Here is a 576,716-nt window from a genome sequence, read left to right on the forward strand (position 1 = left end):
ACAGCCCTTTTACATTAAACATAATTCACCAGGGATTGAGAAAATTTGACCTGCAGGCGCATAACAAAGCAAACTCGGAAAAAAGGTAGTGTAATCGTTTAAAAATACTGTTAGAAAATATGTAATATACAACAATGCATAACCTTAAACCATAATCTTGACATAGATATGTGACTTGAATATTTACTGCTATGAAAAAATGTAGCATTTTTAGCTCGACTTTTCGAAGTTTTTGATAAACTCAAATATCTCTGTTACTATTAAAGCTTTTGACTTGAAAATTAAAATAGTTATTTACTAACAAAGTCTACACCAGGAGAAACAATCACATAACTCTGATTGAATTTTGACAGAGTTATGCCCCTTTTTAACTGAGAATATTTTTGTTTAAGTTTTATATAACGTCGAATAGCTCTGTTACTTTCAAAGCTATTGACTATTATGCCCCTTTTACTAGCAAAGCTCTAATTCAGAGTCAAGCACTTAGAAAAGCCAAGCGTGCTGTCTTACGGACAACTCTTGTTCTAACTTTAAACTTTCTTTAACGAATTTAATTTGTTTAAACAAAGTCTAAATTAATGTAAATTTCTTACCCCACCCACTTTCGTATACAAATGCTGATCATTTGGACAGGAAAAACAGAAAACAGAAAAGTGACGTGCATCAGTACGTATTTACCCTAACCAAAATAATGTAGCTTGATATTATCAAATAAATTAGTATATTTTTTTCATCCAATTTTCAATGAAATAAATCCGATTTTGTAGCCACTCAATTTGGTAAACATTTGAAGAAAATGGCGTATAACTGCATAAGGGGAAATAACTGAAATGCAACTAAATATAAGTATCATGATATAGTATAGACGTTGTGTGTAGTAGTATGTATTTATTGTGATTAAAGTCCATTTTAGCACAATCTGGGACTGGAATTATAAGCATTTGTACACTGTTACGTCCACAAAAAGTAGCGCACCAAAATTTTTTTAGCTAGATTTTTTTCAATGGGTCGAGCGCAAGCCAAAGACAAAAACATATTTTTTGTGTGTTTCTGAAAATATACGAGCGGCAAAGCCGATGAACAACTTTTTAATTTGGTGAGGCCTTAGATGACAGTACTACGTGAAACTATTTTTTGTTTACCGAAATATCAATCCCTGTTTTATTCCTTATGACACTGCTGAAAGTAAACACGGGCTTATTATATTTATCATTTTTGCAAAGTGAATGAACAGATATATTGTTATTATGTTTTCTTAAATGATGCATGTTTTTTTTTCTTGCGGTGATGAGTATTACTTTGATATAATTTGTAAAAAAGATCAGTCCCAGCGGACTGTTTGGACAGTTATATCATATCTCGTAAACAGATTTTATGAGAGTATATTATTAGTTCAAGGGCGTTTTATGAACAGCAATATTGCAAGAATACATGTAAGTAAGTAAATTACATATAATAAAACTTCATTGACAGTAATGAATATTTCATTTTTATTACGCATACATCAACCACTATTAGAGTTTGAACACCCCTCTTCCCCGCCCCTCACCAAAGTAATGTGATCAGCCAAATGGGTATCGCAGAGGAAATTGTGTCGCCAATTACTATGCTTATGTTGTATCCAATTCCATTAGTGTGTAAAGCGACAATGCTGATTAACAAAAACATTTTAAACAACTTGAGCAAAAATGAAGGAACACGTATTTTCAGGATATCGAGTACATACACTACATTTTCAAGCACTGGACACTAATTTGCCAGAAACCAGTGCCTCCCTTGTACTATATTTCCTTATTTTGCTAATCCATTTCTTTTTAGAAAGGAATTTCTATATATATTTAATTATCTAAAGTAGTATAAAAGCATTAACTTCTATAGTTCTGAAGAAATAGAGCGTATGTGTTACAATACATAAACTTTTGAGTGTTTTTTTAATCCTTGATAAAGCAAACGTTTTACTACGTTTTTATCAAAATGTGAAAAAATGTTGATATCACTGTAAGAGTTAAGCCTCCACAGAAACATAATTTACATGGTTTCTCAAGCGACGCTATGTTGCTACAACAGAAACATAATTTACATGGTATCTAAAGCGACGCTATGTTGCTACCACAGAAACATAATTTACATGGTATCTCAAGTGACGCTATGTTGCTACCACAGAAACATAATTTTCATGGTTTCTCAAGCGACGCTATGTTGCCTCCGCAGAAACATAATTTTCATGGTTTCTCAAGCGACGCTATGTTGCTACCACAGAAACATAATTTACATGGTATCTCAAGCGACGCTATGTTGCTACCACAGAAACATAATTTACATAGTATCTCAAGCGACGCTATGTTGCCTCTGCAGAAACATAATTTACATGGTTTCCCAAGCTCCACAGATACATAATTTACATGGTATCTCAAGCGACGCTATGTTGCTACCACGGATACATAATTTACATGGTATGTTGCTACCACAGAAACATAATTTACATGGTATCTGAAGCGACGCTATGTTGCTACCACAGAAACATAATTTACCTTGTATCTTAAGCGACGCTATGTTGCCTCCGCAGAAACATAATTTACATGGTTTTTCAAGCGACGCTATGTTGCTACCACAGAAACATAATTTACATGGTATCTCAAGCGACGCTATGTTGCTACCACAGAAACATAATTTACCTTGTATCTCAAGCGACGCTATGTTGCCTCCACAAACATAATTTACATGATTTCTCAAGCTCTACAGATACATAATTTACATGGTATCTCAAGCGACGCTATTTTGCTACCACGGATACATAATTTACATGGTATGTCAAGCGACGCTATGTTGCTACCACAGGTACATAATTTACATGGTATCTCAAGCGACGCTATGTTGCTACCACAGATACATAATTCACCTGGTTTCTCATAGTGTGTATTTAGACCCAATGTTTTTTCGAAGGGGATAACTCATGAAGCTATTAAAACTAAGTTCTGCATGGCCTTCCTCTCATAATATACTAAACGAACATTATCTAGTTAGTACCCAGACCAGGTATGGCGTGCTTTTAAAAAAATGGCGATAACATTGAGGTAAAAAGATCAAAACAGTACAATGAGAGTTTGATATCAAAGTCCCGGTGTAGGAAGATATGCTAAAATTCCTTAATTGTTCTAGTTTTATAGATCCAGCGTTGTTGTGCATTTAGTTTGTTAATGATACAAGTGAAAATGCTAATGAACCGTCGACATTTCACATTTCTAATTAAGAAATATTTGAGAATCTGTGGAATGCTGGTACTATAGTTAGAATCCATTGGCACTGGTCTGCGACGCTTGCAGAAACACTCGCAGACTTTCAGGAGGTGTTGTCAAACAAGTTCTTCCTCCTGTTAACATCCCCAGCAGGCTCCAGCTTATTTGCACTGGTCTGTGATACATAAAGGAACACTGATCGCAGACCTTCAGGAGGTGGTGCAATTTTCATCTGCACTGGTCTACAACATTTTTAGTAACTAGGAGTCACTGCCAAACGAGTTCATCCTCTCATAGACATCTCTTACAGGTTCACTTTCATTTGCAGTTGTCTGCAACATTTTAGGAACACTCGCAGACTTTCAGGAGGCGGTGCCAAACGAGTTCTCCCTATTGTATTTATCACCAATAGGTTCTAATCCTATTGCACTGGACTGAGACATTTGCAGAAACTTTTGAAGACTTTCATTCCGGTCAGGTAAATACGGACTAGACACCGGTCGACGCGCGACAATTTGAAATGATATTATTAAAATGTCGCTTCGCATTGTCGAGCGTCGCTTCGCGTTGTCACGTGTCGGGTTGTCGTGTGTCATTTCGCATTGTCATGTGTCGCGATTCCGGCACAGTCACGACGCAGGACATTTCAAGACGACAATGCGAAATATCGCTTCGCATTGTCGAGTGTTGCGTTGTGTTGTTGCGCGTAGCGAGCATCAAAAAAAGGCAGGCCGTGACAGATGACAATGCGACACGACGTTGCAACAATGCGACACGACAATGCGACACGACATGATGACAGGACATCGCGATAATGCGACACGGCACACGACAAGACATTGCGACAATGGGACATGCCACTACGATATTATTGTCGTGTCCCATTGTCCCGATGTTGTGTCGCATTGTCGTGCGTCGACCACAAAGCGAGATGGACGGCATATGACATGGTCCTAACAGGATTCCGTACAATGGTCATATGACGTGCTATTTAAGTTACCTATATCCTTTCCGCACCTGTAACGTAATAAAACGTATTAGCGTCTGATTGCCCTTTCATGCTTCCGTAGAATGAGCATTTATTACAGGAAATTCATTTTGAAAATATATCTGAAATATCTAGGTTTGCAGCTCTCACATAAGGAAATATCTTACATTTGAGGCATAAACTGATACTTTCAGACAACATAAAAAAGTCCACGCGCATACATTTAGACGGGGTGAACCTTGACTATCGACCAATACAAATGAGACTTTGTTTTCAAGTTTAGCCAGTCTACTTTCATTTTCTTTACTTCCGGAAATAGCTGAAGGTCGAGTGACGTCATTTTCTGTGTTGTCAAAAACATACCTATGCCTGGCGAGATTGCACGAAGATGTGCCCGGTGTCCTAAGGATATACATAAGGAATAATGATTATCTTAATGATATGATCTGCTACTATGTTGCTTAGTTGCGTTCTTTGCTACCAAAGGATCGTTTCACAGATTCTATTAACTATCACAACAGTTGCCTTTTAGTGCTGTGTGGCGACCCGTATCTAATCTCGGTGTTGTAATATTTTTTTATCTTTAGGGATCATGGAGAACATCAATTTTACTGTAATGGAATTCGGCTTAACCCGGTGCTTGGCGACGTGAGAGGTGTTGCACATTCAATTGGATATTTTAAATAACTTTGTATAAATATTAAAGAATGTTGGTATATTTATTTCAGAATTACTTCCCTTTAATATGCTAAAGTATTTCATTTCACATTATTCTTTTGTTTTCCCACTAATTTAAAAAACGAAATTTTATTAAAAATACTTTTTCTGTAGGGGCCGTAATACGTTTACGCTTTGCCACGGAACGCGCATATATAACAAGGTGTTATAACAGCACGTGAGCGCGAGAATCTCTCTGTTAACACACGTTTTCTCTCCTGTTAAAACACCTCCGAAAAGTGACAATAACAGCAGTTTTGTGCTAGAGATTGTATATTTGTAAATGTTATAAGCAATCAACAACTGCAGATTTTTATAATATGCAAATATTAATCCAAACATTGTATGTTATAACGTATTTTATTCTATACCTATTTTATCTATCCAATCGCGAACGTTCATTTGCAACACGTGACCGTACAATATATTACGGTATTTGGATGCACGTGCGTGCAAAAATCCTGTATTTTCTGTATTTGGACGCACGCGCGTACAAAAAATCTTGTATTTTCTGTATTTGGACGGTTCAACAGTCCCATGTTAAACATACGATAAAGCCCGAAACGCGTGAAAATGTTCCGAATGTAAATCGGATGAAGTAGGCGCTCTATGTACAGGGTTTGATTTTCGTCTTGAAATCTGGATTTAATTTGAGTTTTTTTTGTTTACAACACACAAAAACGATTCAAGGGATAACAATGCTATCTGATTTAGATATTAAAACGTTTGTTAATAATCAAACACTTAAAAATACAGTAAAAAGGATCATCAGATGTTGGAATATTTGAAAAGACGCTTAAAGAAGCCGTTCCGGACGAAACCTAGAAACTGGTATCAGCCCTGACTGCTTGAATAGCTACCTCAGCAGTTTTTATTTAACGGTTAAGAAACAAAATAGAGAATATTATGAATGGCAACGGACGGGCGGTCAGCATCCAAAACATGTCTGCTCTATAATTCAGTTTTGGTCGGATCTTCACCAAACTTGCTGACAATGTTTGTGGGCATTACATCTCGGCCAATTTCGATAACCAGCCAAATTGTACCAGGCACTCTTTGATTATAGTCCTTGAATTACCTTGAAAAACGGGGAATTTAGCCTTGTCCGCTCTTTTAAGCCGAACAGTTTTCATCCGATCTTCACCAAACTTGCTGACATTGTTTGTTGGCATATAATATCTCAGCCAAGTATTATTACCACCCAAATCGCCAAATGGCTGTTGTAGGGAGGTTGCACCATAAACGTTTTTTAATGATGATACGCAGAAAAAAAAACATTCAATGAATTACGTATATTACGTATGAAGTGAAATAAATATAGAATAAAAAGATTATTTAAGGTCTAACATTGTTCTGTATAATATATATTTGCACTCATACCAAGCTGGGAAAAACTAGAAAAGGCAGGAATACAATATTCAGTGAAACATTTTTAATTTAAACTATTATTATAATAAGATAAAATAGATATAGAATAAAAAGGTTATTTAACATTGTACTGTACAATACGGAGATATATTTGGACGGGTACCCAGCTGAGAAAACCATATTGGACGAGCCGCTAATGATCTAATATATCAATGGTGTATATACAGTGTATGTATATATAGTACAATACTGTATTATACATCATTGATATATTAGATCATTAGGTTATACCGCAGTTCAGATAATTTTAGTCAACTTCGTGTAGGGGACTTTGTATTGCATAGCAATACTTCATTCACTGGTTTCAAAGTGCTCATTATTTCATAAGTCGAAACAAAACAATTTCTATAACATATGACTTTTATTATTATTTCGTCAATGAATGAAACACAATCTGGAGTGCGTATACAATACACAATAGTAATCAGAGCCTCATTTATATAGTAAATGGTTGGAAGGTTATTGGCCGCTCAAGTAAGGGGGAAACAGACGTGAACGTATTATTTATTTAATTAAAATTTTTAATGCGGACCGATGATTCATTAAGTGCAATATACCACAGACAAATCACCGCAATGGCAGCTGAATCGAAGATTTTATTCCTCGCCGAGTCGTCCTGCGTAAGAATAAAACCCCGATCCATGCCAAGTACGATGAGGCCATATACTGCAACCGTACGGGATTGCCATCCTTAGGGCAAAACCCGAATGCATTCCTCCATTCCAAACTATTTGGGTTGCCATTCCTTATGACAAGCCCGAACCATTCAATCCATTCCAACATACGGTCCATTTCCTATAGATTCCAATCAAGAACGCCAAAAGTAATGATTTCCTGAAATATGGCCTGCCTTCCCAGACGAGTGCTCCGTCTCGAGAATTGAGCCTTAAACAGGGTAAATTAACTAAGCACGTCTGTTCCCCCCTAAGAATTTAAGAATTTTGGCCAGTAGAGCGACAAATTATTAAAATTTATACTTGCAACAATTAATACATATACAAAGTATTTTATAGTTATATATAGTTTAAATATGACTGATGAATCTTACTTAGACCAATCCTTAGAAAATAAGTAACTTATAGTGTTGTTAGCTACAAACACATATACTGATAAGCTAGAGTTCACGTGGATCATAATAGCCATCGCTGGTATTGAAAGTTATAGCACATCCATATAAAGAATAATACACTTATATAGTAGTATCATTTCCTATAAAAAGTACCAGTCCTTCACGAGCGTACCAAACACATCACATGATAATAATACAGTTGTACGACATGTAACGCAATAGCACTGAACTGTCCTCACATATAACATCCGAGTAAAGAATGGTTTCTGTCCGTATATCTACTGGCTCGTGAGTTTTGATGGCCATCAATGTGCTCCACGTATCATTCTGACAGCTTGCAATTATTTGTATATAGATTACACTTCTGGAAATAAAGAAGTAAAGCAGAGTGTTGTCAAATCAACATCGACATAAACATTCATTGCACATAAGGTTTCATATTTTATATCACTGTTTAGAGAGAAATTGTTTTCTTCCGCCTCACAAAATGGCTTAAAATTAAAAGTAGAAAAACAAAGGGTGCGGTGGGTGGGTTGCTAAATTTGACGCAGCTATTTGTTGACAGTGTAATCAAGGAAGATATCACGGTAATTTCGTGCTTTTATGCTGTCTTTAGAAGATAAATTGTTCATGGTAACAATGATTGGATTATTTATACCAAAACGTCTTTTCATTGGATGTATTTAGTTGTTTTTGAAATTGCTTAGCTACAACTGTATACCGACGTGTAATGGGGAACCAGTAATATTCTATAATTTTTATAAAACGACAAACACCGAGTAATCCCTGTTGCTAAGCAACCGCACCGACTTGGTACCGTATTTCTCCCAAAATAAATAAAATTATTTTAATTCTAAAATAATTTCTAATATTTGAAGGTAACATAATGTTCGTTGTAGTTGTCTTGTCATTAATTACTCTAACTCATTAGTTGTCATTTCCGTACAAGGGTCAAACTGCAGTTTATGATGTAATTACTCGCATCTTGGTTAACGTTGAAAGTAGCCACTAGCCATCGGAAACACCTTTGTTTAAGAATATTGAATATAAACTGGAAATGTGTTGATAGGAATCAGGTGACCCCCCACCCCCACCCAACCCCACCACCACCACCACACACACACACACACACACACTCTTGTCACTTTACATGGTTTAATGACTCTAGGTGAAATATCTTTAAGATGTTAGCAACACAAACATTTTAAGAATTTTATGTGAATTTTTCATTCAGTGAAGGACCATAACTCTGGCCTAGCTGAGTGAAATCCCAAAGAGAACAGCAGGTGCACATTTCACATGCTTTAAAACAATCCTCTAATGTTTTATGACTCTAGATCAAGTACATTTTGAAATACATGGGGCACAAAGTTTTATTTTTTTAACTAAGTCAATGGCCATAACTCTGGTCCTGCAAAGTGAAATAAAAAAAAAAAAAAAAAAAAAAAAAACTCAGGTGCACAAATTCACATTCTGGATGATATTCCTACATGGTTTCATGACCAGGTGTACTATTTTTAAAATATATGCAACACAAACTTTTAAGCACTTTATGTGCATTTTTCACTAAGTCAAGGGCAATAACTCTAGTCTGGTTCAGCGAAACCCAAAACAGAACACCAGGTGCATAACTTCACATGTTATATAACAAAACCCTAATGTTTTATGACTATAAGTCAAATATTTTTTGAGATACATACGACACAAACTTGTATCCCATTTATGCATATTTTTTCACAATCAAGGGTCACACTGACAGAAATCCGGAACAAATTCCCAGGTGCACAACTGCACATGCTGAAATTCGAATTATGATTCATGACCCTAGGTCACATACGTTTTGAGATATATGCGACACAACGTTTATGCTTTTTATGCATATTGTTGACTAAGTCAAGTGTTATCTTTAACAAAACCCTAAGTGCAAAACATCATATGCTGAATAATATTCCTTTAATGTTTCATAATACTTTAACAAAATACTTTCTGAGACACATGCGACACAAACTTAGGCTCTTTTATGCATATTTTTGACTAAGTCAAGGGCCATAACTCTGGTTTGGCTGTGTTAGATCCAAATAAAAAATCCTGATGCACAACTTCCCGTGCTAAATAACAATAAAAACTCTACGTTAAATACTTTATGAGATCGACACAAATTCGGACGGACAAGGGCAATTCTAGGCGCCCCCACACAAAAAAGGAGAGAAAAGAAAACAAAATAACAACAACAAAAATTGGTTGGGGGCACAATTATGAAATAACAAATTGAGCCTTAAATGTGACATATGCATAGTAATTAACTGTGATTAAGTGTTTTTAGATTCCAATTACGTATTTCTGAATAGTAAATTTCTAATTTCGATAGAGCACACAGGACAATTTTAAGGAATCGGATACTCAAACTCGTGACCGTGTTTATTTAATTCATAATCTCGTTATACTCGAGTATATATTGTGTATGTAGACACTGTCACTTTTCTATACTCGAGTATATATTGTGTATGTAGACACTGTCACTTTTCTATACTCGAGTATACATTGTGTATGTAGACACTGTCACTTTTCTATCATACACACAGTTTTAATTGAAGTGCTTAAGAAACTGTAAGTTTTAAAACTATCCTGTTCAAAAAGTAGTGACAGACAACCCAATTCGGTCATTTTAATTATTAAAAAAATAAAGAAATTAGTCATTCATGATTGTTGAATCTACTAAATTTACAAATTCTGACCTTAATAGATTTATTCAGATAAAATGCAAACTATTATAAATAGAAGTAAATTTACGCCCAAATTGTCGCCAAAGTTTTGCCCAAACAAAAAAAATCAAGTAACAAATGGTATCAAAATCGTGAATAAATGGTGAACAAATCGGGATTTGCCGATTTATTAACACCATTTGTTTACGATTCATTTAATGAATCGGAAGCCAATCGGGTTTTGCAGAGAAAGTCCCTCCCCAATTCATTGCAAATAACTGATTTGTTTACCATTCATTAGAAATAGATATTTTGTGCAGTACCATTTATTACCGATTCATTAAAATGATAAATTGTGACTTTTTGGGCGGGAAACATGAGTATATTGTCAGCCATCTTTAATGCATTTTGGCGGGATAACTGAAATACACAGAGACACCACATGCATCCTCTAAAATACTGGAATTTTAACTGTTATGGAGTAAGTGCAAATGTTTGATTGTCTAATATAGTTGTAAAAGGACATGTTTAAGTGCATACATGAACGTTTTACACTATATTTGAAGCTGTTAAGTTTTTAGGAAATAATTACAAGATTGTCATATGTTTTCATGACAACTTGAAAGAAATTTTATAAATTAGATCTGATGCATATGTTCTAATATGTAACATATTTTTGAATTTTGCAATTGCTATACTGTAAATAGAATCTATATATTTCATGTTGTTCTTTCCTTACTAGACATTTAATTTGCCATTTTTATAGTTAATGCTACCCTTTCTAGAGAATTACAATTCGTCCTCAAACTTTTTGTACCCATGCTTTCGTCCCTTAAAAATAATGCTGAGTTATTAGTACGATTCATTACCGATTCATTAGCACGATTTATTACCGATTTATTAGTGCCACTGATTTCCAAATTCCTTTCATTTCAACTTCAGCATACCCGATTTGTTACTGATTCATTATTTAGCAAAACAATTTAAAGTCCTGATTTGTTACCGATTTATTAAACGATTTGTTTACGATTTATTACCGACTCATTAGCTCATTTGCATACCATTTGAATCGTGATCAAATCGTGAACAAATCACCTGATTTGTTTACCATTTATTACACCGATTCATTCCAATCTTTTTTTTTGTTTGGGTGATTTTGCAGAATCATGTAACATAAGATTCTTTCACTATGGAATATAACTGTTTAGGCAGTAACAAGGCTCTGCCAGCGATAGAATGCAGTATTCAACAATTGGTAGTAGATATGAAATATAACGAAATGCTTTCTTTTAAGCACTATTTTACAATAGTCTTTACTTTACGGAAATTGTGCATGCAGTTCCTGAGTAGGGAATCGGGAACAAAGTATATAAAGGGGCATACGTATCAGCCAAATATCTTATCAGCTAGGTTTTACAAGAAACATTCTGTTAGCTCAAGTTTTGCTGACAAACGTTTCCTGAATTATTCATGCCATCCTCTGTGTATTACCAGTATTCCTGGACAGAGAACATAAACATGTTCCTATTTGAAAGTTTAATGCACAAACGTTTGACGATGTTTGACAATAAGTCAATAATAGTTGTAAATATCCGTTTTCTCATAGAACTTTTTAGTGTTTTTTATTTTTTTTTTTTTTTTTTTTGGACTTGCCATTTTATTGTTTTTGTATTCTTAGCCTGACCTGCAGTTCTTGAATTTATGTTGAAATGAGTTAAGAATGATGGACTTCAGCGCGTGATATGAAATTCATGAACAGGTCGATTTTGCTTGAAGTTTTGCCGTCCGTCTTTTTGCAGCTGCTTTTTCAGATATGTGATAATTAGTTTCATATGTATAATGTTATTGCAACGGCAGCAACGCAGCTGTGTATTCAGAGGGATAATGAAAGCAGAAAAGGATTGACTAAAGACAAACAAAGACAAAATTCCACTTTTGCCTTAGTACCTTTATAGTCATATTCATGAAAGTTTTAATAAAATAATGAAAAAGTCTAAAAATATCATTTCGCTAGTTCTTTCAGGAGTTATTGATTGGCACGATCTTTTGTCCGATATATTAAGAATTAAAGAAGAAAACAGTTTTAAAAATAAGTTATTAATAACCCGACTACAGTTAAGGCAATCACCTTTATTAACTTTCCAAATACGATACTTAATATGAGCAGATTGCTTAATGGGGTATAATAATACTAGTAACCAGTTCTAATGTGCGCGTGAGTGACTAGGTAAATAAAACTATCGCCTGTTTTAAATATAGATTTTTCGATATGTTTTACATTAAATTGTTCTAAAACGGCTTTTAATTTTTTTGCATTTACTATTAAACTGGTCTATACATGTCAAACGTTGCTAAATAATAAAAATTTATTTTATTATTATTGTATGTCTGTTTTTGTTATTCAATGTCGTGTCATTCATATTCTAAATTTTGCTGTTGTTAATGTATGTGTCGTTATTCTTATTGAATAACAATAATGACCTTTACCATGAGCACACAATAAGAATAACGACATATAGAATAACAATGGTAAGACTTAGAATATGAATGACACGGCATTGAATAACAAAATCAAAGATACAATAACAATAACGAAATATAGAATAACAATTGTGACTTTTACCGTAAGAATATCGAACATACAATAAGAATAACGACATATACAACAACAATAGCAAATTTTAGAATATGAATGATACAGGTCCTGGAATTTAATTGAGTGTTAACCCTTACCCTGCTAAATTTCTATGATAAACTTGTCCATCTTTCAATTTGGACAGTACAATTAACTGTTAAAAGGGGTGCTTACCAAAAGAAACTGACTGAATGGCGAACAGTGCAGATCATGATCAGACTGCAAAGGCAGAATCAGTCGTGTTTAGGATGATAAGGGTTAAATCGGTCCTGCTCAGTACAATTTCATTGAGACATCTTCCATCTGAGGTAGAAAACTTCTGAAACGGAGCCGTTAACAAAAATAGTGATGACGAACGAGAAAATCGCAAATTTGCAAACACCAATCATTTCCTGCGAGTTCATTATTAATCCAGTGATGAAAATCGTGATGATTTTATGTACAATTTAGATTGAACATAAATGTCCAACTTGTCAAATTTTTAAAATACTCTAATTTTCTTTCCAGTTTATATTTCTATAACGTGTCCGTGTCTGAAAAAAAAAGATCAAAAGATTAGCTTACAGTTACGACATATTTTAGAGATAGCAATGTTTTAAGTAGCGGAAACAGCCGGGATATTTAACAACTCCTAAATAAATGTCCATGATTTTGCAGAATATCATTAATTCATAACAAATTAAGGATTACATGTTTTTATGCTTTTAGACATTATTGTATTGATTGCATTGTACAAAGTTTTGCCAGTTTGTGTTGCTGGGTATTAATATATCTAGGGTCGATGATCACATTGTGTCAATCTCAATAGCTGTCAAAATGTGCGAAAAGGTATTTTGTGTTTTTCAACTATTTCGTATTATATTTAGACATATTTTATCAACCATGTTCCAGCCAACAACTTTCCGGTTCCAACTATGTATAATTCTGCAATGTGGCTGTTGCCATTATTCCATTTATCATACAGAGGTTTTCAAAGAGGTGATTTTTGTCGTGAAGAAATGTGGTCGCATCGAGTTCAAAATTCAAAATAAGACATTTAATGTATTTGAACAGGTCTGTTGTTGGTAGAAATAGATAGATAAAAAGCACTGCATTCATGTATTGTGCTTCAAACGCAACTTGTACATGTTTTCGGCTAAATTCCAGGAATACTTGTCTGAATGGTAACATTATGCCATGTCACATTTTGTCTGTTATGTGAGAGATACATGGTTTGAGAGCAGTGTATGAATCTCTTATTATCAGTTATTACGCATGTTAGTCGCAGTTTCTCATTTTGAGCACGGCAGTTTTAGCATTGCATATGGTTATATTATCAGCACGGAGCTAAATGAATTGCAGTACTACAACACCTGAATATACCTACTTGCGTATAATTAATTGACATTTCTTGCTATAATCAAGATTTACTATTTAGGATACAATGCGAAAATCGTTAAACACAGTGCATGTTTAGTGACTGACCTCTCTACAATTAGTCCCTATGCTTTCCTATTTGATGGTAATTAGATTGATCCTATGTATATGTTTTTGCTATAAGCATATAATTGTATGTTTAATGCATAAACTATTTGAGTTGAGTTGAGTTTTACTTTATATGATCTAGTACTTTGTCACTAATGTTACAGCCTTTCTCAGCGGGGAGTTATTTAATTTAATGATCGTCTAACTTGTTGAAAGTAGGGTAAGTGCGAGGTTGGCATGCTCAAACGCGTTTAAACCCCCAGTTTCATTGATATAGGTTACTGACCATTCCGTTTTTGTCTGTCTCGTATTTTATGTTGCGTATGTTGTCTTGTTTGTTGTTTGTGTTTTTTCCTCTCTCTACCCCAAACCCCAACCCCCATCGTTCATGAGGCGGAGGAGTAGGGGGGATCAGGAGGTGGAGGAGGAGGGAGGAGAAGAAGGTGGAGACGGAGGAAGAGGACGTGGAGGAGCAGGAGAAGGTAGGAGAATGAAACAGAAGGAGGAGGTGGAGGAGCAGGAGAAGGTAGGAGAATGAAACAGAAGGAGGTTGTGGAGAAGGTGGAGGAGGAGGAGATGGCTTTTTATTATACTTAATCCTGGAAATTCATTCACTGCCATTTTGGATCTCAAAGTGTCAGAATCTAGTAAATTTACTTTGACTTATTTTACGCATGAGTGACCACAACCTTTTGTAAACAAGTCAATAGTACTCGTCAAAACCTTTCATTTGATACCAAACACGACTATGGTCATTCCAAGAATAAGGGAGGGTATTTTACGCATGAGTAATTTTGCTTCCGGTTTTACAACATGCGCTGATAGACGGAAGGATACCAAACAAGGGTAAATTCAGTTAAGCCATAAAGAAGAAATCACCATATCACGCATGAGTGATTTTAAGTTAAATGAGCATTTTTCGGAAACGAATGTTTTCGGCTTTACGCAAAAAGCAAATAATTTTTGAGTCTACTCCTAATGAGCTTTCTTTTGTTGTGTTGATCAAAGGGTTTGCAGCTTTTAAAAAGCGAAGAGTGGCATAACTTGATAACGCTTTTTATGAGTTCTATCAAATGATATTAAAGAGATTAACACAAGTATCATAAACAAACTTGCTTTTACTCCGATCAGGTTAATGTAAGAAAACCAGGAAAACAGCAGTACAAAGAAACCCGTTTTTCGCTTTGTTAAGATTCTAGTAAAGTGTTTAGAGACCCCTGCTTCGCCCCCCCCCCCCACCCCCGCACACACACACTCAACCCACTCTCGGGTGATGCACAGGTCTTTGTTTTTCATAGAAGAGGTATGCCAAACTGTTCAGAACAAGTAGAATAGACTTTCTAGACTGGTAGTTTCGACTGCAAAAGTTCTATTTTGTAGGAAATATCAAACTTGTTTCACAAAAATATTTTTACATAATGTCTATAGTTATTGTGTGTCTAACATATTTCTCAAGGTAATCCGTTGAAAATGACAGAACACTGCTATGTTTAAAGACATATGAAATAATCATTTTTCATTACTGGGAGTACCTACATAAACATTTTACAAAGATAAGAAAGTAAGTAAAAGAAAAAAATCTTTTGAAATGTTCTACGAAATAGAACGTTCACAGACGAAGTACATGTGATATAAGACGAAATATATATTTCCAAACAAGCTTAGCTTAGCTTTGTATAAAGTATTTTCTACTCAGAATAAATACTAAAAATAGTAATGGTCTATGTGGCCTAAATTTTTAAAAATTATAATTGATCTTATGGATGGTCTCCAAACATTTTCGATGAACCTTAAAACTCTGAACTCCCGGAATAACCTCACTTTGATTGTTGATTCTTTGTGAACAAAGTTATCAAGAAAAACTTAATTGCCGGTAAACATATTTACAGGTGCATAGCAAGTTGGGCTTTTTTTATATTGCACCCGACATATTTTAGCACACGTGGTGTTGCTGTTTTTATTTATTTGTTTTTAATTATACATACAAACAAAAACTTATTTCGCCTGGATTATTGAAACATGTAGGTTAGCCAGTTACCATTGCATTGTGTTTCTACACCTTGGAGGAGATTTCGAAACTTCTCTCACTACGCTTTCTCTGTCACAGGTCTATAAACAGAATACACATAATTCCTCGAAAATCATTATTACGTAAAATCAACACGTTGATATAACTTGTTTACGAACACTTCTTTAAGTGAACAAATAGCCTACGTTCTAATTCCGGTCAAATTGGACCCAGATCAGCATAGCGTGATGGTCAAAACTTATCATAGTTTTCAATATAAATGACAGCTTTAGGCTAATAGCGAAATGGCGTTTTGACCATATAACAAAACACAATATTATTTTATGTATTTTTATGACGCTGTATTTTACAGATCACATAGAATTGGCATAAATGTAATGAATAATATTTTTTCACACGCGAGTAGAAGTAATGGTTTCCGATTCTGCTGGCCTGGGACGTCAGTTCGATAATTGCTGATTTAAAAGCGTTTAGTCGGTGGAATGATTAGGACATGGAGGATATTTGTTCTTTTACTCGTACTAAATACGAGGACTGTTCATCAATAATGTAGACCTTTGTTATCAAACTCGTACTAATTACCGAGGACTGTTCAACAATAATGTAGACCTTTGTTATCATACGTTGCTTGTTGTGTTTATTGCAATGTGAAATATTGTAATTTTCAGTTTTTCGTGTAATAAGGTCAGATATTGTTCATTAAACTGACGGTCTCATTTTTAAATGGAAGTATTTTACTAGTAAAAGTAAATATCAGCATAATGTAAGTTTAGACACTTTTTTTGAAATATTTTTCACAACTTTGAAATGACATAATTAAGGCCAATAATGAAAAAGCAGAATGTTTTTCAACAGATTTTAATGATTTTTAAGTAGGTCTGACAAGTTTTTAGATAGATCTATTACTGTAAATGAAATATTGGATTCTGTTAAGACATTAAAGATGGGTAAATCCCCTTGTATTGATTTGTTATAAAACGAATACGTTTTAGAATCTATTGATATTTTGTCGTCACATTTATGTGATATATTCAATTATATTCTAGATAGCAGACATTTTCCTGAAATGTGGACAGAAGGCGTAATTGTACCTTTACATAAAAGGGCAATAAAAGCGATGTCAATAATTATAGAGGAATTACATTCGTTAGTTACTTATCGAAATTATTTAGAGAACAATTTTAAATAAAAGGGTAATGACATACTGTGTAAAAATTTATATCTGTTTAGAAAAGGTAAATCGACAGTTGATGCATTGTTCATTTTGTTAACTTTAGTTCAGAAGTATGTAAATGAAAATAAACGCCTTTATTGCGTCTTCATGATTTTAAAAAGTGCTTTGACAGTTTATATAGAAATGATCTCTGATTAAAGCTGTATAACAGTAGAATTAGAGGTAAAATGCTCCGCATTGAAAACAGATGTATGAAGAGGTCAAGTCTTGTTGTCAGATTGTGTAGTACCTACTCAGATTTCTTCGAATATGCAGTTGGCTTGAGACAAGGGGAAGTAGTTTCACCCATATTACTTTCCATCATTGTAGAAGACCTTGAATTATTTCTTCAACAAAATATAAGTTCTTGTCTCAATATAGATGATGTTGTACTTATTTCACTTCTGTTTGCAGATGATATGCTTATTTTAGGTAATTTTACTGAAGAAGTGAATCAAACTTTAGATTTGTTAGACAATTATTGTAAAAAATGGAGTTTGAAAGTAAATACCGATAAAACAAATGTTATGATATTTAGAAAACGTGGTGGTTTATTGCCGAAAGAGGAATTTTATTACAACGGAAGTAAACTTAAAATTTTGAATAATTTGTATTTAACCAAGAGCATATTGTTGGAAAAGCATAAAAAGCCATAAAGAATTGGAACCACTGCCTTACCCTTGCATGATCGTAAGAGGCGGCTAATAGGGTCTTAACACTTGGTTTTGCTGTAACTCTGTGATTCCAGCAGGTATGCAAATTTTGATTCCATACCTCATGTTTTTATTTCGATGTAAATGAGATGTGGAACCAAAATTTGTAGTCCTGTTTGGCGCCATATAACCTATACTTTGTTGGTGCGCCGTAAAACCCAAACAAATAAATAAATAAATAAATAAATAAATAAATAAAAAGCCATAAATTTATTACTTGTTAATTGTAATGAATACTAGTTAAAGCCTATATTTTGTGTCAGTTATTTGATTCATGCGGTGGATCTATTTTAAGTTACGCATCAGAAATATAGGGTTTTAGCAAATCAAATGCATTTAAAATTTTGTAAGATATTAAAGGTTAAGACAAGTAGATGTACAAATGCTGTATATGGGGAACTTGCACGATATCCCTTGATGTTATGAGATTATTAAAGATTATTAAATATTGGTTTAAATTAGTAAAAAATTGATAACATAATATTGCAGCATGCGTATAGAATTGCATGTGATGACTGTCTAGTTGGTAAAATTGACTGGTTGTCAAAGGTTAAATCAAAGCACTGAAAGCACTGAAGGACGGTTGTCATGAAAAGTGTCAAACCAAACAGAGCAAAAATGAACATTGGCGTTAAACAAGTAGATGCTTCCTTTGGGAAGCGAGAGCACTTACCAGTCACACTAGGGTTCAATTTAACAATTAGATAAAATACAGTAGGCCTTCATTTGCATTGTTTCTGGTGGTGCACAAGTGGCAGATAAAGGTTAATTTCAACCCTGTTTCCATTTTCTGAAGTACAAGTGTCATGTTCTTGCTTTTATCATGTGGTGTCGTCTCAGAAATGCTGCACCGCTGATTTTTTTTTTGCTTCATCACTAGGCACCCTAGACACAAAGAAGGTTAAGGGAAAGACAGTTGTATTCTGGAATAAAGATTTCACTAGGAGGCTTGTATATTCTTTATATAGGTTGAATTAACCACTTCTGTAACAAACCCATTTCAAACATGGCTATAAGAGAAAAGAAAGAACATTATATATTCTATAAACTTTAATGTAGTAATAAAACAATGTTAGACTAGGTTAAAGTGTTCTAAAAAACAAACAAAAATAGGATTTTCAACATGCAGGCATTTACAAAAATAGTTTATCTTATTTCCTTTTTTCTTTTTGAATCATTTTATTCAACTCGTTTAATAAATTCCATATAAAAAGACACTGCTGTAATATCCTCTATGTAAAATACAGATATGCAAGACTCATCTGCTGACAAATTGTAAAAGAAAAAAAAAACGGTTGCGAATCGTTTTCAATATCAAGGCAACCGTGTGACTTTGAAATTCGAACTAACTTTAATGGCCTATATGAAAATCACAGTGATTCAATAATCATATATCAAGTTTCAACGGGTTCGTCGGTTAACTATCAAGAAAATGTGGTCTATGGATCAATGGGCATATGCTTCTTTGTAGGGCAATATGAAACAAGCTTTGATCGGAAATTTAGCCAATATGACCACGCCCATTCAGTGCAAGTACAAAACAAAAATATCAACAATATACCGGTTATATAACAGCAAACTAACACAAAAATACTGTGATTAATCACAAGACGTCGTCTTGAATATTGCGCACAAGATATGAGACTATGTTTTTGGTCCGAGTAACAGCTGCATTTTAAATGTATTAAACTTAACAAGGCATAAAATACTATTACATATGGAATTTTCACGAGTTTACACGAGATCGATAAGAGGCATATCATGTTCACCAGATTAATCAACGATAGCCTGCAACAAATTTTCTAGTTTTATATGTTCTTTTTGGTTTACTTTTAGATTTCAACAATATTTCAGCTATTTTCACAGACAGACAGTTTACCGAAACATCATTCCTGAGAAAGACCAGTGCTAGGCTCCCATCATCCGTCTATCAGAGATGTTATTGTATAGTTAAATTAGTGACCTTAAAAATGCAGAATGAAGGTTTTCTCGTGGCGCGGCTCATTTTGGAAATTTTATAGAAAAATATCTGTTAGTCTTTAGACATTCAGTGCGAGTACAATACAAAAAATAAGCTATATACAGGTTATATAACAGCAAACTAACACAAAAAATACTGTTACTAATTTTAGACATTCAGTGCAAGTACAATACAATTTCAGCTTCAGAGATGCTTATGTACGGTTAAGGATCTCTCTAAAGTAAACTGATGGGACCATCAGAAAATAGAAATAACGCCTGACCAACTTTGCTAAATAAATAAAATTCGGTGCTACTTAAAAGGCATAGTTCCTTGAAAAATCACCGGTACCCCTTAGAATTTAAAGAAGTGGTGTTATTGCAATTAGGATTAAATTGTATTAGGAAGTTTATGTTCTGTGATTACAATTACGATATTTGTATCAGTGATTATCCATAATTTCTAAATGCAAATTACGTTGAATGGGACCAAATTTCGGTCACGAAACACTGCTATGCTAGACCTCTGGTATGGGAGAATGACAAACAACCATTTACATGAACATTTTTGTTTTAAATTAAAAAAAAAAGTTTTTAAAAAGTAATTGATCAGAGTTTTACGCAGAGAAAAACACTGAACACAGAAATTCTCGAAAACCCATGTTTAATTTACCAAACCGCTGACAGTCTAGTGCTTTTTAAAGGTTTATATTTTTCATCTTTATAGAGTAGGGGTGGTAGTAGGAACCTTTTGAATGTTAATTCTCATTTGTATAGCCAACAATTTTATCCCACGTGTAAAACACTGGTCAATGATTTCTAAGATTTATAGATGTAATATATGTGAAAGGAAAGAGGAGCAATATGTGTTTTTCAAAAGTTCCACGCCTGTTAATTTGGACCCCCATTTTTTATAGTTTGATGTACAGGAAGTATATTGGAATCTGACATCAAAACAAAACCTTTTTAAGTTTTCGCACAAATAATTTTTGTGATAATATTTGCAAAATTCATGTTAAATTCATAAAAAATAATAAAACTGGTGAAATCAAAAAAAGTAAAATATTCCGGTAGGGCTCGAACTCCCGATCTCTTGAATGTGTAGCGAAAGCACTTACCATTAGGCTACAGCGGAACAATGACGTCATAACTTGTATAAACATGTATATATAACAAATTTCAGTTCCGGCGGCGTACATTGAAATTTATGTAATACTTTTTTTCTACATAGAAAATATATCGGGCACTATCTTTTTACTATCGAACACTCATTGTTATTCACAGTTAAAAGAATAAGCGAGTCGCTTTAATCATCCGTAAACTGCAAGCGTCTACTGAATCCTATTAAAACTTTCAGTTTGATACTGTTAAAGTATGGAACTATTTTATTCCAACGGAGTTTCGAAATCACAGGAGTGATCAAAAAATCGAATAAGGATTTTTTTTCGTACATATATTTATTGGAAGGGGGATGGGGGTGGGGGGTGTTTGCACTGGTCGGTGTGTCTTCGATAACCGTCCAAAAACTATTATCGGATTATGGTTTTACGTATGGGAATCACCCGATACTGTATATGTCAAGAAATTTGTTTTATATCTTAAACAACGTGTGATTGTTTGCATTGTCCCCGGCTGGTATGTTGGCAAGCAAAATAGCTGTTTTGGATTTATACGATAATGTTAAATGTGGGGTTTTTTTGAGTACGAAAAATACTTGAACATCTTGCCTAGAAAAGTAAAAAGTTATTTAACCAAAATAAGACTGTCCTCTCACTTCCTGAGAATTCAAACAGGCCGGTATGGTACAATGAGAAGCGAGAGAAATCAGCGTTATTGCATATATTGTGATAAGCATGACATTGAAGACGATTATCATTATTTTATTTTGATTTGCCCATGTTACTCTGATTTAAGAAAATTGTATATTAAGAAGTATTATTATATTAGACCAAACATGTTTAAATTTATTGAATTATTAAGAAAACTGACAAGAAAGCAATTTTATCAAAATTAGCAAAGTATGTTGAAAACGCTCTGTCTTTGAGAACATCTGTTACACATACATAACACCCCATCCTCTCAGAAGTTTGGAGTGATATTATTATATTATGATTTACATTTGTTGAAATGTGACTTTATTATACAGGGTGATCCATAATATATGATAACATAAATAACTTTAATAGCGTTGTCTGTTTTTACAATAATCTATATTGTAATATATATTACATTATGGCCTAACTAAACTAAAGGAACCAGCGTGGGAGCCATCTGGTCTAGTCGCGTAATGGCTGCCAGGTATTTGAACACTAATTTTTCACTTGGCATGGCGACAGAGGTCTAAATTGAGGCTAGTTTTTGTTTAAATTTCATTGTAGATGTATTGTTGACATTTTGGTAGGAAAAATGGGAGAGCAGGTTGTATTTGGTGAAGTCAAGCTCAATTTTAGTATGAGTAGTACTTCCAGGTCACAGCAGTGTGATTTTGATGTCAGTTTACAGGTAAGTAAATGTGACCAGAGAAATCTCTCTTAGAAGATACATGACCCCTACTTTTCTCTTCATTTTATATCAGTTTTATCATAACTCTTTAAAATGAGGTAAGGATTTGTTCTCTGAAATGGGTCTAGCTATGTTTGGTAGCTCTTTGAAAAAGGTCAGTTTTATATAGAATATATAGGGAAAACTATTTAGGCTATTGTGACCTATAAGAAAATGTGGGCAAAAATTGAGATTTGTCCAGATATTGATATAAATGAACTAGTTTGGTCAGATTTTGGTAAAAAATGAGCATTTCATTGAAATTTTGCTGCAAAAATTGATAAAAACCCAAAAAATCACATTTTCACTGTTTTGGGGGTATTTTTTTTAAAAAATGCAAATTTGCACTTTAAATTATGCCCATCTATACCTTTCAGAGGGGACATTTGATATATTTCAAAGTGTTAATGTGTAATTTGCTTGCAAATTATGGTGAAAATTTATGAAATAGGGCAAAAACCAGCTCTGGCTAGAAGAACTGGTTAAAAATTATGTCGCGACACCAGTTTTGAAGGAAAATTGTCGCATGGACCCGCGTTACTGAAAATGCCATAAAACCTGGAAAACTGATTTAATCAAGCTGAAACTTGGTATTTTACATGCAGATGTGTTACTGGTGGGTCTAGCTATGTTTGGTAGCTCTTTGAAAAAGGTCAGTTTTATATAGAATATATAGGGAAAACTATTTAGGCTATTGTGACCTTATCTATCTATCTCTAGATACTGCCAACCCCTCTCGCGAGTGTTATAGGCAGGGAGGCATACACATGTAAGTTATTTTACACATAAACATCATTTTCATATGTCACTTTTTTCAATTACAATAGATGTTCAAAATGCACCCGCCCCCCCCCCCCCCCCCCCCCCACAACGATTTTGCAAAACGAGCTGTAAACGACGTTCCTGGTGGTGTCTTCGCAAATTTCACAACTGATATTGCGCATTTCACGGCGAATAGAATCCTTCAAATCCAGTAATGTGTCTGGCTTAGGAGAATAGACTCTTTCTTTTAGACATCCCCATAAAAAGAAATCTAATGGATTTAAGTCTGGTGAGTGAGGGGGCCATTAGTTAGTCTCCAAGGAAATAATCAGACCTCCAAATTTCTGTTTCAACTTTTCAGAAACACTGAAAACATATGACGTCATTGACGTAAAGATGACGTCGCATGCAATCATTCTACCTATCTTATAAAACATTGGGCCAGTTAGCTTTCTAACAAATGCTGAATCATTTCTCTATCGCAAAAACTGACAAAGTTATTTAAGTTATTTATGTTATCATATATTATATATGTATTGTATTTGTAAATATGTTTTATGATGATGTGTGAATAAAATATCTGTTATGTTCTGTTCTCATTGACAGGACAGGTACACCATGTAATGGTACCTGAAATGACATGTGCGGTGCTTGCGGCTTAAAAAGTTGTGGTTTTTTTTTTTTTTTTTTTTGCTTTCTAAAATTAAAAATACGCAATTTCAAGTTCTCCATAGCTTTACCAAATACCGAGTTGTTCACGAGTTTATCAAAGTCTTTTTTCAAAAGAATTCCTTGGTTGAGATCTTTTTAGTTTTAAAATCAATATTTTATGAAGCCATCAATGCTGAACTAGATTAAAGGTAAGGGTAGATTTCCCGGATGCACAGAGCACCCCAAACTTAGTCATAGAGCCATGCATCGCAAAGTACGCCCGCAACAAAAAGAAACTGCAACGGAAAAAATATAGCAGACGGGTTGTTTGATGAATGAATATTCAAGCGTGGCATACAAAACCGGGGTCTCTCTACACTGCAAGCCACAGCAGCGCGTTTAGGGCATGCTTACCTCGCACTTGCCCTATTTTTAACAAGTAAGACAAGACAGTGTAAATGAAATAACTCCCCGCTAGTGACAAAATAACAGATTATATAAAGTGAAACATATAAAAAAGTATGAATATTGAAGGATGAATATCAAAGCGTGGCATACAAAACCGCGATCTCCCTACATTGCAAACCACAGCAGCGGGTGGGTGGTGGTGTTTGTTGGGGGTTGGGTAGGGGGGTGGGGAGGAAAGAAACACCAACAACAAACAAGACAATATCCGTAACATAAATACGAAACAGACGAAAAAAGTTGAAAATAGAGGCACCGCCTTGGAAAGGTCAGTAACCTAAATAAAGGAAACTGGAGGTTTAAACGCGTTTAGGGCATGCTTACCTCGCACTTGCCCTATTTTTAACAAGTAAGACAAGACAGTGTAAATAAAATAACTCCCCGCTAGTGACAAAATACCAGATTATATCAAGTGAAACATATAAAAAGGTATAATTACACCATTGTACTCAACATTTTGTCTGAAGTCAGAGCACCAAGAACCTAATTTTAAAAGGCAGTAATAAAAATAAGCTATTATTTTCTATTTCATTTCTTTTTAAAAATCCACTTTCAGTGTTATCTTTTAAATGAAACATTATAATTCATGAATAGACCTTCAATAAATCATAATTTTAAATGTGAGTTTATAGCGGGGCTTACAGCTGCTGTCTCGGAGATTAATGTATCTACAAAATATGCTTAAATCGATTGTATTATTGTTTAAGATAAGCAAAATAATTTAAGAGAAAGGATAAAAGGTAAATATACGAGGAATCTTTCAAAATATCTGCCACACTTAATTTATCTTGACATACGTTGTTATTACATCAGTACCCATCGCATATATTTAACATAATGGAAATTACTATCTCGATGACCAGGATTTGGGGCGCACGTGCAAAATTACATAATTGGCACGTGCATAATAATTAATTTGTTTTTTAAGGATTACTTCTTTAAAATTAGATTTATAGCGTTAATCTATGTTATAGCTAATTTTTTATGCTAAAATCTCTATCAAAACTGACAGAAAAGAATATCATATTAAAATTGTTTCCCAGCCGATTTGTCTTCTCTTTCACATTTGATCACAGCGCACTTTAAAAATATTAACCGGCCACTTTAAAATCGAAAATATTTATTTCAGAGGATACACACGTGTCATTTGTATAGATCAATTGTATTTTTTCTTGTATTTTGATGGATGCTGCAAAATGATCACTTACAGGCTAAGATCATTTAACTTGTAACAGTGTTATCGCTTATTGTATTGAAACAGTAAAATAGAACGTAAATCGCATGCCTATTATATCAAAGTACAGTTTCCACAAAATCGAACTGATGATTAGCTACGTATTTTGAAAAGCATAGCCATTATATTAAAACATTTCTGAAAGACAAAACATGCTGACATTGTAATGAGTTTTGAAATGTAAAAAATTCAAATTACCTCACTTTTGTATAAAACAAGAAAATAATAATGACTATCCAACAGGTACAGACAAAAATGCATGTACATGTAATAAGTTTGAAATTACAGTTCTTGTACAGCGAGAAGGGCTTGTAAAAATAAATAATTTAAATCTTTGCTGAAAGCACCTTTTCAAATAATTATCTGATTTGATTAAATTGGTATAACTTTTGAAAAAGTCAATGCATTTGCACATTGAAAACTACTGAAAAAGTGCCCAAGTGTTTGAACGTGTAATTCGAATCAGTTTGGTTGGGAAATGTCTACTTTAATTCAGTTTGGTACATATGTACACATGCACATGCTGCAAACGATTGCCAAGAATGATCGATCAAATGTGCTAAATAATATTAATGCTTTGCGTAATTTCTTTATTTGGGGTGGGTCACTTATAGTTACTCTGTTGATATCTCGTATGCAATCAGCTTTCAGGAGATATCATCACCATTGGTATGTTACCAAGAACACTTCATATTTTGTAATATAGCCCGGATGAAAAAATCGAAGGAACATATGACGTTCTTTTCTGATATTTCTTTCATGTAGTAGTAGCAGTATACATCCTCTGCTTGCGGTAACGAAGAAAAAACTATATGTTAAAATGTCAGTTTGCAAAAAAAAATGGTCAGCAAATGTTATCTTTATACGCTTTCATTCCGGCTCTGTTATTTCAATAATTTTTAGTTATTTTATATACAAAAACACTTTATATTGACAAATGAAAACAGAGAATGAAATCCAAATGGTTTTTTACATTGATGACTTACATTCTAAACCTTGAAAAACACACATATATCATAATTTCGTTTTGAGAAGAAAACAGAAAGTTAGTTTAGGACTACGTGTAAAGACGAATTCCGAATGTGAATGAATAACTCCGGGTGGCCCAATCCCGGAACCCTACCCCCACCCCCCACCTCACACACACACACACACACACTACTCCTTACTCAATTTGAGCGACTTGAATAAATCCTAGACGTCTCAGTGCTAGAATTAATTCTTTATTGCAACTTAGCTCCGGCACTAATCAATATGCACACTTTAGAATCAATTTGCTTCGAGTGAAAATACATTACACCGATTCAGTTCTTCCTTTGTTTCATATTAACAATCAAATCTTGAGACCTCATTTTCAGTGCTTTACAGCATTTCAGTGTTATAAAAACATATATAGCCATTAAGTGTAACATGGCTTCTTACCAAAAATGAAAAAAAAATATCGAGATGTTATGTTACATATAAGACAAGCAGCTAACGCCTAATGGCGTTTTGGCCAGGTTTTCCGAATTAGGTGATAATGAGTTCAAGTTCTAACAAAGGCATACAATAAATACCCCCCCCCCCCCCCCCCCCCCCACAATTATTAAGCACAACTGAAGGAAAAAGAGAAAAAAGAAATGGACAGGCAGAAAATGAAATTAAAGAAATAAATTGGTGTAAAAAACCAAAGTAAGAAAAACACCATTTTCAATGTTTATATCCCTGTGACCTTGACCTTTGACTCCGAAATCAATAGGGGCCATGTACACATCAAGACCAACATACTTATGAAGTTTCAAGGTCCTACGTGAAATACTTGTCCAGATATTGAGCGGAAAATAGTTTCAATGTTTAGATCCCTGTGACCTTGATCTTTGACCCAGTGACCCCGAAATCTATAGGGGTCATGTTCACATCAAGACCAACATACTATGAAGTTTAAAGGTCCTAGGTGAAATACCTTCCAGATATTGAGCGGAAACCATTTTCAATGTTCAGGTCCCTGTGACCTTGACCTAAATTTAACCCAGTGACCCCGACATCAACAGGGCACAATTATGTACACACCAAGACCAACATACCTATGAAGTTTCAAGGACCTAGGTGAAATACTTGTCTAGATATTGAGCGGAAACCATTTTCAATGTTCAGGTCCCTGCTGTGACCTTGACCTATGACCCAGTGACCCCATTCTCACTTTGGACCAACTAGGGTAATAGGGAATCATTCTGACCAAGTTTCTTGAAGTTTGGAAAAGTAGTTGTTGAGAAAAATGAATGAACAAAAAGGTTAACATGAGACTTATTATTCCATCCATCCGCCCGTCCTCCCGCCCGGACAGACCTAATCTACAAGCTGGATTATTCTCCGAAAACCCGGCCAAAAATGATCTGTTCTGAAAAACATCACCCTCTGAAAATACTCCCATGAAATTTGTCGTTTAGCGATTACGCGTATGTAAACATGAAAATTCACAATGAAAGTGGTCTAGATCTTTTCTCAATACAATAAGCAATACAATTAAGCCAAAACTACAACTGTCACATCCTTATCTGGCTCATATACCAGATCTCATCAACAACTTGGAACCGCATTTTGGACTACTTCACATGTATCACTGAGTAGTCACTTCCTATCTGATGTAAGCAGTCCTAGAAGATACGGACTACGAGAAGTTTAGTAGACCCTTAGCTTCCTTCGCTCTGTGACTACGTCTGATGATTGAATTGCGAAAACAGATGGCGGCCAAAATATTTAGATCATCTAACATCATCTAAAATGCTTGACGAACTTCTATTTTCATAACACGGGGTTCATTGTCCCTGCGCAGTTAATGGAAGACAAATGCGCTATTCTAACTACTAAATAAGAAATAGTTAAATGCTAGATACCAACAGCTAAATGTTAAATGTCATTTTTTATGCTTAATGATATATACAAAATACTATATGCTATATACTAAATGGTAAATTCTAAATGCTAAATGTCATAAAAAATAAATTCTGATTGCCAAATGATAAATGGTAATTCTCAAATTATCAAACTTTATGATCTTTATTATGGAAGGTATTATCCGCCACAATACAATCTGCTACATTACATATTCCAAATTAGTAAATACAAATTCCATGCACCTAGATGACACCTTCTAACTTCCTGTGAATGTAAATTGCTTTTTAGTATTATCCGCCACAATACAAACTGCTACATTACATATTTCAAATTAGTAAATGCAAATTCCATGCACCTAGATGACAACTTCTAACTCCCTGTGAATGTAAATTCTAGCATAAAACTTCTGTTCTTGTCACTTTTCGGGGGTGTTTTAACAAGAGAGAAAACGTGTGTTAACAGAGAGATTCTCGCGCTCACGTGCTGTTATAACACCTTTTTATATATGCGCGTGCCGTGGCAAAGCGTAAACGCATTACGGCCCCAAAACGGATAATTAAAACGAAATGACGTCAACGTGAAAAAAAAAACACGCAGACGTTCCCGCGCGTTTCATAGAATAATGACGCTGAGGGAGAATGTATTCATTTATTAGTGTTTTCTTCCGCTTTTTATGCTAGAATAGCGTTAGCGCATGTTCATTTCGTGTTATAATATCTTCAGAATCCCTTGGGATACGTTGGTACCCTCGCCCTATGGGCTCGGGTACCAACCAGTCCCTCGGGATTCTGCAGACGTTATAACACGAAAAAACATGCGTTATCCCTACATTGCTTTTTGGTATTATCCGCCACAATTAATACAAACAGCTATATTGCATATTTTAAATTTGTAAAAACAAATTCCATGCACCTAGATGACATCCTGCGAGTGTAAATTGCTTTTTTTTCACCTTTCAAATTGATAATTACAAATTACATGCACCAAGATGACAAATTTTTACTTCCTTGTGCGTAGACTAAATGTTGCAAATGAGAAATGTGAGTTTACACTTCTGCAATTCCCAAATTCTTATTCCCATGTATGTACATTTAATGTTGCAACTTGGTAATTACCAAATTGTATTTCATTCAAGTGCGAATTTTTTTCTGCCACAAGACAACTGTTAATTTGTATGTTTGAAACTTCTGGATAAAATTTTGTATTGTGGCGGATAATACCCTCCATACTTTATCTCTTTAACTAATGAATGTAACTTTTACTCATTTGCGAAACAAAATAAAATGTTCTGCCAGTTTAATTTGAAGCAATATCGTTGCACTGTTACGGGGACATGGAACCTAAACATTTTGCCGTAAAATGTTTAGACTAAAATATCTAACAGAGACAAAGTTATCTAACGAAGACCAATGATTATATAATGGATGCATTCATCCACTGATATGGAAGGGCATTTAAGTAAAAATCCATTCATGTAAATGACTTATTCTTGCATGTAAATTACAGTGATACAGTGGTAAATTAATATTCTAATGTAGGGATAACGCATGTTTTTTCATGTTATAACATCTGCAGAATCCCAACGTATCCTGAGGGATTCTGCATATGTTATAACACGAAATGAACATGCGCTAACGCTATTCTAGCACGAAACGCGTAAAAACTGATAAATGAATACAATGTCACTCGACGTCATTAAATTTCCACGAAATGCGCGGGAATGTCTGCGTTGTATTTATACGTTGACGTCATTTCGTTTTGAATTATCCGTTATGGGGCCGAATGACGTTTACGCTTTGCCACGGAACGCGTATATATAAAAAGGTGTTATAACAGCACGCGAGCGCGAGAATCTCCCTGTTAACACACATTTTCTCTCCTGTTAAAACACCCCCGAAAAGTGACAAGAACAGCAGTTTTATGCTAGAATATTCTTTGTCCCAATTTCTAATTTCTATGTCCCATATTTTCTAATTTGTTTCTATGGAAAATCACACTTATGTGAATTATACTGTGAATGTCCGTCATTAATTATTCTATGTCCCAATTTCTTAACTTTATGTTCCCGTTTGTAAATTGTTAATAAAATTCACTCTTGTTGTGTAAATTATAACAATTGGACACTAAAATTCTAAATGTGATTGTTTTAACTTCCAATATTCAGTGTACAAATTTCTTATTCATTTATATGGAAAACGTAGGATTTTGTAATATAAGTTAATTAAGAAAAAATGCCTTCCATAGGTTGTCCAGGTGGGTCTTTTGAGACGGCTTGTCCAGGAAAATAAGCTTCCATAGGTTGTCCAGGGGGAGTCTTTTCCAGAAAAAATGCCTTCCATAGGTTGTCCAGGGGGTGTCTGTTTAGTGGGGTGGGGGTCTTTTGAGACAGCTTTTCCAGGTTTGTTTTTTTTTTTGAGAAAAAATGCCTTCCATAGGTTGCCCAGGGGTGAGGGTGGGAGGTCTTTCCGGGGGGGGGGAGGTCTCAGGAGAAAGCTTGTACAGGGGGTGTCTGTCCAAGGGGTCTTTTGAGACGGATTGTCCAGGGGGGTGTTTTTCAGAAAAAAATGCCTTTCATAGGTTAATTGTCCAGGGGGTGCTCGTCCAGTGTGGGGGGGGGGGGGGGGTATTTTTTGGAAAAATGCTTTCCATAGGTTGTTCAGGGGTACACTGTCAAATTACTTTGTCCAAGGGGGTGTTTCCCCTACTTACCAGTATGCTTTTCCAAGGGGGGTGTTTTAGGGGGGTGTCCAAGGGGGTTTTCGGGGGCTGAAATGCCTTCCATAGGGGGTCATGCAGATATTTTCTGGAATAGCCCATTGAAGCGCCCTCTGTCTTAAAAGGGAACCGGTATTTCTGGTTCCTTCTTTGTTATAGTTTCTATGTAGCTGGATACCAATATCACTGGTACACTTCTAAATTCTCTTCTTCAGATTGTAACTTTTAAATGCATACGGGACAAGTTTCCTATTATAACTTCTAAATGATGTTATAAATGTTTGAAAGTACGAAAAATACTTTCTGAATGAAAAAATGCGAATAATGAGACTTGATGAAACACTTGTAAAGTGTATTATGAAATTTACAATTAGTGATTTAGCAAATTAGGACATAGAGAAAGAAATACGGCATAGAAAAATTAGAACTTCAGCATTAACAATTTAAACATAACAAAATATGTAAAATCCATTTTGCATGCAGGAATATTTGTGACAAAATGTTATGTTTTACACTATTAATTATCTTTCTCATACAAACAAATTAGAAAATGGGACATAGAAATTAGAAATTGGGACAAAGAATATTAAAATATTAATTTACCATTGTATCAATGAAATGTACATGCAAGAGTAAGTCATTTACATGAATGGATTTTTTACTTATATGCCCTTCCATAATATGATATATTCAGTTCTTTATTTCAATGAAAACTTAGCAATGATCATTTTAGCATTATTGTTTTAACAATTAGCTTTTATCATTGACATGTACCGTTTGAAAGTCAATATTTGACATTAAGCAGTTCGTAAATAGCATTTTTCATTAACAATATTACAGTAAGCATGGCGCGTTGGCCTTCCATATCCGTATATAGCATTTGGTATGTTGCATTTTATATAAAATATTTGTCATTTTGCATTAAGTAATTGACATTTAGCATTAAGTATTTGGCGTTTAGCATTTAGTAATTGGCATTTAGCATCAAATATTTGTCATTTTGCATCTGGCAATAAGCATGGCGCACCGGACATGCCATATCCTATATGCTAAAGGCCAAATGCTAAATGTCAAATGGCCTATGTTTATTGCCAAATGATAAATGCTAATCGTCAAATGCTTTAATTTTATGAGTTAATGATCTGTATCCCTTAATTAAACTAATGACTGCCACTTTTAATCACGTGAAACATAAAAAAGTTCTATCCAATAACATGTTCTAAAGGTTATGAGATTATGTGATCGATGCAAATCAACATATATGAGTATAGCTAACGGCTTATTAGGCTCGGATTATGATTGCGGGTTATATACTTATTATAGTCGTCAATCAAATAGTACAATCGATTATCTTTTGCTGAAAGAAACTGATTTTAAAGTAGTGAGCTCTTTCAAAATTGGCCAATTTAGTATGTTTAGTGACCATGCTCCGTTACTGTTCACAATAAATGCGTGTAATCCAGTTTGTCAAAGGGCTATATTCATAGACAAAACTCCAACACCACTCATTGAGTACACTCAAATAAATTGCCTAACGGTCACGTCTTCACTCAGGAAAGATTCCATTTGTATTCATAAAGGTGAGTGACAGTCGAGTCAACTCCCAAGAGTGAGTGAATGTTAAGGGAGGTCCTGGGGACCCTTGAGTGTTTCTCAAGGTCTCATAATGTAAGTTTAGATGATAAATTTACAATATTTAATTAATTTGAAGGTAAGATAACAGTGTCATTTAAAAGCGAAAGTTCATATTTGTGCAAGGTATTTTGAAAAAAATATATTTAGTTCTTATTTTAAATACATGTTGCTGAGGACGACGAAAACGTAAAAATACCCCAAAAATTAAAAGAATGTTGAATTAATAAAAACGGTTAAAGATAGATACAGGAAATCAAATATACATCTACTAAACCTAATCTGACGGGGCTTATCAGTCACTCTCAGAAACACACGTCTTAGTAACTAATATTTACATTTCACAACCCTAGATATCGGTTATTTTTTCTTCTTCAATAATTCATACTGAAAAAAAATATAACAATTAAATGTCATGAAGAACCAATCATTACGGAAACATTTATTTTATAAAAGATGTGAGCCGCGCCATGAGAAAACCAGCATAGTACGTTTGCTGTCTGGTCAGGATCTATGCTGAGAATGGAGAAACTATTAGCGAACCGTATGGATCATGACCTGACTGCACCGATGCGCAGGCTGGCCGGGATCCATGCTGGTGGCAAATTCATCAGTCAATCCCAAAAACACACGTCCTAGTAACAAATATTTACAAGCCTAGATATCTGAAAATCCATACTGAAAAATATAAATATTTCCCTCCGACTTAATGTGTCATTAAAAAAACAATATTCACCAAATCTCATTCGAAAACATTTATTTCACAAATGATATATATGTAATGATTGGAATTTACGTGGCCTGGCTTTCGGAAACACCAACAGTTTAAGGCACGAGTATTATTCAGTTGTAATAAAATCTCAATACAGCGGAAAAAAAACTCATGTATTTTTAAGTATAAATTTTATTTTACTAACATGACTAATAATACTAATATTAATACGTTATATAAAACAAATAGACGGACGGACAAACATTCAGACAGGCAATAAAACGACAACTTCCGACTTGGCAAATTGATCTGCAAAAATAACGATTAACACTTTTGCATACCTTTGATGTTATTGTCATATATACCGTTATAATCCTATAAATATATTGTGTACAATGAAACCAATACTTGAGTAACCCTTCCGAAAGTTAAGATTGAGTGGGATTTATGAATATGACATTCGACTTCCACTCACACTCCCGCAAGGTCTACTCGAGGCCTACTTGAGTGATACTTACCCAAGTTTGAGTCAAGTGTGAGTTTGAGTGGCGACTATGAATATGGCCCAAAGTCCTTACGGTGATGAAAGTTCACATACATATTACAGATGGAAGCCAGAGCATACTGATTTATTCAAAAGGGGCATTATTGGGAGATTATCATATTTTAATACCGTTATCAGCGAATCAGTTTCGTTGGACCCTGATTGTATTGATAATATGGTATTGAATTCAGATATCATTTGTGATGTGGCCGATCCGTTGTTCAAGCATACTTATAGCAATAAACGCAAGTTAAATACAGATAATAAGTGGTTCAATGCTCCGTGTATAAATGCGAAAAATGCGTATAAACAAGCATTACATAGTTTTAATTGTGATAAATCATATGAAAATAGAATTATTTTATGTGACCTTAAAAATGTGTATAAAAATAGTGTGCGCTAAACAAAGCGTTCTTAAGTATGGAAACAGTCCCATGAGCTGATAAATCTACGTAAATCAAAAGCTAGGGATTACTGGAAACATTTCAAAAAGAACAGGTCAGCAACTGGGGGTGATATTCCATTGGATGATTCAAAAAGTACTTCTCAGATATGTTTAATGACATACGAACCACTGTTATTGATGATGTAGAATCTTTTAATGAAGAGAGTAATTTAAATATTGATAACCCAACATTTGAAGAATTAACTGTACCAATAACACCAATAGAAGTTAGGAAAGCAATTAAAGTTTAAATAGAAACAAAGCTTCGTGTCCTGGTGATAACCTATTAAATGAATATTTTATTGAATCTTTGGATATCCTTGTTGGTCATATTACCGATATGTTTAATAAAGTATTTGATGCTGGTTATTTTCCCGACATATGGTCTCAAGGTTTTATAGTGCCTTTACATAAGAAAGGGGACCGTAACGATCCAAATAATTATAGGGGAATAACTTTACAGAGCAATTTAGGTAAAATTTATACAAGCATTTTGACAGCTAGAGTAGGTAAATGGATAGAAGAAAACAATTTTTTATCAGACGTACAGTTTGGTTTTCGTAAAGGCTGTAGTACGATAGATGCCATTTTCGTCTTACATAGTCTAGTTAATGATATATTGTCTAGAAACTTAAGATTATTAAGATTTGCTGATGACATGGTCATAGTTGGTAAAACTTAACAAGACTTACAAAACAGTCTAAATACTTTACATGAATATTGCTGTTACTGGGGACTTGAAGTAAATACTTCTAAAACAAAAGTTTTAAACAAAAGAGGGGACCCATTATATGAGCAGTGGTATTATGATAATGAACCATTAAAAGTTGCAAATTATTTTAATTATTTAGGGTTTGTTTAACTATACTGGTTCATTTGTTCTTAATAATCAGTGTATCGTTGGCAAATCTTTAAAGGTCATGAATGTTTTAATGAATGATATTAACAAATATAATATAACTCCATTTATATCGCTTCAACTGTTTGACTCGTTTGTAGGTTCTATTTTAAATTATGCATGTCCGGTATGGGGTTTCTCAGTCTTAAGATCTAAAGAGTCCATCTTAAATTTTGTAAAACCATACTTGGCGTGAAACAGAGTGCATTTAACGCCTGCAACCTATGGTGAACTTGAGCGTCATCCCTTGTATGTAAATAGATATGTCCATATCATTAAGTATTCGTTTAAATCATTAAATACAGATAATGTTATTTTAAAAGGTATTTACCAAAATGCTTTAGAACAGTGTAATCATAATGGTGTAATGTGAAATGCCTTCTTAACGAGCATGTTTTTTCTGATGTTTGGAATTTACCAGGTCAATTTGAAGCCAAAACATTTGTACCCAATTATAAAGAAAGAATTATAGATTGTTTTAAGCAAAAATGTTTTAAACACTTTATATTCACATGTTAAAACAAATTCTGGTATTGAAAATTACTTAATATATTATTATGTAAAACATCGCGAAGTTGTTTAACGAAACTCCATATATCTGCACATCATTGAAGTTACGTATAGAGTGTGCCAGGTACGGCAGAGACAGGTTAGAACGACACGAACGAATTTATCAGTTATGTGATCTTAATGGGATTGAAGATGAATTTCATTTTGTTCTTAAATGTAGTTTATAAAGAATTACGTACAAAGTTCATTAAACGTTATTTTTATACTCATACAAGTATGTATAAATTCTTAGAATTGCTACAATCAGGTAATAAATCTATTCTAGTTAATCTGTGTAAATATATAACATTAGCTAATAACAAGAGAAATTAATTATTGCAAGGAATTTAAACTCCAGTGTGTACATACCACGTGATTTGTGACGTCATTTTCGGGTATTACGGCAAGAAAATTAATAAACAAATCCGTCGATTCAGAACTTGAAAACACTGTAAGTATTTCATTTTTTCGCCGATTTGAATAATTCTTTTACGAGGCTCAAGCAAAAATAGTGGGCTTTAAACGTAAGGCAATGATTTTCTGAAATTCTGAGCAGTTTTTGCAAAGGTCCGTTCCAACCCTGAAATACTGAAAATTCTTGGAGGGTATTACGGCAAGAAAATCCTGTGTTTTACAAAATAATGCAGGATTGCTTTCTTTTACATTGTTGTGCCTTTCACCGCTGGTTATTTCGGTTCCAAGAAGACTCGCGAACCACTTTTCTTAAAATGAAATGGTAGGTATCCGTGAAAAAAATGTGTCATCGGAAAATGCTAATACGGCAAGAATGATATGACGGCAAGCAGATTCATGAATACACTTATTGTTCCTTTACGAACAGTCTAGCAGATTATTGTGTTTGAAATTCATTTCCTCTTGAAAAATACCTGTTAACAGATTTCTTTAGCTTTTAAGATTTATTTCGGTATGATGTGATATGAAAGAACGGGTTTTTCAATGCTTCTTAAAGATCGTTTAGTAGATCTATTTTTTCTGTGTCATTACTTGTTATCTAATAATTTCGGGCTTTCAGAAGTATCCAAATTTTACTTTAATTATAATCTCAAGAGGTATCTAAAAGATGAGTCCCTTTGTACCTATACTGTTGCATCCACGAATGCTAACAACTAAATTGCCAAAAAGTGAACAAAAAATATTAATAATTGAAAAATATATTCTAAATGTTCACATTATATCTTTCCTTATCAAGCATTAGTGAGAGTTGGGCCTCTGATCAATACCTGATAATGCATCGAAACTTCATATAGGATAAGTCTTTGAGATTTCGAGATTACAGTGATAGATCTACAAACATATTGATACGAAAAACCTGATGTTGAAGACGAATACTCGGACGACGTATTTTAACTTTTTAAGAGTAATGACGCGAACAAAGACTAACCTTAAACTTGGGAAACGATCTAAGACGTCAGAGTTCAGACACAGAAACCAACAAGCGAGTTCAAATGTAAAGTTTGTTACCTCATTGATACATACAGAAGTTATCAATAAGGTTTTTACTATAAAAATAACACATTAAATTATGTTGTATAAGCAGATAATTAAACACTTTTAAAAATTGGTTAAAGATTTTGAAATGTAAAACATAACAGTAATATTTAATTAAGAAATGAAATGATTTTTTCGGTGTTCATGCGAAATGAACGACAGAATAGAATCGGCAATTTAATAGGATCGGCAATAGGAATGGATCGGCAAGTTTAATAGGATCGGCAAGTTAAATTTCTTATAATTACATTATATTTTCTTTCCATTTGTAAACTATATAATATTATGAATTGCATATGATTTGTAGTACTGAGCATTAAAATCAACTTCCCGGCGATTCTGTTCACCAGACGGAACAATTGCGATGTCGTCTAAGGAACGTTCTTCCTGACTATACGCGGACGTCGTAAAAACACCGATAGGTTATCACTAAGCAGCGAATGTAACTTTCGCGCCTTTCCTTTTGCTGTTCATACGAAATGAACGTCAAATGTAAAAATGTAAAATTGGAAATATTCATTTTATCAGACCCAACAAAGCAATGGCAATACAATAAATGCAAAACCAACAAAAGGCCACCAAGCCAGGTTTGTAGTTTCCATATACGCAACGATATATCACGCACATTGAAACTCATAAATGAAGACTGTGCAGCATCCTTTTGTGATAAATTTGTATTTCAAAATTATCTTTTATGTAAACAAAAAGTTTTACTGACGATGGGAAAACTATGATGAACGTATATGATATATTATTGTAAGAGTAAAGCTTTTCCATTTCGACTTTGCATCTGCCGTATCGTCCATTAATCGCAGTTTAAACAATGTAAACTATATAATTGTAAATAACAGAACTATGCATATGTATGCAGTATTTCCTGTATGTCATACTAGAGTGTAAAATGCAGATGCACCTTTAAAAATAAAAACAATATCAAAAACGTATATTACAGTAATGTGTTAGGATATTTTCTAAAATTGGACACTTCCATAGCGTAAAACAACGACTAGAAGAATGTGATAAATTCGATTTTGAGTAAAACAAGTTTGTATCTCATAAAAACCACACTGAACGTGAGACAAAGAACTATTGCTTTGAATAAAGCGTTAATGATAAGACAAAGAGCATATTTAAGTATGATATTGATCTGCTCCTGTTGGTTAATAAAACATAGTTGACACAGACGGAATCAAGGGTCGGTGTAATATCTTCCAAATACAGGTCATGTAATGAAACTGTTGTTTACCAAGTTACGATCCAAGTTATGGTAAGGATCGCAGAATCATTACTGAAGATAACTTCGACTTATCATGAAACTTAATTAAGAATCATGTATCCAGTCACATAAAGATGAAACCATAAAGTGGTAATACTTTATGCCCTAAAAAGGGAGCATATAAGTAAACGTATAAAAAGAAAAGGTTTATCCTGCTTGATAAACGTAACATTGTAAATGTGAATGTTCTTAAGATTTTGCATAAATTGTACAGTAATACATGCATTCTTCAGACCCCTATAAGTATGTTGTCGTAGTATAAAATTATTTTTTTTACAAACAATAAGTATCTTTTATGAACAATATTACAATCGTTCAAAATATCGTTTCAGAATCCTGTTCGTGGTCGTAAATTGGAACGTAAGACTATGCCTATACAATCACTTAACTTGCCAACACTATAAGTAAAAAGTATTTTCAAGTTGTGTTAAACAGACTTTAAAAAGTAATCCCGAGACGACTATGAAAGTCCTATGTCGCTGACATACAACATGTACAACTGTTTGTACAGCAAAGCCCCCATACTTCATGGACGGAAAGTACATGAAAAAGGTAACAATAACTTTGAAAACAGACCCCTGAATTATTCTTTCTAATAAAGAAAATGTTTTGTCAACACTTCAAAAATGAAACAGGGCTTTACTCTTTATAAACGGTTCAAATTAGTTTAGCATACCATGCACTAAGTAGGTTGGCCCTATTTACTTACCTGCTGACGGAAGTAAGTAGTTTTAGAGAACCAAATCTCAACTGCTGTTAGGGACAATAGGTGTATAAATGAATCTGCTAGCCGTCATATCATTCTTGCCGTATTAGCATTTTCCCAAGACATATGTTTTCAATGAGAAACCTATCATTTCATTTCCAGTAAAGTCGTTCGCTGGTCTTTTTGGGACCAAAATAAATAGCGGTGAAAGGCACAACAATGTAAAGGAAATCAATCCTGCAATTTTTTGTAAAACGCAAGGTTTTCTTGCCGTATTACCCTCCAAGAATTTGCAGCATTTCATGGTTGGAACGGACCTTTGCAAAAACTGCTTAGAATGTCAGAAAATCATTGCCTTACGTTCATAGCCCACTATTTTTGCTTGAGCCTCGTAAAAGAATTATTCAAATCGGTGAGAAAATGAAGTACTTACAGTGTTTTTAAGTTCTGAATCGACCGATTTGTTTATTAATTTTCTTGCCGTAATACCCGAAAATGACGTCACAAACCACGTGGTATGTACACACTGAACTCGTGTCTTGGAAATGCTTGTGCGTTTGTTTGTGTTAACATTAATTATATAACATATACTGCCATTCAGTTGATCACCCTATCCTTCTTGAATTCGTAAATGCAGATTATTTGTGATTCATTAATTTCTGTATACTAGTATAACAAGTATCGTTTCTATGTGATATCGTTGTAATATTGTTAACATCTCAATGGTTAAAATCAGATCTGTTCATTCTCTGCAGATACTTAAACGTCATTTTGCCTATCACGTGCATTGTATTGTATTATATGTATAATCTCATGTTGTATTAACAAGATACATGTATGGATACGTTAATAAAATATCTGTTCTGTTCTGTTCTGCGATCGAAAGTTTTCACTCTAAAGTGTTAAGAAATTATTTTTAATGGAGACAAAGTTATGTAAGAGAAGGCCAATGACAATTTAAAGGATGTATTCATACACTTATAATTATTATATTCAGCTCTTTATCTGAATAAGTATTTAGCAATAAGCATTTGGCATTTATTGTTTCGTATTTCGCAATAAACAATTATCATTTATCGTTTGACAATAACCATTTAACAGACAAGATTTGACATTAAGCATATAGCAATAAGCATTTTGCAATAACTTTTTGTCTTTTAGCATTTGGCAATTAGCATAGCGCACCGGCCTTCCATAGCCTTCCATATTAATATATGTCATTTCGTTTTCAAAACATTTTGCATAAGGTGTTTGGCACTTAGCACTAATATCTGATATTTAGCAACTGGAAATTAACATGGCGCACCGAGTTTCCATAGAAACATGTACATGAACATTAGCATCACTTTGGTAGAATCGCTCTACATACATAGTTGTAATTAACTCTGAAAAATATTTTCTGATTAAAAAAGGCACGATTTTGGTTCACAATTAAATGCACGTGCTAATTACTAAAAATGCACGAGCTGACGACAATTATGAAATTTAAAATTGTATTTAGAATATAATCACTACAAACAATAGATATTCATAACTTAATGAAAATTTGAAAAAATCAAGTTTCTAATACTACTACCTTTTGAAATATGACAAAGGAAAGTTTCTGTGTTTCTGCGATTACCACTAAATTTCTACGACCTCATTTAAAACTTCAATCTGTTGCTGTACTGTATTTCTAAATAGGTGAAAAAGTTTTGTATGTTTGGTAAATTGAAATCCTTAAGGAGGAACCTTACATACGAAAGCTTCTTCAGTAAAAATGGTTTAGGGTCAAGGCGAAGAGTTCAAGTTATTACGTCTATAGCGCTATACTATAGCAATTGTAATTGTTAATTTCCAGTTGCTACTTTACTTCTTACAGAATATGACCCCTTTTAAACAGAACATGATGATGTGGTGCAAATTTTGAAAACCTAGTTTTCGTGGAATTTCCACGTTTCTTGTCTGATTTGTTTAAATAAACCAAAACTTAAGCTACTATCTCCTCGAGGATTTGATAAGAGACACTGACGTTGGAAGTATTTGTAGTGTTACAAGAACACTGCGCGCCGTTATATAACTGAAAAACTGTTGAAAAACGGCATTAAACCCAAAAGAAACAATAAAGGTATTCCTAACCTATAAAACAGATATGTTACTTGGTAGTTTGGTGTCAGAAATAATCAATTGATACAAATGTTTAGATATCAAAAAAAAAAAAACTTTCGTGCTGCGTTAAGAATTGGAGTCAGAAAGCTTAACACAATATTAAGAGGTTCATTATTCCGCTTGCCTGTCTGAACTCCATATCACAGAATAAAAATATAGAATGTGGCCTTTCTCATTCTGTGTATTACAATGTCATAAATTTGATAATGAAATATATAGAATGTATAGATACTGTCTTCTTAATTATATTAATAATCTTTGTGTCATGTCTTAATTAAGCCTACAGATTCTCTTCAGTTAAATGCCTTTGTGCGTTACAACTGGAAAGGTCAACAGGGCTTTTTTCCTGTCCGGTCCATAAATCTCCCATCCATGAAAGGATTTTAATATTATAATGTTATTAATCAAGCAATTTCATATTGGCCTTGTTATTTGTCCAAGGGTTGTCGTATTGGCCCGAAGCCGTAGGACAAATAACTAGGCCAATATGAAATCGCTTGATTAATGATAATATTATTATTCAACTTTGGACTGTTGACGGTAACACTGTAAGAACTCTGTGAGTTACCTTATGACAGCTATGCATGTGAAAAATCTTGACAAGTTGTTTAGACGTATTTTAGAAATCATGATCATTTTCGCAAGTAAAACAAAATGAGTTGTATGTAGGTACTTGAGAATAATTTTGAGAGATATTTTAATGCGACAAAATCAACAGTAACTAGAACTTACCTTATTTGTTTGGAATTCCTATTTATTTTCTTTAGCGAGTATCTTATCATTTGAACTGTAATAAAAACTGCTTTAAAAGTCATTTCCTTTTAGGCTGCAAGCAACGAGACACAAAATTATACACATATGTGTTGATCCAGATAATACAACCAACCAAGCACATATTATATAGTCCCATGCCTCGTTTAATACTTATCTGAAATTCCGAAGGTTTCGGAACATTTCCGGGCGATTCCGATCTGTCTTTTCCGTGAGAATTCCGTTTCTATTTTTAGCTATGGTATATTGCTTTAAGAAGTTATCGTTCTTTATCAAACACCCGCATATTTCGGGTGTAATATAGGTGGCGCTGCGGTCGGAAAACATGTTTCCCCAGGCTGTCAATTTGCAGGTATTATAAAAGTTAGAAATTGTTAGACTGGATTCCCAGGCTACAAATAGTCCACACTATCAAAATGTCTGTAAAGATAAGTCTCATCCTTTTAATTAATCTGAATTTCCATATTTTCTTATTATTTTCCTTGACAACTGCCAGATTTTCTGACAGGAAACACCTGCAGTTTACACAATACCGAATAAGCAAGAGTATCGTTGTTATCTCTGAAGACGTACATCCCGCTCAGTCATACTTAGTTATTAAATGAACATGTTGGATGACTTTTTGTCAAAATGTGAAAAAAATGTAATCTATAACTCTGATGTAAAACAAAATGGCGTCATTTAGAAATCTAACGGAAGTGGCTTCTCCGTATTGGCCCACTCTTTTGAACCAATCAAAATGCTTGAATTCCGTATTGGCCCTGTTTTTCTCGTATTGGCCCTGTTTTTCTTATATTGGCTCAGTTATTTTTTGTATTAGCTCTGTCTGTTTCTTGTGATGTTTGCAATTGATCTAATACAGTGTGTAATATTGTAAAGTCGAATAATAATACTTGGTACAAATTTACCTCATAGTAAGACGATGTGTCATGTACAACTTTCAGACCCCTAGTTTAAAGGTCAAGGTCACACTTAGCAGTCAAATGTTAACATGACATGATCAGGATCTGCACAAATGTTCCCCATGATGAGACAACGCGTCATGCACAACACCCAGAACCCTAGCTTAAAGGTCAAAGTTACACTTGGAGATCAAAGGTCAATAGGATTTTTTCCTGTCCGGACTATAACTTTGTCATGCAAACAGGATTTAAGTACCAGTTGGCACAAATATTTCCCTGGATGAGACAACGTGTCATGCGCAAAACCAGGGCCCTTAGCTAAAAGGTCAAGGTCACATTTGGAAGTCAAAAGCCGAAAGGGCTTTTTTCCTGTCCAGTCTGTAACTCAACAATCCTTAAATGGATTTTAATATTACCTGGCACAAATGTTCACCATCATGAGAAAGAGTGTCAAGCGCAAGAACCAGGTCCCTATGTTTAAGGTCAAGGTCACACTTAGAGGCTAAAGGTCAGATACAAGAATGACTTTGTCTGGAGCATTCCTTCTTTATGCATAGAGGGATTTTGATGTAACTTGGCACAAATGTTCACCACCATGAGACGGGTTGTCATGCGCAAGAACCAGGTCCCTTAGTTCTAAGGTCAAGGTCACACTTAGAGGCCAAAGGTCAAATTCAAGACTGACTTTGTCCGGAGCATTTCTTCTTCATGCATGGAAGGATTTTGATGTAACTTTGCACAAATGTTCACCACCATGAGACACCCTTGTTTTTAGAATTATTTCTCTTTGTTATTACTATAAATAACTTATTTTGTAACTTTTTTATTACTGGCCGTAGGGAAAAATCAAGACCACTTTTCTGTGGTACCACAATTGACATGCATGTTACATCCAATTATTAGGTGTATTTTGACCTATCTCTACCTTGTAAAGAGTTTTGTTCGGACTTATATTATATAGATTTGTTTGAAGGATTAACTTCCCTGTGTCCCTTTGTTGTTACTATTAATAACTTATATTATAACCTTTTTACAATTGGCCAAAAAATTCCATATGAAAATGCAGGTGCTAGTGTAAAGAAATTTGCTATGACGGGCATATATTGTGACATTCTGGCACTCTTGTTTATATTTATAGATGCTATGAAATAATCAACAACTGTAGCTTTTGTATATGCAAATATTAATCCTGGTGTTTTATTATAACATATTGCATATATAGTGCAGTATTGTTTTTACATCATTGACAGATATCTGTTCATTATGTTATACTGCAGTTGAGAAAATTAGATGCCTTCCAGTAGGGGACTTTGTATTGCATGGCAATACTTCATTCACTTGTTTTATTCATATCACCTAATTAATTATGTCAGTGTAATACAGATAAACTTGATACATACTTGTGAGATATGTCTTTGCCCTAGATCTATACGATAACCATGTTTCAAAATTTCTAACCGGCCACCTCACGATTAGTATTTTTTTTTCAAACAATTTTCAAAATGCAAAAGAAACTTTTTGAACTTTGTAACATACCAATGACAATAACATCTCCTGAGGCATATTACGTGATATCAAGAGAGTTATAGTCTTTAGAAATAGCCCACCCCAAAACATAAAATATCACAAAATAATATGATAAAAATTAATGAAGCTAACTTGATTATATATTTCCGGCATTTATTTGCAACGTGTATACACCAGAAATATTGATCAAATTTCATAACTTTTTTTCCAGCTTTATTTTCAAGAAAGTTGTAATACCAAACATATGACCGCGTTTCACAGTGAAAATTCCAAGATTTTACAGAAATATAGACATCTAATTAAAGCCATCCCCTACCTTTTTACTGGGCTAAATTTAGGCCTTATGGTTGTTCTATTGTAATTTTTGGTAAAGGTTCCAACTGTTTGCATTATTTTTAATTCGGATTCTGAAATATGTTTCATTCCGTCATGAGTAAGGCCCAGATGGATGCATTTTTTTTTTTACATTTTTGACATTCTAGAGATAAAAATTGGCCCTTTTATCCCAGAAATCGCGGCAGAAATATCCTTGGAGTATAAATATAAAAACTGTCTCATTTCATGCAGAATGTATTCAAGCAGAGAAAATGTGTGAATAAACACTCGGTTCTACAGAATTTACGCAAAACAAAATTGGAAAAATTAGGACCTACTTACTTTGGACTTCTTTCGAATACAGAACGGAAGCATATTTTCGGCCGAATAACTGACTTTATTCCTATCAGCAAAGTGTATGAAAGATAACGCTATACAATCAAAATGATTCAAATTAAGCGTTCAAAATTCTCTGTTTAGTGCCGAAAGTGCAGTTACTTCAAGAGACTTTTCAGTATTTCCTGACTTTAATTCGCTAAAAATAACTATATCTGTTATAGTTATTTGAAATAAAACTGAAATAATTATGTAATAACTAGCTATTAAAGGTAAATGCCACAGTTGCCTATATGTATATAGGACAAAAATTTTCTTTCCTACGGGCAGCATTTCTTTAAACGTTGTGAACTGACTAAGAATCAAGTTTAAAACGGAAATATGTATAAAAAAACCATAGGTACCCAGGCTTGATCTTGAATTATCTGCCCTTGAGAGAAGATTTGTTCAGTATTTTCCGACTTTCAAGGGCAGATAATTCATGGCCAAGGCTGGGTTCCTATGGTTTGTTTTATTTCATATTTCTGTTTTTGATTTGATTCTCTATCAATAAAAAAAAGTTTAAAGCAGAAATTCTTTCTGTAAGAAATTTTTTCCCAATGTAAATATAGAGACTGTTGCAAATAACCTTAACTACGAACATGACAAAATGATACTGCAAAGTCCTGGTCTTTCCCATGGACTGAATTTCTTTAAACTTTGTATACTGACTGCAAATGAAGTCTGAAACAGAAATAAGAATTAAAATCCACAGTTCTCTTGTCTTCATCTTGAATTATCTGCCCTTGAAAATTGGATTTTTTAGTATTTTCTGATTTTCAAGGGCAGATAATTCAAGATCAAGCCTGGGTACCTATGATTTTTAATACGTATTTCCGTTTTAAACTTGATTCTCAGTCAGTAAACAAAGTATTAAGAAATTCTGTCCGAAGGAAAAATTTTCACAATATACATAATTTTTTTTTATAAGCAAGTGTGGCATTTACCTTTAAAGTACTTTTCAGTCCGTATTTAGTGTTGATAGTTGATAGAAAAATATTTAATATTACAGGCAGTTTTTGATTATAGCAAGTGAAATGTCAAACTTATTTTATATAAAAGGGAGGTCATTTGAAAATTTACATTTCGAAATGTCCCAGTTAATGTATCAGTCATGTTGTAATAAAATGATATGCTGTTTTCCCTAAAGTAAATAAATGAAAAAAAAAGAAAAACGATTTTCTATTTATTTCAACGGAAACTGTTATCTTACACAGGAGGCCTAAGTTTGTGAGCGACCCATAACTCTTACAAGTAAAATGATCAGCTATCGGCCATTTTGAAGAAATGAAGCATGCATACCTTGATACAAATATTTTCAGTTTATACATTTTATCAATCTCTGCGGAAGCGGTTGCATTCCCTCTCCATTTTGAGTCGCATTTGGTCCCAACGAGCGTTCTGGTTCTAAAAATAATCATATATTAAGAACAAGGTTTGAGATATACGGATGGTATCATAAAAATTGCCGTGTAAATGAACTGATAACTTCCACTAAAGGTCTGATAATATAAAAGGAACCAGCACGGGAGCATATATGGTCTATTCGCGTAAAGATGAACAGGTTGTAACACTATTTTTTCCACTTTGTGTGGCCACGGAAGTGTAAATTAAAGCTGGTTTTTGTTTAAATTTCATTGTGGATACATTTTTGACATTTTGGGAGAAGATTGTATTTGGTGGTCTTAAATTCAGTTTTAGTATGAGTAGTACTAACAGATCACAGCAGTGCGATTTTGATGTGATTGTTCTCCTAGAAGGGGTCAATTTTATATAGAATATATAGGGAATACATGAGATTTGTCCGTATAGGTATATAAATGAGCTTTCTGGTCAGATTATGGTAGAAAAGGAACATTTCATTGCAATTTTTCCACAAAATCTTTAAAAACCAAAAAAATCACACTTTTTGATGTATTTAAAAAAATGTATATATAGTACACACTAAATTTTGCCCGTTTATAGCCGCGGAAATAAAAGATTTGGTATAGGTTGAAGAGTTAGTATATATTTAAAAGTGTTAGCGTGTAATTTGCAAGTTACAGTAAAAAAATAAAATAGGCTGTTGCTGTTACACCTCAAAATGGTAGCAACGCATTTTGGTAGTCACTACTAAAGTTCGGCCGAGTTTTGGTAGCGAAAAAATGCGTTGCAAAGGTACATATGATGTGTTAAGGATCATGGAATGGGGCGTATTTTGGTAGTTTTTTCTACATCAGGGGCTGTGCTCATTTTTACATTACGCACAAAAGAGAGAGATAAATGGAGGGAATGTCTCCTATAGAAATGGCGGGGGAGGGGGTTCGGAGTTCCTCTCCCGAGATATAGATTTCGTCTAAAAACAACCAAAATGTAGATTCCTGACCGTGTGAATGGGGCCTCAAACGACGTTTCCTATGCAATAACATTGTATTGTTTTGTTGTTTTAATGTGCTAGTGTTGTCGGAGGGATAGTCCACCGAGATTCTTTAAAGCACGAAAATATTGAGTTCTGTTAAACGAAGTATAAATGTGAGGATGGCACGTGGGTCCTCCGCCTAGATATTTTTAAAACATCCCGCATAAACATAAATGATGAAATCTCATGTTGGAGACTTGTGTCGGGTTTGAAAGCATTTGGTCCAGTAGTTTCTGATAAAGCTCTTTACATGTAAATCTATAAGCGGACGCCAACTTGGACGATGGCACCGACGCCACCGAATTCGAAAGGGTGACAACAGCTCTTCTCTTTGGAAAAAAATGAAATATTTGGGCTAAAAACTCTTTGGGGGTCCTAATGTGATATATGGTTCTTGTTCCAGGTCGCATAAAGTATTTATCCGGAATATTCAGTTACAATAATAAGACTCATGTTTCCAAGGTACCAACATTTAGTCGAGTAATGGACAGACTCTTAACAAAATATGCCACTGAATCAACTTTAAAACAGATGTAACAATTTCGGAGCGTACATTTGTGCATTCCCAACGGCAATCCTACACCCCGGGGTGTAAGAAATGTTTTTCCAGCACCTGGTGAAAATACGAGAAAGTTATGTGCGGTATACAAAAATACGAGTGCCTGATATTTATTCGACCAACCTCGGTAACTCTCGGTGAATAAATCAATCGACCTAGGAATAACTTGACCTCTGAGTTCCTAGTCTTCTTGGCCCTTTTATTCTATTAAATGTAAAGAAAGCCGAACTGTCTTATTGAAGAATAACAATCAGCTCGCGCCGAATTGTCATCTTTCACATAATGATATTGAGTTTTCTTACAAAACACGGTCTACGAAAATTACTACGGTGGACTATTATGTATTCAATGAACACTAATATCTAAAGATTTTTGGTGGATAAATGTTGCATGTCTACCTTGCATATTATACAACCCGTCTTATGTGACCTTTTCTCGTGAATCTCCTGAATTTTAATCTCAAACAGTATATACTTACTTATGGGCGTTTGTGAAACCTGTCCAGGGTCATGCGAAAGACGCATCAAACAATTGTGGTGAACAGTTGTGCCAAGTTCCATCAATATCTCTCGATGTATGTCAAAGTTAGGGTTGCATTGACCTCTCTCACGTGTGTTCCAATGGTCCTGCTTGACTGAGTCTAGGGCCGTTATATTTTCAGGGTCAAAAGGTCAAGGTCGGATGAACGACTACGTTCCATCCTGACTCTCTATGAAATAATATTGTCCATTTGTCACAAAATATTCTTTTTGTAAATCATGAGATTATTATTAATACCGTTTTGCGTTGTATGTGTACATATCCAACGCATTTTGGTACTACATTTTTGTATAGACGTTTTTACACAAGCCCTTGGTTGCTATGCCTTATCACGGATGTTTTGGTTTTAACGCGCATGCACTCTTTACGTGTGGCAAAAGAACGCTCAACGATAAGAAAACCTACATAAAATTATCATTATATTATGAATTGTTTTGCAACTATAAAGATGATTTCAGTCAAGTAATTTATTATACAGTATGCTTTGGTTAAAGACATGTATGTTATTAATTATATCTTACCTGAATAGCCAGCTTTACCCTTACCAAAATATCAGGCTTCCGGCGAACGTTGCGGCAAATTTACCGCAAACGTTTTGGTGAATTTGCTGCAAACTTTCTTTTGGTAAACTTTTACTATGCAAATTAGTTTGCGGTAAATTTGCGGCAAACAATTTATGCAAATGAAGTTTGCAGCAAATATGCGGCAAACCTTATTTGCATGGTAAAAGTTTGCGGCAAATTCGCCAAAACCTTTCTGGCGAACTTCTGGCAATGTTCTGGCGAGCTTTTGGCAAACTATTTATGCAAATTAGTTTGCGGCGACTTTGCTGCAAACAATTATGCAAATTTGTTTGCCGCAAATTTGCTACAAACTTTTGGCGCTTAAGTAGCAGGCACTTTGAATTGAAGATTAAGGGGAGGGTATGTAATAATGTTGAGAGAACTTGTTACCCAACCCTTTTGCATATAATATTGTTAAGTTGTTTTTTTTGAGATGTAGATATTATGTTCATTGATATGCAATTAAACATTGATATGCAATAAAACACTGATATGCAATAAAATATGTTTAAACCAATTGAAGAACAAAGGAATCTGGGTTCAGCAATATATTTTCAAGAAAAGTAAGGCAAATTTGTCTCTTGAATTAGCAAAAAATATCATCTGCTGATAAGGATTTATCTTTTCTAAATAATAATACAGAAAGAAATACAAATGTATAAGGTCGGTATGATAAAGTATGTCTTTAGTAAATATGTTTTATGCTTACATGGGTTTGAAACTCTTTAATTATTTTGAAGGTTGTGAGAGCTGATAACTGATTTGCAAAAATTTCCTCAGTGTGCAAATGTCTTAATTAATTTGCAGATTCACTAAATTATTTGTTGCAATTTATTGTATCTAGTGGTCTTCAGGTAGCAAAAATATAAAATAAACAAAAGCTAACCGTTAAAAATCATTTAGCTTTTTGCATGCATATAATAATGTGAAAAGTAACCTTACATTGCGACATTTATCCATGGAATTAAACACAGTATATTTCCGTGATTTTTCCATCTTTTTGTAAAGTGTTATTACATCAATGTTGAACTACTGTTTGGCAGTTTGAAAATGGAGCCAAACTCTACGCAGCCAATAAAGACAAAGAAGAAGTCATGTGATACGATACTGTTCTGGCAATCCTCCGGCGAACTTTCACATCTGGTCAGGTAATTAAAAGATTATGGCGAATGTTTTGAAGACCAAAATATAGATAAAAGATTCTTGTGACGTTTTGGTGAACAAAATCATGATTTTTTTTTATTGTGATAAAGTTTCTGGCCATGTTATGGCAAACTCTTCATTCAGTAAAGTCTGTGGTGACTGCAAAGTCACCGAAACGTTTGCCGAAAGATCGCCGCTACCGGCAAACTCCTGCAAACATTTATTACACTGATTTACCGCAACACAGCGGCAAATTTGCCGCAAACTTTTCATTTTGGTAAGGGTATTCTTATTTTGTCAGAACAGAACAAACATTTCCAGTCTATTTTCACACATCATAAAAATATAAAACTTGTTCCTTACATTTAAAAATGTCATATTGCCTTTAATTTTATCTATTTTTCCACAACTTCAAATAGTTGTTGTATACTTTTCTCCGACTTGAATGACATCATATACATACTTACATGTAGGGGTCGTGGCTCCATGTCACTGAAGTTGCTGTTTTAAGTTATATACCGGAAATTATTACGTAACTATTATGCAAATGACATGATAAAACATAGGTCACCTAGGTAATCAAGACCCTAACTTTATTTCGAGGGCGTCTCCTAATTAGAGCGGATCATAAAAGTTACTGAAGCATATAAGATGGCTTTGATGTGATATACTTTAATGCCTTCGGTCATCAATGCCATAATAAGAACGCACTCGGATTAATATATTACGTGTCGGAGCTGTTTTTTGAATCAAAAATAAACGTTTCACGTGATATCTAGAATTTTAAAATCTATAATAATTTACTCTGGAACTTTAATGGACATTTCTTTTTGAAACGATGAAAGTATAGTTATAAAAAAATCTAAAATTGTAAGATATGAATTAAATCAAGGACTATAACTACATACTGAAGGAAAATACCTAATATAAATTTCTATTTTTTTTTTTATCTCTATGTTAACATGTTGGATCATTTTCATATCGAAAATGTATCGTGCGCAGAAGTCATTACCCGTAAATTAATAGAAAATTATGATAAACTTGAATTCCGCAAAGAACAGGAACATCGTTTAACAACAGATAAAAAATAAAAATAATTAATAAATAATTTTTTTTATCTATATTTTGATCTCCCCGCTACCCGCCCCCTCTCTATTAAATCTGACCGCCGCATTCACCATCCGAACCGCTTTGATATTGCCAAAATAAAAACTTCCAAATTCAAAGAATCGATAGAAATAAAAAAAATAACAATTCTAAGATGATTATTATTTTTTGAATACGGAATGAATTGATCCATGTTTGGGTATAATTTGATACAAAATCAAATGCTGAACTTTGTTAATTGAACATTTTATTTTAAACATCGACTTTTAATTATATTACAAGTATCATGTAAGCTAATTGCGACAGGTGGTAAGTTCTTTGAGATCATGTTAAGAAATAAAACAAAAACTTTATTGTTACTTTATTCTATTTTTCTTAACCTAAATTTGTCGAGATCAAAATTGCTGAAAAATAGTCCATCAATGATAATGCGCATTAGTTAAAGTATAACAGCTTTGGGTTTGCAAAGATCTGTAGACATATATTTTTTCCTTTGTCTTGCGGTGGGTATTTACAATAAAACAAACTAGATTGAAATGCAATATAACTCTAACGTAATTTATATTGTGCGGCCATGTCTTTTTGCCCTACGTAGAGTGCGCATGCGCGAAAATTGTCTCCCGTTTCTAAGGAAATAACTCTCTGTAGAAAGGTCTATACTACCAAACTGCGTTAAGTGTAAAGCATTTCGGTAGTGACTACCAAAACTCGGCCGAATTTTGGTAGTGACTATCAAAATGCGTTGCTACCATTTTGAGGTGCAACAGCCGGAAAATATGCTCCAGCTATGTGAAGTGGTTAAAATTTATGGCGCGACGTCTATTTTAGAGGAAAATTGACACAGAGACACGCTTTACTGAAAATGCCATGCAACCTTGAAGACTGGTCTTATCAAGCTGAAACTTGGTATCTTTTCATGCAGATAAGTTACTGGTACTATATAAAAGAAATTGAGACTTTTATAGAAAATCTGTTTTTCTTATAAGCCTGACTATACTTAAGTAACCAGTTCGGGAGACATTTGGTCTAGTCGGGTATTGGTGGACAGGCTATTGAATACTAATATTCCACCTGGGATGGTCACAGATGTCTAAATTTAAGCAGTTTTTGTTTAAATTTCATTGTGTTTGTATTTTTGATATTTTATAGCAAATCAGATCCATTCATTCTTTAAGAAAACTAACATCATTCACAAAACTCAATCAGGATTTAGACAGTATCATTCGTGTCATACAGCACTAACTAGTAGGGGTGACTATTGAGGCCAATTTTGACTATTGCAATACTATTGATATTGCTTAAAAACTATTGCGATACTATTCTATTGCAGGTTACTATTGCGATACTATTGCAATAGTTATCGGCCATCCTATTTTATACAGTAAAGCTACCAACTGGCATTGTTACACAGTGTAAGAGACGGCACTGTTTATAATTGCTGTTAACACACATTGAGATGTTTGTATAAATAAAATGGACAGAAATAATTCTAACATTAAATATTTCTTGACTTCCTTAGCTTTGGAACAATAAGTAAAACAATAAACCTATGCAAGGTATACTCAAACGAATCGGCCATTTTGTTGCGAGTGTCAACATGTTTAATAACCCAAAGCATCGAAAAAGACGAAAATTAACGGATCGGTTTAAGGTGTACCAGCACTAAATGAAGGGCCCTACTGAACAGTTTGCTGTATAATACAAGTATCCTTCTTTCTCCATGTTCATAGTACATTTTCTCATCTAAGATTAACAGGTTTTTTTAAATATATTTAATCAAAGTTTCTAAAAAACTAAATTTATTAATTATCTCCAGACTTCTCAGTCCTTTATGGTAGTTAAATTCCGTGAGGGTAATTATGGAGACGTAAACATTTTCCGAGGCGCAAATGAAAGCTGGCTCTTGGTTTATAAATTATAAATTATTTCTGTATTTACTAAAATTTCAAAACTATCGAAACTATCGATTGTTGAAGGAACTATCGGCGATTGTTATTGGATCGTGACTTTTCTATCGATGCATGTTATCGGGACACTTAGTATCGCAATGCATCGATAGTTCGATGTATCGTTACACCCCTACTAACTAGACTAATAGAAGCATGGCTTTCAGATATAGATTCTGGTAAATATGTCGGAACTGTATTTTTAGATCTACGAAAAGATTTTGATCTTGTTGATCATAACATTTTATTGCATAAATTGAAACTTTATCATTTTTCAGATAAAAGTGTTTTTCAAATCATATCTATCAAACAGAGCCCAAATGACATGATAAAAGTGGGAAACACCAAATCTAAAAGTATACTTGTAACCTCTGGAGTTCCTCTAGGTTCTTTTCTTGGCCCTCTTTTATTCTTATTATATGTAAAAGAGAAAAGCCGAAAACTGTCCATTATGTGAAAGAATAGACACATCGAGGCGTCCGCGCCGAGATTGTCCATTCTTTCACATAATGGATAGTTTGAGACTTTTCTCTGACTTAAAACACGGTCCTCACGAAAAATTCAAGATTGTCGGGATATTATATAATGTCTCTAATATTAACCTCTTTTAGGCAAAGACAATTAATTGATTTGTTTCTCTGTGCTTAATAAAAATACCAAGTCAAATGGAGTTTAAATTAGATTGCATGTAAATATTTACTGCAATAAAAGTTTTTTTTAAACATTAATGATATTCAGTGCTGATTTTTAAGAAAGTTTCGAACATATCTCGTTTTGTAATATTTATGATTTTGAAGTACCTTTACAAAAAGTAAAATCATTGACTTGGCAGTATGATGTATGTATCAATAATTGTCCATGCTTTCTTCGTGCTGAGTTTGCAGTTTTATATAAATCAAGTAATTGAATAAATGATGGGTCCGTGTGAAGACATTCCAAAATACATGTATGTATTTTATATCGTTATCACAAAACAATCGTTCTTATCTCGTAATTACGAAATATTTTATCAATTTTATTTGAAGAATATTACCCGTATCACATGAGATCTTTACTCGTTATGACTCATATCTCGTTTTTTACGAGAAAACATTTCGTTATTACAATAAATAATATCGTTATTGCAAGAAAATTGTATTGTTAAATTAAAAATCATTACGGCCAAATTTCTGGTAATACCGAAACGTATAGTAAAACTTTAGGGAACTTGGCGTTGTTTTTTTGTCTTTGTAGTAGAAAGGTAAAATTGCACATTTCTGGGTAGGACTGCAACAAATGTTAGTTATGCAAGAATTTTACCAATTTTACACGGACACTGCATGAGAAAGATAGGTCTGCAGCATTTGAAAAAGAAATAAAAATAATGTTTTTGTAGCTTCAAAGAATAGGTGGAGCTATTGGACTTCAGTTTGTTTTATTATGCCCATTGTTTTCTCGTTTTGGGCACAGTCATTATTTTTTCTGGGAAACATACGCCGCTTTTCGTGGAACTGCACTCTGTGCATCATTAAAGGTTCCATGTGCACCGCCGTATGATAACATCTGTGGATGTCTCTAAATTACATTCTGGTACTTATAACATATGTAAATGTTGAGTTATGATTAAGGTTTTATATGTAAGCTGGTATTTCAGTACCTACTAATGGAAATGGATTGAAATGTCACACACTTTTTCACTGTGATGATTTGACATGCAGTGTTCAGGTTCCATAACTCTGCTTTGCATTTTTACAAAATTATGCCATTTTTCCGACTAAGCAGCTGTTGTTAAAATTTTGTATGTAAGCTGGTATCTCAGTACCCACTAATGGGAATGGATTGAAACTTACACAATTGTCCATTGTCATGAGCTGATATGCATTGTACAGGTTCCATAACCCATTTTGCAATTTTACAAAATGATGCCCCTTTTTCGACTTTAATATTCATTCAGTTGACAAGGCTGTTGAATAGTAGACCGTTGCTGTCCTCCAGCAGCTCTTGTTTTTGCATTATGTTGCCTATTTTCATCTATATCCGACTGAAAATGCCATACCAGGTGTATATCTGCGATACTTTTCTATTGCGATTTAGGAATATACAAAGAGGACTTTATTACTTTTCTAAAGGTTGAAGATTTAAACTAACATTCTGTAATTACTTTTGGCACGTTGTTTTATTTTCATTTGACTGATAATTGTGGGGCGATTTGGGTTAAAGTCATACGTTCCCCTTCAGGATTTTTTTATTGCAGCTACAAGTTCTGTAAAACGTTACAGTTTATATTTCGAAACTTTCGAATTTCATAGATTGATGTACTCACATCTCTCAACATACAAGGTTGTTACTATACCTGTCCATTATTAACCTTTACCTGTTCATTCTTAAAGTATCCATTATTTTAAGAATGGACAGTTACAGGTTAATAATGGACAGGAATAGTAAAACAATCGTGTGTATAGAACGGTATCGGTACAATAACCTATATAATGGACAAAACTAATAAAGGATTACATCACAACCGTGTTTTAAATCAATGATATTGCTTTAGCTTCAAAGAGTGGCAATATAGACCTATGTGCTGACGACTCTACTATGTATGATTTAGATAAAGTGCAAACTAAACTTCAGCAGAATTTAGATGTTGTGCAACAATGGTACAATTTAAACAATATGTCACTTAATCCAAACAAAACAAAATGCATGGTTTTGTGTACTAAACAAAAAAGTAACAGTTGTAAAGAACTATTTTTAAGTATTGCCAAGCAAGTAATAGAAAATGTCATGTTTAAAAAATTATTAGGTATTTATAAAGACAATACATTGTCGTGGAATGTTCAAATTGAAACAGTTTGCACTAAACTTAACTCAAAAATAGCATTGTTGAGACGTATATCGTACTATTTGACAGATGAAATGAAAAAATTATTCTATTATGCATATATAATGTCAATATTTGATTATTGTTTTACTGTATGGTGTCAAGGAAATAAGAGTTCTTTAAAGAAAATAATGAAAACTCAAGGTAGAGCTGCAAGAATAATTTTGAATAAAACGTTCCAAACAAGAACAAATGATATGTTAAAAGAACTTGGGTGGATGTCATTTAATGAAAGATGTAACTTCCACACGGTCTGCCTTATTTACAAAGCTTGCAACAATTTAGCACCTTCATATATCTCTGAAATTTTAACCTTTTCCAGCAATGAAACATACAATCTAAGATCTGCTGCTCATAATGACATAGTTATACCTAAATATCGCACAAATTATGGTAAAAAAAAGACACATTTTGTTACAATGGTGCAAATGTTTGGAATTCAATACCAAATGAAATTCGCTCCACATGTTCTCTAACATCTTTTAAAACGAAATATAAAAAGTATAGCTTGCAGTTGACTGCCTAAAGAATCACTTTGTTTATATCAGCTGAATTATAACTATGCCATTATAATATAATTTATTATTATAACTAATTGATTGCCCAAATGAAAATTGTATAAATGGATACTTAAAGGCAATATCTATTTTTAGGGGTATTTGTCTAAGAATGAATGTGATATTAATAAGGATGAATGTGATATTAATTAGGTTATGTGATAGTGTAAATTGTATTTGGGTGTTGTTTTTCAGAAGTTAAGATGTATCAATTGTACTTTGTATATACAAAACGCGATAACTGTGGCCTTTATTTACTAATAACGGATCAACCCATAACAATGAAATAGGGAATCAGGTGGACACATTACATGACAAATATCTAATATTGCAAACCCGATGTAAGTAACGGCGTGGTCTAGTGGTTAAGGGCTGAACACCACTAAATCCAGCTGTTCTTTATTTCATATAAAATCCACTCACTTCCTAACGGTGTTTCGACATTTTCTAGCATATCAGATTTTCAGAGACTTATATTTCCATAAAGAGCTAGATCGCTACTTAAGAAAAACAAAAAGAAAAGGGGGTGTTAACTTTTATATAAGAAAACTACAGTTCGTTAAATACAACCCGCTGAATTTACAACTTTTCGCTTCTTTCAATTTCTCTTTTCGTGACATTAAATTCTTACGCCGCCATTTTTATTTAGCATGCGATAGGAACATGCCGATTTCATTACAATGCAAAGTGATACATACTGAAACGCGGTAGGGTAAAAGTAAGCACGTTGCTGCCGAGAAAATGCACTAGGAAAGGAAAAAAGATTAGTACTACTTATATTTGGACTACTTGTGACTAGACCTGCGGAGACTTACATTCTATTTGGTAGTGATCAGCCTATAAGAGAATTTTTGTCTGATTTTCCCATGAATTTGCATTCATTCTCAAGGTACACCTATTTCACAATGATTCTGCTTTGTTTTGGTGCAAAATATTGAGAAAATGTAGAGAAATGACCATTCATTACAGGTCACCCCCATCCCCAAAAATATGCAAAATTTAGCCCTGTGCAAGCAATATTTCAATTAATTTTACCTTATTCGTGGAATTTACATTTACCATCCATTTAATCGTTACGATGTTTGTCATTTTCATTCAGAAACATGCTAATTTCAATATTATTTAGACAAATGAAGTGCTAAAATGCGAGAAAAGACATTTACTAGGTCCTAAAACGAACCAAAATAGTGCCACCTGGTCGAAAGTTCTATCTAAATTCCAAAAACACAAGAAATATAAGCGTTTTCAGCCATTTGTTACCGTTTTACATCATAAAGAATAGATTAATGGCATTTCCATTCATTTTCGAGGGCTTTCAGAAAATAACATGTATTGCCCCCTTATAAGAGAAAATTTTTGTCTGATTTTCCCATGAATTTGCATTCATTCTCAAGGTACACCTATTTCACAATGATTCTGCTTTGTTTTGGTGCAAAATATTGAGAAAATGTAGAGAAATGACCATTCATTACAGGTCACCCCCATCCCCAAAAATATGCAAAATTTAGCCCTGTGCAAGCAATATTTCAATTAATTTTACCTTATTCGTGGAATTTACATTTACCATCCATTTAATCGTTACGATGTTTGTCATTTTCATTCAGAAACATGCTAATTTCAATATTATTTAGACAAATGAAGTGCTAAAATGCGAGAAAAGACATTTACTAGGTCCTAAAACGAACCAAAATAGTGCCACCTGGTCGAAAATTCGATCTAAATTCCAAAAACACAAGAAATTTAAGCGTTTTCAGCCATTTGTTACCGTTTTACATCATAAAGAATAGATTAATGGCATTTCCATTCATTTTCGAGGGCTTTCAGAAAATAACATGTATTGCCCCCTTATAGGCTGAACACCACTAAATCCAGCTGTTCTTTATTTCATATAAAATCCACTCACTTCATAACGGTGTTTCGACATTTTCTAGCATATCAGATTTTCAGAGACTTATATTCCCATAAAGAGCTAGATCGCTACTTTAGAAAAACAAAAAAGAAAAGGGGATGTTAACTTTTATATAAGAAAACTACAGTTCGTTAAATACAACCCGCTGAATTTACAACTTTTCGCTTCTTTCAATTTCTCTTTTCGTGACATTAAATTCTTACGCCGCCATTTTTTATCTAGCATGCGATAGGAACATGCCGATTTCATTACAATGCAAAGTGATACATACTGAAACGCGGTAGGGTAAAAGTAAGCACGTTGCTGCCGAGAAAATGCACTAGGAAAGGAAAAAAAGATTAGTACTACTTATATTTGGACTACTTGTGACTAGACCTGCGGAGGCTTACATTCTATTTGGTAGTGATCAGCCTACACGTGTGATTTTTAAGCTTACGGTGCTGGTTCGAATACAGGACGAGCTACTTTTTTTAAATCTTCTAAAATGTTTTACCTGGAGAAGAATACAAGTAAAACTATTTGTATTATGATTTTCTCGTGCACTTATTTTACGAATACTTATTGATTTTTCAGAGGATCTCATATTAGAATAGTCATTAAATCTATTAACATGAATAAAGAAAACTTTTGCAAGAATGAAAGAAAAACTAAATACGAAAGACAGTATAAAAAAGACCTACAAAAATAGAATTTCAAGTAAAATCATTTGAAACAAGAAAGGCACAAACCTACACCATACAAACATAAAAATAATAGAGGTCCAACACACTATCCACTTGACTACAAATCTGTTTAGCGCATTGTATTTAGAGTTAAGAATACTATAATCACAGAAGTATAAAATACACAGAATGGCAACTGGCTGCAATCTCGCGTGAGCTCGTGTCAGAGCGTGATTCGGCGTTATCTTACTAAAAACAAACATCGGCGAGCATGGAGTTACAATTTGTAACTTTAAAACTACATTTAAAATACATGTTAGCTTCTAAAACAAAATTATTAATGTGAAATTGTCTTAAGACACGAAGTACACGTTTCTTTTAGCCATCGAAAGAAGCGTGGTCATACGGTGATAATTATTTTACCGATGAATAATTGCTTTCGCATACAAAATGGCGCGTGGAGAAAGCGCCACTTCCGGTAAACGAGATCTCGTTTTTTTTTTGTCACGGGAGGTTGGCGAGATTTGTTCTATATGCCTTTCAAGTTGCCAATCTATTTATTTTTATAGCTCTTTGCTATAATATACAAATGAACACCATTTATCTGATAATACACTTGCTCTACCTGTTTTTGGATTTTACTTAGTACCGTTAAAATGAAATTATCGCGATCCATTAATACTGATCTATCTTCTATAAATAAAGATGTTATTATTATTATTATTATTACTAGCACCTTTGTACACGGATCTGTACAATATAATAAAATTGAATTGAATGGAATGCCAGAAAATAACAACATTGAGCCCAATACAACCTGCCACAGACTTCAAATTAATTTTATGCCCTTATATGAGTTACCCTACCCCTCCTCCATTTAATCTTACAAAAAGGCCATATTTTTTATCAGTGACATGGTTCCACCAAGCAGGGATAATGTATTAAACTTTTTGGTACAAGCTGTAAGACTTGTTAAAATTTATGATGAGTAAAATATTTTATTGCTTTTAATAACCTATACATTTGAGTAGTTTTAAGCTCTATTTAAGAATCTTTCCAAAATTGTGCATTTACCTTCTAAATATAATATAAAAGATACGAAAAAAGAAAAACATCGTAAAACGTTATAAGTTACCTTATGGCACACAAAGTCCTAAGAAACTGTATACTATAACAGAATACTTGCTACTTGAGTATTGCACATGCTTGAGTGTCAAGTTTAAATATATTTTACACAATGAAACAGTTATTACTTAGTAAACGTTATTTTATCAATTATGAAACTTCTGCGATGAATCTCAGAGAAAGCTGATATTCATAGTACTTAATAAAGCATTGTCGCATGAGCAGCGAAACGATGCACATGCAATTTCAGTTTTTAGAGGCAGCTTCATGCCTAACAAAGGCCTTCTTCCTTGTACTGAGACTACAATCAGTTAACTTTATTAAAGCAACACATAATTAATGCCAACATCTATAGGACGCGGAAAATACATTTGTAATTGAGTTATGTCAACATCCTTTCCCGAGTTCATTTGTCAAATTTATGGCGGTGCTTGTTTCAGACTTGTTAAATGTTGGCTAGTCAAGACAATTACATAACATTACGACATGTTGGTTGGTAATTCCTGTAATGAAAGCAGAAACGCATTCAACAGCGGAAGAGTGTGTTTTGATGCTGGTAGGAGTTATATAATTTGTAACAATACGTCCTCCGCAATATACATTCTTAATAATGATACATATGGAATGAGTGTGCTTTACATCTTATCCAATTACGCCATAAAAATGTTTGCTTCTCCATTTATTTCATGTAATTTAAAAGTGAATTTCTTTTCTTCGCAAAAATAGTACTGTCATGAGTCGTACACATAGCAAATACATTCATTATATACAAAACACGTACCCTTTGTCTATACATGCATATAAAATGGTAAGTACGTAAAAAGGTATTAGTCAATTCATTGATTGCAGTTTTATCTGTTAACGTCTCAACCATACTATCACAATCTTCTATCATTTTTGCAACAAGCGTAAATTCAGAGCTGTTTTTCGTTGTTTGTTTTTTTTTTGTCAATTATTTAGTGTTCGTTCGAGCAGAGTACACGCACAGCTGTATGATATATCCCCTCTTGATTATTGTACAATCTTTAATTTCCTTAGTGATGGTAATTGTTGGTTTCGTTTATAGTATTTCAGAGATGTTCGACACATGAATTATTTGTGAGCTGTTATCTCTATGAATCAATAGCAAGTATCATTCTTGTCAATGAAGTAGCTCACTTTCCTCCACTGAAATTACTTTAACTCTTGTCAAGTTTTCAATTAAGCCTTAACAGAAGATCTATTGCAGACATATTAAAAGCCAAAGAGTAAGTGCTTATATTGACCGTTATTCGAGTTCAGGATTTCAATTTAGAATATTATTTAGAATTTGGTGTCCAACGGAAGCAAGTGTCTTTATTATACCTCACTTCTGCCGACAATGATAAAATGCCATTACCCGAGAAAGAGATATTTTGACTATCAAAAACATTTTCCAGCGTTTTGACACGTGACCAAGCGAAAGTGACTGTCAGGTCATGTGACCGCGCTGATATTTTGAATGTCATATAAGGGCAATTAACTGCTTCAATTTTTTAGCCAAATGATTGCCTCCCTTGTACACATATAGTAGTGACGTCACTATTCAATATGTACACAGGCGCATATCGAACTTTCTGTACTATACGCGACTTCTGATAAGCCTTATTTGAAAAATCGATAATCTTGTAGCTTTGATCGTTATCTTCCGTAAATTTACGTCCATTTCCGAAATTTAGCGGGGGGCTATAAACCATGTTTTCAATAAAATCGATATTTAAATTGCCTTAAAGTGGAATTATGGGCATTTTTCAAGTAAAAATCCAGCTGAAATAGATGTGTGTGTAAAAAAAGGTGGAGGAAATTATAGCTTTTAACCCAATATACCAAACCCTTCCTGTTACCAGTACGAAAAAATAACTTTCCAAATATGACTTTTCTTATTTTGACTGGGGCAGTCTTTTTGAGAAAAGTCAAACTGCACGCAGGAGTTGCTTCCCTTCAACTCCAGAAATCTCTACTTGTAGGTAAGGGAGATCACTGCGTAGAAGATTGAAGAAAAGAGTCCAATTTCTTTATTTATAAAGCACCAACTTCAAATGCTTATGCGGCATCATCTTTAATTTAACACATTTAAATGCACAGCAGCCGAAAATTGCTTTTATAGAACATTCACCAAAAACACACGGTGTGCAGTAAGATGCGCATAATGCCATTTTAAGCTATATCTAATTAATGGCTCAAAGGATAATCTTGTTTTTACTATCATACTATGAATGCTTATGGTGGTAGGAAAACGTCAGTGAATATCTAGGCAAAAGGATTTATAATTATTTAACATTTGTTCAGAGTATCTAGATATTTAAGAAATAATTTATAGCAAAAGAGTGTTTTAACACTGTTTATGCACAATGGGCGGTTAAACGTCGGTCGTAATAATTTCACGAGGGCGCAGCCCGAGTGAAATTATTTGTACAACGTATTACCGCCCGCCCGAGTGTATAAATAGTGTTAAAAAGCGGCTTTGCTATAAATTATTTCGGTTCTAATATGCCCTTAATCTAAAACAGTAGATAAAATATAGGAGCGCTCTTTCTTGGTCGCAACAAAAACATTGACGTCACCGCACGTTAACGTGACGTCATTCTAGCGCAAGCGTGGTTTAACAGAGACAAACATATAAGAATAACATTTCGTCTTCATAATGCTTGTTTAAAACGCGTTATCTACCTTCCTCTTTTTTCTTATTTTTAAAAAACGCATTCTCTTCTATCAAATCTTACGTTGAATAATTCTTCTTTTTCTGTTTTTGATTGATAAAAAAGCACATAAACTGTCAGCGTGAAAAAAATGAAGATTTATCACGTTCTAGTTTTTGCATACAATAAAATAAGTTTCATCATTTATTGGTAATACTGTTGGTTTAAAACACGCTTTCTTTTTCCTGTTTTATTATAGTGTCGTACAATATTTATATGCCAATAGATTTATTCTTTCCTTTCGCCTTTATTTCTATAACATAATAAGCAATGGTATAATTATGAGATAATTAAAATAGGACTGACATCCAGATAGTACGACAACAAAAAGAGAAACTTTTTAGATATCAGAAAATTAATATTTTTTCTTTTACTTAGTGAATGATTATAAGTTATGGAAACACATAAGAAAAGGGATGTTGTTTTTACTATTCTTTTCCATTCAAAATTGAAAAGCGTTTGTTACGGGATACCGGAGGTAAACTGCCTTAATTATAATTTATAAAGCTTTATATTTAACGATTTTTAGATACGTATTGGTCAAGACCGCAAGATAATGTTTATTGCCGCGGCGACCCGGGTTCGATTCCCAACTTTTTTTATTTGGCATTTTTAAGATAGTCAAGTAACAAAAACTCATGTTCAATATATTCAATTTTAAAGAAAGATCATTTTTAGTCAGTGCCTTAAGATTTGACATGATTATGCCATTTATTCCTTTGCAGTAGGATTACGTTATTTCGAATGATATAATTAAACATGAGCAACTAAAATATTTAAGAAACTTAGCATACTTTGTTTAATTAAAGAATAAAACATTATTATTACTATTGTACAGATTTTTAGCTCACCTGTCACGTAGTGACAAGGTGAGCTTTTGTGATCGACCTTCGTCCGTCCGTCCGTTCGTCCGTCCACAACTTCCTTGTCAACACGATAGAGACAACATTTTGTATTTGATTTTAATCAAACTTGCACTCAACTTGTATGGGCATAATATCTCGGTTCTTTTCGAAAACTGGCCAGATCCCATCATGGGTTCCAGAGTTATGGCCCCTTAAATGACCATAATTTGCTATTTTTGGCTTGTGAACACGATAGAAACAACATTTTGCAGTCAACTTTAATCAAACTTGCACACAACTTGAAATGGCCTAATATCTCGGTTCCTTTCGAAAACTGGCCAAATCCCATCATGGGTTCCAGAGTTATGGACCTTTAAAAAGGGCCAAAATTTGCCATTTTTGGATTGTGAACATGATAGAGACCACATTTTTCAATCAACTTTAATAAAACTTGCACACAACTTGTATTAGCATAATATCTTGGTTCGTTTCGAAAACTGGCTAGATCCCATCAAGGGTTCAAGAGTTATGGCCCCTAAAAGGACCAAAATTTGCTATTTTTGGCTTGTGAACACGATAGAGACAACATTTTGCAATCAACTTTAATCAAACTTGCACACAACTTGTATTGGCGTAATATCTCGGTTCCTTTCGAAAACTGGCCAGATCCCATCATGGGTTCCAGAGTTATGGCCCCTTAAAGATCCAAAATTTGCTTTTTTGGCTTTTTCAGCCATATAGAGACTTCATTTATGGTTTGATTTGATACAAACTTGCAAAATATCTTCAACAACAATAAATCTAGGATTCTATGATGAATCTGTCAGAACCAACAAAGGTTCCGGAGTTTTTTTTATATCTGATTACCTCCCCTGATTTTAATCAGAATGGATTTATATCAGTAAGTTCTTATAGGACTCATTTGAAATTTCATTATTGTCATTAGTTGGACTGAGACAATCAGGGTAGATAACTATGGACTGATTTTGTGTCAAATTACCTCCCTTTGTTTCAAATTAAAATGGGTGTATCTCAGTAACCAATGAAGATACTGATTTGAAATGTCATTTATGCCATCAGATGGACTCGGACAATCAGGGTAGATAACTTTTGACTGAATTTATGACAAATTACCTCTCTTTATTTTATGTAAATGAATATACCTCAGCAGCATCTAATGAGATTGATTTTAAATGTTATTTAAGTCTTCCAGGGTAAGGAATAGTCATGCTAGTACAAAAATGCAGCATTTGATTCTAGGACCCTCAAACTTGGTATGGAGATTGGCCCTGACTAGTACGTGACCCAAAGGTAAAAAGGGACTGTTACAAGAAAATGTTTATCCTGATAATATTTAATGTGTATGCCTATGTGATCTTTGTCAGAACTTGATCTTATCATTAAGAGCAATGGTACTCAGGTGAGCGACGGCCCTCTTGTTATTTTATTGCTGCAATTAAATGTCTCTTTTCTTTCAACGAAACAGTGTCATATAAGTGCAAAATACCCGCTATCAGCCCAAATTATTACAATTTATTACCCACTAGTATGGTTTCTAGATTATTTGTCATAAAAGGTAATACAATTAACAAGCAAGGGATAACTAATTAAGTAACAGAGCGTACGCAAAAAAAATGTCTTTGATTTATTGTACCTGTTTGAAATATCTAAATATTTAAAGAATTTTAACAAAATTATAAATCTAAAATGAAAAACTTTTAATTTGTCAATTTCCAAAAATAATCTTTGCTTACACATTCAGACATTTACTCTTTTCTGAAATAAACATGCTGACAGATCGTTGTTTGAAAGGTGGATAATTTACACACTATCTTATAATTCATCAGATTCATATACGCCCGATTCGGAAAGCAAGAATAGTTTATCTAAATTAAATGATTTAAATAAATGCCTACTACACACATTTGGATTTTTTGATCTCTGGTTGTGGTGATTCTAATGTACATTTGAACATCTGAAAGAGACGCTTCAGATATAATTATATATCCATGGGTCTAAAGAAAAGAATTCGACAAATTATCAAGGTGACACTTTCTCATAGAACACACAAATTCATCTTTGTGCGTGTCATTTTTTTTTTCAATAAAAAATCCTCTACGTTAACCACTCGTTCCTTCTTTCACCGTGCATTTGCAGTGTCGAAATATGTGATGACAAGACGTTTTCAACAAGTTTAAATCAATTTAGGGAAAGAAAAAAGAGCTTAAAATACTGATAAATAATGATGATCTAAAACATAAATTAACTTGGGCATAAACATTTATCTTTAGATCACAAAGTCGCTGTAAACGTCTAAAGTAATCGAGTCGTCTGCTTAGATATTAGGCCTAACTAAACTAAAGGAACCAGCGTGGGAGCCATCTGGTCTAGTCGCGTAATGGCTGCCAGGTATTTGAACACTAATTTTTCACTTGGCATGGCAACAGAGATCTAAATTGAGGCTAGTTTTTGTTTAAATTTCATTGTGGATGTATTGTTGACATTTTGGTAGGAAAAATGGGAGAGCAGGTTGTATTTGGTGAAGTCAAGCTCAATTTTAGTATGAGTAGTACTTCCAGGTCACAGCAGTGTGATTTTGATGTCAGTTTACAGTAAGTAAATGTGGCCAGAGAAATCTTTCTTAGAAGATACATGACCCCTACTTTTCTCTTCATTTTATATCAGTTTTATCATAACTCTTTAAAATGAGGTAAGGATTTGTTCTCTGAAATGGGTCTAGCTATGTTTGGTAGCTCTTTGAAAAAGGTCAGTTTTATATAGAATATATAGGGGAAACTATTTAGGCTATTGTGACCTATAAGAAAATGTGGGCAAAAAATGAGATTTGTCCAGATATTGATATAAATGAACTAGTTTGGTCAGATTTTGGTATAAAATGAGCATTTCATTGAAATTTTCCTGCAAAAATTGGTAAAAACCCAAAAAATCACATTTTCACTGTCTTGGGGGTATTTTTTTAAAAAAATGCAAATTTGCTCTCTAAATTATGCCCATCTATACCTTTCAGAGGGGACATTTGGTATATTTCAAAGTGTTAATGAAATTTGCTTGCAAATTATGGTGAAAATTTATGAAATAGGGCAAAAACCAGCTCTGGCTACAAGAACTGGTTAAAAATTATGTCGCGACATCAGTTTTAAAGGAAAATTGGCGCAGGGACCCGCGTTACTGAAAATGCCATAAAACCTGGAAAACTGATTTAATCAAGCTGAAACTTGGTATTTTTCATGCAGATGTGTTACTGGTACTATACAAATGAAATTGAGACTATTACAAAAAAACAGTTTTTCTTATAGGCCTAACTAAACTAAAGGAACCAGCGTGGGAGCCATCTGGTCTAGTCGCGTAATGGCTGCCAGGTATTTGAACACTAATTTTTCACTTGGCATGGCAACAGAGATCTAAATTGAGGCTAGTTTTTGTTTAAATTTCATTGTGGATGTATTGTTGACATTTTGGTAGGAAAAATGGGAGAGCAGGTTGTATTTGATGAAGTCAAGCTCAATTTTAGTATGAGTAGTACTTCCAGGTCACAGCAGTGTGATTTTGATGTCAGCTTACAGTAAGTAAATGTGACCAGAGAAATCTTTCTTAGAAGATATATGACCCCTACTTTTCTCTTCATTTTATATCAGTTTTATCATAACTCTTTAAAATGAGGTAAGGATTTGTTCTCTGAAATGGGTCTAGCTATGTTTGGTAGCTCTTTGAAAAAAGTCAGTTTTATATAGAATATATAGGGGAAACTATTTAGGCTATTGTGACCTATTACCCCTCGCATTCGGGAAACTTCGGAAATTTTCGAGCCGGTCCGAGTCTCAACTTTAAAAGTAATAGTGATTGTATAAAGGCACAAAAGGTAAGCGAAATAATAAAAATATTTATTTTTACACAGTTGAGTCGAGCAATAATTTTACTTTGAAACATCGCCGAAGCAAAACCGATTATTTTTCCGTTTTCCGTATTTTGCGCATTATATCAACGAAAATGACCCTAAATTTTGTCCAATATTGGACTTATACTATTGACTTCAATGGAAAATAAGGGTGGTAATATAAACGGTTCAAAAGGTAAGTGAAATAATAAACTTATAATTTTTAAAATTATATCATCATTTAGAGAAAAGATTAAATCAACGATTGCCGCCGAAGCAAATTCGTTATCTTAAAACAATTTAAAAATATAACAAATAAATCGAATTTATCCTTCTTTATTTAATATGTCAAAAAACCGATAATACCCATTATTGGAAAAACTGAAAGTTCAATATGATTACCGCGCAAGATGAAACTGTGGAATTAAATGCTTTCGCCTCGGGTGACATTCTGCCCTCGGGTTGACAATATAAATGTCTCACACGCTGCCATATGATATTTATATGATGCCATTATCGTAATGGTATTAGACGTTTTCAAACATTTGCTCACAACTCCAGTTTTACTTAGATCTCTACAATTTTTGTCACGCACTGATATAGTCCGGGAGTATGGAAGCGTCCTGGTGCCAGTAGAGAGATTTAAATTTGTCTTACGTACGACTTACTATCTCCTACATAGGGTAGGAGATATTAAGTCCTACGAAGGACATAGTATCTCCTACGTAGGAGTTAGTATCTCCTACGTAGGACTTAGTATCTCCTACGTAGGACTTAGCATCTCCTACGTAGGACATAGTATCTCCTACGTAGGACTTAGCATCTCCTACGTAGGAGTTAGTATCTCCTACGTAGGACATACTATCTCCTACGTACGTAGGACTTAGTTTCTCCTACGTAGGAGTTAGTATCTCCTACGTAGGACATAGTATCTCATACATAGGAGTTAGTATCTCCTACGTAGGAGTTAGTATCTCCTACGTAGGACTTATTCCCATGGCTTGAGTAATATATTTGACTAATTTGAACAGTTTTTTGAGAGTTTTTTGTGAGGTTCTAGAGAATATCCCGCGAAAGTGATGAAAGTTTGAGAGAATGCTGTATTCTTAAAAAGCTGTCTCTTGTCTGTGACTAAAAGCTCTTCTTCAAGAGAGATATCTTCCTTTGAAATATCTGTTAAGATAAGAAGATTAATTATACAGATAGCTCTTTAATTAAGGTGGAATGCAACGGAACCCAACAACTTCAAATTAGGCGCATTTCACCTTAAGATACCATTATCAACAAAAGTAGACTCTCTCTCTCTCTCTCTCTAAGAGATATCTATTAAAATTTAGCTCTCTCTCTCTCTCTCTCCCTCCCTCCCTCTCTCTCTCTCTCTCCCCCCCCCCCCCCCCCCCCCCCCCTCTCTCTCTCTCTCTCTCTCTCTCTCTCTCTCTCTCTCTCTATCTGAGTCTTAATTACTACATATTTTCCCTTAATTACAGTACTATATTTAGCTCATTTTTATATATTTTTTCCTACTGAATTTTGTGATCTATTCCCGAGAATACACTCAATAATAGTGTTCCGAAAAACTAATGTCAAATCAACTTGTGGTCCGACGGTTTTGCTTTCTTTAACATGGTGTGTGTATCTTCTATAGATTGTATATGTTGTAAAAAAGAGGAAGAATAGAATAGTATTTAAGAGAAGAAATTAAGGACGAGTAACTTGGTAAACATGATTTATTCCCCTTTATCGCTCTTCATTGTAGAGGCTATTATTTCTTTTAATATAAGAGCTAATTGCACGCGAAATAACCTTTACAATTTTGTTTGATCAGAGTGACTAGATAAAAGAATAATTGACTAGTTGAAACTTATTAAATCTTATAACATTGATGGTTTAAGTTATTTGAAATAGGTGTGAGTACTAAAATGGTAAAAATGCTACAATCTATCTATGAACATGTATCTGCTTGTATGAAGGTTTTCTCTGATATTTCGGACTTTTTCGAAGTTTCACTCGGCTTAAAACAAGGGGAACCACTCCCTCCGATACTCTTTATTCTATTCGTTAATGATGTGTCTGGAAACCTTGATTTTAACCCGCTTACCGAAAATGACCTTAATCATCTTTCGATGTACATGTTATTATTTGCAGATGATATGGTGTTATTTACCACTGATCAAAATAGTCTGCAGGCCCAATTAGACAATCTGTATGTTTATTCCATAAAGTGGGGACTTAAAATAAATATTAATAAAACAAAGATATGTATTTTTAGAAAAAGAAGATTAATTATCAATGGGATATAAATGATACACCTTTAGAAATAGTAGACTCATTCTGTTATCTTGGAGTGAAATTTTCTTCGAATGGTTCTTTAACTGACGCTGTTAAAGCACTGTCTGAGCAAGCACTTAAAGCTGTAAATGGTTTATACTCACTCTTTACTAGATCAAAATTTGATGTGAAAACAAAATTGTTACTGTTCGACCGCATGGTTGAACCAATACTTCTATACTGCGCTGAAGTGTGGGGAATATATAACACAAGCTTTGTTGATCGAATACATATGAAATTTTGCAAAAAGCTGCTATAGGAGTTAAACAACAAACGCCAAATATGGCAGTTCTTGGAGAGTTAGGAAGATACCCTATTTCAATTTTATTTAAGGAGAGAGTCCTTAAGTATTGGTTAAAACTTATAAATAATCCGGGTTCAATTATGGCAGATATTTTTAACACTCAATGTAACAATATATACTCTCCAAGGTGTAAATTTTGGGCTACACATGTTAAAATCCTGTTAGACCAGTTAGGATATGGATATTTGTGGGACAATACTGAATTAAATGTTAATTATTTATCTATGTTAAAAACTCGACTACGAGACCAATTTCTACAAGAATGGCATAACAATGTAAATAGTTTAAAACCTCGTTTAGTTTTGAGTCATATTTGAATAATATTGATAACGATTACCTGAGAAAGTTGTTTACTTGCTTTAGAATGTCTTCACATTGCTTAGCTATAGAGACTGGTAGATATAATGGTATAGTTAGAAATCAAGGATTATGTACATATCGTCACTTAAATGCAGTGGAATCAGAATACCATGTACTTATGACTTGTCCAAGATATACGAATATCATGGCCAACTCTGAGAAAATTTGACAATTTGATGTCCTCTGCAGAAAGAGAACCCAGAATGATATTTGTAAAATTCTGAAGGAAGTATATTTGTTGAGACAGTAATTCGTTTATGTTAACGCATGTTTAGTGTACAAACCATATCTATCATATTTTTTACTGTTCTTTAGCCGAAGACATGTAATTGTCGATATTGCTAATAAAAGTTGTTGTTGTTGTTGTTGATAATCGTGTCATGTAATCAGGTCTATATAAATTCATTATTTGTTATTGGTTAGAAACATATGGTTATGAGATAATTTCACTGAATTCAATGAAAAGTTATTTGTTTAAGTCCCTTCTCGAGACAACACATACAATACAAAAATATAAAAAATTAAATACTGCAATAAATGCTTTTTATCAGGACGCAATTAAAAAGTCAACCAGCAATGTTCAGTTAACACATGTACCGGAAACGCAAGTTGGACCACAGAACGCTGCAGCGCCGCAAAATAGGAACCCTTACGTATGAGTAACTATGTCCTACGTAGGAGATACTATGTCCTACGTAGGAGATACTAACTCCTACGTAAGAGATACTAAGTCCTACGTAGGAGATACTAACTCCTACGTAGTACTTAATATCTCCTACGTAGGAGATAATATGTCCTACGTAGGAGATACTAAGTACTACGTAGGAGATACTATGTCCTACGTAGGAAATACTATGTCCTACGTAGGAGATACAAAGTCCTACGTAGGAGATACTATGTCCTACGTAGAAGATATTAAGAACTACGTAGGAGATACTAAGTCCTACGTAGGAGATACTATGTCCTACGTAGGAGATATTTAGTACTACGTAGGAGATACTATGTCCTACGTAGGAGATATTAAGTACTACGTAGGAGATACTATGTCCTACGTAGGAGATACTAACTCCTACGTAGGAGATAGTAAGCCGTACGTAAGACAAACTTAAATCTCTCTGCTGGCACCAGGGCGCTTCCATACGGGAGCCCTTTTATAAAGATAAGTATTGGGAATAGAGAACATTATATAAATATCATATGACAGCGTGTGTGACATTGATATTGGCAACCCGAGGGCAGAATGTCACCCGAGGCGAAAGCTGAATGGTGACATTCTGTTTCAAGGGTTGACAATATCAATGTCACACACGCTGCCATATAATATTTATTTTATTATACAGAACAAAATTTAGTACATAAAAATGTTTAAAAATGTTTTTAATAAATTTAATTTAACAGTTTCATCCTTAGTGCGGTAATCGCCTGTGTACACATTGAATAGTGACGTCACTACTATATGTGTACAAGGGAGGCAATCATTTGGCTAAAAAATGCAGTTAATTGCCCTCATATGACATTCAAAATATCAGCGCGGTCACAAGACCTGACAGTCACTTTCGCTTGGTCACGTGTCAAAAAGGTTGAAAATGTTTTTATAGTTAAAATATCTCTTTCTCGGGTAATGGGATTTTATCATTGTAGACAAAAGAGAGGTAAAATAATACAATCTACAAGCCAAGATACCAGCTACTGAAACTCCTTCGTTTCTTGTGCCCAAACTACATCAAATATCAATTGCTAATAAAATTAAAAACTTTAGATAAAAATAGCGTCCGTATAAATTCTCTAAGCGTGTGTAAAAAATCAATATTTACCTTTAGGGAACAGTACATTCCGCAGTGAAAATAAAACGGTTGATTCTACACCTTTACTCAGTTACAGAATGCTTAAATAGACCATTTTCTTTTTTAACCGAAAACACTAATAAATAAGAAATGAGAGTTATATATAGTATTAAGCCATCGATTATAAAAAAAAGAAATTGTTTATACCTGGCCAAACACCGGCCTAATGTTAACGATTAGTTTAAACTGTATTTATTTCCACAAATTGTATATACAAACATGAGTACTATATTTAAATTAACAAAGTTTGATAAAAAGATTATATTATTTTTTCACACTTTAGTGTATTTTTATGTCTTTTTAATAATGCAAAAATCTCCAGTCCTTTAAAAACCTAATTCTTACAGGAGCAACTGGTCAGAAATTCAGATCTTGGTTTTCTCTTTCCCTCAGCTATTTTTCAAAGTCACAAGACAGTTCTTTGACTGAAATTTTGAATAAATTTTAGATTTTTTACTCTCCTGTAGGCTATACACCTTGTATCATTTGAAAACATTAAATTAATTGAATTGAATATGGTTTTGCTGCTCTTTGGCAAATCTTGTTGTAAATAAAGAAGGTCATGTTTCTGATAGGTTTTCACTGAAAGTACCACAGTTAGAGCTGTTAGAAAGGGTTATATATTTTTGTGTCCTCACTGTTTTGATAATGAATGAATGCTATTAACAATATGTAAAGTGAATAAAAAAGATCACATTTTACAAAGAAATAGTAAAAAAGTCACTTAAAAAGATTAATATTAATTTGTTTATTGTCCTTTTAAGTTTAGGTCTTGACTGCATTCACATAGAATTATACCAGCCAAATATGATTTTGGCCATATAGGCTCCAGAAAAGTGAAGTTTTGGTTAAGAGAGACAGCCAATCAAAAGGCGTAATTTCTCATGAGCCTTAAAAATATGGATGCCTCGATGGTCAGTCAGCAATAATACAAATATTGACACCTTTTTGCCCACAAAATTCACAAAACAGGAATAAAATAAAGAGAGACATGCCATAGTTTATAACAACACTAGACTATTTATTTGTTTAATTTATCTATATTACTAATGAAATACATGTTAGACTGCTTAAGGGCGTCAAAACTAATGACTCTAGGATATAATCATCACTGATACTTTTAATTTTCAATTTACACTGTCATTGAGCAATGTATCTTAAGTACATCAGAAGTTTAATGACACATTACAAATATTAGATATTTATGGAATTGCTTTTAGATATTTTTGAGATGAATATAAATCAGAAAAATCACAAATTCTAGTTCTTCTAGAGAACTAATATATATTTTATAAATATACATTTTTTTTGTATCAGATGTAGGCTAAAATGTCTGTTAAATTGACATTTAAAGCAATTCTTGTATTTTGTTGCTATGGAAACAAAAATAGCATATTTATAGCAAGAAGGCATTATCAACTGTGCTAATCGTGTTAAATACTTTAAAATATGAAATTAAAATATATGATAAAAGTACATGATTTTAGTATTTGTCATTATTATTAAACAAAAAGTGCAAGTTTGCGATGGGGAGTTATTGTACAAAAAATGCTGTAATTTTGTTATTTTAAAACATGCAGGTCTAAAATTTTGAATTTATGTTAAGGACACGTTTACAGTTCAGAATATGTGAAAACTCAGTTTCCATAAAAATGTCATTTGGGACCATTTTGTCATGGCTTGTCACATATATGTGAGGACCATTTTAGATCCGAGGAAAAGGTGAGACCGAGATGTTTGTGTTCAGTCACTTCAGTGATTGGTATATTGTTCATATATAAAAGGTAAAGGTAAAGGTCTTGTTTATTATAGTGTCACCCCTTTTGAAAGGGCCAGCCAATTTGGCTTATGAGACACCTTTATTGTGCGTACCAATTACCTCCCAACTCCTACCGCTATACCAGGCGCCAGGTGGATAGAAGTCGGTAACCATTCATTTAACTAGCTCGCGGCTCACGAACCGGCCTTTTCGGAACGAGTCCCATGACAAACATTCCCCGGACGAACGCTCCCCATGGGGCTCGAACCTTCGACCTGCCGATCCCGAGGCGGACGCCTTAACCACTGGGCCACGGTGACCGGTTATATAATTGAGGATGATTGGGTTTGTAGAGTTTTCTTGAAAAGATCATGGATTCTGTTTTTGATGGGTTGAATGTCACAAGCCATGCTTTGGACCAAGAGTGTATAGTTTCAAGATCAGTGTTCAGAGTGGTACTGGCTAAAGCTGGATCATCTACGATGATATAAAGACTAGTATCATCTGCAAAAAGACGAGTTTTAGAACCGATGTTTGAAACAATGTCGTTAATGTATGTAAGGAATAACAAAGGTCCTAGAATAGATCCTTGCGGGACACCAGCGTTGATTGTCGACCAAGAGGAAAATGCATTTGCGTACACAACTCGCTGCTTACGCGTGGAAAGGTATGAGGTTATACAGTCCAGAAGTAAGCCCTTAATACCTAGAGAGGATAGCTTATGAAGAAGTCTGCGATGTCACACCCTGTCGAAGGCATTTGAAACGTCACAGAACACGGCTCGAACTTCTTTGCCGTTATCGAGAGCATTGCAGATGTCGTTATGAAGATATACCAGTTGGTTCACTGTAGAGTCACCTTTGATAAAGCCTGATTGAAGAGAAGTAAGAAGATTGTTTTGAGTGAGATAGTTGTAGAGATATTTGTGAATACACCGTTCCATAAGTTTGCCTATGCAGCTTAGAAGGGAGATTGGTCGATAGTTCGAAGGTTTTGAGGGATCTGATTTTTTAAAAACTGGAGTAACGTTTGCTAGTTTCCAGGACGAGGGGAAGAAGGCATGCGACAATAACTTATTGAAAAACTTGGAAAGAGGTTCAGAAAGTTCTGCCTTACCTTCTCGAAGAAGTTTAGGGCTGATGAGATCAGGACCACATGCTTTAGATGGATCAATGAGGGATATAGCATCACAGACGTCTGTTGGTGTAATAAGAATATTCGTAAGGGTAGCTGTAGTAGAGGATGGGCATGGTGGCAAAATTTCATTAGTGTCATCTATGGTGGATTGTGAGCAAAAGAAATGGTTAAGGAGTTCTGTCTTTTCTTGGTCTGTAGATGCTTGTGTATTTTGGTCTTGTAGCGTTGGAATTGTCTGAGCTGTTGTTTTATTTGTTAGTTTTTTAGCAGTTTTGAACCAGAGTTTCGCTGTTATTGTGTTTGAATTTACTTGTTCAATGAGTTTATTTTGGTAGTTTTGTTTTGATATTCGTATTAGTTTTGTAACCTCGTTACGTATTGTTTTAAACATTGTCCAAGCTTGTTCAGTGTTAAGTCGTTTTGCTGCTTTGTGTAACTTCTTGCGCTTTCTAATAGCCTTTTTTATCGTGTTATTTAGCCAAGGAATGTCGTTAACGATTGATCTGTACTGTCTATACATTTATTTTGTAGATACACAGGCATAAAGAATACGACAAACACCATTAAATTTTGTATTAATGTTCATAACAATATATCAGATATTATCAAACCGTTTGCAAAAATTTATTCTTCGCAAATGTAAATAAAGTAATTGACTCTTATATGTCGCATTTCTCAGCGGGTCTTATATGTCGCATTTCTCAGCGGGTCTTATAAATTATGTCGCATTTCTCAGCGGGTCTTATATGTCGCATTTCTCAGCGGGTCTTATAAATTATGTCGCATTTCTCAGCGGGTCTTATATGTCGCATTTCTCAGCGGGTCTTATAAATTATGTCGCATTTCTCAGCGGGTCTTATATGTGAACAACCAAAGTAGCTCCGTCAGCTTCATGACTGTATGGAATGATATTTAGGTAGATATTACACAATGCTTGCTGACTGTTACAATTTACTCACTGACACTCCCATTGTGCTTACTGGTATAGTAATCATGCATGCTGGCACCTTTAACACGCTTGTTGACAATGATACCATGCTTGCTGACAATGATACCATGGATGCTGGAAGTTACAACTTCTTTGCTGCTTAGACCCTGATTTCTATATCATAATTTCATTTGGCAAAATGCCAGTGCCGTGTACCGTATTGGAATATTTCAACATGCTATGGTTATACTGGTTAATCTGTAATGTATCCTAGAACAAAATTCACGAAGTGAGCAACCAGTAAGGAAAATGTAATCAGGCACTAGGCAAAATAGGAGTAAGCATAATGTCATTTCAAAAGTATATGTCACATTTTGATAACAGAGGGCGCCATGATCAAGTGGCCGTGTTTTTCCGTACTTCGAATAATTATTTGCGGAAAGATTATCGAGGATATCCGAATATGTATAGAGATCTAACAATAGTTACTTCCCCTTTTTGCAAATCGCCATTTGTCTTAATTTTATTTATTTTTAATGTTGCGTTTATTTACAAGTGACGTGTTATATAAATGGAAGACTTACACTTAAAATTCCTGAGATTTCACAAATTAAACTGGCTGTTAAGGACAGAATTTTGCAGATTGCTATTAATTAATAACTGATAACAAATGGTTTAGCCAAGAGCTAATTAAAATCCGTTATAGGCCGGATATTCCCGTTACCTTTCGTGAAAACTACGAACTTGCGCCCCATGGTATCAAAATGTGACGTGCAATGTTGCACTTTGCATTATGCTTACTTTCAACTTGCTTAGTGGCTGATTGCATCTTTCATATTGTGTGGTCACATCGAGTATTTTCTTCTGTGAGCATTGTAACTGTGCAATGTTCTTTATATACAGTCCCGGCATGTTGAAATATTCCAATATGGTACACGGCACTGTCATTTTGCCAAATTAAATTATGATATAGAAATCAGGGTCTAAGCAGCAAAGACGTGACTTCCAGCATCCATGGTATCATTGTCAGCAAGCATGTATCGTTGTCAACAAGCGTGGTATCATTGTCAACAAGCATGTTAAAGGTGCCAGCATGCATGATTACTATACCAGTAAGCACAATGGGAGTGTCAGTGAGTAAACTGTAACAGTCAGCAAGGATTGTGTAATATTTACCTAAATATCATTCCATATGACTGGAATAATAATTATGGCAAAATCCTGCTGTGCATGAGAAACGTCTCAGCTCTTCTTACAATAAATAAATTACGTGTATATGATTACAAAACTGATTTATGAGAAAAAATACATGAATCAAAATATATATTTAACACTTTATTTTAACTGTGAGTTTGTCAATAGTTTAATATATCTGAGGTCTATGGAACAGAATTAGGGCAAAAACTACATTGTGCTTTCGTACATCCAATCTTGCGATTTACGTGTATGCATTCGTGATTCTCGTGTTCACATTCTTCCTTCTGACATCCCATTTTGCATTATTACATGACCATTTGTGCATCTTCTGTTTACATGTTTCTTTCTGACATTCATACATGCTTAATTGTTTCATATTAATAAAATGGTCACTTCTTCATTAGTCTATTAGTCGGTCATGCTGCATTGTGACATGCATCACCCGGTGTATTAGCTTGTGGTTAACCTGTCTATGTGCTGATGATATGGACAGAAGTGGATCCTGGACGGGTTGAATGTGCTTACACGTACGCATGAACAGCTAACAAAGTTTGAGACATGCGAGCACATACAATCTCCCTTGTCACCGTGCAGAATGCAGGATAGCACTAAGCATAATGGTAACCCCATAATTACATCTCTCATTATGATACCTGAGGGCGCTTTTATCTTCGTGCTCGGAAGCTTCCGCTAAACCACGGAAAAAAGTACGACACTGCGCATTTTGGCTATGTGTCCGGTGACCGGACCTAACCTGTTTGATTTCTCTAGGCGTCCGGTAAGACCTGTGTATCATCAAACATGTACAAATGTTATTTATTGCATTAAGCCAAATGAGATATACCATTCGTTTGTAAAGCTATAACATTCATCGACTTTATGACAGGCAGCTACGTTTACTATATCCTTATAATTGTTTATAATGTTATAAAAGAATATTGAACTTAAAAAGTTTCGGTGCTGCGGATGATACAGCGTTGGCCGAGTAAGGGGTTTAGATCACATTATACTGAGTTATATATACGTAAACATTGTAAACATATTGTATATTGCCTCGATTTGCTGATTTTCGAAACTGATGTATCTTGATGATTAATGGCTATATATGGAATTTAGCGGACTGAAAATTACTCATTTCTCTCTATACATGTTGTTTTTAGTACTTTAGATATTGCCATTGATTGGTCTACACCTTAAAGCGACTAACCCACACATCGAGGTGTGAGATCTTAAAATATCCAACTTTTCCTATATTTACCTTTATACCTTTGTTGTAATAACAATTCATCGTATTCTGTTGAAAATCGCTGTTTTTCTAATAAATCTAAAATAAAAGCATTCGTCTACGATTTCTGATAAGGGTTTCCCAGTTTATAAAATCAAAGCACTGAGAGTACTGATGGGGCGGTGCATTTCAGCTGTTTTTGTAACATTCTTAGATGAAAGTCAAATATTGAGATAGGAACCTGTGGTTTGCGCAAGAGACTTCGTCTGACTGACGATGACACTCATGCCAAATATAAGATAGATTGCATGATAAAATGTGAAACACCACATTTTATCAATTATGTTCAAAGAGTTTAATAAATTCAACGTGGATAGTCACAAATGAAAGATGAATTCTTTTTATCACATGTTAGCCTTTCTTGTCGAAACACCAAATATCCGACTTTCTTCTGCTATATTAACAAGTCAATTTGACCGACGTCGCCTATACTATAAATGACGTCAATGTCAAAGCTTTATTACAATAGTGTAGTATCGTTTATATTTAATGGCTGTATTACACTCCTGCGACGTCAAATATGTAATAAATAGAGAATATTAGGTTACTGTCATATAAATTTAAATTTATTAAGCGAGTCAGAGAAAATATAAACAAGAGGGCCATGAAGGCCCTGTATCGCTCACCTGAGCTATTGACCTAAAGATTATCAAAATTAACATTCTGACCAAGTTTCATTAAGATATGGTCATAAATGTGGTCTCTAAAGTGTAAATTAGCTTTTCCTTTGATTTGACCCGGTGACCCAATTTCTGACCCGACATGACCCAAGTTCGAGCTTGACCTAAAAATCACCAAGATTAACATTCCGACCAAGTTTCATGAAGATACAGTCCTAAATGTGGCCTCAACAAGCTTTTCCTTTGAGTTGACCTAGTGACCGAGTTTTTACCCCATCTGACCCAAATTTGCACTTAAGATTAAGGTCATCATAATTAATATTCTGACCAAGTTTCATTAAGATATCTTCATAAATGTGGCCTCTTTAGTGTAAATTAGCTTTTCCGTTGATTTGACCTGGTGATCTAGTTTTTTATTCTAGATGACCTAGATACAAATTGGACCTTACGATCTTTAAGATCAACATTCTGACCAAGTTTCATGAAGATATAGTCGTAGATGTGGCCTGTACAGTGTTAACAAGCTTTTCCTTTATTAATTTGAACTGGTGACCTAGTTTTGACCCAAGATAACCTGATATCAAACTCGTCAAAGACTTTATTGAGGGTCACATACTGGTCAAGTTTCATTAAGATTGGGCCCAAATTGTGACCTCTGGAGTGTAAACAAGCTTTTCCTTTAATTTGAACTGGTGACCTAGATTTTGACCCCAGATGACCCAATGTCAAACTCTTCCAAGATTTTATTGAGGGTTTCATTCTGACCAAGTTTCATTAAGGTTGGGTCAAACATTTGACCTCTAGAGTGTTTACAAGCTTTCCGTTTGATTTGACCTGGTGACCTAGTTTTAGAGCTAAGATGACCCGATCAAGAACTCATCAAAAGTTTTATTAAGGGTAACATTCTGACTAAGTTTCATTGAGACTTGCTCAAAAGTGTGAAAATTTCTGCGTGATAACTGTTCAGATTGGGAAAAAATGCCATTTATGAAAAGATGTTGTTAGTGTAAAATAACTAATGGTGTTTTTCTAAAAGTTGACGGCATCTACGGCGCTATTTAAATCATATGACATTTAAAACGGTTATTCATTTTCAAAAGATATTTGAATAACGAAACATGAATATCGTTAGCATTCCGAAACTTTTTTGATTTTTTAATATATAAAAATGAACGAAATTATTAAGAATTAAAAATTCTAATCCCATACAAAAAAAAATGTAAAATTATTTTTTTGCCCACCACCGGATAAACAGGTGTTGATGCGTGACGTCAGGGTGATCTATCCTATTTGATAAGGAAAAACTGTGGCTACAAACAACAGTTGATTTCTTTCTTAATTAAGATTTAATTCGACATGGAAAAGGTTGTGAAACCAAAAATCGGTCATGTGGTTTACGGAATACTTAAGTTATCATAGGCGTAGGAGCAGGGGGGGGGGGGGGGGGGCGCGGGGGCCAGGCCCCCCAAAGCTAGGAGAGGGGGGGCCCAACTATAGTTTGGCCCCCCCAATATTTTGGAAAAGAGATATAACTTGCAGTCTAATATAACATTTACTTACTTAATTAGCATCACATAATTCTTTTCTACCTGATTTCTGATTTGCATTTGGCCTTCCCTTGTATTCTGACTTGTCTCTTTCCGTAGTGTGAGTACTGAAATCTGTATATGCGCCATGCCAAGGATTGTTTGATTACATTTTATAAAATATATCATTCAGCGCAATCACTACAGTTCCGGTTTGAGCATCTGCAAAATCTATGTAACTATTAAGCCTGTTTACGCATGTAAACGTTATGTATTTTTTTGTTTTTCATTTTCCATTCTACGGAAATGATATTTCCACAACTTTATATCACAATTAGACAAATGCAGCGCTAATTGATTGTATGTCCAGGGCTTCAACAGAAGAATGTAAAAAATAGCACACTTAATTAGAACAATACATTTAATATGACTTTAATATGACTGATTAAGACAGTTCAGTGCCTAGTCGTATGTGTATCATCAGAATAACTCAATGATTGCTAAAACATAGAGGCTTGAGGGGGCCGGGGATACCTCGCCGCACCCCCCCCCCCCCCCCCCACGCCTCGCTGCTGGTCGAAAAGGTTTGGCCCCACAAAGTTAAACTCGCTCCTACGCCCATGGTTATTATCGATTCCGAAAATGGCAAATCGACAGGATACAGTTAATTGGAGTGGTATTTGTTGCACAAACAATTTGTTTTTCAGTGTACACTAATAGAATGAGGTCCAATTGATTGGATACCAATTTGTAAAAATGTGCGTTTTGTAATATTATTAAACCGAATGTGACTGGAGACGTACACCTGTTGACTTTCAAAGAACAATTACCTTTGACGATGTAATTTAATGCTCGTTCATGATCATCATCAAATACATTCTACTACCCAGGGGTGGCAAATTCAATTGTCCATATTGCCCAGGTTGTCCCAAAGCTTGTACGGACGAGTCTAATTTGACTAGAATTTACTATATAACTACTATACGGACAAGTACAAAATAGCAACCGACAAAAAGGACAAACAAGTCAAAATCAGATTTTGCCACCCCTGCTACCTTGCACAGAAATATAAAGATTAATACATCAAACCGTTACAGTGTACGAAATTCAGATATGAATCCACTAGCCCGTACGGGCTACCAGATGGGAAATTTTCCAAGCCCGACACCAATTTCACTAGCCCGAACTTTAAGACCTTAAAATACATAATTTTTGCACCATATAAAAAATTTTGTTTTACAGACATCTCTATGCATGTTTGAGGTAATAAAAAAGACATACAGTACATGTTTGCCATGTTTTTGAAAAATGTTTACTCTAAATACTCCAGTCCAGATCAGCATCGTCAGAGTCCAAAAGCATTGGACATGACACTCCTTGCCAAAATAAAACTGTTACGCCCCGATTTTTTAGGATCCGCACTCGCCAATAACTGCAACTCGGACTGTTGACAATTTGCAAGATGTAATAACGAGTGCTGAATACACATTTACACACACGCTGATAGCATTATTTAAGCTCCGCCTACTGCAGGTACTTGTGAGATTTTCGCGAGAAGTATGAAAGCTAATCAAATTATCCATTACGCTAGAGGTGATTGTATTCAGCCAATTAGCGCTGCGGTTACGTCTTTGACACTGTGTTTGATTGTCAGCACGTGAGACTGCAAAACCAACAATAATTCCATAAGCGTTTCTCAGTCTGGATGAAGTACTCGTTTAATTAGCATGATTTTTTAAACAAATTAGGAAAATTCGGTAGCCTGGTTGGGCTTGTACCTGCGGAAAATCGGTAGCCCGAGCTGAAATTTGGTAGCCACGGGCTGTCAGACTACCGCGAATTTCGAACACTGCCGTTATCTATCTATTTATACTGCATTACCCCTCTTTACGAGTGTTATGTGCAGCTGCGCGCCTGTACAAGAAATTTAAAAGTAGAATTGACAGTAGAATACTAGAATACACAAACAGCTAAATTATTGAATAGAGCCTTTGAAATAAATCAAAAATATTATAAAATAAGAGTAGTCCAAAATATTAGATGTGTACATGCTCATTTTACCTTCAACATTCATTATTTTATATTTCATTTTTAATCTGCATTTTAACGTCTAAAAGGGCCCTAATATGAAGAATATAGCATTTTCTCAAACGTAAAATATACGATGTACACAGATTTAAACAGTTTAGCCTACCATTATATATATATATCATATTCTAGTAATATATCGTTTAAATTTACCTTTAAAAATCCTTATGTCCAATATATGCCAATTGTGTACAGTTTTCAATACACATTCCGCCATTTTTCAAGCATATGCAGCAGGTTATATTATATTTAGATGCGACTTAGACGAAAAACAACGTGAACTATTTGCCAAGTGATTAAGAGCGAAAATATTTCGTCTAAAATTGATTCTCAAAATAAATTGTATTTACACAACATTCGGAATAGACCGGCAATGTTGCACACCATAACACAGATACACAGCGATACATATAGTGGAAAGAAACAACTTGATATTTATACATGAAAAGTAACTTTTATTTTGTAATTATTCACATATGCAGTTGAAAAAAGGATTATTTTCGGTGTATAGTGGTGTCCGGTAATATCGCGGGTTCTCTCGTATCGCGGTTACCTGCCTTTGGCGGAAATTCTTTGCCGAGCAGCACCGCAGTGACTTACATTTGTAAACCGGAACCATGAGATTTTGTTTACAAACATTTCTTGCAAAATTCCATCGTAAATGGTAAGTATTACTTAGTTTTATTGCAACCATTCAATATCTCAAAATTATGCATCTGCTCATCACCCCTTCCCACCAAAAATCGCTTTTATTTAAATTAAATTAAATCCACAACCTGGACAGCTTCAGAAAGTTTGCCTGATGCATTGTTTTTATGAATGAAATTATTGCGGTCACATGATGACGCAAGTAGGCATGTCCCGCAGCTGCCAAAATCAAATACCGCGATATTTGAGAACTATGGGATTGTTAAAGTAGGTCAAGTATGGCTGACAGTTCATTGCGTTTTTTACACATTATCCGCTAGCTGAGAAAGATAGATGATCTGCAAGTTATAACAGACAGTTGGTTTAAAGTTTTAATGTAGAAAACAAACTAAAGATCAGACTTTATTGATATGTTATTTATGTTCTGGCCGTTAGTACCGCGATACAAGGGAACTCCATCCTAAGTAGTGTTCTTTCACGTCGGATTGGGTTATGTTGTTCGAAATTTGAAGAATAAAGGCGACATGATGTGATATCAGGTCTTATTGATAGGACTAAAAATATGAGCTGATAAACAAACGCTAACCTTGTTTAGCTTTTTGCCCGACCTCTCTGTTCTGCTTAACATTCTTGAATAATTTTGATTTGCTGCCATGCAAAATTTTGTCCGAAGTTCAGTTGTTTACCGAATTACCCATCTTCACCAAGCAAACAAATGACGTGACTTTTACACACGCCATTACGCCGCTTGACAGAACAAATAGGCAACCCGTATCCTCGATGATTTTATTCAATAACACTCCATTCCAGATGCAATATCTTCCTAGATTGAATTGCAGAAAGCTAAAATCCTGAATAAATGCTAACATGAGTCACTTTCCGTTTCCTCAAGCGTTTCCGTTATAAAAACTTTTATGTAGTAATTGCAAATACGGTATGCATACACTATACATTTATACCATGATCTCACGAACCTATTAAAAGTCCAGTTTATAATAATAATCGCGTAGATATGCTTTTTTGCAGTTATTCGAAAGAACAAGATGGCGTCGTTTTAAGAAAAAAATTAAAAAAGTAGTCTGCCAGGCTACAAGTCACTGACTTGTATATATTTTTAGACAATTCAGATTAAAACCGAGTGGGTTTTCCCTCATGACGTCAGAGTGTAAAAATAGTCTGGTTTACCTGCCCCTCCTTCACTGTCGTACTAAAATACATAGTACGACGGGAACCAGACAAGTCTAAAATAGCCGCAATATAGGTCATATTCATCCGCTTTGTTTTAGGTGCTCTTCTTTATGAGAGAATGTAGAAAGTGGATGCCCTTTGCCGTTTTGCACTAAGAAGTGACGGGTTTTCATTTTCCCGTCTTAATTCCATTGGAGGCGGAGCTTACGCACCGCCCCAAAAACGGGATTTCGTTGAAGCGAGTATCTGCAAACATTACGTGTCAGTGAGAAAAATACAGTTATGTTGAGTAATGTAGCAAAATGAGCTAAGTACGGCGTAATGATGCCCTGTACAACTATCTAAGCGTAATGCCGATAAGTAAGGCAAGTAGAGAGGTAATGTATGTATCAAATTTATACCAGAGCTAAAGTACTAGCAGAGTGACATGGTGTATTGTATAAAAAACATTTTCTCTCATAAATTGATGAGAAATATTATTTTCATCTATGGTAAACCGCATTATATTATAGATAGCACTCATAGCGAAGTCCGGCGTATTCATGATGAAAGACTAGTATATTCACGCGTAATATTGATTGTAAATATAGACTTAGTTAAGATTCAAACATTTTATTGGAAATGAAATAATGAGTAACGATTTCATGGAATACGAAATAATTAATTACCTCATTTATTCCTTGGGTTGGCAGAGTTAATGTTTGATTCAGTCCTTTCTGTATCAAGGTGTGTTGGGTATTGTTCGCAAGATTCACACAAGCTTTTCATAATCATAAACATCTCCAGGGATGGTTTTATGAAATCTTTTCATTTTAAGATATCTTAAATAATGCAGTGTTTTCTCTCGTTTAAAATCCCACGCAATTTTTCAAATAGAATCTAAAAATGTGCGAAACGTTTCACAGTAATCAAGATATCTTGAAAATAGATGCGTAATGATGCAAAATGAGAAGAATCTTCGAGGGATTTCATCATGTGTTTTCTTATGGAAGATTCAACAGTTATCTGATTTAATTCTCAATAAATCTTATGATTCTACCAAATATATTGTTACAATTTACTGCAAGAGTTTTATTAAAGATTAGGTATTTAGCAGACTACAAAATTTGTTATAAAAATATTTTTACGCAATGCGAGTCAGAAATCGAAGTGTTTTCATGTATTTTCATGATTCCATGTATATATCGTTTTGTTTGTTTGGGAAAGTCACCAAGTGTATATTATCTACATGAAGTGATAATTGAATTGAAACTTATTTTGTAAGTTGTGTAAGGATCCAAAAATTTAATACTTTTAAACATTGATTAGCTCACACGCTAGACATTCGGCGTGGCATTCTTTTTCTGCACGATCCACATGGAAATTTCACTTGTTTTTCCTCGACCCATAATCACAGATCACAATATTCTATATTGTTCAAATATAAATAGTTTATATATTCCAATAAAACAAGTAATCACAATGCACGATTTTTAGCAAATACAAAGCTATGAATATATAACTAAATAAATCGTAAAAAAGGCATTTATATTGATAATATTAACTCACAAGGAACCAATTAAACAATCTTTAAAATCTGAGTATTTTCTTTGGTCAGAGAAAATATCCACAAAGCTCAGGAGAAGTACAAATGGCAATATGATAAATCTTGAAGAATGCCGCAATACCAAGTACTGGATAACGTATGGTTATAAGGAGCCTTGCGATTCTAACTGAAATTGAAATTGGTCCTTTAATAATTTCAGGGTGTTTTAAGCAGACGCAAATTTTACGATTAAAGACGACACATATGACATTAAATGGTAGATTACTAAAGAAGACACGTGTGATATACACGGTAGTAGCATGTTACTGTCCCCTATCTTGATTATCAAACAATCATGGATTGCGATATAACTTTGATTTGATCAAATGTAATAACGATTTTGTTAATAAAAGTTGGAACCGCGGTAGCATTTGAAAATATAAAGTTAGTAAATGGCATTTGACTAAATACTTACACTAAAATTGATATTGATTTTTAATTGATCTCGAATGTCTTGTATTCTTTCATAATATAATTATTACTGGAAAATAAAGGGGAATAATTCATATAGATATAAGAAAAACACATGTATAAATATAAGAAAAACATTGACGTTCCTTTTATCGAATTGATGCAAAATAATTGATGCATGGAAGAAAGAAATTGACCTAAAAAGGGTAATAACGGGCCTAATATATAACGAAGGCAGTCAGAAATAGTTTTGAATATATCTATGTCTGATTTTTAGGCTATAAATGTACATTATGCCCAATTCCCCCATTATGCCTCATTACGCCACATTTTGCCATGCGCAGTTTTGGTTCGCTGCCCAAGTGATGATCGTGTCTTAAAATACTGTCGCTTCTCGTTCTCTTTCTCTATATATCTATATCAATGTTTACATTTATAAAGCGATGTAACGGTTTATAAAATTTCATGAGAAAAACTTCGAATTCCCGTAAATCTGGAAACAAGAAACTTATCAGCCATCAAGTTCCATGTAAATATAATAAACCGTGGCGGCATTTTGCCTTTCGGTGGCATTTATTTATAAAAAAAGTACAAATCAAAATGTGTGGGTTAGTCGCTTTAACAATGTAATTTTTCAGCCCTTGGTCATGTTTTAAAAAAGACTCAAATCATATACATTCTTGAGGAACTACCTTTAAGGGCCATTTCACATATACTCCGAACCAGAACCGGAAACTAGAATGCATTATTATCAATGGGCCATTTCACATATACGTCGAAACGGATACGAATGGTAACCCGAAACTGAACCGAAAACATGCACGAATTTAAATTCTATTACCAAAGTCAGGCCGATAATGTAAACAAGTCATGTGTTTTCACAAGTTAGTTTCTTATGCTTCCCGAATGGGAAAGCATATAGCCACCACTTCGTCTGTCCAGCAGTTCTTGTTTGGGACATATCTCAGCAACAACTGGCAGGAATTCAGTGAATCTTCATAGGATGCTTCTAAGGATCACTTCTAAGAGGAAATGCGCACCTTTTCTTCATGTTTTGGTCCGATGATTTTTTCACTGAGTTATTGCCCTTTGATTATTCAACATTAGTATGCTATATAGTACCATTTCTTATCTGAAGTATTCGTCAGCAAACACTGGCTGGAATTCAATAATATTTCATTGGAAGCTACACTTTAAAGTGGAAATATGCGTATTGTCTTCATGTACCGGTCGGATGATTTGACACAGAGTTATTGCCCTTTGATTATTCAACATAAGTAAACTATAGCGCCATCCTTGTCCAGATATTTCCTCACCAACCTCACGCTGATATTAAGCGAAACTTAATGGGAAGTTTCACTCAACAAATGCTTACTGGAATTCCAAGAAATTTATTTGGAAGCTTCACTACTAAAACGAGGTATGTACTTAGTCGGTGGATTCCTCTTTTGTACTTTTAATATGCAATAATCATACTATGGGGAACATCCATCGGTTATACCGTTATTATCATGTTTTTCCTCTGCTAATGCAAAACAACGCTAAATCTTCCAGGATCATCGCGCAATTCCTAAACGAGATCGCGGTGTTCTCCCTTTGTGGATCACAATACCAATTTCATTCTCCGCCGTCTACTTCGGCGTCCTTGTATGAATAATATTCAAGAAGTGAAAACTCTAGCCAGTTCTGAAACGGAAAAAAACCGGTTCGGTGTATGTGTGAAATGATCTTCAATAATGGTTGCATCAATCAACGAAATTTAATCTTAACTAGCAAGTTTTAATTCTTTTATCTTGGCAGTTGGAAATCTACTACTAGTATTTCATTTCCCAACAAAATAGTCGTTTTGAGCAAAACCCTGATTGTTACGCACGAAATTAAAAGATTTCACAATAATTGAATTTAAATAATTTACCAAAATATGTCATGGGGCCGTATTCATATAAGTATAAGAAATTGATTTTTTACTTAAGTATTACTTAGGTAAGAAATTTATTTTACTTAAGTATAATTGTTATTCATAAAACAACTTAATAAGTAATTCTTGGCTTTTATTGTGGACGAAAACATTAAAAAAAAAACACACTTATTTCAGACAGATACAACATGCACAGTTATGTTTAAAGTACTTTTATCTGAAAAACAACACTTTAATCGTACTCACGACGCCATTTTGTTTTCTGACTTAAGTCATTTCTTACGTATCTTAAGTTTAAGCTGTTTTATGAATAGGACTTAAGTTTTTTTACTTAGACTTAAGCTGAAATCACCACAAACTTAAGTAAAATCTTCAACTTAAGTCAAAACTTATACTTAAGATGCTTTATGAATACGGTCCCAGGTCATTATATTTCACCGAAATTTAGATAAATGAGCTAGTGGTTAATTCTCATTCTGTGTGTGGTAACCAAGGGCGGTTCCTAGACTTTTGCTTTTAAGCTTAAAAGACTTCAACAATTATAAATACTATTGATATAGAAGGATATATATATTTTAGTCTTTTTAACTGATCTCGAGGATACATTATATATATAGAGATAGTTTGCATTAAGGGAATTGTCCCTTAATGCAAACTTTCTCTATATATTCAATGTATCCTCGAGATCCAGTTAACTTTCAGAGAGACAAAATATAGCTTCTCTGGTACCAATCAGTTAAAAAGACTAAAATGTCACTACTGGTTTGTGAGACATGAAAACAGAGATTTGAGTATATATATGCAAATATTGAACCAGTATGAATGTGTAGTACAATTCGGGCTCATATATAAAGCAGCACCGAAACTAATCTTACTGGGTTAGTGGACTTGCTGTGGCATGTGCGAGTTCGTTTGTACTGCTAGGCGCTTTGCCGTAATTGGTTTGGTATATTGTGGTGGTGATTTAGTTTGTATAAATTCTCTCCACTATATATATATATATATATATATATATATGGTGGTGATTTAGTTTGTATAAATTCTCTCCACTATATATATATATATATATATATATACTTTGCAGGGTGCGTATGTGGGGAGACTGTTAATTGAGTTCATGTTGATATAATTTTGTTGTGTAGGCTATTATAAGCGTGTGTGGCACCGTTAAATGTCGCAAACACCGTTAAATGTCACAAGGTTGACGTTAAATGTCGCAACCACCGCTAAATGTCGCAAAATCATCTGTCGCTAAAATTTGCCCACTGTAATATGTCGCAACACCAACGCTAGACCTAGATCGCTCACCTGAGTTCCACACCTTGCTTGAACAATCACGCAAGAAAAATATCTATAAAATTATTTTCTGATGTTTTAGAACAGAAGTATTTTGAAGTTTCTACTTACTAAATACGAATTGATAATGGCGTTGTGTGTTTATCGGGGTTGGGTATGGATTGGGAACGGGTAGAATGATGACACAGAAATCTAAGACACAAATACCAAGACAATTAATAGAAAATATATTTACATTTTTTAAAGAGGGAGAGGGAGGCGGTTTATGTGTGGGTGAGGGGGGGGGGGGGGGGAGAGAGAGAGAGAGAGAGAGAGAGAGAGAGAAAGGAGGATAATGTGGGCAGGGAGAATGAGACTAAACCAAACAATTTTAAGTTACTAAAAGTAAAAAAAAAGTATCAGAATGCCCGCTCGTACCTGAAATAATGTACAGAGAAACACATAGGATCTTCCTCCGCCATTGAAGCTGGATAGTCGTCTTATGCCTTTAAATGTAAACCTCCAACAAAGATAGAACCCATGACTGATTACTAGAAAATCTTCGTTTTCTACAGCTACACTGGTACAAAACACCGTAACCTTGTTTAGGTTAACTGGCTGCGGGTATATAATAAGTGACACGGACAGGTTTAAATCTCTCCTGTGCACCCCTTTATATGGATCGTGCAGTTCACATGACTCGCATGTGCATCAAATTGCGATTGAATGTCTTTCAACCTATCGGGGTTCGATCCTTTGGTGGCAAGGCATTTTTAATGTCGCATATAGCTTACATTTTCCCATTACAAAAATATATTTTGTAGCAGCATTTAATGAAATGAAACAGAATGGGCTGGGCTGGGCTAGTTTAGCCTATATATTTGATAGAAGCCACTCGCTTTTTATACGCTCGAAGGGACGTATTATGTTATGACTCCGGTGTCCGTCCGTGCGTCCGATCGTCCGTAAGCAATTTCGTCTCCGCTCTGTAACTCTTGAACCCCTTGAAGGATATCGAACACAAATGTTCACCATACCGAGACTACGTCCAAAGCGTATATTTTGGATGGCTTGCTTCAAGGTCAAGATCATACTTAGGGGTCAAAAGTCATATGACTTTGTTTCGTGTCCACTCTGTAACACTGCTTGACGGATTTTAAAGAAACTTGCACAAATGTTCACCACATTGAGACGACGTGCAGAACGCATGTTAATTATCGTGTTTTCGCTCGGCGGCGTAGCGGGGCTGATAAACCATTCAATCGCGTAAATATTAGAACAGAAATAAATGGCTAATCAATTATTCTATTCTCTTTTCAGAAGGGTAATTTAATATATTATTCCATTCTATGACTAAAAATCATCGTGTATCCGAAATAAGGCTTTAACACAAATAAAGGCATATTCTTTAGAAAGAGTCAGGATATAGGCTCGTTTAGTTATGTATTAAAGCTATGCAAACTTGAATACCAGTACCACGCAGAATAGAAACGGTTTCAATGTACAATTTGTTGTCTAATCGTCTATTGTATTTAACGGAAGATATTGCTTTAAAGTGGCACGTACCAAAACGTTCATTATCAACAACAGTTTTGTTGGCCTAAAATAACAAAAATGGTATAAACTGGTATAGACAGTCGAAAGAGTTATGCTTCATGCACATTGTATCTGCTCTCAATGTTCTCTATCATTATATGAAATCAAATGTCAACTTGATACCTTGAATAGTTTTTCACTTATGTTATATAATATGATAAAAGAATATGGTTTGTCAGTGTACAATTCCTTAAATTGACCTCTTAAGAACGAATCCCTTAAACCATTTCTTGAAAAAATCTTTTAAAATGTATTAAAACGACAAGGTGACTGGGGATAATTTAAAAGAAACAAACAGTAGACTTACAGAGTTATGTTTTCTTCTCCAGTAAATGTATCTGTCCCTGTATGCAGTTTATACAAACTTCCTTCCCCTTTTGTATTGTTCAGGACAAATAAATTTGATAAAGGGAGATAATTTAAAAAGTAAACATGGTGGCAACACTTCCTCTCAGCGTACCTTGTCATAATGTGTGAAAGTTCGATGGTTTTAGAGTTATTCTAACACAAAATATTAAATAAAGGAAGGTTTTTAAGAAGTTATGGTTCTTGTACACAAGCACTTCTCTTAATGACCTCTAATTTAATTCCATTCAACACTCAGGACAACTCAATTAGGTAAAAGGAGATAAGTAGAAAAGTGAGGAAGGTAGTGTTATGGTTCTTGTACACATCAATTTCCCTTTTACACCGAGTGCCAATAAGGAAGATCAAAGTAGATGATTGGTAAAAATTAAACAATAAATTGTTACCAACGTCCTCCATCTAGGGACATTTTTCACAAACCACATGCCAATACAACATTTTCTTTCCAAAATTTGAAATCTATAATTGTTGATTGCTTTCAAATGTTAATATCTGCATTTTAAAGAATGAATGTGATTTTATTTTTAAACTGGTAGGAAATAAAAATGTAATGAAATATTTTTATAATAATATCATATTAAAGGGAAGTTATTAATAAATAAATGAAATACAAGACATTTTATGGTACTGATGAAACTTTTTAAATAGAACACCAGTGAAACATATAACCATTGTTGGTCAATGCAGATCTGCACTGCATATAAACGTATTGTATTGCAATCATAATATTGCTGTATTACCTATATATGCAATATGCAATAAAGTTGTGACATGTGTCTGTGTTCAAATTCTAGAAATCTATAATTGTTAATAGCATATTTTATATCTATCAATACCAATCGTAATTTCATTTTTGAATTAGATGAAAAACAAATTTATTGTACTGTTTGATATAAAAGGGAAGTAATTTCATGTACAAACAAAATTAATTTGGACGCATGTGACCTTGACCTTTGCACATGTCACATTGTTTGTAATGGTGAATATTTATACAAAGTATAATTTTACATTCATGCATTAAAAGTTACAGACCAGAAAAAAATACCAAAATGTTTTATATCCAGGTGTGACCTTGACCTTGAGCTAGAGGTTTGGTCTTATATGGGACAATTCAATTTGATATGGAGACTGTGCCAAGTTATTTGAATATCTATTCATGCAAAGTAAACTTAATGACCTGAACAAAAAAGTGTGACGGACGGAAGGACGGACGGATGAACGCAGCCCATTTCTATACCCCCTTTTTCTTCTGGCAAAAACTTTTAAGACATATTGATTTGTATTGTTTCAGAACAGTTTAAACAGTTTATTAATTATGTGAAAAGTCGCCAAAGAAATTTTATCAACCCTTGATTTGTTGAAGAAAGTAATGCTATTTTTTAAGTGAGGCACTTTTAAAGAAAACAAATACTAAAAAAAATATATATATTAGACTTCACTGACTACTTGACTTAATCAAATTGATAATTATATCTACCAGTTTTCTCTAAGTCTGTTGCATTAAAGGAACATCATCAGACGCAATTAGCATGGTATGTATTTTCTTCTAAATTGAATGGCTTTTTGCTACAAATAGTTTTTTGTCTGTACCTTTTATACCAAGAAAGTCAAAAAGCATGTCTAGAGAAACAAGTAACTCCTTGCTGCTATCAAATGTTTATCATACAATAAAACCGTATTTGAAATGTGTGTTTTCGCAGTAACGACCAGCTAACATAAACAATAAATCAAAGACAAAACAAGTAATCTTGGTGCAGTATTTGAAAACAATATGGATATGGAACAACATGTCAACTCTGTGTGCCGGGTTGGATATGCACAACAGCTACGCAGAATAGGTCACATCAGATGGTATCTTACCAGTGGTGCCACAAAGACCCTTGTCAACAGCCTGGTTACTTCACGGTTAGACTACTGCAATGCCTTATTAAGTGGTATTCCAAACAGCACATTTAACAAGTTGCAACATGTCCAGAACACGGCAGCTCGCGTGGTCACTAAGACGCCCCGTCGCAATTATATAACACCGGTTCTGAAGGAGCTCCATTGGTTACCAGTGAAATACAGGGTGCAGTACAAGGTTCTGACCCACACCTTTAAGGCTTTACACAATCAGTCCCCTGCCTATATAATGGATATGATAGAAGTGTATAAACCGGTCAGAAACCTAAGATCACAAGACACGCTGTCAAAAACTAAAACCATGATGTACATGTGTATGGCAATCGCAGCTTTTCGTTCACTGCTCCAAAGCTTTGGAACTCCCTTCCCGTCAAGATCAGGGAAGCTCACACGCTAGCTGCTTTCAAAAGTCTGCTAAAACTCCACTTCTTTGTACAACATTTCGTTAACTGACAGATACATTTTTTCGGCTGTGACTAAATACAGAGTTGGTGCGCCTGTGATATATTACAGACTCCGGTATATACCGGATTAACTAAATTTGAACAAAAATATCTTAAATGTATATTTTTTGTAACCATGGTGATTCTAACCGTAACCTTTAGTCAGTATATTATGCATATTATACACTAAATGCGCGCGGACATGCAAAAAAATGAGTATTTTTGCCGTGCGTTCCATTTGATAATAATTCCGCGCTTGCGCAGAACGGCTGCACCAACTCTGCAATGAGAAACATTCACATTTTTCTGTTCTTAAAACAGCGTAAAACAGTTTTTTTTATTCTAAGGTCACTTAAATATTTTTGATTCTAATATGCCTGCCTCTGTTAAAACACTCTTACGCTAGAATTACGTCACGTAAACGTGCGGTGACGTCAAAGTTTTTGTTGCGACAAAGAAAGAGCGCTTCTATCTACTGTTTTAGATTAAGGAGGTAGGTTACCTTGTTATAAGGGTAAATTCAAATTAGTTGAACCGCAGCAACGTTTTGTATTTCGTGTAATATGAAGTTTTAACTGATAAAATCTCAGTTTCGTTTGTCTCTGTCCCTTCAAGTTCAATTTTTATCCAGGTTTGAAGAACATGACCCTCCAAAGGTATTTCATATTGAAAGAAGAAGGAAAATACGGATATTTAACACTTTTCAGTGTATTTTAGTTTCATTGATATCCGTAGAAGTCAGCATAATATATAATTTAACTAGTATGCACATTAGCTTTCTAATATAAGCTTAAAATGTATATGTCGCGGGCCTCATGTTTCCATGGTAACGCATTTTCTCTCATTTTTAAACAACTATGTATAAAAATAGGGGTTTTCGACGGCTTCAGTGCCATTTTGTTAATGACTAACATGGAATATTTGGGTAATATTATTAGCAAAATACCAAGCACTATACATGGTACCCTGTTTTCCTTAAAGTTTAAAGTAACCATGGCAACAGAGATGTTTAAAATGGCTTATATCTTGCTTTTTGTTGTAATTTCTTATAAAATGATATTGAATAAGATTATCTTTCTAGTTGATGTAGCTTTAAAACATGTTATTTCTAACGTAAGTTATATTTTCGTGTTATCTGCATTTATTCAAACAAATTTCTAAGCTTAGAATACTTACAGCAGTACCCCTCGTCTGGCATTTTTCATGGAAAACTCGTTCAGCATGCTACTATTATTCTCATGGATATTGTTGAAATGACAATAAAAAGCCGAAGCTGTGTTTCTTAAATAGACTAGTGTCAACGCTTTTGAAATTTACATTTAGATACATAGGTCACGGGCTTCGTTTCCATGGTAACATAAATTCAGTTCAAGAAACCACAATTTTCTACTGAAATTTGAACAATTTTAGATCTTAGTTTTAGTATATAAGTAACAAATTATCAACGGAACCTGAAAAATAGGTATTACAAATCAAACTGCTAGATTTTTTATTTGAAAATGACCGTAACAAGTAACCTCTCACCCAACTATATTCCAAATAACATTGGTTACCATCATCCATTTTCTTACATTCCGCATAACATTTCAATATAACTACATAAAAGAAGCAAAATATTGATTATTATTCAGAGCAAAAGACGCATAAAAAAATATCTCAGCAAATAATGGTTATTTGAAAATAGTTTGAATAAAGAAAATGCACAGAATTACGTACTTTCAAGATAAAAGCTATTAATTTTGCGCGGTAACTGACACGTAACGTCATGACGTCAATGACGTCATTTTAAGGCAACATTGTTTTGAAGCGTTTCTGCGGCAATTTATTCATTATTTCTGCATTTTTAAACCATAGAGCGTCAGATCGAAGACAGGTCTATGATTTGTTTTCAGAAGAATGAATATACAAACACATTTAGTTTGTCGTAAACGTCGTCGTAAATCGTCAAGTTAGCTTCCGGTTGGACATGCGCACATACAAATATAAAGGTAACCTACCTCCTTAAGGTGAAGAAGGTGTAATTCAGCGACGTCTGGCGGAACGCCAAACGTTACGCTTCGCAACGTCGGATCATTACGTTCTATTAAGAAACAAAATGGCGCCGAGCGATGCGGGAGGGCGATACACCGGACGTTTTTTTTTTTTTTTTTTTTTTTTGTTTCATTTTCGGCTGGATAATCTTGGTGTTTATAGGTGCCAAATAAAGACGAATAAAAAAGAATAAATCTTTAAAAACAAGAGCACCGCCTTGCGGGTGCTGACGCTCATCTGATTTTTTTTGTGTAATAGAAATATTGTCCTACCCATGATTTTCTAAGTCTAAAAAGGGCCATCATTCTTGCAAAAAGCAGGATAGAGTTATGTTTCTTGATGTACAGTGTCCACTTATGATGGTGAAAAACTGTTGCAAGTTTTAAAGCAATAGCTTTGATAGTTTACGAGAAAAGTTGACTTAAACATAATACTCAAGAAAATGATTTTCTAAGTCCAAAAGGGGCAATAAGTATTGCAAAAAGCAGGATGGAGTTATGTTGCTTGCTGTACAGGGTCAGCTTATGATGGTGAACAAGTGTTGCAAGTTTCAAAGCAATAGCTTTGATAGTTTAAGAGAAAAAGTTGACCTAAACATAAAACTTAACCAAGAAATCTGATATTTTCTAAGTCCAAAAGGGGCCATAAATCTTGCAAAAAGCAGGACGGAGTTATGTTTCTTGCTATACAGGGTCAACTTATGATGGTGAACAAGTGTTGCAAGTTTAAAGCAATAGCTTTGATAGTTTAGGATAAAAGCTGACCTAAACATAAAACTTAACCAAGAAAACTGATTTTCTAAGTCCAAAAGGGGCAATAAATCTTGCAAAAAGCAAGATGGAGTTATGTTTCTTGATGTACAGGGTCTGCTTATGATGGTGAACAAGTATTCCAAGTTTCAAAGCAATAGCTTTGATAGTTTAGGAGAAAAGTTGACCTAAACAAAAAACTTAACCAAGAAATCTGATATTTTCTAAGTACAAAAGGGGCCATAAATCTTGCAAAAAGCAAGATGGAGTTATGTTTCTTGCTATACAGGGTCAGCTTATGATGGTGAACAAGTATTCCAAGTTTCAAAGCAATAGCTTTGATAGTTTAGGAGAAAAGCTGACCTAAACATAAAACTTAACCAGGCAACGCCGACGCCGACGCCGACGCCGACAACCGCTCAAGTGATGACAATAACTCATCATTTTTTTTTCAAAAAATCAGATGAGCTAAAAAGACTACACTACTAAACATTACAATAGCCGTGCAAAATTCGTTTGAAGTCAAAAAATGTGCAGAAAAACGAAAGATATTTTTTTTTTTTGTATTTTCTTTGGCTGACATTGGTGGTTATTTTGTCCTACTTACGTGTTTATCGCTTTTCCGTAATCGGGGATCACGTGATTTTAAAATTTTGAAAACACATTTATTTCGGAAGGGCATAATTTGTTCTCCCGAAAACTTGAAGTATAGCTGTTTATTACCTGTATTATAAGAATGGTTTTCATGAAGTTTTTGTGAGTTACAAAAAATGCTGAATTCCCTATGTTTGTATACATTATCGTTGGTGTTTGCATCTATTCATAAATTATAGCCTCGTTTCGGAGCATTCTTCCGGAAAAGAAAACCCGAAGATGCGCGACGGGTTCGCTAGCAGTCGAAAACATTATATAAATATTGCATTCCTGAGAGGGTGATATGAAAAATGTTCACCGCGAGATATATGAATACTGACCGAGGCGTCAGCCGAGGTCTATATTCATATTTCGAGGGGTGAACATTTTTCATATCACCCTCTCAGGAATGTAATATTTATTTTATTATACCTAAAGATTATAAGGATAAAAGCATTTACTGGAAAATAAACATAATAATTTATTTAACATTAAAAAGAAATTACTAACCAAATAATGAAGACATAATTAAAGAGTCTTTACTTGTTAGCACTTATAAATTGTGGCGACTTTGCCGTGTAATAAGACTTTTTTGATAGATTATATCGAGACGTTTACATATAGCTGGCCCCTATATTTATTCTAATATTTCAACATTGCGTCAGTCAGTTGCATTTGGAAAACGGCGATAAACTTTCTTTTTTCTAAACGAAACATTTAAGTGTGAGCACTCATTTTCTTAGTTAGACCATTTCCAAATTTATTGTGGTAGTTTCGATTCAATATTTGATGAAAAATTGTTTTCGAAATATTTTGCACGAAGCATAAAAAAGAAAATTCGGCCGTGTTTGCACATGCAAAAGCAGCAGAAAAGGGTAATTTAATCCTGAAGTGTAATTATATAAGCGCCTCGTCTGAAAATTTATCGACTCACTCTTTTAATCAATGCGAAAGTATCAATCTCTCAACGGGTGATATGAAATGATAATATCACATGCGCAGAAAAACAAAATAACGCTGTTGCGCATGTGATATGAAATTATGGATCATATCACCTGCGCAGAAATTGAAAATAACTATTTTGCGCATGTGATATAAAATCACTTGGGAATATGACATATTATTCGAGTTAAACTAATGGGAAATTTGCATTGGCCATTTATGCGAGGTATAATAATATATATTATACCAGATTTATATAGTATGATAAGCATATTGTCATAATAAAACTGAAAAATTATGAAAAACTTTTGGGGTTTGTGTTTTGTTTTGTATTGTAGGTAGTAATGATTTACTGACAATTTAACTGTTATTGTTTCCGAACTCCTTAACGGTATCAACTTGCTCAACATTTATTACTGACAACATCTCTGTAGCAGATTTATTTAGATGCAGTAGTTCCAAAAGATAAATTATAGCAAAAGCAAGTATTTGGCGGTCGCTCAGTCCCGAATATGTTACAACTTTACATGCTGCATATTATTCCTACATGGTTTCATATAGAAGAAATGTAACAAAAATCTTGTAGCACTTAATGAGGTACATGCGAAACAATTTTACGTATATTTTCGAATACGTCAAGGGCCATAACACCGGTGTGACTGTGTGAGATCAAATTAAAACATTATATACTTAAATGGAAATACTGATAACAATCCTGTGAGGTTTGATTACTCTGGGTCAATACTTTCTTAGATATGTCCGACACTATTTCGGACTGACGGACGAACGGGCGAGGGGAACACTAATTGCCCCGACCAAACTTAACTTGGATAGGTCACATAAAAAGATATATTTCATATTGTTACATTCTCTATGCAAAGAAATCATTTACCACCAGTTGCACGGTATATTATACTTGAAAACACATCTTGAAATATTTCATGCGAAAAAAAGTGTACGGCTATATTTTCACCGCGGGATACAATGAAAATTCAGATTATTTCCGACCGAATATGTGTATATGTACATGTATATGCACTTGCTTAATTGTGTTTTGTCTCGCAGTTGTACAATCTAAGTTGGTTACTTGAAAGTTACCACATATATTCACGTGATAAAGACAACTATGAAATATAATGATTTGGAAATACAAGAATGAAAGTATGATTTAGAAAGTATTAGACTTTTTAAAACGGAATGGCTAAATATCAATTTGCAAACCGCATACACAGTTTAAGTAATAAGACGTTTGCGTAACGTCAGAAAAAAGCGGGAAAATGCGCAACGTCAAACGCCGCCCATAGCGCCATTTGAGACTTTATCATTTTTTGCGACTTCGTAGCTCGAAAACGAAGTCGGTAGTCAAGGACTTTTTTTTTTCGTTATTTTGCTGAGAAATGCCTTTAAAATAATTGTGTAAATTTTTTAAAAATTCTATGGAGCAGTAAATGCATGCTCCAAATTTATACAAGAAACGTCATTTCCGTAGAGGTCAGATTTTGGAACAATACATGCTAAGATTTATGGCTACAACTTAATTAATCGGAAAGAGTCAGCCTCAAACTTATCACTTAACAAACTCGCGTGCAGTCAGTGTCGCTGTGGGCTAACATTTATCTGATGCAAGTGTATTTCATTGAGTTATCAAATGATTTTCTTATGATTTTTTATGTTTGAAAAATGCACGAGAAAATGGGGGTAGGGTAAAATTTATGACAATACTGGGAAAACGAAGTCGGTTACCCCTGATTTTTATTTGCTCATTTTACAGTTAAATACATTTATAAGATAATATTAGTTTTTTAAAAAATTCTATGGACCAGTTTTCGTTCATTACTTAGTCATTCCGCACGATAACAATAATTTCATAGAAAGATTTTGGCATGATTCTTGCATAAAAAAGCATTCCTTCAGCGAATAGCTGGAGTATGTATTTGAAAATTACATCACCGTGTAGGTTTCGACTGGCATATTATATAAAATGGAAAAAACAAACTTTTTAAATAAAATGAATGCCCCGAAACTAAATTAATCGCCATGAAAACGGCAACGTTACAACTATTTCCGACTAGGCTTAAAGGTGAAATTTCAACGTCATTTGCGTAAAAAGTGTGCATTTGACCTTTTCAATAATTGTACATCGGATAAAGATCAACTTTTGCTGTTATTTACGTATGTTATCAAGGGTGCAACTTGTTTTTGAAAATCCCGCTCATTACACCTTCTTCACCTTAAGGGCATTTTAGAATCGAAATAATTTATAGCAAACCCGTGTTTTAACACTCGGGCGGTAATACGTCGTACAAATAATTTCACTCGGGCTGCGCCCTCGTGATATTATTACGCCCGACGTATAACCGCCCATCGTGCATAAATAGTGATAAAACACTCTTTTGCTATAAATTATTTCTTAAATATGTATGTATGTTTGTCTTGTTTTATCTATATGTTTTGCAGTCATGATTTTTGTTAATGTGGAATGCATTTTTTGTTTGTGTTGAATGTGTATTTGTTTGTATTGTTTGCAATTTATTCTGTAAAGAACTTTTGAACGTGTACATGTGCATGAAAAGAGTGCTATATAAATGTGGTATAGGCTAATAACAACAACAACAACAACAACAACAACAATAATAATAATAATAATAAAGATACATTTGTATGGTAACGTATGTTTTAAATAGCTTCGGGGAATATACCAACAAAAAATGCAAGCCAATACATGTATTATGTAAGATTTTTATGAGAAATGATGACGGCTGTATGTGGGAGTTGCTAAAACATGTACATGTACTAGTTAACTCATGATTACAGAACAATATTCAGTATTGTCAAATAATTCACATAAACTTTCGGAAGTATTTAGCTGCGTTCCTATATGAAAACTCATTTAGGCTATATGACACAACATTTATTTGTTTTGACATAATCTAATTAAGTAACGTATGTACCAATAAGCTGCATCTGGCAAAAGGATATACTTTATCCTTTACCCTGCTTAATTTCTAAAATGGACTGGTCCATCATTCAATTTAAGCAGTACCATTTACTATTCGAAGGGGTGTCCACTGATGAAAATTTACTGACTGAAGAGCGAACAGTGCAGACCATTATCAGCCTGCACGGATGTGCAAGCAGATCTTGGTCTGCACTGGTCGCAAAGGCAGAATCACTTGCCGCCAGCAGGCAGATCTTGGTCTGCACTGGTCGCAAAGGCAGAATCACTTGCCGCCCTCAGACTGATCTTGGTCTGCACTGGTCGCAAAGGCAGAATCACTTGCCGCCAGCAGGCAGATCTTGGTCTGCACTGGTCGCAAAGGCAGAATCACTTGCCGCCAGCAGGCTGATCTTGGTCTGCCCTGGTCGCAAAGGCAGAATCACTTGCCGCCAGCAGGCAGATCTTGGTCTGCACTGGTCGCAAAGGCAGAATCACTTGCGCGCCGCCCTCAGGCTGATCTTGGTCTGCACTGGACGCAAAGGCAGAATCACTTGCCGCCAGCAGGCTGATCTTGGTCTGCACTGGTCGCAAAGGCAGAATCACTTGCCGCCCTCAGGCTGATCATGGTCTGCACTGGTCGCAAAGGCAGAATCACTTGCCGCCAGCAGGCTGATCTTGGTCTGCACTGGTCGCAAAGGCAGAATCACTTGCCGCCAGCAGGCTGATCTTGGTCTGCACTGGTCGCAAAGGCAGAATCACTTGCCGCCCTCAGGCTAAAGGTTAAAACATTTTCCATAAAGAATTATTCAAAAGTCATTAACTTTAGAAATGTTTGTTAACAAAACACTGAAACTTAAGCACGCTTTATCAACTGATGCAAGTAACGTAAGTACTATTTAGAGGACTGAATAGAAAGTAATAATAGTATCAAGATAAAATGTTTTTGGTAGTATATCAGTTGCCGGTATAGTCTCTCTCTCTACTCTTATTTAAATGAAATGGATATTTTGCTGATATTAAAAATGGGTAAACAATTTAACTACAGATTGTGCATAATTAGTGTCATTTAGTTTTTAACGATATGGTTCAGACAACTGAATTCTATAAAGGGAGATAATTTAGAAAGTGAGCGAGATAGACTCATGATTTTTGAACAATTCAGTTTCTTTAAATAGCCTTTATCATTGTGTGAAATTTCAACAAAAAAGATTGGATAATTCTGGAGTTATTCTTTGGAAAAGAAATGTTATATGTAAGTAAAATAAAGGGAGATAACTCAAAAAGCATGCTAGATAAATTTATTGTACTTGTACAAAGCACTTTTCCCGTATGTCCTTAATCGTTGTATGAAGTTTGAATACATTCCATTCATCACTTTTGGATTACGTATTAATAGTATCTATAGACTGACATTGTCTCACCGTGAATAGATAAAGTGCATGACCTTTGACCCTAATTTCAGACATTGTTTCTATTTGTCATGTTCTGTTTTTGCTTTGCATAAGTTCTAATTGGAGCGGTGGTCTAGTGGTTAAGTTGTCGGCCGCTCAATCCAGGGGTCGTGGGTTCGAGCCCCAATGGGGTAACGACCATCACTTCTCATATGATACCAGTACTTGTTTTTCAAGGAAGCGGTCTCGAGAGTGGTTCCAATAAGCTTGAAGCTTTCACCACAATCGAGCAATAAACTAACTAAACTAATGCCGGCCCTCAGGGCACTTTTGTCACTAAAACCACCTGACTATTACTGTTGTGTACGAGTCCAATTGAATTCAGTATTGTACTAAACACTATTAAATTACCTCTTTATTTCACACCACAAAAAGATAGACTTAAAAACAAAAACTCACACATTTTAACTGACAAACAGCAACACGCATTAACACGTTCCTCTCTGATAATACGTATGTTAAATTTCCATCAATTACTCCGAGTGCTAAAATAATCGAAAATAACTTTTCATGAAATGTTGAACCGAAACCATAATCATCAGATAGGAAATGTTCTAACTAAGAAATTGAGTGCTTACCTTTACATGTTTCGTTCAAAATTAAAAAAGTTAAAAAAGCAATTTTATTTTTTTACTGCTGCCGCTATATACAAGGGGAGTAATTCCAAAAGACTATTTATAAAGAATCGGAAGTGTTGTACCGTCCAATATGAAAACAAGAGCACCGAAATGCGGAGCAATATACGCCCGAAGGTATGACCTTTGACCCCTAAGTGTGACCTTGACCTTGAAGCGAGCCATCCGAAACATGCGCTCTGCACGTCGTCTCGATGTGATGAACATTTGTGCCAAGTTTCTTTAAAATCCTTCAAGCAGTTCAAGAATTACAGAGCGGACACGAAACAAAGTCATTTGACCTTTGACCCCTAAATGTGACCTTGACCCCAAAGCGAGCCATCCGAACATGCGATTTGCACGTCGTCTCAATGTGGTGAATATTTGTGCCAAGTTTCTTTAAAATCCTTCAAGCAGTTCAATAGTAACAGAGCGGACACGAAACAAAGTCATAGGACCTTTGACCCCTAAGTGTGACAACTTGAAGCGAGCCATCCAAAACATGCGCTCTGCACGTCGTCTCGATGTAATGAACATTTGTGTCAAGTTTATTCGGACACGAAATTGCTAACGGACGGACGGACTGACAGACACCGGCGTCATAACATAATACGTACCTTCGAGCGTATAAAAATATGGATTTTTATGCTGCCCGAAGGGCGAGCATATAGTTGCCGCTTTGTCCGTCCTTCCGTCCGTCCATCCGTCACACTTTTGTCCGGAGTATAACTTGAAAAGTAATGAAGACATTTGATTGAAACTTCACATTATGATAGAGGCCATTGAGACAAAGTGCACCATCAAATAATCATAACTCTATCTTACCTAGTTTTTGAATTATCTCCCTTTATTATACAAAATAAGGCTTGTCCGGAGCATTACTTGAAAAGTATTAATGGCATTTCATTTAAACTTCACAAAATGATAGAGGTCATTGATGAAAAGTGCAGTGTCAAGAACCATAACTCTACCTTACCTAGTTTTTGAATTATCTCCCTTTATTATACAAAATAAGGCTTGTCCGGAGTATAACTTGAAAAGTATTGATGGCATTTGATTGAAATTTCAAATAATCATAGAGGCCATTGAGACAAAAAGCAGTGTCAAAGAATCATAACTCTACCTTACCTAGTTTTCGAATTATCTCCCTTTATTATACAAAATAATGCTTGTCCGGAGCATTACTTGAAAAGTATTACAGACATTTGATTGAAACTTTACATAATTATAGAGACCATTGAGACGAAGTGCAATGTTAAAGAATCATAACTCTATCTAACCTAGTTTTTGAATTATCTCCATTTATTTTACAAAATAAGGCTTGTCCGGAGCATTACTTGAATGATATTAATGGCATTTCATTGAAACTTCACAAAATGATAGAGGCTATTGACGGAAAGTGCAGTGTCAAAGAACCATAAGTCTACCTTACCTATTTTTTGAATTATCTCCCTTTATTATACAAAATAAGGCTTGTCCGGAGTATAACTTGAAAGGTATTGATGGCATTTGATTGAAACTTCACATAATCATAGAGGCCATTAAGACAAAAAGCAGTATCAAAGAACCATAACTCTACCTTATCTAGTTTTGAATGATCTCCCTTTATTATACAGAATAAGGCTTGTCCGGAGCATTACTTGAAAAGTATTAATGGCATTTCATTGAAACTTCACAAAATGATAGAGGCCATTGACAGAAAGTGCAGTGTCGAACAAAGAACCATAACTCTACCTTACCTAGTTTTTTAATTATCTCCCTTTATTCAATTTTCTTCTTTTTATTATCACTATTTTTTGGTTTCTAATATGTTATTCCCCATATTGGGACAAGCACATGCATCGGGGAGCATCATTCGGTTTTACCGATTCCTTGTTTGGACTTGAGTCCAATTTGAAAAAAATATGGAGTTTGTGGACTGTAGATTTCGGATGTTGCTAAAGCTTCCAATTGGTTGAAAATTACAGGTATGAAATAAATAGAGGATATTACATGAGTGCCTTTTCATATTGACTTTATTAGACGAGTTGAATAAAATAATAAAATGCGAGGCTCTGTCGAGCATTTTATCAATTTTATTCAACGAGTTTAATAAATTCAATGTAGAAAGGCACACATGTAATATTCTTTTTATCACATGTAAGATTTTCCTACCGAAATATTAAAATTTCTTCTTTCTTTACCTTCACTCCAACAATGTCAAACATGTGATAAGAAAGCATATTATGTTTGATTCTACTTAAAAAGAATAATGGTGGAATTAGTTTGTAAGTTCATAAATTTCGTTCAAAATGTCTCAGATAACTTAAGTCCGACATTTTCATTACTAATTTATCTGTATTTTGTTGTTTGAGACAAACATATTTTTTCTGTAACTGATAGGTTTTGTATTTTATGGCGCGTAAAAGAAGGGTTGTGGCGGACAAATGCATCTTCGAGATCAGTTGAAATCTATGTTATTTCAGTACCAAGACATTCCTCTCATTGTTATGTTTTACCAACTGACAAAGAAAAAAGAAGCAAGAAGTTTATTGTTAAGTTTTGATTCATTCCTCGATAACAAAAATAAAGCAAAATCAGTATAACCTGTATGTTGTAATTTTGTGCGTGTATATATTCTCTAGTTTCTGACAAATTTACTATTGTAAGACCTGGTTTAAATCAATACAGCTCAGATTTTAAGATAAACAAATTTTGAAAGATAAAAAGCAACATTTTACCATGGTGCATGCAACCGAGTGAAAAAAAAATCTACACAGGAAACGGTATTTTTCATGTACATATTACTGACGATAAAATTTCCTTTCCAGTCACACTCGTATTTTGCGGTTCAATTATCTCCTTAACTAAGCGACTTTTTTTATTTCATCTGACGTGCATGTGCATTACCCATACGTATATGTTCGACACAGTCACAGAAATATTTTAATGTTTTTAAAAAGTACAAAGTGCATGTACAGAATATTCTTACATCCGAAAATTGTATATTATTCTTTTCTGTACCATGCCATTTTAAAAATGACAAGGTTAGCTTTTTGTAAAATATAGCCAGTGACCTGTTTATGATGATAATGTTTCAACTGAGACTGAAAGATCTGATATGAAATTAGACGGGAAAACCTAGTCATGTGCGGTTATGTTAATTCTATTTGCATAAATTGTTCTTTCTGATATTTTTTAGTAAGCCTGGCGGTTTTGCTCTTGTTATGAAAATTAGGAAAAAGCAATCTTTTTAAATGTCTATTTGAATGAACGTGATCATTTCTTCTAATGTGTCCAGACCAGACTAACGAGGGAAAATCATGTTCACGAGTTAAAGATATTAATGATACTTGGGTGCTCAGAATCTAGTCCCAAAAATTCACCAGAGGCCAGCATTTACATACTTAAATTTAAAACTGTCCAGGTTACCTCTTCAATACATACTCAATAGTACACTCGGAGCTACGCGCCTTGATGTTCATGCCTTTGCCGTCAATTTGTTTCTCTAAAATTTTGAATCCGCGAATACAACATTTCTTTTCATTTCACGTCTTATCAATGTTTTTTTTGAAACAACAATTAATTTACACATTAAGCCCGCGGCGTAACGTCACGCTCAACCTCATGACATCGGCGCATTTTGATGCCGTCAGTGCAACATCAAGACGTGGCATTATTCATGCATTGTCGCACCTCAAAATGGTAGCAACGCATTTTGGTAGTCAGTACCAAAATTCGGCCGACTTTTGGTAGTCAGTACCAAAATGCGTTACACTCAACGCACTTTGGTAGTTTACAAAAATGTAGTACCAAAATACGTTGGATATGTACACATCCAACGCAAAACGGTTAAATTTTAATCTCATGATTTACAAAAAGAATATTTTGTGACGAATGGACAATATTATTTCAGAGAGAGTCATGATGGAACTTAGTCGCTCATCCGACCTTGGCCTTTTGACCTTGAAAATATAACGGCCCTAGATTCAGTCAAGCAGGACCATTGGAACACACAATGCAGCTCTAACTTTGACATACATCGAGAGATATTGAAGGAACTTGGCACAACTGTTCACCACAATTTACTTAGTGAAACAGGCTTGTCAGTTTTCACAGAATCAAACAAGAGTACGAAACTGTCACAAAATACGCCCGTAATGCAGGAAGAATCACAAATATACATTAAAACTATCCAAAAGCTAGTGAAGTAATATTTGCTGCTGGTCATCAAACTTGCGTGAGATATTATGCCCATAAATAGTTTTACCAAGTTTGGTGAACATTGAACAACAAAACTGCTCAAGTAAGAGAGCGGAAACTGTCAACATTCGCAATTTTTAGTTATTCGAGGGGCATAACTCAAGAGCTACTGAGATGATCTGATTGGTTATCGATCTTGGCCGAGATATAATGCAAATCAGCATACTGACCAAGTTTGGTGAATACTGGATAAGAACTGCTGAAGTTAAAGAGCGGACGCTGTCAATACTTGCAATTTTGAGCAATTAAAGGGGTGTAACTCCAGAACTACTGGGACAATCCGGCTGATTATTGAACTTGCCCGAGATGTTAACATCCTGACCAAGTTTGGTGAACATTGGATAAAACTGCTCAAGTTAGATAACGAACAACTTTTGGAGCCGCCCGCCCGCCGCCCGCCCGCCCGCGCCCGTCCCCCGCAGGTGTTCTTATAATACGTCGTATACAATTGAAGAAAAAACCAAAATCCACGATAAATATTTAGAGAAAATCATCCGCTTTTATATATGTAGATAAATAATAAGATACATGACATTGTATACCTTATTGCGGAGGAAGCTTCATTTCTGAGAAAATGATATATTTCTAACTCATCTAAACTAACAGAACCCACCGTTTCCATGCGTTGTCGGGGGAGGACCCCAGAACACCACTGGTTCTGTATACACCAAAATAAAAATCTAAATCTAACGACGGAGAATTTAGTTTTTGGAAAATTATTCGAGTAAGCCCACGACCACAATTTACAATTCTTTTACGTAGTGTTTCAAAGATATTTGTGGTGGACTCTCGAAACCCATCACATTTAAAGAGAAAAAATTTTTTTTTTGCCGGAAATATTTATCTAAGACCCCTAAAACACGCACAGAATTCACCATTTATGTCTATGTGGGATGTTTTAAAAAATATCTAGGTGGAGGACCCACGTGTCATCCTCACAGTCATACTTCGTTTTACAGAATTCAACTTTTTCGTGCTTTGAAAAATCTCGGTGGATTATCCCTCCGACAACAATAGCACATTAAAACAACAAAACAATACAATGTTACTGCATAGGAAGCGTCGTTTGAGGCCTTTTGCAAACGCTCAGGAATCTACAGTTTGGTTGTTTTTATACGAAAACTATATCTCGGGAGGGAAACTCCAAACCCCCTTCCCCACCATTTTTATAGAAGACATTCCCTTTTATCTCTCTCTCTTTTGTGCGTAATGTAAAAATGATCACAGCCCCTGATGTAGAAAAAACTACCAAAAAACGTTCCATTCCGTGATCCTTAACACATCATATGTACCCTTGCAACGCATTTTGTCGCTACCGAAACTCGGCCGAATTTGGTAGTGACTACCAAAATGCGTTGCTACCATTTTGAGGTGTAACAATGCATAACAGCAAGTTTGGAATTTTTTTTTGAAACTTATCTTTTCAAAGAGAATATGAACATCACAATTAATAGGAAATACCCCATAAAAATTAAAGAAGTGGTGTTACCGCAATGGCAATATCTGGTATTACGGGTTCCTTTTATGAAATTTAATGTTCTGTTAAGTTATTAACACAGTTATTTGCATTAATGATAATCCATAACCCCCGAATGCAATATCAGTCTGCCAAGTTATCTAAGACTGCATTAAAATTAAAACCCGACATGCTAAATCTGGCAAATATTTTAAAGAAAAAGAAGTACTGTCTCACTGTCTACTACAGCACAAAGATAAGGAGAATTATAACTGAAACATTTCTGTTTATTATATTAATTTAAAAACGTAATTGTTCGAAACATACCGAATAAGTTATTATTATAGAAACACTGGCACTAGAACCGCAAATTTAGCTTGCTTTGAGTGGCCTATTTTCATAAATATGTGCATTAGTTTTCAATTGATAAAGAAATATAAAAGAAATGGTGCCTTCTTATATATTACGTCCCATCCTCTGTTCTTATATTAAAACATGGTAATGAACGGAATCCGACATCGCTCCGTTTCGCCGGTCATAACTTTCCATAGAAATAGGCTATCGCTGATACTCATGTACTGATCGGAAGATCTTACATTTATTTAACAATGACAACAAGAAATCCCCACGAAAGAACGGTATTTTTGAAGAAATCAAGCGAATCTTATCGCTTTCGGAATTATTTACATCTCGATCACCCATCACCTTCCGCTTTTACCAAGTGCGAGCGATCTCATTGGACGGAACAAAAAGAGTCAAATGGCGCGATATTTGAATGTAAAAATCCAAACAAACCAAACAGTATATTTTTCTGTATAACTTCTTCTGGAAAAAGTCATGAATGAGAAAATATCTAGAACGATTTGTCCAACAGAAATAGTATAGTGGTATCCTGCTTTTATAAATAAAATAATTTTTCAGTTTGATTTGCCATGGTACTAAGATGTAACTGATTGGGCAAATCAAATTGAAAAATTATCTTATTTTATTCATAAAAGCAGGATACCACTATACTATTTCTGTTGGACAAATCGTTCTAGATAGTTTCTCATTCATGACTTTTTCCAGAAGAAGTTATACAGAAAAATATACTGTTCTGGTTTGTTTGGATTTTTACATTCAAATATCGCGCCATTTGACTCTTTTTGTTCCGTCCAATGAGATCGCTCGCACTTGGTAAAAGCGGAAGTTGATGGGTGATCGAGATGTAAATAATTCCGAAAGCGATAAAATTCGCTTGATTTCTTCAAAAATACCGTTCTTTGGTGGGGATTTCTTGTTGTCATTGTTAAATAAATGTAAGACCTTCCGATCAGTACATGAGTATCAGCGATAGCCTATTTCTATGGAAAGTTATGACCGGCGAAACGGAGCGATGTCGGATTCCGTTCATTACCATGTTTTAATATAAGAACAGAGGATGGGGCGTAATATATAAGAAGGCACCATTTCTTTTATATTTCTTTATAAATTGAAATATAATGCACATATTTATGAAAATAGGCCACTCAAAGCTAAATTTGCGGTTCTAGTGCCAGTGTATAGAAACCAGTTAATTAGAACTTTTGTAATCCAAGTGAAAATTCCAATGTATATAGATGCCAGAACTTACATTATCCTATTATCCTAAATACTGACTATTGCATTATTGTCGTCAAATGACGCTCTTTCAGGAAGGAAGAATAGGGCCAAATTTTGGCCCAAAAATATTTTGTATGGGAGAATGACAAATGTGTAAAAAATTTATTTCAAATTTTCATTCTAGAAAGTTAATGACCAGAATTTTATCCAGAGACGAACACTGTTGTCTGAAATTCTCGAAACCACTTAGCTCCTAACAGTGTAGGGCTTTTTTGAAATGAATATGGTTAATTTCTTAGCTCTATAGGGATCGTATTTGGAACCGAACCTTTTGAATTTAATTCTCAAGTTTATAGCCAACATTTTTTTCCAAGTGTAAAGTTCTGGTAAATGATATTTTTGAAAAAGTAGCTGCAATGTATGTGAAAGACTGTTGAAGGGAGGGGAGATAAGTGACATATGTTTTTTCCACGCTTTTCAATTTGAACTCAAAACTTTTGTTCAAAAGTTACAGACAGAACACAACAAAGGATTTCTGTTTCAATATTTGCAAAATTCATGATAAGTAATATTCAAAAATATATACATTGTAACTGGTGAGAGAGAAAAAAAAAGAAAGAAAAAAGATAGCATCTGGTTGGGATCGAACTCTGGACCCCTTGCATGTGAGACATGTGCACTAACCTTTGGGCACAAAGGAACTGTGACGTCATGAAGACAAAAACATGCAAACATATAAATAAATTAAGTTACGGTAGCGTGACGAGATTCATTTCACAATGAAATTTATGTAATTAGCCTACCGGTTTTTCTACACAAGAAATATATGTGGCGCTAATTTTTTAATTCAAACATTGATGTACATTGTTATTCAATATTCAAAATAATAAGCGGGACACTTGAATCGTCCGTAAACACGTAAAGTACTAGGAAGAAACCCGAATAAAACCGATTCCATCAAATAGGCTACCGCGAACATTCAACTCGTTAGATTACGATAGAATAAGAATAATTTATTTTCTTTTCATGTCTAACGGTATTGTGGCGCCGGTTGCTCTGCTATGATTGTAACAGAAGGTTATGCAGTTTATTTTTATCGAATGTCGTCCTGAAAATTATTTACTGCGAACAGTGCGAAAAGGCAGCAGTTATTATTATTATTATTATTATTATTATTATACCCGATTTATATAGCGCCCTTTTCATGATAAACACGTTCAAAGGCGCTTTACATATAGCAAACGCAGCCACACAGGGCGTGAAATTCATCCTCTACCAGTACAGACACAATACGATCTGAACAGTAGGACAGTGAGATAAAGCCTCCAGAACAGATAGAGAGAAATCATTTTAGATACAGGCCTGTCCGGCTAACTTAGCCCAGCTCTTTGCGAATAGACAGTATGGTTCTTTAACGTGCCCGGTACGATACCCGCGAAGCTGTCTTTCCTGGGAAGAACCAGTACAGGCCTCTTGGGAATCATGGGTAGAAAACAACAACAAAACGGTGATTGTGTAGAAATATTTCCAAGTCGAACGGTATATAGGCCTAGGTTACAACTATGAAGGTTGTTCTCTTGTTTTGGATCGTACATCTAAGATGATTATTTTCCATTACTCAGAACAATAATATTTTTTTACTTTGTATATTTCGGCCGTATCGCACAGCCTTCATCAGCAAAGTGCCTGGTCAGTGTTGCATAGCGTCACGTGACAGTTGGTGATCACGTGACACTAGGAGAACGAAAAGGAATGGTTCTAACTCGACGGGAAGTGGCGGTAAACCAACGATTGATACCTCCAAATGGGTGGTCAACCTGTCGGACCGAAAGTTGGACGACGACGAACACTCCGTGCTTAAAAAGGGTATGAATTTTTGTATTACCCCTCCCACTATTCCAACTGAAGATATAATAGCATCCACCGAGTTTTGTTGTGCTCAAATGTCTGACAAATCAGAGGCTGACAGCCTTAGAGCTGAAGTAGTGAGAATTTTAAAAACTAGCAAACCCCCAAAAAGTAATGTTACCCCCAAAGAACGAGCTGCAATAACCAACCTAAGTAAGGAAGTCTATAGTCATATTACCAGCTGACAAAGGGCGTACGACCGTGGTAATGAATCGATCAGAATATGAACAGAAAATGAAAAAACTTGTGTCAGATAAAGCAACATATGAAGTAATTAAAAGTGACCCCACGAAGACCATCAAGAATAAACTCATCTCTAAACTCAAAGACATTAAAAAATCAGAAAACATTTCAAAAAATTTGTATAAACGATTATACCCCACGTCAGAGACAGTCCCCAAGCTAACGGCCTCCCCAAGATCCATAAGAAGGACGCCCCATTACGCCCCATAGTTTCCAGTATAGGAAGCGTTATGTACCCGATTGCAAGGTAACTGGCCAGCGTCACTGGTCCTCTTGCCGGGAAGACTGAGCACCACATCGTCAACAGTGTGGATTTCGTTCAGAAAATCAAAGGGCTGGAAAAACCACCTGGGACAAAACTGGTTTCTTTTGTCTCTGCGTTATTCACGAGCATTCCTTTGAAAGAACCGAGCTGACAGTGAACACCATTTGTGAATAGCTAGAGATTTGCCTTAACAGTACTTACTTTGTATACAATGGTCACTTTTACCAGCAGAAACAAGGAGCGGCCATGGGATCGCCAGTTTCCCCTATTGTTGCCAACCTTTATATGAAACATTTCGAGAGGGAGGCCCTCGACACTGCCAAAATCCGCCATCACTCTGGTTCAGGTACGTGGACGACACGATGACCAAGCTCCATGAATACAACATAGATGAATTCTCTGAGCACCTGAGCAGCATAGATGAACATATTAAATTCACATCTGAGAGTGAGGAAGACGGTCGAATTTCATTTTTGGACACCTGCGTTCACGCCAACGACGACGGTTCTACCAAGGTCACAGTCTACAGAAAACCAACTCATACGGACCAGTATCTGAACTTCAGCTCAAAACACCACTCAGACCACAAGATCAGTGGTAAGGACACTATTCCATCGTGCCGAAAAACTTGTGACTGATGAAAATGACAGAAAGAAAGAAATTGAACATGTGAAAACAGCATTGAGCACTAACGGATACCCGGAATGGATGTTTAACATACCTAAGAAGAAGGATAAGACCAAGGATAAATCGACACAAAACAGTGGCAAGAAGGTAAATGTTGGAATCCCGTACATACGTGGAACATCAGAAACCTTGCACAGAGTGTTTAGAAAACATGGGATAAATATGTATCACAAGCCCTACAATTCTATAAGACAACAACTTACCCATGTTAAAGACAAAACAAACAAACTGAAAAAATGTGGTGTGGTTTACTACATAAAATGCGAACAATGTGAGCATGACTATGTGGGCGAAATAGGAAGATCTTTGGACATCAGATTGAAAGAACATGTGGCCAGATCCAACTCTGCCATTCATGAACATTGTAACCACACAGGACAACACATAGACCCTGCTAACACCAAATTCTAACATCACAGGACATCAAGAGGAGGGTCAAGGAAGCCATCGAGATAAAGAAAAGGCGGCCGTCACTTAACCGGGACGAGGGGCTGGAGTTACCTTCAGTTTACAACACTCTCCTAGTGTCACGTGATCACCAATTGTCACGTGACGCTATGCACTTTGCTGATGAAGGCTGTGCGATACAGCCGAAATATACAAGGTAAAAAAATATTATTGTTCTGAGTATTGGAAAATAATCACCCTAGAGGTATATAGGTTAAATTTCACATATACACGTATAATAGACGGAAAAACCTTCGGTTTCCGGTATGAAATACATATTAACTGTACCGGCATTCCATCAACCAGTCGCACAAAAAGGAAACAGCTTTCATTTAGAAAGAGTCTTTTATTTAACATTTATTGCAATAGCTGGTTCTCAGCTTGCCAGTGAATACAGAAAGCAGGGTAGCTTCCGTCTGTTTTTTGGATTTTTTTAATTCTATAGTAATATCGACCCGTCGAGAAAGGCCGGAAAAATATCGAATCGATGCTAAAAATATTGTCCGACATGAGCTGTACCTATAATGCAGACCACTACCAAATCAAATGTGGGCCGCCGCAGGACCACTCTTTCTCCCTTTCCTCGTGCCCTTTCTCAATAGCATCGTGTTTTTTTTTACTCTACCACGTTTCAGTATGCATCACTTAGCATTCTATCGAAATCTTCAATGTTGGAGGTAAAATAAAGATCTATCTACATGTATCACATGCTAGATAAAAATGGCGACGTAAGCATGAATGTAATGTCTCGAAAAGAGAAACTGAAAGAAGCGAAAAGAAGTAAATTCAGCGGGTTGTATTTAACGAAATTGTAGTTTTCTTATATAAAAGCTAACACCCCCTTTTCTTTTTGTTTTTCTAAAGTAGCGATATAGTTCTTTATGGGAATGTAAGTCTCTGAAAATGTGATATACAAGAAAATTTCAAAAACCGTTATATAGTAAGTGGATTTTATATGAAATAAAGAACAGCCGGATTTATTGGTGTTCAGCCTATAATAATCACGTGGAATAGCTACACCTTAAACTGCCGCAATATCTTTGATTACTGCAACGACGGCAATTACTTGTTCGGTTAATAGTTCAAAGATGTTCGACATATGAATAATTTGTGAGGTCCTATCTCTTAAAGTCAATGGAAAGGATCATTTTTGTCAATGAAGCAGTTCACTTTATCAATAGAAATCACTTCAAGTTTTGTCAAGTTTTCAATTAAGAAATAACAGAAGATCAATAGCAGACAAGTTAAGATACCGAGGGGTAATTGGCAATATTGTAAATACATACAAGTTCAGGATTAGGGGTTTGCAATATTAATGACCATATTGAGATTTTATATCATTTAAAGATAGGCCACCAGGCTGGGGTAGTAGGCCACCAGGCTGGGGTAGTAGGCCACCAGGGGTAGTAGGCCACCAGGCTGGAATAGTAGGCCACCAGGCTCAGGTAGTAGGCCACCAGGCTGGGGTAGTAGGCCACCAGGTTGGGGTAGTAGGCCACCAGGCTGGGATAGTAGGCCACCAGGCTCAGGTAGTAGGACACCAGGCTGGGGTAGTAGGCCACCAGGTTGGGGTAGTAGGCCACCAGGCTGGTGTAGGAAAACTGTGGCTTTACTACAGCTTTTGGTGAAAACTGACAAAGAACTTCTAAGTCTGTTTATTGCAAACTTTTTAAAAATCGAATGAGCTTCTAACAATTCACCAAGTTATCTAAAAGCCTTCGCTTTCATATCTTGATCAGTATTGTAATACAAAATGATACTTGATGTATTTTATGAGTTTTGGTTAAAGTAAAACTATTAAAACTTACGAGAAAATTGATGTTTGAGATAAAAATACTAGCTGTTTTATATATGTAGAACAAGTGCACGAACTTTGTCTCTAATTACAGTATGCATAATATTTTTCTATACTTTCTAGTATCTAATTGCTACAAATTGCTACAAATTTTGTCAAGTAGATTATAGAGATACTGTCAGCCCTTTATTTCCACTTTTAGAAGTAACATGAACATTCCCGAGGAATGTGAGTAGGTAACAAGAAAACTCTATTCATGAATGCTTTGTCAACGTTTTCCGTATAAGACAAATTAATGCTGTGTTTCTAGAATATGATCTTTTCGCATATATCTAAATACAAAATGTGTATGTGCTTGTTTCAGTGTAAGATTGAAATGTTTCTCCCGAGAATGTCATATTTTCACGACAGGCAAAGCAACGAATGAAACCATGTGTGCTAATGAGTGAAATATGTCAAAAAATATTCATTTTAAGTAATGTTTTAATGGTTTTAACCAGCTTAACAACCTACTCTCGCAATCTCACACGCAACGCGCTTTGTCAAGCACAATGTCATGACTTCACAGTTGATGTTATAAAAACTTCAATCTTTCTATGAGATTAATACTTGTTCTTGACGGCAAAAACGTACATGTATATATCTTAAATGTGAAGTATATTTTTGATACGAATGTCTGATTATTTATAACTGCTATTCTTCCGCGTTCATGTTTTAGCCGTCGATTGTTTGAAGCAGTAAAATTATTTTATAATCACTCGTAATAAGTTTTATCCCATCATATTTTACTAAAATAGAGAACTGCATGAGCAAAACAAATATATATGACAAATAAAGTCTCTTAAAATATGCTTTTTTAAATATATGTGATGAATATACATCATAAGGATCATTTTCATAAACCGCTCGCCAAACTGAATTAGTTGCTTTTCTTTTCAGTAGCAACAACAGAATGCCTTTTTCCTGAATATATCCAAAGTCCCCTGGATGAGTCAGGTTTTCCTATGCCTTGGCATACCAGAGTATGGCTGCTTAATCTCAGAAATGAACCAAAGGTACGAGAAATGCAAGACGTTTATGTTCAGCGATCACACATAATGAGTCAACGTACAAAGAATCGATGGCCATGTGATCGGAAGTCAAGACGCGTAAAAAATAGAGCAACTTCCGGAATACCCGGAAGTTGTTCCGAGAAGAAACTCCTATACAACAGAACATGCTTGACAGAGGAGAAGTTCAACCATTTCAAAGTCATTGAATATGGATCAGAAGGGTATGTAAAATAATACTCATGGTTGTTTTAAAAAATAGAACATGATCACGAGATCACACGTGTGACTGTATTTTTCTCCTACATACATTAAACAGCGGTCTATGATAATCCCTCGAAAATCTAATTCATAAGATTCCAAGGAATTGCAGATTTATACCAGCCCAAATACACTGTTATCATGCATGTTGACGAATCCCTAACGTATTATAATATTTACTTCAAATCCTGATTAATTTATTAGTTTACTGTACATTCGCTTCTTAAATAATCCATACATCCAAACTCCAGGATTTTTAAAGCATATCAGTAGCTAGAATGGCTCCAGAATCATGCCCATAGTAGCATACAGACTATTATTATCGTTATTGAACCTTACATTATTCACGTGTTAATGATATATCAAACTTGCTATCGCAGTATCGCAACAGTAATAATCTAGGGAGGATACGTGAAAAACGGTTGTCACGAAAGACGGATTCTCGTAACAATACCAGAGTGTGATTATTACGCGACTCCGGCACGAAATGGAAAGCAGTCACACACAATGTCTGGACAACGTGTGTTTTAATATTTTATTGCTCCACATAATTCTAGAGTTGTGTTAACAGTCGTTTCCCAAATGCATCATCAAACGGGAATCTAAAGCAATAAGAATTTTCTTATGTAATATTATGACATTTAATTTTTACGTCAATAGAAAATCTAAATACATGTAATATAGACTCCTGGCTTTAAACAATTTCATAATCAACATGTACCAGTATGTAGTCATTGAATAAGAAACAAATATCTTTAGAATATTATAGCCAACAATTTACTGCTACGTTTAAAATGTTTTTATACAGTCATATGCAAACTTTGCGAAAGTTTCTGCCAGTATGTAGATGATGGCTTACCTAAACCTTCAGTCCGAATAAAAAATATATGACTTCAAAAGAAATAAGGTCCCCCTCATACAGTGGTATGTCGGTTGTACCTTGGTATGCTGTTTTCAGTCTCAAGGCCATTGTATCATTTACTTTGGACATAGAACAAAATGTAGCTGGCAAGAGTCATGTAAAGACACCTATAATATTCTAGTTGGACCACAATTAGAGTATGCCTCTACGGTATGGTCACAATACACGCAGAGACACATACACAAGATAGAAATGGTACAAAGAAGAACAGCCAGGTGGATAAAGGGTCAATATTCAAACCATGTTAGTGTAACAAACATGTTAAATGATCTTAGTTGGCAGACACTCGTGGACAGACGGACAATTGCTAGACTTTTCGTGTTCTACAAAATCGTTCATGGTTATGTAGCTATTTCAATCCCTCCGTATCTAGTACAGCCATTGGGACGAACTCGTCATATGCACGACCATTCCCTCAGACAGGTCCATACAAACATTAATGCTTGTTCTCCTTCTTTCCATACACCGTTACCATATGGAACCAACTGCCACCCCTGATCGTTAAACAGCCTGATTCTGAACATTTCAGACAGGCTGTTAACGCATCGCACTACTACTAAATTACCACACCCTGTTTTTATCCTGGTTTTATTCTTGTTAATACAGTTTTATCTTGCACTATCTTCTTTTGACGTCTTACTGTCATTCTTTTAACTTTTATTCTGGCACAGACGCGCACCTGCTAGTTATACCCGAAAGAGGCGTCAAGCAGTATAGGTACATACATACATACTGGCCGTAAGCAGTCGTACTTTTGGGTCCAATAGTTCTCTAGTTATCATCGCAAGCAATCGTACTTTTGGGTCCAATGGTTCTCTAGTTATCACCGCAAGCAATCCTACTTTTGGGTCCAATAGTTCTCTAGTTATCACCGCAAGCAATCGTACTTTTGGGTCGAATAGTTCTCTAGTTATCACCGCAAGCAACCGTATTTTTGGGTCGAATAGTTCTCTAGGTATCATCGCAATCAATCGTACTTTTGGGTCCAATGGTTCTCTAGTTATCACCGCAAGCAATCGTACTTTTGGGTCCAATAGTTCTCTAGTTATCACCGCAAGCAATCGTACTTTTGGATCCAATAGTTCTGTAGTTATCACCGCAAGCAATCGTACTTTTGGATCCAATAGTTCTCTAGTTATCACCGCAAGCAATCGTAATTTTGGATCCAATAGTTCTCTAGTTATCAATCGGAAACCATTTTAGGTCTCAGTGTCACTGTGTACTTTTGGAGTAGTTTCCTCTGAATGCAAAGGGAATCATTTTACTTACCTCAGGAATTCTTATAAAGTCCGTGGCTACAGACCCAGTCGTTCTCTCTTTATTGGTCGGAAACCAGTTTAGTGTTAAGATTACGTAGTTACCTGAAATGATAAAAAGGTAAATGTAAGCGTTGTTTGACACCGCATATAACAACACAAAATATGAGCTAGATCTTGTGTGAACAACGAGGTTTCTAGTAACAATTACTTAATTTTGCTTATTTTACCTCCTGGTAACCCTTTACATACTGAAGGTTGAACATTAGAGCTACTAGTATCGTTTTTCTCACACACCTTTGAAATGACTCAGCCAGGGGTCGAATCTCAGTATTAATAATCATTGCATTTAGGACTTTACATACTGAAGGTTGAACATTAGAGCTACTAGTATCGTTTTTCTCACATCTTTGAGATGACTCAGCCAGGGGTCGAACCTCCATATTAATAATCATTGCATTTAGGACTTTTAGTATTATGATGTATGATCAAGCCTGTATTTCTCGAATTAAAGTTGTGTTGTGATTTCACTTTCTCATAAATGACTCAATTATTCGGATGTAAATAAAGGATTTTCAAGGAATAGCATCAAAACAATTCGAACTATTTGACTTTGGACGCGTAAGTTTTTGATTAAACCTTTAGGCTGAGTATTTGTTAGAATAAAAAAAACAACTCATTAACAAATAAATGTGTGACGGAAATGCAGCATTTAAATTTTTTCGAGAAGCCAGCATGCATATTTACAGCAATGATACGAATTCCAAACAATCTTCCAAAAATGTCCGCATCATAAGAGGTTGGTGAAGGCTCTATGTCGCTCACTGTTGTAAGAGGTTGGTGAAGGCCCTATATCGCTCACTGTTGTAAGAGGTTGGTGAAGGCCCTATATCGCTCACTGTTGTAAGAGGTTGGTGAAGGCCCCATATCGCTCACTGTTGTAAGAGGTTGGTGAAGGCCCCATATCGCTCACTGTGGTAAGAGGTTGGTGAAGGCCCCATATCGCTCACTGTTGTAAGAGGTTGGTGAAGGCCCCATATCGCTCACTGTTGTAAGAGGTTGGTGAAGGCCCCATATCGCTCACTGTTGTAAGAGGTTGGCGAAGGCCCCATATCGCTCACTGTTGTAAGAGGTTGGCGAAGGCCCCATATCGCTCACTGTTGTAAGAAATTGGTGAAGGCCCCATATCGCTCACTGTTGTAAGAGGTTGGGGAAGGCCCCATATCGCTCACTGTTGTAAGAAATTGGTGAAGGCCCCATATCGCTCACTGTTGTAAGAGGTTGGTGAAGGCCCCATATCGCTCACTGTTGTAAGAGGTTGGTGAAGGCCCCATATCGCTCACTGTTGTAAGAGGTTGGTGAAGGCCCCATATCGCTCACTGTTGTAAGAGGTTGGTGAAGGCCCCATATCGCTCACTGTTGTAAGAAGTTGGTGAAGGCCCCATATCGCTCACTGTTGTAAGAGGTTGGTGAAGGCACATCTTTGCACATAAACACCACACTTTAACAATTCAAATGGTTCTTTTTTAATTTTTCACAAAGGTTTCATAGATATACAATTTTGTTTCATTTATTCTAAGACGAATAATTACAGCCGCTTCTCTACCTAGAAGACTTTAATCGATCGGTATCAAAGTCAAGCCTACACACATGAAAATATTTTTCAAATATACCCGGTATACCAGTTCTACGCTAATTCTATAACAATAAAATACTAATCAGTATAGAATTATAGTGCTCAATTGGTGCAGCATTTAATGCTGTTGTCAATAAGATAACACTTACGAACACTTGAGCTGTTAGCAAGTATCAAACTATTGCTGCATTGAAAATAGTTTTATAGTGGCAATTCATTACAACATCCACAATTGTGGCATCGTTAAATGTCGCAACACCGATAAATATCGTAACCACCGTTAGATGTCGCGAGGTTGACGTTAAATATCGCAACCACAGTTAAATTTCGCAAAATCAACTGCCGCTGTATGTCGCACCTATAACGCTAAATGTCGCAAGAATTTGTCCACCGTTAAATGTCGCAACACCAACGCTAAATGTCACACAATAAAAGAAGAAAATAACAACTTGGGTATTACTTTCAATAATTTTGAACCCAACATAAGATTTTGTGAGTGCGTGTGTGAGTATGCATTGCGGATTATGGGAAGGGCTTGGAAATGACATACTGTTTTGAACAGCATTATTTTCTTTTAAATGGTGCCGCGCCATACATGCGTTATTGATTTGATATTTAATCGTTTAAGCAAATTATTTCAAGCCTAAACTATGGAATCCTATGGAGTCCTGTTTAGCTCATGTGACATTAATGTTGTGTGTCGTGTCACCCATTGTTTCGTTTGTCAAGCGTCTTGTCGCGCGTCGTTTCGTATTGTCATGTGTTGTGTCGCATGTTGTGTGTCGGCCTAGAAGAGTAGACATTGTGACACGATTCTCAACATACAATGCGACGTGTGACAATACGACACGACAACGCGACATTAATGTCGCTGTCGTGCATCGTGTCGTATTGTCGTGTCGCATTGTAAACTCTTTTAGGTCGACGCACGACATGCGATACGCCAGACGACAATATGATGTGACACACGACATGACAATGCGGCACGATGTATGACATTTATTGTCGTATTGTCGCACGTTGTATCGTGTGTCGGGGATCGTGTCGCATTGGCGTGCGTCTTCAATGGCGTGCGTCATAACGCATGTCGTGCGTCGACCTAGGAGAGTAGACAGTTGGCACACCGCAGGAAAATGCAACACGACGCTCGATACACGATATAACGGGAGATAATACGACACATTAATGTCGCACGTCGTGTGGTATTGTCGTGTCGCATGTCGTGTCGTATTGTCATGCGTCGTGTCGTGTGTTTTGTCAAGCGTCGTACATCGACCTAAAGCATGACAGACGACACACAAAATGTGCTAAACAGGATTCCGTACTAAACACTTTCTCACATGGTTTGATGTTAGTTTAAACATATTTTTGTCGACGAAATAAATTAATCTTATTTAAAACAAACTATGTCAGGAGGGAGAGATATAACAGGAATCCCTCCTCTTTTAAGTACAGTTATATATTTTACAGGGCCTTACTATTTACATTGATTGGCAAATCTTCAAAAATATATGTCGGCTGTAATTTCCGGGTACCTCGGTTATCGTATTTATATCGTCCCCCATCTTATCTGGAGAGCATGGCATCTTATCTCGTGAGCACTACATCTTATCTCGTGCATTGGACATCTTATCTAGAGCGCACGACTCTTATTTCGATCGCTAGACATCTTATTCCGATCGCTCCAGATAAGTCAGTTAAAAATAACATAAGTTTGTGCTAAACATACCCCCATACTATGTTGTTGTAATAAAACTAAATTTCAGTAGTTGCCGACAACTTCCCCAAACGATACCAAATATAAACAAGAGGGTCCTGAAGGCCCTGTATCGCTCACCTGACCTAATTCTAAGATCATCAGGATAAACATTCCGACCAAGTTTCATGAAGATAGGATCATACATGTGGCCTCTAGACTGTTAACAAGCTTTTACAGTGATTTCAGCATATGGCCTAGTTTCTGACCCCACATAACCCAAATTCGAAGTTACCCTAAAGATCATCAAGACAAACATTCTGACTAAATTTCATGAAGATAGGATTATAAATGTGGACTCTAGAGGGTTAACAAGCTTTTCCTTTGATTTGACCTGGAGACATAGTTTTTGACCCCACATGACCCAGATTCAAACTTGACCTAAATTAAATCAAGAATAACATTCTGAAAAAGTTCCGTGAAGATATGGTCATAAATGTGGCCTCTAGGGTGTTAACAAGTTTTTCATTTGATTTGAACTGGTGACCTAGTTTTTGACCCCACATGACCCAGATTCGATTCTGACCTAGAGGTCATCAAGACAAACATTCTGATCAATTCTCATGAGTTTTAAACTTAAAATCAGATATATAGAGTGTTAACGAGCTTTACCGTTGATTTGACCAGGTGACCTAATTTTTGACCTAACCTGACCCATATTGAAACTTGACCTAAAGATCTTCAGGATTAATATTCTGACTAAGTTTCATCAAGATATGTTAACTAGCTTTTCCTTTGATTTGACCTGGTGACCTAGTTGTTGACCCTACATGATTCAGATTAAAACTTTTCCTAAAAATCATCAAGAATAACATTCTGACCAAGTTTCATGAAGACAAATTCATAAATGTGGCCTCTAGAGTGTTAACAAACTTTTCCTTTGATTTTTTGACCTGGTGACCTAGTTTTTGACCCACTTAACCCAGATTTAAACTTGACCTAAAAATCAAGATTAACATTCTGACTAAGTTTCATAGAGATATTTTCATAAATGTGACCTCTAGAGTGTTAACAAGCTTTTCCTTTGTTTGACCTGGTGACCTAGTTTTTGACCCTACCTGACCAAGATTTGTACTTAACCTAAAGATCATCAAGACTAACATTTTGATTATCTTTTATTACGATATGGTCATAAATTTGGCCCTAGCGTAGTAACTAGCTTTTCCTTTGATTTGATCTGGTGACCTAGTTTTTGACCCCTCCTGATCCAGATTCAAACTTGACCTAAAGATTATCAAGATTAACATTCTGACCGAGTTTCATTTAGAAACAATCATAAATGTGACATCTAGAGTGTCAACAAGCTTTCCCTTTGATTTTTTGACCTGGTGACCTAGTTTTTGACCCCACATGACCCAGATTTAAACTTGACCTTAAGATCATCAGGATTAACATTCTTACCAAGTTTCATAGAAATATTATCATAAATGTGGCCTCTAGAGTGTTAACAAGTTTTTTATTTGACCTGGTGACCTAGTTTTTGACCCCAGATGACCCAATATCGAACTCATCCAAGATTTTATTGAGGGTAACATTTTAACCAAGTTTCATTAAGATTAGGCCAAAATTGTGACCTCTACAGTGTTAACAGTCAAATTGTTGACGACGGACGACGACGGACGGCGGACACAGGGCGATCACAAAAGACTTCGTGCTCAGGTGAGCTAAAAAGTCATCACTTCTATCAAAGTTCTAGGCTAAACTAGCCCAGTTCAGACCAGACCAGCCCAGTCCAACACAGCCTAGCCCAGTCTGACGCATTTCAGCAAAAGCTGTTTCAAGATACATTTTTTGTAACAGAAAAATGCATGATATATTTGACATAAAAAGGCCTTTGCACCGAATGTTGAAAAATTGATGCACATGCGAGTAATGCGAACTGCACCGGTCTTGATAACGCCTCTTCATTTTAAGGGGTGCACACGAGGGACATACACCTGTTCGTTTCACTTATAATTTACCTGTAGGCGGTTCACCTTATAAGAATATTTCACTGGTTGAAGGTGCAGATGGGAATATCTGGATCGAAGGTAACTGTTTAGGCGGTAACGAGGCTCTGCAGAGTTACCGCGAAACAGTTACCCGACAGTCAGATGTTCCATCCGCACCTTCAGCTATTGATAGATTCCTTTTCTTGCATACCGTATACAATTAATAGAAGAAATAAAATAAAACAATGCTTTTCTTTTAAGCACAATTTTAATTCAGTATCGTATGAATTTACGCATTCATTTATAAATTTCAGCATGTGAGTCGTTTACCACCTCCAGGTGTAAGACGAGTTTTTCCAGCACCGGCAAAAAACACAGGAAAGTCCTGTCTGGCATGCAAGAAAAACAGTGTTCTTGTGTTTTGTATCAGTGCAGCTGTAGAAAACGAATGATTTCCTATTCTAATTATCAGTCATGTGTTCTATTTTTTTCTTACAGTTAAGGTCATAGTGCAACTATCCAACTGGCGGAGGAAGAACCTATGTGCCCCTCCGTGCATTATTTCGGACACGAGCGGCCACAATGATAGTTTGCTTTTACTTTTAGTTTCTTGAATTTTTTTCTTAGCATCACATTATGATCCTCAATGCCCACATTATCCCCTCACTCCTCCATCCCCATCTCCATATATTAACCCCCTCATCCGCCCCTTCCCCCAAAAATATTTATTTACTATTTGTTGTCTTTTATTATATTCTGTGTCATCATCCACCTCCTTCTCCATCCCTACTCTGCCCCCACAAACACACAGTGTCAAGCTGAGAAACTAAGGTTAGCGATCTAGGGCTATCATGGCCCATCTTGTTCCTATATATACCAGCAATTAGTATAAAGATAATTATATTATGTGTATAACATTAACGTGTTAAGTCTGCTGTCCTCGAAAAAGTATGCAAGACTGTATGACTATGACTTACGTCGGGCTTAAAGCTAACACCATATCATTTTACTATTGAAAATTCATATTTATTACATAAATAAAAACTAAAAACAAAACAAAATGGATGGCTAATGTATGTCTTAGTGCGACATTTAGCGTTGCTGTTGCGACATATAACGGTGGACAATATCTTGTGACATCTAGTGTTAAGGCATACAGACACTAAATAGGAAAATGGCGCGAAAAAATGATAGCATAATGGCAGATACAAATAGTCCTCAGTTTTTTTGCTCTTTGCATTTTTTTGCTAAAATCACATGACAGATCTATGCTATTTTTCTTGCATCAAACATGATCCCCACTTTTCTTTTGATTTTTATTCAGCACTGACAATATTCTTCAAGAAAACATAAGTTACAGACATTTAAAATGGGTCCTGGTGTGTGCTGTGGCCATTGGAAATATGTCAATTTTATATAAAATAAAGAAGAACAGCTATTTAGTGTATTGTAACCTTAAAGGTGCGACATATAGCGGCATATGATTTTGCGACATTTAGCGGGGTTGCGACATTTAACGTTAACCTTGCGACATTATTATTTCTGGTTGTTTCTTCTTTGTTTATAGCAGACATATATTATTTGCGGTCTTCTGTAGCTCAGGAATTGCTATGTTTTCGTGAATCAGGACATGTAAAGTTTGAGTCACTCTCTCGCTTGATTATTCTAAATTGTTCAAGGATTATGGTGTTGTAGATGAAAATGTGAATACAATTTTACCACTGATGAGTTTTAAGGGAACAGCAATTTATCTTAGGAAGGTACATTTGATTTTTGAATGTTTTCATTAAAACAGATATTTTGAATTTGGCGGTTTAGTACACTGACTTATTTTTATGTGGTCACAGCTAGGTCTTTTCATAATCTGTAAACAACAACAAAAACAACAATGCTATTTTTTATACTTCTTATACTTTTTCTATATTTCTTTTGTAAGTTTGCATTTGTTTAGAATGCGTTTGAAATGATTAAAAGGTTAATAGTCCGAAACAAAAATTGATGGTATCTGCGTGTTTTGAATTTATTTTTCCAAGGCTGCCCAATACCAACATATAAAATTCTGGATTTTCTCACAACATAACAACATATTGTGGCAACCGTGTACTTTTGGAGTAGTGGTGATTTCACAAATATTTTTATCGTTGCTGTTGAAATGCATGAATAAATGTTTTCATACAAAAAGTGACATACTTAGTACAAGGTTTTCATGAGTTATTTGAGTCATTTTTACAAACATTTGTCTTTTCACTAAATAAAGTTGTTGAGTCACTCCTACAAAGACTTGTCTTTTTACTATTTTCAGACTAGAGTTAAAACAAATACTATATAGCTGAAGTAACATTTTACCATGCAATTAGGGCCTTCTGTAAAAAGTGTAGCGTTAGTGTTTCATATGTTTTGATACGTTATTAGTATTTTATTGAAAAACATAGAATTAGTATTCTATTCATCAGTATACATTTAGACCCCTTTCATATGCAAATGACGTAGAGAATTGATGTTTTGATGTAGTATTTCTTTAATGTTTTATTAGAATTGCATTAGCTCATTTGCATTCGGATGAAACTACAGCATTTCTAAGAAACACTATCAAAACACATTGAAATATGAGACTTCAAACATGTAAGTGGATTTTATAGTTATACAACGTATAAAACATACACTTTCTATATTGGGGTTTTTATTGTAGAAAATAAACTTTATTACAGTTTAGTATGCATCGTACAGGACTCGTTGAAATGACGTATCAAGATAACATGAAACAAGTAACGTAACACTCTCGCAACACTGGATACAGAATTTGGACAAAGATCCCGCATACTGATGATGATACATTTTAACATTTTCAGTATGTTCCGTGAGATCATCAAATATAACAACAATGAATTCTCGAATAAATGAATGATATTTAAGGACACTACACGAGCAATTAATCTTGTTGATACCAAAAATACATAGTGATGTTAAGTGTTTAGCTGTAAAAGTGATGTAAAGATAGAAATTTAGGTACATGTATAACGCACTTACTTCTTTTTTTATTTCATTTTTTATTTCAGTGGTCCTCATTTCCTTTGTATCAAGTTTATCAAACGAAGTGAAAATGTGGTGCAAATTATGGAGGGTAATTATTTTATATAAACTTCAGTTCTCTCTATGTTGTGTTCCACTGTTACTTTATACTAAAAGTATAGAAATACTGATAATCATAATGAGTGTATTTATCAAATTTGAAAGGAGCTATCTTAAAAAAATTTTTCAGGCGAGTCTGTAGTTAGCTATTTGTAACAGCTAAGTGGTAGCCCGTTAAGAATGCAATTGTACCGGTTACGCAAAAAAGGAAACAATTTTTATTAAGAGAGACTCTTGCAATTGCTGGTTCTCATCTTGCCAATGCACATAAGCGGAGTAAAAGAAGCCTCCACGGGATTCGAAATCTCCGGTCCTTTTCTTTGTTACAAAAATCCTATCGTTATACCAACTCATCGAGACGGGCCGGAATAAATAAAATGTCATCAAAATTCTCTGTAATGTTTCATTCATTTCAAAAACATATCAAAAGAAAAATCATAAATTATTCATTCCAGTATAATCCTGATTAAACTAACATGAATGAACTAGAAAATCTGATAATAACGTCACAAATTCTTTTTCTTCATGAATCAGGAAAGGTTGATAATTATTATCATTTCAAAAAGGCAGAGTATTTATCTATTTGAAACTCCAATGTGTTCGGGTTTAGAGTTGCGGTTTATCTAAATTCCCATTGTTGTAATAGCAAAATGTTTTTTTTAAAAGTCGGTATGCAAAAAAAAAAGTTTTGCCGCCACTACATTACCATTTATGTAACATCGTTTGATAGTGATGTCTGTTAGTATGGTACTGTATATGTTATGTTTTTTTATTATTATTATTATCATTATTATTATTATTATTATTGCATCAAATATATTTTGTACTAATAAACTTTGATAATGTGGCAGTCGAGTCCAGTAAGCCCGGGGATGTTCAAAGATAATCCGTCATTAAACTATCTTGGGGCTATATTGCAAAATGATTATTAGTTACCTGTATTTGAAAATAAACAGTGTGATTGTATTGAGGTCAGCTGCCACATTATCAAAGTTTATTAATAAGGTTGTTTTTCTCTGGTTTCTCATTTATAATTTTGTATTTATTTTCATAAAAAATCCGGCAGTTTCTTAAAAATAAGCAATACTGAAATGTATGATTGGGCAACGATATTTAAAATGAAGTATAGGATCGCCATAAAGTTTATAAATCCAACCCTTTGTGCTTTAAAATATCTTAGGAGAAACTTCAAGGAACATCCAATAACAAATCATATGAAGGCAAAGTGTATATATATAGATAAACACGTTCGTTAATGACATATTTTACTTTGTGAAAACATTGGAACTAAATTCACTAACACGAGTTGTCTTCGTAGCAGTTGAAAAATCAGAAATTAAATACAAGAGCTGTCCGTAAGACAGCACGCTCGACTTTCTCAGTGCTCGACTCTGAATTAGAGCTTTGCCAGTAAAAGGGGCTTAACACAATCAGATATATATCAGAAATATGGGGTTTGTTTCTTCTGGTGTAGACTTTGATAGTAAATAACTAGTTTAAGTTTCAAGTCAATAGCTTTGACAGTGACAGAGATATTGGACATTATATAAAACTTTAACTTAAATATTCTAAGTTAAAAAGGGGCATAACTCTGTCAAAATTAAAATCAGAGTTATGGGGGTTGTTGTTTTCTAGTGTAGCCTTTGATAGTAAATAACTATTTTAAGTTTCAAGTCAAAAGCTTTGAAAGTAACAAAGATATTGGACGTTATATAAAACTTTAACCAAAAAATTCAAAGTTAAAAAGGGGCTTAACTCTGTCAAAATTCAATCAGAGTTATGGGGATTGTTTCTTCTGGTGTAGAATTTGATAGTAAATACCTAATTTAAGTTATTTTAAGTTTCAAGTCAATAGCTTTGATAGTAACAGAGATATTGGACTTTATCAAAAACTTTAACTTCGAAAAGTCGAGCTTCAAATTTACCAAGTTTCAAGTTTATTCGATATCAAGGCTTATTACAAGGATGTGATAGGAATATGGTATTCTAGCATAAAACTGTTGTTCTTGTCACTTTTTGGGGATGTTTTAACAGGAGAGAAAACGTGTGTAAAGGTAGTTCTGCACGTTTGATAAACCGGAAGTGATGGCGTAACGTCATTTATCCGGAAAACGTAGAATAAAGCCTGAATTCGGCGTACGGAAATTAAAATCATTTTATGATTTAATCAAAATCGTGAGCAAATTTATTACAATGGCATTGTTGTTATATTTCTCAAGTAAAAATATATGATATTAAAACATATGACACATTAAAAAAATCAAAATAATGTCTTAAAATTAGCGTGAAATGTCCGCTTCACTTTAATCACGGTCAAATATCTCAAAAATAAGCACACGGACTTATACATTTTATTTTATCAAATTACAGGCCATGTGTTTATTTACAACTGTGAAAAGTTTCATCAAAATCTACATTGTAGAAAAATTTCTATTCGCGAAAATGAAAGTTATGATTTTCCCATAGACTCCCATTATGAAATATTGCGTGAGGTCCATATTTTTTCAAATCAGTCAAGAAAAACAATTCAAGCACACGACCCTACCTTTTTTATTTGCTGAATTTTCTAAGTATATTCTGAAGTTTTGAAAAATCAGAGTTTAATCAAATTCTACATTGTAGAAACAATTTCGATCCAAACGTGCAGAATTACCTTAACAGAGAGATTATCGCGCTCACGTGCTGTTAAAACACCTTTTTATATATGCGCGTTCCGTGGAGAAGCGTAAACGCATTACGGCCCCAAAACGGATAATTAAAAAAGAATGAAGTCAACGTGAAAAAAACAACGCAGACATTCCCGGGCGTTTCATGGAAATTTAATGATGTTGATAGATAATTTATTCGTTTGTTTTTGTTTTTTTTTTCACGCGGTTTATGCTAGAATGTAGGGATAACGCATGTTCTTTTCGTGTTGTAACATCTTCAGAATCCCTCGGGGAAACGTTGGTACCCTCGTCCTAACGGGCACGGACACCAACCAATCCCTCGGGATTTTGCAGATGTTATAACACGTAAGAACATGCGTTATCCCTACATTCTAGCATAAAACTGCTGTTATTGTCACTTTTCGGGTGTGTTTTAACAGGAGAGAAAACGTGTGTTAACAGAGAGATTCTCGCGCTCACGTGCTGTTAAAACACCTTATTATATATGCGCGTTCCGTGGCAAAAGTAAACGTAATACGGCCCCAAAGCGGATAATTCAAAAGTAAATGACGTAAACGTGAAAAAACAACGTAGACTTTACCGCGCATTTCATGGATATTCAACGACGTTGAGGGGCAATATATTCATTTACTTGGTTTTTATGTGTTTTATGCTAGAATAGCGTTAGCGCATGTTCACACTAGGTATATGTAGGTAACCGGATATGTTCGCCGCAGGATGCTATGTTCGGCACATGATCGATACATTGATTTGAAAACTTTAGAGGGGTTAGTATTCTCCTCATTTCGGTCTATAAAAACAAATAACCAGTAAAATCATCTCACTAGCCTTATCACGTAATAAATGAAGTTTCCAAAGGTAATTTAAAATCTTGAAAAGATGCCATTTTAAGAGAAAACAGCGAAGTTAAATGTTAACCTTTACTCCAATTTCGACAGTTTTAAAGTTTATAACCACATTTCTTTGAAAATATTGCAAAACAAAGCCAATATCTTCATGGACTATATTTATCAATCTTTTCCCTGTCATCCTTCCAAATCATAATGTCTAAATCAGTGTTTTAGTGGAGATTTTAAAGTTTGAAATACACCATATACATGAGAAAGGGCGATGTTTGGCGCAGGATGAAAATTTTTGGGCGATGTTCGGGAGCAGGTTGTTGTAAACGTTATCACAGATAGCGCAATGACCGTTTTTTTTGACGCTGACAAGCAAATTGTTTATAACGATAATACTCAGCAGGAGTAGGGCGTGTATATCTAAGAATATTCAGCCAGTCTTTCTGAATACATGTATTGTCGCGTTTAGTTTCTGTTATCAATAAGGAAATTGAGATTCTGATATCCCTCGGATAGGGAAAAGCCTGTCTTACAGTCAGCCAGGCATGCAAGATCCTTTTATTCTTGCAAAGCCAACATATACCAGGTTAATCTATATTCATTGAAATTATTGTTGTTATTTTTAAAATATATTTTCAATGCTTAAACATGGATGCCGACCTATTCACAGCAGATTTATCACAAATAAAAGAGTTCAATTTGCACCCTACTTTCCAGAATTTTAATGTTATATCCTGCATGTATCTCATTTGAGACGAAGTTGTGTACGAAAACTAATGGACAACATCTAAAAAGAGTAGAAAGCATATATTTTCCATCGATTTGTTTGCTGCTAATTTTCTTGCACAAGTTAAGCTGTCCATGTTTTCTAAGTGTGTAAAGGACACCAGGAATTGTTTTATATTGTGTCAAAATCACTACTGTCATTGATATTTCTCCTTCGCAGTTGATTTGCGGTTAATCAATCTCTATCGCATCACCTTTACTTATACAGATTTCTTTTGGACTGTGTTCAAAATCTGGATTTTTTTGTAGGCAATAAATCTTTGTTGTATTGGGCATTTTCTTGTGATATTACAACAATTTTATCCCTTCTTTTTAATTTATTGACATGTATTTTGCCGTTCTCAGAAACCTGTATGTCATGTGACACTGCTTTTAACATTATCGAAAAGCCTTTTGTCCGATACCCCAGTTGTCCAGTACAGTAATCTAGTTTCATTTCATTATATTATAGACAGTCACTTTGTGACTCTCGCCATAAATGATATATACCATGCTGAACATTTTCCTCACCTGCATCTGCGTATATCTTTTAAAACTGTAACATATCTTTTAAAAAATAAAAATTCATCTGGATATTACTTTACATGCCTCGGAAGTCTGAAAACGATCAGGGCCGAGAACTTAATTTTGTATAACAATCAGTGGTCTTACAAATTGGCTGACACAACTCTTCTTGTATTGAATTATGGACAAAGACATATGCATGAAAAAATAATATAGTATCCTAAAGAAATCGGATGAAAACAATAGACACAATTGCTTGACAGTGTCCAAATTGGGCACTGCACTTAAAGAGCTATTTACTTCTTTGCTGCACTCTATCTGCTAATTATGTAAAACGGAACACTCAGTACATCGTGTACTAGACCGTTAAGGTATAAGACCCCTAATAGTAATGTTTAAACAAGAGCTGTCAGTGGACAGCGCGCTCGACTATTCTCAGTGCTTGATAGTATAATATAAGCTATGAGTAAAACTAAAACATTACAATAAGCATATTCTATGTCGAAAAGAGGCCATAATTCAGTCAAAATGCTTGATAGAGTTGCCTCCTCCTTTTTACAGACTTGGGTCATGATGATAAACAAGTATGCAAAATATCAAAGCAATATCTCAAAGGACTTTGAAAATATTTGGGGTGGTACGCAAACTTTAACATTTATTCTAAGTCGAAAAGGGGCCATAATTCAGTCAAAATGCTTGATAGAGTTGCCTCCTCCTTTTTACAGACTTGGGTCATGATGGTAAACAAGTATGCAAAATATCAAAGCAATATCTCAATGGACTTCGAAAATATTTGGGGTGGTACGCAAACTTTAACATTTATTCTAAGTCGAAAAGGGGCCATAATTAAGTCAAAATGCTTGATAGAGTTGCCTCCTCCTTTTTACAGACTGGGGTCGTGATGGTAAACAAGTATGCAAAATATCAAAGCAATATCTCAATGGACTTTGAAAATATTTCTAGTGGTACACAAACTTTAACATTTATTCTAAGTCGAAAAGGGGCGATAATTCAGTCAAAATGCTTGGTAGAGTTGCCTCCTCCTTTTTACAGACTGGGGTCATGATGGTAAACAAGTATGCAAAATATCAAAGCAATATCTCAATGGACTTTGAAAATATTTGGGGTGGTACGCAAACTTTAACATTTGTGTGACGCTCACGCTAACGCCGACGCCGGGGCGAGTAGGATAGCTCCCCTATTCTTCGAACAGTCGAGCTAAAAATGGTATTTGCTTGGTATATTCTTAAAGCTGATTGTGTTTCGCACTGTGTTGCAATTTTTTAACAACTTTTACCGTGCCGTTTTTTGTAAATTTTGTGTAATTTATGGTATTTCCTCAAGCTCAAGTAGAGACAAATTTCAAATGATGGCCACTGTCCAAAATGTTTGCAGAGAATTCATTATACCATTATTTTTTATAAAAGAAACATCAAACTAATATGAAATAAGGCAAAGCCTCAAAGCGAGCTCAAAGAAATCGGATTAAGCTAAAAAATATATGCATCATTGTCACAAAGAAACTATTCACTACTCACAAGAATTCAGGAGAACCTATTAACTTGAAAAAGACTACATTTAGTGTCACCATACCTATAAAAGTGAATGTCATACGTTGCAAAACTAATGGGAAGCCGGTGTCACGGAGACGTCATTATCGCGTTGGCTGTGACTAAATACAGAGTTGGTGCGCCCGTGATATATTACAGACTCCGGTATATACCGGATTAACTAAATTTGAACAAAAATACCTTAAATGTATATATTTTGTAACCATGGTGATTCTAACCCTAACCTTTAGTCAATATATTATGCACATTATACACTAAATGCATGCGGACATGCAAAAAAATGAGTATTTTTGCCGTGCGTTCCATTTGATAATAATTCCGCGCATGCGCCGAACGGCTGCACCAACTCTGCAATGAGAAACATTCTATCGCGTTTCCTTTTCTTTCAACTTATTAATGACATTTTTTTTTCCATTTTCTGGCCGATGCTTGATCTTTTAAATTAAAATGATATTTTTTTTTTCAAACAATAATTGAAATCATTCTTTCATTATTGTTGAGTGATGAATAAATTTTGCAATTGAATGAAGTTCTGTATTCACTCCGGAAAGAAGTACTTCCTGTGAGCACCTATCCGCTAGGGTGCGCTTTTTAAAAACTTCCGACGAAACTTTTCAAATCCATCACCAAGTGTGCAAGTATACTTGCGTTACCGTAAAGCTCGATTCTCGGGCTCGCTATTAGTAAATAATTATAAATTTAATTATAACTTAGAATATAACTGTCAATATAATTTTTTCTAAGGTGCCTCAAGTAAACGGCGGATTTAATGAGACAGAATTCTAACTCCAATATTGAAAAATTAAGGTCAAATCCTGCGGGGCTGTTCTGAATTTTAGCCTACTCACTTCATTCAAAAATAACATTGGGGCAGAAGTAAAACCTACCTACATTTCTTCCACAATATGTAATCTAAAGAATGAAGGCAAAATAGAGAACTTTTACCGCATGTATAGAGGATATTTGTTTGTTTTGAGTGAATATGGAATAGAATCTATATCTCACTGAAAAGTGAGAAAATTTCAAATATTTTCACGAGCGCGTAGCGCGAGTGAAAATGTGAACATTTTCTCACTTCGAGGTGAGATATATTCAGTATTCACTCAAAACAAACAAATTTTCTTTTTATTTTATGCTCAATTACGTTGAGATGTGCATTTTCCAGCAATTTTTATCTGAGCGCGGGAAAAAGACGCGCGTAAACAGACATGACGTCAGACGCTATAAAGAACAAAGTTCGACTGCAAATTTCATCCTGTTTTAAGCAAATAATTTAAAATTCACACACAATGTATGAGGGGGCGGAGCTATATCTCTCATAGTGTGAAAATATAGATTTCATATTTTCTCAGTGTGAGTGATGAGATATAAAAATATTTATCTGATAGAATACAGTATTTCATTAGTTAGCATAAAATAAAACTCAGTATTTTTAAAGATGTCTAAGTCTACCCCTTCTGTTTCAGAGGTAAATTCGCTTTGAACAGCAAAAAATCACTTATCAAATGATTTTTTTTTCCATTTTTGTACAATTCGGACAGCTTAAGAATTAATATCAGCCTTGACGACCTATCGCGATTCCCATCATTTATCGATAGGTACGAAATGCAATTAATATTCAGCCAAAAAGTAAAAGTAAAGGTTTGCGCATTTTTAACTTAAATATGCAACATATTCTTAATAAGCGCGATGAATTAAAATTTCATTTAATGCAGTCTTTACATATTGATATTAGGCTATTGGATAATGCGAAACGTTTTTAACACAAGATGTACACGATAATGAATTAGTAATCCCAGGCTACAATTTTGAAAGAAAAGATGGTGTTTGTAAACAAAGTGGCGGTTTAATTGTATATATATCAAATAAAATATCATATATAAGGCGCTATGATTTAGAATTAGATGCGTTAGAATCAGTTTGGATTCAAATCAGTTTAACCAGAAATAAACCTTTCCTTGTTAACTTTGTATATAGACCCCCTGATTCTAAGCAGTCATGGATAGATTTATATGACAGTCAGTTTAGTAAATTAGAGTATCAACATTACGAAATACATGTTCTGAGTGATTTCAATATAAATTATTTCCCAACTGCAAAAAATGATAAATTCAAAAACAAACAATGGGAGATATTCCTTGCAAAATATGGTCTTTCACAATTAATTGAAACACCTACAAGAATACATAAAACGGGTACTTCTATTATAGATCACATTTATAGCACAAGAAGCGATCTCATATCTGATATCGCTGTATATGACTACGCTGTAAGCGATCATTTACCTGTCTCTATTACAAGATCTACAAAAAAGATAATGAAAAACAATACAAATAGTCATGAAACAATAGTTAACAAGTGTTTCAAAAACTTTAATGTTGACCTTTTTAGAACTGACATAGCAAATTCACATCTAAATGGTATCGAAACTGTACCTAATCCAAATCTGGTGCTAGATATGTTTTATGATATCATCAACAGTGTTCTAGTTAAACAGAAAATAATTCAACAGTGTTCTAGTTAAACAGAAAAGAATTAAACAGGTTTGTCAACCATCTTGGTTTACAGAAGATATTCGACAAGCAATTTATCTCCGAGACTACTGTTATAAGCATAAAGACTTTGAAAATTTCAAGAAAACTAGAAATAAGTTATCGTCTATGATACGCAAAAGTAAGAAATCTTTTTATAACAACGCTGTAAAAGATAATAAATCCCCTAAATATCTGTGGAAAAATCTAAAGAATTTTACCAACAATGACAAAGAAAACCAACAACTTAATATTCCCAATAAACTCATGATTGACGATAATGTCGTAACTAATGAGTTGGAAATATTAAATGCCCTTAGCTACCATTTTGTAAATGTATCCCATATAATTAAAAAAATACCTTTAGTTGATACAAATTTCACAAAACTTCAAAAATACTTAGATGCGAAATTGCGCCATGTACAGTTTAATATTAATACAATTTAATAATAACTCCATTAGATGTAAAAAATATCATTGACAAAACTTAACTTATCAAAATCTACTGGTCTTGACGGTATCGGACCAAGATTGTTGAGGTATTGTGGAAATCGTATTACTTCTGCAATTGCATCTATCATAAATATCATGAAATACTGATTTATAAACTGAAACTTGACCATTTACAGATAGAACATTGGATATATTTAAATCTTATTTAGCTAATCGAACACAGACTCTAGAAGCGAAGAAGCTGCATTCCAAAAGAATAATAGTAAAATCCGGTGTCCCGCAAGGATCCATACTAGGACCCCATCTTTTTCTGATATATATCAATGGCATGGCGTTAATTTCAAATACTACCAACATTGATCTATATGCCGATCACTCCACCTTACATAAATCCGCCAACAGTATTACAAAAATTCAGTCTGAACTTCAGTATAACCTAAATAGTGTCCATAATTGGTGTAAAATAAATAACATTTCACTCATCCTTCAAAAACAAAATGTATAGTATTGAGCACTAAAGTCAAAATTAAACATACTAAAAAACCTTAGTTAATTTTAGACGGTTCAGTCATTGAAAACGTGAAGTGTCAGAAAGTTCTAGGTGTATATATCGATGAAACTCTGTCTTGGCAATCCCACGTTAGTACCGTGGCCAATAAACTAAACTAAAAAATGGCTCTACTTAGAAGAATTGCATTTTTCTTAACAGATGAGACGAAACTATTGTATTACAATGCATATATTATGTCAACCATGGAATATTGTTGCAATGTCTGGGGACTTTGTCACAAATCGGACACTGATAAAATTACATCTTTGCAGAGACGCGCTATAAAAATAATTACAAAATCAAAGTGTAGCAACTTTGATGAAGTATTAAGAAATTCAAAACTTCTATCTTTTGAGAACAAGTGCAAATACCACATTTCATTATTAGTGTACAAAAGTGAAACAGGAGATTGTCCTATATGCATTTCAGATTTACTACATTTTGTTCATAATGATCATTACAGTCTGCGCTCAACCGTACATTGATCTTTCTATTGTTTAACCTAAAACAAACTACCTGAAACACGCATTTAGCTACAAAGCTGCACACATATGGAATTCACTTCCTTCTTACATTAAACTTCATAATAATAATATAACTGCTTTCAAGCATGATTTAAAGAATTTTCTCTTGTTACAATAGTTTTTAGCAATTAATTACTTGTAATTACAAGAATTTTGTTGAATTGATATTACTGTATTCGTTTCCAATAATAATAATATTCATATTATCTTATTATTCAAATCTGGAACTATTTATTATTTCATGGGACAGACTTTCTTTTTTGTACATCTTAATTGTCATGTATAATCTTTGTGACGCATGGTAATTCTTTTAAAACATAATTATTTTATATTACGTTTATCTAAGACTTCTTTAATTTGAGACATGTTTGTCGAGAAAATTTAAGTAATTCTGATCTGTGTATTTTTGTATAAATATTTAATTATAAACTGACTGTATGATTGTGTGTATGTGTGAATGTATATCAGTTGAAGGCCATACTGGAAATAAGTTGTATAATATCTGTATTTGTACACTTAGTATGTAACCTTCAGAAAATAAAGTTATTATTATTATATTATTATAAAGAAGTAACAAGAGCTGTCCGTAAGACAGCCAATGCTCGACTATTCGAATTATTGTCCCAGAAGCAGGAAAATGTTACCCTAAATGTTAAAATATCTAGTTTCAATCCAGTATCTGCATTTGTTTTGGAGATAGTAACTTGCATGCAAAACTTTAACCTGAAGTTTTATGTTCAAAAGGGGACATAATTTGACCAAAATGCATGTCAGAGTTATGGGACTTGATGCAATCAACTAGTTTTATAACCCCGAAGGCACATGTGAAGTTTCAATTTAATATCTGCATTTGTTCTGCAGACAGTAACTTGCACGCAAAACTTTAACCAGAATTTTCTAAGTCTAAAAGGGGGCATAATTTGCCCAAAATACATGCCAGAGTTATGGGACTTGACCCAATGAGGTTGGTAATTGATCTAGAAAAATAAAAAAACAAGTTTCAAATATATATGCCTTTAAGTAATAGCTGTATGTACTTGCACGCAAAACGTTAACCAGGATTTTCTTAATCCAAAAGGGGGCGTAATTTGGCCAAAATGCAGGTCAGAGTTACGGGACTTGATGCTATCAACTAGTTTTATAACCCCGAAGACACATGTGAAGTTTCAATTCAATATCTGCATTAGTTTTGGAGATAGTAACTTGCATGTAAAACTTTAACCATGAGTTACTAAGTCCAAAAGGGGGCATAATTTGCCCAAAATACATTTCAGAGTTATGGAACTTGACCCAGTGAGGTTGGTAATTGATCTAGAAAAAGAAAAAACAAGTTTCAAATCTATATGCCTTTTAGTAATAGCTGTATGTACTTGCACGCAAAACTTTAACCAGGATTTTCTAAGTTGTTTGTTTGTTTTGGGTTTAACGCCGTTTTTCAACAGTATTTCAGTCATGTAACGGCGGGCAGTTAACCTAACCAGTGTTCCTGGATTCTATACCAGTACAAACCTGTTCTCCGCAAGTAACTGCCAACTTTCTAAGTCCAAAAGGGGACATTTTTTGGCCAAAATGCAGGTCAGGGTTATGGGACTTGATGCTATCAACTAGTTTTATAACCCCGAAGACACATGTGAAGTTTCAATTCAATATCTGCATTAGTTTTGGAGATAGTAACTTGCATGTAAAACTTTAACCAGGATTTTCTAAGTCCAAAAGGGGGCATAATTTGCTCAAAATACATGTCAGTATCATTGACCTTGTAAAAGAAAAAATAAGTTTCAAAGCTATATGCCTTTAAATGATAGCTGTATGTACTTGCATGCAAAACTTTAACCAAGGTGTAACGCCGATGTCGACGCCAGGGTGAGTAGAATAGCTAGACTATTCTTCGAATAGTCGAGCTAAAAATGTACTAGAAAAAAGGAAAATAAGGGGGGGGGGGGAATTGGTCCCAGTGGGGCTTGAACGTACGCCTAACAAACATAAAGATGTAAGTTTCATTGCTGAAAATAGAAAAATAAACAAATGAGAGAAAATAAACCGATTTTTTATCACTTTTTAACGTGGCGCCAAAACAGACGTGCATTGTAATGTTTGCGATGTCATAGCCAAAAAGTTTCACTGGTTACCAAGAAAACAGTTACACATTCATGCCGGGGATAACTTCTACTTTAATATGATATCAAAATCATATGCGGGTTGTAAAAAAATTACAAAGTGCTATTCCACCTTAAATACATACAGCAAAATCTATTAGACATCAAAAACATGCTTAGCACCATTGTGTTATTTGTGATGAAGTTTACAATAACCTGCTCGCGAACATTGCCGCAAAATTTTTATCCTGTGCCAGACATCGCCTATTTTTCGTGTATATGGTGTATTTCAAACTTTAACACTGATTTAGAGATTGATAAATATAGTCCATTGTTTTGCAATATTTTCAAAGAAATATGGTTAAAAACTTTATAATTGCCGAAATTGGCGTAAAGTTTAACGTTTAACTTCGCCGTTTTTCCTTAAAATGGCATCTTTTCAGGATTTTAAATCGGCTTTGGAAACTTCAGATATTACGTGATAACACAAGTGAGGTGATTTTACTGGTTATTTGTTTTTATAGACCGAAATGAGGAGAATACTAACCCTTCTAATGTTTTCGATCCTGCGTTGAACATATCCAGTTACCTAGTGTAATGTTCTTTTCGCGTTATAGCATCTTCAGAATCCCTCGGGAATCGTTGGTACCCTCGCCTTCGGGTACCAACCAATCCCTAGGGATTCTGCAGATGTTATAACATCTGTACAAGACTAAATACGGAATGAATAAACGTACAAAATGCCATAAAAATGAAACAAGATGGGCCTTGGAATCAAACTCGCCATGAAAAAGTTCTTCAAGTCCAAAATGGAGTACGTCACCGCTCGGCAATTTTTGTCGGAAAATTTGTGAATGGATTTAATCTTATGTAAATCTTTGGTTTGTTTTACACTTCGGAAAGCCTTAATACTATTAGGTTATTTAACATTGTTCTGTACAATACAATAGGGTTATTACAACAGTAGCTCGATCTGGGATGCTGCATTCGGCTCTCGTGGATTTTGCAAGATCGGATCTCACGAGGCGAATACAAAATCCCACATCTAGCAACTGTTCTAATAACCCTTTTATCATATACCTCCACTTTTTATACCTCCACTTTTTTGTTTGTTTATTAGTCCCCTACTGGTTGAAAACCAGTTTCGGGGACTATAGGAATGCGTTTTTCCGTCATTCCGTCTTTCCGTCATTCCGTCCGTCCGCAATTTCGTATCCGGTCCATAACTCTTTTATCCATGAAGGGATTTTATTATTACTTGGCACAAATGTTCCCCATGATGAGACGACGTGTCATGTGCAAAACCCGGAACCCTAGCTTAAAGGTCAAGGTCACAATTGGCGGTCAAAGGTCAACAGGGTTTTTTTCCTGTCCGGTCCATAACTCTCCCATCCATGAAGAGATTTTAAATTGTACCTCATAATAAGACGATGTGTTATGCACAACTTTCAGACCCCTAGCTCAAAGGTCAAGGTCACACTTAGTAGTCAAATGTTAACATGGCATGAACAGGGTCTGTTTCGTGTCCGGTCCATAACTCATCCATGAAGGGATTTTAATATTACTTAACACAAATGTTCCCCATGATGTGGTGACGTGTCATGTGCAAAACCCGCACCCCTAACTCAAAGGTCAAGGTCACAATTGGAGGTCAAAGGTCAACAGGGCTTTTTTCCTGTCCGGTCCATAACTCTCTCATCCATGAAGGGATTTTAATATCAATTGGCAAAATTGTACGTCATAATAAACGATGTGTCAGGCACAACTTTCAGTCCCCTAGCTCAAAGGTCAAGGTCACACTTAGTAGTCAAATGTTAACATGGCATGAACAGGGTCTGTTTCGTGTCCGGTCCATAACTCATCCATGAAGGGATTTTAATATTACTTAACACAAATGTTCCCCATGATGTGGTGACGTGTCATGTGCAAAACCCGCACCCCTAACTCAAAGGTCAAGGTCACAATTGGGGGTCAAAGGTCATAAGGGTTTTTTTCCTGTCCGGTCCATAACTCTGCCATCTATGAAGGGATTTTGATATTACTTGGCACAAATGTTCCCAATGATGAGACAATATGTCATGCGCTAAACCCGGACCCCTAGCTCAAAGGTCAAGGTCACAATTGGAGGCCAAGGTCAATAAGGTTTATTTCCTGTCTGGTCCAGAACTCATCCATCAAGGGATAACAATATTACTTATCATAAATTTCCCCCATGATGAGACGGCCTGTCATGCTCAACACCCAGAACCTTAGCTTAAAGGTCAAGGTCACAATTTGAGACCAAAGGTCAATAGGATTTTTTTCCTGTCCGGTATTTAACTTTGTGATGCAGAACAGGATTTAAATATCAGTTGGCACAAACATTCCCCTGGTAGAGACAACATGTTGTGTGCAAAGCCCGGGCCCTAGGTCTAAGGTCAAGTCATACTTAGAGGTCAATGGTCTAATTCAAGAATGACTCTGTCTGGAGCATTTCTTCTTTATGCATGGAGGGATTCTAATGTAACTTGGCACAAATGTTCATCACCATGAGACAAATTGTCTTGCGCCAGAACCAGGTCGCTAGGACTAAGGGCAAGGTCATATTTAGAGGTCAAAGGTCAAATTCAAGAATGCCTTTGTCCTGTTAGCTATTTCTTCTTTTTGTGCACAGAAACTCAGAAGGTAAAAAACTAACTGAATGAAGAGTATGGTGAGTGGAAAAGGAAAATCAACTGAAGAAAAAGCTAACCAGGGAAGGTAGAGAAAAATCAACCAGTTGGTTTTCCCCACGGGAAAAACACACTGGATAACCGGCTATCCTGACGCACGCTGGACAAAAAAAAACCGCTGGAAATGTAACCCAGCTGTAAATCGGTAGGTAAAGTTATTCATTTATTTTTATTGAAACGAAGTCAATTCTTGCAAATCAACTTGACAGTTTTGTCAAGGAATGAACATGGCTTACATTTACAATTTCTGGGCCAAAAACGATCGTTATGTTTTTAGATATTCGCTAACATTTCTTCAGTTTGAAAAATCGAGCAAAAATCCAAAGTTTTGCGCAAATTGTTTGTTTTGTTTATGAACATCATGTGAAAACTTTTATCACCTGGTTTGTCGGATGTGTCCTTTCGGAACACCTGTGTTAAGTTTCCAGGTTCTACGTTATTCCTGAAAAAATATATTAGCTGTTAAATAGACATAGTCGAGAGAAAAAAGACTGTAGGAAACGGCCGCTGTATTTGCAATAGGCAGTCGTTGAAGTCAGCTGTCGGCTATCGAGAATACAGCTGTATAAAAGTAAAAAAAAAAACTGTCTTGTAGACATGTTATATGCTCTGTAGTGTCTCTTCTTCATGTATATTTTGTATCTGTTTAATCTATCTGTGTTTTTGCGATTTCTTTCGTCTTTCATTTGTGTAAAATGTGTATACTTGCAGTCAGTAAACAGTTTATATATTATACTTATGTATGGTCCTTATTGCCATGTCGAGTAATTCTGGTTGATTTCATTATCATTGTCCTTTTGGTTTAGGGTCTAAATGTTGCATAGTTCCTTTCGTCCATCCGCCCGCCCGCAGTGTCTTGTCTGGGCTGTGATTCTACATGCATGGACTGATTTTTAACTTTGATGATTGGCATTGATTTTTAAACTTCAAACATGTGTTACCAATGATACAAGTATATGTGAGGCCAAATCACGAATGACCACCTCCAATGTCAGTATCACAAAAAACTTTAACACAGAGCTATATATTTAAGTATTTTGCGTCGGACTGGCAAGTTCTACATGCATAGACCATTTCAAATATATTCATGCTTTTTCCATAGGTTTATAAAGCAACATTTCTTGTCCGGCGTATGACTTTATTATTTCTCGAGATATTTTGAAATATGTTACACAAATGTTTACTACAACCAAATGATCTTAGACATGCAAGAGTCATTACCCTTGCTTGAACATTAAGGTCGCACTTTCGGGTCCGGTCTCTAAAGCATTTATATTTTAGACAAAAAGACATTATGAATGTGAAACAATGCACAATACCTAGCATTGTACAAAATAACAGTGTAAGATCTTGTTGACAGAAAGAGCAAATGCGTAAACTGCACAAAAGGGGGGTAACTCTTGTGACATAAATTCTGGGTTCCGGGATCGTAAACAAGCAAAGAAGTGTTCCGATCTACCTTGTTATATGTTGATTAAAGCTACATGTGGCTGGCATGTTATGAAATAATTGATTTGATAAATGAACACTATTCTTTAAAACAGTCATGTGAGATTTTACAAAGTTCTGCTTATTTAGATTTGAAACAATCGTTTACAACCGTTTGCCTGTATACATCAACAACTTGCAGTTTTAGACCATGAATAAACTGGTATTTGGTGAAAAGGTATATATGTATAAAACAAAATAGCAGATTAACATAATAAACAATTAAATAATTATGTATGAGCAAATAAGATTATACACGTATCTAGCACTGCACTAAGAACACTTTTCAAAATAAGAACGGGCATTTGAGATTCATTAAAGATACTGAATTCTTCAAACGAAATTCAAAGGACTGACGACCAGAAGCAATCATTTGCACTTGCAGAACCCGAGGTGAAATTACTTTCTGTAGTAGCCCGGAGGCACCTGTATTGGTTTTCCTCCACCATCAAAAGCTGGCAAAGTTGCAATATGTACTGTATTGTTCCGGTGTAACTGCAAAAAACTATATGGTTGGCTTTCGCATGGCTGAAAAATGGCAAGAACGCGTGTACTAGGTTAAAATTCAGCCCGGGCGTGAAGGAATATAGTCATAAAGCCTCTTGAAATGAAAGTGCCGTTTTATAAAATAGTTACGTTTCCGTCAAATCACTGCCAGTAATACTTTTTACTTACAAAAATATTAAAAATCATCGGAGTTAATGGATAGTCTATAAATGTTAACATCCGAGTTCAGCGATAGCACTACCGGCCGTTTTCGACAGTCCTTTTTTTTTTCGGCCATGCCTGTTTAACGGCTAGTATATTTTTCCAGGAATAACGTAGAACCCGGAAACTTCACACAGGTGTTCCTAAAGGACACACCCGTTAAACCGGATGATAAAAGTTTTCACAGGTTGTTCATAAACAAAACAATTTGCGCAAAACTTCGGATTTTTGCTCGATTTTTCAAACTGAAGAAATTGTTAGCGAATATCTAAAAACGTAACAATTGTTTTTGGCCCAGAAATTGTAAATGTAAGCCATGATCATTCCTTGACAAAACTGTCAAGTTTATTTGCAAGAACTGACTTCGTTTGAATAAAAAATAAATGAAAAACGATTTACAGCTGGGTTACATTTCCAGCGGGTTTTTTTTGTCCAGCGGGCGTCAGGACAGCCGGTTATCCAGTGTGAAAAATGACTTGGAAAGAAGTGACTGTTACACCAGTACTATTGTAATATGACACGCAGGAATATTATATTTCATAAAACATATATGCCAGCTTTAATTGTTTTGCAGGTCCAAAGAATAAATTCAACGACAAAAATCTTTGCGACGAGAGAAAACTAGTATTAGATGAATGGCCGTGGATTGGTAAATTGCTGAAAGTTATGAATCTTACAAATTACAAAACACGTTTCATGACTGTTGGAAAGAATTTCAAATTTCGCCTAAGCGCATTGTTGCAATATAACAACGTTTTCAGAATAGATATAAAACAAATTAACATCCATTTTAAAATGTGAAAATATACAGTAACTCGAACAACATAGCTTTTCTATAATATGGTCAGCTGATGTTTCTTTAACTTATATAACTGTGCAATGATGCGTTGTCCGAACATTAGATAATTATGTTGTTTTTTATTTTCAAAGCACCCTGGAGGCGACAAGTGATCACATGTCCTATCAGTGGAGGATTCAGTTTTCGTACACTGAACAAGCTTACAAACGAGGTAATAGTAGTTATTTCTTACATGATACAAAGTGTATTACTACCCGTTAAGAAGATCTTTCCCGTTTGACGATTTACACGCGTTTCACATTGAACAACTTCAAACAAAAAAACGATAGTTTGATATTGCCGCAATATATGCTTTACAGTCACCAACTGTCGTTCTTCTTACAATGACAAGCGTATAGGCCAATCAAAAATTAGATGTGTGTTTTAATCCACGTGTTGGTTTCTATAACTGTTCAACATTTCTATTTACACGAATCTATAACGTCAATATAAAACATTATGTATGAACACTTAACAAAATTCCTAATCGGTCAGTTTATATTGTATTACTATTTTGTTAATAATGCATGTATTCACACGAAATTTCAAATATCGACATTTGAATAGGTACTGCAGGTAATTATTGATTTATTTTGGCATCTTAACTTTAAAAAAATGTATGTTATGACTGATGATTCCTCGAACATTAGTCCCGATTTCGTTCTTGAAGTTCAAGAAATTCAATAACACTAAGGATAAGGATATTGTGTGATGCATGTCTTGGCAAAACATGTTTTAAAACATCTTTATTAAATGGGTATGGCGCGAAAATTACCACTTTGTGATATATTTTCGATACACGATTTCTAATATTGACGATTTTTATGAACAATAAGAATAAGACAAAAACTGTTCGTAAAAGTATGTGAAATATTCCACAAGTCTGAAAATAGTCATACTTTGGTTTTGATTAAATTATAAATCGAATTTTTGACAATAGTCAGTTTTCTTTGCGCTGATCATGTCACAAATATTTCGAATGTGGGAAAAAACGGATATGACAATATTTATCTCTGCAATAATTTACCCAGCATAAGCGTTTAATAAAAATATTCTTAATAACATGTTAAGCAAATTAAAAAGCAGTTCGAGATGCAAACTGGCTTTGGCGGCGGGACGATTAGACTGTAAAATAGGTACAATTCCAGTGTACAACCGTTTTAATGTACATCAAATTTGTGCGTAACGTCTTTTTAAAGAAAACATGTGACGCCAGTGTAAAAATTGCAGACAGTAAATCACATATATTGTAACGATCTTTTCCGAACGGATTATTCTATGAACTTCACAACAAGAACTACTGTACAATAATACGATAAATTTTTCTTATTCAATCAGAAATTAACGACACAAAAATGTCTGTACTTTATATTTTTCTGCCTTAGGCTTTTAAGACAAGCTTTGCTTCCCTGGGCACCGAAGTACCCAGAAGAATTAAAGCTGTCTATCAACCAAAACACACTTAGTACTATCTAAACCCTTATGTATATAGGTCTCCGGACAACAAGGCATCCGCGAGAAACCCTTTCAGACACTTATAAAATCCTATACCAAGTAGATGAACCTTTGCCTACAGCAACGACACAGGCTGCTGGCTAATATTACCTACTTCCTTTTCCGGACACCGAAGCACTCGCAAGAAATATGGTTTCAGTAATATTATAGTCCTTAAGTCCTAGCAATAATAAAATTCGCTATCTCTCGAAGTGAACACTTTGGAAGCAAAGACTCATCTGGCACTCGTACATGATGACATTAATTTTGATTGGTCAAAACAATCACATGACAAAATATACCTGTATGAATAGCCGACAATAAAGATTGTCCGGTCTCACTATATTGGGTCATACCATTATACTATTAAAACGTACTTGTAGGGGTGGCAGGTTAAAGTATGTAAATTGAATAAGAAACACTTTTTAAATATAAAACCTTATCAAAATAAATGCTAAGAATAATCCAAACATAATTTCTTGTTTAAGTATGATTGAAATAAGCTGCAGAGAAGTCTTCATCAATCAAACTGGATACGTACCAATATTATGATCACAGGCACTTGGTTGCACTGATGGTATGTTGAAAATTCGCTTTTTAAAGAATCTTAAAAATTTGGTCTCAGGATAGATATAAAGATAAGGTATTGCACTCCGCCATTATCGGCCATTATCGGCAACGGAACTACGGTCGACTGGTTTTGCAAACGGTAGTAAGCCACTAATTTATCGTGGCGTGGTAACTAGAACTACCTAACTTATTTCATGCGTTAATATTACATATTAACTCTGTATTACTAAAACAGATCAATGGAAAAGACTGTAAAACGAACTGGAGTACATGTCGATTTTTGCCTACAGAGCCAGAACCATAACACAGACACGTCGACAAAGATTGTACAAGAATTATCATTACAATTTTTCACAGAATTCATGATGGACCTCCAGAAATTATAATTTTAACATGACATCACCGTACGTTAGGGATTCTAACTGACCAATCAGAGAGCTGCATTTTCGAGTACATGCCAGTTTCTACTTGGGTATAACGAAGTATATTTACAATGAAAATAAAGTGACTAGAAATAAATATCACACTATTTTAGATATCAAATTAAGATTTTTCAATGCACATGCTTCAGACGATGCTACAAACAACAAAACTTTGAAATTTTGTTCAAATATTATATGGATTTAATACCTTTATTTTAGTTTAAAGTTTGAGATTTTACAAAGGGGTCTACGATAAAGTCCGAGTGAAATGTAATAATCACCAAAGTGGAAATAATTATCATTGCGCAATGTTTTGGACATGATAAAATTATGAATGGTAATAACTGATTTGGTCTATTGCTGTACAGTTATTTTTCCTGCCTCTTGACATGGTATTTTTCAAACATCTGATGTTGTTGGAGGAATACATAAGGTGTGCCTGCAGGTATAACTTCATTAGACACCTGGGTAGAACCACCAACCTTCCATGTACCAGGATAAATTTTTCAAGCGAAAATTTCTACACCAAAGCAGGACTTATAATCCACACTGGTGAAGAGCATGTAAATGTAACTCCTCAGTTATGATGATAGTCTGTGTAAATATTTACTTACCAGCAATATGTAGGGTTATGGAATAACCTTTTTGACATTTCACTGGTTTAAGACCACAAACACTATAATAATCTATTTCATTTTCAAATTTAAAATTATAAATCCGTATTTAAACAAATCAGCACTTTATCTTAGACAAAACTGACTTCAAAAACTTAAATTCTATAGCCTTCTGAACATTGCCTCCATAATATCTGAAATTTCCATCGATAAAATGGATATTCTCAAATTGCTAGCTAACCTAAAACCAGACAAAGCTGCAAGACCAGACCATTTTTGTCCAGTTGCCTCCAGGAACTTAATGATGAAATTGTTGATGTTCTACTGGTAATCTTCCACATTTTTTCTTCTCAGGCACTGTTCCCACAAAATAGAGATAAGATTTTGTTTGTCCTCTATTCAAGAAGGGGGACCCACATGACTTGGCAAATTATCTGTTATATCATTCACTGTGTAAAACACTAGAACACATCTATGCATCCGATGTCTCTGTCCATCTTTCTAAACGTAACATTCTTTATGACCTCCAACATGGCGTTTCTGAAGGAGATATTGTAAAACTCAACCAACTGAGTTAATAGGTGAGCTGATTAACAGCACTTCCAGTCGTAAACAAACTGACTTAATTGTACTCGACTTCAGTAAGACTTTTGTTAAGATCATGGTGTCTGTCCACAAGTCATCAAGCGGTATTATGCATTTCTACTTGATAGAAAGTCAATTTGTAGTTTTTGAGGGCGAAATTCCAAAGAAGTACCAATGGCATCTGGGTTTCCACAAGGTTCCATCCTTACACCTCAGTATTTTCTATTTTATATTAGCGATCTCCCATTTTCAATCAAGTCTCAAATCCGACATTTTGCCGACGATAATGTAGTATACATATACCTTATTATGATATCAATTCTGTGGATGGAAACAAAATCCTCCAGGAAAATCTTAACAAGCTAGAACAATGGGAAAATAAGTGGGACATGGAGTTTAATCCTTCTAAATTAGGCACTACATGTCACAAAAATCAAAGCTGTCATCAAAACCAAATATTTACTCCATGGCTATATTTTATAGTTAATTGTCAGTGCAAAATAGTGTGACAGATGTAAAATATCACTTAAATATCTTTAAATGCTAATAAACGCTTAATTTCATAATCATCGCAACAACAAACGAAAACGTCAAAACATAAGCATACAAATACTTGTCCGTCCACAGCTAGAATATGCATATACCATCTTGTCCCTAAGTAATACTATGGAATAACCTTGACCTTGTAGAATAACCTGACCACAAAGTTTCAGATGTACTGTGGAATAATCTTGACCACCCTGACCTTGCAGCTTTCAAAGTGGTTGTAGCAACCATAAAGTATATGTACTTGACCAGAGTGCTATGGGTTTTTTTTATCTTTTAATGCTTATTCTTTTTTAATCACACTTACCATGCTAACATTCCTTTAGCCTTTTCATTTTAGCTGATGTCGGACCCAACAGTCTTTTAGAACTCTTTTTCAACATAACTAGCAAGTCGACGTGTATCCCATGTCTCTATCAGTCGAGAGATGACTTGACATTATGAGAGAGAGAGAGAGAGAGAGAGAGAGGGGAGGGGAGGGGGAGAGAGAGAGAGAGATTTTTAATACCTGCCTGCAGCCACTTATGAAGTATATACCTACCTTTCATACAGAAATACATTTTCAATTTTTATAAATTAAATATCTGACATGTGCATTGTGAATAAGTTCTTTTTCTATAATTTAATGTTGTGAGCTTGTTTTTGACCCAATCTGACTAAAGTACTTGATCTTCTAAACGAAGATCTGAGAACGACCCATTCACATTCGTCTTCTGTATATTTTGGATTTCCAGTATTGCTATTTTTATTTTATCCAATCAGACGACTTGTTCGAATGTCAAAGAGTAAGAAAAATATGCAGACATTCTAGGGCTCGAACCCGGGACCCCTCGCTTACAAAGCAAGTGGCCTACTGACTGAGCTAGCCGGCTATCTGATACATTACGACATAAGAATTGTAAATATCAAAAGTCAAGACTACAGGTAGATTTGCAAAATGTTGTAAATTAGGCTTTGATTGGCTAGCGAAAGGGTCGTCAGAACGAGGCTATGAATAGGTCGTTCTCAGATCCTATGCGTAGCGTATTAGGAGATGTACTTCAGTCAGATTGTTTTTGACCTTGTGTAACATTTTTATTACATAGTTTAAAAAAAAAGACAACAGTCTTGATCAACTCTCAAAAGCCGGAAATAATTTAGTGGTTCAAAACCTTTTCATTACCCGTCATACACCGGTCATACACTTCCGTTGCCTCGTCAGATATATACCTTATATGTAATAATATACTAAAACCTAAAATTTTAACTTTTTTAATAAAAGGGATTCACTTACAGTAAATAATGTTTTTGAATACAGGGAGCACTGGTGCACGTATTAAAACCAACAAACAGTAGGTACAGGCCAATATAAGAAAAATACTATCAGTGCAACCAAGTGCCTGTGATTATGATGTTTGTTTTTGGTAATACAAATGGCGGACGTGAATTAAAGGGAAGTGACTCTAGGTAATGAAAGAAAACAATAAGGTAATATAGTAGTAAATGTTACATTACCCACGTCACCGGGTAAATGCGTCCGCATGGATAATAATAACCAAAGAATATTCCATCTAGTGCATAAACTTTTACTTACATAGATAAACATAAAAGTATGAAACGTTCAAAAGATTAGCTATCTTTTCAGTAAAACTGAAGCATGTATGTTAATACAGTCTGGCCACATAGTTCGTCGTTTATACTCTTATATAGGTCTATTCCTTCTTGGAATGGTTTCTCACTAGATGCGTGAGGAAGCCATACTTCTCTTTGCAGGTCTGTGTGCAAAAATTACACAGAAAGGGGTTTTCTCGGGAGTGCAATCCTGAATGGATAATGAACATCATTTCGTCCCCGAAACGAATATCTCAATCTACACATAACAAATCTTCATCTAGTTTCTCACTTCTTGTCTTATATGGTGGAATTTCCTCTTCGGGCTCAGTCTGTACACTTTTATCGATGCCTCTTATGGTCTGTGGGCCAGTTTCTGTAAGTCCTCTAGTTTTTCGATTTCGTAACCCAGAAATTAGGCAAAGGTTCATCCACTGCAGCCATTAATACATTCATTCCGGGATTGTTTAAGACCGGATGCCGCTTTCTACCGTATGTCAAACAAAGATTTTATTCATTTGAGTAAACCTTGTGTATGAAAAATGCGGAATTCACTCTCTTTGAAAGTATTATTGGCTACACACAAATTTGTAGTAGATTGTTTCAATGCCGACTTTCAGATATCAGAAAATTGGTTATGTAACTGTTCTAAATCAATTAAAGGCTCACTGTAACAATCTAGTCCAAATTTTGACGATTTCTACCAAAATTTAGGGGTTAAAATACCCCACCCGCCGGAGCTACATTTTCGCCATTTTTAATAACTCATAATATTATCAAAATTACTATATTTTTTAATAGGACATCATCAAATAATTGTGTTAAGATTCACAGTTTTATATATTTTTATGAGAAAATATAATACTTTGCAATCAGTTTAGGTTATAGACAACGTGCATACAAATGTAATACATATAAGTCATATGCTGTTTCTCAATAAATCGAGCCTATTTTTGTTTCATTCAGAAAGGTTTGGGATACCACTAGTTTTCTTCTATTTTAGATGTCAAAGTAAGCTTATATGTATAATTTTGACTTTTAGTTGATAAATATACTTTAAAATGTAACATACGTAAAAGTGGCCACTCAAATTTTCCACCTTGAAGAATTAGTAACATTAAAAACACACCAATAATATTGCATTTGTATGCTTTTAATTTGAATAAAACATGTAAAACTATTACTGAACATGCACACAAGACCTTCATAATTAACCCTGTTACTATTCTCAGTTATAGGATGTCGACAAACTACAATAAAACAAATTGAATGATGCCTCTTTCAGCTTCAAATATAGATAGCATATTGATAATTAACAGTAGACTTGGTTACAGTATGTGCGCAGTCTGAATATTTTTGACTTTCTTTCAAAATAAATACAAAACATGCGGGTATCTAAGAATCAAATATACGTTACCTAGGTTATAAAGGTATCAATTCAATTTAATAATTCGTATATTATTATTCCAGGCTAATGCATAAACCAGGCTTATTGGCATTGCAAAGCACCTACTCAGTCATTTTTACAGCATTCAAAAGATGAAATGAAACATACATTATGAAACATACGTTACCAAGATTACACAGAACATTTAGTAACATTAAAGCTAGGATAGTTTTTGGGTTTCGATGGACTGCGGTGGTTTCAAGACAGAGGCTTTTATATTTTCAATGCGTTGCTTTGATATTTATGAAAGGTAAAATTGTATTCACTACTGAAATTGTCGCTATATATGCATTATGTGTTCAAAGATGCTGATGTAGTTCCTGATGTAAATAAACACGGCACATTTTGAACTTGTAGCACATCAAACATATACAGTACAACATGGGTAGTGAAACAAATGTCACTTTTGGTAAAACAAGTTTCTTCAGATAGATCTGTTTCTTTGACCATAGAGATTTTCAAATATCACTTACACTGTGGGACGGAATTACTGAGCTACGGAATCATATTACATTTCCTTAACGAAAACATAGATGTGAATCCTTGTTCATATTGTTGTTGTGGTATCATTGTTGTCAAATCTGAGTTCTTACTAAAATTCAATATTCTACTTTTAAAATTATAAACAAATACAAACTAGTTCATTCAAAAGATGATGTATTTCAACTGTTACATATAGATTACCTTGGTATGGAACTGTGTTTAAAACATTCAGGCAAGCAACTACCTTTATCTAAATTTGGTAACGTATGTTTCAGAACTACACAAGAGGACACATTATGACATCAATGTACAAAATGTGACAGAAATATACTCTAAAATTTGATGCGATAGGTTGTGAGAAGTCACTTTTTAGTATCCGTATCAGAATAAGTTCATCATACATGCATAGATGCATATGTACATACTTACAGAGTCTACACCCGTCAGTGGTGCATTGATGTCTTTATGACATAATTGTAAAATCTCTTTTTGGTTAATGCTTTATTCCGTAGTGATTTCATTATGCTACATCCTAAAATGGATTGAAACATACGCTACTTTAAATATTAATTGCAACAATACCAATTAGTATTACTCATACGACCAAACACCAAACATATACGATAAGACTTCGTGATTCCAGGATTTGGTCAATTTATAACTGTGAAGCTCTGTACTACCTGTTCATAATGTCAAGCAAATGCATGGCTATAGATGTATTCATAATAGTTTGGCACTTTTTCAGAGGCATACGCATTGAAAGGTTTTGTTTGAAGGATATTGAAGGGATTTGGCATTGTGATATATCTGAAAATTTCTATTTCAAACAAAACAGATTAAACGTTCAAGCACCACCAAAAGGTACATCGCTATATATGTATCATAAATTGCTTGATAGGTTTAGAATTGTATATGCTCATTTCCGTTTGTGTAATCAGATACTAGTAGGGATTTGTCCTTTAAAAGGAGGTCGTAAATACTTAGCTGAACTGTGACAGAAAAAAATGCAATTTGCATTTAAACATAAACTTTATAAATCCTTTCAAATGTTTAGAAAAAACATATCTGTTTGTGCACAATGATCTTCTTCACTTGACTTTTTAAAGAAAGCGATAATTTTATTATATGTTCAATTCTCCGTTTCTCGTTATTTTACTAGGATACACTATACGTTACATCTATCAGGCAGCCGATGCAAATTAATATTACATTGTAGCTACGTTCAAAATCCTTTGAATGAAAGTTGAGAGTTACATGTTTAGTTTTAAAAGAAATAAAAGCAGCATTTAAATTATATTATTGTAACGTCTTTTACAGTATGCATTTTGAAAATGGCGCAATCGTGATTAAAACAAGAGAGGTAGCTCATATTTGTAACGAAGTTTTCAATTGAAATTATTTTAACAAAATCAGATGACTTCTATTACGGCAATGATTACTTAGATCTTATCCATATATATGTTTGCAAAGTTACAGTATCTTTTTTCGATTTATCTGAATATTAACCAAACTTCAATCCCTTGAAGACTTATTTGATTTGTTTTATAATACTGAATATTTAAACAGTAGTAGCTTATCAATATTTGTTCGTGTAACCGGGTGGTCATATTGTGAGCGGTAAAATCCTCTGTAGCATGTTTAAATCAATGTCAGGTGATTTCTGTTATAGCTTTGACTTTTGAAGAGTTATACCTCTTTCATATGTACATGTTTGATCAAATTTAAGGCAGTTATTTGGAAATTTGGAAAATGGTGGCCAGTTTAATTTGAATAGTCTGTGTAACTAAATAATCTATTTTGTTGGTAGTTTAACAAACTTAAATTTGGGGCGATTTAATAACTACGTACATAATGACTACTAAAAAGACCTAAGCTAGCATAGAAGAGAATAAAAGTAATCAAAATAGAAAACTTTAGGGGCTTTAACTCATATGTATGATAATTTCGGATTAATTTGAAATAGCTGTCATCTTAAATAAAGACTTATATTGCTGGATCTGCTTCCCTTTTGATGTTCCCAATTGGGAACTTCCTTGAAAACTTTGCGGTCGTTTCAGCTTTTGCAATACTTTGATCATTTCTATTCCACTAGCAAAGAATAGGTTTGTCAGTATGCAAATCGCCCAGAAATGAAACACGGACCATAGGTTTGGCCAATTAACATTAAGGTGCAAATGTATCTGATTTTTCGGCGTGCCGTATTAAGCACGATTTTATGACCTGATTTTGTAAGAGTGGCGCTGATTGGAGGAAAGGCTGAAAATGCTTCACTCTGAGTCATGTGTGACACTAAGTGAAATGACAACGCGTTCGTCATCTATAACCTCTATAGGTACAGCACCATCGGGTTGTATGCTTACCACTTGAACAGGTGTGCGTAACCAAATATTCATGATCTGCTCATCCGGACATATTTCTGTTTTGTTAAGTTTTCTTGTTAACTTATTTCTGTTTTGTTAAGTTTCCTTTCCTTAAGTTTTGTTTTTACCAAAAAAGGTTATTAGTTTTATACAGTCATTAACTCTTACCCTGCATTACAGCAACAAATTCTAACCAGTGCAAATCATTACTAACCTGCAACAACATGTCCGATACTGTTAAATTTTAGACTCCAAATTTTAAATTAATCTTTCCGGTGAAAACAGTACTGTACATATTCTGAATGATAGACAAATTTGATAATAAGCAGAAGTAAGGTAAGGGTTCATGTTGCTTCCAACAATTCCAGAAATAAAGTATAGAACGTATTTCAATATTGTTTGCTTACTGTTACCATCATTTAAGCACCAAAGGCTCAAAGTGAGCTTTTGTGATTGTTTGGTGTCCGTCGGGTGTCCCTCCACAATTTCTAAACACAGTCTTCTTCAGAACTACTGTCCTTATTTATACAAAACTTCACAGAGGCCCCTTTCAACATTGCCAAAAGATTTAAAATACAGGTTTCTGCCCAGATATAACTTAACTTGTGCTTCAGTTACATCACGCCGACCATCTTTTTTAAAGATATTTCTTGTTTAGTTAATTATTCATTCATTGTTTTCCTTATTGTAAACATGACGGTAAAGTTTCTTTATAAAGGATTAGAAACACTTAAGAATATGTACTAATGTGGTGGGTGGGGAACACCGACCCCTACTTTTTTACATTTTATTCGTATATACATGTAATACATATCGTAGCATTATTTGCCAACCAAAGTAAAGTATTGATTATTTCAGGCATCAAAAGATTAGATCTATTATAAGAAATGTCACATACATTTCTTTTTCACCATCCAAATTAGCGTTATCCTTATGGAATGCTAAACTGTATTCATTAGACACCAACGTTTTTAAAATCGTCATTAGATTTTACTGACATGTTGCTCAGACCGATATCCACCCTTAAAAGTTTCCTGAATGATACTACAACATCATGGTATAGCTCAACCTTTGCCTAATTTCTGGGTTACGACTTACAATTGTTTTGGCCTTGGCCCATGGACCATTACCTTGGTTGTATTTGGTCTCTCTAACTTACTAAATTCAAGCTCTAATTTCTTAAATTCTGGTTTTGGTATTCTCATAATAAGGTTTCGCTGTCTCATTAATGATTTTAATTTGTTGGTCAACGGGTTGGACTAAATCAATGATGTTTTAGGTTTCTTTGCAGTTTCACTGTTTCCTTCCGTGTTTGATTTTCTCTTTTTAGGTGTCATCCCTGGCCCAGGTAATGTTCCCTTTCTTATCATTCTACCGATAAGGATTTTTTGTGCTGGTTTCTTATGTAAGTCTTGTCTCTTGGGGTTTTCGTTCGTCCCTGTGCTCTCACTTTTAGATTCTTCTACTTCTTCCTTTTCAGACACATTGTCTTTGGTTTTGTCACTATGTTCTTTGTCTATAACTATTTCACCTTTCTGTGCATCTTCTTCTTTATATTGATTTACTTTATACGCTTCATCATCTTCACAGTTTAAATCTATCTCTTAATTGGGCTCAATATCCTAGTCATCATCATCATTTGGATTGGTATCTTCTTCCTTGTATTCGATTTTTTTCTCTTCTTCTTTGGCGTCATGATAAAAAAAACAAAGACAAATATCAAACAGGGAATGCCATGTACCAAAAACGCAGCCTCCCCAAAACGATCCCCACAGCACGCAGACGTGCACACCACAAACAGACACAGACACACAGACACACACACACACATACACACAAACTCGCACACAGGACAAAACGAACAAACAAATGAACACAGAGGGGCACCGCCTTGGAACGGTCAGTGGCAAAAACACCACTGGTGTTAAACCGGTTTATGGTGCGCACCCAACCTCACTCTTACCCCCATCATGTTCCAAAGATACGGGACTATGTAAATAAAAGTAATCCCTTCCATGTGTATCTCTAACACACGTAATTGAAACAAAAAGGCATGGCATGTAAAACACAAAAATGCTCGTGTATAAATATATAAAAAGCAAACCTTAAGAACCAAAAACGTATGTACTCAATGCCTTTTCAGAAGACAGATCAACAAGAGAAACACCCTTAAGGGCCCCATGAAACAGGCCAGAAGACAGATATCAAAACAGTTCAGTCCTGGTAGGATTTAAAAACTGCTTATCATAGAGTCCTCCCCCGTCAGACACAATCAAAGAGGGAAGCGTAGTGTCCAACTGTAAACGGGTTGAACACTAAACATGCGGTATTTCTCAAAACAGTTGGGTCGTAACCTCTTTTTATAAAGTTCCATGTGTTTCTTCAGGTATTTAGCCTCCTTGCGACTAGGACCATAAATATCACATTCGTAACGCTTGCTTCTACAATCTGGTAAGTGAGCTTCTAAATCTTCTACTGATGCTTCCTCTCTTTACAACAGGGACATTGAGGTGTGCTTTTGCGTTCCGTGTTTTCGTTTTAGTTATGCTTGAACTGAAAAAAGAAAAAGTATAGTCTTTATGCCAGAGGCCTTAGTCTCAAACTTTTTTTATTTTGGTTGGGTTTTAACGTCGCACCGACACAATTTTAGGTCATATGGCGGCTTTCCAGCTTTGATTGTGGAGGAAGACCCCAGGTGCCCCTCCGTGCATTATTTCATCACGAGCGGGCACCTGGGTAGAACCACCGACCTTCCGTAAGTCAGCTGGATGGCTTCCTCACATGAAGAATTCAACACCCCGCGTGAGGCTCGAACCCATATCGATGAGGGGCAAGTGATTTGAAGTCAGCGACCTTAACCACTCAGCTACGGAAGCCCCTTCGTCTCAAACGTTTACCCAGATCTATTTTACGTGTATCTGCGATTATCTTCTTCGAAGTTTTCCTCTATACTTAACTGGCTATTTTGGTCTAGGTCTCCGGTGTAAAAGTCATCAGTATTTTGACTATTTTCTAGAGTTCTGTTCTCACCTTTGAAGTTTTCCTCTATACTTGACTAGTAATTTTCGTTTAGTGCTTTGGTGTCAATGCCATCAGTAGCTTGACTATTTTCTAGGGTTCTGTTCTCACCTTGAAATATCTGCTCTTTGGCTTTTTTCATTCTGTCGCAATGAATGACCTGAGTAGTACCTGATCTACCATAGTTGACCCTATATAATACTTCGGAAACTTTATCACTTACCTTATATGGCCCTTTCCAAAATGAAGTAAATTTTGCTGAACAGTCTACCTTCTTTACCGGAAAATAAACATAAACGAGATCTCCTGGATTAAAGGACTCAAACGATACTTTGGTGTCTTTATTTGATTTCTGCCTATACATTGATCTACCAGTTATTTCCCTAACTATGCTATGACTGTTTTCTAATTTTTCTTTCAGTTCCCAAACCCATTGGTTTACTGGAATTGATTTAATTGCAGGGGGCATTTCATACTGGATGTCAGGAGGTGTTGAAGTTTCTCGACCTAACATCAACATATTTGGTGTTTAATTTGTAGCTTCGTGGACAGATTATCTATAGGCCATTATTACAAACGGTACAAGCGCTTAGCATAGATGCTAGCGTTTTGTTAAATCTCTCTACCATCCCGTAAGACTGAGGATGATATGCCGTTGTCCGAGTTTTCTGTATCTGCCAGATTTTGCACATTTCTTGGAATAGGCTACTTTCAAATTGCCTTCCTTGATCCGAATGAATTTTACCGGGTACACCGAATCTTGAACTGACTTCTCCTACCAGAATTTTGGCGATTGTTTGTGCTTCCATGTTAGACATGGCAAAACTTTCCATCCACTTGGTGAAATAGTCCGCAATTACAAGTATGTATTTATTCCCTCGATCTGTTATTGGTAGTGCACCAAGAATGTCGACTACAATCCGTTCCATCGGGTAACCACTGCGGACTATTTGCATAGGTGCTGATTTTGTTTTCAATAGCCCTTTCCTTTTCTGACATTGATCACAACCGACAACATATGCTTTAATGTCTTTCCTCATTCCCGGCTAATAATGTATAATCGTATTCGATCAAGAGTTTTTCTGACACCTGAAGTATTCAGATCATGTGAATATCTTAATATTGTTCTTCGGTGTTCAAGAGGTACCACAACTTGTTTTTGTATTCAATTGGAATCAGTGTCTTCCCACTGGCGAATAAGTAAATTGTTTTCAACACAAAGAAATGGCCACTGGTTATAAAGTGCTTTCAAAAAATAACTTTCAGTCTGTCTCTTTATCATTCGGTTTCTGACATTTTTCAATATAGCTTTTTAGGGCGCTTGTGTCCTTATTTTGGTCCTGTGCCTCAACAATGGATTCGTTTGTCTTTGGAGCCGAAACTTTGGTTGTTCTGACATGTTCAGCCAATGAATCCTTTAGTCCACACTTTGAACAAGGCTTCCTACTAAGACCGTCGGCATTCCCGTGTAAACGTCCTGGATGATGTTGTATGTTCATTTCATAAAGAGAAAGAATTTTCAACCACCTGGCATTCTGGCCTTCAGGAATTTTGAAATTCATAAGCCATTTTAAAGAACCATGGTCTGTTCTGACTAAGAATTTTCGGCCATATACATAGTGACGAAAATATTTTACGAAGTGTACTAGAGCTAAAAGCTCTTTTCTAGTAACACAGTATCTACGTTCCTGTTCGGTAAGAGTTCTGCTTGCATAAGCAACAACTCTTTCTACACCATCAATCTTTTGGGATAAAACTCCGGCAATTGCCCAATTGCATGCATCCGTGTCTAAAATAAATGTTTTGAAAAATCTGGGTGTCTGAGAATAGGAGCTTCTAACAATTTCTGTTTCAAAGTCTTGAAAGATTTTTCACATTCTTTTGACCATGTAAATTTCTGGCCTTTCTCTGAAAGTCTGTGTAAGGGTTTTGCTAATCCTGAACAGTGTTTAATAAAAACGACGGTGGTATGAACAGAAACCTAGGAGATTTGATATCTTTGATCGTAGATGGCTGAGGCCAGTTCTTTACGACTGCTATCTTTTTCGGATCTGTTTTGATATCTTCTTGCAAAATAATGTAACCCAAATATTCCACTTGTTTTGCAAAGAGTTGACACTTTCTGGGTTTTAATTTTAGTCCTGCCTCTCCTAGTCTAGACGAAACAGTATCTAAATTACTGATCATGTTCGAAAAAGTTTTTCCAGTTACGATTATATCGGCCAAGTAAATCAGACAGATTTTCCAATTCAGACCTGCGAGTACCTTCTCCATCAGGCGTTCAAAGGTAGCAGGTGCGTTACACAGACCAAAAGGTAATACTTTGAACTCAAACAAGCCTTGTCGTAACACAAAGGCAGTCTTTTCACGATCACTAGGCTCCATTTCTACCTACCAATAACCACTGTTTAAATATAAGCAGGAAAACCACTTTGCTCCGTAGAATTGACGTGGAAGCGGCTATGCATCTTTAACCGTTACGTTATTAACCTTCCGATAGTCGATACAAAATCTTTTGCTTCCATCTTTTTTCTCTACCATAACTATCCCACTAGCCAAGAGGCTTGATGATGGTTGAATGATGTCATGCTGTAGCATAGTCTCTATCTGCTTATCTACTTCCTTCACATGCTCTATTATAGACTTCTTGAAGATGTTCAGGAACTTCATGACATACGGGCATTTTCTTATCTGAAATAAGACTTAAATCAGCTATATGGGTCCCAGGGTAGAAACTTCCTGTAACATGGCTTAAATTAATTAATCTAACTGGCACTGTCATATCTGCATGTACTAGAGCTTTTGCAACTAAACGTACTGTACATTTACTAGTATCTTGTATGGGTTCGATTATACCCAAATCACTTTTTCTACCTGGCGGGAGAGATATATTTCCTTTTATAATCAACACTGAATTCCCCGGTAAGAGGGACATTTCCGCTACCGAGATTCTGTAGCAACCCATATGACTGGCAAGAGTCATTTTACAAGATTCACCCTTTATTGTGATAGTATTTTTCAGCTTGTCTAATTGACATTCATTTTCCTTTATAAAATCTAAACCTATAATGGCATCAACGTCTATCTCAGCTACCAAAACCTCTGTAATGCATTGGATACTATTTATATTAATAGTAACCTTTGTTCTCCCATTTATTTTTATAGGGTCTCCAGATGCTGTAAATATATTTACAGTACATTTCTCTAGCTTAGACGTACTTTTTTCTTGAATCATAGACCATGCTTTAAAAGAAATTATGAAGAGTGTGGCTCCAGTATCTACCAAACATTCGAGGAATGCATTGTCAACATAACAAGGAAGATAAAGGCCTGACCCGCTACTTCCCCACATTCTTTACATTTCCTTCTAATTTAGAAGATACTACGGTTCTTCATCTTATGTTTTGCGGGCATTTATTTGCTAAATGATCTTTGAATCCACAGATATAACATGCTTTTCTTGGTTTATATGTACCTGATTTGATCTGTTTTTCATTGAAAGGAGGTTTAGTGATTCCTTGTTTCAATTCGCTAAAGCCCGCCCGCTTAGCTCAGTAGGTAAGAGCGTTGGTCTACGGATCGCGGGGTCGTGAGTTCGATCTTCGGGCGGGGCGTATGTTCTCCGTGACTATTTGATAAACGACATTGTGTCTGAAATCATTAGTCCTCCACCTCTGGTTCATGTGGGGAAGTTGGTAGTTACTTGCGGAGAACAGGTTTGTACTGGTACAGAATCCAGGAACACTGGTTAGGTTAACTGCCCGCCGTTACATGACTGAAATACTGTTGAAAAACGGCGTTAAACCCAAAACAAACAAATCAATTTGCTAAAAGCTTTACTAAGGTCTTCTACCGTCTTTTGCAGTTTTTCTCTGTCATAATTTTTGTGGTTAAACTCAGTTCTTGAACTGCGTTGAAACTGTTCAGTCCTAGACCAGTTAGATATATTCCTCATGTAGCCCTGATTTTCTATTTGTTTCCGTTCTGCACTGTTGAATGCATCCATGTTTACTGCATGTCGCACAGCGTCATTTAGATCCACGGGTCTTGCTTGTTTGATACGTAGCCGCATGTCAGAAGACACTAAGGCATCAATAAATTGTTCTTTCGCGAGTGTTTCTCTGACGTCCGCGGGCGCTGTTGAGTAGGCCAGATTGGTTAATCTTCGAATATCTTGTCAAAGAGTTGCTAAGGTCTCAGATGTTCTTTGTCGACGTTCTCCTAACTGGATTCTGTAGAGTTCTGTTTGATTTGGTGGTGCAAAACGTTCTTCTAAAGCCTTTACTAACAGCGTATAGTCATTAGATTTCTCTAAGTTCCCGAAAACGCCCTGTGCTTGTACCCTAAGAGACACTGCCAGGTACGTTCCCTTTTCTTGTTCTGTCCATTTGTTTAGTTTTGCGCATATTTCAAAGTGTGCTTTATAATCTAACCAGCTACTGGTACCATCATATGTGGCAGGTTTCACTTTGGCTCCTTGCTGTCTATACGATTTTTCCAAGTGGTCTCTAATAGCTGTTACTGGGTTCTCTTCTATTTCTTTCGGTGTTATTTCTGGTGCTGTTGATTTATTTTTCTCATCAGTAAGTAAAACTTGGTAGTGAAATTGTGTCCGTTTAGGAACAAAATTATCCAAAGCATGGCCTTTTTCATTAGATTTTGGTACATACCTTGGTGCCCCACAGGGTTCGGTATTACCACCCATAGGTTTAAGACCCAACAGTTTGGGTCCACTGACTAACTGATTGTTGAGATTTGGTTTTCGGTATGCTAGATATGCCTTCTGTAATATATTTTGTGTCTGGTGTCAAAGTCCAGTCATGAATATTATGAGCATCTTTTGGTGTGCTGTGTCGGCGCCCAGATGGTGCAGCTTCATCTAGTTGTTTGAAAAATTCACTCGAATTTATTGGGGTTAAGGAGGGATTTACATCTTCCAGATGTTTGTTTAGAGCTTTTATTTCAAGCTGAATCCTCAGGCTTTCATTCCCCATCACCAAAACTTTAATCTTCTCATAAGAGCTTTAGAATCCCCAGAGTACCAGGGATTCGTCATTTTGAACATATTCTATTTTAACACACTGAATATTTTTTTTTTTGTTTGCTTTGGGTTTAACGCCGTTTTTTCAACAGTATTTCAGTTATGTAACGGCGGGGAGTTAACCTAACAGGTGTTCCTGGATTCTGTACCAACACAAACCAGTACAAACCTGTTCTCCGCAAGTAACTGTCAACTTCCCCACATAATTCAGAGGTGGAGGACGAGTGATTTCAAACACAATGTCTTTTATCAAATCGTCACGGAGAACATATGCCCAGCCCGGGGATCGAACTCACGACCCCGAGATCCGTGCACCGTCCGGGGAGCGAACTCACGACCCCGAGATCCGTAGATCTGCGTTCTCTCTATTGAGGTAAGCGGGCGGGCTTCTGACTTTTGTATCTACAGGTTCTGTTTTCTAAAAGCGGGTACGTGATAGCTGTCTGCTATCGGTGTGCGTATCCCACCGCTGCCACCAATTTGTAACGATCTTTTCCGAGCGGATAATTCTATGAACTACACAACAGGAACTTCTGTATAATAATACGATAAATTTGCTACCTGCCTAGTTTTTAGATACCCATGATTTCAGAAATGATTATAATGCTTTAAGGATCAATTATTTAATCAGAAATTAAACAACACAAAAATGTCTGTACTTTATACTTTTCTGCCTTAGGCTTTAGAGATAAGCTTTGCTTCCCTGGGCGCCGAAGTACCCTGTCTATCTACCAAAATCTACCAAAACACACGTAGTACTATCTTAACCCTTATGTAAGTATATAGGTCTCCGGACACCAAGGCATCCGCGAGAAACCCTTTCAGACACTTATAAAATCCTATACCAAGTCTATACTACAGCTACGACCCAGGCTACTGGCTACTATTATCTGCTTCCATTTACGGACACTGAAGCACCCGCAAGAAATATAGTTTCAGAAATATTATGGTCCTAAAGTCCTAGCAATAATTAATTCGCTATGTCTCGAAGTGAATACTTTGGAAGCAAAGACTCACTCGTACATGATGACATAAATTTTGATTGGTCAAAATAATCGCATGCCAAAATATACCTGTATGATTAGCCGGCAATAAAGATGGTCCGGTCTCACTATATTGAGTCATACCATTATACTATTAAAACGTACCTGTAGGGGTGGCAGATTATGTAAATTGAATAAGAACCACGTTTTAAATATAAAAATGCTAAGAATAGTCCAAACATAATTTCTTGTTTAAATATGATTGAAATAAGCTGCAGAGAAGTCTTTATCAATCAAACTGGATACGTACCAATATTATGATATTTGTTTTTGGTAATACAAATGGCGGACGTGAATTAAAGGGAAGTGACTCTATGTTAAGAAAGAAAACAATAAGGTAATATAGTAGTAAATGTTACATATATTTTTGAGCCAACACAGTCCTCATAAAACATGTTTCGCTACGTATATGACACTTGCAAGAATAAGACACTGATACATTAATGAATGACATATTACCAATAAGAAATATATGTTTAAAAAAATGTGCCACACCACATTTTTCAACGGACTATTATAAAATTTTCACAGTTATACAATTTGCGATATTTCCAACAGTGTGTTATTTTTTTCTTAATTTCGCTGCTGTATATCTTCAGGAATAATGTATCTATTTATGTCTGATATCTTCAAACATGACAAATAACGTCGTCTTTTCAAGACAGCGCAAAGTGACATACCTGATTTAAATTAATTCAAATTTAGTTTTTTTGTTTCTATTGCTGGATATAAGGAAATGTTAAAAGGAATTGTTATTTCATAGCATTCTTTCAATAGACAAATGTTTTCAATTAAATGCTCTCCTACATGATATACGCAAGATTATAGTATGCGAGTGCGCATGTCCAGCTCCAATACATGGGGCCTCAGTGGCCGAGTGGTTAAGGTCACTGACTTCGAATCACTTGCACCTCACCGATGTAGGTTCGAGCCTCACTCAGAGCGATGAATTCTTCGTGTTAGGAAGCCACCCAGCTGGCTTATGGAAAGTCGGTGGTTCTACCCAGGTGCCCGCCCGTAATGACATAGTGCACGTCAAAGCTGGAATCAACAAGCTCAATTACACGGACTGAGTCGACTACTACATTAGTGCATGACACGGTAAAATAACCCGATGACACGATTCTGTTACATCTTTTATTTCAGAAACTGTACTGAGAAAACAGAAGCTATGTAAAACTTTTGCCGATTGAGGGCACTCTTTATGAATTTTAAAGCAATAGCAAGACTACAAATTCGATAGAATGATACGAGACAAAAATATTTTAATGAACAGAAATAAAAACAAATATAGCGGCAGACAAACAAATTTTTGGTTTAGGCCTAACTGAGTGTTTGCAACATGCTTATCGATAAACTTTTCCCATAGTGAAACGTAAACGCACAATTCCCAATGACATGCGGGCAAACTTCAAAAACATGTACCGAGGTCACGGAGGGCAAGGTGTTTAAAGTGATTTATAAGTAAATAGAGAGTTTGAGATTTCAACCTTCGCCTTCCCATTCAACGTCTCTCATATATATTTGGGGTAAAACGTCACCAATATGCGTGTATTTTATTTATATCAGACGTTGCTACTAAAGTTTTCCATATAATTTCAAGTAAGCCCAAGACTTCGTTTTATTACTATGTGAAATAAAAAGCTTAGTTTCAGGATTTCCGCTTATTAAGTTATTCGATTATCCATATGTATAACTGGACTAAATTTGATGCGAAACACTATCAATAAGATAAGAATATTGAAGTTTTGTTTGGCTAATGATTTTAACTAAATACATTGAATTGAACCTGGAAGTATGAAGTTATCAACTGATTTTGAGAAACTTTGAGATTTTGTTCAAACTTTAACTTCTACGGGATATTTGTGTCCTCAGGCGGTATTGATTATAGAAGATGGGCCTTTTTGTCGTAAGAAGTGAAGTTTTGAACGTCCGAAGATGTGATATCACGAAAGTCCAAACTTCAGTCTTTGTACATCTTCTCTTTCCACATACACGGCATCAAGACTGAAATCTGGATGGAGACACATGGCATGACAGTCATTTTACTTGAAAAATGAATGATAACGCGCGATTATCATTTGATGGAACATTTTATTTTAACTTCCAAATAGAATCAATCAGTTTCTGCCGGACACTTAATAAGACAATTGCGTTTTGATTATAAACATAAAATGATACTAGTAAGACGGAATTTTTTTTTTTTTGAAGTATCAGACAATTTTAGATCTATGATATCATGATGCGAGAGGTTTTGTGTTAGCCCTATGGGATAGCTCCATTCTTTACATGCACGGACCCAGAGAACATGGCAGAGGGGCATTTGGGTCAATCCCCCTTTGATTCTTACATTTTACAAAGAAAATCGGTCTTGAAACTCGGTGTGACTACCCCCCCCCCCCCCCCCTGAATGGGTGACCCCCCTCTTAAAGTTGGTGTCCCTCTAACCAAAATTCCTTGATCTGCACATGCTTTACTTATGAAATAGTATATTCAAACAAATATGTATATGCCCACATGTTATTTTCGTCTCCACCTAACAGTTCTTGACTGTTTCGCTATTTAACTTCAAAGTATATCGAGAAAAGCATTTGTTGTAGTTTAAGTCTCATGTTTTTGTTTAAAAAATATTAACTGTAATATCTTTCAAGAACACAACCATCAACAATAGAATACGTTGATATGATTATCATTTTTATTTTTATTTCCTCTCATGTATGATTTATGGGGTTTTTTTTTTTTTTGTAATCGCACTAATATACATGCGTTGATTATGTTAATTGAAATGTTGTTATTTAATTTTCATTTCTAAAACCTCTTGTAAAAATCCTGCACTTTCGGACAATTGATATCAAAATGCACGAGAAAAACGATCATAATTACAAATAAATTGAATGGGCGGATTAAAAGAAGTAAGGTTCATTCTAAAGTTTGAAATCTCAAGGAATTTTAATCGAACTTCAACTTCATACGTTAACTTCGCAAGAGACGTTTAAGCGGAAGGCGAAGGTTGAAATCTCAAACTCTCTAATGACTGCAAACTGGCAAATGGGAAACGTCTTCTTAATGGGTAGTACTAGTATGTAAAATGCCGTCATTATTTGGCTATATTAATTCAATAATCTTCCCATTAGGTATTTGTCGTGTTTTCGTGTTGGCAGGGCGAAGTCACGACAACACCACAGCACGACAAATAAAGGGCGCCAACATGAAATATTTATACGGGAAACGTCTTCTTAATGGATAGTATGTAAAATGCCGTCATTATTTGGCTATATTAATTCCATATTCTTCCCATAAGGTATTTGTCGTGTTTTCGTTTTGGCAGGGCGAAGTCACGACAACACTACAGCACGACAAATAAAGGGCGCCAACATGAAATATTTATACCCGCCAAGACGAAAACCTGACAGATAAATCTGTCGTGGTGGCGCCCTTTAAACGTCGAGTTTTCTTGTAGAATGGTGTTACGGCGTTTTCGCCCGTCTGTCGAGTTTTCGCCTCGCCAACACGACATGGCAGAAATCAGACATTCTTAGCTTCCACTGTACAATCGAATACACTGCGAATGTCAAATATAGGTTTCTTTCATTTACAAGATATAAATATGTGACCTCTGTCAAAACTGTCCAAGCAAGCTGTGAAACTCGGTGAGCGATCTAGGGCATTTCTATATACACCAGCAAATAGTATCACAGTGCGGATAATCCCGTGACATGGAGAGTTCCTCCAACGAACACATTTCTACCCGGTTCAACCTAAAAACTGGTAAGTTCTTCCTTATTCATTTATGTATCGAAAACAATAGTATGCCCACGGAATGTGTGGTTCCTTGTGCTTCCAGAATATACCTTTCTTTTTGTCTTTAATCCATCTCTATTTTTCCTGAAAGTCGAAAAAGTGTTCTGTCTGTGGTAAACCAGGAAGATTCTTTGAACGAACTCGCTGTAAGCTTTAGCTGTTTTGAAGATATACGATGTAACTGACGTAGGAAATGTATAAAAATACTTTCCTCTGCTGAGTCAAAACACATCTGCATGCTAGGGTTGGGCGAAAAATATCTGTATAAAAAAGAACTGCTGTAGAAACTTTTCGGATGCATACAACGAACGTTTTCTTCAGAGTTCTTTGAACGAACATTTATATCATGTCTTTCAAGAGCTGCAAGCTTTCGCCATAATGTTACAAAATATCCACATTAGATTGACGTTAACGTTTCTACAAGCAATCAGTAATGTTTATTAGTCCCTACTGGTTGAAAACCAGTTTCGGGGACTATAGGAATGCGCTTTTCCGTCCGTCATTCTGTCATTCCGTCCGTCCGCAATTTCGTGTCCGGTCCATAACTCTGTCATCCATGAAGGGATTTTAATATTACTTGACCAAATGTTCCCCATGATGAAACGACGTGCCATGCGCAAAACCCGGACCCCTAGCTTAAAGGTCAAGGTCACAATTGGAGGTCAAAAGTCAACATGGCTTTCTGCCTGTCCGGTCCATAACTCTGCCATCCATGAAGGGATTTTACTATTACTTGGAACAAATGTACCTCATAATAAGACAATGTGTCATGCATAATTTTCAGACCACTAGCTCAAAGGTCAAGGTCACACTTGGCAGTCAAGTGTTAACATGGCATGAACAGGGTCTGTTTCGTGTCCGGTCCATAACTTTGTCATTCATTAGAGGATTTTAATATCACTCGGCACAAATGTTCCCCATGATGAGACGACGTGTCATGTGGAAATCCCGGACCCCTGGCTCAAAGGTCAAGGTCACAATTGGAGGTCAAATGTCAACAGGACTTTTTTCCTGTCCGGTCCATAACTCTGTCATCCATGAAGGTATTCTAATATAACTTGGCATAAATGTTCCCCATGATGAGACGACTTGTCTTGCGCAAAAACCCGGACCCCTAGGTCAAAGGTCAAGGTCACAATTGGAGGTCAAAGGTCAAAATGTTTTTTTTTTCCTGTCCGGTCCACAACTCTGTCATCCATCAAGGGATTTTAATATTACTTGGCATAAATGTTCCCCATGATGAGACAACGTGTCATGCGCAACACCCAGAACCCTAGCTTAAAGGTCAAGGTCACACTTGGAGATCAAAGGTAAGTAGGACATTTTTCCTGTCCGGTGCATAACTTTGTCATGCAAAACAGGATTTGAATATTACTTGGCACAAATGTTCATCACTATGAGACGGAGTTTCGTGCGCAAGAACCTGGTCCCTATGTCGAAGGTCAAGGTCACACATAGAAGCTAAACGTCAGATACAAGAATGACTTTGTCTGGAATATTTCTTCTTCATGCATGGAGGGATTTTGATGTAACTTTACATAAATGTTCACTACCATGAGACAGATTGTTGTGCGCAAGAACCAGGTTCCTAGGTCTAAGATCAAGGTCACACTTAGAGGTCAACTGCCAAATTCAAGAATGACTTTTTCCGGAGCATTTCTTCTTCATGAATGGAGGGATTTTGATGTAACTTGGCACAAATGTTCACCACCATGAGGCACCCTTGTTTTTAGAATTGCTTCCCTTTGTTATTACTATAAATAGCTTATATTGTAACATATTTATTACAGGCCGTAGGGAAAAATCGAGCCCAGTTTTCTGTGGTACAACATGCATGTTGCATCCAATGTTTAGGTGTATTTTGACCTATCTCTACCTGGTAAAGAGTTTTATATGGACTTATATAGAATGTTTTTTTACTATAAATAATTTGGCCTTTTTGATAATTGGCCAAAAACAACTATAGGTTTTTATATATACAAATTTTAATCCAAGTGTTTTGTTAAAACATATTGTAAAGTACAATATTGTTTATACATTATTGACAGATATCAGTTCGTTATGTTATACTGCAGTAGAGAAAATTAGGTACCTTCCAGTAGGGGACTTTGTATTGCATGGCAATACTTTATTCACTTGTTTGGTCATTTTCAGAGCCTTTGGATATTGCAGTGTATTACACTGGTAGAAATCTGCTGCATGCTATTTAGTGTTACACAGACATTCTGGTAATTAGATTATTTTCGAATATTTCGTTTATTTTAGAAATATTTTTACAAATATTAAAAACTTTTGTATGGATAAAATCTTGTTTAGATTCGTAACGAAACGCAACCATGAAGATTGTAATCCACACACCTGCAAAATGTCATTTTCTCACTTAAACGTCATCCGCCACAAGCTGACAATAACGAACGCTTGATATCTTTTACATGCGTGTAATGTTAAATGATCGTAATGGTATATTTTTCACTGATGTGTCCAGTCTACGTAAGAACGAAGACATGTGGGCAGGTGTACAGATTCCTGTTGAGTGATGAGGTAACGGTTATAATATATGAAATAACGTACTTACAGTGTATGTACATTATCATCATATGTAATAAAACAGAGTTGTACTATTTAGAAATATTTGTAGCTGTTTTATTTATAACTTAGCGTTATCAATATTGAAAAAGTCGGGAGGTTAACATTACAATTCAATGACTTTACCACATTGTTTATGTTTTTATAAGACTATGCTAAATTTTCTTTTTTAGGGCTGTCTTGCATTCAGAAACAAAATTTAAACCTTTGAATTATTTTATTGTGGAAATTCGTGGGCTTCGCGGAAAGAGTTGACCCCATACATGAAATTGCACAAGTACCCAACCTGGGAGTACAATTAGTGTCAGACCTTTGTCATCATCTTGACTCACACAGAGGGACAAAAAGACACCTGTTTCCGGAGAAGTATACCTTTATCATAAAAGTTTAACAAAGCACATAGCTAAGTGTTTAGTGGCAAAGAAACTGTCGTAAAGCTGAATGGTATTCTATGACTGTAACATGTCGGAAAGGTAAAGCTATATTTTTTTCGGATGTAACATGTTGACCAGGATATTCCTTTCAACACAAATGCCAATACGTTAACAGATGTATACATGAATATATCTGCAAATCTGGATATAATCATTATTTCCTTAAATTATTTTTAAATTCACCAGGGATCTTTATGCATCTAAACATTATAGGTTAAGTAAGGGTTGGTCAGTCAATAAAACGTCTAGAATGTGAATCAAAATTGTATTCATTCATGTTTCATCAAAACTGTCTCTGAAATGTAGCTGCTAAGTACATGGGTATATAAAATAACTTTGTGACTACGAACAACCAACAATGCTCGTGCTTAGATAATGTAAAATCACAGAAAATTACAAGGCAACTTCTTAGAACATTAATTAGATCAAATCATAGCATATACTATCAAAAAATTTTTTTTGTAAACTCCTTACAAATACTGCTGTCAGTATCACAGAATAACATACAAAATGCTCTTATTTCTACATACAAAATCACAGAACACATTGTCGGTGGACGTACACAGCATCACCAATAATAATAAAAAAATAAATCATAGTGTGACATGAGTAGTGTGAACATTTGTTAACAAGTGTAAACCGACGTTCTACGGCCCAATTGATTTCAATCGAGCTTTATAAAATACAATGCTAGAACAATGTTCTAGGAAACATGTCTGATTTTTCATCCTCTTAATACAGTCAAATTGCTGGTTACATTTAGGTTGTGTATATGAAAACTTAAATGTTTCAAGTTTCAATTGCCTAACTGTATACATATGTATGCGGAAAACTTAAATTCAGACATCCTGATTTGCAGACATATTCATATAACATTTAACGTGGAATTTGTATTGAAAGCAACATCTAACTCAACATAACTCACGTCTGAAAAAAAAACATAGCTTTACCATTACGACATGTTACAGTCATAGAATACCATACAGCTTTACGATTGTTTTTTTTTCTTGCCACAGAAAACAAACACACAGGTGTCTTTTTGTCCTTGTGTTTGGGTCAAGACGATCACGAAGGTCCGACCAATTAGTAACGTTCCTATACCCAAGTTGGTTCCTTGTATACTTACATGTGTGAGGACAACACTCTCTGCGAAGCCCACGACTTTCCACGATCATGGCATTCAAAGGGTTTTGTCCCTGAATGCGGAAAAGCCCTGGAAATATAGCATAGTCTTAAAAACATTTAACAATGTGGTAAGTTCATTAAATAGTAATGTTAACCTTCCAACTTTTTCAAAATTAATAATGCTAAGTTATAAATCTACCAGCTATAAATATTTCCAAGAACACTATCTAGTATACCTTCGATTTATAACATATGACGATGTGAACGTACACTGTAAGTACGTTATTTCATATATTATAGTAACATGTGTTCATTCAGAGATGTTTAGTAAAAAAACATCTTCCAGTAACAGGAATCTCACTCCTGTCTACATGTCTTCCTTCGTGCTCATATAGATACGAGTTTTTCTTTAAACTCTTTTCACAATATTTGCAGACAGAAGGCGTACCTGCAGTGAAAAAGTATCATTACAACCATTTAACATAATACGCATATGAAAGAAATCAAGCGTTCGTTACTGTCAACTTGTGGCGAATGACGTTTAAGTGAGGAGATGACATTTTCAGGTGTGTGGACATTGAATCACATCGGAGTAAAACCTTTTTTCTTTTAATATTTTTAAAGTTATTTCAAAAACAGACCAGGATGTCTCACTAAAGAGCACGCAGTGCCAACAGTGTAAAACACTGCAACCTCCAAAGGCTCTGAAAATGACCAAATAAACATTACTGATTGCTTGTAGAAACATTAACGTCAATCTAATATGGATATTTTGTAGCATCTGGTGAAAGCTTGCAGCTGGTGAAAGACATGATAAAAATGTTCGTTCAAAGAACTCCGAGGAAAACGTTGTTATATGCATCCGAAAAGTTTCTACAGCTGTTCTTTTTTATACAGGTATTTTTCGCCCAACCCTAGCATGCAGATGTGTTTTGACTCAACAGAGGAAAGTATTTTTATACATTTCATATGTCAATTACATCGTTTTCCTTCAAAACAGCTAAAACTTACAGCGAGTTCATTCAAAGAATCTTCCTGGTTTACCACAGACAGAACACTTTTTCGACTTTCAGGAAAGATAGAGAGGGATTCAAGACAAAAAGAAAGGTATATTCTGGAAGCACAAGGAACCACACATTCAATGGGCATACTATTGTTTTCGATACATAAATGAATAAGGAAGAACTTACCAGCTTTTAGGTTGAACCGGGGAGAAATGTGTTCGTTGGAGGAACTCTCCATGTCACGTGATTATCCGCTCTGTTGCATATACTTTTAAAGGTTTTCTCGTGAATCTCCTGAATTTTAATCTTAAACAGTCTATACGTCCCAGGGTCATGCAATCTGACTATTACGCTACGCTTATGATCTGAGAACGAGCTATATTGATAGCCTCGTTCTGACGACCCAATCGCTAGCCAATCAGAGCTTAACTTACAACATTTTGCAAATCTGTATTTAGCCTTGGTTTTTAATATTAACAATTCTTATGTCGTAATGTGTCAGATAGCCGGTTTGCTCAGTCGGTAGGCCACTTGCTCTCCAAGCGAGGGGTCCCGGGTTCTAGTCCTGGAATGACAGCACATTTTTCTTACTCTTTGACATTCGAACAAGTCGTCTGATTGGTTCAAATAAAAATAAATTTGCGAAAATAAAAATAGCAATATTGGAAATCCAAAATATACAGAAGACGATTGTGAATGGGTCATTCTCAGATCTTCGTTTAGAAGATCAAGTACTTTAATCAGATTGAGGGTCATGCGAACCACGCATAAAATAATTGTGGTGAACAGTTGTGCCAAGTTCCTTCAATATCTCTCGATGTATGTCAAAGTTAGAGTTGTACTGACCTCTCTCACGTGTGTTTCAATGGTCCTGCTTGACTGAAACTAGGGCCTTTATATTTTCAAGGTCAAAAGGTCAAGGTCAGATGAGCGACTACGTTCCATCATGACTCTCTTTGAAATAATATTGTCAATTCGTCACAAAATATTCATTTTGTAAATCATGAGATTATTATTAATACCATTTTGCGTTGGGTTTTGCGTTGGGTATGTACATATCAAACGCATTTTGGTATTACATTTTTGTAAACTACCAAATTGCGTTAAGTGTAACGCATTTTGGTAGTGACTACCAAAACTACGCTGAATTTTGGTAGTGGCTACTAAAATGCGTTGCTACCATTTTGAGTTGCAACAGAGCGCATATAAGTAGGTCCTTAGTAAGCAGGCTATATCTAGGTAAAAACTTCTTAAATACACTCACTGTGTTCTATAATCAGTATATAGAAAATATTTCTTCCCAATCCTGTCAATGAAATGGAAAAGTAATCTATCGATGCTACCTGCTATTATACAGGATAACAGTTATGCGCCCAACAGTTCTGAAATTATTTTCTTTGAATTTCTCATATTTCTAGGTATTTTTCCCAACTTTGACGCATATATACGGGCATTGGGATCCGTCACGTGCTATGATAGAGGGGAATTTTTTTTTATGATGGAGGGGAATGTTTTTGTTTTAAATGATTTTTTAGATGAAATTCAATAACTTATACGTGATTTTTTTTACATACTAGTATAAGTTCTTGAATTTCATCTAAAAAAACATTTAAAACAAAAAAATCTCATCTATCATAAATCCCCCCATCATAGCACGTGACGGATCCCTATGTATACGGGTAGCCGAGATTGTTCTTTTTCTAGCATTAGATTTGTCAACAGTTTTTACCCTGTGAAATTCTTTGGGTTAAAACTTATAAATAAATTGTCTGTTTGTTGACATAAATGTCACATAGATTAAGATAAGATAATATTTTATTGTAGTGACATGTGTATGGCAAAAGATGTAAAAGTGCATGGTTTGCAGTAGATATACATAGTTTTTACATAGTCACCTACAGCCTACAATTAAGTTTTAGCAGAGTTGTATCAAATTTTCCAAATATTTTACCAAGGATCTTTCTTTAGCTCAAATTACTCTTTTTAAAAATGATACTTTCATTATTTTTCAGACTGAGCACTCTCCTGCAGTTAACTATACACATATATCGAAAATAGTTAGTGACTACTTGAAGTTTGTATTTTTAGTTCTACATTACTATAGATATAGATATAATAATAATATATATTATATATCCACTAGGATTTTTGTGAGGAGGAATGGAGAAAATCTCGTCTGGAGATCGACTGTGCTAAAGGAGATGGACTAAATTTCATAGCTCCAAAGGGTAGTCGTTGTAACCCATTTTCCTCTAAATCGGAAGGTAATATAGATTATTACACGTCTCTTTATATAAATCGCCGGTTCATAGTGTGCACTACTGACTGGTCTGTAGTTCAAATAGGTTGCTGAGTTAAGAAAAAAAAAAGACCTTGAAATTCATTTCTGATGTCTTGTTATGAAACACTTACTGAACGGCTTTGACTTATTTAAAAAGTGTATACTCTTCTAAGCTGAATATTATACAACTATTGACTCTTGAGTCATTGGATAAAATTTTACATTGAACAGAACAGAACAGTAATTTATTGATATAACTTGAACATGTACAGTTCATCGTTATAAGAACAAAATATACTAAACATGCATAGCAATGCGAGAGTGAACAAAACAAAAGAACACTCAGTTAAAATTCATTCAATATTATTTGCAGTGTGACCTGCCGTGAGAACCAAAGACATATATGTAATATTTTCTAGATAGTATTCCCTCAGGGATAATCTTTCTTCAGCGATTGTACAATATGAGATAATATACGAAGGATACAATGTACATATTCACTGAATGTAAAAAGCGCGCGAGACAATACTGTCTGTCACTTCGTGCCGCTGTACGTCTAGTATAATTATAAAGTAAAAGTATGCAAAACTTTGGTAAACCTTACCTAATGCAAGGATTACTTTAGACGCGCAATACTGGTTGACACGAACAATCTTAAATCACTATAAACCTTGCCGAAAAGAAACACAAGGTTCATCATAAGACTTGAACATGCCGAAAAGCATTCACTAAAAATAGAGCATTTATGTACATTTTGCAATTGTATTAAGAATATTCAAAAGCATACAGTAACTAACACAACGTTTCTTTTAAAGAGGTAAAATATATATAATTATTATGCGCAAATCCTCACGGCTGGTCACACATTAATTAGCAATAACATAAAGTATGCATCAGAGTATTTCCATTACAACATTGACAAGTAGAATGTAACCATTAATCTCAGCGATAATAAACAATTGTATAGTATATAGCAGTAATATCTTCAGATCATGAAGGAAGACCAAAGATTTTCTTTCATTTTTAGACCTTATACCACAGGGGAAATCAAAAACAGGTTGAATATGGCATTTATTCAGCGTTTAATTAATCCCCAATTATGTTTAGACCTTACATACCAGTCACAAAATCAGCATAAAAAGTTGAAACAGTTATGACCAATGGAAAGTGTTTTTAAGATCATATAATAAAAACATACACAACGTATATACATGTATGCAAGTTTTGAAATAATTAAGGAGGTAGGTTACCTTAATATTTGAATGTGCGCATGTCCAACCGGAAGCAAACATGACGATTTACGACGACGTTTACGACAAACTAAATGTGTTTGTATATCCATTCTTCTGAAAAAAAATCATGAACCTGCCTCCAATCTGATGCTTAATGGTTTAATAATGCAGAAATAATGAATATATTGCCGCAGAAACGCTTCAAAACATTGTTGCCTTAAAATGACATCACTGACGTCATGACATTACGTGTCAGTTACCGCGCAAAATTAATAGCTTTTATTTTAAAAGTACGTAATTCTGTGCATTTTCTTTACTTGAACTATTTTTAAACAGCCATTATTTGCTGAAATATTTGATGAGTCTTTCGCTCTGAATAACGATCAATATTTTGCTTCTTTTATGTAGTTATATTGAAAAGTTTTGCGGAATGTAAGAAAGTGGATGATGGTAAATGATGTTATTGGGAATATAGTTGGGTGAAAGGTTATTTATTACCACCATTTTCAAATAAAAATTGGGCAGTTTGATTTGTATAACACAGTTACCGCGCAAAATTAATAGCTACGTAATTCTGTGCATTTTCTTTACTTGAACTATTTTCAAACAGCCATTATTTGCTGAAATATTTTTTATGAGTCTTTCGCTCTGAATAATGATCAATATTTTGCTTCTCTTATGTAGTTATATTGAAAAGTTTTGCGGAATGTAAGAAAATGGATGATGGTAACTGATGTTATTGAGAATATAGTTGGGTGAAACGTTATTTATTAAGGCCATTTTCAAATAAAAATTGGGCAGTTTGATTTGTAAAAGACACAAGTTTCTATCTTTGGATGAATTGGAAATAATATTTTTATCTTCTTACTATTTAAGTTTTATGGGAGGAACGCAGTTTGGAGAATTTTGAAGAACCCATAGACCCTCTTTCAAGGAATATGACAACACTTCCAATACATCACCTTGAAAAGATTTATAAACAGATTTGTACCTTAAATAAATACCTATTTTCCAGTTTCCGTTCATAATTTGTTACTTATGTACTAAAACTAAGCTCTAAATTGTTCAAATTTCAGTAGAAAATTGTGGTTTCTTGAATTAAATTGATGTTACCATGGAAACGAATTTAAGCCCGTGACCTCTATATCTAAATGTAAAATTCAAAAGCGTTGACACTGGTCTATTAAAGGAACACAGCTTCGGTTTTTTATTTGCATCTCAACAATATTTATGAGAATAATATAGCAGCATGCAGAACGATTTTTCCATAAAAATGTCAGACGGTGGGTACTGCTGAGAAATTTTAAGCTGTGAAATTTGTTTAAATAAATGCAAATAACACGAAAATATTACTTACGTTAGAAATAATTTAAGATGCTTTAAAGCTGCATTTACATGAAAGATAATTTTATTTAATATTTTTGTGCCCCCCCCCCCCCCCCCCATGACTGGTAGCTCGAACAGTATTTGATATAAATTGATGAAACCTTGCGTGAGTCTTTATCATGATATGAACTCGCGCACCTCCTATTTTTCGTCTGGCTTCGCCCCCTATTTTCAGAGTTATGGCCCCTGAAATAGTCAAAAATGCGCATTTTTAACTTGTGACACGACTAGCTCAAAAAGTATTTGATATAGATTCATGAAACCTTGCATGAGTCTTAATCATGATATGAACTTGCGCACCTCCTATTTTTCATTTGGATCCGTCCCCTATTTTCAGAGTTATGGCCCCTGAAATAGTCAAAAATGCGCATTTTCACCTTGTGACATGCCTAGCGCGAAAAGTATTTGATATAGATTCATGAAACCTTGCATGAGTCTTAATCATGATATGAACTTGCGCACCTCCTTTTTTTCATCTGTCTCCGCCCCCTATTTTCAGAGTTATGGCCCCTGAAATAGTCAAAAATGCACATTTTCTCTTTGTGATGCGCCTAGCTCAAAAAGTATTTGATTAAGATTCATGAAACCTTGCATGAGTTTTAATCATGATATGAACTTGCGCACCTTCTATTTTTCATTTGGGTCCGCCCCCTATTTTCAGAGTTATGGACCCTGAAATAGTCAAAAATGCTCACTTTCACATTGTGACACGCCTAGCTCAAAAAGTATTTGATATAGATTCATGAAACCTTGCATGAGTCTTAATCATGATATGAACTTGCGCACCTTCTATTTTTCATTTGGGTCCGCCCCCTATTTTTAGAGTAATGGCCCCTGAAATAGTCAAAAATGTACATTTTCACCTTGTGACTCACTTAGCTCAAAAAGGTTTTTATATAAATGGTTGAAAACTTGCATAAGTCTTAATCATGATATAAACTTGCACACCTCTAATATTTTGGCTGGCTCCACCCCCTATTTTTAAAGTTATGGCCCCTGAAATAGTAAAATAAATGCACTTTTTCACCTAATTATGTGCCTAGCTCAAAAAGTATTATATGTAAATTCAGGAAACATTGCTGGAGTTTTTATCGTGATGTGACCTTGCACACTTGGCATTCTTATTGAGAATCTTAGCTCTTATTACAGAGTTATGGCCCTTGAAATAGCCAAAATAGTGGATTTTTTGTTTGTGATGCTCATAGCTCAAAAAGTATAGGGCCTAGAATAATGAATCCTTTTCATAAAATGTTTGTTTAGGCTATACCCCATTAAGACTGCAAACATTTGAATTATTGCCCCTTATTTGTGACAAATGTACCAGTGAGGGGCACACCTTGTGTCCTACAGACACATTCTAGTTTACAAGAAATTACGATAATAGCAAGATATAAAGCTATTTTAAACATCTCTGTTGCCATGGTTACTTTAAACTTTAAGAAAAATAGGGTACCTTGTAAAGTGCTTAATATTTTGCTAATTATATTACCCAAATATTCCATGTTAGTCATTAACAGAATGGAACAGAAGCCGTGGAAGAAAAACGTTTTCATACATAGTTCTTTAAAAATGAGAGAAAATGCGTTATCATTGAAACACGAGCCCCGCGACATATACATTTGAAGCTTATATTAGAAAGCTAACGCGCATACTAGTAAAATTATCAATTATGCAGACTGCTACGGATAACAATGAAACCAAAATGCACCGAAAAGTGTTAAATATCCGTATTTTCCTTCTTTCAATACAAAATACCATTGGAGGGTCATGTACTTCAGACCTGGATAAAAATTGTACTTGAAGGGACAGAAATAAACGGAATTGAGATTGTAGCAGTTAAAACATTAAATTACACGAGATACAAAACATACAAAAAAGAAGGTGGGTTACCTTGTTACAAGCGTAAATTCAAATTAGTTGAACCGCAGCATTTTTTTTTTGTATTTCGTGTAATATGATGTTTTAACTGCTACAATCTCAATTCCGTTTATCTTATTCCCTTCAAGTTCAATTTTATCCAGGTTTGAAGAACATGACCCATCAAAGGTATATTATATTGAAAGAAGAAGGAAAATACGGAGATTTAACACTTTTCATTGCATTTTGGTTTCATTGTTATCCGTAGAAGTCTGCATAATTGATAATTTTACTAGTATGCGCGGTAGCTTTCTAATAAACGCTTAAAATGTATATGTCGCGGGGTTCGTGTTTCCACGGTAACATATTTTCTCTCATTTTTAAACAACTATGTATACAAACGGGATTTTTCTACGGCTTCAGTACCATTCTGTTAATGACCAGCATGGAATATTTGGGTAATATTATTAGCAATATACCAAGCACTTTACATGGTACCCTGTTATTCTTAAAGTTTAAAGTAACCATGGCAACAGAGATGTTTAAAAAAAGCTTATATCTTGCTTTTTCTCGTAATTTCTTATAAAAAATATTGAATGAAATTATCTTTCTTGTTAATGTAGCTTTAAAACATATTATTTCTAACATAAGTTATATTTTCGTGTTATTTGCATCATTCAAACACATGTCACAGCTTAAAATAGTTACAGCAGTACCCTTCGTCTGGCATTTTTCATGAAAAAATTGTTCAGCATGCTGCTATTATTCTCATGGATATTGTTGAAATGAAAATAAAAAGCCGAAGCTGTGTTCCTTAAATAGACCAGTGTCAACGCTTTTGAATTTTACATTTACGTTTATAGGTCATGGGATTTGTTTCCATGGTAACATCAATTCAATTCAAGAAACCACAATTTTCTACTGAAATTTGAACAATTTTAGATCTTAGTTTTAGTATATAAGTAACAAATTAGCAACTGAAACTGAAAAATAGGTATTACAAATCAAACTGCTACTTTTTTTATTTGAAAATGGCCGTAGCAAGTAACCTTTCACTCAAGTATATTCCAAATAACATTGGTTACAATCATCCATTTTCTTACATTCCGCATAAGATTTCAATATAACTACATAAAAGAAGCAAAATATTGAATATTATTCAGAACAAAAGTCTCATAAAAATATTTCAGCAAATAATGGTTATTTGATAATAGTTCAAATAAAGAAAATGCACAGAATTTTGCGCGGTAACTGACACGTAACGTCATGACGTCAATGACGTCAATGACGTCATTTTATTAAGGCAACATTGTTTTGAAGCGTTTCTGCGGCAATTTATTCATTATACCTGCATTATTAAACCATATAGCATCAGATCAAAGACAGGTTCATGATTTGTTTTCAGAAGAATGGATATACAAACACATTTAGTTTGTCGTAAACGTCGTCGTAAATTCGTCACGTTACCTTCCGGTTGGACATGCGCATACAAATATTAGCCTAAGGTAACCTACCTCCTTAAGAAAAACCAAGCAAATATAGTTTTTTTCCAGTTTTAGAACAAAAATGTGTAAAGTGATGAGTTAAGAAAAATGTGATGTAATAAAATCATTTACGTGATTATGACAAAGCATAATAAATAATTTTCAAGAGAGTGACACTACCAAAGCTGCTGGTTAAAGTAACTGGACATGTATGCTATACTATATATACAGGCATTTCCGGAGTTAAAACATTGATTCCGAGAATCTAATTATATCATTTCGCCCTGAAGAAACAAACTCAAAGCAATTTGTATTAAGCAAATTAACTTGTGAAGAGTGTTTCTGTGTTGTATTGACATAGCGGGTGTTTTTGTGAAGAACGGTGATTAATGATGCGGGCACCGGAGTTGATAAGGAAGATAGCGTTTCACACTAATTATGTTATTGCAATCACTGATTTAAACTACTGTTTCAAACTGAATACCAATTTTCAATGCCACATGTACATCTGCTCGAATTTAAAGCATAGTAAAAGGCGGGTTAGGCTGATCAAATTCTTTATCTCAGTCACCCTTTCAAGTACTTTCCAGCATCAAGGTACATTTCAGGTATTATTCTTGAACGACAGTCACCTGGTTAGAGCATAAAATTGAATTAAAACCCCTTTCTGTTAAAACAGTTTTGACAACTGATAAATCATCAATTGTGAGTCATGATGTTGAACATGACGTTTGCAGAACTACATTTGTGAGAAAATTAGTCCCGTACGGATTACACCAAATCGGAAGTGACATACTCAGTGACATGTGAAGTAGTCCAAAATGTAGTTCCATGCTTTTGATGAAATCTGGTATAATGAGTGACATGAGGAGGTGATAGTAAAATATTTGGCTTATTTTTATTGCTTATTGTATTGAGAAAAGATCTAGACCATTTTCATTGTGAATTTCCTGGAATAAGTTTTATTCTTTGTGAAAAATGTCTACCTACGCGTAATTGCTAAACGGCTGTTTTCATGTGGGCATTTTTAGAGGGTGTTATTTCTCAGAACAGATTATTTTTATATACAACATAAAATGTCAATATTTTTCTTTTTCTGATAAGAAGACATGTCATACTAAATGACCATATATGGTTTTCATATCATTGAAATGCTTTAAAGTGCTGAAAATGAGGTCTGAATATGAAATAAATAAGGAACTGAATTGGTAGAGTGTAACTTATAAGCTGGAACAACTGATACCTATTAGACCTTCCTGATATAAGGAATGAAAGTATGTGTATTAAACATATGCTGCAAATGTTTCAACCCCAAAATTTTAAAATCTTATGCTCTCTTTTAGGTTTCACCACTATTGTTTTGTTGAAATAAAATAGCCTGCAGAAATGTTTGATGTAGATTAAAATTGCATGTCTGTATGACATAAACCTCGGAATTAGACGTAAATATTGATCTGCTAATATTTGGCGATATACAGTTTTGTTCACATTGTCCATCTGTGAAAAACAGAAGAAAAACACAAGTTAAGTCTTCAGGATATACCAGACAAATATTGCCCTTGGGGCATCTTCAACTGTTGTCCTATATATTTGTTACAAAAACAGACATACTGGCTTTGAATTAGCCTGTATTATTTTATTATTTTATGCGCTCATGAAATAGGCTTGTGGGATGAGTTTGCGTCCGAAATTCCTTGAAGTACAAGTCATCAAAAAAAAAAACAACAGAAATGTGGACAATTTTTCAGAAAATCTGTTGATGTTTTTTTTTTTTTTTCTGCTTAAATCAGTTATTTTTGCATTTAATTTCGTCAGATTAATCCTTGTTGCTACCCATTTCAACATTAAAACAAGAGCGCCGCCAAGCGGGGCAATATACACCCGAAGGGTTACATCAGAGGATGGGAGCAAAATTTAAAGAACTTGACTGTTGAAGCCCAAAGGACAGGAACAAGAAGGGAAGAAATTCCAAAAATAAATTCTACGTCCACAAAAAAAATCCTTACCAGGTACAGGTTTGTCAAAATACACCTAAAAAAGTAATTCAAAAATTCTTTATTGTAAGTGAACAAAAAAGGCATCTGCCAAATAAAAACAAGAGCACTGCATTTGCAGAGCAATATACATAAAGCAAAGTCATACGAGCTTTGACCCCTTAGTGTGACCTTGACCTTGAAGCGAGTCATCCGAAACATGCGCTCTGCACGTCATCTCGGTGTGGTGAACATTTGTGCCAAGTTTCTTTGAAATCCTTCAAGCAGTTCAAGAGTTATAGAGCGGACACGAAACAAACAGATATGACATTTGACTCCTAAGTGTGACCTTGACCTTGAAGCGAGACATCCAAAACATGCGATCTGCACGTCGTCTCGGTGTGGTGAACATTTGTGTCAAGTTTCTTTGAAATCCTTCCAGAGGTTCAAGAGTTATAGAGCGGACACGAAATTGCTAACAGACCGACACCGGGGGTGTATCATAATACGTCCCTTCGGGCATATAAAAAAATTGCAAATACTGGTAAAATATTTTTATTGAAACGACATTATACATACCAATTTCGTTATGTGAACTATGTTATATTATTAGAATAACACTAAATATATGATTCTTTTTTCTAACATTTTACTGAAATATTAAAAAAACTGTTTTACCAATAATAAATTCATTGGACACATATTTTTTCCAGATTTTTGCATTTTAAAATGTGTCTGTTTAAAAAAATCTGTTTTACACCATTTTCTAAATAATATCTTATTTTGAAGTTTGACTGTGGACGGCAAAATAATGTTCAATACAGAACAATAAATTTAATTACAGGTGTTATGACTTCACTTTATAAATAATCCAAGATTGGAATTTAAAAGAAGCAAATCTGCAATACACGTTGGGACAAAAACAAATGTTGTTAGGTAATTTAACTTAAGTTCACCATTCTATAGTTTGCAAACAATAAATGTGTGACTTCTATTGTGTTTCGTTGCCGTTAATTTATATTAACCAAATCCAAATACTTTCTTGAAATTTGATATTGCAATACAGTAATTTTATACATCTTATATTTTCACAAAATTCCTATTTTTACAGTATTTTAAGAAAAGTGGATTATGAAAACTATGAATTCACTTAATTGGACTAGCTGTGATGTAAAGAATCTTACTATATTTATTCAAAAAAGACGTAATAGTCATCACAGTTAACGAATATGGACTAGGGATCTCAATGAAAACAACAGGAATGTTAGGGGGAATAGCTAATGCTGACTAGTAATTAATCATTAAATAACTAGTAAAAAATGTAACCAACATTTATGTATAAGGATTTCAGTTGAGAGTGTTTTGATCAACTATATGCTAAGTGTTACTTTACCCTTAATATTACAAATAAAAGTAGTCACAGTTAACATAAAGAAATGTGATTAGATGTAACTCAATTAAAAGAACAAGGAACAAAAAGGGCATATAACTAATGCTGACTAGAACATGTATTTGGTAACATAATTCACAAAATGCTTATTTGTAAGAACCGTTATATATCCTTATGATAGAAATACAAGTTAAACATGTGACATAATATATAAGTCTATGAAGCAACAATGCAACGCCATTTTCTGAAATGATAAAAATAATTGTTACCATTTTGTGAACTACGTTACCATCTCCAGCATGCTCTCCATGTATTATACCTATGTTTGAATATCATGTAGCAGTATCACACCACAAAGTCATCATGTTACCACAAGAAAATGTAGAAAATTTATATATATCAGTTGGTTAACTTACTTGATCTGTTACTAAATGTTGACTGGTTAAAATCTGTTACTTTTATTTGATAGTGTATCTAGACTTAACATTTAATAGATTCTTATGTATACTAATTAAACCAATATATTCAAGCTAAATTTGAACACCAATTAAATCTTTACACTGGTAATACATGATATCCAGTTTATAAAAATAAATAGCCTGTGAGTCATTATTGTTTATGATAATTTAAAAAAAAAACATACTTCAAATGTTTAACAAATATAATATAAGAACAAGAGCTGTCCATAAGACAGCGCGCTCCACTATTCGGGGATTTGACAGAAAAATGAATATATGTCTGAATAAGAGACCTTTACTATAAAAGGAAGATACACCAAGGGTCATAATTCCATCAAATACACAAGTAAGAGTTATCAGGATATGATGATGGTAAAGATATATTTTTTGTTTCAAGTCATTATCTTATATAGTACCAAAGTTATGTCCAGAAAACGAAGTTTGTTAAAAAATCAGAGTTATGGGGATTGTTACCATGCATGCAGATGATGGTGATAAAGATACATTTTAAGTTTCAAGTATTCATCTTATATTGCATTAAAGTGATATCCAGAAAGCGAAGATTGCAAAAAAAGTTCAAGTACAAAAGGGGCATAATTCTTTCAAAAATAAAATTAGAGTTATAGGGTATGTAACCACACATGCAGATGATGATTATAAACAAATATTTTTAATTTCAAGTCATTATCTTTTAAAGTACCAAAGATATGTCTATTAATAAAGCTTTCGAAAAAATTTAACATAAAAATAATTCCAAGTATAACTCCTTGGTGACCTTGACCTTGGGTATAATGGGCCCAGCCCCTGCATATACTATGTTTGTGTGCTGGACAATGTTTATGAGAACTTACAGTAAGATATAAGCAAAAGTAACAAAGTTACGACAGAAAAACAAAGGTTGCCAAAAAACTTTAACCTTAAAAATAACCTAAGTATAAGACCTTGGTGACCTTGAGCTTGGATAAAATGGGCCCAGTCCCTGTACATACTTTGTTTGCATACTGGACAATGTTTATGTAAAGTTACAGTAAGATATAGGCAATAGTAACAAAGATATGACAGAAAAACAAAGGTTGCCGAAAAACTTTAACCTTAAAAATAACCCAAGTATAACAGCTTGGTGACCTTGTCCTTGAGTATAATGGGCTCAGCCCCTACACATACTTTGTTTACATACTGGACAATGTTTATGTGAAGTTACAGTAAGATATAAGCAATAGTTACAAAGATATGACAGAAAAACAAAGGTTGCGGAAAAACTTTAACCTTAAAAATAACCCAAGTATAACAGCTTGGTGACCTTGACCTTGGGTATAATGTTCTCAGCCCCTACACATACTTGGTTTACATACTGGACAATGTTTATGTGAAGTTACAGTAAGATATAAACAATATTAACAAAGATATGACAGAAAAACAAAGGTTGCCAAAAAACTTTAACCTTAAAAATAACCTAAGTATAACAGCTTGGTGACCTTGACCTTGGGCATAATGGGCTCAGCCCCTATACATACTTTGTTTGTATACTGGACAATGTTTATGTGAAGTTATAGTAAGACATAAGCAATAGTAACAAAGATATGACAGAAAAACAAAGGTTGCCGAAAAACTTTAACCTTAAAAATAACCTAAGTATAACAGCTTGGTGACCTTGACCTTGGGTATAATGGGCTCAACCCCTACACATACTTTATTTGTATACTGAACAATGTTTATGTGAAGTTACAGTAAGATATAAGCAATAGTAACAAAGATATGACAGAAAAACAAAGGTTGCCAAAAAACTTTAACCTTAAAAATAACCTAAGTATAACAGCTTGGTGACCTTGACCTTGGGCATAATGGGCTCAGCCCCTACACATACTTTGTTTGTATACTGGACAATGTTTATGTGAAGTTACAGTAAGACATAAGCAATAGTAACAAAGATATGACAGAAAAACAAAGGTTGCCGAAAAACTTTAACCTTAAAAATAACCTAAGTATAACAGCTTGGTGACCTTGACCTTGGGTATAATGGGCTCAACCCCTACACATACTTTATTTGTATACTGGACAATGTTTATGTGAAGTTACAGTAAGATATAAGCAATAGTAACAAAGATATGACAGAAAAACAAAGGTTGCCGAAAAACGTTAACCTTAAAAATAACCCAAGTATAACAGCTTGGTGACCTTGACCTTTGGTATAATGTTCTCAGCCCCAACACATACTTTGTTTACATACTGGACAATGTTTATGTGAAGTTACAGTAAGTTATAAACAATATTAACAAAGATATGACAGAAAAACAAAGGTTGCCGAAAAACTTTAACCTTAAAAATAACCTAAGTATAACAGCTTGGTGACCTTGACCTTGGGTATAATGGGCTCAACCCCTACACATACTTTATTTGTATACTGGACAATGTTTATGTGAAGTTACAGTAAGATATAAGCAATAGTAACAAAGATATGACAGAAAAACAAAGGTTGCCGAAAAACGTTAACCTTAAAAATAACCCAAGTATAACAGCTTGGTGACCTTGACCTTTGGTATAATGTTCTCAGCCCCAACACATACTTTGTTTACATACTGGACAATGTTTATGTGAAGTTACAGTAAGTTATAAACAATATTAACAAAGATATGACAGAAAAACAAAGGTTGCCGAAAAACTTTAACCTTAAAAATAACCTAAGTATAACAGCTTGGTGACCTTGACCTTGGGCATAATGGGCTCAGCCCCTACACATACTTTATTTGTATACTGGACAATGTTTATGTGAAGTTACAGTAAGATATATGCAATAGTAACAAAGATATGACAGAAAAACAAAGGTTGCCGAAAAACTTTAACCTTAAAAATAACCTAAGTATAACAGCTTGGTGACCTTGACCTTGGGTATAATGGGCTCAGCCCCTACACATACTTTGTTTGTATACTGGACAATGTTTATGTGAAGTTACAGTAAGATATAAGCAATAGTAACAAAGATATGACAGAAAAACAAAGGTTGCCGAAAAACTTTAACCTTAAAAATAACCTAAGTATAACAGCTTGGTGACCTTGACCTTAGGTATAATGGGCTCAGCCCCTACACATACTTTGTTTGTATACTGGACAATGTTTATGTGAAGTTACAGTAAGATATAAGCAATAGTAACAAAGATATGACAGAAAAACAAAGGTTGCCAAAAAACTTTAACCTTAAAAATAACCTAAGTATAACAGCTTGGTGACCTTGACCTTGGGCATAATGGGCTCAGCCCCTACACATACTTTGTTTGTATACTGGACAATGTTTATGTGAAGTTACAGTAAGACATAAGCAATAGTAACAAAGATATGACAGAAAAACAAAGGTTGCCGAAAAACTTTAACCTTAAAAATAACCTAAGTATAACAGCTTGGTGACCTTGACCTTGGGTATAATGGGCTCAACTCCTACACATACTTTATTTGTATACTGGACAATGTTTATGTGAAGTTACAGTAAGATATAGGCAATAGTAACAAAGATATGACAGAAAAACAAAGGTTGCCGAAAAACTTTAACCAAAAAGGGTCACGCCGACGCCGGGGCGAGTAGTATAGCCCCCCTATTCTCCGAATAGTGGAGCTAAAAATGTGCATTTCATACCATGTATATCATTTTTCTTAAACGTGATCATATATCGGCAAAAGGTGTCAATTAACCCCTTTATCTAAAAACAACATTGAATTTATCTCGTCACTGCGAAGGGTAAAACACATAGCCGGTCTAATACATGTACAATGTAACAGTGCACTAACAAACTTGCAAAATATTATGATATTACTGCTGAATTAATCTATCAACCACGTATTCGGCTAAAAGGACAATTTTACGCCTGCATGTAGCTTACATGTTTTGAAAAGAGTACCTGCCACATAAAGAAACTTCAGATTTTCTTGTGTACATTCGTGCAATTTTTAATTCGTTTTCTTATAATTTTGTTTATTATTTCAACAAGTACGTCTTTATACAAAAACAAAGAGTTTATGCGCCAAATTTAAGGGTTACCGTCTTAATTTTTATTTTATTGCAATAACAAGAAAAGAAAAAATGTTAGGCATTTTTGTATTTTACATCCCTTTATTTCAAAACTTTCTTTATCTTTTAAACTTTTAAAGATTATTTCATCTCATAATATTTATGTACTACCTTAAAATTTAGTTAATAATAATTTTTAATTGTGAATATAAATTTTGTAATAATTTTGGTTTGCTTTTGCCCAATTATTGTAAATTTCATTATTGTATTTATACATGTATCTAGCGGAATGTCACATTACATTCACCGGTTTAATTTTAAAAGTGTGTAGACTTTTCTTATTGCAGTTTAAAGCAACTGCATACATATCATTAATCTAAGAGAGGTTCTTTGATATATAAGCAATTTATCTTCCCTATTCATTCATATTTACTATCATCAGTTTTGACATTTCTTGTACAGGTGAAACTCAATAGTCTGATTTTATCCTGTTGTGTTATATTTCAATAGCTATGCATGATTGTACATTTATGAAAAAAAACATTTAACCATTCTTTTGTAAGTTTTTTATATAAATGAAAAAATCAATTACACTGATATGACATTTTTTCATTATTGTATTATTATGATACTGAAAAAGAAATTAAGTTTTCACTATATTCAGATATTTACTTTTTATATAATACGGCCACATTGAAAAACAAACTTAACATATTATAAATGGTAAGACAAAGATTATTTTATGCATCATTTTATATAAAGATAGTTGTTATCAAATCTTGTCAGTAGATAAATTTTGTATTATGAAAATACGTATAACTGAAATAATCTATGCAAAATATGTTTGAAATTATTATTATTAAAGATGATGAAAAGCCATTTACTTTTCATTTTTCCTCTAAATAATTAATGTTAAAATTCCTGTCAGTTTATATGCATTCTACACTCTATATAGCATTTATATCGTCATTCTCTTACCTGTAAATCACGGCGATCCACCGCAATTCACCGCAAACCACCGGCACTTCACCGCGATGCGCTGCGATATGTCTTCGCAATACACCGCAATTGATTTACTGCTTTTGGTCGCGGTGGATGCTGAAAAATATATTACAGTAATGCATGAAAAAAAACGCGCATCCCTGCGGCTCATAAAAGTGTCTGCGATAGGGTCCAATCGCGGGGAAGCGCGGACCTTGAAAAATCCGCGAGCCAGGGACTGTAGTTCAAAGTAACGAAGTTCACAAAAAATAGGTCAAGTCTGTCTGACTTAATTTATAAACATGACGCACAGTAAAACTTTTTTGCTTTAATATAATACTTTTCACTAATATGTATGTAGTGAGAAATAGGCATACCTTTGTTTTGTAAAAATAATGGGGTATCGATTTTAAGGGGATTTTTAAAAAATTTATCAACGACATATGAACGAAATAATTTCATACTGCAACTTTTATGTTTTCACTGTCTTAGAGACTGATCATAGTACATTTTATTAAGGTATTGGACCCCTAATAGTAATGTCTAAGAAATGGCATTTGCTTGGTATATTCTTAAAGTCGACCATGTTTCGCACTGTGTTGCAAATTTTAAACAACTTTTACCGTGGCGTTTTTTGTAAATTTTGTATAACTTATGGTATTTCCTCAAGCTCAAGTAGAGACAAATTTCAATGTGATGGCAACTATCTAATACGTTTGCAGAGAATTCATTACAGCATTAATTTTGATAAAAGAAACATCAAACTATTGTTAAACAATTATAAAACACAAAATAAAACTGTATATAGTATCATTTTTTTTCTAGGGTGCCTCAAGTAAACAGATTTAATGAGACAGAATTCTTACTCCAACATTGAAAAATTAAGGTCGAATCCTGTGGGTCTGTTTTGAATTTTGCTCACTTCATTCAAAAATAACCTTGGGGCAGAAGTAAAACCTATTTGCATTTCTTCCACAATATGTAATCTAAAGAATGAAGGCAAAATAGAGACCTTTTACCGCAGGTAACTCAGCATTTTTAAAGATGTCTAACTCTAACCCTCCTGATTAAGAGGTTAATTCACAGCAAGAAATTGCTTATAAAAAGACAATTTTCCACATTTGTACAATACATCCATAATAAGTCTTGAAAGAAGTAAAAACTTACTAGAAAAAAAGAAAAATATGGAGAAAAAAATTTTGGTCCCAGTGGGGCTTGAACCTACGCCCCCCTGAAAATTGCAGTCAAAGAAGGTTTATGGTAAGAATTGAATACTCTTCAAAAAGGAGGTACTCTATTATGGGTCCAATACCTTAAGTATTAATTTTTAAATGTTCAGCTCAAAATGGTAACGTAGTTCACAGGGATTTCTGTGACAAGACAATATCGCTAAGAATTTTTATTTTTTTAAACTGCTCAAATATTTTTGCTAAGTTGTCTTTGTACATGTCACCTATACAATGACATGCAAAAACTGCATACAGAAAACACCTTTCTGGCAGAGTTTGTAGATCAAAGTAAGCTACCCAGAGTTGTGACAGGGTACTAAGTAATTGTGCCAATTTCGGACCCTGATACGTACCATAATATTATAAAAGTATCATAATGTCTGTGGCCAAACATTTTTTAAAAGTAGATAATGACCCTAGCCTTAAATCAAAGCAAAGGTATTATACCAGGTTCTACTCTTAAATATGGAAGAATATGCTTTAAACGGCAGTTTTATGTAATTGTCCACTTTTCTGGTTTTTTAATGAAATATATGCTGGAGCTGTTGGAGAATGCATATTTTAAAGATATCATTTGTTTACTAGTTTAACAAAATGCAGGTGCTAACTTAAAACATACATTGAAAAATAAAATATATTGTGATTAAAGAAAGCGGATAAAAACTTAAGTGAGAAGTTTAATTAAATAATTTCTGTCTGCATGAAAAACATTCTTTCTTATTTTCAATAAACTAATTTTTAAAACAGATAATTCTTTCTAAATGATTATTTCTATTTTTACTTATGTAAACCAGGCGATTACAAGTTAAACAAGAGTGCCAGAATGTCACAATATATGCCCGTCATGTAAATATTACAGTAAAACATATTCTGTATTGTAAGCCCAGACAAGAGCACCGCAGTGCAGAGCAATATATGCCCGAAGGTACCTTTGACCACAAAGTGTGACCTTGACCTAGAAGCGAGCCATCCAAAACATGCGCTGAGACTGCACGTCGTCTCAAATTGGTGAACATTTGAGTCAAGTTTCTTTGAAATCCTTCAAGGGGTTCAATGACCTTTGACTACTAAATGTGACCTTGACCTTGAAGTGAACTATGTCGTCTCGATGTGGTAAATGTTTATGTCAAGTTTCTTCGAGAAACTTCAAGGGGTTCAAAAGTTACAGAGCGGATATGAATTTGCTTTGACCCATTAGTGTGACCTTGACCTTGAAGTGAGCCATCTGCACGTCATCTCGATGTGGTGAACATTTGTGCAAAGTTTCTTTAAAATCCTTCAAGTGGTTCAAGAGTTACAGAGTGGACACGAAACAAAGTCATATGACCGTTGACCCTGAAGTATGACCTTTACCTTGAAGTGAGCCATCCAAAACATGCACTCTGTACGTCTTCTCGATGTATTGAACATTTGTGTCAAGTTTCTTTGAAATCCTTCAAGGGGTTCAAGAGTTACAGGAAATTGCTTTGACCTCTAAGTGTGACCTTGACCTTGAAGTGAGCCATCCGAAACATGCGTCCGCACGTCGTCTTGATGTGGTGAACATTTGTGCCAAGTTTCTTTAAAACCCTTAAAGCGGTTCAAGAGTTACAGAGCGGACACGTAACAAAGTCATGACCTTTGACCCTTAAGTGTGACCTTGACTTTGAAGCAAGCCATCCAAAACATGCACTCTGCATGTCGTTTCGATGTAGTGAACATTTGTATCAAGTTTCTTCGAAATCCTTCAAGAGGTTCAAGAGTTACAGAGCGGACACGAAATTGCTAATGGACAGACAGATGGATGGACACCAGGGTCATAACATAATATGTCCCTTTGGGTGTTTAACCATGACATATCCAATTCTATCCAGGTTAAGAAGTTTCAAGAATAAGCTACTTATAGTAGCAGCAAAGGGAAGTAAGTCCACAAGAAATCTATATTTTGTTTTTCTAAGTCCGCAAAAAACTCCTTACCAGGTAGAGATACCTTAAAATACACCTAAAATCTATGTTATACCACAGAAAAGTGGTCTTGGTTTTTCCCTACAGTCAGTTATAAAAAAGTTACAATATAAGTTATTTATAGTAACAACAAAGGGAAGTTAATCTTAAAAAAAAGAAAAAAATCTTAGTCCACACAAAAATCCTTACCAGGTAATAATAATGTCAAAGTACACCTAAAAATTTAACATGCATGTTGTACCACAGAAAAGTGGTCCCAATTTTTTCATACGGCCAGTAATAAAAAAGTTACAATATAAGCTATTTATAGTAACAACAAAGGGAAGTAATTCTAAAACTAAGAACATGGTTCTTGTGCATGACACTCCGTCTCATGGTGGTGAACATTTGTGGCAAATAACATCAAAATCCCTCCATACATGAAGAAGAAATGCTTAGGACAAAGTATCGACCTTTGACCTCTAAGAGTGACCTTGACCTTAGACCTAGGGACCCGGTTCTTGTGCATGACACTCTGTCTCATGATGGTGAACAATTGTGCCAAGTTAACTCAAAATCCCTCCTTGCATGAAGAAGAAATGCTCTAGAAGTCATTCTTGAATTTGACCTTTAACCTCTAAATGTGACCTTGACCTTAGACTTAAGTTCCTGGTTCTTGCGCATGACACTCCGTCTCATTAAGGTGTACAACTGTGCAAGTTAAATCAAAATCCCCCTTGCATGAAGAAGAAATGCTCTGGACAAAGTCATTCTTGAATTTGACCTTTGACCTCTAAGTGTGACCTTGACCTTAGACCTAGGGACCTGGTTCTTGCACTTGACACTCCGTCTCATGATGGTGAACGTTTCTGCCAAGTTACATCAAAATCCCTCCATGCATGAAGAAGATATGCTCCGGAAAAAGTATGTGGATGCCGCACAGTCGCCCACCCGCTGGACGTTCCCATATTACGTCCCGTCTTTCAGACAGGCGTATAAAAAGTGTTAAGTTGTATATAAATGGAACGCGTTTATGACAATTTTTGTTCAACGAAGAACCAAAACTCTTGATCTGTACAATCTATACAACTGCTTCCATTAGATTGATCTGATGATAGAGGCTAGGGAGTAAACAAACCAATTATGGAGGACAGACCGACATCTAACGATCTTAAAATCTCACCATGAAAACTTTGTGCACGGATGAGCTAAAAACTAGAGCTGTCACAGGAGTGACGAATTATACCCCCACAATATGGCTGGCTTGTCACAGAAGTAAGCCAATGTCAAAGGCGAACCTCAAAATCAATAGGGGTCATCTGCTGGTCATGATCAACCTCCCTATTAAGTTTCGTGATCCTAGGCCCAGGTGTTCTCAAGTTATTGCTCACTATACATGTACTGCAAAAAAATGTCTGTGGAATAACTCTGGAAAATTGTTCACGGACGTCCGTGGAATCACTCCGGAAATCCCTGGACAGTTTTCCGCAGTATTCCATATCCAGCTCCAGAAAGTTTGTCCAAATACTCCAGAGTCCAGAGTTCCATGGAAATTCACAGACATTCCATGGAAACCTCTGGAATTTTCTCAGCTGGGCAACCAGTCAGTTTCTTCCCCCTTAACCGCGTATTACTCACACATGTAGACACATACATACTTGGGGGGGGGGGGGGGGGAAAGAATAAACCAGTCAGATTTTCCCCCCTTCACCGCCTATTATTCACACATGTAGACAGATACATTCTAAGGGGGAAAGAACCAACCAGTCAGTTTCTTCCCCCTTCATCATCTATTATTCACACATACAGACACATACATACTAGGGGGAAAGAACCAACCAGTCAGTTTCCGCCCACTTTACTGTACATTATTCACACATGTAGACACATACATACTTGAGGGAAAGAATAAACCAGTCAGTTTCTTCCCCCTTCACCACCTGTTATTCACACATGTAGACACATACATTCTAGGGGGAAAAAAACAACCAGACAGTTTCTTCCCCCTTCACCGCCTATTATTCACACATGTGGACACATACATACTAGGGGGGGGGGGGGGGGGGGGGAGAATAAACCAGTCAGTTTTTTCCCCCTTCTCCGCCTATTATTCACACATGTAGACACATACATTCTACGGAGGAAAGAACCAACCAGTCATTTTCTTCCCCTTTCACCATCTATTATTCATACATACAGACACATACATACTAGGGGGGGAAGAACTAACCAGTCAGTTTCCTCCTCCTTTACTGTACATTATTCACACATATAGACACATACATACTTGGGGGAAAAAAATAAACCAGTCATTTTCTTCCCCCTTCACCGCCTATTATTCACACATGTAGACACATACATTCTAGGGGGGAAAAAGCAACCAGTCAGTTTCTTCCCCCTTCATCATCTTATTCACACATACAGACACATGCATACTAGTGGGGAAAGAACCATGCAGTTAACCGCCTATTATTCACACATGTAGACACATACATACTTGGAGGGGGAAAGAATAAACCAGTCAGTTTCTTCCCCTTTCACCGCCTATTATGCACACATACAAACACTTACCTACTAGGGTGGAAAGAACCAACCAGTCAGTTTCTTCCCCCTTCATTGCCTATTATTCACACATGTGGACACATACATTCTAGGGGAGAAAGAACCAACCATTCAGTTTCTTTCCCCTTCATCATCTTATTCACACATACAGACACATACATACTAGGGGGAAAGAACCAACCAGTCAGTTTCTTCCCCCTTCACCGCCTATTATTCACACATACAGACACATACATACTGGGGGGAAAGAACAAACCAGTCAGTTTCTTCCCCCTTCACCACCTATTATTCACACATGTAGATACATACATACTAAGGGGTGGGTAAGCACCAACCAGTCAGATTCTTGGGTGGGGGGAGGGAGGGAAAGAACCAGCCAGTCCCTTTCACTGTGTACTACTCAGACAGGCAGATATACACATACCAGGGGGGAAACAACCAGCTAGTCAGTTTCTTCCATCTGCACTGTGTATTATTCAGACATGCAGATACATGCACACTATGGGGGGGAAGAACCAACTAGTCAGTTTCTTCCTCCTTCACCATGTTTTATTCAGACATAGAGATACATGCACACTAAGGGAAAAAGAACCAACTGGTCAGTTTCTTTCCCCTTCAGCATGTATTATTTTTCTGGTATGTAGATGTATGCATACTAGGGGGAAAGGACCAACTAGTCAGTCTGTCCTTTTTTTTCCTTTTTTTCCCCACCTGGTTTTTTTTCCCACTAGTTTTTGTGCATAAACAAGGGAGAAAACACCAACTGGTTGATTTTTTTCTCCCTCTCCACAAATTTCCATGACCCAATTGAAAAATTAAAGTTTAGGGAGTATATATCATCAAAACACAGAAATATTTGATAAACGAACAACATCTTTACCAATGTATTACCTGACCATTACTGTCCAGTACGACGGATACTTAAAATATTCTGAAAAAGTTGTCTCCCTTTGAAAATGAATGCCATTTGTAAAGAAATAAAAATAAACAATTGCTGAAAACTGTGTTCCACCTAGTTGTGTGAAATTTCAACACTCGTACGCTATTGCAAATGCATCAAAACGAACATATGTAACAGTTCTTTGAAAATGGGTGAGTTTTAAAGGCGTTTTAGCCCGGAAGTGGGACCGCTTCAGGCAGCCCTTTTCCGGAATTCAATGTTTATCAGGCTGGTAACATTGCCCGATCGGGCTTTCGACATATAAAGTGATATTTCTTGAAAAATAAAGAAGATACTTCTTTCAGACTTGGTCCATTTAATATGAAAGTAGGTGCTACCTAAAAGGCAGAGCTCCCATGAAAAATCACCAGTGCCCGTTAAAAATTAAAGAAGTGGTGCTGGAATTATCTGGAATTATGGATTCGTTTAGGAAGTTTAGGAAGTTTATGTTCTTTAGATCTATTAAAATTATTAATGATAATTCATGATTTCTGAATGAATGTTTTAGACTGCATCAAGATTAATTCTCGACATGTGAAATCTCTACAAATAGTCTGTATATAATCAAAAGAAAGGTTGGTATAGATTAACATCTGCACCAAGATAAAGAAAAAAAAATGTATTTGAATAATTTCTGTTATTCTTATTAAAACGCACTGCATCAACAATTTTACATAACTTATTATCATACTGGAAACCAGTCACAAAATGATAACTGCTTCAAATTGAAAAGCTTGAACTTTGAAAATTTCAAACATAACGGAATCTCATTAGGCCAATAGCCAAAGGAATTCTGTGTCTTTGCGTGTTAATGTTGGGCAATGAGGACTTAATGTAAAAAGTTAATGTTCCAATTCCAAATTTAATTACAATAGACTTTAGTTATACAATATTTTCAAAACTCATAATAATACAAAAAAAATGAAAAAAAAAATAAAAAATTTAAAAAAAAATCTGGTCCAGGTGAGGTTCGAACTCATGACCTCTGGATTACAACGCGAACTCGCTAACCACTACACCATTGTGGAGTTATGACGTCATGAGACAAACATAAATATATATAATAAAGTTCAGTAATGGCAGCGTGACAAAAGTCGTTTCAAACTGAAAATATTGTGTTTTATTTCTTTTTTTCTTCGTAGAAAATGTATTTAGCATTAATTTCTTATTATCAAAGACTCATTTGCATTTTTATTCAATATTCAAAGCAGTAAGCGAGACGCTTTTGTCAACCGTAAACAGTAAGCGTCTACTGACGTCTTTACTGATTAATTACTATGTGCATAGTGTACTTGAAAAAATCCGAACAACACCGATTCCAAAAAGTACCACGAATTTTCAACTCGATAGTATACACAGTTAGATCTCTCTATTCATTTTATTTTTCATACGTTTAACTGTAATGCGACGCTGTCGGCGCCGCTTTGCGGCGCCAGTAGCTCTGCTATTAAGCATTACATATGATACAAATTAAAATAAAAATAACTTGGTTGCCTTCAGTTTTGTTAGAATTATTTCCCCTTTTCAGATTTTTACGGCGCATAATTTTTGAAGTCCAAAAAAAATATGTTCTAATGTTAAGTTTAAAACAAAAAAGGGTTCAATGGCTTTCTATGTTCTAAATTATTGCACTTGTACATGCATGTATACATTTTACTTTCCTTTGACTTACAACATTATAGAAAAATGTTAGTTGTAAAAAAATTGTTCAAACATCTGCACTATAAACAAAGTATTAACCCTAAATATATAGAATAAAGGTATTGGCGCACATAAAAACTGATATTTCTTGAAAAATAATGAAGATATTTCTTTCAAACTTGGTCCATTTATTAAGCATAACATATGATGCATATTAAGATAGAAATCACTTTGTTGCCTTCAGTTTTGTTAAAATTACTTCCCTATTTCAGATTTTTATGATGCATAATTTTTGAAGTCCAAAAAAGTTATGTTTCAATGCAATGTTCAAAACAGAAAAGGGTTCAGTTTTCATGTGAAACAACTCTTTCTTTCTATGATTTGGTGTTGTTTGATTTTTTTCTTCTCAAAACGTAAGGCTAAGTGTTAACGTATCAAAAAATTGAAAAAAAGCAACCCACCAATGGTGTCCGCATGAACGTATCCTTATTAACTGCTCTTGCCTCGACATTTCAAAAGTCCTGAAAATTCAATATATTAAATTTTGTTCATGAGTTATTTGTTCTTTCTATTATAGTGTCAAAATTCTACTGCTGGGCTGGTTGGCAGGAACTATTCTATACATTTCTGGTAGTTGGAGACGCAAACGGCGAACCGCAGTTTTGTCTGGTAAATACGAACACCTAGCATAGTTTTGTTTTTTTCGCCCAGCTTTTGTTGGTGGAGGAAGACCCCATGTACCCTTCCATGCATTATTTCACCTGGGTAGAACCACCCATCTTCAGTAACCCATTTGGATGGCTTTTCTCACATAAAGAATTCAATACCTTGGGATCGCTCAAACTTGCATCAATGAGGGGTAAGTGATTCAAAGTTTAACCATATAACCACTTGAGCATGGAGGCCCCTCGAAATTAGCATAGTTGAATTAATTATGTAATAGATCTCTTATTTTCACGTAAAACAATGTTTAATTTAGTTGTTATGCCAAAGGTTTTAGTGAATTGCATGCTCAAGCACCATAAAATATGTCATTTTACATTGCTTACACACTCTGAAACTCAACGCACTAATATTTGAAATGTTTATTTATACATAATGTGTAAATATTGTTTTCAGCGATTCCCAAGGGACATTACTCAAAATTTTCACGTGATGGTGTACTTTAGCGTTCTCTGTCCTTTGCAAGAAGACGGTATGCCTCCCACGGGTATAGAATATCATGAGCTAAAAATGAACACGATAGGTTTGTTTGATATCACTTTGATGTTCTATCAAAAATCAAGCATCATGCAATTTATTATACAGGTTGATTTTATATTTTTTTAGTACTTTACAACAACAGGAGGTTATTTTAATTGTTTCAAAAGATCATTTTGTTTTTGAAGAAGAGATAAAGTAATTTATGTCTACACTGTAGGGAACCCACGTGACCAGAAGGTAATTCAAAGTACGGGGCCTGATTTGTAAACAAAACTGCTCGCTTCAGGTTAAAGATTTTTGGTAGTTACTTCGTTAATTCTCGATGGAATTTCATGAAATAAAGATGAACGCCTCCCTCTTTAAAAGACAAATATTCTATGCTGGTAAGAAACTGGAGTGTAAAATTTTTTTCACACCACTTGCCCCGCTGAATTAAGGTCATTATTATAAAAGTTTCAAGTTGCTTGATGGTGTTAAGTGTTTAGAGAAATGTTTAGACTGTTTAGAGGTCAAAGACATGCATTTAAATTTTGAAAGTACAAAATTCACATTCCCAATTCCGTCCGCCATCTTTGCATTAGCCAGACCAGGGAAGAGAAACAAATTCGCTAAACCAGCTAGACCACAGGTGATATCTTCGGTCCCGACCCTATTACGGCCGCAACTGAAAGTCCTGTGTTGGATGACATACAGGAGAAATTCATTTTATAAAGGCGTCAGTAGATTATTCTGCCGTCTCAATTCTAGATATGGAATTAAACATGAAGATCAACCAGCACTGAACATGATTACTAAATGTGGACAGTAACCGGCTGTAGTATGTCCATGGATTCCATGGATTTCAGCATGGTCTGTTGTCCATGGAGTATTGGAACACATATCCATGGACAAAAACTGTGTATCCCTGGATAAAAATCTGTGCCTGTCCAGGGACAGTGGCCATGGACAATGTCCATGGCATCCATGGCCAGTGTCCAGGGCATATCCATGGACAGTGGCCATGCCATCCATGGACATTGTCCAGTGTCTAAGCCATCCATGGATGGTGTCCATGCCATCCGTGGACTGGGTCCATGCCATCCAAGGACCTGTCATCATGCAGCACTTCTTAGCCTAGCCTGGCAATTGTGGCTTGAACTTCCTACCGTAACAGGGCATTTGTTCAAATCTACATATCAGACAAGTGGATGTCTGGTTAAGAATGATAAATATTCACTTAGCTTTAACTAAAAAATTAAACTACAAGATATATTAAATATAAAAATTATTTAATAGAAAGTTATGAATACAACAAAATTATTTTTGGAGTTATGTTGGCTCAATATAGGTGGCACCAGAATGTCTCTTAATTAGCTTTGCTAAAACCATCACCAGGGCCAGGAACCTCATTCCAGCCATTTCTGAAATTGATATAACACATTTTATATTAATAATTGCAATTAAAATGTTTAGACAATACAATATTACCTATGTGAAATGAAAACTCTAAATCCAGAATTAATTTGCAGTTGCCATTTAAATGTTGTATCAAAACCAATTACTTTATAATTGGACACTGAAATGAAAATAAGAGCACAATCTGTGGGTACTATCCCTCATCTCAGTAAATGCTTATTAATAATGATGACAGACAAGCTTAAAAAGAAATTTTAGAATTTCGTACTGACAAAAAATTAATGTCATAAAATGTTGACGGAATTTTCAGCCTGTCAGTGAAACCTTATCCCCAACAAGATAAATTAATACATCATCAACCTTTTATAGAAATAAATATACTAGTATAAGTGTTTGCAAATATTTACTTACAGTTTAGTGTTTGATGGGGTCTCTGTCTGTGATCTCATTTCATCCTGTAGCATGCTGCATAGTCACTAAAGCCATCAAATATCTGATTACATCATTTCATTCATACATGTTGAAGACAATGCTTCTAATAACTAAATATGTACACTCTTGTATCTGCAAAGTAAAATTATAACATTAATGTTTAGACTTCGTTGTAAGCCAAAGTGATTGTAGGATTAATTACAAGAAATGAATAATAGAAAACTGCAAGAACTATATGCATTAAATAAACTGTTGCTACAGAAGCATAATTATGTATCATTCACATATACCTTAAAAAATACCTGTAACCAGGTGAAAGTTTAAGCCACTGAGATGAATAAAGTTCCTGCTTCAGTCTATTTATTTTAGTTCTATGATATATAGATTTAAATTATATTATAGTTTAGAAAGTTTAATGTTCTTACCTGATATCTCTCAAAAAGCATTTTTGAATTTCAAGGTACAAAATTATTTAGCTCCATTCCATTTTGCCTCCAACATCTAGAACAAAGCACTTCCTGTTTACATTCAAATTTTTGTATTCATGAGCAATATTCCTTGGCACAGTATAGTTACTGAAGGGAATATCTGGAATGTTCTTAAAATATATATATACAGTTCGTGAGAATTTTTCCATTTAATTGCTCACAGAATTTGCAAAGATCATAGAAAAAAAATAAAAAAAAGTATTGGGATTATTTCTTGGGGCTACATGTGTAAAACGGCTTCAGAAGCCTGCATTTCCATTGGTCTTTATCTTGGTCAGAATCTCCAGATGTTATTAGCTATCTCTGTGTGTTCATTTATACAACAGTACACATTGAACAGCAGTGTATTAACTGGCTGTAAAAAGCTAGATAATTAATCACTGCCTGGATTATCAAAGGCATATAGACTAATTCAGTTTATAATATGATGAGTTTACATATATGAGCATAATTTCATAACAATTTCTTTGACTATATGACATTTAATCCTTATGAACTACTGTATTTTTTTCGGTGCCATTGTTTGAGATGTTCAATAACAAACTGAAAGAAATAAATAGCTTATATAGTGGGATATATTTTCAATGATGTATGATATCTCGTTACATCAACTGTCGAGATGAATTAATAAAATGATGTAATTCTAATTTACATTTTTTTTAATATGCAAAATGAAAACATTTTATTTAGTTACATTCCCTGTTTCATTTCAATTAATTTGAATACCTATATGACCATAAAACTAAGGACAGTAATGAATTAATAATTTAAAAAAAAAAATCCCATTTTTTCGACTTAGAACTTTTTCTGTCTTATTCATCAGAGAATTTCTAAGTGTGAGCAGAAAAGCTGACCATGGACCATGTCCATGCTGCTATTCACTTTCCATGGACGTTGTCCATGATATCCCTGCCTTCATCCCTGGACAACTGTCCATGGATTAAACTTTTCCATGGAAAAACTCCTAATTCACCTGGATATCCATGCTCTGGCCATGGATATCCATGTTTTAACCATGGATAAAAATATCTGGCCATGGACATTCTACAGCCGGGTATGTAGAAACGGTTATAAAGTTATTAAGTAAATCCAAGGATAATGAAACTTACTGCAACAATTTTAACAGCAAACATAAGATATTTGCAAGAAGGCACGGAGCATTTTATTTAAAAAAAGTCTAAATGATTTGCAAATCATCTTCAGGCTACAATTCATTTAAGTTTCTAAATAGCCCTTAAGATATTAAACTGACAAGAGAAGTTTTTCAGGATATTATCGGTGCTTCTTGCAAGGACTTCCTGAAAACAAAAGCACCGCCAGTATGGTCCTGAGCACTTCATTTGTCTGGGACAGACCAATGTTTCAACACCACCTTTTTAGCTCACCTGAGCAATGCTCAGGTGAGTTTTTCTGATCGCTCGATGTCAGGCGTCCGTCGTCTATCTGTCTGTCAACATTTAGCTTGAGTATGCGATAGAGGCTGTATTTTTCAACTGATCTTCTTGAAATTTGGTCAGAATGATTACCTTGATGAAATCTGGGCTGAGTTTGAAAACTGTCATCTGGGGTCAAAAACTAGGTCACTAGGTCAAATCAAAGAAAAACCTTGTGTATGCGATAGAGACTGTATTTTTGAATAAGTCTTCATGAATTTAGGTCAGAATGATTATCTTGATGAAATCTAGGCCAGGTTCGAAAATGGGTCATCTGGGGTCAAAAACTAGGTCACTAGGTCAAATCAAAGAAAAACCTTGCATATGCGATAGAGGCTGTATTTTTTAATTAATCTTCATGAATTTTGGTCAGAATGATTGCCTAGATAAAATCTAGGTCAAGTTCGAATATGGGTCATCTGGAATCAAAAATCAGGTCACTAGATCAAATCAAAGAAAAACCTTGTGTATGCGATAGAGGCTGTATTTTTCAATTGATCTTCATGAAATTAAGCCAGAATGGTTGCCTTGATGAAATCTAGGTCAAGTTTGAATATGGGTCATCTGGGATCAAAAAGTAGGTCATTAGGTCAAATCAAAGAAAAACTTTGTGTATGCGATTGAGGGTATATTTTTCAGTTGATCTTCATGAAATTAAGTCCGAATGATTGCCTTGATGAAATCTAGATCCGGTTTGAATATGGGTCATCTTGGATCAAAAAGTAGGTCACTAGGTCAAATCAAAGAAAAACCTTGTGTATGTGATAGAGGCTGTATTTTTTAGCTCACCTGTCACAAAGTGACAAGGTGAGCTTTTGTGATTGCGTGGCGTCCGTCGTGCGTGCGTGCGTGCGTAAACTTTTGCTTGTGACCACTCTAGGTCACGTGGGGTCAAAAACTAGGTCATTAGGTCTAAAAATAGAAAAACCTTGTGACCTCTCTAGAGGCCATATTTCTCAATGGATCTTCATGAAAATTGGTCAGAATGTTCATCTTGATGATATCTAGGTCAAGTTCGAAACTGGGTCACGTGGGATCAAAAACTAGGTCAGTAGATCTAAAAATAGGAAAACCTTGTGACCTCTCTAGAGGCCATATTTTTCATGAGATCTTCATGAAAATTGGTCAGTCTCAATGTTCACCTTGATGATATCTAGGTCGAGTTTGAAACTGGGTCACGTGGGGTCAAAAACTAGGTCAGTAATAAAAATAATAATAATAATAATAACGACTTTATTTATAGTGGATAACATATTTGGCTAAGCCAATTTACAATAAGGTCCACATATACATGGCTATATACAAACATGGATAAAAATATGACAAAATAAAACACACAAAGTTAATGTTATCAGAAAAATAATATGAGAATGAAAGATTATATACAATACAGGACACTAATTTAACAACTGAAGTAACTATTTACAATGAAAATGGAGAGAGATGGTAGAGACAGTATTTCCTGACATTTAATTGCAATTATGACTTATTGTACTGTCAGAGTATTGCCACTGAAGGTACGATCTTTTAAATTTCTCCAGGGTGTCTGAAGTACGTATCGTGGGCTGAGCGCGAAACTATTGTAACTGTATATAAATAAAGAACAAGATACAATAGTTTCGCGCTCAGCCCTCGGTATATATTTAGGTATGTTATTTCAGATAACTGTTCCAGAATAGTGCAAAGATTTGCAAAAAAATTCCTTTTTTGGCATAGGTACTACTAGTTCATCATTTTCTCTAGATCTAAGTTCACGATCAGATGTTTGCTTTTGAGTAAATTTTGAAGTAAGATAATTAGGACATTGGTCATGAATCGATTTATATACTAGGATTGCTTTTTTGTATTTAATTCGGTCAGAAAAAGTCATCCATTTCAATTTTGTAAATAATTCAGCAGATGGGGCATCAAATTTTTTGTCAAGAATAATTCTTGCAGCACGTTTTTGGAATTTCAAAACAGTTTCTAGAAGCTCGTCACTGCAGTTTCCCCATATAGTGCAGCAATAGTCAAGATGTGGCAAAATATAGGCATTGAAAAATAGCTTTCGGGAGTGTAAGTTTAGGAAAGATTTTATTCGTAACAGAAGATATAAATATGTATTGCATTTTTTCATGGTTTGTTCAACCTGATACTTCCAGTTTAGATGTTTATCAACATGCACTCCTAAGAGTTTCTCAGTGGATGAGTATGAAAGTGCTTGACCCTGCATTTGAATAGTATTACAGGTTGTGTGATTTGTTATTTTATTGTTGTTATATGAGGCAGTGATGTACATAGCTTTTGTTTTAGATGTATTAGGAAGCATTGAGTTATCAGTGCACCAATTTTCAATAGTGTTTATGTCAGCCTGTAGTGTTTTGTATACTTCCGTTATTGATTTACCCATGGCAGATATTGTTGTATCATCTGCAAACATGTCAATTGATGATTTACCTGTATGTAGTGGAAGGTCATTGATATACAGTATGAACAATACTGGCCCCAGAACAGAACCCTGGGGTACACCAGCAGAAATATCTTGGGCAGAAGATAGCTGACCAGCTACACAAACTTTTTGGGAACGGTTCTCTAAATATGATGATAACCATGCTATAGAAGATTCACTGAAGTTGTACAGTTTTAATTTGTCTATTAACAGAGAGTGATTTACTAGATCAAAGGCTTTGGTCAGGTCTAAGAAAATAGTTCCAACATAAGAGTTATTATTTATAGCAGTAATCCATTCATCAATTATGTAGGTCTAAAAATAGAAAAACCTTGTGACCTCTCTAGAGGCCATATTTCTCAATGGATCTTCATGAAAATTGGTCAGAATGTTCACCTTGATGATATCTAGGTCAGTTTTGAAACTGGGTCACATGGGGTCAAAAACTAGGTCAGTAGATCTAAAAATAGAAAAACCTTGTGACCTCTCTAGAGGCCATATTTTTCATGAGATCTTCATGAAAATTGGTCAGAATGTTCACCTTGATGATATCTAGGTCAAGTTTGAAACTGGGTCACGCGGGGTTTAAAAACTAGGTCAGTAGATCCAAAAATAGAAAAACCTTGTGACCTCTCTAGAGGCCATATTTTTCAATGGATCTTCATGAAAATTGGTCAGAATGTTCACCTTGATGATATCTGGTTCAGATTTGAAACTGGGTCACGTGCAGTCAAAAACTAGGTCAGTAGGTCTGAAAATAGAAAAACTTTGTGACCTCTCTAGAGGCCATATTTTTCATGGGATCTTTATGAAAATTGGTCAGAATGTTCACCTAGATGATATCTAGGTCAGGTTCGAAACTTGGTCACATGCGGTCAATAACTAGGTCAGTAGATCTAAAAATAGAAAAACCTTGTGACCTCTCTAGAGGCCATATTTTTCAAGAGATCTTCATGAAAATTAATCAGAATGTTCATCTTGATGATATCTAGGTCAATTTCGAAACTGGGTCACGTGCGGTCAAAAACTAGGTCAGTAGGTCTAAAAATAGAAAAACCTTGTGATGTCTCTAGAGGCCATATTTCTCAATGGATCTTCATGAAAATTGTTGAGAATGTTCAGCTTGATGATAGCTAGGTCAAGTTCGTAACTGGGTCATGTGCAGTCAAAAACTAGGTCAGTAGGTTGAAAAATAGAAAAACCTTGTGACCTCTCTAGAGGCCATATTTTTCATGAGATCTTCATGAAAATTGGTGAGAATGTTCACCTTGATGATATCTAGGTCACGTTTAAAAGTGGGTTACATGCCTTCAAAAACTAGGTCATTAGGTCATATTTTTCAGTGGATCTTCATGAAAATTGGTCAGAATTTTTTATCTTGATGATATCTAGGTCACATATGCTCAAAAACTAGGTCGCTTTGTCAAACAATAGAAATAACGATGTCATACTCAGTTCAACACTGGGTCATGTGGGGATAGGTGAGCGATTCAAGACCATCATGGTCCTCTTGTTTTCAATTGATCTTCATGAAGTTTGGTCAGAATGATTGCCTTATTAAAGTCTAGGTTGTGTTTGATTATGGGTCACCTGGGATCAGAAAGTAGGTCACTAGGTCAAATCAAGGCAAAACCTTGTGCATGCAATAGGGGCTGCATTTTATACTGGATTTTCATAAAATTTGGTCAGAATGATTGCCTTGATGAAAACCTTGTGTATGCAATAGAGGCTGTATTTTTCAATTGATCTTCATGGAATTTGGTCAGAATGATAGCCTTGATGAAATCTAGGTCAAGTTCGAATATTGGTCATCTGGGATCAAAAACTAGGTCACTAGGTCAAATCAAAGTAAATACTTGTTAATACTCAAGATTTTTGCTCCAATTTTAATGATAATTTGTCAGAATATTTTTTTCCATGAAATCACTAGGTCAAACATGTTTACACTGTTATGGTGTGTTTCTCAGGTGAGTGACCTAGGGCCATCTTGGCCCTCTTGTTTGCAGAAATGGTGAATACATTTGAGATAGGTCACACACGCCTAAATAGTATTCCCTATATATTCTATATAAAACTGACCTGTTTTAGCTACCAAACATAGCTAGACCCATTTCAGAGAACAAGTCCTTACCAGGGACGCAGAGTGATTTGAATAGCCCACCATCATGATAAGACGCAGAGTGATTTGAATAGCCCACCATCATCATGATGATGGGCTATTCAAATCACTCTGCGTCCCTGGTCCGTCCGTCCGTCCATCCGTTAACAATTTCTCGTTATCGCATCTCCTCAGAAACTACTGGGGGGATTTTGACCAAACTTTGTCAGAATGATGTATTGGTACCCTAGTTGTGTCCCCCTGAAAATCAGACTGGTTCAACAATTGTTTAGTGAGTTATGGCCCTTTGTTTATTTCTATAATTTACATAGATTTATATAGGGAAAAACTTTGAAAATCTTCTTGTCCAAAACTACAGGGCCTAGGGCTTTGATATTTGGTATGAAGCATCATCTAGTGGTCCTCTACCAAGATGATTCAAATTCTTTCCCTGGGGTCTAATATGGCCCCGCCCCGGGGGTCACATGGTTTATATAGACTTATATAGGGAAAAACTTTGAAAAACCTCTTATTCAAAACCACAGGGCCTAAGGCTTTGATATTTTGTATGTGACATCATCTAGTGGTCTTCTACTAAGATTGTTCAAATTATCCCCCTAGGGTCAAATATGGCCCCGCCCCAGGGGTCACATGGTTTACATAGACTTATATAGGGAAAAACTTTTAAAATCTTCTTGTCCAAACCACAAAGCCTAGGGCTTTGGCATTTGTAATGCAGCATCATCTAGTGGTTCTCTACCAAGTTTGTTCAAATTATCCCCCAAGAGTCAAATATGGCCCCGCCCTGGGGGTCACATGGTTCATATAGACTTATATAGGGAAAAGCTTTTAAAATCTTCTTGTCAATAACCTATAACATTCAAATTTGGACCACATGTATAGTTTTGAGTGACAAGATGAACCTTGACATGAGTTGACCTTGATTTTGACCTAGTGACCTACTTTCACATTTCTGTAGCTACAGCCTTCAAATTTGGACCACATTCATAGTTTTGTGCACTGAAAAAAACTTTGACCTTGACATTGACCTAGTGACCTACTTTCACATTTTTGAAGGTACAGGCTTCAAATTTGGACCACATGCATAGTTTCGTGTTCCGAAATGAAATTTGACCTTGATTTTGACCTAGTGAACTACTTTCACATTTCTCAAGCTACAGCCTTCAAATTTGGACCACATGCATAGTTTTGTGTACTGAAACAAACTTTGACCTTTACATTGACCTAGTGACCTACTTTCATATTTTTGAAGGTACAAGCTTCAAATTTGGACCACATGCATAGTTCTGTGTTCCGAAATAAAATTTGACCTTGATTTTGACCTAGTGACCTACTTCCACATTTGTCGAGCTACAGCCTTCAAATTTGGACCACTTGCATAGTTTTGTGTACTGAAATGAACTTTGACCTTAAGATTGACGTAGTGACCTACTTTCACATTTCTTTAGCTACAGGCTTCAAATTTAGACCACATGCATAGGATTGTGTACCGAAACAAACTTTGACCTTGATTTTGACCTAGTGACCTACTTTCACATTTTTGAAGGTACAGGCTTTAAATTTGGACCACATGCATAGATTTGTGTTCTGAAGTGTAATTAACATTTTATTTTGACCTAGTGACCTACTTTCACATTTCTAAAGCTACAGCCTTCAAATTTGTACTACTTGCATAGTTTTGTGTACCGAAATAAACTTTGACCTTAAGATTGACCTAGTGACCTACTTTCAAATTTCTCAAACTACGGCCTTCAAACTTGATGCACATGCATTGTTTTGTGTACAAAGAACTTTGTCCTTGAAATTTAGCTAGTGACCTACTTTCACATTTCTCAAGCTACAGCTTTCGAATTTGGACCACATGCACAGTGTTGTGTACGGAAATGAAATTTGACCTTGAGCTAGTCAGTAAGTCTTGAAATTTGGAACACACAAAAATGGCACATTGGTGGGCGCCAGGATCACTCTGTGATCTCTTGTAAAGACTTATGATAAAACTGACATAAAATTAAAAGAAAAGTAGGGGTCATACCCGTGCGATAAAGGAACAGGAAATCCTGGGATTATCCCAGGAAGTCCCAGGACTATCCTGGGATAATGTCCTGAAAATATCTCAGGAATCCCTGGGATAGTCCTGGGACTTTTCACACCGTTAAATGGGAATGGGACAATCCCAGGATTTTCCTGTGAACAGGAAAAAAAACAGGACACCAGAACACCAAGAAATCTATGCTGTCCTGCTATCCTGAAAATCCCAGGAATGTCCTGGGATTTCCTGATGTCAGGAAATAAAAGTATATATTGTCCTGTTCTCAGGAAATCCCAGGAATGTCTTGAGAATTCTTGATGTCAGGATATCCCAGGACAATTGTCCTGTCCCTAGGAAATCCCAGGAATTCCTGATGTCAGGAAATTTCAGGAGAATTGTCCTGTCTTCAGGAAATCCCAGGAACTCCTGTTGTCAGGAAATCTCAGGACAATTGTCCTGTCTTCAGGAAATCCCAGGAATTCCTAATGTCAGGAAATTTCAGAATTGTCCTGTCTTCAGGAAATCCCAGGAATTCCTGTTGTCAGGAAATCTCAGGACAATTGTCCTGTCTTCAGGAAAGTTTCCAGAACATGTAATTGAATACCTTGTAAACATGATTTGAAATTCTCTTTGGCGGGAAGTACAGTTAACAAATTGAATGAATGTTAAATTTCAATTGTATTTACAGCAAGAATAATAATTAAGGATTATCATTTCCAAATATTAAAAATATTTTCTAGTTAAAAAGTATACATCATGTACATTGAAACATACAACCTGTCATAGCAGAAATATCAATTTATCAGTCCAAATAAAATTATGTGCATACATGACAAAAACACTAGGTGTAATATTTAGTCTAAAAACATCAAATTATGAGCTTCATATTGAGCAAAAAGCTCTTTATCATTCTATGGTCTGTTTACTTTTAAGAGTGAAACTTCCTTTGATCAAACATGTACAGGTAATCTAAACAGTACTAACATATTTCACTCTTACCACTCTTTAACGCTCTGATTGATTTTAAAGAAAAATACTTTTCTAAATAACTTACTGGTATTGTTTTGTAAAATCATTAAATGAAGGTATATATTTAGTATTATTTCTAAAAGTTTAAAACAGAAATAATTTGCTAACATACCACAAATATAGAATATATTCCTGTTACTCCTACAACACCACAGCACAAGTGCTTAATGATGCAGTTTCTCCCAAAACATGGGTCTTCAACACCAGGATGTAATTAACTTACTAGACCGTTACAAGATCATGTTTCAAATTAATTACCATCTTTCAATCTGTATCTTTTAGAAAAAGTCCTGTCTTTTTCCTGTGAACAGGACAATTTCCATCAAAAGTCCTGTCTTTTTCCTGTGAACAGGACAGTTTTTATCAAAAGTCCTGTCTTTTTCCTGAGAACAGGACAATTTCTATCAAAAGTCCTGTCTTTCAGTGTTAAAGTCCTGTCTTCAAGACTTTTATGCAGCCTTGCTAAAAGAATCTCAGGATATCCCAGGATAATCCTGGGATTTCCTGAGAACAGGAAAATATTTCTGCACGGGTATATCCATACCTGTCAAGACACATGCATTTCAGCCCTAGATCAAGCTCACACTCCTACAATTCCAAGTCACATGCTGAACGAGTTTGATATTGGGTCGTCTGGGGTCAAAATCTAGGACACCAGGTCGAATCAAAGGAAAAGCTTGTTTACACTGTGGAGGACACATTTATGACTATATCTTCATGAAACTTGGTCAGAATGTTAATCTTGATGATCTTTAGGTCAAGTTCAAATCTGGGACAGGTGGGATCAAAAACTAGGTCACTAAGTCAAATCAAAGGAAAACCTTGTTAACACTCTTGACTCCTGGCCACATTTATGACTGTATCTTTATGAAACTTAGTCAGAATGTTAATCCTGGTGATTTTTAGGTCAAGTTCAAATCTGGGTCATGTGGGGTCAAAAACTAGGTCACTGAGTCAAATCAAAGGAAAAGCTAGTTAACACTTTAGAGGCCACATTTATGACCATATCTTAATAAAACTTGGTCAGTATGTTAATCTTGATGATCTTTAGGTCAATAGGTCAGGTGAGCGATACAGGGCCTTCATGGCCCTCTTGTTTTAAACAAGTGTCCGAAAATACCCCTTGACGGGCCTCCATGGAGAGCAAAGCGTTTCTGTCATACAGAGTACATTTGTACTATGCCCCAACGATAACTTGATATTTACAAACATGACTATAAATAGATTAAAATGGAACATAGGGAATTCAACATTTTTCAAACATGTTACAATCTAAATATTTCTAGATTTAGCACCAATTACAAATTAGCTCAGTGGTAAAGCATACTGTCCATGTTCGGCAGATCTTTTGCCGTGTGGGTTCGAAACTCAGCATGGACATTTCATTTTTATTTCACTCTTGCATAGCAATTAATATTCCTTCTTGAGCTCTGTGACAACATGACCGAAAGGTATCTAAAGGTGATATGGCGGATCAGAATAGTTTATTAAATATCTAAGATTACCGGTATATTGATTAAATGAATGCACTTAAGCCATGCAAATAATGAACATACTATTGTGTTACATAAAGACATATATACAAATACAAACCATCAAAGAAAGAAACAAAAATACGGAAGCAAAAATGTAAATGAATAGGAAAAACAAAAAAAAATCTGAAAAAAAAAATCCTCCTGAGGATTTGAACCCACAAAACGATTTCCTCATATCAAATTGGTGTCTGCATTTTACCCAACTGAGCTATACTGCCATATAGTTAGTAGATATTCAGAATGAAAGAAATACTAATATTTGCTTGTCAAGTAATGTGCAAGCATTATGAATTGTTATTTCATCAGTTATCATGAATTAGACTCGTCCTCGCGTTTCGGCGGGAATCAAGTTATCATTGGGGATTAGTACCTTGCATTGTTTGTTTATCAAACCAACTGTATACACTGGTGCCAATCACCACTTGAGCACATCATTGTACGTGTTTTCAAAGAAATATTCCAACAAATGTTATATCGGAATGTTATTGTAACAGGAAGTGGATTTATTCCGCATAGGTGAATATTTTTGTTTGCATTTTTGTTACCCTTTCTCGATGTTGCTTCTGTATTAGTTTGAAATCAGGCAGCGTAAAAACTTTTAAAAACAGGTGACCGATGCAATAATGCATTTTTATGATTATATCTTTTAAAATAACCGATGTTCATTGGCTTGTCCGATAATACCCCCATGTCCGATAATAACCCGATCGACGTTATTGTTGTTGAAAATTGAATAAAAGAAGAAGCAGAATCTGGAGTTTGCTAATTCCCTCAAATAAGTAGACTTGAGCCAAATAAATACTCGAAAAACTGAATTTGAGCAAAATTTCCCCACAGAAACTTTACGCAAGACACACAGTGTTATACTTGTAACGCTTTTAGTCATCATTTACTTGACTTATGTAAATCAACAGGTATGCGCTTAGTTAATGGGCGCTTAAGTCATGATTGTAACGGTACATACACTTATATCTGTAGACAAGGTGCGTCTGTTATTGATTACATATTGACAAAAGATAGTAATTTTCCTAAAATACGTAATTTCAGGGTGAACGATTTTAACGAATGGAGTGATCACTGTCCTATTTCACTAAGCTTATACAATTATTGAATAATGAAGCGAATGTACATGTGCACAGAGGAAGTTTTATTAGACATAAGTGGTATAATGATTATAAAAATGAATTTAGGTCAAGACTTCTGACAAAATTACCACTGTTAAATATGTTAACTGAAAGTACAGATATTGGTAGCAGATTATCTATCGATAATCTTATATCAGGTTTTACTGATATTGTACAGGAGGTTGCAAAACCACTATTTTGTAGAACATCTATGATATTAACAGAGGAAGTTCATTTACTGAGTTATTAATGGATCGCGATAATTTTATTTTAACGGTACTTGGTAAAATTCAAAAACAGGTAAAGCAGGTGTATTATCCGATAAGTGGTGTTAATTTGTATATTGTAGTACATGTATTCTTAACTTTAAATACTATGCATTTTTCTATAACAGATTTGTACCCTAGTGGATTGTGTGTCGGACCTCTATTCTTTTTATGTTTGTACGGTGTAGGTTCAAGCCGTTCTATTTTTAAAATATTTTGTACTTATTCTATTTTCGCATGTCTTTTTATATCGTCTTTTGTATTCATTTTCCGTACAAGAGTTTTCTTTATTTATTTTGCAATGTTAATAGATTCAATGTCTGTTCTTATATGAGATCCTCTGAAAAATGTCAATAAGTACTCCCTATAAGTGCACGAGAAAATTCATGATACAAATAGTTATGTCTCCCCCAGGAGACATATTGTTTTTGCCCTGTCCGTCCGTCCGTCCGTCCGTACGTCACACTTCATTTCCGAGCAATAACTGGAGAACCATTTGACCTAGAACCTTCAAACTTCATAGGGTTGTAGGGCTGCTGGAGTAGACGACCCCTATTGTTTTTGGGGTCACTCCGTCAAAGGTCAAGGTCACAGGGGCCTGAACATTGAAAACCATTTCCGATCAATAACTAGAGAACCACTTGACCCAGAATGTTTAAACTTCATAGGATGATTGGTCATGAAGAGTAAATGACCCCTATTGATTTTGGGGTCACTCCGTCAAAGGTCAAGGTCACAGGGGCCTGAACATTGAAAACCATTTCCGATCAATAACTAGAGAACCACTTGACCCAGAATGTTGAAACTTCAAAGGATGATTGGTCATGAAGAGTAGATGACCCATATTGATTTTGGGGTCACTCCGTCAAAGGTCAAGGTCACAGGGGCCTGAACATTGAAAACCATTTCCGATCAATAACTAGAGAACCACTTGACCCAGAATGTTGAAACTTCATAGGATGATTGATCATGAAGGGTAGATGACCCCTATTGATTTTGGGGTCACTCCGTCAAAGGTCAAGGTCACAGGGGCCAGAACATTGAAAACCATTTCCGATCAATAACTAGAGAACCACTTGACCCAGAATGTTGAAACTTCATAGGATGATTGGTCATGAAGAGTAGATGACCCCTATTGATTTTGGGGTCACTCCGTCAAAGGTCAAGGTCACAGGGGCCTGAACATTGAAAACCATTTCCGATCAATAACTAGAGAACCACCTGACCCAGAATGTTGAAACTTCATAGGATGATTGTACATGCAAAGTAGATGACCCCTATCGATTTTGGGGTCACTCCATTAAAGGTCAAGGTCACAGGGACCTGAACATTGAAAACCATTTCCGGTTAGTAACTTGAGAACCACTTGACCAAGAATGTTGAAACTTAATAGGATGATTGATCATAAAGAGTAGATGACCCCTAACGATTTTGGGGTCACTCTGTGAAAGGTCAAGGTCACAGGGGCCCGAAGCTTTGAAAACCATTTCCGGTCAGTAACTTGAGAACCACTTGACCCAGAATGATGAAACTTAATAGGATGATTGATCATAAAGAGTAGATGTACCCTAACGATTTTAGGGTCACTCTGTGAAAGGTCAAGGCCACAGTGGCCCGAACATTGAAAACCATTTCCGGTCAGTAACTTGAGAACCACTTGACCCAGAATGATGAAACTTCGTAGGATGATTGGTCATGCGGAGTAGATGTACCCTAACGATTTTAGGGTCACTCTGTTAAAGGTCAAGGCCACAGGGGCCTGAACATGGAAAACCATTTCCAATCAATAACTTGAGAACCTCTCGACCCAGAATGTTGAAACTTCATAGGATGATTGTTCATGCAGAGTAAATGACCCTTATTGTTTTTGGGGTCACTCCGTTAAAGGTCAAGGTCTCAGGGGCCTGAACATTGATAACCAGTTCCGATCAATAACTTGAGAAGCACTTGACCCAGAATGTTGAAACTTCATAGGATGATTGAACATGCATAGTAGATGACCCCTATTGATTTTGGGGTCAGTCTATTAAAGGTCAAGGTCACAGTGGCCTGTTCATGTAAAATCATTTTTTGGAAATAACTTGAGAACCACTTGACCTACAATGTTGAAACTTAATAGGATGATTGGACATGCAGAGTAGATGACCCCTATTTTTTTGAGGTCACTTGATCAAAGGTCAAGGTCACAGGAGCCTGAACAGTGACTTGAGAACCACTAGGCCACGTGTGTTGAAATTTAGCGGGATGACTGGACATGCCAAGTAGATGATCCCTATTGCAGCCAACCATCAGTGTCTCTTTGACTTTCGCTCCTGACCCCTATTGACTTCTTGCCTATAGGACTTTGCATTGGGGGAGACATGCGCTTTTTTACAAAAGCATTTTCTAGTTTTACCTGTATTCCTTCATGTAAAAACATGCTGGAAAAATAAAAAAGTACCTTGTCCTGTATTCGAACCAGCACCATAAGCTTACAAATCATATGTGCTAACCACTAGACCACGCCTCTACTTACATGTGTTTTGCGATATAAGATATTTATCATATAATGTGTCTCCCTGATTCCCTATTTCATTGTTATGGATTGATTCGGTATTAGTAAATAAAGGCCACAGTTATCGCGTTTTGTTAATACCTAAGGAAAATTGTTGTTGTTGGTTTTCCTTTATGTCAATTTTCAGCTGACAGTAGTCTCTGGGTATATATTCTTCTCTTTGTGGAATTAATTCTCTAAGTAAACTTAACATTTGATAGTCACTTTGTGAAGTTGGTCGCTTTAAGTTTACTTAAATCTTCTAGTGTCTTTAATAAATTGTTGAAACAGCTTCTGAATTGCTGCCCCAAACTCCCTCCTCCCCTGTACATTGCCTTACAGAAGCCTCTTCAACCTCTCTTTCTAGTTTATTTCTTTGTGTTGCAAACGCTGGACATTCAGAAATGAAGAGTCTGGTCATTTCTACTTTGTCACAATTTGGACATATCTCCTGGACATCCTGTAATATTTTTGACATGTGACTGTTCAGATGGGGAGTGTCCTGTTATAAGCTGATTTATAGTACATTCTAGTCTTCTTTCTGATTTATAAGGTTTTCTGGGCTGTACTGTCGGAAAAATCTACATAAATCGTTCATTTCCTTCAGTGTTTTCATATCTTCTCTGCCATTTTTGCTTCGCATTTAACCTTAATTCTAATATGCTTTTCTCTGTTAAAACACTCTTACACTAGAATGACGTCACGTTAATGTGCGGTGACGTCCATGTTTTTGTTGCGACCAAGAAAGAGCGCTACTATATTTTATCTACTGTATTAGATTAAGGGCATATTAGAATCGAAATAATTTATACCAATACTGTATTTTAACACTATTTATACACTCGGGCGGTAATACGTCATACAAATAATTTCACTCGGCTGCTCCCTCGTGAAATTATTACGCCCGACGTATAACCGCCCATTGTGCATAAATAAGTGTTAAAACACTCTTTTGCTATAAATTATTTCTTAAATCTTTTGCTAATTCTTTCTTATCCTACTTTCCTAGTGTTTTCATTCACTTGCTTTCCTATCCATATCATTAAAAATCACTTGCTGCCTCCTTTGCTAGCTTGTCTGCTATTTCATTTCCCTCTATATTTTTATGTCCTGGCATCCAGTGTATTTGAATCTTGTTATTCTTGTTCTCTAGGTTTGTAATATTTGTCTTGTTTCTATTGTTGATGCTATGTTGGACTCTGGTATTGTGTTTGAAAAAATGGTTTTAATTGCTGGCTGACAGTCTACAAACAAGTGAATGCTTTTTTGTTGGATGTTTTTTTCCTCTAAAAAGGATAAAGCCAGATGAATTTAAATCAACTCTCCTACATAGTTGTTGCTGTTTGGACTTACTAGGCGTTTTAATTGGACTGGATCCGAGTTTGTACCTTTAAAGTAGATACATGCTAAAAGAAAACAAAAAGACTAGTTTGATAATGAATGTGAACAAGCAAGAAATATTTATTTAAATGTTTAGAGTTATGGGGATTGTAACAGCACATGCAGATGATGATTATAAAGAAATACTTTAAATTTCAAGTCATTATCTTTCCAAAGACATGTCTATAAACGAAGCTTTCGAAAAAATTTAACATGAAAATAATTCCAAGTATAACAACTTGGTGACCTTGACCTTGGGTATAATGGGCCCAGCCCCTGTACATATTTTGTTTGTATGCTGGACAATGTTTATGTGAAGTTACAGTAAGATATAAGCAACAGTAACAAAGAGATGACAGAAAAACCAAGGTTGCCGAAAAACTTTAACCAAGAAAGGACACGCCGACACTGTTGCTGGGGCGAGTAGAATAGCACCTCTATTCTCCGAATAGTGGAGCTAAAAAGGGGAAAATCTCCTGGGAATGACTTTTTAATTAATGAATATTTCATTGAATCTATTGATATTTTATCTTCACACATTTGTGATGTATTTAATTGTATTTTAGATAGTGGTTATTTTTAGCTCGACTATTCGAAGAATAGGGGAGCTATCCTACTCACCCCAGTGTGTCGGCTTGATTGTTAGCGCGAGCGTCACACAAATGTTAAAGTTTGCGTACCACCCCAAATATTTTCGAAGTCCATTGAGATATTGCTTTCATATTTTGCATACTTGTTTACCATCATGACCCCAGTCTGTAAAAAGGAGGAGGCAACTCTATCAAGCATTTTGACTGAATTATGGCCCCTTTTCGACTTAGAATAAATGTTTAAGTTTGCGAACCACCCCAAATATTTTCAAAGTCCATTGAGATATTGCTTTCATATTTTGCATACTTGTTTACCATCATGACCCCAGTCTGTAAAAAGGAGGAGGCAACTCTATCAAGCATTTTGACTGAATTATGGCCCCTTTTCGACTTAGAATAAATGTTTAAGTTTGCATACCACCCCAAATATTTTCAAAGTCCATTGAGATATTGCTTTCATATTTTGCATACTTGTTTACCATCATGACCCCAGTCTGTAAAAACGAGGAGGCAACTCTATCAAGCATTTTGACTGAATTATGGCCCCTTTTCGACTTAGAATATGCTTATTGTAATGTTAAAGTTTTACTCATTGCTTATATTATACAATCAAGCGCGCTGTCTGCACTGACAGCTCTTGTTCCTGACTCTTGGACTGAAGGTATAATTATACCACTTCATAAGAAAGGTGATGTTAACAATGTAAATTTTTCTTGCCCTAGGCCTAAAACTAATAAAAAGGCAAAACGCTCTAGTGGTGGCATTATTATCCATTACAAAGACAAACATTTAGAAAAATTGAACTTGTAAGTCTTAATACGAAAGGTATTGTGTGGTTTAAATTAAAGAAAGAAAATTTCGGTACTGAAAACAACATGCTATATTCTGCCAGAGGAGTCTAGGGTAAATAAAAACATGTCTTCCGAGCTTCATGATTATGACTTTTTTGAACAATTAAATACTGATGTCATAAAATATAGATATATGGGTGACATATATTTGACAGGTGGCCTGAATTCTAAGACAGGTCAAAGATCAGACAACATTGAGAACATGAACCATTATGTTGATTTGCCTATTGATGAGTTGTATGCATAAGCGATACCAGCACATAGTTCTTATGATACAACTGAGAATGCTTTTTGGAATAAAATGTTATCTTTTTGCAAAGAAAACAACATTTTAATCATAAACAGTCGCCTTGAGCGTGGAGACTTTACGTGCTATAATACTATCCGAAACAGGAGAGCAGCTAGTGTAGTTGACTATTTATTAACTACTTATAGAAATTTCTCAAGTATATCAAATATGAAGGTTTTAGAAATGACAGAATTTTCTGATCACCGCCCACTTGTATTTTCATTAGAATGTGAGCATATGATATTTTATCATACTGATATATTACTGGTAACATATGATAAAAATTCTGGAAAATTGATACTGATCCTGATATACTTCAGGCATTGTTGAATGATAATAGGATGTTATTTGATGAACTGTCTAATAAATCAATATTTGATGAAATTGATATTGCTTTTCTGATATTGTATATAATATTTCTTTTAAAATGCGTGGCAGAACTTGTTCCACGAAGAATACAAAACAAATTATAAAAAGAGCGCCATGGTTTGATGATAACTGCAAACAGGCGAAAGCATTATTTTTAACAAATAAACGAATTTTTTATTGTAATCTTCTGAAGAGAATAGAACCAACTTTTTGGACAGCAGAAGTAACTTTTGCTCAATAAAAAGGAGAGCAAAGCGTAGTTTTAATTACAGTGAATAGGTTAAACTTTCTGCTATGAGCAAAAACAATCCAATTTTGGAAATACATTAATAAATTTAGGAATAATGGTATGGGAAATATATCTGATGTCAATATGGCTGATTTTGTAGATCATTTTAAAAATATTTTGAATAGCCGGCAGAGTAATTATTTTGAGGAAATAGAACCTAATATACAATCTGAACATTTGATTGAGACATTAGACTGCACTTTTACAGCTGAAGAAATTTCTAAAACTATATGGTCAATGCAGAGACATAAAAGTGCTGATTATAGTAGAAACGTTGCAGATTTGTTCATTGATTCGAATGCATTTATTTCACCATATCTTGTAACACTTTTTAACAAAATTTTTGATTCTGGAATCTACCCACAGGCTTGGTGCAAAGATATTATTTTATCGATACATAAAAAGGGTGATACTGCATGCATGCAGCCAATTATTGGGGAATCTGTCATAGAGGGCCCTTATATCGTTCAACTTAGGTGCTGAGGTCATGATTAGGGGCTCACAGGTGGTACCAGTCTCTGGGAAATTAGCCAGGATTGAGCTCCTGTGGGATTCTACCGAGTGTTATAAAAGGAACCTCATTTTTAGCTCATCTGATTTTTTGAAAAAAAATGATGAGTTATTGTCATCACTTGAGCGGTTGTCGGCGTCGGCGTCGGCGTCGGCGTTGCCTGGTTAAGTTTTATGTTTAGGTCAGCTTTTCTCCTAAACTATCAAAGCTATTGCTTTGAAACTTGGAATACTTGTTCACCATCATAAGCTGACCCTGTATAGCAAGAAACATAACTCCATCTTGCTTTTTGCAAGATTTATGGCCCCTTTTGTACTTAGAAAATATTAGATTTCTTGGTTAAGTTTTATGTTTAGGTCAACTTTTCTCCTAAACTATCAAAGCTATTGCTTTGAAACTTGGAATACTTGTTCACCATCATAAGCAGACCCTGTACATCAAGAAACATAACTCCATCTTGCTTTTTGCAAGATTTATTGCCCCTTTTGGACTTAGAAAATCAGTTTTCTTGGTTAAGTTTTATGTTTAGGTCAGCTTTTATCCTAAGCTATCAAAGCTATTGCTTTAAAACTTGCAACACTTGTTCACCATCATAAGTTGACCCTGTATAGCAAGAAACATAACTCCGTCCTGCTTTTTGCAAGATTTATGGCCCCTTTTGGACTTAGAAAATATCAGATTTCTTGGTTAAGTTTTATGTTTAGGTCAACTTTTCTCTTAAACTATCAAAGCTATTGCTTTGAAACTTGCAACACTTGTTCACCATCATAAGCTGACCCTGTACAGCAAGCAACATAACTCCATCCTGCTTTTTGCAATAATTATTGCCCCTTTTGGACTTAGAAAATCATTTTCTTGGTTGAGTATTATATTTAAGTCAACTTTTCTCATAAACTATCAAAGCTATTGCTTTAAAACTTGCAACAGTTTTTCACCATCATAAGTGGACACTGTACATCAAGAAACATAACTCTATCCTGCTTTTTGCAAGAATGATGGCCCTTTTTAGACTTAGAAAATCATGGGTAGGACAATATTTCTATTACACAAAAAAAATCAGATGAGCGTCAGCACCCGCAAGGCGGTGCTCTTGTTAGACATACTTTTAAGCCTTTGGTTTTAGGCTTGACCTTTAAATAATTGTCCACACTGCAGATAAAACACAGTGTAACTGTTTTTGGTGCTTTAATTTAAGTTTTCCATTCAGATAATAACAATCAACAAGTTTTTAACACAGTTCCAGTGAATAATAAATCTCCAATGTTAAAGTTCCAACAATTCGCAAAATCCTGTATTTAAATAACAAAGTAAAGCTAAAGTGTACGTTCTTTCAAAGTTAAATAGGCTGACTCATTTAAATCCAGGATATGCCTCTATTTCTGGCAAGAGATGCCAGGAACTTTTAGAACATCTTTACACCTTTGTGTCTAAAACTTAACTCCTTGAATCACCGCAAATTCTGCCTGATCAAGATATTCAGTACAAGAAATTAACCAATGAAAAGATATTCTATTTACAAAAAAAAGCAAATCAAATTTAACCTTGAAAGGGCCTGGCTGACCCTCTCAATCTCTAAAGCCATAAACTAATACCATTATTTAATATTCAAATTATATCTACATGACAACAAGCTTATCAAAGATACCTGGTGATAGCAGACAAACCAATTGATGATAATTGCAATCAGCAGTTCTGGGAAGGTAATGCCAGATGTCACATATCTGTACATAAAAGTGCCAATATCTTATCAATTGACCATACGTAGGCTCCACCTACAGGTCACGTGGTACCACAAAATACGAAACCTCAACCTCCGACATTTAGATTGATAATGGCTGCTGCTGCTACTTTACGCGATATTTCTGAAGAGATTGGTGAGAAATTTCTGTCTTATCATGTGTCTTTAAAACATTTAGATGAATTTCGAGAAAGTACTGTTAGGAATCTTACATAGATAGTTTTAGGATTTTCCGACATTCGGGGACGGAATTAGTTGAGAAAGCATGTATATTCAGAAGACAAAAGAAGACGGAAGAAGGCTACACGACAACAACTACTGATGATATTTATTGTTGAAAATTTTGTGTTGCTTCTTTAATAAATCACTGACAAGTTTATGCCTGTTTTTATTAGCTCACCTGAGCAATGCTCAGGTGATTTTCTGATCGCTCAATGTCCATCGTCCGTCGTCTGTCTGTTGTCTGTCAACATTTAGCTTGGGTATGCGATAGAGGCTGTATTTTTCAACTGATCTTCATGAAATTTGGTCAGAATGATTACCTTGATGAAATCTAGGCCAAGTTCGGAAATGGGTCATCTGGGGTCAAAAACTAGGTCACTAGGTCAAATCAGGGAAAAACCTTGTGTATGCGATAGAGGCTGTATTTTTCAATTGATCTTCATGAATTTTGGTCAGAAAGATTACCTTGATGAAATCTAGACCGAGTTCGAAAATGGGTCATCTGGGGTCAAAAACTAGGTCACTCAAGGAAAAACCTTGTGTATGGGATAGAGGCTGTATTTTTCAACTGATCTTCATTAAATTTGGTCAGAATAATAACCTTGATGAAATCTAGGCCGAGTTTGAAAATGGGTCATCTGAGGTCAAAAACTAGGTCAAATCAAAGAAAAACCTTGTGTATGGAATAGAGGCTGTATTTTTCAACTGATCTTCATGAAATTTGGTCAGAATGATAACCTTGATAAAATCTAGGCAAAGTTTGAAAATGGGTCATCTGGGGTCAAAAACTAGGTCACTAGGTCAAATTAAAGAAAAACCTTGTGTATGCGACAGAGGCTGTATTTTTCAATTGATCTTCATGAATTTTGGTCAGAATGATAACCTTGATGAAATCTAGGCTGAGTTCAAAAATGGGTCATCTGGGAGAAACTAGGTCACTAGGTCAAATCAAAGAAAAACCTTGTTATGCGACAGAGGCTGTATTTTTCGATTGATCTTCATGAATTTTGGTCAGAATGATTGCCTTGATAAAATCTAGGGCAGATTGTAATATTGGTCATCTTGGGTCAAAAACTAGGTCATTAGGTCAAATCAAAGAAAAACCTTGTGTATTTGATAGAGGCTGTATTTTTCAATTTATCTTCATGAAATTTGGTCAGAATAATTGCATTGATGAAATCTAGGTTAAATAAGATGATGGTTCATCTGGGGTCAAAAACTAGGTCACTAGGTCAAATCAAAGAAAAACCTTGTGTATGTGATAGAGGCTGTATTTTTCAATTGATCTTCATGAAATTTGGTCAGTGTAATTGCCTTGATGAAATCTAGGTCAAGTTTGAATATGGGTCATCTTTGGTCAGAAAATAGGTCACTAGGTCAACTCAAAGAAAAAACCTTGTGTATGCGATAAAAGCTATATTTTTCAATTGATCTTCATAAAATTTGGTCAGAATGATTGCCTTGATGAAATCTAAGATAAATTTGAATATGGGTCATCTGGCATCAAAAACTAGGTCAATATGTCAAATAAAATAAAATACTTGTTTAAACTCAGGAGACCACATTTTTGGCCCAATTATAATGAAAATTGGCCAGAATATTTGTTTCCATTAAATCACTAGGTCAAACATGTTTACACTGTTATGGTGTGTTACTCAGGTGAGCGACCAAGGGCCACCTTGGCCCACTTGTTATTATAAAAATATTTGTTTATCATTCAGTTTGATATTTTCTTAGTATTTTCTCGACTTGTACTCTATCAGTACTTATGCCGGTATGCAAGACTGGAAAAAGTGCATTGAAGGATAATGATACATTTACATTTTAGGTATAAATAGCCCTTCTCCCTCAACCTTAAAAGAATTCACATCACCGATGCCTTTCCACGTACATGTTGATCGAGGCAACTGAAAAGTTTGGGCACGAATAATGTAGCATTTCTAGTTCATATTTTTGCTACTTGAACATTTTGGCATTTTCTCTTCACAGTTTTTCGTTATGTAAATGCCCAATAAGAAGTTTTATGGCTGAGAAATAAACCAACAATGCCTAGTTTATCTTGGCCTACGATGTGTCTGTGGAACCCGAAGACTGCCCGTATCCTCCTTTCTATGTGACCTCCATGCGGAGGCAGTGGCGGGGCGACGGAGGGAAGGGGGTGCGGGAGTATGGATGTGCGATTTTCGTACGGGCTCCGCAGCCTCTACGACTTTGTTTAGCGGAAAGTTATACATATTTGAATTAATTGAAAGCCAGTAGCCCGTAGACCATAGACATGTTGTAGGTGGCATTGCACAATCTCCGCACGGGAATTGTTAGGAGGCCATGCCCTGATCGTGCAGCCAATGCACGATATTCCACGGCCAAAGTGCCTAAAAGAAATCGTACGGAGGTTTTAGACACCCGAGACCTTCGCACGGCACTCGCAGAGCTGCCACTAGGTTCCTGCTTGCTACAGTACCAGATGAAATCGCATGGATATTGAGCAATAATCGCGCGGCAACCCTACAGCGACCACATCATTTCCGTACGGCGGCCTTTATATGGCATAACATTTTTCAGATGGTTATATATATTGGTCATCTCCAGCACATAAGATTTCCGTTGGAAGCTTGCGGTGACTGCAAGGCAACTGCACTGAATCTACGATTTCCGTATAATCTCTGCGCAGCATCTGTAAGAATTTCCCCCGGCATGTACAAAAAAAAAATATGGCACAATGCCCGTATTTAATGGGAACACATGCACTGTAGCCACCTACGATGCCAAATTTAGGCATTAGATTACTATCGCACAGCGCCCGGGTCACATTTGAATTAAGTGAAAGCTAATATATTAATATCATTGTATATACAAATAGTTTCCGTTGATTTTATCCACTTTCAAATGTCTGTGAGGACGTCCACAAGTCTAAATCCAGCGAAGACCCTTCTCAAAACTTTACTTAGGTTTTGAAAAAGGAATAATCTAGGCGTTCTGGGAAGCGACTATCGGACTTGCAAACTCCCCACTGACACCTATTTACCATTTCTAATAAATTTTACTTGTATATATAATCATTTTCAAAAGGAATTTATCAGTTATTTTTAACGGTGTCGAGATCGCAATGTCTGAGGGTAATATTAACATTAACACCATCTAGAGGTGTGCGTCGAATCAAGCGCATTGATTGGTTTATCGCCTGTCGATTTATTGGTTTAATTTACAGCCGGCGTTCGGTCAATTATGGCTTGGCTTCACAATTGTTTGCACATTATCTGCATAATAAATCTATAGAAAATGTTCTTAATTTAATAAATAAATAATCTTTAAAAAAATACCTTTATAAAACAATTTTTTGAATCTTAATATCTTGAACATTTCAATATAAAAATCTGGCCTAAATTTTACTGGTATTACAGATCACCCTTGTCAGCATACTTGCTAAATATTTTCACTAGCTCTTAGAAATAGATTAAATAGATGGTGGGAAGAACAGAATATTTTAAACGAATCACAATTTGGGTGTATTTTTACTCCACTCAATTAATTCAAAATGTTATTAATTTATACATACATAATTTATTTTAGGTCGATTGTAAAGGAAGTTCTACAGCTTATATTAATCACTGATGATTGTAAATCTAAATTATACTGTGCCTTTATTGATTATGAAAAAGCTTTTGATACTATTGTTAGGGATGCACTGCGGTTAAAGCTTTCGAAATCAGGCATCAGCTCTAAGATGATAATTGTGTTGAAATTGATATATGCTTCTGTTACCTCTTGTGTGAAACTTTCTTCATCAATGCCTTTATCTGATATTTTTGATGTAACCCTCAGCTTAAAACAAGGGGAACCACTCTCCCCTATTTTATCTATACTTTTCGTTAATGATATATGTGATACCATCGACTTCAATGCTTTAACAGAGTATGATCTCAACCAGTTATCTAAGTATATGTTACTTTTTGCAGATGATATAGCGTTATTCACAACTGATCCACCTTTACAAACCCAGCTAGATTCAGTGTATAGTTATTCTTTAAAGTGGGGATTGAACATTAATGTTAATAAAACAATAATATGTATATTTGAAAAACGTAAACAAAGGCACGACCTACAATGGTTTGTAAACGGCGATTCAGTTGAAGTAGTGGATCACTTTTGTTATCTAGGTGTAAATTTTACTTATACTGGAAGTATGAAAAATGCTGTTAAGGCATTGTCCGATCAAGCCTTGAAAGCATATAATTGTTTGCAAGGATTATTTGATAGTGTAAATTTTGATATAAGAACTAAATTATCACTTTTTGACTCTATGGTGTTAGCAATTTTGTTGTACAATGCGTACGGGTTATAAAAAAATTGACAAAATCCATGTAAAGTTTGTAAAAATATTCTTAGCATACGCCAACAAACACACAATGTAGCTGTTTTTGGATAGTTAGGAAGATTTCCCCTTTCTGTGATTTGTAAAGAAAGGGTTCTGAAATACTGGTTGAAAGTAATGAAAAATCAGGATACACTCATGTATAAAATGTTTGTAGATCTATGCAGTAGTGATATTGATGTTAATTGGGCAAAAATATAGAACGTTTACTAGTCTAGGTTTTAGTGATGTGTGGTTAAACTTATAGGAATGTTAACTATTTGCCTTTGTTTAAGCAGCGTCTACGAGATCAGTATATTCAAAACTGGAATACCTGTGTTCAAAATGTTTGTTTGTTTATTTTGTTTGTTTTGGGTTTAACACTGTTTTTCAACAGTATTTCAGTCATGTAACGGCGGGCAGTTAACCTAACCAGTCTTCCTGGATTCTGTACCAGTACAAACCTGTTCTCCGCAAGTAACTGCCAACTTCCCCACATGAATTATCAAAGGTGGAGGACGAATGATTTCAGATATAATGTCTTTTATCAAATCGTCACGGAGAACATATGCCCCGCCCGGGGATCGAACTCGCGACCCCGCGATCCGTAGACCATCGCTCTCCCTACTGAGCTAAGCGGGCGGGCTTGTATTCAAAATATGCCCAAGCTTTGATTATTTCAGAAAATTCAAAACACAATTATGATATGAAAAATATTTGAATTAGATGTTGTATCCAATAGCTCTTTGAGGAAAGAACTCATATGTTTAAGACTAGGTTCTCATAACTTAGAAATAGAATCTGGCAGATACTTAAATATTGAACGAAATGATCACAAATGCAAATTATGTACATGTAACACTGTTGAATCAGAATACTATTTTCTTCTCTGTTGTCCAAAATATGTAGATATAAGAAATAAATATTTAGGATATAACCGATGGCCCGCTTTGCAAAAGTTTGCAAATGTATTGTCTACAAATAGCAAAAAACTTATGCTTACGTGTGCTCACTATGTTAAGGAGGCATTTAGAACAAGGTGACATTCTCTTGACCATGTAACTGCTTCTTGATTTGATTATTCTTGTATTATTTGTGATATTATCCTTAAGAATTGAATTTTGTATGTGTTAAAACTTATGTAATATTCATGTTCATGTTGATTGTCTTGGCCATATTTGTCAAATAATTTTGTAAATGGCTACAGGTAATGTACTTTACCAATTTGCCAATAAAAATGAATGAATGAATGTTAATAATTACAGAGGAATTACACTAGTCAGCTGTTTGTCTAAACTCTACTTCCATTATTAACAAAAGTAATGAGTTATTGTGAACAAAATGATATATTGTTGTGATGCACAGTTTGGGTTTAGAAAAGGAAAGGGAAAGTCTACTGTAGATGCATTGTTAGCTCGACTTTTCGAAGAAAAAGTGGAGCTATTGCACTCACCCCGGCGTCGGCGTCGCTGTTGGTTAAAGTTTTTGATAAAGTCAAATATCTCTGTTACTATCGAAGGTATTGACTTGAAACTTAAAATAGTTATTCACTATCAAAGTCTACACCAAGAGAAATAATTTGAATTTTGACAGAGTTATGCCCCTTTTTAACTTAGAATTTTTGGTTTAAGTTTTTGATTATGCCAATGTCTCTGTTACTATCAAACCTATTGACTTGAAACTTGAAACAGGTATTTACTATCAAAGTCTACACCAGAAGAAACAATCCCCATAACTCTGATTTGAATTTTGACAGAGTTATGCCCCGTTTAACTTAGAATTTTCAGTTAAAGTTTTTGATAAAGTCAAATATCTGTTACTATCAAAGCTATTGACTTGAAACTTAAAATAGTTACCTACTATTAAAGTCTACACCAGGAGAAACAATCCCCGTAACTCTGTTTGAATTTTGATGAAGTTATGCCCCTTTTTAACTTAGAATTTTCGGTTAAAGTTTTTGATAAAGTCAAATATCTCTGTTACTATCAAAGGTATTGACTTAAAACTTAAAAAAGTTATCTACTATCAAAGTCTACACCAAGAGAAACAATCCCCATAACTGTCGTTTGAATTTTGATGGAGTTATGCCCCTTTTTGCCTTGGATTTTTTTTTTGTTAAAGCTTCTGATAAAGTCAATATCTCTGTTACTATCAAAGCTATTGACTTGAAACTTAAAATAGTTATTAACTATCAAAGTGTATACTTGGAGAAACAGTCCCCATAACTTTGTTTGAATGTTGTCAGAGTTATGCCCCTTTTTAACTTAGAATGTTTGTTTAAAGTTTTATAAAGTTTTTACTGTAAAAGCTCTAATTTTGAGTCAAACACAGAGAAAAGTCGAGCGCGCTGTCTTACGGACAGCTCTTGTTTATTTTATTGTCAGTAGTTCAGAAATATTTAAATGATAACAAATGTTTATATTGTGTTTTTGTGGATTTTAAAAAAGCGTTTGACTGTATGTATAGGAATGCTTTGTGGCTAAAATTACATAAAGTAGGTATTAGAAATAAAGTGCTCCGTATTGTCAGAGATATGTATAATAAAGTTAAATCTTGTATAAAACATTGTAATAATTACTACGATTTTTAGCTCACCTGAGCAGTGGTCAGGTGTTTTTCTGATCACTCGATGTCCAGCGTCCGTCGTCTGTCTTCTGTCTGTCTGTCTGTCTGTCTGTCAATGTTTAGCTTGTGTATGCGATAGAGGCTGTATTTTTCAACTGATCTTCATGAAATTTAGTCAGAATGATTACCTTGATGATATTTAGGCCGAGTTCGAAAATGGGTCATCTGGGGTCAAAAACTAGGTCTCTAGGTCAAATAAAAGAAAAACCTTGTGTATGCGATAGAGGCTGTATTTTTCAATTAATCTTAATGAATTTTAGTCAGAATGATTACCTTAATAAAATCTAGGCCGAGTTCGAAAAGGGGTCATCTGGGGTCAAAAACTAGCTCACTAGGACAGATCAAAGAAAAAACCTTTTGTATGCGATTGAGGCTGTTTTTTTTTTCAATTAATCTTCATGGAATTTTGGTCAGAACGATTGCCTTGATGAAATCTAGGTCAAGTTCGAATATGGGTCATCTGGGGTCAAAAAGTAGGTCACTAGGTCAAATCAAAGGAAAAGCTTGTATATGCGATAGAGGCTGTATTTTTCAATTGATCTTCCTGAAATTAAGTCAAAATGATAACCTTAATAAAATCAAGGCTGAAATTGAAAATGGGTCATCTGGGGTCAAAAACTAGGTCACTAGATAAAATCAAAGAAAAACCTTATGTATGGGATAGAGGCTGTATTTTTCAATTGATCTTCATGAATTTTGGTCAGAATGATTGCATTGATAAAATCTAGGTCAAGTTTGAATATGGGTCATCTGGGGTCAAAAATTAGGTCACTAGGTCAAATCAGAGAAAAACTTTGTGTATTCGATAGAGGCTATATTTTTCAATTGATCTTCCTGAAATTAAGTCAGAATGATTGCCTTGATGAAATCTAGGTCAAGTTCAAATATGGGTCATCTTGGGTCAAAAGTAGGTCACTAGGTCAAATCAAAGAAAAACCTTGTGTATGCGATAGAGGCTGTATTTTTCTATTGATCTTCATGAAATTTGGTTAGAATGATTGCCTTGATTAAATCTACATTGAGTTTGATTATGGTTCATCTGGGGTCAAAAAGTAGGTCACTAGGTCAAATCAAAGAAAACCCTTCTGTATGCTATAGTGGCTGTATTTTTCAATTAATCTTCATGAAATTTGGTCAGAGTGATTGCCTTAATGAAATCTAGGTCAAGTTCGAATATGGGTGATCTGGGTCAAAAAGTAGGTCACTAGGTCAAATCAAGGAAAAACCTTGTGTGTGCAATTGGGGCTGCATTTACACTTAATTTTCATAAAAATTGGTCAGAATGGTTGCCTTGATGAAATCTAGATCAAGTTCGAATATGGGTAGTCTTGGGTCAAAAACGAGGTTACTAGGTCAAATCAAAGAAAAACCTTGTGTATGCGATAGAGGCTGTATTTTTCCATTGGTCTTCATGAAATTTGGTCAGAATAATATAGCCTTGATGAAATCTATGTCAAGTTCGAATATGGGTCATCTGCGGTCAAAAACTAAGTCACTAGGTCAAATCAAAGAAAATACTTTTTTTGCTCTAATTTTAATGATAATTGGTCAGAATATTTTTCTGCCCCCGAAGGGAGGCATATAGTTTTTGAACCGTCTGTCGGTCTGTCCGCAATTTTCGTGTCTGGTCCATATCTTTGTCATCCATGGATGGATTTTCAAATAACTTGGCATGAATATGTACCACAGTAAGACGACGTGTCGCACGCAAGACCCAGGTCCGTAGCTCAAAGGTCAAGGTCACAGACGTAAAAGGTCATATTTCATGATAGTGCATTCGTGTCCGGTCCATATCTTTGTCATCCATGGATGGATTTTCAAATAACTTGGCATGAATGTGTACCACAGTAAGACGACGTGTCGCACGCAAGACCCAGGTCCGTAGCTCAAAGGTCAAGGTCACAGACGTTAAAGGTCATTTTTCATGATAGTGCATTCGTGTCCGGTCCATATCTTTGTCATCCATGGATGGATTTTCAAATAACTTGGCATGAATGTGTACCACAGTAAGACGACGTGTCGCGCGCAAGACCCAGGTCTGTAGGTCAAAGGTCCTTAACTCTAACATCGGCCATAACTATTCATTCAAAGTGCCATCGGGGGCATGTGTCATCCTATGGAGACAGCTCTTGTTTTCCATGAAATCACTAGGTCAAACATGTTTACACTGTTATGGTGTGTTATAGTGTGTTTCTCAGGTAAGCGACCTAGGGCCATCTTGGCCCTCCTGTTTCAAATATGCAGTCAGATTATGTCAAGGGGAGGTAATTTCGCTGATTTTATTCTCTCTGTTTATTGATGATGTAGAGTTTACTGCCACATGAAGAGTTTTTCTTTAATGGTCAAAAACTGGACGTGGTGAATGATTTTAATTATCTGGGTGTTGTTTTCAATTATACGGGCAATTTTGCTTTAAATCAAGACAGCTGGTTGGTAAAGCTGTAAAGGCCTTAAATGTATTGATATTTAACTGTAAGAAATATAAGTTAAAACCTAAAGTATTGTGTCAACTATTTGATTCTTTTATTGGCTCTATATTGAGTTATGTGTCTGAAATTAGGGGCAGCAGTAAATCAAAAGAAATAGAAAGAGTTCAACTAAAATTTTGTAAAAAGATATTAAAATTTATATGTTTAACTTAGTACCTGTAACGCAGCTGTTTATAGGGAGCTTGCTCGTTATCCCTTGTTTATAACAAGGTATGTAAGAACAACAAAATATTGGTTCAAATTATTACAAAGCGATAGTATTATTCTAAGAGAAGTTAACATGGAATAAATTGTTGCAGTCCATGTGAATTCCATGTCCAAACCTAACTGATACTGTTACATGGAATTCTATATTTAGTAACATTTGACATTGAAAAGCAACAAAATATGTAAATAAGTCCATGTCACATGACATGGAATCTTAAAAATCTTGGACTGATATTCCATGCATACCTTCTTTTTAGCTCACATGTCACTTTGTGACAAGGTGAGCTTTTGTGATCGCGCAGCATCCGCCCTCTGTCGTCCGTTCGTCCATCCGTGCGTCCGTACTTAAACTTTTGCTTGTGACCACTCTAGAGGTCACATTTTACATGGGATCTTTATGAAAGTTGGTCAGAATGTTCATCTTGATGATATCTAGGTCAAGTTCGAAACTGGGTCACGTGAGATCCAAAACTAGGTCAGTAGGTCTAAAAATAGAAAAAACTTGTGACCTCACTAGAGGCCATACTTTTCAATGGATCTTCATGAAAGTTAGTCAGAATGTTCAACTTGATGATAAAGTGCATATTTTCTGACCTGACGAAGATATTTGTAGTACAGACTTTACCATTAAAAACAATAGGTAACTTGTGCATATAGGATTTATTCGTACGGAATGAAACCAAATCTAACAATGTAGCCGGTTACCCTAATCTAAATGATAGAATGGCCCATTTATGACCTTTCTATAAATATCTCCGCCAGGTCAGAAAATATGCACTATATCCAAGTCAAGTTTGAAACTGGGTCACTTGCCTTCAAAAACTAGGTCAGTAGGTCAAATAATAAAAAATCCTTGTGACCTCTCTAGAGGCCACATTTTTCATGGGATCTGTATGAAAGGTGGTCTGAATGTTCATCTTGATGATATCTAGGCCAAGTTCAAAACTGGGTCACATGCGGTCCAAAACTAGGTCAGTAGGTCTGAAAATAGAAAAACCTTGTGACCTCTCTAGAGGCCAAACTTTTCAATGGATCTTCATGAAAGTTAGTCATAATGTTCACCTTGATGATATCTAGGTCAAGTTCGAAACTGGGTCACGTGCCTTAAAAAACTAGGTCAGTAGATCAAATAATAAAAGAACCTAGTGACCTCTCTAGAGGCCATATTTTTCATGGGATCTGTATGAAAGTTGGTCTGAATGTCCAGCTTGATGATATCTAGGTAAAATTTGAAACTGGGCCAACTGTGGTCAAAAACTAGGTCAGTAGGTCTAAAAATAGAAAAACCTTGTGACCTCTCTAGAGGCGATACTTTTGAATGGATTTTCATGAAAATTGGTCAGAATGTTCAACTTGATGATATGGAGGTCAAATTTGAAACTAGGTCACGTGCCTTCAAAAACTAGGTCAGTAGGTTAAATAATAAAAAAACCTTGTGACCTCTCTAGAGACCATATTTTTCATGGGATCTGTATGAAAGTTGGTCTGAATGTTCATCTTGATGATATCTAGGTTAAGTTTAAAAGTGGGTCAACTGCGGTCAAAAACTAGGTCAGTAGACCTAAAAATAGATAAAGGTTTTGACCTCTCTAGAGGCCATATATTTTTCAATGGATCTTCATGAAAATTGGTCAGAATTTTTATCTTGATGATATTTAGGTCAAGTTCAAAACTGGGTCACATGAGCTCAAAAACTAGGTCACTATGTCAAATAATAGAAAAAACGATGTCATACTCAGTAAGAAATTTGCCTCGAAGAATGTGATCAGAATAGCTCACCTAAATGAAGCAGTTGACCAATTTTTAGCTCACATGTCACAAAGTGACAAGATGAGCTTTTGTGATCGCGCAGCGTCCTTCTTCCGTCTGTGTGTGTGTGCGTCCATCCGTCCGTAAACTTTTGCTTGTGACCACTTTAGAGGTCACATTTTTCATGGGATCTTTATGAAAGTTAGTCAGAATGTTCATCTTGATGATATCTAGGTCAAGTTCAAAACTGGGTCACGTGCAGTCCAAAACTAGGTCAGTAGGTCTAAAAATAGAAAAACCTTGTGACCTCTCTAGAGGCCATACTTTTCAACGGATCTTCATGAAAGTTAGTCACCTTGATTATATCTAGGTCAAGTTTGAAACTGGGTCACATGCCATCAAAAACTAGGTCAGTAGGTCAAGTAATAAAAAAACCTTGTGACCTCTCTAGAGGCCATATTTTTCATGGGATCTTTATGAAAGTTGGTCAGAATGTTCATCTTGATGATATCTAGGTCAGGTTTGAAACTGGGTCAACTGCGGTCAAAAACTAGGTCAGTAGGTTTAAAAATAGAAAAACCTTGTGACCTCTCTAGAGGCCATACTTTTAAATGGATCTTCATTAAAATTGGTCAGAATGTTCACCTTGATTATATCTAGGTCAAGTTCGAAACTGGGTCATGTGCCTTCAATAACTAGGTCAGTAGGTCAAATAATAAAAAAACTTTTGACCACTCTAGAGGGCACATTTGATTTTGGGGTCACTCCGTCAAAGGTCAAGGTCACAGGGGCCTGAACATTGAAAACCATTTTTGATCAATAACTAGAGAACAACCTGACCCAGAATGTTGAAACTTGATAGGATGATTGGTCATAAAGAGTAGATGACCCTTATTGATTATGGGATCACTCCATCAAAGGTCAAGGTCACAGGGGCCTGACCATTGAAAACCATTTCTGATCAATAACTAGAGAACCACTTGACCCAGAATGTTGAAACTTCATAGGATGATTGTACATGCAAAGTAGATGACCCCTATTGATTTTGGGGTCACTCCATTAAAGGTCAAGGTCACAGGGGCCTGAACATTGAAAACCATTTCCGGTCAGTAACCTGAGAACCACTTGACCCAAAATGTTGAAACTTAATAGGATGATTGGTCATAAAGAGTAGATGACCCCTTACGATTTTGGGGTCACTCTGTGAAAGGTCAAGGTCACAGGGGCCCGAACATTGAAAACCATTTCCGGTCAGTAACTTGAGAACCACTTGACCCAGAATGATGAAACTTCGTAGGATGATTGGTCATGCAGAGTAGATGAACCCTAACGATTTTAGGGTCACTCTGTTAAAGGTCAAGGCCACAGGGGCCTGAACATGGAAAACCATTTCCAATCAATAACTTGAGAACCTCTCTACCCAGAATGTTGAAACTTCATTGGATGATTGAACATGTAGAGTAGATGACCCCTATTGATTTTGGGGTCAGTCTATTAAAGGTCAAGGTCACAGTGGCCAGTTCATGTAAAATCATTTTTTGGAAATAACTTGAGAACCACTTGACCTACAATCTTGAAACTTAATAGGATGATTGGACATGCAGAGTAGATGACCCCTATTTATTTTGAGGTCACTTGATCAAAGGTCAAGGTCACAGGAGCCTGAACAGTGATTTGAGAACCACTAGGCCACGAGTGTTGAAATTTAGCGGGATGACTGGACATGCCAAGTAGATGATCCCTATTGCAGGCAACCATCAGTGTCTCTTTGACTTTTGCTCCTGACCCTTTTGACTTCTTGCCTATAGGACTTTGCATTGGGGGAGACATGCGCTTTTTTACAAAAGCATTTTCTAGGTTTTTCTTCTTTCGCAGGCTTTTGTATAATTGTGTTGTACATATTTTCATTATTTTCATTATGAAAAGCATATTTGACCATACCGATGAGATCACTGTCTGGTAGAATCGGGAGCTTCATTTTTATAAACATTGTTCCTCATACAATGGTAATATATTTCATTACATTTCTTGTCTGGTAGAGCTAGCAAGTTGATGGATGTTGGATTGCATGATTTAGCTTTATTCTTTCACACATGATACATTCATTTTTTCGCAGTGAAATAGTTAAGGATTATCATAATGATTATAATATCTGCTATATCAGATATTTTAAGGGTTTGACATTTATGTTGGCATTATCTTATTGTACATATCAATATTATGAAAATGCTGAGCTTAAGTTTCGGTCTGGTAGAGCCAGCTGGAACTCATGATATACGTCGTGCTTTTTCAACCAAGTTTACTGTGTTATAGTTAGTGTTCCACCTCTTGTCTGGTCGAGCCAGCAAGTGGTAGGGTTTTATTAAGCATGACTTTGAATATGTATATACTTTACTCAATATAGTTATGTGTTCTAGTACAGCTAGTCAGATGTTAAGACACATTGGTTTTGTTTGGTTGTCATGTATATGAAAAATACCAAATTATATATCTATCCGAGCCAGCAAGAGATTTTGGTATAGTCTTTTTTATGGGTATTAATACACATTCAACTTTATGGTGCTGTCGGCATCTTGAATGCTTTTTGATAATGGTTACCTTTTATAGATTTCCCAGTACGGCTAGCTTGTGTATCATCCAGGGCGCTGTGTGGCGGTTTCTTATTGCCTGGATATAGATAACTCATATTTTTTCGTACACTTTAATGTAATTTTGTTTTCCGGTATTTTGTAAATATATACCCTATATTCAATTGATACAGTAGTTGAGTTTTCTATACGAAGTGATACACAAGCTTTCTTTTGGGGAAACAATGAGACATAAATAAATTTTGTATAAACTTATATAAAAGGACTTATGTATTTGTTTACCATTTGTATTTTCTATTAAAGTTCTATGTTTTATGATTCAATTAAGTTTATGACGCATGCAATAGAAGGTAGCATCGTGGATAAGATAATTAAGTAGAGCCAATGAGAAGCGAGATCCCTAGTCACGTTATGCGATTAAACCAATTGCCGTCTTGTAAATCATTCTTGTTTTGGATGCGGAAAGGATTAGTTAATATATATTTGCTCGTAACAACCTCCACCTTCCCCTACCTCCTCCATTTTTTTGGTCTGTAGACGTTCAATTTTATTGTCGGTTTTTCTTTGGCTCTAGTTTCTTGTCGCTTGTATTATACAAACATGTCTGTGTATATGTATTTTTAGCGTTAGTTAGCTTCTAATTGTTTTGTTGGCAGTTTCTTATCGCCTGGATATAGATAACTCATATTTTTTCGTACACTTTAATGTAATTTTGTTTTCCGGTATTTTGTAAATAAATACCCTATATTCAATTCATACAGTAGTTGAGTTTTCTATACGAAGTGATACACAAGCTTTCCTTTGGGGAAACAATGAGACATAAATTGTTTACAGATATTCACTGTCAGCTAAGGTGTGCAATAAAGGGCCATCATTTGGCTGAATTTGTCAGTGACAAGTTAATACTTCTTTAAAATGTGGTTTGATCGAAATGTCAAAAGCCATGGGACCATGACTTATCAAAGCATCAGTGACTTTCATTTATATTTTCATTAATTTTACATGACTAGTCAGTTGCTCTGGTTGTATTATATCTTGTTACTTGTTTCTTTTTTCCTTTTCTTTTACTTTTATTGATAGATTGTTTTTGTATCTGTCCATAATCCTGTCTAACTTAAAAAAGATTTTCATTAAAACATTTTCTACACTTTGGCAGTGGGTTATTATGCTTACTAAATTTCTTGTAATATTAGATTTGAATCAAGTTTACCATTGGTCCAAAAAAATGAATTCTATGATATTCCAAAAGTATATAAGAAAGATTCATGACATTTGCTTTGTGAATAGGGGCAATATAGAGTTATATCATTCTTTTCTTGGACAAAATGTTTGGTTGTTTTGGCAACGGAAACTGTATAATCTGCATTCTGAAATCTATAATGTAGGTGACTAAGGACCATGAAACTTCATCAGTGAATAGAAAATACTCATTACATTATACGATAATAAAAATAATGGTTTCTGTAAACCACAACTTTGAAATAATTATCTGTCAACATTTCCTCATTTCCCAACAAACTGCATTTCTGTGAAACTTCATACACATACTCCTGTATATAAGAACTTTTCACAGGTGCTAACCTTAGTTGGTGAAATAATTACTTTAATTTTGTATGTAAAGGGACCACCTACTCGCAATGTCAATGTCATTGCAGGTAGAGGATTTGTTTTGCATGGTAATACTTTTCTATCATGCTTATTTTTCATGTTTTTAACATATATTGTATTATGTGCTAATGTTGATAATTTGTAACCAGTTAGACTAACCAAACTAATAATTAGGTGATTTCTCATATTGCAAAAAGATGTACTTCAGACACAACACTTGACGGTGTCTTTGATGCTTGCATCAATGAATTTCCTTGTCTCCTGTTGTGAGACAAGCAATATACATACACTACAGTAGATTAATAGACCCAAATAATTTATCACTTGGCCAGGTAACTGAAAAGAACTATAATATTATCTAATGCAGTTACTGTTACTGCTGTTGTTTTTGGTGTGATATTCTAGGAGAAAAAAAATCATGATATTTCAATAAATTTTATTATTGGTTTTTACTGCAAGGTGAATTAATATGACCAGTTGCATTACAATAAATGTTTTAATTTTTTGTTACCTATCTAATTCAATTAATGGTAGTTATTGGTCATAAAACATACTTATCAAGTAAGAAATACAGTTGAACCTTCCTGAGAAGTCACCTCTATTAAGCAGCCACTTGCCTTAAGCAGCCAATCAGCTAACTTCCAAAATTGACTATGCTCTAATTTCAACCTCTCTTAGGCAGCCATCTGCCTTTATCAGCCAGATTATGCTGGTCCCTTGGCTGGCTGTTTAACACAGGTTTGACTGTATTATATGTTCACAAGTAACATACCTCCCAAAAACTGACATGGAACTCCATAGAATTCCATGGCAGAAGCCTTATTACCATGGCAAATCTAGAGATTGGAAATCCAGCCTCCACCAGTGACCATGTTTATACATTCTGCTGAGAAAAATGACAAAATACACAAATGTACTAAATAGTTCCCAAGACTGAACTTCAAAATAATCTAAAGTATAAGATTTCTATGTTAGAGTAGGATGCCAGGCCTAAATAGAACAAAGTACCAGAATTCCATGTATGCCCTGTAATAAAGTACCAAAAGTCCATGTGTGCCCACAAGTTAAGTTTAAAAAGTCCGCATTGTGTCTAAAAATTCCATTTCACATGGGAAAAAATCTATTCTGAAAAAAATAAGTCCGTATGGAACAAATACTATTCCATGTTGGAAATGTGTTATTCCATATTATGTAATATTTCTTGGTCAACATGGAATTTTGAAACAAATTCCATGTCCATGTAATTTAGGCATGGAAAACAGTCATTCATCTCAGTTCCATACAGAATCTATATGGATTCCATAAGGATTCCATGTGAATTTTTCATACAGGATAATATAATATTACATATGGTGACTGTTGTCATGGAAAGAAAAACTGGTTATCGATTGTTAGCTTGACTATTCGAAGAATAGAGGAGCTATCCTACTCGCCCCGGCGTTGGCGTGAGCGTGAGCATCACACAAATGTTAAAGTTTGCATACCACCCCAAATATTTTCAAAGTCCATAGAGATACTGCTTTCATATTTTGCATACTTGTTTACCATCATGACCCCAGTCTGTAAAAACGAGGAGGCAACTCTATCAAGCATTTTGACTGAATTATGGCCCCTTTTCGACTTAGAATAATTATGCTTATTGTAATGTTAAAGTTTTACTCATTGCTTATATTATACTATCAAGCACTGAGAATAGTCGAGCGTGCTGTCCACTGACAGCTCTTGTTAAAAATCTATTGTCTACGTATGGTTTTAATCCAGATTGTTTTTGTAGTAAAAAAACAACAACAACAAAAACAAGGATGAATATCCAACAGGGAAAGACACGTTCTAAAAACCATGTTCTTAAGCCTTTTATCTCAGAATTTAAACAAAGAGTAGCTGACTGTTTTGTACAAAGTTGGTACGCAAATAAGGCCTAAAAAAAAATTCTTTGTTTCCGGTAACATGCTCAAAAAAATTAGGGTAGGTAGGTCGGAAATTTTTTTTTTTGGAAATTTTTTTTATTAAGGGAGACTTTTCGGAAATTATTTTTTTGTCAAAAAATGATTACAGGTAAGGGGGTTATGCCTTTAGAGCATCAGTAAATTGATTTCTAACATCACTGGCCATGTTTAAAGCATAAAAAGTGCAGTTTTGCATCTTTTGTTAAAAAGTTGAAAAAAATGTTCTCCAAGGCCATAAAAACATTTAGGGTCGGGCCAAAAATTTAGGGTAGGTCGGGATACCGGAAACAAACAATTTTTTTTTTTACGCCTAAACAAACTAGTTCTGTTTTAAATTTGTATAACAATATAAAGAATACTTTTGTATAATTATGAAACTTATCCAGATCTGATACCTGGTAATCTTAGAACATATATTAGCAGAATAAGGATATCCTCACATTCATTATTGGTACAGACTGGACGCTATGCTGTAAATAGAATTGTTTGAAATGAAAGATATTGTGAGTTGAATGATATTGAGGGTGAATACCACTTTGTTTTGATATGTCCACTCTACAATGATATATGTAAAAAATATATTAAAAAATACTACTAGGTAAGGCCAAGTATGTTAAACTTTATTGAACTGTTCACATGTGATAATAAGAAGCTCTTACTGAATCTAGCTTATTATATTAAAGCAGCAGTGTCTCATAGAACAAATATGACTCATCGTTAATTTTGGTTAATCCTCTATGTATATGTAATACTGTATAATCTTAATATTAATATTTAATCTGTATACCATGCTTTATAGAGTTTCTTATGAAAGTAAAGTTTCTTGTTTAACGTGGGTAGTCGACTAAAGTCCCCACCTGGAATGGATGGAACAACTTATTTCCAGCCGAGCCCACGGCAGGTGTCATATTAACCTTATGCTCATACAGTGTATATATTTCACGTGAGTACATATATGTTTAAAGATAATGTACAATGTACAAGTCTGTAATAAAATTTCTGTTCTGTTTCTGTTCTGTAAGAAATTCATGATAACTCAATCTGAGTCATTTTCCTTTATGTGTGGGATTTTTTTTTTTTGTAATATATTATAAATACTGTCGACCATTTCAGTTTATAGCCAATATCAAGAGATATACAGAAGTCACAGTTCAAGATATCATTAAAGCTGTTGTTTTTCTTCTCCGAAGAAACACTGAACAGAATGTCTCTTCTGTTTCGAGAGGATTTATCAGTTGAACATGATAAATATTTGTTTGAGGAAAGGAATAGACTAGAATGTGACATATTTTTTCTTTGAGCTAGGTTCATGTTGTGTCCAACTTACAAGATTTGTGCATCCTTTTTGTTGGTTTTCGATAGAAAAAATAGCACTTTGTAATGAAATTGGTCGTAAATCTGAAGAAAATGTTTAAGTGTGATTCTTAAACTTTAAACTTTCTGTTACAGGCGGTATATATTCAAAAGGTCTTAAAATTACATCGTGTATATAATTTGCAACAGGTTTGTTTTATTAAGTTTTGAGTCATCTGTTGCCTGTGTCACAGGAATTGGTATTTTGACTACCTTCAGCTCCACATTGTAAAATAAACCTGAAGATAAAAACAACAGGTAGAGCGTTGTCGGGTATTCTCGAACCGTCGGCAGTTTTGGTCCGCATCTCGTATTTTTGGTTAGGAACATTGTTCCTTGAACGTTACTAGTCAGAATTTATAATCAAGTCGTCCTTTTTTTGCGAGCGTCTACACGTCGTCTGCACATTAAAGTAAGTGCCGTTTTTTCTACTTGCAGTGAAATTCGAAGCGCGAATTCTTTTAGTTACGTATACCCATAAGAAAGGGACAAAGACACCTAATAATAAATTATAATAACATATAAAAGAAGCGCTGATTAACAGTTTGATAATATTTTATAGAGTAAAAAACATTTCCTTTTCAAAAACAAAGCGTCTGTTTGTTGATAGCGCTGCTTGATGATGCGTTGTAGATGGTTCCAAAATACCTGACAACAATTTTTCGCTGTCGGGTATATTGGAACCAAATGTCATAAGTATGATTTAATTGAATTTTCATCTTCCTAAGAGTTTGTGTTTGTTTTTATTTTAGAATGAGTCGTCAGATCCAGTGCAAGCAGTATCGTAAATACACAAATGAAACTTTAAGTCATGCTGTGACTATGATAAGAAGTAAAAGCATTTCACTTCGCCAAGCAGCTAAAACATTTGGTATACCAAAAACAACCCTGTCAAATAATGTCAACAATAAGTCTGAAATTGGTGCTCGCAGTGGTCCTGGAACTGTATTATCGAAGGCAGAGGAGGACATGATTGCAGATTGGGCAATCACCATGGCGAAGATGGGATTTGGTAGAACAAGGGCAGAGATCTTAGACACTGTTCAAAGTATTATCAAACAAGATGGTAGGGATTCTCCTTTTGTAGATTGTCGACCAGGTAAAGACTGGTATTACGCTTTTCTAAAGAGACATCCAGAATTAGCTTCTAGAGCACCTCAACAGTTAGCTAAAGAGCGTGCTGTTATTACACCAAAACGGGTTGAGCTGTGGTTTTCAGATTTTTTAGAGTTCATGTCAGATGAGGTGAAAGATTCTCTGATATGGAAAGATCCGAGTAGATGGTTCAACGCAGATGAATCTGGTTTTCCCCTATGCCCTAAAAGTGGAAAAGTCCTTGCTCCAAGGGGTGTTCCCAACATATACAACTTTACGTCATCTGATAAAACTCAGATCACTGTTCTAGCATGTATGAATGCTGCTGGTTTATACCTTAGGCCTCTTATAGTGTTTGCTGGACAGCGGTTCACGTATAACCCTTTGGAAGATTTCCCAGAGGCCATCTTTGGGCGTACAAATACAGGATGGATGGACTCGGATCTGTTTGCAACCTGGCTCAAAGATGTCTTCTCACCTGCTCTAGACGAGAACTGTATTAAACGGCCTGTCGTGTTGTTTGTCGATGGTCATTCAACTCATTGTACATTAACAGCGTCAAAATTTTGCAGAGAAAACGGCATTGTACTGTATTGTCTACTCGAACATGGCAGCCATTTGATGCAACCATGTGATGTGGCTTTATTTAGTGCCTTAAAGGGGTCCTGGAAGCAAGCTGTAAGAGACTTTCAGATCAGTAATGTTGGCGAATTTGTCACCAGGGGTAAATTTGCACAGGTTTTCAAATCTGCCTGGGAATCCGCTTGTACTGTGGATATTTCCGTGAAAGGGTTTCGTGACAGTGGACTTTTCCCACTTAATCCATCTAAAGTCCTTGGCACACTCAAGATGGAACCAAGCAAAGTATTCTGCAATCCAGCAGCGGTAATCTCCAGTAGCAGTTGTACAAACACTGTTAGTATCATTCCATCATCGTCCTCTCTGTCCACAGTTGCAGAGCCTGAATCAGCCTTTGCTCCAATTTCCTCAGGTGTCGATGCACTAGCAGCAAACAGACAGGATGTATCCACCGCAAGCTTGAATGAAACAACAAAATCTGGTTTTACCTGCACAAGCCCTGTTAGTGATATTGCTGCTACTAGAAGTCCAACGTCTCCTGTGCTAGATACATGTATTTTAGATAGTTCGGCAACAAGCATTTCCTTAACCAGTACTGTACCAGAAACTTCAGTTGCGTCTCTTCCAGTTGTCCTCACCGGATCTTCACCAGTCACTCAGACAAAAACACTAGAGTCTTTAAACCTTAGATCTGAAGCCACTGTGTCACCAGTCGTACATGACATACTTAAACTGCCGGTTGCCAAATCATCGTCTAGAAGGCCAAACAAGAAAAGGTTGGTCTTGCCAAAGGCGATATCGTGTAAAACATTTCATGATTTATTAGAAAAGAGACAAAAGGAGAAGGAAGAAGAAACTGAAAGAAAGGAAATGAGAAAAAGAGAAAGAGAAGAAAATAGAAAACAAAGGGAAGAAGAAAAACAAAAGAAGGCAAAAGAAAAAGAAGAGAAAAAGCTACTTAGGGAACAAAAGTTAAAAGAAAAGGAAGAGAAAAAACGGATTAAGAAAATTGAGAGAATGGAAAAACTGAAACGTAGAAGGGAATCTGATTCGTCTGAGTCTGATATATCTGTGGAATTTGATGACGATGATATGGCGGATATCGACACCAGCATTAAACAGGTATGCTATGCCTGTGAAACTCAATATGATAACAAAACCGAGGATTGGATTACATGTCACTCTTGTGGTCGATGGCTTCACCGCACATGTGTAAAAACAATTGACTTGTTGTCCATGAGCGAGGAGGAGATAGCTGATCTTGAATTCGAGTGTGATTACTGTTAAAATGTCCAGCTGAATTCAGTGTCAGGAGTTTCCGTAAATCACGCTGATTTACTGACTTATATAAATCATGTCAAAGTTTATTAGGTCTGTTCCGGTTTGATTCAGATTGAAATTGTGTACTTTATAAATAAACTAAACAATTTCCATAAATCACGTTGATTAATGGATGTAGATCTATACAAACTAAGATAATGTTTATTTATACACACGTTTGTTCTATTATAGTTTGATTTAGTTTGAAATTGTGCATATAGGTCTACACTAGATCTATTATAGACATTTAATGCCGAATTAATAAACAGATTTCAATTTATCTTATTCATGTAATAAGGAATAGTTCAATTTGTGTTCAATTAAAGTTTGAATTTAAGCTTTTTTAAAAATCCTGAAAGTGTCTCAAAATACCCGACATGTCCCAAAACTGCCTCCGACGGTTGTTATTTTCATACATGTAAATCGCACTTAATGTGCATATGCCTATACCAGGGCAAAATATTATTTGACCAAAAATGATGGGCTATTCAGAATTTTTATGCCTCGGACTGAAACAAGCATATGTAAATTCAAGGTTAAAACGGCAACGCTCTATAATACTTCTTATATTTCGTAAAGTCGCATGACTTTGAAAACCAATAATGACATGTAGCAGGTAAAAATGAGAAAGATCTTCAAAGAAGGTGAAGTGTTGAAAAATTGCTCTTGCCAGAGCATCTTCAAGAAGTGCTCCAGACCATAGCTCTTTTGTTTTCAGCAAGTCATAGGAATAACATTTGTTCACCAATCTAAAATTGGGAGGGACTACTTAGAAAGTAGTGAACTGTAGCCTAAAGATAATTTGCAAATCATTTAGACCATTATTAAGGGAAATGCTCCATGCCTTAGCACAACATTTTGTGACTAATGAAATACGCCGTTGCATGTTTTGCAAAAAGTACCAAATTAATCTGGCTAAATCTTACCAGCATCGAGTATTTGTCTTTTGAAGCATTCTTCTATATTTCATGAAATTCTACTGAGTATATGTAAGTAAGGACCAAAAATCTTACCTGAAGCGAGCAGTTTTGTTTACAAATTGGGCTCTGTAACTTACCTTCTGTCATGTGGGTTCCCCACAGTGGTCTGGTTAAAGTAAATCTCTAGAGAGGGATGATGTACGGGTAGGTGTAGGATTTCCTTCTTTCATTCTCTGGTGTCAAATTAAAAAATAATCCTAAACAGTTAGAACATAATTATACACCTTCAAAATGTACTTGTAAAACTTAAAAGGAAGCAAGCAACTCTATTTAATTTTTAGCAGTCACCTATTACAACGTTTTCACCATTTTTATACGTACACATACACATTTTAAAAATCTCAGAATTTTTATTGTTGTTCATATAAGATGCATATAATTATGGTTTCAACCAATGATATTTCAGCCCCAGATAAATGTATTGATGACGACACTGAAAAATGTCACTCAGTAGAAAAAAGGGGGCAGTGTAAGAAGGAAGAAAAGTTTGCGATACATTGTCAACGCTCGTGCAACAAGTGCAGTAAGTATGGTAACCATTTGGACGACTGACACACGGGAGGGGATCCAACATATGTATTCCCAAATGGGCACCACTTAAAATCATATGTTGTGCTTCCGGTAGTACATATGTGGTAAACATTTCGCAGAAAAATACGTGAGATTTTTATTTGTGATTGAATATTGCGGAAATGACATTGTTTTGCAAAAAAATCGCGATGCAGTGCAACCGAGTATACATTACCTAGCATGTAAGTGCATTTACCTTACCTGTATTTGTAGAAATGACAGAGAAAAATAATCCTCCGTGAAGCGGTATAACTGAAAAATAGCATCATTTTTATCAACAGGTGGAAATATGTTGTTTAGATGCCCTGTGCCTGCTTAATTTTGCCCTCGCAACCTTCCGTATGCTAAACCCCATCCAGAAGAAAAAATATTTGGCTATCACTTTGCTAGAAAAATATTTTTGGGCGAAAAACCGAATGGGATACATATGTGATGCATTAGATTTTCTAGAACTCCACAGATCTTGAGCTTAAATGGTACCAGGATAAAGAAACGAACAGGAAATACGTGCCAAGTATATGTCACATCAGTCCAAAAATTATATACATTTGTATGAAAGGGATAACTTATAAACGAGCACAGCTTTAAGCTTATATTAGATATTGTAGAACATTTCCACTTAGGAATCAACGCATCTCTCTGAAATACGAAGGCGTTAATGTGTTGCTTATGTGTGTTGACCTGTGACTGTCGGAAATAAGCATGTATAGTTTTGTGTGTAGTATATTAGTTGCCGTTACGGTCTGCGTAATTATATGTTCTTGAACCAGTGTTCTTTTCATGTTTGCTTTACCTGTCCATGTGCGCCTCTATAGATATCTTCGGCGGTATTTTGCATCGTTAACTGTGGAAATTGTCTGTCCGTGAACTGAGTTATAGAGCAAAATATCTGTCTTGGGCAACGGACTCAAAAATAAAATGTAATAAATACTTTACCATCAGGGTGTTTCAGGAGGTATTTTGGTTTGCTCTATACAGAACTACTGGCCCAGCCAGTGATTTGTGGATCTGGCACTTACTAGTGTAAAACTACGTTGTTACATGTATACCGCAACTCCACATTCTAGGCCTATCATAGTTTGTGGCAATATAGGAGGGAGGATATACTGCAAGGTACTCGGTCATATAATCAGAACATAGCTGCATGCGTCTGGTAGGTAACTTAATGGCCCAGGACATATTTCATAATTTAATGACTATGCTCAGTTATAATCAAATTTTTGACTGAGTGCCTTGCATTATATCCTCCCTCCTATATTGCCACAAACTATATAGGTCTAGCTTGCGAAGTTACTGCGTAGTTCAACACAAGTAAGTGCCAGGTCCACAATATCTTATATACTGGAGCAACCAGGCCAATAGTTCTGTATCGGGCAAACCAAAATTACCTCCTGAATTGAAATCCCAGACCCAAAAGTATTTATTACATTTTATTTTTGAGTCCGTTGCCCGAATCACAGATATTTGGCTCTATAACTGAGTTCACGTACATGATTCAAAGACAGACAATTTCCACAGTTAACGATGCAAAATACCGCCGAAGATATATATAGAGGCGCTCACGAACGAGTAAAACAAACACGAAAAGATCACTAGGTTCAATAACATATTATTACGAAGACCATATCGGCAGCTAATATGCTATACACCAAACTATACATGCATATTTCCGACATTCACAGGTCAACACACATAAGCAACACATAAACCCCTTTGGATTTAGGAGATGTGTTGACTCCTTAGTGGAAATGTTCTACAACATCATATGTAAGCTTAAAGCTGTGCTCGTTTCTAATATGTTATCCCTTTAATATACATGTATATAATTTTTGGATAATGTGACATATACTTGGCACATATTTCCAGTTCATTTCTTTATCCAGGTACCATTTAAGTCTAATGCACCACATATGTAGCCCATGCACAACATATGTATCCCATTCGGTTTTCCGCCCAAAAGCATTTTTCTAGCAAAGTGATCACCATAATTTTCTTTTTCTGGGTGGGGTTTTGCATATGGAAGGTTTCGAGGGCAAAATTTAAGCAAGCGCAGGGCAATTACAACTTATCTCCATCTGGTGATAAAAATGTTGCAAATTTTCAGTCATACGGCTTCACGGAGGATAAGTTTTTCTCTGTCGTTTCTACAAATACAGGTAAGGTAAATGCACTTACGTGCTGGTTAATGTATATTCGGTTGCACTGCATCGCGATTATTTGCAAAACAATGTCATTTCCGCAAAATTCAATCACAAATAAAAATCTCACCTGTTTTTCTGCAAAATTTTTACCACATATGTACTATCGGAAGCACAACATATGAATTTAAGGGGTGCCCATTTGGAAATACATATGTTGGATCCCCTCCCGTGTGACAGATCGTCTACTTGTAAAAAGTAAATTGTCATAATTTATTTAAGAATGTACAAGCAATTTTATCAGGATATTCGCCATTTTGAAAAAATCAGTTTCTTTGAATTTAAGCCGAAAATAAATGCTAAATCATCTCAATATAGCTATTAATGTACCATTTAACCAAACACATTCTGCTTGTAGTGAAAAATAAATTCACCCTTATTTTTGGCCTCTGATGTAAGATGCACATTGGGGGTAAGGGTCGGTAATTTCAAATGCCTATTTATGTAGATCAGGTTTGGTTCTGATATTTTTCAAACTGATATAACTATAATGATATCAGCTACAATTGAAATAAAAAGGTTGAATACAAGACTTTGTATGATCTAGGAAGAACAAATTAAAAAGTCTATGAACTAAAAATATCAAAATCCACCAGTGTTTAAAGGATTTTTTTTCTAATATCTCTTAGATGTACGGTGACCCCAACTTTTTTCTTCCCATTTAGAAGCATTCTTGTGTATTAAAACATCAAAATATTTTCAAAATCTTATTAACAGATTTTTTTCTGTAAATTTAAATGTTTCTCCCATTGAAAAATTGGGTGGGGTAATTATGCCAACGTGTAAAAATGAAAGAGATTTTTTTTAGCTCACCTGTCACAAAGTGACAAGGTGAGCTTTTGTGATCGTGCGGTGTCCGTCGTCCGTTGTCCGTCCGTTCGTCAGTGCGTCCGTCCGTCCGTAAACTTTTGCTTATGATCACTCTAGAGGTCACATTTTTTGTGGGATCTTTATGAAAGTTGGTCAGAATGTTCATCTTGATGATATCTAGGTCAAGTTCGAAAGTGGGTCACGTGCCTTCAAAAACTAGGTCAGTAGGTCTAAAAATAGAAAAACCTTGTGACCTCTCTAGAGGCGATATATTTCACAAGATCATCATGAAAATTGGTCAGAATGTTCAACTTGATGATATCTAGGTCAAGTTCAAAACTCGGTCACGTGCGGTCAAAAACTAGGTCAGTAGGTTTAAAAATAGAAAAACCTTGTGACCTCTCTAGAGGCCATATATTTCATGAGATCTTCATGAAAGTTGGTCAAAATGTTCATCTTGATGATATCTAGGTCAAGTTCGAAAGTGGGTCACATGCGGTCAAAAACTAGGTCAGTAGGTCTAAAAATAGAAAAACCTTGTGACCTCTCTAGAGGCCATATTTTTCATGGGATCTGTATGAAAGTTGGTCTGAATGTTCATCTTGATGATATCTAGATCAAGTTTGAAAGTGGGTCACATGCCATCAAAAACTAGGTCAGTAGGTCAAATAATAGAAAAACCTTATGACCTTTCTAGAGGCCATATTTTTCATGGGATCTGTATGAAAGTTGGTCTGAATGTTCATCTTGATGATATCTAGATCAAGTTCGAAAGTGGGCCACGTGCCTTCAAAAACTAGGTCGTGACCTCTCTAAAGGTCATATTTTTCATGGGATCTGTATGAAAAATGGTCTGAATGTTCATCTTGATGATATCTAGGTCAAGTTTGAAACAGGGTCATGTGCGGTCAAAAACTAGGTCAGTAGGTCTAAAAATAGAAAAACCTTGTGACCTCTCTAGAGGCCATACTTGTGAATGGATCTCCATAAAAGTTGGTCAGAATGTTCATCTTGATGATATCTAGGTCAAGTTCGAAAGTGGGTCACATGCCATCAAAAAGTAGGTCAGTAGGTCAAATAATGAAAAAACGTTGTGACCTCTCTAGATATTTTTCATGGGATCTGTATGAAAGTTGGTCTGAATGTTTATCTTGATGATATCTAGGTCAAGTTTGAAACTGGGTCAACTGTGATCAAAAACTAGGTCAGTAGGTCTTGAAATAGAAAAACCTTGTGACCTCTCTAGAGGCCATACCCTTGAATGGATCTTCATGAAAATTGGTCAGAATGTTCACCTTGATGATATCTAGGTCAAATTTGAAACTGGGTCACATGCGGTCAAAAACTAGGTCAGTAGGTCTAAAAATAGAAAAACCTTGTGACCTCTCTAGAGGCCATATATTTCATGAGATCTTCATGAAAGTTGGTCAGAATGTTCATCTTGATGATATCTAGGTCAAGTTTGAAACTGGGTCAACTTCTGTCAAAAACTAGGTCAGTAGGTCTAAATTAGAAAAAACTTTTTACCTCTCTAGAGGCCATATTTTTCAATGGATCTTCATGAAAATTGATCTGAATGTTCATCTTGATGATATCTAGGTCAATTTCGAAACTGGGTCACGCGCGGTCAAAAACTAGGCCAGTAGGTATAAAAATAGAAAAACCTTGTGACCTCTCTAGAGGCCATATTTTTCATGAGATCTTCATGAAAATTAGTGAGAATGTTCACCTTGATGATATCTAGATAAAGTTCAAAACAGGGTCACGTACCTTCGAAAACTAGGTCAGTACGTCAAATAACAGAAAAACCTTGTGACCTGTCTAGAGACCATATTTTTCAATGGATCTTCATGAAAAATGGTCAGAATTTTTATATTGATAATATCTAGGTCAAGTTCAAAACTGGGTCACATGAGCTTAAAAACTAGGTCACTATGTCAAATAATAGAAAAAACAACGTCATACTCAAACTGGGTCATGTGGGAAGAGGTGAGCGATTCAGGACCATCATGGTCCTCTTGTTTATATATTGGGGCAGTATGGAGAGGATCAGGCATCTGCTAGTTATAGATATTATCATGATGTATATTTAAAATGTGTTTTTTTTATCTCCATTATTATATAAGAAATTAAATGCTTCATGACAGAACATGTAACATTTGTTTCAATGAATACTGGGGTTTAAGGGAAAAGCAGAAATTGGAAACCTAAAAGGGAAAAAATATTAAGCTCTTTATCTCCTAAACCCCTGGACAGATTTTCATGAAACTTTGGTCAAATGATCACTTCATCAAGACAATGTGTAGAACTCATGAGTCAGACATGTTGGCTCAAGGTCAAGGTCACAACTCAAGGTCAAAGGTTTGAGCCTCCCATTTTGTGTCTGCTCTGTATCTCCTAAACCCCTTGAAGTATTTTCAGATTCATTGATTTTCTCATACATGGACAATAAAATACACTTAACAAAGTCAATGCTTCCACCCAATACTATCAATCTTTTCACTGTCCATAACAGTGGCAGGGGATATAGCTGTCTTTCAGACTGCCTTGTGTATATACTGTCTACAAGACATACACTTTACTGATAAAGAAGTTAATTATATTCGTTTGTTTTGTTGGGTTTAACGTCGCACCGACATATTTATAGGTCATATGGCGACTTCCAGGTTTGATGGTGGAGAAGACCCCAGGTGCCCCTCTGTGCATTATTTCATCACCTGGGTAGAACCACCGACCTTCCGTAAGCCAGCTGGATGGCTTCCTCACATGAAGAATTCAACGCCCCGAGTGAGGCTCGAACCCACATCGATGAGGGGCAAGTGATTTGAAGTTGGCAACGTTAACCACTCGGCCACGGAGGCCCCTTAATAATTATATTCGTACACAGTGGGGATATGATTGTTATTTCAGTAACTATAATAATAATAGTCAGTCATGAGGGATGGAAATATGTATAAACAATAATTTTGAATTCAAACAGTTGTGAAACAGATCAAAATGGTAATTTACTTATTCTACATGCAAGCATTAAAATATTGATATTACAATAATTTATTACATGGCCCAAATAGAGATGAACCAAATTTTTTCACAAAAATAAAAGATAAGATTTTACAGCATGAAAACTCATGCATTGTGGTAGGTGACTATAATAGTTTTAGACCCAATATTGATTAGTTTAATTACATAAATATAAACAAGCAAATTTGATGAATTGGTATGCCCCCCCCCCACCTCCGAGCCAAATGGGTTTGTGGTGAGGAATGGCAAAGAAATATATTGGGCAAAAAGTTAAGGATGTTACTAAGGAGCAAATAATTTCATTACCTTTTAACTTAAAAGAACAGATGTCCCTAATTTTGAGAGCACAATCAAGTAAGAAATCTGGAACGTGGGTGGTGCAGGGGGTAGGGGTACAACTTATGATATTCATGGAATTTTTGAAAAAATAGAAAGATTTTTTTTTTGGAGGGGGGAGGGAAGAGTGACATGGAAAGTTTAAGTTAAGAAAAAAGAAGAAAAAATGAGGAATGGCAAAGAAATATATCAGGCAAAAAGTTAAGAATGTTACTAAGAAGCAAATAATTTCATTACATTTGAATGGGTTTGTGGTGAGGAATGGCAAAGAAATATATTGGGTAAAAAGTTCAGGCTGTTACTAAGAAGCAAATAATTTCATTACATTTGAACTAGAAAAGAAGAGAAATCCTTATTAAGAGAGTACAATCGAGTAAGAAATCTGGAATGTGGGTGGTGCAGGAGGGGTTACAACTTCACATGTTGATAAATATTCATGGAAGGTTTGAAAAATTAAAAAATTAAAAAAATAAAACATGAAAAAGAATGTGGGGAAGGGGAGGGGGTGACCAGGGCGGTTGGGGTGACTGGGTGTAGGTACACAACTTTACAGCTTGGTAATTATAAATGTTCATGGAAAAAAAATGAAAGAAGTTTAGTGTAATTATACCAATTGGTTAGTTTGTTATGTATAAATATGTGGATTTTTAAACAATTAACGGGCAATAACACTGAAGTTACTAAAGAGATTCTGACGAAATTGTGTGTGCACTACCACATTATGGTGATCTAAATTCAGATTAAGTTTATAGTTCTAGGTCTGATATGTCACAAGTTATAAAGCAGAAAATTCCATATTTATAGGGAATCGATCCCCCTACGGTAACATGCGATATACACGGAATGAGATATACTATCGAATTAAAAAATGTGGTCTTCCAACACGTGCACAGAGCGTCTGACTTCGGATTTTTTGGAAGAACACGCTTTTTCCTTGTGCGTAATAAGCGTCCACATAACTTATCCGAACCACAACATCTTGCACATCAGTACAAAATTAATATGGGCAGTATTGTTATTTATTCCAAAATATACCTTCAGATGGATACAAATGCATATTTCTGGTCAAGCTGATGGACAGTAACGATTCCCGATTGAGGCTTTGCCTTATTTCATATTAGTACCCTATCTAGTTAACACTAGAAACTAATAAGGGCCATAACTGTGGTGTTTCTTGGGCAGTCTTGACAAGCTGCATTGTCCTAGAGTGATGAACAGATGTGTGAAGTTTTATTTAAATATTCTAAACCACTTTCTAGATATGGCACCGGACAGACGGATGGATGACGCCAAAACTATACTCCTCCACCTTCGGCGGGGGATAATAATTCTAAAGCAAGAGAAGTTGTCCTTGGAATGATCCTCCAATGTAACTTTATTGACTGCTGGAGGGAGATTTAAATTTGAAAAAGTAATTCTTACTGGAAGTTTTAACGATTCACTGTTAACAGACGTTCAATATGTTGAGCAATTCAAAAAGCTTATTAACCAAATTAAAATACGATATGCTTCAGATGAGCAAGGTACAGATTATTCTTGCACACTGGACTGGCGTTTCCAGTGATTTTACCCATGCCAGAAAAACCCATCAGGCACCCCCATGCCAGATGACTAGTGCTGTTAATGACAACTAGCGATTCGTGCATTTATTATATATCGTTTATGTAAAATTTGAAAAAATCAGTTACCTTGATAGTTTCTCTCCATTTCTTATAGTATATTTCTGGATTCAAAATACATTATTTTAAGATAAGAACATACTGTTACGTTAAAAACAATAAAACTAGAGTGAAACTTTGTTATTGTGCTTCACTGAAACGTCATGATGTCTCTGCTATTTCTCGAGCTTGGTGTACATACTCTAGGCCTACTATAAAAAAAACTGCTACAAAGAAGGTGTTTCTGTTTGCTTTCTTTATTCTGTTATTTGTAAAATAATGCAATGAAAAATAATCTTTCAGAATAAAAAGCTTAGTATATGTATACGATGTGCAAGAAAAATATCAATCATGTGTTTACAAATCAGATAGAAATATCCGTCCCTCGGCCACCTGTGCATGGGCGGTAACTCGGCAAGCCTTGTTACCGCCCAATGTGCAGGTGCCGTCAGGATGGATATTTCTATCTGATTCGTAAACACATGCCAGATATTATTAATATTTCTAGATTCAAAATATGACCTCACTTCTGCTTACGGACGTTAATTTCCCGCGCTTTGTGTACATACTTTACTATAAGAAAGAGTGCCATGCCAGTCATGACTCTCATGCTATTATATAATGACAGCTAGCGATTCATGCATTGATTATATATTGACTATGTAAAATACGAAAAACTTGGGTACCTTGATAATTTTTCTGCGCGTTCCTAATAGTATTATATATTTCTCGATTCAAAATACGTTATTTTACGGTAATGGTATTCATCTTATAAAAAGAACAAGAAGAAGACAAAAGGCAAGACAAACTATTGATAGAAACTAAAGCTCTAGAAAAACAAAATGATATTGACTATCCTCTTTCAGAAGCAAAAAAGGAAGGGCTGTCTGAATTTAGAAGTAAGAAGATGCAAGGGGTTTTTACTACTGTTTGCAGATCAAATTGCCCTTTAGCTATTTTTTAAATCCATAGACTTTTACCTTTACATCACAAAAGCACAATGCTGAAGCTATTTTTGGATCTCTTCTATACAGGTAACTCCGCCCTTTAAGTAATTTTTTTTCCGATACGAGTAAAATACACTGAATGAACTTGTTTACATTGGCCGCATGACTGAGAATTTTACAAGATAAAAGGTTGATTTAAATACTGTTGAAATGGCTGTTTTACCCGAAAGTAAAAGATATTCTAATCGTCATTTAAATTTTAAATGAATCTTGCCACAGTGCACACAACATTTAGGTCGCGTGGATGTGGAAAAAACGACACCCTCTTATACATTACAGGCATTTTCCTGCCTAAATTTCAGTACCTTTTGCTGCACTTTTCAATTATAAAACGTGATTGACTGGTGGTCGAGTTGTTGGAGTCGCTCATTTTAAATCACTGTAACTTATCATTGATTGAAGGGCATAAGTTCGATTCCTGGAACCGATCATGCCTCTTTAGTTGAAAAAGTCGGTAATTTTTTATGGAAGATGTGAACCTAGAACTGGTTCTTCCCAGGAACAAAGACAAGGCTTATCAACTGCCTGTCTGTAATTATTTGAAATAGTGTTTTTAAAAACGACGGACATTAAACAGGGTTTTTTCTTTCTGTTTTGGGAAATATTTAGTCCCATAGGATATAGTAAGGATGTGTTTAAGCACTTTCTCATACACTTGTTTCACATGGTACAACCTCTTTAACATACCGCCATTACAAAATTGTCCATAATTTGGTCAATACTTGTGCAATTTTGATGAAATTTTTTCAGAATGTAGATTGGGAATTTTTGCACTCATTTTGGGAAAAATACTTACTTTTCGGCATTGGGAATATAGCCAAATAAAAACGGCCGAGAAAAAACTGTTAAACCACATTCAAATAAATAGTAGATAAATTCACATATAATGGATCAGACTGAAGAACAAGAAAAAAACAATAGTCTAGGCTATAATAATAGTCTAGGCTATAATGGAGGAGTTAGATTTGGGATAGTTAAATTACGGAAGATTTTATGATGCATTCTGCAGAAGTTTGAATAACAAATTAATCAGATTTTTATGGATATGACATTTACAAGAAGGTTCAAAGATACCTTTTGATAAAACCTTATATACGTTGCCCGGTCAGAAATTACTACGCTTTGCAATTGAGTTTGCCCTTTCCGAGTAAATCAAATCGATAATAATGGGGGTGTATCTACAACTTGTCAGGTATATGTTGACAAAAATAGCCGAGTGCCATCTTCCACAATGAATTTGATTGGTCCATTGAACGATCATGTTAATCTTGGCTCCGCCCTTTAGTTGATGGCAGTTTTTCTTCAATACTCGTTTAACCGTTTAACTTTCATTGTTTGGAGGCCATGGAAGGTCAAAGTGATATCATAGATATTAAAATCATGGGTCGCAAAGATGTAGCTTAATTGATTGCGCATATTCCAAATTGTATGAAATAATTTTTTTGTGATTTTCTGGACTATCTGCACGAAGAAGTTCGCAACTGAATAAGTTAGATTCCGTGAAACGTTACACGTTTCTAGACGATGAGAACACTTATGTTGACATCACGCCGAGGAATTTCCATCGTTTTCTAAGAATAGGAATACAGGAACCGGTTCGGTAGGTTAAAGGTATAGTTTATGAAGTCAGGTCAAAGGTAAAATAATACATATTGTCGTGACAAAACCGTTCTAATGTTGCAATCACTTAATATACACACGTCGTTTATTTATGTTTGGCGCTAGTCAAAATAATTCGACGTTCAGATTGTTTTATATTTGTGACGGGCAATCTATAAAACTTTGAAGGACCAAAATAATGGAAGATAAATCACAGTACACAGTCATGTAAAGTTATTGGTTTTATCGCTTGCGCATATTGGCAAGTACACACAGTAAAATTTAATCGTGTACAGTACATACTTAGTCAAAATAATTCGACGTTCAGATTGTTTTATATTTGTGACTGGCAATCTAATTTGATAATTTTTACATGAATCAATGAGGAATTGAATCCCCTTTTGATACATATAAGTTTTATTTGAATTTATGGTCAATTCGTGAAATAATCGGCATTTATACCTATAGCATGTAAAGCGTCGGCAGCGATGAATATTTCATTGGAAATTGCTTCAACTTTGGTCATTCCAGTGTTTGACGCGAGCGGGGATATTACTAATATGAAAAGATTATCTCAATCTTTCCTACGATCGCGTCAAATTAGTTAGACTAAAACGTATCCATACTCATTTCACTTTGTTTCTGTGAATTCCAAGACTACGACTTACATTCGCTAATGCCGTGCGAGGAAGTGTGCTGTTAATTTCACTTCCACCAAGTTCTTTAATCTTATTCACAATTATTTGATTAACGTCACTGCTGTACTTTTTACCTCACGGCATTATTACATAAGATAGCTCTATAACGTATTCACTAGGCTGTTTAACTGAAGGGCGGAGTCAGAATTTCGATAGATAAATATAAATGTGACAGGCGAGCACAGTAACTGAATATTGGCTTTTCGATGAGACATTATATCTGTAAAGGGCAAACTCAATTGCAAAGCATAGTACTATAGATGAAGACACAAATGACTGCATCTTTATGCCCCCCTTCGAAGAAGGATGGGTATATTGTTTTGCAGATGTTGGTCGGTCGGTCTGTAGGTCAGTCTGTCGGTCAGTATGTAGACCAATCCGTTTCCAGATGATAACTCAAGAATGCTTGAGCCTAGGATCATGAAAGTTGATAGGGAGGTTGATCATGACCAGCAGATGACCCATATTGATTTTGAAATCAGTATGTCAAAGGTCAAGGTCACAGTGAGCCTGAACAGTTGAACAGTTTCCGGATGATAACTCAAGAACGCTTGAGTGTAGGATCATGAAAGTTGATAGGGAGGTTGATCATGACCAGCAGATGAACGCTAATAATTTTAAGGTCATTAGGTCAAAGTTAAAGGTCACATTGATCAGGAACAGTTAAACGGTTTCCGGACGATAACTCAAGAATGCTTGGTCCAAGGATCATGAAAGATAATAGAGAGGTTAATCATGACCAGCAGATGACCCTTTTTGATTTTCAGGTCAGTAGGTCAAAGGTCAAGGTTACAGTGACTCAGAACAGATAAACCGTTTCCAGAGAATAACTTGTAAGCGCTTGGGCCTAGGATCACAAAACTTAATAAGGAGATTGGTCATGACCAGAAGATGACCCCTATAGATTTTGAGATCAGTAGGCCAAAGGTCAAGGTAACATTGACCCGGAACAGTTAAACTTTTCCAGACAATACCTACAGAACGATTGGGCCTAGGATCACAAAACTTAATAGGGAGGTTGATCATGACCAACAGATCGACCTCTGTTGATTTTAAGGTAAATAGGCCAAAGTTCAAGGTCACATTTAACCAGAACAGTAGAACTTTTATTTACAGTGAGCAAAAAATTTATGTTCCTTGTGCAATGACTGAATGCATCAAGGGGGGCATTTCGTGTTATACGAGCTCTTATTTCATTTTTCCGGCGTCGATAATAATTGTCAAAACAAACAAAAAATGCTGTTCCCATTTGGAGGTAGTTGAAATACTTTACTTTTTAAACTAAGTATCCTTAATATTCACCTTATTTCATGACTTTACGTATACAAGGATGGTGATACTGGGCCTATTTTTGGAAATGATCACTATGGGCCCTTGCTAGAGTCAGAGCATGCACTCTGTGTGTCACAGTCGTAGTGTTGGGTGGATGAATCAGTTTTTTACGTGAGGTGAAAAGGGCGCAGTGACAAGGTGAATTCATAACTTATTCAGAAAAAAGCTAACGGATGGGGCAGTGTTAACTGTCAGGATTACTCCAAAAGTAGCTTCAGCTTCACCACTTTCACAACGTATAACTCTATCGATTTCAAAAAAGGTACAACGGCAATTTGATATGCAAACAGTAGTATTAGATCTAGGGCAAATTGGATTTCTGAGTGAGAAAAACCTTCAACATATTTTTTGTAAACAGAAACTATGTATCTAAACTTACAAACTGATGAACTCTTCATCTGGATCGTAATTAAAATTTTTAATCAAAGCGCTGAGAGCACTGAAGGACGGTTGTCCTGGAAAGTGGCAAACCGAACCGAGCAAAAATGAACATTTGCGTTATACAAGTAAATGCTCAAAAGTCACACTAGAGCTCACTTTAACAATTAGATAGATAACAGTAGGAGGCCTAGGTTTGTATTGTTCCTGGTGGGGAAAAAGTGACAGATACAGGCTTCATCACTAGACACCATTGCCACAAAGAAGGTTAAGTGAAAGACTGTACAGTTGTACTCTGTAATAAAGGTTTCACTAGGAGGCTTGTATATATATTCTTTATATAGGCTAAATTAACCACTTCTACAGCAAACTTGTTTCAAACGTGGTTAAAGAGAAAAGAAAGGACATTGTACAACAATGTTAGACTAGTTTAAAGTGTTCTAAAATAAAATAGGATTTTCAGTATGAAATCATTTACAAAAAATAGTTATATGCACTACACTTCTGGGCTTAGATTCTTAAAGCATCTTTGTTTTTTAATCATTTGTTTTCCTAACTTTGTTTCCTTTCAATTGAGAGAGACTTTAATCACCTGACACATGTTTACATGTTTTACATGCTGTTCAATTTTCATGTGAAACAACTCTTTCTCTCTATGAATTGGTATTGTTTGATTTTTTTTAGCTCACCTGAGCACAAAGTGCTCAAGGTGAGCTTTTGTGATCGCCCTGTGTCCTTCGTCTGTTGTCGTCCGTCCGTCAGTTGGCAACAATTTGACTGTTAACACTCTAGAGGTCACAATTTTTACCTAATCTTAATGAAACTTGGTCAGAATGTTACCCTCAATAAAATCCTGGACAATTTCGATATTGGGTCATCTGGAGTCAAAAACTAGGTCACCAGGTCAAATCAAAGGAAAAGCTTGTTAACACTCTAGAGGTCACAATTTTAGCCCAATCTTAATGAAACTTGGTCAGAGTGTTACCCTCGATAAAATCTTGGACAAATTCTATATTGGGTCGTCTGGGGTCAAAAACTAGGTCACCAGGTAAAATCAAAGGAAAAGCTTGTTAACACTAGAGGTCACAATTTTGGCCCAGAGCTCCAGATAAGCTTTTGGTGCAAATGGGTATTTACCCATCACTTTTTGTCTGAATTGGGTATTGGAAATTTGAATTGGGTAAAAATAATATCATTACCCAGTCTTTTCAGAAGTACCGGTAATTGGGTATTTGCTAAAACCAATCGGGTATTTTACCAATCTCGCACTAACAATTGAGTATTTTTAGCTCACCTGAGCAATGCTCAGGTGAGTTTTTCTGATCGCTCAATGTCGGGCGTCCGTCGTCTGTCGTCCGTCTGTCAACATTTAGCTTGTGTATGCGATAGAGGCTGTATTTTTCAATTAATTTTCATGAATATTGGTCAGAATGATAACCTTGATGAAATCTAGGCCGAGTTCGAAAATGGGTCATCTCGGGTCAAAAACTAGGTCACTAGGTCAAATCAAAGAAAAACCTTGTGTATGCGATAGAGGCTGTATTTTTCAACTAATCTTCATGAATGTAGGTCAGAATTTTAACCTTGATAAAATCTAAGCCGAGTTCGAAAATGGGTCATCTCGGGTCAAAAACTAGGTCACTAGGTCAAATCAAAGAAAAACCTTGTGCATGCAATAGAGGCTGTATTTTTCAATTGATCTTCATGAATATTGGTCAGAATGATTGCCTTGATAAAATCTAGGTCGAGTTCGAAAATGGGTCATCTCGGGTCAAAAACTAGGTCACTAGGTCAAATCAAAGAAAAACCTTGTGTATGCGATAGAGGCGGTATTTTTCAATTGATCTTCATGAATTTTGGTCAGAATGATTACCTTGATGAAATCTTAGCCGAGTTCGAAAATGGGTCATCTGGGGTTAAAAACTAGGTCATTAGGTCAAATCAAGGAAAAACCTTGTGTATGCGATAGAGGCTGTATTTTTCAACTGATATTCATGAAATTTAGCCAGAATGATTACCTTGATAAAATCTAGGCCGAGTTCGAAAATGGGTCATCTGGGGTCAAAAACTAGGTCACTAGGTCAAATCGAAGAAAAACATTGTGTATGCAATAGAGGATGTAGTTTTCAATTGATCTTCATGAAATTTGGTCAGAGTGATTGCCTTGATGAAATCTAGGTCGAGTTTGAATATGGGTTATCTGAGGTCAAAAACTAGGTCACTAGGTCAAATTAATGCGATAGAGACTGTTTTTTTCAATTGATTTTTATGAAATTTGGTCAGGATGATTGCCTTAATGAAATCTAGGTAGAATTTGAATATGGGTCATCTGAGGTCAAAAACTAGGTCGCTTGGTCAAATCAAAGAAAAAACTTGTATATGTGATAGAGGCTGTATTTTTCAATTGATCTTCATGAATTTTGGTCAGAATGATTGCCTTGATAAAATCTAGGTCGAGTTTGAACATGGGTCATCTAGGGTCAAAAACTAGGTCATATTATAATCTAAGAAAATGCTTGTTTTATCACAAGAGACCAATTTTTTGGTCCAATCTTAATGAAAATTGGTCAGAATATTTGTTTCCATGAAATCACTAGGTCAAACATGTTTTACACTGTTATGGTGTGTTTCTTAGGTGAGCGACCTAGGGCCATCTTGGCCCTCTTGTTTGCTTACAGTATACATGGTATATATTATTGAACAGGATTGACTAAGTAGCTAAGTACTTTAATGGCACCTTTCAATGTTTAATACAAAAATATATTTAAAATTGTAATGAATGTTCCATACTGTTGTTTTCTTTTTCACTTTTAATGAAGTCGGAGATCAGTTCATCCACAATATCCCGAACGATGTGGTCACCACAATATGCATTCTCCCAAAAGATATCATCCAGTATTGGTGACACTACATCATCACAAACAGATAACTGTCATTGTTGAACAGCAAAATATCCCACTAATTAGTTTGTGCTGAAACAATGTTTATTCTTCAACTCTTTTACATTTTATTGGCGTAAAATTGTTTACAAAGTATCCAAATAACACCGATCAGCCAACTAAATGGTCCTGTCCGATAAATTGCAACCTGTTCTGCGGTAACGTATAACCAGTCAGTCAAATCTAGCGTTAAAGTCTCATACCCGTTCTAGTAATAAGGAAAATGTGATACGCAAGCGATATTTTATTAATTGGGTATTAGGAATTTTACTTGCGTTTCATTACGCACACTGTATGAATTCAGTTGGGTTTTCTGCAATTTTATTTGCGTAAATACGCAAGTACGCAGCTTATCTGGAGCTCTGTTGGCCCAATCTTAATGAAACTTGTTCAGAATGTTACCCTCAATAAAATATTGGACAAGTTCGATAATGGGTCATCTGGGGTCAGAAACTAGGTCACCAGGTCAGATCAAAGGAAAAGCTTGTTAATAGAAGTCACAATCTTAATGAAACTTTGTCAGAGTGTTACCTCAATAAAATCTTGGTAGAGTTTGATATTGGGTCATCTGGGGTCAAAAACTAGGTCACCAGGTCAAATCAGGGGAAAAGCTTGTTAACACTGTAAAGGTCACATTTATGACTATATCTTAATGAAAATTGGTCAGAATGTTAATCTTGATGATTTCAAGGTCCAGTTTGAATCTGGGTCATGTAGGGTCAAAATTAGGTCACTAGGTCAAATCAAAGGAAAAGCTAGTTAACACTCTAGAGGCCACATTTATGACCATATCTTAATGAACCTTGGTCAGAATGTTAATCTTGAGGTTCCATAGGTGAGATTCAAATCTGGGTCAGGTGAGGTCAAAAACAAGGTCACCAGGTCAAATTAAAAAAAAGCTTGTTAACACTCTAGAGGTCACAGTTTTGGCCCAATCTTAATGAAACTTGGTCAGAATGTTACCTTCAATAAAATCTTGGACGAGTTCGATATTAGGTCATCTGGGGTCAAAAACTAAGTCACCAGGTCAAATCAAAGGAAAAGCTTATTAACACTCTAGATGTCACAATTTTGGCCCAACCTTAATGAAACTTGGTCAGAATGTTAATCTTGATGATCTATAGGTCAAGTTTGAATCTGGATCATGTAGGGTCAAAAACTAGGTCACTAGGTCAAATCATAGGAAAAGCTAGTTAACACTCTAGAGGCCACATTTATGACCATATCTAAATGAAACTTGGTCAGAATGTTAGTCTTGATGATCCATAGGTCAAGTTCAAATCTGGGTCAGGTGGAATCAAAAACTAGGTCACCAGGTTAAATCAAAGGAAAAGCTTGTTAACACTCAGTGGTCACAATTTTGGCCCAATCTTAATGAAACTTGGTAAGAATGTTACCCTCAATAAAATCTTGGACGAGTTTGATATTGGGTCATCTGAGGTCAAAACTAGGTCACCAGGTCAAATTGAAGGAAAAGCTAGTTTACACCGTGGTGGCCACATTTATGACCATATCTTAATGAAACTTGGTCAGAATGTTAATCTTGATGATCTATAGGTACTTATATATCCTTAGGACATGGAGCACATTTTTTTGCCTCCACTTTTGGGGGAGTGGGGGGGGGGGGGTATAGATTTGCCTTTGTCTGCTGAGAATGTTGTGTCGCGCCTAGCTCCAAAAGTATTTGGCGTAGAGTCACAAAACTTTACAGGAATGTTGGTCAGCATGTGTAGTTGTGCACCTGGGGTTTCGCGTCCGGATTCATTCAGTCATGTAGGAGTTATGGCCCCTGACTTTGTAAAAATTGGTCATTTTAGTGTTGTGTCGCACCTAGCTCCAAAAGTATTTGACGTAGAGTCACAACACTTTACAGGAATGTTGGTCAGCATGTGTTATTGTGCACCTGGGGTTTCGCATCAGGATTCATTCAGTCGTGAAGGAGTTATGGCCCCTGACTTAGTAAAAATTGGTCATTTTAATGTTGTGTCGCATGTAGCTCCAAAAGTATTTGACCTAGAGTCACCAAAGTTTACAGGAATGTTGGTCATCATGTGCAGTTGTGCACCTGGGGTTTTGCGTCCAGATTCATTCAGTCTTATAGGAGTTATGGCACCTGACTTAGTTGAAAATTGGTTTTAATGTTGTGTCGCTCGTAGCTCCAAAAGTATTTGACCTATAGTCACCAAAGTTTACAGGAATGTTGGTCAGCATGTGCAGTTGTGTACCTGGGGTTTCGCGTCCTGATTCATTCAGTTGTGTAGGAGTTATGGCCCTGACTTAGTTAAAAATTGGTCATTTTAATGTTGTGTCGCGCATAGCTCCAAAAGTATTTGACCTATAGTCACCAAAGTTTACAGGAATGTTGGTCAGCATGTGCAGTTGTGCACCTGGGGTTTTGCGTCCAGATTCATTCAGTATTGTAGGAGTTATGGCCCCTGACCTAGGAAAAGATTGTCATTTTAATGTTTTGTCGCGCATAGCTCTGAAAATATTTTACCTACAGTCATTACGAAGAGAAATGAGTTAGTTGATCAGTGTCCTTTGTCATGTAGTGGGGGCATCTGTGTCCCATGGACACATTTCTAGTTATGCAATTCTCGCGAGGCATACATATATGGCATGCCAATTGTCCAATAATAACGTGAACCAGGTTCACTGTCGAAAAACTAGGATTAACAATCGCTAAACTAAGTTTTTCAAACATAAGTATTTTTCGAAATACTTACCTATATTTCCGAACAAAAACATAAGATAAAGGGCATAAACTGTAGTTTATGCTCGTGAACCCAGGTTTACGTTCAATAAACTAGGTTTTTCGATTGAGGTATGAATTTCGGTCGTTATTCTAAGTTCACTAGCATGAACCTATGTTTACGGGCGTAAACCAGGGTTCACAAGTGTAAACCATAGTTTACAAACGTGAACATAAGAACGAACTTGAACTTAGGTTTTTGACCGTGAACATGGGTTAATGACCGTTCACGCTCGTGAACATAGGATAACAACCGAAATTCATAGTTTTGTTTGAGAAACCAAATTTATTGAACGTAAACCTAGGTACACGTTCATAAATTATGGTTCACGCTTGTAAAGCCAAGTTAACGGTGGTAAACATAGGTTTACATACGTAAACAATGGTTCTCAGCAATCCAATTATCCGATAATTACGTTCTTGGTTAAAAAATTAGGATTATCGAATACTAACATATATTTTCAAGCGAAAACATAGGATAACAGGCGTAAACCATAGTTTACACACTTGAACCCATGTTTACCTTCGATAAACTAGGTTTCTCGATTGAACTTTAACTTGGGTGTACGAATGTGAACATACGTTTACGAGCAGGAACTATGGTTTACAACGTTATCCTATGTCTTTGCTCGAAAGAATAGATTAACATGCTTTTATGTTTGAAAAACCTAGTTTATCCATCACTAATTCTAGTTTTTCGACGGTGAACTCGGGTTCATGTAATTATTGGACAATTTACATACATGTTACATCCGTAAACTATGGTTCGCGATCACAAACCTAGACTCATGGTCGTCGACAGGGGTTCACTTCCATAACGTAGGTTCATGCTCGTAAATATAGGTTCACGGCTGTAAACCCATGTTCACGCCCGAAATTCATAGCTGATTTTTATGCCTCCAGCATCTACTGATGCGGGAGGCATATAGTGATTGTCCTGTCCATTCGTCCGTCCATACGAGGTTAACCAAATGGGACCATTTCGTCTAGCATCAATACCCCTTACTAGAATGACTTCATACTAATGCAGATGTAACCTGTGACCATTCCTCATCTTCAGGCACCACCTGACCTCAGTTTGACCTTGACCTCATTTTGGACTTAGGTTGCTTGTTAACCATAGTTTACGAACGTGACCTATGTTTACGACCGTGACCTATGTTTACGACCGTGAACTTGGGTTTACAAGCCAGGCTTGGAGCGTTATTCTATGTTTTCGCTCAAAAATATAAATCAGTATTCGAAAAACCAGGTTTTACATTCGAAAAACCTGGTTTACCAATTGTTAATCCTAGCTTTTTGACCGTGAACCTGGGTTCATGTAATTATTCGACAATTGGCATGCCATATACTTATGTTTTTTACAACAAAGAAAATGAAGTCACTCGACCTTCAGCTATTTTCGGAAGTAAAGCAAATGAAGGTAGACATGCAAAACTTGAGAATGAAAGTCGCCTTTAGATTGGTCGATAGTCAGGGGTCACGCTAAGGGGTCACCCCATCAAGATGTATGCGCCTGGATTTTTTTTTTTTTTTTTTTTTGTGCTAATGGAGTGTCAATTTTCAGCATTTTCTAACGATTTGAAAATACCTGAGTTTTAGCTCAGCATGTCAGCTTTCCATCTACGAAAAGATATTTAACTCGGAATAAACACAAATCCCACAGGGGTCCATAACAGAGCAAGGGTACATAGAGATTTTTGGAACTTCATAAAATCGCTCAAAAGGTCCTGTTTGATGTCGTCTGAAAGTGTCAGAATAAGCCTCGGGTGTAAAGTATTTCCGTATTTGAGAGCTGCAGACCTAGACATTTCAGAAATATTTTCAAGATGGATTTCGTGTAATAAATGTTGATTCTACGGAAGCGTTAATTAAGTGGCCATCAGACGCTAATACGTTTTATCACGGATAGCACAGATCTAGGGAGTGTTCGATCCTGGGGCGGGACGTATGTTCTCAGTGATGATTTGATGAAAGACATTGCATCTGAAATCATTCATCCTCCTCCTCTTATTCATGTGAGGAAGTTGACAGTTACTTTCAGAGAACAAGTTGTACTGGTACAGAATCCATGAACTGTCCGCCGATACATAACTGAAATACAGTTGGAAAACGGCGTTAAACCCAAAACAAGCAAACACTTTTTAGACATTCAGTGCAAGAACAATACAATTTCAGCTTTAGAGAGTTTATGTATGGTTACGGATCTCGCTAAAGTTATTAGATGCGACCATCAAAGAATAGAAATAACGCCTGACCAACTTTGCTAACTAGAGCTAGATACTCCTGTGAAGAAAATCAAAATTCTGTCTGAAAAGAAATTCAAAGCAAGAACTTTTTAAAAAGTTATTAATCAGAGATTTACACAGAGAAAAACACTGAACATAGAAGTTCTCGAAACCCTATATTTAATTATCAGACTGCTAACTGTCTAGATCTAGGGCTTTTTAAAGGTTTAAACTTATCATCTCTATAGAGTAAGGGTGGAATGTAAGTTCTCGTTTGTATAGCAACAATTTTTTTCCTAAATGTAAATCACTGGTCAGTGATTTCTAATAATTTGTGGATGCAATATGTGAATGGACAGCGTAGCAACAAGTGCTTTTCAAACATTTCACACCTGATGATTTGGAACCCCTCTTTTTATAGTTTGATGAGGATTCTATTCAGACTACTGTATGAAGGAAGTAGATCCACATTGAAATCTGACACCAAAACAAAATCGTTTTCGAAACAAAATTATTGTGACAATATTTGCAAAATTCATGTTAAATTCATTAAAAAAAAATAAAACTGGTGAAATTAAAAAAAAAAAAAAGAACTCAGTGCGGTTCGAACTTCAAACTTCTGTCATGTGAAGCGAGCACGCTACCACCAAGCTACAGCCCTGCAAGAATATTATTGTGAATAAATATGTATATATCTATATATAACTAATTTCAGTTCCGGCAGCATACGTCGAAAATTAGGACAAATCAAAGAAATATAAAATAAATTTATTTTATAGCTCTTTGTGTAAATATATCGGGCACTGTTCCTTTAATTATCAAACACTCATTTACATTGATATTCACAGTTCAAAAGAATAAGCAGGTCGCTATAATCATTTGTAAACTGCAAGCGTCTATTGACTCCGATTCAAACAAACATAATACTGTTAAAGTATAGAACTAGTTTATTTATAGAACTAGTTTATTTCAACGGGTTTTCAATATCACAGGAGTAGTTATAGAAAAATCGAAAGATTTAAAAAATTTCCCCGTATGTATATTTATTGGAGGGGGAGGAAGCGTTTGTACAGGCTGGTATGTCTTCGACAGCGTCGTCCTCGGCAATGAAGCGAAAAAGGGGGTCATGTGACCCATCATGTGGTCAGTTTTGGCGCGATCTTTTGCATTAGAGCAATACTGGACTATTGGCTTTTGGAAATTTATACAGATACATCACTTCGATATCTAACGTTTTCTCAGAGAATACGGAAATTAATGCCCTATGTTTTACGATCAGACAATGCATATTTCTACGGCCATTTTTTCAAGGCGACTCATGAAGGGAACTATTTTTTTTTCAATGGAGTTTTACTAGATCTTGAAGTGATTATAAAATCGAATAAGAGCTGAAAAATCGTATATATATATTTTGTGCAGGGTTGGAGAAGTCGTGGGGGGGGGGGTGAAGAAGTGTGGTTGCACTGGCCGGTTTGTCTTTGACAACTGTCCAAAAAAGAGGTTGCTATTCTTTTAGAGAGACTGAAAATATGGAGCTTAGTAATCAATTAGAGAATTAGAGATAGTACCTAAGTTTTTCAAATCATAGGTACCGGGTATGGAGTTAAAAAGCTTTGAAATGAGGACAAATGTCCATGTCCTCATATTTCTCAAAAATAGATATATTGACAATATTTTTACTAGAAGCTTAGAGTTATGAGCATTTAATATTTTCATGTAAAACAAACTTTTGTGATCAAGGAAATGTAACTCTTCTTGAACCTGGAAAGCAAAAACATCAAAGGGACATAATATAGCGAATATTTTCTAATTGGGTGCATTTGATTTAACATTCAACTGTGATCTGGATTTCTAAATAATGATCCATGGTACTATGTGCTAAAGATATGGAACAATCCTTTAACAGCAAAAAGATGCTGTAGCAGAATGCAAATTGTTAAGCTCTGTCCAGGACTCGAACCCAGGACCTCTCACACCTAAGACAGACACTCTACCACTTCCCTGTATGAGCAGTAGCTATAACTTGGCAGTTTAAGTGCACCGATTACATTACGTGAACTGGAACAATTTTTAACAATAACATCATAATCGGCCTACTCCGGATTATCGGCGTATTTGTTTTGTTACCTAACGGCAATTTTCGTGTAAAGAAAAACTATTATCAAATGCTGCAAACGTTTTAATCGGTCAAAAGTGCCCAAATTTCCCTGATGTGTTTTCTAGAGTATGAACTTACTAACAGGTACTACCAGTGAAATATAACTTACACTGAATCTTATATATTTGCCATTTTAGCAGCTGGCGAATGATAAAGACAGTAGGCCTTGTCCAAATATAAGCAAGTACACCACCAGTTTTGAGAGGATATCAATTGATAGGAAATTACAGTTACAAACTTATTACCTTTCTGCAACACATGGAGTCATTAGCATTCACTGTCAATCAGTATTATGACTGAGATCCACGATCATTCATTCATTAAAATAATTTATAGACAGAGTCCGTTGTTTACATTTTTAATCGTAATCGGTGCACTTGTAAAAATCACTTTTTTTTTAAAAATCGAAGAATGCAAAGAGCTATGGTACAGTCTCTAAATCAATCAGCTTCATAATGCAGACATACCCAAACTGACCTACTCTTCTCCAGATAGTGCTGGTTTTACAGCTGCATTCTTTAAAATATTTTGGAGTGATATTGGTCATTTTCTGGTCAGGTCAATTAACCATGCTTTTTAAATGGAAGAATTGGGGGTCATACCTGCACTCTAAAAGGAGATAAAAACATACAAAAATTGGTGGCCTATTTATTTGTTAAATGTTACTTACAAAATTGCGTCTGCTAGTATTGCTCAGTGCCTTAAAACAGTTCTACATAAGCTTATAAGTGAAGACCAAACGGGCTCTTTATCTGGAAGATACATAGGCCATAACATAAGATTAATTTATGATATTATGTAGACTGGCATCAGTCATTAGAGTCCTTACCCTGCTAAATTTCCATAATGAACTGGTCCATCTTTCAATTTGGACAGTACCATTAACTGTTAAAAGGGGTGCTTACCAAAAAGATAGTGACTGAATGACAAACAGTGCAGATCTTTAGCATACACATTTTATTTCCTTTCTTGCTTCGTCGTATTGAAGCCAGTGAATTGTTTTAAACAACCCTCTAAAAATCCACGATCAGGTTTTTCTTGGTCATACCTCCTCTGTCTGAAGTCTTTCTTCAAATGTTTTATTAGCTCACCAGAGCCAAAGGCTCAGGGTGAGCTATTCTGATCACTCACCGTCCGGCGTCTGATGTCCGTCATCCGTTGTCCGTAAACTTTTACTTTAAACGACATCTCCTCATAAACCGCTAGGCCAATTTCATCCAAACTTCACAGGAATGTTCCTTGGGTGAAGCTCTACAAAACTTTTTCAAAGAATTGAATTCCATGCAGAACTACGGTTGCTATGGCAACCGAAAGGAAAAACTTAAAAAATCTTCTTCTCAAAAACCAGAAGCCTAGAGCTTAGATATTTGGTGTGAAGCATTGCCTAGTGGACCTCTACCAATTTTGTTCAAATCATGACCCCAGGGTCAAAATTGACCCCGCCCCAGGCATCACTTGATTTTAAATAGGAAAATCATAAAAAATCTTCTCAAAAACCAGAAGCCCTAGAGCTTAGATATTTGACATGTAGCATTGCATAGTGGACCTCTACTAAAGTTGTTCAAATCATGACCCTGGGGTCAAAATTGACCCCGCCTCAGGGGTCACTTGATTTTACATAGATTTCTATAGGAAAATCTTCAAAATTTTATTAAAAAATAAACCAGAAGGCCTAGAGCTTAGATATTTGACATGTAGCATTGCCTAGTGGACCTCTACAAAATTTGTTCAAATCATGACCCCCGGGGTCAAAATTGACTCTGCCCCAGGGGTCACTTGATTTTACATAGGAAAATCTTCAAAAATTTTCTAAAAATAAACCAGAAGGCCTAGATCTCAGATATTTGACATGTAGCATTGCCTAGTAGACTTCTACAAACCTTATTCAAATCATGACCCCCGGGGTCAAATTGACCCGGCCAATGGGGTTACTTAATTGTACATAGAAAAATCTTCAAAATTTTCTAAAAATAAACCAGAAGGCCTAGAACTTAGATATTTGACATGTAGCATGGCCTAGTGGACCTCTACAAAATTTATTCAAACATGACCCTCGGGGTCAAAATTGACCCTGCCCAGGGGTCACTTGATTTTACATAGGAAAATCTTCAAAAATTTTCTGAAAATAAACCAGAAGGCCTAGAGCTTAGATATTTCACATGTGGCATTGCCTAATGGACCTCTACAAAATTTGTTCAAATTATGACCCCCGTGGTCAAATTGACCCCGCCCCATGGGTTACTTGATTGTACATAGAAAAATCTTTAAAATTTTCTAAAAATAAACCAGAAGGCCTAGAGCTTAGATATTTGACATGTAGCATTGCCTAGTGGACCTCTACAAAATTTGTTCAAATCATGACCCCCGGGGTCAAAATTGACCCTGCCCCAGGGGTCACTTGATTTTACTTAGGAAAATCTTCAAAAATTTCTAAAAATAAACCAGAAGGCCTAGAGCTTAGATATTTCACTTGTAGCACTGCATAATGGACCTACAAAATTTATTCAAGTCATGACCCACAGGGTCAAAAATTGACTCTGCCCCAGGGGTCACTTGATTTTACATAGGAAAATCTTCAAAAATTTTCTTAAAATAAACCAGAAGGCCTAGATCTTAGATATTTGACAAGTGGCATTGCCTAGTAGACTTCTACAAAAAATTTTCAAATCATTACCCCCGGGGTCAAATTGACCCCGCCCATGGGGTAACTTAATTGTACATCGGAAAATCTTCCAAAAAATTTCTAAAAATCATCAGTTTGACAGTTAGATATTTGACTTGTAGCATTGACTAGTGGTCCTCTACAAAATATGTTCAAATCTTGACCCCCTCAGGTCAAATTGACCCAGCCCCAGAGGTTACTTGATTGTACATAGGGAAATCTTCATAAATTTGCTAAAAATAATCTTAGATATTTGATATGTAACATTGCCTAGTAGACTTCTACAAACTTTGTTCAAATCACAGGGTTTTTTTTTATTCTATAGCAGAGGCCGAATATTGGCCTCGTCCCCCAGCCGAGGATTTCCCCCACAGCCAAGGATTTCCCCTACTGCAGTCGAAATTCCCCTACGTCCGAAATTCCCCCCTCCAAAATCGTAAACAAAGCAATGGAGATTACTCCCAGCGATTTTCCCGACCGAATATCGGACCCGTTCACAATTGCAGACGGTCTTTCACAATTTTCAATGGGTGTGAAAACCTTTAGAAATAGTAGAAAAATGTTAGAAGAGCGTTCAGTGGACCCGAGGTTCCGGTTTTGACCAGCGAAAATCGATAAAAACTCGTATCTGACCCGCACATAATATGCCGTGGGCGTCTGCTTGTCTCGCGGTAATACTCTTTGATGCGTAACGAGTTCAAAAGCTCTGCCCCTTGTCAATCAAAATCACAGTGAACTTCGTATTGTTTGTCGACACCAGCGTAAGTCTGACAGTAGGCGGAGCGTCGTATGTTAATTAGCTACTGACAGATGTCAATCACGCCACGCGCCGACTGACACGTGGTTATCATCAGTATGTAATATAGATGATTGATTAACAATGCAGAGTCAGATTATCGTGTTTGTACCTCTTGTTAATTAGCGGTAACAGCTTATGCTGTTTTGTGTCATATGTGTTGTTAATTTAAAGTAATTATTTTATGTGCTTGATTCGATTAAATAAGCCGGTCGGCCGTTACGCAAATTTATTATCTTTGCCGAGGTATTTTGCTAGAGCAAAATAAAATATAAATGTTTTAAGTAATCAGATATTATAAGTATGGAATAGTTCTGGTGAAAAGATGAAATTTAAAACGAGTATTTTATCAAGAATTTTTAATGTTTGCTTTCATTTTTTCATATTTGTCACACGTTTTCGCGATCGTGATTTTCGGACTTTTTTATCCTTTCTTACAAGATTTTCTAGTACAATTATTGAAAAAAAAGCCAACAAAAGTATGCATTTAATAATAATATGATGACTCTTGCAAAAGCAACTCTTATTTTAAAGCATTTTTTGTGAATAAAAGCATGTGACCTTTAAATATTCAATGATTTGAGCATTTCAACTCTCCCCACCCACCTTGTTACAATGATAAGTGAACATTAGTGCAAGTCCATCTATTGCTAAGTGACAGTGTGTATAGTTGCTAAAAGTTGCAAGAATATGTAATAAAAACATAGTTTAAAGTGTTTATTACGCATAATTGTAAATTCCCCCCTAAGTAAAAAAAATCCCCAAAAACTGCTCGTCGCGCGCTATTTTCTTCCCCCCAATGACAGGCTTGGGCCTCTTCCCCCAGTCGTAAAAAAAACCCCTGAATCATGACCCCCGGGGTAAAATTGGCCCCACCCCAGGGGTTACTTGATTGTACATCGGAAAATCTTCCAAAAAATTTCTAAAAATCATCAGTTTGACATTTGAAACATGTAGCTCATATTACTCAGGTGAGCGATCCAGGGTCATCATGACCCTCTTGTTTTTTTTTTACTGGGGAAGGTGAGGCGCCACTCACATACCGTCACATAGCTGCAACATGTTTAGTTTCAATGTCAAAACAGATCGAGAATGTCTAAGACAAGTTCATTAGGTGCTTTCATTAGCTCGACTATTCGAAGAATAGTCTAGCTATTCTACTCACCCTGGCATCGGCGTCGGCGTCACACCTTGGTTAAGTTTTTGCATGCAAGTACATACAGCCATCAATTAAAGGCATATAGCTTTGAAACTTATTTTTTCTTTTTCTAGGTCAATTACCAACCTCTCTGGGTCAAGTCCCATAACTCTGACATGTATTTTGAGCAAATTATGCCCCTTTTGGACTTAGAAAATTTTGGTTAAAGTTTTACATGCAAGTTACTATCTCCAAAACTAATGCAGATATTGATTTTGAAACTTCACATGTGTCTTCGGGGTTATAAAACTAGTTGATAGCAGCAAGTCCCATAACTCTTGACTTTCATTTTGGCCAAATTATGCCCCCTTTTGAACTTAGAAAATTCTGGTTAAAGTTTTGCGTGCAAGTACATACAGCTATTTCTAAAAGGCATATAGATTTGAAACTTATTTTTTCTTTTTCTAGATGAATTACCAACCTCACTGGGTCAAGACCCATAACTCTGACATGTACTTAGAAAATTTTGGTTAAAGTTTTACATGCAAGTTATTATCTCCAAAACTAATGCAGATATTGATTTGAAACTTCACATGTGCCTTAGGGGTTATAAAACTAGTTGATAGCAGCAAGTCCCATAACTGATATGCATTTTGGTCAAATTATTCCCCCTTTTGAACTTAAAACACTTTTGATATATTTAACCTTTTTAGGTAATATTTTCCTGCCTCTGGGACAATATTTCGAATAGTCGAGCTTGGCTGTCTTACGGACAGCTCTTGTTTATAATTTCAACTGTTTATTAGCAAAATAATTTACGCTATTTTTTATCTTTATTTTATTTATTTTATTTGGCCTAGATAAATAGGTATCCAGGTGGAAATCCTGGCTTTTAAAAGTGGGTGTTCCTCCTCAAAATTTGGGATCCTTGGGCCCCTGCGAGACACTGTTAATGTCAGACCCTGACTATTTTAAGTTTGAATCATATCCGTTTGGTAATAACATATATAGAGTGAAAGTGCATCAAAACTTTAACCTAAAATGTTATGTAAAAAAAGGGGCTTAATTCATGGAACATTGGTTGCAGAGTTATGTCCCTTGTGTCATATGATGTGTGTGATGATGTTTAACAATTTTTAGCTCACCTGAGCACGAAGTGCTCAAAGGTGAGCTTTTGTGATCACCCTGTGTCCGTAATGAAACTTGGTCAGAATGTTACACTCAATAAAATCTTGGACGAGTTTGATATTGGGTCATCCGGGGTCAAAAACTAGGTCACCAGGTCAAATCAAAGGAAAAGCTTGTTAACACTGTAGAGGCCACATTTATGACTGTATCTTCATGAAACTTAGTCAGAATGTTAATCTTGATGATCTTTAGGTCAGTTTTGAATCTGGGTCATGTGGGGTCAAAAACTAGGTCACTGGGTCAAATCAAAGGAAAAGCTTGCTAACACTCTAGAGGTCACAATTTGGGCTAAATCTTAATGAAACTTGGTCAGAATGTTACCCTCAATAAAGTCTTGGACGAATTTGATATTTGGTCATCCGGGGTCAAAAACTAGGTCACCAGGTCAAATCAAAGGAAAAGCTTGTTAACACTCTAGAGGCCACATTTATGACTGTATCTTCATGAAACTTAGTCAGAATGTTAATCTTGATGATCTTTAGGTCAAATTTGAATCTGGGTCATGTGGGGTCAAAAACTAGGTCACTGGGTCAAATCAAAGGAAAAGCTAGTTTACACTGTAGAGGCCACATTTATGACCATTAGTCAGAATGTTAATCTTGATGATCTTTAGGTCAAGTTCGAATCTGGGTCATGTGGGGTCAAAAACTAGGTCACTGGGTCAGATCAAAGGAAAAGCTATTTAACACTTTAGAGGCCACATTTATGACCGTATCTTAATGAAACTTGGTCAGAATGTTAATCTTGATGATCTTTAGGTCAGTAGGTCAGGTGAGCGATACAGAGCCTTAATGGCCCTCTTGTTTAAAGTTTGAATCATATCCCTTCTGTAATAAGAAAGATATTATAGTGAAAATGCACCAAAATTAACCTAAAATTCTAAGTAAAAAGGGGGCATAATTCATGATAAACTGGCACCAGAGTTATGAAACTTGTGTCATATAATGTGGAAGATAATGTGGAGCAACTAATTTAAGTTTGAATCAAATCCATTTCATAACAACTGAGATAAGAGTGAAAGCTAGTGCACCAAAACTTTAATCTGAAATTCTAAGTAAAAAGAGGGAAAATTCATAAAATATTGGCATGAGAGTTATGGCCATTGTGCCAAGTGATGTGGGTGATGATAAGGAATAACTTTTTTAAGTTTGAAGCAAATCAATCAAGTACTTAAAGAGAAAAAAAGAGAAAGTGCATCAAAACTTTAACCAGTGTGCAGACATGGAAGGATGCCGACGCTGGGCTGAGTAGGATAGCTCTGCATATGCTTTGTAAAGTTGAGCTAAAAATCAATTTTGGAATATTTCTTACTTAATTCACAAAATTTGAAACTAAAATAATAGAATTTTAGCGAAAGACTTTGGCTAATATTATAGCCTGGTTACAGATTAATAACAAATAATATTAAATACTTTAATTTTTTAAAGATTTTCCCTTTTCTTTTAAATTTTAGTTTGATGACTACTTGAAATTTAAAACCCAAACAGTTAAATACAGTTTTGGAAAGATGTTTTTCAAGGACTAATACTTCTGCGGTGAATAAGAAGCGAACACTGGAGTCTGCGGTGAATAGAATGATAAAAAAGAAGTTTGATCGCCAATCATTAACTGGATGCGGTGAATGAACAGCGAACTGCTGCTGTGGAATGTGTCACTTAATGTACCAGACACTTTATGTACCAGCACTTTATATACCACTTTGGACACCATATGTACCACATATATGATATATATTGGATGATAATTTTTGTTTTGATTTGATGAAAATGTTATATTTTATGTTACTTTAAATGTTTTTTTACTAAATTTAAATGTTATTTGTCATAATTAATAAGGTAAATTATATGCACATAGAAATGTTAACAACATTCTATGGACTTAAGCTGATTAAATCAAAGTTGTTTTCACAGGTAATTATCACATATTGACAGTGCTACACAATGAGGTACAATTACTATATAATATATAGGTGGTACACTAAGTGTCAAAGTGGTACATAAAGTGTCTGGTACATAAAGTGACTGGTACATAAGGTGTCGCACCCGTGTTGATCAATTGCAAATTGGAACTTTATAGAAAAACTTATATCACGTGATAGTAATTTTGGATGTACGAAGTGTTCACCAATTGTAAGCCAGTCATTTTGTGTGTAATAAGTGCTTGTTCAATTTTTTGCTTATCCTTGAAAACGTAATAAAAGTCCTTGAAAACTCCTTGAAAACCCCTTGAATTTTTTGTCAGTCTGGTTGTATGAACCCTGATTCAGTTAAACATTTGAGTTATACATATCTACTATTCAGATCTTCGATATATAACAAAAAGAGATAAATTTTTAAACAAAAATATTTTAGCTTTCTTTGTCCCCGTCCCAATCTTTTAAGGTGTGGTGGGGTTGAGGGCACTTAGAGTTGCCCTTGTCCGTCCATCTGTTTGAATTTAAGTTATGCATACTAGTATCTAAAAAGTATTTGACACCGAGTCATCAAATCCTACAGGTTATCATTCAGCATGTGAAGTTGTGCACCTGATATTTTAATTGGGATTTCGCACTACCACACACTTCTCACACACTACCCCAACACTACCACACAGTTCAGACTGTGATTCTTTCTGATACTGCAGCCCCTCTGACATTTTCTGATACTAGTTGTATAGTTATAATGTTAATTATCTCAAAGAATTTTACCTTAAGAAAACTTAATTTCATTATTATCCCCCGCCGATGAAATTGGGAGTGGGGTATTGAAATGGCGTTGTCCGTCCGTCCATGTGTCCGTCCGCAGCCATTTGGATCGGTCAATTTCCCTTAGAGTTATTGCCCTTGATTTAATGAAAAATGCCCAAAAATACACTTCTGCAGCCATTTCTCAGTAACAAGCTGGTAGAATTTCATGAAACTTTAAATAAATATGAACCAACATACTTCGATGATGTCTGTCATTTTTTTTTTCAGTTGGTCAATTGTCCTTAGAGTTATTGCCCTTTAGTTGTTTGAAAGTCTACAGATTTGTACATAACAAACCAACCAATTGGTAGAATTTCATAGAACTTCTTTCATTCTTTTCCATGAACATTTATTATAAACATGATTGTAAAGTTGTGTACCCTCACCTGGTCACCACCTTGCCTTTGTCACACCCCCCCCCCCCCCAAACCCGCCCCCCCCCCCCCCCAAAAAAAAAAAAAGAAATAAATAAAAATCTTTCCTTTTTATTATTATTTTTTTCAAACCTTCCATGAATATTTATCAACATGCAAAGTTGCACTGTTCCCCCACCTCACTCTTCCACCAAGTCATCACCAAGTCATGCCCATCATCTCGATATGCATCACCCCTCATCCCCCCCCCCCCACAACCCACAATTTTTTTTTTTTTTTTCATTTTTAATTTTCCATCAATATTTCAATATTTATAATCAACATCAATGATTATTTGCTTCTTAGTAACATCCTTAACTTTTTGCTACATATATTTGTTTGCCATTCCTGACCACAAACCCTATCGGTGGGCCCCGGATACCAATTCATCGAATTTGCTTGTTTTTTCTCAAATTTAACAGGTGAGTTCATAAAAATGTAAAAATATGGGGTATATTGTATAGAAAATTACAGTGAAAGGTGTTCTTCAATGCTCCCAAAATACCCCAGAATGCAGGAAATGAAGTGTTGATTCAAAATTTTCCGGGGGAGCATGCCCCCCAACCCCCTAGCTGGTTGGCAGCTTTTCAAGTTTAGCCTGTTCAACACAAAGTTATTGACAACGCTGACCAGAAACAATGCAATCAAAGTCTTACTGTACTTTATCTATTTGTTAAATTCAGCCCTAGTGTGACTTTTGGTAAGCATTTACTTGTTTAATGCCAATGTTCATTTTTGCTCTGTTTGGTTTGACACTTTTCAGGACAACTGTCCTTCAGTGCTTTCAGCGCTTTGATTTCATGTAGGGGGTGGGGGACTGGGTGCAAATTTTGTCATTGTAAGAAGGATAACCAGAATTGAAAAGAAATAAGAATAACGAAGAGTTTTCTCCCTTTAATGACAACTATATACCTTATCATCTTTGTCTTGCATTTTGAATTAAGTAGTTTTGCCTTTCTAGTTTAACAAAAAAATATCCTAAAATTAATACACTGACACTAATACTGGCTTTGAAAAATAGCTACAACAAGTTTATGGTAGTATTATATGCAAACTGCGTTATTTCCCATCTATTAATTGTGGATAACAGATAAATAGATGTGCTACTGTTGATGTGTTATTCTGCATAGATTATATAATGCAATATATGATAACTAAATTTGACGTCATTAGTATGTATATATATATATATATATTTCTGAAAATGAACGGGTTAACTCTTTCGGGACCTGAAAAAGAATGAAAGAGATTTGTTAGTTACATTTATGCTTATATCCTTTCCACACGTCGTGTAACGTGATAAAACGTATTAGCATCTGATGGCCCTTTCACGCTTTCGTAGAATCAACATTTATTACACGAAATTCATTTTGAAAATATTTCTGAAATGTCTAGGTCTGCATCTCTCAAATACGGAAATATCTTACACCCGAGGCTTATACTGACACTTTCAGACAACATCAAAAAGGACCTTTTGAGCGATTTGACGAAGTTCCAGAAATCTCTATGTACTCTTGCTCCGTTATGGACCCCTGTGGGATTTGTGTTTATTTCCTTACTTTCTTTTTCAAGTTTTGCATGTCTACTTTCATTTTCTTTACTTCCGGAAATAGCTGAAGGTCGAGTGACGTCATTTTCTGTGTTGTCAAAAACATACACATGCCTGGCGAGATGGCATAAAAATATGCCCGGTGTCCTAAGGATATAATTGTCATTACACACCAGTAATAGCCCCTGTGATGCTAATCTGTTGGTTTGCCACCTTATGAGTCCAGTGCAGATAAATACAATTCAGTGTTTCTCTGGTTTATTATGTCTCCCACCACACCATGGTGTGGGAGACGCATTGATTTACTCCTGTCTCTCACAGATCTTGTCAGTACTCTAAGTCGAACATTTCTCATCCGATCTTCACCAAACTTTTAACAAAATGAGTTTGCCAATAAGTCCTAGACCAAGTTAGATAGCTAGCCAAATCGTCCCAGGCACTTTAGAATTATGGCCCTTGAATTACTGATCGGAACCACTCACCCAAACCACTTTGAATCACTATAGGAACCACTCACCCAAACCACTTTGAATCACTATAGGAACCACTCACCCAAACCACTTTGAATCACTAAATGATTAGGCAGTTTTGGGAGACATGCGCTTTTCTCAAAAGCAGCTCTAGTTTAATTTATAACAGTTCTCAGCTTATAATCTTATAAATCCAACTGTGTCTATTGTAAAACTTATTTCAATAAACAGTAACCTCACAATTGTTTTCCGTATAACATTAAGAATAAGCTTCTCTGAACAGTTCTTGTTTGTGGCTGACTAAGTTAAAGTTGTTAATTATGCCAATGTGGCTAAGATATGCCACTAGGACATTTAGGCTCTGTTGCTAAAAACCAAGTCTCTTAACTTACCGGTAAGAGATATTTCATATTCTGAACATGAAGAGAATTAAATTGTCAGATCAGAAAGGTGGGGGCTGTCCCCTTTTAATTTAAATTAACCAATGAAATTATTAACTTCAAGGCCTAGATCCACTACTATATAAGTGCCCCCCCCCCCACCCCCCACAATCCAATAAACAATTCCAGTCTTATCTGCTGCTCATCACCAACTATGTAACAGTAGCTAATTGCAGGGCAGTTAGCACAACAAGGGTCCCCACTAAACCATGAAGAGGTGTGCAGTGGAGTTGAAAGAAATTTGTTTTCTATAGATGAATGTATAATAATAGTAATTATTATTATTATTACTATTATCATTATTAATGATAGTAATAAAAAATAATAGTAATAGTAATGAAAATGATAATAAAACACAGGTATACTGAAAACTCAATAATTTCTTTGTATTTAATAACAAACAAAATATTTCAAATTCATCTTTACAGGGTTTTTTTTCAGTGTGAAATGATAGGCAAGTGCACCAATTTACTAAATATATTTATGTTTTTGCTTCTGTCCATGTAATTTTTTTTTTTAAAAATGACCTTCTAAAAATTATAACATGAAGCAAAATGGAAACTTGTCTTGACAGTTTTTCATTGATTTTGGGATTTACTAGTATAGTCGTATCAAAAGTCTCCACAGCTAAATAAATTCAATTTATTTCCTAATTCGCTACATTCAAACATAAATATTAATTCATTTAATCCCAAAATCAAAGTAAATCAAGGGAAGAAAGGAGAACAAATACAAAAATTCACATTTAGGATTTGTTATTGGCATTGTCATTTATCAACATTGTTAACACATTTTCTAGCTTTAACACCAACACCTCATGCATGTACTTTAATACTATTTTTTAAACTAAACGAAAACTGCACATATTTGAGCCGTGCCATGGGAAAACCAACATAGTGGGTGTGCGACCAGCATGGATCCAGACCAGCCTGCGCATCCACGCAGTCTGGTCAGGATCCATGCTGTTCGCTAACAGTTTCTCCAATTCCAATAGGCTTTAAAAGCAAACAGCATGGAGCCTGACCAGACTGCGTGGATGCGCAGGCTGGTCTGGATCCATGCTGGTCGCACACCCACTATGTTGGTTTTCCCATGGCACGGCTCATTTATACTTTAAAGCAAAAAACTGCATAAACCTTCTTTATAATTATATCCTGTTCAACTGAACTTCAGTCATTTAAAATATCAAATTTCTTTAATTCCTAAATGGAAAACATACATATATGAATATACTTTCCCACTCATTGTGCTGCAAGGCGGCTACTCAACCCTACTCCATCATGGTAGGGGGAAGTAGAAAGATACCAAGTCTCAAGACCAGCTACTATCTTCTGGTGGCCTGACAACCCCTTCCTACACTTTATTGCCGAAAAATATTATCCTCTTAGTTTACTTTGGCCTGGATGACTTTCTCACCTCTAAAGCCATAAACTGATACCATATTTATACCCCCACAAAACAAAGTTTGAGGGTGTATATAGGAGTGAGCTTGGCGGTCGGTCCGTCCGTTGGTTTTCATGGTTTCTGGATAACTCTTGAAAGGCTTGACCAATTTAAATAATTTTTGGTACACAGGTGCAACGTCAGAATATACAGGTCAAGTTCGAATTTGGGATCAGTAGGTCAAAGGTCAAGGTCTCAGTGACCCTGAACAGTAAAACGGTTTCCGGATGATAACTCATGAAAGGCTTGACCGATTAGAATACTTTTTGGTACACAGGTGTAACATCATAAAATACAGGTCAAGTTCGACTTTGAGGTCTGTAGGTCAAAGGTCAAGGTCACAGTGACTCGGAACAGTTAAATGGTTCCCAGATGGTAACTTAAGAACGCTTTGGCCTAGGATCATAAATTTTAGTACACAGGTGTAACATTATGAAATACAGGTCAAGTTCTACTTTGAGGTCAGTAGGTCAAAGGTCAAGGTCACAGTGACTTGGAACAGTTAAACGGTTTCCAGATGATAACTTTGGAACATAAATTTTTGTACACAGGTGTAACATGATGATTGAATACAGGTCACATTCGACTTTGAGGCTAGTAGGTCAAAGGTCAAGGTCACAATAATACGAAACAGTTAAACAGTTTCTGGAAGATAACTTGAGAATGCTTGGGCCTAGGATCATGAAAGTTGAAAGTATTGATTTTGAGGTCAGTAGGTCAAAGGTCAAGGTCACAACGACTCGGAAGATTTAAACCGTTTCCGGACAATAACTTCAGAACGCTTGCCACTAGGATCACGAAACTTAATAGGGAGGTTGGTCATGACCAACAGATGACCTTTAATGATTTTGAGTTCCTAAGGTCAAAGGTCAGAGTGACCTGGAACATATAAACCTTTTTCGGACAATAACTTGAGAACGCTTGGGCCAAGGATCTTGAAACTTCATAGGGAGGTTGATCATAGGGAGGTTGATCATGACCAGCAGATGACCTCTGTTGATTTTGAGGTCAGTAGGTCAAAGGTCAAGTAAGTTCAGCTTTGACATTTGCTTAGTTCTGTGACAAGGCCATATTGTGGGGGTATAATTCGTCACTCCTGTGACAACTCTAGTTGATGTATGCGAATTATATCTACATGACAACAAGCCTAATAAAGATACCTGGTGATAGCAGACCATCCAATTTATTGATAATTGCCATCAGATGTTCTGGACAGGTAATGTCAGATGTCACATACCTGTACATATAAGTGCCAATATCTATCATATAGCTTGGCTTCAAATTTGTTTACATATTATCTAAATTTCTGAATCTTAATTTTTGAGTCGGCTAAAGGCTGAAAGCCTTTTGACGAGTCCTTGCTGTTCAGCGATTCTCTAAATGGACCGAATAACACGTGAAGAGATGTAGTTCCATTAGATTTCTCAAACTTCAAACAGTTCACTGCATGAATGAAGTTAAGTTGTGTCAATTCCCTTTGCTATGACCAATATACGATGTAATCTGTCATATTTATGACTTGTAATTGTGCAATACTCGAATGTAACTCATTAAGCATAAATGTGCATTTTAAGAATTGCACAGGCTTACAAAGCTTGGGTAACATCCAGCGAAAGACAAAAAATAGTTCCACAGGGCTCCAGATAAGATGCGTATTAGCGTAAATTACGTATAGAAATAATGCAAATACGCATGTCTAATAATTTCTAAGCGTATAAAAACGTATGTAAAATTACAGAAACGCACACAATGCTTTTTTAAAAACAAAATCTGAATCGTCTGGATGCGTTAGGTAACATAGCCGATCAGCCTTAATTCTCCCACATTGAACGTAAACACGCATCATATGATTTCTATAAACTTTGCGTGGGTTGAATTTTGCAGTCAGTAAATGGATAAATTATAGGAAGAAGAAGCTCTTACTGGTTTGTTTAGTTACTGCTGATATTAAAAATGATTTTAATTCTTATTTTTCGAGAAATAAACAAATCGGCGAAACATTAAATTGTATTTTCTTGTAGTTTTTGAAATCGAAAGTAGATCGTCTATGTTTGGCTGCTTTCACGAAACAAAACAACTTTTTTATGAAAAGATTTAAATAAGAGGTAATTTAGCCGTAAACTTCAATGTCAGATACTGCCAATTGCTGCTAAATGTCTTTGTATAATCACAATTTGTAAAATATATTGTTGAAAATGGAGAAAAGTGTAATCGTATCCGGATATAATATTTTGGGTAAATATCGAGCTGTGTTATGAAATTTTAAGAAAAAAACTAAAAACAAACTGAAACTGGTAGACTATACTGTCAGTACATCAATCATTAGCCGGCTCGGGCCCTTCAGGCCTTTGATTTCAATATTTCATTGTAAAGAATATGGCCTGAATTTCACTGCATTCACACATAACCTTGTGTACTTTCGGCTACAATGGTTCGCAGAATAGTCATCAGACGCGAAACACACAAAAACTTGATAGCTTAAGACGTAACAAACATATATCATAAGCACGTTTCAAACATTACAGGTAAATAACTGGTCACATTTTGTTAGCACATTTTTCAATCTACCATACTTTGTGATCATGAGCGAAATTCCTGTTCCACATTACACAGTTGACGATCACAGATCTCTGTAAACTGTTACACAAAAACAACCGAATATGTCTCTCTGGAATTTTGTTATGTCAACGAAAAAGCATGAAAATAGAAGTACTGCAACTGATTGAGGATATATTACCGTCCACAAGTGACTTTGAATACACGGCTTAAATCTAAGCGCTTCAGGTGCAAGAATTCAATATATAATGGAGAGAAATTCCTTGGAACCAACTTATCTGATAAAGCTATAACCATGCAGTATTTTGAAATAACTGTACATCTTATAACATTTTGTACTAAATTGTTGGTATAAGGAAATTTATGCATTTTATCCAAACAGATAGAACAAAATTTTGCTATGTTCATATAAGCATTATCCACTATAGTATTTGACAGACTTGTGTGGGACTCTTCATTGATGAATTATTATCCCCCGACGAAGTCAGAGGGATATAGTTTTGGCATCGTCTGTCCGTCCGTCTGGAGCCATATCTAGGAAGTGGTTGGAAATATTTAAATAAAAATTCTTGTACATGTTCACCACTATGAGGTTATGCGGCCCGTCAAGTTTCAGTCAGATTGTCCTCTAACACCAGAGTTATCGCTCTTAGAAGTTTCTTGTGTTAATTATATAGGTTACTATAAATATGGCAATTTCTGCTTCATAACTTGTGATATATTTGACCTAGAACTATGAAACTTAAATTGAATTGAGATCACCATAATATGGTTGAGCACACACAATTCCATCCGGATCTCTTTACTAACTTCAGAGTTATTGCCCTTTAATTGTTTAAAAATCCACAGTTTGTACATAACAAACCAACCAATTGGTAGAATTTCATTAAACTTCTTTCATTCTTTTCCATGAACATTTATTATAAACATGTAAAGTTGTGTACCCACACGTGGTCACCCCCTTGCCTTGGTCACACTCCCTTCCAACCCCCCCCCCCCCCATCAAAAAAAAATAAATTTTTTTTTCAATCATTTTTTTTTTTTTTGTTCAAACCTTCCATGAATATTTATCAACATGCAAAGTTGTACTGTTCCCCCCCTTGCTTCTCCACCCAGTCATAACAAAAGGGCCTAGGGCTTTGATATTTGGTATGTAGCATCATATAGTATGCCTCTACCAAGATTATTCAAATGATCCCCCTAGGATGAAATATGGCCCCGCCCAGGGGGGTCACATGGTTTATATAGGCTTGTATAGGAAAAAACTTTAAAAATCTTCTTGTCTGAAACCACAAGACCTAGGCTTTTGATATTTGGTATGTAGCATTGCCTATTGGTCCGCTACCAAGATTGTTCAAATTGTTCCCCTGGGGTGAAAAGAGGCCCTGCCACGGGGTTCCCTAATTTTACATAGACATATATAGGAAAAAACTTTAAAAATCTTCTTGCCTGAATCTGCAAGGCCTATGCTTTTGATATTTGGTATGTTGCATTGCCTAGTGGTCTACTATTAGAATTGTTCAAATTATGCCCCTGTGGGGAAAGAGGCCCTGCCCTTGGGCTCCCAAGTTTTATATAGACTTATATAGGAAAAAACTTAAAAAATCTTCTCGTCTGAAAGTTAAAAGCCTATGCCTTTGATATTTTGTATGTATCATTGCCTAGTTGATCTCTAACAAAATTGTTCGAATTATGCCCCTGGGGTGAAAAGAGGCCCTGTCCCAGGGGTCACTTGATATATGAGTGATATAGGAAAAAATACTTCAAAAGTTATCAGATCATATTTCCTAGACTGTTTAATTATATTAACCTGATGACCCAAGTGATAAGGGTCACCCAACTGTGACCTTGACCTACTGACCTACTTTCTTGTTTTTAGCTCAACTGAGCACAAAGTGTCCGTCGTCCGTCCGTCGTCGTCGTCAACAATTTGACTGTTAACGCTAGAGGTCACAATTTTGGCCCAATCTTAATGAAACTTGGTCAGAATGTTACACTCAATAAAATCTTGGACGAGTTTGATATTGGGTCATCTGGGGTCAGAAACTAGGTCACCAGGTCAAATCAAAGGAAAAGCTTGTTAACACTCTAGAGGTCACAATTTTTGCCCAATCTTAATGAAACTTAGTCAGAATGTTACCCTCAGTAAAATTTTGGACGAGTTTGATATTGGGTCATCTGGGGTCAAAAACTAGATCACCAGGTCAGATCAAAGGAAAAGCTTGTTAACACTTCAGAGGCCACATTTATGACTGTATCTTCATGAAATTTGGTCTGAATTTAATCTTAATGATCTAAAGGTCCAATTTGAATCTGGGTCATATAGGGTCAAAAACTAGGTCACCAGGTCAAATCAAAGGAAAAGCTAGTTAACACTCTAGAGGCCACATTTATGACCATATCTTAATGAAACTTGGTCAGAATGTTAATCTTGATAGGTATATAGGTCAAGTTCAAATCTGGGTCAGATGGGGTCAAAAACTAGGTCACTAGGTCAAATCAAATGTAAAGCTTGTTAAAACTTAAAGGCCACATTTGAGACTGTATCTTCAGGAAACTTAGCCAGAATGTCAATCTTGATGATCTTTAGGTCAAGTTCGAATCTGGGTCTTATGGGGTCAAATACTAGGTCACTGGGTCAAATCAAAGGAAAAGCTAGTTAACACTCTAGAGGTCACAATTTTGGCCCAATATTAATAAAACTATGTCAGAATGTTATCCTCAATAAAATCTTGGGCGAGTTCGATATTGGGTCATCTGGGGTCAAAAAGTAGGTCACCAGGTCAAATCAAAGGAAAAGCTTGTTAACACTGTAGAGGCCACATTTATGACTGTATTTTCATGAAACTTGGTCAGAATGTTAATCTTGATGATATATAGGTCAAGTTCAAATCTGGGTCAGATGGGGTCAAAAACTAGGTCACTAGGTCATATCAAATGTAAAGCTTGTTAACACTTAGAGGCCACATTTAAGACTGTATCTTCATGAAACTTAGCCAGAATGTCAATCTGGATGATCTTTAGGTCAAGATTGAATCTGGGTCCTATGGGTCAAATACTAGGTCACTGGGTCAAATCAAAGAAAAAGCTAGTTAACACTCTAGAGGTCACAATTTTGGCCCAATCTTAATAAAACTGTGTCAGAATGTTATCCTCAATAAAATCCGATAAAAAGCGAGTTCGATATTTGGTCATCTGGGGTCAAAAAGTAGGTCACCAGGTCAAATCAAAGGAAAAGCTTGTTAACACTGTAGAGGCCACATTTATGACTGTATTTTCACGAAACTTGGTCAGAATGTTAATCTTGATGATCTCAAGGTCCATTTTGAATCTGGGTCATGTAGGGTCAAAAACTAGGTCACCAGGTCAAATAAAAGAAAAAGCTAGTTAACACTCTAGAGGCCACATTTATGACCATATCTTAATGAAATTTGGTCAGAACGTTAATCTTGATGATTCCTAGGTCAGGTGAGCGATACAGGGCCTTCATCATCACGGGCCGTCCTGTTTAAGATATAGCCTTGAAATTTGGATGATATGTACAGTTTTGCAAAATGATCTTAAAACTGACTTTCAGTGACCATGAATGTGACCTACTGACCTACTTGCTTGTTTTTGAAGCTTTAGCAAAGAAATTTGTTCAAGCAAGCAACTTAACTCAGGTGAGTGATATAGGGCCATCATGGCCCTCTTGTTTAAAAAATGTTCAAACCATCAACATCCACACTCACCCCACTGCCAGCCATGTTCAAGATATCTTACTTGATTGTGCTCTCTTAAGAACATCTGTTCTTTTAAGTTCAAATGTTCATGTTAAATAGCAACACTTGGTGCCAGACTACTCGAAGACAGTACAGTGTTTTTCTTTCTGTTTCGGGAACATAGCCTATACCCTCAATATTGGGAATTTTGACGCGTAAATGTTCCAAATTGGGAAATATTTAGTCCCATAGGATATAGTAAGGATGTGTTTAAGCACTTTCTCATACACTTGTTTCACATTGTACAACTTCTTTAACATACTGCCGTTACAAAATTGTCCATAATTTGGTCAATACTTGTGCAATTTTGATGAAATTTTTTCAGAATGTAAATTGGGAATTTTTGCATTCATTTTGGGAAAAATACTTACTTTTTGGCATTGGGAATATAGCCGAATAACGGCCGAAAAAAAAGCCTGCAATATTTCGTTCTAGTTACACTTCAGGCTCACATTTCAAATAACTGCATTTAATTCTAAAAGCTAAGCTTATTACAGTAAACATATTTCATTCAAAATAATTTCATTAGTCAGGATCAACATAACATACATTTTTTATGTAAACTTAAAACATTCATGTTCTGTTAAATTGATTTTGACTAAATTAAATGAAATTATTTGCTTCTTAGTAATGTCCTTAACTTTTTGCCGGATATATTTTTTTGCCATTCCTCACCACAAACCGTTTCAGCGGGGGATACCAATTCATTGAATTTGCTTGTTATGCATTGGTTCTGTAGTTGTGTTGAGTGTCCCTTGTTGTGACCCAGTTGAGATAATGTTAATGAGTTCATGTACTTTCATGAACAGTTCATGAGCATTCATGAAGTGTTCATGAATTTCTCATGATCTGTTCATAAAGTGTGTGAACAAATTTGAGGTGGTTCATGAACAAAATATCTTTAGCAAACTTAATTCATGAACAGTTCATGAACTTTCATGAATATTGAAATATTCATTCATTATACATAATATATAGGTTTATTCAACCTTTTACATTAATGAATAAGTTCATGAACTGTTCATGAACATTAAATTCATAAGGTCACATGATCAGTTTCCATTATTTCGTTGCATGCTTGGAATTTTTTTGCACATGTGATTTGAGAAGTTTGTGTAATAAATAAGAAGGAACTAATTTATCATACTACAGCAAGGAATGGTTTAAAAGGAACATGAGTGCACTGAATATTAAATAAGTAATTATGGTGTTGTCGTTATCATTCATTTAAAAAAATATAGAATCCTTTTTAAATGTCAGAAGTTTTCACAAACCTGAAGAAGGTTAGTATCTGAATTTCAATCTTGAGATTACAGTAAATCATACATTATTTAACTTAATGTTTTGTATTTTATGCAGCAATTGTTTACCTCTTATTTATATGGACCCCCACCCCACTCTGAGCTTACTGTTTTACTCATGTCATTTTGTTAATGGTGTTCATGAATTGCTCATGATCTTTTATTAAAGTGTGTTAGCAAAGTTAATTCATGAACAGTACATGAACTTTCATGAACATTGAAATATTCATTCATTATACTTTATAATACTTAGGTTTATTATCTTTTATAATAATGAATAAGTTCATGAACTTTCATGAACATTAAATTCATAATGTTACATAATCAGTTTCCATTATTTTGTTGCATGCTGGGAATTTTTTTTGGACATGTGCTTCAGCAATTTTTGAGAAGTTTGTGCAGCAAATAAGGAAATATTTATCATACTACAGTAAGGAATGGTTTAAAAGGAACATGAGTGCACTGAGAATTAAATAAGTAATTACGGTGTTGTTGTTATCGTTCATTTAAAAAAATATAGAATCCTTTTAAAATGTCACATGTTTTCACGACCCTGAAGCAAGGCAAGTATCTGAATTTCAATCTTGAGATTAAAATAAATTATACATTGTTTAACTTAATGTTTGGTATTTTATGCAGCAATTGTTTACTCCTTATTATGCTCTCAATCCCACTGAGTTTACTGTCTCACTCATGTCATTTGTTGAGGGTGTAAAATGTCATTGTCACAGTGACTTGGAGACTGAAATAAACAGTCTCTGGCCACTATTGACCTACAGTTGTCAGATTTCATAGGATGTTCCATTGGCTTAGATGGTCAGTCTGCTAAATAATTGTAGTTTAAAAAAAAAAGTTGTTTGTGGCCCCTGCTAAGATCTGAGGTCCATGAAATTTTTTGACAGGGTGGTATTTAGTGCCTTTGCAACAGGCAACTTGAAAGTTTCATGAAGGTAGCAGGGTACACTTCGAATTTTGGCCCCCGTCAATATTTGTAATAATTAGAACTTCCTGATTCTGGATGTCTGTAAATTAAGGTGAGAGATAATGATTGTTAATTCTTTAGAAAATTTAAACAGCCGATACATGTAAAATTCTGATGTCAGTTGTAAAACTAACTGCTGATAGCTTTGTATGAATCGATGAGTCATCTTGGTGCGGGGAAATTCAAATCATTGAAGAGTTCCAGGTTTGTTGATTGACACTCAGGTACATTTTTGCTATTTTGTGAAAAAACGAGATGGCTAGGCCGACATTCCATTAATATCCTGTAGTTCAGTAGGGCCTATTAAATTGAGAAATGCAAAAAAATTGGACATTGTTCCTGCAACGGGATCATTGCAGGCTGTCCAAAAAGTGCAAAATTGATGACTTTGGCATGTTATTTTTAATGGATGGGGTACAACTTTCGTTTTGATAGCTTTCTATATTTTTGTATGAGAGTCCTAATTTTGTGATTAATTAAAAGCACAAAACATGCACACAATTTATAAAGTGGCCACTCTGATTCTGCACAATAGGGAAGTGCAATATTATGACTCACTATATGTAAGCCTGGCTGTGCCCAAAATGTTCGAATCCAAGTGTACCCGGCTACCTGAATTATTCATGAACTTTTCACTGAAAAGCTCATGAACTTTTCATGAACAGAAAAGATTTCCATTTTCAGTTCATGAAAAGTTGATAACTTGATACATGAAATAATTTATGAACATTTCATGAAAAGCTCATGAAATTTTCAACAGGGGAAGAAAAGATGACTCAACTTAGAAATTGAACACCAATATTCCTAGGAATATCAGCTATTCATTTATAAATCTTAAAACCTATTTATATGATAATTATATTTTAAGATAATCTGTTTGTTTCTTATTTTAGCTGAAAAGACAGACATGTTAAATATGGGCTGTCCTTTTTCCCCACGAGTACATGGTACCTGGCTTTTTTATGACATGGTTCACAAAGAGGAAGTGAAGATCAACAACACAGTTCTCCATTTCTCAGAGTTTGGAACATTTATATGTAAGGAGAAAAGTGTATTCAGTGACAGATTGTACAAAACCGTCACAATATTTAACAATGGATGGTAAGTGAAACACATTTGAACCTGTACATAAAACTGTTAGGGTGGAGATTGTTTTATTGTACACCCCATGATTTCTAGCAGAACTCCTGTTTACAAAAAAAAGGTATTTAGAAATATGAAAAAATTCATTTAAATTTATTTTACAATCTTGATATTTCTTGATATCTTTCAAATGTTTGTGCACAAAGAAATAAGTTACGAGAGGAAAGATTTTTCAAACAAACTTAATATACATGTTCACCACTATGAGGTTATGGGGCCCATCAAGTTTCAGTCAGATTGCCCAAATAACACCAGAGTTATGGCCCTTAGAAGTTTCTATATATATAGGGTACTATAGATCTATAGATATGGCAATTTCTGCATCATAACTTTTGATATATTTGACCTTGAACTATGAAACTTAAACAGAATTTAGAGCACTGTAATGTGGTGGTGCACACACAATTTCGTACGGATTTCTTTTGTAACTTCAGAGTTATTGCCCTAATAACTCTAATTTGTTTTCTTGACAGAATTATGCCCCTTGGTGTATCTTCCTTTTAAAGTAGAGGTTTCTTATCGAGACATATATTCATTTTACTGTCAAATTGCCGAATAGTGGAGCGCGCTGTCTTACGGACAGCTCTTGTTAGCTCACCTGAGCAATGCTCAGGTGAGTTTTTGTGATCGCTCGATGTCCGGTGTCTGTCTGTCAACATTTAGCTTGTGTATGCGCTAGAGGCTGTATTTTTAGCTCACCTGTCACATAGTGACAAGGTGAGCTTTTGTGATCACCCTTCGTCTGTCGTCAGTCCGTGTGTCCGTCCGTGCATCAACAATTTCTTGTCTGCACGATAGTGGTTTCATTTATGATTTTATTTTAACCAAACTTGCACACAACTTGTATCACCATAAGATCTTGGTTCCTTTCTTGAACTGGCCAGATCCCATAATGGGTTCCAGAGTTATGGCCCCTGAAAGGACCAGAATTAGCTATTTTAACCTTGTCTGCACAATAGCAGCTTCATTTATGATTTGAATTTAATCAAACTTGCACAAAACTTGTGTCCCCATAAGATCTCGGTTCCTTTCTTGAATCGGCCAGATCCCATTATGGGTTCAATAGATATGGCCCCTGAAAGGGCCAAAATTAGCTATTTTGACCTTGTCTGCAAAATAGCAGCTTCATTTATGATTTGAATTTAATCAAACTTACACAAAACTTGTGTCACCATAAGATCTTGGTTCCTTTCTTGAACCGGCCAGATCCCATAATGGGTTCCAGAGTTATGACCCCTGAAAGGGCCAGAATTAGCTATTTTGACCTTGTCTGCACAAGAGCAGCTTCATTTATGATTTTATTTTAACCAAACTTGCACACAATTTGTATCACCACAACATCTTGGTTCCTTTCTTGAACTGGCCAGATTCCATCATGGGTTCCTGAGTTATGGCCTGTTAAAGGTCCAAAATTTGCTATTTTGGCTTTTGCAGCCGTATAGAGACTTCATTTATGGTTTGATTTGATACAAACTTCCTAAATATCTTCAACAACAATAAATCTTGGATTTCATGACGAACCTGTCAGATCCAGTCATAGGTTCCAGAGTTATTTTATATCTGATTACCTCCCCTGATTGTAATCAAAATGGATTTATATCAGTAAGTACTTATAGGACTTATTTGAAATTTCATTATTGTCATTAGTTGGACTGAGACAATCAGGGTAGATAACTATGGACTGATTTTATGTCAAATTACCTCCCTTTATTTCAAATTAGAATGGGTATATCCACTGGCACCAGATCAGAAAGAAAATGCATCCGTACGTGTTATACCCTACCCCTAGGTATTCTATAAGAACCATGGTCATGAACGGGAAAATATACTAACCCGTTTCAATTGCGCATTTCATACCTAAAACACGCAGTGCGGTAAATGTGTGCTATGGATATTAAACAAGTGGTAATTTATCTTCCATTGTGTACCGGTCACATTTTTAGCTCGACTATTCATAGAATAGTGAGCTATTGCACTCGCCCATGCGTCGGCGTCGGCGTCGGCGTCGGCGTCTGCGTCCGCGTCCGCGTCCCGATTTTGGTTAAGGTTTTGTATGTAAGCTGGTATCTCAGTAACCACTTGTGGGAATGGATTGAAACTTCACACACTTATTGACTGTGACAAACTGACTTACATTGCACAGGTTCCATAACTCTATTTTGCTTTTTTACAAAATTATGCCCCTTTTTCGACTTAGAAATTTTTGGTTAAGGTTTTGTATGTAAGCTGGTAACTCAGTAACCACTTGTGGGAATGGATTGAAACTTCACACACTTATTCACTGTGATGAACTGATCTACATTGCACAGGTTCCATAACTCTATTTTGCTTTTTTACAAAATTATGCCCCTTTTTCGACTTAGAAATTTTTGGTTAAGGTTTTGTATGTAAGCTGGTATCTCAGTAGTTACTAATGGGAATGGATTGAAACTTCACATACTTGTTCACTATCATGATTTGACATGCACTAAGCAAGTCCCATAACTCTACTCTCTTTTTTTTCAAAATTATGCCCCTTTTTCGACTTAGCAGTTTTTGGTTAAATTTTTGTATGTAATCTGATATCTCAGTATCCACTAATTGGAATGGATTGAAACTTCACACACTTGTTCACTGTCATGATCTAACATGCACTGTGAAGGTCCCATAACTCTACTTGGCATTTTTACAAAATTATGCCCCTTTGACTTAGCACTTTTTTGTTAAGTTTTTGTATGTAAGCTGGTATCTCAGTATCCACAAATTGGAAAGGATTGAAACTTCACACACTTGTTCACTGTCATGATATGACATGCAGTACAGAGGTTCAATACCTCTACTTTGCATTTTACAAAATTATGCCCCTTTTTCAACTTGTATTCATTCAATTGACAAGGCTGTTGAATAGTCGAGCGTTGCTGTCCTCCGACAGCTCTTGTTTAAATACACCTTATCTTAGAAAAACAACGTGTAGTTTATAGTTATTTCAACGTTACACAAAAAACTTGCTTGAACTTCCCTGGTGAAGTTCCGTTCTAGATTACAAAACAATTCTGATTGGCTGTTGTGAAAATGTATGTCAACCGTCATTTTACTACACGTGTTCGCTAAAATGTGAAAATGCAGCATAAATATGCAAAATGAATAAAATAAACAGAATAGATGCAGACCAATGTACGATTTCAAATTAAAGATCATATACATGATGAATTTCATTCATCATTTCGAGTTTTAGTGTAAAATTGTGATTTTTTTTTAATTCTGTTTTTAGCTCACCTGTCACATAGTGACAAGGTGAGCTTTTGTGATCACCCTTCGTCCGTCGTCAGTCCGTCCGTCCGTCCGTCCGTGCGTGCGTCAACAATTTCTTGTCTGCACGATAGTGGTTTCATTTATGATTTTTTTTTTAACCAAACTTGCACACAACTTGTATCACCATAAGACCTCGGTTTCTTTCTTGAATATATGGCCAGATCCCATTATGGGTTCCAGAGTTATGGCCCCTGAAAGGGCCAAAATTAGCTATTTTGACCTTGTCTGCACAATAGCAGCTTTATTATGTCTCCCCCAGGAGACATATTGTTTTTGCCCTGTCCGTCCGTCCGTCCGTCCTTCCGTCCGTCCGTCCGTCCGTCCGTACGTCACACTTCATTTCCGAGCAATAACTGGAGAACCATTTGACCTAGAACCTTCAAACTTCATAGGGTTGTAGGGCTGCTGGAGTAGACGACCCCTATTGTTTTTGGGGTCACTCCGTCAAAGGTCAAGGTCACAGGGGCCTGAACATTGAAAACCATTTCTGATCAATAACTGGAGAACCACTTGACCCAGAATGTTGAAACTTCATAGGATGATTGGTCATGAAGAGTAGATGACCCCTATTGATTTTGGGGTCACTCCGTCAAAGGTCAAGGTCACAAGGGTCTGAACATTGAAAACCATTTCCGATCAATAACTAGAGAACCACTTGACCCAGAATGTTGAAACTTCATAGGATGATTGGTCATGAAGAGTAGATGACCCCTATAGATCTTGGGGTCACTCCGTTAAAGGTCAAGGTCACAGGGGCCTGAACATTGAAAACCATTTCCAATCAATAACTAGAGAACAACTTGACCCAGAATGTTGAAACTTGATAGGATGATTGGTCATAAAGAGTAGATGACCGTTATTGATTATGGGATCACTCCGTCTAAGGTCAAGGTCACAGGGGCCTGAACATTGAAAACCATTTCCGATCAATTACTAGAGAACCACTTGACCCAGAATGTTGAAACTTCATAGGATGATTGGTCATGAAGAGTAGATGACCCCTATTGATTTTAAGGGTCGCTCCGTCAAAGGTCAAGGTCACAGTGGCCTGAACATTGAAAACCATTTCCAATCAATAACTAGAGAACCACTTGACCCAGAATGTTGAAACTTGATAGGATGATTGGTCATAAAGAGTAGATGACCCTTATTGATTATGGGATCACTCCGTCAAAGGTCAAGGTCACAGGGGCCTGAACATTGAAAACCATTTCTGATCAATAACTAGAGAACCACTTGACCCAGAATGTTGAAACTTCATAGGATGATTGTACATGCAAAGTAGATGACCCCTATCGATTTTGGGGTCACTCCATTAAAGGTCAAGGTCACAGGGACCTGAACATTGAAAACCATTTCCGGTCAGTAACTTGAGAACCACTTGACCCAGAATGTTGAAACTTAATAGGATGATTGGTCATAAAGAGTAGATGACCCCTAACAATTTTGGGGTCACTCTGTGAAAGGTCAAGGTCACAGGGGCCCGCACATTGAAAACCATTTCCAGTCAGTAACTTGAGAACCACTTGATCCAGAATGATGAAACTTTGTAGGATGATTGGTCATGCAGAGTAGATGAACCCTAACGATTTTAGGGTCACTCTGTTAAAGGTCAAGGCCACAGGGGCCTGAACATGGAAAACCATTTCCAATCAATAACTTGAGAACCACTTGACCCAGAATGTTGAAACTTCATAGGATGATTGTACATGCAAAGTAGATGACCCCTATCGATTTTGGGGTCACTCCATTAAAGGTCAAGGTCACAGGGGCCTGAACATTGAAAACCATTTCCGGTCAGTAACTTGAGAACCACTTGACCCAGAATGTTGAAACTTATAGGATGATTGTTCATGCAGAGTAAATGACCCTTATTGTTTTTGGGGTCACTCCGTTAAAGGTCAAGGTCACAGGGGCCTGAACATTGATAACCAGTTCCGATCAATAACTTGAGAACCACTTGACCCAGAATGTTGAAACTTCATAGGATGATTGAACATGCAGAGTAGATGACCCCTATTGATTTTGGGGTCAGTCTATTAAAGGTCAAGGTCACAGTGGCCTGTTCATGTAAAATCATTTTTTGGAAATAACTTGAGAACCACTTGACCTACAATGTTGAAACTTCATAGGATGATTGGACATGCAGAGTACATGACCCCTATTTATTTTGAGGTCACTTGATCAAAGGTCAGGGTCACAGGAGCCTGAACAGTGACTTGAGAGCCACTAGGCCATGAGTGTTGAAATTTAGCGGGATGACTGTACATGCCAAGTAGATGATCCCTATTGCAGCCAACCATCAGTGTCGCTTTGACTTTCGCTCCTGACCCCTATTGACTTCTTGCCTATAGGACTTTGCATTGGGGGAGACATGCGCTTTTTTACAAAAGCATTTTCTAGTTTCTAGTTTATGATTTGATTTTTACCAAACTGGCACACAACTTGTATCACCATAAGATCTTGGTTCCTTTCTTGAACTGGCCAGATTCCATTATGCGTTCCAGTGTCATGGCCCCTGATAGGGCCAAAATAAGCTATTTTGACCTTGTCTGCACAATAGCAGCTTCATTTACAATTTGAATTTAATCAAACTTGCACAAAACTTGTGTCACCATAAGATCTCGGTTCCTTTCTTGAACCGGCCAGATCTGTAGAGTTATGGCCCCTGAAAGGGCCAAAAATAGCTATTTTGACCTTGTCTGCACAATAGCAGCTTCATTTATGATTTGATTTTAACCAAACTTGCACACAACTTGTATCACCACAAGATCTTGGTTCCTTTCTTGAACTGGCCAGATTCCCCCATGGGTTCCAGAGTTATGGCCCCTTAAAGGTCCAAAATTGGCTATTTTGGCTTTTGCAGCCATATAGAGACTTCATTTATGGTTTCATTTGATACAAACTTCCAAAATATCTTCAGCAACAATAAATCTTGGATTCCATGACAAATCAGATCCAACTGTAGGTTCCAGAGTTATTTTATATCTGATTACCTCCCCTGATTGTAATCAAAATGGATTTATATCAGTAAGTCCTTACTTATAGGACTTATTTGAAATTTCATTATTGTCATTAGTTGGACTGAGCCAATCAGGGTAGATAACTATGGACTGATTTTATGTCAAATTACCTCCCTTTATTTCAAATTAAAATTGGTATATCTCCGTAACTAATGAAGATACTGATCTGAAATTTCATTTATGTCAACAGATTTATTTGGCAGATCCTTCTTTTGTTCACTTACAATAATTTTTTTTTTTTAATTACTTCCCTTTTACGTTACTATAAATAGCTTATTTTTAGTAACTTTTTTATTATTGGCCGTAGGGAAAAACCAAGACCACTTTTCTGTGGTACAACATGGATGGTACCTCCAATTTTTAGGTTTATTTTGACATATCGGTACCCGGCTGTCAAAATTCCAGAAGTTTCCATGGAATGTCTTTTAATTTCTATGGAAGTCCGGACTCTGGAGTATTCGGACAAACTTTCCAGAGCTTGATATGGAATACTGCGGAAAAATGTCCAGGGATTTCCGAAGAACTTTCCATGGACCATTTTTCTGGAGTGATTCCACTGCTGTCCGTGAACAATTTTCCGGAGTTATTCCGCAGTCGTCCAGGAAGTTCTGTTGACAGTATTATACAATAGCAATAAATGTGATTTATAGACTTTTTTGCAGTACATGTATAGTGAGCAATAACACTTCAGTACAAGCAATATGATTTTATTGCATGTGATCACTTTTGCAGTTTCAAACACTATATGATATATATGAACAAGGAAAATGAATCTTTGCCAGTTAAAAGTGACTGATTAGAATATTTTTTAAGCATATACATAGTTTCGAACAAAGATTAGTAACACTTAAATAATAATGAAAGCATTCAAAGAAAGTACCTAAAGATATCTGTTTTCATATATGCATAATTACAAATGTGTGTATTGTTTCATTGGTCAATTATGTAAACAAACTTACTTGAGCAATTTCTAGAATCCTCAATATTAATTTTGAACTGAATTACTTCATATAATAAAGTTTCACTTTGTTACCATCAGACTTCCAGTTACACATTTTGAAAATTCCTCTGTAAGATCAGTTGATCTAATTGGCTGAGCTTGATCACATGGTATTCCCAGTCTGATGCTAATTGTTTTCTGATGTGTTTAAAATCCCTTAGAAAATGACAGAGTTATTTTCCAGAGTTAAATGACCAGAATTTTTCAAAGTGCTACATTTCCGCAGTGTCGGTGAATATTCCATGAACATTTTGATAGATGTCCAGAGTGATTTCCAGAGATGTCCATGGAAAACATTTGCAATCAATCTGGACATGTTACATAACAGGTGACTTTTCCAGACTATTCCATGGAAAGTACCTACTTTCCATGGAAGTTTTGCATTTGTCCGCAATTTTTCCACAGTTACTCTGGAATATGTACAGCCGGGTACCTTGTAAGAATTTTTTTTCTTTTTGGTTAAATTTCATCCCTTTGTTGTTCCTGTCCTTTGGACTTAGATATTTTTTCTGAGGACCTTCTTGTCCGCAAGTGCAATGATAACAGGTGAGCGATATAGGGCCATCATGGCCCTCTTGTTTACAAAATTATGCCCCTTTTTCAACTTAGAATTTTTTGGTTAAGGTTTTGTATGTAAGCTGGTATCTCAATACTCACTAATTGGAATGGATTGAAACTTCACACAATTGTTCACTGTCATGATCTGACATGCACAAAGCAGGTCCCATAACTTTATTTTGTTTTTTTTTTCAAAATTATGCCCCTTTTTCAACATAGAAATTTTTGGTTAAGTTTTTGTATGTAAGCTGGTATCTCAGTATCCACTAATAGGAAAGGATTGAAATTGCACACACTTGTTCACTGTCATGATATGACTTGCAATGCAAAGGGTCAATAACTCAACTTCGCATTTTACAAAATTATGCCTCTTTTTCGACTTAGGAGTTTTTGGTTAAATTCCTATTATGTAAGCTGGTATCTTAGTACCCACTAATGGGAATGGATTGAAATTTCACACACTTGTCCACTGTCATGAGCTGATAAGCACTATGCAGGTTCCATAACCCTATTTTGCTTTTTTACTAAATTATGTCCCTTTTTTGACTTTCGTATTCATTCAATCGACAAGGCTGTTGAATAGTCTAGCGTTGCTGTCCTCTGACAGCTCTTGTTTGACCTTCTTGTCCTTAAGTGCAATGATGACAGGTGAGCGATATAGGGCCATGATGGCCCTCTTGTTGTTTGTTTACGTTTCGCCAATAATGTGCACACTGCCGAGACCTCTAGACCGGATGTTCATTAGGGAAGGTCAAGCAAGTTTTTTCAGTAACGTTGACGAAAGCATAAAATATGTTGATAATCTCAGCAATATGGAATATTGAGACAATGTGACTGGTGCACGATGGAAGATAAATTATCGCTTGTTCAATATACTAGGTACCCATTCATCGAACTGCGCGTTTAAGTTGAGAAATGTACGATTGAAACGGGTTAGTATATTTTCCCGTTCATGACCATGGTTCTTATAGAATACCTAGGGGTAGGGTATAACACATACGGATGCATTTTCTTTCTGATCTGGTGCCAGTGGGTATATCTCTGTAACTAATGAAGATACTGATCTGTAATTTCATTTGTCAACAGATGGACTTGGACAATCAGTGAAGATACATATTGACTGAATTGATGACAAATTACCTCCCTTTATTTAATGTAAACGAATATATCTCAGCAGCATCTAATGAGATTGGTTTTAAATGTTATTTAAGTCTTCCAGGGTAAGGAATAGTCATGTTAGTACAAAAATGCAGCATTTGAGCCTAGGACCCTCAAACTTGATATGGAAATTGGCCCTGACTAGGTGAAAAAGGACTGTGTTATGAAAATGTTTATCCTGATGATATTTAATGTGTATGCCTATGTGCTTCTATGTCAAAACTTGATCATATCATTTTGAGTAATCCCGTCCCTAGATTTGCCACCTAATGCCACTCTTTGCCACTTATTTCCATGAAAAAAGGGTGGCAATTGGTGGAAATAGGTGGCATTAGTTGGCATTTGGTGTAATTCAGCTCTTTTTTCACCCAAGTGGAAAATTTGCCACCAAAAGCCACTTTATTTTGGTGGCATTTAGGTGGCATTATGTGTAAATTTGAACATAGTTTTTCTTTATGGTGGTAGAAAGGTGTAAATTGGTGGAAAGTAGAACATAGTTTTTTTTCATGGTGGAAATCGAGTGGCGTTTAGTGGAAAATAGGGACTTAGCAAATTTTCTTGGTGGCGAATAGGTGGAAAAAAAACTTAGAAATTTTTGTGATGTTTGATTTAAAAGAGAACTGTAAGACATTGGATTAACCTGTACAAAAATCTTCACATGGACTCAGGTTGGAATCAAGGTGTAATGGACAACTTCAGGCCTAATTGACACGGAACCTGACTTTGCTAAAACTGCACATTGACAACAGCTCGTTGAACACAAAATGCTCCCCGCCCCCACTGGATGCATTCAGTAACTGTACAAGAAACAGAAATCATTTGGTCACTGTGCACTGGACGTTTGATGTACTACCTTTAAATCAATAATTATGGGCCATTTACCAGTTATAAGTGACTTCTGTATCAAATGTGATCTTAGACCAAAGCATTCTCTAGTTATTGGGCAAAAAAGTTCTAGTGTTCTGGGTCAATGTGACCTAGACCTTTGACCATTGATTGACCTCAAAATCAGTAGGGGTCCTCTGCCGGTCATGATCAACCTCCCTATGTAGTTTCATGATTCTAGGCCAAAGAGTTCTCAAATTAACATCCGGAAACAGCTTAACTGTTCCAGCTCACTGTGACCTTGACCTTTGACCTACTGAACTAAAAATCTATAGGAGTTATCTGCTAGCTATGTTAAACCTTCCCATTCACTTTCATGATCCTAGGCTCAAGAGTATTAGAGTTATCATCTGGAAACTGTTTAACTGTTCCAGGTCGCTGTGATTTTGACCTTTGACCTACAGGCCTCCAAGTCAATATGGGTCACTGCTGGTCATGACCAACCTACATATAAAGTTTCATGATCTTAGGCCCAAGCATTCTTGAGTTATCATCCGGAAACCAATTGGTCAACATACCAAATGACCGACAGACTGACCAACATCTGCAAAACAGTATACCCAGGCTCCTTCTTCATAGGGTCTTCATTAAAATGAGAATAAGTCTATGCTGACTCTAGCTGGACAAAAATAATATTCTTAATGGTTACAGAAAATTTGAATTTTCGTTCTTTTGTGAGACAGAATATTTATTGCTTATTATAGCTTTGCATTATATTCAATGAAAGACAGAAAAGGTGGAAAATAGGTGGCAACTAGTGGAAATTGGCTGTACTAGCTGAATCTGAAAAGATCATTTTTAAATGTGTCTGCAGTGTATTATTTCTGCATGAGTGAAAGTTGGTTAAAGATAAGATTAATGACAGATCAAGTTACAAGCTCCCACACAAATGTATAGAAACAACCCCAGGTGGAATTTGGGTCAGTTAAGATTTATATATGCAGGCAAACATCAGGTCAGATGCAAAGAAATAGTTCTTGCCTATTCTCTTCATTAATTGAAAAAAAAGAAGTGTTTATAAAAAGGATGTTTTTACAATCGCTTTTCAACTTAAGGACTTGACACCTTCTTTAGCTGACCAAGAAAGTGTATGTGTGGAATCAATTTATCTGTGTAGTAATACCAAATTTTGAAATCTGGCATTTGATGAGTCAGTCTGGGAGAAACTGGAAACACATTGTGAGAGGTAACAATGTTATACTGTTTATTTTTTTTTAATTATTACTGTCTTTAACATTGTCTTAAGTACTTACTCTTAACAAATACTTGAATCTGAAACAACATTTACTAAACTGCTTTGAATTAAAGTCAACAAATCTCCTTTTATGTCTTAGGAAGATTGGCAGATGGATAAATCCCAGATATATTTTCTGGAATATAGCTCAATCATGTTTATAACACTTTTTGTAAAATTGTATCATTTTGTAATTATTTACATTATTGATTAGCACTTAGGAAACAATATGTACTTTAAACTGTTCATACCAGGTACCTTCTGTGAAGAAAGTGCAACTTTGTGACATAATATGCCTGCCTGACTGTATACCTGAGCAGCATACAGCTTATTACTGCATAAAAGAAACATATCAAGATAATTTTGAATCAGGTAAATATTATATGTTTTTATAAAAGCTAATGTTTAAATAACCCTTAATTTTTAAAGAAATACACCAATTAATAGAAATTCCTGGCATATTATATGATAAAAATTAATTATAAATGTGATGAAAAACCCAAGTGCTATTATTACCTTTTGCCAAAGGTGGAGGGATATTATTTTTGGCGTTGTCCTTTCTTTTTTATCTGTCCATCGGATTAAATGAAAATGCTTGTAATTGAAAAATATTTTTATAGCTTTGTCTATAGAATCACTAAACCTCATGTAATTATTATAAGCTCATTAACACTGCTTAACACTGCTCAATTATTTACCTAGTAAAAGAAGTATTTCCCCTTGATTTGGTAAAAAATAGGGATTTTTCCTGCATCTATTGATGGATCTTCATGAAACTTTACAAAAATGTAGATCACTACAGGACAGCATTGCATGTGCAATTTCCATCAGGATCACTTCAGTAACCAAAGTTATTGCCCTTTAATTGTTTTTCAATCCATAAATTCCTACATAACAAGTAATCCATTGATAAATATTCATGAAATTTGACACATCTTTCATCAATTCTCAAGTTCTTATTATTGATTCAAGATGCATATTTTCCACAAAACAATGTTACAGTTTGAGTGAATAGAATTTTTTCTACAATGTAGATTTTGAAGAAACTTCTCACAGTTATAATAAAGATGTTGCATATTACTGTGAAATCATTTTTATTTGCGTAGGACGAATTTTCGCGTATTTTGCGCTAGAACCGATGCGTGAATTTAAGACCGCGCTATTATAATTTTTTAATTTATTTTTTAATTTATTTTTTCATTTATAAATAGAAAATGTGCGAATTAAAGCCCGCACGAAACAGTCCTTTTTATGTTTGCTTGAAATTTCATGCCAGCGAATTTAAATGATTTCACAGTATTTGACATAGATTAAGTTTGTAGAGTTCTTTGCTATGTCAGTGAGTTACAGTTTAGTCTTTCGATTTCATATATTTTCTAGAGAAAATTTACAATTTTCTGCAAAATTATTCAGAATGTTAGAAAAATATATCTATTAATAGATGACATTGTATGGTTTGCTGTTACAGATTGTGTGCTGGAAAAATGGCCTTACATCCAAAGGAGTGAAATTTGGAGAGTCATTCGCCATCTACTTAAGCCATCCTGGAATATGAAAAAATAAGACTGCATTGACAACATCCTGATCCTGGTGTTCAGATCTTTTGTGATTTCTTGCGAAGAGTCTTTGATTTTTCATAAAAATAAAAAATATATTAATATAATTTGATTTTTGCTTACTACTGAGTTTTTTCAGATTCAGCAGGTGCAGCCGATTTCCACTTGTTGCCACGTATTTTCCTACTATTGCCAGCTATTTGGTGGCATTTAGTGGAAAATAGGACTGCCACCATAGTGGCGTTTTGGTGGAATATTGTCTGCTTACTGCCACCTGTTAGGTGGCAATTGGTGGAAGTAAGTGGTGTTTAGTGGAAAATATTTTTACACCATAATGGTGGCATTTTAGTGGTAATTTGTCTAAATACTCCACTTACTGCCACCATGAAGGTGGCTATTGGTGGAATTAAGTGGCAAACAAATTTTCCACCATAATGGTGGCATATTGGTGTAAAACTGTCTAAATACTCCACTTATTGCCACCTAAAGGTGTACACAAGTGGAAAGAGGTGGAATTTAGTGGAAAACGGGTTTGCCACTGTCCTGTTCATTTTTTCTCCATTTTGGTGGCATTTTAGGTGGCATTTTGGTGGAAAATTGTCTAAATACTCCACCATTGAAAAAGGTGGCATTATAGTGGCAAATCTAGGGATGGGATGGTACTCAGGTAAGCGATACAGGGTCATCATGGCCCTCTTGTTCAAAAGATCTTCATGAATGTTGGTCAGAATGATAATCTTGATGAAATCTAGGCCAAGTTCGAAAATGGGTCATCTGGGGTCAAAAACTAGGTCACTAGAACAAATCAAAGGAAAACCTTGTGTATGCAATAGAGGCTGTATTTTTCAATTAATCTTCATGAATTTTGGTCAGAATGATTACCTTGATGAAATCTAGGCCAAGTTCAAAAATGGGTCATCTGAGGTCAAAACTTGGTCACTAGGTCAAATCAAAGAAAAACTTGTGTATGCGATAGAGGCTGTATTTTTCAACTGATCTTCATGAAATTTAGTCAGAATGATTGCCTTGATGAAATCTAGGTCGAATTTGAATATGGGTCATCTGAGGTAAAAAACTAGGTCACTAGGTCAAATTGTAGAAAAACCTTGTGTATGCGATAGAGGCTGTATTTTTCAATTGACCTTCATGAAATTTAGTCAGAATGATTGCCTTGATGAAATATAGGTCGAGTTTGAATATGGGTCATCTGAGGTAAAAAACTAGGTCACTAGGTCAAATTATAGAAAAATCTTGTGTATGCGATAGAGGCTGTTTTTTTCATTGATTTTCATGAAATTTGGTCAGAATAATTGCCTTGATGAAATCTAGGTCGAGTTTGAATATGGGTCATCTAGGTTTAAAAACTAGGTCACTAGGTCAAATCAAAGAAAAAACCTTGTTTATTCGATAGAGACTGTATTTTTCAATTGATCTTCATAAAATTGCCTTGATGATTTCTAGGTCGAGTTTGAATATGGGTCATCTGGGGTCAAAAAGTAGGTCACTAGGTCAAATCAAAGAAAAACCTTGTGTATGAGATAGAGACTGTATTTTTCAATTGATCTTTATGAAATTTGGTCAGAATGATTGCCTTGATAAAATCTAGGTAAATTTTGAATATGGGTCATCTTGGGTCAAAAACTTGGTCACCAGTATATATTTAAGAAAATACTTATTTAAACTCAAGAGACCACATTTTTGGTCCAATCTTAATGAAAATTGGCCAGAATATTTGTTTCCATGAAATCACTAGGTCAGACAAGCTTACACTGTTACGGTGGTTTCTCAGGTGAGCAACCTAGGGCTATCTTGGCCCTTTTGTTTTCTATTACTCATAAAAATATAACTGATTTGAAATAAATAATTTTGAGGAAATCTCCTTATAAAACACCAGGTCCTGTCCAGTTCTGTTAACATAACAGTTATACCAGTATACTCTCTTTATCTGTAAAAATATGTTTTAATATTGTTATTAATCAGCAGAATGTGTAAATTTTTTTGATGGGAAATGGCTAAGTGTATTTGCATTTCAGTCATTATTTCTGCAATATTGTCGAGGTAAGCTCAGGTGGTAAAAGCACAACACATTCAAACTGCAGGTCGCAGGTTTGATCCAGTTTTGTCGTGACATCTTTTCTATACATGTGATTCATAAAAAATTTTAATGGAAGTTGTAAACTATTTTTGGTTGGGGGTAATTGTTAATACTGATAAAAATCTAGGAACTTGGGGTAAAACATAGGAAATGAATAAAGTAATTTCATTGGTGTTATTACAACCGTCATTGCTTTCATCCAAGAATGTTCGAATAATGTTAAATAAACAAAGCAGTCATTTTCCAGTTTGCTGTAGCTTATTGAGTTTGTTCCTATTTGTATAAGGTGTAGGAGGAGATTGCAACGGCGCTGTCATTCATTTTGGAGGATTTTTTATCAAGTTTTCTGTGAAATTATGGGACTCAGATGTCAAACTACAATCACGTGTGAAAATAAAGTATAATAGCAATTGTATGATTTTGCAAAAATCTCATAACTGATCTTTTTACCTGAAAAAATCTCGAAACACAGCTATGTGATCTGGAAAATTCACACAACCGAAAACTGTGTTTCAACATAGAAAAAAAATTCGGGATTAGATTCTAATTGATTATTATCAGCTTGTTATTAGATATACAAAAAGTATTTTGTGTGCCTAGTAAGTGACCTTACACCAAAAGACTGGAAAGGACGAGATATGATAAGATATTTGAAATGGGCCCCCTAAATAAATGTTATAGAGACAAGAAAGATAACCCATGCTTGATGATATCCTTAGGACGGCCAGCACATATTTATGCAATCTCGCCAGGCATATATATGTTTTTGACAACACAGAAAATGACGTCACTCGACCTTCAGCTATTTCTAGAAGTAAAGAAAATGAAAGTAGAAATGCTAAACCAAAGCCGTCTTTTGATTCATAGATAGTCATGCGCAGGGGTCACCCCGTGTATGCGCGTGGACTTCTTTTTTTTTTTTTTACTATTGGGAAGTCAATTTTCAGCACTTTCTAACAAATTGAAATTACCTGTGCTTTAGTATGGCAATTTGTCAACTTTTCATCTACGAAAAGATATTTGAGCTCGGGATAAACACAAATCCCACAGGGGTCCGTAACGGACCAAGGGTACATTGATAACTTTGGAACTTCATCAAATCGCTCAAAAGTCGTTTTTGATGTTGTCTGAGAGTGTCAGTATATGCCTCAGATGTAAGATAGAACTGTATTTAAGAGCTGCAGACCTAGACATTTCAGAAATATTTTCAAAATAAATTTCGTGTAATAAATGTTGATTTTACGGAAGCGTGAAAGGGCCATCAGATGCTAATTCGTTTTATTATGTTAAGGCTGCGGAAAGGATATTAGAGCTTTTAGCCGTATCTCAGAATCAGTTTCAAATCAAACATTTTTTATAATCTCTACCCAGAACGTGCAGAATAGACATCTACCAGCGATTACCAAAGACTCGGACTGATAAGGATTAACAGTAATGTCTTGTAAAACTGTCCTATTCGGTAGCTGTTGATTAACGTCACATTCACGTATAAAAGTATTTTTTCTGTCACCAGTGTCCATCGATTTCCTTGTGATAAGTTAATTAATCCTTCTAGCCTCACTACAAAGTACAAATTAAGTCAGTGGGTGCATAAAGATCAAAAGATGTGTTTATACATGTAAAATTACATAATGTAAACAACATGATTGTGTATATTTATTGCTTGGTCAGGGATCTAAGTTTACACTAGTAAATCATAGCCTGATTGGTATCACTTCTCATGTTAAAAAATAAAATATTTAATTTAAACATAAATGCCCTGTTTATATACATTACTAAAGTTATAAAGTAATAAACAGTTTTGTGTGTTTGAGAATCTAGCAAACATGGGATTCTGAAGGCAGGCTTGAATTAACTGGAATCAGTTTTTTTCGTACATTGAACATGTATTTAGGTCCTACTTATCAACAATACAACTTCCTGTCCTGTAGCCGTTGTACATGAAGTTAAAAGCCTTTATTAAGTGCTGGACTCGCCAAGTGGTTAAGGTTGCTCACTTCAAATCCCTCGTAAATGTGGGTTCGAGCCTCACTCGGGGCGTTGAATTCTTAAGTGAGGAAGCCATCCAGCTGACTTACTGAAGGTCGGTGGTTCTATACGCAGGTGCCCGCTCGTGATGAAATAATGCATGGAGGGGCAACTGGGGTCTTCCTCCACCATCAAAGCTGGAAAGTCATATGACCTATAATTCTGTCGATGCAACATTAAACCCCGCCAAAAATAAATGCTGGACTCCTTCATTTTACTTTATTCAGGATTCATGACTTAAAGTAAGTTTCCTTGCCAAGAAACTTTCTCAGGATGGAAATTCATTTATTTATTTTCTTGGGTTTAATGTCCATTTTCAACAGTTCTTCCTTTATATCGGGTGGGCAGTTTACCTAATCATCGCTCCTGGGAAGAACCAGTACTAGACACCCTTCCTCCATAAGAAACTTCCAACTTTCTGACATAAAGAGATAATTGTCGGTAGCAAGGTTCGAACCCATACCCCCTCCACCCCACCCCTCCAATCAGTGAGAGGTTACAGTGATTTCAAGTCAGCGACTAACCATTCGACTACGGGGGTGGTCACACGATGGATGGATGGATTCTACAATTCAGAGTCTAGAAATCACACAGGCATGTAGTTGCAATACAGCAGAAGTTGACATAGAACTCCCAAACTGGTTTAGGGCGATGGGTTCGACTAACAGCTTATTTTTAGCTCACCTGAGCAATGCTGAGTTTTTCTTATGGCTCGATGTCCGGCGTCCGTCATCCGGCGTCTGTCGTCTGTCAACATTTACCTTGTGTATGCGATAGAGGCTGTATTTTTCAATTAATCTTCATGAATATTGGTCAGAATGATAACCTTGATGAAATCTACGCTGAGTTCGAAAATGGGTCATTTCGGGTCAAAAACTAGGTCACTAGGTCAAATCAAAGAAAAACCTTGTGTATGCAATAGAGGCTGTATTTTTCAATTAATCTTCATGAATATTGGTCAGAATGATAACCTTGATGAAATCTAGGCCGAGTTCAAAAATGGGTCATCTCGGGTCAAAAACTAGGTCACTAGGTCAAATCAAAGAAAAACCTTGTGTATGCGATAGAGGCTGTAATTTTCAATTGATCTTCATGAATATTGGTCAGAATGATTGCCTTGATGAAATCTAGGTCGAGTTTGAAAATAGGTCATCTCGGGTCAAAAACTAGGTCACTAGGTCAAATCAAAGAAAAACCTTGTGCATGCGATAGAGGCTGTATTTTTCAATTATTCTTCATGAATATTGGTCAGAATGATAACCTTGATAAAATCTAGGCCGAGTTCGAAAATGGGTCATCTCGGGTTAAAAACTAGGTCACTAGGTCAAATCAGAGAAAAACCTTGTGTATGTGATAGAGGCTGTATTTTTCAATTGATCTTCATGAATATTGGTCAGAATGATTGCCTTGATGAAATCTAGGCCTAGTTCGAAAATGGGTCATCTGGGGTCAAAAACTAGGTCACTAGGTCAAGTTAAGGAAAAACCTTGTGTATGCGATAGAGGCTGTATTTTTCAACTGATCTTCATGAATATTGGTCAGAATGATTGCCTTGATGAAATCTAGGCCGAGTTAGAAAATGGGTCATCTCGGGTCAAAAACTAGGTCACTAGGTCAAATCAAAGAAAAACCTTGTGTATGCGATAGAGGCTGTATTTTTCAATTCTTCTTCATAAATATTGGTCAGAATTATAACCTTGATGAAATCTAGGCCGAGTTCGAAAATGGGTCATCCCGGGTTAAAAACTAGGTCACTAGGTCAAATCAAAGAAAAACCTTGTGTATGCGATGGAGGCTGTATTTTTCAATTGATCTTCATGAATATTGGTCAGAATGATTGCCTTGATGAAATCTAGGCCCAGTTCGAAAATGGGTCATCTCGGGTCAAAAACTAGGTCACTAGGTCAAATCATAGAAAAACCTTGTGTATGCGATAGAGGCGGTATTTTTCAATTGATCTTCATGAATTTTGGTCAGAATGATTACCTTGATGAAATCTAGGCCGAGTTCGAAATGGGTCATCTGGGGTCAAAAACTATGTCACTAGGTCAAATTAAGAAAAAACCTTGTGTATGCGATGGAGGCTGTATTTTTCAACTGATCTTCATGAAATTTAGCCAGAATAATAACAATGATGAAATCTAGGCCGAGTTCGAAAATGGGTCATCTGGGGTCAAAAACTAGGTCACTAGGTCAAATCGAAGAAAATCATTGTGTATGCAATAGAGGATGTAGTTTTCAATTGATCTTCATGAAATTTGGTCAGAGTGATTGCCTTGATGAAATCTAGGTCGAGTTTGAACATGGGTTATCTGAGGTCAAAAACTAGGTCACTAGGTCAAATTAAAGAAAAATCTTGTGTATGCGATAGAGGCTGTATTTTTCAATTGATCTTCATGAATATTGGTCAGAATGATTGCCTTGATGAAATCTAGGCCGAGTTAGAAAATAGGTCATCTCGAATTGAAAACTAGGTCACTAGGTCAAATCAAAGAAAAACCTTGTGCATGCGATAGAGGCTGTATTTTTCAATTATTCTTCATGAATATTGGTCAGAATGATAACCTTGATGAAATCTAGGCCGAGTTCGAAAATAGGTCAACTCGGGTTAAAAACTAGGTCACTAGGTCAAATCAGAGAAAAACCTTGTGTATGCGATAGAGGCTGTATTTTTCAATTGATCTTCATGAATATTGGTCAGAATGATTGCCTTGATGAAATCTAGGCCAAGTTCAAAAGTGGGTCATCTGGGGTCAAAAACTAGGTCACTAGGTCAAATCGAAGAAAAACATTGTGTATGCAATAGAGGATGTAGTTTTCAATTGATTTTCATGAAATTTGGTCAGAGTGATTGCCTTGATGAAATCTAGGTCGAGTTTGAATATGGGTTATCTGAGGTCAAAAACTAGGTCACTAGGTCAAATTAAAGAAAAATCTTCGGTATGCGATAGAGGCTGTATTTTTCAATTGATCTTCATGAGTATTGGTCAGAATGATTGCCTTGATGAAATCTAGGCCAAGTTCGAAAAAAGGTCATCTCGGGTCAAAAACTAGGTCACTAGGTCAAATCAAAGAAAAACCTTGTGCATGCGATAGAGGCTGTATTTTTCAATTATTCTTCATGAATATTGGTCAGAATGATAACCTTGATGAAATCTAGGCCGAGTTCGAAAATAGGTCATCTCGGGTTAAAAACTAGGTCACTAGGTCAAATCAAAGAAAAACCTTGTGTATGTGATAGAGGCTGTATTTTTCAATTGATCTTCATGAATATTGGTCAGAATGATTGCCTTGATGAAATCTAGGCCGAGTTCGAAAATGGGTCATCTGGGGTCAAAAACTAGGTCACTAGGTCAAATTAAGGAAAAACCTTGTGTATGCGATAGAGGCTGTATTTTTCAACTGATCTTCATGAATATTGGTCAGAATGATTGCCTTGATAAAATCTAGGCAGAGTTAGAAAATGGGTCATCTGGGGTCAAAAACTAGGTCACTAGGTCAAATCAAAGAAAAACCTTGTGTATGCGATAGAGGCTGTATTTTTCAATTGTTCTTCATGAATATTGGTCAGATTGATAACCTTGATGAAATCTAGGCCGAGTTCAAAAATGGGTCATCCTGGGTTAAAAACTAGGTCACTAGGTCAAATCAAAGAAAAACCTTGTGTATGCGATAGAGGCTGTATTTTTCAATTGATCTTCATGAATATTGGTCAGAATGATTGCCTTGATGAAATCTAGGCCGAGTTCGAAAATGGGTCATCTCAGGTCAAAAACTAGGTCACTAGGTCAAATCAGAGAAAAACCTTGTGTATGCGATGGAGGCTGTATTTTTCAATTGATCTTCATGAATTTTGGTCAGAATGATTACCTTGATGAAATCTAGGCTGAGTTTTAAAATGGGTCATCTGGGGTCAAAAACTAGGTCACTAGGTCAAATTAAGGAAAAACCTTGTGTATGCGATAGAGGCTGTATTTTTCAACTGATCTTCATGAAATTTAGCCAGAATAATTACTTTGATGAAATCTAGGCCGAGTTCGAAAATGGGTCATCTGGGGTCAAAAACTAGGTCACTAGGTCAAATCGAAGAAAAACCTTGTGTATGCGATAGAGGCTGTATTTTTCAACTGATCTTCATGAATATTGGTCAGAATGATTGCCTTGATGAAATCTAGGCCGAGTTAGAAAATGGGTCATCTCGGGTCAAAAACTAGGTCACTAGGTCAAATCAAAGAAAAACCTTGTGTATGCGATAGAGGCTGTATTTTTCAATTCTTCTTCATAAATATTGGTCAGAATTATAACCTTGATGAAATCTAGGCCGAGTTCGAAAATGGGTCATCCCGGGTTAAAAACTAGGTCACTAGGTCAAATCAAAGAAAAACCTTGTGTATGCGATAGAGGCTGTATTTTTCAATTGATCTTCATGAATATTGGTCAGAATGATTGCCTTGATGAAATCTAGGCCAAGTTCGAAAATGGGTCATCTCGGGTCAAAAACTAGGTCACTAGGTCAAATCATAGAAAAACCTTGTGTATGCGATAGAGGCGGTATTTTTCAATTGATCTTCATGAATTTTGGTCAGAATGATTACCTTGATGAAATCTAGGCCGAGTTCGAAATGGGTCATCTGGGGTCAAAAACTATGTCACTAGGTCAAATTAAGAAAAAACCTTGTGTATGCGATGGAGGCTGTATTTTTCAACTGATCTTCATGAAATTTAGCCAGAATAATTACTTTGATGAAATCTAGGCCGAGTTCGAAAATGGGTCATCTGGGGTCAAAAACTAGGTCACTAGGTCAAATCGAAGAAAAACGTTGTGTATGCAATAGAGGATGTAGTTTTCAATTGATCTTCATGAAATTTAGTCAGAGTGATTGCCTTGATGAAATCTAGGTCGAGTTTGAATATGGGTTATCTGAGGTCAAAAACTAGGTCACTAGGTCAAATTAAAGAAAAATCTAGTGTATGCGATAGAGACTGTTTTTTTCAATTGATTTTTATGAAATTTGGTCAGGATGATTGCCTTAATGAAATCTAGGTCGAATTTGAATATGGGTCATCTGAGGTCAAAAACTAGGTCACTTGGTCAAATCAAAGACAAAAATTGTGTATGTGATAGAGGCTGTATTTTTCAATTGATCTTCATAAATTTTGGTCAGAATGATTGCCTTGATAATATCTAGGTCGAGTTTGAACATGGGTCATCTAGGGTCAAAAACTAGGCCATATCTAAGAAAATGCTTGTTTTATCGCAAGAGACCAATTTTTTGGTCCAGTCTTAATGAAAATTGGTCAGAATATTTGTTTCCATGATATCACTAGGTCAAACATGTTTTACACTGTTATGGTGTGTTACTTAGGTGAGCGACCTAGGGCCATCTTGGCCCTCTTGTTATCCCTACTTTTTTCCATTCGACTAAAGTAGTCAAGATATTGCATACCACATGTCTGTATGCAGTAATAATTTGATGGATTTCTATAAAATATTGTGCAATTCTTCATATGGAAAACTTTTCCAACGTAATTCTAATCGATGTCAATCCTTTGGGTTTGAGAGAAAATATCGGTAAAACTGGAAGACTGGATGTAGTAATCAGACTCAGACAGATGAATTATAATGACTGCATCACTTTGTATTTTTCACAGACAATCTGATTACATCTCATCACATGTATCTTAATATCCTGTAGGAAAGGAAATGCGTATTAGTTTAAACAAAATTGGCTGCGTGTTTATCTGTACATTTAGCAAAAATGAAAATAAAAAAGAGCCAAGACTGCACGCAATTTACTAGGTCGCACTCAACGTGCGTTGCACTCTTTACAGAACTGTCTGATACACATGTGTAGAAGAAATTACTTACTGAACAAGACTTAGTGCTATTATATAAAAGTGACCAGAAAGAATGTTCAGTAGAGTGATATCAGTCATAATTGGCGCACTAAAATAGCAGTCAACATGACAGGAGGACTGCAAGTCAAAATCATTGAGTGGCGTCTGGACAATAAAACTCTTTGTTATAAAATTTAGTGCATGGTCATAGATTTCTATTCTCTATGTAACAAGAACCAAATGTTCTATCATTTGCAACAAGCTGCAGTAGAACTTTTAAGGCACTATACATAATAGGTATTACCAGACATTTACGATTCCAGGGACAAAACGTTTAGTTGTATTTCAGCCTGATATTGCTTGCAGTTTGATTAAATAAATAAATAAATATTACCGAGTTTATTTCCTCACAATTGAAAGCAAAATCAAACCTTATAGTTCAATGCGTAAAGACGTTTGAAAAAAATTTCATGACAGACATCCGTGTACATTTTATGAAGACTGGATACATCAATTAAAAATAAATACGAGGGTGGGATCAAAAGTAATGCAACCAATGGTGTTAAATGACAACTAAAGGTTGGTTTAAGAAAATCTTTATTTCAAACCTTCAAAGTTAAATCTCCTTTGACAGATACACAACGTTTCAATCTTTTAATCCAATCCTTAAAAGCTTTCTGATAGTCTTTTTCAGGTATATCACTAAGGAGGTTAAATATGGCGGCCCCCAACTTTTGGCGGGATGTATATTTTTCTGCCTGCAAGCTTTTTCTTGAGACGAGGGAAAAGGAAACAGTCACAGGGGGCTAGATCCGGAGAATAGGGTGGGTGTTCTAGAACATATACTCCCTGTTCATTCAAAAATGACGTCACAATCCCAGCCTTGTGGCTCGAGGCGTTGTCATGTAACAAATGGATGCCTCGGATACCTGTCTTTGGTTGACGTTTCTGGAAATACTTAAGAAGCTTTTTAAGAAATTTTTTCTTATAAAACTTGACACTTATTGACTTGCCTTTAGGTACAGGAACCTGGATGGTGAGACCTTTAGTAGTGAAAAATATGGCATACATAACCTTTTTCACACTTGCAATCCTTTTGGCATTATGCAAGGCCTTCTGGCATTTTTAGTGAGCCATACATGGTTACTAATTTTTTGATGCAGTTCGAAGAAATGTATCCAAGACTCATCACCTGTTAATACATTCATAAATGTTTTTTGATCGTATCTTTGAAACCTTTTCAAAAGCTTGCATGCCATCTTAACGCATGTGCGGTTTTGCTCTTCAGTGAACAAATGCGGGACCCACCTAGCACTTTCCTTCTTCAATTTCGAAATATTTCACAGAATGCGCAACACAGATGCTTTTGAAATGCCAACCATGTCCCCAATCTGCTGAGAAGTGTATCTTGCGTCAGAAAGTACTATTTGTTTGATTTTTTCAACAATCCTTGGACTACTTGCAGACTTAGGTCGACCAGTTTTAGGCGCATTTTTGACAGACTCCACGCCTGCATAAAATTTCCTAACCCATCTGCAAACTGTGGAAAAGGACATTTCATTACTACCATATACAGCACATATGTCAGCATAAATGTCCTTTGAACCTCTTCCGAATGAAGCGCAAGTCTTAATGTAAGACCTAATTTCATTCGCATTTTTTACACTTTTACCAACCATTTTGCCTGACCACCTACGAGTAGGGTTTGTGCAAATGTGAATTGTGAGCGAGATATTGTGTCTACATGTATAGTTTATACGTCGATTGAAAGCTATTACAATGGGGAACACTTGCAAGGCTTGAATTTTGTACTCACGCAAAAAATAGTGGTTATCAATAGCCAGTGGCATTACTTTTGATCCCATCCTCGTAGGCCTGCATGAAAACTTCAAACAATAATAGACAAAACTTTTGGTAGCAGTTTTGTTGTATTTCATCGAGAGTTGCTATAAATACATGTATACACATCATTGCCGATCTTCAGACAGTTCAAATCTATAATCTAAATAGTTTTGAGTGTATATGCTGCGAATGTGTACACGCACATGTATTATCCAGGATTATTTTGAAAAAAAAACAACTCCGGTAATATTTTACATTTGTAACCCTTTACTCTATTAATTTCTCGATTCTTTTCTGTAACTTTAAACCATTGTATACTTTTGGGCAGAGCAAACTACAGGCGTGGTCAAATTACCCTCTCACCGATTATACTACTTCATTTACTACTGCGTTTGATGTAAGCACCCATTCGGCTGGGTTTTCTGAAATCAGCAGTAAGTACTTGTAAACATCTCATGTAAGAATTATGACATAGTTTGCATAAGCCTCTGTGACGCAGTCGGTACGCACGACAGCTCATATAAAATTTTATGCCTGGTGTCAGTGGAACTGTCAATGATTAAGTCAATTACTTAAGTTAATCGTTCCTGCTACTGTTTAGTTGTGCCTCAAAATGCCGCTGATGTAGATTTTGTGTAAGCACACTGTCACTCGGTACTTAATGGTACTTAACGTAATATTCGATAAATGCTTATTTCATTAACTATTGAATCAATGTTATGTAGGCCTAATGTTTCATATTTTACTTGACCGTGTAATATATTAAAATGGTACAACAAAAAAATGAAACAGTCAAATCTATGCTGAAAGTAATATACAGTTACATAATGTCTAAGACAGCGAAATGTACGATGGATGAGTAGCACATATTACAGAAATTGAAATATAGTTTTGGCTCAGAGATTTTTTCTCATTGATTTTGATATACCTCGTTTCATCGTGTTAAGTTTAATGAATAAGCGTATGTTACAGAGTTAATTAACGTTACTGACATGTCATTTCAGGTGTGAAATATTTGATGAATAAAGGAGAAAATTCCTGTATAGTCATAGGTTGTACTTTTGTATTTAAGAAGGAACCATACTGTAACTTTTTTTTAGAGCCCACGTTATTGACTGGTACCAACAAAAACTGGAAGATATTTCTGGTTTAGATCTGTGTATATTTTTACGTTTAATGCATCAGTGACGTTTCCATGACGTCACAAACATGACCACTTCGCGCACTTTTGACGTCAGATATACGGGGACAAAATCTGCCTTGAAATTATTGTACCAGCAATATTTTTTAACATAAGTCCATATATTATACATGAAATGAAAGCTGACATGAATTTCCAGATGATGATTTAATTGGAATTGCTCTATGTTTTCGCTTAATAAAATGAGAGCCAAAAAAACGAGTTTTCTTTTTACTTAAATTTTCCACAAAAAATAGCTTCGCTCAGCATTAAAAAAATATCCATCCGTAATTTTTTTACCAAAATTGAATATGTTTTACACTAATACATCCCGTAAACACAGTAAAAAATAGAAAGTTTTACCGTGCCGTTTTGTGGCTATAAGAACTTTTTAAGCATCACTACAGTAACTTTTTTTTACGCTGAAAAAAATGACGTGGATGTGAAGATATGGCCCTTAAGGTTTGGCAAAAAAAAGTTTGTTTCTGGTAACATGCTAAACAAGAGGCCCAAAATGGCCCTATATCGCTCACCTGTTATCATTGCACTTAAGGACAAGAAGGTCAAAAAATCATAATCAAGATCAATCAAAAGAATTATGAGAAAATATAGTTGAAATTTTCTTAAAGTTACTTCAAATAAAATGATTTTCAAATTAGGCCAGTAGTTTCATGCCTGAAGGATTACATCAGAGGAGGTTAGGAGCAAAAGTTTGACTGATGAAGCCCAAAGGACAGGAACAACAAAGGGAAGAATTTAATCAAAATTAAAAAAAAAATCTTACAAGGTACAGATATGTCAAAATACACCTAAAAATTGGAGGTACCATCCATGTTGTACCACAGAAAAGTGGTCTCAGTTTTTCACTATGGCCAATAATAAGTTTCTTAAATAAGCTATTTATAGTAACATAAAAGGGAAGTAATTAAAAAAAATTATTGTAAGTGAACAAAAGGATCTGCCAAATAAAATCAAGAGCACTGCAATCGATGCAAATACAGAGCAATATACACACAAAACAAAGTCATATGACCTTCGACCCCTAAGCGTGACCTTGACCTTGAAGTGAGCCATCCGAAACATGTGCTCTGCACATTGTTTGGATGAGGTGAACATTTGTGTCAGGTTTCTTTGAAATCCTTCAAGGGGTTCAGGAGTTACAGAGCGGAAGGGAAATTGCTAACCAACAGACATACAGACAGAGGGACACCGAGGCGATAACATAATATGTCCCTTTGGGCGAATAAAAAGGAATCAAGATCTTATGGCGATACAAGTTGTGTGCAAATTTGGTTAAAATCAAATCATAAATGAAGCTGTAATTGTGCAGACAAGGTCAAAATAGCTAATTTTGGCCCTTTCAGGGGCCATAACTCTGGAACCCATAATGGAATCTGGTTCAAGAAAGGAACCAAGACCTTATGGTGACATAAGTTTTGTGCAAGTTTGATTAAATTCAAATCATAAATGAAGCTGCTATTGTGCAGACAAGGTCAAAATAGCTAATTCTGGTCCTATCAGGGGCCATAACTCTGGAACCTATAATGGAATCTGGCCAGTTGAAGAAAGAAACCAAGATCTTGTGGTGACACAAGTTGTGTGCAAGTTTGGTTAAAATCAAATCATAAATGAAGCTGCTATTATGCAGACAAGGTCAGAAAAGCTAATTTTGGCCCTTTCAGGGGCCATAACTCTAGAACCCATTATGGGATCTGGTTGGTTCAACAAAGGAACCAAGATCTTATGGTGACACAAGTTTTGTGCAAGTTTGGTTAAATTCAAATCATAAATGAAGCTGCTATTTTGCAGACAAGGTCAAAATAGCTAATTCTGGCACTTTCAGGGGCCATAACTCTGGAACCCGTACTGGAATCTGGCCAGTTCAAGAAAGGAACTAAGATCTTATGGTGATACAAGTTGTGTGCAAGTTTGATTAAATTCAAATCATAAATGAAGCTGCTATCATGCAGACAAGAAATTGTTGACGCACAAAAATGCCCTCTCATCCAATCTTTAGTGACGGATGAGGGTCATTATTTGAGTGAAGCCGGAGGCTAAGCATATTTAAATTTGCATGTTTCTCAAACTGCTACGCCCGTGTATCGCTGTTCAAAAACCGTGAAACGGGTACCTGTTACCTCGTATATAAGCGTGTGTAAACCCCAAACTTGTCATAATTCAAAGCAACTATTTTGTTGCCATATATTTATAGTAATCAGGGTGGGATAGAAAAAAGACGGTGGTTAGAAATCAAACTTTGTAATATATATAACCAAGGGAGGGTAATTACATATGCTTAGCCTCCAGCTTCACTCAAATAATGACCCTCATCCGTCACTAAAGATTGGATGAGAGGGCATTATTTTTCGTAAAGCCTTCAGCTTTCGCATATTTAAATTTGCATCTTTAAAGAATGGCAACAAAATACCTCTCCTCAAGAAAATCAACAATAATAAATTTTTCCATATAATTATTAACTTCAAAAAATTTCATAAATTATATGAAAACTACATTATAAGCAAATAATATAATTCATTCAACTTCTTACAATACAGGTTAACTTAAACCCAAGAATTCACTGTCATTTATATAATATTATAGTATTAAATATAGTAATTAAATGTTCAATCTATACTCTGAACATATCATATTCCTCTTTTGTCCAGAAGGCAGTTAATTCAACCTTGTTAAATACTCGTCATCTGCTATCACTTAAACACTGCTTTCATAAAAGAGATATCATCTTTTTCAACCACCTGTCTACGATAAAACTTGAAAAAGTTTTCATCCGATTTCCAACCTGCCGTATCAAGAATGTTCTTGATAGAACAATTACTGTTTAAGGCTGCAGATGTAGATGCAGACCTAAAGGAATGTGCCTTAAAAATAGACACATCAATACCCGCTAAGTGTAGAACACATTTAAGCCACCTAGCTAAAGTGCTAGATGTGACAGCATTATATGTAACATATGAAACAAATAATTGAGAATCATGTCTCAGTCTTTTAGTAACCTTAATATAATACTTCAAAGTATAAAAAACACATAATCTTTCATCTTCATACTGTTCTAGTTTTAAACTATAATTACTGTTTTTTCCAATCTGGGAAGTTTTTAACAAATTTGGAAATAAAAAAATAACACAGGAATCATAGACCTTCATGTAGTTCAAATCCAATGAGACTAATGTCTGTGCTCTAGATGCAGTTGCTAACGCAATTAACGATATCAATTTCAAACTTAGCTTTTTTAAACTTAGTGTTTCTAAAGGAAACCAGTCCGATAAGAACTTCAAGACTACAGTGACATCCCATGTAAACTTGTACTTTGGTAAAGGTGGTTTCTTAATAAAAATTCCTTTCATGAACCGGCTTATTAAAGTTTGATTTGAGCACCACTTATTTCCAAGGATCATTAATGTCTGTAACAACATAGCTTTATGAGTGTTAATCACAGAGTAGGATTTTTTATCCATAAACAATGATATAAATAATTCATTACCGTAGCTTCAGTGGTTTTAATGGAATTTTACCTTTCCCTTTACACCAAAGAAAACCATCGTTTCCAAGCCAGCGCGTATTGCTTGGATGTACCTTCTCTCCATGATGTAACGATAATTTCTGCAACTTCTGCATTAAGACCTTGTTCTTGTAAACATCTGCAGATAACTGCACGGCCACCATGGTCATCTTCCTTCCAAAAGGGTGTAAAGTCCCGTCCTGTGGAAGCATCAATATATCTCTGTGTCTTGGTAACCTAACAGGAACAGATATTAAATGATCTATTACTAAAGGAAACCAAAATTGAGATCTCCATAAAGGTATGATCAAAATAGCTCTCTGAACTTTATCCTGAACCAATTTATTAATGACTTTGCCTATTAACGCAAAAGGCGGAAACAAATATGGTTCATATTCTGTCCATACAAAGGAAAAACAATCATTACGAAAACTCCCTGGAGATGGGAAAAAAGTAACATATTTGTCCACCTGAAAATTAATTCTAGAGGCAAACATATCTATATCTGGGGTAAAAAATTCTGAACATATTCGTCGAAAAATATCTTTTTTCAACATCCATTCAGATGATCCCGAAAAATTTCTAGAATAAAAATCTGCCTTGAAATTTTCCGAGCCTTTCAAATATGATGCAGATAAATAAATATTTCTATTCAAACACCATGTCCAGATCTCCCGTGCTAATTCATCAAGACTAGTAGAATTCATTCCTCCCATGTCATTAATTTATGCTACCGCAGACACATTATCTGAATAGAAACGAATATGCGAGTCGCATACATCCTTATATAAAGACTTGATACCAAAGAAAATGGCAAGAAGTTCTAAATAGTTTATATGATTTTGTTTTTCATCTTTTGACCATTGACCATTCACATATTGTTCAGAATCTTGGTTATAACAAGACCAACCAATTAAAGAAGCATCCGACTGACATGTATAGTCTACCTTCTTTGGTCTAATTCTTTTACCATTCTTTTTAACCACATTTGTTATCCACCACTGTAATTCTGTCACACTGTCTCCATTTAGAACAATTCTATTGTCATAATTTTTATCTCTACCTAACCCTAATATTTTACATTTTTCTAAATGTCTGTAGTGTAATGGTGCTTCAAGCACAGCATAAAAAGCATTTATAACCAGTCCAATAAAGGATGCCAAATCTCTGACCAGCACATTTATTGTTTCTAATAAACAGGTTGCTTTTGTAATAATCTTCTGCAACTTTTCATCAGTTAAGAAAACCCTAAATTGAACTGAATCTAACAAAAACCAAAAAATATGATTTTTTGTGTTGGTATTAAAACAGACTTCTTTTCATTATTGAATAACCTAACGATTCCAAAGTGTTACACATTATCTTTGCGTGCTTTCCACAAATCTGTCTGTCTTGATTCATATTTAACGAATCATCAATGTAATAAGAGCATCTAAATTTTGAGCTCTGAACCATGCATAAATTGGTTTAAAAGTTTTGTAAACAATTTTGGAGCTGCACTGTATCCAAAAGGGAGACAAACAAAATGATACAAAACACCTCTCCAGACAAATTTCAGGTACTTCTGAAAATGTCTATGAATTGGTACTGAGAAATAAGCATCTTTTAAATCTGCTGAACAGAAATAATCATTCTCTTGGATAAGATCTGAAACAATTTTAAAATGTTCTTGTTTAAAATGTTCATAAAGAACAAACTGATTTAACTTTTTCAAATTAATAATTGGTCTATATTTGTTATTAGGTTTTTTAACCACAAAAATATTTGAAACAAACTGATTTTGTTCATAATGAGATTGACAAATAGCACCCTTTTCTAACAGATCTTTTACTTCCTGGTCTATAATATCCATGGTTTCATCATTAAACTGGATTTCTTTTGGAAGCATGTATTGCTTTGGTTCTGTTTCAAACTCTAGAATATAACCTTGCACACTTTCTAAGATCCAAGGATCATTGGTAAAAGTTTTCCATACATGTAAACAAGTTTTAATCTACCTACCTTATTTAATTCCCCCCGTTTGGGGCCTGTGTAACAGTGGCTGATGGTTTATTATAATTTGGACGTCTTTGTCCTCTGAATTGGCCACCATAACCTCCACGTTGCACCTGACCATACGGCATAAATCTGCCTCTACCTCTGTTAAAATTGCGAGGATATCGACCTCTACCTCTGCTGAAGTCTCTGTTCCCAGAATACGGCTGATAATTATATCTGTCCTTTGCTAGATAATTGCCTAGACTCATACCAGTGTCACAATTTTTCATTTCTTTGGAAATGTCATCACCAAACAACATAGCAGTAACTGGCGTACTGACATTACAAAGGTTCTTGTATTTCTTATTAATGTGGGTCTTATCAAGTAACGCCTCCTTATACTGAGATTGTGTTGTACCTGACCAAACATTGTCAACGAGTCCGAAATCAACAGTTTTGCCTCTTCGTTTCCCGAGATTTGAGACTTCAATGTTTCTACTAACTTTAAGATCGGCACAATACCTGTAGCCAACATACCTTGAATGTCTTGAAACAATTTATCATACGACCTTGATCTTTTGTGCATGATTTTCCAAATCTCACTATTTACCATTGGTGGATTCAAGAGATCACAATTCTCAGGAATTTTATACCTTTCTGTTATATCATCTGTATCACACGAAGTTGAACAAGCAGTATTCACCAATTTTGCTAATGAATCTGGGATAGGTCGACCCTTAGATTTTGTCTTAATCTTTGGTAATTTCCATTCAGAATCGGAATCATTTTCCTTATTCTCCCCAAATAATTCATTAATCAATTTCTTACTCAAATCTTTAGATTTTTGCTTTTTAATTGGTCTATTTTTCCCAATACTATCAATTTCTGAATCTGAACCGTCATTCACCAATTCCACATGTAAATTTGGTGCATTATTAACATCAAAATGTTCATTTGTATCATCATACTGGTCATAGTTCATCATATCATCATCTTGTGTATGATAATGCCTATCATAATAGGCTGTGTAATTAGGCTCAGACAGTCCTAACTTTGATTTTAACATTTCAATATGTCCATCTGTTAAATTGTTTAAATCAATTTGAACTAAACACTGTTCATTTTCAACACTTGTTTTTTCGTTGGTAGTATCTGCTACCTTTGACTTTGTTTTTCTGTTTTTTCTTTGGTAGTACTTTTACATATTTTTTACGTTTTTCAGAACAATTTTCTTCGGCAGAACCTTAGTGACTACGGACTTAAGAGTTTTCTTATCTTTTCGTATTTTTGCTACGCAAATCCTTTTCTTCAAACCCCGAAAACTCTGACTCTGAATTTAAAGAGAGCACATCGTGCTCCGACTCCGCCATTTTTAAATACCTGGACAACGTCCAAGGTAATGTTTACTTTTTTAAAATTTGTATATATACAAAAGAACCTGGACTACGTCCTAGGAATAAGGAGTCAGTTATTCAAAACGAACACAAAGTTCACTGAAAATAAAGAACTTACCAAAAAACGGCACTACAAACCGTAGAAATAAACTTCTTTACAAAAACACACGCACTCTCAGCGACAACTTGACAGCGGAAGCGCTTAAAAAACTATGACAAGTTTGGGGTTTACACACGCTTATATACGAGGTAACAGGTACCCGTTTCACGGTTTTTGAACAGCGATACACGGGCGTAGCAGTTTGAGAAACATGCAAATTTAAATATGCGAAAGCTGAAGGCTTTACGAAAAATAATAGCAAATTCTGGCCCTTTAAGGGGCAATAACTCTAGAACCCATCATGGGATCTGGCCAGTTTTCGAAAGGAACTGAGATATCATGCCAATACAAGTTTTATACAAGTTTGATCAAAATTGCTTGCAAAATGTGGTCTCTATCTTGTTCACAAGAAATTGTGGACGGACGACGGACGAAGGGCGATCACAAAAGCTCACCCTGTCACTGCGTGACAGGTGAGCTAAAAAATAGGGTAGGTAGCTAAGGTGCCGCCAGGTTTTATTTACACATTTACAAAATTACCTGTAATAGATTTTTATTTATTAGGTATAAGGCCATGTCAAGGCTACAAAGTAGGTTCGAAATGGCTTTTTTGACCATGTCTGGAAGGTTTTCGACCCTGAGTTGGGTCCCTTTTGACATAAACTTGTACCCTTTTTATACTGGCTACGGATTACGACCATGTTCGAAAACCAGGGTGAGCCATAGGTGTCAGGGGAGTTAATACATGGAGGAACGGTATTGTATTAAATTCATACTGAATTTCAGCTGATAAAGACACTATCATAATGTTAGATTTTGACCCTTGTTCCAGTCTCTACACCCCAGGTGCCTACCTATACCATATATGAATATGTTTGTAGATGTCTTAGCTTTACATTTAAGCTACTTACAAGTCCATATGATGCCATCAGAGCTCAGGACAGGTATAAGAAAATGACCAAACTTGTTATTTGCAATAGGGTGCTGGCCAAGACTAAGCTGGCCCGACCCGGGGAGCCGTGAGAATTGCTTCAATGGTGTCATTGGACACAGTGAAGGTAGTGCTTGAGTTTTCAGGACTGCCTTGACTGCTCTGAAAAGTTCATATTTTGAGAATATTACTGGATTTTGACCTATGACCTTGACTCCTAGCCGACCGGGTTTGATCCTTACGTGGCCTGTTTTCTCTAGGTACTTGCTTGCTCTTTGCAACAAGGTATCATTTATTAAAATTGGACATCAGGTTATGAAGATATGACTCCTCTCACAAGGCCCGCCCCTCTATTTAATATATGAAGAAGTATGCATATTTTCACGAAAAATGATACATTTTGAGATGGTCCTCCGACGAAACTGTCGGCGTTAAAAAAAATACAAATTACATATCTGTTAAGACAATGTTTGGATATAATTTATAAAAGTTATTTCATTTAAATATCTTGTGGTTTGGAACATTCTACAATTATTTGAATTTAATGAAAAACACTGACTTTTACCGTACGGAAATACAGCTTTTATCCTAAATTACGTACAGACGGACGAAAAGATGTTTTCTTTTTTGTCACAAACTTTCAAATTTTGTCTTTTCCTGTCAAAACAAGTTTTAATTTGCAGCTATTTCGCCAAAGTAAATATTTTATAAGCACTTTTTCATTATTTTACGGCTAATATTTTAAGCCAAAAATGGCAAAGTTCAGCAAATGTTCCAGACAGTGTGCTAGTTGGGGAAGACAATTGTTTTTCATATTCGATTAGACAATATTTCCAACTACTTTTTAAAAGAACTTTCAGTTTGATATCTTACTCTTAACGCTTTTTATAATAAAAAGAAATTGATGAATTTTTCAAAAAAATGTGACCAAGATTAGCGTTACACAGTCCCTATAGCAAGTCTACAGATCGTACAGATGGAAAAAACTTACCTAAAACTATTTATTTCCATAGAAATAATTGGTATTTGCCAAAACGTGTTACTTAACAGCCTTAGTTGATGTAAAATATTTTTTCAGAAAAATAAAGTGTATTTTCGTAAAATTTTTGCTTTTTGAAATCATGGCACCCATGTCCGAGCCGGATGACCCTTAGCGTCGTTTGAGCCTTGCGGTATACCTTTATGAAATAGTTCTTGAATAGTTCTACAAATGCATGTAACTTTCATTAAGATATCTAGAGTAATATATCGTATACCTAGTAATAAAGAAGCAATAAAAATGGTAAAATATGCGTAGAGAAATCCATGCAGAACTATGCACTATTATCTGAGTCTGCGCACCAAGCACGTGATTACGCTTTGTACCAAGTATATAAAATGTTAACTATTTGCGTTGTTAAATAGGCTCAGGTCTATAACTCTCTTTTGCGGAAAATGTATTGGCAATAGTTTTGTATATGTTAGAGGAGTTTCAAATGATACTTGTTTATTATCTTGCATTACTTCGAATATGACCACGCAGATAATGAGGTCACTGAAAGGAAATTTACACTAGTGTTTCCACTGATGTGATAATTATTCTTATCACTCTAAATGAATGCCATAGTCTCAGTTTATAACCTATTCTTTAATTAGTACTTATCCTCGCAGAAACATAATATTTCCGTATTTCGGGTCTGAACGGTAGATATTCGGATCTGGCAGTATGTTAACTAATGATAGTGTTACCGTCTGTGTGATTACACATTCCATAAAAGCTACCACAGTTACTAAATAATGGGATAACTAACGTAATTTCACGTTTATCTGAACGTTGCGTAACTTGTCAATTCTGCAAAAACAATATGAAACGATGATGTCGAAAAAATGTAAATTTGTTGACTTAGTATCAACACATAACAGCTAATTACCTAAAAACGACACCGCAGAACTGTCTAAATTTTGACTGTTATTCAGAAAACACACTATGTAAAACATAATTATTTTTATGCATATCTTCACATTCACGTCATTTTTTTCAGCGTCGAAAAATGTTACTGTAGTGATGTTTAAACAGTTCTTATAGCCACAAAACGGCACGGTAAAACTTTGTTTTTAGCCCACCATCATCAGATGGTGGGCTATTCAAATCACTCTGCGTCCGTGGTCCGTCCGTCCGTCATTCCGTCTGTCCGAGCTCACATTTGCATACTTAGGTGGCTATAGGAACAATTATAGGTAACTGTACTTTTTCTTTGATGTCATTCATTCCGTAAGGCTTTTATGTGGCTATTTTTCTCTTATGTGGCTAAAAGAACAATAGAGAACAAAAGAGTAGCCACATAAGAATCCATATGTAGGAACGTCCGTCAGTTAACAATTTCTCGTTATCGCATCTCCTCAGAAACTACTGGGGGGATTTTGACCAAACTTTGTCAGAATGATGTATTGGTACCCTAGTTGTGTCCCTCTGAAAATCAGACTGGTTCAACAATTTATGAGTGAGTTATGGCCCTTCGTTTATTTCTATAATTTACATAGATTTATATAGGGAAAAACTTTGATAATCTTCTTGTCCAAAACCACAGAGACTAGGGCTTTGATATTTCGTATGAAGCATCATCTAGTGGTCCTCTACCAAGATGATTCAAATTATTTCCCTGGGGTCAAATATGGCCCCGCCCTGGGGGTCACATGGTTTATATAGACTTATATAGGGAAAAACTTTGAAAAACCTCTTGTCCAAAACCACAGGGCCTAGGGCTTTGATATTTTGTATGTGACATCATTAGTGGTCTTCAACTAAGATTGTTCAAATTATCCCCCTATATATATATTTTGTTTTCACGGTATAATATTTCGTAATAACGAAATTATATTTCGTTTTTTCAGTTTCGTAACATGGATGACGATTTTCTCTTAAGGTACTGGACCCCTAATAGTAATGTTTAAAAAACGGCATTTGTTTGGTATATTTTTAAAGTTGACCATGTTTCGCACTGTGTTGCAAATTCTAAATAACTTTTACCATGCTGTTTTTTGTAAATCTTGTATAATTTATGGTATTTCCTCAAGCCCAAGTAGAGACAAATTTCAGTGTGATGGCCACTATCTAAAATGTTTGCAGAGAATTCATTACAGCATTAATTTTGATAAAAGAAACATCAAACTATTGTTAAACAATTATAAAACACAAAATAAAACTGTAAATATCATTTTTTTCTAGGGTGCCTCAAGTAAACAGATTTAATGAGACAGAATTCTAACTCCAACATTGAAAAATTAAGGTCGAATCCTGTGGGTCTGTTTTGAATTTTGCTCACTTCATTCAAAAATAACCTTGGGGCAGAAGTAAAACCTATTTTCATTTCTCCCATAATATGTCATCTAAAGAATGAAGGTAAAATAGAGAACTTTTACCGCATGTAACTCAATATTTTTAAAGTTGTCTAACTCTACCCCTCCTGATTCACAGGTAAATTCACTTTGAAGAGCAAGAAATCGCCTATTAAATGAAAATTTTCCACTTTGGTACAATACATCCATAATAAGTCTTGAAAGAAGTAAAATCTTACTAGAAAAAAAGGAAAATATGAAGAAGAAAATTTGGTCCCAGTGGGGCTTGAACCTACGCCCCCCTGAAAATTCAAAGTAAGTTTATGTTAGGAATTGAATACTCTTCAAAAAGGAGGTACTCTATTACGGGTCCAATACCTTAAAGGAGTCAACTTATTTAAAAGCAAAAACAAACCAAAATAGATTGAGATGAGGGACAGAATATTTTAAGGGGTGAGGTAATTGTTGCGCGTATGTCTATGGGAAGGCTCCAGTTGTTGTCACAAACACTCGACAAATGCAGAATGTATGACAATATGATTGTGGCACTGGTTCATTTTATGCAAATTAGCAAAACATACCCATTTTGGAGTAGATAAATACCATCAGAGTAACAAAATACTATTTTTAGCACACCATCATCAGATTCAAATCACTCTGCATCCGTGGTCTGTCCGTCCGTCATTCCGTCCGTGCGTCAATCCGTCTGTTAACAATTTCTCGTTATCGCCTCTCCTCAGAAACTACTGGGGGCATTTTGACCAAACTTTGTCAGAATGATGTATTGGTACCCTAGTTGTGTCCCCCTGAAAATCAGACTGGTTTAACAATTTTTGAGTGAGTTATGGCCCTTTGTTTATTTTTATAATTTACATAGATTTATATAGGGAAAAATTTTGAAAATCTTCTTGTCCAAAACCACAGAGCCTAGGGCTTTGATATTTGTTATGAAGCATCATCTAGTGGTCCTCTACCAAGATTATTGAAATAATATCCCTGGGGTCAAATATGGCCCCGCCCTGGGGGTCACATGGTTTATATAGACTTATATAGGGAAAAACTTTGAAAAACCTCTTGTCCAAAACCACAGGACCTAGGGCTTTGATATTTTGTATGTGACATCATCTAATAGTCTTCTACTAAGATTGTTCAAATTATATCCCTGGGGTCAAATATGGCACCGCCCTGGGGGACACGTGGTTTACATAGACTTCTGTAGGGAAAACTTTGAAAATCTTCTTGTCCAAACAACAAAGCCTAGGGCTTTGATATTTGTTATGTAGCATCATCTCGTGGTTCTCTACCAAGTTTGTTCAAATTATCCCCCTAGGGTCAAATATGGCCCCGCCCCAGGGGTCACATGGTTCATATAGACTTATATAGGGAAAAGCTTTTAAAATCTTCTTGTCAATAACCTACAACATTCAAATTTGGACCACATGTATAGTTTTGAGTGGCAAGATGAACATTGACATGAGTTGACCTTGATTTTGACCTAGTGACCTACTTTCACATTTCTGTAGCTACAGCCTTCAAATTTGGACCATATGCATAGTTCTGTGTTCCGAAATGAAATTTGACCTTGATTTTGACACAGTGACCTACTTTCACATTTCTCAAGCTACAGCCTTCAAATTTGGACCACATACAAAGTTTTGTGTACCGAAAAAAACTTTGTCTTTGACATTGACCTAGTGACCTACTTTCACATTTCTCAAGCTACAGCCTTCAAATTTGGACCACATGCATAGTTTTGTGTACCGAAAAAAAATTTGACCTTGACATTGACCTAGTGACCTACTTTCACATTTCTCAAGCTACAGCCTTCAAATTTGGACCACTTGCATATTTTTGTGTTCTGAATTGAAATTTGACTTTGATTTTTATCTAGTACCTACTTTCACATTTCTCAAGCTGCAGCCTCCAAATTTGAAGCACATGCATAGTTTTGTATACTGAAATGAACTTTGACCTTGAAATTGAACTTGAGACCTACTTTCACATTTCTCAAGCTACAGCTTTCAAATTTGGACCACATGCACAGTGATGTGTACTGAAATGAAATTTGACCTTGATTTTGACCTTGAGCTAGTCTTGAAATTTGGAACAATCAAAATTGGCTCAATGGTGGGCGCCAAGATCACTCTGTGATCTCTTGTAAATTAAGAAAACACTGAGAGACTTTAAGGCCAGATCAAAACTGTTTGGTCATTTAAATTGATTTAAAACTTAGAAAATGTTATTTTTTTAACAAAATTGTGTCATTTTGTAACATTCTCATTAATATTCATGAATATGTAAATAAGTTAATTCTGACACATAAAAATACTGTTATTAAAAGGCCAATGTCTCAGCTCCATTTTGATACCATTTTTAGCTCGACTATTCGAAGAATAGTCTAGCTATTGTACTCACCCTGGCGTCGACGTAGGCGTCACACCTTGGTTAAGTTTTTGCATGCAAGTACATACAGGCATCAATTAAAGGCATATAGCTTTGAAACTTATTTTTTCTTTTTCTAGGTCAATTACCAACCTCTCTGGGTCAAGTCCCATAACTCTGACATGTATTTTGCGCAAATAATGCCCCCTTTTGGACTTAGAAAATATTGGTTAAAGTTTTACATGCAAGTTACTATCTCCAAAACTAATGCAGATATTGATTTGAAACTTCACATGTGTCTTCAGGGTTATAAAACTAGTTGATAGCAGCAAGTCCCATAACTCTGACCTTCATTTTGGCCAAATTATGCCCCCTTTTGGACTTAGAAAATTCTGGTTAAAGTTTTGCGTGCAAGTACATACAGCTATTTCTAAAAGGCATATAGATTTGAAACTTATTTTTTCTTTTTCTAGATCAATTACCAACCTCACTGGGTCAAGACCCATAACTCTGACATGTATTTTGAGCAAAACTATGCCCCCTTTTAGACTTAGAAAATTTTGGTTAACGTTTTACATGCAAGTGACTATCTCCAAAACTAATGCAGATAATGATTTGAAACTTCACATGTGTCTTCGGGGTTATAAAACTAGTTGACAGCAGCAAGTCCCATAACTCTGACCTTCATTTTGGCCAAATTATGCCCCCTTTTGGACTTAGCAAATTCTGGTTAAAGTTTTGCGTGCAAGTACATACAGCTATTTCTAAAAGGCATATAGATTTTAAACTTATTTTTTCTTTTTCTAGATCAATTACTAACCTCACTGGATCAAGTCCCATAACTCTGGCATGTATTTTGAGCAAATTATGCCCCCTTTTGGACTTTGAAAATTCTGGTTAACGTTTTACATGCAAGTTTCTATCTCCAAAACTAATGCAGATATTGAATTGAAACTTCACATGTGCCTTCGAGGTTATAAAACTAGTTAAGAGCAGCAAGTCCCATAACTGATATGCATTTTGGTCAAATTATTCCCCCTTTTGAACTTAAAACTCTTTTGATATTTAACCTTTTTGGGTAATATTTTCCTGCTTCTGGGACAATATTTCGAATAGTCGAGCTTGGCTGTCTTACGGACAGCTCTTGTTAGCTCACCTGTCACATAGTGACATGGTGAGCTTTTGCGATCGCCCTTCGTCTGTCGGTCGTCCGTCTAAGTCATCTGTCTGTCAACAATTTCTTGTGAACACGATAGAGACCCAAATTTTGCAATTGATTTTAATCAGACTTGCATATAACTTGTATTTGCATAATATCTCGGTTCCTTTCTAAAACTGGGCAGATCCCGTCATGTGTTCCAGAGTTGTGGCCCCTTAATGGGCCAAAATTTGCTATTTTGGCTTGTGAACACAATATAGACCACATTTTGCAATTGATTTTAATCAAACTTGCACACAACTTGTATTGGCATAATATCTTGGTTCCTTTTGAAAACTGGCCAGATCCCATCATGGGTTCCACAGTCATGGCCCCTTAAAGGGCCAAATTTTGCTATTTTGGCTTTTGCACCCACATAGAGACTTCATTTATGTTTTGATTTGATACAAACTTGCAAAATATCTTTAACAACAATAAATCTTGGATTCAATGATGAATCTGTCGGATGCAATCATAGGTTCTTGAGTTACGGCTCCTGACTGACCCCTGAAAGAGTCAAAATTTGTTAATATTTACCTTGTGAACACAATAGAAGTGATATTTTTTACATTTGATTTTAAACACACACAAAACTTGAGTCACAATAAATTCTCAATTCCTTTCGAAATCCGGCTAGATTCCATCATAGGTTCTATTTTTAGCTCACCTGAGCAATGCTCAGGTGAGTTTTTCTGATCGCTCTATGTCCGGCGTCCGTCGTCCGTCGTCTGTCGTCTGGCGTCTGTCATCTGTCGTCCGTCATCTGTCAACATTTAGCTTGTGTATGCGATAGAGGCTGTATTTTTCAATTAATCTTCATGAATATTGGTCAGAATGATAACCTTGATGAAATCTAGGCCGAGTTCGAAAATGGGTCATCTCGGGTCAAAAACTAGGTCACTAGGTCAAATCAAAGAAAACCATGTGTATGCGATAGAGACTGTATTTTTGCTCACTGAGCAATGCTCAGGTGATGTTTTTCTGATCGCTCGATGTCCGGGTCTGTCGTCGTCGTTGTGTCGTCGTCTGTCGTCTGTCGTCCGTGTCTGTCAACATTTAAGCTTGTGTATGCGATAGAGGCTGTATTTTCAATTAATCTTCATGAATATTGGTCAGAATGATAACCTTGATAAAATCTAGGCCGAGTTCGAAAATGGGTCATCTCAGGTCAAAAACTAGGTCACTAGGTCAAATCAAAGAAAAACCTTGTGTATGCGATAGAGGCTGTATTTTTCATTTATCTTCATGAATGTTGGTCAGAATGATAACTTTGATGAAATCTAGGCCGAGTTCGAAAATGGGTCATCTCGGGTCAAAAACTAGGTCACTAGGTCAAATCAAAGAAAAACCTTGTGTATGCGATAGAGGCGGTATTTTTCAATTAATCTTCATGAATATTTGGTCAGAATGATTAACCTTGATGAAATCTAGGCCGAGTTCGAAAATGGGTCATCTCGGGTCAAAAACTAGGTCACTAGGTCAAATCAAAGAAAAAACCTTGTGTATGCGATAGAGGCTGTATTTTTCAATTCTTCTTCATGAATATTGTCAGAATGATAACCTTGATGAAATCTAGGCCGAGTTCGAAAAATGGGTCATCTGGGTCAAAAACTAGGTCACTAGGTCAAATCAAAGAAAAACCTTGTGTATGCATAGAGGCTGTATTTTTCAATTCTTCTTCATGAATTTTGGTCAGAATGATTGCCTTGATGAAATCTAGGCCGAGTTCGAAAATGGGTCATCTCGGATCAAAAACTAGGTCACTAGGTCAAATCAAAGAAAAACCTTGTGTATGCGATAGAGGCGGTATTTTTCAATTGATCTTCATGAATTTTGGTCAGAATGATAACCTTGATGAAATCTAGGCCGAGTTCGAAAATGGGTCATCTGGGGTCAAAAACTAGGTCACTAGGTCATATCACGTAAAAACCTTGTGTATGCGATAGAGGCTGTATTTTTCAATTGATCTTCATGAATTTTGGTCAGAATGATTACCTTGATGAAATTTAGACAAAGTTCGAAAATGGGTCATCTGGGGTCAAAAACTAGGTCACTAGGTCAAATCAAAGAAAAACCTTGTGTATGCAATAGAGGCTGTATTTTTCAATGATCTTCATGAAATTTAGCCAGAATGATTACCTTGATAAAATCTAGGCCGAGTTCGAAAAATGGGTCATCTGGGGTCAGAAACTAGGTCAATAGGTCAAATCGAAGAAAAAACATTGTGTATGCAATAGAGGATGTATTTTTCAATTGATCTTCATGAAATTTGGTCAGAGTGATTGCCTTGATGAAATCTAGGTTGATTTTGAATATGGGTTATCTGAGGTCAAAAACTAGGTCACTAGGTAAAATTAAAGAAAAATCTGTGTATGCGATAGAGACTGTTTTTTTCAATTGATTTTTATGAAATTTGGTCAGGTTGATTGCCTTAATGAAATCTAGGTTGAATTTGAATATGGGTCATCTGAGGTCAAAAACTAGGTCACTTGGTCAAATCAAAGAAAAAACTTCTGTATGTGATAGAGGCTGTATTTTTCAGTTGATCTTCATGAATTTTGGTCAGAATAATTGCGTTGATAAAATCTAGGTCGAGTTTGAACATGGGTCTTCTAGGGTCAAAAACTCGGTCATATCTAAGAAAATGCTTGTTTTATCGCAAGAGACCAATTTTTTGGTCCAATCTTAATGAAAATTGGTCAGAATATTTGTTTCCATGAAATCACTAGGTCAAACATGTTTTACACTGTTATGGGGTGTTTCTTAGGTGAGCGACCTAGGGCCATCTTGGCCCTCTTGTTCATTTAATCTTCATGAATGTTGGTCAGAATGATAACTTTGATGAAATCTAGGCCGAGTTCGAAAATGGGTCATCTCGGGTCAAAAACTAGGTCACTAGGTCAAATCAAAGAAAAACCTTGTGTATGCGATAGAGGTGGTATATTTCAATTAATCTATATGAATATTGGTCAGAATGATAACCTTGATGAAATCTAGGCCGAGGTTGAAAATGGGTCATCTCGGGTCAAAAACTAGGTCACTAGGTCAAATCAAAGAAAAACCTTGTGTATGCGATAGAGGCTGTATTTTTCAATTCTTCTTCATGAATATTGGTCAGAATGATAACCTTGATGAAATCTAGGGCGAGTTCGAAAATGGGTCATCTCGGGTCAAAAACTAGGTCACTAGGTCAAATCAAAGAAAAACCTTGTGTATGCGATAGAGGCTGTATTTTTCAATTGATCTTCATGAATTTTGGTCAGAATGATTGCCTTGATGAAATATAGGCCGAGTTCGAAAATGGGTCATCTCGGGTCAAAAACTAGGTCACTAGGTCATATCACGTAAAAACCTTGTGTATGCGATAGAGGCTGTATTTTTCAATCGATCTTCATGAATTTTGATCAGAATGATTGCCTTGATGAAATTTAGACCAAGTTCAAAAATGGGTCATCTGGGGTCAAAAACTGGGTCACTAGGTCAAATCAAAGAAAAACCTTGTGTATGCAATAGAGGCTGTATTTTTCAACTGATCTTCATGAAATTTAGTCAGAGTGATTGCCTTGATGAAAACTAGGTCGGTTTTGAATATGGGTTATCTGAGGTCTAAAACTAGGTCACTAGGTCAAATTAAAGAAAAATCTTGTGTATGCGATAGAGACTGTTTTTTTCAGGTGATATTTATGAAATTTGGTCAGGTTGATTGCCTTAATGAAATCTAGGTCGAATTTGAATATGGGTCATCTGAGGTCAAAAACTAGGTCACTTGGTCAAATCAAAGGAAAAACTTCTGTATGTGATAGAGGCTGTATTTTCCAGTTGATCTTCATGAATTTTGGTCAGAATGATTGCTTTGATAAAATCTAGGTCGAGTTTGAACATGGGTCATCTAGGGTCAAAAACAAGGTCATATCTAAGAAAATGCTTGTTTTATCGCAAGAGACCAATTTTTTGGTCCAATCTTAATGAAAATTGGTCAGAATATTTGTTTCCATGAAATCACTAGGTCAAACATGTTTTACACTGTTATGGAGTGTTTCTTAGGTGAGCGACCTAGGGCCATCTTGGCCCTCTTGTTCTAATATTCTATTGATTTCAAGTTTAACAGGTGAGCAATATAGGGTCATCATGACGCTCTTGTTATTGTTTTATCATCAAAACTGACCAAGATATGATTGATTATCATCTGTTGCGTTGTTCTTTCCAAAAAGGAACAGTTGCCATGGAAACAGTGAAATAATATATAGTTCAAAAGAGGTTTTTTTATGGGAACATTTTTTATTAGCTCACCTGTCACGAAGTGACAAGGTGAGCTATTGTGACCGCTTGATATCCGTCGTCCGTCGTGCGTCGTCCGTCAACAATTTCACAGGAATGATCCTTGGGTGGCCCTCTTTCAAAATTGTTCAAAGAATTGAATTCCATGCAGAACTCTGGTTGCCATGGCAACCGAAAGGAAAAACTTTAAAAATCTTCTTCTCAAAAACCAGAAGCCCTAGAGCTTAGATATTTGGTGTAAAGCATTGCCTAGTGGACCTCTACCAAGTTTGTTCAAATCATGACCCCGGGGTCAAAGTTGACCCCGCCCCAGGGGTCACTTGATTTTACATAAGAAAATCTTAAATAGGAAAAATCTTACATAGGAAAATCTTCAAAAAATTTCTAAAAATAAACCAGAAGGCCTAGAGCTTAGATATGTCACATGTAGCATTGCCTAGAGGACCTCTACAAAATTTGTTCAAATCATGACCCCCGGGGTCAAAATTGACCCCGCCCCAGGGGTCACTTGATTTTACATAGGAAAATATTCAACAATTTTCTAAAAATAAACCACAGGGCCTAGAGCTTAGATATTTCACATGAAGCATTGCCTAATAGACCTCTACAACATTTGTTCAAATCATGACCTCTGGGGTCAAAATTGACCCCTCCGCAGGGGTCACTTTATTTTACATAGGAAAATCTTCAAAAATTTTCTAAAAATAAACCAGAAGGCCTAGAGCTTAGATATTTCACTTGTAGCATTGCCTAGTGGACCTCTACAAAATTGTTCAAATCATGTCCCCCGGGGTTAAAATTGACCCCGCCCCAGGGGTCACTTGATTTTACATAGGAAAATCTCAACAAAAATTTCTAAAAATAAACTAGAAGGCCTAGGTCTTAGATATTTGACATGTAGCATTGCCTAGTAGACTTCTACAAAATTTGTTCAAATCATGACCCCCGGGGTCAAATTGAACCCGCCCCATGGGGTTACTTGATTGTACATAGAAAAATCTTCAAAATTTTCTAAAAATAAACCAGAAGAGCTTAGATATTTGACATGTAGCATTGCCTAGTGGACCTCTACAAATGTTTTTCAAATCTTGACCCAGCCCCAGGGGTTACTTTATTTTATGTTACTTTATGATAGCTTATTTAGTAACTTCTTTATTACTGGCCATAGGGAAAAACCGAGACCACTTTTCTGTGGTACAACATGGATGGTACCTCCAATTTTTAGGTGTATTTTGACATATCTGTATCTTTAAGAAAATTTCAACTATATTTACTCATGATCCTTTTGATTGATCTTGATTAAGATTTTTTGACCTTCCTGTCCTGAAGTGCAATGATAACAGGTGGGCGATATAGGGCCATTATTGCCCTCTTGTTAGCTCACCTGAGCCAAAAGCTCATGGTGAGCTTTTGGGACCGCTCAATGTCCGTCGTCCGTCGTCAGTCGTCCGTCCCTCAACATTTTCTAAAAAAATCTTCTTCTTGAAAACCACTAGGCAGAATTACACCAAACTTCACAGGAATGATCCTTGGGTGACCCCCTTTCGAAATTTTTCAAACAATTGAATTCCATGCAGAACTCTGGTTGCCATGGCAACCAAAAAGAAAAACTTTAAAAATCTTCTTCTCAAAAAGCAGAAGCCCTAGAGCATATAGATATTTGGTATGAAGCATTGTCTAATGGACCTCTACCAAGTTTGTTCAAATCATGACCCCAGGGTCAAAATTGACTCCGCCCCAGGGGTCACTTGATTTTACATAGGAAAATCTTCAAAAATCTTTTTCTCAAAAACCAGAAGCCCTAGAGCTGAGATATTTGACACGTAGCATTGCCTAGTAGACCTCTACTAAAATTGTTCAAATCGTGACCCCAGGGTCAAAATTGACACCGCCCCAGGGGTCACTTGATATTACATCGCAAAATCTTCAAAAATTTTCTAAAATAAACCAGAAGGCCTAGAGCTTAGATATTTGACATGTAGCATTGCCTAGAGGACCTCTACAATTTTTTTTTCAAATCATGACCCCCTGTATCAAATTGGCCCTGCCCCAGGGGTTACTTGATTGTACATAGGAAAATCTTCCAAAGATTGTCTAGAAATAAACTAGTTTGTTTTTTAAGATAGAGCCTTGAAATTTGGATGACAAGTACAGTTTTGCACACCGATCTGAAAACTGACTTTTCATTGACCGTGAATATTACCTACTGACCTACTTTCTTAATATTGAGCATCAGTTTGATATTTGAAACATTTAGCTCATATTACTCAGGTAAGCGATCCAGGGTTATCATGACCCTCTTGTTGTTTTTTTTAAATGTTCAAACCTTCAACATGTTAAGTTGTGACTGCACAAACCTTGCCCTCTGCAGCCATGTTCAAGATATCTTACCTGTGTTCTCTTAAGGACATCTGTTCTTTTAAGTTCAAATGTACATGTTAAACAGCAACACCTGGTGCCAAACCACTCAAAGACAATATTTCGTTCCAGTTAAACTTCAAGCTCACATTTCAGTTAACTGCATTTAATTTTAAAAGTTAAGCTTATTACAGTAAGCATATCCCATTCAAAATAAATTCTTTAGTCAGGATCAAAGTGTACTCTTTAATTAAACATTTGTTTTCTGTTAAATTGATTTTGACTAATGAAATTATTTGCTTCTTATTAACATCCTTAACTTTTTGCTGGATATATCTTTTTGCCATTCCTCAGCACAAAGCCTTTCGGCGGGGATACCAATTCATCGAATTTGCTTGTTTATTTGTAAATTTAACAGACGGAAAAGTGCTCACACTAATGTCTTATCATGATTTATCATTCATTTATATTGAACAAAATACTCTACTATTAAACATTCTTCTACATACATTCTACAAAATGTCATCTGAAATCTTCAGGACCAAACAAGTGTTCGTTCAGTCAACAGACAATTCAAGGAACTGTTGTCAGTACACAAGACAAATGTTTCATAGAATTATTAAGTGTTAAAGTAATATTGATACACTTACAATACATCGAATTACAAAAAAAATGGTCTCGGAACTAAATTCGAACCCATGGTAATGTGCGTAGAAGTCTGAGAGCTTACCACTGCACCACTGTGCCATTGTTTAATTATATTGGCTATTTTGATTCATGTAGATATTTTCAAGATACAAATATTGCATAAAATAACGAAAATTCCCAAAAATAGTGGTGCCAAGTCAATACTTATGGACAATAAGTGCACATGACCATTACACCAATAGATTGTTCTGTTATACAAAATATCAATATGTGAGCTAGTAAGTGGAGCCAAAAATATTTTGTAAAGGAAACAGACACACTGAAAACAACCACCTAAAAGATGTTTACTTAAATAGGTAAAGCATTACATCAAGCAGGTTATATTTGGGGACAGGCATTTATTGCAAACACTTGACTTTGGTAATCCTGGTGACTGAGAATAGAGGATAAGAGCAGCAGAGATCTAATCAAGAATATAACACTGGTAGATATAAATGTATCAAAGCAGATTTATTGGGTAAAGCCCTCTACAGACGGTAGGTTTTTGTTGTACAACACCAATTAAATTCAAGATGTACAGCCAAATACTATGGTGTGTATGATGCTATTCCTTGACTTCGTAAATCTTAAGTCTTGACTTAGCCCACCCGCTTAGCTCAGTAGGTAAGAGCGTTGGTCTACGGATCGCGGGGTCCCGAGTTCGATCCTCGGGCGTGGCGTATGTTCTCCGTGACTATTTGATAAACGACATTGTGTCTGAAATCATTAGTCCTCCACCTCTGTTTCATGTGGGGAAGTTGGCAGTTACTTGCGGAGAACAGGTTTGTACTGGTACAGAATCCAGGAACACCTGTTAGGTTAACTGCCCGCCGTTATATGACTGAAATACTGTTGAAAAACGGTGTTAAACCCAAAACAAACAAACAAACAAATAAGTCTTGACTTACAGATTAGGACATGTTCTATTTCAAAAGTTTTGCCTTACATACCACCCACGTTGACAAGCAACAAATTGGTAAATAATTAGTTGATAAGAGGCAAGTGAATGAAATTTCTAGAAACAGTTGCCCAAAAATAAACACAAATTTGAATATAAAATGGCTTCTTATGTATAATGGAAAAAGGATGACACTGAAAAGTTAAATGATTTGAGCCATGCCATGGGAAAACCAAGATAGTGCGTTTCCGACCAGCATCAATCTGACTAAAGTACTTGATCTTCTAAACGAAGATCTGAGAACGACCCATTCACATTCGTCTTCTGTATATTTTGGATTTCCAGTATTGCTATTTTTATTTTATCCAATCAGACGACCTGTTCGAATGTCAGAGAGTAAGAAAAATGTGCAGTCATTCCAGGGCTCGAACCCGGGACCCCTCGCTTACAAAGCAAGTGGCCTACCGACTGAGCTAACCGGCTATCTGGTACATTATGACATAAAAATTGTAAATATCAAAAGTCAAGGCTACAGGTAGATTTGCAAGATGTTGTAAGTTAGGCTCTGATTGGCTAGCGAAAGGGTCGTCAGAACGAGGCAATGAATAGGTCGTTCTCAGATCCTATGCGTAGCGTAATAGGATATGTACTTTAGTCAGATTGCGACCAGCATCCGCTCAGTCTGGTCCATGCTATCTGCTAACGGTTTCTCTAACTGCAATAGACTTTGAAAGCAAACATCATTGATCCTGACCAGACTGCGCGGATGCAAAGGCTGGTCTGCATCCATGCTGGTCGCAAAGCCACTATGTTGGTTTTCTCATGGCCTGGCTCATTTGTGTCATGCGTAATCAAATTCATGGGACATAAAAAGGTGAATATTATTTTTATTATTAATAGTTACATTCTTTTCAGTACCTGATGCACTATGTTTACTAGGTAAATCTCTGTGATTTATATGGGAATGGAATACTGTCTGTATGTGAAAAATGTACAATTTCAAAATTGTACATCTTTGAGATAATTAGTGTTGTACAACAAAAACCTACCGTCTGTAGAGGGCTTAAATAGTCCTGACATTTTGAATGCTTTTGTTCAAGAAAGTGAAATACTACCAAACCTGTTAAAGCTTTTTCTCAAATACTCAATGGGTTGTTATGCCTAAATTAAAAAGCTGTGTGTTTAACTGTTTATCTTAACCTGATCCTACCTAACTAAAACACCAGTCCTGCTTTATATTTTCTTTCCAGTTTTGTAGCAAAACTTTCAAAAGTAAGCAAAAATGGAGATTTTGAATATGATTAAAAGCAAATGGAAATTAAAGTAGCATTCTTTTAAAATATTTAATCTTATTTTTCTATAACTTTTAGGCCATTGTGTGTTTTAAGCCTTTTTAGGAAGCCTCAATTTTGTAGCAGTGTACTAAGTTGTACCATGTATCATGTAGCACCAATAGTATCAGTGAGCAAAACTGTATTGTGTGGCATTCAGGGAGATACATTGGTGTCGTCTTATGGTCGGTTGGATATGCAGTCCGTTACACAAAGTTTTAAGAGCATGCTCCTTCCATACTCAGGGGCGACGGAAGGTGTTTGATATTGGGGCTGCGAGGGGGGTAGGTATGGGAGGGGGCATCCCCCTCCCGTAAGGGGGGTAAGGGGGACCTCCCCCTGAAATTTTTTTTAAAACAGGATCATAAATGGCGAGTTCTGGTGCATTTTAAGGGTACTGAATCGCATCTCAAGTCTCCAGTATTTTCTTACTATTTACATGACTATAAGCAAAATAAAGTTTAACAAGTGAATGAAATATTGCCATGCAATACAAAGTCCCCTACTGGAAGGCACCTAATTTTCTCTACTGCAGTATAACATAATGAACTGATATCTGTCAATGATGTATAAACAATATTGTACTATATATACAATATGTTATAACAAAACACTTGGATTAAAATTTATATATATAAAAACCTACAGTTGTTTTCATATTGAATTTTTTTGGCTGATTATAAAAATGTTATCATGTAAGTTATTTATAGTAACAACAAAGGGAAATTAATCTTTAAAAAAAAAAAAAAAAAAAAAAAAAATCTATATAATACAAGTCCACAAGAAACTCTTTACCAGGTAGAGATAGGTCAAAATACACCTAAAAATTGGATGTAACATGCATGGTGTACCACAGAAAAGTGGTCTCGATTTTTCTCTACCGCCAGTAATAAAAAAGTTACCTACAATAAAATCTATTTATAGTAACAACAAACGGACGTAATTCTAAAAACAAGGGTGCCTCATGGTGGTGAACATTTGGTCCAAGTTACATCAAAATCCCTCAATGCATGAAGAAGAAATGTCCCGTACAAAGTCATTCTTGAATTTGACCTTTGACCTCTAAATATGACCTTGACCTTAGACCTAGGGACCTGGTTCTTGCGCATAACATGTTGTCTCATCCAGGGGAATATTTGTGCCAACTGATATCTAAATCCTCTTTGCATGACAAAGTTATAGACCAGACAGGAAAAAAATCCTCTTGACCTTTGATCTCAAAGTGTGACCTTGACATTTAAGCTAGGGTATTGGGTGTTGCGCACGACACATCGTCTCATCATGGGAAACATTTATGCCAAGTAATATTGTAATCCCTTGATGGATGACAGAGTTCTGGATCGGACAGGGCAAAAACCTTATTGACCTTTGACCTCCAATTGTGACCTTGACCTTTGAGCTAAGGGTCTGGGCTTTGCGCATGACATGTTGTCTCATCATGGGGAACATTTGTGCCAAGTAATATTAAAATCCCTTCATGGATGGCAGAGTTATGGATGGGACAGGAAAAAAACTCTGTTGACCTTTGACCCCCAATTGTGACCTTGACCTTTGAGCTAGGGGCCTGGGATTTGCGCATGACACGTCGTCTCATCATGGGGAACACTTGTGCTAAGTGATATTAAAATTCCTTAATGAATGTCAGAGTTATGGACCGGACACGAAACAGACCCTGTTCATGCTATGTTAACATTTGACTGCTAAGTGTGACCTTGACCTTTGAGCTAGGGGTCTGAAAGTTGTGCATGACACATCGTCTTATAATGAGGTACATTTGTGCCAAGTAATATTAAAATCCCTTCATAGATGGGAAAGTTATGGACCGGACAGGAAAAAAGCCTTGTTGACCTTTGACCTCCAATTGTGACCTTGACCTTTAAGCTAGGGGTCCAGGTTTTGCGCATGACACGTCGTCTCCTCATGGGGAACATTTGTGCCAAGTAATATTAAAATCTTTTCATGGATGGGAGAGTTATGGACCGGACAGGAAAAAAGCCCTGTTGACCTTTGACCTCCAATTGTGACCTTGACCTTTGAGCTAGGGGTCCGGAATTTGCGCATGACACATTATCTCATCATGGGGAACATTTGTGCCAAGTAATACTAAAATCCCTTCAAGGATGGGAGAGTTGTGGACCGGACAGGAAAAAAGCCCTGTTGACCTTTGACCTCCAATTGTGACCTTGACCTTTGAGCTAGAGGTCCGGGTTTTGCGCATGACACGTCGTCTCATCATGGGGAACATTTGTGCCAAGTAATATTAAAATCCCTTCATGGATGGCAGAGTTATGGACCGGACACGAAATTGCGGACGGACGGACAGACGGACGGACGGACAGACGGACGGACTGACAGACGGAATGACGGAAAAGTGCATTCCTATAGTCCCCGAAACTGGTTTTCAACCAGTAGGGGACTAATAAACTCTTATCAGAATTAATAATGTATAACGCAATACAAAGAATGCATGTATGTTTTTATGCCCCCGAAGGGAGGCATATAGTTTTTGAACCGTCTGTCCGTCTGTCGGTCTGTCAGTCTGTCGGTCTGTCAGTCTGTCAGTCTGTCCGCAATTTTCGTGTCTGGTCCATATCTATGTCATCGATGGATGGATTTTCAAATAACTTGGCATGAATGTGTACCACAGTAAGACGACGTGTCACGCGCAAGACCCAGGTCCGTAGCTCAAAGGTCAAGGTCACACTTAGACATTAAAGGATAGTGCATTGATGGGCGTGTCCGGTCCATATCTTTGTCATCGATGGATGGATTTTCAAATAACTTGGCATGAATGTGTACCACAGTAAGACGACGTGTCGCGCGCAAGACCCAGGTCCGTAGCTCAAAGGTCAAGGTCACACTTAGACATTAAAGGATAGTGCATTGATGGGCGTGTCCGGTCCATATCTTTGTCATCGATGGATGGATTTTCAAATAACTTGGCATGAATGTGTACCACAGTAAGACGACGTGTCGCGCGCAAGACCCAGGTCCGTAGCTCAAAGGTCAAGGTCACACTTAGACATTAAAGGATAGTACATTGATGGGCGTGTCCGGTTCATATCTTTGTCAACCATGGATGGATTTTCAAATAACTTGGCATGAATGTGTACCACAGTAAGACGACGTGTCACGCGCAAGACCCAGGTCCGTAGCTCAAAGGTCAAGGTCACACTTAGACGTTAAAGTTCATTTTTCATGATAGTGCATTGATGGGCGTGTCCGGTCCATATCTTTGTCATTCATGCATGGATTTTAAAATAACTACGCATGAATGTGTGGCACAGTAAGACGACGTGTCGCGCGCAAGACCCAGCTCCGTAGGTCAAAGGTCCTAAACTCTAACATCGGCCATAACTACTCATTCAAAGTGCCATCGGGGGCCTATGTCATCCTATGGAGACAGCTCTTGTTTTTTTGTTTTTTTTGTATTTAATGTATTGAACAATAATCATTCATGTTACATTCATTTCTTATTTTTGTTTGAAATATCATTTTTATGCCCCCGAAGGGAGGCATATAGTTTTTGAACCGTCTGTCGGTCTGTCAGTCTGTCGGTCCGTCCGCAATTTTCGTGTCCGGTCCATATCTTTGTCATCGATGGATGGATTTTCAAATAACTTGGCATGAATGTGTACCACAGTAAGACGACGCGCAGTGCGCAAGACCCAGGTCCGTAGCTCAAAGGTCAAGGTCACACTTAGACGTTAAAGGATAGTGCATTGATGGGCGTGTCCGGTCCATATCTTTGTCATCGATGGATGGATTTTCAAATAACTTGGCATGAATGTGTACTACTGTAAGACGACGTGCAGTGCGCAAGACCCAGGTCTGTAGCTCAAAGGTCAAGGTCACACTTAGATGTTAAAGGATAGTGCATTGATGGGCGTGTCCGGTCCATATCTTTGTCATCGATGGATGGATTTTCAAATAACTTGGCGTGAATGTGTACCACAGTAAGACGACATGCAGTGCGCAAGACCCAGGTCCGTAGCTCAAAGGTCAAGGTCACACTTAGACGTTAAAGGATAGTGCATTGATGGGCGTGTCCGGTCCATATCTTTGTCATCGATGGATGGATTTTCAAATAACTTGGCATGAATTTGTACCACAGTAAGACAACATGCAGTGCGCAAGACCCAGGTCCGTAGCTCAAAGGTCAAGGTCACACTTAGACGTTAAAGGATAGTGCATTGATGGGCATGTCCGGTCCATATCTTTGTCATCGATGGATGGATTTTCAAATAACTTGGCGTGAATGTGTACCACAGTAAGACGACGTGCAGTGCGCAAGACCCAGGTCCGTAGCTCAAAGGTCAAGGTCACACTTAGACGTTAAAGATCATTTTTCATGATAGTGCATTGATGGGCATGTCCGGTCCATATCTTTGTCATTCATGCATGGATTTTAAAATAACTATGCATGAATGTGTGACACAGTAAGACGATGTGTCGCGCGCAAGACCCAGCTCCGTAGGTCAAAGGTCCAAAACTCTTAACATCGGCCATAACTATTCATTCAAAGTGCCATCGGGGGCATGTGTCATCCTACGGAGACAGCTCTTGTTTTTAGTAAAAACAATTTATGTAATTAATTCCTTACATCTTAGCGGTGTGATAAATCTTAACACTTACCTCTTTCATTAAATTAAAACATGATAATTATTTTTCTGAATTTTATAAGTTAATACCCTAGATCTTTGCGGCTGGGTATAGCTTAAACATTCCATTGACTAAAGACATGCCAATTAAAAACATGCTGATTTGTTCATGCGTAATTAAGTCCAATCACGGACACGTGTGTATGACTCCAATTAACACCCCCGATCGTGTCACCGTCACCACGGTAACACACTAATCTGGACAGCGTGTATTGTTTAACGCGAAGCAAAATTTAATATACTATACAAAATATTGGGTCCGCGGACCTGCGACTCCAACTTATGAATTTACAAAAAATCGTTTTTGGGCAAATTATTGGGGCCGCAGTCGCGGCCCCTGCGGCCCCACTTCCGACGCCCCTGATACTTATAAACAGATTCCAGTGAAACTATACATAGCATGTTTAGAGAGCATAGTGGGGAAGGGGGCAGGAGTATTCACGTTGTACTTTGCAAAGCGACCTACTTCCATATTTTTAAATATATTCTAGTGAAATTGCATACATATGAACAGCATGAAGTGCAGGTGTGCATGATGTATTCTCTTGGATAGGTAAATTTGTGGAGCCTGGGGGCCCACTTCCCCTCTAGTTTGTGGCACAAAATACTTCCACATTTTTAAAGAAATTCCAATGACACTTCATACGATCATACGATGTGATTCTTTCTAAAAAACATTTTGAAATATAAACATTTTCAATTCCTGACAGACGAATGCACAGAAACAGTCAGAGGGCTTAATGCCAAATCTATATCCATTGGCCTTCAGAGTGGGATAAAAAAACAGAGAAAAGGAAAAACAGAAGGCAGGCACAAAAAAATGGGAAAAAAATATAAACCAAACTTAAGGATATTTCTTACTGTCTGCAATTTGACAACCTGTGGGTTGTCACAGGTTTATGCATTGCAATACAAAACAAGAGCTGTTTATAAAACATGTATGCCCCCATCCCCCAACCCCGCCATGATTGGTTGTCCCATTTTCAGTCCCTTGATCACAGTGACCATGACCTTTGACCTAAAAATCCCGAAAACAACAGGGGCCATCCAAGTTAAAGCCCAATCAGTATGCTATTTAAGTTAGAAAGTTCTTGGTCAAGTGATTCTCAAGTTATTGTGCAGAAACCGTTTTCAAGGTTCAGGCCCGTGTGACCTTTGATCTATTGGCTCCCAAAACAATGTGGGTCATCAACTTCATAACACCAGTCATGCTACCAAGTTTGAAGGTTCTTGGTCAAGTGGTTCTCAAGTTATTGAGGGGAAACCATTCATTCTACAGACAGACAGACCGATTGACATATGCAAAGCAATATACCCCCGCTTCTTTGAAATAGGGCATAATAAAGGGAAGTAACTAGGCAATTTCGTTATAGTTTGCTTATAAACTCAAGATGGGAAAACCTTGGATAACAGATTTCAAAGTCTAATTTCTGTTGAAGAAACACAAGTTAAGAGATAATCATCTTTTGTACATTTTTTTCAGTGCTATGCGGCACACTTGCTTTGAATTGGAAAGACGGAACAACAATATTTTACAGTTTCGTGTTGGTAAGAAATTATTTCTTTCATAAAAATAGAAAACATAGCAAATTCTGTTATTATCACCAAGATACTAGTATCTGGGAGCTATACTGCATTCCAATCTGTCCGTTGGTCTGTCCATCCTTTGTCCGCACTATTTCTCAGCAATTATTTGCCAGATTTTCATCAAACCTTGTAATTATTATCAGTACCAAGCCTTGTTATGCATGTGTGAAGCGGATTTGGATGATTTTTCATTTAGTTATGGCCCTTTATTAATTTTTAGCTCACCTGAGCACAAAGTGCTCAAGGTGAGGTAGTGTGATCACACCCTGTCCGTTGTCCGTGCGTGCGTCAAGTCGTCCGTCGTCAACAATTATGTTTAAACGACATCTCCTCCAAAACCACATGAAAGGATTTTGATGAAACTTGGCCAGGATGTTGCTTGGATGGTCCTCTTCCAAAGTTGTTCAAACGGTTCCACTTGGTTGCTTATAGAGGCCGCCAGAGCTAAAAATAAAAAAAATCTTCAATTTTTTGAAAAGACATCTTCTCCTAAACCGACGGTCCGATTTTGAAGTAATTTCACACAAATGGTCCTTATGTCACCCTCTACCAAGATTGTTCAAATTATACTGATTCTTCAAAAAACATGGCCGCCAGGGGGTGTGGTCACTTTTCCCTATATGTATATAGTGGAAACATTAAAAATCTTCTTGTGTGAAACTGCTAGCCCGATTTTAAAATAGTTTTACACAAATGGTCCTTGTGTGACCCTGTACCAAGATTGTTCAAATTATTTTGATTCGTCAAAAAACATGGCTGCCAGAGGGCATGGTCACTTTTCCCTATCTGTATATAAATAGTGGAAACTTTAAAAATCTTCTCGTGTGAAACTGCTGGCCTGATTTTAGAATATTTGTGCACAAATGGTCCTTGTGTGACCCTCTACCAAGATTGTTCAAATTATATCGATTCATCAAAAAACATGGCTGCCAGAGGGCGTGGTCACTTTTCCCTATATGTATATAGTGGAGACTTTAAAAATCTTCTCGTGTGAAAATGCTGGCCTGATTTTAGAATAATTTCACACAAATGGTCCTTGTGTGACCCTGTACCAAGATTATATTCAAATTATACCGATTCGTCAAAAAACATGGCCGCCAGAGGGCATGGTCACTTTTCCCTATATGTATATAGTGGAAACTTTAAAAATCTTCTTGTGTGGAACTGCTTGTCCGATTTTAAAATAATTTTGCCAAAAAAAATGGCCTTGCCCCTGTAATTGACATGTACTTACTATAGGCTTTTATATAAGAAACATTGAAAATCTTCTTCTCTGAATCAACAATAGCTAGGAGCCTTGATATTTTGCATGTTATATCAGATTTGTAATTTCTGTCGTAATTATTCAAATTATTAGTCCCCTACTGGTTGAAAACCAGTTTCGGGGACTATAGGAATGCGCTTTTCCGTCATTCCTTCCGTCCTTCCATCCGTCCACAATTTCGTGTCCGGCCCATAACTCTGTCATCCATGAAGGAATTTTAATATTACTTAACACAAATGTTCCCCATGATAAGACGATGTGTCTTGTGCAAGACCCGGACCTCTAGCTCAAAGGTCAAGGTCACAATTGGAGGTCAAAGGTCAACAGGGCTTTTTTCCTGTCCGGTCCATAACTCTCCAATCCAAGAAGGGATTTTAATATTACTTGGCACAAATGTACCTCATAATAAGACAATGTGTCATGCACAACTTTCAGACCCCTAGCTCAAAGGTCAAGGTCACACTTAGCAGTCAAATATTAACATGGCATGAACAGGGTCTGTTTTGTATCCGGTCCATAACTCTGTCATTCATTAAGGGATTTTAATATCACTTGGCACAAATGTTCCCCATGATGAGACGACATGTCATGCACAAGACCTGGACCACTAGCTCAAAGGTCAAGGTCACAATTTGAGGTCAACAAGGCTTTTTTCCTGTCCCGTCCGTAACTGTCCCATCCATGAAAGGTTTTTAATATTACTTGGCACAAATGTAACTGATAATAAGACAATGTGTCATGCACAACTTTCAGACCCCTAGCTCAAAGGTCAAGGTCACACTTACTGTAGGCTTACTTATTTTAGCGGTGTACTAATAACAGCGCTTTTAGCGCTATCGCACGTGCGCTAATTCATGTCCGCGCATTAATTTGTCCAAGCATTTTCATGTACATTTAATTATCATTTGATGATGTTTTCTTCGAACTTTTGCAAATAAATACTCTTGAGAGTTTGCACTAGTTATACTGCTTGTTAATATTTTAAGGTTCCTATGATATTCCTGTTTATTGTTCATATTATTATTTTAAATATATGATCATGCAAAATAAAATATTTAAGCTTGTTTAAGTTTGTGTTTCTTCTCATTTGATCAAGTTGTTATCGATTTCCGTATCACCTTCGGGCATGTCCGTTGTTGCAGTCGCTCGTTTACAAAGGTGATTCAATGATTAAAATGTGTGACAATCTCGTTTTATTTCAGCAATTATAACTAGGATACAGAATATAAAACATGCAGATGCTTATAATTAATTACAAGAAGACAATACAGTTTTGTCATAGACACATTATACTTTATCTACTGTACGTAAACATAAAGCTACATCACAGTTGAAAGTATCATTGAAAAAATACAAGTATCATCACAGCACACTATCTTAAAGTCATACTTGGTACATTTTCAGGTTGTATAGGGTCGACAGTCAGATTCGTATTACAATAATTACAGCAGAAACACATTACATAAAAATTGCCGATGGTTAAGTTTATTTCCGAAAATCTTCGTGAACCTCCGTAAATCTCCGAGAGCCTAATCTCGGACAGCGCTAAAATTAGAAATTAGCGGTCTCGCGAGAGCGCTAATTCATGTCCACGCATTAATTAGATATTACACCTGGATGAGACAACATATCATGCGCAAAACCCAGGCCCTAGGTCTAAGGTTAAGGTCACACTTAGAGGCCAAAGGTCAGATACAAAAATGACTTTCTCCGGAGCATTTCTTCTTCCTGCATGGAGGGACTTTGATGAAACTTGGCACAAATATTCACCACCATGAGACGGATTGTCATGCGCAAGAACCAAGTCTCTAGGTCTAAGGTCAAGGTCATACTTAGAGGTCAAATGTTAAATTTAAGAATGACTTTGTCCAGAGCATTTCTTCTTAATGCATAGACGGATTTTGATGTAACTTGGCACAAATGTTCATCGCCATGAGGCACCCTTGTTTTAAGAATTACCTCACTTCGTTTTACTATAAATAGATGATATTGTTACTTTTTTATTAGTCTGGCCGTAGGGAAAAATCTAGACCACATTTCTGTGGTACAACAATCATGTTATATTGAATTTTTATACGCCCATTTGAAAAATCAAGTCACTTGCCACAATTGTTCACCATCATAAGACGGAATGTCATGCGGAAGAACCAGGTTCCTAGATCTAAGGTCAAGGTCACACTTAGAGGTCAAAGGATACAAGAATGAAAACTTTGTCCAGAGGATTTCTTCTTCATGCATGGAGGGATTTGGATATAACTTGGCACAAATGTTCACCACTACAAGACGAAGTGTCATGCGCAAGAACCAGGTCCCTAGGTCTAAGGTCAAGGTCACACTTAGAGGCCAAAGGTCAGATACAAGAATGACTTTGTCCGAAGCATTTCTTCTTCATGCATGGAGGGATTTTGATGTAACTTGGCACAATTGTACACCATCATTAGAGGAAGTGTCATGCGCAGGCCCCTTCTTTAGAATTACTTCCCTTTGTTGTTCCTATAAATAGTTTATATTGTAACTTTTTCATTACTAGTCATAGGAAAAACTTGAGACCACTTTTCTGTAGTACAACATGCATTTTATGTCCAATTTTAGGTGTATTTTAAGGTATCTCTACCTGGTAAGGAGTTTTTATGTGGATTTAGAAAAACAAAAGAATTACAATAATTACTAAACAACCACAAAATTAAAATTCCATTTGCAAATACAGGTGCTTTTCTGTAGTACAATATGCATGTTACATCCAATTTTGAGGTGTATTTTGACCTATCTCTGCTGGTAAGGATTTTTGTGTGGACTTTGATTTTTTTTATAGATTAACTTCCCTTTGTTGTTACTATAAATAACTTGTATTGTAACTTTTTGCAATTATTTTTTATTTGGCATAAATGTTTGCCTCAATGAGACAGGGTGTCATGTGCAACTCTAGTCCTTTTGACAGCTGGCGGGCTCGAATGTTGCCTGTGGGCATCTAGTACTAAGTTATAGCTCTTTATTTGTTTCAAATATGAGTACTGAGTTACATTGGAAGAAACTTCAGTAATTTTCTAACATATTTCATATGCTGTTATGTATAACTAGTTCATGACCATGACCTTGACCTACTGAGCTACTTTCTTCTTTTTAAAGATATTGCCATAAAATTTGGAACACTTGTACAGTTTTGAATACACATCTCAAAACTGACTTGATTTTGACCTACTGACATACATTCTACTTTTTATACGCCCGTTTAAAAAACGGGATGTAATATGGGAACGCCCCAGGCAGGTGGATGGGCGGGCGGGCGGCGTCCACAGACTTTGTCCGGAGCATATCTTCTTCATGCATGGAGGAATTTTGATGAAACTTGGCACAATTGTTCACCATCATGAGACGGAGTGTCTTGCGCAAGAACCATGTCCCTAGTTCTAAGGTCAAGGTCACACTTAGAGGTCAAAGGTCAAATTCAAGAATGACTTTGTTCAGAGCATATCTTCTTCATGCATGGAGGGATTTTGATGTAACTTGGCACAATTGTTCACCACCATGAGACGGAGTGTAGTGCTCAAGAACCAGGTCACAATTAGAGGTCAAAAGATATAGGAATAAAAACTTTGTCCGGAGCATTTCCTCTTCATGCATGGAGGGATTTTGATATAACTTGGCATAAATGTTCACCACCACGAGATGGAGTGTCTTGCACAAGAACCAGGTCCCTAGGTCTAAGGTCAAGATCACACTTAGAGGCCAAAGGTTAGATACAAGAAAACTTTGTCCGGAGCATTTCTTCTTCATGCATGGAGGGATTTTGAGGTAACTTGGCACAATTGTACACCATCATGAAACGGAGTGTCATGCGCAGGTCCCTTTAGAATTACTTCCCTTTGTTGTTACCAAGGGCGTAGGAGCAGGGGCGGCAGGGGCGGCGCCCGCCGCCCCAATATTTCGAGAAACGGCGAAATGCCAAGCTCGTAATTTTTTGAAAACGCTAGAAAATATAATTGGGAATAAATACAGCGGTCTTCCCTTGCCAATTGTCAATTTATTAAGAAGTGCTTCGGCGACTGATAGGTACACAGAATCTTGTCCTATCGCTGACACCTTGCTATATCACCTTGTTTGAAGGGTAATTTACAAAATCGTTATTCCGCAACGGCCAAGGCCGCCGTATTTTCATGCCCCGTAGATTCGGATTATAGGAGACACATAAATTAATGAAAGTTATTTGTATTAAATTGCTTACTGCAGAACAAATCATAATGACTAAAATGCCGTAAGCATTGAATTACACCTTTAAGTCAGTGTCTTGTGCTCGATCCCCTACTCAGACATTACTGGTTCTATCCTGGCAAGACGTTGTCCATATCTAACATCGTACCACCATAACAGTGTTTAAACACAGTAAACTGTAAATAGGAGTGAAAACTCGGAGAAAAAAAACGAGTATGTTCAACAGCTACTGAGCAGTCCAAGAAGTCGCCAGATTGCCCAATTTACTCTAGCTATATGCAAAATTTTCCCGGGGCCATCCCGGACCCCGTTGATAAGAGAGGGATATCCCATACCAAACCCGCTCCCTCTGCCGCCCCAGTGCTCAAATCGTCCCTACGCCCCTGGTTACTATAAATAGCTTGTATTGTAACTTTTTCATTACTAGTTATAGGGAAAAATCGAGACCACTTTTCTCTACCTGGTAAGGATTTTTATGTGGACTTACAATTTTTCTTTTTTAAGATTAACTTCCCTTAGTTGTTACTATAAATAACTTACATTGTAACTTTTTTATAATTGACCGTAGGGAAAAACCAAGACCACTTTTCTGTGGTACAACATAGATGTTACTTTCAAATTTTAGATGTATTTTAAGGTATCTCTACCTGGTAAGGAGTTTTTGATGGACTTAGAAAAACAAAAGAATTACAATAATTACTAAAATCAATCATTGTAAACAACCACAAAATTAAAATTCCATTTGTAAATACAGTTGCTTAGAGTGTAAAGAAATTTGCTGTGACAGGAGTATATTGTGACATTCTGGCACTCTTGTTAAGGTATAGCAATGAAATTTGGAGATCTTATACAGTTTTGCACATTTTTTGTGCATCTTTGTACATTTTTTCCCTGTACAATATACAAATGCAACATTTCATATTTTCAATACCCCTGTTCCTCTGACAGTAAGCTGCTGTCTGGGGGTATTCATCACCATTAGTGATAGCTCTTGTTTTACAAGTAGATAAAAGCGGATTCAAGGTTTTGTTATTGAAAGATCTTGTTTTACTTGATTTCTGTAAACCATTATATCAATTTAAAAAGTTATCCATAAATTTGTATTGTGTATATTATCTGAATCATTTGAAAGTGATCACTCATCTATCATTAATTTGCAGGAAGAAGTCACCGAACAGATATTGGTTTTGATAGCCTTTGTCATTTTGAAGACCACCAAAGTCCTGTTCAAGACCCTTACAGAAGTAGCACAATGAAAAACCTTATACGTATGTATTTTATGTTAAAGTTGTTTGTCGAAATATTGTGGAGCCCAGGTGACCATAGCTGATAAACATTACTAATCACACACACATTTGTTGAATACATAACAGCCAAAATAGCCTAAAATGCACCATTCTACTTGTCATGGTGAGGATGCGTACACCGGGTATTGCCATTTAGTGATAAGGTATTTTCCGAAAACGTGATTATTTTTCGTCAACAAGGTAAGTAAAACCCCGATTTACTTTTGTTTTTTACTACTATAGAAGAAAAGAGCATTAATTTTAATAGCCAGATACTGTTTATGCTCTGACAAGCGTAAAATGAGTCAATCTTAAGCAGAAACGCTAAAATTTGTGATAAAATGACAAGTTTATCATTTGATAAATGCATGCCATGAACACATTTGTCCCGATACCATCACCTATTTGCACTGTGGGGAAAATCTGAATTGTACGATATATTTAGTTACATACAAAGAAATATTGTGCAAAATTTGAGCTTTGTAAATGTTCAAATGATGGAGAAATCGGTGATAAATGAGCGACGATGGTGTAGTGTATTGAGTTTTCCCAGTAATATTTGTACTGTGTATTGCAGTTACGTGTACTGAGTACTGATATTGAAAATCGTGCATATTTTCAGCATTGGTGGTCATTAGATAGACAAGGCATGTAATGGCATTGGTCTAATTGATGAAATGTCTTTTTCTGTTTGCAGATGACATTGGACTTAATAGCGAAAATAACAAGCACCGGTTTGAACACTGAAATTACAACTTACAATTACAGCGGCATGCCAATAGTCACTCCGAGAAACTGTCTAAAGGCTAGCCATTGACAAGTACAGGCCCAGCCACAAGTACACCTGTGAAATTTTATAATAATGTAACACAGGATATGATAACGAAAAGGGTGGAAAGGGTTTCCCCTTATAAGAAGAGCAAACATGAAAATATGTAATCCTGACGCCTTTAAACTTCAGAGAGACATAAACGTAATGGTCAATAGATGACCCCTTTTGATTTTGGTGTCAATAGTTCAAAGGTCAAGGTCGTAGGGGATTTGAACTTTTACTGTGGTTTCTCCTCAGTAACCTTAGACTATAAGGATCTTACATGCCTGCCTGTGTAAGACGGGGTTTTCCCTACCCGAGGGACAGTGTGGAATGGAAAACCGAGCTAGGTTTTTTATCAATGCTGTCCCAAGGGTAGGGAAAACAGCTGTCTTACACAGGCAGACATGTTAGATCATTTTTCTTGCCTATCATGTTCAAAATAGATCATGGAGACAAATAGGTTTGGGTATTTCCTGGCATTATTTATAAAGTTTATGACGTCACAATGGTACCAGTACTATGTGACGTCACCTTAGTGCACGCTATTTTAGACAAGGTTTTTCACTAGGGAAAGACAGGAATATCTATCCCCGGCGCGTGCTCGGATAAATGTATAGTTTCCCCACTAGGTAGGCAAGACTCAGTTGACATAGAACCTTCGAACTAGTTTCACTTGAAAATTTCTTAAAATGATATAGTCAAAGCTATTTTTATTGCTCTGAAAGGTAATAAGCTCACCATTTGCTTCATTCGAAACAAAATAGGTGTCATATGCACTGAGCAATTTATTTTTAAAAGTAGGAGGAAACAGTGCCATGTGTTATTCTTGAAATATATTTTGCACACTTCATTTACAAGATATATGCCATTTCTATACAAACAGTTCATTATTACTTTTATGTGATCAGCTTCCCTGTTGGTCAAAATAGTATATTTCTTGTCAAGGTCAACTTTGAACAATAACAAACGATCAAGAACTGACTTGAAGATCATTCCGAATTTTTGCATGTATTCATACTTTTGAATGTAAAATGTTTATGATCTTTGAAATTTTATGAATTTGTGTTTACGTTTCAAGTTTGTTTAATAAATATTTCAGTGAACATGACTATTTGTTCTTTGTGAAAGTAAAACATGGCTTTTAAAATATAGCTTTTCAAATACGGTCTACATAGTACTTGTGACCACCTCTATTAAGTGATTTTTGTATCAAACGACCAGTCAAAATCCCTCCCGAACGTTTTTAGTACATAAATTCATTCTATTGAATGACTTTTTTATTAAACAACTAGCAATCACATTAATGTAGTCCTGACAGGTAAAATATCCGACAAAAGTATCTATTAAGCAACGGTACCAAAATTCTACTGGGCATTTCTTCATCTGTGTAATTAGTGGGTACGTTTTGCATGTGACTGAATGCAATTAACCTTAAGTTTGTATCAGTCGAACTGACAAACAATCTAGCCATAATTTTCACGGTTTGTGGACTTGGAAAAGTGTTCATGATGTTAAAACAGATTTTTACCATACATGTATGTGCATAATAAATACAGTTATATTAACAGTTAAAATAACTTTTCTTTTCATCTTACTTAAATTCATTAAGAGACCACTTCTTAGCAGTCCCTACGGTGGTCTCTTAATACAACGTCGACTGTAATGTTTGGTAAAATCAGTCTGTCACAACAGAACTTATTTTTGTATCAATGCCCAGTCGTTTATATGGGAGTAATGTACTCTCATCACATTTATGCAGTAACTAGCTGCTTCTTTTAATGTCAATAAGTATTCGTCTGTCTTGCTTTTCTCCTTCCTCTTAATTTAGCTTCAGAAATATGGTCTCTGTTATGCAAGCAGTTGTATAATTGTAAAATGCTCGAAAGAGTTCTAAGCCTGTTCTTCAAAACAACTTGCAGTCTTCACTACACTTCAAATTAACCAAGTTGTCGATGGAAAACATCTTGCAACATCAAGAAATACAGAAATCAACATGTATATCATTTAAAGGAAACTTTCCTTGGCAAACAAACTGATTAAAGGCCATGTATTCATCCATCTATTTTGTCACATTCTTTCAAAGACTGTAATAAATTTAAATAACAATGTATACTCTCCTAAAACTTCGTCTGTCCATGGAATTGCACTTTGCATGTGTATCATTGATGATTCCATGTACACCGCCGTGTGGGTGTCTCTAAATTATATTTTAGTACTTGTAGCATGTGTAAATGTTGAGTTCTGCTAGAGGGCGTGGTAGGTAGCATGCATTTCAACTGCCGTCCGTGAACAGGCTCCTCACAATTTGCCCAAATCAAATTTATCTTTACGACCTTTTTGAAAGGTTTCTTTCTGTTGGAAATTGGTCACTTTTGTAAGCGGGTTCCTTTTTGAAACATGTATTTAAATATTTTCTGAATCAACAGTATTTTTTCCGCTTTTTTCTCTCTGCATATTTCTGGTGTTACCTTGTAATTTACTCTTTTTGCAGTTTTGGTCGTTAGCTTACTATAATATTTTTGTCATTTGGATGGTGTTCAACACAATGATATACAATGGCCTTAAGTTCATTCCTCGAGCTATAAACACACATCAACAAGTTGAATCTGCAACGATAAAAAAAAATCACAATATAGTATTTGTAAGTAGGGCCAGACTTTCTGCAAGAAATTGAGAGTAAAGACTTTAGTGACATACCAATACCAACTTTAAAAAGATACCTTTAACTGAGATAATTCATGTAATATCAACTTAAACAATGCTCAACATCACATACCCTAAGAATAGAATATACAATTACAACTGGTATTTTAGCGTAACTAAAATTGTTGCCTACTGTTGCACTATTGTGATTGTGAGTTACGTTTAGAGCTTATTACATAAATTGCAACAGAGTAAACGTTATAAAATTCAATGTAAAACATCACGTATCTTCAGGGCTAAAGACATTACTGTTTTGTACTTTGAAAAGGAAATGATGATGTACATTTTATAAGATTTATTCTATAAAACTCAGTGATAATGTCAACATTACACAGTACAGTAAAATGTGATACAAGTCAATACACAGTACATATATTTGCAATACACAGTACACCATCGGCTCTCATTTATGACCGATTTCTCCATCATTTGAACATTTACAAAGCTGAAATTTTGCACATGTATTCTTTGTATGTAACTAAAAAAATCAGACGATTCAGAATTTTTATCACAAGACAATAAGTTACGATATCGTGAGAAATGTGTCCCCAGCTTGCATTTATCAAATGATAAAGTTGCCATTTTATTGCAAATTTTAGCGTTTCTTCATAAGATTGACTCATTTTACGCTTATGAGAGCATTTATACGCAGTAGTTTGTTTCTAACAATAAACTCACTTTTTTCTATAGTAGTAAAATAGAGTAGTAAATTAGATTTTTATTTAACTTGTTGATAAAAGTCAATCACTTTTTTGGAAAATACCTTATCACAAAATGGCAATAGCCGGTGTACACATCCTCACTGTGCTTGTAGGAATCTAAAATTTATCAGAGCCCTCCCTTACCTACCATCACCTTGGTGTTCCTTTTTGCTATGCTTCTGGACTAGGGACTGCTGCAGGACCACATTATTCAGATTCAGAAGCTGTAGGATAATGTTAATTAAATATTTAGGTTCCCTTTTGTTTGTTTTGCAAATGTACAAGATGAGGCAAACACATAGTATACTAAATACATCATTGTCAGTGCATGCCACATTTGATAACCACTTCTGTCTTGTAAATAAAAGCTCTACTCGAGAGAATGCACTAGATTGAACATTTAAAGTCCATTTTCGAGAAAAATTTAATTGGGAGCTTGCCCGAGACCACATAGCATACTGAGCCTATGCTGTTCCTCTAAGCAGGCCTACAACGTCAAAATCCCCATCTGTGCTCCTGTCAATGTATCAAATTTTCATTTACTGGGTGTTAAAAATGTGAACAATTGTGAGCATTTTAATTATAGACTATTTTGTCGACTGTTAATTTTGCATAATCTTAGCCCTGATAAAGAGTTTTAAATAAGACATTCATACCAACTATAATTATTTATTATCCCCCTGCCATCTGTCCTTCCGTCCGTCTTTCCATCGGTCCGTTCGTCCGGAGTAATGTCTAGGAAGTGGTTTTGAATATTTAAATAAAACTTCATTTACATGTTCACCACTATAGGGAAATGCGGCCTGTCAAGTTTCAGTCAGATTGCCCAAGTATGGCCCTTAGAAGTTTCTAGTGTTAACTATATAGGGTAACTTGTGACATATTTGACGTAGAACTATGAAACTTAAATTGAATTTAGATCACCATAATATGGTAGTGCACACTCAATTTCGTCAGGATCTCTGTCGTAACTTCAGAGTTATTGCCCGTTGATTGTTTAAAAATATACATATTTGTACATAACAAACTAACCAATTGGTAGAATTTCATTAAATTTCTTTCATTTCTTCCATGAACATTTATTATCAACATGTGAAATTGTGTACCTACACCCGTCAACCCCACCACCCTGGTGCCTGGTCACCACCCCCACCCCCCACAGTTTTTTTTGGTCATTTTTTCTTTTTTGTAAAAATCTTAAATCTTCCATGAATATCAACATGCAAAGTTGTACCCACCCCCCTCCCCCACCTCGCTCCTCCACCTAGTCAACCCCACCACCCCAATCATGCCCGCCCCCCCCCCCCCAGCAACAATTTCTTTTCTTCATTTTTAGCTCGACTATTCAAAGAATAAGGGAGCTATCCTACTCGCCCGGCGTCGGCGTGAGCGTCACACAAATGTTAAAGTTTGCGTACCACCCCAAATATTGAGATATTGCTTTAATATTTTGCATACTTATTTACCATCATGACTCCAGTCTGTAAAAAGGAGGAGGCAACTCTACCAAGCATTTTGACTGAATTATGGCCCTTTTTCGACTTAGAATATGTTTATTGTAATGTTATAGTTTTACTCATAGCTTATATTATACTATCAAGCACTAAGAATAGTCGAGCGCATTGTCCACTGACAGCTCTTGTTTATTTTCATCAGTATTTATTATCAGCATTCGGCAGGGGATACCAATTCATCGAATTTGCTTTTAAGTTAGTTATTCAGTTACCAATCCCCTGATATGAAAGTCCTGTGTTACATTTGATGTCAAAATATAACCACAATCTGGACCGTAGAAATGAATGATTCTGCACTAAATTTGCTGTGCCGACTGTGCAAAGGAACTTTGACTGACATTCTGGGTATATCCAGGGAACCTCTGGTATAGTTTAAGTTGTCAAAGTTCCACCATTCCAATCCGCATTTTGTGTAATCACAGTTAATCCTTTCCCTATCGTTTAACTGTTCACATCGAAAATATTGCCAGTCATTGTCAGAGTTACTCCACGTTTCTGTTTCTTGAATTGATTCATCAAAAAAGGAAATAACTTATTAAGGGTGTTTACTAGTGTCCGAAAGGGTGTTTACTAGTGTCCGACCAGACAGTTCTATATTTACATGCAGGCTGTGTACTAGCTAAATTATTTTGACTAATGTTATTTTTAAAAGCCTACCTTGGAGATAGTAAATCTATTGTTTGTTAGATCTTACAAACAATACAAAAACAGTTTTATTACTATTTTAATTTTACATGCTATACAAAACCAGCAAATTCGATGAATTGGTATCCCCAGCCGAATGGGTTTGTGTTGAGGAATGGCAAAGAAATATATCCGGTAAAAAGTTCAGGATGTTATTAAGAAGCAAATAATTTCATTACATTTGAACTTAAAAGATCAGAAGTCCTTACTAAGACAGCACAATCAAGTAAGAAATCTGGAACGTGGGTGGTGACTGGGAGGGGGATTTACAACTTCACATAATGATAAAATATTCATGGAAGGTTTGAAAAATTTAAAACAAAAAGCCCCAAAAAATTTGGGGTGGGAGTGGGGTGACAGAGTGAGAGTACAAAACTTCACATGTTGATAATAAATGTTGATGAAAATAAAAAAAAAAAAGAATTGTTCTTTGCATGCCATGTTGATAAATATTCGTGGAAGATTTATGATTTAAAAAGAAAAAAATGACCAAAAAAATTGTGGGGGTGGTGGGGGTGACCGGGTGTGGGTACACAACTTCACATGTTGATAATAAATGTTCATGAAAAAAAGGAAAGAAATTTACTGAAATTCTAAGTTACTGAAGAGATCCTGACAAAACTGAGTGTGCACTATGAATTATGGTGATCTAAATTCAATTTAAGTTTCATAGTTCTACGTCAAATATGTCACAAGTTATGAAGAAGAAATTGCCATATTTATAGTACCCTATATAGTTAACACTAGAAACTTCTAAGGGCCATAACTCTGGTGTTACATACTTAAGCAATCTTACTAAAACTTGACGGGCCGCATTTTCCTATAGTGGTGAATATGTATATGAAGTTTTATTTAAATACAGTACAAACGCGATCCTACGAAAAGCCAAGGGACCGCCTGTTTTTTTCATAATATCACATTTTCGTTCGAGCGTAGCATAGGAAATTTCGCTATACAGCCCCTTAATATCTACACGTCGTAACCCGTGATATTTAAACGTGATTTTCGTATAGGAGTACATGCATAGCAATTTTATATGACATCTAGGTTTACTACAAATCTTATTCGAATCTGAACTCAGATGGTATCTGGAATGTAAAACGGGATTTTTTTTCTTCACTTTTTTATTCACTGTACATTAAACATATATAGGGTACAATGTTGCACGAGAACAAAAAATCGCAATTGCATATTCCGATACCCTCAGCTACCCTTTACTGAACTGTTTGGAATAATAAAACGACAATAAACAGACTATCAGGACTTAAATATTTGTTTTTATTTTCTTTATGCAGTGATCGTTTGAGACGTATAGATATCGAAGCAAGTGTGACTGGTATGCCATCGGATCTGACAGTCATAGGAGAAAAAATTAACTACAAACTTTTGTCATAGTGTACAGCGAAATATGTGTTTCGAATTTAATTACTAAGTTTTCACACTTTAATTACTGTTTACGCCCAGGTAAATGATAGTGACACTTTCCACTCTAAAGCGTTTTCACGCCGTTATGGAATGTGTAAAAATTCAGACGATACAGGTTTTCGTAAAATCGCAACTTAAACAAGTTGAAAACATGCTTTAAGGACATAACAATACATTCGTAGGAGCGCATTTTTCGTAAAATTGCATTTTCGTAAAACCGCGAATTTGTAACATAGAAATAAGAAGGAAAGCAGCCGGGACCGCAAAACCTTTTCGTATTATACCGGTATTTCGTTAAATTGCGATTCGTAGCATCGCGAATGCACTGTATTCCAAACCACTTCCTAGATATGGCTCTGGTCAGACGGACGGACGGCGCCAAAACTATATCCCTACGCCTTCGGCAGAGGATAATAACAAGAACCTACCTCACACACAGCGAAGCTCACTAAATACCAGGTTTCACCTTGATATTCAGGATTCTACCCTGACTGAGCATAAATACAATACCAGCTAGGCTTTAATAAAATCTGACATGAATCCATGTAATATATTGATGATGAATTATAAATGAAAATGAAATACAAATATTAATACACATCCATAAGATTGACTGCATTTTTGTGTCAGGATATTGTTTTCGTGGTAAAATCTTCCAATCCTATACCAGTGTATCAATTATAAAATGATACATTCTGCCCATGCTATGGAAAATACCTCATTAATTGACAAAAATTACGTCATTAATTGACAACCCTGGTGAAATACCACAAAAATTTAAATTACAGTATATGATAACGTGTCAGCATTATGCATACATACAGGGATAACTATTTTCTTAAAATACACGTTAAAGAGTTGGGCGAGATTAAACCCATGGGGTTACCTCACACTTGGCACAGGGCCTTCATGAGGCATTCTGAACCATCAGCTCTGGTCGGACACCCACAAACCCTCTTAACGGACGTCAGAAATGCCAATCCCAGTATTGGATCACTCCAGCTGTTGGTCACTCACTGGTCTCATCGGTAAACTCTGTATAATGAGCAACAAGATATGTGATTAACACCTAATTAAGTTACTAATTGACAGGAACTTAATAGAGGATAACAAAGCCGTGGTGCCACACAGTGTTCCTTTGAAGTGCTTTCGTCTGCACACCATCTCTATACTACCTCCATGGTTTTACCAATAATATTGTTTTGGTCTTGCATGTGTTTGTAAGCTTTATCTTAGCCCAGCATAAGTTGTTTGATGGTCTAATCAACCCAAAATATTTGTGGAGCAGGTGCGCGGATATTTTGCCAATTGCAATGGCGGAAGAGTGGAGACCCTGAGTTCCAGCAAATCTGACCGACTTTCCTGCAAATCCAGCATCGCATGATCTATAACAGAAACGCGCCTTGGGTTTACCTCTTCCAGGCTTTGCAGGCACATATCTGCCTTTACGCAGAGCAAAAGAAACAATGCCTTAAATGTGCTCATGTACTTTTGAAAACATACAAAGGCTGTGATAGTTGAGTTATTTCTAACTTGCTAACAGGTGACGAAACCTGGGTGCACATGTTTGAGCCACAGAGAAGGGTTGATAATATCAAACACACCCCTGTATTGCCAAGAGAACCGTAAGTTCGAAAAGATGTTTTAAGCAATTTTCTTCCATTCTAGTGGGCCAGTCATTCAAGTGCCTTGTCATCTAGTCATACAGTCACTGGACGATTCTACAAGAACTCTGTACTGAAGAAAGTTAAAAAATGTTACAATAAGAAACGTCCAAGCAAAGGATGGTCAGAAGTCCATCTTATACATGACAATGCCTCCTCTTACAAGTGCGAGGTTGTTCAGTCTTTTTTGGCTTCGGAAAAGGTGGAAGTTGTAAACCATCCACCTTATTTACCTGACCTGAGTCCCTGTGACTTTTTAGTTCACCTGTCACATAGTGACAAGGTGAGCTTTTGTGATCACCGAAATGAGTTTTGTGAACTCATTTGAAATTTCATTGTTGTCTTTAGTTGGACTGAGGCAATCAGGGTAGATAGCTTATAATGGACTGATTTTATATCAAATCACCTCCCTTTGTTTCAAATTAATATGGGTGTATCTCAGTAACCAGTGAAGATACTGATTTGAAATGTCATTTGTGCCATCAGATGGACTCGGACAATCAGGGTAGATAACTTTTGACTGAATTTATGACACAGCAGCATCTAATGAGATGAGAAGTTCTCTTGGCAGCGCCATTTATCAGTGTCTCAAACAGATACCAAAAGAAGACTATCTATCTGCTTTTCGCAATTTGGTAAAAAGGTTACAAAAATGTGTTTTGGTAAAGGGGGGAATACATTTTGTACTTTGAAGGTTTGTAATAAAAATAATTTTGATAAAACGTAGCACTTAAGAAATCCAAACACAATGTCAGAACTTTTTGCAGGACCCTCGTATACTCAATCACTTCTTAGTAGTCTTGTTACAAGGCTCTTTGGAAATGTTTTTTTTTTTTTTTATGTCTAGTGGTTCTACCAAGATTGTTCAAATCATGACCCTGGGGTCAATATATGCCACGCCCGGGGGTCAGTTGACTTAATCTTTAAAAATGTTCTTGTCCAGAACCATAAGGCCCAGACCTTAGATCTTTGGTATTTAGTATTGTCTAGTGGTCAACTATCAAATTTATTCAAATCATGACCCTGGAGTCAAAATTGACTGCGCCCCTGGGGTCAACAGTTTTTACATTGGCTTATATAGGGAAAACCTTTAAAACAAATATTCTGAAACCATAAGGCCCAGAGCTTAGATATTTGGTATATGGCATGCTCTAGTGGTTCTCTACCAAGATTGGTCAAATCATGACTTTGGGGTCAGTATAGGCCACACCAGGGTGGTCCCTTGTTCTACGTTGACTTGTTTTTGAAGTAATGGCAAAGAAATTTGGATCACAAGTATAATGTTTGATACAGATTTCGTATTGAATAGTCTTAATCGTGACCTACTGACCTAGATTTTCGTTTTTGAATTTACAGCATAGAAATTTGGACCACATGTAATTTTTGATACAGATTTCAATTCTCATCTTGAATAGTCTTTATCATGACCTACTGACCTACTTTCTTGTTTTTTTAAGGTACAGCATAAAAATTTGGACCACGTTTATTACTTTTGATACAGATTTCAATACTCATCTGTAATATTCTTAACCCAGACCTACTGACCTATTTTCTTGCAGAGATGGGCCCTAAAATTTTCAGTGCTACAAATACATTAAATAAAGTCTAGAAATTGATTTCTACGGCCTTGAAATTACCAAAAATGATTTTACAAATGTGAAATTTATGATAGTTTTGTTAACCTTTAGCCTGCTGGCAGCAAATGATAATGCCTTTGTGACCAGTGCAGACCATGATCAGCCTGCACATCTGTGCATGCTGATCATGGTCTGCACTGTTCGCTGTTCAGTCAGTAAATTTTCATTGAACACCCCTTTGAATAGTAAGTGGTATTGCTTAAACTTAATGATGGACCAGTCCATTATAGAAATTTAGCAGGGTAAAGGTTAATATCAATAACAGAAGTTTTAATATTTGATTTAAAGTTGTGATCTGCAAATAATGACAACTCTTGCCTTAGGCCAGTCCTTATAAGCAGAGATATCTATTAGACTAAGTTTACTTCCCTTGCAATTACACAATTGAGTGGAAAATGAAAACGGTTTAAGACACAATATCATACCTTTTTGCACAACAAAAACATTTAGGATTTATTCATAATTGTGTGATTTACACTTCTAAACCTGCTTCATATGATTTTGTCAGCTTACTTATGGTAAAAAATTAACTTTTAACAAGCCAATGAAATACCAGCAAGTATTTTATTGTGCAGATAATACAGCTTGGCTTGTATCAAAATGTCACAACAGAAGCACTTTTGTAATACTAGTAAAGGTGCAATAAAATTGGTCTCTATTACCTATGCCTATTTCTTGCTTTTGAAGCTACAGCAAAGAGATTTGGACCACCTGTGTAATTTTTTAACATATTGAATAATCTTTACCATGACCTCCTCACCTAGTTTTTTTTGGTTTTGTTTTTTAAGCTTTAGCATTTAGTCGACACAAAATGGAAGGCTCAAACCTTTGACCTTGACTTCTGACCTTGACCTTAAGCTTACATGGCTAACTTGTAAGTTCTGCACATTGTCTTGATAAGGTGATAATTTGACCCAAGTTTCATGAAAATCCTTCAAGGGGTTTAGGAGATATAGAGTGGACACAAAATTGAAGGCTCAAACCTTTGACCTCGAGTTGTGACCTTGATCTTGAGCTGACATGACTGACTCATGGGTTCTGCACATTGTCTTGATGAGATGATCATTTGACCAAAGTTTCATGATTAATATCTTTCGAGGGGTTTAGGAGATACAGAGCGAGACGAAATGGGCGGCTCAAACCTTTGACCTTAAGTTGTGACCTTGACCTTAAGCTGACATGGCTGACTCATGGGTTCTGCACATTGTCTTGATAAGATGATCATTTGACCCAAGTTTCATGAAAATCCTTCAAGGGGTTTAGGAGATACAGAGCGGACACAAAATGTTATGAACAGACAGAAGGACCATTCCTATTACCATCAACCCCCCCACCCCCACCACTCGTGGCAGGGGATTAATAAGGGTAACTGCCGAAATTGAATGATGAACTACTGTAGCAATGGACGAAGAATGTAATGAATGAAATCGGAAATTTTTGTGCGCCCCCATGAGTGGTGGGGGCATATAGATTTGGTCTTGTCTGTGCATCCGTCCGTCCGTGCATCCGTCCGTCCGAAGTTCGTGACGCGCCTAGCTCGAAAAGTATTTGATACAAATTGATGAAACCTTGCATGAGTGTTTATCATGATATGAGCTTGCACACTTCCTATTTTTCGTCTGGCTCCACCCCCTATTTTCAGAGTTATGGCCCCTGAAATAGTCAAAAATGCACATTTTCACCTTGTGACACGCCTAGCTCAAAAGTATTCAATATAAATTGATGAAACCTTGCATGAGTCTTAATCATGATATGAACTTGCGCACCTCCTAATTTTCATCTGGCTCTGCCCCCTATTTTTAGAGTTATGGCCCCTGAAATAGTCAGAAATGCACATTTTCACCTTGTGACATGCCTAGCTCAAAAAGTATTTGATATAGATACATGAAACCTTGCATGAGTCTTGATTATGATATGAACTTGCGCACCTTCTATTTTTCATCTGGCTTTGCCTTCTATTTTCAGAGTTATGGCCCCTGAAATAGTCAGAAATGCGCATTTTCACCTTGTGACACACCTAGCTCAAAAAGTTTTTGATATAGATTCATGAAACCTTGCGTGAGTCTTAATCATGATATGAACTTGTGCACCTCCTATTTTTCATTTGGGTTGGCCCCCTATTTTCAGAGTTATGGCCCCTGAAATAGTCAAAAATGCACATTTTCACCTTGTGACATGCCTAGCTCAAAAAGTATTTGATATAGATTCATGAAAAACTTGCATGAGTCTTAATCATGATATGAACTTGCGCACCTCCTATTTTTCATTTGGGTCCACCCCCTATTTTAAGAGTTATGGCCCCTGAAATAGTCAAAAATACACATTTTCACCTTGTGATGCACCTAGTTCAAAACGTATTTAATATAAATGGTTGAAAACTTGCATAAGTCTTTATCATGATATAAACTTGCACACCTCTAATTTTTTGGCTGGCTACACCCCCTATTTTTAAAGTTATGGGCCCTGAAATAGTAAAAAAATGCACTTTTTCACCTAATTATGTGCCTAGCTCAAAAAGTATCAGATGTAAATTCAGGAAACCTTGCTGGAGTCTTTATCATGATGTGAACTTGCACACTTGGCATTCCTCTTGAGAATCTTAGCTCTTATTACAGAGTTATGGCCCGTGAAATAACCAAAAAATTGGATTTTTTGTTTGTGATGCTCATAGCTCAAAAAGTAAAGGGCCTAGAATAATGAATCCTTTTCATAAAATGATTGTTGAGGCTATACCCCATTAAGACTGCAAACATTTGAATTATTGGCCCTCATTTATGACAAATGTACCAGTGGGGGGCACACCCTGTGTCCTACAGACACATTCTAGTTACCATTGATATGCCTCAGTATATAATTAATACGTAAAATGCTCGTCATTTTCTATGAAAATGTTAAAGTTCCATAAAGGTTTTAATTTAATGTTAAAAACTGTCAGGATACAAGCTATATGACCCAGGGAAGTGCCTACGCCTTTAGTATCTTGAACAATGAAATGGGTCCATTGCTAAGGTGACTATGTCTTAGACTTGCTGACAAACGATATAGAATGCCCTTTGTTAAAACGTATAGCTGGTGAGACCAAATAGCTCATACATAAATTTTCCTCTGGCTACCTTGCCTAAATGATTCATGTACCAATGATTCTTAAATGATTTCAGTTATGAGCTAGATAATTTCAGGGCTCAGGCTAATCACTAAATGTTTCAAACTAACAGTCTTCAATTAACATTAATTTGCTCAAACTCCTATAGGCTGCAGACTATACTTGACTGGTCTTTTTGTTGAAGTTCCCGTCAGACAATGTCTTAGAAGCAACAACATACGAGTCCTATCGCATAGATGCTCAGCCTCTTAATTGAAGTTACAACTAGGTATGATCGCCCTGACTCCTGGATGCTCAGCGCCTATATGCTATAACATGTAGCATTCAACTACCATATAGGTATATCCCCTATGCCTTGGTTGTACTGCGCCAATAACGCTGAACCATCTATAAGCTGGAACTCTCCTACTATCTCGGTAGATTACCAAACTCTGGGTCTCTGTCTCAGCTTTCTGATGCTCCGCCTATATTTGCTATCATCTATAGATTCAACTACCCTTAAGGTAAAACTCCTATGCGCTGGCCCTATAGCTCAAAACCTTGTTGAAATTCTGCAACTCTTTAGTCTATGAACTTCAGACGTCTTCTTTTTAATAATTTATCCGCCCTGACAGGGTAGTTGCAATAACCTCCTTATCAAGGTACTGGGATAAATTATTAGTTGAATCCTCGATGTGTCTTCTTCAATCACTGGATACCGGATGATCTCTCTGTCATCCATCTACCTATTTATAAGGTAGCAGACGTGAGCTTTGATTGGTGCTATTTATAGAACGTGTTCTGATTGGTCCAAATTTATACATAGTATTTTACATCGAGTACTTGCTCTATCGAATATCTGGTTCCCTTTAACTATTGTATATGACATAATTAATGTGTGATGCTGGGCGACATAATGAACCCAAATCAGCCACAGATGACCCAAATCCTATTATTAACAGCAATTCAAAATAAGCAATGCTAGCATGAAAAGGGAGTCAAGCACTGTCTATAATGCTTATGTGTTATGTTATCAATATATCAGATATACAAATTATTCTGACAAAATCAGATAATGCTGCTGTCCAAATAGAGACTACACATTAGTGAATAGCTAGAAAACGCTACTTTCAATATTACACAATCGTCATGAAATTATTTAGTCAAGGTCAAAAAGGGAGATAATCAAAACAGTGAATTTTTAGTACTTTCTATTATGTTAATCATGTAGTCATAACTATGACCAAAGAATTTGAAATATTATTTCAAAATCCTCCCAGAATAAAAAGTAAGATATTCCTCTTCAGGTTTTTTTTTTTATGAAACTTCCAACCTATTGTTTTTAGCTCACCTGAGCATGAAGTGCTATTGTGATTGCTCAGGGCTAAAAAAAAAAACAGGTTTGTTTCTGGTTACAGCTCCAAAAAAAGTATGGGTCGGTAGGTAGGCATTTTTTTTTTTTTTTTTTTTTTTTTTTCTTTTTTTTAATATAGGATTCATGAAGGAAAGTAATGAAAGCACAGAATAAGTTTCCAAAATTAACTAAAGTAAATAAAAAAACATCATGCACATATTGTTATGCACATACTGTGAAAAGGGGTAATTTTCATTGTCTTCAAAGAATAAAATACCATGTAAGAACTATAACATGTATAACTTTCATTAAAGCTGTTTCCTTTTCTCAACATACTACTGGTAACTGCAATCATATCATGTCAAGATCAGCTTTTCTGGGGTCAAGCTATACTGTATTAATGCAACTTCCAAAAACTTTATCTAAAACAAGTACATTTATCATTACAGATATTTTTTTAATCAATTTATATTTTAGTTGCCTAAAAGTGGGTGGGGTTTCGAGCCTTTGCATTATTTTATTATCGAAAAATGCTTCAAAATAAGGGCTGATTTTGCAACAGTGATCATATTTTTCGTAAATGCAGACTTTTATTTGGCTTTTTATTTAGATTGTACTAGAAAAATCTTGTAAGAAATGCTAAAAATGTCCAAAAATCACGGTCGCAAAAACGGGTGACAAATATGGAAAACGAAAGTACACATTTAAAATTCTTGATGAAATACCTTTTTTAAATTTCTAATTTTTTTCACCATACTTATAATTTCTGCTTATTAAAAGCATTTAATTTGTTTTTGAACAAACAAAGCCTCGGTAATGATAATAAATTTTAATTTTCTGTAAACCGTAACAGTTGACCGGCTCATGTAATCGTATCAAGCAAACAAAATAATGATTTTAATTATCCAATTTGTTGTTCTATTTAGATAATTTTTATTTTTATGTAGGCAAGACATATAACAATACAACATAAGTTGCATAGCGCTAATTAACAAGTGGTGCAAACACGATAATCTAAAGCTGCATTATTTATCAATTAACTTTTACACATTGATCAATAAACACCTTTGATAATGACCGGGATTATTGTACTGAATACAAACTGCGAGATGTGAATCGGCGCGTGGTGTGATTGACATTTGTTAGAATCTAATTAACATACGACGCTCCGTCTACTGCCATGCTTCCGTTTATGACGGCAAACAATATTGAAATCAATTGGGATTTGAGATTGACATGGGGCAGAACTTTCTAACTCGGGACGCATCAAAGAATATTTCCGCAAGTCAACCCGACGCACAGGGCATATTCTGTGCGGGTCAAATGCGAGTTGTTCTCGATGTTCGCGGGTCAAAACCCAGGACCTCGGGTCAACCGAATGCCCTAAATAAAGGGGGATTTTTTTCGCTTGAGGGGGAAAAAAGGATACTATTTTGGCAAGGGACCCATCCAATATTCGGCGTATAGTTTCGTCTCGTTCCTGCGACGATTCGTGGCACTCCTCTGACAGATAACGGGTCGGTTATTTTTTCTTTCTTTTTTCGGGGGTCCTTAAAAAAGTTACGGTCAGCGGTAAAAAAAGACGGTCGGTCAGGAAACCAGAAACAAACCTTTTTTTTTTAGGCCTCACCGTCTGGCCGATCTACACTTTCCTTTAAATAACATCTCCTCTGAAAACCATTTGGTGAAGGTTGATGAATGTTGGCCTGGATGTTTCTTGGGTGGTCTTCTTCCAAAGTTGTTTAAATGGTTCTGATTGGTTATACACAGGTGCCGCCAGGGCTAAAAATATATAAATCTTTGAATGAAATCTCCTAAACGGCTGGTCAGAATTTGAAATAATGCAAATTGTCCTTATGTAACCCTCTACCAAGATTGTTCAAATTATCCTGATTTGTCAAAAAACATGGCCGCCAGGGGACAGGTCATTATTTCCTATAAATATATATTGGAAACTTTAAAAATCTTCTTGTATGAATCAGCTGGCTCGATTTTGAAATAATTTCACACAAATTGTCCTTGTGTGACTCTTGAGTCTACCAAGATTGTTCAAATAATTTTGATTTGTCAAAAAACATGGCTGCCAGAGGGCAATTTGGTCACTTTACCCTATAATGTATATAGTGGAAACTTTAAAAATCTACTTGTATGAAACTGCTCACCCAATTTTGAAATAATTTTACACAAATGGTCCTTGTGTGACCCTCAACAAAGATTGGTAAATTTTTTCCCATTTGTCAAAAAATATGGCCACACCAGTCAGTGGTCACTTTTCCCTACATGTATATATTGGTAACTTTAAAAAGCTTGTATGAAGCTGCTGGCCTGATTTTAAAATAATTAAGAAATAATAAATCTGTTCCTATATTTTATCAGTTAATAAAATATGGGCAGGAGTTTGGATGCGTAGTAATTAAATCACGAGTGCGTAGCACGAGTGAGTTTATTATTCGCATCCAAACGACTGCCCATGTTTTATTAATTGATAAAATTATTGGAACAGATTTATTATTTCGATTCTAACAACGCAAATAATTCGCATTTTACAGTACTACATTTTCAGCGTAATACGTCATTCGGGTCATATGCTGTTACAATTTACCCCCTATGGTTAGAAAGTGTTGCATAGCCAATGGAACGTATAGATATTTGTTTCTTTTTTATCAGAATTTGGAGAAGTATTTATAAATTAGTAATCTAACAGCTCGCAAACTAATTATGAACAGAATCATCAAATTTGGCGAGTTGACCCTGTGTTACGAGTGACGAGCTTAACTTTTATATGACATCACATCATTATGACGTCATACTTTATGTCATACATTTATGACGTCACCGCTGAATCTTAATTGAGCTAATTGAATTCGCTCGAAGAGATCAGAACGTGTTTACAGTCCTACACATAAGTCAGTATGACTTTTATCATATTTATGTTTTTGAAATGCTGTTTTCAACCGTTTGGTCATGAAATAATTCGTATGTAATGGAACTGAAGTAGAATCTCTTATGTCACAATCATAGGGGGTGAAATGTAACAGCCAACCATATTTTATCGTAGATTCATGTATAGGCGATTTCGCTATATGTTTATATAGCAGTTGCTGCGGATCGTGTTAGAATTTCACATAAATGGTACCTTGGAGTATTTTCCATGCATTACTGAGTTTTCACTGATGGAAGTCTGGAATCACGGATCAGCATTTAAATATTGATAGAAAACGCAGATTTCATTTTTTGAAGATCAAAACAAGTTTAACTTACTTAATATGATCTTACTTGTTGATCAATGCACTTTAGTTATCTTTGCAAAAGAAAAAAAGTTTTAAATTGTTCTACAAATTCTTTCATATGAGTTAAAGTGATAAATCATTTAAAAATGACCAATATTAAACATAATTCATTGATCCTCTTTAACTGAAAATAGCAGTAATAAAGCATAATAATGCTTGTTCTTCTGGCCACTGATACAGACATTATATAAATAATCTATGCTCTTCAGTGTGATGATAATTTAACAGACATAGGGGACCTATGTGAAAATTTATGAAACATTGGTTATATGTAGATAAATTTTAAGAAATAATTATGATAAATAATTTATTATTAATGGAATTGTAATTTTCTTTCAAAAGTGAATATATACTGTATTTTCTCTCTTTTATTTGCAGTAGATGGACACCTCAGGGACGAGTCATGTGGATTTGCACACACGATTCCATTTAATGGTACGGTATATGGAGAATCATGTACTGGTACAATATCAGACTGGGACTCGGATGGATGTGTGACCCGTGGCGTGCTGAATATAAGATCAGACACGTGTAGAAATTTAGCTGTGCCCATAGGTATAGGTATTTCATTGTGAGATGTTTTAATTAATAAATATTTGTTTTCCTCCTAGCTCATGTTTTATAGAAACCAATTTAATTTAGAAACGTATCCCAGACTTTTTGTTTCATGTATGTTGTTGACTAAAATTATGTTGTGAATCTAGCTGTTTTGAAGCTGTTTAAAACTACAAGCCTCTTTCTGCTTTTTGGACATTAATCCAGTCCTTACAAATTAGAAAGTGATGGTCATACATGAAAACCACTATTTTCTTCATCTGCCCATTTTGATCAGTCTTAAAATTTATGAGCTTAAATGTTTTATGAAAATTAATGTTCTTTACGGGTTTAATAATAAAGAAAAATTAATGACTTGTTGAAGGTTATATCTGCAGATCTGTTGGTAACATCATATCCACTTTCGTTGGGTCTTGCTATGACTTGTAAGAAGTGTCTGAGGTATTCCAAGCATATTTCTTCCTAAATTCAGTAAATAGTTTGGTGCCATTTATTAGTCTCCTACTGGTTGAAAACCAGTTTCGGGGACTAGGAATGCGCTATTCCGTCCGTCCGTCTGTCCACAATTTCGTGTCCGGTCCATAACTCTATTCATTCAGGGATTTTAATATTACTGGGCACAAATGTGCCCTATGATGAGATGATGTGTCATGCGCAAAACCCGGACCCCTGGCTCAAAGGTCAAGGTCACAATTGGAGGTCAACGGTCAACAGGGCTTTTTTCCTGTCCGGTCCATAATTCTGCCTCCCATTTCAATATTACTTGGCACAAATGTACCTCATAATAAGACGATGTGTCAAGTGCAAATTTCAGACCCCTAGCTCAAAGGTCAAGGTCACCCTTGGCAGTCAGATGTTAACATGGTCGTGTCCGGTCTATAACTCTGTCATTCATTAAGGGATTTTAATATTACTTGGCACAAAATTAATGTTCCCCATGATGAGATGACGTGGTTTTTTAGCTCACCTGTCACATAGTGACAAGGTGAGCTTTTGTGATCACCCTTCGTCCGTCGTCCGTCGTGTGTGCGTCCGTCCGTCAACAATTTCTTGACTGCACGATAGTGGTTTCATTTATGATTTTATTTTAACCAAACTTACACACAACTTGTATCACCATAAGATCTCGGTTCCTTTCATGAACTGGCCAGATCCCATTATGGGTTCCAGAGTTATGACCCCTGAAAGGGCCAAAATCAGCTATTTTGACCTTGTCTGCACAATAGCAGCTTTATTTATGATTTGATTTTTACCAAACTGGCACACAACTTGTATCACCATAAGATCTTGGTTCCTTTCTTGAACTGGCCAGATTCCATTATGGGTTCCAGAGTTATGGCCCCTGAAAGGACCAGAATTAGCTATTTTGCCCTTGTCTGCACAATAGCAGCTTCATTTATGATTTGAATTTAATCAAACTTGCACAAAACTTGTGTTGCCATAAGATCTCAGTTCCTTTGTTGAACCGGCCAGATCCCCTAATGGGTTCCAGAGTTATGGCTCCTGAAAGGGCCAAAATTAGCTATTTTGACCTTGTCTGCACAATAGCAACTTCATTTATGATTTGATTTTAACCAAACTTGCACACAACTTGTATCACCACAAGATCTTGGTTCCTTTCTTAAACTGGACAGATTCCGTCATGGGTTCCAGAGTTATGGCCCCTTAAATGTCGAAAATTGGCTATTTTGGCTTTTGCAGCCATATAGAGACTTCATTTATGGTTTTATTTGATACAAACTTCAAAAATATCTTCAACAACTATAAATCTTGGATTCCATGACAAATCAGATCCATTCGTAGTTTCTAGAGTTATCTTATATCTGATTACCTCCCCTGATTGTAGTCAAAATGGATTTATATCAGTAAGTACTTACAGGACTTATTTGAAATTTCATTATTGTCATTAGTTGGACCGAGCCAATCAGGGTAGGTAACTATGGACTGATTTTATGTCAAATTACCTCCCTTTATTTTTGAAATTAAAATGGGTATATCTCTGTAACTAATGAAGATACTGATCTGAAATTTCATTTATGTTAACAGATTTATTTGGCAGATCCTTCTTTTGTTAACTTACAATAATTTTCTTTTGAATTACTTCCCTTTTACTTTACTATAAATAGCCTATTTTTAGTAACTTTTTCATTATTGGCCGTAGGGAAGAACCGAGACCACTTGTCTGTGGTACAACATGGATGGTACCTCCAATTTTTAGGTGTATTTTGACATATCTGTACCTTGTAAGAATTTTGTTTTTCTTTTTGGTTAAATTTCTTTCCTTTGTTGTTCCTGTCCTTTGGACTTAGATATTTTTTCTGAGGACCTTCTTGTTCTCAAGTGCAATGATAACAGGTGAGCGATATAGGGCCATCATGGCCCTCTTGTTTCCTGTCCGGTCCAGAACTCTTTCATCCATCAAGGGATTACAATATTACTTGGCATAAATGTTCCCCTGCATGAGACAAGTGTCATGCGCAAAACCTGGCCCTTAGTTGAAAGGTCAAGGTCACAGAGGTCAAAGGTTAAATTCAAGAATAACTTTGTCCAGAGCATTTCTTCTTCATGCATGGAGGGATTTTAATTTAACTTGGTGGCATCCACAGACTTTGTCCGGAGCATATCTTCTTCATGCATGTAGGGATTTTGATGAAACTTGGCTTAATTGTTCACCATCATGAGACGGAGTGTCTTGCGCAAGAACCAGGTCCCTAGGTCTAAGGTCAAGGTCACACTTAGAGGTCAAAGGTCAAATTCAAGAATGACTTTGTCCGGAGCATTTCTTCTTCATGCATGGAGGGATTTAGGTGTAACTTTGCACAATTGTTCACCATCATGAGACAGAGTGTCCTGCGCAAGAACCAGGCCCCTAGGTCTAAGGTCAAGGTCACACTTTTATCTATAAATACATTGTTATAGAAAAAAATCAACATTAAATAACAATAACTTAAGCAATAGCACGATTTTTAAATAACAGACTTAACTAAGTAATTACTTAAGTTTTTTCATGAAATTGGGGCCAGGTCCCTAGGTCTAAGGTCAAGGTCACACTTAGAGGTCAAACGATACAAGACTTACCTAACACTCGCTAATTTATCCATTTACAATGAGAAAATTAAGGGGCGGTAGTCAAATACATGTTTTTTAGTGAATATTTCCTGAATGTTAGAAAAAAATACAAATGATATGAAAATTTCGATACATCCCCATAAAAGCTTGTTCATTGTAGGGCATCCTCGGCCAATTCCCAGTAACAAAGCTTTAGTAATGAACAGACTGCGAAGGAAAACATTACCTTGACTGGTGAAAACTACCGCAAAAAGCGCCCTGCTCGCACGTAATTATGCCACTGGTCAACGCTTAAGTTGAGACTCGGTGTATATGCTAAGTTTATCATTTTTTGTGTCTTCCTTGGTCTTGTCCACTGTTCTGATTTTTTAAGACGTTATTTGAAGATTACAGCTAGAAGGAGTTGTAAGTACTATATGTAGCAATTTTGATGGAAACATCGATAAGATTTTATTGAACTGAAAAAAAAACGTTTGAGAAAGTCAGGCAAATAGTTGAGTCAGATTCAGAGAATAATAACAGGAACCGAGATCGGTTTAAAATCTTTGATTGTGATGGTGTGAAATTTTTTTATTTATTAGTGGCACCTGGGGTCTTCCTCCTCCATGAAAGCTGGAAGTTGCCATATGACCTTAGCTGTTGAGTATGACGTTAAATCCAAATCAATCAATTTTCACCATACAATCAACCCTTTTGGCAAAATCCATAACTTTTATATGACGTTAATAGTTGTGCAAACTTTGAATTTTCAGTTCAATTTTGTTAAAATCTCTGGATTACCATTCAAGATACTGCTATGATAATTCATAGGATAGTTGAACATAGTCCTGATATTTACTCATGTATTTGTTCAGAGACAATCGATCCTCCAGTACTTTTAGTCCTTTGATTTGTTTTAAGGTAAACAATTCAACCATAAAGACATGAAAATGTATCAACTCCATATGTTTGAAATTAAGTGTTAAGAATTTAAATTAGCAATCAGCTATGGAGCTTACTAAATTTTTTTACAGCCACCACGTGGCACATAATGACTACCATACTGTTATAATGGGAAGATTAAACGAGACTTACCTTACGAAGTTGAAGTTTGCTCGATATTTTATCAACCGTAATCACTTTTGGGATGAGAGAATTTAGTAAACACAAAACTTCAAAGGAAAATGTGCCCTCATCCAAGCAATTTGTGAGGGATGAGGGACATTATTGGAGTAAAGCCGGAAGTGGAGTACGTACACACGAGCATATAGTTCCGACTATTGCTATACGATCCGCGCTTTAAACTAGATGGTTCTACTTTCACTTTCATTACTGTAGGTCATGTGACCTCTGCTATATAATAACGTGTAACCCCCACTGTCACCATTATTTAAATCTTAGTTTTGTTGGTGGAAAGTCAATATTTCAGGGAGGGTAAAAATTGATTATATAAATATTCATACTATTAAGTAGAGGGTGTGTACATGCCTGGCCTCTGGCTTTACTCCAATGATGAGGATGAGGGCGCATTATTTTCCGTAAAGCCTTTGGCTTTCGCATGTACACACTAGCATCTTTAAAGGACACAACAAAACTGCCTACATGTTATGAATAATCACCAACAGACCTTAGTTCTTTTTTAGAGTGAAAACAACACAAATAATCAAAACAAACTTTTACTCATAACTATTCAAGCATGTAAAGTAAATTATATTAAATCAGAACTTCCACTGCTAATATAATATCATATTCACTGTCCTGTAAAACAAGTGACATTCCGTAATAAATTGTTATACATTCATTACACCACTGTCCAACTCATAGATACACAAATTCCAACCGTATTTACCACACTGTTACTTTTGATGGAGGACTGCCTGTGAAAAAGTAATGTTAGTATTACCATATGCTTTTCCTCTGTAATAGAACTTATAAAAGTTTTTGTTATTTTCCAATCATCTGTCTTCAATATCTTATCAAGAGAACAACCTCCATCATACGCTGCTGAAGTAGCAGCTGATCGGAAAGAATTAGCTTTAAAAACTGTAGTGTCTATACCAGATAACTGTAACACTGATTTTAGCCATCTAGCTATTGTACTTGTAGATACTGAATTATTAATTTTATAGGACATAAGCAGTCTTTGAGTTTTACGAATTGCTTCTGTAACTTTCACATAATACAACAACGTGTGCATAGCACATAACGATTCCTCCTCATAATGTTGAATATGTAACTGAAAACTCTTCCCTTAAATCTTGAAGCTTTTCACAAATTTGGAAAAGAACAAATAACTTCTAGTTCATGTACTGTCATGAAATCCACGCTCAATGACTGTAACGTTTGAGCCCAAAGGGCACAACATAATGCTATAAGAGCAGTTACTTTAAATGTTAATAATTTCAATGTTAACTGTGTAACGTGTTTGTGTAAGATTTACGATATCTACGCAATTATTGTCCAAATGAGTATCCCATCGCGGCTACCAAATTTATGTAACATGCATGTGGAAGACTTATGCAATGAACGTATATTGCTTAATAGAATAATCCAATGGATGCTGTCGAATTTTGTAACATGCCGTGGTTTGTGGTTATGTGTACTAGCAAATGAGTTAATACAATTAACACAGAATAATAAAACAACTTCTCAATTTGTGATGGAGTATTTAACGACTCCAAAATAATGATTGATTTATGATGAACATATGACTATATGAAAATGTACAATGATAACAATCAGGGTTCTCACTAGCAATTTCAAGTTGCAGTCCTGGGACTCCCAAAGCTGAAAAAGTTGCAGTCCCAACTACTGACTAGACTGACGGACAGACTTAAATGTTTCATCAAAACACAGGCCTGTTAGACTAGCTCCTAGACTATGATATATCTTTTTACATTTTTATGATTGAATGTAGTGAACTGAGCCAGTCTATATCCTATGTCCAATATCATTAATTTCAACATCAGTCCTGTGTGAAAATCTCTAAAATAGACTGGCTTTTGTCTCTATGAAATTGAATTTGTCAAAAAAGGGAAAAATATAGAAATATAGTTATTATCAGTCTAGTGGCTAGTCTATTGTACTGTCAAATTAAGTGTAGACCGACAGACATTTTGTAATCACAATTCTTCACCCAAATATTGTTAAGGTGCGATGAAAAGGTAAAGGTAAAATAGGTAAAATGTAGTCAAAAATTAATGTAGGACAAAATCACCCCTACACAACACCCCCCCACCCCCCTCTCTGCCCCATCCATGCTGTTTCTGATCTTCCTGGACAAAATCCCCCTGTGAAATTATCAAGGTGGACAAAATTCCCCTTGTAAAAATATCAAGTTAGACAAAATTCCTGGTGATCATTTTATCTTTACCTTTTTATTTCAAAATAGAAACGTATATAAACATACAGTGAAAAGAAAATACATGAACAATTACTGCTTTTATTTTAGTATTTATTAAAGTTAAAACATTCGGTCTAAAATACATTAAGAATGCACAGTATGTCTATGATCAACATATTAATAAATGCTTCTTCAGTAACATCATCGATTTTGCAGAAAAATAATCACGTTACTAAGACTGGCATCGACAGCATCTTAAAATTACTCGGACATTCATTCCTAATTATCACTTCTTCTAAAAAAGTTCTTTAAAACTGCCTGGTAATTAGTATGTGAAAAAACAATCGGAGTTACTCCAAACACTATGTAATCCGTCGTTAACAATTAGAAATTGTCACCTATGCAATCACGCCGACAATCACATGTATACATTCGAGTTAATTATACCGGTACATATGCAGCTTATCTCTCGGTGTACTGTAAACGGGCAACGCTGATTGGCTATACGCGGCTATCGGTGACAAGCGAGTGAATTCACCCACATATTTTGCTCTCGAGTCAAACCTTGTGTATTCACAGGTTTATGTAATCAATTTTCACTGCGTCTCACTGCAGAAACGTGCATCCAGGAAGTCCCAAGCTGCAATAAACATGTGTATACCGGGACCAATTATGCGTACAGGGACGCCGATTTCGGCGTTTTCGAGAACCCTGAGCAATAGTGAAAACACGCTATTAATTTTATGTGGGTAAGCCTAAGATAACTTGCTGAGGTACTGAGCAATAAGTAAATATGATCATGCGAACTGTTATGAAAATAGAGACGTTTGGCACACAGCTGCTGCTGTCTGTGTTCATAATGGAAGTTACTAGATATAAAAGTATTTCTTCAACCCGGGGTGACTTAACAACAGATTGTCACACTTTATTTTCCCTAGAGTCACATGTAAAGGTTTGAGTACGCACTATGTTGAGCTGTGGCTGTAGGTATATTACAGCTTAATAGGTCGCGGGATGTCAGATACTGACGGGATGCGAATGTAAAAAGAGTGAAGACTATCAGACTTGAGATAAGGAGTTTGAATGTACTTTTATAAGGAAGCCTGCGCAAGTGAGCACGGTTGTTACACACTGTGCGAGATAGTCTGTATGGAAAAGTGGGCTGCGTATTATAATTATGTGATAGAGGGGTGTGACACGTTGTATACATCACGTTAGATAGGGTTATAAGCAGGCATTTTGTGAGGATGAACAAAATAAAGAGACATGAATGCATGTTGCTTTGACTGACAAAATTGTTAGCTTCAAATGAGCTAATTACAGTAAGTTAACAACGTTATGATATGTCACTACCAATTACAGTAAGTTAATGACGTTATGATATGTCACTATCAATTACAGTAAGTTAATGACGTTATGATATGTCACTATCAAGTAAACGAGTTGGTAACCAAAAGCAGTGTGTAATAGCATCAAGTCGCAAAGGTCACTTTGTTACATTCAGGATGAGAGAATGACACTGTATAAGGTTGATGAACAATGTGCATGGAACTTGTTCAATGTTTACAAATGAGCTCCTGACAAATGAGCAGATGACATTGCCTTATGTTGATGAACACAATGTTCTCTTACAATTGAGCTGATGACAAATGAGCAGATGACATTGCCTTATGTTGATAAACACAATGTTCTCTTACAATTGAGCTGATGACAAATGAGCAGATGACATTGCCTTTTGTTGATGAACACAATGTTCTCTTACAATTGAGCTGATGACAAATGAGCAGATGATATTGCCTTATGTTGATGAACACAATGTTCTCTTACAATTGAGCTGATGACAAATGAGCAGATGACATTGCCTTTTGTTGATGAACACAATGTTCTCTTAAGAATGAGCAGTTACAGTTTGCAGTCCGAGCTGTCTGACAGTATGAGATATGAACTAGCTATCTTGTTATCAGAAAAACAGCAATTAAAATGGGAGCTCCGATACCAAGACAACATGTTCAGTGCACAATGTAATTCTATTACACAGTGTTATAAGACTTGGACAAGTTGTTCTGATGCAGAATGCTCGACTGTCATATCGACATGTTGAAACAAACGAGCATTCTTACCAAGGCAGAAGAGCAGTTGTTCAATATTGCTATTTCTATTATTTGGCTGTTGTTTATTGATTGATGTTGCTCGTCGAAAAGATTGAGAATGAATGGGAAATTGTTTGATGTGAAATGTACCATGCGAAACACTTGATACGAAATGCTTGGTATAAAATGATTGTGACAAGACGCAGGACTTGTGTAAAAATGCTTGATGCACACTGCAGAATACTTTGGGAAATGTACTATGAAATACTTGATGCAAAATGCTCAATGCAAAATGCTTGTGTAAAAAAATGCTTGATGCACAATGTTAAATACTTTGCGAAATGCTTGATGCAAAATACCAGATGCAAAATACTCAATGCAAATTGCTAGATGCAAAATACCAGATGCAAAATGCTAGATCAGAATGCTCTATGTATAAATCGTTTCATGACAAGATGCTCTATGGATGATCTGTTAGGTCAGAATGACTGGTGGACAAAAAGTTTTGCCCACAAGATGTATCTGGAGAACAAGTTGCTTTCTTGGGCTTAAAATGTACAATATATATTTCATGTTTTTAGTTTGATGTTGATAGTCCGATGTGTTAAGCAAGAAAGATCTGGAGTAACAGCGAATTCAGCTATTTACGGGGCAAGTTCATGACCTTTCATGAATAATTAATTACTAAGGCTGTCTTGGTTTGTTGACCCTTGATGTGTATTGAAAATCTATTATGAAAGCGTCTCAGTAATGACGAAAGCTCCCTCTGTAGACTGAATAAATTACCGTTTTTAGGAAGAACGATTCTGTTGGCTTTAGAATCAAGGTAGAAACAACTGTTTTGATTGGTTTTGATGTTTGTCATTCATAGCAAATTGGCAGTGGCTAGAGAACTGGAATCGGTTCCCTAGACTGCAAACTTATTCGTCCGGAACCGGAAAATACCATGCATAGGCTAGGGAACCGGAATTTTATTTCTATGCATAATACTGCCGAAATCCACTTTGTTTCTTGGTAAATGTCATGCATATTATTATCTTAATTAATTTTACCATGCCCTTGCATTTATCTGCGTTTACTGTCTCCCAGAGTGTACTCGGCGCATATATACCGTGTCTGCCGTATTAAGTACGATATATATATATAAGTACGATGCAAACCGGAAGTAAACAAACAAAATGAAAGTAGAAAAAAAAATCATCACAACTGTTTCAAAGGGTGTAATCCCTTAAGGAACTTTAACACTACGGATACATCTCAAGTACTTACATATCTAGGTAAAGGTGGCTTCCCTTTAAAAATCCCTTTCATAAATCTATACTTATTAATGAACAGTCTTAATACACCAAAAATTTCCAAAGAAAGGTTTTAAAAGTTTGTAGTAGCATAGATTTATGACTCTTAATAACAGAATAAGATTTTTTGTCCTTATGTAAATCAAATACTAGGTATAAAATAACTATAAATTGGATTAAAAAACCTTGTAGGTCACCAAAAAATACCACTTGTTCCAGGCTAGGCCATACAGTAACTGTTTTCTTGTTCCTGGTCTCCAGGATGACAACAAGATTTGTATAGGTCCTTCTGAAAGTCCTTGGCCTTGGAGATATTGCCTGATATAACAGCTCCTACCATCGTCAAATGTACTGGGTGAACTTGACCACTGTGAGGTAGAGTTAATAGATCAGAAACAATGTTTAATAATACAAGTGGATACCAGGATTGACCCTTCCAAAGTGGAAAGACTAACAATGCCCTGTCAACTTTATTTATAATGATTTTATTAATGACATTCCCCACTAATGAAAAAGGGGAAAATAAATATGGTGTTAAACCAGTCCAAGAGAATGAAAAGGCATCACTACAATAACATCCTGGCTCTGGAAACCATGAGACAAAATTATGTATCTGGTGGTTAAGGCGAGATGCAAATAAATCTATTTCTAGCAGAAAAACTGTTTACAAAGCCTGTCAAAAATTTCCTTCTTCAACATCCACTCTGTTGAGTCAGAAAAATTTCTCGAATAAAACTCTGCTTTAATATTTGTTTTTCCCGGTATATGCACAGCAGATACATAAATATTTCTAGCAAGGCACCATTTCTAAATCTGTTTTGCTAACCTATCCATTTCTAATGAGGCCATTCCCCCCCATATCTGCAATGTATGTAACACATAAAATATTATCTGTTTGTATTTCAACATGGATATCATTATATTCTGCAAAAAATGATTGCAAAGCATAGAAAATAGCCAATAATTCTAAAACATTTATAGGATTATTAGCTTCCTTTCTGTTCCATCTACCACCAGTGTGTTTATCCGACTCAGGGACATACGAGCCCCATCCTAAATTTGAGGCATCCGTAAAACAATGAAATGAGACGTCAATTGGATGTATACGTTTGCCATTTTTCTCCTCAACATTGTTAAGCCATCATGTCAATTCTTCTATGCTATCCTGACTTAAACACACTTCATTTTTGAAATCTTTATCTATGCCTAAACCCTTAACTTTGTCCCTTTCTAGACTTCTGTAAAATATAGGTGCCTCTAGTACTGCAAAAAAAGCATTCACCACCCTGCCAATAAATGAGACAACAACTCTTACTTTGACTGTTCTTCTGGACAATAAAAGTTCAGCATCACATCACAATTTTTGTACCTTATCCTCTGTCAAAAACACCATAAATTTGTCAGATTCTAAAATAAATCCAAAGAATATAATTCTCTGAGAAGGATCGAGCAAGGTTACCACAAAACCCAAGGATTCCAGAACTGTAAAAATAGTGATGCAATTATTTTTACACAACTCTCAATACTGATTCATACCATAGATACCCATGTATAATGCACACCCGTGTATAATGCGCACCCCCGATATTGGCCCAAAATCCTGGGAAAAAAAACATTTTTGGTCAATTTTGAGATGGATGGAAAACGAAAGTAGAGTTTACATCGACACCGGTAATAAAACCAGTAAAATATTGTTTTATTTGTTGTTTTACCTTTTTAATTAACTATTTTGAATAAATAAACAGCAGCTGATTCAATATTTCGGAATGGTATCTTTCAAAATGACATGAGCTTCTCAATTCAAACCAATAACAAAAAGTGTGATAGTCTTTTTGTCACGATCAAATAGCCAGTAATTACTGGCAATTAACGTGTCACCTCGTGTCAATTATGTTGTTCACAGTTTGATCTCGGTTAAAGATAATTCTCGATCTTTAATTAGTATCATAATTTTTGTGATTTATTAACATTTCTTTCATCAAAATACTTTTAAATTTATATGAAATTAATTTTGTTTGAAAGAAAAATAAACCATTCGATCTTTTACGGAACATAACAGCAATCTTAGATTTTAGCGGTGACAGTAAGCGCGGGGAGTAGTTCCCCTTTACCAAAATGGTGAACATTGGTAACAAACTTGTTTTGAAGTTGGAAAATTGTCTATACCTGTGTATTATGCACACCCACGATTCGGGGGTGGTCCCGGGAGTAAAAATACTGCGCATTATACATGGGTATCTACGGTATTAAATGAGTCATCGCTGTAGTATGAACACCGTGTGTTTTGGAAACGAAACCAAGCGTAAATTGGTCTTAAGATTTTCGTGAACACCCTAGGTGGTGATGACAAACCAAATGGCATACAAATGTACTTTAGTAAGAAGCCATTAAACCTAAATTTAAGAAATTTCTGGTATTCTGGATGAATAGGTATAGAAAAATATGCATCCTTAAGATCTATACTATAATAGTGAAAAAATCTCCTTCCTGTATAAGATCCAAGACAACTTTGAAAGTTTCCTGTTTAAAATGCTGGTAGTGAACAGACTCATTTAAATACCGAAGATTTATCACTGGTCTAAATTTGCCATTAGGTTTTGGGAGTATAAAAGTTGTCGAGATGTACTGATCTGGCTTGTCCTCAGAATATTTACATAAATGCTCATAGTGAACAGATTCATTTAAAAACTGGCCTAAATTTGCCACTGGGTTTTGGGACTATAAAAATTGTCGAGGTGTATTGATCTGGTTCATTTTCAGAATAAACTACAGCTCCTTTATTATCCCCCAACGAAAGTCGGAGTGATATAGTTTTGGCATTGTCCGTCCGTCCGTCTTTCTGTCCATCCGTCCGTCCGTCCGTCCGTGCGTCCGTCAACAATTTCTTGTCTGCACGATAGTGGTTTCATTTATGATTTTATTTTAACCAAACTTGCACACAACTTGTATCACCATAAGATCTCGGTTCCTTTCTTGAACTGGCCAGATCCCATTATGGGCTCCAGAGTTATGGCCCCTGAAAGGGCCAAAATTAGCTATTTTGACCTTGTCTGCACAATAGCAGCTTTATTTAGGATTTGATTTTTACCAAACTGGCACACAACTTGTATCACCATAAGGTCTTGGTTCCTTTCTTGAACTGGCCAGATTCCCTTATGGGTTCCAGAGTTATGGCCCCTGAAAGGGCCAGAATTAGCTATTTTGACCTTGTCTGCACAATAGCAGCTTCATTTATGATTTGATTTTAACCAAACTTGCACACAACTTGTATCACCATAAGATCTTGGTTCCTTTCTTGAACTGGCCAGAATCCATTATGGGTTCCAGAGTTATGGCCCCTGAAAGGGCTAGAATTAGCTATTTTGACCTTGTCTGCACAATAGCAGCTTCATTTATGATTTGAATTTAATCAAACTTGCACAAAACTTGTGTCACCATAAGATCTTGATTCCTTAGTTGAACCAGCCAGATCCCATAATGGGTTCCAGAGTTATGGCCCCTGAAAAGGACAAAAATTAGCTATTTTAACCAAACTTGCATACAACATGTATCACCACAAGATCTTGGTTCTTTTCTTGAACTGGCCAGATTTCTTCATGGGTTCCAGAGTTATGGCCCCTTAAATGTCGAAAATTGGCTATTTTGGCTTTTGCAGCCATATAGAGACTTCATTTATGGTTTTATTTGATAGAAACTTCCAAAATAACTTCAACAACAATAATTCTTGGATTCCAAGACAAATCAGATCCAAGCGTAGGTTCAGAGTTATTTTATATCTGATTACCCCCCACCCCCCCTTGATTGTAATCAAAATGGATTTATATCAGTAAGTACTTATAGGACTTATTTGAAATTTCATTATTGTCATTAGTTGGACCGAGCCAATCAGGGTAGATAACTATGGACTGATTTTATGTCAAATTACCTCCCTTTATTTCAAATTAAAATGGGTATATCTCCGTAACTAATGAAGATACTGATCTGAAATTTCATTTTAATAATATGTCAACAGATTTATTTGGCAGATCCTTCTTTTGTTCACTAACAATAATTTTTTTTTAAATTACTTCCCTTTTACGTTACTATAAATAGCTTATTTTTAGTAACTTTTTTATTATTGGCCGTAGGGAAAAACTGAGACCACTTTTCTGTGGTACATCATGGATGGTACCTCCAATTGTTAGGTGTATTTTGACATATCTGTACCTTGTAAGAATTTTTTTTTTCTTTTTGGTTAAATTTCTTCCCTTTGTTGTTACTGCCCTTTGGACTTAGCTATTTTTTCTGAGGACCTTCTTGTCCTCAAGTGCAATGATAACAGGTGAGCGATATAGGGCCATCATGGCCCTCTTGTTTGAATTTGGGACTCAGTGTGACCACTAAATTTCAAGAGAAAAATCACCGCTTCGAAATCTCTGCAGGGTAAATGGAAAAACGGGAACACTCACATAGCAAAATAATACATCGTTGGAACTGTAAAGTTGTTGGCTGGAACATGGTCAGTAAAATATATTCAAATATGGTGAGAAATTGTAGAAAAATACAAAAAACCATCAAGTACATGGGCGCAGCCATTAAGGTGGACACAATGTGATCATAAACAAAAGTCATGTGATCTCCGGCCCTGTATTTCGGAAAGGCCAACCCTCTAACTTAGTTAAAACTTCTGGCCTGACCCTTTTGCTTTTAGATACTAGTATATAAATTATGATCTGTATACCCATGTATTCATGAAATTCTTAAATTTAGTTCATCTTTTGCATACATGACTTGTAAATTTGCATTTAAGTATGTGAAAAAAAGCAATAAAATATGAGTAAGGAAATAAAGTTCAAACCAAAGCGAAAATTTCAATGTGACAAAACCATAAACATTAATAAGGTATTTCGCTATCTATACTTGCAAAAACGTTTTCTTGCAACTGAAGGCCTTTTGAAGCATCCGTACTTGGTTAAAACAATACAAATTGCTAGAAATAAACATTATTTCTATTATGTTCTAATTTTTGACAAATTAAACTTAGTTAACAATAAACGATTTTATTAATCTCTTTTCAGAGCTTCAATGTTTAGGATTTCTGAAAGATCACCCACTGGAACAATATCTCATCACTAGATCATTGCTAAGTGGAAACTACAATTGCTGGGTATGGATGTATTTTATCTTACTACAACTACAACTTTATTCACTTATCTAACAAAAAATATGTACATAAAGTTTAAAAATTCAGAGAGTTTCATATATGAAATAAAAGAGGAAATTAAAACTTTTATCTTATCCATCTACACAAGAAAACTGTATATATTAGATATTTTTACAGAATCTTTAAAGCATATAATGTAATATGCAAGAAGTGAAAAACAGCTTTAACATCTTGTTGTATTAGGACTTTGTCTCAACTTTGCTCAGACCGGAGAAACAATGACTGAGGGATACCTAAGGTTTTACCAAAGCAGTCGCCTATGCCTGAAACAATGCTTGAAGGGGCACCTAGAGTTTACCGACTCAGTGGCCTGTGCCTGAAGCAGTGCTTGAAGAGGCACCTAGAGTTTACCAACGCAGTGGCCTGTGCCTGAAACAATGCTTGAAGGGGCACCTAGAGTTTACCAACCTGGTGGCCTATGCCTGAAACAATACTTGAAGGGGCATCTAAAGTTTACCAACGCAGTGGCCTGTGCCTGAAACAATGCTTGAGGGGGCATCTAGAGTTTACCAACGCAGTGGTCTGTGCCTGAAGCAATGCTTGATGGGGCACCTAGAGTCTGACAATGCAGTGACCTGTGCCTGAAGCAATGCTTGAAGGGGCATCTAGAGTTTACCAACGCATTCGCCTGTGCCGGAAACAATGCTTGAAAAGGCACCTGGAGTTTACCAACGCAGTGGCCTGTGCCTGAAACAATGCTTGAAGAGGCATCTAGAGTTTACAAACGCAGACGCCTGTGCCTGAAGCAATGCTTGAAGGGGCATCTAGAGTTTACTAGCACGGTGGCCTGTGCCTGAAACAATGCTTGAGGGGGCATCTAGAGTTTACCAACGCAGTCGCCTGTGCCTACAAAACAATGCTTGAAGGGGAACCTAGAGTTATCAACGCAGTCACCTGTGTCTGAAACTATGCTTGAAGTGGCACCTAGAGTTTACCAACACAATGGCCTGTGCCTGTAGCAATGCTTGAAGGGGCACCTAGAGTTTACCAATGCAGTGGCCTGTGCCTGAAACAATGCTTGAAGGGGCACCTAGAGTTTACCAACTTAGTGGCCTGTGCCTGAAACAATGCTTTATGGGGCATCAAGAGTTTACCAACGCAGTGGCCTGTGCTTGAAACAATGCTTGAAGGGGCACCTAGAGTGTACCAACGCAGTCGCCTCTGCCTGTAACAATGCTTGAAGGGGCATCTAGAGTTTACCAACGCAGTCGCCTGTGCCGGAAACAATGCTTGAAGAGGCACCTGGAGTTTACCAACGCAGTCGCCTGTGCCTGAAACAATGCTTGAAGGGGCATCTAGAGTTTACCAACGCGGTGGCCTGTGCCTGAAACAATGCTTGAGGGGGCATCTAGAGTTTACCAACGCGGTGGCCTGTGCCTGAAACAATGCTTGAGGGGGCATCTAGAGTTTACCAACGCAGTGGCCTGTGCCTCAAACAATACTGGAGGGGCATCTAGAGTTTACCAACGCAGTGGCCTGTGCCTGAAGCAATGCTTGAATGGGCACCTAGAGTTTACCAACGCAGTGACCTGTGCCTGAAGCAATGCTTGAAGAGGCACCTAGAGTTTACCAATGCGGTGGCCTGTGCCTCAAGCAATGCTTGAGGGGGCATCTAGAGTTTTCCAACGTGGTGGCCTGTGCCTGAAACAATGATTGAAGGGGCATCTAGAGTTTACCAATGCAGTGGTCTGTGCCTGAAACAATGCTTGAAGGGGCACCTAGAGTTTACCAACGCAGTCGCCTGTGCCTGAAACAATGCTTCAAGGCGCATCTAGAGTTTACCAATGCAGTCGTCTGTGCCTACAAAACAATGCTTGAAGGGGAACCTAGAGTTATCAACGCAGTCGCCTGTGTCTGAAACAATGCTTGAAGGGGCACCTAGAGTTTACCAACGCAGTGGCCTGTGCCTGAAGCAATGCTTGAAGGGGCACCTAGCGTTTACTAACGCAGTGGCCTGTGCCTGAAACAATGCTTGAAGAGGCACCTAGAGTTTACCAACGCAGTGGCCTGTGCCTGAAACAATGCTTGAAGGGGCACATAGAGTTTACCAGCTTAGTGGCCTGTGCCTGAAACAATGCTTGAAGGTGCATCAAGAGTTTACGAACGCAGTAGCCTGTGCCGGAAACAATGCCTGAAGGGGCATCTAGAGTTTACCAACGCGGTGGCCTGTGCCTGAAACAATGCCTGAAGGGGTATCTGGGGTTTACCAACACGGTGGTCTGTCCATGAAGAAATGCTTGAAAGGGCACCGGCATCTAGAATTTACCAACGCGGGGGCCTGTGCCTGAAACAATGCCTGAACGGCCATCTAGAGATTACCAACACGGTGGTCTGTCCCTGAAGCAATGCTTCAAGGGCCACCTAGAGTTTACCAACGCTGCGTCGCCTGTGCCTGAAACAATGCTTGCAGGGGAACTTAGAGTTGACCAACGCAGTGGCCTGTGCCTGAAACAATGCTTGAAGGGGCACCTAGAGTTTACCAACGCAGTGGCCTGTGCCTGAAACAATGCTTGAAGGGGAACGTAGAGTTTTCCAATGCGGTCGCCTGTGCCTGAAACAATGCTTGAAAGGGGCACCTAGAGTTTACCAACACAGTGGCCTCTGCCTGAAACAATGCTTGAAGGGGCATCTAGAGTTTTCCAATGCAGTCGCCTGTGCCTAAAACAATGCTTGAAGGGGAACCTAGAGTTATCAACGCAGTCGACTGTGTCTGAAACAATGCTTGAAGGGGCACCTAGAGTTTACCAACGCAGTGGCCTGTGCCTGAAACAATGCTTGAAGGGGCACCTAGAGTTTACCAACGCAGTGGCCTGTGCCTGAAACAATGCTTGAAGGGGCATCTAGAGTTTACCAACGCAGTGGCCTGTGCCTGAAGCAATGCTTCAAGGGGCACCTAGAGTTTATCAGTGCAGTGGCCTGTGCCTGAAACAATGCTTGAAGGGGAACCTAGAGTTTTCAAATGCGGTCGCCTGTGCCTGAAACAATGCTTCAAAGGGGCACCTAGAGTTTTCCAACGCAGTTGCCTGCGCCTGAAACAATGCTTCAGGGGGCATCTAGAGTTTACCAACGCGGCGGCCTGTGCCTTAAACAATGCTTGAAGGGGAACCTATAGTTATCAACGCAGTCGCCTGTGTCTGAAACAATGCTTGAAGTGGCACCTAGAGTTTACAAACACAGTGGCCTGTGCCTGAAACAATGCTTGAAGGGGCACCTAGAGTTTACGAACGCAGTGGCCTGTGCCTGAAACAATGCTTGAAGGGGCATCTAGAGCTTACCAACGCAGTGGCCTGTGCCTGAAGCAATGCTTGAAGGGGCACCTAGAGTTTACCAATGAGAAGGCCTGTGCCTGAAGCAATGCTTGAAGGGGCACCTAGAGTTTACCAACTTTGTGGCCTTTGCCTGAAACAATGCTTGAAGGGGCACCTAGAGTTTTCCAATGCAGTCGTCTGTGCCTGAAAAAATGCTTGAAGAGGCATTTAGAGTTTACCAACGCAGTGGCCTGTGCCTGAAACAATAATTGAAGGGGAATCTAGAGTTTACCAACGCAGTGGCCTGTGTCTAAAACAATGCTTGAAGGGGCACCTAGAGTTTACCAACGCGGTCACCTGTGCCTGAAACAATGATTGAAGGGGCACCTAGAGTTTACAAATGTGGCCACCTGTGCCTGAAACAATGCTTGAAGAGGCATCTAGAGTTTACCAATGCAGTGTCCTATATCTGAAACAATGCTGGAGGGGCACCTAGATTTTACCAACGCAGTGGCCTGTACCTGAAACAATGCTTGAAGGGGCACATAGAGTTGACCATTGCAGTGGCCTGTGCCTGAAACAATGCTTGCAGGGGCACCTAGAGTTTACCAGTGCAGTGGCCTGTGCCTGAAACAATACTTGCAGGGGCACCTAGAGTTTTCCAATGCAGTGGCCTGTGCCTGAAACAATGCTTGAAGGGGCATCTAGAGTTTGCCAACACAGTGGCCTGTGCCTGAAACAATGCTTGAAGGGGCATCTAGAGTATACCAACACAGTGGCCTGTGCCTGAAACAATGCTTGAAGGAGCACCTAGAGTTTACCAACGCGGTGGCCTGTGCCTGAAACAATGCTTGAAGGGGCACCTAGAGTTTACAAACGCAGTGGCCTGTGCCTGAAACAATGCTTGAAGGGGCACCTAGAGTTTACCAACGCAGTGGCCTGTGCCTGAAACAATGACTGAAGGGGCACCTACAGTTTACCAACGCAGTGGCCTGTGCCTGAAACAATGCCTGAAGTGGCATCTTGAGTTTACCAACACTGTGGTCTGTCCCTGAAGCAATGCTTGAAGGGGCACCTAGTGTTTACCAACGCGGTCGCCTGTGCGTGAAACAATGCTTGCAGGGGAACTTAGAGTTTACCAACGCAGTGGCCTGTGCCCGAAGCAATGCTTGAATGGGCATCTAGAGTTTAACAACGCAGTGGCCTATGCCTGAAACAATGCTTCAAGTGGCATCTAGAGTTTACCAACGCAGTCACCTGTGTCTGAAACAATGCTTGAGGGGCATCTAGAGTTTACCAGCGCGGTGGCCTGTGCCTTAAACAATGCTTGAAGGGGCATCTAGAGTTTACCAATGCGGTTGCCTGTGCCTGAAACAATGCTTGAAGGGGCATCTAGAGTTTACCAACGCAGTCGCCTGTGCCTGAAACAATGCTGGAGGGGCACCTAGAGTTTATCCACACGGTAACCTGTGCCTGAAACACTGAAACAATGCTTGAAGGGGCATCTAGAGTTTACGAAAGCAATGACCTGTGCCTGAAACAATGCTTGAAGGGGCATCTAGAGGTTTCCAATGCAGTCGCCTGTGCCAGGAAAAATGCTTGACAGGGAACCTAGAGTTTACCAACGCGGTCGCCTATGCCTAAAACAATTCTGGAGGGTCACCTAAAATTTACCAACGCTCTCACCTGTGTCTAAAACAATGCTTGAAGAGGCACCTAGAGTTTACCAACGCTGTGTGGCCTGTGCCTGAAACAATGCTTGAAGGGGCACCTAGAGTTAACCAACGCAGTGGCCTGTGTCTGAAACAATGCTTGAAGGGGCACCTAGAGTTTACCAGCACAGTCACTTGCGACTTGAAGGGGCTGCGCTGGTAAACTCTAGGTGCCCCTTCAAGCATTGTTTCAGGCACAGGCCACACAGCATTGGTAAACTCTAGGTGCCCCTTCAAGCATTGTTTCAGGCACAGGCCGCTGTGTTGGTTAACTCTAGGTGCCCCTTCAAGCATTGTTTCAGGCACAGGCTACGCAGCGTTGGTAAACTCTAGGTCCCCCTTCAAGCATTGTTTCAGGCACAGGCCGCTGCGTTGGTAAACCCTAGATGCCTGTTGAAGCATTCTTTCAGGCACAGGCGACTGCATTGGAAAACTCCAGGTGCCCCTTCAGGCATTGTTTCAGGCACAGGCCACTGCATTAGTAAACTCTAGGTGCCCCTTCAAGCATTGTTTTAGGCACAGGCCACTGCGTTGGTAAACCCTAGGTGCCCCTTCAAGCATTGTTTCAGACACAGGAGCCTGCATTGGAAAACTCTAGATGCCCCATAAAGCATTGTTTCAGGCACAGGCCACTGCGTTGGTAAAATCTAGGTGCCCCTCCAGCATTGTTTTAGATACAGGCCACTGCATTGGTAAACTCTAGATGCCCCTTCAAGCATTGTTTCAGGCACAGGCCACCATGTTGATAAACTCTAGGTGCCCCTCCAGCATTGTTTCTGACACATTTGACTGCGTTGGTAAACTCTAGATGCCCCTTGAAGCATTGTTTCAGGCATAGGCCACTGCGTTGGTAAACTCTAGATGCCCATTCAAGCATTGCTTCAGGCACAGGCCACTGCGTTGGAAAATTCTAAGTTCCACTGCAAGCATTGTTTCAGGCACAGGCGACCGCGTTGGTAAACACTAGGTGCTCCTTCAAGCATTGCTTCAGGGACAGACCACAGCGTTGGTAAACTCAAGATGCCCCTTCAGGCATTGTTTCAGACACAGGCCACTGCGTTGGTAAACTCTAGGTGCCCCTTCAAGCATTGTTTCAGGCACAGTCTACTGCGTTGGTAAACTCTAGATGCCCCTTCAAGCATTGTTTCAGGCACAGTTCACCGCGTTGGTAAACTTTAGGTGCCCCTTCAAGCATTGTTTCAGGCACAGGCCACCGCATTGTTTCAGGCACAGGCCACTGTGTTGGCAAACTCTAGATGCCCCTTCAAGCATTGTTTCAGGCACAGGCCACTGCGTTGGAAAACTCTAGGTGCCCCTTCAAGCATTGCTTCATGCACAGGCCACTGCGTTGGTAAAACCTTAGGTATCCCTCAGTTATTGTTTCAGGCACAGGCCACTGCGTTGGTAAAACCTTAGGTATCCCTCAGGTATTGTTTCAGGAACAGGCCACTGCGTTAGTAAACTCTGGGCACCCCTTCAAGCATTGTTTCAGGCAAAGGCCACTGCATTGTAAAACTCTAGATGCCCCTTCAAGCATTGTTTCAGGCACAGGCCACTGCGTTGGTAAACTCTAGATTCCCCTTCAAGCATTGTTTCAGGCACAGGCCACTGCATTGGTAAACTCTAGATGCCCCTTCAATTATTGTTTAAGGCACAGGCCACTGCGTTGGAAAACTGTAGATCCCTATTCAAGCATTTTTTCAGGCACAGACGACTGCATTGGAAAACTCTAGGTGCCCCTTCAAGCATTGCTTCAGGCACAGGCCTCCTCGATGGTAAACTCTAGGTGCCCCTTCAAGCATTGCTTCAGACACAGGCCACTGCGTTGGTAAACTCTAGATCCCCCTTCAAGCATTGTTTCAGGCACAGGCTACTGCGTTCGTAAACTCTAGATGCCCCTTCAAGCATTGTTTCAGGCACAGGCTACTGCGTTGGTAAACTCTAGATCCCCCTTCAGGCATTGTTTCAGGCACAGGCTACTGCATTTGTAAACTCTAGGTGCCCCTTCAAGCATTGTTTCAGGCACAGGCCACTGTGTTGGTAAACTCTAGGTGCCCCTTCAAGCATTGTTTCAGACACAGGAGACTGCGTTGATAACTCTAGGTGCCCCTTCAAGCATTGTGTCAGGCACAGGCGACTGCATTAGAAAACTCTAGATGCCCCTTCAAGCATTGCTTCAGGCACAGGCCGCCACGTTGGTAAACTCTAGATGCCCCCTCAAGCATTGTTTCAGGCACAGGCCACCACGTTGGTAAACTTTAGGTGCCCCTTCAAGCATTGTTTCATGCACCTAGAGTTTACCAACGCAGCGGCCTGTGCCTGAAACAATGCTTGAAGTGGCACCTAGAGTTTACCAATGCTGCGTGGCCTATGCCTGAGACAATGCTTGAAGGGGTACCTAGAGTTTACCAATGCAGTGGCCTGTGCCGGAAGCAATGCTTGCAGGGGCACCTAGAGTTTACCAACGCAGTCACTTGTGCCTGAAACAATGCTTGAAGGGGCACCTAGAGTTTACCAATGCAGTGGCCTGTGCCGGAAGCAATGCTTGCAGAGGCACCTAGAGTTTACCAATGCAGTGGCCTGTGCCTGAAGCAATGCTTGAAGGGGCACCTAGAGTTTACCAATGCAGTGGCCTGTGCCTGAAACAATGCTGGAGGGGCACCTAGAGTTTACCAACACGGTGGCCTGTGCCTGAAACATTGGTAAACTGGCATTGTTTCCAGCACATGCCACTGCGCTGGTAAACCCTAGGTGCCCCTCCAAGCATTGTTTCAGGCCCAGGCCGCTGCGTTGTTAAACCTAGAGTTTACCAACACAGTTGCCTGTGCCTGAAACAATGCTGGAGGGGCATCTGGAGTTTACCAATGTGGCCGCCTATGCCTGATACAATGCTTGAAGAGGCATCTAGCGTTTACCAACGCGGTGGCCTTTGCCTGAAACAATGCTGGAGGGGCACCTAGAGTTTACCAACGCAGTGGCCTGTGTCTGAAACAATGCTGGAGGGGCACCTAGAGTTTACCAACGCAGTGACCTGTGCCTGAAACAATGCTTGAAGGGGCACCTAGAGTTTACCAACGCAGTGGCCTGTGCCTGAAACAATGCTTGAAGGGGCACCTAGAGTTTACCAACGCAGTCGCCTGTGCGTGAAACAATGCTTAAAGGGGCATTTAGGGTTTACGAACGCATTGGCCTGTGCCTGTAGCAATGCTTGAGGGGGCATCTAGAGTTTACCAATGCAGTGGCCTGTGCCTGAAGCAATGCTTGAAGGGGCATCTAGAGTTTACCAATGCAGTGGCCTGTGCCTGAAACAATGCTTGAAGGGGCATCTAGAGTTTATCAGTGCAGCGGCCTGTGCCTGAAGCAATGCTTAAGGGGTCATCTAGAGTTTATAAACGCTGCATGGCCTGTGCCTGAAACAACGCTTAGAGGGGCATCTAGAGTTTACCAACGATGACGCCTGTGCCTGAAACAATGCTGGAGGGGCATCTAGGGTTTACCAACGTGGTTGCCTGTGCCTAAAACAATGCTGGAGGGGCACCTATAGTTTACCAAAGCAGTCGTCTGTGCAGGAAACAATACTTGAAGGGGCAACTAGAGTTTACCAAAGCGGTCGCCTATGCCTAAAACAATGCTGGAGGGGCGTCTAGGGTAATATTTACCCAACCGCCTGTGCCTGAAACTATGCTTGAAGGGGCACATAGTATCCTTCAAGGCGGTCGCTTGTGCCTGAAACAAATGCTAGAGGGATATCTAGGGTAATATTAACCAAACCACCAATGCCTGAAACACTGCAGGTGACGAACCTAGTGTTTTATAAACTTGACCGCCAATGCCTCAAACAATACTAAGAGAGCCACCTTGGGTTACCTGGCATTTTACCTACCTGACCGCCTGTGTCTGAAACAGATGTTCGGAGAGGTACCTAGCGTTTTACCTACCCGACTGCCTGTGTCCGTAACAATGCTTGGAGAGGTCCGCCTGTGTTTGAAACAATGCTTGGAGAGGTACCTAGCATTTTACCTACTCGACACCATGTCTAAAACATTGCTTGGAGAAGTACCTAGCATTTTACCTACCCGAATGCCTGTTTCTGAAACAATGCTTGGAGAAAAACCTAGCATTTTACCTACCCGACCGCCTGTGTCTTAAACAATGCTTGGAGAAGAACCTAGTGTTTTACCTACCCGACTGCCTGTGTCTGAAACAATGCTAAGTGGAGAAGTGTTTTACCTACCCGACCGCCTGTTTCTTCAATACAATGCTTGGAGAGGTACCAAGCGTTTTACCTACCCGACTGCCTGTGTCTGAAACAATGCTTGGAGAGGTACCTAGCATTTTACCTACACGACTGCCAGTGTCTGAAACATTGCATGAGGGGAACCTAAGGATTTACCTAACTGACCCCCTGTGCCTGAAACAATGCTGGAGGGGCAAAGGTTTTATCAATGTGGTTGCCTGTGCCTGAAACAATGTTTGGAGAAGTACCTAGCTTTTTACCTACCCGACTGCCTGTGTCTGAAACAGTGCTTGGAGAAGTACCTAGCAATTTTTACCTACCCGACCGCCTGTGTCTGAAACAAGGCTTGGAGATGTACCTAGTGGTTTAACTACCCTGTGTCTGAAACTTTGCTTGGAGAAGTAGTGATTAACCTACCTGATCGCCTGTGTCTGAAACAATGCTTGGAGAGTTACCTAGCATTTTACCTACCCGACCACCTGTGTCTGAAACAATGCTTGGAGAAGAACCTAGCGTTTTACCTACCCGACTGCCTGTGTCTGAAACAGTGGTTGGAGAAGTACCTAGCGTTTTACCTACCCAACTGCCTGTGTCTGAAACTGGGCTTGGAGATGTACCTAGCGGTTTATCTACCCGACCGCCTGTGTCTGAAACATTGATTGGAGAAGTAGCGATTTACCTACCTGACCGCCTGTGTCTGAAACAATGCTTGGAGAGTTACCTAGCATTTTACCTACCTGACCGCCTGTGTCTGAAACAATGCTTGGAGAATTACCTAGCATTTTACCTACCCAACCGCCTGTGTCTGAAACAATGCTTAGAGAGGTACCTAGCAATTTACCTACATGACCGCCTGTGTCTGAAACAGTGCATGAGGGGAACCTAAGGATTTACCTAATTGACCCCCTGTGCCTTAAACAATACTGGAGGGGTAACTAAGGTTTTATCAGTGTGGTTGCCTGTGCCTGAAATAATGCTTGGAGGGGCACCTAGAGTTTACCAACGTTATCGCCAAAACAATGCTGGATGGGCAACAACCACATATTTCTGAAATAATGTTTGGATGGGCATTTAAGATTTTACTATTGCTGCCATCAAAGCCTAAAACAATGCTTGGATGGGCATTTAGGGTTACTGACGCAGCCGCCTAGGCCTAACACAATGCTTGGATTGTTTCCTATGGTGTAACAAACTTGGCCGCCTGAAGGCTTGAAACAATGTTTGGATGGGCAACGAGAGTTTAAACTAAGCGGTCGCCTAGGCCTGAAATAATGCTTGGATGAGCACCCTAGGGCTTCACCAGCGTAGCCACCTGTGCCTGAAAAAATGCTTAGATGGGCACCTAGGGCTTCACCAACGCAGCGACTATGCCTGAAACAATGCTTGGATGCTTGAAGGGGCACATAGTGTCATTCAAGGCGGTCGCTTGTGCCTGAAACAAAATGCTAGAGGGATATCTAGGGTAATATTAACCCAACCACCTGTGCCCAAAAACACTGCTTGGTGAGGAAACTACGGTTTTATAAACTTGACCGCCTGTGCCTCAAACAATACTAAGAGAGCCACGTTGGGTTTTACCATCGTGGTTGCCTGTGTCTGAAACAATGCTTGATGGGGCACCTAGGTTTTTTTACGAACACGGCCACCTGTACCTGAAACAATGGATGGACACCTATGATTTTACATGTACAAACACGACCGCTTCTGCCTGAATCAGTACCTGGAGAGGCACGTAGCGCTTCACAAAGGCGACTGCCTGTGCCTGAAACAATGTTTGCATAGGTACCTAGGGTTTTATCGACATGACCATCTGTTCCTGAAACAAAACTTTGTGGCAACTAGAGTTTTACCAGTGCAGCCGCCTCTAGCAGAAACAGTGCTCTGAAGGTCACTTGTGGTTTTACCAAATGCAGCCACCTTTGCCTTAGACAATGCTTGGAGGGGCAACCAAGGTTTTACCAGTGTGATTACCTGTGCTTGAAGCAAGGCTTGGAGGGGCACCTAGAGTTTCACCATGCAACTGCGTATTCCTGAAGTAATACTAGGTGGGGTATCTAGGTCTTTTTCTGAACAATAAAAACTGGTAAATTGTCATATATCCTTAGCTGTCTGTGTGGCTTATTAAAACCTTGAGCAATTACAACAATCACTTCAATGTATTCTTTTGTCAATTAGGTGTTGACAAGTTTCCTCTGCAGTCACTGGAAATGGAATTATCGGGCTTTAGTGAAACTTGACAGTCCTCAGTGCTTCACCTTGGCAGACTCTACATGTGCTCTCGATAGTACACCGGAAGCCCTACTCTATTTGCTGGACGGTAAGTATAATTTGCATCTCACTAGTCTTAAATAACCACGTTTAAGTAGGTTACCAAGCTTATATCTTTCTCTTTGAAATTCTTAATCTGTTCTTTTATATGACTTTAATAAGAAAATGTATTTACTTTAGGACTTGAAAAAATGCCTGTTACTTGAAATACCTTTGATGTTATTTATGTACTTGCATAAAACGCAAGCGCTGTAGTGTACAATAAGTTTGGCAAACAAAACGTTGAAAATGACCACTTAAAACCAGATTTTGGGAATATGTTATAAAATTCTTTATACTTATAAATTTAAGACATACAGTCAGCTCTCATTGGCTCGAACCCAGATCGCTCGAATACCCCCTTTCGCTGGAACTCATTGTCTGGTCCCAATATTGTTTCTTATATATTGTATTTTGTTCCACTGCGGATGGCTAGAACACCGATAACTGGAACTCCCGAACTCCCTGTCTGGTCCCTTGAGCTTAATTATCATGTAAATCACACCTGATGGGCTGAAAAGACAATTGTTTGCCACATGATGCAAACAATTCGCACCTCTAATATTGTGTTACGTACAGCTTTAATCGGTGCGCATAGTTTTAGCACGTTGTGATATTAGTACCTGTATAGGCCAAACAAATTTAATTAGATGATTTTCATCCACTTTCATGTTTTAATTAATGAATTGTATGTGTCAAACAAAATCTGAGCAAAGAATGTATGTATTTTACTTTATAATGGCCGATTGCTTACACATTTCACATTTCCAAAGTTGAAATATGCAAGTCGAATAACTTAGTGAAGGACCCAACAATGGGGTGTAGCTAAATTGGCTACCGGAAAACAAGGAATTAAAAGAAAATTACACCTTAAAACTCTTGAGACAAAATATAATAACAGTCAAATGTGCTTTAAACTTTAAGTTAAATGTGCTTGTCTATCATTTGTATTTGTTTTATAATCTTATATTTGTTATTAGATGAAAGATGTTAATATGCATGTATAAAATTATTTAACAAGAGCACTGCAATGCGGAGCAGTGCATGTATGCCCAAATGTATGACCTTTGACACCTAAGTGTGACCTTGACCTTGAAGTGAGCCATCCGAAACATGCATGTCTGTCACAAATCTTGTCCGCGCTCAAAGTCGAACATTTCTCATCCGATCCTAACCAAACTTGAACAAAATGTGTTTGCCAATATTTAGTCCTCGGCCAAGTTCAATAACTAGCCAAATTGGCCCAGGCAATTCGGAATTATGGCCCTTGAATTACCGAAAATACTGATGCCAGTGATACAGGTCTTGGTGCATGGTTGACTCAGATACATAATGGAGAAGAAATGCCAATCAAGCAGCTCTAGTTCAGATTTGTGTTTTATACGCATGCATGTAAATATTTTAATTTTCATAGATAAAAAACTGACTTGTCGTGCTCAACCGCTGATATCCGTGATCATATTTTTAGACAGTGTGAATCCTGCGCATGAACTCTGAATGAAGACCAATACACGCCTGGTAAACAAAATAAAAAGTGAAAAATTTTACTCCCGAACCATTTTCGGTACATATTTTATTTCCAAATGCATTGTATATTTTACAGCTGTCTCACGCCTACTCGGTTTGCTTCTTAATATAAGTTAAAATGTAAATATTTGACAATGAAAGTGCTTTCATGACGAAATGGCCAAATTTACTGTAAAATCAATTTGTTGGTAAACATCACCACGACCACAAATTAAGAATGAATTAGCAAACTTAAAGTTCTCTGTAAAGTTAAATCATATCTACATCGCCTACCATTCCCCGATTTTTTGATATTCATTACCCTGCTTGTAAAAATGCAAAAAATATGATGACACTCACCTTTGTTGATGTTCTTTTATCGCGACGTGCACTACCTCGGAAGTTGCGACAGAGCAGTTTACCGTATACCTCTTAAAGAGGTAGCTCTGTAATTTACCAGGCGTGCAATACAAATGCGGGTTACATTTTAAAGTTTAGCCTGTGCATATTCATCTTTTTTACTTTCGGGTAAGGCTGGTGGTCGTCTGACATCATTTTCGGTGTTGTCAAAACATACATAGGCCTTGGGAGATTGTATAAAAATGTGCCAGCTGTCCTAATGATATGACTTATTTACTACACAAATACATTACAAGATGACTTGCAAAATACGAAAACTTATCAGTTATTGCTGCTAGTGAAGACAGTGAAAATACTTTTAATGTTTTTGCTGAGCATAACTATTTTGGCAAGGAGAAAAACTCCAAATTAAATTTTGCCTTTGTTAATGTTTTTGTACTGTGTTCTGAACTACATAACCCGGATGTGTTGGATGAATGAGAAAGACTCGAAGTTCGTCAACTGAAGATTTACTGTCCAATTTATCAATAACAGACAAAACAGTAATCTACATCGAACTGAAATTATACAAAAATATTCAATTTGATCAATAAAATACACAAATGACCTTTAGTACAGTAAATCCTATGAGATCATTATTGCAGCCATATTGATATATCTATATGACATACATTTGTGCACATACAAATGACATCAAGAATGTTGACAATTTTATCCGAAATCTCATTTTTCGACATGACAAAATGCAGGTACTTCCTTTAACTCAAATTCCATAATATACGCAGTACGAAGCAGAGGACTGTTACTAATACAAGAGTAGATGATACTGTACCTCTTTGAGGCCACCACATGCAACTCATCTAAAGCAAACAGAACCTTTATCACAATTTTAGTATTCCCTCGTTTTTATATGCTTGTTTGAAAAACGGGACGTATTATGGGAACGCCCCTGGCGGGCGGGCGGCTGGCGTCCACAGACTAATTTTGTCCGGAGCATATCTTCTTCATGCATAGAAGGATTTTGATGAAACTTGGCACAATTGTTCACCATGAGACAGAGTGTCATGCCCAAAAACCACGTCCCTAGGTCTAAGATCAAGGTCACACTTAGATTTCAAAGGTGAAATTCAAGAATGACTTTGTCCGTAGCATATGTAACTTGGCACAATTGTTCACCATCATGAGAGGGGGAGTGTCATGCACAAGAACCAGGTCACACTTAGAGGCCAAAGGTCAGATACAAGAATGACTTTGTCCAGAGCATTTCTTCTTCATGCATGGAGGGATTTTGATGTAACTTGGCACAATTGTACACCATCATGAGACGGAGTGTCATGCGCAGGTCCCTTCTTTAGAATTACTTCCCTTTGTTTTTACTATAAATAGCTTATATTGTAACTTTTTCATTACTAGTCGTAGGGAAAAATCAAGACCACTTTTCTGTAGTGCAACATGCATGTTACATCCAGTTTTAATGTAAGTTAAATTTACAGAAGCTGGTTTAAATGAAATATATCAAACCAATGGTACAGCTTCAAAAAGAAATTTTGTTCTCCAAGGCTGAGGAAATTCACTAAGAAGTATTCACTCAGAACTAGGAAGTAAAACTGCTCATTGCTTTATCTTTTAGCTACTTCCTTATTACTGTCAGCACGTAAACACTACATAGCAACATGCTATTGATACAGTCCACAGTTACATGCCTCTGCAGCAGGCGTCACCATTGTTTCAAATACCGAAACGTTTACTGTCAACAAGGTGAATAATGAAACAGGTGTGATCTCCTGTACTTCAAACTTTTATGGTCTTTAAACGAATTGATGTGTCTGTGAAAACTACTGCTCATCATTTGATAATCTTGCCCAACATATTCCTCTAAAGGACTTGTAAGCAGTCAGTTACTCGTAGCGTGTTCATTAATACCCGACCTGTTCACTAACTGCCTCAAATATCATGACCTACATTTCATCTCGCATATTGATAACATGTTTTTAGCATTGTTGTCCACTAAGTACCGACGGTGGGGGGTGTATACTTATTTATAACAATTCAATTTCATTGAGAAGAAAACATAACTTTACTGCACTAGAATAGCCTTAAGGACGCTCGCTACAGTTTCGTAATTTTTGTACCCCGGCCCAACAACAAAGTTGTAAGGGGGGGCTGTACTGGTTTCAGGTTGTCTGTCTGTTCGTCTGGCCGTCTGTCCGTCTGTCCGTAGATGCAATCTTGTGCGCACCATCTCTCCTTATCCCCTTGACAGAATTTAATGAAACTTCACACAAGTGATCAGTACCAACAGTAGTTGTGCATGGGGCATGTTAGGTTCTTTTAGAAAAAAAATATTGCAGAGTTATGGGACTTTGTTTTTTTTGTTACTATACTATATACATAGGCACAATCTTGTGCGCACCATCTCTCCTCATCCCCTTGACACAATTTAATGAAACTTCACACAAGTGATCAGTACAAACAGTAGTTGTGCATGGGCATGTTAGGTTCTTTTAGAAAAAAAATTTGCAGAGTTAGGGGACTTTGTTTTTTTGTTACTATACTATATACATAGACACAATCTTGTGCGCACCATCTCTCCTCATCCCCTTGACACAATTTAATGAAACTTCACACAAGTGATCAGTAACAACAGTAGTTGTGCATGGGGCATGTTAGGTTCTTTCAGAAAAGAAATTTGCAGAGTTATGGGACTTTGTTTTTTTGTTACTATACTGTATACATTGACACAATCTTGTGCGCACCATCTCTCCTCATCCCCTTGACACAATTTAATGAAACTTCACACAAGTGATCAGTAACAACAGTAGTTGTGCATGGGGCATGTTAGGTTCTTTCAGCGACAAAAATTGCAGAGTTATGGGACTTTGTTTCTTGTTAACATACTATGTACATACAGTCTGCATATGCAATCTTGTGCGTGCCTAATCTACCAAACCCTTACACACAATTTAATGAAACTTCACACAAGTGATCAGTACCAAACCTAGTTGTGCATGGTGCATGTTACATTCTTTTAGATAAATATTCTGCATAGTTATGGGACTTTGTTTTTTGTTACTATACTGTATACATACAGTCTATATACATACAGTCCACAAATTATGCAATCTTGTGTGCGTCAAATTGCAATGTACTGTGTCAGTGCATGCGGGGGGTACATTCATCAACTTTAGTGATAGCTCTAGTTTTCTCAATAATAGATTTTGATGAAATGTTTTGTATTAAAAGATCATGTTATGATGTATTGAAAAATGAAATAAAAATACTAGGTCACCAGCTTTGTTTCAATTTAATTTGCCCCTAGATATGGTGCTATTTTAAACATTTTTGTGCCCCCGATGAGTGGTGGGGGGCATATAGATTTGGTCTTGTCTGTGCATCCGTCCGTCTGTCCGAAGTTCGTGACACGCCCAGCTCAAGACGTATTTGATATAAATTGATGAAACCTTGCATGAGTCTTTATCATGATATGAACTTGCGCACCTCCTATTTTTTGTCTGGCTCCACCCCCTGTTTTTAGAGTTACGGCCCCTGAAATAGCACATTTTCACCTTGTGACACGCCTAACTCAAAAAGTATTTGATATAGATTCATGAAACCTTGCATGAGTCTTAATCATGATATTAACTTGCGCACCTCCTATTTTTCATTTTGGTTTGCCCCCTATTTATAGAGTTATGGCCCCTGAAATAGGCAATAATGCCCATTTTCACCTTGTGACGCGCCTAGCTCAAAAAGTATTTCATATAAATTGATTAAACCTTGTATGAGCCTTTATCATGATATGAACTTGTGCACCTCCTATTTTTATGTCCCCACTTTTGGGGGGGGCATATAGATTTGCCCTTGTCCGTCCGTCCGTCCTTCCGAGAATGTTTTGTCGTGCCTAGCTCCAAAAGTATTTGACCTAGAGTCACAAAACTTTACAGGAATGTTGGTCAGCATGTGTAGTTGTGCACCTGGGGTTTCGCATCCGGATTCATTCAGTCATTTAGGATTTATGGCCCCTGACTTTGTAAAAATTGGTCATTTTAGTGTTGGGTCATGCCTAGCTCCAGAAGTATTTGACGTAGAGTCACAAAACTTTACAGGAATGTTGGTCAGCATGTGTAGTTGTGCACCTGGGGTTTTGCGTCCGGATTCATTCAGTCGTGTAGGAGTTATGGCCTCTGACTTAGTTAAAAATTGGTCATTTTGATGTTGTGTCGCGCCTAACTCCAAAAGTATTTGACCTAGAGTCACCAAAGTTTACAGGAATGTTGGTCAGCATGTGCAGTTGTGCACCTAGGGTTTCACGTCCAGATTCATTCAGTCTTGTAGGAGTTATGGCACCTGACATAGTTAAAAATTTATCCTTTTAATGTTGTGTAGCGTGTAGCTCCAAAAGTATTTGACCTAGAGTCACCAAAGTTTACAGGAATGTTGGTCGGCATGTGCAGATGTGCACCTGGGGTTTCACGTCCAGATTCATTCAGTATTGTAGGATTATGGCCCCTGACCTAGGAAAAAATTTGTGTCCTTTGTCATGTAGTGGGGGCATCTGTGTCCCACGGACACATTTCTAGTTTGTCTGGCTCTGCCCCCTATTTTCAGCATCACGCTGCCCCTGAAATAGTCAAAAATGCACATTTTCACTTTGTGACGTGCTTAGCTCAAAAGTATTTCATATAAATTGATTAAACCTTGTATGAGTCTTTGTCATGATATGAACCTGGGCACCTCCTTTTTTTGTCTGGCTCCGCCCCCTATTTTCAGAGTTATGGCCCCTAAAATAGTCAAAAATGCACATTTTCACCTTTTGACACACCTAGCTCAAAAAGTGTTTAATATAAGTCTTTATCATGATATAAACTTGCACACCTCTTATTTTTGGCCGGCTCCATCCCCTATTTTTAAAGTTATGGCCCCTGAAATAGTAAAAAAATGCACATTTTCACCTAATTATGTGCCTAGCTAAAAAAGTATTTAATGTAAATTCATGAAACCTTGCTTGAGTCTTTATCATGATGTGACTTTTCACACTTGGCATTCTTCTTGAGAATCTTTGTCCTTATTACAGAGTTATGGCCCTTGAAATAGCCAAAATAGTGGATTTTTTGTTTGTGATGCTCATAGCTCAAAAATATATGGCCTAGAATAATGAATCCTTTTCATAAAATGTTTGTTTAGGCTAAACCCCATTAACACTGCAAACATTTGAATTATTGCCCCTTATTAACCAGGTTTTCAACGAAAACCTGAGTTATTACATTGGGGTAGATGTCTGGCGGGCGGGTGGCGGCGGCGGCGGCGTCAAACTGGTGTTTCCGGTCAATTACTTTTGTTTCGGTAAAGATATTTGAATAAAACTTGGTATGTTTGTAGTTTATATCAAGACAAAGGCTGGGATTGATTTTGGGGTTTCTGGGGTCAAGGTCAAGGTCACTGTTACTTTAAATAGAAAAAGGGTTTCCGGTCAATAACTTTTGTTTCGGTAAAGATATTTGAATAAAACTTGGTATGTATGTAGCTTATATCAAGACAAAGGCTGGGATTGATTTTGGGATTTCTGGGGTCAAGGTCACTGTTACTTAAAATAGAAAAAGGGTTTCCGGTCAGTAACTTAACTTAGGAATTAGCTATCATGATGAAACTTGGTGTATAGAAAACTTATATAAAGTTATAGCTTGGGATTGATTTTGGGGTTTCTGGGATCAAGGTCAAGGTCATTGTTACTAAAAATAGGGTTAGGGTTAGGTTAGGGTTAGCATATCTTCTACATGCATGGAGGGATTTTGAAGAAAGTTGGCACAATTGTTCACCATCATGAGACGGAGTGTCATGCGCAAGAACCAGGTCCCTGGGTCTAAGGTCAAGGTCACACTTAGAGGTCAAAGGATACAAGAATGAAAACTTTGTCCGGAGCATATCTTCTTCATGCATAGAGGGATTTTGAGGTAGCTTGGCACAATTATACACCATCATGAGACGAAGTGTCTTGCGCAGTTCCCTTCTTTAGAATTACTTCCCTTTGATGTTACTATAAATAGCTTATATTGTAACTTTTTCATTACTAGACGTAGGGAAAAATCGAGACTACTTTTCTGTAGTACAACATGCATGTTACATCCAATTTTGAGGTGTATTTTGACCAATCTCTACCTGGTAAGGATTTCTGTGTGGACTTAAAAAACAAAATTTGTATTTTTTTTTTTTTTTTTTTTAAGATTAACTTTCCTTAGTTGTTACTATAAATAACTTATATTGTAACTTTTTAGCTCACCTGTCACAAAGTGACAAGGTGAGCTTTTGTGATCGTGCGGTGTCCGTCGTCCGTCCGTGCGTCCGTAAACTTTTGCTTGTGACCACTCTAGAGGTCACATTTTTTATGGGATCTTTATGAAAGTTGGTCAGAATGTTCATCTTGATGATATCTAGGTCAAGTTCGAAACTGGGTCACGTCCCTTCAAAAACTAGGTCAGTAGGTCTAAAAATAGAAAAACCTTGTGACCTCTCTAGAGGCCATATATTTCACAAGATCTTCATGAAAATTGGTCAGAATGTTCACCTTGATGATATCTAGGTCAAGTTCGAAACTGGGTCACGTGCCGTCAAAAACTAGGTCAGTAGGTCTAAAAATAGAAAAACCTTGTGACCTCTCTAGAGGCCATATATTTCACAAGATCTTCATGAAAATTGGTCAGAACGTTCACCTTGATGATATCTAGGTCAAGTTCGAAACTGGGTCACGTGCCTTCAAAAACTAGGTCAGTAGGTCAAATAATAGAAAAACCTTGTGACCTCTCTAAAGGCCATATTTTTCATGGGATCTGTATGAAAGTTGGTCTGAATGTTCATCTTGATGATATCTAGGTCAAGTTCGAAACTGGGTCATGTGCGTTCAAAAACTAGGTCAGTAGGTCTAAAAATAGAAAAACCTTGTGACCTCTCTAGAGGCCATATATTTCATGAGATCTTCATGAAAATTGGTCAGAATGTTCACCTTGATGATATCTAGTTCAAGTTCGAAAGTGGGTCACGTGCCTTCAAAAACTAGGTCAGTAGGTCAAATAATAGAAAAACCTTGTGACCTCTCTAGAGGCCATATTTTTCATGGGATCTATATGAAAGTTGGTCTGAATGTTCATCTTGATGATATCTAGGTCAGGTTCGAAAGTGGTTCACGTGCCTTCAAAAACTAGGTCAGTAGGTCAAATAATAGAAAAACCTTGTGACCTCTCTAAAGGCCATATTTTTCATGGGATCTGTATGAAAGTTGGTCTGAATGTTCATCTTGATGATATCTAGGTCAAGTTCGAAACAGGGTCATGTGCGATCAAAAACTAGGTCAGTAGGTCTAAAAATAGAAAAACCTTGTGACCTCTCTAGAGGCCATACTTGTGAATGGATCTCCATAAAAATTGGTCAGAATGTTCATCTTGATGATATCTAGGTCAAATTTGAAAGTGGGTTACGTGCCTTCAAAAAGTAGGTCAGTAGGTCAAATAATGGAAAAACGTTGTGACCTCTCTAGAGGCCATATTTTTCATGGGATCTGTATGAAAGTTGGTCTGAATGTTGATCTTGATGATATATAGGTCAGGTTTGAAACTGGGTCAACTGCGATCAAAAACTAGGTCAGTAGGTCTTGAAATAGAAAAACCTTGTGACCTCTCTAGAGGCCATACCCTTGAATGGATCTTCATGAAAATTGGTCAGAATGTTCACCTTGATGATATCTAGGTCAAGTTCGAAATGGGTCACGTGCCTTAAAAAACTAGGTCAGTAGGTCAGATAATAAAAAAACCTTGTGACCTCTCTAGAGGCCATACTTTTCATTGAATCTGTATGAAAGTTGGTCTGAATGTTCATCTTGATGATATCTAGGTCAAGTTTGAAATTGGGTCAACTGTGGTCAAAAATTAGGTCAGTAGGTCTAAAATTAGAAAAATCTTTTGATCTCTCTAGAGGCCATATTTATCAATGGATTTTTATAAAAATTGATCTGAATGTTCACCTTGATGATATCTAGGTCAATTTAGAAACAAGGTCACGTGCAGTCAAAAACTAGGCCAGTAGGTATAAAAATAGAAAAACCTTGTGACCTCTCTAGAGGCCATATTTTTCATGAGATCTTCATGAAAATTAGTGAGAATGTTCACCTTGATGATATCTAGGTAAAGTTCAAAACAGGGTCATGTACCTTCGAAAACTAGGTCAATAGGTCAAATAATAGAAAAACCTTGTGACCTCTCTAGAGACCATATTTTTCAATGGATCTTCATGAAAATTGGTCAGCATTTTTATCTTGATAATATCTACGTCAAGTTCAAAACTGGGTCACATGAGCTAAAAAACTAGGTCACTATGTCAAATAATAGAAAAAACGACGTCATACTCAAAACTGGGTCATGTGGGAAGAGGTGAGCGATTCAGGACCATCATGGTCCTCTTGTTTTATAATTGACCGTAGGGAAAAACCAAGACCACTTTTCTGTGGTACAACATAATTGTTACTTTCTAATTTTAGGTGTATTTTAAGGTATCTCTACCTAGTAAGGAGTTTTTTTGTAGACTTAGAAAAACAAAAGAATTACAATGATTACTAAACAACCACAAAATTAAAATTACATCTGCAAATACAGGTGCTAGAGTAAAGAAATTTGCTGTGACGGGCGTATATTGTGACATTCTGGCACTCTTGTTTATTCTTATGAAAAGTGTTGAAAACCTGGTTTCGTGGCACTGCCGCGTTTCTTGTTTGTGACAAATGTACCAGTGTGGGGCACACCCTGTGTCCTACAGACACATTCTAGTTCAAAATTTCTGTAATCCTAAAATATCTTTCAGTAAAGTACAATAATCAGCATAAATTTGATTATCTAAGCATTTTTGTAACGGAAAACAATATATCTACTGTGAAATCATTTAAATTCGCTGGCATGAAATTTCGCGCAAACGTGAAGAAGGACTGTTTCGCGCGGGCTTAAATTCGCGCATTTTCAATTTTTGAAAGGGAAAAATATAATAAAAAAATAATAATAGCGCGGTCTTAAATTCGGCAATTGGTCCTAGCGCGAAATACGCAAAAATTGGTCCTACGCGAATAAAAATGATTTCACAGTATTTGAAACATGCTCAGAGAAATCAAAAGAACATGATTTTGTAAAGAAAGGAATACTTGTTCAGCAGACTCAAGGGCTAGTTTTGCAATTTTTTGTCAGTTTAAAGTTGGTACTTCTGCTGTTTTATCGAGTTTCACATAATAGAATTTAATCAAACTCTGCACATACCTTTGGTTATGTCTACCTAATCTAAAACAAAAATAAAATTGATAGGTCACCATATTAAATTTTGCTTAAATCAAATTACAACGAGGTGGGGTGTGGCGGGCATTTATACAACGCAGGTTGGTACGAAATACTCTTTCAGTGTTTGAGCAAATGACTTAGAAATATATTTATAAAATTATCAAACGGCAGATTTCTTAATAAGCGGATTTTAATGAAGCATTTTGATGGCATAGAACGATGAAAGTTTCCGCCCCTTTTTTTTAACAAAACCTGTTGTTTACGAATGTACGGTATGGGTACGGTAGGGGATTAGAAACAGCTGTGACTCAATGCAGAGTTTGAGCGCTGGTATAAATAACAGACTCCAGTATATGTCGGATTGAAGCAATTTGAACTAAAAGTACTTTAAATGTATATATTTTGTAACCATGGTGATACTTACCCTAACCTTTAGTCAGTATATTATACATTTTGTACATTAAATGCATGCGAACATGCATATAATTTGTGAATTTTTGCCGTATGCAACATTAGATAATCACTTCCGGGCATGAGCAGAAGACCGCACCAAGTCTGCAGTGAGCTACATCGATTAGAAACACAACCAAATTGGCACGGTGTTGGGGTAAATATCAACCCGTCTGGAAAAACTGTAGCGTGTGCCTTTAAGTCCATTAATTCCCAAACCTGCTCTATTAAACCAATAACTACAGGCCAAATCAAGAGTATTAAGTTACTGAAGCAAAATAAAATTTAAAGATGATTAGAATTAAAAAGTGTTATATAAAACTGCTCTGTATTTGCATAATAACATTATACTTACTTCTCCTTGGACATATTTTATTAAGACTAATCTTGATGAGCTTGGTTCGTCTGAATATTTTGTTTAAGTCAAAACATTGATAACTTGAGACATTTGAAATCACTGATTAAGACTAAATTGCAAGATGTAATAACTATGTTGATAAATCTCGTAAACATGTATAAAAAAGAACATTAATTGTTTTGAAGAGTATTTGGATATTTTGCTCTATAAACTATGAACTGAAAAAAGGGCAATTATATAATTATAACATTGATAAATAAACACCTTGCAACAAACATTAAATAGGTGATGAATTTCACTATCTCTTTGAATTCAACGTTTTAGTGACAGTAGAAAAAATAATCATGGTAAAATATTACTTTTACCAAATTCCTAGCTCATTTAAACTATATGATCTTATGAATTGCAAAATTAAGGCAAAACTCATTAAACTAGCTTTATTCTATACCTATTTTATCTATCCAATCGCGAATGTTCATTTGCAACACGTGACCGTACAATATATTACAGTATTTGGATGCACGTGCGTACAAAAATCCTGTAATTTCTTTATTTGGACGCACGTGCGTACAAAAAATCATCCTGTATTTTCTGTATTTGGATGGTTCAACAGTCCCATGTTAAACATACGATAAAGCCTGAAGCGTGTGAAAATGTTCCGAATGTAAATTGGATGAAGTAGGCGCTCTATGTACAGAGTTTGATTATGCGTCTTGAAATCTGGATTTAATTTGAGTTTTTTTTTGTTTAGGTACAACACACAAAAACGATTCAAGGGATAACAATGCTATCTGATTTAGATATTAAAACGTTCGTTAATAATCAAAAACTTAAAAATACAGTAAAAAGGATCATCAGATGTTGGAATATTTGAAAAGTCGCTAAAAGAAGCCGTTCCGAACGAAACATAGAAATTGGTATCAGGCCCAACTGTCTGAATAGCTCACTCAGAAGTTTTTATTTAACGGTTAAGAAACGAAATGAGAAGATTATGAATGGCAGCGGAGGGGCGGTCAGCATCCAAAACATGTCTGCTCTATAATTCAGTTTTCGTCAGATCTTCACCAAACTTGCTGACAATGTTTGTGGGCATTACATCTCGGCCAATTTCGATAACCAGCCAAATTGTACCAGGCACTCTTTGATTATAGTCCTTGAATTACTCGAAAAACGGGGAATTTAGCCGTGTCCGCTCTTTTAAGTCCAACAGTTTTCATCCGATCTTCACCAAACTTGCTGACAATGTTTGTGGGCATAATATCTCAGCCAAGTATTATTACCACCCAAATTGCCAAATGGCTGTTGTAGGGAGGTTGCACCGTATACTTTTTTTAATGACGATACGCAGAAAAAACAACATTCAATGAATTACGTATATTATGTATGAAGTGAAATAGATATAGAATAAAAAGATTATTTAAGGTCTAACATTGTTCTGTATAATATATATTTGCACTCATACCAAGCTGGGAAAAACTAGAAAAGGCAGGAATACAATATTCAGTGAAATATTCTTAATTTTAACTATTATTATAGTAAGATAAAATAGATATAGAATAAAAAGGTTATTTAACATTGTACTGTACAATACAAGATATATTTGGACACGTACCCAGCTGAGAAAACCATATTGAACTCGCCTAGCGGCTTGTCCAATATGGTTTTCTCAGCTGGGTACTCGTCCAAATATATCTCCATATTGTACAGAACAATGTTAAATAACCTAATATTATTTTGTCCAAATTTAAATAATTTCATTCTCCATAAACTTTGACATAGTTGGAAGCACTTGTGTAACTTTCCGAAAAAGTAACAGCTGATGACATATATTATATATTATTGTTTTAAGGACACGTCACGGCTGAGATATTTTAGCATTATTGCAATACACAATAATTATTGGTCTTAAAATTGAGTTTCCAACACATGTGAGTTGCTCTAATTAGTGACAAATGACTGAAACAATAGGAATTCTTACATGATTTGGATAGACAAAACGGCAGAAAGGTAACTAATAAAGGTACCAAACCTCGTTATAAAGATGTAAGAATTGTTTCTTTCTGGTGGGAAAAGGAAGCTATTTGGTTGAATCATAACATAACAATTCTTGGAAGGAACTGATTATTCTTTCTTTTTAGCTCACCTGAGCACGAAGTGCTCAAGATGAGCTTTTGTGATCGCCCTGTGTCCATCATCAACAATTTTACTGTTAACACTCTAGAGGTCGCAATTTTAGCCCAATCTAAATGAAACTTGGTCAGAATTTTACCCTCAATAAAATCTTGGACGATTTCGATATTGGGTCATGTGGAGTCAAAAACTAGGTCTTCAGGTCAAATCAAAGGAAAAGCTTGTTAACACTCTAGAGGTCACAATTTTGGTTCAATCTTCATGAAACTTGGTCAGAACGTTACCCTCAATAAAATCTTGGACAAATCTGATATGGATCATCTGGGGTCAAAAACTAGGTCACCAGGTCAAATAAAAGGAAAAGCTTGTTAACAATGTAGAGGCCACATTTATGACTGTATCTTCATGAAACTTGGTCAGAATGGTAATCTTGATGATCTTTAGGGTAAGTTTGAATCTGGGTCATCTGGGGTCAAAAACTAGGTCACCAGGTCAAATCAAAGGAAAAGTTAGTAAACACACTAGAGGCCACATTTATGACCATATATTAATGAAACTTTTTCAGAATATTAGTCTTGATGATCTTTAGGTCGAATTCAAATCTGGGTCATGTGGCGTCAAAAACTAGGTCATCAGGTCAAATCAAAGGAAAAGCTAGTTAACATTGTACAGGCCACACTTATGACCATATCTTAATGAAACTTGGTCAGAATGTTAATCTTGATAATCTATAGGTGAAATTTAAATCTGAGCCAGGTGGGGTCAAAAACTAGGTCACCAGGTCAAATCAGAGGAAAAGCTTATTAACACTTTAGAGGCCATATTTTTGGCAATATCTCTATGAAACTTGGTCAGAATGTTAATCTTGATGATCTTTAGGCTAAGATCAAATCTTGGTCAACTTGGGTCAAAAACTAGGTCACCAGGTCAAAAAATCAAAGAAAAAACTTGTTAACATTCTAGAGGCTACATTTATGACTGTATCTTCATGAATCTTGGTAAGAAAGTTAACCTTGATGATCTTTAGGTCAAGTTTGAATCTGGGTCATGTGGTGTCAAAAACTCAGTCACCAGATCAAATGAAAGGAAAAGCTAGTTAACATTCTAGAGGCCACATTTATGACCATATCTTAATGAAACTTGGTCAGAATGTTAATCTTTAGGATCTTTAGATCAGGTTCCAATCTGGGTCAGGTGGGATCAAAAACTAGGTCACCAGGTCAAATCAAAGGAAAAGCTTGTTAACATTCTAGAGGTCACAATTTTGGCCCAATCTTAATGAAACTTGGTCAGAATGCTACCCTCAATAAAATCTTGGACAAGTTTAATATTGGATCATCTGAGGTTAAAAACTAGGTCACCAGGCCAAATCTAAGGAAAAGCTTGTTAACACTCTAGAGGCCACATTCATGGCTATATCTCTATGAAACTTAATCAGAATGTTTGTCTTGATGACCTCTAGGTTAAGTTCGAATCTGGATCATGTGGGATCAAAAACTAGGTCACCAGGTCAAAAAATCAAAGGAAAAACTTGTTAACACTCTAGAGGTCACATTTATGACTATATCTTCATGAATCTTGGTTAGAATGTTAACCTCGATGATCTTTAGGTCAGGTTCGAATCTGGGTCATTCGGTATCAAAACTAGGTCACTAGGTCAAATCAAAGGAAAAGCTAGTTAACTCTCTAGAGGCCACATTTATGACCATATCTTAATGAAACTTGGTCAGAATGTTAATCTTAATGATCTAAAGGTCAAGTTCCGATCTGGGTCAAGTGGGGTCAAAAACTAGGTCACCAGATCAAATGAAAGGTAAAGCTTGTTAACAATCTAGAGGCCACACTTACGATAGTTTTTTCATGAAACTTGGTCAGAATGTTAATCTTTATGTTCTTTAGGTCAAATTCAAATCTGGGTCATGTGGGGTCAGAAACTAGGTCACTAGATCAAATCTAAAGCTAGTTAACACTTTAGAGGCCACATTTATGACCATATCTTAATGAAACTTGGTCAGAATTTTAATCTTGATGATCTGATCTTTAGGTCCATAGGTCAGGTGAGCGATACAGGGCCTTCAGGGCCCTCTTGTTTGTCATTTACCCGAAATTCAAAACGTGATACCACCTTAAACTGTGTAGTATGCTGCATTGTTGTTTGTACAGTAAGCATTGTCTTACACTGTTTTATTATGCGTTCCTGTGTTATCCTCACATGTATATTATATACCTTGATGTGAAAAAAACTTTAACTTGAACACAACTTATTGTGAAAAATCATGATGGTCAATATACCGGTATCATTTTTAACTCAGAAATCTCACCCTATATCATATGCAGTTTTCAAATTTTCACACACATACTTTATCTGCATAATGTTATATGACCATATTGTTAACGCATCTTTGTCTTTGTTAAACATATTCCTAATGGAGAAGAATTCATATAAGTTTTTAGCTCTCTTGAACAATGTTCATGGTGAGCTATTGTGATCACGCTGTGTCCGTCGTCAACAATTGTATTTAAAAGACATCTCCTCCAAAACCACTGAATAGATTTTGATGAAACTTGGCATTGATGTTCCCTGGATGGTCCTCTACCAAAGTTATTCAAATGGTTCCACTTGGTTGCACATAGGAGCCGTGAGAGCTAAAAATAGAAAAATCTTCAAACGACATCTCTTCGTAAACTGATAGTCCAATTTTGAAATAATTTCACACAAATGGTTCTTATGTCACCCTCTACCAAGATTATTCAAATTATAGATTCGTAAAAAAAATGCCGCCAGGGGGCGTAGTCACTTCCCTATATAATATATTTATAGTGGAAATTTAAAAAATCTTCTTGTGAGATTACTGCTGGCCCAATTTTAAAATAATTTTACATAAATGGTCCTTTTTTGACCCTCTACCAAGATTGTTCAATTTTGTTTTATTTGTCAAAAAACATTGCGTGCTCACTTTTCCCTATATAGTGGAAACTTTAAAAATCTTTTTGTGTGAAACTGCTGGCCCGATTTTAGAGTAATTTTACATAAATGGTTCTTGTGTGACCCTCTACCAAGATTCATCAAAAACCCTGGCTGCCAAAGGGTGTGGTCACTTTTTCCAATATGTTTATAGTGGAAACTTTAAAAATCTTCTTGTGTGAAACTGCTTAAATTGCCTCTACCAAGATTGTTCAAATTATTCCAATTCGTCCAAAGAACCTGGCTGACAGGGGGTGAGGTCACTTTTCCCTTTATGTACATTGTAGAAACTTAGAAAATCTTCTTGTATAAAACTGTTAGCCCAATTTTAAAATAATTTAACACAAATGGTCCTTGTGTGACAGCCTACAAATATATATAGTGTTCAAATTTTTCTGATTTGTCAAAAAACATGGCTGCCAAAGTGCCTGGTCACTTTTCATCCACAATTTCTTTAAACAAAATCTCCAAGTTTTGATGAAACTTTACACAAATGACCTCTGGGTAGCCCTCTTTCAAAGTTGTTCAAATGGTTCTGGTTCATTGAACATACGGGTCTTTTTGGTTAAAAATAGGTTTTCAGCTATCAGACTTTAAAAATCCTTTTCTCAATAGAGCTTTGATATTCGGCATGTGATATAAGGGTTTGATTCTCTACCATACTTGTCCAAATCATTCCCTAAGGGCAAACAAATGGCCATGCCCCTGTGTCTGACATGTACTGACTAAGTTACTATAGGCTTTTATATAACTTCTTCTCTGAATCAATAATAGCTAGAGCCTTGATATTTGGCATGTAATATCAGATTTGTAATGTCTACTGTAATTGTTCAAATTATTGCCCTAGGTTCAAAAATGTGTCAGATATATATAATATAGGCTAACATAGAAGAAACCTAACTCTGACTTGTACAAACACACTTGAAGCCTTGTACACAGGTGAGCGCTTTAGGGTCAATGACTCTCTTGTTGTAAACTTGTTTTCTAACTCATTCATGTACAGAGTTCATGTTTATTGTCATATATGCAGTTTTCAAAATAAATTACTGTTTAAACAAAGTCAGAATTGATAATCAGTTGAAGTTTATTGCTCTTTATTGGATCCCTAAATTAAACATAATCCCACATAAAGGTCTATTGATTGCTACTGCGATGTTATTCCGCTAACGCCATCTAAGAACGAATTTATGACCTGGACTATCCCATGCCACGTGACATAAGTTTGCAGATCAGGTTACTTGATAAGGCATTATAGATAATTTATCAAAATGAAAGATGCAACACTCTGCCTGATTGGACGAGGGTGTCTATTTTTTTCACTCTGCTGATTGTGCAACACTGAGTGGAATGTCAGACAAAGCGTTTATCCTTAATGATGCTGTTCACAGTTTTAAAGCTTCGTTTTGCTCAGTATTTTTAGCAAGAATATTGATATATCTAGAAATGATAAGTTTAATGAATATAATAAAAATTGTTCAAATTCCAACAGATATCAATCTACTGAGAGAGCTGAATACGGTCTGTGTATCACATGAATAAGGGTGTACGTGATTAGCCGATCGATTAAAGTCTTCTAGGTAGAGAAGTGTCTTCCAGACCACTGCTGTAATTATTTGTCGTATCAAAAACGAAACAAAATTGCACCCCTATGAAACCTTTGTGAAAAATTAAAAGGGACCCATTTAAATTATTGAAGTGTCATGTTTAGTTTTTGCCATTTGCAAAATGCAAGATAGATGATAGAATAACACAAAATTTAATGGTATGAAAACCTCATAAACTTCTTGTCTTATTACAGTTCGCTGACCATCTTTAAGATATTTCTTGTGTACTATTAAAATATTTCTTTTCTTTCGACTTCCTGCTTGACTTCAATAAATATCAGCTGCGGAGGTATTGGTCAGGAGAATGATGTTAAAGAACATTGCAATTATAAGCACTAACACATTGTTTGCCCATTATACTTATTTAATATTTAATGAAAGACAACTTGGTAACTTTTAACTACAAGAGGAAATAGTTATTTGGCATGCAATAAACCATGCTATCCCAATGTGGACTAACTGCACTTCAGTCAATACTGATTTATCTTTGTTCGACGCCACCAGGAGGTGGTGTCGAGTATATGGGATACACTTTTATTTTGGACCCAGTAAAGATGGTAATGAATAGTTTCGAAATGATAAACTGAACACAGTGAAAAGTTTGTAAAAGGACCCACGATATTGCACAATAGATTTTAGTGAATAAACAAAAAATGGCAAAAAGAAATGTAATGCAACTTATTATGTGATATAAAACAATGTTATCTGTCTTTTCTCTCCTTATTTGTCGAGCAGAAAATATTTTTTTATTAGCTCACCTGTCACATAGTGACAAGGTGAGCTTTTGTGATCACCCTTCGTCCGTCGTCAGTCCGTCCGTGCGTGCGTGCGTCCGTCCGTCAACAATTTCTTGTCTGCACGATAGTGGTTTCATTTATGATTTTATTTTAACCAAACTTGCACACAACTTGTATCACCATAACATCACGGTTCCTTTCTTGAACTGTCCAGATCCCATTATGGGTTCCAGAGTTATGGCCCCTGAAAGGGCCAAAATTAGCTATTTTGACCTTGTCTGCACAATAGCAGCTTTATTTATGATTTGAATTTTACCAAACTGGCACACAACTTGTATCACCATAAGATCTCGGTTCCTTTCTTGAACTGGCCAGATTCCATTATGGGTTCCAGAGTTATGGCCTCTGAAAGGGCCAGAATTAGCTTTTTTGACATTGTCTGCACAATAGCAGCTTCATTTTTGATTTGATTTTAACCAAACTTGCACACAACTTGTATCACCATAAGGTCTCAGTTCCTTTCTTGAACTGGCGAGATTTCTTTATGGGTTCCAGAGTTATGGCCCCTGAAAGGGCCAGAATTAGCTATTTTGACCTTGTCTGCACAATAGCAGCTTCATTTATGATTTGAATTTAATCGAATTTGCACAAAACTTGTGTCACCATAAGATCTCGGTTCCTTTCTTGAAACGGCCAGATCCCATAATGGGTTCCAGAGTTATGGCCCCTGAAAGGGCTAAAATTAGCTATTTTGACCTTGTCTGCACAATAGCAACTTCATTTATGATTTGATTTTAATCAAACTTGCACACAACTTGTATCACCACAAGATCTTGCTTCCTTTCTTCAACTGGCCAGATTCCATCTTGGGTTCCAGAGTTATGGCCCCTTAAATGTCCAAAATTGGCTATTTTGGCTTTTGCGGCCATATAGAGACTTCATTTTTGGTTTTACTTGATACAAACTTCCAAAATATCTTCAACAACAATAAATCTTGGATTCCATGACAAATCAGATCCAATCATATGTTCCAGAGTTATTAGTCCCCTACTGGTTGAAAACCAGTTTTGGGGACTATAGGAATGCTCTTTTCCGTCATTCCGTCATTCTGTCATTCCGTCCGTCCGCAATTTCGTGTCCGGTCCATAACTCTGTCATCCATGAAGGGATTTTAATATTACTTGGCACAAATGTTCCCCATGATGAGACGACGTGTCATGCGCAAAACCCAGACCCCTAGCTCAAAGGTCAAGGTCACAATAGGAGGTCAAAGGTCAACAGGGCTTTTTTCCTGTCCGGTCCACAACTCTCCCATCCTTGAAGGGATTTTAGTATTACTTGGCACAAATGTTCCCCATGGTGAGATGATGTGTCATGCGCAAATCCCGGACCCCTAGCTCAAAGGTCAAGGTCACAATTGGAGGTCAAAAGTCAACAGGGCTTTTTTCCTGTCTGGTCCATAACTCTCCCATCCATGAAGAGATTTTAATATTACTTGGCACAAATGTTCCCCATGAGGAGACGACGTGTCATGCACAAAACCTGGACCCCTAGCTTAAAGGTCAAGGTCACAATTGGAGGTCAAAGGTCAACAAGGCTTTTTTCCTGTCCGGTCCATAACTCTCCCATCTATGAAGGGATTTTAATATTACTTGGCACAAATGTACCTCATAATAAGACGATGTGTCATGCACAACTTTCAGACCCCTAGCTCAAAGGTCAAGGTCACACTTAGCAGTCAAATGTTAACATAGCATGAACAGGGTCTGTTTCGTGTCCGGTCCATAACTCTGACATTCATTAAGGGATTTTAATACTACTTAGCACAAGTGTTCCCCATGATGAGACGACGTGTCATGCGCAAATCCCGGAGCCCTAGCTCAAAGGTCAAGGTCACAATTGGGGGTCAAAGGTCAACAGAGTTTTTTTCCTCTCCTGTCCATAACTCTGCTATCCATGAAGGGATTTTAATATTACTTGGCACAAATGTTTCCCATGATGAGACGACGTGTCATGCGCAACACCCAGTACCCTAGCTTAAAGGTCAAGGTCACACTTTGAGATCAAAGGTCAAGAGGATTTTTTTCCTGTCCGGTCTATAACTTTGTCATGCAAAGCAGGATTTAGATATCAGTTGGCACAAATATTCCCCTGGATGAGACAACATGTCATGCGCAAGAACCAGGTCCCTAGGTCTAAGATCAAGGTCATATTTAGAGGTCAAAGGTCAAATTCAAGAATAACTTTGTACGGAACATTTCTTCTTCATGCATGGAGGGATTTTGATGTAACTTGGACCAAATGTTCACCACCATGAGGCACCCTTGTTTTTAGAATTACGTCCCTTTGTTTTACTATAAATAGATTTTATTGTAACTTTTTTATTACTGGCGGTAGAGAAAAATCGAGACCACTTTTCTGTGGTACAGCATGCATGTTACATCCAATTTTTAGGTGTATTTTGACCTATCTCCACCTGGTAAAGAGTTTCTTGTGGACTTATATTATTATTATTTTTTTTTTTTTTTTTTTTTTTTTTTTTGTTTAAAGATTAATTTCCCTTTGTTGTTACTATAAATAACTTACATGATAACATTTTTATAATCAGCCAAAAAAATTCAATATGAAAACAACTGTGGGTTTTTATATATGCACATTTTAATCCAAGTGTGTTGTTATAATGTTATAACATATTGTATATGTAGTACAATATTGTTTATACATCATTGACAGATATCAGTTCATTATGTTATACTGCAGTAGAAAAAATTATGTGCCTTCCAGTAGGGGACTTTGTATTGCATGGCAATACTTCATTCACTTGTTTTATATCTGATTACCTCCCCTGATTGTAATCAAAATGGATTTATATCAGTAAGTACTTACGGGACTTATTTGAAATTTCATTATTGTTATTAGTTGGACTGAGACAATCAGGGTAGATAACTATGGACTGATTTTATGTCAAATTACCTCCCTTTATTTCAAATACAAATTGTTATATCTCCATAACTTATGAAGATACTGATCTGAAATTTCATTTATGTCAACAGATTTATTTGGCAGATCCTTCTTTTGTCCACTTACAATATTTATTTTTTTTAATTACTTCCCTTTTACGTTACTATAAATAGCTTATTTTAGTAACTTTTTATACGCCCGTTTGAAAAACGGGACGTATTATGGGAACGCCCCTGGCGGGCGGGCGGGCGGGCGGCGTCCACAGACCTTGTCCGGAGCATATCTTCTACATGCATGAAGGGATTTTGATGAAACTTGGCACAGTTGTTCACCATCATGAGACGGAGTGTCATGCGCAAGAACCAGGTCCCTAGGTCTAAGGTCAAGGTCAAACTTGGAGGTCAAAGGTCAAATTCAAGAATGACTTTGTCCGGAGCATATCTTCTTCATGCATAGAGGGATTTTGATGAAAGTTGGCACAATTGTTCATCATCATGAGAAGGAGTGTCATGCGCAAGAACCAGGTCCCTAGGTCTAAGGTCAAGGTCACACTTAGAGGTCAAAGGATACAAGAATGAAAACTTTGTCCGGAGCATTTCTTCTTCATGCATAGAGGGATTTTGATATAACTTGGCACAAATGTTCACCACCATGAGGCGGAGTGTCAAGCGCAAGAACCAGGTCTCTAGGTCTAAGGTCAAGGTCACACTTAGAGGTCAAAGGATACAAGAATGAAAACCTTGTCCGGAGCATTTCTTCTTCATGCATAGAGGGATTTTGATATAACTTGGCACAAGTGTTCACCACCACAAGACGTAGTGTCATGCGCAAGAACCAGGTCCCTGGGTCTAAGGTCAAGGTCACACTTAGAGGCCAAAGGTCAGATACAAGAATGACTTTGTCCGAAGCATTTCTTCTTCATGCATGGAGGGATTTTGATGTAACTTGACACAATTATACACCATCATGAGACGAAGTGTCATGCGCAGTTCCCTTCTTTAGAATTACTTCCCTTTGTTGTTACTATAAATAGCTTATATTGTAACTTTTTCATTACTAGTCGTAGGGAAAAATCGAGACCACTTTTCTGTAGTACAACATGCATGCTACATCCAATTTTGAGGTGTATTTTGACCAGTCTCTACCTGGTAAAGATTTTTGTGTGGACTTACAATTTTTTTTTTTTTTTTTTTTTTTTTTTTTTTAAGATTAACTTCCCTTAGTTGTTACTATAAATAACTTATATTGTTATAATTGACCGTAGGGAAAAACCAAGACCACTTTTCTGTGGTACAACATAGATGTTACTTTCCAATTTTAGGTGTATTTTAAGGTATCTCTACCTGGTAAGGAGTTTTTTTGTGGACTTAGAAAACAAAACACTTAGTTATTACTAAACAACCACAAAATTAAAATTCCATTTGCAAATACAGGTGCTAGAGTAAAGAAATTTGCTGTGACGGGCGTATATTGTGACATTCTTGCACTCTTGTTTATTATTGGCCGTAGGGAAAACACGAGACCAGTTTTCTGTGGTACAACATGGATGGTACCTCCAATTTTTAGGTGTATTTTAACATATCTATACCTTGTAAGATTTTTTTTTCTTTTTGGTTAAATTCCTTCCCTTTGTTGTTCCTGTCCTTTGGACTTAGATATTTTTTCTTAGGACCTTGTCCTCAAGTGCAATGATAACAGGTGAGCGATATAGGGCCATCATGGCCCTCTTGTTTACAATTTCGTCAAAATGTTGATCCGATTTATTGATAAGGGAGGTTACTCTGTAAGTCAAGTTTTCTATTTCTGACCTTAGCATGACCTACTTACCTATCTAATTTTCTATAAATAGAACACATCGCAGATATACCATACTGCAACGCGTGAATTGCGAACAATATTTTACAATAATTAACCTTTCAGTAAACTTCGAGAGAATATTAAGAAATAATAATATGGAAAATTACACTTTGCCTGCATAAAATTCCTTAAGAAAAACGTATTTACAAATTAAATAAAGGAATCAATAAGCATATATATGTTGAAATGAACGTAGGAAGTACCACACTTAACTTATTTTTAATCTTTTGTCTTATTTTTAGCTCATTTGAGCACAAAGTGCTCAGGGTGAGGTATTGTGATTGCTCACCGTCTGGCGTCCGTCCGTCCACACTTTCCTTTAAACAACATCTCCTCCTAAACCAACAAGCCAATTTTGATGAAACTTCACAGGGATGTTCCTTGGATGGTCTTCTTTAAAAATTGTTCAAAGAATTGAATTCCATCCAGAATTCTGGTTGCCATGGCAACCAAAAGGAAAAACTTTAAAAATCTTCTTCTCAAAAACCAGAAGCCCTAGAGCTTAGATATTTGGTGTGAAGCATTGCCCATCAAGTTTGTTCAAATCATGACCCCAGGGTCAAAATTGACCCCGCCCCAGGGGTCACTTGATTTTACATAGGAAAATCTTAAAAAATCTTCTTCTCAAAAACCAGAAGACCTAGAGCTTAGATATTTGACATGTAGCATTGCCTAGTGGACCTCTACTAAAATTGTTCAAATCATACCCCTGGGGTCAAAATTGACCTCAACCCAGGGGTCACTTGATTTTACATAGGAAAATCTTCAAAAAATTTCTAAAAATAAACCAGAAGGCCTAGATCTTAGATATTTGATATGTAGCATTGCCTAGTAGACTTCTACAAAATTTATTCAAATCATGACCCCCGGGGTCAAATTGACCCCGCCTCATGGGGTTACTTGTTTGTACATAGAAAAATCTTCAAAATAAACCAGAAGGTCTAGAGCTTAGATATTTCATTTGTAGCATTGCCTAGTGGACCTCTACAAAATTTGTTCAAATCATGACCCCCATGGTTAAAATTGACCCCACCCCAGGGGTCACTTGGTTTTATGTAGGAAAATCTTCAAAAAATTTCTAAAAATAAACCAGAAGGCATAGAGCTTAGATATTTCACATGTAGCATTGCCTAGTGGACCTCTACAAATTTGTTCAAACTTGACCCCCGGGGTCAAAATTGACCCCGCCCCAGGGGTCACTTGATTTTACATAGGAAAATCTTCAAAAAATTTCTAAAAATAAACCAGAAGGCCTAGATCTTAGATATTTGACATGTAGCATTGCCTAATAGACTTCTACAAAATTTGTTCAAATCATGACCTCCGGGATCAAATTGACCCCACCCCATGGGGTTACTTGTTTAGCTTTAGCGAAGAATTTTTTTCAAGAAAGCAATTAAATTCAGGTGAGCGATATAGGGCCATCATGGCCCTCTTGTCTTTGTTGATAAGTACAGTGATGTAATTTCAGAATGCGCACATTTTTGCAGATTCCTTTTACAGTTGTATATCTATTTAATTGTTATGGTTACCTTAATGAAGCATGGAGTTTCCCATTTGTGACCACATGTCACAACTGGTCAGAATATTTCTAAATATTTTAAAGACTCATCTTGGGTATAACCTTTGACTTTTTTTTTAGCTCACCTGTCACATAATGACAAGGTGAGCTTTAGTGATCACCCTTCGTCCGTCGTCAGTACGTGCGTGCGTCAACAATTTCTTGTCTGCATGATAGTGGTTTCATTTATGATTTTATTTTAACCAGACTTGCACACAACTTGTATCACCATGAGATCTCGGTTCCTTTCTTGAACTGGCCAGATCCCATTATGGGTTCCAGAGTTATGGCCCCTGATAGGGCCAAAATCAGCTATTTTGACCTTGTCTGCACAATAGCAGCTTTATTTTTGATTTGATTTTTACCAACCTGGCACACAACTTGTATCACCATAAGATCTTGGTTCCTTTCTTGAACTGGCCAGGTCCCATTATGGGTTCCAGAGTTATGGCCCCTGAAAGGGCCAGAATTAGCTATTTTGACCTTGTCTGCACAATAGCGGCTTCATTTATGATTTTATTTTAACCAAACTTGCACACAACTTGTACCACTATAAGATCTTGGTTCTTTTCTTGAACTGGCTAGATTCCATTGTGGTTTCCAGAGTTATGGCCTCTGAAAGGACCAGAATTAGCTATTTTGACCTTGTCTGCACAATAGCAGCTTCATTTATGATTTAAATTTAATCAAACTTGCACAAAACTTGTGTTGCCATAAGATCTCAGTTCCTTTGTTGAACCGGCCAGATCCCATAATGGGTTCCAGAGTTATGGCCCCTGAAAGGGCCAAAATTAGCTATTTTGACCTTGTCTGCACAATAGCAACTTCATTTATGATTTGATTTTAACCAAACTTGCACACAACATGTATCACCACAAGATCTTGGTTCTTTTCTTGAACTGGCCAGATTCCGTCATGGGTTCCAGAGTTATGGCCCCTTAAAGGTCCAAAATTGGCTATTTTGGCTTTTTCAGCCATAGAGAGACTTCATTTATGGTTTTATTAGCTCACCTGTCACAGTGACAAAGTGAGCTTTTGTGATCACCCTTCATCCGTCGTCAGTCCATGCGTCAACAATTTCGTGTCTGCACGATAGTGGTTTCATTTATGATTTTATTTTAACCAAACTTGCACACAACTTGTATCACCATAAGATCTTGGTTCCTTTCTTGAACTGGCTAGATCCCGTTATGGGTTCCAGAGTTATGGCCCCTGAAGGGCCAAAATTAGCTATTTATGTCTCCCCCAGGAGACATATTGTTTTTGCCCTGTCCGTCCTTCCGTCCGTCCGTACGTCACACTTCATTTCCGAGCAATAACTGGAGAACCATTTCACCTAGAACCTTCAAACTTCATAGGGTTGTAGGGCTGCTGGAGTAGACGACCCCTATTGTTTTTGGGGTCACTCCGTCAAAGGTCAAGGTCACAGGGGCCTGAACATTGAAAACCATTTCCGATCAATAACTAGAGAACCACTTGACCCAGAATGTTGAAACTTCATAGGATGATTGATCATGAAGAGTAGATGACCCCTATTGATTTTGGGGTCACTCCTTCAAAGGTCAAGGTCACAGGGGCCTGAACATTGAAAACTATTTCCGATCAATAACTAGAGAACCACTTGACCCAGAATGTTGAAACTTCATAGGATGATTGGTCATGAAGAGAAGATGATCCTCATCCATTTTGGGGTCACTCTGTCAAAGGTCAAGGTCACAGGGGCCTGAACATTGAAAACCATTTCCGATCAATAACTAGAGAACCACTTGACCCAGAATGTTGAAACTTCATAGGATGATTGAACATGCGAAGTAGATGACCCCTATCGATTTTGGGGTCACTTCATTAAAGGTCAAGGTCACAGGGGCCTGAACATTGAAAACCATTTCCGGTCAGTAACTTTAGAACCAATTGACCCAGAATGTTGAAACTTAATAGGATGATTGGTCATGCAGAGTAGATGACCCCTGTCGATTTTGGGGTCACTCTGTGAAAGGTCAAGGTCACAGGTGCCCGAACATTGAAAACCATTTCCGGTCAGTAACTTGAGAACCATTTGACCCAGAATGATGAAACTTCATAGGATGATTGGTCATGCAGAGTAGATGACCCCTAACGATTTTAGGGTCACTCTGTTAAAGGTCAAGGCCACAGGGGCCTGAACATGGAAAACCATTTCCAACCAATAACTTGAGAACCTCTCGACCCGGAATGTTGAAACTTTGTAGGATGATTGAACATGCAGAGTAGATGACCCCTATTGATTTTGGGGTCAGTCTATTAAAGGCCAAGGTCACAGTGGCCTGTTCATGTAAAGTAATTTTTTGGAAATAACTTGAGAACCACTTGACCTACAATGTTGAAACTTAATAGGATGATTGGACATGCAGAGTAGATGACCCCTATTTATTTTGAGGTCACTTCATCAAATGTCAAGGTCACAGGAGCCTGAACAGTGACTTGAGAACCACCAAGCCAAGAGTGTTGAAATTTAGCGGGATGACTGGACATGCCAAGTAGATGATCCCTATTGCAGCCAACCATCAGTGTCTCTTTGACTTTCACTCCTGACCCCTATTGACTTCTTGCCTATAGGACTTTGCATTGGGGGAGACATGCGCTTTTTTACAAAAGCATTTTCTAGTTTGACCTTGTCTGCACAATAGCAGCTTCATTTATGATTTGAATTTAATCAAACTTACACAAAACTTGTGTCACCATAAGATCTTGGTTCCTTTCTTGAACCAGCCAGATCCCATTATGGGTTCCAGAGTTATGGCCCCTGAAAAGGCCAAAATTAGCTATTTTGACCTTGTCTGCACAATAGTAGCTTCATTTATTTGATTTTAACCAAATTTGCACATAACTTGTATCGTCATAAGATCTTAGTTCCTTTTTTGAACTGGCCAGATTCCTTTATGGGTTCCAGAGTGATGGCCCCTGAAAGGGCCAGAATTAGCTATTTTGACCTTGTCTGCACAATAGCAGCTTCATCTATAATTTGAATTGAATCTAACTTGCACAAAACTTGTGTGACCATAAGATCTTGATTTCTTTCTTGAACCCGCCAGATCCCTTAATGGGTTCCAGAGTTATGGCCCCTGAAAGGGCCAAAATTAGCTATTTTGACCTTGTCTGCACAATAGCAGCTTCATTTACGATTTGATTTTAACTTATCTTGCACAAAACTTGTATCACCACAAGATCTTGGTTCCTTCCTTGAACTGGTGAGATTCCATTATGGATTCCAGAGTTATGGCCCCTAAAAGGGCCAAAATTAGCTATTTTGACCTTGTCTACACAATAGTATCTTCACATATGATTTTGTTTTAACCAAACTTGCACACAACTTGTACCACTATAAGATCTTGGTTCTTTTCTTGAACTGGCTAGATTCCTTTATGGGTTCTAGAGTGATGGCCCCTGAAAGGGCCAGAATTAGCTATTTTGACCTTGTCTGCACAATAGCAGCTTCATTTATGATTTGAATTTAATCTAACTTGCACAAAACTTGTGTCACCATAAGATCTTGGTTCCTTTCTTGAACCGTCCAGATCCCATAATGGGTTCCAGAGTTATGGCCCCTGAAAGGGCCAAAAGGAGCTATTTTGACCTTGTCTGCACAATAGCAGCTTCATTTATGATTTGATTTTAACCAACTTTGCACATAACTTGTATCACCATAAGATCTTGGTTCCTTTTTAGCTCACCTGTCACATAGTGACAAGGTGAGCTTTTGTGATCACCCTTCGTCCGTCGTCAGTCCGTGCGTCAACAATTTCGTGTCTGCACGATAGTGGTTTCATTTATGATTTTATTTTAACCAAACTTGCACACAACTTGTATCACCATACGATCTTGGTTCCTTTCTTGAACTGGCCAGATCCCATCACAGGTTCCAGAGTTATGGTCCCTGAAAGGGCCAAAATCAGCTATTTTGACCTTGTCTGCACAATAGCAGCTTTATTTATAATTTGATTTTTACCAAACTGGCACACAACTTGTATCACCATAAGATCTTGGTTCCTTTCTGGAACTGGTCAGATTCCTTTATGGGTTCCAGAGTTATGGCCCCTGAAAGGGCCAGAATTAGCTATTTTGACCTTGTCTGCACAATAGCAGCTTCATTTATGATTTTATTTTAACCAAACTTGCACACAACTTGTATCACCATATGATCTTGGTTCCTTTCTTGAACTGGCCAGATTCCATTATGGGTTGCAGAGTGATGGCCCCTGAAAGGGCCAGAATTAGCTATTTTGACCTTGTCTGCACAATAGCAGCTTCATTTATGATTTGAATTTAATCAAACTTGCACAAAACTTGTGTCACCATAAGATCTAGGTTCCTTTCTTGAACCAGCCAGATCCCTTAATGGATTCCAGAGTTATGGCCCCTGAAAAGGCCAAAATTAGCTATTTTGACCTTGTCTGCACAATAGCAGCTTCATTTATGATTTGATTTTAACCAAACTTGCACAAAACTTGTATCACCACAAGATCGTGGTTACTTTCTTGAACTGGCCAGATTCCTTCATGGGTTCCAGAGTTATGGCCCCTTAAAGGTCCAAAATTGGCTATTTTGGCTTTTGCAGCCATATAGAGACTTCATTTATGGTTTTATTTGATAGAAACTTCCAAAATATCTTCAACAACAATAAATCTTGGATTCCATGACAAATCAGATCCATTCGTAGGTTCCAGAGTTATTTTATATTTGATTACCTCCCCTGATGGTAATCAAAATGGATTTTTATCAGTAAGTACTTATAGGACTTATTTGAAATTTCATTATTGTCATTAGTTGGACTGAGTCAATGAGGGTAGATAACTATGGACTGATTTTATGTCAAATTACCTCCCTTTATTTCAAATTAAAATGGGTATATCTCCGTACCTTATGAAGATACTGATCTGAAATTTCTTTTTTTGTCAACAGATTTATTTGGCAGTTCCTTCTTTTGTTAACTTACAATCATTTTTTTTTTTTTTTTTTTAATTACTTCCCATTTACGTTACTATAAATAGCTTGTTTTTAGTAACTTTTTTATTATTGGCCGTAGGGAAAAACCGAGACCACTTTTCTGTGGTACAACATGGATGGTACCTCCAATTTTTAGGTGTATTTTGACATATCTATACCTTGTAAGAATATTTTTTTTCTTTTTGGTTTAATTTCTTCCCTTTGTTGTTCCTGTCCTTTGGACTTAGATATTTTTTCTGAGGACCTTCTTGTCCTCATGTGCAATGATAACAGGTGAGCGATATAGGGCCATCATGGCCCTTTTGTTTTTTTTTTGCTTATGTGTTATATACTTATTGTTTACAGATATTCACTGTCAACTAAGGTGTGCAATAAAGGGCCATCATTTGGCTGAATTTGTCAGTGACAAGTTTTAAAATACTTCTTTAAAATGTGGTTCGATCGAAAATGTCAAAAGCCATGGGACCATAACTTATCAAAGCATTAGTAACTTTCAAATAGATTTCCTTGTTGAATTTACATTTTCATTAATTTTATATGACTAGTCAGTTGCTCTTGTTGTTTTATATCTTGTTACTTGTTTCATTTTTCCTTTTATTACTTTTATAGATAGTTTTGTATCTGTCCAGTCCTGTCTAACTTAAAAAAAGATTTTCATTAAAGCATTTTCTACACTTTCGCAGCGGGTTATTATGCTTGCTTAATTTCTTGTAATATCGGATTAGATTTTAATCTAGACACTGACATATTCCTAGTAAACTTACGGTTCAACGAGGACTTCAAGTTTGCCATTCGTCCAAAAAAAAAATTAATTCTATGATATTCCAAAAGTAAGTAAGAAAGATTCCTGACATTTGCTTTGTGAATAGGAGCAATTTAGAAATTATTCATGTTATATCATTCTTTTCTTGGATAAGATTTTTGGTTGTTTTGGCAACGGAAACTGTATAATCTGCATTCTGAAATCTATAATGTAAGGGTGACTAAGGTCCATGAAACTTAATCAGTGAATAGAAAACACTCATTACAATATATGATAATAAAAATAATGGTTTCTGTGAACCACAACTTTGAAATAATTATCTTTCAACATTTCCTCATTTCTCAACAAACTGCATTTCTGTGAAACTTCATACACATGCTCCTTTCATAGGTTCTGACCTTAGTTGGTGAAATAATTACTTTAATTTTGTATGTAAAGGGACCAGCTACTCGCATTGTCTATGTCATTGCAGGTAGAGGATTTGTAATGCATGGTAATACTTTTCTATCATGCTTATTCTTCATGCTCTTAACAGTTTATAACATATATTGTATTAATTGTGCTAATGTTGATCATTTTTAACCAGTCGGACTAACCAAACTAATAATAAGGTGATTTCTCATATTGCAATAAATGTACTTGGTGGCATCTTTGATGCTTGCATCAATGAATTTCCTTGTACTGTTATTAACCTGAGAGCCTGAGTTTAACATTACTATAAAACACATTTATCCAAAACAATTACAACTCCGCAAAGCTAATACCCAAGAATCAGAAGCTTCAGTTTTTTGGACTTCCATTTAAGATTTATTACTTGTAATTTAGAAACACAAATATATGATAAAAAGAGACGATTTTTTTTTTTTGAAATCTTGGAAAATATCAATTTCCCCTTCTAGAACATTGATGTCCATCGATAAACATCGGTTTGCAAGAGCTTGCTCAATGTCAGTGGATTTTGATAAAAAAATCTTCATAAATTATTAAAATGTTGTTAACAATAGGGTTAAAGATATTGCATACTATGGATGCTTTCACTACATTTTTTTACCATAGATCTAGATCATCCTAACTTAAAAAATAACATAAACCTAAAAATACTTCTTAATACTATGGGGATGTAGTTTATAAACCACAGAAAATTCAAAATGTATGTAAAATATGTTAGAGAATTTATTAAAGGAGGCTATATTGCAAAAGTTGTAATGCACAGCACATGTTTGGTGATTGACCAATCTACAGTTAAACAGTCCGTACTTTGACTACTCAAGTATGAGATGAATTTCTAGAAACTGTAATGAACTGATATACTAGAGGGGTTGCTTCAAATACCCGTCAACAAACTTTGTACATTTTAATTACATGAAGGATAAAAGATGGGGATAAAAAGGGCGGGATGTGCATTAAGGGGTGTTGGGCTGGGGAGGTGGGTGTTAGGTGAATTTTTAAAGTAACAACATCAACATACAAGATATATGTATATAACACCAACATACAAGATACAGTTGAATATCGTTACGTCGATATCGGTTAGCTCGATACTCCGGTTAGCACGATGTGTTTGAGTCGGTCCCGATTTCCCCCTATTTATCTTAATGTAATTATTTATCATTACATCAATATGATTAGCTCGATACTTTGGTTAGCTCGATGAGATTTTTCAGTCCCGTCAACTTACCTGTACTGTTTTTACACCTGGTTTCTTCGATGTCATAGCTTGTCAAAAATATCCATGTTATTTGTAAGGTGTGAAAATCAACCTATTGTTGACCGGCGATGTATTAATCATATTCAAGTTAGTTTGTGTGTTTGTTTTGTTTGTTATCTAATCTTTAATTCAATTTAAATGTCTGGAAGTTTGCATTTTATTCCCAATAATTAGTCTTATAAAACAGCGTGCAAGCAGCAAAGCTGTTTTCCAAAATAACAACTAATTTGGATGACATTTTCTGTTTGGCAGAGTAAAAGTCTGCCATTTAGGATTGAGTAACAATATGCGTATTTAACTGGCAAATTTTCGTTACCGAAGCACAGTCCAAATGACTTCTCAACTAGGAACATTACCCCTGCATTCAGACTTGTTTTGGGAAGGAATAAAAGTGCTAATGTTTAAATGTATATTTTGAAAAGTTAAAAAAGTTTTATGTATGTAATTAATTAAGATGATTTATTTGTCAATAAAATCAAAATCGTATTTACGTTTTATAATATTTCTTTCCCCTTTCAAACCCGCTGAAAAAAGAATTCACATTAATGACAATATAGACGTCCGAAACAAGTTCAAAGTAGTCCCAGATTGTCGATATCGTTACGTCGAACTTCGGATACGTCGATGCAATTTTTACAATCCCTTGAATATCGAGGTAACGGTATTCCACTGTATATGTATATATATACTATTATTATTAGACATGGGATTTAAGTATACGTGCAAATGTTCAAGCAGTGCGCATGTGTAGTACAATTCAGGTGTGTATATAAAGCAGCATCGAAACCAACCATATTGGATTAGAGGACTAATTTAGTCTTGTTGTGGCATATGCACACACGTTTGTACTGCTGGGCGCTTTATATAGTGACGCTCGTTTGAACTGCTAGGCACCTTTCCTTAATTGTTGATTAGTTTGTATACATTCTCTCTACTTTTAATAATTTATATTCCAAACTTTTATTCTCAAGGATATCGTATGGGAAAGTCAACTGTTCTGAATTTAATTATATCCCTTAATGCCCACTATCTCTATAAATTCATTGTTACAAATAATCCTTGAAATCCAGTTTACTTTCAGAGAGAGAAAATATACTACATGTATATACTTATTAGCTTCTTTCTTCCCAATCAGTTAAAAAGACTAAAATGTCACTGCTGCTTTGTGAGACATGATAACATAATTATACCTTTTAGTATATATGCAAATGTTGAACCAGTGCAATTCGAGTGTGTATATAAATCCGAAACTAATCTTATTGTGATAGAAGACTGGCTGTGGAATGTGCTGCTAAGGAGCCTTGCCATAATTAGTCTGATACATTATGGGGGTGATTAGTTTGTCTTATGATAATTTATATTATGTGAACTTGTATCCTCTCAGATATTCATGTATTAACTGGGGATTTAAGAGCAAAACTTTCAAGGACATGTCTAGGCAAATTGCAAGAAGTCCCCTGTCTCTTTGTAGAATTTTAGAGAAAAGCATATATATGGTTGGCATACTTTGATATTGCTGTGCTCAATGCTTCCTTGTCTTTTATCTTTTATGCCCCCCAAGGGAGGCATATTAGTTTTCAACTGTCCGTCCATTCGTTCGTTAGTTAGTTAGTTTGTTCGTTCGTCACAACATTAACTTTTTGCATGAAGGCACTTTACTCGCGAACCACTGCACCCAGGACCTTCAAACTTCACATGCTGATAGTACTTATTGAGTCTACCATCCCTACTGACTTTGGGGTCACCAGGTCAAAGGTCAAGGTAACAGGGGCCAACGTTAACTTTTTGCATGAAGGCCTTTTACTTGCGAACTACTGCACCCAGGACCTTCAAACTTCACGTGCTGATAGTACTTATTAAGTACACCACCCCTACTGACTTTGGGATCACCAGGTCAAAGGTCAAGGTCACAGGGGCCAACATTAACTTTTTGCATGAAGGCACTTTACTCGCGAACCACTGCACCCAGGACCTTCAAACTTCACATGCTGATAGTACTTATTGAGTAGACCACCCCTTCTGACTTTGGGGTCACCAGGTCAAAGGTCAAGGTCACAGGGGCCAACGTTATCTTTTTGCATGAAGGCACTTTACATGCAAACCACTGAACCCAGGACCTTCAAACTTCGCATGCTGATAGTACTTATTGAGTACACCACTCCTACTGACTTTGGGGTCACCAGGTCAAAGGTCAAGGTCACAGGGGCCAACGTTAACTTTTTGCATGAAGGCACTTTACTTGCGAACCACTGCACCCAGGACCTTCAAACTTCACACGCTGATAGTACTTATTGAATACACCACCCCTACTGACTTTGGGGTCACCAGGTCAAAGGTCAAGGTCACAGGGGCCAACATTAACTTTTTGCATGAAGGCACTTTACTCGCGAGCCACTTCACCCAGGACCTTCAAACTTTACATGCTGATAGTATTTTAAGTGTACACCACCCCTACTGACTTTGGGGTCACCAGGTCAATGGTCAAGGTCACAGGGGCCAATGTTAACTTTTTGCATGAAGGCACTTTACATGTGAACCACTTCACCCAGGACCTTCAAACTTCACATGCTGATAGTACTTACTGAGTACACCACCCCTACTGACGTTGGGGTCACCAGGTCAAAGGTCAAGGTGCTGCGGGGGCATTTGTCACCATTAGGCCATACCAAATTGATACGTCGTTCGTCGGAACTACCGCATCAATAATTTCATTCCCGAGAAAAAAAAATAAAAATCACCCGCCCGCACGTACATAAAAATCTCCGAAAAAAATTTTTTTCCCCGATTACGCGGTCCGGAATAATAACGGCAAAGCAGGTTTTATCGCTGTTTTAATGCGTCAAAGTGATATTGATCGGATTTCATGCATCCGTAATACATGTTACTGATGACCAAAACTCAAAAAGTCAGGAATTATGGTGTTGTTCATCATTTGTTTTAAATCTGGAGTGTCTGTGCTAGTGCCACACATGGCCTTCCATGTGTCCGTAGGTAATGAAGTAGGCACGTTCTACTTTTGTTCAATACAGTGAAAGGAACGAATCACGACTTGTAAGACGTGCACGGGGATGCAGTTAAAAATATTTGGAAATATTGTTCAGATATAGTTTTCAAACCATTTGTTATCAGTTGTTTAGTTCAGTATGTTATATCTATCACATTGTCTTGGCCAAATCTTTTTGAACGTAACTTCTTTAGTACAGCAGTCAGATATTCTATCGAAACGCATAATTTTAGTCAATTTAAAAATTGTTTAGCCTTTCAAATAAGTAGTGTAGATATAAAATATGTCCTTTTGTAACCCCAATTTTGCCTGTTTGTCTATTACTTGGCTGTGAATTGATAGAACGAAAAAAAAAAACTGGAAAAAACAGACCTCCCCAACGCTAAATTTCTAGTTCAGTCAAAGCAAAACAAACAACACTTTAAGGGTGGCCATATAACACTTTAAGGGTGACCATATTGGGATCATTCTTTGTCAGTCTTGTTATCATTTTTGCCTGAAATGAATCTCCACCACAAAAACATAAGCTAGCCTGATCTGTTAAGAAATTATTCCAAAGGGATTCGAGCAATGTCGAAGCATCTGTATGACCAACTCTGTTTGGTCTCACTGGTCAAGTGGTTTGTTACTTCCCTTCACCTCTATGGGTTGGAGTTCCACTAGGGGCACAAAGTTGTTCATGTGCCGAAGCCATCTAACTGTGCTTCAGAAGAAATGTTATTCCACACATGTGCCTGTTTTGTCTTAAATAGGCAGGCCTTCAGATTAATGTAGAAAAATCAAAATTAAAGATAAGACACTCATCCCTTAGAAATTATAACTAAAAAAAACAAAGTGATTCAGTGAGGTTTGGCAAGAATTTATTTGCAAAATCATTCATGTAGTCTTTAAAACATAATAGAAAAGCTATATACTGTGTTACCCACACTGTAAATGTTTGATTTCTGTGTTATTTCTAAAGAAATGTTAACTTCATGTATAATCATAACCGCCTCCTCAAGGGTCCAAGCTGGGAAAAAAAATAAAAAAAGCCCGCTCGCTCCATGTAAAATCTACCCGCCTCTGAAAAAATCAAAATTGAGAAAAAAAAAATAAAATAAAAATTTCGCTCGCCCGCTCCAATTTTTTTTGAAAATTTTCCGAAGAACTATTAATTAATTTGGTATGGCCTTAGTGACAGCTCTTGTTTCTAATTAAATGTGTAAATGTATCGGTACATGTGATTTGTTTCTTTTCAGAGGAGCAATCAAGATTTTGTAAAGGTACGATAGGTGACAGAACTGCTGCTCCTGTAGACCCAAGCAGAAATGGACATTCCAATAGAAGTAACGACCAGCCGCCTTACCACATTCCTAACAAAGCCACAGTCTATCGAGGGCCATTTTATGAGGGGTCTGTAGAATCATGTGGAAATATTAACAACAAAAATAGCAATTTAGTAGCCAAACAACTTTCATTGGCGAACATTTTATCAGTATTATTTTACGCGGTGACTTTAATGTTCAGTGTATGTGTACTTCCAACATGATAGATTAAGGATGTTTAGCAGGTAATGTGATAATTATTTTGATGTTGTCTAAATGTTAAACAGTAGCCTGGGAATCCAGTCTGACAACTTTTAACCTTTTATTTACCTGCAAATTGACAGCCTGGGGAAACCTGTTTTCCGATCGCAGCGCCACCTATATTACACCTGAAATATGCGGGTGTTTAATAAAGAACGATAACTTCTGAAAGCAATAATCCATGGCTAAAAATAGAAACGGAATTCTCACGGAAAAGACAGATCGGAATCGTGTACTTTCGAAGGTTTCCGAATATTTCCGGGCCATAAACAAATTCCAGTTTGTACCTCCCATAGCTTTTCCAGCAAGTTGTAACAACTTGAAAATATGTAAGTTTAAACTTAAATTTGCGTCATAGCTGTCAAGATGTTATATTAATGCAGACCTAGTAATCTACGAAAATTGCCGAATTTTCGGCATCATTGCCTCGTTTTCCTTTCAAACAGCGCAAATATGATCACATGTTAATTAGGCTAATTATAGAAATTCGATAATCAGTAGTGACATGGAAACTCCTTCAGATTTCCCCAGGCGTTGATAATATCAGAAACTCGATGAATGCCAATTAACACTAATTAGTGCAAATTAAGTGGGATCTTTAATGCATAAGTATTAGGTATGATTTCTTCTGACAAAGCACAAATATTATCAACGGCTTCCCAGGCTAGTTAAAGAGGAACATAACAGCGTTTTATTAGGGGAAAAGAAAGTTAGAATTCGTTATGCTTCACTTTAGAGCCCTGTAGGACCATGGTTTTCTCAGATCACATTTTTCACACGTTAAAAGAATAGGATCTTATTTGTCACAGGTGTGAAGAAAAGGATCTCAGTTTTCACACATCACAGTCGCAGATTTCCCAGTTCATGCAAATTCTTTTGATTGATGCAAGTATTTGATCAGACATGAACCTTCATTCTTCATATTTCATTATTGTGGAATTGTACAAAATATGTGCTTTTTTGCTTCTGAACTGTATTTCCCACATATTGCTGGGCTATGGGTACCAGGAGCGGTATGCTATCAGATTCGTATCCATAGAAACTGATCCATCAAAAAGGGTTAACGTATATTAACTTGAGAAACCTTTTTTGGGGAGATGTTGCGGTAGTGTAGTTAGATGTGTATTTGAATTTGTTTTTTGCTAAGCACTATGATATGGTACATGTCCATGCGTGAGTTTTGGGTCTTGGCAATTAATTAGTAACAAAAAGGGGAATTTTAGACTTATCATTAAAATTCACAAAGAACCTGAGACCACTTCGGGTCTGTGTCAAGGTGACGCATTAATGTTAAAAGACATTTGATTATATATTTGTCTGGTCCATATTTCCTAAAATCCTTGGATGGAGTTTCAAGGAACTTGAGCATACTTCTTCATATATCTTCTTCATCTCAGCATGGCAAGGCCAAGTGGTTAGCGCGCCGGATCTGCAATCGGAGGGTCGTAGGTTTGAACCACACTCGGAACATGTCTATGATAAACTGGTCTGAAGGGAAGGAAATGATTAAATGATTTTTCGCTACATGTATATCAATTATTTAACATTATTACACGACTCCTTATATAAATCGCCGGTACATGTAGTTTGTGTTTATGTCTTTTGTCCAACACTAACTTTTGCCGGGCTAAAGTCAACGCTTGAAGAAAACTATGAAAATCTATTTCTGATGTCGTGTTACAAATAAAACACTTATTGAATGGCTTGCAAGTCAGTTGTCAAAAATATTGTCCTTTGGACCTTTGGCAATAGTTTTGATTATTTTATGACTCGTAACTTCTGCTTATCTCATTGATTCATAACTTATCAAATACTGTGAAATCATTATTATTCGTGGGGGATTCATTTTCGTGGATTTCGTGGTTGAGCTCAACCACGAATTTAAGTCCCAACGAACAAATTGTGCCCACTATAATTTTTAAATGTACGCAAAGTCGCCAAAAAACAAAAAGACACCATAGCCGTTAGATCTGATCCCTAGTTGTATGCATGCGGCAGTACTAACCAGCAGCTTTTGTGTAGTTTATGGAGGCTCTATCAAGGATAAACATAGGTATGCGTGAAAAAAACAAAACGACTATTATATTTAGAAATGTAGCCGTGGTTTGTTTATGACATTCTTGTCAGAGTAAAAGTAGATACTAAAAATAGAAGTTTGACGTAGCGCCACGTACCAACCGCACTATAATACGGCTGTTATTTGATTTTTTCAGCCCCGCTATGCGATGTTTATACACTAGCCTTTATTTTCACTGACATGTAGTAAAATACAACGACTGGAACTATTGAATATTATAAATTAATTGCTAGATCTGCGTCCAATGCATTAATACCTAATTCACATTACACGTTTCTTGGCAGGAAAAAACACATGCACAAGTTCAACAGCTTGTAATTTTAGATGCAGACGCGCATTCATTTTGCAAAAAAAAAAAAATAATCAGACCAGTTTATAATAATTGTTGTTGTAAGGATTTCTATGGTTATATTAGTACTGCGGAATAAAACCATTATTCAAATCTATAATAGTTTGTTTTAATTTTCAGTGCAAATAACTAGTTCTTGTTTTAAACACAATCAAATGACCAACTTTATATTTGTTTCGATTATGGATGCTAATTGTGCAATGTGCTACGGTTTTGACACTTTTTAATTGGCGCCGTCTTTTCTTATTGAATATTTCACAGTTTTAAAAAGTTTTGCAAATTAGGGGTCATATAATGATAGATAATGCGGTCATTAATTGGCACATGATCACTCTCTAATCTTCTGCGGCGTAGATTGCAAATTCGGTAACCATGGTAGCGCTGTTTGACACGTGCAGGGTTCACATGTAAGGACAGAAGTACTAGAAGATCTATTCCTGTGGAAATTATTTTTTTTTTTTTCAAAAATTGAAAATCCACGAATGTACGTCCCCACGAAACAACCGTTTTGGCCAAAACCACAAAATTCCGTGCTGACGAAATTAAATGATTTCACAGTAGGTCCATAGAAAGTGATATTCGGAACTTCTTCAAAACAAACTTATACTAAATTATTTAGATATGTCAAACACCAGTAAGTCATATCTGGTTTTTATAAACAGCTAGGTTACCCAGGTAGATCATTACAGTTTGATTAAATTGTGTATTGACTGTCTGTGAACATTTTTGTTGAGCCCGCTTGCGGTGAGCTTGACTTAGTCGTCACTTTCGGCGGGTCAGTGTATGTGCGTGCATCCGTCCGTCCGATTTTGTCCGGACCATAACTTCGATATGCATGGACCAATCTTGTTTATTTTTGGCATGAATGTTTACCTCAATGAGAAAGAGTGTCATACGCAAACCCCATGTTCCTATCTCAAAGGTCAAGGTCACAGTCGGAGGTCAAAGGTCAAATTGAAGTTTGTCCGGACCATAACTTTGACACGCATGAACCAAATTTGTTTATATTTGGCATGAATGTTTACCCCAATGAGAAGGAGTGTCATGCTCAAACCCCATGTTCCTATCTCAAAGGTCAAGGTCACAGTTGGAGGTCAAAGGTCAAATTGAAGTTTGTCCGGAGCATTTCTTCTTCATGCATAAGGGGATTTTGATGTAACTTGGCATGAATCTTCACCATTATGAGACGAAGTGTCATGTGCAAGAACCAGGTCCCTAGGTGTAAGGTCAAGGTCACACTTAGAGGCCAAAAGTCAGATACAAGAATGACATTGTCTGGAGCATGTCTTATTCATGCATAAGGGGATTTTGATGTAACTTTGCACATATGTTCAACAAGATGAGGCAACTTTCTTTTTAGAATTACTTCCCTTTGTTGTTACTATAAATAGCTTCTATAGTTACTTTTTAGCTCACCTTAGCCAAAGGCTCAGAGTCAGCTATTGTGATCACTCATCGTCCATCCGTCCGTCCACACTTTCCTTTAAACAACATCTCCTCCTAAACCACCAAGCCAATTTTGATGAAACTTGACAGGGATGTTCCTTGGATGATCTTCTTTAAAAATTGCTCAAAGAATTGAATTCCATACAGAACTCTGGTTGCCATGCCAACCAAAAGGAAAATTTTTAAAAATCTTCTTGTCCAAAACCACAAGGCCTAGGGCTTTGATATTTGGTATGTAGTGTCATCTAGTGGGCCTTTACCAAGATTGTTCAAATTATCCCCCTAGGGTCAAATATGGCCCCGTCCCGGGGGTCACATGGTTTATATAGACTTATATAGGGAAAAACTTTGAAAATCTTCTTATCCAAAACCAGTCGTAGGGCTTTGATATTTAGTATATAGCATCATCTAATGGGCCTCTACAAAGATTGTTCAAATTATCTCCCTTGGGTATAATATGGCCCCGCCCTGGGGGGTCACATTGTTTCTGTAGACTTATATGCCAGTTTCTCGTTGATTTGAGCTTTCTCATCAATTCGAGCCCTTTTGTTTTAGTAAAATTCATGCTCATGTAGGCTAGCATGTTTTTCCATCAGAAATTTGTGTCATTAACATTTTAAAATGCCTTGAAAAATATTAGTCATGAAACCACTGAAAAATTGATTAAATACCTGTTTTAATATTTTGCATCAAAAATTGCTTTTTTCAAAAGGAAATTACATAGTGGGTAATATTGTGAGCCCAAGTTTCAAATTAAAAGCATCCTGAGCATATTTCAACTGTTGTAAGGAGTGAACAGTAAGTCAATCTTGATAGAAATTTGCTTTATGGAAATAGAATATGCAAACATTACCCCTTAATGGCCTTCCAAATAAAGGGCTCGAATCGATGAGAAAGCTTTAAAATGATGTGGAGTTTGACCTCCTTCAGTCTTGTGCAAAAAAGTACATATAAAAGATGATAACATTGTAATTCTTATTGCCCATTGTTAAATGCAAATATTTTTGTAACAAAAAACAAAAATTATTCAATTGAACAGTTTTACAAAAATTTGCACAACCCTATAAGATTTAAGAGGCTCGAATCAAGGAGAAAGCAGCATATAGGGAAAAACTTTGAAAATCTTCTTGTCAGAAACAAAAGGGCCTAGGGCTTTGATATTTGGTATGTAGCATCATTTAGTGGGCCTCTACCAAGATACCAAATATCAAAGCCCAGGCCCTTTTGTTTTCGGCTCAAATGGATTTTTCAGATCGGATGTAATGCGGCGCGCAAGCTGTGGGTAAGAACCATCCTTGAAAAATCCACGAGAGCCGAATCTAGCTACTGTTGCAATGACCCTTTTATTATATACCCCCACCTTTTTGTTTGTTGTTTTGTTATCAATGAAAGCAGATGTTAAAATAGAAATGAATGAAGTTTTTATGCCCCCGAAGGGAGGCATATAGTTTTTGAACCGTCTGTCCGTCTGTCGGTCCGTCGGTCTGTCGGTCTGTCAGTCTGTCAGTCTGTCCGCAATTTTCGTGTCCGGTTCATATCTTTGTCATCGATAGATGGATTTTCAAATAACTTGGCATGAATATGTACCACAGTAAGACGACGTGTCGCGCGCAAGACCCAGGTCCGTAGCTCAAAGGTCAAGGTCACACTTAGACATTAAAGGATAGTGCATTGATGGGCGTGTCCGGTCCATATCTTTGTCATCGATGGATGGATTTTCAAATAACTTGGCATGAATGTGTACCACAGTAAGATGACGTGTCGCGCACAAGACCCAGGTCCGTAGCTCAAAGGTCAAGGTCACACTTAGACATTAAAGGATAGTGCATTGATGGGCGTGTCCGGTCCATATCTTTGTCATCGATGGATGGATTTTCAAATAACTTGGCATGAATGTGTACCACAGTAAGATGACGTGTCGCGCGCAAGACCCAGATCCGTAGCTCAAAGGTCAAGGTCACACTTAGACATTAAAGGATAGTGCATTGATGGGCGTGTCCGGTCCATATCTTTGTCATCGATGGATGGATTTTCAAATAACTTGGCATGAATGTGTACCACAGTAAGACGACGTGTCGTGCGCAAGACCCAGGTCCGTAGCTCAAAGGTCAAGGTCACACTTAGACGTTAAAGGTCATTTTTCATGATAGTGCATTGATGGGCGTGTCCAGTCCATATCTTTGTCATTCATGCATGGATTTTAAAATAACTACGCATGAATGTGTGACAAAGTAAGTCGACGTGTCGCGCGCAAGACCCAGCTCTGTAGGTCAAAGGTCCTAAACTCTAACATCGGCCATAACTATTCATTGAAAGTGCCATCGGGGGCATGTGTCATCCTATGGAGACAGCTCTTGTTGTATATGCTATTTATAGAACTGTGTCAGGACATGCATATTAAATGAAAGTAGTCCGGCAACATACAATACAAATGGTACAATATGGAATTTTTTCTGCCTGTTCATATTTACTTGTGAAATACAAGCTGTATTTTTGGCAAAATTTATATAGGTATATAATAAACTTTATATATAATGACTCAACATGTAAATATGTGTTTTTATATAGTAATGTGTCAAATATACGTCGATATGTACATGTTTCTGTTGAACTATGTAATTATTAATAAAATGTGTATCAGACTGACTGAATATTTTAAAGACATCAACATACTGCATGTTATACTGTCTGGTACATTGGCACCATATCATTGATAAACCCTGATATCGGCACGTTTTCATCAATCGACATGGTGCTGACATCAACTTGAACATTTGTTAGAAATGGATTTGTAATGTACAGTCGGTCTTGTACAAAAGTAAACAAACACAATTCGTACACCATAGCAATTGATGATGGTCAAAACTCATCAATTGAAGTCGACAGCTTCCTTGTACATGAACAAACCAGGAGAGTATTTGCAGTTGGGAAACTTTTCGGAGAAGATGGCTGTGCAGTGGAGGGAAGAGTACCACATATAAAGCTGCTAAAAAGAAGGTAAGCTTGAAATTTTTACAGAATATTGAACACATCAGCTTGGACTGAAGTGGTTTTACTTGAGTGAAGGTATTTATACAGTTCTGAACTGAACTCAAAGCTGATGTGGGTCACTAAATATATAACAGTATTTAAACAGTACATGTACTTTGTTTGTTTTCCCACTGCAAAGCTCCAGTTGTTACTTCACAGTAATAGTAACCTAAAATCAGTTCTGCAGCTAGGATTCAAAAAGGGCAAAGTGCTGGCATTAAAAAGGGCACATCTAGGGTGGTCTGGGGGCATGCTCCCCCTGAAAAAAAGTGGAATATTTAGCAGTTTGCTTACTCTTATCTAGTAGGTCAAGTCAAACATAATACAAACTGAAAATTGTTTAAATTAACGTACTTCTTTGAATCTAGTTTGATAGAAACTACACAAATCATGTGGATTTTGCAAGTGACTGTTTTAATTTATAGTTGCTTTTAATATAATTTTTAATGTTATTTGAAGTGGCTCTACAACTCTATTTCAGAATGGACCTTGCTGTCGTAAAAGCAGAGCTATTACGGGAACCGCTAGTGGTGATCAAGAATGGAGAAAACATATCTGCTTCCTGCTTTCCGAACACCTATGAGCGTGATTAAATAAGACTAATTTCACTTGGGAAACTATCTACTTGTTTTGTTAGGGTAACAGCTTTCAAAGCCACAGATCCATTTAGTTACAATGTGTTAAGATTTAATGGATATTGTACCTAACTGTGATATACACTTCTATTTCAACATTTTTTTTCTGTACATTTGTACATAATGAAATTTTCTCTGCAAAATTATTTTGAAAGTACATTGTAGTATATATGCTATGTATATGTATAAACACTCCAAAAATTCCATCCAGAAAATCTTTTCAAAACATATTTTCTCTGAAAGTTTTAAAAATAAAAGTGTTATTTTCTGTTTATTGAATTTAGTGTTACTTTCTCACCTAGAAATCTGGCTTTGAAATCATAACTTTTTAAGAAAAATAATTTTCTATGTACAGTCAAGCCTGTATGTAATGATTACCCATGGAAACAGCAAGTTGGTCTTTGTTTACAGCTGGTCTCTCTTAACTGGTTAAATATCATTAATAATGGTCTGACTGGAGAAAAAGTGATGGTCTTTTCAGACAGGTTTTGTAATAGTGGTCTTTGTTTGCAGGTGGTCTTTTAAATCAGGTTGGACTGCATTCAGTTTCCAGAATTGTGAAAATTGAAAGCTAGCTTAAATAATAATTTTGTATGATAAAGAATACATGCATGTGCTAATTATGCATTATAAAAGTTTTTTTGTTTTTGGTTTAACGCCATTTTTCAACAGTATTTCAGTCATGTAACACGAGGCAGATAAACCTTACCAGTTTTCCTGGATTCTGTACCAGTACAGACCTGTTCTCTGCAAGTAACTGCCAACTTCCCCACATGAATCAGAGGTGGAGGACTAATGACACAATGTTGTTTATCAAATAGTCACGGAGAGCATTATAAAAGAGAATATTGCAAGATAAAAAACAGGAATTTCATATTCACAAACTTTCATTCTTGAAAAGGTATCTAATTTTACAGCATTTGAATGAATAATTTTAGAATGAATATCTGCATAAATATTGCCTCCAAGGTTAAGAGATGTGCCAAACTTAGAAAATTTCTATCAATAAGTGTGGACTTAGTCTAAATTTTGCATGGAAACTTTCCGTGCTCTTTTTCCGTGCCAAATTTTGACTAAGTCGAAATTCTCTAGGCTAAAATTTTCCTAAGTGTGAGTTTCCGTGCTTAAATTTTTCTAAGTGTGAGAATTTCTTCGTGTTAAATTTTCTAAGTGTCAGATTCCGAAGTTTTTTCCCAAGCTTTTTAAGTTTTCCGTGGTGCTTTGATGGCAATGCCATGGATTTTTTCCGAGCATATTAAGAAAAAGCACGGAAAATAGAAACCACGGAAAAAATCCTTGTAAATCTTACATGAAAACCTTGAAATTCCATGGAAGTTTTATTAGTTTCCATGGTTTTTTCATCAAGACCACGGAATAAGTACAGACGGGCACGCTGGTGCTGACATCAACTTGAACATTTGTTTTTGTCACCCAGAGTGGGTAAAGATTTCTTTGAGTTTTAGCTATATAATTTATCTATAATTTGTGGCCGAATTACAATCTTGAATAAGTGAATTGGCCATACTTTTACCGTTCCAGAAAAATCAAGTGTAAACAAGGCAGTTCACGTGCTGGTAATACATGATTTTTTTTATACGCCCGAAGGGACATATTATGTTATGGTCCTGGTGTACACAAAGTTTTTCTTTGATTTGACCTAGTGACCTAGTTTTTGATCCAAGATGACCCGTATTCAAACATGGCCTAGATTTAATCAAGGCAATCATTGACAAAATTTCACGAAGATCAATTGAAAAAACAGCCTCTATCACATACCAAAGGTTTTTCTTTGATTTGACCTAGTGACCTAGTTTTTGATCCCAGATAACCCATATTCAAACTCGACCTGAATTTCATCAAGGCAATCATTCTGACCAAATTTCATGAAGATCAACTGAAAAATACAGCTTCTATCACATACACAAGGTTTTTCTTTGATTTGACCTAGTGACCTACTTTTTGACCCAAGTATTTTCTTTGATATGACCTAGTGACCTAGTTTTTTTTTGACCCCAGATGACCCATATTCAAACATGGCCTAGATTTCATCAAGGCAATCATTCTGACCTAATTTCATGAAGATCAATTGAAAAATACAGCCTCTATTGCATGCACAAGTTTTTTCTTTGATTTGACCTAGTGACCTACTATTTAACACCAGATGACCCATATTCAAACTCAACCTAGATTTCATCAAGGCAATTATTCTGACCCAGTTTCATGAAGATCAATCGAAAAATACAGCTTCTATCACACACACATGGTTTTTCTTTGATTTGACCTAGTGACCTACTTTTTTACCCAAGATGACCCATATTCAGCCGCAACCCAGATTACATCAAGGCAATCATTCTGTCTTAATTTCATCAAGATCAATTGAAAAATACAGCCTCTATTGCATACACAAGGTTTTTCTTTGACCTCGTGACCTAGTTTCTGACCCCAGATGACCCATATTCAAATTCTATCTAGATTTTATCAAGGCAATCATTCTGACCTAATTTTATGAAGATCAATTAAAAAATACAGCTTCTATCGAATACACAAGGTTTTTCTTTGATTTGACCTAATGACCTAGTTTTTGATTCTAAATGACCCATATTCAAAATGGTCACGTGTGGTCAAAAACTAGGCCAGTAGGTATAAAAATAGAAAAACCTTGTGACCTCTCTAGAGGCCATATTTTTCATGAGATCTTCATGAAAATTAGTGAGAATGTTCACCTTGATGATATCTAGGTAAAGTTCAAAACAGGGTCACGTACCTTCGAAAACTAGGTCAATAGGTCAAATAATAGAAAAACCTTGTGACCTCTTTAGATTTCAATTTTGACAATTACTGCATATTAACTGTTTTTTACCTGTGATGTTTTATGGACCCTTTATTGCACTGTTTACAATACACCGAATACATTGGATGAAGATGAGATAAACCCCTCAGGCTATGCTAATTACCCTAAAATACGTCTGTAATAAAAGTCATCAACTGAGACATAAATTATAGTTGTTCTATATCCATATATATAGTACATTTTTGTACCCCCCCGACAACAAAGTTGAAAGGTGGGGTATACTGGTTTCAGGTTGTCTGTCTGTCCGTCTGTCTGTAGACACAATCTTGTGCGCACCATCTCTCCTCATCCCCTTGACACAATTTAATGAAACTTCACACAAGTGATCAGTAACAACAGTAGTTGTGCATGGGGCATGTTAGGTTCTTTCCGAAAAAATAATTGCAGAGTTATGGGACTTTGTTTTTTGTTACTATAAGATATACATAGACACAATGTTGTGCACACCATCTCTCCTGATCCCCTTGACACAATTTAATGAAACTTCGCACAAGTGATTAGTAACAATAGTAGTTGTGCATGGGGCATGTTTGGTTCTTTCAGAATTTTTTTTTGCAGAGTTACGGGACTTTGTTTTTTTTTTTACTATACTATATACATAGACACAATCTTGTGCGCACCATCTCTCCTCATACCCTTGACACAGTTTAATGAAACTTCACACAAGTGATCAGTAACAATAGTAGTTGTGCATGGGGCATGTTAGTTTCTTTCAGAAAAAAAATTGCAGAGTTACGGGACTTTGTTTTTTGTTACTATACTATATACATAGACAAAATGTTGTGCACACCATCTCTCCTGATCCCCATGACACAATTTAATGAAACTTCGCACAAGTGATCAGTAACAATAGTAGTTGTGCATGGGGCATGTTTGGTTCTTTCAGAATTTTTTTTTGCAGAGTTATGGGACTTTGTTTTTTTTTGTTACTATACTATATACATAGACACAATTTTGTGCGCACCATCTCTCCTCGTCCCCTTGACACAATTTAATGAAACTTCACACAAGTGATCAGTAACAACATTAGTTGTGCATCGGGCATGTCACGTTCTTTCAACAACAAAAATTGCAGAGTTTTGGGACTTTGTTTCTTGTTAACATACTATGTACATACAGTCTGCATATGCAATCTTGTGCGCGCCTAATCTTTCAAACCCTTGCACACAACTTAATGAAACTTCACACAAGTAATCAGTGCCAACCCTAGTTGTGCATGGTGCATGTTACGTTCTTTTAGATTAATATTCTGCATAGTTATGGCACTTTGTTTTTTGTTACTATACTGTATACATACAGTCTATATACATAAAGTCCACATAATTATGCAAACTTGTGTGCGTCAAATTGCAATGTACTGTGTCAGTTCATGCGGGGGGTACATTCATCACCTTTAGTGATAGCTCTAGTTGATTTAGTCAATCTAAGATGGCCTCTAGGACGGCTGGAATTCAAAATGGCGGCTAAAATGGCCGCCACAATTGCCTTTCTGGCGTATTGTATTAACAAATCAAGTATGGTAATCAAATTTGTTGATATAAGTTTTGCAATATGTAATAAATATTTAAATATAATAACAAATGTAATCACTTGACTATTTATCTGATTCAAAATGGCTTCCAAGATGGCCGCCAAACTTGAAAGAAGAAACAATGGTGAATATTGGTCTTATTTCATTGGTCTTTTAGTATATATAAAGTAAATCATCAAGATCATTTTAAATTTTATATGCTTTAAATTATATTTGCATATTGTACAAAGAATATGTTGTACAATGTGGCTGCTATTATTAACCCTTACCCTGCTAAATTTCTGAAATGGACTGGTCCATCATTCAATTTGGGCAATACCATTTATTATTCCAAGGGGTGTTCACTGAAAATTTACTGGCTGAATAGCGAACAGTGCAGACCATGATCAGCCTGCACGATGTGCAGGCTGATCTTGGTCTACACTGGTCGCAAAGGCAGAGTCAGTTGCCGCCAGCAGGCTAAAGGTTAAGTAACATTAAATGTCAAATCAAACAGCATTTTTGTATTCATAAAGGTACTGTAAAATCATTTAATTTCGTGGGCATAAAATTTCGTGGTTTTGGTCAAAACGACAATTTCGTGGAGATATGAATTCGTGGATTTCAAGTTTTGAACATAATATGAATGGGAATTTTACTTGTTCATTGGGATTAAATTTCGTTGAATGACTCAACAACGAAATCCACGAAAATTAGTCCCCCACGAATATTAATGATTTCACAGTATGTTAAAATGCATATTGAAATGAACATGGAAGAATAATTATGTGAAGTTCTTTTTACCTAACTACCTACACACCTTCTTTTTTATACGCCTGTTTGAAAAACGGGACATATTATGGGAACGCCCCTGGCGGGCGGGCGGATGGGCGTGCGGCGTCCACAGACTTTGTCCGGAGCATATCTTCTTCATGCATGGAGGGATTTTAATGAAACTTGGCACAGTTGTTCACCATCATGAGACAGAGTGTCATGCGCAAGAACCAGGTCCCTAGGTCTAAAGTCAAGGTCACACTTGGAGGTCAAAGGTCAAATTCAAGAATGACTTTGTCCGGAGAATATCTTCTTCATGCATGGAGGGATTTTGATGAAACTTGGCACAATTGTTCACCATCACGAGACGGAGTGTCATGCGCAAGAACCAGGTCCCTAGGTCTAAGGTCAAGGTCACACTTAGAGATCAAAGGTCAAATTCAAGAATGACTGTCCAGAGCATTATCTTCTTCATGCATGGAGGGATTTTGATGAAACTTGGCACAATTGTTCACCATCATGAGACAGAGTGTCATGTGCAAGAACCAGGTCCCTAGGTCTAATGTCAAGGTCACACTTAGAGATCAAATGTCAAATTCAAGAATGACTTTGTCCAGAGCATATCCTTCATGCATGGAGGGATTTTGATGTAACTTGGCACAATTGTTCACCATCATGAGACTGAGTGTCGTGTGCAAGAACCAGGTCCCTAGGTCTAAGGTCAAGGTCACACTTAGAGGTCAAAGGATACAAGAATGAAAACATTGTCCGGAGCATTTCTTTTTCATGCATGGAGGGATTTTGATATAACTTGGCACAAATGTTCACCACCATGAGATGGAGTGTCTTGCTCAAGAACCAGTTCCCTAGGTCTAAGGTCAAGGTCACACTTAGAGGCCAAAGGTCAGATACAAGAATGACTTTGTCCGGAGCATTTCTTCATGCATGGAGGGATTTTGATGTAAATTGGCACAATTGTACACCATCATGAGCAAAGTGTCATGCGCAGGTCCCTTCTTTAGAATTACTTCCTTTGTTGTTACTATAAATACTTATATTGCACCTGTCATTACTGCAAGGGAACGAGCCATTTTCATAGTACCAAACATGCAATTACATACCAATGTTGTAGGTGTATTTTGACTATCTTTACAGGTTAGATACTAAATTTTTTTTTTTTATACTTCCCTTAGTTGTTACTATAAATACATATTACTGTAACTTTTGCTCACTGTCACAAAGTGACAAGGGGGTTTTTGTGATCGCGCTGTTGTCATCGTCCCGTCGTGTCACGGTTGGCCGTCCATTCCTTTCCGTACTGTAAACATCATTGTTGGTACATTAGTGTCACATTTTTCAATGTAAATCTTTATAAAGTGTCAGAATGTATCACTTGATGATATCTAGTCAAGTTCCGAAACTGGCACGGCCTTCAAAAAAGAAAGGTAAGGTCTATAAATAGAAAAACCTTGTGACCTCTCTAGAGGCATAATATCACAAGATCTTATGAAAATTGGTCAAATGTTCACTTGATGATATCAGTCAAGTTTCGAAAACTGGTCACGTGCTGTCAAAACTAGGTCAGTAGGTCTAAAATAGAAACTGTGACCTCTTCAAAGGCCATATATTTTCCAAGATCTTCATAAATGGCAATACGAATTGTCAGACATTCACTTCGATGTATACTTGTCTAATTCGAAAGGCGGTCACGTGCCATCAAAAAAGGTCAGTAGGTCAAATAAATGTAAAAAACCTTTGTGACTCTCTAAAGGTCAAAATATTTTCATGGGATCTGTATGAGTTGGTCAATGTTATCTGGATGATATCTGGTCAAGTTCGAACAATGGGTCACGTGGGTCAAAAACTAGTCAGTAGGTCTAAAAAAGAAAACCTTGATGACCTCTTAGGGCCCATATATTCATGGATCTTCAGAAAAATTGGTCAGAACTTTGAAACTGATGGATGTCTAGGTCAAGTTCAAGTGGGTACTGCCCTACAAAAACTAGGTAGTAGGTCAATAATAGGAAAACCTGGACCTCTCTAGGGCCAATTTTTCATGATCTGTATGAAGTGGTCTGAATGTCACTTGATGTATCTATCATTTGGAAAGTGGTCAGTGCCATCAAAAACTAGGTCAGTAGGTCAAATAGAAAACTTGTGCCTCTCAAAGCAATTTTTCAGGGATCTGTATGATAGTGGTTTGATGTTATCTTGAGATGATTCTAGGCAGTTTGAAACAGGGTCCATGTGCGGTCAAAACTAGGTCACAGGTCTAAAAATGAAAAACTGTGACTCTCTTAGGCCACTGTGAAGGATTCCATAAAATTGGCCAGAATGTTCACCTGATGAATCTAGGTCAATTTGAAACTGGTCACGGCCTTAAAAAACTAGGTCAGTAGTCAAATATAAATAAAAACTTGTGACCTCCTAGAGGCATACTTTCATGGGATCTTATGAAAGTTGGTCTGAATGTTCATCTTATGAATCTAGGTCAAGTTTGAAACCTGGTCACTGCGGTCTAAAAATAGGTCAGTAGGTCTAAAATTTAGAAAAATCTTTGACTTTAGAGCTATTTTCAATGGATCTTCATGAAAATTGTCTGAATGTTCACTGATGATATCTCGCTCAGTTACGAACTGGTCACATGCGGTCAAACTAGGCCAGTCAGATATAAAATAGAAAACCTTGTGACTCTCAGGGCATATTTTCATGATGAGAGTTCCCTTGTGAATCTAGATAAATTCAAACAGGTCCGTACCTTCGAAAACTAGGTCAATAGGTCCATAATAGAAAACTTATGACCTCTTGCCTCTCTAAGACCTTATTTTCAATGATCTTCTTGAAAATTGTCAGAATATATCTTGAAATTATCTAGGTCAAGTTCAAACATGGTCACATGAGCTCAAAACTTAGGTCATATGTACCTATTTAATAGAATAAAACGACTACATACTCAAAACTGGTCTGTGGTAAAATGACGATCATGACCATCATGGTCCTCTTTTTATAATTGACCATAGGAAAAAACCAAGATCACTTTTCTGTGGTACAACATAGCTAGATGTTACTTTCAAATTTTAGGTGTATTTTAAGATATCTCTACTTGGTAAGGAGTTTTTTTGTGGACATAGAAAAACAAAAGAATTACAATAATTACTAAACAACCACAAAGTTAAGATTCCATTTGCAAACACAGCTGCTATTAGCTAATTTGCTGCGATGGGCGTATATTGTGACATTCTTGCACTCTTGTTAATTATTGCATTGATCAATATTGTCTTGTTGACGTGTACAAAACATCGCACATGGAAGTCGTGCCTTATTACAGCTGCACCATAATGTTAAGTATGGGTTGTCATTCGCGCAACCTTATTTTATTAGCTTCAGTACTTCTAATGGTGCCAAAGCTACTGCGGTTGCTACTGATACAGAAACCAGTGTCTTCATTTCCCCGTTCCTACGCCAACCTTATTCACATGGGTTCATATTTTGCCTGTCTGCATGACAATCATGCTTTCATGTACAGGCCTGTAAATGTGCATGTTTTAAGGTTTCAAAAAATGGTTCTTTTGTATGTGCCAATGAGGCCACTACTGGCATGGTTTTGAGGGACTTGCCAACTTTGACTGCCCTTTTTCGTGTTACAGACTTGTCCTTTGAAGTTGGCTGGCCATGGTCATAACAAGCTGATACAAACCCTGTTGATTCAATTATTATAATGGTATTGATGTCACCTGTTATAGTAGGGACCCAAGGATTTTAAGAGATAACCAGTTTGCAACTTCTTGACCACCTTTGATTTGCCAATGCCATAGTAGCCTGCCACAGTGTCACACATAGAGTCAGCATGGATTGCCAGTAAATCTCCGTAATGCTTGAAAACTAAACTTGTATAACATATATAATTATACTTTTTTTTAAATTGCTATTATGTGGTGTTGAAATTTCTATACTTGTGATTATTGGATCTCCTGTGAGAGATAGAGTTGCTATTGACACACAGAAGCATGATGTAATTGCATGAGAGCGGTCCATACTGACACTGGGCGTGACACAGTGGCAGGCTACTATGGCATTGACAAATCAAAGGTGATCAAGATGTTGCAAGCTTGTTATCCCTTAGAATCCTTGGGTGAAATAACAGCTGAAATCAATGAATTTATAATAATTGAATCTAGGTCTGTACCAGCCTGTTATGGCCAACCAACTTCAAACGACATGTCTGTATCGTGACAAAGGCTATAGGCAGCCAAAAAAGTCCAGCAAAACCATGCCATTACTAGCTTCATTGGCTCCTTCCAAAGAAGCATTTGTTAAAAACATAAAACAAGCCTGTACATGGAAGTATGCTCTTTTTTATACCAGATTACCATAGCGCCCTTTTCATGATAAACACGTTCAAAGGTGCTTTACATATACATATTTACAAACGCAGCCTCACAGGGCGTGAAATTCATCCTCTACTAGTACATACACAGAGCAGTCTGACCAGAGGGACAGAGTGAGATAAAGCCCCCAGAACAGATAGGGAGAACATTGTAGATACAGACTTGTCCGGCTAACTTATCCTAGCTCTTTGCGAATAGACAGTCTGGTTCTTTAACGTGCCCAGTGTATAGCACCAATACACGCGAAGCTGTCTTTCCTGGGAATAACCAGTACAGGCCTCTAAGTTAGGTGGGAGACACTCAAGAGCATCTCAGAAATTTCCAGTGCCTGGACCGGGATTCAAACCCCAGACCTTTGGATTGACAGTCAAGCCTGGTACCACTAGACCACCGGCCCACCCAATGCTCTTCATGCAGACACGCCAAATATGGACCCATGTGAATATATGGTTGGCGTAGGAAAGAGGTAATAAAGACACTGGTCCTTGCATCAACAGGGAGGGGGAACCAACATATGTATTCCCAAATGGGCACCGCTTAAAATCATATGTTGTGCTTCCGGTAATACATATGTGGTAAACATTTCACAGAAAAACAGGTGAGATTTTTATTTGTGAGTGAATTTTGTGAAAATGAAATTGTTTTGCCAAAATATCGCGATGCAGTGCAACCGTATACATTCAACACGTAAGTGCATTTACCTTACCTGTATTTGTAGAAATAAGGCGTAAAAAAAATTGTTTGTTTCCGGTATCCCGACCTACCCTAAATTTTTGGCCCGACCCTAAATGTTTTTATGGCCTTGGAGAATAATTTTTCCAACTTTTTGACAAAAAGTTGCAAAATTGCACCTCTTATGCTTTAAACATGGTCAGTGATGTTAGAAATCAACTTACTGATATTACCCCCTTATTTGTATTCATTTTTTAACACAAAAATAATTTCCCTTAATAAAAAAAAAATTCAAAAAAAAGAAAAAAAAAATTCCGACCTACCTACCCTAATTTTTTTTAGCATGTTACCGGAAACAAAGAATTTTTTTTTTAGGCCTAACGGAGAAAAACTTATCCTCCGTGAAGCGGTATGACTGAAAATTAGCAACATTTTTATCAACAGATGGAAATATGTTGTAATTGCCCTGTGCCTGCTTAAGGTGATGTCACTTTTTGAATTTCAGGTGAATAACAAAAAACCAAAGAATATTCAGTTCTTTCCAAAAACCATTATATTATGATTCAACCAAATAGTTTCCTTTGTCTACCAGAAAAGAACAATTCTTATATCTTAATATTGAGATTTGGTACCTTTATAACAGAAAATAAACTAAAACAATAGACATTCATAATTATGTGACTTTGGTGAGCTCAACAAAGCAATTTCAAGCACAAATATTAATGTGGAATGTAAAGTAAGTTACACACTACAATATCCGACCAAGATACTTTCAAAAACAATGCATTTGCAGAATAGAGAGATAAAAATAATTTTGACAGCTCGTGAAAACTAATGACAAATTTTGACAGGTATATGATGACTCGTGACCTAATTAAATTTTTTCTGTTATTTCTAACTTCCAGTTTGATTTTCATAAAATGGGTATTCTGTAGTGTAGCTTACAACTCGTACATTAAAACAAAAAAAGAATATATTGTTTTGTCTATCCATGTCTTGTACGAATTCCTATTGTTTCAGTCATTTGTCAGTAATTAGAGCAACTCACAGTGTTGCAATCATACAAAACACATCCCTTATTTTCACATAGATATTGAAGATTTATCTAATGAGCACATGTATTGGAAACACAATTTCAATACCAACTGTGTATTATAATAATGCTAAACTATCTCAGACATGACGTGTCCTTAAATGTTGCCCTTGAAACCCTCCGTATGCTAAACCCCACCCAGAAGAAAAACAGTATGGCGATCACTTTGCTAGAAAAATATTTACTGGCGAAAAACCGAATGGGATACATATGTTGTGCATGGGCTACATATGTGGTGCATTATTTTTTTCTAAAACTCCGCAGATTTTGAGCTTAAGGAGGTAGGTTACCTTGATATTTGTAAGTGCGCATGTCCAACCGGAAGCTAACGTGACGATTTACGACGACGTTTACGACAAACTAAATGTGTTTGTATATCCATTCTTCTGGAAATAAAACTTCAACCTGCCTCTGATCTTATGTTTAATGGTTTAATAATGCAGAAATAATGAATGAATTGCCGCAGAAATGCTTCAAAACATTGTTGCCTTAAAATGACGTCATTGACGTCATGACGTTACGTGTCAGTTACCGCGCAAAATTAATAACTTTTATTTTGAAAGTACGTTATTCTGTGCTTTTTCTTTATTTGAACTTTTTTTAAACAGCCATTATTTGCTGAAATACTTTTTATTAGTCTTTTGCTCTGAAAAAATGATCAATATTTTGCTTCTTTTATGTAATTATATTGAAATGTTATGCGGAATGTAAGAAAATGGATGATGGTAACTGATGTGATTGGGAATATAGTTGGCTGAAAGGTAACTTATTACGGTCATTTACAAATAAAAGTTGGGCAGTTTGATTTGTTATACCTATTTCCCAGTTTCCGTTGATAATTTTTTACTTAAATACTAAAACTAAGCTCTAAAATTGTTCAAATTTCAGCAAAAAATTGTGGTGTCTTGAATTAAATTGATGTTACCATGGAAACGAGGCCCGTGACCTACATGTCTAATTGTAAAATTCAAAAGGGTTGACACTGGTCTATTTAAGGAACACAGCTTCAGCTTTTTAGTTTCATTTCAACAATATCCATGAGAATAATAGCAGCATGCAGAACGGTTTTTCAATAAAAATGTCAGACGACCGGCACTGCTGTAAGTATTTTAAGCTGTGAAGTTTGTTAAATTAACTGCAATTCATACGAAAATATTACTAACGTTAGAAATAAGATGTTTTAAAGCTACATTAAGAAGAAAGATAATTTTATATAATATTTTTTTATAAGAAATTACGATAAAAAGCAACATATAAGCTATTTTAAACATCTCTGTTGCCATGGTTACTCTAAACTTTAAGCAAAACATAGTACTATGTAAAGTTCTTGGTATTTTGCTAATCATATTACCCAAATATTCCATGTTGGTCAATAACAGAATGGCACTGAAGCCGTCGAAAAACCCGTTTTCATACATAATTGTTGAAAAATGAGAGAAAATGCGTTACCATGGAAACACGAGCCCCGCGACATATACATTTTAAGCTTTTATTAGAAAGCTAATGCGCATACTAGTAAAACTATTAATTATGCAGACTTCTACGGATAACAATGAAACCAAAATACACTGAAAAGTGTTAAATATCCGTATTTTCCTTCTTCTTTCTATATAAAATACCTTAAGAGGGTCATGTACTTCAAACCTGGATAAAAATTGTACTTGAAGGGACAGAGATAAACGGAACTGAGATTGTAGCAGTTAAAACATTAAATTACACGAAATACAAAAAGTCACTGCGGTTCAACTAATTTGAATTTTCCCTGGTAACAAGGTAACCTACCTCCTTAAATGGTACCTGGATAAAGTAACCAATTGGAAATACGTATCAAGTGTATGTCACATCATTTCAAATATTATATACTTGTGTACTAAAGGGTTAACCTGTGACCTCGGGATGATTAGAAACGAACATAGCTTTAAGCTTAAATTTGATGTTGTAGAACATTCCAGTTAGGAGTCAACGCGTCTCTCCTAAATCCGAAGGCGTTTAAATTATGTGTTGCTTCTGTGTGTTGACCTGTGAATGTCATAAATATACATGCATAGTTTGGTGTTTAGTATATTAGTTGCCGATAGGGTCTGCGAAATAACATGTTCTTGAACCAAGTGTTCTTTTTAGCTCACCTGTCACATAGTGACAAGGTGAGCTTTTGTGATCACCCCCCGGCTGTACATATTCCAGAGTAACTGTGAAAATTCGGCAAATGCAAAACTTCCATAAGTGTTCTTTCAATGAATATCTGAAAGTCACTGTTTTTGTAACTGTCCAATGATGCATGTTTTCCATGACATCCTGAAACACTCTGGACATTATCAAAATGTTCTGAATTTCACCGCACTGCGGAAATTAGCATTTGCAAAAAATTGGGCTTAAACCTTTGAAAATTACTTGCTCAATAAGTTTGTTACATAATTGACAATGAAAAATCACAACATTGTACGAAGCATATGAAAACAGAAATGTCTAGGTAACTTTCTTTGAATGCTTACATTTATTTCAGTGTTACATATCTTTGTTCGAAACTATGTATATCTAAAAAATTTCAATCAGCACTTTAATGGCAAAGATCATTTCCATTGTCATAATTCTATAGTGTTTGAAAGCAAAGGCTCACATGCAATAAACATATTGCTTGTACTGAAGTGTTATTGCTCATTTACATGTACTGCAAAAGTCTATAAATCACATTTTGCTATTGTATAATAATACTGTCAACAGACTTCCCTTGACTGCCCGAATAACTCGGAAAATGTTCACACAGCAGTGGATCACTCCGAAAGAAATGACATTGGAAAGTTCTCGAAATCTGCACTTTTTTCGCATTATTCCATATCAACTTGAAATTTGTCGAATACTCCAAGATCCGATCTTCATGGAAATTAAAAGACATTCCAGGAACTTTGGAATTTTGTCAGCGGGTCTTGGCCGTCCGTCGGCCTCAAACAATTTCTTGTCTGCACGATAGTGGTTTCATTTATGATTTTATTTTAACCAAACTTGCACACAACTTGTATCACCATAAGATCTCGGTTCCTTTCTTGAATGGCCAAAATTCCATCATGGGTTCCAGAGTTATGGCCCCTGAAAGGCCAAAATGAGCTATTTTGAGCTTGTCTGCACAATTGCAGCTTTATTTATGATTTGATTTTTACCAAACTTGCACACAACTTGTATCACCATAAGATCTTGGTTCATTTCTGGAACTGGCCAGATTTTTTTATGGGTTCCAGAGTTATGGCCCCTGAAGGCTCCAAAATTAGCTATTTTGAGCTTGTCTGCCAATAGCAGCTTTATTTATGATTTGATTTACAAACTTGCACAAAAGTTGTATCACTAATAAGATCTTGGTTCGTTTCTGGAACTGGCAAGATTCCCTTATGGGTTCAGAGTTAGGCCCTGGAAAGGCCCAAAATTAGCTATTTTGACCTTGTCTGCACAATAGCAGCTTTATTTATGATTTGATTTTTACCAAACTTGCATCACCATAAGATCTGGTTCCTTTTCTGATACTGCAATGATTCCATTGGGTTCAGAGTTATGCCCTGAAGGTGTTCAAATTAGCTATTTGACCTGTCTGCCATAAGCTCTTCATTTTGATATGATTTAATCAAACTTGCACAAAACTTGTGTCACCAAAAGATCTTGGTCCATTCTTGAATCGGCAGATCCCATAATGGTTCTAGAGTTACGCCTGGAAAGGCCAATTGGGTATTTTGACCTTGCTTGCACATTGTGCTTCTTTATGATTGGATTACCAACTTGCACAAACTTTCACTAGACTCGATTCTTTTTTTATACGTATTATTTCCCTTGGTGTCTGTCTGTCTGCTTGATGTTGGTTGCATTTCCTTTGCTCTGTATCTGAACCCTGATGGATTCAAAAACCTGACACCCAATTTCATCATTGACAGGACGCATAGCGCATGTTCGATGTAATTCCATGTCAAGATTTATGTGAATATTGCTTGCATTTGCTTGCATTCAGTGCTTATGTTTATTTGGCGATCCTCTTTTGTTTTTAGCATATTTTTTATTACTCACTTTAGTACTATAAATGCTTATTAGTATTTTATACTGGCCGTAGGGAAAACTGAGACCATTTTCTTGGTACAACATGATGGTACCTTCAATTTTCGATGTATTTTGACATATCTGTACCTTGTAAGAATTTTTCTTTGTTTTTGATTAAAGCATGGTATCGTGACGATAAAGGGCCATCATGTCTTGTCATGTTGTTTACCTCATGTGCGCCTATATATTACTTCGCAGTATTTGCAATCGATCATTACTATGAATGGTCTGTCCATGATCATGTACGTGAACAGATAATTGGGCCAAAATCTGTGCTCGGCACGGTCTCAAATACAATGTAACAAATACTTAGGTCATGTGTTCAGGATGTAACTTGGTTTGCCCATACAGAAAAATGTAATAAAGGGAGCCCGGACTAAATTAAAGATGAAGTGAGACAATTAAAAAGAAAAGGTAGGATAGTTATTCTTCTATGACAGTTCACTTGCTATCAATGTCTTCTACCATTCTGTGAAGTTTCAACCAAATGCCTTTTATACTTTTCAAGTTATGCTCCAATAAAGGGAGATAATTAAAAAACAAGGCACGGCATGGTTATGGTTCTTTGACATTGCACTCCCTGTCAGTGGCCTCTGTCATTGTGTGAAGTTTCAGTCCAGTACATTTAATTCTTTCGAAATTAATGCTCCGGACAAGCATTATTTTGTATAATAAAGGGAGGTAATTCAAAAAACAACTGTAATTGCACAAGAATTAAATAATGTGAAAAAAGTTATAACTATTAAAATTAATGAAGGTTTCCAAACAGTCTATTAATCCTAATCTAATCATTTGCAGTGATCGATTGATGTTTTAATAACTTTGAATTTGATTGATAATAAGATAACGTAATTATGGAGTATCCTTGCAATAAGTGTAGGAACAAAGTGGAACGCGTCAACAGGCCATTGCCTGCAACTCGTGTACATGGCAACTGGCAACACAGAACCTGTGACACAGGTAAGTTATATTCATGTTACTATTATTTTTATTGATATCTTGAATTACTGGACTTCAGTAAATACCATATCTTTTGTGGAATACTTACCATATTCCAAATTGTCTAACTACTTTTTTGGCATATATGTAATTTTCTGCCAAAATCTGATTAACTACCTTTTACCATTTAATAATATCTTTATTTTCTTTTATAAGATATTGAAAATCAGGTCAGAAAGAAAAAAACAATATACAGATCATAATCACATGAAAAGCAAACCAATTCAAATATACAAGTAATCAATGCATTGTCAAGTTAATCCAATCAGAGGAGACAGTGTGTTATAACAGGAACAGATTACAACAGGTGTTAATTCAATCAAGAGAGTCTGTATATTGAATGGATTAGTTAAAACAAATGAGAAATAAATGAGAAATATTTGTTTACAAGTACCAGAATTAAAAAGAAATAATGATATAATGAAGAAATATGGGCCGTTCCATGACATCACTATATCAAGAGTTACATGGCTAGTAAGTCACCAAAGGCATTTTGTGACATGAAGTTAAGTACAAATTATGTGTATCGCATCTAAACATCATACATACATCTGAATATTTAATAACTGTTTCACATGATATTACTGAAAAAGAACTTGAGCGCATATCTTTGGTTTTATAACAGACCTTTTATCTAATGCAAAATAGTGTAGAATTTTATTTGCCTACTAATTATGCAATGAATTACTATATCATGTCACTAATACAGGTTTTCTCATCGAACGGCCCATATATAGATTATTTTATTTTGTTTGACAGAATAAATAAAATTTTGGTTAATATCGGTAATCATTAAGTCATTTATTGCAGGTATTTCAGCAGCAGCATGCAGACAGGCAGTCCGTGATGAGTCTGAGCTGAATTTCATTTGTGAACCGTATAAAGATCAAATAACCCCATTGATGAAGTTGCAGAAGAGCAGGTAAAATTATTTAAATATTATATCTTAGATCTAAGATTTCAAAGACAGAAACCAAGATAAAATCCACAAATTTCAATTTATGCAAGTTTTGTTCATATTTCTAAATGGAACAAAATATATATTTAGTCAAGTCTAAAAACAAGTAGATATTGGTAAAAGACACATGCGCTGGGGTGTCTGTCAATGTATCAAATGGCTCTTTTGTTCCTATAAATGTTTCTTATGTCTTTTACAGCTACCACGCAGGGGGTATGTCTGCAAGTTCCTTGCTACAAAAAGAAGAGCACCATTTACAAACCAAGGCTCACCACAACAGTTCAGGATGAGGAATAATTGTGATAAAAACATTAACTAGCATAAAAGTGAATTTGACTTCTTGATATTGTGTAGCTGGAACACTGAATTAATATTGTGATATGATATTTTGAATTTGACTTCTTGGTGTAGAACAGTGAATGAATAGTGTGATATGTTATTTTTACTTCATAAATATGCAGTTGTGACTTTTCTGATGTTTTATTAATGTTTTATAAATAAAGTTATTACTCTGATCAGGATTTTTGTTCATTCTACACAAATTTTGATTGTATAGAAGAAAAAATGTTCCCTTCACAAATGTTCACACCTTATTACTGGTGATTAATGGGTTTATGACACCTACTAATATTAAGCCCACAGCTCAGTTAACGTACAACTATGTGATAGGTGTTGATTGCATTATTTTAGGTGCTAATAAATCAATTTTGTGTATTATCAATACATAATCCATAAGTTTCAATTTAAAAGACAATAAAATAGAAATCTATATATGAATTAGATAAAAAGAATTAAGATTAATACAAAAAAGATATTAGGGGGGTGTTTCGACCTAATTCTAAACTGAATGGGGGACGTTTTGACCAAAATGGGGGGTGTTTTGACTAGGGGACGTTTTGACTAAGGGACGTTTTGACTTGATACCCAGAGGAGAATGTCTCTGAGTTTGTAACAAATTTCGGTGGGTGCTATTATTTACCCGAGCGGTCTCACAGGCACGGGTCCAGTGTATATTTTTTTTGTTTAATATAAAAAAAATCTGGGGTTTTTTTTTTTCACATAAATATACTTTATATATGTTAGTCAAATGAAAAAAAAAGTCGATGACAAAAAATCCGGTCACAGTATCATCCCTTTTCAACGTATATGATACTGTGACCGGATTTTTTGTCATCGACTTTTTTTTTCATTTGACTAACATATATAAAGTATATTTATGTGGAAAAAAACAGACTTTTTTTTATATTAAACAAAAAATATACACTGTACCCGTGCCTGTGAGCAAAATGCCTTACTAAAATAATCACCGGAATGCCACGACCCAGGCTTCTATGACCAATAAAGACACAGAATGCCCTTATCTGTTCTTTGTAGGAATATCAGCCTAAAGTCCTGGTGCAAGTAGTATTATAAGCCACAAAAGACTCTTAAAATGCCTCTAGAGTACTACGACCTGGGCCTTCAATGCCTTTCAATATATCCTGTTTTCTCGTATTCTCGGAGGGCTTAAGGGGTTGTTTTTATTCCCAGTAACAGATTAATTATTTCATAAACAGCATTTAGGTGTTATTTTATAGAAAATTCACTTGTTTTTCAGATGGAGTCATAAAATGTTACAGAAATTATCCCATTTAATTATTTTGTTACTGTATTTGATACCGCCCTCACCCGCTGAAATGGACAAAGAGGTTCTCGTATTCCTGTGGATTTATATATATAGATTTGACTTTTAATCACAAATAAGTTGTTAAATTTAAAACATTAAAATTACCATTGTGTAATAAAAGGATATATTCTGCAGTAGTCGGTCAATAGCTATTCATAGCTAATGTTGATTTGTTGTGCCATACCGACAATAAATAAAATTTGTATTGTATTGTATTGCAGTAAATACATCAAGAAATATGACAATTAATTGCATAATCAATAATTTATGGCAAATTTGCTAACACCACCAGAAAAAAATAAGGTTTTTTTTTTTGAAAATTGAGTAAAATGCTGATAGTTTTCAATATTCGTTCAAATCACTTGAAATTTTAGTCTGTCAGTTTTGTACCATTCCTGTCTAGAAAATAACAAACATTACATTATTTGACAACTTTAAGGCAAAAAAACGAGAATATGAGAAACCCTGAGAATACGAGAAACAGGGATATTTAGCTTAAGAATGCCTTTCTTTTGCTTTAAAATTGTCTACTTGGCACTGTCGTCCCAAAGTCCCAGCTTGACTAGCGCAACAAATAATTAATTAAATAATTAATTATTTTCGATATGTCTCCTTCTAACACAAAGACAAGCCAAGTCCTTTGACTTGCTTCTTGATCTGCGCATGCGCTGATAAACTTATCCGATGGAAGTTCTTCTGGGAAATGCGTAGGGCTACTGAACATAACTATGTAAAACACGTCGAACCATTTTGGGTTATTAATAAAACCGGCCCCGCCCGGACCAGCTCAAACAACGGAAATAGCCGATTCCTACTGTACGGAAACCGCCGGAAACATACGGACGGAAGGCTAATACAATTAGTAAAGGCCTTTTATGAAAATAGGGGAAAAAACTCGCAAAGAATTGATTTTTGGTGTAAGCATTCTTAAAGACGTATGTAACAACATACTAAAAGTATAGAAAAGTATCATGGTGCAAAATGCATTTTTGGGGTAAAATATTAAAAAACATAATTGAAACTATGAATTTCTGGAATCGACCCATAATAACTTCATTGTTTGTATTAAGAAAGCGAAATTTTGCATGTTAGTAGAGAATTATAATACAAAAAAATTAAGCCCAAGATTATTTAAAAATAAAAACAAGATGGCCGCCAAAATCCAAGATGGCCGCCATTAAATTTTCATTATACAGGAAAACCGTTAAAGTATTTCAAAAACTTCAAATAGTGTGAAAGATGACCAACATCATAGTACATACATACATTTTATATCAAAACGCACAAACTTCAGTCTTAAACAAATTCAAGATGGCTTCCCGATTCCAAAATGGCCACCACATAATTATTTAGGAATACATACACTGAATAGGAAAATGCCTCTAAAATGGTTTGACTGAAATATTTTTCCTGCATCAAACATGATCCCCGCTTTTCTTCTGATTTTTATTCAGGACTGGGGATATTCTTCAAGAAAATGTAAGTTAAAGATACTCAAAGTAGGTCCTGATGTGTTCTGCAGCCATTAGAAATATGACAATTTTATCTAGAATAAAGAAGAACAGCTATTCAGTGTGCTGTAACATACAAGGGCATATTGGTAAAAAATGAAATCTGGCCACATGGGAAAGGTTTTCTTTGACTAGAATTGACAGAAAATGACAAAATTATTGCAATTTTGCGTTAAATATTGATACAATACAAAAATATCACAGTTTTAATGTTTTGGTTGTACGGTATTTTTTTCTCAAAAACTGCACATTGGTATTCTAAATATTACTGATTTCTAGTAGTTAGAGGTACAACCAACATATTTAACAGTAACTGCTTAAATGTGTAATTTGTATACAGATTCGAGTAGAACATTACAAAACAGGGCAAAAGTAGGCTACAGTTAAGATAACTGATTGAAAATTATGTTGTGACAGCTATTTATGCCAAAATTTGACGAGTTGTCATACGTTACTGAAATTACCATAAAACCTTAGACCCTGTTGGTATCAGACTAAAACCTTGTGTTTTTACATGCATCTGGGTTGTTTGTACATTTCAAATGAAACTTGCACAATGTTAGAGAAACAAGTATATCTTATAGGCATAAAGACACTAAATAGGCTAATAGCGCGAAAAATGGTAGTCGCATAATGGCGGATTCATATAGTCCTCGATTTTATTTTTGGCTCTGTAGAGCTATTTTCCTTATTTTCTTTTCAATTCTTGCTGAAATCACATGACAAATCTATGCTTGACATGTTGGTAGCATTTTCATAATGAAATGATAACATTACAGTACTTGTCATGTATACTTAGACCATACACCACCCTCTACAATTTAAGGATCTCATTCTTTAGCTAATTTAAAAATTTGCAGTTTAAAAAATGTGTGTTTGACTGAAATATTTTTTTCTGCATCAAACATGACTCATGCTTTTTTCTTTATATTTAGTATTTGACAATATTCTGCAAAACAATGTGAGTTATAAAAATTTAAGATAGGTCCTGATGTGTGCTACAGTCATTGGAAATATATGAATTTTGTAAAGAATAAAGAAAAACGGCTATGAAGTATGTTATAACCTTTACCAAGAACATAAATTGATAACATTTTACAAAAATATGCTTTGCAAAAGCAAAGAAACCTATATCATAACAACACTTCCACGTAGCATATTTATATCAATATTATGTATGTCAAATTAGAGTTATATGGCCCAGGAGAGTGCCTATGCCTTTAGTATCTTAAACATTGTAATGGGTTCAACCACTAAGGTGACAATGTCTCAGACTAACTGACAAACTATGTAGAATGTCCTTTGTTAAAACATGTAGAGCTAGTGAAACCATATACCTCGTATATATTTTTTTCTCTAACTATCTCGCCTAACTGATTTGTATTCCAATATTTCATAAATAATTGCAGTTATCAGGGATATAAACTAGCTATTTTTATTTAGGGACCAGACGGTCAAAAATAAATATTTAACATTCGGTAAATAGGCATTTTCTCCAACAGTTTAGGGGCCCAGCCCAAAATCTATTTAGCCATGAGCTACTGGACCCCTGCTTATTTGTATCTCTGGTTATGAGCTAGATAATTTCAGGGATCAGGCAAAAATCATTCAATTCTTCAAACTAACAACCTTCAAATAATGATAATCAGCTCAAACTTCTATAGGCTGGGGATGCTATATTGACAGGTCTTTTTGTTGAAGTTCCTGTCAGACAATGTCTTTGAATGGTCAACATACAAAAATAGAAACTCCACAGGTTGCTCAACACAACAAACACGAAAATGTTGCAGGCTCGGTTTGATTGAGCCTGTTCATGGACGGTAATGGAAATGCATGCTACCGTCCACGCCCTCTGGCCCCGGGTTGAGCAGAACTCAACATTGGCACATGCTACAAGTACAAAAAGTAATTCAGAGACATCCATAGATGTGTTTTTACATAGATGTTCAGCCGATGTTCTCTTACTTGAAGTTGCAACTCAGTATGATTGCCCTGACTCTTGGATGCTCAGTGTTTATATGCTATAACATATAGCATTAAACCACCATATTGGTATGAATGTTGAACCCCGTCTGTGAGCGGGAACTCTCTTACTGATTCAGAAGGTTACCAAACCAAACGTCTCTCAACTTTCCAATGCTCAGCCTGTATTTCTATGTGCTGGCCCTTAAGCTCGAAACCTAGTTACAATACTGCAACACTTTTTTGTTACAATACTGCAACACTTTTTTAGTCTCAAGTCTTCTTTTATGTAATTTATCTGCCATTTATCTGCCATTTCAGTGTAGCTGTAATAGCTCATTTAAGGTACTTGGATAAATTATAAGTTGAATCCTCAATGTGTTTACATCAATCGCTGGATAGAAAATGACTTCATTGTAATCTGTCTTATTAACTTACCTAGCAGAGGTGTGTTTTAATTGCAGCTATATCTTGTTTCTGATAGGTTCAAATTCTAACATATTTTACAACAAGAACATGAGTACTTGCTCTAATAAATAGTTGGTTCCCTTTTACTATTGTATATAACATCATGTGTGATGATGAAATCAAGTTATCACTGTAATTAACTTCATACAACACACTAAATAGCCGTTCTTCTTTATTCTATATAAAATTCACGTACTTGCAATGGCCGCAGCACACACCAGGACCGATTTAAAATGTAAAATGTCTGTAACTTACATTTTCTTACAGAATATTGTCAGTTCTGAATAAAGATATATAAAAGTCGGGGTCATGTTTGATGCGTGGAAATATTTTCAGTCAAATACTCAAACTACAAAATTAGCTAACAATGATCGAGACTCCAGATTGTAGATGTGATGTATGATCTAAGTATACATGGCAAATTCTGTAATGATATAATTTCATTAGGAAAAGGCTACCTACAGATCAAGCATAGATCTTTCATGTGATTTCAGCAAGAATTGAAAAGAAAATAATGAAACAAAACCTGAGGACTATTTGAATCCGCCATTATGCAACTATCATCTATTTCGCGCCATTTTTCTATTTAGTGAAAACAGAACTGTAAACAATTTCAATGTAATTTTTCCCTAAAACATGATTATCAGGTAGGAAATGATCCTACTAAGAAAAGATGGGAAATGATCCTACTAAGAAAACAAATACTTGAACTTTTATATGTTTTGTTAGTAAATAAGGAAGTTATCGCTGTTTAACGATAATTTCTACTGCTGAATGACTCAAAAATGTTGTCTGTATACTGCACTATTGCCCCATATTGAAACTTCTGGCAGTATGTTTTCCATCTTAAGCTGCATATAACAATAATCAACTTATTGTGTGTAAATGCAAGGATATGAGACAATTTAACATAAAATCAATGATAATTCTGGTTTAAATGTCGTTTTTATGACGGCCATATTGGATTTAGGACGCCATCTTGCTTTTTCAAAATTTCTAATTAATCTACGTTTTGTACAATATAGTAATCTAATGTTGTGCCAAATTTGGATCTCTTAAGATGCATAGTTCAGTTGCTATGGGTCGATTCCAGAAATCCACAGTTTCATTTATTTTTTTAACATTTTTACCCCAAAATAGACATTTTGCATCATGTTACTTTCCTATACTTTTAATATGTTGTTACATACATCCTGTAAAATACTTACACAAAAAATCAATTCTTTGCGAGTTTTTTCTTTTATTTGGCATTTCGGCCATAAATGGCCTTTACTAAATTACGAATGATATCGTTTCGATATCATCTTAAACTCTGTCACTTCCCAGCCAGCATGACTATATCGGCCCGATATAATGTCGGAATGTCGGCAAAATGTGCCGATGTAGGGCCACGTTGGGCCGTTGTGAGTGAGTGAGTTAGGTTTTACGGCGAATCGACACAAAATGATCATATATCGCCGAGATCGGACCGTTGAACTGCCGCAAAATATTGAAATCAGTAGATCGACACCAATCAGTGTAACTATTTCGTAAGTCGGATTGACATCGGGCCAATATTGGATTCTCTTATATAGCTATATTTTTCGGCGACGCCGTCTAAATTCGTTCTCGTTACCTATGCCACGTGACTTCAGTTAGCAAATCAAACTACTTGATAACGCATTATAATTTACCAAAATGGAAGATTTATGCAACACTCTGCCTGATTGGACGAGAGTGTCAATTTCTTTCACTCTGTTGATTGTGCTACGCTGAGTGAAATATAGACAAAGTGTTTATCCTAAACGACGCTATTCACAGTTTTAAAGCTAACTTTGGCTCAGTATATTTAGCAAGAATATTGATATATCTCAAAATGATAAGTAAGTTTAATAAATATGATAAAAACCTGTTCAAATACCAACATATATCAAATTAAAGAAAGAGCTGAATACGGTCTGCGTATCACATGAATAAGGGTGTGATAAGAGTCTTTTTTGTAGAGAAGTGCTTTTTAAAAGATTTTCCTTGTTACAATTGTCGTCTGTATATGAAAAAGTTTCTTCCTTTTGTGACTTATTCAATTTGCATATTAAAATGAGTACTTGTTTGCTTTGATATATCTGTTATAAATCATTTAACTGATTTATTATATATGAATATCTTTCTTTAGTATGGTATGCAAATATTGAACTCAGTTGAAATCTGTTTTATTATATATATGCTATATAATGACTGAATCTCATTACACTGAAATGAAGGTACGCTGCATACAGTTTATCTATGTGATATGACTACGGTCAAATTTTGCTTATGAAACAGAAATATTGAAATAATTACAATTGTATGTTTTGCTTCACCTTCACTTTTTTATAGGTGTGACGCCATTGTCCGAAGATTCATGAATAGCGAATATGCATTTGTTAAAGCGGGATCAGTTGGCCTATTTTAGAAATAAATAAAAATAATAAATAAAAAAATCCTTTAATTGATTTTTTCTCATGTATATTTTAATCAAACTTGATATGTAGCATCTTTATTAGGCCCGCAGCCAACTTTGTTCAGCTGGGACATTTAACCCCTTTTAGGGGCTGCTAGAGCTAAAACTAGAAATGCCTTTATACAGCGTCTCATGAACAGCTTGGTGGATCTTTGTCATACTTGGTCTGGAGCATCATTATAAGGTCCTCTTCCAAATTAATTTATATAGGAACTTACGCCCTATTAGGGATCACTATAGCTAAAAGTAGATATGCCTTTCTTCGCATTAACCACTAAAATGTAATGGATTTTTATCAAACTCGATGTGTAACAATATCGTAAGGTCTCTTGCTATTTTGTTACAAATGGGGGTAGGGACCAATTTAGCTTAAAATATAAGCACGTTTAATGACCTATTCTCTTGAACCGCTTCATGAATCTTCATCAAACTACTGCTGTAATTATTCGTCTAAGGATAAACGAAACAAAATTGCAACCCTACGAAACCTTTGCGAAAAATTAAAAGAGAACCATTTAAATTGTTAAAGTGCGGTGTTTAGTTTTGCAAAATGTTAGATGAAAGATGAATGTTAGATGAAAAATTCATAAACTTCTTTCCTTATTACAATTCGCCGGCCATCATTTTTAAAGATATTTCTTGTTCGAAATATTATTGATAAATGTGAAAAAGTAATCTAATTGTTTATGTGTGCTAATTTATTAAGCAAATATGATGTATGCCAGAATTAATCAAACTAGGTTCCAAACAAAATTTGTAGACGGTATTTATCAAATTTTATATGTATTAAAGGGAGGTTATGATTAAGATGCATTTTTATTTTATGTAGAATGCCGCCGTAGAAAAAAAACAAATAAATTAATAGGAATCAGGGATCTAAGTTTATTGAATAAACTTTTATACTGAGGTTGTTACAAATTCAAATTGTCAATGTCTGAACTTTTTCATATCATATTTGGAGCATTTTAAAGGTGGATAATCAGATTTTGGCAATGTAACAGATTTGTTCGAAACTTTAGCATCTGATCATTTACACTCATTTATGTTCACTTAACGCTTAATACAAATTAGATTTTCACTGGAGGTATTTTTAAAATTTCATTTTCCTATCCTGGTTGCCCAACCAAGATAGAGTTATTTTATCATAAGTATAAATTTGATAAACATACTTTGCCTAAGGAAATGTATAAATATTAGACATATTGTGATATATTTGTAAAATATTTGCACTAAAAATTATGTATTTAGATGGAATTCATTAGAAACGCAAGTCTGAAAAATTATTATTACCTCCCTTTGCCTATCTTGGATGCGCAACCAAGATAGATTGGAAATAAATGAATTCAGAAGCTACACACAGCTTTTAAACTTGCATTTTGGTTCAGATTGTTCAATAGTTGATATGTCTATCAAATGCAAATGTAAAACTAGACATTGTATCGAAATAAAAAGAAATACCCAGCTTTTTATATACTTTCATATTAAAGGGGAGTAATTACAAAATTTTATAAAAATAATAAAATATACATTTCAAATAGGAATCTAACTCTATGTAATCGGTCTTTTTATTCCTTACATAATTCTCTACCAGAATATACAAAAAGTAAAAAATGTCATTAAATGTTGTTTAAATAAGATCAGGAAGGTCTAATGCAGAAAATCATCTAGGTTTAACACGCATTTAAATGGTGAAGAACAGAGCAATATCATAAACAAATATTTTCAGGCAACAGTTTACAGTTTTGACTTGCTATTTTCATTAAAATATGTCCTATTTTTTTGTTCTAAATATTCTGAATCAACAAGGCAAATATCATGTTAAAAACGACATCTTTCTCTCTGGGTAAGACAAGTCTAGATTTCGCCATTTTCACAGGGCGAAAAGTAACATTAATGTAGATATTTTCCATTTAAAAACAGATGCAGGCAATAATTTCATGGCAGAACTTTTGTTTTCAACAAAAAAATCAACAAATGCTTTCCCAGATTTTCACTGAAAGGACGAGTTAAACTGTAAGGAGTAATATGAATTAAGGCACCGCCTAGCATTGGGGATTTATCTTTTATATATCCGCTTAGAAAGAAATATTCAACGCTCAAGAAAGTGAAACTTTGCTCTAAACTGTAGTTTAAATTTAGTGTCATCATACCTCCTACAGCGAATATCATACTTTGCAAAATTTACGGAGGCCATGCCGGTGACGTCTAGCTTTTAGAATTTTGTTTTGTTTGTTTGCACTCCACGCAGAAATTTGACGGTCTTTACACTTCCTTACTGTTTTAAAAGTGTTTTTCAGTTGTATGTACAGTTTTCATTACGAAAAAGAAGTAAAATAATCATGTTAGCGCGGGTGCTCGGATGTTCATAAAGACAACCAGTCAGCGGATTTTACATAAACCGGAACCGGAAAACATCGAAAAAATTGCCTCAGTATATGCAAACAGCAAAGACGAATATCTATATACGGACGTTACCGTCTCGGGGATTTTCATCCCCGGCGCTTGGCGCCGGTGATAAATCCCCTAATAGCAGAATAACCTACGGCATACGCTTCGATTGGACGACAGCATAAGATAAGATAAATGCCGGTTTCCAGTCCCCGTATCAGTTGTTCCAGATGTGATTGACCACCTTTAAACAAAGTGTTAATCTTAATGATAAAATATGTTTGAATTTTAACTGTTGCTTGTCATTTCAATAACAGTGTTTGAGTGCATGTATTCATTTCATCCCAATGTTTTTTCTTCACACTGCTTATAAGTTATATGTATCACTACAAATCTGTCATAGTTTTACATGTTTAAATTATCAGACTTATGAAGCTTAGAAATTGTCAAAATAAGCTAGTTTTATATTTCTTTTTAGATAATCTGATACAGCTCTGCAAAAGGTTAAGCATATCAATTTCATTTTCAAAATTCCTTATGTTTATTGAGATTTATGAGTATAGATATTAAACATAAATTTTCTGACTTACCACAAAAAAGTATATATTCCTATCAGTCTCTAAGAATCACTTATGAAAACTCTCTGTAATGCACACAGATTTTCTTCTAAACATGTCCAGAATATCTGGTTGTAATTAACTTATCGGACTCATACTGTGACCTTACAGATAATGTTACAAATTAATTGATCTACAGTTACCTGCTCTTATAAAAGCTCTTCAGTAACAGTTTACCAAAAGATTATAATCTTCTAAGTTCTTCTCGCGAACATGCCGCGATCACTGGTCTTCCTGCGAATATACCGCGAACTAGTATCAAACCAATCGCGGCATGATCGCGGTAGCAACGAATATCCTGCGAATAGGTATGTTCGCGGCATGTTCGCGGCATGTTCGCAGCTTTTTGACCATTTCGTAAGGGTTAACCTGTATGGGTTAGTTTTATAACAATCTTACACTTCTCTTTAATAAAAGCATTGTCCGGTCATAATTTCAGTATCGACCAAGTTAAAGATACTACCGATTTTATACGAAAATAAGAAACAAAACAATGAATTCGAAACCAGGGAAAATCAAACTTACACAAAGTATGTAATGCAAAAAATGTTGGTCGGATGCAAGGTTCGAACCGTCAAAATTATCACTATAAAATGAATAGATCCACCCACTCAACCTACTGCGCCATTAAGTCAGCTATTGATATAAAGCGTATATCTTTACTTTAAACGAGAGTGCTACTGATTGTTTTTTTTTTTTTTTTTTTTTTTTTTTTTTAAATTTAAAACGACATAATACTGTGCGAATCCTTATATAGATACTACGTATCCGCTCTATTATTAGTGACGGAAGCAAAACATACGCATGCGCAGTATATGGTTTGCTGCCCACGTGATGAAAGTGTCATAAAATACTGTCGCGTCTTGTATTTATATCAATGTTTACAAAATAAAGCGTTGCAACGGTTTATAAAGATGCGTGAGAAAAACCGCGAAAACTCGAATGTTCCCATAAATATGGAAACTAGAAACTTATCAACCAATAAGTGTCATGTAGATATATGAAATAGTGGCGGCATTTTGCCATTCGGTGATATTTTAAAAATCACAATTCACAATGCGTGGGTTAGTCGCTTTAAAAAAAACCTAGGAGAGGTCCAGTGTTGCTCATTTTAAAGTTGTATCAGAGACATAGATAACAATTGTGTCTATGTCTCTGGTTATATGATAGGTTGTGCTATATACGAAAAACAGTTTCCCTGATGCAGACCACTGTGACCTATTAGGGGTCATCATTCTGTTGGTGATGTCCATTAGAGATCCTAGGCCCAAGCTTTCTTTGGTTATAGTCTGGAAACTGTTTTCCTGGTCCAGGTCACTGTAACCACGACCTAATGATCTCAAAATAAATAAGTCATCTTCAGGATATGATCAACCTCCGCCAATCCGAGGACTGTAGACCCAAACATTTCTTAGTTACTGAATTTCATTTTAAAATGTTCAAAAGCTACCACTGCAATAATTGTACACTGAAGTCTTTGGCTCCAAGTCCGAACTTGGCCCTGGTGAAAGCTGCCAAATTGGCATCTTACCATTTTTGCGAGAACCTCACCTGACAAGCTTGTTTGTCAACTGCCCCGTTCGTTTGGGCCCAAGAGAATAGCTTCCAAGAAGCTTTAGAAAAGCTTGGAAGAAAATCCCAATCGAATGAACGTCTGCCGGAAGTGAAAAAAAATATATCATTCTTTTTTTAAATGTATTTTTTCAGAGATTTTTATTGTTAATGTGCTATTTGAAAAAGAAATTTTAAACATTTTATTTGTTCTAGTTTATTATTCAGTTTGTAAGTTTTATATGTCGAATTGCTGCCCTGTTTTGATCACGTGATTAACATTTCTGCTTCCTCTTCCGACTATCTGGTGGAAGACACAAAAGATCTTCTAAAAACAGAAGACGCACAATCGAACATCTCGGAAGAGCTCTTCTTATTCCGGCAGATCTTCCGTGGCCCAAACGAACGCAGTTAAACAATAAATTTATTTAATTCAGTGAACAAACTATATTTTAACGTGATTCAATGCATATGCATATCTTTGAATACTGCAAACAAAGAAAAGCAAATATATATCTATATATTTTGCTATTAATAACTGAACCATTTCCAACATTTGTAACAATGGTATTACACTATATTTCTTTATCTTAAACGAACAATTATTTTCATCTTAAAGGATTTCAAAACTTACTTGTGCAGCGCATTGGGCCATTTTAGACTGACTCACCGTAATTTGCGCTAGAAAGTGAAATCTAACGCCGTAAAAGATTAGTCTAAATCCTCCCAAGTTTGAAAGCCAACACTATGACCTCTCCAATTAACTTTCAAAGAGCTGCCAAACATAGCCACACCCATTACAGAGAACAAATCCTTACCTCATTTTAAAATTAATTAAATTTAAAAATGATTAAACTAACATAAAATGAAGAGGAAATTATATATATCTTCTAAGAGAGATTTCTCTTGTCACGTTTGCTTACTGTAAAATCACATCAAAATCACACTGCTGTGACCTGGTAGTGCTACTCACTAAAACTGACCTTCACTTCACCAAATACAACCTTCTCTCTATTTTTTTCTACCAAAATTTCAAAAAACAAACAAAAACCAGCTTTAATTTAAACCTCTGCGGGCAAGCCAAGGGAAAAATTAGTGTTCAAAAACCTGTCCGCCATTACGCGATAGACCAGAATGGAGAGTATCGATTTCCTTTAAGTCACATACTGAGACGCATTGGCGATTAGAACTACTTTATTAAGTGTTTCAGAGGGAATGTCGATGCATGCGTCTAGTGTTAAGTCAAAGAACATACAACAGTATTGACATTTGTTAGAGCTTTTCAAAGAAAAAGGACGTCATTCTAAAATAACTGTTAACGTATAAAATGAGTTTCTTGTCGTGTATTGGAAAAAGATCAAAGAAGAAGAAGCTCGGTAAAAATGAGCCTATTGACAGACGAAATTCTGTAAAAAGTGATATTCTAAAAGAGGTAAGTCAATTTTTAATATATATTTTTCTTTACACCAGCTGAATTTCACTGAGATTATTGAGCGTGTTTGAACTCCGCCAGAGTCACAAGCATGCTTTGTCATATGTCACCAGCACTGGTATTTTACGAGACCCGCCAAGCGTTCTTCTAAACTAGTTCCCAGGGTATTTAATATGTAACAAACAAAACAGTTAATCCGGGACTTGCTATTTTACCAAGACCTTAAAAATCAGAAAAGTACCTTTTTGAAATAAGAAAATCCATTGTATCAGTATCTTGCTAGTAACATACCAGAATTTCAAAGTTGTCGCATTACGCAATCGTGTGTTTTTATCCATTTTACTACCACGCCCAATTTTTAAAAGCTCAGAAAATACCCATAAAATATGTGTTTTTAGAAAACGGGTGATGTAACTTTAAAGAATATAGGCGTTGCTAAACCGCCACGATATCTTAAATACAAACGAATGTCCATTTTTGAAATTAGCGTAAGTTCAGTGCAGCATGATGTTGATTCAATAAAGTCAAATGCCATGATGAGTTTACTCATTTTACGACTTCGGCCCAGTTTTTTCACAAAAGTCACAAATATGCATGAAAATGTCTAGTATTTACAAGCTAGCGAAACATGTTTGACAACGAAACAAAATAATTTCTTTGTCGGGCCTTATTGATATATATAACATGATCAAACTCTGCATTTAAAAAAATAGAGCAAAAATATTGCCTTAAAAGATAAATGTGATGCTCTGTAGTACTTCAACAATATGTGTATAATAGTAAAATTCAATTGCCTATATACGAGACATCTATACAGACATATATTGTCTGTGTATTTCAGCGGTTAATTATATAACAGAAACTGTGTACAATGTTCACTGATGTATCTCAAACGTACCATCTGTCAGATGTAGACAACAACAAAAATATTCAAAACCAAAAACATGAAATCAGCTGCTACAATGAACGTGTTTATTTATTGATCGGTTGTGTCGGTTCACGTGATTAGTGTTATTGATTAAGCAACAGTCAGCCATATGTTATCATGATTACTTGCTAAAGCAATTGAATAATGATCTTTATTAAATTATTTCACCAACGTATGCTATTTAAACATGATTATGAAAGATGTATCATGTTGTCTAGGGAAGATGTTTATCTTAGAGCGCAGCTCCTGCGATACATGAAATGACAAATGCATTTGTGCTGGTAGGGGTTATAGGCAGAACACGCAAACATGCAAAAAGATCATGTGAACCTTAATAGCAACATTTGCATTATTGTACTTTGATTAACACTATTTCCATTAGACAAGTTTCCAGTAGTTGTTTTTTACATCACAATACCAATGGCCAAATATATTAACTGTTCATCTCACTGTCCGTCCGTGTGTGAGTGTGTGTGCGTGGGGGTGCGCGCCTGCGTGCGTCCGTGTAAATTATTGTCCAGGATGTAACTCTTCCACCCACAAAGGGATTTTGAAATAACTTGGCATAAATGTTCACCATAATGAGCCGACATCTCGTGCGCAAGATCCAGACCCCTAGCTCCAAGGTCAAGATCACACTTAGAGGTCAAAGGTTAACTGTGTGTCCGATTCGTGTCCGGTCCATAACTCTGTCATCCATGAAGGGATTTTAAAACAACTTGGCATACATGTTGACCATAATGAGACAATATGTCTTGCGCAAGATCCAGACCCCTAGCTCTAAGGTCAAGGTCACATTTAGAGGTTAAAGGTTAGCATGGTCTGTTTCTTGTCGTTTCCATAACTCTACCATCGATGAAGAGATTTAAAAATTACTTGAATTAAGTGTTCCCTATAATGAGATGACGTGTCATGCGCAAGACCCAGACACCTAGCTCCAATGTTAAGGTCACACTTAGAAGTCTTGTCTGATCCATAACTCTGCCATTTATCGAGGGATTTGAAAATAACTTGCATATTGAGAAGATGTGTCGCGCTTATGACCCGGTCTCTCAGGTCAAGGTTAAGGTCACTAAATGATTCATACCTAAACTATTCTGGCATATTTTGCGTAGACAACTGTAGAATTCTTGGGCACGCTTCAGAGGCATTTACCACTAACACTAATAGTGACAGCTCTTGTTAATGTTTCAAATGCATGTCCGTTTCAAAATGTTCCATTTGATTTAGCTCGACTATGCAAAGTATTTGGAGAGCTATCCTACTTGCCCTTGCCGGCGCTCTGTGCTTGCTTTAAGTGTTGATTCACATTGGCTTTATTTTCTGGTATTAGTAAATTTTTTCTTTAAGAATAAATGATTCTTTCACTGGCTGTACTAGTATATGCAGATAGGAGCATCCTGCTCGATGGTAATCGTTTAGGCGGTAACGAGGCTCTGCCGAATTACCTTATAAACAGTTACCCGAGATCCGTTTATTTTATCAATGGACCATATATAATCGGGTATGACAGCAGCCATAAGGGAGACGCAGAATAATCAGCCATTATTTAGAGAAAGCAACAGAAATAAATTAGGACTAATTATACCATCATTGCATTGACACGTGAGTAAGTGTCCGACTTAATAAATGAAAACTAGGGAAATGCCTCGACTTTATTTATAGATTAATAATGGCAAATGGCAATGTGACATACTGTTTAAAACACACTATACATACAACTCAACATAATAATATGTACACATGTATAATGAAAATTACTTAATTCCATTTGCCCTAGCAAAAACTGCCAAGAAGAACAAAATAAATGAATCAATAAATAGATTTAATGAATAAAATGCGAGGCTGCGAGGCTCTGTCGAGCATTTTATCAATTTAATAAATTCAAAGTGGAAAGACACAAATGTAATATTCTTTTTATCACATGTAAGCTTTTCCTGTTGAAACATCAAAACTTCTTCTTTTTTACCTATTTTAGACCAATTAAATTCAGCCAACGTCTTCTATAGATAAACAACGTCAACGTCAAAACTATATTACACTAGTGTATTATTACATACTCATTTCTAAACTCCGTTAAGTTACAGTGGAACCTGAAACGTCAATATTTTTCCATACTGACGTTCCAATTTCATATCGGGTGCTTGACGTCATTTGTGACGTCAGTTTCATGCATTCCGTCGCGTTTAAAAGTTCTTTAACGACGATATTTTCAATTTTATTCAGGCATAAGAACAAATTATATCATTTATATAGTAATTATAAGTGTAGTATGCGTGTGTAATAAAAAGATTATTAGATTTGCATCGAGAAATATGCACTCGTTCTTTTGCGGAATGATATTGTGCTCCTAAAGTCGCGCAATATTTCCGCTACAGAACTCGTGCAAATTCATATTATATGAACTCGTGCATATTTCTTGATACAGATCTAAACACCTATAATTATCATATTTATATAATGGCTTTATTACACTCATACGACGTCAAATATGTGATAAATGCATCTTTGATGTGATATTAAACTTAAAAATTTCTCGTCTATATATCTTGTATATATCATATATTGGCTTCTGATATTGCTCTGTTGTTGTGTCATAGAGAAAATGAAGGAATCTATTTTTATGCAAAATTAAAACGAAATTTATTTGTTGCTTCTGAGTTTCGAACCCACACGGCAAATCATCTGATGATTCAGAATATAGGCTTTACCTCCGAGCTAATAAAAACTGGAAATATTTAGATTTTAAAAAGTTATAAAAATGTTGAATTCCCTGCGCTTCGTTTAAAATGTTTGTAAACATCACGTTATCGTTGGGGCATATTGTGCGTTCGGGGCGGGGTTTCGCGACGGTCCACTGCATTGTTGTACAGGATATGTAGTATATTCGGCAACCTGATTTCTTATTTAGTGGCCGTCTAATCCTCGTTTAAATGGGTCAACAGTGTTGTTGTACTTATAAAATAGACTGGCCCGGTTTATAGGTTGGTCAGGGCTACGGATATGCGATATGTATTGTATTTTGTCATTATTTTTGAGCATGGATCCCCTTCAGTTTGGAACCGTCCATGTTTACAAACACGTTTGTTTATTTTATGAGGAGTACCTTACATTATAATTAATGTAGCGTTGAATTTTAGTCGTTGGTCACCGAAAGATTACGGAATTAAACAATTATATTGCTCTACCTATTTGCTCGTTTTTGAGATTACCGTTATTTGCATAATTCAGAGATTAACTCCGCCCCGCCAGGTCGAATAAAACGCACAGATTGTCCGTAAGTATTGACCCGGCACTCATGAATATTCCATATATTTCCGTAGTCCGAACCTAGATAGCGATATAACTATTGCATATATAATTCTCAATGAAAATGTCGCATGTGCAGGTAGCAGTGCGGACAACGCGTTTAGCTGCCAATCTCAGGGTTGTGGGTTCGAGTCCTACGTCTGACCATATCTTCTCTTTTTTTTTCCAAATTCTATATGCAAACTTACCACTTATCTGATAAAACTTATTGTAATTAATATGGTTCATTTATACATTTGTAGAAAGATTTCATATTTAATTGGAGTAAAAATTGTTTTAAAAATATCTAAGATAAAAAGGCAAATTACTTGTTACTACCGTTTCCAGAAAATAAATACTACAAGAGAAAATAATTAAAATTCATGAAATATGATACAAAATATAATATACAAAATAATATAAAATGATGTCAGAATAAAATCAGAATCGATAGCATTACATTACACATTAAAAACATGATCTAAGGTAATTTCAAAGCGTGGAAGTCGGACACCTTACCACTACGCCATCGTGTCATCGGTTAACTGTACAGGTTACTTTAGTAATATAGATATTTTCAGGACACATAAGGTTTCGCAGTAGGCCTTGAGAAACAAAAATCAAAAAACACCAAATCATAGAAAGAAAGAGTTGTTTGACATGAAAATTGAACAGCATGTAAAACATGTATATTACTTTACGAAACAAGTGTCAGTATACTGATATAAACTTTGAATTTCGAAAATGACTGCCTATAGGGGTCCCACTTCCGGACAGTCAAACGCCTTTAAAAACTCACCATTTTCAAAGAACTGTTACACATGTTCGTTTTGATGCATTTGCAATAGCGTGCAAGTGGTGAAATTTCACATTACAAGGTGAAACATAGTTTTCAGCAGTTGTTTATTTTTATTTCTTTACAAATGGCATTCATTTTCAAAGGGAGACAACTTTTTCCCGACGATTACTTAAAATAATCGGAAGAAGTTGTCTCCCTTTGAAAATGAATGCCATTTGTACTTAAAATGATCGGAAAAAGTTGTCACCCTTTGAAAATGAATACCATTTGTAAAGAAATAAAGATAAACAATTGCTGAAAACTGTGTTCCACCTTGTTATACGAAATTTCACCACTCGCACGCTATTGCAAATGCGTGCAGATGCAATATCTCAAACATGTGCCATGATATTTTTGAGGACTTTTTTCTGTGTTTCATTTCCTTACGTACTACTTATTCCACACCAAAAAGTTTATGCTGGAATTAGTTCAACCCCAAAATGTAAAATGACCAGCCTATTATACAGAGAGTACTTGTATTCCCCTGTTCAATTGATTGAAAATCCCGCTGTTTTTTATAGTCGACCACAAGAACAATTACCATATTATTTATTTCAAGACCTCTTTATATCACAAATCTGATTTACTATTAACTACCTTCAAATTGCATATTTGCGTTATAGGTCGCCTTAAGTATTCATATTTAGCTTCAAATCAAATGAAACATACCAAACACATTGGTCGAGTTTCTCACGAAAAGTAAAGCACTTGTACAGTCTAGTCGTTTTTCTGTAGTTGCTTAGAAACGCGTGTAAAAAACAAGACTAGATCAATACGAGAAAATCAAAGTATGCCGTTTAGAAAGAAAACAGATATTGATTTTACATTGTCTGCAGGGACTGGCGTGACAATTGATTAATACAGTATGATATAAACTACAATATGATATATACAGGATATTTGCTTGTTTCAGTGTAAAATTGAAATATCTTTCACGAGTGAACACCAGATGCAATATTTTCACGAGTGGTACAGCCACGAGTGAAAATGTAAGATATTTGTTTCATGAGTGATAGATATTTTATCGTACATGTAAAACAAACACTGTTTCATATTTTGACTAAACTTGACTAAATACCAATTTTTCACTGTAAAAACACCATATATACATTGTATTTCACTTTAATATTTCAAACATTCAGAGAAAACATGTAATACGAGCCTTACCAATGATGTGTCTCAGCATGTGCTTACATTGACCAAGACTATTGTCCGTAAATATTGACCTGGCACTCACAAGGTCAGCTTTTACCGAGAATTTTCAAGAATTCTCTCCCTTAATTATTGACTGTGCGAAAGCAAAACTCTTCAAATTGGATTGTCTCCCTTACATTAATTAAAGTCGTGTCATTCATGACCCGAGTCAATAATTCTTTGACATAGATTCATATAGAAATATTATTCTTGTAAAGATATTAAACATTTCTGTAAAAAAAAAAGGAACAACATTATGTTAGCTAATGATATTGCGAAATTCGTGTTGTCATGGAACAGAAAATGAAAACATTTAAATAAATTTCTTTTCTTTTCATTTGAAACTTTGAATCCCGCCAGAAAATGACGGCTAAATATTGAAATCCGAGAATTATTTTATAAACAAGCTTTCCTACAAAAACATGTATAATAATTTTCCTCGAGAAAAACGAGACTTGTGTGAAGATGAATGTATTCCCATTTTGTTTGAATGTTTTTGTCCATATAACAGTACTTTTGTTTAACTTTACATGCCTAGAAGTTTGCTCTTTAAAACATGATAAAATAAAGTAATAAACTAAGCAATACTGTATTTGACAGGCAATGGCAAAAAAAACCGAGCAATTTAACAAACTTAAAAAACATACATGTTAGTAAAACACGCACACACATGTTTTATTAACAGGCCTTGATCCTAGGTTTTCCATAGAAATCAAGGAAAGAAAGAATCTATTTGATTATGAGTCATGTTTCTGATTTTTCTTATCAGCATTGGTGTATGTGTATCATTGAGATCCGAACTCATTTTTTTTTAAATTAGCTCTGATTCACCCTGTCTACTTTTTATAGAGTCTAAGTTACTTAGTCTTGTATAAACAATATTACTTCTGATGGGTGGGGTACTCGATAACATCAATATTTTCTCGAAATGCATAAACAATTACGGCAGTTATTTATAAAATGCTTTTTGAACTACTTTATTATGTAATGAAGAAATGATACTAATATTTCATTTAATTGATTTTATTTTAGTTTATTTGCATTACTATTAAAATCTAAATGAGGCTGCCCTCATATATCACCAAAATTTCAGCTCATATATCACCTAAATTTCAGCTCATATATCACCTAAATTTCAGAATTTGGCTTGAATTTTTTAGGACTTTTTCCTGTATTGCATAAATTATAAAGATTACAAATCTTCAATAAAACGTCATGTTTTAATTCGTTTAAGGTTCTGGTATTATTCCTAGTGATATAACCGGGCTAAACAGATAGATGTCACTCTAATGTTTCGATAATTCACTGAAAAACATGTAATGATATATAAGTCTATAAATTTTAGTTTTCTTTTGCCCTAACATCGGAAAGCAATACATAATATGAGGTAAGACAAAATATATTAAAAGGACAATTCGGCTAGAGGTGTTGACAGCAGATCCCCAGGTGATCTGAGGCAGCATCATTGAAGACAGTGCATTTTGTTCACAGTCCATTTTAATTTCGTTTAGGATACATACGACCTGAAAGAAATTAAGGATGAAACTGTATCAAATAAATGGAATGCGTCCAATAAATCGGGCACCTTACAGACTTCAACGTTATCTGCGTGGAAGAAAATGCCGACACCTGAGTTGGAAGGTTTACAGGCGAAGAAAATGCCGACACCGGAGTTGGAAGGTTTACAGGCGAAAACTGAAACACTTCAGGTATGTTTTCAGTAATTTTGTGTTTATGATATTAGAATATCATTACATTATATTTTCTTCACTTTAGCATTGAGCTGATCAAAAAACAATTTTAACGTGTTTTTATTGCTATGAGGCAGTTTCAAATGGAGTTTAGTGAGTTTTAATAAATATAATATATGTTTCTGTACATAGAATATAGATCATAGATGACCACATGACTGCACTTCTATCGTCCGACGAAGCAGTTAGTGACCTTGATGATTTGAAAGCTCAATCGGCCATTACTTTTACGGTAGATTAGAATAGAGCAAAACGGTTAAATACATGTGGTAACATTTGGTAAAGACGAAAGCTGTCCTTAATTTGCAGATCAATATTATAAAAACATTCTTTCAGCTCAATATTTCGTACTTTCTAGAAGAATAAGTCGTATTTTACAGGCGGAGCTAGACGCAATGGTCATTGAAAATAAGATGTACAGGACTCAGATATATCAGCATGAAACTGCCATTACCTCATACCAGGAAGAGATCCGAAGATTGGAGACTGTCAACCTTGAGCTTAAAACTCGTGGTACAGTAGCGGACACTGAAGCGGCAAAGCTTAACATTGAAAATCAGAAATTGCTGCAGGTAAGTAAGGAAGTAAGTGATAATCAACGAAATATAGAGTGACAGGGGTAGAAGACCCTCCATATGGTCCAAGTCTTAAAGTAAACTCTGACAGACAGAAGTTGTGCTCAGGGAGGCCTCCATGAGGTTCACTTCCTAAAGTAAACTCTGACAGACAGAGGTGTTACCACTTATAGAAAAAAAACTTACAGAATACAAACAGAAGTTATACTTAGGGAAACCCTCCATGAGGTTAACTTCTTAAAATAAACTCCGACAGACAAAGGTTGTACTGAGGGAGTCCCTCCATGTTGTCCGCTCTCTAACTCTGAGAGACAGAAGTTTAACGATGAGGTCCACTTTTCGAAAAGAGTTTTGACAGACAGAAGTTGTACTTAGGGAGACCGTGCATGAGGTCCATTTCTCATAGTAAACTCCGAAAGACAGATGTGGCACCTAGGAAGACCCTTCATGAGGTCCACTTCTCAAGGTAAATACTGATAGACAGAGGTTGTACTTAGATAAGACCTTCCATGAGGTCCACTCCTAAAAATAAGCTCAGAGAGAAAGAAATAGTACAAAAAGAAATTTTACTCGAGATCCCCTTCTCAAAGTAAACTCAGACTGAAGTTGTGCTTTTGGATACCCTCGATAAGGTTCACTTCTCAAAGTAAACTCTGACAGTTGGAAATTGTATCATGAGATCCACTTCTCGAAAAAAGCTCAGACAGACTGAAGTTATACGTAGGAAAACTCTCCATGAGGTCAGTTCCCCAAAGAAAACTCTGACAGACGGAAATTTTACCACGAGATCCACTTCTCGAAAAAAAAAAGCTCAGACAGACCAAAATTACTTAGGGAAGCCTAAGTAAACTCTGACAGAAAGACAGAGATGGCATCTAGAAAGATCCTCAATGAGGTCCACATCTCAAAGTAAACCCTGACAGACAGAGGTGGCACCTAGGGAGACCCTCCAAGAGGTCCACATCTCAAAGAAGTCTCTGACAGACAGAGGTGGCACCTAGGGAGAGCTTCCATGTTGTCCACTTCTCAAAGTGAACTCTGACAGACAGAGATAGCACTTATGGAGATCTTCATGTTGTCCACTTCTCAAAGTGAACTCTGATTGACAGAGATAGCACTTATGGAGATCTGCCATGTTGTCAACTTCTCAAAGTAACTCTGACAGACAGAGGTGGAACTTATGGAGATCTGCCATGTTGTCCACTTCTCAAAGTGAACTCTGACAGACAGAGATAGCATTTATGGAGATCTGCCATGTTGTACACTTCTCAATGTAACTCTGACAGACAGAGATAGCACTTATGGAGATCTGCCATGTTGTCCACTTATCAAAGTGAACTCTGACAGACACAGGTGGCACATAAGGAGACATTCAATATGGTCCACTTCTTAATTTATTTATTTATTTTGTTGGGTTTATCGTCGCACCGACACAATTATAGGTCATATGGGGACGTTCCAGCTTTGATGGTGGAGAAAGACCCAAGATGCCCCTCCGTGCATTATTTCATCATGAGCGGGCACCTGGGTAAAACCGCCGACCTTCCGTAAGCCAGCTGGATGGCTTCCTCACATGAAGAATTCAACAACCCGAGTGAGGCTCGAACCCACATCGATGAGGGGCAAGTAGTTTGAAGTCAACGACCTTAACCACTCGGCCACGGATGCCCCTGGTCCACTTCTCAAAGTAAACTCTGACAGAGAGAATTGGCACCTAGTAAAAAATGATATGGTAAACTCGAACCCACAAACCCGAGATTGGAACCTGAACGCTTTCTCCGCTTCTGCACATGCGACATGTTATGAGGTTGGTTTTTCAATAGTTATATCGTTCTTTAGGTTCGGAAACCGAAAATTAATTTACGGAAACACAGAATATTCATGAGTGCCAGGTCAATACTTACGGACAATACACTGACGAATTCTGGTATGGTGTTTGTACGCTTGTAAAAACATCAGAAGCAAGAGTTGTCTTCCATTGCGAGCACTCAAAACTACAGCTATTGATTAAAAATCTTAACATTTACTTCACAAATTTTGTAAAATATTTTTGAAGGAACTAGAAATCAATCTCTGTACTCTATTAATTGTGTTTTTGCTGCAAAGGTTGCACCTATGTAGATCATCCACAAAAATGACTTCTCAAAGTAAACTTTGATTGGATAGATAGATTGGGAATCATTTCATAATATGTCTGGTCGTTGATTAATCATGACGAAATCAGGAGTATTAATTTTGGCCAAATCAGATAAGAAGCTACACTTTTCGATTTTGGGCATTAATATACTTCCAGCATGTTTTGTCATTTTAACACAGTGCCCTAGAGTCGTTTATTGTCACAATTATGCATTCTACATGCACAGTTAAAGTTAACATGGCAATGATACTATGTACCAGTCTGATTTGTGAACAGAAACTGTTTACTCTAAAATTTTAAAAGAGAAGGCTGCACAAATTTGCAAAATTCTGCATTTTCTCGTCGTCGGGAGAGGAAAGTACACTCGCACAGTGTTTCAACTTGCATTTTAAGTACATATCATATGGTTAGGCCAGAGTCTGTAACGCAAAAATTACATCTTATTAGGCATCTTAACATTTTACTTTCTTGTTTATAGGTGTATAAAACCTTATCAAATTATTAGAATTATGGATATTAAATGAATACATTTACTTTCATGATAGATCTACACTTAAATGATTTAGATGAATTCCTTGAAATTTTGAAACAATTTAACTATTAATATACTAGTATGTGTACTTCAAACAAAAAGTTGCGTACAATCATCATTATGAAGTAAGCAATGATGATTGCATACGGAGCAATCGCCGTTGCATGTTGTAACCAAATATATAGGTAACAATGTTTTAGAATAGCCAGTTTAACTGTGTTTGTTAGACAGAGCTGTGTATCTGCGTAAAGGCAGCTACGCGCCTGGCTGTAAGTCACTAAGCTTCAATGGTTACTTCTCAAAACATTTAACGTCTGCGACAACATCTGACTGCTCTCAAGTTTCAATGAAATGATAATACACTGTAACCATTGTAGAAAATTGTTGGAATGGAGGAGAACCAAGCAATGATGAGCAGGGCAGAGCTGCACAGCATGATTGCCCAACTCGAGGAAGCAGAGCTAAAATCCAGTTGTAAACCGGCCACGGAACTGTCCGGTATAAGGACGAACCCGGCTGATATGTCAAGAAAGAAAACTGCTTTGACACAGGAAGATAGACAACTCTCGTGGAGGTTTTAGCATATTTTCTAAACATGTTAGTTAGAGTGAATATGACGCAGATTTACAACAAAAATGAAATTTTTGATACTATTAAATAAAAATGGTACTGCTAATGGTAAATATAAACTTAATAATATTTCCACTTGACTGATTATAACAGGGCATTGTTAATTTTTTTTTGATTCCTTTCAATTTCCGTCTAAAATGCGAATTGAGCTGAAACAAAGTTATTATTATATATATTCTTCAGATAAGATATCTTGGTCTGCGTTATGTATAATAGCAAAGTAATGAATGTATAAGATAACTTTGTCCGCGTTATGTATAATAGCATAGTAATGAATGTATAAGATAACTTGGTCCGCGTTATGTATAATAGCATAGTAATGAATGTATAAGATAACTTGGTCCGCGTTATGTATAATAGCATAGTAATGAATGTATACGATAACTTGGTCCGCGTTATGTATAATAGCATAGTAATGAATGTATAAGATAACTTGGTCCGCGTTATGTATAATAGCATAGTAATGAATGTATAAGATAACTTGGTCCGCGTTATGTATAATAGCATAGTAATGAATGTATAAGATAACTTGGTCCGCGTTATGTATAATAGCATAGTAATGAATGTATACGATAACTTGGTCCGCGTTATGTATAATAGCATAGTAATGAATGTATAAGAGTATTTTGATAAATCAGTTATTGATAGTATCTTTCTGTTTATTCAGATTCGTTAAAGAGTGACAAAGCAATATTTTCAGGTTGTCTAAGACAGAAGCAAGGTTGAGTCAAAGTGAGGACGAGAACAAGAAATTAAGAGAAGACTTAAAAGAGATGTTAGACTCTACTACAAAACTCCAACAGATCATTGTGTCAGATGATAGCCATGCATGTCCCGTCAAAAAGGTATATTCTGTTTTCTAAAATTTCTAGGATATTTTCATTTTTGTACCCCCCCCCACTCCCATTTTTTTGTTGGGGTGGCTGGGTGGGGGGATGGGGACACTTAGATTTGCCGTTGTCCGTGCGTCTGTCCATTCAAATTTGTGTAGTGCATATCTCAAAAAATATTTGACCAAAATTCATTAAATCTTATAGGATTCTTGATCAGCATGTGAAGTTGTGCACCTGGAATTTTTGTATTTCACTAAGCCACACCAGAGTTATGGTCTTGACTTAGTCCAAAAATTGTCCGTTCATCCGTCCAAATTTGTGTCGTGCGTATCTCAAAAAGTATTTGACCAACAGTCATCAAACCATATAGGATTGTTGATTAGCATGTTGTGCACCTGTTGTTCTGTTTTTTATTTCACTAGGCGACACCAGAGTTATGGTTCTTGACTAAGTCAAAAAATTGTCCGTCCGTCCGTCCAAATTTGTGTTGTGCATATCTCAAAAAAATGACTAAAAGTCATCAAACCATATAGGATTGCTGATAAGCATGTGTTGTGCACCTGTTGTTCCGTTCTTGATCAGCCGCACCTGAGTTATGGTCCTTGACTTAGTCAAAAATGGGCATAAAAGGGCAAAAAAGCTAGTGTCGCATGTATCTCAAAAATACTCGACCTGAAGTCATGAAACATTATAAAAATATATTTTTCAACCTGTGAAGTTGTGTATTAAGAGTTTTAGGAATTTCATTCCCTCAGGCAAGGTTAGTGGTCCTGGACTAACAATAAGATGTGCATTAAATGACATAAAAGTTTGACTTGCACATGTCGTAAAAGAATTTGACTTCAGGTCGTGAAACATTATAGGAATATTATTGAGTATGTAAAGTTGCTCATCTAAGGTTTTGTTTTGGATTTTGCTCAGCAAGACCAGAGTTATGACCCTGATTTAAACCAAAATGTACTTAAAGGGCCTAAATGTTTGTATCACATGTATTTCAAAAAGTATTTGACCTAGATTTTTATATAGCATATGAAGTTGTGCTCCTGGTGCTCTGTTAGAAGCTGACTTATGGTCATTGGCTTAGTCAAAAATGGCCATAAAAGGTCCAAAATGTTAGTGTCGCATTATTGTATTGATTTTTTATCGACAATGCCATCATTATTTGAGAATCGATCTGAAAACTTTTCAGTACCTTTTCACCCGGATACGTCAACGTCAAAGCGCGCGGACGTTCTGGTTACCCGGGGCCATTATAATAGTGGCGAGTGAGGAGCACTGCGCCATTATGGATCCGCCATCGGCGGCCGTAATGGCCGTTTTCAACTGCCTTTTTGTTACTATTTATAGTAAGGTATATATATAAATGAAAAGTCAGACATTAGAAACATGTTGAATGAATAAAATGTACGCTCCACTTTGTATTGCTGAAAATACAGTATGTTCTCTGCTATTTTCCATGAATTCATATTTTATAAGTGTAATGTTGCTGACATGATAAACCAATGTTTAACATTATTTTAGAATGTAACTTACTGCTAGTTTATAATTTACAGACTCTTAATGCTTTCACAATGTGCAAAGACGCCCCAACCAACAGACGCGTATCGGTCTCCACGGAAACAGAAACGGAGGATTCTGACACTGATATAGCACCTACATCATTAAACGCTAGACTGAAAAACGCTGAAAAAGACCAAGCAAGATTACAGAAAGAATATGACTGTCTTGAAAAATCTTTTAAAATGTTATTAGTTCGTCTCCAACAGTGCGAAGAGGAAACTATTGTAAATAAACAAAATAACGAGATAAGTAAAACATTTCCAATGGAATTTGAATCAGATTTGGTGCTGATAAATTTAAAAGAATTGGAGAAAGAACAAAATGATCTTAAGGCGAGCATGATGGTGCTAGATGCTGTTTGTGTAAAACTAAATGAAAGAATTGATGTATTATACATAGAGAATGTAGATATAAAAACACTAAACGATACTCTTACGAAACAGAACAGGGAAGCAGCGAATGAGACGGAAAAACGGGTAAAAGAAATAGAGGCACTGAGAAACGAACTGAATCAGAGTAAAGTCGAGAATAAAAGGTAAATGAAAAATGTTTTCTATTCAAAAAGCAAAAAACAACTACATTTTTTGTATCTTTGTAATAATAAATAAGGGGCCTCCGTGGCCGAGTGGTTAGAGTCATTGACTTCAAACCATTTGCCCCTCATCGATGTAGGTTCGAAACCTCATTTGGGGCGTAGAATTCTTCACGTGAGGAAGCCATTCAGCTGGCTTACGGAAGGTCGGTGGTTCTACCCAGGTGCCCGCTTGTGATGAAATAGTGCACGGAGGGGCACCTGGGGTCTTCCTCCACCATTAAAAAGCTGGAAAGTCGCCATATGACCTAAAATTGTGTCGGTGCGACGTTAAACCCAACAAAATAAATAAATAATAATAAATAAAAACTAGATTTGATTTGTAACCGAATTACTTGCACTCCATTAGAAATGCTTGTATATTTATGTTTTAATATATGTTTGTGCAGATATGTCTGTACATTTATTTTTGTGTAGTTTTGTTTGTATAGTTATGTTTGAATATATATGTTTGTGCAGATATGTCTGTGCATTTATTTTTGTGTTGTTTTGTTTGTATAGTTATGTTTGAATATATATGTTTGTGCAGATATGTCTGTACATTTATTTTTGTATAGTTTTGTTTGTACAGTTATGTTTGCATAGTTATGTTTGTGTAGTTATGCCTAGTTATGTTTGTGTAGTTACGTTTATATAGTCACTGTGATGTTTGTGTAGTTGTGTTTTTATAGTTATAGATGTACAGTAATATTTGTATAGTTATGTTTGTGTAGTTATGCTTGTGAAGATATGTTGGTGTAGTTATGTTTGTGTATTAATGTTTGTATAGTTATGTTTGTATAGTTATATTTGCCTAGTTATGTTTGTGTAGTTGTGTTTGTTTAGTTATATTTGTCTAGTTATGTTTGTGTAGTTACGTTTTTGAAATTATGTTTGTAAAGTTATGCTTGTGATATATGTTTGTGTAGTTATGTTTGTATCAGTAATAATTTGTACCTGAGCCTTGTGTTTATTTCATCACAGCAAAAATGAAAGTACTTTTAAATTATTATCGAGCCGTTTTCAGACAGACAATGAAGTGGTTCCATCGAAAGAGATTGTGACACCAGTCTTGTTTAAATAAATGTCACACAGACACACACACACATACACACACGCGCGCACGCACGCAGAGAGAGAGAGATTTGCCTCATGTCCAACCCTTTATTAAATTTGTGTTAAATTATATTATAGACTGTCTGAAGAATTTAAGAAATACTCACAACAGCTTCAAAAGAGAAAAGATACGGGAAGCAAAAAAGATCTAACCAATATTGAACAAGATTTATCTGACATGAAAAAGAAATATGAGGAAGCAAATAGAAGGTAATCCTGTGAAACATGGTTAAGTACACTTGTGACATGGAATAGTCTTTTTATGTTAATTTTGGCCCTTTAAATCAGTATACACTTAGCTACACTCATCTTCTTTTTATTTCAACATTATTTAGTGGATTATCCCTTTTTGTTATAAGATCTCTTGCATTGTGATTTATAATATGATAATATAAATAGGAAATGACCACCTGTTACGTATACTTTATCAGATTAAAAGAACTCACAACACCAAAACAGACAAAAAGTCTGGATCTGAATCTAACCACACCTTCTTCACTGGCAGAAAGGTTTAGACATGAACTGTATGAACACCATTGGAAGCAAGCTTTCGATAAAATGACCAAGAAAATGAAGAAGGATGAAAAGAAAGCCATACATATCTTGGGAGAAATATGCACGGTACGTATAGCTACAGTACATAATTAATGTCTGCCTCTTCGTCCGCGAGGTTACTAACTTAGCCCGGTAGGTTGGCACTGTAAAGTTTGTGAGGCTAGCTCATTAGAGAAAGGTAAGGATTGCTGATGTAAAGGTTGTGAGGCTAGCTCATTAGAGAAAGGTAACGATTGCTGATGTAAAGGTTGTGAGGCTAGCTCATTAGAGAAAGGTAACGATTGCTGATGTAAAGGTTGTGAGGCTACCTCATTAGAGAAAGGTAAAGACTGACGATGTAAAGGTTGTGAGGCTAGCCCATTAGAGAAAGGTAACGATTCCTGATGTAAAGGTTGTGAGGCTAGCTCATTAGAGAAACGTAACGATTGCTGATGTAAAGGTTGTGAGGCTAGCTCATTAGAGAAACGTAACGATTGCTGATGTAAAGGTTGTGAGGCTAGCTCATTAGAGAAACGTAACGATTGCTGATGTAAAGGTTGTGAGGCTAGCTCATTAGAGAAAGGTAACGATTGCTGATGTAAAGGTTGTGAGGCTAGCTCATTAGAGAAAGGTAAAGACTGACGATGTAAAGGTTGTGAGGCTAGCCCATTAGAGAAACGTAACGATTGCTGATGTAAAGGTTGTGAGGCTAGCTCATTAGAGAAACGTAACGATTGCTAATGTAAAGGTTGTGAGGCTAGCTCATTAGAGAAACGTAAAGACTGACGATGTAAAGGTTGTGAGGCTAGCTCATTAGAGAAAGGTAACGATTGCTGATATAAAGGTTGTGAGGCTATCTCATTAGAGAAAGGTAACGATTGCTGATGTAAAGGTCGTGAGACTAGCTCATTAGAGAAAGATAAAGACTGACGATGTACACACCGTGGGACAAGCTCATTAGGTGGAGGAAATGGTTGACGATATAGAGCCCGTGACATTTGCTCAGTAGAAAGTGGTAAAGATTGACGGTATAAGGGTCTTAAGTTAGCTTAGTACGGAAAGGTAAATATGGCGAATGTAAAGGTAGTGATTTAGCTTAGTACGGACAGGTAAAAGTCCTGTGGCTAGCGCAGAGAGGAGATGTAAATATTGACGATTCATAAGTGACGATTTCAATGTCGTGAGGTTAGCTCATTAGAGAGAGGTAAAGGCTGAATATGTAAAGGTTTTTAATTAACTCAGTAGTGATAGGTAACGTCTGACGATGTAAAGATTGGCGATGTAAAGGTCGCGGGACTAGCTCGGTAGGGAGAGGTTAAAGATTGACGATGTAAAGGTCGCGGAACTAGCACGGTAGGGAGAGGTTAAAGATTGGTGATGTAAAGGTCGCGGGACTAGCTCGGTAGGGAGAGATTAAAGATTGACGATGTAAAGGTCACAGGGCTAGCTCGGTAGGGGGCGATTAAAAATTGACGATGTAAAGGTCACGGGACTAGCTCAATAGGGAGAAGTAAAGATTGGCGATGTAAAGGTCGCGGGACTAGCTCGATAGGGAGAGGTGAAGATTGGTGATGTAAAGGTCGCGGAACTAGCTCGGTAGTGAGAGGAACAGATTGACGATGTAAAGGTCGCGGGACTAGCTCGGTAGGGAGAGGTTAAAGATTGACGATGTAAAGGTCGCGGGACTAGCTCGGTAGGGAGAGGTTAAAGATTGGCGATGTAAAGGTCGTGGGACTAGCTCGATAGGGAGAGGTGAAGATTGGCGATGTAAAGGTCACAGCGCTACCTCGGTAGGGAGCGATTTAAGATTGATGATGTAAAGATCACAGGGCTAGCTGGGTAGGGAGAGGTTAAAGATTGGCGATGTAAAGGTCGCGGAACTAGCTCGGTAGGGAGAGGTTAAAGATTGACGATTTAAAGGTCACAGGGCTAGCTCGGTAGGGAGAGGTTAAAGATTGACGATTTAAAGGTCACAGGGCTAGCTCGGTAGGGAGAGGTTAAAGATTGACGATGTAAAGGTCGTGAAACTAGCTCGGTAGGGAAAGGTTAAAGATTGACCATGTAAAGGTCACAGGGCTAGCTCAGTAGGGGGCGATTAAAGATTGACGATGTAAAGGTCAACTCGATAGGGAGAGGTGAAATTTGGCGATGTAAAGGTCGCGGAACTAGCTCGGTAGGGAGAGGTTAAAGATTGACGATGTAAAAGTCGCGGAACTAGCTCGGTAGGGAGAGGTTAAAGATTGACGATGTAAAGGTCTCGGGACTAGCTCGGTAGGGAGAGGTTACAGATTGACGATGTAAAGGTCGCGGGACTAGCTCGATAGGGAGAGGTGAAGATTGGCGATGTAAGCTCGCGGAACTAGCTCGGTAGGAAGCGATTAAAGATTGACGATGTAAAGGTCGCGGAACTATAGCTTGGTAGTGAGAGGTAAAGATTGACGATGTAAAGGTCGCAGGACTAGCTCGGTAGGGAGAGGTTAAAGATTGGCGATGTAAAGGTCGTGGAACTAGCTCGGTAGGAAGCGATTAAAGATTTACGATGTAAAGGTCGTGGGACTACCTCGGTAGAGAGAGGTTACAGATTGACGATGTAAAGGTCGCGGGGATAGCTCGGGAGGGAGAGGTTAAAGATTGATGATGTAAAGGTCACAGGGCTAGCTCGGTAGGGAGAGGTTAAAGATTGACGATGTAAAGGTCGCGGAACTAGCTCGGTAGGGAGAGGTTAAAGATTGGCGATGTAAAGGTCGTGGGACTAGCTCGATAGGGAGAGGTGAAGATTGGCGATGTAAAGGTCACAGCGCTACCTCGGTAGGGAGCGATTTAAGATTGATGATGTAAAGGTCACAGGGCTAGCTGGGTAGGGAGAGGTTAAAGATTGGCGATGTAAAGGTCGCGGAACTAGCTCGGTAGGGAGAGGTTAAAGATTGACGATTTAAAGGTCACAGGGCTAGCTCGGTAGGGGAGAGGTTAAAGATTGACGATTTAAAGGTCAACGGCTAGCTCGGAGGGAGAGGTAAGATTGACGATGTAAAGGTCGTGAACTAGCTCGGTAGGGAAAGGTTAAAGATTGACCATGTAAAGGTCACAGGGCTAGCTCGTAGGGGGCGATTAAAGATTGACGATGTAAAGGTCATACTCGATAGGGAGAGGTGAAATTTGCGATGTAAAGGTCGCGGAACTAGCTCGTAGGGAGAGGTTAAAGATTGACGATGTAAAGTCGCGGAACTAGCTCGGTAGGGAAGGATTAAAGATTGACGATGTAAAGGTTCGCGGACTAGCTCGGTAGTGAGAGGTTACAGATTGACGATGTAAAGGTCGCGGGACTAGCTCGATAGGGAGAGGTAAGATTGGCGATGTAAGCTCGCGGAACTAGCTCGGTAGGAAGCGATTAAAGATTGACGATGTAAAGGTCGCGGACTATAGCTTGGTAGTGAGAGGTAAAGATTGACGATGTAAAGGTCGCAGGACTAGCTCGGAGGGAGAGGTTAAAGATTGCGATGTAAAGGTCGTGGAACTAGCTCGGTAGGAAGCGATTAAAGATTTACGATGTAAAGGTCGTGGGACTACCTCGGTAGAGAGAGGTTACAGATTGACGATGTAAAGGTCGCGGGGATAGCTCGGGAGGGAGAGGTTAAAGATTGATGATGTAAAGGTCACAGGGCTAGCTCGGTAGGGAGAGGTTAAAGATTGACGATGTAAAGATCGCGGAACTAGCTCGGTAGGGAGAGGTTAAAGATTGACGATGTAAAGGTCACAGGGCTAGCTCGGTAGGGAGAGGTTAAAGATTGACGATTTAAAGGTCACAGGGCTAGCTGGATAGGGAGAGGTTAAAGATTGGCGATGTAAAGGTCGTGGAACTAGCTCGGTAGGGAAAGGTTAAAGATTGACGATGTAAAGTTCACAGGGCTAGCTCGGTAGGGGGCGATTAAAGATTGACGATGTAAAGGTCAACTCGATAGGGAGAGGTGAAGTTTGGCGATGTAAAGGTCGCAGAACTAGCTCGGTAGGGAGAGGTTAAAGATTGACGATGTAAAGTCCGGAACTAGCTCGTAGGGAGAGGTTAAAGATTGACGATGTAAAGGTCCGGGACTAGCTCGGTAGGGAGAGGTTACAGATTGACGATGTTAAGGTCGCGGGACTAGCTCGATAGGGAGAGGTGAAGATTGGCGATGTAAGGTCGCGGAACTAGCTCGGTAGGAAGCGATTAAAGATTGACGATGTAAAGGTCGCGAGACTATAGCTTGGTAGTGAGAGGTAAAGATTGACGATGTAAAGGTCGCGGGACTAACTCGGTAGGGAGAGGTTAAAGATTGGCGATGTAAAGGTCGCGGAACTAGCTCGGTAGGGAGCGATTAATGATTTACGATGTAAAGGTCTCGGGACTAGCCCGGTAGAGAGAGGTTACAGAATGACGATGTAAAGGTCGCGGGGCTATCTCGGGAGGGAGAGGTTAAAGATTGACGATGTAAAGGTCGCGGGACTAGCTCGGTAGTGAGAGGTTAAAGATTGACGATATAAAGGTAGCGGGACCAACTCCATAGGGAGAGGTTAAAGATTGACGATGTAAAGGTCGCGGGATTAGCTCGGTAGTGAGAGGTTAAAGATTGACGATGTAAAGGTCGCGGGACTAGCTCGGTAGGGAGCGATTAAAGATTGACGATGTAAAGGTCGCGGGACTAGCTCGGTAGTGAGAGGTTAAAGATTGACGATGTAAAGGTCGCTGGACTAGCTCGGTAGGGAGAGGTTAAAGATTGACGATGTAAAGGTCGCGGGACTAGCTCGGTAGGGAGAGGTAAAGATTGACGATGTAAGTCGGGGACTAGCTCGTAGGGAGAGTTAGATTGCGATGTAAAGGTCGCGGGCTAGTCATAGGAGAGGTAGATGCGATGTAAGGTCACAGGTCTAGCTCGGTAGGAGCGATTAAAGATTGACGATGTAAAGGTCGCGAGACTATAGCTTGGTAGTGAGAGGTAAAGATTGACGATGTAAAGGTCGCGGAACTAGCTCGATAGGGAGAAGTAAAGATTGGCGATGTAAAGGTGACGAGGCTAGCTCGGTAGGAAGAGGTAAAGGTTTGCTATGACTTTAACTCAGTGGAGAGGGGTTAAAACTGACTACGTAAACATCGTGAAACTGGCTCGAAAAGGACAGTTAAAGATTGACGATGTAAATATCGTGACTTAGGTTGGCATCAAAGTTGTTAAGTTATTTAATAAAGGACGACGTGAGTGAGTTTTGAGGTTACTGTACACTGATTCTGTTGTTTTTGTCCAACTGTCACCTGCTTTTACATGGTACGAAAAGAGCTAACGGATGACATTGCCAAATTCCTAGATACTTGCATATAAGACATAAAAAACAGCAACAACAAGCCAATTTTAATTTTATATGTGGGCATGTCCTGAAATTTTATAGCCTTAACAACTATAATTCACTTTTAGAACACGGTCAAAAGTAATAATTCCGTACGAACTTTTTTTTAAAAAGAAACATCTTTGAGAACGTTGACTATTTAAATTGAATGATACGTTAATCGGAATGATTGCAATATCAAACTTGGATTCTGTATCACATATATTCATTTCTATTATCGAAATCGATTAAAAAGACTCAACAATGGTTCACCAACGAAAAGGTAAATTAACATGTCATGTCTATGTCGTTTCCTACATATATGATTCACAGCGCCGCATTTCAAACACTATGTAGTATGAGGTGCCGCATATTCACTTTTTCGTGACATTCTAATTTCAAACATTCTGAAGCTTTAACATAATTTATGTAGACATGCTTATTACAGGAGGCTTACCTGTTTTGTAAACGAGCAGCGCGTACGCAGATGGACACAGTGACATCGTCACTAGTTTCACCAACAGCTAACCATTACAGAAGTAACCAGCTAAATAAAAGACATACAGCCGCCGTAAGATACATTTACAGTTGTTTTAACATTTACCTTGCTATATTTCTAAAATGGACTGATACTTCATTTAATTTGGGTAGTGCCACTTATTAATCAAAGGGGTGTTCAGTGAAAATTTACTGACTGAATAGCGAACAGTGCAGACCAAGATCAGGTCATCATGGTCCGTGCAGGCTGATCTTGTTAGCGCTGGCACAAAGGCAAAAACCACTTGTTGCCAGCAGGCTGAAGTGGCGCATCGTATTTTAAATAATAGCTTTTGTGTCTTTAAATTCTTTATCGATTTAGCGTATATTGTTTTTCGCTTTCTTTTTTTCTTGTAAACACTTCCTTAAAAGTGAAACGCATATCGTTTGACTTTCTAACAAAAATTTGGAAAATCTTTTAAGAATCCAAAATTTACATTGCAGTGTCTTGCGAAAACAAGTTTGTTGTTTTTTGCAGAAATCACTTCAAGACAATCTACCAGAGGACTTGAGGAGACGCTTGCTTCATTACAGATGTAGACCCTCTCAAGATATGCTCAACATTGGTGTCTCTGTAAGTAGGATACTTGTTTGTTTCAGTGTATTTCATCGACTGAACTTTTCACCACAAGTGTACTACGAAAACGTAAGATCTAAAGTTCACGAGTAAAACATATGTAGATTTTACTTGAAAAACACAGGCTGCTTCTCTTATGCATGTATTTCCAATGGATTTTACCAAATATTACAAATTTTTAGGACCCGTTGTAGAGAAAAATAATATAGCGGGTATTCATTCGCACTATCAGAAGCCATATACTACTCACTTTTATATTTCAAACATTCACTAAAAATATGTAATAACCCGCTTTACTATTCGAAGGTTTTTTAGCTCACCTGAGCCAAAGGCTCATGGTGAGCTTTTGTGACCGCTCAATGCCAGTCGTCCGTTGTGGGTCCGTCAACAATTTCTAAAAAAATCTTTTTAGCTCACCTGAGCCATAGGCTCAGAGTGAGCTTTTGTGATCGCTCACCGTCCGTCCGTCCGTCCACACTTCCTTTAAACAACATCTCTTCCTAAACCACTAAGCCAATTTTGATGAAACTTCCCAGGGATGACTCTTGGATGATCTTCTTTAATTTTTTTTTCAAAGAATTGAATTCCGTACAGAACTCTGGTTGCCATGGCAACCGAAAGGAAAAACTTTAAAAATCTTCTTGGCCCAAACCACAAGGCCTAGGGCTTTGATATTTGGTATGTAGCATCATCTAGTGGACCTCTACCAAGATTGTCCAAATTATCCCCCTAGGGTCAAATATGGCCCCGCCCCGGGGGGTCACATGGTTTATATAGACTTATATAGGGAAAATCTTTGAAAATCTTCTTGTCAAAAACAAAAGGGCCTAGGGCTTTAATATTGGTATGTAGCATCATCAAGTGGGCCTCTACAAAGATTGTTCAAATTATCCCCCTAGGATATGATATTGCCCCGCACTGGGGCGGGGGGGGGAGGGGGTCACATTGTTTCTATAGACTTATATAGGGAAAAACTTTGAAAATCTTCTTTCAAAAACAAAAGGGCCTAGGGCTTTGATATTTGGAATGTAGCATCATATAGTGTGCCTCTACCAAGATTGTTCAAATGATCCCCCTAGGATGAAATGTGGCCCCGCCCAAGGGGGGTCACATGGTTTATATAGACTTGTATTGGAAATAAACTTTAAAAATCTTCTTGTCTGAAACCACAAGACCTAGGTTTTGATATTTGGTATGTAGCATTGCCTTGTGGTCCTCTACCAAGATTTTTCAAATTATTCCCCTGGGGTGAAAAGGGCCCTGTCACGGGGTTCCCTAGTTTTACATAGACATATATAGGAAAAAACTTTAAAAGTCTTCTTGCCTGAAACTGCAAGGCCTATGCTTTTGATATTTGGTATGTTGCATTGCCTACTGGTCTTCTACCAAAATTGTTCAAATAATGCCCCTGGGGTGAAAGAGGCCCTGCACTAGGGGTCCCAAGTTTTACATAGACTTATATTGGAAAAAACTTTAAAAATCTTCTTGTCTGAAAGTTCAAAGCCCATGCCTTTGATATATTGTATGTATCATTGCCTAGATGATCTCTAACAAGATTTTTCGAATTATGCCCCTAGGGTGAAAAGAGGCCCTGCCCCAGGGGTCACTTCATATATGAGTTATATAGGAAAAAAATACTTCAAAAATTATCAGATCATTTTTCTTAGACTGTTTAATTATATTTACCTGATGACCCAAAGTGATAAGGATCACCCGACTGTGACATTGACCTACTGACCTGCTTTCTTGTTTTTTAAGATACAGCCTTGAAATTTGGATGACATGTACAGTTTTGCACACTAATCTTAAAACTGACTTTCAGTGACCTTGAATATGACCAACTGACCTACTGTCTTGTTTTTGAAGCTTTAGCAAAGAAATTTGCTCAAGCAACAACTTAACTCAGGTGAGCGATATAGGGCCATCATGGCCCTCTTGTTCTTGAAAACCACCGGGCAGAATTACACCAAACTTCATAGGAATGATCCTTTGGTAGCCCCCTTTCAAAATTGTTCAAAGAATTGAATTCTATGCAGAACTCTGGTTGCCATGGCAACCAAAAGGAAAAACTTAAAAAATCTTCTTGTCCAAAACCGCAAGGTGTAGAGCCTTGATATTTGGCATGTGACATCATCTAATGGTCCTCCATGAAGAATGTTCAAATTGTGCCCCTGGGGTGAAAAGAGGCCCTGCCCCGGGGGTCACAAGTTTTACATAGACTTATATATCTTCTTGTCTAAAACCACAAGCCCTAGGCCTTTGATATTTGGTAAGTAGCATTGCCTTGTGGTCCTCTACCAAAATTGTTCAAATTATAACCCTGGGATGAAAAGAGGCCCTGTCCCGGAGGTCTCAAGTTCTACATAGACTTATGTAGGAAAAACTTTAAAAATCTTCTTGCCTGAAACTGCAAGGCATAGGCTTTTGATATTTGGTATGTAGTATTGCCTTTTTGTCCTCTACCAAAAGTGTTCAAATTATTCCCCGTTGGTGAAAAGAGGCCCTGCCCTGGGGGTCCCAAATTTAACATAGACTTATATAGGGAAAAAATAAAAATATTCTTGTTCAAGGCCTAGGCCTTTGATATTTAGTATGTAGCATTGCCTAGTGGATCTCTAACAAGATTGTTCTGCCCTGGGGGTCACTTGTTATATGAGTTATATAGAAATAAATACTTTAAAAATCAGATCATATTTCCCAGACTGTTTAATTATAATTACCTGATGACCCCAAGCGATTAGGGGTCACTTGACTGTGACCTTGACCTACTGACCTACTTTTTTGTTTTTTAAGATACAGCCTTGAAATTTGGATGACATATACAGTTTTGCACACCGATCTTAAAACTGACTTTCAGTGACTATGAGTGTGATCTACTGACCTACTTTCTAATATTTTAGTATCAATGTGCCATTTTAAACATGTAACTTAGGTGAGCGATTCAGGGTCATCATAACCCTCTTGTTTTAAAAGTTTTTGGGATACGGTATAACAACAACATTAAAGCAAAAATATTAATGAACAGAATAATAATGGTTATTAAAGTGATAATAATAATAGCACTAAGCTTTTACTAGAACCGTAACAAATGAGTACATCGTAGTGAACAGTGATACAAACCGTAACAAATGAGTACATCATAGTGAACAGTGATACAAACCGTATTGCGGTGCAAAAACAAATTCATTAATAATGTGAAAAAGAATGATTTATGGTAACTCAAAACAGTTTTCCATTGTTTTTACAGGACTTTCTAAATCAGATTGACTACGATAGGACACGATTCTTACGCAACGTCAGTGAACGAGATCTTAACGAGGTTATGACGTATATTGGCACGTGCTTTGAATTAGCATGGTGCATGGCAGTTCAAGATCCACCAATGTATCTGTTGTTTAAAGTGAAACATGGATTTGAAATAGACAGTGAAAAGTTTGACAGATATTACTCACGTGGGAAGCGCGTGGACTACGTGATCTGGCCGGCCGTGCTTGCAGAAGAGGGGGGCGCTTGTTTGCAAAAAGGAGTAATGCATGCGTTACCAGAGCGGGCTTGAAAGACAGAAATCTAATCACACCCTAAAATAACATGAAACTGATGCAAGACACATTTTTGAGAATAGAACTAAAGTAGATGTTCTGAGAGTCGGAGACAAAATTTGATATTGATAGGATAAGGATAAGAAAGCCTAGCATATTATCTAAGTTGAGAAAAACAATGCATACGGTAATAGTAACAATGTTATGTGTATTATATTTTCTATCGTAAGTTGAGTGAGATATCCATTCGCCATTTACTACAGAAACATTAATTCGGAAACGTTATGAGTTTGTGGCGCTAGATATCTGGATGATTATCTGCTTGAATTTGTTCAGTTGCCATCCTTTCTAAGATTTGCTAAGCATTGTGCCTAATGTAAACTAAACGTTTGCGTAAATCAGAGATACAACGTGATTTTCAGATGTTTTATGTAAAATCGTTCATTGGTTTAACAGAAAACTTATAATCCGTGTAATGTATTCGGTGGGTTAAATTATTGTCACATGTTTGACGTCAACGCAAGTTTTGCTATTAGAATCTTAAGTGGAAAGGGTATGACAAAATTTATTTACAAAAAAGTACAAGGCTTCAGTACATGAAATGGATATGACACACGGTCGAAAAACTGGGATTAACGATCGATAAACCAGGCTTTTCGAACGTAAAACCAGGTTTTTCGAATACAAACCTATATTTTCGAGCGAAAACATAGGATAACGCCGTAAACCATAGTTCACGCTCTTAAACATAGGTTCATGCTTGTAAACGCTAGTTCACAGTGGTAAACATAGGTTCACGCTCGTAAACCGGGGTTCACGAGTGTAAACATAGGATAACGATCGTAAACATAGGATAACGACAAAATTCGTAGTTCACTGGCGAAACCTAGTTTATCAAACGTAAACCATGGTTTACGGTCAATATATTAGGATTATAAAATCAACTATGAATTGCGGGCCTGAACTTGGGTTTACGGCCGTGGACCTATGTTTACGAGCGTGAACCTACATTTACGAACGCGAACCCATGTTTACGACCGTGAGCCTAGGTTTATGACCGTAAACCATAGTTTACGGACGTGACATGTATGGCAATTGTCCAATAATTACGTGAACCCAGGTTCACGGTCGAAAAACTATGATTAATGATCGATAAACTAGGTTTTTCGAACGTAAAAACATGTTTACCTATTCTTTCGAGCGAAAACATTTGATAACGTCTAAACCATAGTTCACGCTCATAAACATAGGTTTACGTAACTTCGTAAACCCAAGTTTACGGTCGTAAACATAGGTTCACGTTCGTAAACTATGGTTCACGCCCGTGAACTCCGGTTCACGCTCGGACACATAAGATAACGACCGAAATTCATAGTTCAATCGAGAAACCTAGTTTGTAAAACGTAAACCATGGTTTACGAATGATATACTATGATTATCAAATCAACTATCAATTTCGAAACTTGGGTATACGAGCGTGAACCTAGGTTTACGTTCGATAAACTAGGTTTCTCGAACAAAACTATAATTTTCGGTCGTAAACATAGGTTTACGTTCGTAAACTATGGTTCACGCTCGTGAACCCAGGTTCATGCCCGTAAACTTAGGATAACGACCGAGAATTCATAGTTCAATCGAGAAACCTAGTTAATTGAACGTAAACATTGGTTCAATAGTGTAAACTACGGTTTACACCCGTTATTCTATGTTTTCGCTCGAAAATATAGGTAAGTATTCGATAATCCTAGTTTTTTTTTTTAACCAAGAACGTAATTCTTGGATAATTGGCTTGCCATGAACCACGGTTGACGGACATGAACCTATGTTGTTTACGAGCGTGAACCTATGTTTACGACCGTGAACTTTGGTTTACAAGCGAACAAAACTATGATTTTCGGTCATTATCCTATGTTCACGAGCGCGAACCTATGTTTCCGGTCGTAAACCCATGTTCACGGTCGTAAACCCAAGTTCACGGTCGTTAACATAGGTTCACGTTCGTAAACTATGGTTTATACTCTTGAACCCAGGTTTACGCCCATAAACATAGATTCACGCTCATAGTTCAATTGAGAAACCCTATAGTTTGTCGAACGTAAACCTGGGTTCACATAGTTTACGCTCGCTCGAAAATATAGGTTAGTATTCGAAAAACTTGGTTTTACGTTCGAAAAACCTAGTTTATCGATTGTTATAGTTTTTCGACCGTGAAACTGAGTTCATGTAGTTATTGGACAATTGGCATACCATAAATGGATACTGTTTCAACTCTTGATTAGCAGATAAAGAAAATGCTCAACTTAAAAAGATATAAAAAAAGCTCAAAGAAGAAAGTTATTGTTGATTTACATATAACTCATTGTGAACATCCAAAATCAACAATGAATATATTGTTTTAAATTATAGTATGCATTTTAACTCGGCAAAACATTTATCAATATCCTATGAAATTTAAGTTGAATAAGTTCACTTTCTTTTTTTTCTTTTGAATACTGTAAGCTAAAACTCAGTATTCAGATTGTTTACAAAGTAGTGACATGAAAAGATATGGTGGTCAAGAAAATAATCTACAAACAACCCATTTTAAGATGAATTTCAAGTAATCTACATTATGTATTACACCTACCAGACCAGTGTATCATCTTATATACATGTGCTAAGGCATGTGTTGCCTCTGAAATGCTCTTTACATTTTATCAGTATGAAATAAATGGCAACTGTCCTATGTTGAGATGACGGGACGATTATTCTAAACGTGTTTAAACAGTTTTTGTTATACTGGTATTGTAAAGAACACATTTTTCTTCTGTTTTGCGTTGGTATATGCTAAGTTATACATACAGCCATTTGTTTTCTTATTACTTAAATGGTAGCACATTCTTGTTCACTAATTACTTATTATAACAGGTGTAAATGATTATTAATTTAGGAATGAATATTTCATCAACCCATCAATAAATTCTTAAAAATCTATCCCTTCTACTTAAGCATTAATTGTGAAAGGCGGTACGAGAGATGTTCACCTTATAATTGAACATTTTGAAATCTAACTTTCTGTTAAACATACACGGATTGTTGCGAAAATTGTGCATTGTACTATTTTCACCATAACGATATCTTCAAGATAAAACTTAGTTTTACTTGCGAAAATATGTGACAAATTACAGAGTTCGGTTGCTGATTACAGTGCATTAAATAAACAAACGTGTTTGTAAACATGGACGGATCCAAACGGAAGGGGAAGAAGCATTTTATAGAAATATTCCGACGGCAAAATACAATACATATCGTAGCCCTGACCAACCTATAAACCGGGCCAGTCTATTTTTTCAGTACAAAAACACGGTTGACCCATTTAAACGAGTTTTACCAAATCTTTGTCATAGTGCAATGGAAATGGTATTGGTGAAATTCAGGAAACGTTCCAGAAAGTACCTTCTACTGCGACAACTACTGTTCAATGGATCGTATGGTCCTGAAAGTCAGTTTAAAATTAGGCAACAGCGGAAAATGTATGGTTCAACAGCGCAACGCTGAACAAATCTGGAAACAAAGCACAAGTTCCTTGAGGCTGTATAAGAAAATGTGAAAACTGCGGTTTTTTTTCTGATGAGGCTATATTCAGTTTAGGTGGAACATATCCGCATAAGCGGCTGTGTTATACTAGACCTGACGATGATCGTGAGAAACGGAACATCGTTACGTTTGCTTCTTTTTCCTGCATCTTCATTTACTCTTCTGTTCATGAAAAACTTGAATGTCATATTAAGGTAGATCTGCACCTTCCTTTAGTCTTCTATTCAGTGAATTACTTAAATGTCATATTAAGGTAGCATGCTCTTTTTCTCTTCTATTCAGTGAGATACTTAAATGTCATATTAAGGTAGATCTACACCTTCCTTTAGTCTTCGTTTCAGTGAGATACTTAAATGTCATATTAAGGTAGCATGCTCTTTTTCTCTTCTATTCAGTGAGATACTAAAATGTCATATTAAGGTAGATCTGCACCTTCCTTTACTCTTCTATTCAGTGAGATACTTAAATGTCATATGAAGGTAGCATGCTCTTTTTCTCTTCTATTCAGTGAGATACTTAAATGTCATATTAAGTTAGCATGCTCTTTTTCTCTTCTATTCAGTGAGATACTTAAATGTCATATTAAGGTAGATCTGCACCTTCCTTTAGTCTTCTGTTCAGTGAGATACTTTCAAATTGTCTACAATTTATAAATTTGACTGTTTATGAGAATGATATATATGTTAAGATGTATATAGAAGGTGAAATGTAACTAGTTTATTGTATTTTATATAATTTATTGATCTCGTTATTGTGAAACTGTTGGCGTGCAATATGTTTTGTGTATTGGTTGCATTAATTCATATTTGTTCTCTTGGCTGAAAAGGGATTTTGAGCCCGGCTAGTTTATAAATCAATCTTTTCAATCTTAACTGTACCTTTTCTACATAATGTCATTAAACTTAACACTTAGAGGGATAGGTGTATCACCATTTATTATTCATATGTTTGAATTTACGTATATATGAGGTTAAAACAAAAACATGCAAAATATGTATGATTTCAAATGTAGTCTTATACCGTTGTTGTTGTATTGTAATGTAGTTATTAAGTGATTGTGTTTTACTTATTATAGTTGTAAGAGAATAAACAATAATAACAATGTATATCATGTCCTGCATTTGCCACCAGCACATTTTACTGTTCTCCTGTAATCAGGGCGGCCAACCAACGTGACTTTTCGGTATCGTAAGCACGGATAAAATAACTCGATTCAGGTAATATTTTTGCATTTCTGTTTTATTACTTGAAAGGTTTTAATAAGATAAAAAATGTTGATTACAGGAAAACGAAAGCATCTGCCACACATTCTCAATACTTTCTCAAATACTTCTGTCAGATGTCAATATGAACGTTACCTACACATTTGGTCTGTAAAAAATGTTGGGGCGAAGTGTTTGAGAAAAGTATTAAGAAGGTCTGACAGACGCTTTATTTCAGGAAGGCACTCGTTTTCCTGTTTTCGACGCGTTTCATATTATTAAAATCAGTCAAGTAATCAAAAATGTTACCTGAATGTCACACGCGTTGGTCACTCTGTTCGTACAAGTAGTCCTGCCAGTTTGTCCCTCTAGTCCAAATTCCAGTCAAGCTTCCACAACTTCCAAGTAAGATTACACACTTTCCAGTAACGGGTAAGACAATGTCGAGATAAAATTATGCAATGTCCAGTTAAGCTTTCATAATTTCAAGGTAATGTTACACATTTTCAATTTTTTCTCATTTAGACATTGGCGCTGTGACTTTACATAACACTTAACATAACAAGACAATGAATTGAGTTAGACAAAAATATCGGCAGAGAATCCCCTCAGATTAAATGTTTCGCCCATCAGTTCGTGTTTCAGTTACACTTGCTCGAGTTAAATGTCATAACTAAAGGTCAAATGTTTCTTCTCCAGCCCACATCTTACATGTAGTAAGTTCTTTGAAAGATATTTATGAAATTTGGACTGCATGTTCGTCTCGTCAATTTTGCCCAACCAAAACGATCACAACTGCTGATTCAGCCTTGTCCCTCTGACCTTTGACCTACTGACCCCAAAAGCAATAAGTGTCAGCTACTGACCACAGGCAATCAACCCATAAAGTTTGACGCCTGTAGGTCAAAACGTTCTTCAGTTATCGTTCGGAAATCGTTTTCAGTCCTATGTTCACTGCGACCTTGACCTTTGACCTACTGACTCCTTAAACAATAGTTGTGATTTACTAACCACAGGCAATCATCGTTTGAATTTTGACGCCTGTAGACCAACACATTCTTTATTTTTATCGATCGGAAACCGTCTTCATTCTCAAGGTCACTGTGGCCCCTTTGGACCTACTGACCAAATAAACAGTAGGGGTTCTGTAATTAACGCAGGCAATCATCCTATAAAGTTTGACGCCTGTATACCTAAGCGTTCTTCAGTTATTTATCGTAGACGGACAGACGGACGGACGTTCCTACAAATGGGTACTTATACGGCTACTATTTTGTTTTCCCTATCGTTCTTTTAGCCACGCAAAAGAAACATAGCCACATAACAGCTAAACGGAATGAATGACATCAAAGAAAAAGTACAGTTACCTATTGTCCCTATAGCCATCTAAGTAAGCAAATGTAGGCTCGGACAGACGGACGGTCCGACTACCATACGCCTCCCAAATTGGGAGCATAAAAATACTAATTAGCTTTGCATTTACACTCGTTCTTTAACGGAATAATACTGCGCTCTTAAAGTCGCGCAATGTTCTGTAAAGCTAATAACATAAGTATTGCACAGTTTATAAAAGTAGCATAGTTTTAGCAATTGTGCAATATCATTGTTTTCGCATCTGTGTACTGTTAAATATAAATGCCTTTATTAAATTTTAATAATTTATGATATACTAGTAAACGCATTTACACAATTGCAGCGGAAGGTTCTATGTTGCACTGAAAACTAGTTTTTATATAGTGTTTGTCGCGTATGAAATTTTGATCTGCCTCAAACAGTTGTTCATTATGTACACTCAGCTTTAAAACAAGGCTGGCGTCATGCGAAACTTTTTGAGGTCTGCCGTGAGCACTCTTCCTAGGAACGCACGAATACTCAAGCAGACATGAAAACTATCTTCTCCCAACTCCTCTTCCTTACAAATATTGCTTAATGCCAAGCTCTAGATATCCTGGCATTCCTCAGGGTGTTTTAACATGGTGTGCCGTACTCTGTACTAGGTCTAAACATTTCTTCAGAAACTCTTCAGACAGCACATTGTCGGAATAGGAAGTCCCCATCTTTTGTTTTATTTTCTGAAACATACACAGCATAGTATGTATAAATAAATTGCACTATAACACAGTCAATCACGACGCGCATATTACTGTCCTGCTATCAGGAAGTTAATTTCGCATTTGTTCAGCTAGAGGATTTTGTTAAAAAATTGTGTAAGATTATTAAATCATAAATTGTAGGGATAGGAACGAATACTGAAATCAATATTCGAATATTCGGTTTGCCATATTCGAATATATTCGAATATTCGGTTTGTTTTAATGGAAGCTTTGAATTCTTATTAAGTGATTGGCATATACACAACGTATTCATGTGTTTAATGCGTGGATCATCGTACGTAATAAGGCCAAAAAATGTTTGTTTCGGGTAACCCGATCCTACCTAGCAAAACCCGCCTATCCTAGCGTTTTATTTCACGATTCTGTCCATATATTCATGAACATATTTAACTAATTCAGTTTTTTAGCTTCAAAATGATACAAAAAATCAAAACGATTATAATTTAGACCGTCGAAATTTTATCTAAAAATAGCAGGTCGTCCCATTTAAACACGTGACGCGCTGTTGTATTACCGCCGCCATTTTGAAAATTTTCAATCGTCGTGTAAAAAGCAAGTAAGGCAGACTTAAACCTCCATTATGAACTTATGCATCAATCATATTTATTAAACTGATATGATCTGTGAAAACTTGTATTTGTATGTTTTAACAGATATAAAGATTTCATTATAAAACATAAAAATAAATCGCAAATTTCATGTTATATGGATTCAGTGTTCTGTCTCCTTTATAAGGCAAACATATAATGCTAAGCTAAATTCATTTTTTAAGTATTCATTAGCCACATAAATTTGGGTCAGTAAGGAACTTAAAGCATCCTAGGCTGGTAAGGACTAGTTCGATCTCCCGAATCTATTCAAAGCGGAACAGGCATTTATTGTGTTAACCGGCTTTATATTATATATATATTGAATCTTATAAATTTAAAACAATTAATTGGTTGCAATATCAGTGAAGTACCTCCAAAACTCTTTCCTTTGTATACTTCTTCATACGTGCCCCTTGTTCGCTCTGTAATCTGTTGTAGGTTTCATACACATGCTGAAACAGTATAGCAACTGTATGTGTTTACCAAGTTTTTCCATCTTAAATAAGTGTATCACAAAATCTAGAGTAATATAAGGTTCCCTCACAAAAATGATTTGATGCACATGCTTGTATTTGTATAGGCCTCTATTTGAGACGTAAATGCATGTAATCATTGGGATAGTGGAAAATATATAGTATAGTCAGACAGTTTTCTTTTTTTTTAATAAAATGTAAACCATTGTCAGCATCAACACTTCTATAACCTACCTGCACTGTGGATCTCAGTCTCACTTCTACTAATTCTACAGTATTATCGTGTGATTTTGAGATAAGCTTTTTTTTCGCTTTATTCCATTCCATCGTAGTCCTCATGTCTTTAAACACTTTGTTTAAGTTGTCATCTTTTCTTATGTCAGTAACTTGTGATCTGCAAATAGGCGCAATTATTAAGTATTTCTTCAAAACACTAAATATTATAAACGTAACATACGTAACTGTATTACACCAAACTAAAATAAAATGAAAACTGAAAATGTTCAGATTACTAAAGCTATACCTGTGTACGTTAGAAAAAAGACATTTAGAAATGTTACGATTTCATACTGGTACATGTAAGGAAAAGATATTTATGGATTTTGCGATTTCATATTTGTACAAGTTAGAAAAAGATATTTATTGATGTTGCGATTTCAGATTTGTACACATTGGAAAAAGATATTTATGGATTTTGCGATTTTATATTTGTACACGTTAGAAAAAGATATTAATGGATTTTGCGATTTCATATTTTTACACGTTAGAAAAAGATATTTATGGATGTTGCGATTTCATATTTGTACACGTTAGAAAAAGATATTGATGGATTTTGCGATTTCATATTTGTACATGTTAGAAAAAAGATGTTTATGGATGTTGCGATTTCATATTTGTACTTGTTAGAATAAGATATTTAGGAATGTTCCGGTTTCATATTTGTACGAGTTTGCGTAAGATTTCATTTTCTATCTCGTCTGAGGTGTCAACATTCAGAATATAACACTTTCAACTGTGCCTCGTGAAGTTACTTGTAACGATAGAACACTACCTCTAGTAGTAAGGATTTACTACATGTACATTTATTGTATCAGGGATTTTCTACATATTGTAATAAGGAGGATTTACTTCACGTTAACATATCGTAATAGGGATTTACTACATGTAAACATATTGTAATAGCGATTTACTACACGTAAACATATTGTAATAGCGATTTACTACACGTAACCTTATTGTAATAGCGATTTACTAAATGTAAACATATTGTAATAGCGATTTGCTACACGTAAACTTATTGTAATAGCGATTTACTAAACGTTAACATATTGTAATAGCCATTTACTACACGTAAACATATTGTAATAAGGGTTAACTACATGTACACATATTGTAATTGGGATTTACTGAATGTAAACATATTGTTATAGGGATTTACTGAATGTAAACATATTGTAATAGGGATTTACTGAATGTAAACATATTGTTATAGGGGATTACTGAATGTAAACATATTGTGATAGGGGTTTACTACATGTAAACATATGTAATAGCGATTTACTACACATAAACATATTGTTATAGCGATTTACTACATGTAAACATACTGTAATAGCGATTTACTGAATGTACACATATTGTAGTAGGGGTTTACTACATGCAAACATATTGTAATAGCGATTTACGTACATGTATGAAATCGCAACCTCTCTAATGTGACCTGTAATCACATAAGAAGACAGCTGATGATACCTGCCACGATGAGTATTTATGTGTCACATACCTTCTTTTATCGTCGTGTGTACCTTTCGAAGGTAAGTCAAATGAATGGGAAGATCGAGATTTTATCATCTTCGACCGTTTCTCATCTTTTCTGGGACTTTTTATTGAAAGAAGTGATTCAGCAGTATTCGGAAGTGACGTACTTCGGTCACGCTGCATAGGAAGTGTCATTTCGTCAGTTGAGGTTGTGGGTGATGTTAGAGCCAAAGATCCTTTTCGATCGAGTGTGTCAGAGTTTTCTGAACCTTGACTGTCGGCTCGGGATGATCGAGGATTAGGTACCGGAGGCCGTTCAGCATACTCTGCAATCTTGTCTTCGGGAATTGAAACGTAATCATGGTGGAAGCCCTGAAATATATGCCACAATAACTATGTGCCAATTCATATAAAATTAAGATTTTGGTGTAAATTATTTCTAAAATATTCAGTTCCTGTTTCATGTTGAGGGGGTGGGATCTCCGTGAACTTCTAATCACCAGCCCTCATCGGTGTTGGTTCGAAGCCTCGCTTGATGTACACTCAGTTCCAAAAGAAAGTGTGCATTTAGTTTTCTGTTATTTTTTCCCGGTTATTTTCATGAAAACTTATAATGTTTTGTACCAAAATTTAAATCAGTTCGTAAACAAATTGGTGTGCATTTTAGATTTTGAGTTATACCTGAGAGTTAGTGTATGAAAAAATGAAACAAAAACGTCGGGGAATTTTTTGAAATATTTAAACTTAAAAAGTGCACACTTTCTTTTGGAACTGAGTATATATAATTACCAATCCAGCTAGTTTATTGAAGGTCAATAGTGTTACCCAGGTAACCATCCATGATGCCCGAAACAATGCCTAGGCCACTGGGTCTTCCTCCTCCATTAAAAGCTGAACTATTCGACTTATGACTTTAAACTATGTCGGTGTGACTCTAAACCAACAAGCTCAATTCATTTTTTCTATTTTGTGGTTGGGTTGAACGTCGCCACAATTATAAGTCATATGGCGACTTTCCAGATTTGATGACGGAGGAAGACCCCATGTGCCCCTCCGTGCATTATTTCATCACGACCGAGCACCTGGGTAGAATCACAGACCTGCCGCAAATTAGGCCATGACAATATTTCAGAAGGTTCAAATGTCAATATGTAATAAACAAGATCTGTCTTGTACCTGGCCAAATATTAATCGCAATCAATCAAATCAGATGACGGAATGTCTAAAGAAAAATTTACGGTCTCTTTGACTTTAAAGATATCAAGTGTGTTCCTGGGCGGTTTACCTTAGGTTCCAAATATCCATCTGAGGCCAAGCCGTCGACATCGTCCTGCTTTGTAATAAAGTTTCCATTTTTGATATCAATCCAAGATGAATGGATTGCCTCGTTTTCAATACAAGCTTTGCAGTCACCTTCCGTTTGTTTAGTTTCATTTTCATTTATTTCTTTACCAAAGCTGTAAAAGGTATCATCCTTATGGAATATATCCTGTGAATGGTTCATATCCAAATAACCATCCTTATCTAAGTGTCCAACCGAACACATTTGGTTCCGTTCCACTTTCACAGATGCATCCGTCTTTTCCGCTTCTCGGTTTTCAACAGAATTTTCTGTTTCTACACGCATATCGTATGACTGAAGATCAAGTGGTTCCTGCTTTTTCACGTATGAATATCCATCGCGGGTTACCGTCTCTCGACGGTGAAAATTGAAGCGACCTTCAAAATCTACATCCGTACCCGACGAATTGCTAAATATATCAAATCCTAAACGCAGTGTGGAAGGTCTTGTTGTTCTGCGTAATTGATCAGGTGCATCGTCATTGTTTTCATCATGCTGTAAAGCTGCACATCCGCAATCAATATCGTCAAACTTTCCATTTTCTCCATAATTTTGTCTCTTGTCAGTTATCGTTGTAGGATAATGAGGATTTCGTACAGACGAACGACTATCTCTGGGCCAGGACAAAGATCTACCTGACTTTTCTTGACAGTTAATTATCCTACAGTTCAAAGCTGATGACTTAGAAGATGCCACTATTGATCTAGCTCTCCATTGTTGGTCATACTTTAGTTCCGCATTTTCTTTTTCCAGTGCTTTAATCGTCTTCTTACTAGTCAAAAGGGTTTCCTCATACTGAGCAATTAATCTAGAATATTTAACACATAGCATTGAATAAATATTATACAAACACAACCTGGTACCGTCACCCTGGAACCGAAACGGCTTGTTGGCAGCTGTTTTTTTTTTTTTTTTTTGTTTTGTTTTTTTTTTTTGTTTTTTTTTTTTTTTTTTCGTTAAAAGTGTGTAAGATTGTCTTGTGTTTTAGCAAATTATGTTATGCGGCCGAACTAAGAACTAAAAACTTTCGATTTTTAAATTAGTAATACAATGTACATTGACTTCCTTATCCCAAATCCAGTTGAAAATGAACATGATGTTTATTGCTCTAATATTTGAAAGTCGACGAGTAGCCTTAAAATATACTTTTCAGTTTTTCAGGGTTTTTTCTTTCCAGTAGAATTTGTAATTTACAAATATCTATTCAATGGCCTATCAACCAATCTTCCGTCAACATTACTTTTCGAGGCCAGCGTGTCACTTCGGCACCAACGTACCGGTCGAGGAAGGATTTATGGGATAATGGGTTGTTTACATTACTTTAAAATTGAGTCATTTTCTTTAAACTTCTGGAGGCAATACAATATGTTGAGATGAATACACATCGTAATGAAATCCTATCCAATAATTAAGATGTTTATGGTTTACAACATTGTACGTGTTTTATTTAAACAGACGTTTTTCGCATTTAAGCTCAGCTGAAACAACGGTTCATGACTTCAAGTAAGGAAAAGAGTCTTATCATTGTTTTACATGCAATTCTAAATAATTATTCATATATCTTTTAAAAGAAATACTTACTTCTCTTGCACCTTCACTCTTTTACTCAGCTCAGCCATCTGTGTTATTATAACAGCCATTTCATCCACTTTTGCATCCAACTTACAGACAAGTTCTTTCTTTTCAACGTAAGGTACCAATTTCTCCGACTGAGCATTGTCTGACTGGACCTTTAAATCATCAAGCTGTTCGGTGGATAAAAATGGCCACACGGGACTACTTCTTTGAGGGGACTGTGTACAGCTAGACTGCAAGCTCTGAATCTGTCCATCTGGACTTAGTTTCGCCACTATGTGAAATTCCATGATTGTATCACATGCTATGGACACGTACGTTGTATCCTGTAAAAGTTTATTATTTCGAGATATGATGAAAAGTAACAGTCCACTCGTTTATGCACAAAACTATCGCTCGAGAGGTCACGAGTTCGATCTATCTGCCATATCTGGAACTTCGATTTATCTTGCGAAGAACAAGGCAGTGCTAGTAAAATACAGGGACGTGTGTTAAATTATATGTCAGAAATAGTGTCCTAAACCCAGCTCACATAGAACGAGCTGAAATTAAAACTGAACGCAAATAAAAGGAAGAATAAGCTCGCTAATAATAAGTATAATAAGTTACCGCATAACAATTACAGAGGCCTTCAATAATTTTTAAACTCGACTTGTATCGCTGTTTGGTCCTATAGTGTACAATCCTTAACCATAATAACCACATCCGTGTTGTACACTGTACACTTTAGTGTGTGTTTTTTTTTAAACGGCTCGATTACTTTTGTGTAAAATTGTCTACTTTTGCAGTTAAACTACAAAAAGTGCAATAACGATATTCCAAACTGACATACTTTAGTGAAAACTTTAAACGAATTCAAGCCGCAAATTATCTTGCGTGACTTTAAACGAAAGACTGAATTTTAGTAATTTATTTAAACATAGCCAAGTTATTTAATTGGCAATTAACATATACTATTCTTAACTATGACACTTACAGTTTCGTTGTTTTGTTTCAAGCAATAATATCCAACATATAGTTTATCTTGATATTTTATGAAACGTTTGTTTACTTCAATGTATTTTACACCTGGTTTAATTTGACGTCATGATAGCGAGAACCAATCATACACACTGTGTATTTGTAAGGATGAGGGACATTCACAATGTTCATATTAATCTTTATTTATACATTTGTTTGTTGTTTTTTTTTTGTGTGTGTTTAGCAATAAGTTGCGTCGTGCACTTTTTTAATATAAAAGTAAATTTGAGACATTTTAAAGCTACAGATTCACAGATGAAATGCAAAGATCTCTTCATGTACACATTTTATGACTCCGGGTTGAACCGTCTGTCCGTCCGTCCGTCTGTCCGTCCATCGCACATTCTTGAGTACTCAACTCCTCCTACAGTTTCCATCCAAGCTCTACAGAACTTGGTATACATCATCAACATGAAGTGGATATGTTCATTTCTTGGGAGTTTCATGTAGAGTTATAGACTTGGAAACATCACAAATACATCTGTACTTTGTGTACTCAGCTCCTCCTAGAGAGTCCATCCAACAGGAAAACTCGTATATAAGTAATTTAGCTTTAGCACACACTGAAACAAGTATTTTAACGAAATATCTATTTTGTTTAGATGATTCAGCGAGCGGGTTGATCTGTTCTGATTTAGACCGCAGAAAACACGAGCTAACATTATTTGAAAATAAATCAGAAACCCCGTGCACAATTCAGTTTAACAGGTTGAGCACAAGAATTTTCATTTGTTTGGTAAATTTTGTACAGTCAATATGTGTTTGAACAATTTTATTTTTATTGAATAAGATATATGAAGGGATTGACCTAATATACTCACACTTGATCTTAATTTTACCATCAAGATTTCTTGCATAAAACTTCTTTTATTCATTGGATCCGCCCATTTATTAACGGGAGAAAAAAATCATGTATTAACAAGGTGATGTACGTACTGTTAATACATGAGTTTTATTTTTAAAAAGCTTTGCCTGAGACAAATAGTTATTCCTGTGCAGATGGACATCATGTATCTGCGTCTTGTTTTTTCCATAAATTAATAACCCAGTTTTGTAGCATAACAGATACAATCTAATCCAAAGTATGTTTTGTTGTGTCAATTACCAACCCCAAACGCACTGACTTCTGCCTAACAGATAGCCTGGGAATCCAGTCTGACAATTTCTAACCTTTTATTTACCTGCAAATTGACAATATCAGAAACTCGACGAATGCCAATTAACACTAATAAGCGCAAAGTAAGAGGCATCTTTAATGCATAAATATTAGGTATGATTTCTTCTGACAAAGCACAAATATTATCAACGGCGTCCCAGGCTACCTAACAGAGCCAACAATGCGTTTACAACTACTCGTTTTCCCCCCGATTAACTCCCTTTGAATTTAGCGTCGATAACCATGAATGTATTGAATCGCATGTATTAATGGATCGCGATAATTTTATTTTAACGGTACTTGGTAAAATCCAAAAACAGGTAAAGCAGGTGTATTTTCCGTTAAGTGGTGTTAATTTGTATATTGTAGTATACTAAAAATTCTTAATAGATTTAATTCGATTATTAATACTTTCTATCGTTTTTTTATAACCGTGCATGTGTATGATTAATCAACCCTTAACGCAGTTGTAATTTCTTCATATATTACGTTTAAAGATCAAATGAATTTCTTTAAAAGCATGTAGACATTTCATTTAATGATTTATTCAAGGTCAACTTTAGATATTGAAATATTTCTGTTCTATTTACCTGCACGGTTTGAAAGGGTGTACTCAACTGAAACGTTGATTTTAATCGCTGTTTTACGGAAGCGCTAAAGCGCCTCCACTTGGAAAATCAAAGTACTGAAAGTACAGAAAGGCTGGCTATCACAAAACACTGGTACATTATTACGGGTACGTCAATTTTCCTAACCATCGTATAGGGAAGGAACGTGACTAAACAATAATCATTAACAGTCCGGTTTATAGCCCGAGTCGAGCCCAAAATTTCCCTCATACCGACAAGAAAATCGCCGCATCTGATCAGTGTTCATACATTCATACATGATGTGTGTGTGTGTGTGTGTGTGTGTGTGTGTGTGTGTGTGTGTGTGTGTGTGTGCGTGTGGGGGTGGGTGCGTGCGTGCGTGTGTGTGTGGTTGGGATTGCATATCGAAATATAGAGGCGGAGTTTGTTACCTTTATATTTTATCTGATATAATGTCCCTCAATGTTTATTATCCCTTCTTTAGAAACATATATAAACGGTTATGGCACACCAGTTGTTCAATAATAACGTGAACCCAGGTTCACGGCCGAAAAACTAGGATTAACAATAGATAAACTAGGGTTTTCGAATGTAAAACCAGGTTTTTCTAACATATACCCATATTTTCGAGCGAAAACACGCCCGTGAACCCATGTTTCGACTAGGTTTTTCAATTGAACTTTGAATTTCGGCCGTTATTCTAAGTTCACGAGCGTTGACCTATGTTTACGGGAGTAAACCAGAGTTCACGAGTGTAAACCATAGTTTACGAACGTGAACATATGTTAACGATCGAGAACTTACGTTTACGACCGTGAACATGGGTTTGCGACCGTAAACATAGGTTTACGCTCGTGAACATAGGATAATGACCAAAAATCATAGTTTTGTTCGAGAAACCAAGTTTTTCGAACGTAAACCTAGGTTCAAGTTCGTAAACTATGGTTCACGCTCGTAAACCCAAGTTCATGGCCGTAAACATAGGTTCACGTCCGTAAACAATGGTTCTCGGCTATCAAATTATCAAATAATTACATTCTTGGTCGAAAAACTAGGATTATCGAATACTAACATAAATTTTCGAGCGAACACACAGGATAACGGGCGTAAACTATAGTTTACTCTCTTGAACCCATGTTTATGTCCGATAATCTAGGTTTCTTGATTGAACTTTTACTTTGATGCACAAGTTAATCAAGATGGTTCATCACAACAATACTCTATGCTCGCCTTAGTTTGATATGGAAAACCCATAATATCTAAGATTTTGCAAACATCTTTCCCGCACAATTTTCATTCAGTGTTTTGTAGTAGCCAGCCTTGTTTTACTTTCAGTACTTTGATTCGATCATGAATCTGGGTTCACGTTATAATTGGGCAACCGTTTATATATGTTTATATAGAAGCAGTTATAAACATTGAGGGATATAATATCAGATAAAGTATAAAGGTAGCAAACACAATATCTATACTTCGATATGCAGCCCCCTCCCCACCCACACACATACACAAACACATTTATGAATGTATGAACACTGATCAGATGGGGTGATTTTCTTGTCGGTATGAGGGAATACCACTATAAACCGGACTGTTAATGATTATGGTCTAGTCCTGTTCCTTCCCTAATACGATAATTAGGAAAATTGCCGGACCCGTAATAGTGTACCTCCTTTTTTTGAAAAGTATTCCATTCCTACCATAGGCTGCTTTAACTACTTTTTCAGGAAGGCGTAGGTTCAAGCCCCACTAGGACCAATCTTTGTTCATTATATTTCTTCTTTCTAGTAAGAAAAACTGTTATCATTGATTTGTCGTACAAAAGCGGACATTTTTCATTTGATTAGCCATTTCTTGCTGTTTAAATTGAATTTAACCTGAAGGGTGAATGTTTAGACATCTTTGAAAATACTTTGTTACATTTTGCATAAGTTTTTGATTTTGCATAAAATTCTTTAGTTTACAAAGTTTGGAAGAAATGTAGGTAGGTCTTACTTCTGCCCTATGGTTCTTTTAGAATGCAGAGAGCAAGGCTATAATTCTTAAGAGTTGGAGCTTAATTTCTGTCCGATTAAATTCTCTTTCTCGAGGCTCCCAAGAAAAATTGTTATCAACAATTTTATTTTGTGTTTTATAATTGTTACGCAATACTTTGAGGTTTCATTTAGAAAAATATGAGGTAAAATGACTTCTCTGCGATTGTTTTGCGCAATGCCTATCACTCTGAAGCTTGTCTCTGTTTCAGCTGGAGGAAAAAAACATAATTTATACAAGATTTACAAATAAAGAAAAAACACAATCAAACAACAACGACACAGTAAAAGTCGTTTAAAGATGCAACACAGTGCGAAACAGTGTTAACTTCAGGACTGTATCAATTAATGCATTTGTTAAACATTACCGTTACGGGTCCACTATCTTAAAATAACCTGAAATACAGCTGAAAACGTGTGTTTAAAACAAAATTCGCTTACATCTACGCCCTGTAAACAAAATGGTGACAAGGCACTTTTTGCAATATATCTTTCAGCATTCGCCAGAATATTTCTAAAACATGCGTTCTGCACGTCATTTCGATGTGGTGAACATTTGTGCCAAGTTTCTTTAAAATCCTTCAAGCAGTTCAAGAGTTACAGAGCGGACACGAAACAAAGTCATATGACCTTTGACCCCTAAGTGTGACCTTGACCTTGAAGGGAGCCATCCGAAACATGCGCTCTGCACGTCGTCTCGATGTGGTGAACATTTGTGCCAAGTGTCTTTGAAATCCTTCCAGGAGTTCAAGAGTTACAGAGCGGACACGAAATTGCTAACGGAAGGACGGACGTTCGGACAGACGGACACCGGCGTCATAACATAATACGTCCCGTTGGGCGTATAAAAAAATGTATAAATACTGTAATTTATTCAAAGCTGAGCGAGATGGAGCATTTTGTCAATCTGTGAGCTATACTGATGATGACTTTAATACTCACAAAGTAAACTGTTCATTCATTATTGTCAGTTACTCAAAGGATTTGTGAGCAAAGTATCGCGGGCTTCAGGACGATTTCTGTTTAAAGGAAACAGCAAAAACAGTGTGTAAACCTTTGTTTTGTATTCAGTAGATCTCTAAATGAAGGTATCTATCCAGACATATGGAAATCTGCTAATGTAATGCCACTTTTTAAAAAGGGAGATAGAAACTCGCCCTCGAATTACAGACATATTTCTTTGATAACTTGAGTGGGTAAAGTGATGGAACGTGTTGTATATAAACATATATATATAATTATTTACACTTTAATAACCTAATTACGGTGGCACAGAGGTGACATGCACTACTCTTTTTTTTCAGTTGCACTTCTCTTTTTTATGTCGTTCTCACGAGATACTAACTCGAGGGAACGACTTAATATGTCGTGGTAACTGAACCTCTGACACTGCATATAAGTCGTTCCCACGACATAGCTAACTCGTTCCCACGAGTTAGTAAGTCGTTCCCTCGACATAGCTAGCATGCACTACTCTTTTTATTTACTGCACTATTCATTTTTTATTACACTACTTTTTTTATTGCGCTACTCCTTTTTTTTCAATGCAATACATTTTTTTTTAATTGCACTTCTCTTTTTTTATATCGTTCCCACGACTTAGTAACTCGTTACCACGACATACTAAGTCGTTCCCTCGAGTTAGTATCTCGTGGGAACGACATAAAAAAGAGAGAAGTGCAATTGAAGAAAAGGAGTAATGCATGTCACTTCTGTGCCACCGTACCCAATTTATAATAATCAGTCAGGGTTCTTAGCGGGCAGATCAACGGTATACCAATTTAAAATTAAACAATATGGTATTGAAGAAAACTGATAGTCCTTGTTATCTGATTATTTAACATTATGAAACCAAAAAGTTTTAATCCATTCTAGTTTCTCACAATCATAGTTTATAAAAGCTGGAGTTCCGCAAGGCTCAGTGTTAGGCCCTTTACTTTTTTAATCTATGTAAATGATATTACAGAAAATCTTTTAAAGTGCTACGCGACTTTTTGCTGACGATAGCTCCCTTGCTGTTTCTTCAAGCAACATCGAATATATTGAAACTACGTTAAATAACGATCTATGGCAGATAAATGAGTGGGCAAAACAGTGGTTAGTTCAGATCAATCCCCCCAAAAAACTGAAGTTATGTTCTTTTTCTTCGGGTCCTTTCGAAAAACAGAATTATATTTTAATGACATAAATTAGATTACGCCCAACATCATAAACACCTTGGATTAACTTTAAGTCAAGATTGTAAATAGCACGGACATATAAATAATATTTCTACATCAGCTTTTAAGGTACATGGTTCAATGAGGGCACTTAAATTTAAGTTAAAAAGAGTTTCATTAAACCAAATCCATTTATTGGGAGATTCAAGGTCAACTAATTGTCAAACAACAACACCCGACTGAAAGCAAGCCTATCAGTATCTTCGTTTCAAATGAGCACTTTAATTAAAACTGACATGCGAATAAAGATTGACATTCATATTCATTTTATGCAGTATGCTTTCACTCGGGATAATTCGTTGTTTCACATCCAGTCGACCTATAATTAAAGCAAGTCTATTGTAAGTTTTATCACATTTATTCATAAAATTTTACAAAAATTTCACGACTGTATTTGCCTTCTCTATGGTTTGGATATATTGGACATGGTTCCCGCACTCGTCATGTTGACCCCACTAGGTCAACCAGTCACCGAACAAATAATTATTGTCTTTTAGGGCGACCTTACAGCAATCCGTTAATGTCCCAAAAGGCTAAATTCAAAAACTGCCCCAAAAGGCTAAATACAATAAATTGCCCCAAAGCAGTTTAACTATTTAATAAATCCGCTCACTTCCCATTTCGCCATAAACATTGACGACTGATCCTGGGAATCAGTGACCAAGCCATACAAATGTCCATGACAAAAATTTTGCCCCAAAAGGCTTAATTCAGTAAATGCCCCAAAGGCTAAGTTCAATAAATTGCCTGCCCCCAAACAGTGAAACTTTTTAATAAATCTGCTGAACTTTCCATTCGGCCATAAACATTGATGACTGATCCTGGGAATCAGTGACCAAGTCATACAAATGTCCCTGACCAAACATGCTAAAATACTATTTCCCTTTCGCAGTCAAAGCGATTTGAATAATTAGAATAAAACACCTAAGTATAGTAACTTCTGTTCGGATTTCGCTGTCTGCCAAATGGCAACATCGATGATCCCAGATATATCTGGGAACAAGATGTTAGCCACCGCCAAAAGAGATAAACAAAAACACTTTTGGAACAGCGAATATCCACCAACAGATTGCTGGACGAGTACGAGAGCCATCATAATCGCACGACGGCTTATTCAAAACAAAATGTTTTACCAGACATGAATGCTTGTAATGCAGAAGATAACTGTGCTAAAAATAAACGGTTGCAAAGAAAAGATAAATGTACGCCGTCTTCTGCATATATTGCTTGAGTTACCTCCCTCAGGTCAGGATATTTAATATAGCAACCCTTGTTTCTTATTACATTTTTAGCAGCATAGCTATTAATTCGTTTCCTAGCTTGCTCCATTGCGTAATGATTGTCAGAATAGCGCCATGAGGTGCGAGGAAGTATCTCTGACCAAACAATTTTAGTTTGGAAATTGTCATCAATAAACTTAATTATCTCATCTATTTGATTGCGAATGTTTTTAAGTGGAATACGACCAAGGTCATTGCCGCCACAATGCAACAAAATAATATCTGGCACTTCTCCAACTTTCTGCAAGGTTTTCAATTTTCCAATTACATCTAATAAAGATAAACCACCGTATCCTTGCCACCACAACTCAGCAGATCCCAAGTCAAGATTCACCCCACCAGGCCGGCGTCTTGCAACAAGAAAGGCCCGCTTGATTATTGAGGATCCAACGTACCATATCTTTGTTGTACCTACAACAACTTTGTTCAAATTACACTACGGAAAATTCACAACAATCTGACATTTTTCTAAATTTATAAATTTTACACACTGCCTTTTGAATATATACACTGCTCGACATGCTAATGTTAAAATGGGAAGCGTGTAAACTGACTCTGGTTTAAGGTAGGCACGATAAGCCTCTGAGCGCCATCGGCCAGCTCGCTTAATTGTATCAACAGGATAACCTGCCATAGCTGCAGCAGTTGCTGCCCCTATTCTAAATGAATGAGATGTAAACTTTCCGTAATCTACCTGTAAATTACCTACACATTTTTTCAATACAGAAGTGAACTGATAGGGTGTAAGCGGTTTTCCATTCAAATGGCAGAAAAAGGGGCCACGTATTTTGGGACGTCGCTTTAAAAACTCAATGATGTTACTGATCGCACAAATCTTAGAGTATGTCCTTCTTATTTTCAGAACTGATCCTTTCCCACATTGGTCCGTTTTAGAATATCGAATAGCAATTGTTACATTACCTTCCACTTCATTAACATTTACGTCAGATATTAAAAGAACATTTGAAAGTGACACTGTATTTTTTGCAGCCAGTTCCCCTACTCTCAAGAAAGCAGCGAAAGCAAGGCAATAAGCTGCTGAAAACAAATGACTTTCATATAAATTTGAGCACACTATAGGTATAACTGCCAAAATATTCTGCAATAAATGAGGTGTTATTGGTAACCTAGGTTCCCGCTTCTTTCTGCGGAAAGATCTCTTAACACCTTCTCATGTTTTTTTTCAATAATGTAATGCCTAGATATATGAAGAACATTTTTTATCTTGCACTGAAATCCGATGGCACTGACGTACAAACGTGCCGTAGAGTGTGCCAAACCTTGTAACGACAACCAAGAAATAAACATAACTATTTGCTCTATAGTTGGCGGCCAAAAGTCTTGCAAACTATATAACCTCCTAAAGCGCCCAAAAGAGTTAAGGCCCGTGCTGTAAGCATCATTTGTATTTTCCGAAATTGAAGCGTTTAATAATCGTGCAGCTTCAGATTGTAAATCATTGACCGAAAACGATCTGGTATCTGTTGAGATTCCTGGAACGAATCTGGCGCTAAATTCCGGAAACGGTCCCACTTCTTACGGGAAATAGAATCAGCAATTGAATTTTGGTGCGTGGAAATATGTAATGCCTTAAAAACTATTCCGTATTCCATAGCCAATAATACAAATTGACGCACTAGCTGCATGAGACGTTTGGACTTGGATGTCTGTTTATTAACTAGAGATGCTTTTGAGAAAAGCGCATGTCTCCCACAACTGCCCCTATGAAAAATGTCTAGTGTCTCTAGATGGCTTAGATGAGTGGATCCAATTAGATGGTCTGGACGAGTGGATCTAATCAGTAATTCAAGGGCCATAAATCAAAAAAGCCTGGGCGGATTTGGCTAGTTATCGAACTTGACAAAGGTCTCACGGCCAAACACATTTTGTTCAAGTTTGGTGAAGTTCGGATGAGAAATGTTCGACTTAGAGAGCGGACAAGTGTAAAAAGGCAGATTTTTCAGTAATTCAAGGGCCGTAACTCCAAAATGCCTGGACCGATTTGGCTAGTTATCGAACTTGGCCGAGGTCTCATGGTCAAACACATTTTGTTCAAGTTTGGTGAAGATCGGATGAGAAATGTTCGACTTAGAGTGCGGACAAGAGTAAAAAGGCAGATTTTTCAATAATTCAAGGGCTGTAACTCCAAAATGCCTGGACCGATTTGGCTAGTTATCGAACTTGGCTGAGGTCTCATGGTCAAACACATTTTGTTCAAGTTTGGTGAGGATTGGATGAGAAATGTTTTAATTAGAGTGCGGACAAGAGTAAAAAGGCCGATTTTTGGTAATTCAAGGGCCATAACTCCAAGACGCCTGGACCGATTTGGCTAGTTATCGAGCTTGGCCGAGGTCTCATGGTCAAACACATCTTGTTCAAGTTTGGTGAAAATCGGATGAGAAATGTTCGACTTAGAGTGCGGACAAGCTCTGTGACAGACACACACACAGACTGGAGTAAATCAATTTGTCTCCCACACCACTGTGTGGTGGGAGACATAATAACCCCTACTAACGCTTCATTATCTATTCTCAGTAAAACTTTCTTATATTGCAATTGTTTTCCCCACAAACTCAAAGCAAGAATAACCGGAACCATTTCTAAAAATGTAATATCAGCCATTATTTCCTCACACCACCAGCTTTTAGGCAACCACAACCGAGATGAGAAGAACCTGCGCTATCCTTAAAAAGCTGCAAATTACTACTGTCCAACCAGTCAAATTACCACTGTCCAACCAGTCGGCTGCTGGTATGTATGTTATACCACTGTCCAACCAGTCGGCTGCTGGTATGTATGTTATACCACTGTCCAACCAGTCGGCTGCTGGTATGTATGTTATACCACTGTCCAACCAGCCGGCTGCTGGTATTTATGTTATACCATTGAACTTCTCAAGAAATGTTAACCACATACTTAAATCCAGCTTAACTGAAACTGACATACGTAACCTGTAATGAGGCTTTTTTTACACCTGTCATAACGTCATAGCATCTTCTTAAAAACGCTCTACTTGAGCGAATAGCCTGGCTAAAAAAGGACAACTTGCCAACCAATGACTGAAACTCTTTTAATGCAACCTTCTTTTTTCTGCAGAACATTAAATATAGAATTACGCAATTCTTCAATTCTATGCAAGGGAATCCTAACTATCATGCAAATTGAATCTAGTTCCAGTCCTAAAAATATCAACTTTGTGCAAGGCCCTACTGATTTTTCTTCCGCAATAGGAACCCCAATGGCAGCACAAACTGACGAAAATGACGAAACAAGCTCTCTGCAATGATTTGTATTGCGAGCTCCCACAAAAATAAAATCATCCAAATAGATCTAGTGATCGATAGTATTTCTTTTTGCAAAGTACTGAACTAACCATTGTAAGAATGTTGAAAACTTTTCAAACAATGCACATGATATTTTGCAACCCATCGGTAAAACCTTATCGATATAAATATTTCCATCATTATCTTTTAAACCTAGTAAACAGAAATCATCCGGGGAAATAGGTAAAAGCCGAAAGGCTGATTTAATGTCACGCTTGGCTATTTCTGAGTTTCTTCCCAACCGAAAATTCATATCTGCCACACTGTCAAATGATGTATAATTAACTGAGCTAATTCCATCACCAATACCATCATTAACACTTTTCCCTTCCGGGTAAGATAAGTGAGTTATAAGTCGCCAACCCCCATCAGACTTTGGGATTAAGCTAACTGGTGAGATTTTTAGATTTTTAAAGGATGAAACTCTAAATGGACCAGCAAATCTACCCGTTGCAACCTCATTACATATCTTTTGTTTTAAAATTACTGAATTTAAACGTGCAGATTTCAGATTAATTGCGTCAACCGCAGCCCTATTCCCTACAAAACCAAGCCGGAAACCATTCAAAAAACCATCTTTTAATAATTCAGCATCCCGCCTATTTGGATATATTTCTAAATACGAAGTCAACAAATCAACATTTATAGGAGATTTGCCCAAAGTTAAATCAAAATTTTCTGTTATAGTTTCTTGATCGGACATCTGTGAATGAGTGAGGCCCGGCCATACGCTGGCCCTAGGTAGCAGAGGCTCTGCCTGACCGGGCTCCAATAAATCCTTGACCTTGCAGCCTGTTAACAGAACACATGTTAGATGGATGAGAGCCGTTACAATTTAAGCAAGCATGTCTATATGTGCATTGCATTTTTTGACACTGTCTATAATTAAAATCATAACATTTCTTGAAACTAAAATTGTTCCTAGCACTGTTGTTGTCCCTTTGCATAGGCGGGGTACCTACATACAACAACCAAAGCTCATAATCAATTCGAGCAAATGAAATGCCAGTTGGGTCAGCCGCCAGTCGCATCCTAAACTTCTCGTCATAGGTTTTCCATCCTAAACCAGAATGACGTTTAGCCGCTAACCTAATAACGTCCATGTATTTTAAAATTTCTTGAGTTCTTTGCGAATGAAACGCTAAGAAAATAGATGCGTAAACCAGAAATGCATCTGACCAAATTTCGATTGTATTGATCTTATTTTTCTTTACGGGCCTTACAAACAGCTGACCTAAATGCCCCATCTCAAGTGTGCGCGTTTCTTGCTCTCCTGGCTGCATTTCTAAAAGTGATCCTAAATCAATATATTGGCCAGAAATTATTTGTTTTTAACACTTTCGGCGGCATGAAACCCCAAATCAGCATGTATGCTTGAAACAGCGACCGGAACGCTACCCAACTGGCCATTATCATCAACGTTATAATTAACAAAATTTATACCGTTCATAACATCCCGTTCCGTAGGCTGAGCATGAGACTGAGGGATACTTGATCTGTCAGCTTCTACCCTTGGTAGTGCTTGTGGCATGACCTGGGCAAGGCTTAGTCCAGTCAAATCTGACGCAGCCGGGGTCATTCTTTCTTCCAACCTCATTTGTATGGCATCACCTTCCGACGTCCCCTTTCTCCGGCGTTTCTCCGCCACAGCATCTGGCAAGCTTAAGATTGGCGTTTCCGCGGCTTTCTTCTGCTTCCTTGTTCTCCCCATATTTATTTCAGTATGTAAAATTAAATAAAATAATTAATTACAGGGTAAACTAATCGCTAAATTTTTATCTATGTCTTGAAATTTTAAACTACAAATTCATTGAAATTTACACAGGTCCGTCTAACATTCTTCTTCAAATCCTAAATTATCCAATTAAATACAATACATCTCAATAAAAAACATCTATCAAAATTTGAACTAATATTTAAACATTAAAATTCAGAAGTTTAGAGCGATCGGGAGAAGTTGTTTGAATTATTTTTGAAAACAATCTTGATCGTTCTTAAAACCGACCTTCTATCTTTTCTCGCAGTTGCAAAAGGAAGTAGCAAGACGGTGTTCCCATAAATTCCACCCGGATCAATGATCTCACAGAATTTAATCGAACTCCAATAACAAACGGTTATTCACTAAAGGAATAACCGCAATTGTCTTACATGAGACCTATTTTAGAATATGCATCTGTCGTTTGGGACTACACAGTAAGACAGTAAGCTGCAAGATTAGTTACAGGTTTAACCAAATTTGTTTCAATCAATAAACTTCTTCTTGAAATAGGATGGGTGTCACTTTCTGATAGGAGTAAAATTCAAAAACTAATAACAATTTTTAAAGGACACAATGGTCTATTACCAGATTACTTAAATTTTTTTTTCAAATACTGTCACAGAAAATGTACCGTACAATCTACGTATTAGTGAATACTATATTATTATCATTGCTAGGAGAAACCAGATATATTTAAATTCATTTGTCCTATCTTCAATTTCTTTATGGAACAATCTTGAACTTGAAATTCGGAATTCACCATCACTAAGTATTTTCAAAAGTTGATTAAAGAAAAAAATTCAGCCACCTCCGGTTTCTTCTTATTATCTTGTTGGTGAAAGACGTTATTCAATATATCATGCAAGAATAAGAAACAATTGCAGTAACTTACACAATGACCTTTTCCTAAATTATCTTCGTGAAAATTCAACATGTCACTGCGAAGATGCTGATCATTATTTTTTTCAATGTCCAACTTTTGACGAATAACGCACAAATCTATTTAGGTTGACACGACGTTTTTATCCTTTGAACTTGGACTGTTTGTTATTAAGAAAAAATGTGCTGTTACCAGAAGAAAATGAAGAACTATTTATCGAAGTTCAAAATTATATATACTAATCGTTTTGAACAGTGATTTGCATGTGTATCATTGATAGGGTCCTTAATTACATCCCTCGTGACTCTAAATCTTGTTCTTAATCCTTGTGGAAACTGGCATCAGCTTCTTCAATCTCTTCGAGCTATCTAAGCTATTTTCTTCTTTTCCTATAATGTCTTAAAACAATCAAAACATAAATATTGCTCACTTACATTGTATTTTGCTGCTTTAGGTTATTTGTCAGCCGGTCAACTTTTATATGTTTTATTTTGTTAGGGGGTGGCATTCATTAATTTTGGAAGAACTTGTTGCCCAACTCTTTTTGTTTTACTTCTTTATGCTGTGTTTATGTTCTGTTATTGTAAATATGTAAAGAGCAAATAATATATCATTAAACTAAACGTTTTTCAGCCTCTCATCGTCACACTAGCATAAATGATTTACAACAATCAAGTAACTCGCGAAGACTCTGTGTTATGCACAATAATTTCAGTTCTCCGACGACTTGATGCTCTGCATCAAAAGTTTTCTTTTCGGGATGAGCTAATATTTTTTATTGAACTTCTTTCTGATACATGAGAGACATAAAAGCTGTGTATAAACTTTGGTATTAAATCAAATGATGAACTTTTCCCGATTTTCCAACTTTTTGTACACTAGCATTGGGATATCGATGGTACCTATTTTTAGCTATAGAACTTTGCAGTTTTTAAAACGTTACTTCAAACATCTAAAAAAATACCCGGGACAGAGAAAAATATCAATCTTACATGTTTATACGTACACAAAAGTATGTTTAGAACGTTAATAAGGTACAAAAAATGCATCAATATGCTAAATTAGTCAAATATTTTCACCCAAAGCAGATTTTAATGCCAAACGTTTAAACTGCTTCGAAATATTTTTCTGGGACACAAAATGTTGCAAAAATATATAATGACTCAGATGCTCATAGACACGTTTAGACGAACGTTGAGTATATGTTAACTAGTCATTATTACAGTATAGAATTACTTTAGTATGTAATAGTTATAGTTTGTGTGAGAGTGTGTTACCAGGATACATCAGAGCTAGGGGTACATCGATGGTATATTTCTCTGCATATATCGTCGAGGCCGGTAGGGAAAAATACCGAGATGTACCCCTAGCTCTGATATATCCTCGTAACACACGAGTATTACATATTATAACTGTTTTATCGCATAGTTTTATCATCAAAATTTATATATTATTTTCATTTAAATTGTTTATTATCATTTTTACTCTTTTGATTCCCTTTCTGCGTCTCGCTGACTGAAACACTAAAACTTCTGTTTTAGAAAATGTGTTCCCCAGATAAAAGTATCCAACAGATTTCTGCATTGGTTTTAAATCTTTGCATTTCATTGGCAAAACATATTGTAAAACTTGTTGTTTTGTTTGTAAAACTAAACCAAAGAAAAAGAAACATTTGAGAAATCTCAGAATTTCATATATTTCATACATATTTCTGACTTTGGCGATAACTATCGAGTTTTTGAAATATTCTAGTTTATTTATTCTTTTACTTCATAAATGTAGGTGTTTGTGATAATTCTTTCTCTGTGAACTGTAAATTGTAGCTAAAATCATCTTTTCTTTGAAAGGAAAAAAATACACTCCCTCGATAGAGAACTAGAACTGTCACAGGAGTGACTCATACCCCCACCATACGGTCTTGTCACAGAAGAATGGCAACCATAAGAAATCTTAAAAATACTTTGGAGTACTTCATCCTGGGCTTCCACATATAAGTAATACTAGTACAATACTAGTATAGTAATACTAGTAAATATATTAAATCTCTAATATTAGAGATACACTAAAAGTGAATACAAAAAAATGTCTTACCGACCCATGTTACCACAGAAAAATGTTTTTACTTTTTACACAGGACTTACAATAAAAAAGTTAGAAAAATACCTAAAATATTGAAAATCTAAAAATAGGATTTCTAAAAATAGACTAATTCCTGGAATTTAAGGGGAAGAAACTCAGCACAAAAGTTAAAAAAAGGTTACTTCCCTTTGGCTCTAAGCCAATCAGAATGAGATATAGTGAAAATACATCAAAATTAACCTTAAATTCTAGGTAAAAGGGGACACAATTCAAGAAAAATTAGTGTCAAAGTTATGCACCTTGTGTCACATAATGTGGGTGATGAGGTGGAACATTTATTTTAAGTCTGAATCAAATCAATTCAGTAGTAACTGAGATATAGTGAAAATACATCAAAATTAATCTTAAATTCTAAGTAAAAAGGGGCATAATTCATGAAAAATTGGTGTCAGATTTATGCACCTTGTGTCACATGATGTGGGTGACGAGGTGGAACATCTATTTTAAGTTTGAATCAAATCCATTTTGTAATAATTGAGATATAGTGAAAATACATCAAAATCAACCTTAAATTTAAAGTAAAAGGGGACATAATTCATAAACAATTTATGTCAGAGTTAAGTACCTTATGTCACATCATCTGGGTGATAAGGTGGAACAACTATTTTAAGTTTGAATCAAATCCATTTAGTAATAACTGAGATATAGTGAAAATACAACAAAATTAACCTTAAATTCTAAGTTAAAGGGGACATAATTCATGAAAACTTGGTGTCAAGAGTTATGCACCTTGTGTCACATGATGTGGGCACATGATGGGGTGATGAGGTGGAACATCTATTTTAAGTTTGAATCAAATCCATTCATTAGTAACTGAGATATAGTGAAAATACATCAAAATCAACCTAAAATTCTAAGTAAAAAGGGGCATAATTCATAAAAAAAATGGTGTCAGAGTTATGCACCTTGTGTCACATAATGTGGGTGATGAGGTGGAACATCTATTTTAAGTTTGAATCAAATCCATTTAGTATTAACTGAGATATAGTGAAAATACAACAAAATTAACCTTAAATTCTAAGTAAAAGGGGACATAATTCATGAAAACTTGGTGTCAAGAGTTATGCACCTTGTGTCACATGATGTGGGTAATAAGGTGGAACATGTATTTTAAGTTTGAATCAAATCCATTTGGTAATAACTGAGATAATAGATTTCGAGACGCGACGGGACGGGACGCGACAAAACTGACTCCTATATACCCCCCTCAAACATGTTTAGTGGGGGTATAAAAAGTGTTGCGATATATATCGGAACAGTTTTACTGTGCTGATATATATCGCAACAGTTTCTTTCAAATGAAACTCTATAGAGATTTCTGTGTTGATATATATCGTAACAGTTTTGTAAAATATCAGCACAGATTTTGTAGTATTAATGTGTGTTACCATGTTTAACATACTCCATAGATCAAAGGAAAACTGCCGCACTAAGCGATGAAGCAGTGTATGCAGCAAAGTTATGCACCTTGTGTCACATAATGTGGGTGATGAGGTGGAACATCTATTTTAAGTTTGAATCAAATCCATTCATTAGTAACTGAGATATAGTGAAAATACATCAAAATCAACCTTAAATTCTAAGTAAAAAGGGGCATAATTCATAAAAAAAATGGTGTCAGAGTTATGCACCTTGTGTCACATAATGTGGGTGATGAGGTGGAACATCTATTTTAAGTTTGAATCAAATCCATTTAGTATTAACTGAGATATAGTGAAAATACAACAAAATTAACCTTAAATTCTAAGTAAAAGGGGACATAATTCATGAAAACTTGGTGTCAAGAGTTATGCACCTTGTGTCACATGATGTGGGTGATAAGGTGGAACATGTATTTTAAGTTTGAATCAAATCCATTTGGTAATAACTGAGATAATAGATTTCGAGACGCGACGGGACGGGACGCGACAAAACTGACTCCTATATACCCCCCTCAAAAATGTTTAGTGGGGGTATAAAAAGTGTTGCGATATATATCGGAACAGTTTTACTGTGCTGATATATATCGCAACAGTTTCTTTCAAATGAAACTCTATAGAGATTTCTGTGTTGATATATATCGTAACAGTTTTGTAAAATATCAGCACAGATTTTGTAGTATTAATGTGTGTTACCATGTTTAACATACTCCATAGATCAAAGGAAAACTGCCGCACTAAGCGATGAAGCAGTGTATTGTATACTATTTGACCGTCAATACACTTAACAACTTTTCTAACGCTAATACATAGCTACCAGTAGCCTTTTCGCTATAATTTTAAAACTACCAAAGATAATTCCGTGAAATTTTCAGGACAGTTAAAGGACTATCAGACATTGTTTGATGGAAAACTAAAAACAAACATTTCCGTAATTTGAAGACTTTTTATTTTATTTGATGTAGCCAGATGATTTACAAGGTCACAAAACTTATCCAATAATACAATAGATAATGACATGAGAGTCAACGTTCCCAATCTTGAAAAATTCCATTTGATTGCTACCAATATAATTATCAGTCGATTTGATAAACATGTAAATTGTTATCATCATGACGCGTGATATTCTGACGCATCATATTCTGACGCATGAAATGATACAACACGCAGCCTGTCGTGTATTACACAATAAACTAAATTTAGTACGTGTACTAAAATTATCAAAATTAAAGCTTGTTTAAAGCTCGACTTTGCATAATTAAATATTTTAAAAATATCCAGTGATTCAATCACGTTCTATCAGGATTAATTTAACTTTAATACTTGGTATGGCCACCATTTGCTTGGATGCTCACCCAGCATCTGCACGCAATTTCGACTGATGAACTGAAAAACACGGTTCCACTACTCCAAGACAAACTGTTGCAGTTGCTTCAGACTCTGTGGACCTCTTCTTCTGACAGCCTTACCGACTATTAGTACATCCCAGATATGCTCAATCGGATTTAGGTCCGGTGAGCGGGATGGCATTGGAAGAACATTTACCCTGTTTGCAGCTAGAACAGCCGCTGTGCGACGTGCGGTGTGGCAAGATGTCCCATCCTGCATCAATCGCATGCCCCTATAGGAATACAAACGGGAAGCAAAATCTCATTTATGTACCTGTCAGCATTTAAATGACCGCAAAATTCTGACAGCAACAGTTTTTGTGTTCATTAATATCCCTCCCCAAATCATAACGGAACCCCCACCAAATGGTTTCTTTCCGATTACACAGATAATATTATTATTATACCACATTTATATAGCACTCTTTTCATGCACATGCACACGTTCAAAGGAGCTTTACAAAATACATTGCAAACAATACAAACAAACATGCATTCAACAAAATGCATTCCACATTAACAAAAATCATGAATGTAGGCTAAAACATATAGATAAAACAAGACAAACGTACATACATATTTAAAAGTATTTAAGTGACCCTAGGATAAAATACTGTTCTACTGTAAGCTGTTTTATGAAAAGAAAAACAATGTATCGGTCAAGTTGAGTTGGAGGGACGGACAGCATCGCATCGTGAGTATCTCCAAGTAGATTTTTTGTTATATTGGCCAAACTTTTGTGGTCTACCATATGGCTTTACCTTATCAGAGAAGTAGTCAGTTCGGGCCTGAATTAGTGTATACATAATTTATTTTAGGTCGATTATGAAGGAAGTTCTACAATTTATATTAATCACTCTCGACACCTCATTCCTGATGGAATCCATCGCCTCGAGCGTATGAGAGAAGAGGCCAGTTTCCCTTTTAATGCTGAGCGCCAAGCAAGGGAGCTACTGGTACCATTTTTCACGTCTTTGGTATGACGCGGCCGGGGATCGAACCCACGACCTCCCGCACTCGAAGCAGACGCTCTACCACTAGGCTATCGAGGCGGCCTGAATTAGAAGTTTATGTACGGTAGCACAATGGTCCCTATAAAGTTGATGGTCGATTGTTAGTTTAGAGTTACGCCATTTCCGCTCAAGCTTGCATTTTTTTTTAGTGTTTAGCATCGTGAAGTTTGTCTAAACCACGGACAGCTAGGTCGAAGAACGATGGTTTTTGTGCGTAAAGGGAGCATGTTTATCTATCAGTAAAGATAATCCTTTTGAATATGCATTCACTAGCTGATAAACCTCTGTGCCTTCTGGAAACGTATCCAGTGCAAGGGACGCTGAGATATATTGTTTGAAAGAACTTTCGTCAAATTCAATAGAGCGTAATTTCCGAAAAGAAACTGGCTTTCGCACCGAAGCTGGTTTTGTGGCACAGACGTTTAAGTGAATTGCATAGCGGTCTTGTGACATATTACCAGTATTGTCACAAAGACCTGGATCGATGACCTCGACACCCGATATTATTTTGCTGTCGTTCCTGATTATTACAACATCTAATGTTTAACCGCGGGGCATGAGCATGCGTTCCACCTGTTACCCTTGATGTATCAGTATCAGATCACGGACAGAGCCTGCCGTTCTGTATTTACGCAGCAGGCGTATTACTGAGGTGCGGTGTACGTTCAGCATTCTTGCAACCTGACAGAGTACAAAATATACAAAATTCTGAAAACGGCCTAGGTTAGATTTTAGATTTTAAAAAATCTTATCAAAAACGAAATAATCATCACCGGCGAAAAAATAAATAAATGAACACTTACAACATTGTAACTCGCACCACCTTCAATTAGACCAATCGCTCTAACTCTTTCCTGGATTGACATTTTCGCCATTTTATAATATCAAGGAACTTTTCTAATAATTGCTTCAAATGTCCACGAATGTAACCGTTATATTTTTAATCTTAGAAAATACATGTATTACTTACCAGTCAGCACAAGTTTCACGTGCACCGCGCCTCATTTAAAAACGATTTCTCCGAAAAATAAAGCAATTTAAATAGTTACTTATCGGTTTTTGGAAGCATGCATATAAACTCACTTTAAAATATACAGCGACTATGAATAAAAATCCGAAATTCAATTTATTATAAATTTGCAAGAATATTTCTAGTAAATAACCTACTATATACACATAGGAGAAAATCAATCAACAACCCATGCGCGTGCAAAGTAGTGACGTCATCCTCCATGTATAGAATGATCCAGGTGCGTAGCACGAAGTGTAGTTCATTAGTGATGATAATCGGACAGCATAAGGATAATCGATTAATCGGATATAATTGGAAGGCCTTCCAAGCAATTAATTGGAAAGTAATCGGACTTTAACACTGAAACTTACTAACCATTAGCTCACTTGACTAACTGTATTAACAATTTAGCAGGAGTGATGTAATTTGTGTGTGAAGTTTTAGCCCTTGTATGCAGATATCAATGTGGCTAATTAAAAAGTATCTTTTATTTATTGAGGTAAAATGTGTCATATTTATATGATTTGCATCCAAATGTCTGTGAGACTATCAGGAGTACCTGCTGAGAGACTTAAAACCCCTCATCAAATGCTATTTTTGTACCTATTTGTATTTAATATTGGGTCTAACTTCAATGCTCTCCAATTTTTTTAATTTCTAATTTTGTATTTATAACTATTTCTGGTTTATAAACTTATACATCTACAGCTGTATATTAAAAAATCTAGAAGCACAATGCTATTTGAAATTATGAATTAAATCAACCCACATTACGAAAGTGTGTGGGGTACCATTATTTGCGGTCTTTACGGCATGATCGGCAAACTACACTCCCCATTTCTTAATTTATTTTCACTGCTGTACCTTTAAATATCTTGTAGAATCCAAACGACTTTCCACACTGGTGATATAGTCTTCCCTGGATAGGGGAATATAGCTTTGATTGCATTAATTATTATTTACGTACGCAGCATTTTGCCTCCGCTTTGAAGAGTGGAAAAGAAATGAAACTAAAGAAGAAATACCACCAAAAAGACGCGTAACTCCCGAATAGGCTTTAAACTCGCCTACGCGTCAAATAATCGATTAATGCAATTTTGGCTCATTAAATGATCGACAATCGACTGTCGGCGACAACTGGAGCATCATTATAGTTCATGTAGTAAAAAGTAGTTACCTTTTTTTCTAACACTGTTGATACTAGTGTGTTGTGTTAGAATCGAAATAACAAGTTCCAAAGTGTGATTTATCGTAGAATAACCCGAGTTTTTCGTTCTTATGTGAAACAATATATCACTCAGACCTACAGCCTTTGTGGTTAGTAGGGTGCCAATTTCGAAAGATCTATACAGGCTGGACAAAAGTACCAAATTTTGTACAACGGTAGCTTGAGACAATATAAGACTTTTGGCTGTAATGGCCAAGATCACAACTATTTTAGTAAAACATATTTTTTCTTTCATTCTTGATACATGTTTATGTGTAAACTGACTGATGCGTTCTCCTAGGGTCAAGTGATGCATTTGCAGAAAGTTAGGTCATGCTACATATCGGTCTGTCTGTACATCCGTCCGTATGTACGTTAAAATATCTTCTTTTTTAAAGCAATACTCTTTTACGTACATACATCATAAGCCCTGTAATGTGCTGCTTGATCTTCTTTGACCTAGAGGTGAGGAATATGTGTGACGATTAAAGTTTTGTAGAAGATATGTTCCTTTTTGTTTCGTTCGTCCGTCTAGCTGTCGCAAAATCGTGTCCGCTCTGTATGTTTAGTTATAATGAGACCACAAGCGGAACGCAACATCAGTTTTATATTATTGTTGTTCATTGTAGATCAAATGATATAAAGGCAGCACTTAATGACCGTTAGTAACTTGGTACAAATGTGTGCCCTCAGATGACATGCAGATGGCCATTCCATTCATCCTTCAATTGAAATAAAGCTATATTGGGAGACATAGTTCATTCTCATTTATGGTCCTTTTTGTATCATATAGATGTAACAAACAATAAGCTTTGTTCTTTTGTTTTTGACAGGTTTAGGTCGCATTAACACAACTATCATATGGCGACTAAATAATCTTTGTAATAAGCTTTGTATTTTTTTCAAAAGAGCACGTATTACATACATGTACATGTATGTGAAAACTCTGCATTTAAATAGTTATTTTGATATAGCTAAGTATCAATATGGTCATATCTATATTTCTTGAAAAGCTTTATTGTAGTGAAATGTTAAATTATCTATTTAATGATTATGTCTTTATTTACTGGTTTCTTGTTATAATTATTATTATTTAGGTGTTTACATGATTTATATTCACCCTCACTTCATCTTTTGCATGAACAAATACTTACCTAAAACAATTATAACATTACTTGCAACTGAAATCTTTGACCATTCAGTACATTTTTCCTGGTCAAATCATCAAAGTCTTCTGGTGTGATACTATTCATGTTTATCCTGGTCACATACCATGCCAGAGCCTTCTGGTACCGGAACATTTTTGTTGTGTTGTGTCAACTTGTTATGCATAAACTTGTAATAGTAATTGTGTGGGCATTACTAATACTATATATATAAAAGGGTTCTAGCGACGTCAAATTTGAAACATTAACAGCAAGTATAAGTTTTTTTTTTAATTTTGTAATGTTACATTCCACTGGCACTGGATTTTGATGCTCTTCAGCCCTTATCTTTAAGTGGAAAAGCTATATATCCCCCATTTTACAAATACTTATACTGCTAAACCTGCCTACATCTTCTATTGTGCCGGATAAATATTTACAATTGAGGACAAAAGTATATAGCCTTCATTTCACTTCAAATTATAACATCAGAAGTATATGCGCCTTTATGACATATTCCTTATGAATAAATGGAAATACTATGCAACAAAATTGTATAGCATAATAAAACAGTCAAAGTCTTGACTGCTGCATACATGTATTGCCTTTTAGATACCTCGAAATTTCCCACTTAGATCAATGACATCAATTCCTTCTTAAAACGGCTACAACATGTCTTAATAGATTTAAAACAGCATACACTATTTGCATTTCTTATGACAGTCATATTTGCCATTCCAGCAATAAAAGAAATGGGATGAACTATTTTCCCTTTATCTTTTATGTTAATTTAGTATATTTTCATCACACTGGCTTAGAATGGCATACCTGCTTAAAAAGGAAGAAGTTGTTCGTGCAATTAGTTAATTCATTTCAGATATACTTAATGATTGATGTATGCGTAATTCATTTATAAGCATAGTATTCTTTCTCAACATGAAAAATACATAAACTGTTATAAAATTATCATCATTACATTGATTGATAAAGCAATTTGCAGTTAGTGATGCAAAGAAATGACCTTACTCTTTACCTAACTCTCTAACCTTGAAATAACTCCTAGAATGCAACAGCCCCGTTGACGCATAGATAAAAGATAAGAATGGCAATCTCACCATTAAAAATTTTGCCATAAGATAATACATTTGTTTTAGATAATATGGGTACATGACTAAGAAATAGGTACATGTATCAAACATGATTTTGAATAGAGATTAAGAAAATGTTCCCCACAAACATCTTTAACAGTTGTTCAACATGCCTAAGTATTTTACGATATTTTATCACGTCTGTTTAGATAAACTTCACTTTGTTAAAATTCTATAATGTTAAAACCCGATATAGCAACTCTCAACAAGAGAATATGCATAATTACGTGGTTGGAAAAGCACTTCTTTCAGTACTGCACATGTATTTATCTTTTTACAGAAAAGGAGGTAATAAAAAAGAATGGGTTCATTAATACCTTTTACTATAAGAATCATACTTAAACCTTTGAAAAATATGTTATCAATAAAATATCAAAAGTAAGATTTAATAAGATATTAATGTATTTTATGTTCATAACAGCATAAGCGACAGTCACATAATAATCAAAGCCATTATGACCCTTTAAGCAGTTAAAATAAATCGTTATATATATTGTGCATTTACAACAGGGTATTTCAGGAACAGTCACTTTATATCATATTTGCACATGCACCGGTGGGCCGGTGGTCTAGTGGTAACACGCTTGACTGCCAATCCAGAAGTCAGGGGTTCGAATCCCGGTCCAGGAACTGGAAATTTCTGAGATGCTCTTGAGTGTCTCCCACCTGACTTAGAGACATGTACTGGTTCTTCCCAGGAAAAACGGCTTCGCGTGTATCGGTGCTATACACCGGGCATGTTAAAGAACCAGACTCTATTCGCAAAGAGTTAGGCTAAGTTAGGCGGACAGGCCTGTATCTCCCTCTGTTCTCTTTGTCTGTTATGGGGGCTTTATCTCACTATGTCCCTCTGGCATAGTGTATCTGGTCAGATCGCTCTGTGTCTGTACTAGTAGAGGATGAATTTCGTGCCCTGTGTGGCTGCGTTTGCTATATGGAAAGCGCCTTTGAACGTGTTTATCATGAAAAGGGCGCTATATAAGTCTGGTATAATAATAATAGTAATAACATTACAAATAGCAATAGGCATTTAACTATTTATAGAATAAAAAATGTCAAAAATCATAAAAATACCTCAGATTTAGCCAAAACAGCTGTTCGAAGATATATGATTATTGAGATGGACTGACGGACAGACGAACGGAAAAATAATAACATGCTTCACCCAAATGTTTGTCAGACATATTTTTTTCCACTACACCTGTACTGAATTAAAGTCAAGCTACTCATTACGTGGCTCATCTATAGTTATACGCACAAGTATATTGTTTAAAAAAAATGGGAATTTTTGACGTACAGACAGACGGATGTACAGACAGACTGACGTGAAAATTGACATCACTTCATGCAAATGCATCACTTGACCACGGAAGAAAGCACAAATCAGTTTACACATAAATATGTATCAATAATAGGATAAAAACTAACTTTTACTAAAATAGCTATTGGAATAAGGTCAGTAATTCGGTCGAAAATGTGCTTCCGTGGTGTAGTCGAAAGAAGTCCATAATAAATAGATCCTTTTTTCCCCATTTTTTGCGCAAATTCGTGTAGAACGAGTGCTTTAATCACCATTTTTCACTAGAACTTTCATAAAAAATAGGTGTAGGAAAAAAGTGATGTTCTCTAAAGATACGTAAAGACGACCTGAAGTTGTCGTTTTTTATATGAAACAAAGAAGGATTTGAATAACTGACCTTTAACCTATTTGTTTTAATGGCGGCCATTTTGAGTGTTCTAAAAATAGAATTCAAAAGAGCTGTGACATTGGTCCAAACTACCTCTGTGCAAAATTTGGTACTTTTGTCCGGTCTGTCTAGATTTTTCAAATTTTATGAAGAATTGGAACTAAGCTTGGTATATTCATATGCATAAGAAATCCAAAAACGGGTTATTCTACGATAAAACACGCTTGGGAACGTAAAACCGTTAACTTTGGCGTTATATAAGTTACTACTGTAGTATAATTATTGGCTAAATTTGCGACTTTGAAAAACTGGGGTTTCGTCGGATTAGTAATAAAATCTGCTATTTTTAGACTTATTTCATTGTTCATTTTGTATCAAACGATGTGTTATATATTGTTCTAAGTTTCCTGAAAAATTTATTCAGTTCCCTTTGATAGTTTAAAGTTATTGCGAAATAGCCACTTGTAGCGCTAAAAAATGTTAAAAATATATATAAAGTCGTAGTTTAATAATAATGATATATCATCATTAAACTAAGGACATAAAAGTTTAGTCACATGTATCTCCATGGTTTAGTCGTTAAACCTGTAGGAAATTGTATTCAGCATATAAAATTATACACATGTGTGTTATTTAGGATTTCAGTCAGCCAGCTCCGAGATAATTGTCATTTACTCTCACAAAAATATGCTTTAAGGGCCAAACGTTTTTGTCACGTGTATCTCAAGAAGCGCTTCACATAAAACCATGCAACGTCAGGGAATTATTATGTATCATGTGAAGCTGTGCATCTATGTTCTGTTTTGGGATTTCACTTTGTCAGACCTGAGTTACGGTCCTTGACTTAGTGAAACAATAGGCGTCATATCTTTCTAAAAAAGCATTCGACCTAAAGTCATGAAACTACATGTATATAAGCATATTATATATTATGAGAATTTGTACACCTGTGATTTTCTTTGGGATTTCACTCCACAAGACGAGAGTTATGTATAGAAGACTAAGGGCCTAAAAGTTTGTGTCGCAGTGTTTGACCTGGCATCAGGAAACTTCATGGAAATGTTGTTCAGCATGTGAAGATGTGCGACTGGGATTTTATTTCTGGACGGGGAGGGGGAGATTAAACCCTTCTACTTACCCCATTTGCACAAAAATTACTTCTCAGTTTCATTTATCTTGTTTGTTGATGATGTTCTGAAGTACCCATACCTCCTTCCCAAACCCACTGACACAAAACCGAAACGTAAGGTTATATTTAAGTTTATGGATGACATGGTGTAATAGCCATATTTCATATCTTGTAACTGGATGGTAATATTTAAATGAAATTTGGTCACTCTAAAGACATTCAAAATTAAAAACGTTTCTCCAAGAGATTTTTCGAAGTTTTTCATTTTTTGGGGAGATAATCAGTATTGAAGTTACCATTGATGCCTATGGGAAATATATAATTTCTTTGATTATGAGAATCAAAGCTTGAGTTTTGAGAAAATATTGCGGTAGAAAGCTGCATTATACGATTCTGATACAATTATCAAAAAGAAATCTAAAATTCCCCGTAGGAAAAAGGAGAAAATTATTTTTCTAGTTTTCAGGGGAGATAACTCATGAAAAAAATTATCAGGGGAGGTAATATAAAGGAAATTCTTGAGAACTTCTGTCACTATATAACTTGTCAATATGCACCTTATTTCTATCGTTTGACATTTTCAAAGCTTACATTATCAAGTTGTTTGTACGATTTTGGTGAAATTGAGGCCTATTACAGGTTGTCATCCTTAATCACTCGTGTATTCTCAACAAGTATCATGTGACGGTAGAGTGACACAAGTGTCCAATGGACCAAAGAAGTATAAAATACTTTATTTTATAGCTCTTTGAATGGACAGACATTAGGTTTGTTTTACAAACTGTCACGCGTACTCATTTAAGATGAAAAAAACTTTTGCACTACACCATATATCTAAAATGATCAAGGGAAAGTACTCTTTGATTAGACTTTTTATTATATATCTACAAGTTTCGTACCCTTGACGTAACAGTACGTGATCGAATATACTAAAGTATGATGTTTTGTTATATTCCGTCAAACAAGTATGGGAGGATTATAAATAATTTAACAAGACACATTTCAGCATGTCCAACTATATCTAGGCGGTCGCATGATATTACCCCAGTACTGAATGAGCTCCATTCGCTGCCCGTGAGATACAGTCATGCTACAGTGATAATACCCCGGTACTAAATAAGCTCCATTTGTAGCCCGTGAGATACAGTCATGCTACAGTGATATTAACCCGGTACTGAATGAGCTCCATTCGCTGCCTGTGAGATACAGTCATGCTACATGATAATAACCCGGTACTAAATAAGCTCCATTCACAGCCCGTGAGATACAGTCATCCTACAGTGATAATACCCCAGTACTGAATGAGCTCCATTCGCAGCCCGTGGGATACAGTCAAGCTACAGTGATAATATCCCGTTACTGAAGTAGCTCCATTCACAGCCCGTGAGATACAGTCGTGCTACAATGATAAAACCCCGGTACTGAATGAGCGCGATCCATTCGCTGCCCTTGAGATACAGACACGCTACAGTGATAATACCCCGGTACTGAATAAGCTCCATTCGCAGCCTGTGAGATACAGTCACACTTCAGTGTTAATACCCCGATATTCAATGAGATCCATTCGATGCCTGAAAGATACAGACACCCTACAGTGATAATACCCCGGTACTGAATGAGCTCCATTCGCAGCCCCTGAGATAAGTCACACTAGAGTGATAATATCCCGGTACCGAATGAGCTCCATTGGCTGCCCGAAAGATGCAGCCACACTAAAGTGATAATACCACGGTACTGAATGAGTTCCATTCGCTGCCCGTGAGATACAGTTAAGCTACTGTGATAATACCCCGATACTGAATTAGCTCCATTCACAGCCCGTGATATACAGTCACACTTCAGTGATAATATTCCGGAACTGAATGAGCTCCATTTGCTGCCCATGAGACATAGTCACGCTACAGTGATAATATCCTGGAACTGAATGAGCTCCATTTGCTGCCCATGAGACACAGTCACGCTACAGTGATAATATCCCGGTACTGAATGAGCTCAATTCCAGCCCGTGAGATACAGTCATGCTATAGTGATAATACCCCAGTACTGAATGAGCTCCATTCGCAGCCCGTGGGATACAGTCAAGCTACAGTGATAATATCCCGTTACTGAAGTAGCTCCATTCACAGCCCGTGAGATACAGTCGTGCTACAATGATAAAACCCCGGTACTGAATGAGCGCGATCCATTCGCTGCCCTTGAGATACAGACACGCTACAGTGATAATACCCCGGTACTGAATAAGCTCCATTCGCAGCCTGTGAGATACAGTCACACTTCAGTGTTAATACCCCGATATTCAATGAGATCCATTCGATGCCTGAAAGATACAGACACCCTACAGTGATAATACCCCGGTACTGAATGAGCTCCATTCGCAGCCCCTGAGATAAGTCACACTAGAGTGATAATATCCCGGTACCGAATGAGCTCCATTGGCTGCCCGAAAGATGCAGCCACACTAAAGTGATAATACCACGGTACTGAATGAGTTCCATTCGCTGCCCGTGAGATACAGTTAAGCTACTGTGATAATACCCCGATACTGAATTAGCTCCATTCACAGCCCGTGATATACAGTCACACTTCAGTGATAATATTCCGGAACTGAATGAGCTCCATTTGCTGCCCATGAGACATAGTCACGCTACAGTGATAATACCACGGTACTGAATGAGCTCCATCCATAGCCCCTGAGATACAGTCACCCTACAGTGATAATACCCCGGAACTGAATGAGCTCCATTTGCACCCCGTGAGATAAAGTTACGCTACGGTGATAATACCCCGGTACTGAATGAGCTCCATTCCCTGCCCAAAAGATAAAGCCACGCTACGGTGATAATACCCCGGTACTGAATGATCTCCATTCAAAGACCGAAAGATACAGCCACGCTACGGTGATAATACCCCGGTACTGAATGAGCTCCATTCGATGGCCGAAAGATACAGCCACACTACAGTTATAATACCCAGGTACTGAATGAGCTCCATTCACAGCCTGAAAGGTACAGCCAAGCTACAGTGATAATACCATGGTACTGAATGAGCTCCATTCACAACTCGTGAGATACATTCAGGCTATCATGATAATACCCCGGTAGAGAATCAGCTCCATTCACAGCCCGTGAGATACAGTCACGCTACCGTGATAATACCCCGGTACAGAATGAGCTCCATTCGCAGCCCGTGAGATACAGTCAAGCTAACGTAATAACACCCCGGTACTGAATCAGCTCCATTCGCTTCCCGAAAGATACAGCCACACTACGGTGATAATACCCTGGTACAGAATGAGCTACTTTCGCAGCCCTTGAGATACAGTCAAGCTACCGTGATGATACCCCGGTACTGAGTCAGCTCCATTCGCAGCCTGTGAGATACAGTCACGCTACCGTGATAATACCCCGGTACAGAATGAGCTCCATTTGCAGTCAGTGAGATATACAGTCATGCTGCAGTGATAATATTCTGGTACGAAATGAGCTCCATTTGCTGCCCGAAAGATACAGTCAAGCTACAGTGATAATACCCTGGTACAGAATGAGCTCCATTCACAGCCCGTGAGCTACAGTCACGCTACCGTGATAATACCCCGGTACTGAATCAGCTCCATTCGCAGCCCATGAGATACAGTTGTGCAACAGTGATAATACCCCAGTACAGAATGAGCTCCATTCGCAGCCCGTGAGATACAGTCACGCTACCATGATATAACCCGGTACTGAATCAGCTTCATTAGCAGCCCGTGAGATACAGTCACGCTACAGTGATAATACCCCGGTACAGAATGAGCTCCATTCGCAGCTCTTGAGATATACAGTCATGCTGCAGTGATATTATTCCGGTATGGAATAAGCTCTTATTGCTGCCCGAAAGATACAGTCAAGCTACTGTGATAATACCCTGGTAGGGAATGAGCTCCATTCGCAGCCCGTAAGATATACAGTCATGCTGCAGTGATAATATTCATGTACAGAATGAGCTCCATTCGCAGCTCGTGAGATATACAGTCATGCTGCAGTGATAATACCCCTATACAGAATGAGCTCCATTCGCAACCCGTGAGATACAGTCACGCTACCGTGATAATACACCGGTACAGAATGAGCTCCTTTCGCAGCCCGTGAGATACAGTCAGGCTACAGCGATAATACCCAGGAACAGAATGAGCTCCATTCGCAGCCCGTGAGATACAGTAATGCTGCAGTGATAATATTCATGTACAGAATGAGCTCCATTCGTAGCCCATGAGATATACAGTAAAGCTACAGTGATAATACCCCGGTACAGAAAGAGCTCCATTTGCAGCCCGTGAGATATTCAGTCAAGCTACAGTGATAATACCCTGGTATGGAATGAGCTCCATATGCTGCCTGAAAGTTACAGTCACGCTAACGTGTTAATACCCCGGTACAGAATGAGCTCCATTTGCAGCCCGTGAGATACAGTCATGCTACCTTGATAATACCCTGGTACAGAATGGTTTCCATTCGCAGCCCGTGAGATATACAGTCATGCTGCAATGATAATATTCCGGTACGGAATGAGCTCCATTTGCTGCCCGAAAGATACTGTTACGCTACAGTGATAACACCCTGGTACGGAATGTGCTCCATTTGCTGCTCGAAAGATACAGTCACGCTACCGTGATAACACCCCGGTACAGAATGAGCTCCATTTGCTGCCCGTCAGATATACAGTCAAGCTACAGAGATAATACCCTGGTACAGAATGAGCTCCATTTGCTGCCCGTGAGATATACAGCCAAGCTACAGTGATGATATTCCAGTACAGAATGAGCTCCATTCCCAGCCCGTGAGATATACAGTCAAGCTACAGTGATAATACCCTGGTACGGAATGAGCTCCATTTGCTGCCTGAAAGATACATTCACGCTACCATGATAATACCCTGGTACAGAATGAGCACTATTCGCAGCCCGTGAGATATACAGTCATGCTGTAGTGATAATATTCCGGTACGGAATGAGCTCCAATTCCTGCCCGAAAGGTACAGTCACGCTACAGTGATATACCCTGGTACAGAATGAGCTCCATTCGCAGCCCGTAAGATGCAGTCATGCTACAGTGATAACACCCTGGTACTGGATGAGCTTCATTCGTTGCCCGAAAGATACAGTCATGCTACAGTGATAATACACCGGTACGGAATGAGCTCCATTCGCAACCCGTGGAATACAATCGGTTTACCGTGATAATACCTCGGTACAGAATGAGCACTATTCACAGCCCGTGAGATATACAGTCATGCTGTAGTGATAATATTCCGGTACAGAATGAGCTCCAATTCCTGCCCGAAAGGTACAGTCACGCTACAGTGATAATACCCTGGTACAGAATGAGCTCCATTCGCAGCCCGTAAGATGCAGTCATGCTACAGTGATAACACCCTGGTACTGGATGAGCTCCATTCGTTGCCCGAAAGATACAGTCATGCTACAGTGATAATACACCGGTACGGAATGAGCTCCATTCGCAACCCATGGAATACAATCACTTTACCGTGATAATACCCCGATACTGAATGAGCCCTATTTGCAACCCGTGAGATACAGTCACGATACGGTGATAAAGCCCCGGTACTGAATGAGCTCCATTCGCAGCCCCTGAGATACAGTCATGCTACAGTTTTAATATCCCGGTACTGAATGAGCCCCACTGCCTGCCCGAAAGATGCAGCCATGCTACAGTGATAATACCCCAGTACTGAATGATCTCCATTCGCTGCCCGTGAGATACAGTCACGCTACTGTGATAATACCACGGTACTGAATGAGCTCCATTTGCATTCGGTATTATCACTGTAGCTTGACTGTATATCTCACGGGCTACGAATGGAGCTCATTCTCTACCGGTGTATTATCATGGTAGCGTGACTGTACCTAACAGGCTGCGAATGGAGCTCATTCTGTACAGGGATATAATCACTGCAGCATGACTGTATATCTCACGGGCTGCGAATGGAGCTCATTCTGTACCGGAATATCATCACTGCAGCATGACTGTATACCTTACGGGCTGCGAATAGAGCTCATTCTGTACCAGGGTATTATCACTGGAGCGTGACTGTATTTCACGGGCTGCGAATGGAGCTTCTTCTCTACCAGGTTATTATCACTGTAGCTTGACTGTATGAGACTTTCGGGCAGCAAATAGAGCTCATTGTGTACCGGAATATTATCACTGCAGCATGACTATATTTCATGGGCTGCGAATGGAGCTCATTCTTTACCGGGGTATTATCACGGTAGCGTGAATGTATCTCACAGGCTGTGAATAGAGCTCATTCTGTACCGGGGTATTATCACGGTAGCATGACTGTATCTCAAGGGCTGCGAATAGAGCTCATTCTGAACCGGGGTATTATCACTGTAGCTTGACTGTATTTTTCGGGCAGCAAATGGAGCTCATTCCGTACCGGAATATTATCACTGCAGCATGACTGTATATCTCACGGGCTGCATTGGAACTCATTCTGTACCGGGGTATTATCACGGTAGCGTGACTGTATCTCGAGGCTGCGAATGGAGCTGATTCAGTACTGGGGTATCATCACGGTAGCTTGACTGTATCTCATGGGCTGTGAATGGAGCTCATTCTGTACCAGGGTATTATCACTGTAGCGTGACTGTATCTATCGGGAATCGAATGGAGCTGATTCAGTACCGGGGTATCATCACGGTAGCTTGACTGTATCTCATGGGCTGTGAATGGAGCTCATTCTGTACCAGGGTATTATCACTGTAGCGTGACTGTATCTATCGGGAAGCGAATGGAGCTGATTCAGTACCAGGGTATTATCACGGTAGCTTGACTGTATCTCACTGACTGCGAATGGAGCTCATTCTGTACCTGGTATTATAATGGTAGCGTGACTGTATCTCACGGGCTGCGAATGGAGCTGATTCTCTACCGGGGTATTATCATGGTAGCGTGAATGTATCGCACGAGTTGCAAATGAAGCTCATTCAGTATCGTGGTATTATCACTGTAGCTTGGCTGTATCTTTCGGGTTGTGAATGGAGCTCATTCAGTACCGGCGTATTATCACTGTAGGGCATTCACAGCCCGGAAGATACATCCATGAAACAGTGATAATACCTTAGTACTGAATAAGTTTCATTTGCAGCCCGTAAGATAAAGTTGAGCTACAGTAATAATACCCAGGTATGGAATGAGCTCCCTTCGCTGCCCGAAAGATACAGCCGCGCTACAGTGATAATACCCCGGTACTGAATGAGCTCCATTTTCAGTCCATGAGATAATGTTACGCTACAGTTATAATACCCAAGTGCAGTATGAGCTCCATTTGCAGCCTGAAACATACAGTTTCGCTACAGTGATTATACCCCGGTACTGAATGAGCTCCCTTGGCAGCCCGTGAGATATACAGTCATGCTGCAGTGATAATACACTGGTACTGAAGGAGCTCTCTTGGCAGCCCATGAGATATACAGTCATGCTGCAGTGATAATACACCTGTACTGAATGAGCTCCATTCGCTGCCTGTGAGAAACAGTCACACTTCAGTCTTAATACCCCGGTATTGAATGAGATCCATTCGATGCCCGAAAGATACACACACCCTACTTTGATAATACCCCGGTAGTGCATGAGCTCCATTCGCAGCCACTGAGATACAGTCAAGCTACAGTTTTAATATCCCGGTACCGGATGAGCTCCATTGGCTGCCCGAAAGATGCAGCCACGCTACAGTGATAATACCCCGGTACTGAATGATCTCCATTCACTGCCCGTGAGATACAGTCACGCTACTGTGATAATACCCTGGTACTGAATGAGCTCCATTCGCAGCCCGTGAGATTCAGTCACGCTTAAGTGATAATAGCCCTGGTACTGAATGAGCTCTATTCGCAACTCCTGAGATACATTCGCGTTGCACTGATAATATCCCTGTACTGAATCAGCTCCATTTGCAGCCTGTGAGATACAGTTACGCTAAAGTGATGATAGCCGGTACTGTATCAGCTCCATTTGCAACTCCTGAGATACATTCACACTACCATGATAATACCCTGGTACTGAATCAGCTCCATTCGCAGTTCGTGAGATACATTCACGCTACCATGATAATACCCCGGTACTGAATCAGCTCCATTTGCTGCCCATGAGATACAGTCATGCTACAGTGATAATATTCCGGTACGGAATGAGCTCCATATGCTGCCCGAAAGATACAGTCAAGCTACAGTGATAACACCCTAGTTCTGAATGAGCTCCATTCGTTGCCCGAAAGATACAGTCATGCTACAGTGATAATACCCCGGTACTGAATGAGCTCCATTCGCAACCCATGGAATACAGTCACTTTACCGTGATAATACCCCGGCACTGAATGAGCTGCATTTGCAACCCGTGAGATACAGTCACGCTACCGTGATAATACCGCGGTACTGAATGAGCTCCATTCCCAGGACGTGAGATACAGTCACGCTACAGTTATGATACCACGGTTCTGAATGAGCTCCATCCGGAGCCCCTGAGATAAGTCACCCTACAGTGATGATATCCCAGTACAGAATGAGCTCCATTTACAGCCTGTAAGATACAGCCATGCTACAGTGATAATACATCGTTACTGAATGAGCTCCATTCTCAACCCATGAGATATTTACAACCTGTGAGATAATGTTAAGCTGCCGTAATAATACCCAGGTATGGAATGAGCTCTCTTCGCTGCCCGAAAGATACAGCCACACTACAATTATAATATCCCAGTTCTGTATGAGCTCCATTTGCAGCCCGTGAGATAATGTTACCCTACAGTTAAAATACTCCAGTACTGTATGAGCACCCTTTGCTGCCTGAAAGAGACAGCCACGCTACAGTGATAATACCTCGGTACTGAATGAGCTCCCTTGGCAGCCCGTGAGATATACAGTCATGCTACTGTGATAATACACCGGTACTGAATGATCTCCACTTACTGCCCTTGTGACACAGTCATACTACAGTGATATTACCACGGTACTGATCAAGCTCTATTCATAGCCCGTGGGAGGCTGAATGAGCTACATTCGCTGCCCGTGAGATACTGTCAAGCTACAGTGATAATACCCCGTTACTGAATGAGCTGCATTCACAGGCCGTGAGATACAGTCATGCTACAGTGATAATATACCGTTACTGAATGAGCTCCATTCACAGCTCGAGATACAGTCATGCTACAGTGATAATACCCCATTACTGAATGAGCTCCATTCACAGCCCGTTAAATAGGTCATGCTACAGTGATAATACCCCGTTACTGAATGAGCTCCATTCGCTGCCCGTGAGATACAGTCATGCTACAGTGATAATACCCCGTTACTGAATGAGCTCCATTCTCAACCCATGAGATATTTACAACCTGTGAGAAAATGTTAAGCTGCCGTAATAATACCCAGGTATGGAATGAGCTCTCTTCGCTGCTCGAAAGATACAGCCACACTACAATTATAATATCCCAGTTCTGTATGAGCTCCATTTGCAGCCCGTGAGATAATGTTACCCTACAGTTATAATACTCGAGTACTGTATGAGCACCCTTTGCTGCCTGAAAGAGACAGCCACACTACAGTGATAATACCCCGGTACTGAATGAGCTCCCTTGGCAGCCCGTGAGATATACAGTCATGCTACTGTGATAATACACCGTTACTGAATGAGCTCCACTTCACAGCCCTGTGATACAGTCATACTACAGTGATAATTACCAGTACTGATCGAGCTCCATTCATAGCCCGTGGGATACTGAAGTGATTCACATTCGAGTCGTGAGAACATCAGCCCATGAGATATTTACAACTGGATAATGATTAAGCTGCCTAATTACCATGGAACCTGCGAAAGACACAGCCACACTACAATAATATACCCGTTCTGATGAGCTCCATTCGTAGCCCGTGAGATACAGAATCTCGTCTTGCCCCTTTGTCCAAGAACAGCCATGCCACAGTGATAATACCCGTACTGAATGAGCTCCATTACAGCCCGTGAGATACAGTCATGCTACGTGATAATACTACGGTACTGAATGAGCTCCATTACCACCTGTGAGATTACAATCGTGATACAGTGATAACCTTCAAGCCACGTGTACTGAATGAGCTACATTCACAGCCCGTGAGATACAGTCAATGCTACAGTGATAATACCACGGTACTGAATGAGCTCAATCACAGCCCGTGAGATACAGTCATGCTACAGTGATAATATACCGTTACTGAATGAGCTCCATTCACAGCTCGAGATACAGTCATGCTACAGTGATAATACCCCATTACTGAATGAGCTCCATTCACAGCCCGTTAAATAGGTCATGCTACAGTGATAATACCCCGTTACTGAATGAGCTCCATTCGCTGCCCGTGAGATACAGTCATGCTACAGTGATAATACCCCGTTACTGAATGAGCTCCATTCTCAACCCATGAGATATTTACAACCTGTGAGAAAATGTTAAGCTGCCGTAATAATACCCAGGTATGGAATGAGCTCTCTTCGCTGCTCGAAAGATACAGCCACACTACAATTATAATATCCCAGTTCTGTATGAGCTCCATTTGCAGCCCGTGAGATAATGTTACCCTACAGTTATAATACTCGAGTACTGTATGAGCACCCTTTGCTGCCTGAAAGAGACAGCCACACTACAGTGATAATACCCCGGTACTGAATGAGCTCCCTTGGCAGCCCGTGAGATATACAGTCATGCTGCTGTGATAATACACTGGTACTGAATGATCTCCACTTACTGCCCTTGTGATACAGTCATACTACAGTGATATTACCACGGTACTGATCGAGCTCTATTCATAGCCCGTGGGATGCTGAATGATCTCCATTCGCAGCTCGTGAGAAACAGTCATGCTCCAGAGATAATACACTGGTACTGAATGAGCTCTATTCACTGACCGAAAGACACAGTCACACTACAGTAATAATTCCCCGGCACTGAATGAGCTCCATTCGTAGCCCGTGAGATACAGTCGCTGCCCGTCACATACAGTCATGCCACAGTGATAATACCCCGTTACTGAATGAGCTCCATCTACAGCCCGTGAGATACAGTCATGCTACAGTGATAATACTACGGTACTGAATGAGCTCCATTCACAACCCGTGAGATACAATCGTGATACAGTGATAAGACCACGGTACTGAATGAGCTCCATTCACAGCCCGTGAGATACAGTCGTGCTACAGTGATAATACCACGGTACTGAATGAGCTCCATTCACAGCCCGTGAGATACACTCGTGCTACAGTGATAATACCCCTTTACTGAATGAGCTCCATTCACAGCCCGTTAAATAGGTCATGCTACAGTGATAATACCCCGTTACTGAATGAGCTCCATTCGCTGCCCGTGAGATACAGTCAAGCTACAGTGATAATACCCCGTTACTGAATGAGCTGCATTCACAGGCCGTGAGATACAGTCATGCTACAGTGATAATATACCGTTACTGAATGAGCTCCATTCACAGCCCGTGAGATACAGTCATGCTACAGTGATAATACCCCATTACTGAATGAGCTCCATTCACAGCCCGTGAGATACAGTCATGCTACAGTGAGAATACCCCGTTACTGAAGTAGCTCCATTCGCAGTCCGTGAGAGACAGTCATGCTACAGTGATAATACCCCGTTACTGAATTTTCCTCTGGCTACCTTGCCTAAATGATTCGTGTACCAATGATTCGTAAATGATTTCAATTCGGAGCTCAATAATTTCAAGAATCAGGCAAATTACTAAATGTTTGAAACTAAAAATCTTCAATAAATGATAATCAGCTCAAATTCCTATAGGCTGAAGATACAATACTTGACTGGCCTTTTTGTCGAAGTTCCCGTCATACAATGTCTTTGAACAACAACGTACGAGTCCTATCGCATAGATGCTCAGCCTATGTCCTCTTAAAGCTGTAACTCAAGATGTTTGCCCTGACTCCTAGATGCTCAGCGCCTGTATGCTATCTCATGTAGCATTCAACTACCATATAGGTATAACTCCGATGCCTTGGCTGTACTTCGCCAATAACACTAAACCTCGTCTATAAGCTGGAACTCTCCTACTGTCTCAGTAGATTACAAAACCTATGTCTCTGCCTCAGCTTTCCGATGCTCAGCCTATATCTGCTATCGTCTATAGCATTCAACTACCTTTAAGACAAAAATCCTATGCGCTGACTCTATAGCTCGAAACCTTGTTGAAATTCTGCAGCTCTTCTTTAGTCTATGAACTTCAAATGTCTTCGTTTTAATAATTTATCCGCCCTGACAGTGTAATTGCAATAACTTCCTTATCAAGGTACTGGGATAAATTATTAGTGGAATCCTCGATGTGTCTTCTTCGATCGCTGGGTACCGAATGATCTCTGTCATCCATCAACCTATTTATAATTTAGCAGACGTGAGCTTTGATTGAAGCTATTTATAGAACTTGTTTCTGATTGGTTCAAAATCGAACATAGTATTTTACAAGGAGTACTTGCTCTAACAAATAGTTGGTTCCCTTTAACTACATGTATTGTATATGTCACAGGTCATAAAATAAGAATTGTCTTACGTCTATAGTATCAGTGTAAATTATATATTATATTCTAATTATAGAGCCGCGTCAAGCATAAACAGCCGTTATCGTTAAATTAATTGTTCCGAGTAATATGACGTCAAATGTTAGAAATGACGTAACAAAATGGCGGCGCCCGTATTTTCACATGACAATTTGTAAACAGAAGAAACTTTCAAGAAATGGATACGTTCGAGGTAATATTTTGTAGAATTATTTGTAATGATGACAGAGAAAGTATTTTCAAATTGATTTTCCCACATAACTTTTCAAAATATCAAGAGATCTACGTCTATAATCATACAATATTCAAGCAAAGTCGAAGGTCAGGACCGGTCAAAATGCTTAGATTGTATAAATAATGTTGTTAGATTGCTTATTAACTTATGTCATTCTGGAATATAAGATAAGTGTTAAACACATCTCTACAAGGCAGATATGAATACTGATTTTTGTTTGCAAATGCACATGCATAGATCTGCTGTATTACGAAGATTCTATGCATAGGAACATATTTAGATTGAAAGCAATGCGGAAGCAAACATGAATATGTTGCCAATTAGATGCTTTAGCAAATATTCAATAAAAAAATCATCCCGTTTATATATGTTGCAACGACCTTGGATGGTACGGATTTCAAAAAATTAAATCAACCTAATTTTTCATCAATCAATTACTTATCGTCGCAGTGGTCGAGTGGTTAGCGTGTTTGACTACAAAGACGAAATTTTCGAGTTCGAAACCTCATCTTGTCAACTTTTTTTTTCCAACTTATTTTTTTCTTTCCTGTTTAGTATTTTTTCATTAAATATATTTCAATGGCATGCCTCAATTACGAAATGTTTTATTTTTCATTTGCACAGGAGCTAAATGATCTTCTGCCATGCTTTGGATTGACAGACCAAACTAACATTGGCCGTTCTGCAGCAACTTATGATACTGATACTGATATTGATGAGGTGCAAGATGTTAGCATTGAATCCCGTCTTCAAAGATATTACACTGCTACCCCCCTTGCAGAGGAATACGGTAATGAATCAGAAAATCAAGTTAATGAAGACACTAATGTAAATAGTGAAGATCCACAGTGTGATATTAACAATGTGAAAACCATTTATGACAGTGGATGCAAATGTACAAAAAACTGCTTCAGTAACTTTACTTTTTCCCAGATTGAATCGAACATTCTTAATGTAAGGGAAATGACAAAAAGTGAAAAGGAAATGCTAATTATGGGCACTCTAAAGAGGATAATCTCTGATGCTAGATGTAAGGGAAATCGTAAACGTTCACGATATGAATATGTGTTTGAGGGTGTAACAGTGTGCCATGAAACATTTCTAGTGGTGTTTGATATTAAAGACAGACAACTGAGAAACATTAAACATCACATGGAAGAACATGGTGCTCAGCCTCGTGTTCACGGCCACAGCGGTAGACGTGCCCCCAACGCATTTCCTCCTGAAGTAATTAAGGACGCAGTGCAATATATACTGAGCTACGCAAACGAAGAGGGACTCCCTCAGCCTGCGGCACCAAGAGGGCGAGAGGACGAGGCCCCAATTTACTTACCATCCTCGGACACAAAGCAGTCCATACACAGTGAGTATGTAAAACGTTGTATGGAAGCTGAAAGAGGTATGTTGGTTTAACAACATTTAAAGACATATGGAAAAATTGTTTGCCACATATAAAAATAGCCTCTCCAAAGGAAGATGTGTGCAAAGTATGTGAGGACTGTAAGCAGGATATCAAGCTTGCCATGAGCGAAAATGACAAAATACTTGCAACACAGAAGTACCACAATCATGTACTCCAAGCCAGGAAAGAAAGGGAACTATACGTAGAATGCGTGGAAAGGTCAACAGCAATGTTTGTTAACCGGGCACAACAAGACCAGGCTGCGGGAGATGGATTTTCGACAGACGACGTACATTACACGTTCGACTTTAGTCAGTATGTCAAGTTGCCTCACCATGCGCAAGAAAAGGGACCCACATTCTTCATTCAACCAAGAAGAGTGCAGGTATTACAAATAAATTAATTATACTTTTGCTTTGTTTCTGTGATGGAAATAATGGTAGTATATTCATACAAAAAAAAAAAAATTATAATATTTTTTCACAATCAACATTATCAAGATAGTTACATTATATCCTTTCAAATTCGTTCTTAAATTTCATATTTTTATGCCATATTTCGAAGAAGAGTGGCTATTTTTTGTTACTCATTGTAAGTCGATCTGCCTGCCGGTATGTCGTTAGGTGAAACAAAATTGGTTTCCGTCCGATTTCGAGTGAATGTTTGGTCTCACTATGATCATACTTCATAGGATAAGTTTTTTTCTAGGGTCATTAGGTCAATCACCGTGACCTTGAGAATGAAAACGGTTTCTGTTAAATACCTTTAGACATTTTTCAGGTTACAACATATAAAATAACGACATGCTATTATATGCGTGTATGTGAGGTGTGTGTGTTTGGGGTTGGGGTCGGGGACGGGGAGGGGTGTATAGAAACAGCGCTTGTTTTTTTTAGTCATGTGACCATGTAATATCCAGCACTTTATCTGTCTTCAGATATTTGGTTTCCGGGCCGATGGCTATAAGCAGTACAACTATCTCATCGACGAGGACCAAACCATTGGTAAATCAGTTCATTATCTTTTTATCATTTTCGCACGGCATTTTGTTAAATTTAGGAAAAATTACCCATTAAAATGCAAACTTTCACGTTGATCGAATTATACTGCATGTCTGTAATTATAGTTAATTGTGTTAAGATTCTTGATGGTTGTGTTAAAAACATAACGGATATTACATAATTTTGAAAATCGTGCAGCAAAATATTTCTCATATTAATAACAGTTTTTCTTAACTTTTCTCAGGAAAAGATGGCCAGAATGTACACGGACCGGATTCTGTTATATCAATGATTGATCACGCCTTCCACACGTTCGGTACTGGAGAGACGGAATGTGGTATTCATGCTGATAATTGTTTCGGTAAGTATTTTTCGTTGACTAGCGTAACGTTTCGTGTAGTTAATATCCTGTTTTTATAATTTCATTCTGTATGAAAGCTGCTGTTGACGGTCACAAAAGCCCCTTGACATATCGTAGCTTAAGTTAAGATTTATTCTTGTGTTACATTGTTACAGTTCTATGTCTGTCCAGTTTCAAGAATATATGAGCCGCGCCATGAGAAAACCAACATAGTTGATTTTCTCATGGCGCGGCTCATATATATATGATGCACCATACTAACGGATGTGATGTTATTTTTAGTTTGTTTGTGTGTTCAGAAAAAGAAAAAAATATCTATGTCGAAACATAGATGAACGATGTGTGATATGTATGACATAAAAAATGTACATGTATACCGTATTAAATTTGAAAGTAAACGGCGATTACATCTTGAAGTTTGTGTTTTATTTGAGCTAGTTTATTTCTGACTATGATATTTATTATAAATAACGTTTATGTACAACTGTTTACCAGGTCAGAACAAGAACAGATACGTGCTGGCGTACTTATCATGGCGCACGATGACTGGGCGGCACAGAACAATCAGATATATGATGCAGTTACCAGGACACACAAGGTTGTCATAATTAATTATTCAGTGCAACAGTTCCAAATATTTGTATTGGGGATCATTTGAACTAAATCCAGTTTTCAGTTAAAGACTAAAAGATTAAAGATTTCGATCCATACCAGCAAATGCACGTTGTGAAATGTTAAAAAAAACGACAATGCGTAGTTGAGTATAGTAAAAACTAGAATCTATATTGCTTTTAATTTTGACACACATTTTCAATGTGATTTTAGACCTATGAAGATTGCAAGTGATAATGTTACTGGTATTTAACTTTATACATTAACATCAAAACACTAATTAGTTATCTACATGATCAATCATAACCATACAGCGTGATACGTCTTCATATTCTTACTGTGCAGGTGCCTGATCGACGCCGGGTTTGGTACTATTAAGAAGTTGTATCGGCGTTCGAACTGTGACACACTCCAGCACGTGGTAGATGTTGTACACAAGTCGGCACACAGTAATGTACCGGTTACATACGACGAGAATGGGTGGGAGTGGAGAGACTGGAAGATGTTCCTCGGTGATAGGTTCAAAAAAGTGCCAAACATTTCCAAATATTATCACTTCCGCTTCACATCAAGCGAACCCGGGGTAGTGTACATGAAGGTAGCCGCAGACGACACCGAGGAAATCCGATTTGTCATTTGCAAGACGAACTATTTACGAATGGACACCTATGATCTTTCGTCAGTTATTAGGCCAGCAGGACTCAGCAAGGAACGTCAGATGTATCTATACCGCCACGTCAGGCCGCTGGTGAGACGTCCGTTTCAGGACGTTCTTTGTCCGCCCCCTGCGTCGGACGATTGACAATCACATGTGTAGTGTAACATGTAGATATTACAAATTTATCCTGAAATGCCACTTGAAGATAAATGACATTAGAAAACAGGAAATATGTTATTACTTATTTATTAACATTAATTGAAGTGACTAATCAATGAAATAATTTCGTTACAAAATGTGTAGTTTACTTTCGCTCAAGCCCCACATAGAATTTACTGGTAGTGTATACTCCATATCAGCGCACTGCAGTATGTGTTACTAATATTATTATATGTGTACATCGATGCTGCTAAGATAAGTAAATTGAAGGATTGCTTTATTTTCTGTCATCATGTTTTTTGTACGTTGACGTTACTAACGTCAACGTTTTTGACGTTACTTGACGTTCGTCTGGTAGAGTGGGTTACGATTTTGTATTTTTACGCAGGTATAGTCGATTTCAACCTATAGAAATATATACATTGCAAGAAAGTTTAAAAAACGTACTATTATATGATGAAATAAACTGAAAAAGTGAAAAAATTACGATAACGGCTGTTTATGCTTGACGCGGCTCTGCATTCTCCTCTACAACCTATACATTCCAATACAATAATCTACTGACGGATGCCGTACCATAACCCTTCCCGTGAACCCAAAGGGGTCCGGCACATGAGTGGATTAAGTTTAATGACTTATTTTTGAATCCTAGAGTCATAATTATGGAAAAAATCATACTAATATAACTACTCCATAGACAAGGGTTTTTACCCCGCAGAAGCTATGTTTTCAACTACTTTCTTTACATGGCCAGGAAAAAAATATTATCAGCTATTTTCCCATTCAAACATTGCATTCAGTTATTCAAATGAATCAACTTTTAAAATTACCTCAACATATTTTCATATATTTATCTGTTTTTCGACAATTCGACATAATACCGAACAATACACAGAGCGAATGCGAAGTCTAACAACATCGCGTAACAACATATCAAGCTATGCGCAGTCAGTAAAGACAACATTCTAGACCTTCCGCGGACAAAGCAACCATTGCAATACAAATGTTGAATAAAAACAATAATCTAACCAGCAAAATTCAATTCCTGTAAAGCCAAGGTTGTCTCCAACACCTTATTATTTTTATTTGATCAAAGTAGCTGTCAAATTACAAATCACGCGACTCTCGTCAAAAAATCAGTCATATCACGTTTTTCGCCTTAAAGTTATGGCCCATGAGATGGCAATAATTACTGATTTTAGCCTTGTGAACGAGATAGAGACCACATTTTTTGTTTATTTTTACTAAACTTGCACACAACTTATATATCTATAAGATCTCGGTTCCTTTCAAAAACAACCGTATTGCACCATTTTACTTGGAGTTACGGGCATTGAATTAGCAAAAAAAAAAAAAAAATACATGCTGATTTTATCCTTGTCAACACAATGGAGACTACATTTATTATTTGATTTTTATTAAACTTAAAAAGGATCTCACTTCCTTTAAAAACGGCCATATCGCGCCATTTGTCTCGGAGTAACGGCTTAAGTGGCAAAATTTGCTTATTTTAGTCTTGTGAACACAGTAGAGACCATATTTATTATTTTATTTTGACCAAACTTGTATAAATTACCTAAAATGACAAAATTTGCTGACTTTAGCTTTGTAAACATGACATAGATCGCATTTATTATTTGATTTTGATCAAACTTGCATTGAAATTATATATCATTAATATCTTGCTTTTTTTCGTCGACGAGTAGCCACATCACGCTATTTGTCTTAGAGTTATGGCCCCTGAAATGGCAAAAAAAGAACCCAAAGATTTAATAACATGTTTAGTGTAGTATTACTCATGGTAGCGATAGTGGGCCAAGACTACCCTCTTGTTGATTAGAGGGATATTTCCGGTCATGTTAATATCTTGGTACTGGTTTGTTATCTGGCAATTAAACTTGGAAAGAATACCGTTATCATGACTGGTCTGTTCATAGTAGCATGGTACTACATGTACATGTCACTTATAAATTTGCCATATCGGTTTTGGTTTGTAAGATTTTTACTGAATGTATGAATAAATGAATATGTATGATTAAAGGGGAAGATGCACACCACATGCAATCCCTGTTCAACTTTTATAATCGGCAAATCGCTGGTTGTAACGCTTCAACAACAAATAAAATGCACTAAAACAAGATCAAGGCAGTCTCAACTAACATAGAAAGTCTTGTAAAATCTTGTTTCCGTAGAACACCGGGTATATGTACACTTTTAGTGACTAGCTTGACTATTCGAAGACTGCTCAATGTTATTGTTCTGATCCTGATGTCGTCGGCGTGCGCGGGTTCGCAGCAAGATAGGTTTTTCGTTTTTGTTGTGTTTATCTTTGTCATCTCGCATTGCTTTGAATATCAAAAATTAAAAGAAAAAAAAACCTTATACTGAAGACAATAGATACATCAAATGAAATATGTCCTGTTTAGAACTTCAAAACCCTGACGTGAACTTTATTGGATTATATTTACTAAGAGATTTTTCTTGCCTGGCCTGGTGTCTGCATTCGTATGGAAATACTCTTATTTTGTATCTCTATAGGAGCGGCACAAGTAACTCCATCAGTGAGGGTGATGCAGTGGATAGTTTTGCAGATAATGAAACCGGCGAAGCCTGTTAAATTCCCAGTCAGGGCCGGAATTTCCAGAGCTAATGTGTCTCTCATCCATCCAGTTAATACTTTACGTGTATCGGTGCGTTTTACCAGACCCGTAAACGATTGTATGAGTGTAAACTCGTATATGAGCCAGTGTATAATTTCAGTTAATATTAATGGGAGGAACTAACCATCGACTAGAGTGTCGAGGGATACACGTTTGAGATTGGGTGATAACTACTCGAATCTGTTGCGATTTTCGCCTATCGGTGCTATTTCCAGCTGGGAAGTTGTCTGTTACTAAAATAAAGATTCTGTTGTACTGATTTTAATATTTTTGACATTTTTATCATCATAACCATCATCATCATCATCATCATCATCTTGAACTGGTCCGTTGTAGGATCAATGGTAAGATTAACTGCCCTAAACTGTATTACCTAAATACTGTTGAAAACAGGCGCTCTGAATCCAACAAACAAACATAATATTCATCAAAACCATTCTACAGGGTGCCAAAATTTGAGTCGTTTGCAGTAATATGTGTAATATGATCACTACAGATTGTCAATAAATGGTGGTTATTTGTACCAAGGTATTTGGAAATCTGACTAAAGCGAGTTATGATCCGGACACAAACGTATATATTACAGCATAATAACAAAACAAATCTAAGTTCAATGCTGTGACCATGATCTTGGATATAGCAACATGGATCAAGATCGAAACAAACCTTCTATCCATGCTGATCATTTGTACAAAATAATTTAAAAATCTAACAATGCATGGGCAAGTTATACCAAGGACAAGAACCTAAGCAAGAACCTATAACTGCACGAACGCACAAACTCCGCTATTTCACGGCGGGATTATAATAAACAAAGGCCTATTTCCTTACAAGCGAGCTCAGTGGGGTGAGGGTAATTAAAAACTAAGGTGTATTTTCTTAAACTCTCATAGACATAAATTCGCAGCATGCACAAGGTCGGGCCCTCCTAGACTTGAGGCTAACGACTCCGCCCATGACAAGTTGTATATACAATGTAATTTGTCCCAGGACAGAGCAACTTCCTGTTTGTCACCCAACTTGAGACAGGTCTCAAGCTACAAATGTATGTCGCCACCGGGTTCAAACCAGTGACCTGAGCATGTGGGTCTACCTTTCAGCTAGTCGAGGTAACAGTAGAAGAAGCTGAAGTTGTAATCATATTATAGTGGTAGTGGCAGTGGATGCAGAAGTGATAATAAAAATTGAGCCAAGTCACGGGAAAATTGGCATTCGAACATTTTCGTGAATTTCCGGAAACTTTATATTAAGGCTGACCTGTGCATTTATGCATCTGAATTAGGGTCAGAAAACTTCATATTCAGGTAGAATAAGCCTTCTTTGAAACAACAGCGAACGGTGTGGGCTATGATCAGATTGCGCGAATGCACAGGCTGATTTGGACCCACACTGGTTGTAAAGCCTCGAAAGTTCCCCAAGGCCAAGTTTCTCATGATGCGGCTCAAATAATTTTATGACGTTATTGACGTCGACGACGACGACGCTAACTTATGATAGTGCTTTAGGCAGTCATTTAATGATGTTGCGATGATAACCAACTGATTGAACATTTGCAGTAAAAAACTCAACATGATACATATGTGTTTCTATTGTCAGCCCCCATGTTGGACAAACACATTTGTAACACATTTTACCTGTTACGAATGCGATCGCATACGTACAAAATCTGTTACAAATGCGATCTGTTACGAATGTGGTCCTACAGAGCTGCTTCAGCTGTTTTTACAGAGATTTTAAGGCCTTATAGAACTTTAAAGATTCTTGTAATAATAGTTCACATTAAAGTGTAGCATTATAACTGTACTGTAAACCAGTCCATATACATGCGATGGATCGATAATGCATTACTTGGTCACCTGTGTATTTTCTAAATGCTCGAATCCCTGGTACTGACACTGTTTCTCGTACCGGCCCTGGTGTTTTCATACTGGCCCTGATTTTCTTATCTTTGGTTAGATGAGCTTTGCATTGGTTATACCTGTTTCATATCACATGCTGATGTAGGTAATATTGTGTCCAATATTGCATAGCTGAATGATAAATGTTGATATTATAACCACATCCGTGGACATAAGGATTATGTTATCAAACTTTATTTATCACATGTTTGACGTCGACGTCATTTATAGTATAGGAGACGTTGGTCAAATTGACTTGTTTATATAGTAAAAGAAAGTAGAATTTTTGATGTTTCGACAAAGAAAAGGCTAACATGTGATAAAAAGAATATCACATTTGTGACTTTCCACATTGAATTTATTCAACTCGTTGGATAAAATTGATAAAATGCTCGACAGAGCCTCGCATTTTATTATTTTATTCAACTTGTTTAATAAATTCTATATGAAAAGACACTCATGTAATATCCTCTATATATTATACTGATCACTCCCAGACTAGAAGTTAACAAATTAGACAGAATTTTAGATTTGCTAATTACTGACAGTCAGTTCAATAGAACCTCTTATCCCTTGAGGAATTCTGTTAGAATGACAGATGATTTGCCAGAGATACGTGGACTGGTCAGAAACCTTGCAAGCTGACCTTGACATGGGAAAATTTCACGTGAGTTAATAGCTCAGAATAACAGACCTTGGATAATACATGTTTCATATTTCTCAGAATTTTCATTTAAGTTATTTTTTACAGTTTTCTTTATTATTGCTTTGTTACACCTCAAAATGGTAGCAACGCATTTTGGTAGCCACTACCAAAATTCGGCCGAGTTTTGGTAGCGACAAAAGGAAACGTATTTTGATAGTTGTTGTTTTCTACATCAGGGGCTGTGCTCATTTTTACATTACGCACAAAAGAGAGATAAAAGGAGGGAATGTCTCCTATGAAAATGGTGGAAGAAGGGGTTCGAAATTCCACTACTGAGATATAGTTCGTATAAAAACAACCAAAATGTAGATCCCTGAAAGTGTGAAAGGGGCCTCAAACAGTTTATTAGTACACTCAGCACATACAAATGAGATAAGAGGTATAATAACTCAATAATTACAAACATATTAACCAGGCTGCGGGTAGTATATAATACAGATTGCAAAATGTTAACACTTAACAGTGGTAGAAAACAAGTTGAGCTACACTATTTCAAGTTAAAAGTTAAATTATGTGGTATGTTGCCTGCCGGGTGGTTTCTTAAAATGTTTCATGACGACATTTATAAAATTGCCTAACTTGTAAAGAATATTTTCATCCTTTTCATTCATCAAAGAGTCAAAACTTATACAATTATACAAACGACGCTTTGTATGCAAAAACATTGTATTGTTTTGTTGTTTTAATGTGCTAGTGTTGCTGGAGGGATATTCCGCCGAGCTATTTTAAAGCACGAAAATGTTGAATTCTGTAAAACGAATTATAAATTTGAGGATGGCACGTAGGTCCTCCATCTAGTTATTCTTTAAAACATCCCACATAAACATAAATGATGAACTCTGTGGTGTTTTAGGGGATTTAGATAAATACTATATTTCCGGCAAAAAAAATTTTTTTTTTCTTTTTAAAGGTGATGGGTTTCGAGAGTCCACCACATATATCTTTGAAAGACAACGTAAAAATGTGGGCGTAGGCTTACTCGTATAACGTTTCACAGACTAAATTCCCCGTCGTCAGATTTAGATTTTTATTTTGGTGTATACATGTGAGTGGTATTTTGGGGTCCTCCCCGGACAACGCATGGAAATGATCGTTTCTGTGTGTTTAGATGGGTAAGAAATATATCATTTACTCGGAAACGAAGCCTCCTCCGCAATAAGGTATAATTTGTCTCGTGAATCTCCTGAATTTTAATCTCAAACGGTCTTTACTTACTTATTGGCGTTTGTGAAACTTGTCCCAGGGTCATACAACCAACGCATCAAATAATTGTGGTGAACATTTGTGCCAAGTTCCTTCAATATCTGCTGATATATGTCAAAGTTAGAGTTGGATTGATCTCTCTCACGTGTGTTCCAAGGGTCCTGCTTGACTGAATCTAGGGCCGTTATATTTTCAAGGTCAAAAGGTCAAGGTCGGATGAGCGACTAAGTTCCATCATGACTCTCTTTGAAATAATATTGTCCATTCGCCACAAAATATTCTTTTTATAAATACCGTTTTGCGTTGGATATGTACACATCCAACGCAAAACGGTATTTATAAAAAGAATATTTTTGGTACTACATTTTTGTAAACTACCAAACTGCGTCGAGTGTAACGTATTTTGGTAGTAACTACCAAAACTCGGCCGAATTTTGATAGTGACTACCAAAATGCGTTGCTACCATTTTGAGGTGCAACATTGCTTATTTTGTAACAGTAATTGCTAATCAGTCATACTTAATCATATCACTGCATTTGATATTCTGTGTTTTTGTTTATAATTTTTTTTTTATAATATAAGTAATTAGTCAGTCTTTCGAAAATGCATTTAAACCACAATAATAATAATAGTAAGATCAAGATTTTAGTCCATTTATATGTCAAGTCATTCAATAATCATGTTTGGTTAAACATCAAAAGCCTATCATCGGTTGGGCGGAGAGGCGGCATATCATATGATAATAAAAAGTTAATTAATTCAGTAGATTTTTTATCTGACTTTACTCTTCAGCATGTTTGTGTTCAGGTGTATCATTTTAACTCCAGTTTTTATCACCTGATGGCCAGAGGCAATGGAATAGCCCTGTATTTATCACCCGTCACTTGGTTTTATAGATTTTTAGTGATGGAGTGAAAACTTAATGCATTTATATTCTGATTAAAGCTAATTATAATAAAGAAATATGTACTTGTATGATGGAGTAAAAGTGTTTACATTATGAAGTGAATAACGAAGATTTCCGTGCGTTGTGTGGAATTTTAGGCTATGGCTGTGATACTATTACAAACATATATATATATATAATTATTTGATGGGTTTATGTGCCATTATTTGGATATGTGGATGATTACATACATTCTATGCGTTAAAAAGCTCTCGTATTTTTGTTCTCACGTTAAAGAAGGCGGGATTACATTTTGTATGAAGCTAATTACCTTTTCTTGAAAAAAAATACTCGTCAGAAAGATCATAGACTGCTTGCATAGTTTTCTTCTATTCTTTTTATGTGATAAAAAAAATTACAGAAAATGTGGTTGGTATAGGAACTTATTACTATTTTTAAAGCATTTAGCTATGTAAGAAACACTGGTAAATAGTGCATGTGTGGGCTACGGTATTCCTAAAGCACTTATTCTAAAAGTTCAATGAGTGAAGAACCATTACAGACTTCTAAAGATGCCGCCGTTTGAAGGTTAGTGTTTTTATCATGATAATAAACACACGCGTGCGCGTACTGCTACGTGTATCATATTCTTCGCAAACGCTAAAATATAAAATACAGCTATGCTTTCATTTTTGTGTAAATAACATTTTTAAAACTGATTTAGAATATAAAACATTTTTACACTGATCAGTGCCAGCACGCGTACTGAAATGTAAACCATATCTTTATATTTGATATTAAATTAAACAATACGTTACTACAAGCATCGGTTACTAGTAACAGTAAAATATATAAATCATATATTTCGCCGGTTTTGAAATTTTACAATCATTTCTAAAATTCAATTCAAATGGAGCCTCTGAATATGTATAAAATGTTTCGTAAAATGCTGAACTATCACAATCCATTTTTATATGTTTTTATTCTTACTATTGTTAGTGTAAGAAAAACAATAAATGTTATTAAATCGAGCTTGCACGTAAAATTCTTCCAGTTACAACGACTCCTATCTGTGTAATAAGGAATATGGTAAAGAACATAATATGTTTTCTTCGTTAGACACATCCGTTATACATGCTTACACAATAATAGTGACTACAATTATTATAAAGAGACCAAACAATTTTCGGTCTTAGCTGAGTTTTAGATTGAAATGTGAATAGCAAAGTTTACCAGAACTTAAAGATTATACTCCAGTTGAGACAAGTCATCAATTCTGAATAGTCACTCTAAAATAGCCATTAATTTAACATTCAATTTTAAACATGCAATTTAGATATAAATGACAAATCTAATTTCATAATTTCACACAGCTTAGACTGTTTTGTGAACATTAGGCCCTGTACGTTTTAAATCTGAAATTTGGACTTGAACTCGTAATGCTCAATTTTCGTTTTGAATTAGCAAGGATTCTAATGAAACTTTGCATGAATGATCAGTCAGCAGCTATTGAGAGCTCAGAAAATTTCGTCAGTAAAAATTTGTTACAGAGTTGTGGGAAATTGAATGCGACGGTCAAGTTTATAAATACGCGCCCAGGTACATACTGTAAGCATGTCTTCTATTGAAGTGGAGGCAGTTTTTCCGTTGTCAGCTCATACGTATGGCGTACCATTTGGGTCGAAAGTTTCCAGGTACCACAGGTAGTAATAAAATTATACCTGCAGGTATAAATTGATACCTGCGGATATAAATTGGAAATGTACCCGCGGGTATAAGAATTGTACACGTAGGTATAATTTTATGCCCACGGGTATAATTTTACACCTGCGGGTATAATTTTTATACCCGCGGGTATAATTTTACACCCGCAGGTATAAAATTATTCCCGCAGGTACAAAATTATACCCGTGGGTATAAAAATTATAACAACGGATATAAAAATTGTACCTACGGGTATAATTGTATACCCGTAGGTATAATTTTTATACCCGCAGGTATACTTTCATACCCGCGGGTACAATTTTATACCCGCGGGTATAAAAGTATAACCGCGGGTACAATTTTTATACCCGCGGGTACAATTTTATACCTGCGGGTATAAAACCTGTACCCGCGGGTATGCTTTTATACCCGCGGGTACAATTTTTATACCCGCAGGTATAAAATTGTACCCACGGGTATAAAAGTATACCGCGGGTATTAAAGTATACTTGCGGGTACAATTTTTATACCCGCGTGTATAAAAGTATACCTGCGGTATAAAATTAAACCCGCAGTTACAATTTTTATACCCGCAGGTATAATTTTTATATGTAAAATTATACCTGCAGGTATAGAAATTGTACCTACTGGTATAAAAATACAACAATTCGTGTCGTGGAGTTGTAGATCATAACATTCACGCCATTTTGTACTGGCCGTTTTTTGTAGTTAATCAGCAAATAGAAATAAACACAGAATGTAAGGACTAATCTGATTGGATGATAGAAATTTTCCGTTGGGTCTGGAATTGTAATACATCACCTATGCTAAATTGTATTTCTATACAATTTTTATACCCGTGGGTATAATTTTATACCCGCAGGTATATTTTTATACCCGCGGGTATAATTTTACACCCGCAGCCGGTATAATTTTTATATCCGCGGGTATAATTTTTATACCTGCGGGTATAATTTTGTACCCGCGGGTATAAAAATTATACCTACGGGTATAAAATTGTACCCGCGGGTATAAAGTTATACCTACGGGTATAAAATTGTACCCGCGGGTATAAAAGTTACACCTACGGGTATAAAAGTGTACCCGCGGATATAAAAATTATACCTGCGGGTGTAAAATTATACTCGCGGGTATAAAAATATACCTGCGAGTACAAAAATATACCTGCGAGTACAATTTTTATACCCGCGGGTACAAAAATATACCTGCGGGTACAATTTTTATACCCGCGGGTACAAAAATATACCTGCGGGTATAAAATTATACCTGCGGGTACAAAAATATACCCGCGGGTATAATTTTACACCCGCAGCCGGTATAATTTTTATATCCGCGGATATAATTTTTATACCTGCGGGTATAATTTTGTACCCGCGGGTATAAAAATTATACCTACGGGTATAAAATTGTACCCGCGGGTATAAAGTTATACCTACGGGTATAAAATTGTACCCGCGGGTATAAAAGTTACACCTACGGGTATAAAAGTGTACCCGCGGATATAAAAATTATACCTGCGGGTGTAAAATTATACTCGCGGGTATAAAAATATACCTGCGAGTACAAAAATATACCTGCGAGTACAATTTTTATACCCGCGGGTACAAAAATATACCTGCGGGTACAATTTTTATACCCGCGGGTACAAAAATATACCTGCGGGTATAAAATTATACCTGCGGGTACAAAAATATACCTGCGGGTACAATTTTTATACCTGCGGGTACAGTTACCGCGGGTATAAATTATACCTGCGGGTACAAAAATATACCTGCGGGTACAATTTTTATACCCGCGGGTACATTTCCAATTTATACCCGCAGGTATAAATTTATACCTGCAGGTATAATTTTATTACTACCTGTGGTACCTGGAAACTTTCGACCCAAATGGTACGCCATACATACGCACGCATGTATGTATCTGGTTCCTGACTCCATTTATGCGTATGTTCTTTCACAACAACCATATAAATAATACACCAAATATGACATAGGTAAAACTATCAACGCACAATTATACATGCTGGTTCACAAAACATTGAAAGAGATTATTTGAAACTACATTACTTCAACCATAAAGTACATTCATAACGTAGTTATTAGCCACCTATGCTCAAAACACATTACATAACAGTTTTGATAGCTTTATAGACTGTACAGCATCGTTACAAAGTGGCCATGTTTCACATCACTCTGTATCTTATCAAATGTAACCTTGCTTAGATGTTGGCGAATAACAGTAAAACAAATAACAATATTGTATAATCGGAAAAGTAATATATCCAAGCATTTATCCTAGGACAAGGATTGTAGTTACTGACAAATCAACTCTTAGAGAAAAAATCAAACAACACCAAATCATAGAAAGAACGGTGAGTGAAGTTGGTTGTGGGTTAGACATGAGGCACTCGTATAGACATTAAAAAAATTGAGGTGAATGTCTATCTGTATAGACATTAGACATTAATATAGACATTCAAAAATCGAGGCGAATGCCTATCTGTATAGACATTAGACATTCGTATAGATATTAAAAAGTCGTGGCGAATGCCAATCTGTATAGAATTAGACATTCTTATAGACATTCAAAAATCGAGGCAAATGTCTGTCTGTATAGACATGAGACATTCGTATAGACATTTAAAAAAATCGAGGCGAATGTCTATCGATATAGACATTAGACATTCGTATAGACAATAAAAAAATTCGAGGCGAATGTCTATCTGTATAGACATTAGACATTTGTGTAGACATTCAAAAATCGGGTCGACTACCTGTCTGTATACATTTATGGATAAAAAGAAGACAAACACGAAAAAGTTCGCTACGCGTTTCAAGTTAACTACTTCAACAGGCAAACTTTAACATTTAAGTTGTATAATGAATATAAACATATGTATGACTAAATGTATAAACAGAAAAATACATTCGCCGTCTATATAAATGTCTAGTGTATAAACAGATAGGCGTTCACTGCGATTTTTGAATGATACGACTAAATGTCGAATGTCTATACAGATAGACATTCGCCTCGATTACGAATGTCTAATGTCTAACCCACTGCAAACTTCACGCACCTAAAAAGGTTTGTTTCGCATAAAAATTTGAAAGCATATAAAACGTGTTATTACTCTACAAAAAATGTCAGTACATTGAATTCCGGAAGAGGACTGTCTAAAGGGGCCACACTACCGGACAGTTCAACGCCTTTTAAAAACTCACCATTTTCAAAGAACTGTTACATGTCTTTCTTTTTAATGAATTTGCAATAATGTCCACTGAGTGCTGAAATTTCACATAACTAGGTGGAACGTGGTTTTCAGCAATTGTTTATTTGAAGGGGACAAATTTTGGAGAATATTTTAAGCATCCATCATACGTGACAGTACGGCATCAGATAGATTGTTTCCTTGTGTTTTGATGACAATTATACTCCTAAACCTTAATTTGAGATGCTGCCCTAATTTTGTACTGTTGACATATGGCAGCGTCCTGGTACCAGCAGAGAGATTTAAATTTGTCTTACGTACGATTTACTATCTCCTACGTAGGACTTAGTATCTCATACGTAGGTTATAGTATCTCATGCGTAGGACTTGGTATCTCCTACGTATGACATACTATCTCTTATAGGTAGGACTTAGTCTCCCACGTAGGACTTACTATCCCCTACGAACTAAAATACTAAGTATTACGTAAGAGAAAGTAAATATCTACATGTCACACTAAGGGGTCATTTGTAATAAACACAACATATGTGTATCTCAAAGGTAGTGATGGGCAAATCGGTTAGATTTGCCAACCGATTAATCGGCATAATCGGACAAGCCAACCGATTCGATTAATCGGATATAATCGGATAATCGGTTACTCTAGTTGCATATCTATAAGTTCTCCTCA

At 36.2% G+C, this 576,716-nt stretch overlaps 5 protein-coding genes and 1 long non-coding RNA gene across 10 annotated transcripts; 4 read left to right on the forward strand and 2 right to left on the reverse strand.

Annotated features, from left to right (window-relative positions):
• The first annotated feature begins 199,286 nt into the window (after positions 1-199,286).
• Positions 199,287-447,793, forward strand: LOC123558465 (uncharacterized). The gene is made up of 11 exons (XM_053543761.1): positions 199,287-199,436; positions 201,503-201,594; positions 202,045-202,171; positions 248,475-248,591; positions 294,070-294,277; positions 350,521-350,585; positions 357,258-357,365; positions 376,630-376,806; positions 391,640-391,728; positions 403,158-403,299; positions 440,780-447,793. Exons 1-11 carry the CDS (start codon positions 199,433-199,435, stop codon positions 441,067-441,069), a joined length of 1,419 nt encoding a protein of 472 aa, XP_053399736.1. The 5' UTR covers positions 199,287-199,432; the 3' UTR covers positions 441,070-447,793.
• Positions 203,380-204,827, reverse strand: LOC123550868 (uncharacterized). 2 transcript variants are annotated; one of them, XR_006686285.2, is made up of 3 exons: positions 204,381-204,827; positions 203,935-204,087; positions 203,380-203,528 (listed from the first exon to the last, which is right to left on the reverse strand). It is a non-coding gene; the product is annotated as an uncharacterized LOC123550868 (long non-coding RNA). The 2 variants fall into 2 exon arrangements; XR_008371033.1 differs by having other exon boundaries at positions 203,935-204,827.
• Positions 441,080-448,955, forward strand: LOC123559081 (uncharacterized). The gene is made up of 3 exons (XM_045350901.2): positions 441,080-441,090; positions 447,760-447,975; positions 448,490-448,955. The coding sequence occupies exons 1-3, from the start codon at positions 441,080-441,082 to the stop codon at positions 448,599-448,601; spliced, it is 339 nt and encodes a 112-aa protein (XP_045206836.2). The 3' UTR covers positions 448,602-448,955.
• A 30,296-nt stretch (positions 448,956-479,251) lies between these two features.
• LOC123557414 (protein SOGA3-like) lies at positions 479,252-511,210 on the forward strand. Of its 4 annotated transcripts, none has more exons than XM_045348856.2 (11): positions 479,252-480,036; positions 487,796-487,993; positions 488,416-488,607; positions 491,657-491,853; positions 492,610-492,754; positions 494,296-494,837; positions 496,068-496,199; positions 496,421-496,610; positions 502,324-502,446; positions 502,891-502,986; positions 506,237-511,210. In XM_045348856.2, the coding sequence occupies exons 1-11, from the start codon at positions 479,932-479,934 to the stop codon at positions 506,543-506,545; spliced, it is 2,229 nt and encodes a 742-aa protein (XP_045204791.2). In that variant the 5' UTR covers positions 479,252-479,931; the 3' UTR covers positions 506,546-511,210. The 4 variants fall into 4 exon arrangements, with proteins under 4 accessions (XP_045204791.2, XP_045204792.2, XP_045204793.2 ...); XM_045348857.2 differs by lacking the exon at positions 479,252-480,036 and adding an exon at positions 485,297-485,532; XM_045348858.2 differs by lacking the exon at positions 479,252-480,036 and adding an exon at positions 485,298-485,953.
• On the reverse strand, positions 511,023-520,279 carry LOC123557415 (uncharacterized). Its single transcript, XM_045348859.2, has 7 exons — positions 520,135-520,279; positions 519,165-519,484; positions 517,527-518,391; positions 516,267-516,613; positions 514,718-514,877; positions 514,382-514,462; positions 511,023-513,378 (listed from the first exon to the last, which is right to left on the reverse strand). The coding sequence occupies exons 2-7, from the start codon at positions 519,446-519,448 to the stop codon at positions 513,265-513,267; spliced, it is 1,851 nt and encodes a 616-aa protein (XP_045204794.2). The 5' UTR covers positions 519,449-519,484; positions 520,135-520,279; the 3' UTR covers positions 511,023-513,264.
• Positions 520,280-560,142: 39,863 nt separating this feature from the next.
• Positions 560,143-564,015, forward strand: LOC123562508 (uncharacterized). Its single transcript, XM_053544645.1, has 6 exons — positions 560,143-560,769; positions 560,940-561,329; positions 561,882-561,948; positions 562,190-562,306; positions 562,802-562,904; positions 563,264-564,015. The coding sequence occupies exons 1-6, from the start codon at positions 560,143-560,145 to the stop codon at positions 563,718-563,720; spliced, it is 1,761 nt and encodes a 586-aa protein (XP_053400620.1). The 3' UTR covers positions 563,721-564,015.
• The last annotated feature ends 12,701 nt before the right edge of the window (positions 564,016-576,716 follow it).

The sequence above is a fragment of the Mercenaria mercenaria genome, chromosome 5, assembly GCF_021730395.1.
Source record: "Mercenaria mercenaria strain notata chromosome 5, MADL_Memer_1, whole genome shotgun sequence".
Classification (NCBI taxonomy): Eukaryota; Metazoa; Mollusca; class Bivalvia; order Venerida; family Veneridae; genus Mercenaria; species Mercenaria mercenaria.

Coding starts and splice junctions, on each gene's coding strand:
- LOC123559081 (XM_045350901.2), top strand. Junction 447,976..448,489: donor ATAAAGCTGCTAAAAAGAAG/GTAAGCTTGAAA, acceptor ACTCTATTTCAG/AATGGACCTTGCTGTCGTAA.
- LOC123562508 (XM_053544645.1), top strand. CDS start 560,143: ATGTTTTATTTTTCATTTGCACAGGAGCTAAATGATCTTCTGCCATGC. Junction 560,770..560,939: donor CCAACGCATTTCCTCCTGAA/GTAATTAAGGAC, acceptor GGAAGCTGAAAG/AGGTATGTTGGTTTAACAAC. Junction 561,330..561,881: donor TTCAACCAAGAAGAGTGCAG/GTATTACAAATA, acceptor ATCTGTCTTCAG/ATATTTGGTTTCCGGGCCGA.
- LOC123558465 (XM_053543761.1), top strand. Junction 201,595..202,044: donor GCGAACCGCAGTTTTGTCTG/GTAAATACGAAC, acceptor TATTGTTTTCAG/CGATTCCCAAGGGACATTAC. Junction 350,586..357,257: donor TATTTTACAGTTTCGTGTTG/GTAAGAAATTAT, acceptor ATTAATTTGCAG/GAAGAAGTCACCGAACAGAT.
- LOC123557414 (XM_045348856.2), top strand. CDS start 479,932: ATGAGTTTCTTGTCGTGTATTGGAAAAAGATCAAAGAAGAAGAAGCTC. Junction 491,854..492,609: donor GATAGACAACTCTCGTGGAG/GTTTTAGCATAT, acceptor CAATATTTTCAG/GTTGTCTAAGACAGAAGCAA. Junction 502,447..502,890: donor ATAAAAGACATACAGCCGCC/GTAAGATACATT, acceptor TGTTTTTTGCAG/AAATCACTTCAAGACAATCT.
- LOC123557415 (XM_045348859.2), bottom strand. CDS start 519,448: ATGGAATTTCACATAGTGGCGAAACTAAGTCCAGATGGACAGATTCAG. Junction 516,614..517,526: donor ATGGATATTTGGAACCTAAG/GTAAACCGCCCA, acceptor CATATATTTCAG/GGCTTCCACCATGATTACGT. Junction 513,379..514,381: donor CAAAGGAAAGAGTTTTGGAG/GTACTTCACTGA, acceptor TGTATGTTTCAG/AAAATAAAACAAAAGATGGG.